The sequence below is a fragment of the Malaclemys terrapin genome, chromosome 6, assembly GCF_027887155.1.
Source record: "Malaclemys terrapin pileata isolate rMalTer1 chromosome 6, rMalTer1.hap1, whole genome shotgun sequence".
NCBI classification, from domain to species: Eukaryota; Metazoa; Chordata; order Testudines; family Emydidae; genus Malaclemys; species Malaclemys terrapin.
Genome location: NC_071510.1, coordinates 85,327,590 through 85,904,305, shown reverse-complemented (window position 1 = coordinate 85,904,305; position 576,716 = coordinate 85,327,590). Strand labels below are relative to the sequence as shown.

Here is a 576,716-nt window from a genome sequence, read left to right as displayed (position 1 = left end):
ATCTATAGGCCTTCCTTTGTTGGGGAGGAGATAATACCTCTTGTAGTAAAGTTTTCACACTTGACAATGCTTCTCCCCTGGCTATGGGGGTTTATTGCCTTAGCAAACATTTTATAGTTACAGAGCAAACATTTAAATATTCCTTTATAACATGAGATACACATATTATAAGTGAGATCAATACATGCAGCATCCTCCAAGCATTTCATAAAATCTAAACATGTTCTGGTAACTGTAACATCTGTTTCAACAATACTAACACACAAGTAAGCCAGACTGATTTCCAGCTATGTATTTTTTTTTTTTTTAAATGGAGATATCCCATCTCCTAGAACTGGAAGGGACCTTGAAAGATCATTGAGTCCACCCCCCTGCCTTCACTAGCAGGACCAAGTACTGATTTTTTTATTTTATTTTTTTTTTGCCCCAGATACCCAAGTGGCCCCCTCAGGGATTGAACTCACAACCCTGGGTTTAGCAGGCCAATGCTCAAACCACTGAGCTATCCCTCCCCCGTTTGTCAGTGGTCAATGAGGCCCAGTGGCCTGGGCCTGAGTTGGCACCTGGTCTGCCAGTGCCATAGCATGAATCAAGCATAAATCATTGTTACATTGAGTTTGTGGCAGTCTAAAAAATAGCTCTGAGATGGGTGAACTGTCCCATTCATCTCAAAGGGTTATTAACTCTGAAATCCAAAGATGATAGTCAATACTGACAACTGTTTGCTGATCACAGTAGCAGAAACATCCAGCTAATACTGCTAATTCCTCATCATCTCCCACACCTTCCAGATATCAAAAGCCCCAAGGGTCTACCTAGCTCTTACCCCACTGCTACGATGCAGTTCTGCATTTTCCATACTTAAAATCTGCAACATATTGAAAATTTAAAATACCTGAAGACCATAAATAAAAGAAATGGTACAGGGACAACTGTTCTGAGACTGTATTATTTATGTCCATATTCAATAAAACCTCCATTCTGAAGTATTTTAAATAAAGCTGCCAAAGGATTTCCAGCTGGCTGCACAGTGGTGCCGCAGAATCCAGAGTGCTGTGCTGCAGAATTTAAATCCATCTTGCTGCAGATTATATGGGGCCTTGGATAGAAGGTGACTGGTGAGCTGCCTAAAAAGAGAAGAGAAGAGTCAGAGAAGGATGGGAGATTGGAATGGAGTGAGGCTGCATTCAGGAAGACTGAGTGAAAGTTAAACTGGAGGCATGTGAGTGTTAAACAGCAAGTGATACAAGAGTTTTAAAGAGATAAAGAAGGATATGGGCATCCACATTGGTACTTGAGGAGGCTCAGTGGAGCGTCTGGAGGAAAGGAGAATAGTCAGAGGGGGAATGTATAATTTTGGCTTAATACTTTTCTTTCCATCCTAACCACAGATATAATTAAAGGCACACTTTAGCCATGACTTTCTTTTGCTCATTGTTTTCCAGACCTGTTACATAAATTACACATGTAAAACATTTGAAATGACATGGCAAGCTCTGCTTGAGAGAATCAAAGACAGTCTCATCTTCATGATGGGCTTTCAGTTTAGTTCTTTGCTGCTGCTAAACAGTACTGTAGGAAGGGTTGACCTGACAGCATGAGGCCCAAAGCAAAGAGACCCTCTTACAGACAGCTGGAGAAGAGAAACAAGCTGTGAGCTGCTCCTCCTCCTCTGGTCACACTGGTGGAGACAGGCATGGCCTGTAAGTAGCAGAGCTTTCCCGGGGTGATGCTGGGCCTCAAGCAGCTGCTGGTTGATGTGTTTTAGGGTAGCCCTGGCTGTATGTTGTCTTGTGGGGTTAGACAGTAATGGATAATTATCCAAGAAACATTCACAGAAAAGGAGCCAGAGCAATGACTCTTAAGATGCAGGTGTGTAACGAATGCGCCTCCTGGGTGTGGTGTTCTGTCCTATCAAGTGGCACCGAGACCACTCAGAGGGAGAGAGAGACAGGGAGATTAATGAGCCTGCTCTACAGCCTTAACTAAGAGTCAGATGGCTTTTAGCTCATGCAATAGAGGCTCATGCTCTAAGCTCCAGAGATCCCAGGTTCGAGCCCAACAACTGGGTCAGTCAGTGGTGCAGGAAAGGGAACATTGCAATCCACTGCCCAAGGTGGAAACTACAAACGGGGGAGACTATAGAAGATAATGGCTAATACCTGGGTCATAGAAGTGAAACAAGATGGAGCCTAAGGAGTAGCACCAATAATTGCCTGGTAAAGTTCCCCCAACAGTAGTGCTGTTACTATAGCACAGGGGTTGGCAACCTTTCAGAAGGGGTGTGCCAAGTTCACTGTAATTTAAGGTTTCCCGTGCCAGTAATACATTTTAACGTTTGTAGAAGGTCTCTCTCTTTGTCTATATTATATAAATAAACTATTGTTGTATGTGAAGTAAATAAGGTTTTTAAAATATTTAAGAAGCTTCATTTAAAATAAAATTAAAATGCAGATCTTATCAATTTAGTGTGATCCTTGTCTGGGGTTCTAGCCAGCAGCCCTGCTCAGCCCGCTGCCGGTCTGGGGTTCCATTCACTCAGCCAGCAGCGGGCTGAGCAGGGCTGGTGGGGGACTGAGTGGCTCAGTCCACTGCCGGTCTGGGGTGCCAGCAGCCGGCCCCTTGCCAGTCAGGGTCCCAGCTGCTGGCCCCGCTCAGCCTCCTGCCGGCCTGGGCGAGCAGAACCCTAGGCTGGTAGCAGGCTGAGGAGGGCCGGCGGCCGGGATCCCAGCTGGCAGGAGCTGGTGGACAGAACCCCAGACCAGCAGCGAGCTGAGCCGCTCAGCCAGCCACCGCATGCCATCAAAAATCGGCTTGCATGCCACCTTCGGCACGCATGCCGTTGTTTGCCTACCCCTGCTATAGCAGGATGTGCATGCAAACAGAGAGAAAGTTAGTGCAGTTGTTCAGGAGTCCAGACATACACAGAATCATCTGTTTATGAATGAGCAGAGGCTGCACTCATCATTCAAGTAATACCCTTAGTCACATAGACCAGAGGAAAGGTTCAATGTTTCTCAGTGCCTGTAGTGGGGTGACTGCCCCACTCCAGTAGGCAGGGGTTAAAAGCAGCCTTGGAGAGGGCTGGGAAAAGCAGTGAGAGCAGCTGAGTGAGTAGCTGACCACAGGTGTGGCCAGCTCAATCAGGGCCTAGCTGGCCCTGATAAGAGGGCTGTAGGCCAGGAGCTGTCAAAGTCTCACTCTAGCCCTCGAGTGGGAAGGGTTAGCTGCCTAGAGGCAAGGTACTTGGAGCAGACCAGAGGAAAGGAAAGGAAAGGAAAGGAAAGAGGAGCTGGGGAGCTGCTCCAGCCTGGTAAACCCCCAGGCTGCAGGGGCTAAGAGGTGCAGTCCAGGGTTAGGCAGAGGCAGCAGGTCCTAACCCCTTGCCAATGATAAGTGGCCATTACAGACTGCATGCTGCCCCAGAGAATGAGGGCTAGATGATGACTGGCAGTAGCCACTGATGTGAGGTGGGTTTAGAGGGTTGGGGGTTCCCCTGGGAGGGGAAATCCAGAGTGAGGGGATTCTTTTGGGAGCAGAACCCTGAGGAAAGGGGAACCGGGGTCTGGGAGGGACACAGGGGCCAGCGGCAGGTGAGCCACTGGCCAGGGGAGGAACTCCATATGCTGGAGAGCTAATTCCCAAGATGACCAGCAGGAGGTGCCATGCTACAGTGCCCAAGAAGCTATTGATAACACTAGCATAAGTGCAACTGAGAAACAGTAGCTTTTCATCCTTTCTCCAGTATGCCAAGCTACAGGGAAAGATTCTGGCCAAAAGCTACTGAAAGGAGCAGAGAAGAAAGAGGCAGCAGTAAAAAGCACTGTTGTTAAAGCCTTAAGAAAGAGGTCACAATTTTCTACTTTTCTTCCACTGCTAAAGATACCCTCATTTTCCACTGAAGCAGCTGTTTTGTTCACCTTTCAAAACATAACAAATGTGAAGCCATTTCCACAGACTTAATTGCTGGTCATACCACTTCCTATCTAACAATGACTTCCTTCTCTGCCACTCACTGAGCACAATACAGACATCCTTGCTATGGATAATCCAAGATATGCTTCCTTTTTTAGAGTTAGCCCTGACCAAAACTCTAGAGCCAAATACTCTGGAACCTTGGGGCACTACTCAGAACCTGAACCCAGATCAGGATTTTGCATCTTGGGGCCACCTCTAATTGTCATGAGTTCTACTTTAAGGAACATACAAAACCGAAAGGTCTAGGGTAAAGTTCTAGCCCCATTGAAGTCCATGGGACTTTTGCCATTAACCTTGGGGAAGGGGAACAGAATTTCACCCCCTTAGTTGTTAATCAATGCTGTTTGGTTAGGTTTGGTGCTGAACAATAGTGCAGTGAGTGTCCCCCAGGTAGTCCAGGGTGCTGCCTGGGATGAGATTACTCTTGGGAAGGCAGAATCCACTCAAATTAAACAAATCTCATGAAAAGCCAATGTTTTCTTGCTCCCTCTCCCTTCAGCTTTCATGTCATTGGCTCAGTTAATTAAAATTGCAGTAATGGGGGAGTGGATGGCTTAGCCGATTGGTAATGGGATATATACAGCCTTTCACCTCCAGGTCACTGGTTAGATTGTGGCCCAAATTGGCATTGACCAAAATTTATTACCATCTAATGGCTGTTCGGTGACCTATGTGAAAAGAGTTGGTGATTTCAGTCCAGTTCTGAGCAGACAGGTGTCCACCTCACAAAAGCCACTAGTACAATTGGCACTAATTGGCGGCCTCAGCAAAGAGACCAGAGACTCAATGGGCATGGGGCTGCATTACCCCCCACCCTGGTGGTCTCTTAGACTGGCTGCGTGGGGACGCTTGCACTGCTGATGCCTAGTTCTGTGAATAAGGAGAACTCCTGTACCATGGGCTGCTACTGAAATGCTTCTTGCCAGCACCAAAGCGAATGTGAATTGAGCCAACGGAACAGTTGAACTATATAGTTTGTGTGAATGTTTGGCGTTAGTTTGACAGTACAGTTAGTTTCTTATATAAGCAGAAAAAGAAGAGGTGTGTCAGATAAACAAGGTAGGAGAACACAGCAGGGCTTAGGCAGCTCAGAAACAGGTTGCCTGGCTACATATGCAGGGCAGTTAAATTGAAACTGAACCAAAATCGGCCACTAAAGACCTAATCAACAGGCAGCAGCGAGAGGGCAGTGGGGTGAAGACTGTGCTGGGGCAAGAGATGGTGTTTGGCAAGCTAGTCCATGATATGGATGTACATAGATCAACTGGTTATTGACACTCACAGATCCCCAACCTCTGGGGAGGGACTGGGACAGGATTTCTACTCTCCAGCAATCCAGCCCCAGTGAAATCCACCCATTCCAAACTCAGCTAGTTTGGGCTTCCTGGGCAGCGGGAGGGAGAAGAGCCAAAATGTATTGTCTAGCTAATGCCTCATTCAAAGTGTTCTTAGGGCTAAGTCTTCAAATGGTATAAATTGACATAGCCCCACAGACGTCAATGGAGCTAAACCGATTTATACCAGCTGAAGATCTGGCCCTTCCTATTTGTAACTGTTACATTACTCAGGGGAAACTTCTGATCATACTTTTATTTGTAAAAAATGCAGTTGATTCAAAGTCTTCTCCCAACAGCTGCATGGTTGCTGGGAATGCTGTTTTGGGTTGGGAAGATCAAGCAGGAGGACTGTGTTTCTTCCTGTATCTATCTGTGATATTTATATATCCCCCTTACCACAGTAACTGAGCACTTCATGGCCTTACTATATTTATCTTCACAACACACTGTGAAGTTAGGAAATATTATATCCCTATCTGTAAAACTGAGGCACAGAGATACTAGATGACTTCTCCAATGTCACACAGAAAAAGCAGAGGTTCTGAACCCAGGTGCCTTGAGCCCCTGGCTAACACCTTTACTACTAGACCTCGCCCATAAAGGCAGTCTGTTTTCAATGATTTCTGGAGTACTCAATTCGTTGTTTTCAAAGTGATATGACAGTGATGAACTTCTGGCATCTGGGATATTGTGCAGTGAAACACTGCCTTTTAGGATATGTCTGGCACCAGAAAACTCAAGAAGCAGCATCTGCCAAACAGTGTACTGAAAATGCAAAATTTGCAGCTTTCTGTGTCCAGGGGAATCTGCAAAAACCCTGACAAAATGCAACTAATATGCTGGAGAATTTGGTTCCTTCCATCTCTGCACACATGTTGTTCCTTGTAAGCATGTGGAAGTGTTTCCCTTTAATTTTCTTTTTCAGCTTCTTGGGATCAGTGCAAAGTCTGAGTCTGCCCCCTTCCTGCTCTACAGTTACTAAGGAATGAGCCCAGTCTGTTGGTTCTTTGATTCTACAAATAATGCCATCTGCTGTCATATTTTGTAGCTCTTCATCTAGTGTTCTTTAAAGGATTATGGAACATGTTGGGTGCCATGTATAACAGGCTTTGCATCCTCCCACAACCATGTCTTGTATATTACCAGATAAATCCCTTCCTGTGCACACATCTGTGACATTATTGACATAAACTGTGACTGTATAGATCATTGATGCAACCACTGTTATATATTTGCAGCAAATATTGTACAAAGGTTGTCGTGTGAGGTGTCTATAAAGAGGGTATGATTTGCTGGTTATGATTATGCTATCTGTATGTGTGTATCATTTTTGTAGTTGAAGTTATAAATATTGGCCTATGTACTTGTATCTCAATGTGTTTTGATTCTAAATAGCCTCAGTGAAGCGTTTGGTCAGCTTCTTGAGACAGGACTAGTCTCAGAAAGTGCCCAATCAAGAAACACTTAACTGACAATGAACTTTGGGAGATGCCAATCCACATCTGAACTTTCCTGGGAACGGTCAAACTAACATGTAAACAATGGTGTCGCCCTGAAAACTGAGTCATGCATGGACATGTGACTTGCCCATGTGACTCCAGACTCCATCTTGCTGCTGTGATTTTCCACAGGAAGAACAAAAAAGGTCCTTCCACGGGCAGAGAATATAAAAGGCCCTGAAAACCCCTCCATTTTGTCTTCAATTCTACTTCTTACTTCTGGAGGAACCTTGCTACAAACTGAAGCTCTAAACAAAGGACTAAATGACCCATCCCAGCTGTGGATGTACTCCAGAGACTTGGTTTGAGCCTGCAGTTTATTCTATCACTGCTATAAGCCTGAACCAAGAACTTTGCCATTACTGTATGTAATTGATTCCATTTAACCAATTTTAGCTCTCATCTGTATTTTTTTCTTTTATGAATAAACCTTTAAATTTTAGATTCTAAAAGATTAGCAACAGCGTGATTTCTGGGTAAGATCTGATTTGTATATTGACCTGGGTATGGGGCTTGGTCCTTTGGGATCGGGAGAACCTTTTTCTTTTACTGGGGTATTGGTTTTCATAATCATTTGTCCCCATAACAAGTGGCACTGGTGGTGATACTGGGAAACTGGAGTGTCTAAGGGAATTGCTTGTATGACTTATGATTAGCGGCTGGGGTAAAACCAAAGTCCTCTCTGTCTGGCTAGTTTGGTGTACCTTAGAAGTGGAGAAACCCCAGACTTGGGCTGTAACTGCCCTGCTCTAAGCAATTTGTCCTGAATTGATTCTTTCAGAAGTGTCCCACCAGAGGCAGCATCATTACAACATCATCATACAATGCTCAGAGATATTAATCTGTCTCATAGAAGCAAGGCCAAGCAGTTTGTGTGTGTGTGTGTGTGTGTGTGTATAACTCTTGTTCTACTTTTTGCCTTTGCACCCGAGTGTCATTTGGTGCTTACCCAGGATTGGAATTTGTTCCTTATTATAGGTTTCCAATCTGACCTTGACTTTTCAAGCTTTATACATTCTTTGAACCTCTCTATTTCAGTTTTTGTTACTACACTCAGCTGTGTTCTTGTGTTAACTTTGTATGTCGTATGTGGACCATTTGCACATATTTTTATTTGCCCTTATTTTGAGTTTGCAGCTTCTTTCTTTTAAGTGTGTTTATGAACAGCTTTTCCCCTTCACTTGAGGAATCCTTGCATTCTAACTGCAATCCATGTATTTTCCTTTTTTGCAAAGAAAAACCCAGGACATTTCCTATTCTCATGCCAGCTGCCACATCACTGACATTGTTGTTTATTTGGCATGTGTTTGTCTTTCCCTTTCTATTTTCTGTAAACTGCTTCCTTCCTTGTGTAACCGTGGTATTTACAGTCGTGCTCTGTGCCTCTCTCTAGGGCCTGTATTTACATTTCTCTTTGTTCTACTCCTTGGTATATGAACACTGCCTTTTCAAGGGTCAGGTCTCTGAGCAGCTTTTCAAGTACTTTTTTATTGTTGCACGCCAAAAGTGTTTGTTCTGTAATGAAGGATTTCTTTTTTTAACATTCCAAATTAGCAAGATTGGCTTTTTAATTTTAAACCTGTGACAAATACTTCTTTTTTCCCTCCTTTCTGGGTCTTTTCCTGGAAAATGTATCTTTCATAGGCAACAAACTAATATCTTCATTTCAGATTGTTCCCCCTTGATTCAATTCTGTTTTCAACAAAATCCCACAGTTCTTGAAATATTTACTTTTTCCTACCAACTGTATAGATATGGGATGCTAGGATTGGCTTGAAACACACAGAGATATTAAGGATCTTGAAAGAACACTAGCCTTCAAGTACATACCCATGTCATGTGCAGACATATGCTTACACAAACATTATATATCAAATGCACACTGCAAAGTGTGTGCACCATTGCCTTTATCTTCTGTATGTTAATGGGATTCCTACAACACAGCTCTGATCATAAAGCTGTTGTGATCTGTTTATTTTCAGACATCTGCTACATGTCATACAAGCTTCAAAGTTGATTAGTATGTCTCAGCACACTTAAGATGTATATTACCTTTAGAAATGTGTAACATATTATCAAAAGTCGATGGAGGACAAAAACTGGTAGTGCAAAGAGTTGTTTTTCATGCAGCAAACCTTTCAAAAGTGTAACGAAATTGTTCTATAAGGCACTTGCAAGCATCTAAAGTGGGCAGAGGAAAGTGTTTAAAGAGTTTGCTGCCATGGTGCAGTCTCCTTTGGTTGGTCAATTCAGTCCCTAGTCTAGGAGTTTTCAGTACCGCCAAATAATGCCTTCTCTCATCTCGGGTTGCTCATCCATCCTATCCTGGCAGACAAATACCTGGCCTCAGCTATTCACACCTTCGTTGCTTCTTGGCTGAAATATAGCACTGTGATATACCTGAGCATGAAGCCTTCAGAATTTAGGAAACTCCAACTACCATAGAACTCTATTGTGCATCTCCTCAGCCACCATAAGCACATCAAACCTGTACTCTGCTCTCTACACTGGCTTCCCATAAAATTCTGAATCAAGTTTAAGGTCTTGGTCCTTATCTTCATGGCGCTAAATGGCCTGGATCCAGGATAGCTAAAGGAACACCTACGGCTATGGGATGAAGACCGTGGTTGACAATTCCAGTCACAGTGGAACTCTTTACCATAAGAGCAAATCTCAGACGTGTAGCAGACAGAACTTTTCTCTGAGGGCAGTCTGAGGCTGTGGAATGAACACCCCCAGGACCATCACAAACCTCAACACCTTCCACTCCAAGTTAGGGTGATCAGACGTCCTGATATTATTGGGACTGTCCCGATATTAAGGGCTTTGTCTTATAAGCAACTATACCCCCACTCTGCCAAAAAAGTGTCCTAACTTTTCACACTTTCTATCTGATCACCCTATTTCAAGTGTAAGTCACATTTCTTTGACCTTGCCTTTTGTAATAAAAATACATAGTGACAAGTATATTATTTAAAAGAAAAACAAAAAACAAGACCCTTCACTGCATATGCTTCTCTCTCTGGGGAGAGGATGAGAGAACAAACAGCATGTGACAGATGTTAAGTCACATTGCTTAATGCACTGCTGGTGCTCAGATACTGTGGTGATAACTATGGTAGAAGAACCTACATAGAATAGAATCTTCATTCAGTGCTTTCATGGAATCATAGAATCATAGAATATCAGGGTTGGAAGGGACCTCAAGAGGTCATCTAGTCCAACCCCCTGCTCAAAGCAGGACCAATTCCCAACTAAATCATCCCAGCCAGGGCTTTGTCAAGCCGGGCCTTAAAAACCTCCAAGGAAGGAGACTCCACCACCTCCCTAGGTAACGCATTCCAGTGCTTCACCACCCTCCTAGTGAAATAGTGTTTCCTAATATCCAACCTGGACCTCCCCCACTGCAACTTGAGACCATTGCTCCTTGTTCTGTCATCTGCCACCACTGAGAACAGCCGAGCTCCATCCTCTTTGGAACCCCCCTTCAGGTAGTTGAAGGCTGCTATCAAATCCCCCGTCATTCTTCTCTTCTGGAGCCTAAACAATCCCGGTTCCCTCAGCCTCTCCTCATAAGTCATGTGCTCCAGACCCCTAATCATTTTTGTTGCCCTCCGTTGGACTCTTTCCAATTTTTCCACATCCTCCTTGTAGTGTGGGGCCCAAAGCTGGACACAGTATTCCAGATGAGGCCTCACCAATGTCAAATAAAGGGGAACGATCACGTTCCTCGATCTGCTGGCAATGCCCCTACTTATACAGCCCAAAATGCCGTTAGCCTTCTTGGCAACAAGAGCACACTGTTGACTCATATCCAGCTTCTCATCCACTGTAACCCCTAGGTCCTTTTCTGCAGAACTGCTACCTAGCCATTCGGTCCCTAGTCTGTAGCAGTGCATGGGATTCTTCCGTCCTCAGTGCAGGACTCTGCACATGTCCTTGTTGAACCTCATCAGGTTTTTTTTGGCCCAATCCTCTAATTTGTCTAGGTCCCTCTGTATCCGATCCCTACCCTCTAGTGTATGTACCACGCCCCCTAGTTTAGTGTCATCTGCAAACTTGCTGAGAGTGCAGTCCACACCATCCTCCAGATCATTAATAAAGATATTAAACAAAACCGGCCACAGGACCGACCCTTGGGGCACTCCGCTTGAAACCGGCTGCCAACTAGACATGGAGCCATTGATCACTACCCGTTGAACCCGACGATCTAGCCAGCTTTCTATCCACCTTACAGTCCATTCATCCAGCCCATACTTCTTTAACTTGGCGGCAAGAATACTGTGGGAGACCGTATCAAAAGCTTTGCTAAAGTCAAGGAATAACACATCCACTGCTTTTCCCTCATCCACAGAGCCAGTTATCTCATCATAGAAGGCAATTAGGTTAGTCAGGCATGACTTCCCCTTCGTGAATCCATGCTGACTATTCCTGATCACTTTCCTCTCCTCTAAATGTTTCATAATTGATTCCTTGAAGACCTGCTCCATGATTTTTCCAGGGATTGAGGTGAGGCTGACTGGCCTGTAGTTCCCCGGATCCTCCTCCTTCCCTTTTTTAAAGATGGGCACTACATTAGCCTTTTTCCAGTCATCTGGGACCTCCCCCGATCGCCATGAGTTTTCAAAAATAATGGCTAATGGCTCTGCAATCTCACCCGCCAACTCCTTTAGCACCCTCGGATGCAGTGCATCCAGCCCCATGGACTTGTGCACGTCCAGTTTTTCTAAATAGTCCTGAACCACTTCTTTCTCCACAGAGGGCTGGTCACCTTCTCCCCATATTGTGCTACCCAGTGCAGCAATCTGGGAGCTGACCTTGTTCGTGAAGACAGAGGCAAAAAAATCATTGAGTACATTAGCTTTTTCCACATCCTCGGTCACTAGGTTGCCTCCCTCATTCAGTAAGGGGCCCACACTTTCCTTGATTTTCTTCTTGTTGCTAACATACCTGAAGAAACCCTTCTTGTTACTCTTAACATCTCTTGCTAACTGCAACTCCAAGTGTGATTTGGCCTTCCTGATTTCACTCCTGCATGCTTGAGCAATATTTTTATACTCCTCCCTGGTCATTTGTCCAATCTTCCACTTCTTGTAAGCTTCTTTTTTGTGTTTAAGATCAGCAAGGATTTCACTGTTTAGCCAAGCTGGTTGCCTGCCATATTTACTATTCTTTCTACACATCGGGATGGTTTGTTCCTGCAACCGCAATAAGGATTCTTTAAAATACAACCAGCTCTCCTGGACCCCTTTGCCCTTCATGTTATTCTCCCAGGGGATCCTGCCCATCTGTTCCCTGAGGGAGTCAAAGTCTGCTTTTCTGAAGTCCAGGGTCCGTATTCTGCTCTCCTTTCTTCCTTGTGTCAGGATCCTGAACTCGACCATCTCATGGTCACTGCCTCCCAGGTTCCCATCCACTTTTGCTTCCCCTACTAATTCTTCCCTGTTTGTGAGCAGCAGGTCAAGAAAAGCTCTGCCCCTAGTTGGTTCCTCCAGCACTTGCACCAGGAAATTGTCCCCTACACTTTCCAAAAACTTCCTGGATTGTCTGTGCACCGCTGTATTGCTCTCCCAGCAGATATCAGGGTGATTAAAATCTCCCATGAGAACCAGGGCCTGCGATCTAGCAACTTCTGCTAGTTGCCAGAAGAAAGCCTCGTCCACCTCATCCCCCTGGTCTGGTGGTCTATAGTAGACTCCAACCACGACATCACCCTTGTTGCTCACACTTCTCAACTTTATCCAGAGACTCTCAGGTTTTTCTGCAGTTTCATACCGGAGCTCTGAGCAGTCATACTCCTCTCTTACATACAATGCAACTCCCCCACCTTTTCTGCCCTGTCTGTCCTTCCTGAACAGTTTATATCCATCCATGACAGTACTCCAGTCATGTGAGTTATCCCACCAAGTCTCTGTTATTCCAATCACATCATAGTTCCCTGACTGTGCTAGGACTTCCAGTTCTCCCTGTTCTCCCTGCTTGTTTCCCAGGCTTCTTGCATTTGTGTATAGGCACTTAAGATAACTCATCCATCATCCCTTTCTCAGCATGAGGCAGGAGTCCTCCCATCTTGCGCTCTCCTGCTTGTGCTTCCTCCCAGGATCCCATTTCCCCACTTACCTGAGGGCTTTGGTCTCCTTCCCCCGGTGAACCTAGTTTAAAGCAATATTAGAAGATTGAAAGAACCAAACGGCTAAAAATATCAGCTCTGTAGACTAGTAAAATTAGAACAAAAATCACAAAGTTGCAAGGATCTCCTTTTATTTCTCCTGGAACTTAAATGTTCTGGTAAAAGGAGGGGAGAAAACCTCAGATATAATTAGCTATTATACTCTGGTCTTGTTGAAAGTTCATCCTACAATTCACTTGCTCTGTTTGATTTTTAAACTTATAATATAAGCTCTTCAGGCCAGGACTGCCCCTTACTATCTGTTTGTACAGTGCCTAGCACAATGGGACACTGATCTGATCAGGGCATCAGCAGGCTTTCACATTATGAAAATTAGGGGAGCAAAAAGGGTCAAACCTGCTGGTGCCAAACGAAGAATAGTCTTTTAAAAAGTTAGGAGACTTATTTGATTTCTACTCACGTTGTTAGTTTTCAAAGAAAGTTAGATTACTGGTTAGTAAAAATTCTTAAAGGTCTCTGCTTAATACTGGCAGTGTTTAGAGCACTTTCATGGTTTCTTCTAACACTTATGTGTAGGCCAAAGACACAAGGGAGTCAGGTCTCTTCTCATATACTCAGTTTTACAAAGATGTAACACCAATGCTAAGGTGACTCAAATCTCAGAATATCTACTCTAAAAGGAAGAAGAAAATGAAAAGAAACATACCTACTGATTTTCTTGCTAATCAGGGACACCATTCTGCCCACTAATATGCTTACCTGTCCAATTTTATTCATAGACTTCTAATATTCTTATGGTAAGGTAACCTCCAAAGAAAAGGTAAATTGAACTTGTGCTCTTTTTTCTTTTTTGTGATGTATAAAAGAAGTCTAAAAGGTTTTTTTTGTCATCAAATAAATACAAACACACCCATTTAACTTCAACACCTAATAAATATTTTGGAGAAAGGATGTCTTTGATAAATATTCCACACTACTGCCCCTTTAATAAAGTTCTGAGAGTTCAAAATACACATCCTCTGACATCTCTGTGAGGTTCTCTAGCAAAACCTGGGAAGATCAGACTTGATACTCCTAAAATTTCCAAGGTAAAAAACAAGCAAAAATAATATTTTTAAAATACGCTCCAGACTTATTTATAATCATAAAGAAACAAAACAGAACACAAGCCCATTTTTTTAAAAAATCCTTTCCAGGTGACATTTAAATAACATCTTTCACAGTTAAAAAATATCCCAGTTATGTTCAATTGGGACAAGTGGTGTCTCAGTGGGTGAGGGTTTTCCCTCCCATTAGCCTGAGCTGTTTCTGTCTCATGCTGACTGACATAACTGAAACCTAAATTTGTCTCCAAAGTGTGCAACAAAATGGAGGTCAGATAGGATTTCAGCTTTGGCAAACAGACAGTTTTCTAGGAAAATACCTTCATTATTTAAATACAAATCTATTTCAAATAGTTTACACAAAGGGAAAATGCTTTCCTGTTAATGTTACTAATAATGAGGAGGAACAGGACAGGCTCAAGTTAAATACAGTGAGTTTACAATTAAGTCAGTGTTTCTTAAAAGAAAAACATTATTTTATTGGTGTTGTCTGCCAGCTGGTGATTAGACACAACAAACAGTTTTAACCAATTAGCTGACACTCCTGTCCTGCCTGAACTCACTCTCTGTGTCTGTGGCGTGAACACTGTTTTAACCAAGACTTGAAATAAAAAGAGGATGCAAGGAATTTCCAGCTGGGAGAATCAGCTATTTAATGCACTTAGCTATTCCCTACAGACTACTAGGCTTTGCCTACACTAGGGAAAATAGTAAACATTCTTCTGCACTGGTGCAACATCATTGCTACCAACTAGGTAAACTGTAGTGTAGACTGGGCACAGGTGTTAGACATCACTATATGGTAAAAACACCTGTGCCTGCTCTATGCTTCAGCTTATACTGTTGGTAACCCAGTCTGGCTGTACCAATCAGAAAAACACACCTTCCACAGAGTCCTAGGGTCAAAACCTGCTCTGAGTTATGCTTGAGTAAACCTCCAGTAACTCCATTGAAATCAGTGGAATTACACTGCTGTAACTGTTAGTAGAGTTTGGCCCCTAGCTGAAATCTTCTGTATAGTAGTCTGAGGGTCTTACAGTTATTTGGCTGGGGTATTTTGGAGTGCCAGATCACAAGAGGCCAGGCTGAAAAAAGGGAAAAGTGAACATTTCTTCAAAGTAGTCATTACCCTGATTCTTTTGATTTGCAATTAATTTTCCTATAATATATACACAATAATATCACCTATCTACAAAGATATGTCTGTCATTATACAGAGCACTAGAGGGGGAAATGGAATAATAATATATTTTGAACTGTCACCTGGTGTTTCAAAGTGCATTACAAATAAGCTAGACATACTCTTGTAGAGCAGGTAAACACTATTAGTCCAGATTTATCCCTATATCCGTACAGGAGTTCCCTATCCTGGAGAGCCAACAGGGCCGAAACTGCCCTGGTAGGTTTTTGTGTATGGAAACCAGCACATAATAAGGGTGAATGTCTTCTTGAAAGACTGTACTGTATATAATACCAAGATGTCAATTTTTACAGGCACATTCTTCCTGACCATAAATGTAGTGTCAGAAATCTTCCTAAATGTGCAGATGACAAAAAAAGTCAAATATAGCAAAAGCACTCAAATCAGACACCAGAATACCTTCCCAGTAGACAAAAGATCTCTGTGTGTGCTGCTCACCCTCAAGCTGTTGAAAGGATGGACTTTGTAATGGAAATTAAATGGAATTGGAGGAGCAAACAAATATTGTCCAGTCCACTGAATGTTGTGAGTCTGGTTGTATAAAATCATTCAACCATTGCAAATGGCCTTTTTCCCATTCCCCCAACCCCTTTATTGCTTTAAATATTTATTTAAATACATTAGCCCCAAATACTTAGTCCAGCATCTGAGAATAAACATTTGGAAATATAAAATCATCCTTACTAAAAAATAAATGAATACTGTCATATAAGTGTTGGGAACACTTGCAGCTATATTTTGTTTAAATTATTGTTTAACAGTAAAGAGTGTCTGAACTAACCACAATGGGCTGAAAGGAAAGCTGGTCTTTTTTTTTAGGAAGGGGAACATGTCCTGTGAGTGAATTCTTAGTAATCAGTGCCGATTGATGCATTTTGTAGCTTATGCTACTTCTGATTCTCTGCATGTAAATAGGTTTTTACATTTAAGGAGAGTTGCACGCAAACTGGATTTGAAGAGTTGGGTCCAAACATCCTGACATGTCAGGAAACTTGAATCCACAATGAAATCCAGATCTGAACTTCAAAACTCAGGCCTGACTAAACTTGAATACATTTCAGAACTTCCTCAGCCTTTGGAGCAAAACTTCTATTGCGAGTCTTTCTTTAGCTTGGATTTGTTTTCATTTCTATCCAAGTCCAATTCTGAAATATAAAATAGTTTATCAATGATGTGTTGATAATATTTGACCAAGAAATGCCCAAGAACATTTTCTCCCTATCTTATGATCAGTGCCCATGTCCCTGGGGCATGGATGCTGCAGAGAGGACATGGAAGGGACTGGAAAATCTATTTATTTGTTTTCCCATTTAAGTAAAATGCCATCTCATAATCACAGACAAGTGGAGAGACGAAACTACAGGCAAACAGACCTATATTAAATGTACTTGGTGGAAGTATTTATGTTCTTTTCCTGAGCCCCCTGCTTTTTAATGGCCCTTTACTCTGCCATGGTGACAGGGTAGTCTGCCATTAAGGGCAGTATCACCTAGTGGTCAGACACATCCCCGCCACCTGGTTTAGCCCTTTAAGTGTTCAGAAGGGTCCAAAAGAGACATATAGAGACCTAAGGGTCCTGGGAACATGGTGACTGGGGAAGGAATCCAGAGACTGCACCTTTAAGGGCCTGAAACCTTGCAATGAAGGCAAGGTGAGGTTTTCTCTCGCCCAACCAATTGGGAAAGAGTTGGGAGAAGGGGAGCAGCATAAAGGCTGCCTCCTCCCTCACAGCAGACAGACAGTGCTAGGAGAAGGCTGGTCTGCTGAACCTTCCAGACTGGCAGGCTAATAGGTGTTAAGCTGAAGGGAGCTGGCAAAAGCCTTACAACTGCCTAGGCAAGAGACCTGAGACACAAATGCCAGCTCCAGAGAGAGGGCTGAGGGAGCTCCTGCTTGAAGGAGGGTAAGATAGATTTCTCTAAGGCAAAGAGGTCTGAGATACAACACCCATCCCAGGGAGAGGGCTGAGGGGAGCTCCTGTTCAAAGGAGAGAGATACTGACTACTTTAAGGAAAGGGGCAATATGCTCCAGTTGCTATGGGGAAGAGCTAAGACTGGCTATTAAGAAACACTTCTGTAGCTGGCCCCAAGGGAAGCTGTGAGGAACTCCAAAGTCCCAAAGGATGGGGGCAGCAGAGTCTGCAGCTCTTGTGAAGATGCCAGTGAGTGAGGTAAAGGTAGGAATAGCCCAGGGAAAATGGTGGCAGGATTGAAGGAATGGTCCTTAGCTGCCTAAACAGGCTTCCTGAGCAGGAACACAAAGGAGAGGGCAGGCCTGGGGGCAAAACATGGGTGTCAAGAATAAAAAAAGCCAAGAATAGCAAGTGCCAGATAGAGGATGGGATTGAAGGACATTCGATTTTGGGTTTCCTATTTTCTGGACTTTCCTGTTAACCCTGGAAGGGGAATGGACTGAGCAGTGAGCTGAATGGAGAGTTTGGCCATGTACATGGACAGACTGTGGTGGGACTAGGATGACTGAAGGGAGTACTAGGCTGAGAATCCCTGCATTACTGCACCCAGACAGTAGGAGGTATTCTGAAGGTGAAAGACCCCTCATGACAGTGATGCGAAGGGGTCTTAATGGAAATGAGACTAAAGTCCAAAGTATATTGATAGAACATTGTTCAGAAAGTATAACATGAAATGTAGGAAGGGCTATGAAGCCCATGTAGATCTCCTGCATGAGGAATCTTTGTTTAAATACCTGATACTTGGTGCAATGGTTCATTCTAAAAGTAAAAACAATAAAAAATGCTCTTCAGAAGTACTTTTATGAGACCCGTACATCATCTCTGTCAGGCATGATTTAGCAGGATCTAGAGGGGAGTAAGCACCATCAGAGTCAGAGAAATCGTCCCAACCTCGCTGTCATCTTGGTGGTAGAATTTTAATAAAGGGCACCTGGAAGCTGTCAATGGCCCCCCTCCAGCACATCACTGCAATTTGTGCTCTGAGTTTTAATTCCTTTCTACACTTGTTAAAGTCAACCAGTGAAAGAAAATGTTGCCAGATCATGATAGATCCACCTCCAACTGTATATCTGGTTCAAATTAAAGTTAAATAATGATCTTCTACCATATGTTGGATATAACTTGAGGTTTTTACAAAATGTGTCTTAGATTAAGTGTACAGTATATGCCACAGCATCATTGAGTTGTTCCTCTGAAGAGAAACAGCCTTACTCCTGCTATATAGTTAGGAGGACTTTTCCTTCAGGCTAAATCAGACAACAAATTAGGGGTGGGCCTTCGGTGTGGTCTTTGCTGACTTGAAGGTGCTGGCTCTCTAACCAGGAAGGTTTTTTACAAGGAAGGCATAATGAGGTCAGCCACGAGGCCATTGAAAACACTGACTTCACTATAAAAGGGTTTCACTATAAAAGGGTTCCACTATAGCAGAGAGACATATGTTTTAGAATAGAAATGTGTATGTGTAGCGCACTGGTGATTGTTATAGGTCCCTGTCTGCGCTGATCCTCTGACAATGTGTGTTGTTACAGCTGCTGACTAGGAGGTCTTGGCTGTTTAGCTCAAGCTGTAGCAGTTCATTCTTTGAGCTCTGAAAGTCCCTGGTTTAGTCCTCAGTATGTCACATGTGCACACAGCATAAAAATTGTTTGTAAGACCCAATAAGGGATGTTTGTTCAAATCATTAATGGTCTATCATGTAAAAGTGTATTTAGGCAACTCTTGAAAAGCATACTGTTTTCTTGATAGACTACAATGGCTCTAAAGGAAAGAGTTCTTGGATGTTCAGTGTTGTTTGCAATACTTTTAAAATATGGTGGATTGTCTGTACACTATTTACTGCTATTAAGAACATAATGCATAATGTTTAAACATCTCAGGAGCCAATATTTCCAGTTATCACTGTTGTCTGTTTCTACCAGATGGAAACCATTCAAAGACCTAAAACGCCTTAAATACTATTTGTTTTAATTTGGTCAGATTGATCATCTGATCTTTCTAGTTAACTGAATTAGCCTTCTCTTATAATTCAAAGTGACTGTGGTCAAACCTACTAGAAAGAGCAGGGCAAATCAAGTACAAGTTCCCTGCCTCTGAATTCATCCTAAAGGCTCTTCTCCTGGCTTCAGTGTGTCCTAATGAAAACTTTATTGATCCTTCCCCATCCAACCCTCAAACAAAGGCAAACATTTCCATGACCAGGAGCCATGCCATTACATACCAGGAGCAAACTGGTAACATAATCAAAGATGCAACGATGGGACTAGCGTAGGAGTGGTGGGTCTATGAAACTATTAGTTGGATGCATTGAATCTAATAACCCAAGTGGCATCAGAGTCCATTTAAAGAGCATTAAAGCAGACTCATAGAACACCGAGCATTGCAGCCTTCACTTTCGGAACAGCCCTGGAAGTACAGATAGATTGCTGTACAATTATGAAAAAGCAGGAAATTATAATGGTCATATTAGCAATCACTGTTTGCTCCTTAAACAGGATTTTGCCAGAATTATTTTCAGCAATTCATAGTAACACTTGCCTTACACAGTTGTTCACATGTCAATGACAATTATTACAATTATTTTTGTCTATAAAAGTTACTATAAAAAAATAACTTCAAAAGGCTGGTATGCATCCTCCATTTTATTAACATACAAATGTGTATATCAGATTAGTGATAAATCTGTCCATTAGAAATCTGCTCAGTGACTGGAAACAAGTACTTTCACATCTCTTTGTGGGCAGCTGAGTCATCCCAGTGCATATGATACAAAATACAGTGTGTGATTTCATATCTAAGAGTATCACGTTTGTTGTAGATCACCTGAGGACAAACACATCATGTGACATTATATAGAATGACACATGAGAAGCTCTGATCATGCTGCACCAAAGGATTAAATACAAACCAGTTATTTTTTAAAAAGTGAGTGGGGGGGGAAAAAAACAGGTTCCTCAAATGACTCAGAATAATTCAGATTTATGTGTGAAACCCACCTAATTTATGGCCATTTCCCTACTATCAATTAGCAGAAGCAGGTAATAAGTTTTAGGCGGTATAAACATCTGATACACAGAGGATCAGACAGGATTGTCACAAACTAAAGCATGTGAAAATGAAGACAAAATGTAAGTTACATGTCTCAACTAACAGTAAAATGTGCATATACAAGTTCAGATTGCTAAACAAAGGCCAATTCACTGAGCTAGCTTCATTAATTATCATAATATTTTATTATGTATTAATTATATACCATCATAATGGTCCTTGGTGCTTTACAGACAATGTCCCTACCTCAAAGAGCTGACAATCTAAGGATAGGAGCCTGCAGTTACTTCCAAATATAGGGCCTACTACTTTGAGTAGTAGTAAGCGGTGTTTGCAGGTTGGGGCTCTAAGATATGCTTTGATGTGAAATGATAGCAAACAAGATGATTGTGTGATTGTTTGGTAGCAGTGCATATGTCTTGATGCTTTCACTTTATTTCTTTAAGATTATATTGCATTAAAGGGTGGGGAGGGCTTACAGATCTGTGGAAGAATAGTGTTTTTAAAGAGAGATGTGAAGGAGGCAAGAGTGGAGATAGAGCATGGAAGAAGGCGAGAAGGGAACAAGGGAGATGATAAGGTGGGCACATTGGGTGGCACAGGGAGAGTGAAAAGAGAAGTAGAGAAGTACGCAGAAGCTTGCATGTGAAGACAAGGAGCTTGAAGGGAGCTGGACATGGTTGGAATATGACTGCCATAGCTCCATTTTTTTGAGAGGGACAAGGTGAGAGGCCAGACAGCAGAAGACTGTTGTAGTTGAGGCAATCAAGGGATTTAGGGATTATGGATTTAGCTGTCAAAATGGAAAGGAAGAGATGGATCCTGGAGATGATGTAGAAGGAAAAAATTGCTAGACTAAACAAAAGAATTATCAGCAGGTGTGGAGAACTGGGAAATATTTTTTACAAACAACATATGGCCCTCAGAGTATCTGTGTGATATTACCATGCCTGAATGCCTAGAGTTAAATCAAAGGAGACAGTAAATGGGGGTTGTTACAGAATGCAGGAAAGGTAAAACAATGATACAGATAAGAGAGCCTCTTAGTTGTCTTGAAGCTGAGTACCCAAGAACAATGGGGCCATGACTGCGAGATGGTACTTTCAAATGCTAACAGGTTTTGATTTGTCCATACTGAGTCCCCAAAACAGCAAAAGCCCCTGATGGGTTAAAAAGGTGTCCCTGGCAGAAAAACAAGTGGGGAAGTGGTGAGCTCAGCTGGAAACTGACAGACACAGAATCAGTTGACACAGGGACTGGCAGAGTCAGATTTTGCAGCAAGTATCCTGTAACTTGGTGCCCAGAGAGAATGGGGAGAATCAAGACTAAAGGGAATGCCAAGCATGGGTAAAACAATATGGATACAGATTTTTGTTATTTTTAAAATATAATTCCCTATACTCTATGTACCATTTGGGCAAATAAATCACACTTTGTTTTGGAGAAAATGCTTCTGTGTCACTGCATATTGTAACTGACCACAGGCCCCTGAAAGAGAATTCTAGCAGGGTCCAAGCCCAGTTGGAACTGTTAGGTAACATGGTTGCCAACCATGATACCAAGTTTGAAAGTGATTGGATTACAGGATCCTACCTCAAAGAGAAGTAGAGGCACAGATCTGCCACTTGAGAGGGGTACACACTGGGGACTGAAAAGGGTGTCAGAACCTACCCAGAACTGGGACAGGAGTTTTTATAAGGGAAGAGAAGAAGAAAGGCAACATGATGTTCAGTTTATGGGACAGGGAAAATAGTGAAGATGCTGATGGTTAAACAAAAAATAAAAGGTCCTTCAATGGGCATTGGATCAGCTCCAGAGTGTGGAAGGATAAGAGGACCAGGGATAGACTCCAGAAAGAAGAGATCATGTGGAAGGAAAAGAAGACCTAAAATTGTCACATCAGGCCACATTGCTATTGGACCTAAAATCTTTGAGAAACGTTGCCTTTCCACATGGTCAATGGTCTGGGGTGCCAAAACCTGTTGATCAACAAGCAGTTAGAGACAGAACACTATGACCATAAAATACTTCCAATATTCTGGGGCTTATTAATTGGAAAGACCCTGTACTTGAGAGAGTTAAGCTTACTCTGTACTTGGGGTACATTTCTTTAATCTTATGCTGCTTTTTAGGCTTCCATTCCCTGCTGACTCACCAGTCATGGGGAAAACAAAAAAATGATACAAAATAAAAAATATATTAAAACATTTTAACATACACCCGGATGCATCGGCAGCATCTCATCACCTGTGTTGTCAAATGCTGATGACAGATTGAACAGAAATCTTCCCTCATCCTGTGGGCATCAGATGGGAGGATGATTTTCAAAGATTTGATTAGATAGCAATCCAGGATCCAGATTAACAATTAAAAGAAACTATAACTTGGGCAAGTCACTTCCCTGTGCCTCAGAAATAATGACACTGATCTCCTTTGTAAAGTACTTTGAGATCTATGGATGAAAAGAGCTTACATAAGAGCTAGGTATCATTATTATTGCTAACAAAGATAGAACTGACTTCCTCCCCCCATAGGAATTCCATTACCCAAGTCAAGAGGAGCAGTCTACTTCCTTTTAAAAGAATTTGCAAGTGTTTGTGTAGAAGTTTAATTTGTCACCTGTCCCCTTAGATTGTGGGCACCTTGCAGCAGTAAAAATAATCAAATACCCTGAGTTACCCATATGGCCAGACCCACCGGATGCTGAAGAGTTGCTGGTACTGCCGTTCACAATGTACCCTGGGGAGATGGAGGATGACCCTTGGAAGGTACACCCAAGGGGGAGTATAGGAAGCAGTCCAGGGGAACCAGACTACCATTTGGCTGTGGTGCCAGAGACACAGTCAGCATGTTGCGGGTTGATTCCCCGCTGACCTAGTGGCAGACCACTCTGCCACTGTTAGGGCCCCGGGCTGGGACATGGTGGAGTTGAGTGGGCCTGCATCCCACCTGCCACCCCTCCCCTGGAGTGGCAGTACTCCCCCACTCCTTAGGTCAGGAGACCTGCGCTTGCTGGAGCCCCCTAGACTGTGCTGGGTGCACCCCTGCCTGGAGGCGGGCTCCTAGACCCTTACCTGCTCTACCCTGCTTGAGGGTTGAAGTTCTAGACTGCTTGGTGCCCTGCCCTGCCTAAGGGCCTGGGCCCCTGAACTGTTCAGTGCTCTACCTTGCCTGAGGGTTTGAGCCCTAGAGTCAGCTAATTTCCCCCTGTACAGACTGTTGTTCCAGGCATGTGACAGTGAAGAGACATGGCCACCCTCAGAGATTGGCAGTAAGGGGCGGCCACGCAAGCCTATAGTCCTATACCAGAACACAGGGAAAGAGGCTGGCTCTCAATTAAGTGGGTGCTGTTTAAGATTTTGTACATCATAACCAATTATTTTAACGTCACCTTGAAATGGATAGGTAGCCAAGTGCACTGCTATGTGCTCACAGCAGACTTCCCCATTCTGCACTAGCTGAAGTGTCTGCACGAGCTGAAGTTCCTAAGTTTTTGTTCCAAGGGTATCCTAAGTGGAACACATTGCAGTAACATAACTTGGAGATTACAGGCTCAACTATCCAAACCGGCTAAATTAAGCTTGACAGTTGCTGAAAAAAAAACAACCCCAAAACCAGTTTACTATAGGACCATGGGCAGGCCACATTAGTGCTGTAAAACAAAATAAATACATGCTGACAAATCAAAGGATTCAGCCTACAGACTTTCTAAGCTACCCAAACCCACTTCAAGTGACTTCTATTACGTCTCCACGTCATTGCTGTTTTTGTTTAACATTCTTAACTCTGGCCAAGGATGCTGTTCACTTAAGAAAACTCTCATGAGTACAGAGGTGTATCACCAATGGATTTTACCTCTCTGACGCCATTACCACCAATCCTAACACTGAATGTTGAGTTTTCTGTGATTATGTATCAGATGAAGCTGCATCTACTAAACAAACTGCTGGCCCACTTGTTGTACTGTAAAGTCACACTTTGAAAAGCAACATTGCTGGGTCAGCGAGGAAATATGGTGTGGTATCAGCTGTGAGATTCCAGATCCCTTAGCTGGTTGATTTCCAAGTGATATTCTCTGGAAAAGCATCCAGGGCCTTTAAAAACATTGTCATATTGATGAAGTATTTGTTCCTTTGTTAGTGGCATGTGGCTGGAAGTGTACATCGTATTACATATCATTGCATCATCCCCAGCTTTTCATTTGATTCCGTCAAAAGCAGCAAAGATGCTTTCAAGTTATTGGTATACTCTGTGGGGCTTAGTCTTTTGTGAGCATGCCAATGTGCACTGCGCCAGAGATATACTAATGTGACATTATAGAATTTTTGCCAGGAGTTGGTTGCCAATATTTCATATGATTTATCTTGTACTATTATGCAGTTATCCTTAAACCTAATTACCTCATAGGCAGAGCCACTGTCAAATTGACATTTGAACGTCTGAGCTAGTTGCCTTGGTAATTCAAGTTTTAATTGTGTAAACCACTTTTTATCTTTGCTTTTCACCACCCTAACTCAGCAGGTACTAGTGAAGATAAACTCACCTGAACATGTGACCCTGTCACTCACCCCTTGGTGTACAATACATGGGACTGTTTCTGTTGCTATTTGCGTAATTTGGCAAAGTGATTTCTCTTCTGGCTGCAAGAACATGTGGAACACTGCACTAAACAATTGTCTTCATGTTTTCTTCCATTAAACATATATTGCTTGTCCTTCTTTGAAGACTCCTGTTCTGGTCTCTGTGTTAGTTTGTATTTAACTCTTAAAGCTGTACAGTCTTTAATAAATTCATCTGTAAGTGTGCCAGATTGTCCTGATGGGGCTAGCTGATGCAGACCTGGTTGCATAGTGGTCTGTTATTTCAATTTCAATTTGATCAGATGGACTGAAAATATTATATTTTAGGTACAAAGTATTTTTCAAAAGCATGTAAGAATGTAGTGATATCTTTCCTTACTTCATCTTTAACTCTAAGTGCTGACAAGTAAGAAAGCAGTCCTTACCCATGATTACATTCAATGTGGCCACTCTGACTGCCAAGCTTGTGACTTCCAGCCAGTTCACATAGCTCAGGGGTTCTCAAATCATAGGCACCAACTACATGGGTGCTCCAGTGCTGAAAAAAATTAACAAGTGCTAGTACCCACCGGAGCCAGCTCCCCCCTCTGCCTCCAGTGTCTTCCGTCCACTGGTGGCCTGGCTGATCAACTCCTCCCCCTCCCTTCCAGTGCCTCCCACCCACTGCGATCAGCTATTCCACGGTGTGCAGGAGGCACTGGGAGGAGCAGGAATGGGGCATGTTCAGGGGAGGGGGCAGAGGTGGGAAGAGGTGGGGGGGTGGAGCCTTGGGGGAAGGAGTCGAGTGGGGGTAGGGGCTGGGGCGGAGCGGGGGTTGTGCACTCCCAGAGAAAGGAGGAAGCCAGCGCCTGTGTCTCAAACTTTTTTTTGCAGGGCCTCCCTTTGAAAATATTTCATGCTGTCATGACCCCCTCACCCCACCCCCCAAAAAAGTGATAGCAAATTAGTGTACATACTCATAAGAGCACTAAATGAAGCATGTAATCATTATCCCTGGAATCAAAGATGCTAAAGCCTTTGAAAAAATGTAAAGCGACATTTTTCAGGAATAAATACGTGGATATTTAAGAAACATTTTCTGGAAAAAAATAGACAACAGGATACACTTTAGGGAGCTGGAAGCCTTTTTCAATAATCATAACATTGTGCAAGGATTGCAGCTTTATACACCACTATACATAAAAAGGTGTCTGGCCATGTAATGTGAGGGGTATTGCTATTCTGAAGCACACCATTTTTTCAGTCTCAGCTCCAAGGAAGTGATGCAGACCCTTAAATCAGTCTGTGCATTCTCTTTCCAGCCGTCCAGCTCTAGAGGCAATGCTGCCGTCAGCAGCAGTGCAGAAGTAAGGGTGGCATGATATGGTATTGCCATCCTTACTTCTGAGCTGCTGCTGGCAGTGGTGCCGCCCTCAGAGCGTGGCTCTTGGCCAGCACCCTCCGCTCTTATGCCCCCTCTACAATAACCTAGCAACTCCCTTTTGGGTCGGGACCCCCAGACACTGACATAGCTTCCATACAGCCCTGGAGAAGCTTCAGTTTTCATAGATATCCCCATGCATTTGCATTACAGCAGGGGGTGGGACATTGTTCACAGCCTTCCTGAAGTTATTCAGTGCCTCTGGTTACCCACAACAAAGAATTAAAGCAGTAAAACTTATTTCACCTCTGGCACCATGTGATGAGCTGCACGCAGGAAGCTATTTGCAAAGCATAAAAACGACTTTATTGAATCTACCAACTTATGGACAATGCTGCACATTCTCTTATACCAGTAGATGTTGCTGTTCATAGTAATACCTATCTACCTATATACACATACAAATACTTGCAACTTTCATATAAACAATATCTGTTAACACTATTATTTCTCCATTGCTTAAGGGAGAGAAGTTTCGGGCCACTTGTTCAGATGATTCAGAAAATCAGAAGCCAAATAAAAAGAAATTAAAGAGTAAAGTGGATATGGTCAGACACAACAGAAATAACTCCCCTCCGTTTGAGGGGGTTGACTAGCATGTGAGATTTCAGATGCTTGGTGGCAATGACATTTTAAACAAATATTGTTAATGAGTTGGTATTAGACTTGTTGAGACCCGAAGCAAAACCAGAAGACTGCCATGTCCTTTGCTTTTTGGCCCCCACTTCACCTCCACCTTCACTGTCACAGAACCTGTTGACGTTTTTGTCTTGTTTTCAGTTAATGAAACTATAGTTCCAATTGTTCGTGCAGTTCTCAGGCGAACTGATCAGAGTGTCCCTAGAGAAAACAGCAAACTGATGCTGATAGTTATGTGATATACTCAGCATAGATGGAAATTATAATAGACTACATGCACACATATTCCCTCAAGGCCACCCAAACTCAATCTGGCAGCAAACAAAAACAGGAAATCCACCTACTCCCCAGACATGAGAGCAACCCACAATGCAAAACACATTAGCAGAGATGCAGTCACCAAATACACCGATCGTGTCATGACTCCTACGTATTCAGACAATGCAGTCTGACTGAGTCATTGGAAACAGCACAGATTCAGGGTGGTTGAGTACATAGTACCAAAGGTAATTTAAAATTAATATTATTTACTACATTAAAAAAAAACTATGTTAAAAGAAAATTAAGGTTGAAAAACCAAGCACTCAAATATTAGGAAATGCCAGAATTAAGGTTGCCTGTGCAAATCTTAATTCAGTCCTTTGTGCGTATGTATTATGATACAGTCATTGCTTATATGATCACATACTATTTTTTCCACAGGAAAAAGGTGGCCAACCTGGATGACCTTGAGGAAGATTTTGATTAATAGCGCAGTAGTCCTGATTGTAACCCACACACCTCCTTGGGTGTGGCGTTCTGTCCCATCTAGTGGCACTGAGACCACTTAAAGAGAGATAAAATGAGTCTGCTCTATACCCTTAGCTAATAGGCAGTTGGCTTTTAGCTCATGAGGTAGAGGCTCATGCACTAAGCTCCAGAGGCCCCCAAATCAATGCTCTCTGTCGATGTTACATGATCACAGTGAACAAGGTCAGGATCTCAGAAAGGTGATGCCGACACACATAGGAAAAAAACACCATGTCCTGGTGCAGTCACAATAGCAGTGCAAAGTAGCTGGAGCTTTCCAGGAAATGTGACCTTTAATTAGTGAAGATTTATTACTACTTTTTAGCAGAACACTCACGAAGTCTCTGCCTCAGGGAGTTTACAATCTAAATAATGGAGCTGATAGACAAACTATTTAACACAAATATGATGCTCATTGGTGAGCGGGGGAAAAAAGGACCATTACTTGCTCTCACTTAGAAGGCTAAACCCCAGACTTAGGCACCTAACTCTCAGATTTTGCCACCTAGGTCCCAGTTTTGGCTCCACTCTGATCCATGAAACTCCTGATGAATCTTGTGGGTGCTTAAGCTCACATAGTGCCTACGTTTTTAGAGTAAAAATTCCCTCAGTGCCTATGTATCTGCCTCTGACCATGTGCACTGCTGCCTCCCTTCAAGTGTTCGGATGCCTATCACCTACCTCAGCTCCACAGTGAGTCACAAACCACAGGAAGATAGGCAGATGCCTATCTTGCATACACGGCCCAATTTGGTAGGTGTGCTCAGAGGCCTCCTACAGGATTGAATCCCATTCAAAACCTGGCTAGAGAAGGAGGAGATGGTGGTGGTGCCCATCTTCTAACTCTTAGCCCAGTGGTTAGAGCACTCACCTGAAATGGGAGAGAGCCCTGTTCATATCAATTCTCACCCTCCAGCAGAGGGGGAATTGAACCTGGGTCTCCTACATCCCAGGTGAGTGCTCTGACCACTGGGCTAGAAATTGTAAGGTGGACTCTGCCACCACCATCTCCTCTGGCTGTTTAGGGTGGAGCAGGACGGCTGCCTAACTTATTCCTACAAGAAATACCTTAGGTGCCTAAGTCACCTGACTCCAGGCAGCTGTTTATTGTTTATGGATTACTATCAGAACTACGCACCACCCTGCTGTCCAGACTTAGGCGCCTGTCTCCAAGAGATGGGCAAAGCTTAGCACATCTTCCCCCATTGGCAACTCCCATTGGCTAGCTTAGGTGGCTCCCTGCCTAGAGTCCCAGCTTTTGTGGTTCATATTCTTAAGCATCTATCTCACCCCATTCATTATATAGGGGTCCTAACTTGGCTTGGTGAACCATACTGTTGTTCTCTGATTTTCTAGGTGCCTAAAAGTTAGGTGCCGTGATACTCAGCATTGCAATGCCTAAGTCCCTTTGTGGATCCCACCCTAATGGCTAGATTGGTATGTGATGCTGGCAGACCTGGTGCCAGCTTGTGCCAAGGCCCCTAGGCCTCAATTGAACATTGACAATACATAGCTGGAAACCATCTGGCTCACCTGTGTGTTAGCACTCTTAAAATAGATGTTTAAGTTTGTAGGAATGTGTTTAGTGTCTAGACATTATGAAATGCTTGTAGGATGCTGCAGGGGTAATCTCACTTAAAACATCTGTACCCCATATTATAAGGTTATATTGAGGGTTGCACTGTAAACCTCTGTAACTGCATAATTCACCAAACAGGAAAGAAGCATGAATTATTGCAAAATGCTGGCTTGCTATGGAAGAGATTAGATCCTGCCCACCAAGAAGGCCCATTAAAACCAAATGAGCCGCTATGAAACATCAAAGAGACAAGACTTTGTTAATTGCATTCTTCTCCCTGCCCCTCGCCCCCCCCTTCCTCCCCACTGAGGAGACCTGCGTGTGAACTCATCCCATCAGCTTGAACTCTGGGAGGGAGGGAATAGAAATCCCAAACAAAAAGAAACTGGGTCTCTAGGCTGCTTGAATTTCTAAGCGTAAGCAAGAGATCCCCAACTGCCTAGTCTGGGTTAGCCCTGGAGGACATATGAAGCTGGCAACGTACGTCACCTTTTGAAAACCTAAGACAATAACTCATTTGTGTGTGTATGTTTACCTACTTTAACCTTTAAATAACTCTCTTGGTTAATAAATCTTTAGTTAATTTATTATAGGATTGGCTACAAGCACTGTTTTTGATGTAAGATCTAAAGTGCAATTTACCTGAGGTAAGTGATGATCCTTTGGGACTGGGAGTAACCTGAATATTGTTGTGATTTTTTTGGTGTAAGGGACCATCTATCACAAAGGCAGGCTTATCTGGATGGCAAGACAGAGAGTACCCAAGGGGACTGTCTGTGACTCCATGTAAGACTGTTGTAGTACCTGAGGAATTCACACTTGATACTTGGTTGATGAAATCTAAATATAGAACTCACAGCCAATTTGGGGTGTGTGCCCTGCTTCTTAACAGTCTGCCCTGAGATTGGTACTCATGCTCTGGAGCCACGCCAGACAGCTTGACACAGCTGAATAAACTTTTTAAAAGATATCTCTAGAACTACTAGTGAAAAAAACATTGAGTCAAATCCTGAAGTCCTTACTCAGGCAAAACTCCCATTGACTTAAAAAATTGGCTCAATATAAACCAGTGTCACAGATCAGGGAACTGCACCTGTACTTCCCATCCATGATCCACGAAGACAGGGGTGGCTCTATGTATTTTGCCGGCCCAAACATGGCAGTCAAGTGGCTTTCAGAGGCGCGCCTGCAGGAGGTCCACCGGTCCCGCAGCTTCAGCGTACCCGCTTGTGAACTCCCGCCAAAGCCGTGGGACCGGTGCACCTCCCGCAGGCATGCTACTGAAGCCAGCCTGACTGCCACCCTCACGGTGACCAGCAGGCCACCCCCTGTGGCTTGCCGCCCCAGGCACGTGCTTGGTGTGCTGGTGCCTGGAGCCGCCCCTGCACAAAAGGCACCCAATCTAAGCTCCTGGCTCCTCAGATGTTACCTCTCTTGGGTAACAACTCTCACATCTCTCTCTTACACCTGACTGGGTTTTTCCAGGCTGCTCTGTTCCCTCCCTATACTGTGATATTCCTTGCAAGGCAAACTGCCTAAGCAGACCACTGTCTGTGCTTTGCTTTCTCTCCAAAGACTATGAACAGCAGTAATAGTCAGCATTGTAAGTTACCACACAACCCTTTAAGCAAGCACATTTATCCTTAAGTTGAAAGCATTACAGAGAAAACATATTAAAACACTAAAATAATCTACACACATGCTGATAAGTTTACCAGGGATTACCCTCCTTAAACTCTAGGACCTCTGACTCCAACCAGGGCTCTGGTAGGAGTCAGTCCTTCAAACCCCACTCTAAGAGTTTTTTCTGTGGTTACAAGTTCATGACAGCCTTAGTGCAGAACTAGCCTACCTCACATGAATGGGTGATTCTTTCTTTTATACAGGTTGGGCCTTTGATCTTGAGACTCCAAGAACAGGTGATAAACAGGCAATGGTCTTCCTCTCAGGCTGGGTTATGCATAACTGGAGATGGGGAATTTCCAACCCCCCACCCCACCAACCTCCCTTGAGAGATTGCATACAATCCCAGTCTACAATAATACATAAACCATTCATTTAATACAATGGACCCCAAAGCTACTTAAACATCATTCAATAAGGTCTCCCAAGGATATGGCTGAAAACTGCCCTATCTATTACAACCAATTCCCCAGGTGGATCTGTATCTATCTAGTTGTGTTTTTAATATATTTACTTTTGCATTTACATTCCTTACGACAAACTCCATTCTTGGTTACAATAGCGTAAATCCAGAGGACTTCACTGACATCAGTAATTACTCTGGATTAACAATGGTATAACGAGAACAAAAATCAGTCTTCCGTGTTTTTAAGAAGGAAAAAAGAGTATTCTGTTATATTTGTGCCAATAAAATAATAATTATTACTGAACCTGATAGCAAGGTAAATGTAATTTTAAAAACTTCAGCATAGAGAACAAAGATACAAAGCCTGTTTGAAGCTGTTTGTTTCCCACATTGTACTAAATGACACTGCCAGTAACACACATATCCACTAGTAAATAAGCAAATAAAATGTGCTTGTGTGAGTGGCATAATGGCAGACCTGTGTCTATGATATGTTCCTCCCAAGATGTACACCTCTACCCCGATATAACACGAATTCAGATATAACGTGGTAAAGCAGCGCTTTGGAGGGGCGGGGCTGCATGCTCCGGTGGATCAAAGCAAGTTCAATATAATGCGGTTTCACCTATAACGCGGTAAGATTTTTTTTCTCCCAAGGACAGGATTATATCGGGGTAGAGGTGTACTTGTGACTCTGTTGTACTTTTTCAGGAACCTGTTTCTGCCATTATCTTTAGAGCTATGTAGCTATCCTGTTCCCAGTGAATGCGATGAGTTTTACTATGAGCTTTAGTGGCAATTGGGTTTGGGCCCAAGTATTCCAGAGTTTACTGAATGTCAGGAGCAACATCTGAAGATCCAGGTAGACGACCACAGCTGTACTTCAGGCAGAGTTTAGTTTTCCAATGTTCCTGGACCTGGTTCACCCCCAGGTTAAGCACAAACTTCTGCCAGCTTGACCCTAGAGGATCTGAAGTAGAGGAAAGTCCACCCAGAGGGGACTGCAGTGACACAATCAGCATATTCCCCAGACATGGTGTAGCCAGAGTGTCTGGACAAAGTGCTGATTCAGCATCTCCCCAGAGCAGCTTCCACTGTGGAGCCCAACCTCAAGCTGCCCTTCCCTGGTCATATCCCCAGGAGAGCACAGCCATGCAAAGACCACTATAACTTCTTGGGAGTGCATCTCCCTGAAGCACAGTAATGGGGGGGACAATAAACCCCCCTTCCAAGTGTATGTAATTTAAACCCATATCTGCTTGATATGCTTGCTTTTTTATTGACAAAGCCCAGCTATTAAGAACATAAGAATGGCCTTACATGGTCAAACCAATGGTCCATCCAGCCCAGTGTCCTGTCTTCTGGTAGTGGTCAATGCCCAATGCATCAAAGGGAGTGGACAGAATAGGGCAATTATCAAGTTATCCACACCCTGTCATTTGGCAATCAAAGGCTTAGGGACATCCCAGAGCATGGGGTTGCATTCCTGACCATCTTGGCTAATAGCCTTTGATGGACCAAACTTCCATGAATTTATCTAATTATTTTTTTGAACCCTGTTATACTTTTGGCCTTCACAACATCCCCTGGCAATGAGTTCCATAGGTTGACTGTGCGTTGTCTGACAAATTACTTCCTTTTCTTTGTTTTAAACCTGCTGTCTATTAATTTCATTGGGTGACCCTGGTTCTTGTGTTATGTGAAGGGGTAAATAACACTTCCTATTCACTTTCTCCACACAGTTATTGATTTTATAGACCTCATCATATTCCCCCTTAGTCATCTCTTTTCCAAGAGGAACAGTCCAATTCTATTTAATCTTTCCTCATATGGAAGCTATTCCATGCCTGTAATCATTTTTGTTGCCTTTCTCTGTACCTTTTCCAATTCTAATATATCTTTTTTGAAATGGGCGACTAGAACTGCATGCAGTATTCAAGGTCTGGGTGTACCATTGATTTATATAGTGGCATCATGATAGTTTCAGTCTTATTCTCCATCCCTTTCCTAACGGTTCCTAACATTCTGTTAGCTTTTTTGACTGCTGCTGCACATTGAGTGGATGTTTTTAGAAAACTATCCATGAGGATTCCAAGATCTCTTCCTGGAGTGGTAACAGCTAATTTAGACCTCATCATTTTGTATGTGTAGTTGGGATCATGTTCTCCAATGTGCATTACTTTGTATTTAGAAACATTGAGTTTCATCTGCAATTTTGTTGCTCAGTCACCCAGTTTTGTGAGATGCCTTTGTAACTCTTTGCAGTCAGTTTTTGATTTAACTACCTTGTAATTTTGTATCATATGCAAACTTTGCACATTCTTCACTGTGATCATTTATTCCAACTCTTCCCCCCCCCTGCTCTGTTTTATAACCAGCTATTGATCTATGAGAATACCTTCCCTCTTATCCCATGATCGCTTACGAACCTTTGGTGAGAGACCTTGGCAAAGGCTTTCTGAAAGTCCAACTACACTATATCCACTAGATCACCCTTGTCCACATGTTTGTTGCCTCTCTCAAAGACTGCTAATAGATTGGTGAGGCATGATTTCCCTTTACAAAAGCCATATTGACTCTTCCCCAACAAATTATGTTCATCTATGTGTCTGATAATTCTATTCTTTACTATAGTTTCAACCAATCTGCCTGGTACTGAAGTTAGGCTTACTGGCCTGTAATAGCCAAGATTGCCTCTGGAGCCTTTTTTTTAAATTGGCATTACATTAGCTCTCCTCCAGTCATCTGGTACAGAGCCTAATTTAAATGATCAATTACATACCATAGTTAGTAGGTCTGCAATTTCACATGTGAGTTCCTTCAGAACTCTTGGGTGAACACCATCTGATTCTGGTGACTTATTACTGTTTAATTTATCAATTTGTTCAAAAACCTCCTATGTCAACAACTCAATCTGGGATATTTCCTCAAATTTGTCATCTAAAAAGAATGGCTCAGGTGTGGGAATGTCCCTCACATCCTCTTCAGTGAAGACCAATGCAAAGAAGTCATTTAGCTTTTCTGCAGCAGCCTTGTCTTCCTTGAGTGCTCCTTCAGCACTTAGATCATCCAGTGGCCTTACTGATTGTTTGGCAGGCTTCCTGCTTCTGATGTACTTAAAATTTTTGTTGCTGTTAATGTTTGTTTCTTTTGCTAGTTGCTCTTGAAAAAAATTTTTGGCCTGCCATTTGACTTGCCAGAGTTTATGCTCCTTTCTATTTCCCTCACCAGGATTTCATTTCCAATTTTTAAAGGATGCCTTTTTGCCTCTAACCACCTCTTTCACACTGTTTAGCAATGGTGGCATTTGGGGGGCGGGGGAAGAGGATCTTACTTTTTTTTTTAATTTGGGGCATGCATTTAATTTGAGTGTCTCTTATGGAGTTTTTAAAAAGTTTCCATGCAGCTTGCAGACATTTCACTCTCGTGACTGCTCCTTTTAATTTCCATTTAATTAGCTTCCCCATTTTTGTGTAGTTCCCCTTTTTATGTTAAATGCTACTGTGGTGGGATGCTTTGATATTTCCCCCCTCACAAGGATGTTAAATTTAATTATATTATGGTCGCTATTACCAAGCAGTTTAGTTATATTCATCTCTTGGACCAGATCTTATGCACCACTTAGGACTAAACCAAGAATTGACTCACCCTTTGTACTATTGTATTTAAGCCAACAGATGACTGGGGTTTATAGTTATGAACGGAAAACTTCATTTTCACAGACACAGTCAATTAGCACATTATAACAGTTAATATCATATTGTTATGCAGCTCTAATAAAGTCACAGTAGCTGCTGTCTATCAATAACAGAAAATAAATAGTGATTATGAATATTTGCCATGACATGCTCTAGTTGTCTGTCTAATGGGAATTCAAGGACATCACATGTAATATTTTAATTTATTGTATAAACTAAGATATAAAACCTTCTGAAAATGATAGGAGGGAAAAAGCGGCCAGAATTTTGTTCAGTCCCTTCCCCTGTTGTATTAATATCTAAGTGAAATTCTATCAGGTGCTTCAGAGCAAGCCAGCAAGAAAGCAAGAAATGACAGTAATGGAAAAGTAAGCAGCTCATTAGAATTGTCTGTAAATACATCTAAGAGCATCTGGCAGAGAGATAGAGGAGGTTTATTTGAAAACACCATTTTAGCATAATATATGTTCCTCTGATTTGAGAATATTTCTGAATTTTCTAGTAAAGGTGAATTTGGCAATTTCCATTAAGTTGTAACTTCTCCTAATGCCAAAAACCTAGATACATCCCAGTCTTTCAACTCTATTATCCAAGGACTATGTGAATGACACGAAAGAGCTGGTAAATGTATTTTCTTGCAAGTAGTCCTCTGCAATGAGAGGAGTGTGGAGGATTTCCATTGGTGGGAAGGTAATGGGTGTGCCTCTGCCCTCCTCTGTATGGAATTTTTGAATGGTCACCCACTAGAGGCTGGACTATAAAAAACAGATAAGCAATGCTACTGTAAACTGAAGCAGATTCTTCTTTAATTTAGACTACGTCTACACTACAGACATCTATTGACCTAGCTATGTCAGCCTGGGGTGTGATGAGGGTTGATCCCTGACCAATGTGTCTGTGCCAGCAAAAACTTTTATTGTAGACAAAGCTATACCAGCAAAATTGTGCTTTTGCTGATGTAGCTAAGGCTTTGTCTACATTGGCATTTTTGTCGGTAAAACTTTTGTCAGTCAGGGTGTGAAAAAACACGCCTCTACCAGACAAAAGGTTCACTAACAAAAGTGCCGTTGTGGACAGCACAGTGTTGGCAGGAGATGCTTTCCCGCTAACATAGCTACCGCCACTCATTGGGGTGGTTTAATTATGCCGGCAAGAGAGTTCTGTCCCATCAGCATAAAGTGGCTACATGGGAGATCTTACAGCAGCACAGCTGCTGTGGTACAGCTGTGCCACTGTAAGGTCCATAGTGTAGACTCAGCATAGCTAGAATAAACTATACCAGCAAAAGCACAGTTTTGCCAAAATAAGGTGCAGCCACACTAGAATCACTTTGCCTGTATGGAAGTTTGTATTGTGGGCAGAGATCAGGAGTGTTTATCGCAGAAGGTCACAAATTGTAATTCCCCGTTTGGTTCTCTATTGTCTGTATGTAGGTGATGGATGACTGGTGAGTCACTGATGCTAAAATATCTCCCTAAAAATACTGTCTCTGCATCCCAGTCTCTATTGCTAAGAAATGAGGCTCATGAGCCTTTCTAGAGAAAATATTCCATTTCTGAAACACGTCACTACCAAAACATCACATTGGTGGGCACCACTGCATTCAGGCAACCTACCTGCTGCTGGCTACTACAGCAATACAATGCAAAACAAAGAGAGGGACAAAAGGAAATAGCTCCATACTGGCAATCAGGGTAGGACAATAAACATCCTGACAACCAGGTCACATATAGTATTCATAAATTGTTACAGAGAAGCTCCATGTCCAGCATACCAGGATTACATTGTAAGGACCCCCATTGGGACAGGAGATAATTGACCTGTACGTTTATGTATCATGTGCAAGGAGAGATGGCAGAGTCCCCCTCCCCCCCCATGAATAAATGACCTCTCTCCAGCACTGGGAACCCACAGTCCCAGTCCCATTCTCCTCATTTTGCCAATCCCAGTTTCCACTACTCAGGCTTCTTCATCCCAGTCCCAGGCCCCTTGTCCAGCAAGTACTAGTTTTATCCCTCTGGTTCCCTCCTCAGTCTCCCTCCCCACTCCCAGTTTCCTTGCCCAACCATTCCCAGTTCCCTCCTCCAGCTTCTCATGTGATCTGTTGCTCCCACCCTGGCCTTCAGTTGCCCCTCCATTTTTGCCCACATTCCCAATCCCCACTGGCTCCTAGCTTCCACCTCTCTTCTGGGCTCCTTATCCTAAGCCAGTCTTCCCTCCCCTGCTCCTTGTCCCAGTATCATTGCCCAGCCAGACCAGTTCTCCCCTCGCACTCTGGCTCCTCATCAGATTTGTCTTCCCTCCCCCACAATGGCGTCCTCTGGCTCCTCATCCAAACTCAGTCTCCCCACCAGCCGCAGGCTTCTTATTGCTCTTCCCCCAGCTCCCATTCCCATTCCCCTTGCCCTCCAGTCCCAGCCTCCCCACTCCCCCAAACTCCCAATCCCAACTTTTCTCTCCCCCACTTCCAGCCTTCAGTCTCAGCTCCTTCTCCCAATGTACTACCCATAGGTATTCTGATCAGGCAATTTCCTTCTTGTCACTTGCCTGGGCTCCACATGTGGTTGATGGGGGATAAGGGTTTAAAGGGCATTGAGAGCACAAGTGAGACTGTCTCCCTATTCTCAGGTCCAGTGCCCGTCCCTGGCCTGGCTCAACTTGGCTCACAGAAGTCCAGAGCTGCAATTGCAGGAAAAGTCCTGCTCAGGCCCCTACAGCCCTGGCTGGAACAGGCCCAGTGCAGACAGAATACTTGGGGAACTTAACCGCGAACCTCTAGCAAGTCTCTACTGAGCAAGTGCAGGTTGCAGTTTTTCAGAGGTTTATAAATTGGCAAAATTTGGGCAGATTTTTCATGAGGACATTTTTTCATGAGGCTTTTTCATGATCCCAGACACACAGGCCACCTCTGTGCCAAAAATCAAAGCATGGAGGGTCTTAGAGCAGTTCTCAAACTTTTGTACTGGTGACCCCTTTCACATAGCAAGCCTCTGAGTGTGACCCCTCCTTATAAATTAAAAACACTTTTTAATATTTTTAACACCATTAAAAATGCTGGAGGCAAAGCAGGGTTTGGGGTGGAGGCTGATAGCTCACGACCCCCCATATAATAACCTCATGACCCCCAGTTTGAGAACCCCTGGTGTAGAGCTTCTCAAAGCAAAGGTTGCCAGAATTATTTAACATAGGCAAAACAATGTATTTTTCAACAGAGGGTCCTGTGGCACCTTTAAGACTAACAGAAGTATTGGGAGCATAAGCTTTCGTGGGTAAGAACCTCACTTCTTCAGATGCAAGATACTTCTGTTAGTCTTAAAGGTGCCACAGGACCCTCTGTTGCTTTTTATAGATTCAGACTAACACGGCTACCCCTCTGATACTTGACACAATGTATTTTTCCTTAGCCTGATCCTCAGAAAGAGCTGAAATGTTTTGGTAGAAATTTTCCCAAAATTTCAGCCTGAGGCTGACATCCAGTATAGAAAATGTTAGCCCAAATGATTAAAGTTTGGCAAAGTTATAAGCAATTGAAAATGGGGTCTTATAAAGGGAGGTTTTGGACAGTCTTAACAGTAGGCAGTGCTACCTATAACAAACAGACAGAGTGGAAGAAAAGTCACTTCTTACTCAATCATTACTCAGGCAGAACTCTAAATGAAGGGTCAGTCAGAGTTTTGTTTGAGTACAAACCAAGTAAATACTCCTGGATTTGGCTCCAAATCTGTTCAACTATCTTTCTCTCTCCTGTGAGTCACATGCTAACACTTCTCATGATCTTTTTTTCACCAGGGAGCTCCATCAGACATGAAGGACAAAAGCTGGGAATGGGCAATAGGGGATGGATCACTTGATGATTACCTGTTCTGTTCATTCCCTCTGGGGCACCTGGCATTGGCCACCATCAGAAGACAGGATACTGGGCTTGATGGACTATTTGTCTGATCCAGTATGGCTGTTCTTATGTTCTTATGACAGCCTGTTTTGCAAAGCGATTTCTACTGCAGAATAAGGAAACTGCTCTGACAACTCTCAGGCAGATAAAACATTAGAAAGGAAAAAGTACACTTACTCCTGGCCTTTTATTTGGATTCAAGCGGTTCTCTTAGCAAAACAAATGTAATTTGAATAGTGTCTAGATCTTGCAGAAATCTGTTTAGAAAAAGTCTGTGGCTTTGTGGCTTTGTTTGTGGTTCTACTGATTTGTTTTAGTTCAAGTGGCACAATAGAGGAACATGCATTTGTTTGCCTTCTGTTCCTGGAATATCTCTGCTGTATCCAACAGTGGTGACCCATATGACATTTATAATACTATAATACTAGTTTACCTTTGTATACCAGTTTTCAGTACAAACTGCCTCCAATGCATTAAATATACAAATCACTTCACAAAACTGCTGTCACTTCTCAGGTGGAACAAAGTGAGTTGTGGCACAACACAACAGTTTAGGACAGGAAACAAGTAAGTATACCAAACCCAACTGAAACTACAGGAGAGGAGGAATACAGTGAGGCAGGATAGACCGGGTCAACACTTCTCTTTTGAAAATTACTTCACTATCTTTAATGACCATGAATGATCAAGATGTTATTGTTGTGTATTATCCCAAAATTAGCAGGTATAGTGCCTTTTAGTACTATGCCGGCACGTTTGTTCAGTTTCGGTCTAGTGGAAAGCATCCTTCCTACTGAATTACTGCAACACAATGGCTGTTCCTTGACATTCTCCCCAACCAAGTACTGACCAACCTAACCTTGTTTAGGGTGTGAGATCTGACAAGATCACAGCCTGGAGTAGTGTGCACCCATTTCAAGTTCCCATGTGATTAGAATTTTGACATGTTATGTCAAGAACCCATAGCAAGATGTTTTGAAGGGATCAACAAATATCATCCCTGTATTTGCTGTGTTCAGACACCACAGTGGTGTCATGGTATAAAAATTAGGATAGCTAGATGGACAGAATTTTTGATAAAATCCTATTACAAATTATGCTCCGGGAGACTTTTTGACTGCACTAGACTGAGCTTTCACTGTTTCAGGCATATTTACCAAGTGAGAAAAATGATCACAGGTTTATTCTTTTTCTGCAATGTTGGGTAGAACTTCTGCCTGGCTGTGACTGCTGCAGATGTTCCCAACTGTTGTTGTAAATGATACACTGATTAAAAAGATTAATTGGAGTCTGGAACTGAAAGGGTGCAATATTTAGTTAGCTTGCTTCAGATAACAGTTTCAGTAGATAGGCAAAAGAACACTGTCTCTTTTGGCCCTTTTTTAACCCAGGGGAGGTAAGCAATTGAATTTGCTAAATGGACATAGCATTGAGGGCATCTGGAAGATGAGTCTGTGATAGATGGTCTATCAAACAATCACAGATGGGTACAAACCCTTCATGGTCACTCTCAGAATGTGATCACTATGATCTCTGATTGCCGCTTATTAGCTGTGAACCACACTGAAGTTCTATCAAAAAGTGTGTGGATGTGTGAGGTGGTTCTTTAAAACTCTGATAAGTGGAGTACTCAATCTCCTGTACTTAGGGGACTAGCTAGCTCTTCCCCATTTCCTTCTTTCTGTGCTCATTCCCTTCCTTTGTTTCAGTCTATGCTCCCCTGTTTTGCAGCTCTCTCTTCCTTTTAGGGATGTGTTTCTTCCTCCAAGTGCCCCCATCTTCTTTCTCCCCCTCTGTCAAAGGCCCCACATGGCATTAGAAGAAACCTTTACAGTCTGTAAACCATAACCTGTGACAGTCATGTAGTCCAGGATCTGCTCACTGATCCTCAGCTCTGTGTCTCTATACACTCTGAGAAAGCTTAAACTGTTTATCTGCAAACACAACTATGCAGTTTAAAAAAAGTGTCTAAAGGAGAAACTATATAATGGAACTAAGTGAATAATGGAAAAAATATATGTACATGCTCATTTGAATTCAGAAGCAAATTTCTATTTGACTGTATTTGTAACCTTTTCATATTCACTTTCCATTAGCATTAGAACTCTTCAGTTTTACTAACATAATAATGAAAAACATAAACATATTTTAAGCTTGCACGATCACATATTCTCTGAAAAAGAATTGTATATTCAGTTTTAAAATTCACAATGCACCCAGTGTTGGTTAGTTACTTAAATCATTGAATCGGGCAATGTGATTCAAGTTACTAACCAACATGATAAGAATTGTAAATTGCAAATATCCACAATGATCTGTCTGCCTAGGTTCTAATATATCACCCATCACCAGTGTATCTCTGTTCATGTATGATCTTCAGTTCAACAATTATTTGAAGAAAGGCACCAGTAATTTCAAATAAAAAAAAATGTTGCAGTCTAAAGGAAAGGCAAAATTCATCATATAAATTATTTGCTCTGAATTATTCACCCAGCTCTGCTATATTCCATGGTTCCTTTGCTATACTTCGAAAAAAATGCTCCCTGGAAACTGAAGGCCAGGGCTGAAGATTTTGGCAAGGAGCACTCCAGTTGTGTGAATCATTTCCTCATTTCTACCATGAAAAAGAATACTGTTTTTAATGTACTCCAAAGTTTCCTTTATGGCCATTTAGCACTAAATAGCAAGGTCTCCTGACATTGAAGATATTACTTTGCATAGTGGAGTGTTGTACATCAGAATTTCTTTGTGCACTATGGACTAGGATAATAGTATCAAATGGAAATGTTTTCCTGTCTGATATTCAGGTAGATCAAATCCATCACACATGCTGTAACGATGCTGGCTCTGGTGGGACACTTCTAAGAGAGTCAGTTCAGGACAAATTGCTAAAAGCCGGACAGTTACAGCCCAAGGGTGGGGTTTCTTTACTGGCAAACCAAACCAGCCAAACAGAGAGGACTTTGGTTTTACCCCACTGGCTAACCACGAGTCACACAAGCAATTCCCTTAGACACTCCAGTTTCCCAGTATCACCACCAGTGCCACTCGTTATGGGGACAAATGGTTATGAAAACCGATACCCCAGTAAAAGGAAAAAAAAAAGAAGGTTCTCTCGATCCCAAAGGACCAAGCCCCAGACCCAGGTTAATATACAAATCAGATCTTACCCACAAATCACGCTGATGCCAATCCTTTAGAATCTAAAATCTAAAGATTTATTTATAAAAGGAAAAAGATATAGATGAGAGTTAGAATTGGTTAAATGGAATCAATTACATACAGTAATGGCAAAGTTCTTGGTTCAGGCTTGTAGCAGTGATAGAATAAACTGCAGGTTCAAATTAAGTCTCTGGAGTACATCCACAGCTGGGATGGGTCATTCAGTCCTTTGTTCAAAGCTTCAGTGTAGCAAAGTCCCTCCAGAGATATAAAGCAGGACTGAAGACAAAATGGAGAAGATGCAGCTGCCTTTTATAGTCTTTTGCCTGTGGCTTGTGTTTCCTTTGTTTAAAACACAAACTGCCTGGCACATGGGCTTGGAAGCCTTTTCTGTCCATAGGCCTGTCCCTGCATGCCTTGTTGAGTCATAAGATGTATCCCTTTCCTTCTCTCAATGGGTTAATTGTACAGCTGATGGTCCTTCATGGGCCATCAAGCAGGCTAGGCAGTGCTGATGCCAAACTATCTTGGGGTATCACCCAGAAGCATAACACAAGTTTGAAATACAGACATACGTACATATCTATAACTCATAATACAAAGGTGATAGAAACACATAAATGATATCATATCTGGCAAATTATAACGTTTTTGCAGATACCTTACATGGCATATCTAGCATAACTCATTACAATTTTACAATATTGATATTCATAATATCCTTGAGTGTCCCCCAAATTCCATACAGTGTCACACATGCATGCACAGGCACACCTCCAGTTGAAACTCATTCGTACTTCTGCTTTCTGCTAATTGTAGCCTCTGCCCCATCATGGTTTTAGGTGAAAGTAGATGGAATATATAATATATGTAGATGGTGTAAAGGAGGCATAGAGAGATTTAGAACCTGTGTGACAGAGGAGTTGATCCACCACATTCCAGTTAAAGGCAATGGGAGCTGTAGGTGTGAAAATCAGTCCCTACGTGACTTGATGATGATCACGGTGAGATGAAACCAGAGCTAGGATTAGAACCCAGATTTCCCAATCCTGTCTCTCTAAACTACTTAACTATGCTGTTAGCAAGATGTTTTTTCTTAGTCATCTCTGACTATATTAGAACTTGAAGATTGCCTAAGGTCTGGTCTACACTAAAAAGTTGGGTCAAGGAAGCCGCCTTAAGTCGACCTGTTAATGTATATGTCTACACTACTGGGTCCTTTATGCTGACCTAAGTAGCCTCTAATGTTGACTTCTGTAATCCACCTCTGTAAGAGGTGTAGCGCTTAATTCGATTTTCATGGGTCGACTGTGCAGTAGTGCAGACGCAGCATTGTGTAATTCGATTTAATTGGCCTCTGGGTGGTGTCCCATAATGCTTATCTGTGACCGCTCTGGAAATCATTCTCAACTCTGCTGCACTGCAGATAGGTACACAGGAAACAGCCCCTCCCCTGCGAAAGCCCTAGGAATTTTTGATATCGCATTTCCTGTTTGATCAGCATTGGGTGCGTGCCAGCTTGAACACAGCTGATTATGGAGACTACACGCCCCAAACGCGCTCCAGCCTGGTCTGCACAGGAGGTGGTGGATCTCATCACTGTGTGGGGAGAAAAGTCTGTGCAGGCAGCACTCCAATCCATCAGAAGAAATGCTGACATCTATGCAAAGATCGCTTGTGGAATGGGGGAGAAGGGCTACACCAGGGGGACACAGCAGTGCCGTGTGAAAATAAAAGAACTTTGCCAAGTGTACCAGAAGGCAAGAGAGGCAAACAGTCATTCTGGTGCTGAACCACACACATGCCGGTTTTACAACAAACTGCTTGCGATTCTCAGGGATGACCCTACCAGCACCCCCACAAGCAACGTGGACATCTCGCCGGTGTGTGAGTCTAGGGACAACAAGGAGGACAATATGGTGGATGAGGAGGAGGAGGAGAATGGGAGACAGGCGAGCGGTGGATCCATTCTCTCAAGAACCAGGAAATATTTTTAACCCTGGAGCCCTGTGGGTCGCAGGACATCACGGTGGCCGACCGTGATGCCAGGGAAGGCACCTCTGCTGAGTATACAGTTAGAATCAGAGTCTAGTTAAACTTTAGCGAGCACACACATTCAGTGGTATTGCATGTTTACTGTGAAGAAAAAGCGAGGTGCTGTGGTTCTCTGCTTACAAGAGGCCACTCCAGCTACGCAGAGGGTGGCCCCTGGAAAAGACTGTTTATGTGGACTGGGATAGCCCGGGAATCCTCCATGGATATCTCTAGGAAACTTTCATGGAGGTACTCTGCAATTCTTTGCAGAAGGTTTCTGGGCAAGGCAGTCTTATTTCTTCCACAATGGTAGGACACTTTCCCACACAACTCCTGAATTAATTCTGCTGGCATCATTGCGGTACACAACATAGCAGCAAAAGGACTGGGTATATACCCAGATGCTTGCAGCATCTCCTTCCTTTCTGCCTCTGTTACCCTCAGGAGACTGATATCACATAGGGTTTCCTAGGGGAAATGGGAGAAGTTCTCATTAAAAATGTTCTTACAAGAAAAAAAAGGGCATGTAGACCCCACTCCACCCCACATTCTGCATCGCCAAACCATGCAACTGCTAATGTTCCTTTACTGTGCTCAGCATGGGTCAGCAAGTAGTTTAAAGTGTCTGATAGGAGACTGGAGCCCCACATGGGAGATTTCGCAATTTGGGAGTGAAAACGTTCCCTCCACACCCCGTTTGTAAACAGCTTCCTGTGGTGCTATGGGGAAGGGCCATTATTCGACTAGTTACCTCTGCTCCTGACATGAGCCTGCCATAAAGTTCATTAAAAGTGCAGTCACCCAGGACGTGGGGGGGGAGGCCTACTCACTATGGCTGAAGCAGCAAAACAGCACAGTGAATGATTATGGATTCTGATTATGTTATGGCTTTCACCTAGTGTAATAAGGGGTTGGGCTTTTTTATGAAAATGGCCTTGCTATAGAAACATTTTATTCATGTACAATGGCTCCTTTATTTTTTCCCATGACTGACACCTGGAAATGTGTCCTTTGGCATGTCATCAACACCTTAAAGCAGATTTTCACTGATTAGAAGGAGGAGAAAGAGAACCCGGGAGGACATGTTCACCGAGATAATGAATGCCTCCAGGACAGCTGACACAGAGCTGAGACCGTGGAGGATTTCACTGTCCGAGAAGTTAGACATGAACATGGAGAGAAGGAAAGCTTCCAATGAGCAGGAGCATGTGGCAGAGGATGAGATGCTTCAGATTATGAGGGACCAATCAGACATGTTGAGGTGTCTGGTTGAACTGCAGGAACAGAAGCAGGAGGGTAGAGTTCCTCTGCAGACCCTGGTGGACAGCCAGCCAGCATCGCCTGGTGCAGAATCACCCTCTCCTAAGCGTTCACTGAGGCATGGACAAAAAGTCCATTATCCTTTTCACTTAACTCAAGGGAAGAGTACAAGGAACAGAAGGTGCTCATTCACAGACCTTTGATGATCTGGAATGCAGTATTATGTTACACAGCTGAAAATAACGAGGAGTCCTTGTTGCACCTTAGATATTAACAAATTCATCTGGGCATAAACTTTCATGGGCTAAAACCCATTTCATCAGATGCATGGAGTGGAAAACACAGATGCAGGTATAAGACACAGCACATGAAAAGATTGGAATTGCCTTACCAAGTGGGGGGTCAGTGCTAACAAGCCAATTAAATTAAGGTGGAAGTGGGCTATTCTCAACAGTTGACAAGAAGGGGTGAATACCAAGGGAAGAAAAAAATCACTTTTGTTATGCTAATGAGGCCAATGTAATCAAGGTGGCCCATTTCAAACAGTTGACAAGAAGGTGTGAGTATCAGCAGGGGGAAATTAGTTTTTGTAGTGACCCATTCACTCCCAGTCTTTATTCAAGCCTAATTTAATGGTGTCTAGTTTGCAAATTAATTCCAATTCTGCAGTTTCTCATTGGAGTCTGTTTTTGAAGATTTTTTGTTGGCGAATTGCCACTTTTAAGTCTGTTATTGAGTGTCCAGGGAGACTGAAGTATTCTCCTACTGATTTTTGAATGTTATAATTCTTGATGTCTGATTTGTGTCCATTTATTTTTTTGTGTAGAGACTGTCCGGTTTGGCCAATGTACATTGCAGAGGGGCATTGCTGGCACATGATGGCATATATCACATTGATAGATGTGCAGGTGAACGAGCCCCTGATGGTGTGGCTGATGTGGTTAGGTCCTATGATGGTATCCCTTGAATAGATATGCGGACAGAGTTGGCAAAGGGGTTTGTTGCAGGGATTGGTTCCTAGGTTAGTGTTTTTGTTGTGTGGTGTGTAGTTGCCGGTGAGTATTTGCTTCAGGTTGGGGGGCTGTCTGTAAGCGAGGACTGGCCTGTCTCCCAAGGTCTGTAAGCGTGAAGGATCGTCCTTCAGGATAGATTGTAGATCCTTGATGATGTGCTGGAGAAGTTTTAGTTGGGGGCTAAAGGTGACAGCTAGTGGCATTCTGTTACTTTCTTTGTTGGGCCTGTCCTCTAGTAGGTGACTTCTGGGTACCCTTCTGGCTCTGTCAATCTGTTTCTTCACTTCACTAGATGGGTATTGTAGTTTTAAGAATGCTTGATAGAGATCCTGTAGGTGTTTGTCCCTGTCTGAGGGATTGGAGCAAATGCAGTTGTACCTTAGAGCTTGGCTGTAGACAATGGATCGTGTGATGTGGTCTGGATGAAAGCTGGAGGCATGTAGGTAGGTATAGTGGTCAGTAGGTTCTGACATAGGGTGGTGTTTATGTGATCATCGCTTATTTGCACTGTAGTGTCTAGGAAGTGGATCTCTTGTGTAGACTGGTCCAGGCTGAGGTTGATGGTGGGGTGGAAATTGTTGAAATCCTGATGGAATTCCTCAAGGGCCTCCTTCACCTGGGTCCAGATGATGAAGATGTCATCAATGTAGCACAAGTAGAGTAGGGGCATTAGGGGACGAGAGCTGAGGAAGCATTGTTCCAAGTCAGCCATAAAAATGTTGGTATACTGTGGGGCCATGTGGGTACCCATAGCAGTTCTGCTGACTTGAAGATATAAATTGTCCCCAAATCTGAAATAGTTGTGGGTGAGGTCAAAGTCACAAAGTGCAGCCACCAGGTTTGCCGTGACATTATTGGGAATACTGTTTCTTACGGCTTGTAGTCCATCTTTGTGTGGAATGTTGGTGTAGACAGCATCTACATCCATAGTGGCTAGGATGGTGTTTTCTGGAAGATCACCAATGGATTGTAGTTTCCTCTGGAAGTCAGTGGCGTCTCGAAGATAGCTGGTAGTGCTGGTAGCAGAGGGTCTGAGGAGACAGTCTACATAGCCAGACAATCCTGCTGTCAGGGTGTGAATGCCTGAGATGATGGGGCGTCCAGGATTCCCAGGTTTATGGATCTTAGGTAGCAGATAGAATACCCCTGGTTGGGGCTCTAGGGGTGTGTCTGTGTAGATTTGTTCCTGTGCTTCTTCATTGGTTAGAGGAGAAGAAGAAGAAGATATAGTTTGTCTGTGGAATATATGGGTGTAAATTTTTTCTGATTGTGTGTGTGTTTTGGGGAAAAATATTTTGTTATGATGGACTGTTTATTTTGGGGCTGTGTACATTAGCAGTGTGTTTAATGCACACCAGAACAAAAGAATAAGAAAAATAGTTGCCATAAAATAATCACCAAAATAATTTAAAATATAATGAGTTTAACTAAATTACAGTTGGGGTGAGTTTGGCACATCATCTTTTTTTTAAATGATCAAGCTTTTGAACTAAAACTCCCAGCTGAACTGGTGATAGAGCCATGACTGTGCGACAACCCTCCACAGAGCTGAAAGAAGCATGTCTCACACGCTGCACCTCTTACTGCAAACACTTCCCCCGGGCAGCATGCCAGACTGAACTGAGAATACCAACCTCATTTTCAGCAGAGGATCCTGTGACCATAACTAATAATGCTGGATCCTGTTGCCAACTTGCGGGATCCACAGTGCCCAGGCATCCCTGTTAGCCTTTGGTCCGCTTGGGAGGAGGAGGGATTAAACAGGTTAATATCATTAAACTGTCCTGGGCTCATATTCTTTTCTTTGGAGCCTTTGAATGTTGTTTTTGTTTTTGTTTTCTCTCCTGTAGCTTGTGATACCTACTATAGTCTGGAGTTTTTTGGTTCCCGATCTCAGAACCCTGAAGAAACTTACCACTACAGAAATCCTTTTAAGTGTTTGCAGATTTCCTTGAACAGATCTTTCACGGCCTACTCTGATAGTATCACACCCAAACATTTATTCTCAGACAAAATCTTTATACAGATAGTGTTAGAATTCTACATAATTTACTTCAGAAAATAACTTCATGAGAATATGCTATAAAAACCAAGCATTTGAAAGCCAGGGCATTCAATTAAAGTTGGAAAAAGAAACATTTGACCATTCAGAGTTGAGGTTCCACATACAAGCTTAACTCTGTCCATGCTACACTATACACTAAGTACATGAAATAGCCTTGCATGTGTGATGAGTATTACTGCTCTTTTAATTGTTTAAAAATAATAAATAATGAAAAAATAACAGGGACCAATGGGAATGATCACATGAGTAAGGTTGCAGGATCTATTCAATGCATTTGCATGTGAGCTCCCTTCTGCCCTCTCTGTGCCATAGCTAAAATCAGCATCTACCTAGCCTATTTACTGTTTTGTAGCCATGAAAAATGCATCACGGACCGTGAAATCTGGTCTCCCCCCCACACCATGAAATCTGGTAAAAGCACACAAAAGACCAGATTTCATGGGGGGAGACCAGTATTTCTCAAATTGGGCGTCCTGACCCAAAACCAAGTTGCAGCAGGGTCACAAGGTTATTTTAGGAGGGTCGCAGTATTGCCACCCTTACTTCGGCGCTGCCTTTAGACCTGTGTGGCCAGAGAACGGCAGCTGTTGGACGGGCACCCAGCTCTGAAGGCAGTGCCCGGCCAGCAGCAGCGCAGAAGTAAGGATAGCAATACCACAACACCCCTTACAATAACCTTGCCAACAGCTGCCATTCTCTGGCCACAACTCATTTTTGGGTCAGGACCCCTACAATTACAATACCATGAAATTTCAGATTTAAATAGCTGAAATCATTAAATTTATTATTTTTTAAATCCTATGACCATGAAATTGACCAAAATGGACCGTAAATTTGGTAGGATCCTAGTAACGATATAGTGGATGGGGTCAGGCTAAATATCTTATTGTATGTAATACGATGTCCGACCTATGTCAGGAAAGAGAATAAAATAACTATAGTGTTGGTGGTTTCTTTTGCTAGTGGGGTGGGCAGAAGTGTTCCTGTTTGGTTACCTTGTCTTTGTGGCTTATGGTGAAGTTGTGGATTGTAGTGGTTATTTGAGAACTGTATCACAAAGAATAACAATGCGGTCTCTTTGCTATAGTGGGAGGATGCATTGGGGGAAGGGAAACTCTTGTATCTGTATATGGAGGGTAAGAGGAGTGATATTGGTTCAGCAGTCTCTGGAAGTGAAGGAAGATCTGTGGCTGAGAATGTAGTTCATATGTTTATTTTATAAATTTCCACTTGGCCAAAGGCTGCTGCTGGATCCAGGACTCCTATATATTTATAAAATCCACAGGACTTGTAAGCCCTTAGCCCCAGAGGATCTCTCTGGTTATAAGGAACTTGTAGGCTCTGTAGGCACTTTAAAGGCCATGGTTCTCTGCTCCTGTGGAATTCATAATCTCTGTAGTAGATGCCACTTGACCATGGTTAGGCAGCTGATGTGCTGTGACTGCTTCTTCTTATACTAATCATAACTGTCTCACTGTTACATGGTGTTCCTGCCATTTGTTTGTTGTGTCCACTTGTTGCCTCTCAACGTATACTTAGATTGTAAAGTCTTGTGGGCAGGGACTAGGGTGACCAGATGTCCCGATTTTATAGGGACAGTCCCGATTTTTGGGTCTTTTTCTTATATAGGCTCCTATTACTCCCCACCCCCGTCCCGATTTTTCACGTTTGCTGTCTGGTCACCCTAGCAGGGACCATCTTTTCATAATATATGGCAAATGCAAGTGAACAGAATGTGATTCGGATTGGGCCTCTAGGCATTATTGCCATAAATAATTAATAATAGTCTGAGACCCACATGCTCTCTCTAGTCCTGCTGAATTTATACACACTGCAGCCGCTTGGGCCCCTGCAGTTCTTATTGGCCCTGGATAGATTACAAAATCTACAAACTCCTCTGTCTCAATGCTTCTCTTTGCCTTTTGGAGATTATAAACTGGGCGGGCAACACTGCACTTCTCACTGACAAGCTCTGCAGGAATCCAGCTCAGGCAGCTCTTAACAGAGTTGATAACTTTGCTAGGAACCCGAGAGAGTCAGAGTTTATCAAAGGGGTCCGATACTGTAGAATTTGTAAACTCCACTGAGACCATGCTTAGTTTACAAACTCCCCAGGGTCCATGGTGAAGTTCTTAGACAATCTAAACAATCAGAACAAGTAACTCCAAAATTCCTTTTCCCAGCTTCCCCACAATATCCAAAAGCTCCAGTACTCTCAGAACTGAATACATCAAATGTAGAGCTTGCAAATCTGGATCACTCTACGGTGTCGCTTTTTAAAAAAGAGAACTTTCACAAAAGTGAAGCGCCGTATCTGTAATTTTCAAATTCTCAGATCTAACAAACAACCTTTTCAATTACCCACAAGCCTCCCCCAAAAATTCTCTTGTGGCAGAAAGACGGAAAATGTTTACTTCCTTTTTATTTCTCTATATGTAATTTTTCTGAGGGTTTTTTTGTTGTTTTTGTTTGTTTTCTGTTGTTTTGGAGGGAGGGGGGAAGGCTTTTCCTGAGATGTGCTGGGGAGGTTCTTTTTCCATTTTCCACACCTTATCCTATTCGAAGTGTAGAGCTTTTGTCCTGAAACTGTCTCCTACCAAATTCATGTTCCCCTGTAGATTCCAAGGTAGATCAGGACATGAAGTGCCCCAGATAGACCAGAAGATTCCCAGGTCTGGAAGACAAACTTCAGTTTTGAGCTCAAGTCCCAGATAGGCAGATTAGCCAAAAATTCCCACTCCCAGACATTTGTGGGGTCTCTTTGAAGAACAGATGGTGATTGGCCCATCTTTTTTTTTTATCCAAAGTTAACAAGCAGCTATGATGATTCCGCCCACACAGAAACTGATGTATAGTCCCATAGTTCGGGATAGGAACTCTAGATGTAGGGAAGAAAACAAAAACCTAGCCACCAAAGGAGAAATGAACATTGTTTAAAGAGACATCATCAAGGTTGCTGTAGTCCCAAAATATGACTGGCCTTGATAGATAGATTAGATTAGATTAGATTAGATTAGATTAGATCTTCTGTATTTTTATGAGTGAATTTTTCAGGAAATAGCAGCAGCCCTTCTCTGCTATGCAACTCTACCCTAACAAAAAAAACATAGGCATTGGACAGAGGGGGAATTGTAAGCAAACAGGTTTTGCCATGAAACCTAATTGCTTGTGTATGTAATTATCTGTGTGTGTGATTACCAACAGTGTCCCCCAGACTCTCAATAGTTTTATGGCCTGTGTGCGTGTGTGGAGGGGTGTATAAAAAAAGAGAGACTTGTGTATGTGTAAAAGAGAGGGTTTCTTATTTTTCCTTCCCCCTGCCAGTAATTACCAACACATAGAGCCAGAGAAAACAGGGAGAGCAGAAAGGGGGGCTTGCACCAATTCAATAGCGCTTTGATTTAACAGCTCCAAGTCCTTTGAAAACATTTTGCCAAGAAAAGCTTGCCATCAACACGTATAATCTCTTATCAGAGGCCACTGAAAGGCTGGGCTCCGAGGTTAATTCTCCCATCGCAACGAGTTTGAATCAGCTCTGAACTCACATTGAGATGAAAGCCGCGAAGCCCCTCGCCCGGCCTGGCCCGCAAAACCCACTGAGATCAACCGACTGGGGAGGATTAGGGCATGTTCATCTGCTGGCTCTCCAGCAGGACGGGCAGACTCAAAAGAAAAACAATAATTAGGGATAATTGCTTGTGTCCAAACACAATCATTAAAGCCCCTTTCCCCTTTGGTACTTTGTGAGCTGGAATGAAAGAGACACCCCCTGTTTTGACAGCTGGGCAGGCGAACAGAATTGGTGACAGATGAAGTGAGACGTCTTCAGACATTAGCAGCCCACGCAGGGCAGGGCAGAGAGAGCCCGGAGGAGAAAAGGAGGAGTAGGACAGACGGAAGCTTCAAGCAACCAGCCTGAATCCTCCCCCTCCAGCTAACAGAGCAGGCGGATCCTGCCTGATCCCCTCCTTGCCATTCCCACCCCTACAGAGATCCCCTTCTCCGGGCAGCCATGTCAATGACCTAGCTAAGAAACAACCACACCCCGAGGCGGTTTCAGCCTCAAGAGATGAGGGGGTTCTTTGTGCAGTTTTGGGGGGAGGTTGCAATGCAGTTTGTCTTGATTTTGTTCACATTGTTTTTCAGGCTGCACCCATAATGCGCAAAGAAGCTAAAAGATTGTGTTTAAAACAAGGACGAGGAGAAAGAGAGCGATAAACTTTGGGCCTGATTCAGATCTCGCTCATACTAGTGTAAATCGAGAGTAAGTCAGACCAGGTCCATTGTCAAGTCACTTAAGGACGGGGAGGTCTCGGTAGCTTCAAAGTGCAACCAAAACCCAATCCTGAATGACAAGGAGGAGGGACACGTTTCCAACGCAAATGCCCAGAGTTATGTGCACGTGTGTGTTGTGTGAGCTGGGAGGTACTAAAGTCTGATTGTTTTCATTACGGGCACTTTCTAGAATAACTAAGTGGAAAATAACAGGTTACAAGCACGTTATGAGGCAGTAAAACGAAGGTAATCTCCATCCAAAGAGGAGCAAATAGAGCCAGTTAAATCCGTAGTTTGTGTCCTAGAAAGAAAGAAAGAAAGAAAGAAAGAAAGAAAGAAAGAAAGAAAGAAAATCCAGTTCAATCGCTAGAACAGAAGATTTAAAACAGAAAAAAACTGGATTTAAATATTTGTGGTAGCAGTTAAGCAAATGCAGTGCTTTAAAGGTAGGAAAACATTGCCTAGAAAAGGAAGGGAGAAGCAGGGTGTTTCTGGGGATCCCTGGGAAGTGGCTGGCTGACAGCAGATCCCGAACATGGGGACCGGTTCCTGAGTGCCTCTCACGGTTGGTAGTGAGGATGATGATGGTGATGCGATGCCTGGTGCCCGAGCCAGCTGTTGTCCAGACCAGAACTGATCTGTTGGTCCAGGCGCTTCCGGATCGTCAGGCGCTGAACAGCTGCCGCGTGAGATGAAGTAAAAAGGTTAGAGATGGTCAAGGCTCAGTCTGAACTGTAGTCAAGTGCGTTCGTGCAAAGGGAAACGTCAGATGCCAACATCTCTCTCCAGACTCTGACGTCTAACTCGGGGACATCCCGTGGGAAAAGGGAGAAGAGAGAGCGAGCCGGGAAAGGTAGAAGAAACGTAAGCGAATCTGACTTTTCAAAGAATCCTCTCTGCCTCGTGTTTTTCCCTTTTCGTGGGGCATTTTCTTCTGCTCCACGCCCCGGTTCTTCCAAAGGGGACCCCGCCCTGCCAGTTACTGGAAGTATTGCTGGGAGGGAAAGGCAGGACCTTCCTTAAAATCAGGGACACAAGCAAGGTGCAGCACAATGGGAAGGTGAAGAAAGATCCTCTGAGCCCTCCCTCTTCGTCAAATTAGATGTGCCCATAGCTGAGAGAATTAAATATAAGAACTTTATTTGCAAGTGTTACGTTTCTTGTATACTTAAGCTACAAATACAAATCAGATGGGAATAGTGAAATTCATCAAAACAACCGACTAAAATTATATTCGGGAACTGCAATGTATACAATGGCATGAGTGATTAATTAGAAAAGCCCACATCCGACAAGAAAGATTTTTGAAAGGAAAGCGCTACAAATACAGCTGGAATCCAGATTAATATAGTTATCAAATAAAGCTCTCTCATCTCCCCTCCCTCCTTCTGCCTCACATTATCGCAGACCCAGACATAACCATTTTTCTAACATGTTTAGCAAAGGATTATATTTGTCAACTTTTTTCCTAAATGGCCAATATGTTGCTATAAAGAGCTGGGCATTGGGAGATCCAAGCAATCAAGTGGATTAGTAAAGATTGTGTTTCTAGTAGTTAATTTAAGCAATGCAAAGTCTCATCTGAAAATGGGCATTTAACTGTTTTCTCCCAAAGTATCCGTGTAACATATGTGTTCATTTTATACACGTGAGCTTCAGTATCACCTTTACTAACGTGGAACTGCCGCTTGCTAGTTTGTTTCAGAATGTGTTTTTGGCACTGTACTATTAATTTCGTTGGGGTGGTATTAGTGCTGGCTAAACTATATCAGAGATTATCATAAAATATGGTTTGAAAGTCATAATCAACCGGACCGTGCAAATGACATGTTGATGACAACGATGATGTATAGTTCCTCCAAAACTTACGCCTCTGAGATGCCTGCTAAAAGACTTTACATACAGAGTAGCAGCAGCTGATGTTACTTGAATGCTGCATATTGAGATGGGAAATAGGTAGCATTTTATCTTTCAGTCTTATATTCTACAGAGGCGTGTAGATCTTAATACTAAACACCCGAAAAGCCTCCCCCCACTTATTCTAAGGTTTTAAGCAGTTTCAGACGATAAACTCTATTTTTGGTTCAGGATAAAAACGGTTACAATATGTTTTCAAGTCTCCAGAATATAGAGTTACTCAATTGCCCAGACCAATTTTCTGATTTCTTTCAAACATAGGACTGACAAAACACTAGGTTAAGCGAAATGTGTAACTTCTCTTATTTTGGCTACACGTTCTCCCGCAGGACTATAGGGGACATATTAAGGCAAATAGGAATATTACAAATAACAAAAACAGCCAAGCAAATGAAGCGGAGACAGAGAAAATTCGGTACTTTGGTAAATGTCACAGTGACAGTGCCCTCAAGACCATCTTTATTTGTTCCCAAGCTAATCGAAATGTAATAAAAGTGCCACAAACATCTTCAATAATTATCAGACCATTTGTTTTAATGTAGAAAATGTAGCAATAAGCCCACCCCGGGTTAAAATTGAGCACGTCTTGTAGAGGCTCGACCTATTTGGTTATAATTGTGGCACTCTTCCTAAAGGAGTTTTTGTTTCTCTGGTGTGGCGTAAAAGAACCACAAAACACATAGGATGTTCTGTTTTAAATATACTTTCACTGAACAGTAATCAATTCTAAATAACTAAGCTATAAAAAGGTTTGAGAGACCCCCTCTTCGAGCAGCAGCAGGGTGATTCGAAGGTTTTAAAATGTATCATATAAATATATTTGTTTTAGGGGATGAAAAAAGGGAAATATCAATAGCTCTCTAACATGAGAATATTTTATGTAATTTTATAGAAACAAAAGCTAAATTCAAGTAATCGTTTCTTGTCGAACTTTAGCATTTCAATTGTGAATTGTAATTCTATCGGCGCTATAAAACAGAAAACACTACTTAGAACTGTCCCTAGCCCATTTTCCATTTAACATAATACTTGTGCAAAATGACATTTACTTTGTTTAATTTTTACTTCCTTTGACCAAATGAGTTTTGACAAGCTGCAAAACCCTTTTAGAGATCCTAGCCTGCACAGGGGAGCTATTTTAGTTGTCTTTTATTTTTAATATCTATATATCTAGAGTATTTTGCATTGCAATGTCTTTGTAACTAAATATACATTTGCTAATGTTAGGATTACTATTATTATTGCTAATAATAATAATAGTAATTATATTAAATAATTATTATTTCAAATTTTGTTAAAGTCCATACTTTTTTATAAGTTCCCAGAATCACAAATATTATAGTTCTGGAAAACGTGGGGGGAAACAAAACACATAAAAAGAGAATAACGTGCTAATTTACTACTTATTCTCAGGCACTCCTTACCTTGTACGGAGCTTTCCTATCAAATGCACAGCTGAGACCAAAACAATAAACACGGAGAAGGACTAGACGTCTAGGTAGATGTTTAATATCACACTAAAGAGAGAACTAGGCACCGACAAATGAAAACGCTATCAAGGAGCTTGTATTATTGCGGTCAGATTTGTCTTGACTATATATTGCACATAATAATTCTCTCCCCTTCAGCTAGTCTCATATATTTAATACATTGTAATTAAATATAGGGGGAAACGGAAGAAAATACTTTAGTTTAAAATAGTATTTGGAGTAGTATTTGGAGTCTGGACTTTATTTTAAAATAGTATTTGGCGGTTTTATATTAATTATTTACATTAAGTTGGTCCTTCTTTGGCATCTAGGACCTTAAAATTGTGTGATGCCTAAAACTGGGTTTCAGCCTGTATAATTGGGTATAAAATATGCAAATAAGATATTTACGTGAGTGCTAATATCAGAGTTCAAAAGATTTCATTCTGAATGTTACACTCAGATTTGCAACTCTGTTTGCCTAAATCAATTCTTGCATGAGTTATTTTCTTTCAATTCAAGGAAGCAACACCAGACATAGTAATAATTCAGCCTGTGTCAATTTGCCCGTTAGCTTTTTGGTGGAAAACTGAGTTTGACACTGCTAAATTGGTACATTTCAACAGAGATTTACCGTTAAAAAGAACAGCTTTCACACTTACATACCTTGCAGTGCTTGATTTATGGTGAAACAAATTGCTGCGTTTGATGGCTCTGGCCTTCCCAGCTGCCAAGAATTTGATTGCAACACGTGGGATTTACAGCTAGTGAAATCAGCATTACCAAGGTATCAAAAGTTTCCTGTTATTCTCAGTCAATAGGCAATGCAAAACTCAACACTGCATGAACACACGCGTTTATAATCAATTTCCTGGCATCTGCCCAGTGAAACGGACGAACAGTCTCCATATTCCCCGATTCCAAGGTTTGCATTCTACAATAGACGTGTTTAAACTGCCCTTTTAAAGCAGTAAATAACAGCTGAAATATAACAGCGACAAGGACTCTCGCTTTCACCAACAATCTGACAAGGACAAGTTTTGCTTTGAATCCAGGGGTTGCACAAGAAGCTGTTTTGGATAAAATGGTTACAGTCAAAAGTAATGCAAACTATTCATTACAATGTGAAACCAGAGTAATGTGTTAACACGGTTCCAGATCCTACCGTGTAGGTGCAAGTGGGTAGCTAAAGGCAAAATTTGGTCTTTGGATTTCCCCGAACAAATATTGTTCTTAGTTATACTGGTGTAAGTTGAGTTAATGGATTTACACTGTTGTCGTTCAGGGAAGAATGTGACCCTAATTTTGGTATTTTAATATTGATGCATAAAATAAACTGTCAACGTTTTCTTTCCTAATCAATTAGCTTTTAATGTATATTCTATTCTATATATTAATGACGGACCAATGTCAAGTCATGTCACTTTATAACGTATTTGCCAACACAGTTATAGGATTTTACTATTATAAACGGGAGCCAAAATGCAACGTAAAGAAAAGTAATTTAAAAAGTTAAAAAATCCCAAATCAGTCTCAAATACCTGTGTCGAATTAAAAATACAGACAGGGTAAAATCAAAATATTTGAAAGCCCATTTCGGCTTTCGTTTACCTGCCAAGACCTGCAGTCAAGGTTTTCTGTTCCCCGCAACAGCTGATGACGCAGAGGGAGGGATCTGTGCCTCGCGGTAGGTGTTGCTGAGGAACTGTTAGCGAGGACCAGATCCCTGAGCTTAGCCCTTGCCGATAGAAACACCTCCGTTCAAACACTCTTGGCGCGCTCGCTAGCGTTCCAGTTCCGTGCGCTTTTCTAGCCTGATTTCTAGGGCCCCACTTTTCGCACCTTTTCTGAGATGGATTCGTTCCTTCGGCCAGCCCATGTAACCCTGACCTGCCTGCTGCGGCACCATGCAAAAGAACCGTCAAAGGGCCTCTCAAATGACACTGCCTCCCTTGGCTCTTGGTTTTTCCCACCTTATTGGGAGATGCTTTGTGTTTCCATCCAATGTACCTACCGAGATTCTCTGATCCACCACCTGAAACTCACCTGGCCTGGGCCACTTTTCCTTGGAAAGCAGATAAGTTTGTTGATATTAATGCTTATTATCCCACTGTACAGTCGTGAAAACAGTTACCCTAAAACTTATGGTTCCCGTTGACAGGTTTCAGAGTAGCAGCACCTCCTGTTGAGGTGATTGGCAAAGGCTCCTCTGACAGAACACACAGACTCTCTAGCCTGCATAAGGAAACCAGGGCCACCACAAGCAGCAGGTCCCCCTCATTTCACTCAGCAGATCTACATCTTTCAGGTAGCCTCTTTCTACGCAACAATACAATACTAGCTGCGTCTGAATGGCACTGGATAGTCTGTGATGACGAACTAGGGTTCTTCTGACTGCTCCCCTGACGCTCTCCCCAGCCCTGTTCCTCACCCATTCTCCCAGCTCAGAAAGCTACATTTAGGGGGCTTTTTTAGTTTGATGGTTTTTACATTATGTAGGGAGGAACATTTTGGGGGCGGAAATGTGGGGCTCGCATAACATCAGTTCTGGGGAGGGAGAACTTGCACTTGTATGGGCAGAACTGTATCGTGCCAAGGTGATGATTGGAAAAATGGTTCCTCAAACCATGTTTTCTATTAGATTTTATTCTTCTGGTACAGTGACAAATTCATGTAAGATTTCAACAGCTCAGTTCGTGAGAGTTTCCATCGCTCACCCAGAAAGCCACTGATCTTAGTTGATTGTGGCTATGGTTATTTAGACACAATTATAGGCTAGGGATATGTTACCAAAAAGCAAGAACTAATGTGGTATTTTATCCTTTCCTCCCCCTCTGCATTTAATCAAGCTGTTCTCTCTGTTCATACACATCATCTTTTTCAATCTGCTCCAGTGGACCTTTAAGAAACAATTTTGCTTATACAAAGTGATCTGTGGAGCTCAAAGAGTGGGTGTTTTGGTTCATTTTTTAAAAAGATTTTGGTTTCTGCCACACTACTGTTGGGACTAAATAAAAGTTGATGCTATTACTTTATAGTATTCAAATACTGGCAGATGTAGCAAATAATTAGAGAGGCATTTGATTGCACAGATTCCAACATAAGGATTTGGGGCCCCAAAGCACAGGGAGTTTTGCCTCAGCAACAACTCCAGAATCTAGTCCATACCAGCTTTTCGCAAATGTTAATCAAGCCTGTGTAATGACTTGAGATTCCTTACCTACCTCACAGGAGTGTTGGGAGGGTTAATGGAAGAATGTTTGTGAGGTGCTTTGAGATCCTAGGACAGAAGTTGCTACAGAAGTGCAAAGTAGTAGTAAGTATTATTATAAAACACATTGAAAAATAATAATACAAATTACCATCAATACTAAGAAATGCACAGAGTGTGTCTAGTGTTATATAGATGTTTCTGCCACGTCTGTGGTTTTTATATAATTGTTCTGATATTTTAATTGATTGTAAATGTTTAATCGCATGTAAATAGATGCACCCATAAGAAAACTGAGTTGGTAAACCATAGAGCCAGCAGGCAGGAGGCAATGGTATCATGGACTATGGCTTCTTTGGTGAGAAATAATAATTGAGCACACTGTAAATCAAAATTTATCTCAATGGTAGTTTTAATTCATCGTCTCTAGTGTGCTAAATAGAGTAGAGAAGTGTTAGAAACAGGAGAAGAGTACAGAAGGAAAATATTAGGAAGAGGTTTTGTTTAAAAATTCCCTAAGTAACAAAGCTGACCATGTTTACTTCAAATGGCTGCAGGGAGCTCTTCATCAATGCAGCTTTGTTTTTTGTTTTTTTAGTTTGGTACATGGATTTCATAAAATAAAGCAAACTGGATTTAAAAAAGAATCAGCAGTATGTCTTTGAAAGTAAACTTTGTGAACTGAAAATATCTGATTTTTTTAAAAATTAAAAAAACTATAGGCATAATTTTCCTCTCACTGACAAGGTTGTAACTCCATTGAATTCCACTGATTTACAATGGGGAAAATGAGAGGAAAATCAGCCCCTGTACTATTATATGAGTGAGGCATGGAGGTCAAAGAATTAATGCTTTTGTTCTGTTTGGAGTTTATCTGAACCTCAGCTATCATTCTGTTCCCTCATTCCTTTTCCATTTATCCACCTCCCATCCTTTCCTCGTCCACCTAACTCCAACACACCTTTCTCTTCTCTTGACCCAAAACTCCCTGTCCTTGACCTCCAACAAGCTCCCAGGGTCCCACCGCTTCTGTCTAACCACCTGCAGGGCTCCTGATTTGCACCAACTACCTCCCCCTGACTACCCAAACACCCCACACATTTCCTATCAGGTTGTCTCAACAGGCCTGACATTTTCTGATGGGCTCTAGCAGTCGCCTCTGTTCAAATCTCACCTATTATGATAAGGCTTCTTTAGTGAGAGGCACCACAGATAGGCCCAGATCCTCAAAGGTATTTAGGCACTTAACTCCCATTGTTTTTTCAGGACCGTTGAGAATCTGGGCTAGAATGCTTCCCCATCTGCCTAGCATTTGAGGGTGTTGAAGACACTGGGCCAGCCCAAGCTCATGTAAAGTGGTGTAGCTCCATTAACTTCAGTTGGTGCTACTCCAGTTTACAACAACTGAAGATCTGCATTCCAGTCAATAGTCAGTCTAGCAGAGACTGCTAGAGGTTGGGATCTTGATGTGGACTTCAGCAAAGCACAGGGGACTGTTAAGGGTAGGGGAAAGGGAGGCTGGATATTGAGTGGAACATTTTCTAAGCTAAGAAGGACATGGATCTGATCGATTAGAGATTTGTGCCAATTCTTATTTTACCCTTGGGGTTCACCCATTCCTCATTATAAGCAATAAGACATTTTCCATATAATTTGATGTTACAGACATTAAAATGAGTAAACATGTTCTATATATGTAATTACAACTCCACCTTAAAAGCAAGTGTCTGTTGTGTAATAATTAAAAAGTGATGTGTTACTATTGTTCTGTAGCTTTGAAAACCTGATGGAGTATGTGCCAGTATAATGTAGGGCAATTCCTGGGTTATTTGCCGTCAGTGTTTCTGTGGATCTAGGCCTTTGCCTTTGTTAGTGATCTGTCATGTGATTCATGAAAAGGGCAGCCTTGTAACAACATTATTTCAGGAGGATAATAACTAGCCATCATAAATTCCTTTTTAAATAGTTTATTGCAGTTGTAGTCTGTTGACAGTGTCTGTTTTACAGCATGGAAGAAAACTGTTCCTTGTTGGTACTAGTCACTAAAACCACTTAATAGTTACAGCCCTTTTTAGTACCCTCAGAGAAAACCTAGTCTTTCATGAAATGAATCATAAATAGTTGAGTCAAGGAAGTTACTTTAAAGGGGGGAAAGAGCGAAAAGAGATCAGTGTCTTAGAGTTATTGAAATGTGTTTGCTTTTAGACAATTCTCCATTAAACACTATTTAACAATTATAGATTAGGATAGAGCTGGTTGGGAATTTTTTGACTAAACTTTTTTTGTCAGAGAATGCTGATAAATCAAATGAAACTTTTTTTCATGAAAACTTACTGGTTTTGATAGACTTTCCTGGGGAAGGTTTCTCAGGTTCAGAATGGAATTTCAGGAGAGAGACCCAACCCAGAATAGCCAAAGCCTAGAGCACACATTGGGGATGTAGAAGACTTTCAGAGCAGGGATTTGAACCTGGATTTAGTACATGTTAGTTCAGTACCCCCACCACCAAGCTACGGGCTAATCTGAGGTTGTGGTTTTGTCTGTGTTTTTTCATTAAAAATTTCAAAAGGTCTCTTTGTTCTGCTCTGGAATTAAAACAAATTTCAAAACCTCTAATGTTTTTGCAAAACAGAATTCCTGTTTTGCAGCCAGCCCTAGTTTAGGGTGCAATCCTGCAGTCTTACTTGGGAAAAACTGCATTAACTTCAGCGGAAGTTTTGTCTTTACCAGGTCTGTGGCTCAGGCCCTTAGATAGGGAACTATTTAGCAACTTTCTCCCTTTGAGGTTTCTGTTATCTGTGGTGGAGTATGGAAAACTTTAGTTGGATCTCATCTTTCTGGAAACAGAGAGCCAATGGGTCTAATGATTAGAGCAGGTGACTAGGACTCCACCACTCTCTTGCTGTGTGAGCTTGGGAAGTGACGTAACCTCTTTGTGGCTTTGCCAACCCATCTTGCTTAAGATGTTGTGACCTTTTCTTATAGATGCAGACATCTCTATAGTTATCCGTGCCTTGTTCACTTCAACAGTGGGTGACTGCAGTGCTTACTTTATGGGGCTACGCCTAACCATCACCAGCTTAGCTGTGCTTCTCGCTGGAAAACCATCACACCTGCACACTGTGATCAGCAGTAGCTGATCCAAATCATTCCCAGGAGCAAATCAAAGTATTTGTCTTGACCTGTAAAGCTGTAAATGGTTTGATATCTTCTTGGCTTAATAACTACCTCTCACCTAATATGATACCTTGGCAGTTAAGCTCAGCCAAGGCACATGCTAACAGCCCCCTGGTTTTAAGGGGAGAGAGATGGCATCAGGGCATTTTCAATGAGGGCACTTGATGCTAGAACTCACTTCCCCTGTGATCTGACAGATTCCAAATCTGTTAACCTACAAGGCCTGTCTGTTCTCCTATGTGGTAAGAGGATATAGGTACACTAAATGGTATGATAGCCTGGTTGAGTGAGGAAGAATTAACAATTAATATTGGTTACTTCTGTCATTTTTTGCAACTGCTTTTATATTGTCTATGTGCCTGGAGCAAGAGAAAAGTACATTTTACAAATAACATTACATGTACAGTAATTCTCTGCCTCACAGGATGCTGATACCTGTTATTCATAAGTCATTTGAGATTGGAGATGGAAAGGCACTGTACCAGTGAAAGATATTACTACTGTTGTATTTCTTTACTGAAATGAACACACAAGAGTATCCGCCATATTCCCATTACATCTGGCAGGATTTCTACTTTTACAAACATTGGCCCAGCTTCTGCAAAGAGAACAACATGGATGGATCCATACAGATCCCCACTGAAATCACTAGGGCTCTGCACAGATGCAGGAGTCTGCTGATGTGCAACAAGCCACAGGATGAGGCCCACAGGTCCCAATCATGCAAATAATTATGCACATGAGTAACTTTATACATGGGAGTAGTCCTACTGATTTTTGGGGGGCTATTCATATGCATAAAGTTACTTATATACTTAAGTGTTTACAAGACCAGGTCCACAGTGAGTACAGTAAAATAAACAATTTATTTTATGCCACTGTATCTAGTGAAGTCTAGTCTTGTCCATAAACCCATTCTTCTTCATCGGTGCTCAGACTGGGAAACCTCCAAATCCCATTAATTGGTTAGAGTTAGGACATTTCTTATTTCCTTTGACATGTGGCACATCAAATTACTTAGAAGCATACATAAATGTCTGTGAGAAGGAGTTGTCATCTTCTGGAGGGATAGTCAACATCATCAGCCTTGGATCCAACATTGAATGTTCTTCCTTTACCAGCAGATCATTCACCATTAGTTGAAAAATGGGCAAGCATTGATCTTCTCCAACTTGCTTTTTTATATATCCCAAACTTAGTAAAGTGTAGAAATACTATGTATCCCTGACCCCTGCCAATGCTTGTCTATACAGATCTAGACATCCTACAGCATTTACTGATGGAGTGCACATCATACGAAAGAAAATCCTGTGTGTCAGGCAATATTCTGAAAAGATAGAGTGGAGAGATTGGCTCTTCTGCCCTTTTCTCTGAAATCTCTGTTTTTTCAACTGGAAAAAGAATAATGATAATAATTTAAAAAAAAACTTCCAAAATATACAGAGTTAGAACCATGTAAGTAAAATACATATGTGCCCAATCATTTTGGTGATATATTACTTTGCCTAATCATTAACTGGAAATGCCATATAAGAATTTGTAAACCACAGTAAATCATTTTGTAGGAATGATTTAAATGTACTGCTGACTAATGTAAAACAGTCTAGTTTCCACAGTCAGTAGGCTGCCAAATATTGTATAAAAAAAAAAAAGGTTTGTGATCTAAGTTGACATAAATTATAGTAGATATAAATCTTTAAAACAGCAGTACTAGTTTGCAGATTATTGGGTTTAAGAGATAGGAAGATGACATATTAACTATCATGAAGACTGCCAAGACTCTTGTGTGTTTTAATTAGGATGCTTTGCAAGAAGATGTTTAATTTCTTTTTAAAGCTCTACCTTGGAAAGATCTTTATGACCATCTTGTTTGCAGTGATACAAGAGAAGTCAGAACATGACCTTGAAATTCCAGTTTATTGAATAGACACACAAGTGAAGTAAAGAGACTACATCCGTACCAGGTCCATGGGTTTGCTCTTGACACTATAGAGATGGGAACAGGAGTTTAGTACAAATAATGGCCAGCTTAAGAAAAATAGCAGCATGCATGTGAGTGAAATCAAGCATACTCAATGCTACAACACAAATAAAAACAAAGAAACAAACAAAAAGCAGTGACCAGGGCCGGCTCCAGCATTTCTGCCGCCCCAAGCAAAAAAAAAAAAAAAAAAAGCTGCAATCGGCGGCGGCAGTTCAGCAGCAGGTCCTTCGCTCCTAGAGGGAGTGAGGGACCTGCCGCCCCCGAATTGCCGCAGGTGCTGCCCCTCTCCCCTGGCCGCCCCAAGCACCTGCTTGTTAAGCTGGTGCCTGGAGCCAGCCCTGGCAGTGACAAGAAACATCTCAAGTGGCAGCAGTGCTGAGGAGGAAAGCTGTCAGTGTGCTTTAAAACGCAAATTAGTCTTGAAATAAGGGAGAGGGGCGGGCAGTTGATCTGTTTCACATTCCATGTTGTTTTTCTTATGTCTACTCAGACTGGAAGATATCCTTGGATGAGGGACTTGTGATCCTAAGTCATGTAGGGTGAGATCTATTAAGGGTGTTAGGCGTTGCAATGCCGAGTGTCATGGCACCTGACTTTTAGATGCCTAGAAAAATCACATGAACACCCCTGCGATCCACAAAGCCTGAGTTAGGTGCATAAACTCCCTATACAATCAATGGAGAGAGATAGGCACCTTAGACTGTGACCCACAAAGCCTGCTTGTTGTGGGGGAACCACCTAAGCTAGCCAGTAGAAGACATTGACCAGAGGAGGGTGTGCTAAATCCTGACCTTTCGAAGATTTGTGCATCTAAGTCCGGGCTTCACAGCAGCACCTAGCCCTGCTAGTGATCCATGAACTGGGGGAAGATAGGTGCTCAGCTGCCTAAGTTGCATGTGGGAGCCGAAACAAAACAGCCCCAAGGGGGGGCAGGGGAAGATGGTTATCAGATCAGGCTCCCATACATGACTTGGGCATTTGAATGTCTATCTTTCCTAAACAGTGAATCACTCTGGGCTTAGGTGGTAGATAGGTGATTGGATGTCTATCATGAGGCAGTCATGTACATGCTTGGGTGCCTAGGGCACGGCTGCAATGTGCATGCCTAGAGGAAAAAACGTAAGTACCAAGTGAGTTTAGTCACATAAAGGCAGGGCCGGCTCCAGGCACCAGCTTAACAAGCAGGTGCTTGGGGCGGCCAGGGGAGAGGGGGGCAATTCGGGGGCGGCAGGTCCCTCACTCCCTCTAGGAGCGAAGGACCTGCCGCTGAACTGCCGCCGCCGATCGCGGCTTTTTGTTTGTTTGTTTGGGGCGGCAGAAACGCTGGAGCTGGTCCTGCCTAAAGGGTTAGGCAGCAGCCAAGGAGGAGTTTTGTAGATTGCTGTGGTGCCTAAAAACAGGATGTAATACCGTCATGGATTCCACCCTTAGGTACCTTTTGAAAATTCCACTCCATGTCTTGTTTGCAAAGAGTCCAGCACACTTTAGCTACTCTATAAATTAAAACAACACATTTCAAAGAGAACCATCAGGGGAAAACCTAGCTCAATATGTATGGCCAAGGTGCAGCTCCAGCAAATGGGAATGCATGTGACACTCCCTCCTAAAGTAGAAGCACAAGTGATCATGGTAGGGAATAATGCTTTTAGACACTGTCTGTAAACAGAACAGCCCTTCAAATCCACTCTCTAAAAGTCTTAATGCTGCAGGTGGAATGAGATGGATTTATAAAAAAGTGGAGATTAAATGTATCAAATACACTGTATGTTAGAGGAGGTAAAACAGATGAACTTCCTAAGTATCAGATAATTTCTTTTCATCGCCTAGTTTTCCAAAGGTGACTTAATTTTGGACACCTCAGGTTTCAGAGGATAGGTGCTCAGCACTTGCTGAAAATCTGGCCCCTTTAAGGTGTCTCAAGATGAGGTGCCTAAAGCTGAGGCACCTAAAATCACGGCGCGACCGTTGAAGTTGTAGATGTAGAAGCCTGTTGTTGTTTTCCCTAGTAAAGTCTCTCCAGTGCAGTTCCCAGGGGACAGGTGCCCACACGCTAAAATCCATCTTCCCAACTGGCTGTAATTCACACACTGATGATAGTCTGAGCAGAGAGACCAGAGGGTGAATGAGAGTGGAAATTGAACTACCCTGTTACTTGTGGTCTTCCCAGAGGCACCGAAAATTAGTGGACACTTTTGAAAAATTGGCCTTTTTGCCCTTGTCTACACTGGAAATCAGTCCTAGTTACAGCCACTGATAGACACAGAGCCCCTGTAATCCATAGTATTGCACAGGTGCAGTTTACCCCTAGTTGGACACCAGGATAAAGAGCACTGATGTAAAGAATGGATTATAGTAACTCATTCTACTTGTTTACACATGGGGGTTGAATCACTGCAGCTACATAAAAGGTGTAATCCCCAGTTTAGACAAGGCCTAAATTTCACCTCTGTAAAATGGGACTAAAGTCCAGGGGGGAGGGATAGCTCAGTGGTTTGAGCATTGGCTTGCTAAACCCAGGGTTGTGAGCTCAATCCTTGAGGGGGCCACTTGGGGATCTGGGGCAAAATCAGTACTTGGTCCTGCTAGTGAAGGCAGGGGGCTGGACTCAATGATCTTTCAAGGTCCTTTCCAGTTCTAGGAGATGGGATATCTCCATTTATTTATTTATTTACATACGTGTGGTGTCATGACTGATACAGCACTTTGAAGATGTAAAGCACTTTCAGGTCAGAAGTGTTATTACTGTAGTACAAACCATTAAGGGGCGGGGGAGATGATGTAACCAGGTTCCCTGACAGGGCTGTTTTGCAGTGTCATCAGTAAAACACGGTCTGACACCATCCATAGCCCGCCCATAAACCATGCAATTGCCCTAGGTTGTAACCTGACTATGAGATCTCCAGTATCCGGCTCCTATGCTTCCTCGCTTATCCCCACTCTGCTTTAAAGATGAACTAGTGCTGGGTCCCGCCCCTCCTGACGTGGGCTCAGCCAATCCAGCCTGGCTTGGAGCGCGCTAGTGTTCCCCAGGGCATGCCCGAGTCACTGGGGAGGAGACACGTGAGTGGCTAAGGGATTGCAGGACTGGAAATGCGAGGGAGGAGGGCAAGAAGGAGACCAGCAGCGAAGACCGGCCAGCCCCACGGTGCTGTTTCGGTGTGACCACCTGGGACGCTTGGTCCCGCTACCTCCTGCCCCCAGCGCCGAGCAGAGCCGCCGGGTTGGGGGGGCTGGGATGACAGCGCTGCGGGGGTTCGCCGCCAAGCTCACCCCTGAGTAGCTCTGCTGTGGAAGGGCACCAAAGCTGTCTGCTGGGCAGCGGGGCGGGGGCCAGGGCCGGGGCGGGGGAAGAAGGAAGCAGCGGGTGTAGCAGCATCCATGGCCAGGGCTGAACTCGAGCAAGGGCCCCGCAGAAGCCGCAGCTGCTCTAGCGCCTGGGCGCAGCTGCCCTGCGGGAGAGGGAACCACGATAAGGCAGCGCAGCCCACGGTCTGACCCGCCCAGGACTGCGTGCCCGGTCCCCAGGGATCAGAAACTGGGCACGCAGTCCGGGGGGGGGGGGATGCAGGCTCGAGCTCCCCCCAGGGGAAAAGCACGAGGCGCATTTACAGCTTGGGCAGTATCAGAGGGGAGACCCGAGACGTTGCCAGGATTGGGGAGGGACTCGTGTTCCAAGGCGAGTTGGGCGAATAACTTCAGTTTCCCGGCGGGCGGCAAGTTAAAAAAAATGGTTTCAAGTCGACCTGAAAAGGAAGATTTCTGCAAATTTAAAAGTACAAACGACAAAGGGGAAAAGAAAAACGATTTTATTGTCAGGGAGCAAAATGTTTCGTTCTGTCCCCAAACACTTCCTGTTGTGAATATTTTTAAATCGCTTACAAATAAAATGGAAGCGACTTTCCAAAGGAGGCCGTTCAGAAACAAGAAATCAAAACGTTTCATTTTGGCAATGAAAAATGGCACCCAGCTCTAGTTCTAAGTGTCTCCCTCTGGTGGCGGGATGGGTAGCCGGGGGAATGTAGATTCCTCCCACATCTGGGCCTGCTGCCAAGAGAGAAATGATTACAACACTTAGCTTGTTTATAGCACTTGATACTGATCAATCCGCACCCCCTCAGCCTCCCTGTGTGGTTTTTTTCCCCAGCTCTTCTCTTGTCATCTCACCAGACATCCAAGCAGTCACTGAATCCTGCTGGTTCTTTTTCAACCTCCTCTCATGAATCTGACTCTTCCTGTCTGCCTACTGCTAAAATGCACTGGCCTTCACAATTCCTGTGCCACCTCTCTCCAGTTCTATAGAAGCTAAAATCATTTTCCTCACCTGCTGCTCGCACCATGTAAATCATCTCTCTGAATGCCTCCACTAGCTCCTGTATCAAGCGAAAGCCACCCATATCTTCAAGGCTCAAAACAGGTCTGCTCCCTTCAACACCTCTGCTCTCATTTCTTGCCATTCCTATTGTGCCCACCCCTTTCATTTCACCAATAAATCCCTCCTCACCTCTTCTTCTGTTTCCCATTTCTGTGCCTTCGTCCAAGCCCCCTCTCCATCCTATTGTCCCAAGAACCCATCCTTTCCTGAAAACACACCTCTTTTATGAAATTCTCAGAAGATAGCTCACTTCAGCTAACCTATGGTCACCCACTCATTATTGGGAAATAAAAGACTCTAAATGAGTACAGTTCTCTAGCTCCCTTGCCATGTTCTGTCTGTTTAGACTACAACCTCCTCAATATGGAGACTGTTATGAGAGTATGATATAAAAGTTATAGGTGCAGATATGCATATATACAGATACTACATACAAACAGCGCCACCTACTGGCACAGAATTTGTACCATTGTTTATAAATTAGTAGGTTCAATAAAGTTGTTGTTATACATTGCAAATGACTTCCTGAAGGCAGCTTTTAACCACAACCATAAATTTTTCTGTGTCATACAGTGCCAAGCATGGTGTCAACACTTAACAACTATTAATAATGCAGGAGAAGTGTAGGAATTGCACACCTTACATGGTATAGGGTAAGGGCTGCATAAAGGCAGAGCGCCAAGTGGTTGCTTGGGTTTGGTTGCATGTAAGCCTGGTATAACCAAGATCATAAAGCTACAATTACAAACTTAATGTAGTGCTGAGTTTGAAGACTTGCCAGATCTTAACTGCTAGGAAAGACTAGTGCTGTAAACAAAATGCACATTCCACAGCAACATTCCATTCAACTTTTAACTTTGACTTTGTGGGGTAGGGGTGATGTATACTTTTCTCCAGCTAATTTAAAGTGGTTTGTAAAGGCAACAATGATGGTCTGGGTTGGGCATTTTCTGGAAGCTATTGATTATCTGGCCTAAAAAACGTCACTTCAGGCCCTTAGCTCCTCCAGGCAGTCATTATCTGGCAGGAAACACCTGACATAAAGGTAACTCAGGCACATTGGACCGATTCAGCCCTGATGTAATTGAGTGCAACTCCCATTAATGTAAATAGTTGAATTCAATGTCTGACACTAAAGCTGAATTTGTTGCAGTATTTCGGGTAACAAATATCTAAGGAGTTTTGATAGAGATTCAGAAAAATGTATCCATACTGGGACTTCAGAAGCAAAAGATAATTGGAATCCTCCACTAAACTATGCCCAGATTTCTCCTAATCCAGTGTGCCAGGTTAAGCAAAATTATTCTTGGTTATAAGACTATTATGTTGAAAATTTTTACTGGAGTTAAGTGACACTTTAATACGTGGAAGATCTATATTTTATATTGTAGACATTTACTCTCGTGCAGATTTTGAAATATTATCATAGTGGATCGTATTGACCCCTGGTGTAACTCAGCACACAAAAATAATACATAATACTGACTTGAGTGAAAATACATAATGGATAGATTTGGCCTATTAAATATGTGTTTTTGTTTCCCGCTTACTGCCATTTAATATAGAAATTAACAAATAAGGTTAAAATAACTTGTGGGAATTTTATGTATATTATATACTTCAGTGTCTGTATAAATATATGCACTCACACACATCAAAACATTCAAGATGGGTACATAACATACCTTACTTTGAAACCCTATTCTCCCTTCCACTCTTCTGTTGTGCACACTCATTACAGTATATTTTATCTAAAATATAGCCCTCAGACAGGGCTGGCTCCAGGCACCAGCGCAGCAGGTGCTTGGGGAGGCCAGCGCAAAGGGGTGGCACGTCTGGGTCTTCAGTGGCAGGTCCCTTGGTCCCTCTCAGTAAAGTTGCCGCCAATCGCGGCTTTTTTTTTTTTTTTTTTTTTTCACCGCTTGGGGCGGCAAAAACGCTGGAGCTGGCCCTGGCCTCAGACCTGCAAACTTCAAGAACCTGGTCATTCAACAAATCCTTTTCAGGATGCATGCTTCTTAGACCGTAAGCTCTTTAGGGCACAGGGTCTCTCTTTTATATTTGCCTAGTACACTTTTATATGTTGTTGAAATAATAATACATAGCAAATTTTGACTGTTATTATGTGACATCATGTCTCCTCAGTTCAATCACCATCCATTTGCTAGATTTTTAAGAGAACGCTATATATTCTGGCAGCCATTTATTTAGGACAGCTTCATAAAAAATTCACATCAGGTGTTTTATGGACTTGAAGATAAAGTTCTGATTTACATTGCTCTGTAGCAGTTTACTGGTATTGCCTGGTACAAAAAATTGGAGAATATTATGCTTCTGACACCAGTTTGAGCAACTAATGTCAGATAAATCTAGTCTGAATTCATTAAGTTACACCTGTATCAACAACCATGAAGACACATATTCATTTTGAGTTGAAGAGATTAGAAGTGAGGTATCATCAAATTAGATCATAGGCCTGGCTCTGATTATGAAGATATGTTTATTAAAAATAAAGTGTCATTTGTTTCAAAGTGAGGAACACAATTTTTCAGTATATTCATTTTGTTCTGTTTCACCAGACAGAAGCAGATGTTCTTGTTTTTCATGAAAATAAAGGAAAGACAACATAAAAATAGATCAGAGGGGTAGCCATGTTAGTCTGAATCTGTAAAAAGCAACAGAGGGTCCTGTGGCACCTTTAAGACTAACAGAAGTATTGGGAGCATAAGCTTTCGTGGGTAAGAACCTCACTTCTTCAGATGCACGAAAGCTTATGCTCCCAATACTTCTGTTAGTCTTAAAGGTGCCACAGGACCCTCTGTTGCTTTTTACAAAAATAGATATAACCAAGGTGCAAAGTAAAACAATAACACCTTAGAGATGTTACCCTGTTGGTCATTACATCATTTATTTCCTGAAAGGCTATGTTCTGTCCTTGTAAATACGCAAGTATGATAAGGTTAATCAGGGATGTTTACTATTTAAACAAATTCTAATTGATGTAACAGTTAAGTACAGTATATAGACCGGATGCTGAGAAGATGGAGGCATTTGAAAGAGACATTTCTCACATTAAGTAAGAAGGAATTTTTGTACCTTCCCCGGTATTTGCCCTCTTGTCTTATGTTAGGCCTAATCCTGCACAGGGCTGATACCCTCCAGTGAGGTGATGAATACTTTCAGTTCCCACTGACAGCACCTCCCTGCAGCAGACCTTTTCAGCTGTTATTTTATACAAATTGTGTGTGTATGTGTGCATACATAATATACCCCCACCTATTATTTTATTTATTTGTTCCTATTTAATAGAGTAGATAAAATGGGGAGGAGGGGGAGGAAGAAAAGAATAAATCAGCTAACTTTTTCATTTTCTGATTTCATTGAAAAAAACATATTTAATTTTTTATGAAAATTTTCTGTTTTGAAAGAAGGCCATTTTTCAGCACAAACGTTTATTGTTTGAAAAATGTATCCAGCTCTACTATTTTATATAAAAGTATGACATGACACTAGAATATGACAAAGGAAAGAATTGAAAAGGAAAGACTTACTTGAGTGTGTGAGATGGGATGTATCAGCTGTCTCTGACTGTTGGTTGTTGCTTCAGGAATAAAACAGACTGGTGTTGGCTGCTGATATGTTGCTAGACAGGAATCCACTTAAATTCACCCATATCACATGATAAACAATTTAGCCAAAGAAAACATTTCCTCATCACTATTATGCAAATAAATTATATACAAGGAATTTACTCAGTACACCTACAAATCACTGCTATGTTAATACAAATTTTCAGGTGGACAGTATGACCTGCAGCTTTATTCCCATGTATGGGCAAAATTAGGTATGACCCACTCAGTGAGCACAAGCTATATTTTGTTTCATTCTTACCTTCATGTTTCAAAAGAATTCAGTTTTGATAATTTAGATCAAATGATGATGGTCTCTGCTAGGTTGTATTTTTCTTTTTACTTCTGACATTCCCTTACTTTTCAGAATGGTGGCATTTTATTACTATTATTGTTATTATTTGTATTATCGCAGTGCCCAGGAACCCCAGTTACGGACCAGGGCCCCCTTGTGCTAGTTACTATCCAAACACAGAACAAAAAGACAGCTTTCTATCTAAGTATAGTTGCGGAATTTTTCAGATACTGGGGGCAATGATTTCTATTTCCTATTCCCAACTCTTTCAAAATATTCCCTTAAACCTTTCCTTTTTCACAATCATCTCTGCATTCATTTTACACCAGTTTCTAAAAGTCCGTGTTCCAGAAACAGGTGGGTTTTTGCAGAAGCCGATCCACTCTTCTGCAGATCCTCTGACTGAAGACCCTTCCTGTGTGAGATATAGAAATTTTGGTCCTGATACTGCAACTGGATCTGTGCCGTTTAACCTTTGTGCTCAGCTCACATGAAGTCCTCTTGAAGTGAGTGGTGCTGGGTCCACCCGTGTGGATCCAATTACATCTATGGGAATGACAAACCAACTGCTATGTAAACTCTGGACGAGGAGACAAATATTTCATAAGAGTCTTCTGCTTATTTCTAGCCTGGCTCTTCCCACCCCCACCCCCCCTCACTCCCCATAACTCAATTGATATCATTCCAATTAACTGAATGGGAAGATGCCTGGCTCTCTGCAGCCACAGATGCTAGCCTGCTAATACCAGGCCCGCTGTTCCTAAGACCAACATGCCCCGTGATTCTTTATTATTTTATTTAGTGTATGCATAGTTGTCTAGCCAAGCGATGGCATCTTCAGCGGCATGATGCAGTTCTTCTAGGCCACCCCTGAACCTAGTCAGCAGGCATTCATCGACAATGTGCGTCATTGTCTGTGTTGCACCACAGCTGCACAAAGGGCTGTCACGAAGGACCTGGCGGTACTGGTTGGCTGCACAGAGATCTTGCCCAGTCTGGAACCTATTCAACAGGGACCATTGGAGACAGGGCAGGTCAAAACTAGGCAGGCAGATCGTGAGATCAGTGACGAGGGACTGGTTGGGGATGATAATAGATATCCATTCCTCTCACCAGAGTGTTTCCACCCTAACAGCCTGGCATGGCGGATAAGACCATAATGGGTGACATGACGGCAAACATGCAGCTGGTGGTTTTAAAAAGGTCATTGTGCAGTGACAGCAGGGGCGGCTCCAGGCACCAGCGCACCAAGTGCGTGCCTGGGGCGGCAAGCTACGGGGGGCGGCCTGTCAGTCGCTGTGAGGGTGGCAGTAAGGCAGCCTTCGGCGGCATGCCTGCAGGAGGTCCGCCGGTCCCGTGGTTTCGTGGGCAATTTGGCGGCAGGTATGCCGAAGGCGCGGGACCGGTGGACCTCCCTCAGTTATTTTTCTGATCTCGCCCCGGTCTTTGTTTCTCAGAATAGAACTTGCCAATAATATTTTCATGTAGATAATATAGATGGAACCCCCCAATGTCCCTGGCATTTGCACATTTCCTGGCAATGCCTCAAAGTCGTCACCATTTATGTACTCTCGTATTAAGGAGGCTGTCCCCTCCTTGCTCAGAGCTGGCATACTGCTGATCCAGTCGAGAGAAGACTCCTTGTTGAGAGCTCCCAAATTTTTATCCATGACCCAGACCTGTTCTGGCCCAAATGGTTTTCCGGGGGGTTGTTTGTACCATATTGTACAACCGTAGTTGTTATTGGGGACCAATGGAGGATATAATTTCCCCTCCTCCTTTTCCCCATACAGAACCATTTCTAGATCTTGCTGGGGGGGAGCTATACTGATTTCACCAGTCTTCTATCTTCCTCCCAAGCATCCATGCTGCCAAAGGACGCTGCCCCATCTGAGCCCATATCACTGGTGTTTTGGGACTCAGATCCCCTCAAGGGATCCATCTGGATGGCACTCAGCAGTGCCTGGGTTTTCCTCAGTCTCTCTTTTAATAAATTGATTTTAAAATTACAGAAGGCATGATTACTGGAGCTTTCTTTGGCAATCTTAACCTCTTTAACCATTTCTCTCAAGGCTGCCTGTGAATCTGCCAATTTGATTGCTAGCACAAAATTATCTTTGTCTTTTTTTGCTAAAAACATTTAAGATCTTTCACCTGTTGCTCCAGTTGATTAATTTGCATGGTCTGGTTACAGACCTGAGCAGACAGTGTATTGGTATGTACTGTTAATTTCTCCATTTCAGAGTTTTTTATGTCATTTGTTGTTTAACCTCTGAAATGGCACCCTGCTGAGACTTGATATATTTGTCCAGCTCCTTCGCTACCATTGCAAACCCATATATTAACACCCTTTTCTTAGCTTCTTGCTAGGTTTCGGCATGATTGTCACAAAGGCTTCCCAATTAATGATTAATCTTTTTAGAGCGTTATCTTCAGCAAACAAATCCTCATCCCATGGGTTCTTCCCTTTTCCAAACAAATTTACACTGTATTCCAGCGAGATTTTATTGCACTGCTTTTTCCATCCATGACATCCATACTTCTTGTTGGTGTTCATGATTCTGCTTATGATGTTACAGTAGAATAAAACAATGTGCGTGCCTGTCTTTGGCAAGATGTGTTCTATGGACCGTGAAGGTCAGAGAGTTGCTGCTTAACTACTGGACTGTGGAGTCAGAGCTAGCAATAGAGTGAATATGTTGCTCACTGGGTCTTACTAAAGACCAGAGCAGAATGCAGCTTCCCAGACCACGTATGCTGGAGCAGAAGGTATGACTACCAGACATGGGGTCCAAGCTGATTCTATATTAGTTCTCCATGGGCAAAGGCCTGGAACAATAAATGGCATGTTCTCTGAGTCCTATTGACCAGAACATGCTATGGCTCACTGGGTTGACTATACCAGAGCCTTACACTGAACTCGCTGGACCGCTGTGTCGGAGCAGAAATCTTGGCTCCTAACTGCAGGGTCAGAGTCAGTGGATTGCTTCCACGGGCTTTTACAGCCTGAGCAAAAAGCAGCAGCTCTCTGGGCCCTATTGGCCAGAGCCACCAAATCCAATTAGTGGCTTCCACAGGTCTTACAACCTGAGGCCCAAATCTCACGGCTTCCACGGACCCCTCGGTCTGAGCCGGAATTGCCTTCCCGTCGCTGCTGGGAGAGCAGTTTACCTCCCACAAGGTCAATGGACCTTTAGCAAGACTTAACTGAGGAAATTATAATTAATTAACACTGCGACCAAAATCAGGAGTCCTGCCAGCGTCTCCAATTGTTACCATGTATCAATGTGGGGGAAGAAATTAAGGATGTTATGGACCCCTGCTAAGAAGTCACAGGTACAACTGTCCCTGAATTAGGATCTATCACCTAATTGATCTCATTGCAAATAAGGATAAGGGACAAGAAAAGGTAAACTAAAAAGTGCTTTATTTAACATAAGGTAAGTATATGGACAAAATATCTCAGTGGTGTGCATGGGCATGAAGCCCAGAACCCTTTCCCTCTACAAATGACAGACAAAGGTATTTATACTTTATAGATCAAAGTTTGTCTGCCTCGGCCTCAATATGTTGGATCCAGACCTATCACTGTGCTTGGGGATGACAGGCGGCGCAGGAGGGATTTGGACCTTTGACTGCTGAACCAGGATTAGGATCAGGATTACTTCTCAGATAAGTAGCTGTGGTGGTTTCTCTCAGAGATTTTCCAGTGGTTCTAGGGGGGACAGCACCCTAGAGCCCATGTGTGTGGTTTTTATATCCTCTTGTCTCTAGACAGATTAGTGACCACCTGACCAGTCCTTTTCCCGCCTTTCCACAAAAGGGTGCCAAAGTTCCAAAGAGAAGGGTAGCCAACATGGCTGCCAAACAACTACTAGACACCATTCAAGATGGTGATTGTAACAAATTTTTGACATTACCATTTCCCAGGTAAATAATACAAGATACCACATAGACATAAATCAAAGCATGCATATTAAAATATAAATACATGAATAATGCTGTACACAGGAAGCACTACAACACTGGGGTTCGATAGCATTTGACTGGATAACAATACTACTTAGCACTAGTAATAACAATACTACTTAGCACTCATGAAGTGCTTTAAAATTTCAAATGACTATATCCATATTAACTAATAAACATTTCAGTAGACTTAACCTCTCGTCTCTTGTGTCTGCTACCAGATAAGCAGGGTAGTTTTCATCTTCAGTAAAAGCTGGGTTATGCAGAGAGTGGACAATATGAGAGTTTGAGTACAGAGGAGAGGTTGGGGAAGGAATTGTTAATCCACTGGATGAAGCAACACCACAATAACTGAGCACTGGATGCAAATAGGCTGGATTCACAGCAATGCCTTCCTGGGCTGGATAAGGAGGAGGGATGTACTGTACCACTGTAACACCATGAAAAGTTATAGGTTGGTTAATTCTAGTGAAAACAAAGGATTGTCCACTTGGAGACTGGTCTGTAGCTGATGCACTTTCATCACGTTTTTTTTCAAGATTTACATGTCAGAATTTTAAATTTGCAAATGGCAATCAGAACAAAAGTCACACCAACAGAGAGCAGAATAGGCCCTAATAACTGAGTCCACTCAAAGTGAATAATGCCAGCATATTTGATCCATCCCATCACTGTGAAAGTGATCCCCACCAGCCCTAAAAAAACACCTGAAAAGAGTAAAGTGGCACCAGCTTTGTCATCATCTGACACCAGGACATCTGATCTATTGGGCTGATATGGAGTGACAGAAAATACATTGAAAGAGAAATCTTCTACACTGTTGTTGTTCTGCTCCATTGCTACACACCAATTGTCTTTGGTCTCAAGTGAGATGAAATTTGTAAGAGATCTTAGGTAGCATTTGAAGTCAAAGGGTCAGATTAGGTATATAAGAACTTTGCATGTGTATGGTTAACAGAGTGCATCATGTGAAGAAATAAACTTTGCTTGGAAGAATAAAGGTCTGGGAAGTGAAGCCTGAAGTGGTTCACTTAAAATGCCTTCAATTATCTATTGCTATGGTGCTTGCTCCTGGAAACTGCTTTAATATTTCATGGCTGTTTGTCCCTCTATTTATCCTATTCTTTGGCTGTTCCTTATAGCGCCAGTGCTTACTGGGAAAGACATATAACTGCCATATCTCAACTGCAGTTGATGCATCCAACATACATATATTTAGTCACCATCACTGTGATGACTCACTTAATCTCCTGGGGACAATCACTCCCACAACCAAAATCTGCAGGGTCATATATCAGAAAAATACACCTCAAGTAGAACATCATTAGTCTGAATGCTTCACAACACTCAGTAGTGTGATACTTATAGCTAAGGCTGGACTTCTATTACAGCTCTGCCTGGAGTCCAGAACTTTCATGATTAAAAAAAAACTATTAAAAATGTTTGATTTTTAAGGCCCAAAGGGGCCATGACGATCATCTAAGCTGACCTCCTGCATAACACAGGCCATAGGAGTTCACTCATTTATTTCTGTTTTAATCCTATTAAATTTGTTGTTGACCAAGAGCATTATCTTAGAGACTCAAAGTGATGAGGAATCTACCACAGCCCTCAGGAAGCTGTTCCAATATTCAATCACTGTCTGTGGAAAAAACATGTATTTTTTCCTAGTTTGAGCTCTGACCATTTCTAATCTACAGAGTCTCTACAGCAGAGTTTCTCAACCTTTTTGATACCAGGGACTGGCTTGTTGCCTTCCTAAACTGTGTCAGGGAGATCTCAGGGATCGGTGCCACTCCACAGACCAGTCATTGAGAAATACTGCTCTACTGTACTCAGCACTGTTATATATGAGCGCCTGCCAGTAGTACATTAAGCAATGTGACTACACAACATCCTACCACTGGAGCTTTCTCAAAGATTAAAGAGTCCTGAAGTATCAGATTTCTTCTTCCTGTGTAGGTAATTATAGATTGAGATTGTCAGCTTTTAACTTTATCTTCAATAAACTAAATGGAGTAAATTCTTTAAATCTCTTACGTTTTCCAGACCATAAACCATTCTTGCAGATCATCTCTGAACTCTCTCCAATTTTTCCAACATTCCTTTTAAAATGTAAATGCTAGAATTAGATACATTATTACCACTGGTGTAGACAGATGTAATGTCACCTCTCTATTCCTAGCTGATATTCCCATTTATACATTCAAGGATCAGGTAAACCCTTTTTGCTGTGAGTGCTTCTTCACTTAGTTATTTACAATGACCCTACATTTATTTTAGTTTCTGCGTTCCAGGATACACAGTCTACCATCTTGTAAGTATCACCTATATTCTATGACCCATCTTATTAACAGCTACACAAGAGGTGGAACTGAAGAGTACAATTTACTTCTTCCTAGGCCATTGATAGTTTGAGTTTCTTAAAATGAGCTAGAGCAGTGTTCTGCTGCTTGGCGTGGATGGTAGAATTTGAAGTATTTAAGTTAAAACTCCCAATTGTCCTCCCTAAACTAAACCCCCTTTTCTGCTTCTAGGTTGAAATTTAACTAATATATAAGTGCAGCATCATAGAACCATAGAGATGTAGAGTTGGAAGGGACAGCAAGAAGTCAGCAAGTCCAGTTCCCGGCACTGAGGCAGGACCAAGTAAACCTAGACAATTCCTGACAGGTGTTGTCCAATCTGTTCTTCAAATCCTCCAGTGATGGGTATTCCACTCCCTCCCTTGGAAGGCTATTGCAGAATTTAACTACACTTAGAGTTAGAAAGTTTTTCCTAATATCTGGCCTAAAGCTCCCTTGCTGCAGTCTAAGCCCATTACTTTTTGTCCTACCTTCAGTAGACATGGAGAACAATAGATCACAGCCCTCTTTATAATAGCCCTTTAACATATTTGAAGACTATCATCAAGTTGAAGATTCAGTTTTGGGGTGGGTTGTTTGTTTGTTTGTTTCCCCAAGACTAAACATGCCCAGTTTTTTTAATCTTTTCTCCTGGGTCACATTTTCTAAACTTTTTGTTGCTGTCCTCTGGACTCCCTCCACATCTTTCCAAAACTGTTCTGCCCAAGCTTCAGCTGAGGCTTCACCAGTGCCAAATAAAGCAGGACAATTACCTCCCCATCTTACATACAACACTCCAGTTACTGCACCTTGCAATGATACTATCCTTTGTCACAACTACATCACATTGTTGACTCATTCAGTTTGTGCTCTACTATAACCCGCAGAGTACTACAGCACTTCTGCCAGTCATTCCCCATTTTGTAGCTGTGCCTTTGATTTTTCCCTTCCAAAGTGAAGTACTTTGCACTTGTCTTTATTGCATTTCATCTTGTTGAATTCAGACCAATTCTCCAATTTGTCAAGGCCATTTTGAATTCTAATCCTGTCCTCCAAAGTGCTTGCAACCCCTCCCAGTTTGGTGTCATCAAAAAATTTTATAAGCATACTCTCTGCTCCAGCAGCCAAATCATTAATGAAAATATTGAATAGTCCCAGACCCAGGACTGACCCCTGTGGGACACTATTAGATATGCCCTCCCAGTTTGACAGTGAACCATTGATAAGTACTCTTTGAGTACAGTCCTTGAACCAGTTTTTCACCTGCCTTTTAGTAATTTAATTTAGACTGTATTTGCTTATGAGAATGTCATGTGGGACTGTATCAAAAACCTTACTATAAAATCTGTGATAATTGAAGGGGGGGTGGGTAGCTCCCTTATGGACACCCAGCCAGACAGTTAGCTGTAAAATCGCTCTTGGTGTCTGTTCTCTGCTTGCTTTACCTGTAAACCCAGTTAACAAGCCCACAGGTAAAAGAAAAGGAGTGGGCACCTGACCAAAAGAGCCAATGGGAAGGTAGAACTTTTTAAATTGGGAAAGAAACTTTCCCTTTGTCTGTTGTTCTCTGAGACAGGGCCTGCTCCAGGCACCAACCGACCAAGCACGTGCTTGGGGCGGCACCTTGGAAGGGACGGCCAATCTTGGGGTGGTGGGGGGCGCTTGGTGTTTTTTGTTTGTTTGTTTTTGTTTCAGCAGCGCGGCACTGGGGGAGATGGGGGCTGGTGTGGCGCTCGTGGGGGCGGGGGCTTCGGTGGCGCGGGGGGGGCAGATGTTGGCACGGCGTGGTGCTCCGGGTTTGGGCGACCCGGCACGGTGCTCGGCGGGGGGCGGGGGTTTGGGTGGCCCAACCCCGGCCCGGCGCTCGGGGGGGAGGGGGTTTGGGTAGTGCGGCGCTTGGGGGGGGCAGGGGTTTGGGCGGCCCAGTGTGGCGCTCGGGGTTTGGGCGGCTCGGCCTGGCGCTCGGGGGCGGGGGTTTGGGCGGCCCGCCCTGGCACGACACTCGGGGGGGGGGGGGGGTTTTGGGCGGCCTGGCACGGCCTGGCGCTCGGGGAGGGTGGGGGTTTGGACGGCATGGCATGGCGCGGCGCGCCACTCGGGGGGGTGGGGGTTTGGGTGGCCTGGCCTAGTGCGGCGCTTGGGGGGGGCAGGGGTTTGGGCGGCCCAGTGTGGCGCTCGGGGTTTGGGCGGCCCGGCCTGGCGCTCGGGGGCGGGGGTTTGGGCGGCCCGCCCTGGCACGACACTCGGGGGAGGGGGAGGGTTTGGGCGGCCTGGCACGGCCCGGCGCTCGGGGAGGGTGGGGGTTTGGACGGCATGGCATGGCGCGGCGCGCCGCTCGGGGGGGGTGGGGGTTTGGGTGGCCTGGCCTGGCACGGCACTGTGGGGGGGGGGGGCGGGGTTTTTGGTGGCACGGCACTGAGGGGGGAGTGTTATGGTGGGGCGGCGCTCTTTTTTTTGGCCTGGGCCAGCAAAAAAGTTAGAGCCGGCCCTGCTCTGAGACACGGAGCAGCAATGCTATAAGCAGGAATGCTGTGTAAGGCTTGAACCAGGTGTGAAAATTCATCAGATCATACCTAGAATTACTTATTTGAAACCCCCCAAATATGTAAGTAAATTAGGAATGTTTAGCTAGAGGCAATCAGTTTATTTCTTTATTTGGCTTGTGGATCTCCTCTGTGCTAATCCCAGATGCTTTTGTTTGCTTGTAAGCTTTAAGCTGAATCCCTAAGAAAGCTAGTTTGGGTGCTTAATTTTTGGAATTGTTCTTTTAAAATCTAGCAAAAGCCTAAGCTCCAGATGTATTTTTTCCTTTTTGTTTTTAATAAAATTTACCTTTTTCAAGAACAGGATTGGATTTTTGGTGTCCTAAGAGGTTTGTGCATGTTGTTTGATTAGCTGGTAGCACAGCTAATTTCCTTTGTTTTCTTTCTCAGCTCTTCCTTGGGGGGAGAGGGAGGGGATGAAAGGGCTTGAGGGTACCCCACAGGGAGGAATTCCCAAGTGTTCCTTCCTGGGTCCCAGGGTGGGGTGTTTTTGTTTTGTTTTTTGCATTTGGGTGGTGGCAGCATTTACCAAGCCAAGGTCAGAGAAAAGCTGTAACCTTGGGAGCTTAATACAAGCCTGGAGTGGCCAGTATTATTTTTTAAAATCCTTGTGGGCCCCCACCTTCTGCACTCCAAGTGCCAGAGTGGGGATTCAGCCTTGGCAAAAGCTAGATCATGTCTACTGATTTCCCCCTTCCCACCCCTTCACTAGGCCAATAACCCCAGTAAAGAAAGAAATGTGGTTGGTTTGGCATGATTTGTTCTTGACAAATCATTCTGGTTATTCCTTATAACTAGGGCCCTACCAAATTCAAGGTCCATTTTGGTCAATTTCACAGTCATAGGATTTTAAAAATAGTAAATTTCATGATTTCAGCTATTTAAATCTGAAATTTCATGGTGTTATAATTGTAGGGGTCCTATTCCAAAAAGGAGTTGTGGGGGAGTCGCAAGGTTATTGTGTGTGGGGGGGAGGGGGTTGCTGTACTTCTGCCCTTACTTCTGTGCTGCTGCTGGCAGCAGCGCTGCCTTCAGAGCTGGGCAGCTGAAGAGCGGCAGCTGCTGTCCGGGAGCCCAGTTCTGAAGGCTGAGCCACTGCCAGCAGCAGCATAGAAGTAAGGGTGGCATGGTATAGTATTGCCACCCTTACTTCTGCGCTGCTGCTCTTGGGGCGCTGCCTTCAGAGCTAGGTGCCCAGCCAACAGTTGCTGCGCTCTGGCCACTGAGTTCTGAAGACAGTGCAGAAGTATTGCCTTGTGACCCCCCCCACAACTCCCTTTTGGGCAGAACCCCCAAATTGAGAAATGCTGGTCTCCCCCAGGAAATCTGTATAGTATAGGGTAAAAGCACAGAAAAAAACAGATTTCACAGGAGGAGACCAGATTTCACGGTCCGTGACATGTTTTTCATGGCCGTGACTTTGGTAGGGTCCTACATATTAGAGACCTCAAGTTCAGTCGTTCAGACAAGAGCTAATTTTTCTGCGTTCTGCCTCTGCACTAGCAGCAGCGAAAGATGGCCTGGGAAGGGAACATTCATTTATATATTTATGATGGCTCTTTTAAATTCTAAAAATTGTAATTTTTCAAATCATTGCAGAAAACCAGTGTCAATCTGATTAGAAACCAAGGCATACCTTCCTTAAATAAGCTAAGCACTGCTTAACAGACAGTGTAGCAGGTAAATGGGATTCTGCAAGAACTTCAATTGACTCCTTAAAGCCTGCATGGCTAGTTAGGCACTTCAGCTAAGCTTGTGGTGGAAAGGGAGTTATAGCCACCATTAGAGTGATAGTAAGTGGATTATGTGCTCTCTCTCTTGCTCTCTCCCATTAAAATGCTATTCACTATTATTGTTAGCTGTGGCTTTTAAAAGGTATTGTGTCTCGTCTGGTATCTAGCCTAATATATCTCTAATATATCCCACTGTTCCTCAGGAGTGGCAGAAGCTCCCTAAAAGTGTGCCCGAACTGTGGCCTGCCCCCCATGCCGCCCCTTCCCCCTAAGACTCCATCCCCATGCTGCCCCTTCTCCCCGAGCCCCTGCCCTTGCGCCGCCCCTTCCTCCAAGGTCCTGGACCCATGCCGCCTCTTTCCATAGACTCCGCCCACCACTTGCTCCTCTCCGCCCCTCCCCTCATCACTCACCCTAATAGCCCTCCCACTTTTAAAAGTGATGGGGCCATGGCCCCTCGACCCCCTCCCCCGTTCTGGCGCCCCTGCTGTTGCTAATTTACCAGTGCCAGGAGCTCTGGTGGATCTAGCCTGCCAGCATTTTAGTCACCACATTGTCTAACTCTATTAAAAACAGTGTTAGACAACATGGTATGGGGATTAAACACCAAGGGCCCATCTACACTAGCATGCCCACCATTGCTGCCACTGATGGAGCTATACTAATGGCAACACGTGAGCAATTTTAGGAAAAGTCTAGTGTAGACATGACCTTGAAAGTCATTACAAACTTAAGCACCCAAAAATAGGGTTAGTGATTACTGCAGCCCTGTAATCAATGTTGTACAAAGCCAAACTATACAGGCCTGATTTTCAGAGGCACTGAACACCTAGACGGCCCATTGGCTTCACTTGGAGAGTTATAAGGGTGGAAGTCACAGAGATAATTAGGTATCTAAATCCCAGTTTTAGTCTCCACTATGGGCCACCCTGTCCCCCCAAACACCGTAGGCACCTAAACTTGCTCAGCACTTAAGTTTTTAGAATAAAAGGTCCCTTGGTGCTTATGTTTCTGTCTCTGGGCGTATACACTGCTGCCTCCATCTAGCTGTCTGGATGCCTATAACTGGAGCCTTTTGGTTAGGGCACCGTCCCACCCCTGGGGCAGTGGGAGACACAGGGTCCAGTCCCCCTGCTCCAATGACACTCATTATTTATTGCAGTGGGACAGCTTCAAGAGGAGAGATTGAGGGAGCCCCACATCAGATGAACCACTGACATACGGGATAGGGCACTCTTCTGAGAGTTGGGAGACTCCCACCCCATTCAAATCCTTTCTTCCCTCAGGCAGAGGGGGCGGAAATTGAACCTGGGTCGCCCACAACCCAGGTGAGTGCTCTAACCACTGAGCTAAAAATTATAAGATGGGCTTTGCCTCCAGCCATTTTGTGGGAAATGAGGCAGGAGACGAACTCAAGTTCATATGAAACGATGTAGGCACCTAGCGCTCAGTGGTGGATTACCGCACGGGCCTGTGCCTAAGGGCCCCGGCCAATTTGGGCGGCCCCCAGGAGCACCGGAACTGTGGCCCCCCACCCCTTGCTTCTCCTCTCCTCCCCTCGGAGCCTTTCCATCCTACTCCTCCTCTTCCCCCTGAAGCCCTGTCCCCTAGCCAGGCTGGAAGCTGGAGCTGGGCCGGAGCCATCAGAAAGCTTGGCTCACTGTGGGGGGCCCAGGACCTTCTACATGCGCTGGGTGGGGGGCTGGGGTACCGGAGAGCAGCCCCTGCACTGTGTCCCTGCCCCCTGAGGCAAGTGAAGACTCTGGGGGCCCAGGGCACTGGAACCGGGGGGAGTCCAGGGGCCGTCCACTTTTAAAAATGAGAGACGGCTATGCCCTCCCACTTTTTAACAAAAGAAACCTGCTTTAGGAGCAGTCGAGAGCAGGGAGCACCACATCATGAGCGCCAGCCCCAAGTCCCTGCTCAGCCGGGCCAGCAGGGTCCATGTGTGGCTGCAGCTCCCAGCCCCTACTCGCAAGTCAGTCCCATTCCAGGCAGAAGGAACCCAGCTCAGGGGAGGGAGGAAGGGAGGGTGTTGCTGTGTCAGGAGATGGGGAGGGGAGGGCACTGTCCCCCCCAAAAAACAGGGGAAAGGCATGGGGGCACGTGCCACTGCCATTCCCCCCGCCATTTCTGTGAGGACTGAGAGCACAGTGGTGGATTACTGTATTGGCTGATGAGGCCCATGCCTAGCTGCCCCAGCCAATTTGGGGGCCCCTGCAGGAGCGCCAGCAATCTAGCCCTGCCCCCTGCTACTCCTCTCCGCTCTGCTCCGTTCCTCCTCTTCCTCCTCAGGCCCTGCCCCTGGCCAGGCCGGAAGACAGAGCTGTGGGAAGGTGTATTGTCTCCACCCTACCCCTGGGCAGAGGTAGGCGAGCTGCTTGCCTGAGCCCCTTCTCCCGCCGCCCTGCACAGAGCTGGCCCAAGCCCCCTCTCCCTTCTCTCCTCCCTCACCCCCCTGGCCTGGAGCTGGCACAAGTCTCTTCCTTGCCCCATGCAGAGCTAGACCAAGCCACTCACCCCCTGAACCCCTTTTTTTGCAAAACTAGGCATTTGTGATCAGTTGGCAAAAGCAAAGGGGACAAATGCCCAGTTTTGCCAAAAAAGTCAGGTTGTCCGGGGCCAAAACGGGATGTATGGTCACCCTAGGCTGGAGTCCCCAGTTGTGCCCCACCTTACCCAGTTTGTGCCCCACCGGGAGCTGGGGGCCAGAGAAGGGAGGGAGCTGGGGGCTGCTGTGGGCCCAGAGGCCATGGTCGGGAGCGGGGCCAGAGTTGTGGCTGGGCCATGGCCAGGAGCAGAGCTTGGGGCAGGAGCATAGCCATGGGTGGTGTTGGGGCGGGGCCAAATCGGAGCTGGGGGCACAGCAGGGCTGGGTGGTGCTCCCTGCCCACCCCCCGTGGGGGCTGCCCCGGGCCCTACTGTGTCCCACCACAGTTTGGGGACCACTGCCTTAGGCTATGATACGAGTCACCCAAGGAGCCCAGGCAGCTGTGGGGAGCCCTGGGCTGAGAGCAGCCCCTGGCCTATGTCCCTGCCCCCTAGGGTGCACCACCCAGGGCAGATGGAGGGTCCAGGGCTCCCCACAGCAGCCCAGGGTAGCTCTTACCATGGCCTGGCTTTTGGCCAGGCCGAGGTCATGACCTTGAGGAGAAGTAGGGGGCAGGGCCCAATGGCAGGGAGGGAGGATGGGGGGGCCCAAATCTTCTTTTTGCCTAGGGCCCCAACAAATCTTAATCCGCCACTGGCAAAGCAGCTCTGCTCAGCCTGTTTGGGAGGGAGGGTTAGAATGGGGCAGGGGGAAGGAAGTGGAGGAAGAGAGGTGTGGCTGGAAGAGGCAGTGGGGAAGGAAGGTGTGGGGGGAGAGGCAGTGGGCAAGGGAGGTGGGATGGGGGAAAGAGAAGGGGAGTGGGGAGTTGGGGTATGGAAATGGGAGGGGGGCAGAATGGGGGAAGAGGCAGTGGGGAAAGGGCGTGGGGGGAAGAGAAGGGGAGTGGGGGGGAGAAGGAGGGAGTGGGGAAAGAATGGGGGAAGGAGGGTGGGGTAGAATGGGGGAAGAGGCGGTGGGGAAGGGGGTTGTGGGGGGATTAGAGGCAAAGGACAGTTGGGAAAGGAAGGGGGAATGGGGTGGGGAGAGGCACTGTTCATCTGAATTTCCTGAGTGGCTGCAGCATCCAACCCCTCCCTCCCCCCCCCAATTAAGCTGTCTCCCAAGCACCGGCAGCCCGAGTACCACTCCAGGCCCGGGGGGAGAGCCAGTGGAACTGGCTTCAGTATGCATAGGCCGCCCCCTTTCCCCCACTCCTCCCGCAAATATAGCTGTCAAACTATGCTTATGGAGGGGCACACCTGCCCCCCGGGGCCCATGTCTGCTCTCGCAGCCCTTTAGGCCGTGTTTAAATCTGTGGCTCATCGACTCGCTGCACTCCAGCCTCTGCATTCAGCACTGCAGCTGCTGCAATCTGTGGCCAAAAGTGGTAAAGTCCCATCCCAGTAGACTCTGGCACCCCCAGGGTGCTCCCAGGTACCTGCTCTCTTGATCTGCTCCAGGCACTGGTGGGGCAGCAGCTCCCCTGGGCGCTTCTCCCTGCGGCAGCTGGGATGGGACTTTACCACTTTTGGCCACAGATTGCAGCAGCTGCAGTGCTGAATGCAGGGGCTGGAGTGCAGCAAGTCAATGCTGGGGGCTCCGGTAGCCTCTGCCTTGCCTCCTCCTGTACTCACCCCTCATGGTGCATCACTGCACAGAGCCCAGTATCCCCCAGGACATCTGCTCCCAGAGCCTGGGATCCTCCCGCCCCAGAAGATATAGCCTCTACAGACCAGGATAGCCTGGACACATCCAGTTCCCAATCTGGGGTTCCCCCCGGGACACACCCAGAGCCCCCCACTCACTTGTGTCTCCTCCCTTCCTGGGACACCGCCCTGTTGCAGTTTAAATTGCCTGCAAGAAGCCAAGCATCTCTGCACCCCTCCCCATTTACATCCTCTCTCCAGGGTGCAGCATCCTTCTCCCTCCACCCTCTGGTGAAACAGACACCACTTCCCCCTTCTCCCTCCTCCCCCCCCCCCTCAAGACCGTGGAGGTGGATCCCCATTGGCTGGGGATGTGCAGCTCTCATGCAGTTCTCACACTACCAGGAAGGTGACTCCTGAGACTGTTACCTTGCTCTGCACAAACCAATATTCCAAGTAACAGGACAAAATTAAGAGGGGGAAACTCAAATCTATCAGGGGGAACCTTCCTGGCAGTGCAATCTCTGTCTTAGGCTGTGACACAGTCTCCCCACGGAAGGACTGGAAACCTCAAGGGCTTGTCTTCACTATCATGCTACATCAGCACAGCTGTATCGATGCAGCTGCACTGATGTAGTGTGTCTAGTGAAGACGTGATCCGTCAATGGGAGAGCGTTCTCCCATCGATGTAATTACTCCACCTCAATGAGAGCTGGCAGCTCTGTCAGTGGGAGCGGTGTAGACAGCTCTTTAAGTCGATGTAACTTACGTCGCTTGGGGGGGGAAGGGATTTGGCTTTTTCACACCCTTGAGCGACGTTACAGCAACGTAAGCAGCAGTGTAGACAAGCCCCAAGGGCTTTTAAAAGGAGACTGGACAAAACATGATGTAAGGCGAAGCCCTGCATCGGCAGGGAGCTAGACCAAGATGGGATGATCATGAAAAAGAGGGCTTTTTCTCCTCTAACTTCTATAATTCCAGCCCACTAGTCTGGAAGTACAAATTCTGGTGCTAAAGACCTGGTGCCTGGAGCCCATTGCATTGGGATTGTGAATTAGTGCCCTGCCATGCAACGCCTACTGGGCCAATAGTGTAGATCCTGCTGTTAGTGCAGCTGTTTGCAGGTGCCCTTGTGTTTAGCTGAACCTTTCACTCAGGGATGGGGGTGCATCCCCACTATATTGTGAGCATGCATTCTGACATTACTATCCTGCTGTGTGGGTCCCAATGGGCTTGTACTGTGTATTTTTGGCACTCACACCCTGCTATATGGATCTTATTTTGCTGGTAGTACTAGTGCCTTGGTGCAATGACAACATTATGCTAGAAATATGAATCCTAAAAATAGTGCCCTGGTGTAATGGTCACGCTGGGCTATTAATGTGAATCCTCCATTTTTGTATGCAGTGTTGTTGAAGCCCTGTTGGGCCCAGGCTATTAGAGCCAAGATGGGCGAGGTCATAGCTTTTACTGGAGCAACTTCTGTTGGTGAGAGACAAGTGTCCGAGCTTACACAGAGCTCTTCTTCAGGGCTGTAAGCTTATCTCACTCACCAACAGAAGCTGGTCTAATAAAAGCTATTACATCATCCACCTTGTCTCGCTAATGTGACTCCTGTCATTGTGGCCCTGTTGGATGCATCCTAATATACGGAGCGCATGACTCTTGGCCACTAGAGGAGGGGTGTAAATCTTAATGCTAGTAGCCTGCTGTTTAGCGCTTACGCCACTCTGAGTCTGGGCGTTTTAATTTTGGCAAGGGTATCCTGATGCCAATAATCCATGAAGGCAGTGGAGTTTGGAAATAAGGTGAAACGAGGGCTGGCCTTATGGGTGAGGGATGTGTGTGCATGCATGTGTGTTCAAGAGGCAAGGAGTGGGGTGGGCCTGTGATGCAAGGCCATGGAAGGGAGCTCAGGACAACAGAGGGAGGCAGTGGGGCCCAGGGCGATGTAGGAGGATTCCTCCGCCACTTTGGTCTTGGCCTCCCCACAGCGATCCATCTCCCTGGGTAGCTGGTGCGGCTCTTACCACAGCCCAACTTCAGTTTGTGGCCTGGCTAAGGGGTGGGGGAGAGGAGGACCAGCAGGGGGCATGGCCCCAGTGGAGGAGGGGCATGAGGGATCCAAAAGTTCTTTGTGCCCAGGACCCCAATAAATCTTAATCCACCTCTGCTAACACCAGGAGAGGGATTCCCGTTCATGGATCGGTACACAGACACATATCTCTGAAAAAGGGGTGGGGCTTTATGCACACTCTCCTCCCCCAATCAGCAGCTCTCATTGGCTAGCTTAGGTGGCTCCTTGCCTAGTGTGCTGGCTTTTGTGGATCATATTATAAGGTGTCTAACTCAGACCTATCCATATAGGGAACCTAGGCACCTAACGCAGGCTTTGCGGATAGCAGTGGTGGGCCTCTGATGTTCTAGGTGCTTAGAAGTTAGGCAACACAGCAGTGAGTGTTGCAATGCCTCAGTCCCAAGTGCTCAGCCCCTCTGAACGAAATCTGGCCTATGACTTCTTTTAAAAGCGTGCTTGCAACCAGGTTGTTTTTAGGTTAAGCAGCATATAGGACCACACTGGAGGCAAAAGGTTTAGCAATGCATTAGCAAATAAGTCATGCTAATTTTTGCTGTAAAACATGGAAATATAGTGACATTATAGAAGAATAAAAAGCTACTTGTCTTGATTAATTCATGATTATCTTGCTCATATTGAAGAGACTTTTTTTAAAAAGTGGACACTCGTCAATGGGCAGGGATCAATGTTATACTATGTTGCAGCCCCTTTACATTGCTCTGGACCATTGGCAAAGCATATACTGTTCCCTGTTATAACAATGTTCCCTAGGTAAAATGATCTAGCATAAGAGTTCCACCGTGCCTCCCCCACTGTGGAAGGTATGGCAGAGGCGGGCTGGGTGTTCGTTGCTTTCTTCTGCCAAAACTGGGGGTCTGCTGAAATGTAGCATAAATTTAGAGCAGCCCTGAAGCTGCTCCACCTTACCTCAAGCTTCACCCTGGACAAGAATAGTGGGAGGTGCAAAAACCAGGTTAAAGTACCTTTGGCCCCTGCCCATTTCCTGCCTCAGTCGTAGTCTGACTAGGCCAAAGATGCAAGCTGTACATCCCTCTGTTCAGCCTCAGACCAGGTAGAACATGTTGCAGAAGGGCAAGTGGCTCAATACTAGTCCACCAAATTAGTTCTCACATATTATGGACAAGCTGCATCTGGGGTTGATAGGGTAGCTTAGGGCTGGTCTACGCTAGGAACTGACATTGGTATAGCTATGTTTCTCTGGGTTTAAAAAAATCCACATCTCTGAGAGATGTAACGAAGCCAACCACGCCCTCGGTATATCTAGTGCTAGGGCAATGGAAGAATTCATCCACTGACCTAGCTACCACCTTTCACTGAAGTGGATTACCTATACTGATGCAAGAACTCCTCCCATCGGTGTAGGTAGCTACACTGAAGTGCTGCTGCTGTGCTGCTGTAGCGTTTTAAGTGTAGACATACTCTTAGTCTCTAGCAGCGTTCAAGCTTTGGGCCTGTTGGCTGAATCTAAGATTTTAATTTAATTTTATGCTGTGGACTTTGTCCCCTAGGTGCTGGAGTAAGACCACAGTTATAGACTGTCAGACTATGACGTATCAGCACAACTGATGTTGACTACATTTGAAAAAGTGTAGGGTTGTTTGCTGCAAATGAATACTGGTTCTCTTTCTGAGTGTATCACCTTGGTAACCAAGTCCCGTTCTGCTTCCAATACTGGAAGTTTCCAAGTCTGCATTTTCTGACTAACAGACACTGTTATTTGCAGTACTGATGTAGCTGTGTTGGTCCCAGGATTTTAGAGACAAGGTGGATGAGGTAATATCTTTTATTGGATCAACTTCTGTTGGTGAAAGAGATGAACTTACACAGAGCTCTTTTTCAGGTCTGGGAAAGGTACTCAGAGTGTCATAACTAAATACAAGGTGGAATAGATTGTTTAGTACAAGTAGTTAACATATATTGTAAGAGACCATTCAAGGTGAAGTGGCCACATAACACTGCTGTACTCATGGGACGAAAAGGGGGAGGAGATAGTGGATTGCAGATTGTTGTAATAAACCAAAAAATCCAGTGTCTTTATTATATTCATGATTTTTAGTGTCTAGCAAAGTTATGAATTTAAGCTCTCAAACTCTTGTTTTCATGGTGCTGTGCAGCTTTCCTTTGAGGATGAAAAAGACTCAGCGGGCAGATGTGGAGTGATTACTTTGTGAAAAGTGTTCACCTGTGACTGTTGGATAAATTTGTCTTTTATCATTTTTTTGTATGAGTTCATTCAAGAGCATAGCGAGGGTCTCATTTTATCCACATTGATGTTATTGTGCACTTAAAACTCTTTTAGAGTAACCTGGTAATTTTGCTATGAGGCTAGCTAGTATTTTGACAGCTTAGCTGTTTTTACTATTTCTTTTGGATATGCTCGATGCTTTATATTGGCACGTTCTGAGCGATATGACTGAGTGGCACTTAGTGTTTTTCAGGTTGCCTTACCTCTTGCCTCCCACAGCCCCATTTAGAAGCACAGACCAGGTGTCATTACTAACCCCATAACAAACTAAGTATGTTAACTTTTTACTTCCTCTGAATAGGTTGTTTCTAATTCTGTGAACCATCAACTAGCCATGCTTTGAGGCAAAGAACTCAAAGATGGGGGTGAAGGATCTTCCCATCATTCTGGAAGAGAAAATGAGGGGTGACCTGGAGAATGATTGGTGAGTACATGACCAGCTGTATCAGGTAGAGAAACCATGTCTGTCTGGGCCAGGTCAGAACTATTAACTCTGGCTTTGTCCTTTTTTATTTTGAGTAGAACTTTTAATATTAGAGGCGTCGGGGGGAGTGCAAACATTAGACCCAACAACCACTGAAGGTAAAAGGCATCCCTCATGGACTGGTGACCCAGCCTGCCTCTGGAGCAGAATTGGACGCATTTCTTGTTCATGGCCATGGCAAACATATTTATCTGTGAGGTACCCCATTGCTGAAACATGTGGTAAACTATGATGGAATCTGTCTCCCATTCATTGTCTTGAGAGAAGTGCCTGCTGAGTGTATCCGCAGTCACATTCTGCATTCCTGAAAGGTAAGCTGCTGTGACGATGCTCTGATTGTGTATGCACCAATTCCAAAGCTTGACAGCTTTGTAGCAAAGGGAGGGGGAGCTTGCCCCTCCTTGTTGGTTGCTACAGAACATGCATGACATGTTGTCCATAATGACCTTTATATGTTTGCCCCTGATCAATGGTAGAAATTGGAGACAAGCATATCTGACCGTCCTGAGTTCTAGGAGGTTGATGTGCACAGTCACCTCTGGATATGTCTATTTGCTCTGTTTTGTAGGGATGTCCAGATGCGCTCCCCAACTTAGGAGGCATGTCTCTGTTGTTATAACAACTGTCAAGGGAAGGGCAGGTGAAAGGGACTCCTGCGCAGACATTGGGGGGGTATTTCCACCAATTGAGAGATTCCTTTACAAAGGTGGATATGGACAATAGTGTGGCTAGACTGTGTCTGCTCAGTGAATAAACAGTCCTGGGCCATCCTTGGAAGCAAAGCACCTGTACTCTTGCATGGTCTATAATGAAAGTATCAGCTGCCATAGGTCTCAACCACCAAGACAATTCTTGACAGGTTACTCCATTCTGAGGGCTACTCTTGGATAGCTTGACTACATTGGAAAGGGTCGCAAATCTTGCATCAGGAGATAAGCTCCTATGAATTCTAACCTTTGTAAGGGATCAAGGTGGATTTTTGAATGTTCAGTTGTAGGTCCAGTGCGAGGAAGAGGTGTATGGCTTTGCAAGTTGCCCTTGCAGTTTTATCCTGGAAGCAACCTTTTAGAAGCCAATCGTCCAGGTGAGGGAACACCAGAATTCCTTTTCTGCGGAGATGTGCCTCTACTAAAGACGTGACCTTTGAAAAGATCCTTGGAGCAGATGAGAGGCCAAAAAGGAAGCACCTTATACTGCAAATGGTCTCAACTGACAGTAAAACATAGGAACCTTTCGTGAGATGGGTGGATTAGTATGGAAATGTGTTTTGATGATTGAGGGCTGAGAACTAATCCCCTTGGTCCAGAGATGGAATTATTGCTTCAAGGTGTGACCATTTTGAATCTTTGTGCTTTCACAAGTGTGTTGAGTAGCCTTAAATCTAGGATGGGTCCAACAGTCATTCTTTTTTTGGAACCAGGAAGTACCTGGAATAAAACCCTTTCCCTCTGTGCTGCATAGGAACTGGTTTTATAGCACCCAAGTGTAGGAGAGAGTCTATTTCCTGTTTTAAAAGGTGCTTATGAGAGAAGTCCCTGAAGAGGGACAGGGAAGGGGAGTTGGCAGGCAAAAGTGAAGTGGATGGAGTACCCTGTGGAGATGATCTCCAAAACCCACTTATCTGTAGTGACTGATTCGCAAGCATGCTGGAAGTGGTAAAGAGTTGCTGAAAGGAGGAAGGCAGGTGAAATGCTGCAGTTGGAAAGAAAAGGGATGGCAGCTCAGGACCTCCACCCCTCCATCAAAAGTGGTGCTTTGAAACAGAGGGTTGTGAGGTTGGGAAGTGGGTATTCTTTTCCCTCTGGAACCTCTGTCTCTTGAATTGAGGTTCATTTGATCTTTGGGAACTTGAGAATTGGTTGGGCTCTCTGATGTCTGGGACCTACTAAGTTTTCTCTTTTGGGTATGTATATAGATCTCCAGAGAACATAAAGTGGCCCTCGACTGCTTACATGTGCAGATATTTGTCTATAGTGTCAGCGAACAGTTTAGTGCCCTCAATAGGAAGGTCTTCAATTGTATTCTGGATCTCCTTTGGAAATCCTGAGAGCTGAAGCCAGGAGGCCCTCTTCATAGCTATTGCTGTAGAAATCAAATGAGCGGCGGTATCAGCAGCTTTGAGAGAGGCCTGCAGAGATGTTCTGGTGAACAGCTGGCCTTCTGCACTAATTTCCCTCTGTATTCTTCTGGCAGATGCTCAATAAAGGAAAAGTGCCTCTATGGGAATGGATTGGAGTGCTATGGCCGGATATTTGAGAGCCCAAGGCAAGATCTTCATCAGAATCCTCCTCTCCCAAGTCACTCTGAAGTGGTGGAGCAGCAGAAGAAACTGAGAGGTACAATTCTCAGCACCAGATGCATGTCTGGGAATCTGGAGGGCCTCAGTACCAAGAACAGTTGGCGCTGACCAGTGAGTCAGGTGTTTTGGACACAGCCAGGTCTTGAGGAAAATGAAACTCCAGCAGTACCGAATGTGTTGTCAGTACTGTATCCATGACCTGAGCTGAAATAATGGTAGCTGAGGGAGTTGATGGTACTGTGAATCTTGAATGGTCCAAGGGGAGTGGAGCTGGAGTGGTCTTTTTCGATAGCGAGTGTGAAGGGGTAGAGCTTTTTTTGCTGCCTTGCTCCCCTGACAGTACCAATGGTCTATCCAAACCTGAAATTTTGGAGTCTCTAGATTTAACAGGAACCAGCAGCCTCATGCATACAGTGTCAGAGACTGATGGGAGCCAAAGTGGCTGGAGTCACCGTTGACCTCATCTTCTTTGAGGTAGATTCCCTGCCTGGAGAACTTGGGGCACGATCTTTGGAAGTCTTATGACAGGCATCTTGAGCCTTCTTCTTAGATGCCCTTGAGGAGTGTGGCTTGGAGATAGTAGAGGTAGCCAACTTATTCAGAGACTAGCAAACTGTGGGGTACCCTGGCCTCGATCAGAGTCTGGGATCAGCAAGCTCTCTATCCTAAGGAGTCAAAGTTTGATCTCCCTGTTTTTTCTGGCTCTAGATTTTAATGCCAGACTGAAGTTGCACTTTGAGATTCCCTGAGGCAATGGATGCACCAGGAGTGTCAGTCACTCACCACGATTATCTCCTGGAACAACAGGCAGCATCTGAAACCTAGCAGAGCCAGGCATACCCTTCTAGTAATGTAGAACTCCCAGGAAGGAGAAACTATATAACAACATTTTTTTAAAATAACTATAATAAACTACAGTAAGAGCTAAGGGGACACAGCTGAGATAAAATTCAACACAGACAACTGTGAAGGCTCCATCTCAGGCCAAGGCAGTTGAGAAGGAACTGAGGGCGCTTTGCCTGCGCAACACTATATAGCAACAATGCAGAGCACAAGACTGAGTAATCCGTATGCGTGGGCTGAACAGACACTATGAAATTTCTGATCAAAAGCACAGGGGCTGCAAACACACCTAGAATGGAGCACCCATAGGGACACTACATGGAGAAGAATTGTTACTTATGCATGCTGACCTACTTATATGGGCACAGACTTACTATGACATATATCCAACACCACTCTAATGTTTGTGTACATATGTGCATCACCTGTGAGCTTGTAATGTTATTTGCGGACTACCTGTGTCTGTATGCTAATTGATATTTAAGAGCTATGTACTCATTACAACGTTTGTAGATCTATACTTGTACAGCCAGCACTGTACTTAATTGTGGGGCAGATTCTATAATCTTTATTCACATGGAGTATCACTTTTGTGATTTGTGCTACTTACAGCAATGGGACTATGCATGACTGCTACTTGGGAAGTGACAGAATATGTCCTGAGGCTCTGAGGCCTGGTCTACACTACGGGTTTAGGTCGACTTTAGCAGCGTTAAACCGAATTAAGCCTGGACACGTCCACACAACGAGGCCCTTTCTTTCGACTTAAAGGGCCCTTTAAACCGGTTTCTTTACACCACCTCCGACGAGGGGATTAGCGATAAAACCGGCCTTTGCGGGTCGGAATTGGGGTAGTGTGGACGGAATTCGATGTTATTGGCCTCCGGGAGCTATCCCACAGTGCTTCATTGTGACCGCTCTGGACAGCGCTCTCAACTCAGATGCACTGACCAGGTAGACAGGAAAAGACCCGCGAAGGTTTGAATTTCATTTCCTGTTTGCCCAGCGTGGAGAGCACAGGTGACCACGCAGAGCTCATCAGCACAGGTAACCGTCATGGAGTCCTCCCAGGATCGCAAAAGAGCTCCAGCATGGACCGAACGGGAGGTACGAGATCTGCTCGCCATATGGGGAGATGAAGCAGTGATAGCTGAACTCCGTAGCAGTAAAAGAAATGGAAAAGTATTAGAAAAGATCTCCAAGGCCATGAAGGACCGAGGCCATAACAGGGACACACAGCAGTGCCGCGTGAAAATTAAGGAGCTACGGCAAGCCTACCACAAAGCCAGAGAAGCAAACGGAAGGTCCGGGGCAGAGCCGCAAACTTGCCGCTACTACGTGGAGCTGCATGCGATCCTAGGGGGTGCAGCCACCACTACCCCAACCGTGTGCTATGACTCTCTCACTGGAGAAACACACAGGGAAGACGGTTCGGGGAACGAGGAAGATGACGATGGAGGTACTGTAGGTAGCTCACAGCAGCAAGGAAGCGGAGAAACCGGTTTCCCCAACAGCCAGGATATGTTTGTGACCCTGGACCTGGAACCAGTAACCCCCGAACTCACCCAAGACCCTCAGGGCACACAGGAGACCTCTGGTGAGTGTAACTTTGTAACTATTTGTAAACATTACAAAAAAAAAGCAAGCGTGTTTAATGATTAATTTGCCCTGGCAATCGCGGCCAGTACATCTACTGGAAAAGTCTGTTAACGTGTATGGGGATGGAGCGGAAATCCTCCAGGGACATCTCCAGAAAGCTCTCCTGGTTGAAATGGGGTGATTTTATTAAGGGGGACATTCAGAGGCGCCCGTTCCTGCTATTCTGACCAGAAATGTTCCCCGCTGTTAACCACGCGGTGGGGGGGAGGGGTGAAGTGATCATCCCAGAGAATCGTGTGTGGGGGGGTGGTTTACTTGTGTTTGTGCCGCATGTTAACCGGGAAACCGCAGCCCCCTCCTTTTACATTGAAACCCCATTTTAAATGGACAACCCAATTCATCCTTGATATGGGAAATGCGCTGCTGTTTGCAATCTTTCCCGCATGTTAAGAAGGTTAAAAAAGCCAAAACACTGTGGCCTACGATGGCTGCCTGCAAGCCGAAATATGCGACCTTGTAATGAAAGACTGTACCCATTGTTCCCTAAAATGTGTCTTTTTTAACCACCTCTCCCTTCTCCTCCACCAGCTGCAAATGTTTCTCCTTCGCAGAGGCTTGTGAACATTAGAAAGAGAAAACGTAAGACGAGGGACGAGATGTTCACGGAGCTGCAGATGTCCGCCCAGGCTGATAGAGCACAGCAGAATGCGTGGAGGCAGTCAATGTCGGAGATGAGAAAAGCCCAACATGAACGAGAGGAGAGGTGGCGGGCTGAAGACGATAGGTGGCGTCAGCTTGCAGACAGACGGCAAGAGGCAATGCTCCGTCTGCTGGAGCATCAAACTGATATGCTCGAGCGTATGGTTGAGTTGCAGGAAAGGCAGCAGGAGCAGAGACCGCCGCTACAGCCCCTGTGTAACCAACAGCCCTCCTCCCCAAGTTCCATAGCCTCCTCACCCAGACGCCCAAGAACACGGTGGGGGGGCCTCCGTCCACCCAGTCACTCCACCCCAGATGATCGCCCAAGCATCAGAAGGCTGGGCTTCAATAAGAGTTAAAGTTTTAAAATGCAGTGTGTCCTTTTCCATCCCTCCTCCCCCACCCATCCCAGCTACCTTGGCAATTATCCCCCTACCTCTGTAAGGAACTAATAAAGAATGCATGAATGTGAAAAAACAATGACTTTATTGCCTCTGCAAGGGGGAGGGGAGGGTGGGGTGGGGTGGTTGGTTGGTTTACAGGGAAGTAGAGTGAACCGGGTCGGGGGGGGGGGTTGGAGGGTTCATCAAGGAGAAACAAACAGAAGTTTCACACAGTAGCCTGGCCAGTCACAAAACTCGTTTTCAAAGCTTCTCTGATGCGCACCGCGCCCTGCTGTGCTCCTCTAACCGCCCTGGTGTCTGGCTGCGCGTAATCAGCGGCCAGGCGAGTTGCCTCAACCTCCCACCCCGCCATAAAGGTCTCCCCCTTACTCTCACAGATATTGTGGAGCGCACAGCAAGCAGCAATAACAATGGGGATATTCTTTTCGCTGAGGTCTGAGCGAGTCAGTAAGCTGCGCCAGCGCGCTTTTAAACGTCCAAATGCACATTCCACCACCATTCGGCACTTGCTCAGCCTGTAGTTGAACAGGTCCTGACTCCTGTCCAGGCTGCCTGTGTACGGCTTCATGAGCCATGGCATTAAGGGGTAGGCTGGGTCCCCAAGGATCACGATAGGCATTTCAACATCCCCAATGGTCACTTTCTGGTCCGGGAAGAAAGTCCCTTCCTCCAGCTTTCGAAACAGAGCAGAGTTCCTGAAGACGTGAGCATCATGTACCTTTCCCGGCCATCCCACGTTGATGTTGGTGAAACGTCCCTTGTGATCCACCAGGGCTTGCAGCAGCATTGAAAAGTACCCCTTGCGGTTTACGTAGTCGGTGGCTTGGTGCTCTGGTGACAAGATAGGGATATGGGTTCCGTCTATCGCCCCGCCACAGTTTGGGAATCCCATTTCAGCAAAACCATCCACTATTGACTGCACGTTGCCCAGAGTCACTACCCTTGCTATCACCAGGTCTTTCATTGCCCTGGCAAATTGGATCACAGCAGCCCCCACAGTAGATTTGCCCACTCCAAATTGATTCCCGACTGACCGGTAGCTGTCTGGCGTTGCAAGCTTCCACAGGGCTATCGCCACTCGCTTCTCAACTGTGAGGGCTGCTCTCATCTTGGTATCCTGGCGTTTCAGGGCAGGGGAAAGCAAGTCACAAAGTTCCATGTAAGTGCCCTTACGCATGCGAAAGTTTCGCAGCCACTGGGAATCGTCCCATACCTGCAGCACGATGCGGTCCCACCAGTCTGTGCTTGTTTCCCGGGCCCAGAATCGGCGTTCCACGGTATCAACCTGCCCCAGTGACACCATGATTTCCACATTGCTGGGGCCTGTGCCTTGTGAGAGGTCTATGGCCATGTCAATTTCCTCATCACTCTCGTCGCCATGCTGCAATCGCCTCCTCGCCTGGTCCGGGTTTCGCCTTGGCATGTTCTGGCTCTGCATATACTCCAGGACAATGCGCGTGGTGTTCATAGTGCTCATAATTGCCGCGGTGATCTGAGCGGGCTCCATGATCCCAGTGCTAGCTATGGCGCCTGGTCAGAAAAAAGGCGCGAAAGTAGTATCTGATGGACCAGGAGAAGGAGGGCGGGAGGGAGGGAGGGAGGGAGGGAGGGCCGAGTGACGACATGGCGTACAGGTACAGGAACAGGGAGAAACACAAACAACTGTCACACAGAATGGCCCCCCCAAAGATTAAACTGGAAACCCTGGGCTTAGCAGGCCGTTGATTTCACGGAGGAAGGGGAAGCAAATGAACACAGAACAAATCTATTTTTTACATCTTAAGGTGGCAGCCGACGCTGCAGCATGAGTGACAGCCATACCAGTATGATGATGATGGGTACCAATCATAATATACCATCATCTGCCAAAAGGCAAGGGGCTGCTGCTGTGTAGCAATGCAGCCCCACGTCTGCCAGCCCCACGTCCGCCAGCACCCAGCATCGCCCTCGGCCTCTTCTGGGTGCTTAGCAGACAATATTGGGCAATTGGCAGAAAATAGTATATTATGACTGGTAACCGTCATCATCAAAACAGTAGCATGTCTGCCCAGGTGGCCATGATTGACAGCCATACCAGTATGACGACGACGGGTACCAGTCATAATATACCATCGCCTGGAAGGGGCTGGTGCAATGCAGCACTACGGCTGCCAACCCCACGGCTATCACTCATGCTACACCGTCTACCGCCAAAAGGCAGTTAGCAGCTGCTGCTGTGTAGCAATGCAGTCCCACGTCTGCCGGCACCCAGAGGACATATGGTGACGGTGAGCTCAGCTGAGCTGAGCGGGCTCCATGCTTGCCGTGGTATGTTGTCTGCACAGGTAACCCAGGTAAAAAGGCGCGAATCTATTGTCTGCCGTTGCTGTGACGAGGGGGGAGGGGCCTGACGACATGTACCCAGAACCGCCCGCGACACTGTTTTGCATCATCCGGGCATTGGGATCTCAACCCAGAATTCAAAGAAAAGGCGCGAACCGCTTCTCGGCTCGAGCTGTGGCGCAAACGTAGTATCTGACGGCCTAGGGGAAGGAGGGAGGGGGGCCGAGTGACGACATGGCGTACAGGCACAGGGAATTAAAATAAAGAACGGTGGCTGTGCATCAGGGAGAGACACAAACAACTGTCACAGACTGGTCCCCCCCAAAGATTAAACTGAAAACCCTGGGTTTAGCAGGCCGTTGATTTGACCGAGGGAGGGGGAAGCAAATGAATACAGAGAAAATCTATTTTTTTACATCTTAAGACGACGGTGCAGCGTGACTGATAGCCCTCGGCATCTTTCTGGGTGCTTGGCAGCAAATACGGGGCGGTGTATGACGATGGTCTTCAGGCCTATTGCACGAGCTGCTGCTCAGGGAAGACTCTGCTAATGTGCGATGACCCGACTTGTAATAGGCCGGCTAACAGTCATAATACACCATTTACTGCCAAAAGGCAAGCCCCACGGCTGCCAGCACCCAGATCGCCGATGAAGGCTACCAGTCTACTGCACCGTCTACCGCCAAAAGGCAGTTAGCAGCTGCTGCTGTGTAGCAATGCAGTCCCACGTCTGCCGGCACCAAGAGGACATATGGTGACGGTGAGCTCAGCTGTGCTGAGCGGGCTCCATGTTGTCTGCACAGGTAACCCAGGTAACCCAGATAAAAAGGCGCGAATCTATTGTCTGCCGTTGCTGTGACGGGGGAGGGAGGGGCCTGACGACATGTACCCAGAACCGCCCGCGACACTGTTTTGCATCATCCGGGCATTGGGATCTCAACCCAGAATTCCAAGGGGCGGCGGAGACTGCGGGAACTGTGGGATAGCTGTGGGATAGCTACCCATAGTGCAATGCTCCGGAAGTCGACGCTAGCCTCGTACTGTGGACGCGGTCTGCCGACTAGAGCACCTAGAGCATTTTATTGTGTGGACATACACAATCGGCTGTATACAACCGATTTCAATAAAACCTGCTTCTATAAATTCGAACTAATTTCGTAGTGTAGACATACCCTGAGGTAAGCCTCTGTAAAGCAAGTACTTATAGAAAAAATAAAACCAAGTGATGTGTAAGAGGACTACTGAAAATATTATTGTTTAAGAATGGCTAACATCACATACCTCTGACTCAGTTCATCCAGAGGCCTATAGTATGATACAATTAGGCTCTCATCTTCAGTGCGTGAAGAGTTGGGAGTTCAGCAAGAAAAACCCCATGGAGGGGCCTAATTCTGCCATCCTTAAACTGTGATCAGTCCTATTGATTTCAGAGAGCCGACGCTCAGAGCAAGGTGGTACTGAGTGTAAAGGTGGCAGAATCAGGGCCTAGTATCACAGGAACATAATTTGTGTGCAAATTAAGGAGGAAGTGGATGAGATGTAGCCAAATTAAAAAAGCCACCTTGCTGGAGTTAAAATAAAATTCTAGGATGCTTGCTTTTTAGATAAGGCCTTAATCTTAAAAAAAATTTGGAGCATAAGTTTTAACCTAAGAATTAAAAAGTCCTGCAGGATTTATCACGTAAATTCCTGTATGCAAGGTACTGAGCTTTCTTGCAAGGTACTTTGAAGTCAATAAGAGGAGAGGGAGCTGTGCATCTCAAAGGAGTCTTAAAGAGCTGTGACACGCTTGCTCTCTGAACTTGCCAGTTAAAGGTACATCTCATATCTTAGAATCTAGACACAATACATTATAGATGAGAAATCTCTGCTCCTGAAAAATACTGATTTTTAAATGCCGTTCAGCCACACAAGAGAGTCCATCTCAAAAATAAATTGATACTGTTGGTATAAATCAGAGACTGATTTATAATACCAGTATTTCTTATGGAAATAGTCATTCCACCGTTAAAGTATTAGAGCATTAACTATCCTCAGCTTTGCTTTAGGGGCTCTTAATTGCTGGCTAAAACTGATTTTTGTGGGGATTACCACTATGAACATAAATGTTCCAAATTAAACTATATGGCATTTGTTATCAGGCAGACTAAAATGAAGTATTACTAATATGCTCAAACTGTATCTAAGCTAAGTAAATAAATGGTAATTTTGCAAACTTATCCTACAAGTACTTTCTAGAGAACAGTAACAAATACTTATAAAACCACTTTCTAATTATTTCTTTGCCATAGCTCTGAAACTAATTGATTTGAGTAGATCAAAATACACAGAAAAAAGTTTGTGTTCTACTTAGTTTCTCTGATATAAAAGAAAGCTAAAAATAGACACTAGACCCATAACAAAACACAATGAACATCTAACGCTGTTGCAGTTCACCAAACTGTTGAGTACCGTTGTCCGAAAAAGCCTAGGGTTACATAATATTTCTCTAAACCCAAATTGGTAATTTAAGTTTTGTTGTTTTAAGGTTATAGATGCAACCATTACAATTTTTATTATAAAAATAAGTTTAGAACTTTAAAATTGTAGTGTACAATTCCATAGAAAAATGAACTTTAGTTCACAGTTCTTTGTGGGAAGGCTCAGAAGAGGCTAAGCCATGGAGGAGCCAGAAGAATATTCACTATTTATTGTTGCTTCTTTTTCTTCATATCTTGGAGGTAATTCAGATGAAAGATGCAGAGTAGGCAAGATGTCTGAAGATGAACTGCTCCCGGGAATTGCATATAGTGGTTCGTAATCTCTAACAGAAACCATTCCTTGAACATGTGCAAGTTGTGCCCTGTAAAACATTACACATTGAAATGTACTAATCTCATTTATACATTAAGCCAAATCATACTTGAGTTTCACATATGCACACGCAGTGTAGGTGAAGCCAGTGTGTTCAAGCTGCCTTTTTAAAAAAAAAAAAAATTGGTTCACTGCAAATACACATCTGTTTAGTAAACAGTGCCATCTGTATAACAGTATGGCCTTTTCACATTTCCTATAAAAGACATCTTTTTATATCCCCTGACAACACTGCATAGAGCAGAATAGCCACTTGGGAATGGGAGAGATTTTCTTATCTCTTCTCCTTAGTTCCTTTGCCCCATCTTCCCTGCCTTTTCATAATCTATCATGGCCCTACTTTCCCCTTCCTTATAATAGTTATGAGCAGGGCCGACTTGGCAAGACCAGCTTGGCAAGCAGGTGCTTGGGGCAGCCACTCCGGAGAGGGGCGGCAGGTCCAGCAATTCGGCGGCAATTCGGTGGACAGTCCCTCACTCCCGCTTTTTTTTTTTTTTTTTTTTGGCTGCTTGGGGCGGCCAAAATCCTGGAGCCGGCCCTGGATATGAGTTCTAAAACTCAAATTACTGAAATGATAATACTGCATATTCTGAGATCCTCAGATGAAAGGTGACTTACAACCTTAATTAAGCTTCCCAAAAGCCTCTGAAGTAGTTAAATAAATAGTATTCTCATTTGACAGCCAGGGAAACAGAAGCAGAGAGAGGTCTCTGGATTGTTCAAGTTCACACAAGTCAGCAAGTCAAAAATAGAACCCAGGCATCCAAGTCCCTTGCTCTACTCATATCCTGGTGCAATCAAGGTAAGAATATTTTAAAATTAAGGTAAAATATCAGAAGGAAGAAATTCAGTGAGTTACTAGAAAATTGTATAGATGTCAGGCATAAAATCAATGATGATTAAGAGAGTGTTGTCCTAGCTACACTTCAACCCATGGGTTAAAACATCACAGATTCTAGAAAATAAACAAGAAGACTGTCTTACCCATTATTTACAATACTGTGGTATGGAGGAGGATTTTCACTCATAGGCAGCTCTGTGGCAAGTGGCTTATGAGTTACAGGTGGTGATAGAGAGTCAGCAAAATAAGGTGGTGGGAGGGGTGGGAATGTCATTACAGCATCACCTAAAGAGAAAAAAATTAATTAGTAACATGAAAATTCAACTCATTTCCTGATCCTCATTGTAACCTAAGAGATATTCATAATGGTGTAGTATAGTATTTATACTTATCATCTTTGTAGATACAGGCACCATGTTCATGCATACTTTAACTGTTCTGACATTCCTTAGTGTAGAGGACAATGGTATGTATACATTCTGGGAGGATTTTTAAAATGCAAGAGATCCATTTTACTAAAAAAAAAAAAAAAAAAAAAAAAAAAAAAAGGCAGCCATAAAAAAGGTTCCATCTTGCTAAAGGACACAAATCCCTTTACTGTTGGCTGCAGAACCTCCCAACAGACAGGCTCATGTGGGTTCTCTAAATACAGAGCAAGAGCTATTAGCACACTTTCTATCTGAGATTTTATACCATGCTCATCACTATGGTACACAAGTGCCTAGTTCTCCCTGCCTGCCTAAAATGTGGGTTTTATAAAGTACTGTGCATACCTGTAATGATGCTATAAATAAAAATATTCAATGCTCTGCTTAACAATTCATATTGATTTAATTTTTCCTTCAAATGTGCAGTATTTCCCCTGTTAATAAATTATCAGGAAGTTCCTTGCTTTCGATGATTTATATGTTCTCAATGCTTATTTATACAAAGAGGTAATAACTGCACTTATACCATTACTATATCTTGCAACTTGCCTGTTAAGGAACATGAAATGATTTTATAACTGTAAGCACAAATGGTGATTTCTGATTGTTCTGAAATTGTAATAATCAAACCAGGGTACCTATAGTAGCAGAATTAATAAAGAAATTTTAGATAACATTTTCATGGTTGAAGGGACAATACTAATAGAATTCATATTATAAGAAAGCAATACATGTTATATACTAAACTGCAATTATGCAGTGCTTAATCTGAATATGAATTAGTGATAATATTATGAAGTTGGACAATGAAGTATGGTCTCTCTTATTCAGAACTTTGCATTTTGCAGGGGTTTTAGTTTTTTTAATGGACTGCCAACAGTCAGCTAGTTCTCATAATTAAACAGGTGCAACAACTACTTCCCTTCTGCCCACTCCACTTCTTGTGTCTTTGTCTCTTAAGTTTTCAATGTAAAACTCAACCTCTGTTCTTGCAATGTGTTTCAATCTTTTGATCCATCCATCACCTCCCCCAAAATCACAGTGTTTAGGTAATACCTGTCTACCCAACATTAATATTGATGTTATTCCATGAACTTGCTTTGCACACAGGGTGCACCTTATATGTTTGTTTAGTCAGCCTATTCTGAAAGTAGTGCGCTTAAGGAAGACAACAGAATTTAGATCTTTTCAAATATGTGCTAGGAGAGGAAGTGATTGTTGGCTTGCTAAACACACACACACAAGGAGCATCTTGCAGAGACAATTCACATAGCAAATTAATACTGAAGTTGAGCAAGTCATGCGTTGCCTAAATACAATGATTCTGGTAAAGTGATGGAACCAACAGACTTGGACCCCATGATTCTACAGCAATCCACATTTTAAGTCTAGGCCTGATCCTACAGTGTTTATATATTTTATTTCTCTTAGAACTCTCCACATATAAGAGTGTGTGTACTAGTTTTGCTTTCTCTTCTTCAAAGACTATTTTCTTAAATTGCTATTCTTCTACAACTCTCTCACCAATATACCCTGATATCTGGTGTCAGCCTCCAAAACCTTCACCTTTTCCTATTAAGCATCAGGTTAAATAGTCCTTTTGTCAGGATGACAAAGGCAGGATTTTGTGTGCAATGGACTTCAGTTCCGACCAATCGGGTGGTAGTTGAGCAGCATGGTGGTTGATTTGTCACCCATTCCTTCTGACCACTAAAAATGTAATTTAAAACCTACAAACTGTATTCATCTAGAATTAAAATGGTGACACAAACAGTACAAGCAGTACCCTCTGCATCTGAATCATTGGAATCCTATTTCAGGGGACAAGAAGACAGGCCAGAATTCAAAGCTAAACTGCATTTTCAGTATAGTAATAAAAAAAGCCATGGCACCTACAATTTACAATGCCTATTCCATTCTCTGGAAAAGGAAGTAGGATTGGAACTACTTATGTCAAATAGTGTGATTTCTTCCACATTTGCCTTTGGCAGGGCTGGCTCCAGGGTTTTGGCTGCCCCAAGCAGCCAAAAAAAAAAAAAAAGCCGCGATTGCGATCTGCGACGGCAGTTCGGCGGAAGGTCCTTCGCTCCGAGTGGGAGTGAGGGACAGTCCGCTGAATTGCTGCCGAAAAGCTGGACATGTCACTCCTCTCCAGAGCGGCCGCCCCAAGCACCTGCTTGCCAGGCTGGTGCCTGGAGCCGGCCCTGGCCTTTGGAGGTTTCTTGTAAGTCAAAAGGCAGTTTGCCCCTGAAGAAAGATGACTGAATTAACTACACTGTGAAGGTTTCCAATGTAAGGCAACTTGTTTCTCATTTGGTATGTTAAACCACACAAAATAGGAACTAGCGTACAGGTTAGTAAAACTAGCTTTCAAATTTAAAGTATATGCAAATCATTTACCTACCTGCTGTAACTTGAAGTGATTCTGGACTCTGAGGCTGTTCTCCATTTTCAGAAGATTCTTGGCTGAGATTTAAATTGGTTTTCTTTTTAATATGAGCTATTACAAAGAAACTTAATCCAATAAGCACAATCAAAGGACCCATGATTTGAAGAGGCAGAAATCCACAGCCTGGGAGTTCAACATCAGAAGTGCTGGTTTGATTATATTGTAGGCTGTGCCTTCCTGGGCTACATCCAGGAACCCAAATGCCCAGGAAACTAATTAGCACTCCACTAGCTAAAAACAAAAACCCAAAGATAAGAAACTGGGCAAACTGACAGTTCCCTTGACAAAAAATGAGCCTGTACACCTGCTCACCTTGCATCTGCCTCTGACTTAGGTACAGCCTAGCTCTTGATTGTGCCAGTAAGCCACAAACTAATCCAACAGCAACAATCACAGGCCCAGCAATCTTAAGGGCCCTGTTGCAATCATTGAAGGTTCCAGATGGGCACGTCTGTAAAATAAAGACTGAAAGCAGAAATCCAGTGCACAGCAATGCAACTCCAAAAACAAAAAGGAAAAAAAACTTCCTATGATGTCCATTATTTTCTTCCCCACCAGGTCTGGGAACAGCAACTGCACACATTACAAAAATGTCTCTTCATGCAAAGGAGAAAGATATCATCTCCTGTTAGTGTTCAGAGAGGTAGACCTGTGAACATAAATATATAACTGAAATTAGAGAATATGTAGGTAACTACATTGTGTACTTTTCTTCTGCACTTATTACTCAGCCTATCCAATGGTTTAAAGCCAGTATATCCCCAAACCACTTCATTTTAGAATAAAAACTTAATGGAAATGGACATGGGTTATAAGACAGATAAAGGGAGATCACTGACTTAATATTTATACCAAAATCAATTGTAATAGCTCAATAAATAACATAATATAATTAAGGGAACAATGAATAATATTTATCCAATTCTAGTTAAAAGGAGGTCAACTCTATGAGGGATGTACCCTTAAAAGGAAAAATCACCAAGTTTCCCTCCAACCTGCAGAAGCCCTGAGGTAGAGGTTGATGAGACACACTTAGAAAGTCATAGGTATAAGAAAGGAAGCCATAATGAGAAGGGAGGGTTGGGAGAAAGTTCTGCCTTTGTGGGCAACTAGGGAGCTGAACATCACACTGAGGATTGGAGCTATCATTGAAGAGAAAGAATTGGGATGGAATGCAGGGGTGGTCCTAGGGTCCGGCAGCACTCGGCTTTTTTTTTTTTTTTTTTTTGCCCCCCCGGTGTGCCGATATTTTCTTCATCTCATCTGGTCACCCTAGGTGGTCCTTCCCTGCGTGCTAGAAGAGAGCCTTGACTGGAGGGAATTTTGATGGATAGAGGACATTTACCAATAAAGCTTCAAGTATATTACCTACTTAAAGCATGTGGATTTGTTGTTCCTCCTTCAGACATGTCAGCTCTTTTCCCTAAAAGTATTTCCTGTCCCAGTGTAACTGAAAGAGCTAGGACACTACAGACAAATTATAGTTCTTCTTTGAATGCTTGTTCATGTCCATTCCAATCAGGTGTGTGCGCGCGGTGCGTGCACGCCAGCCGGAAGATTTTTCCCTTAGTAGCATCCGTAGAGTTGGCCTGGGCGCCCCCTGGAGTCGCACCTTTATGGCACCCAATATAGAGCCCTGCCAACTCCCCACCCCCTCAGTTCCTTCTTACTGACGGTGACGGCTAGCTGGAACAACTGTCGCTCTTGCTTTGCAAGTGCTTTCGGCAGTGTCCTCTTCACTTTTCTTTCTTAAATAGTTGTAAATAGTTTGTTATCTATTAGTCCTAGTTGTAGTTGTTGTCTCTTGGGGGTCCCCCCCCAACAACATTTTCCCCCAGTTCTGGGGTATGCCCTGGTCCCCAGGGTTCAAACTCTGCGAGGACTGTCTCAAGTTTATGCCGAAGAGTGACCCACACTCTTCTTGTCTATGGTGCCTCGGGGAGAGCCACCAAAAGGACAAGGGCAGGATCTGCAAGGGTTTTTTCACCCTAGCACCCTTAAAGACAGGGACCAAAGACTCAAGGTCCTCCTAATGGAAGCGGCACTTGGACCGCATTCTGACCCAGGGTCCACAGAACCCATGCCGAGCACTTTCATGTCAGTCCAAAGTGCTCCAGCTCCGACGGTGCGCGAGCCGGTGCTGAGCAAGGTCTCTAAGGACTCCCGGCACCGCCACGGCTCCCCACATAAGAAACTATCTGCGGTTTGGCACCGTTCTCAGTCCCCAGTGCCACAAAAGAAGAAAAGGCCGGATAGGGGTTGCTCTCACCCTTTAAAGACCAAGGGACCTTCAGCATTGAAGCACAACTCGAGCCAGGCCGCTTCTTCTCTCCAGCCTTCCAGGATCTTGTCGACTCCTGCCCCGTCTGGGTTTCAGTCGCGTCCGAACCCTCAACCGTCCCCGGAATGCCAAGGTGATCACCTCCAGCTCCCCTCAACTCCGGAGGCATTCGAGGCAGCCAGGGACCTTATACGCCTCATGGCGCCATCCTCCTCGCAGAGGAGACAAGTCACTGATGTCTGGGCAGCCCCATGCCCAATCAAGGAGCAAACCAGGAATGATGGTGCGCCAATCCCTATCTCCAGCACAACTCTCCCCGGCACGGCCCACCCATGCAGGGGAGCCACACCGGTCCCTGACATCTTGGCACCGCTCTCCAGTGGCCCAGAGTACCGCTCCTCTGGGGCCCTCCTACTCGGAGGCCTCAGAGTTGGAGGTGGAATCCTATCACTCAGATAGGACCAGGAGCAGGAGCTCCAGATCCCACCGTGACCACCAGCCCTACCTGGCACCGTGGCCTTCGCAGTGGCACCTTCCATGCAGTGTCCCTGGGCGTATCACCCTGGGCGTATCACCAGAGCCAGGAACAGGTCCAGGGCCCAAGGTCCAGGTTGGTGTCCTTGGCGTCTTTAGTCTCCCCGCAGGCACCACCAGCTCCACCAGCAGCGGCGCCACTGACACTGCTATTGTCCCCTACAGGTCAGTGCCGACCCGCCCATCAGCGGCACCGCAGGTGGCCGCTGCATTGGTACCACTGGAACCAACATCTTCAGCACCGTCTGTCTTGGCACCGATTTTTCCGCCCCCAGCGGGCCCAGCACCACGAGCTCCGGAATACCACGTGCCGCGAGACCCACGGGGCGCTGAAGGGAGTGAGCAGGGCCCGCTGCCAGGCCTCTCCTCCTCATCCTCCCCAGATGAAGAGGTGGCAGGGACAGCAACGGCCCCAGCCCTGGAGGATATCAGGGTTCTCCAGCAGCTCCTACGTTGTGCTGCCCAGAACCTGGGCATACAGGCAGAGGAGGTCGTGGAGGAATCCAACCCGATCGTTGACATCCTTGCACCCTCCAGTCCCCCTCACATCGCCTTGCCCTTAATAAGGATGATTTCAGAGACAACAAAGACCCTATGGCAGACCCCTGCATCTCTGGCCCCTACAGCCAAGAGGAATGAGAGGCGGTACTTTGTCCCTTCTAAGGGAGACGAACACTTATACACCCACCCACCCCCTGACTCCCTCGTGGTTGATGTGGCCATTCAGCAAGAGCACCAGGGCTTCCAGGAACCCTCCCCTAAAAAAAACGGGAGGCAAAATGACTCGATCTTTTTGGCCGGAAGATCTATTTCACTGGGAGACTACAGCTCCGCATTGCTAATCAACAGGCCATCGTGAGCAGATACGCACACAATACCTGTGTTGCGATGGCCAAGTTTGCAGAGATACTGCCTCAGGACTCCCGTATAGAGTTCTCGGCACTGGTGGAGGAGGGAAAGCTGGTCTCCCGAGCTTCCCTGCAAGTGGCATTGGATGCAGCGGATGCAGCCTCATGTACTATGGCAACGGGGGTTGTAATGAGGGTCTGTTCTGCCCCATGAGGTCCAACAAACAATCCAGGACCTCCCCTTCAAGAGTTCGTCCCTTTTCTCCGATAAGACGGATAAAAGACTCCATAGTCTAAAAGACTCAAAGGCCACCCTTAGCTCTTTGGGGATCCATACGCCTGCCACCCAATGTAGGCACTTCCGGCCACAACTTCCCTCTAGGGTCTACCAGCCTCAGAACCACCAGGATGCTCCTTGTAGGAGGAATAGGAGCAGTAGAAGGAGGCAACACCCCTCCTCAGGCCAGGGCTCGGGTCAGCCCACGCCAGCGCCTGGCCCTGGACCACCCTTTTGAAGGTGTGGTCAAGGACGGTGCACCAGTAGTGCAGCTGTATCCAACCTCTCTTACCTTTTCGTCCCGACTATCCCCTTTCTACTGTGCATGGTCCCATATCACCTCGGATCGCTGGGTACTCCGCACAGTAGAAAGCGGATATTCTATCCAATTCTGTGCCCTTCCACCCCCCTTCAGGGACCCCTCTCACGAGCAGCTTCTTATATAGGAAGTGCACTCGCTCTTCTTGGTAGGGGCAGTGGAAGAGGTTCCTCAGGAGCAAAGGGGCAAGGGCTTCTACTCTCGGTATTTCCTAATACCAAAAGCCAAGGGTGGCCTCAGGCCCATCTTGTACCTGCAGGAACTCAACAAGTTCGTCAAGAAACTCAGGTTCCGCGTGGTCTCTTTGGCCTCCATTATTCCCTCATTAGATCCAGGAGACTGGTATGCCGCCCTAAACTTCAAGGATGTGGACTTTCACATAGCGATAATTCCACCCCACAGAAGATACCTCAGGTTTGTGGTGAACAACTGCAACTATCAGTTTACTGTCCAAACATCTGGCCTGTCAGCAGCACCTTGGGTGTTCACTAAGTGCATGGCAGTTATCGTGGCGTTCCTGCACAAGCTGCAGGTACAGGTGTTCCTGTACCTCGACAACTGGCTGATCAAAGGCCACTCCAGACCTCAAGTGGAAGAGCAGGTCGGCTTCATAAGAAGGATGTTCGTTGAACTGGGTCTCCTTCTAAATGAGGCCAAATCTACACTGTCCCTGGTGCAGAGGATAAGAGTTTATAGGGGCAGTGCTAGGTTCAACTCGAGCCAGGGTATACCTCCCAGAAGCCAGATTTCGGTCACTGGGTGACAACATATGAGGCCTCAGGCAGTTCCCCACCACTACAGCAAGGAATTGCCTGAAACTTCTGGGGCACATGGTTGCTTGTACCTACGTAGTACAGCATGCCAGACTCAGGCTTTGCCCACTCCAGTCATGGCTAGCATCAGTATAGCGACCAACTCGGGACGCTTTGGACAGCATCGTAACCCTGCCTCACCCAATACTAGACTCCCTCCTGTGGTGGCTCGACCCACAGATAGTATGTGCAGGAGTCCCCTTCACCGGCCCCCAGCCAACCTTCTCACTAGAGACAGATGCGTCAGATCTGGGATGGGGGGCACATTTGGGAGACCTCAGGATGCAAGGCCTCTGGTCTCAGGCAGACCTCGCTCTGCATATCAATGTCAGAGAACTGAGAGTGGTGCGCCTGGCATGCCAGGCTTTCAGAGTCCATATATCAGGGAGATGTGTATCAGTCCTCACGGACAACACCATGGCAATGTTTTATATCAACAAACAGGGGGGTGCACACTCGTCTCCCCTGTGCCAGGAAGTCCTCATGCTGTGGGACTTCTGTATAGAGCACTCGATACACCTGCAAGCATCATATCTCCCTGGGATACAGAACGAGCTGGCGGACAGTCTCAGCCACTCTTTTCATGGCCACGAGTGGTCCTTCCAGTCAGACATAGTGAAATCAATCTTCCAACACTGGGGCTTTCCCCAAATAGACCTGTTTGCCACACAATGCAACAGGAAGTGTTAGCTATTCTGCTCCTTCCTGAATCACAGCCTAGGCTCCATCGCGGATCCGTTCCTACTTCCATGGGGAGGCCATCTCCTCTACGTGTTCCCACCGGTTCCTCTCATTCACAAGGTGCTCCTCAAGGTCCACAGGGACCGAGCCCTAGTGATATTGATAGCTCCAGCCTGGCCATGCCAGCACTGGCTCACATCGCTCCTGGAAATGTCTGTGGCAACTCCGGTCACCCTACCACTTGTCCTGGACCTAATCATGCAAGATCAAGGCTGCTTCTGACACCTGAACCTCAAGTTGCTCCACCTCACAGCATGGAAGCTCCATGGCTGAACGCGGTGGAGCTGTCCTGCTCTGATCAACTCAGGCAAGCTCTTCTTGGCAGTTGAAAGCCTTCCACAAGGGTGACATACCTTGCCAAGTGGAGCTGGTTCTCCATCTGGTCGGAGCAGCACCATCAGTCTCCAACGCTCGCCTCGGTGACATTTATACTGAACTACTTCCTCCATCTGAAGCAGCAGGCACTGTCCCTGTCGTCGACAAGGGTTCACTTGGCTGCCATCTCTGCCTTCCATCCGGGTACAGATGGCTACTCAGTCTTTGTGAATCCAGTGGTCAGCCATTTCCTTAAAGGTCTCAACAGACTGTACCTGCAAGTACGACAGCCTATCCCGGCTTGGGACCTTAAGTTAGTCCTTTCCAGACTAACGGATCCACCATTTGAGCCACTGGCAATGTGCTCCCTGCTTTCTCTCTCATACAAGGTGGCGTTTCTGGTGGTGATAACCTCAGGTTGGAGAGTGTTGGAGCTCAGGGCTCTTACACCAGAGCCCCCTTACACTGTATTCCATAAGGACAAGGTTCAGCTCAGACCTCACCCGGCTTTTCTCCCTTGTCTCCTAGTTTCACATCAACAAGGACATCTTCCTCCCAGTAGTCTACCCTAAGCCGCACTCCAGTGGCAGGGAGCAGAGGCATCATTCATTGGATGTCCACAGGGCACTAGCCTACTATACCGAGAGAATGAAGCCGTTCCGAAAGTCTGTCCAGTTATTCGTAGTGGTGGCAGGTAGAATGAAAGGCCTCCCTGTCTCATCGCAATGTATCTCATCATGGATTGCATCATGCATTCGGGAGTATTACGACTTAGTGAAGGTGCCCACTCCGTCGATCACTGCGCACTCCACCACAGCGCAGGCCTCTTCAGCAGCATTTCTGGCGCAAGTCCCCACACAGGCAATCTGCAGGGCAGCAACGTGGTCCTCTATACACACTTTCACCATGCACTACAGGCCAGAGACGACGCAGCCTTTGGAAAAGCTGTGCTCCAATCAGTGGAGGACTCCAACCCCACCTTCTGAACTTTGGCTTAAGAGTCACCTGATTGGAATGGACATGAGCAAGCACTCGAGGAAGAAAAAACGGTTACTCACCTTCTCGTAACTGTTGTTCTTCATGTCCATTCCAATAACCACCCTCCTACCCCTCTGTTGGAGCAGCGGGCAAGAAGGAACTGAGAGAGTGGGGGGTCGGCAGGGCCCTATATTGGATACCATAAAGGGACGACTCCAGGGGGTGCCCAGGCCGACCCTACGGACGCTGCTAAGGGAAAAATCTTCCGGCTGGCGTGCACGCAACGTGCACACACCTGATTGGAATGGACATGAACAACACGTGATAAGCATAAGACCAAAGAAAAGCAAAGGGACTGCAGACTTTGAATGTTTCCGATGTAAGGCAACTTCAAGAGAGAAGGGGCTGTGTCTGTAGCTTATTGCAGGGAGGAACAAAGTTCAGCAGCTGGCCACTTGTCTTGAGATACCAAATAAAGTAGAAAAATTCAGCTAGCCGCTGTTAATTACACTGGCCAGTTAATTTGTAAACAGTCATTATGAAGTCTGTTAAGTATTTCTTCATGACTCTGAGTGTACTCTACCTCTTTATTAAGAACAGTCTGAGCAACTGTTAGCCAAGGATCCTGTTGGTGGCAATGTGGAGTGCTTGAGACTTCCCTATGGATAGCAATGGACTTGGGAAAAGCTTTATAGGAAGACAAATTAGAAGGCGTTTTGACAGAACTATAAACTGAAGACCTTGATCCCTTAGTTAGGAGTAGCTTTAGTACAACGTAAGTATTGGTGAAGCTGACCATTACATTGCTGGAGTAATACAAATTGGATTCATTTTTATTAATAATCTTCCTTGATTCTGCTAATCTGTCCTTCCCTAATAAAACTGTTACTGATAACTGTACCATATGTTGTTTCACAATTATTATCCAAGAGTCCTGCCGTACCTACAATGGTGGTGTTTAGAACTAAGATTCTTATAGGTCATAGTAGGGGTTTGGTTCCACATATCAAGATTCAGAAACTCTTAAAATGTAATTTTATTAAGAATAGTTAATTATAAAAGGGAAAGATTATGAAGGAAAGATTAATTGCAAACATTTTCTTAGTATGAATTAGCCAAAGAATGGCAGGGCTTGTATTGGAGAAGTTCCGTGTAGATTTGCTAGGTCCTGGGAAGAACTTTCTACCTTCAGTAACTTAAAACTATAGTACTTTCAGAAACGAACACAAGTAAAAAGCCCCAAACCTTTGGCATGATGAAAGAAGACTGCACTACACACACTTTGCAAACACTCTAAAGAACGTTGTTTCCTCACTGAAATAAGTTATTAGAACTAGTTGAGCAATACACAAAGATATTACCAGGCAAAGTAAAAAGCCAGAAATTGATTCTAGTGAATGGCAATGAAGGAGGACAGGGATCAAAATCATTACAGAAGTCCAGGAAAATTAATAACATCTCCCAGCAGTTTCAACACAGAAATCATTTCCAGCAATCCATTCTCTGATACACTTTTGAAAGTGTCAGCCTTTGAAAGTGTCAGTGTTTTTGCGAACAGGGGCTGCTAACAGGGAGTTTCGCAAGGGAGTTCTCCAGGTGAAGGAGGAGCAATACAGCAACCTTTTGGGGTAAGTGACTGTCTGTAGTGTGTGTTTGTTTGTGTTTGAGGGTTACTTGCTGTGTGCTGAGCTTGTGTTTGTCAGTCTGTTTGTTTGTTTTGGTTGTTTGAAGGACCGTGTGCTGTGGCTGGCAGTTGGAAGCTGTGAGCTTCAAAGGAAGGTTTGAAAGCTAGAAGCCTCTGGGAAGTGGCTGAGCCTTAATCAGTGGGCGGGGCATTCATACAGGCCAGGGCTTTATAAAGCAGCGCACAAGCGACCAGGGGCTGCTAACAGGGAGTTTCGCAAGGGAGCAGGAAGGGGGCAAGGGTCCCTTGCCGGTTCCATCTGTTTTCTCTTGATTCCCCTTAATACCTATAAAGCAACTACATTCTAACTGTTTGCTTAAACAACCCTTTCAGCTGACAGGGGGCTGCAGACGGGAGTTTGACAGAGGGAGGCTTACGATGGTTAGGAAGACCCGCAACACCTGTGCCAGCACTGCTACTGTCTCCTCCACCTGTGCCTGTAGCCAGACAGAGTGCCTAAGCATGGATGCCTCTACCCAGATCCTGGTGTGGTTTTGCAAAGACTGTAACTTGCAATTTCCACTTACTGATATCCAGGCTGGGGGGACCATCCAATGTGAAAGGTGCCTGCTGGTGGAATCTCTCAGGCAGCAGGTGGGAGAGCTACAGGAGGAGGTGGCTAGGTTGAGGAGCATCCGTATCCACGAGCAATTCCTCGACAGTGTCCATGTGGAGACAGCTGAGGTAGCTGTCCCAGTACACAGGACTGCTGATACACCACTGGTGGAGGAGGAGATGGCTCAGGGTGGACGCTGGCAGCTGGTTACTTCTGGCAGCAGGCAGTGCTCCACCCTTGCTCCGAACCCTCCTGCCGTGGTTATAGGTAACCGTTATGCTCTTCTTGATACAGGAAAGAAGGAATCACTCCCTACAGTAAAGGAGGAGAAGCCTCGTACCCCTAAGGCTGGGGAGTCTGCTGCCACCACTGCGAATAGGAAACGTAGGGTAGTGGTGGTCGGAGACTCTCTGCTGAGGGGGACGGAGGCGCCCATCTGTCGCCCTGACATTTCATCTCGGGAGGTATGCTGCCTGCCGGGGGCCCGTATCAGAGACGTTACGGAGGCATTGTCGAGGATTATCCGGCCCTCTGACTACTACCCCATGCTACTCATCCATGTGGGCACAAATGATACTGCGCGGTGTGACACTGAGCGGATCAAGAGTGACTACAGGGCTCTGGGAGCACGGGTGAAGGAGTTTGGAGCGCAGGTGGTATTCTCTTCAATTCTTCCTGTTAAAGGTAGGGGCCCGGGCAGAGACAGATGCATCATGGAGGTGAATGCCTGGCTGCGAAGATGGTGTCGCCAGGAGGGCTTTGGCTTCCTAGACCACGGGATGCTATTCGAGGAAGGACTGCTAGGCAGAGATGGCGTTCACCTTTCGAGGAGAGGGAAGACCCTATTCGGACACAGGCTGGCTAACCTAGTGAGGAGGGCTTTAAACTAGGTTCGATGGGGACAGGTGAGCAAAGCCCACAGGTAAGTGGGGAACATGGAGACCGGGGAAATGAGTCGGAAACAAGAGGGAGTGTGGGCTATATTGGCAGAGAGAAAGGAGAGTCAGGAAAAAACTGGGAGGAAAGATCAAACCAGTATCTTAGATGCCTATATACAAATGCGAGAAGTATGGGGAATAAGCAGGAAGAACTGGAAGTGCTAATAAATAAATACAATTATGACATTGTTGGCATCACTGAAACTTGGTGGGATAATACACATGATTGGAATGTTGGTGTGGATGGGTACAGCTTGCTCAGGAAGGATAGACAGGGGAAAAAGGGAGGAGGTGTTGCCTTATATATTAAAAATGTACACACTTGGACTGAGGTAGAGATGGACATAGGAGACGGAAGTGTTGAGAGTCTCTGGGTTAGGCTTAAAGGGGCAAAAAACAAGGGAGATGTCATGCTAGGCATCTACTACAGGCCACCTAACCAGGTGGAAGAGGTGGATGAGGCTTTTTTCAAGCAACTAACAAAATCATCCAAAGCCCAAGATTTGGTGGTGATGGGGGACTTCAACTATCCGGATATATGTTGGGAAAATAACACAGCGGGGAACAGACTATCCAACAAATTCTTGGACTGCATTGGAGACAACTTTTTATTTCAGAAGGTTGAAAAAGCTACTAGGGGGGAAGCTGTTCTAGACTTGATTTTAACAAATAGGGAGGAACTCGTTGAGAATGTGAAAGTAGAAGGCAGCCTGGGTGAAAGTGATCATGAAATCATAGACTTTGCAATTCTAAGGAAGGGTAGAAGGGAGAACAGCAAAATAGAGACAATGGATTTCAGGAAGGCAGATTTTGGGAAGCTCAGAGAGCTGATAGGTAAGGTCCCATGGGAATCAAGACTGAGGGGAAAAACAACTGAGGAGAGTTGGCAGTTTTTCAAAGGGACACTATTAAGGGCCCAAAAGCAAGCTACTCCGCTGGTTAGGAAAGATAGAAAATGTGGCAAAAGACCACCTTGGCTTAACCACGAGATCTTGCACGATCTAAAAAATAAAAAGGAGTCATATAAAAAATGGAAACTAGGACAGATTACAAAGGATGAATATAGGCAAACAACACAGGAATGCAGGGGCAAGATTAGAAAGGCAAAGGCACAAAATGAGCTCAAACTAGCTACGGGAATAAAAGGAAACAAGAAGACTTTTTATCAATACATTAGAAGCAAGAGGAAGACCAAAGACAGGGTAGGCCCACTGCTTAGTGAAGAGGGAGAAACAGTAACAGGAAACTTGGAAATGGCAGAGATGCTTAATGACTTCTTTGTTTCGGTCTTCACCGAGAAGTCTGAAGGAATGCCTAACATAGTGAATGCTAATGGGAAGGGGGTAGGTTTAGCGGATAAAATAAAAAAAGAACAAGTTAAACATCACTTAGAAAAGTTAGATGCCTGCAAGTCACCCGGGCCTGATGAAATGCATCCTAGAATACTCAAGGAGCTAATAGAGGAGGTATCTGAGCCTCTAGCTATTATCTTTGGAAAGTCATGGGAGACGGGAGAGATTCCAGAAGACTGGAAAAGGGCAAATATAGTGCCCATCTATAAAAAGGGAAATAAAAACAACCCAGGTAACTACAGACCAGTTAGTTTAACTTCTGTGCCAGGGAAGATAATGGAGCAAGTAATTAAGGAAATCATCTGCCAACACTTGGAAGGTGGTAAGGTGATAGGGAATAGCCAGCATGGATTTGTGAAGAACAAATCATGTCAAACCAATCTGATAGCTTTCTTTGATAGGATAACGAGCCTTGTGGATAAGGGTGAAGCGGTGGATGTGGTATACCTAGACTTTAGTAAGGCATTTGATACGGTCTCGCATGATATTCTTATCGATAAACTAGGCAAATACAAATTAGATGGGGCTACTATAAGGTGGGTGCATAACTGGCTGGATAATCGTACTCAGAGAGTTGTTATTAATGGTTCCCAATCCTGCTGGAAAGGCGTAACGAGTGGGGTACCGCAGGGGTCTGTTTTGGGACCGGCTCTGTTCAATATCTTCATCAACGACTTAGATATTGGCATAGAAAGTACGCTTATTAAGTTTGCGGATGATACCAAACTGGGAGGGATTGCAACTACTTTGGAGGACAGGGTCATAATTCAAAATGATCTGGACAAATTGGAGAAATGGTCTGAGTTAAACAGGATGAAGTTTAACAAAGACAAATGCAAAGTGCTCCACTTAGGAAGGAAAAATCAATTTCACACATACAGAATGGGAAAAGACTGTCTAGGAAGGAGTACGGCAGAAAGGGATCTAGGGGTTATAGTGGACCACAAGCTAAATATGAGTCAACAGTGTGATGCTGTTGCAAAAAAAGCAAACATGATTCTGGGATGCATTAACAGGTGTGTTGTGAGCAAGACACGAGAAGTCATTCTTCCGCTCTACTCTGCTCTGGTTAGGCCTCAGCTGGAGTATTGTGTCCAGTTCTGGGCGCCGCATTTTAAAAAAGATGTGGAGAAACTGGAAAGGGTCCAAAGAAGAGCAACAAGAATGTTTAAAGGTCTTGAGAACATGACCTATGAAGGAAGGCTGAAAGAATTGGGTTTGTTTAGTTTGGAAAAGAGAAGACTGAGAGGGGACATGATAGCAGTTTTCAGGTATATAAAAGGGTGTCATAAGGAGGAGGGAGAGAACTTGTTCACCTTAGCCTCTAAGGATAGAACCAGAAACAATGGGTTTAAACTGCAGCAAGGGAGGTCTAGATTGGACATTAGGAAAAAGTTCCTAACTGTCAGGGTGGTTAAACACTGGAACAAATTGCCTAGGGAGGTTGTGGAATCTCCGTCTCTGGAGATATTTAAGAGTAGGTTAGATAAATGTCTATTAGGGATGGTCTAGGCAGTATTTGGTCCTGCCATGCGGGCAGGGGACTGGACTCGATGACCTCTCGAGGTCCCTTCCAGTCCTATAATCTATGAATCTATGAATCTATGAATCTTAAATATGAGCAGCTAATTTTTGTTAAAACCAAACCAAACCACAGACTCATATAAGAAGTAGTATCAAATGCAATTACAATACACAATGACTTTCCTCCATAAAAATCCCACACACACTAACCCACCAAATAACCAATTCTCTCTTCTCTCCCCTCCCTCAAACACAATTAATAATCTAGACTTTACAAATGAAATAATTTTATAAGGCTCAGGCCCGAATCTTAAGAGGTGACTGAGAAGCCCACAGTGCAAGTCCAAGAGAATTGCAACAAGTGGCTTTAAGCCACCTTTGCACTCCTTTCATCTTATATGGGCAATGAAACCACACTGGTCCCGCAGTATAACCACTCCAAATTGTGCTGCCTGCCAGCAGAGGTGAAAGTAAGCTGGCAAGAGCCGGTATGCCATGCCGTACCGGACTGGCTTCCCCAGGCCAGCGATTTAAAGGGCCCGGGGTGGTAGTGGCGGTCGGAGCCCCAGGCCCTTTAAATCACCGCCCCAGCCCTGCTGCAGGAGCCCTGGGGTAGTGATGGTGGGGCTCCAGCGGTGATTTAAAGGGCCAAGGGCTCCCAGCTGCCACTACCGCAGTGGAGCCCTGGGCCCTTTAAATCTCCACACAGAGCCCTGAGCCCTGGGAGTAGGGGTGGCAGCTGGGAGCATCTGGGGCTCTGTCGGTGATTTAAAGGGCCCGGAGCTCTGCTGAGGTAGTGGCAGCTGGAGCCCCAGGCCCTTTAAATCGGCCCCGAGTCCCGGGGCTCCCAGCCGCCTCTGCAACTGGTAGCTCCAGGGGTGATTAAAAGAGCCCAGGGCTCGCAGCTCCCACTACCGCAGCCCCGGGTCCTTTAAATCTTGATTTAAAGGGCCTGGGAATTCAAAGACCCCGCCTCTTCTGGTTGAGGCCACGCCCCCTGCTCAGGATTCCAGCATACCAGTCAGTCCTTTAAGTTACTTTCACCCCTGCCTACCAGTAGCCCAGCGCTGTCCCTGAGTCTGTTGCAGGGAGATGTGGCCTAGAAGCTTATGTTGGCTTTATGCCCACTGAGGATAGCCCTATCCCGGGGCGATCGTCTCATGATAAGCTATACGACTGTACATCAGTGGAGAAGCGTAAAGTGGCCCTAACAGAGCCAAGGATCTGGCTAAGTCTAAAGTAACTGAAATGTTCTAAACTTATCCAAAAGAACTCCAAGCAAAACATACTTTAAAGGTCCTTTCCTTATGTTACTAAATATACTGGGGGGAAGGGGAAGGGGTCAGTAGTGTCACACAATGTGTTGCTTCTGTTGGCTGAGTTCATTTCACACACCATTGCTTGCATTTCTCTGTTCCACTCTACATGTTCCCTGTGTGCCACTCTCCCATCCCCTTTTATTTCAGGGATTTCTTGTTACTCTCCCCCGCCCCACCACAATAGGAGCTCTGTATCTCTCCCACTCCCTCCTTGACTCATGGCCAAGGGTTTGCATACTTCCCCCCCCCCCCTTCCCAGGGTCTCCCACTCCCTCATTCCCCATGGCAAGGACTTTGTGTGCCCTGTTATATTAGTTTAGATGGAATATATGGGCTAAAAGTGTTAACGTAATCCAGTCACTGTCCAAAATTAAACTCCTTTGGAAAAAATTCAGGTTTGGCATACAGAGACCTCAGCCTGCTTAGTACTATGGCACACACACCATTCAAAATCCTTTTAATCTTTTATCAAAAGATAAAGAAAAGAAGGCAGAACAGTTAAAGCATTTGATCTATAAAGTATTAAATAAAGCTTTCATTTTAGCAACATGCCTTGCTTTTTACCTGAAGAGACTTTTTAGAAGGAAAAACAAGGGGGTGGGGGACAGAGGAAGGCAAGCAAATGGTGTGTGCAATGAACTTGACCTACAGTCTCATAGGTGGTATTAAAGATGGTAGTAATTGTCCTCTTGGGGAAAAGAGAAGAAATTAATAGAGATGGGCTGAAGTTGCTGCTGTTAAATCCAATCCTGTTCCATCTCAAATTGTGTTTGGGACTCAGCTGGAATTGGTAGAAGTGGCAATGTCAACTGGGTCTAGGGTTGCCAACTCTGACTGAAGCTATTCCTGGAGACTAACCTGCCCCCCCCCCACCATGTAATGTCATTTTCTTAAAATATCCTATTAAAATCTTCCAGATTGCTTTCAATAGTCACTGGGAGATCTGTGCCGATTCTGGGAGACTCCAAGCCAATCCTAGATGGTTGGGAACCCTATCTGGATCCCCATCTCTGGCCTGGTTAGGTCAGGACCTCTCAGGCTCAGGCTGACAAAGGCCTGGGGTCCCAGGCAAGACCAGATTAACTCTCCTGTGGGCCTGGAGCTATTAGATTTTGTGGGGCCTCGGGGGGTTTGGAGTGGAGGAGTGGGCTCAAGGCTAGGGCAGGGGACTGAGGTACGGGAGGGGGTTCAGCTCCAGCTGGAGGGGTGAGCTCTAGGGTGGGGCCAGGGATGGGACAGGGGTTTGGGGTGCAGCAGGGGGTTTGGGGTGAAGGCTCTAGGTGGGAGTTTGGGTGCAGGAAGGGGCTCAGGGCTGGGACAGGGAGTTGGGGTGCAGGGTCTGGGAGGGAGTTTGGATGCAGAATGGGGCTCCAGGCTGGGGTAGGGTGCAGGAAGGGGTGTGGGGTGCGGGCTCTGGCCAGGAGGCACTTACCTTGGGTGGCTCCTGGTCAGCAGTGCAGCAGGGCTACGGCAGGATCCCTGCCTGCCCTGGCTCTGCGCTGCTCTGCGCTCCAAGGTGACCTGCATGATCGGCCCCTAGGCAGAGGGGCCAGGCCACTCTGCGCGGTGCAGGCTGTCGATGCCCATAGGCACTGTCCCTGCAGCTCCTATTGGCCGTGGTACCCGGCCAATGGGAGCTGCAGAGCTGGCACTGGGGGGGCGGGGCAGCACACAGAGATTCCCTGAATGCCCTTTGCCTAGGGCACATTGGCAAGGGCCGCAAGGGCACATTGGCAAGCTGATGCTTGCAGCTCTAGCCCCCTGTGGGGGGAGGCACTGAGGCTTCGGGACCGGTGTCCGGCCCCTGGTGCGGAGACTTGCTGGATGAAAAGAAGCAGCGGGCTGCATCCGGCCTGAGACCCTGCAGGGCCCCCCTTAGCCCGAGGCCCTGGGCTGCAGCCCCTAAAGAGTCTGCATTAATCCAGCCCTGGTCCCAGGACATGGTGGGGTGATAGCCATGATGGTGAATCTTGCTCCATTAGCCAATTTTTCTCCCTAAAGTCTTTTTTTAAGGATCCGCAAAGGAGCAGAATAACCCATTCCTTCATTGTTTTGTCCACCCATTAGGCCTAGTTTGTGACACATCAATTTTGGTTCATTCATTTCTGGTTCCAAGCTTTTCTTGTTTACCAAGCATGATCATAACAGTCTGAATTATATCAGTATGCCTTTTCATTTCAACTAATTCACTGTCTGGCTCCCTTTTGTACCCCCCCACCAACATTTGTTATTATAATTTATTGTGACATCTTTTGAACTTTCACTTACTTTTTACAGTTGAGCTCACTGTTAGGGTAAAGTTGTGGGTCCAATTATTACAACTGCCTCTATTATTATTTCTCTTTTTTTTGTCTGAATGATAAATCATGCAGGGTGTCAACATGTTAAATCCTACTGGGAGGATGAACAGAGATGAAACAGTGATATTGTTATGCTGGAAGATGTTTGTGGGTGCCATCAATCAGTTTGATCTATAGACAATTACATGGGTGCTTGGAACTGTGGCTCTGCTAACAGATGCCAGGGGCTCAACGTGTCCCCCATTTCACACCTTCTGGTTTTCTGATTTCCCCCCAAAATTAATAGAGTTCTTCCCAGTGATGCCTAAAATATTCCCTGACATTTTGGAATTGATTGGCTGTGGTATTCTAAAGTAATTGTATTACATCCAAACAGAGAAGCACCATCAAGTTGAGTATAGGGCCTCACAAGCTTCGCCAATAACAAAAATGGCTAACTAGCATTTCAGACTATGCTGTGTCAAACGATTTTTCTGCTGAAGCACATTATATGATCAATTATAGTAGTGGGACAGTGGAATTAGGGAGAAACCTTTGTGGAAGCAAAAAAATTATTCTCCGACACCTTCAATAAAATAATACTTTATTTTCTATTTTGTGTGGAAAAAAATAGATAGAAATGAATAAAGTGAAGTTAGGACAAAAGGAAATAATTTGAAATGAAAAAAAAATTCTAATTTAGAACCTCTTAAAGAGCCCATACATTTGTTTTGACTACTCCTACACAGTGCCTCCTTCTCCTGCACTAATCTTACTGTTACATGATTAAGTTGAAACACACACACATTTTAAAAGGTAGTTTGTACATACTTTCTTAATTGTTTCAGAACCACAAAAGAAGGAACATTCAGAACAGTCTGTTGTGGCTTTGAAGATCAAAGAACTAGATTCTATGCTGCAAAATCCAAAGGAGGACTAATTTCACTTATGCTACCACCAAACTTTAATGGTAAAAACATTGCATGATTAAGCTCTACTACTTAAGAGTCCCACCAAAAGAGTATTTAAAAAAGAATTATGCCCATAGCTGACTGTGTGCCTGACAGCATTTCCATCAGATCAGATGCCACCCGCTCCATGTGTATGCATAAACGTTTGCTCTCAACATTCTCCTTTGGCTTGAGAGCAAGCATGAACATTTTCAGGCCAAAAACTGTTAAGACAAAATTGGTAGGGTGGGATGGAGGTAGTTGGGTAACAGGGGAAAGCAGGCTGGATAAAAATCAATGATTTAAACAAAACAAAAACAAAATCAGATTTTTTTAATTTAAATCAGATTTTTGAGGGGAAAAATTTATCTAAAGATAGTTTGAATTAAGATATATCTTTGAGCTATAATATCTCATCATGGAATAGGGATTACAAATTCTACAGTATGAGACAATATAGTCATGTAATGTTTAAGAAAAGTTTTGTAAATGAGTTCCAATAGTTCATGGATTAGGGACCCAATCTTATGGGGTTCCAGGGGCTTCTGTATAGATTATTTAGGTTAATCTTTCTATCTACCCAATGGGACTCAGTGCTCAGTCTAGAAGATACCATCAGAGATGCTTAGTTTTGCAGTTCTCAAACTGTGGATTTGTGTCTCCAGAGATAACATGCTTGTTAACAGCAAAAATGTTTTAAAATAAATAAATATATAGCTGGAAATGTATCCAAGATGAGAAGAAATTATTTAGAAGAGAGTCCCAAGATAATAACATATGGTTGCAGTGCTCATGTGATGCACCTCTTAGCCAAAGACTTCAGTGTTCCAGAAATAAAGGCTAATGTTGTTGAAATTGCAAAATACTTCCGTAACAACCACTTTGCAGTGGCTGCTCTCACAAAAGTGGGAGGAACCAAGCTAACTCTCCCACAAGACATGTGATGGAACTCACTAGTGGACTGTTTTGAGCACTATATAAAGAACTGTCCTAATCTGATGACAGTTTGTGAACAAAATAGTGAAAAAATAGATGGCACGGTCACAGCCAAAGTTCTCAACATTGGGCTTAAGGGAAATGTTGAACACATGCTGAGTACTGTGAAGCCTATTTCTGTAGCCTTGAACAAAATGCAGGGAAATAGCTGTTTTATTGCTGACCCTGTTGAAATTCGGAAGGAACTGAGTGAGATCTCTTAATATAGCATGGCAAGAAAATCCTCCAAATATTAATGATTAATCTGTTGAATTGGAGAGCTTTATTAAGTCACTGGGAGGTGAACTATCTGCTTCAATTACCTTCGGTAAATGAAATAACCAAACAATCATTCATTTTCTGATATAGCTGTAAAACTAATCTGAAAAGTTTTCAAAATAAATCACTTTAAAAATGTATAGTGTATACCTTCTAAAATGAAACCCACATCTCTCTCTGAGTTGTGAAGAATATGTATTAAGGTTATAACAACCAACAAGAATGCACTTTTATATAGAAATCCATGATTAAATCTAGTCTTCCTGACTAGTGATGTAAATCATGATAAGATGATGTTATGATTAGAACCCTGCTAGAATTTCACTTGCCTATGCAGCATCCCCTACACACCAAATACACACACACTGTTCCCTTTAATAGCTATTTGCGTGTGGTTATCACCACAATAAACAGAGTCACTGAACACTGACTCCTGTCCTGTGGCAGGGGTGTTAATCCTGACCCATGTCAGTTAACTGGGGACAGGAAATAGAGACCAGTCTCTTAACCTCACTCCTGCATGTCACACTCAGATTACAACTTTCCTCATTAGTGCCAACCCCATGCATTCAAAGATCATGAGTCACAGCCCAAATCAACATTTTAAAAAAGAATAAACTGTGCTACTTTTTATTTTCCTTGTGGTTTTTGAACCTGTAAAGTTAACAGTCTCAAGCTTTTCTCCATGACCATAAGGGCTAGAAATTTACTTCCTCCTCCCCCGTCATGAAAGCTGAGATTCTCATTAAACCATATGATTTTGGGAGCTGGGACTTTAAAAACAAAAACAAAAACTATCTCACCAATTGACAATACTGCTGTCCCCGTTAGCTAATACTTCCCAAGTTAGGGGATCAGCACAGGCACAAAAATCTATGCATGCAGACCCAACTGCAGTATTAGTGCTTTAGAGTTTGTGCAGTACTTTGAAAATGTGAAGTGCTATATAAATGCAAAATGTAATATGATATTATTTATTAGTAATTGTGATCAGAATTGGCACCTCTAATTATTTAAAAATAAATCAATCAAGATTTAAAAAAGATATTGCTTTTTGTCTGCCTCCGGAGTTTTTAAACCTTTAAATTGCCTGCCCCCAATTTGTGTTTGATTATTCCAGGTTCAAAATTTAACATTAAAAACGCACACAGCGTGAGCCTTCCACTAGGGTAGGGTTACCATCCGTCCGTATTTCCCCGGACATGTCCGGCATTTGCGTCTCTAAATAGCCGTCCAGGAGGAATTGGTAACAAGGTTAAAATGTCCGGGGTTTTTTTCTCCCTCGCCTCTCTCCCTCCCTTCCATGCAGAGTGCAGCTGCTGATTGGGCGGCTTGGCCCATTGAACCGCTCCCATTGGCCTCCAGCAGCCAGAGCCCTCCCCTGCTCCCCCCCCCCCCTGTCTGCAGCCCTGTGTAACACACAAACCGACCCACCGGGCAGCGTGTTTTGCAAACACGTGGAGCCAGAATGGTAAGGGGAGTCGGGGGGGGGGGGCAGTCAGGGAGCGGGGGAGTGTTGGATGGGTCCCCGGCCTCCACCTGCCACCCCCCCTCCACGGGTTCCCCCCCCCTCCCTGCCTGCCTCTCCCTTCCCTGCTTGTATTACCAGAGCCAGCAGCAACTGCTGTCTGCTGCCCCCGGGTCCTAGCATCCCCCATCCACTAATGGGAAGACAGGCTGCCCTTACCCTGCCCTTCCACCCTAGCCCCGAGCCTCTCCAACGCCCCAAACCCCTCAATGCCAGCCCTCATCCCCCCACACCCTAATCCTCTGCTCCATCCCTGAGCCCCCTCCTGCATCATGAACCCCTCTTCCTCAGACTCACAGCCCTCACCCCTGCATCCCCTCCTATCCCCAAAGTCCCTCCCAAACCCCCTCCCCCCTTCCCACACACCCCCTCCTGCCCTCAAACTCCCTCCCAAAGCCTGCACCCCCTCCCTTTGCACCACCTCCTACCCCCAAACTCCATCCCAGAGCCTGCACCCCCACCCTCTCCTGCACACCCACCCCCTGCCCCAGCCCGGAGCCTGCACCAAGCACCCAAACTCTATCCCAGAACCTGCACCCTGCACCCCTCCTGCACCCTAATCCCCAGCCCAGGACCTGCACCCCAGACCTCCAACCCCCCTCCCAGAGCCTTAGGCAGGTGGGGGTGGGTGGGTTCCGGGCACTACCAAAATTTCTACAACCCTGCCACCCATGCGAGTGGATAAGGGTCGGGGCAGTCAGGGGACAGGTAGGATCCTAGGGGGGGCAATTAGGGTGTGGGGGTTCTCAGCAGGGGGCAGTCAGGGGACAAGAAGCAGGGGGGGGTTGGGATTCTGAGGGGGGCAGTCAGGGGGTGGGAAGTGGGAGGGAGTGGATGGGGCGTGGCAGAGGCGGGGCTAGGGAGGGGCTCCTCCCCCCCCCCAGTGTCCTCTTTGATTGTGGAAATATGGTAACCCTACACTAGGGGAAACTCCTTTTATCCTAGCCAGCCACTCTCTCCATACTCCTTCCTTATCATTGTTCTATTTTCCTCCCTACCACAGCGAGTTTCCTGTCCCACTCAGAGGTGGATTAAACTTTTGTGGGGCCCTGGGCCAGAACAAGTGGGGGGCCCTCTCCACCCCTTCTGCCTGAAGTCATCCCCCCACACTCCTGCTGGGGGCACCCATTTTTCTAGAGTCCCTCAATTGGCCAGGGACCCTGGGCACGGACCCTGTTGGCCTGGTGGCTAATCCCCGCACTGGTCCCACTCTCATTCTGCTTCTGTAATCTCCCATAGGTCTCACCTGACCTCTGTGTTTCCCCTCCTTTTCCTCTCAATTTCCCTCTCTACTCCCATACTTTAACCATAGAGGTCTAGGTATCCATCTTCCCTGAGAAAAGCATGTTGAGCCCAATAAAAATCAAAGGGAGATGGCAGTCATCTTTACTGGAGATTAGCCTCATTTCCATATGTGAAGACTATAGGGAAATCAAGCCATTTTGACTGAGTGCCATCTGAAACGTCAGTCACCTTCTTCCTCCTGGTGCCTGAGCCCAGCAGGGGCATTGAGAGCACAAGAGTGACAGCTTGCTCTCAGTTCCAGAGCCAGGTCCTACCCTGCTCTGCAGAGCTAGGAACTGCAGCTGCAGAGGAAGATTGGCTTCACCCTGGGTCCAGGCAGCATGGAAAGTGTCTGACTCAAATGCAGCAGAGACAAGAGCTAGACTGTGGGGAGGGAAGAAAGAGTAGATTGAGACAAAGGGCCAGACAGGTGGGACAGGCTGGGAAAAGAGATTGGGACTGGGAGCCAAGGAGGGAAATGATTGGTTAGGGGGACAGGGGGAGATGGAGATTGAAGGAGGAGCTGGGGAGACTGGGACTAGCTGGGCAAAGAATATAGGACTAGCAATCAGTGGAGAGGAGGGGGCCAGATCTGACAAGGTCCAGGAGCTGGTGTGCAGGGAGAGAACTGGGACAAGGATCTGGCAGGGGGGAGGAGGTAGACTGACTGAGATTGGATGAAGAGCCTGGGAAGGAAGGGGAGAAAGTGGCAGACAAATGGAAGTCAGTATGGGGCAAGGGAAGACAGATCAGGGACTGGCTGGACAAGAGCCAGAGGAGGGAGGGAACTGGTTGGGCTAGGAGACTGGGAGTGCAGGTGGGACACAGATTGAACAAAGGAACTGGGAGTGGTGTGTGACAGATGCAATTCTATGTAAATAGGCAATACATAAAGATTATTGTGTTAACTTTAGAATATATGTCTCTTTATGGGCAGGTTCCTGATTGTATTCAGGGCCAAATGGGTCAGATAAGGGGTGCTTCCTGCAGGAAGTAAAGACAACAGCAGATCCTCAACGCAATGCAAATCCCCAATACTGCAACAATGCAGGTAAAGTACCTTTTGAAGTTTCACAGCACCACGCCAGGGTGAAGTGCATATACTGGTTCAACCTGGTTCTAGAGGCCTAAATACAAAGTACTGTTTTAAGGGACGGCTCTAACCTAGGGAGAGACTGGTACACAGATGCCATCTGGAAACAGACAGGCATGAAGCTGTGTCCAACAGAATCAGGCCCTGTGAGAGGGCTCGAAGTAGTTCAGAACCTACCAGAGTCTCCACATGAAAGATGGGTGACTGCCTGGTAAGCCAGGCATGCATGTTAGCTGGTTATTGTTTTAAGATGTGTTTTCTTTGTAATATTTTTATTTCTAAATAAATAGTACGTTGGTTAAATGAGAGCTGGCTGATCACTGGCTACCCCTATCATTGCCTCAGAGAGTACAACCGCAGGTGCTAAACTGAATTCAGACCTGCTCTGGTGATCACAGTGAATTGAAAGAACTGGCAGCTTAAGACCCTGGGCTAGAGGGAAAGCATTAAGGCATCCCACCCTGAGAAAGGTGATGGCTATTGGCCCTAAGTGGGGCACCCTCATGGAGACCAGGAGGGAGTGAGAGGTGCAGTTAATTCAAGAACTGTGACGTGGTGAATTGTGACAGGCTGGGCCTGGGATGAGAAGCCCGAGGAATGGAGACTGGGACTGGAACAAAGAGCCAGTGAAAGGACATGGATAGATTGCTGGCGATGAGGCAGAAGTGTCTGTGCCCACTACAGCACACTCCTCTCCAACATCTGAAATGGAACCCAAGATTCCTGAGTCTCGCCATTCCTCTGCTGTTAGTAAAACCTGTGAAACACACTGGCAAAGTGTCCCACCCACTGCTAGTGCTGGTCCACCTAGAGAGGATGACAACTTATTACTGCTAGCAGTGATTCCATTAGCTCAAGTGGCAGAGGTCTGTGCAGTGGATCTAAAGGTTCCAACCCTGCTGATGTACCATGGAGGTGTTAATAGGAAACCACACGATAGAGAGGCAACATGTTTTTTCAATTTGCTTTTTTGAAAAAAAACTTAAGATATTACACACAAAAGCCCCACAAATTAAAAGAACATTATTAAAGTTGCGAAGTCAACACTTAAAAATTAGAAATACCAGAATTATGGTTGCCTGTGCAACCTTAATTCAGCTTCCTGGGGCGTATGCATTATGACACAGTCTTTAATTACATGATCACATATTTTTTTTCCACAGTGACCCCTGCCTCTCCATTGCTCAGAATGGGTAGTGTTCACTGAATGAGCAGTGATTCAATATTTTGTTTTATTCTCATTCAGCATGTGGCACTGCTTTGAAGACAGAATTATTAATTTTCTCATGGGCTTTCCTGTAGTACTCATCACTATATTACAGGGGCGGGCAAACTTTTTGGCCCGAGGACCACATCGAGCAATAGAAATTGTATGGCTAACCATGAATTCTCACAAAATTGGGATTGGGATGCAGGAGGGGGTGCGGGCTCTGGGGTGGGACTAGGGATGAGAGGTTTGGGGTGCAGGAGGGTGGTCCAGGCTGGGATCGAGGGGTTTGGCGAGTGGGAGGGGTAACTGTTCATTAAAGGAATGCAGAATAAAACTTTCAGAGTAAAGGTTTGGATGACAGATTACTGTCATGCCATAAGTGTTACTCAAATGAACAAATACAGAATATTCTCTCTGTCCAGATAATAGTATGACTGGGGGTAGAGGGACAAGAACATAGGAATTGCTATGATGGATCAGTCTTCTGGTCCATCTATTCCAATATTTTGTCTCTGACAGTGGCCAGCACCAGATGCTTCGGAGAAAGGTAGAAGAATCCTCATATTAGGCAGATGTGGGATAATCTGCGTGCCCCCCCCCCTATTTTGGGTTTGTTCCTAATCCCTAGTAATTAGATTAGTTTAAACCTTGAAGCATGACATTTGACATTTCTTCCAAAATTTGTATAAGTTAACAGTTTTAACTCTGGATATTCTTGTCAATGCAAGATGGATAACAAAAAAATCAGTGATTAAAAAAAAATATCAGATGTTTTTATTTAAATTAAATACAGTTTTTTTAATTAACCTATTTAAAAAGTTAAATTTGAAACTGACAAACTAATTTAAATTAAAAGACAGAAAATATTAAACAGTATGTTTGCTGTCAAGTTTTAAAGAAAGGCAAACAACTAGGGCTGTCAATTAATCGCAGTTAACTCATGTGATTAACTCAAAAGATTAATCGTGATTAATCACAGTTTTAATTGCACTGTTAATCAAGAGAATACCAATTGAAATGTATTAACTATTTTGAATGTTTTTCTACATTTTCATATAGATCTTATATTCTGTGTGTAACTGAAATCAAAGTGTACATTTTGATTACAAATATTTGCACTGTAAAAATGATAAACAGAAGAAATAGTATTTTTTCAATTCACCTAATACAAGTACTGTAGTGCAATCTCTTGGTCCTTAAAGTGCAACTTACAAATGTAGATGTTTTTGTTTTGTTAGATAGCTGCACTCAAAAACAAAACAAAGTCACCTCAGTCCTACTTCTTGTTCAGCGAATCACTAAGACTAAGAAATTTGTTTACATTTACAGGAGATAATGCTGTCCTCTTCTTATTTACAATGTCACCAGAAAGTGAGAACAGGCGTTCGCATGGCACTTTTGTAGCCAGCATTGCAAGGTATTTACGTGCCAGATATGCTAAACATTCGTATGCCCCTTCATGTTTCAGCCACCATTCCAGAGGACATGCTTCCATGTTTGATAACGCTTGTTAAAAAAATGTATTAATTAAATTTGTGACTGAACTTCTTGGGGAAGAATTGTATGTCCCCTGCTCTGTTTTACCCACATTCTGCCATATAGTTCATGTCATCGCAGTCTCAGATGATGACCCAGCACATGTTGTTCTTCATTTTAAGAACACTTTCACTGCAAATCTGACAAAACGCAAAGAAAGTACCAATGTGAGTGTGATGGTGCTGCCCGTGGGAGCCAGCTGAGGTTACTCAATTAGGGTGAACTGCAAACAAAACGGGGCAGACAAACCCTAAAAGCTGGTGGATAGTCCAATACTTAGATTTACCAAGCCAGCACAAAACAACTTCTATATTATCATATATGTTACTCAGAAGTCCAAGCAATGCAGTTCCCTTAAAGTGCCCAGCCTCAGGCCTCCATCCAGACACACATGTCAAACATATGATGATAATTACTGAAAATCTTATCATATAAAAGAAAAGATTCCTCCAATCCCAAAGGATCAGCCACATACCCACGTCCAATTATAACTTAGATCTTACCCAAAATACACGCTTATAGCCAATTTTTATTAACTTAGCTAAAGTTTATTAAAAAAAGAAAAGAGAGAGAGTGCTGGTTAAAAGATCAATATACATACAGACTTGAACTTAATTCTTGAGGTTCAGATACATAGCAGAGATGAGTTTGTGGTTCCAAAAGTCCTTTTAGAAATAGTCCATAGGTTATAATCCAATGTCCATATTCAGGGTGACTCCAGTCAGTGACTGGGGATCTCAATCCTTATGGCTTAAGGTTTCCCCCTCTTGAAACCCAAAGCAGATCTGAGATGAAGAAGGATCGTGTCCCAGGGTTCTTATACCTTTCCTGCAGCCTTTTGGCCTGAGAAAACAATAGGCTTAACAACTTCCCTTCTCCCAAACATGGCAATTAGCACAGGATAATTTATCCATCAAACAATTCAAATACACGTTACCACAACCTTCAAAGAGACATATAGACAATAATATTATTTCACTTAACTGTCTTCCTAAATGTTAATACTTCTTTTTTGATCTTTGAATTAAAGCTATAGCAATAGACAAGACTTGTTTGCTTACATCACAAGACCTGAGCAAACACCTACCCTTCTACCGCTAACAATGCAGACTTGCATTTCAAAGCTCTAGTCATTTACATATCTTTCTAACCAGTCTCTAAAGTTCAGCCATGGGTCAGGTCAGTCTGTGAGTTAATTAACTCTTTCTGGCCCTGTCACCTTTCAATGAGATATTATATTACACTCATAATGTTACAGTGAGATTTGTAAAGATAGCTACAGCACTCGACCCAAGATTTAAGAATCTGAAGTGCCTTCCAAAATCAGAGAGGGACAAGGTAGGGAGCATGCTTTCAGAAGTCTTAAACGAGCAACACTCCAATGCAGAAACTACAGAACCCGAACCACCAAAAAAGAAAATAAACCTTCTGCTGGTGGCATGTGACTCAGATGATGAAAATGAACATGTGTTGGTCCGCACTGCTTTGGATGATTTTCGAGCAGAACCAATCATCAGCATGGACACATGTCCCCTGGAATGGTGGTTGAAGCATGAAGGGACATATGAATCTTTAGTGCATCTGGCACGTAAATATCTTACGCTACAACAGTATCATGAGAATACCTGTTCTCACTTTCAGTTGACGTAAACAAGAAGAGGGCAATATTATCTCCTGCAAATGTAAACAATCTTGTTTGTCTGAGTGACTGGCTGAACAAGAAGTAGGAGTGATTGGACTTGCAAGCTCTAAAATTTTACATTGTTCTATTTTTGAATGCAGTTATTTTGTACATAATTCTATATTTGTAAGTTCAACTTTTATGAGATATTGCACTACAGTACTTGTATTAGGTGAATTGAAAAATACTATTTCTTTTGTCTTTTGACAGTGCAAACACTTGTAATCAAAAATAAATATAAAGTGAGCACTGTACACTTTATATTCTGTGTTGTAATTGAAACCAATATATTTGAAAATGTAGAAAACATCCAAAAATATTTAAATAAATGGTATTCTATTTTTTTTAATGGCACGATTAATTTTTTTAAATTACTTGACAGCCCTACAAACAACTGATCCGGTTTACCAGCTAAGCACCTGGAACCAGAATTTGTTAAAAGTGTTAAATTGCATTTTTACAGCAGTAATCTCTTTTGCAGGAGCAGAGAGAACATTTTATTTATCTCAGTTTATTCAAGTAGTTCAATTCAATGACAAGTTCATTCCAAGTTAAGAAACCAATTGGGAGTTGAAAAGAAAAAAAAAAAAAAAAGGAGGAAAGGTGTGAGAAGATGAAATCCTCTAGTTCTAAAATCTTGAATTACATGATGACCAAAACCAATCAGTTCAAATATTTAATAATGGCCTTTTCAATCTAGCAGAGAAAGGCATAACAATCCAATGGCTGGAAGTTGAAGCTAGGGAAATTCAGACCATTGAAACAATTTGGCAAATATTGTGATGGATTTGCCTTCACTGACAATTTGAAAATCAAGATTGGATGCTTTTCTGAGATATATGTTCTCGGAATTATTCTGGGGAAGTTCTATGGCTTGCGTTATACAGAAGGTCAGACTAGATCAGTGGTTCTCAAACTTTTGTACTGGTGACCCCTTTCACATAGCAAGCATCTGAGTGCAATCCCCCTGCCTTATAAATTAAAAAATACTTTTTTATATATTTAACACCATTATAAATGCTGGAGGCAAAGCGGGGTTTGGGGTGGAGGCTGACAGCTCATGACCCCCCATGTAATAACCTCGCAACCCCCTGAGGGGTCCCACCCCCCAGTTTGAGAACCCCTGGACTAGACGATCATAATGGTCCCTTCTGGCACTGGGGAAGCCCGCGGGGGCAAGTGATGGGGGGGAGCCCGGGGACCGGAACCCTATAGCCAGACAGTCAGGCATGGGGGCTGGAGGATGCAGCATGGGCCAGGAGCAATGGGGACATCAGGGGGTAGCCTGGGGCTGGCTCCCACTGTTACACAGCTGGGGGCCAGAGCCTGAAGCCCAATGGCTGGAGCCAGGTGCCTGCCACCATGCAGCCGGGGAATGGAGCGTGCAGCTGAAACCATAGTTGCCAACTCCATGGGTGCTCCAGGGCTGGAGCACCTACAGAAAAAAAATAGTGGGTGCTCAGCATCCACCAGCCACTTGCTGATCAGCTGTTCGGCAGAGGGCGGGAGCTGCTGGGGAGGAGGGGCAGAAGGGGAGAGGAAGAGGTGGGGCCTTAAGGGAAGGGGCAGAGTGGGGGCTGAGCCTCGAGGTGGAAGAGCACCCCCCCCGCCCAGAAAAATGAACATTGGGGCCTGTGGCTGAAACCTGGGGCTGGAGGACCCAGTGGGGGCCAGGGGCAATGGGAGACTGGGGCTGGATCCCATGGCCAGAGACCGAAACCATGCAGCTGGAGCCCACTGCCATGTGGTTGAAGCCCAGAGATGGAGCCTGAAGCCCCACAGTCAAAGCCCAAGGACAGAACCAGAAGTCCCACAGTCAGAGCCCGGAAGCCCTGTGGTCAGAGCCCATAGCAGGAGCCCGCTGCATGCCCAGGGGCCCAATGAGAAGCCTGGGGCCAGAGCCCAATGCCTGCCACACCTGAGTGCAAGCCCAAGCCCTGCTGCCTCCAGGGTTTGTGGCTCCTGAGGGGGGCAGGGCCCAACCCCTGCCGGCGGCCCCAGGGGAGGGGCCGCTGCTTTGCCCCGCCCAATCCGCCGCAGGAAAAGCCCCTGGTGGAAGCAGGCTGCTGGGGCTGCTGCATTTGAGAAACGTCGGCCTAGGCTAACCCGCAAAGCTCCGCACACAGCGTAGAAGGCAGGTTGCACGGAGGCTACACAGCCCTTCCCAACCTGCTAACGCCGCTTCACTGGCGCCAGGTAAAACCCCGATGGAGACAAGCCCCAAGCGCAGGGCCCCGAAGGAGCAGAACTTGGTTGGAAGAGGCGGCGTAGAAAGGAGACACTCAGCCTGTCCCCACCCCCAATGCAGCCGGGGGAGGGGGAAGGTTTGCTCAGGCTGAGCCCCGCCCTCGGGGGGAACGGACCCTGCTCCCCGCCGTTTCTAATTCACCCATCCCCGCCGGCTCCAGCCGCCCCCAGTCTCGGCAGCGCCGGATCCCGGGGCTCCCGCTGCTCTGGGGTTGTGTGATCCGCCCGCTTCCCGGCCCTGGCACAGCCCGCGGGGGGCGGCGGCGGCTCTTACCTGCGGAGACGGCGGTGTGGCAGCGCGCCGGGCTCATGCTGGCCGGCCCGGCGGCGGGAGCCGCTATTTAAGCAACTGAGGCAGCGCCCAGGGAGCGATGGGCGGCGCCGGCTGCGGGCTCGGGGCCAGGCGGCGCTGACGTGCCTGGGCCGGCTCTGGCTGGCACCTTCTGCGACCTTGAGCGCAGCGTGCTGTGCCCGGGCGCCAACCCCCGCCCCGCGTCTCCTCGCGGCCCGAGAGAGGCGGCAGCCGCGGGACGTAGGGGAAGCGCAGACGGGCCGGGCCCAGCGGCTCCCAGGGCGGCCAGGTCACAGGGGTCGTGGCGGCACCAGCGCAGTGACTAGCCTAGCCACAGGCCGGCATGCAGGGACCCGAAATTCCCGGGGGCAGATTCCCTACACCCACCCCACAGGTGCAATGTAGAGCCGGACCGAGAGCCCCACCCCGCAACGGCAGGGCAAGAGTATGGACACTCCCATGGGAGTGAGTTAATAATACACACAGGGCAGTACAGCTGGAAGGGACCTGGATAAGTCCTCCAGTCCAACTCCCTGCGCTGGGTTAGGACCAACCAGTAAACCCAGACCAGCCTGTTTGCCTAATCTGCGCAGTGCTTTACAGCCTAAAGCCAAAGTACCTGTTCTCCGTGATTGTCTGAAGGGAAGGGGAGGCTGAGCTGAAGAGCTCTTCCTGGTTGCACTCCCTAAAACTGGTTAGAACACACTTCTAAGCAAACTATTTCTAGTCAGGGAAGATGGGAGATTTCCCAGCTGCGTAACTGAGGAGCAAACACACAGGGGTATTTTAAAGCCAGCTAGGAGAAAAATACAAAAGTGCCTGAAAATGGCTAGAGAGTAATTTATTATCAGCAGGAGGAGTAGCATAACCTACTATTGTACCCCACCCTTCTCATTATAAGACCCTGGTTTCAGTTCCTTATAATTGTGCCAGACTTTGACCATGTGGGCTGAAGTGTTTCCAGGCCAGGTGTTGGCTTCAGGCTGAGTTGTGGATTTTTTTTTTTTTTTTTTTTGAAAGCTAAAAGGGGTATTCAGCCATTTCCAAGAGTGAGGCTAGGGAAAAATATATTTAGGTTTAGCAGACTTTAATTCTTATTTTTTTTTTTTTTTGCAATTTTGATGATTAATATAAATTTTTAACTTTTTATTTTCACAGGTGTGGGAAACTAAGTGGAATAGGGTTGGGATTAGGGATAGGGCAGTGCTGACAATGGTGCTGCAGGGCTCTCTGCCCAGCCCTGGATGTCCTTCCTACACCTTGTGCTAGCAAGGATCAGGTGCCAAAGGGCTGGTGGCACTCGATCCTTGCTAGCACAAGGTGTAGGAAGGACATCCTGGCAGAACAGAAACTTCTGCAATGAGAAGGATGAGCCTGTCCCCAATCAGGAGCCATTCAGCAGCAGGGTGGCCTCCCCCACAGCCAAGAACTAGTTTCACTCCTTGCAGTTCTAGCCCAGGGATCTTCTGTCTACCTGGCCAGGACCATAGCCTTCCTTGCACCTGCAGGGATCCAGTGTCATTGGCCCCACAGGTGTGCAGGAAGTCCTCCGCAGCTCTGCTGTCATGGTCCTGCTGCCTCTCTCTCTTGCCAGAAGGGCTGCAGAGGGCTCTCTGATGCTGCAGTGACACTCAGTCCCTGTAGGTTTAAGGTATAGGGGCTGTTACTGATGGAGATTTTTTTTGTTGAGAGATTTTGGAATGTTGGCTGGAAAATGGATGTTTACAGACATCTACTAATTTATATCAAATCCTGCCAAGCCTAAATCTATTTTGTTCATGTTAAAAAATGCTGTTGACCTTTGTCTGGAAACGCACAGACTGACCAGTGTTTACTTAATGAACATCAATTCAATATTTGCAGAAACCGCCCTGCAAAGCAATTCTTAGACTTAAAATAAAATTATGAAACTACAGAGATACTCATTAACTGTGAGATACAGGCTTGGAAAGGAGCTTCTTAGAAATACAAGAGTGCTTATAAATAGTGAGAACAAAGTCCTGTTGAAAGAGAAGTTTGAAATTATTTGTATTGTGATAGTACGTAGACACCAGGGTGCCACTGTGCTAGGCATTGTATAAACATAAAAAGAGACAGCCCCAATCCCAGGATGTTATTCACCACCCATTTCTCAAACAAAATTTCAGAAGTTCAGACAAGAAATGCAAAATGACCCAATCAGCTTGATAAAGCAATTCTAGATTGATGGTCAATAGAAAAAGCCCTAATGTTTCCAACCGTAAACATGTACTAGGGCTATAATGGTACAATTACTGCATATGGTGAGATTCTGTACAAAGTTCATGATATCATAATACCACAAACCATGAATTTAGAAATGCTAAGAATAATTCATAGTGCCTGTATGGGTGTTAGAAAGTGCAACAGTTCTATTCTGGCCTGATATGAATGCTGCCATCAAAGAAAACCTATCCAAAGTGTGAAATCTGCAATACAGTTAGGAAAACAGGATTCAAAAGAAAAGTCTGAAACCACTTGAGATCCTCAATCAAAGGTTGGAGCAAATCTTTCTGAATTAAATTGGAAACTTTGTCTTTTAATAGTAGGCTACTACTCAAATTTCTTTGAAATAGAACTGGTGCAGAAAACATCAAGTAAAACTGTAGCAACATACTGTAAATTGCAGATCTATACTTGGTAATGCTAGAATATCAAAATATACTTCACTAGACTAACCAATTCAGAGATTCATGAGCAGGATAAAAACTTCAGTGTCAACATTCACCAATCTGTTTGAACCAAACATAATTAACCCTGAAGTAGTTACAAATGAGCTATGTGCCAGGAAGTTGGAACAGAAGAAATACTACAACAGGAATCAGAGTAGCAGCTGTGTTAGTCTGTATCCGCAAAAAGAACAGGAGTACTTGTGGCACCTTAGAGACTAACAGATTTATTAGAGCATAAGCTTTCGTGGACTACAGCAACTGAAGAAGTGGGCTGTAGTCCACGAAAGCTTATGCTCTAATAAATCTGTTAGTCTCTAAGGTGCCACAAGTACTCCTGTTCTTTTTATAACAGGAATGTGAAACCATTGCCCACAGTGCAAGTAGGAGAGAATGTTGGATTGCAAATATAGTGGCTGGCAACAAGCCAAGTTCACAGGGATACTGTACATTTGCACCAAGGCTATATTCCACAGCCACCCTTAAAAGTCAGTCCTGCGGGAGAAACTGAAAATATTTAAACAAAACCAACGAGGCTCTCTCCTTCTTCAAAACATCCTAAATGTTCATGCCCTGAAGGAAGTAATACGTGACCACCTCTTCTCTGACAATAAATTCCACCAGAAGAGCGAGCAAACAGATTCCTGGCAGATGATGATGATGTTGTAAACAGCTTTATTGGAGCCTTGCCATGTGACAGTGGTAAAGCCTTTTGCAACCCTGAGCTGTCATGTGAATGGGACCAGGAAATGATCAGCCTTTTACCAGTACTCCTATACACCTTTATTACATCTGGTTTGCTGCAGAATTTCGTTCCATAATTGAAGGCCTTTCATGTAGATCACTCTGGGTCCTGGCAATCACAAGTTGAAGTCTGGACTCGGTCAGATGAAGTTTCCCTGCTGAGGGAGCAAGTAGACTGGGGAGCAAAGAGACAGACATTTCCTGACTCAACATGACCCTAACTCTTTCAAGGCTTTCAAGAGGAACTCAAGGACCTCAAAATGGATATGAATTCAATTATTGGTCAGTGCAGAATGCAGAGCACTGTGTGTGATATTCATTACTCCTGAGGGAATTCTGTACCAAAAAAATTAAATATTTTGCGCCAAAAAAAATTCTGCACACAATATTTTAAAATTCTGCAAATTTTATTTGGTCAATAAATAAATGTGGAGGCTCCAGCATGGCAGTGGGGAGCAGAGGCCAATGGTTGCCCTGCAGCCCCACTGTACACAGACTCAGCATTGAGGCTGCACCCAAGCCTGAAACAGTGCATGGGCTGGGACTACCCAAGAAACGCCCCGGTGCCATGCCCCTCCATGCCAGGCACACCACGTGTGAGTGGGCAGGCTCAACCTGAGAGAATCCAAGTGTGGAGGGGGGTGGGGGGGAATCTAGGTGTCGGTGAGATGGTTCTGTGTGGGGCAGTCTGAGTGCAGGCTGCTTGGTGTGGGGTCCAGGGGGATCAGAGTTAGGTTGACGCAAGACCGTTTAAGTCAACCTAATTATGTCAGTGTCTACACTAGAATGCTGCTTCTGCCAAAGTAAGTCCCCCGCTACGCTGACATAACTCCACTTTTACCTCCAGCTATGAACCCCGCACCTGGCTGAATAGGGCAGGTTGTCAGCACCGGGGCAGAGGGGGCCCAGCTATGAGCCCACATCTGGCTGTTGTTAGCAGTTGTCAGCACTGGGGCAGCTGTCAGTGATAGGGGACAGATGTGAGCCCCACCGGGGCTGCTGGGCTGTAGCTGTCAGTATCCCACTTCAGTTGGTGGAAGTGCTCCTGGTGAGGATGTGCACCACTGACAGAAGGAGCAAGTGTGGATGTGAATCACTGCTTTAATTGCTGCAACGGCTGTACGTTGACTTAAGTTGACTTAATTTTGTAACAGATTGGTTAGCAGCTGTTCTCTCCCTAAGGAAGTAGCTGTTAGGAGCTCTATTTAAATAAAGACAGGATAGGTCTGCCTCCCAAACTGGGTTTCAGAACTTAAGAATGGCCCTACTGGGTCCGACCAAAGGTCCATCTATTCCAGTATCCTTTCTTCTGACAGTGGCCAGTGCCAGGTGCCCCAGAGAGAATGAACCGAACAGGTAATCATCAAGTGATCCATCCTCTGTCACTCATTCCCAGCTTCTGGCAAACAGGCTATAGCGGGCCACCATTCCTGCCCATCCTGGCTAATAGTCATTGATGGACCTATCCTCCATGAATTTATCTAGTGCCTTTTTTGAACCCTGTTATGGTCTTGGCCTTCATAACATCCTCTGACAAGGAGTTCCACAAGTTGACTGTGCACTGTGTGAAGAAATACTTTATTTGTTTTAAACCTGCTGCCTGTTAATTTCATTGGGTGACTCCTAGTTCTTGTGTTATGAGAAGTAGTAAACAACATTTCCTTATCTTTCTCTACACCAGTCATGATTTTATAGACCTCAATCGTATCTCCCCTTAGCCGTCTCTTTTCCAAGCTGAAAAGTCTCAGTCTTATTAATCTCTCCTCATATGGAAGCCATTCCATACTCCTAATGATTTTTGTTGCCCTTTTCCAATTCCAATATATCTTTTTGAGATGTGGTGACCACATCTGCACACAGTATTCAAGATATGGGTGTACCAGGGGTTCATATAGAGGCAACATGTTATTTTCTGTCTTATTAGCTATCCCTTTCTTAATTATTCCCAGCATTCTGTTAGCTTTTTTGACTGCCGCTGCACATTGACTGGATGTTTTCAGAGAACTATCCACAATGACTCCAAGATCTTTTTCTTGAGTGGTAACAGCTAATTTAGACCCCATCATTTTATATGTATAGTTGGGATTATGCTTTCCAATGTGCATCACTTTGCATTTATCAACATTAAATTTCATCTGCCATTTTGTTGCCCAGTCACCCAGTTTTGAGAGATCCTTTTGTAGCTCTTCACAGTCTGCCTGGGTCTTGTCTTTAGTAATTTTGTATCATCTTCAAATTTTGCCACCTCACTGTTTACCCTCGTAGCTACAACCAGCGAGGAGTGCTGAATAAAAATATGCACTGAGTTCTAAACTGCTCCCCTGCACATTTTCTGATACAGAAATGTTCCTTGGGCCCTACTAGAGCATTCTTTCATATGAGAAGGTGGATCTAATTTATTTAGTTTATAGACTATCTTAATGCAATCTGATACCCATTTCAAGAGTCTTTGGATTGAAATAGCCTGCCTTTTAGACTTGTCTCCAAACATTACAAATAGCCTAAATGACTTGTGGAAAGGCTTTGTACTTTGGAGATAGTAGGAGAGTGCTCTCAAGACATCCGGCATGTGAAGTGTGGTTTCTCCAGAAGTCAAATAAGGTGTGGGGAAGAACACTAGAAGGCATGTAGATTGATTCAAATGAAAGTTCAGACCACCCTGGGTAAGAACTTAAGAGTGAGGTTAGAGAATCAGAAGTGTGGGACTGGAAGGGACCTCAATAGGTCATCTAGTCCAATCCCCGGCACTCAAGGCAGGACTAAGTAATATCTAGACCATCCCTGACTGGTGTTTGTCTAACCTGTTATTAAAAACCTCCTGTTAAGGCTGATTCCCCATTCTGGCACTTTGAGTGCAGAAGGTGGGGGGCCCGCAAGGATTTTAAAAATTAATACTGGCCACTCCAGGCTGGTATTAAACTCCCAAGGTCACAGTTTCTCTCTGACAGTTTCTCTCTGACCTTGGATGGGTAGATGCTGCCATCACCCAAATGCAAAAAAACCCCTTGGGACCCAGGAAGGCTCACTTGGGAATTCCTTCCTGTGGGGTACCCTCAAGCCCTTTCACAGACCCCCTCTGGGGAAGAGCTGAGAAACTGGGGGAGGGAAGGGAAATTAGCTGTTGCCCCCAGCTAATTAAACAACATGTGCAGAAACCTCTTAGGACACCAAAAATCCAATCCTGTTCTTAAAAAAAGGTATATTTTATTAACCTCCCCCCAAAAAGGAAATACATATGGAAAAGATAGTTACTCACCTTTGTAACTGTTATTCTTTGAGATGTGTTGCTCGTATCCATTCCAATTAGGTGTGCGTGCGCCGAGTGCACGATCGTCGGAAGATTTTTACCCTAGCAACACTCGGTGGGTCAGCTGAGGCGCCCCCTGGAGTGGCGCCCTTATGGCGCCGGATATATGCCCCTGCCGACCCAGCACCCCCTCAGTTCCTTCTTGCTGGTTACTCCGACAGTGGGGAAGGAGGGTGGGTTTGGAATGGATATGAGCAACACATCTCTAAGAACAACAGTTAAAGGTGAATAACAGTCTTTTCTTCTTTGAGTGCTTGCTCATATCGATTCCAATTAGGTGACTCCCAAGCCTTACCTAAGTGGTGGGGTTGGAGTGAGATGTCGCGGAGTGAAGGACCGCTGAACCAAATGCCGCATCATCCCTGGACTGCTGCACTATTGCATAGTGGGAAGCGAAGGTATGCACGGATGACCAAGATCTCTTGTATGGGCACATGAGCCAGAAAGGTAGAAGATGAAGCTTGAGCCCGATAGAATGGGCAGTGAAGTGGGTAGTTGGGACACCAGCCAAGTTATAGCATGCACGGATGCATGATGTAATCCAAGACGAGATTCACTGTGAGGAGACTGGGAGGCCCTTCATCCGGTCTGCCACCGCTACGAACAACTGGGACATCTTCCTAAAAGGTTTTGTTCGTTCGATGTAAAAGATGAGAGCCCTACAAACATCTAGGGAACGTAGCTGTTGCTCTCGTCGCGAAGCGTGTGGCTTCGGAAAGACCGGGAGGAAGATGTCTTGGTTGACGTGGAAGGCAGATACCCCCTTAGGGAGGAAGGTGGGGTGTGGTCGCAGCTGTATCTTGTCCTTATGGAACACCGTATACGGCAGGTCCGATGTGAGGGCCCAAAGTTCCGACACTCGTCTCGCCGATGTGATAGCAATGAGGAAAGCGGTTTTCCAGGAAAGGTACAGAAGCGAGCGGGTGGCCATTGGCTCAAAGGGGGCACCCATGAGTCTAGATAGGAACAGATTGAGGTCCCACGTAGGGGCCAGATGATGAATTTGCGGGTACAGACGTTCCAAACCCTTGAACCTGCTGACCATGGGATTGGAGAAAACTGAGCACCCGTTTTCGCCAGGGTGGAAGGCTGAAATCGCTGCTAGGTGTACTCTGATGAATGAGAAAGCTAGGCCTTGCTGTTTCAGGGACCAGAGATACTCTAGGATGGTAGGTACTGGCACCTCCAGAGGGACAGTATTGCTCAGGGCACACCAGCAGGAGAAGCGCTTCCATTAGGCCAGTTATGTGGACCTAGTGGAGGGCTTTCTGCTACCCAAGAGTACTTGCTGCACTGAACTGGAGCAACGCAGCTCAGATTGAGTTAGCTATGCAGCATCCATGCTGTGAGATGGAGGGTCTGCAGGTCCGGATGACATAACCTGCCGTGTTCTTGAGTGATCAGATCCAGCCACAATGGTAGAGGAATTGGTTTGGTCACCCACAGATTGAGAAGTGTGGTGTACCAATGCTGTCTGGGCCACGCTGGAGCGATCAAGATTAAGCAGGCCTTGTATCTGCGTAACTTGAGAAGGACCTTTTGGACCAACGGGAACGGAGGAAGGCATAGAGCAGGTGGTCTTTCCACGGTATCAAGAAGGCGTCCGACAGGGAGCCCGGGGAGCGTCCCTGGAGAGAGCAGAACACCTGGCACTTCAGATTCTCGCGACAGGCAAAAAGGTCTATGTGGGGAAATCCCCACTTCCAGAAAACAAAATGGATAACGTCCGGACATATTAACTACTCGTGAGCCAGGAAGGACCTACTGAGGCGATCTGCCAAGGTGTTCTGGACTCCTGGGAGAAATGATGCCACTAGGTCGATTGAGTGGGCTATGCAAAATTCCCAGAGGTGTATGGCTTCCTGACAGAGGAGGGACGACCGCGCTCCGCCTTGCTTGTTGACGTAAAACATGGCCGTTGTGTTGTCTGTGAAGATTATGACACAACAGCCCTGAAGGTGTTTGCGCAATACCTGACATGCCAGGTGTACTGCTCTCAGTTCCCTGACGTTGATGTGCAGGTTTATTTCTTGTGCAGACCAAAGACCTCGTGTGCAAAGGTCCACGAGGTGAGCGCCCCAGCCCAGAGATGACACGTCCGTGGTCAGGACTAGAGAGGGCTGTGGGGCATGGAATGGCATTCCCGCACAAACAAAGCTGGGGTTTTGCCACCAACCCAGAGACAATAAGATCTCCGTCGGCACCATGAGTACTGTGTCCAAACTGTCTCGGCCTGGACAGTACACTGACGAGAGCCAGATCTGAAGTGGACGGAGGCGTAGTCTGGCATGTCTGGTCATGAAGGCGCACAAGGCCATGTGGCCCAGAAGACCGAGGCACGCGCGTGCTGTCAAAGTCGGGAAGTTTTGGAGGCCGTGAATAATGGTCATCGTGGACTAGAAGCGGACCTGCGGTAGGCACGCCCTGGCGAGATTAGAGTCCAGGATCGCCCCAATGAAGTCTGTTCTTTGGGTTGGCTCCAAAGTGGACTTTTCGGTGTTGAGCAGCAGGTCCAGTTGCCTGAACAAGCTCATGACGAACTGAACATGAGACTGCACCTGTAGTTCGGAACGACTGCGAATGAGCCAGTCGTCGAGGTACAGGATCCGATGTCAGCGGAGCAAGGCCGCTACAACAGCCATACACTTTGTGAAGACCCTTGGTGCTGCGGATAGGCCGAAGGGAAGAACGGTAAATTGGAAATGCTGCTAGTTGACCAAAAAGCAAAGGAATTGCCTGTGCGGCGGGTAAACTGCTATGTGGAAGTACGCGTCCTTCATGTCGAGGGCGGCGTACCAGTCTCCAGGATCCAGGGAAGGGATAATGGTCCCCAGGGAAACCATGCAGAACTTCAACTTTATCATTAATTTGTTGAGTTCGCGCAGGTCCAGGCAAGTCCGCCGCGTCTAAAGACGCCTGCAGGGATGTCCTTGCCACTTTCTTGCCCTCTTCTAGCAAGGCCCCAAACTCCTCCCTGGACTCCTGGGGAACCACTCCTTGAACTTCCCCATCGAGTTCCAGGTGTTATAATTATAACGGCTCAGGAGGGCCTGCTGGTTAGCTACCCTAAGCTGTAGTCCACCTGTTGAATAAATCTTGCGCCCGAATAAATCCAGGCACCTAGCATCCTTGGACTTAGGGGCGGGCGCTTGCTGGCAGTGTCTCTCTCCCCCTCGTACAACAAGGGAGCAAGGTTGGGGGTGAACATACAAATATTCATAGTCCTTAGAGGGCACCATGTATTTCCTCTCCACCCCTCTGGCCGTGGGAGGAATAGACGCTGGGGACTGCCAGATCGTGTTGGCATTCGCCTGGATGGTCCGAATAAAAGGTAAGGCTACACGTGTGGGGGCATCAGCCAATAAAATGTCCACCACCGGATCCTCAACTTCCACCACCTCCACCTGGAGGTTCATGTTCTGTGCCACCCTACATAGTAATTCCTGGTGTGCACAAAGATCTATAGGCAGTGGGGCCAGAGGAGGACGTGCTCGCCATGGCCTCGTTAGGCGAGGATGAGGACGACACCACCGGGACTAGCGGATCCTGAGGAAGGTCTGTTTGAAGAGGGTCCGGTTGCGCTAGGTCCACCATGCTAGGGGCATGGGCCTGATCTGATGGCAGGGCAGCCCCCTCCGAGGCTATCGGGGGAGGGCGGCTCACAGTAGCCTCAGGCACCTGATGCTACGAATGGGCAGAGTGAGAAGCACCTGAGGGGACACCTTTGGCTTGGTGGTATGCCCAAGGAGTCCAGAAGGACCATTGCGGGGGTCCCTGGTCAGGATCCTGTCCTTCATCTTGCCCCTGGCTAGCACCATCTGCATCTTGGCCCTGGACGTGGTAGCCACTCCCCGCTTGGGACAGCGTCGAATTTGGTCGTGAAGGCCAAGGCAGTGCTGAACGCATGTGCTGCAATGCACCATCCCGCGCCTGGGAGCTGGAGACCAGTGCCAGGGTCTTGAGTGGTACTGCAATCGGGATCGGGACTGACTGTCATAATGGGCTGGGAGGCCGATCTAGATCTCGACGAGGACCTATGGCCCGGACGGTGCCGGAATCGGCTGCGAGACGATCGGTGCCGGGACCAGTGGTGGGAGCTGGATCGGTACCGATCATACTAGAAGGGAGACCTTCATGAGGCGGAGCGGCGCCGCGAGTACGACTAGTGCCGAGATGGGGATCGGTGCCGGGACTGCGAGCGGTGCCGAGACCGGGACCATCGGCGGAATCGGGACCGCGACCTGGACTGGGACCGAGATTGGTGCTGAGCTGTCTCGCATGAAGGCGGGCTTCCCTATGGATGGAACAGTCCGCACTGGCGGTGCCAGAAGGTGAGACGGTCCAGTCAGCATGATCAAGTCGCGAGTGGTGGAGAAGGTCTCCGGAGTGGACGGCAGGCCGAGCTCAACCACGGTGTGCACCGGGGAGCTTGTGTGCACCGGACTCAACGGTGCTTGCGGCGCCGGAATTGACGGTGCTGGAGTTGGAGCCTTCGCGGGGCGGTCTGGCGCAGGCCGTTGCTCCAGTGGGGGCACAGGCGGCGCCTGCAACTGCACAGGAGCAGCAGGTGGTTTGTGCTGCTTCTTGGGCCGCAGAGACAGTGAGTGATGTCCTGTCTGTACTGGTGCTGGAGACAGCTGGTGCCAAGAGTCTTTGCTGGTGCTGGGTCGTTCCGGTGCCAGAGGCGCACTTTGTACCGACGGCATCTGGTCTGCGCACGGTGCCGAGGGCACCGGGCTAAGTGCCGCTTCCATTAGGAACTGTTTTTTTTTTGTCCGAGGCTTGAAAGCCTTACAAATGCGGCACTTATCTGGTTGATGGGATTCCCCCAGGCACTTCAAGCAGGAGTCGCGGGGGTCTCCTGTAGGCATCGGCTTGAGACAGGCTAAGCAAGGCTTGAAACCCAGAGACCTAGGCATCGGCCCTGGTACCAGGGAGGAGGGAAGGGGATAAACCCCGTTTCCTCCAAGTACTATCTACACTATCTACAAAACTTACTATTACACTGTAACTGTTAAAACTATTAAAACTACACTAAACTATCTACAGTACAATGAGTAAAGAGCTAGGGAGGTGGAGATCAGCTATGCCGCGCTCCACAGTTCCAACGACCGTCACGGGCAGTCAGAAAGAACGGAGGGGGCGCTGGGTTGGCAGGGGCATATATCCGGCGCCATAAGGGTGCCTCTCCAGGGGGCGCCTCAGCTGACCCACCGAGTGTTGCGAAGGTAAAAATCTTCCGATGACCGTGCACGCGGCGCGCACACACACACCTAACTGGAATTGATATGAGCAAGCACTCGAAGAAGAACTTAGGCTTTTTGCTAGATCTTTTAAAAAAAAAAAATTACAAAAACTAAGCATCAAGATAGCTCTCTTGAGGTTCAACTTAAAAGTTACAAGCAAAACAAAAGCATCTGGGGTTAGCACAGATAAGTCAACAAGCCTTACAGAAAATGAAAGAAATAAACCTAATCATGTCGATCTAAACATCCCCTGTCCCAATGAATCCTTCTAGGTATGGACGATGATTTTTTATACCTGGTCCAAACTTTACACAGCATTCCAGCTGTCCCATCTCTTCAGCCCAGAGAGACAAAGGGAAAGCTTTTCTCCCATTTTAAAAAGTTCTAGCCTTCCCATTGGCTCTTTTGGTCAGGACTTTTTAACTCTTTTCAGGTAAAGCAAGCAGAGAACAGCTGTCCTGGGACCAGTTTTGTTCAGTATCTTCATTAATGAGCTGGAGGATGGCGTGGATTGCACCATCAGCAAGTTTGCAGATGACACTAAACTGGGAGGAGTGGTAGATATGCTGGAGGGTAGGGATAGGATACAGAGGGACCTAGACAAATTAGAGGATTGGGCCAAAAGCAATCTGATGAATTTCAACAAGGACAAGTACAGAGTCCTGCACTTAGGATGGAAGAATCCCACCCAGTGCTACAGACTAGGGACCAAATGGCTAGGCAACAGTTCTGCAGAAAAGGATCTAGGGGTTATAGTGGATGAGAAGCTGGATATGAGTCAACAGTGTGCCCTTGTTGCCAAGAAGGCTAACAGCATTTTGGGCTGTATAAGTAGGGGCATTGCCAGCAGATCGAAGGATGTGATCATTCCCCTCTATTTGGGAATGATCACATTTGACATTGGTGAGGCCTTATCTGGAGTACTGTGTCCAGTTTTGGGCCCCACACTACAAGAAGGATTTGGAAAAATTGGAAAGAGTCCAGCGGAGGGTAACAAAAAATGATTAGGGGTCTGGAGCACATGACTTATGACGAGAGGCTGAGGGAACTGGGATTGTTTAGTCTGCAGAAGAGAAGAACGAGGGGGGATGTGATAGCTGCTTTCAACCAGGGCCGGCTTTAGGCCGATTCAGCCGATTCGGCTGAATTGGGCCCCACGCCTAAGAGGGCCCCGCAGCTGTCCACTCCGCCCCCAGCTCACTTCCCCCTGTTCCTCCCCCTCCCCTGCTTCCCGTGAATCAGATGTTCGCGGGAAGTCTGAAAAGGGGCAGGCGGCGGCAGCAACAGGTAAGCTGGGGCGGGGGGGCGTGAGGAGGGCTCCTGGGAGGCGTGGCGTGGCGCGGCCCAGTCCGGCCCTGGCGGCTCTGGCTCCAGCCCGGCTCGGGCCCCGGGGCAGCGGCCCCAGTTCCGGCTGAGCACCCCCAGCACGGCCCCACGGCTCCGGCCCCGGCCGAGCACCCCCGGCTTGGGCCCCGGGGCGCCGGCCCGGCCCCGGCCCGAACACCTCAGGCCCCGGCGGCTCTGGCTCAGGCCCCAGGGTGCCGGCCCTGGCCCCAGCCGAGCAGTGCTGGCCGAGCACCCCCGGCCCAGCTCGGGCCCCACGGCTCCGGCCCCGGCCGAGCACCCCCGGCCCGGGCCCTGGGGCGCTGGTCCGAGCGGCCCCGGCCCGAGCCCCTCCGGCCCCGGCGGCTCTGGCTCGGGCCCGGGCCGAGCGACTCCGGCCTGGCCCCGGCGGCTCCGGCCCAGACCCAAACCCCGCGACCCCAGCCCGAGCGGGGCCCGATTCCTGGGGGCAAGCCCCGCCCCCAGGAATCGGGCCTCGCTCTTGCTAAGGCCGGCCCTGCTTTCAACTACCTGAAAGGAGGTTCCAAAGAGGATGGATCTAGACTGTTCTTAGTGGTACCAGATGACAGAACAAGGAGTAATGGTCTCAAGTTGCAGTGGGGGAGGTTTAGGTTGGATATTAGGAAAAACTTTTTCACTAGGAGGGTGGTGAAGCACTGGAATGGGTTGCCTAGGGAGGTGGTGGAATCGCCTTCCTTAGAGGTTTTTAAGATCAGGCTTGACAAAACCCTGGCTGGGATGATTTAATTGGGAATTGGTCCTGCTTTGAGCAGGGGGTTGGACTAGATGACCTCCTGAGGTCTCTTCCAACCCTGATATTCTATGAAGAGGGACTTTATAACTAACTGGCTGGCTGGGTGTTCATAAAAGGGAGCTGCCCTCCCCCCCATTTATCACACCTCCAAGGACAGAGATTCCACAACCTCCCTACTCAATTTGTTCCAGAACTTAACTACCCTGACAGTTAGGAAGCTTTGCCTAATGTTCAACCTAAATCTCCCTTGCTAGAATTTAAGCTTTATTGCTTCTTGTCCCATTCTCGGAGGTTAAGGAGAACAATTTTTCACCTTCCTCCTTGTAACAACTTTTTATGTACTTGAAAACTGTTATGTCCTCCCTCAGTCTTATCTTCTCCAGACAACCATTTTTTTGTGTCTTTCCTCATAGGTTATGTTTTCTAGACCTTTAATCATTTTTGTTGCTCTCCTCCAGACTTTTTCCAGTTTGTCCAGATCTTCTCTGAAATGTGGTGCCCAGAACTGGACACAATACTCCAGCTGAAGCCTAATCAGCATGGAGTAGAGTGGTAAAATTACTTCGTGTCTTGCTTACAACAATCCTGCTGATATATCTCACAATGATTTGCAACATTGTTACACTGTTGACTCATATTTAGCTTGTGAGCCACTGTAATCCCCAGATCCCTTTCCACAGTATTCCTTCCTAGCCAGTCATTTCCCATTTTGTATATGTGCAACTAATTGTTACTTTCTAAGAGGAATACTTTGCATTTGTCGCTATTGAATGTGATCCTATTTACTTCAGACCATTTCTCCCGTTTGCTTAGATCATTTTGAATTTTAATCCTATCCTCCCTAACACTTGCAACCCCTCCCAGCTTGGTATCATCCACAGACTTTATAATGTACTATGACATTATATAAATCATTGAAGAAGATATTGAACAGACCCAGAATCGTTCCCTGTGGGCCCACTCAATTGGTCCTTCCTGCTTGACTGTGAACCACGGATAACTACGCTTTGGGAATGATTTTCCAACAAGTGATGCACCCCTCTTATAACAGCTCCATATAGGCTACATTTCCCTAGTTCGTTTATGAGGAACTCATGTGAGACAGTATTAAAAACCTTACTAAAGTTAAGATATACCACATATACTGCTTCCCCCCCATCCACAGGGCTTGTTTCCTTGTCAAAGAAAGCTATTAGGTTGATTTCAGATGATTTGTTCTTTACAAACCCATATGGATTGTTACTTAGCACCTTATTAACATCTAGCTGTTTGCAAATTGATTACTTGATTATTTGCTCCATTATCTTTTCATGTGCTGAAGTTAAGCTGACTGGTCTGTAATTCCTCAGGTTGTCCTTATTTAGAGATTGGCACTATATTTGCCCTCTTCCAGTCTTGTAGAATCTCTCCCATCTTCCATGAATTTTCAGAGATGAAATAGCTAATGGCTCAGATATCTCCTCAGTCAGCTCCTTGAGTATTTTAGGATGTATTTAATCAGACCCTGCTGACGTGAAGACATCCAACTTATTTAAGTACAGCAGAATCCTGTTTATCTGATCTAATTGGGGCCAGATCAGATAATCAAAAATTTGGATAATGCGGCAATGAGCCGGATTACAGCCTACTTCTGGTAAAGAGTACAGTACCAGTTTTTAAAAATGCAGAAATGATAAACTGAGGAAACTCAGAAATAGAACAGTATTGCTGTTGTTGCAATTTAAAATTATAATTTCTGCATTTTTAAAAACTGATTCTTCTAGTAAAGAGTAACGGTTCATGTGTGCTGTAAATAAAAAAAGGCAGTTATGTTTTAATTCTTTTCCGGGAGCAGCCAGCTAGTTTAAAAACAACTCTGCATCTTAAAATAAGGGCTAGAAAGCTCTTTGCCCATTCTCTGGATTAGTAACTATCCTGTGTGTGCACTGGTTATTTGGTTAATACGAAGAGCTGGGTAATGGATTGCTTGATAAACAGGAATCTACTGTAATTTTTAAATTGATCTTTGCCTATTTTAGCTTCAGATACTGTGACGGTGCCCCCATATGGCTTTATGGAAATATGCTTATGAATACATATGACATAACTGGAATATGTTCTGTGCGACATATGCCATGTAACATATCTATGTAAAGGTTATGATCTACTGAATCTATTAAAAGAACAGGAGTACTTGTGGCACCTTAGAGACTAACAAATTTATTGGAGCATAAGCTTTCGTGGACTACAGCCCACTTCTTCGGATGCATATAGAGTGGAACATATATTGAGGATATATATATATATATATATATATATATATACATACACACACACACACACAGAGAGAGCATGAACAGGTGGGAGTTGTCTTACCAACTCTGAGAGGCCAATTAAGTAAGAGAAAAAAACTTTTGAAGTGATAATCAAGATAGCCCAGTACAGACAGTTTCTTTTGCCTAGAGACTGTCCGGTGCTTCAGCAGGTGAAGTGAAAAAACAGATTGACAGAGCCAGACGAGTACCCAGAAGTCACCTCCTACAAGACCAGCCCAACAAAGAAAATGACAGCTAGTGGTGTTCTGTTACCTTCAGCCCCCAACTAAAACTTCTCCGGCACATCATCAGAGATCTACAACCTATCCTGAAGGATGATCCTTTACTCTCACAGATCTTGGGAGACAGACCTGTCCTCGCTTACAGACAACCCCCCAACCTAAAGCAAATACTCACCAGCAACCACACATCACTGAACAAAAACACTGACCCAGGAACCTATCCTTGTAACAAAGCCCGATGCCAACTCTGTCCACATATCTATTCAAGAGACATCATCATAGGACCTAATCACATCAGCCATACCATCAGGGGCTCATTCACCTGCACATCTACCAATGTGATATATGCCATCATGTGCAAGCAATGCCCAACTGACATGTACATTGGCCAAACTGGACAGTCTCTATGCAAAAGAATTAATGGACACAAATCTGACATCAGGAATCATAATACTCAAAAACCAGTGGGAGAACACTTTAACCTGTCTGGCCATTCAATGACAGACCTGCGGGTGGCTATCTTACAACAGAAAAACTTCAAAAATAGACTCCAACGAGAGACTGCTGAGCTGGAATTGATATGCAAACTAGATACAATCAACTCAGGATTGAACAAGGACTGGGAATGGCTGAGCCATTACAAACATTGAATCTGTCTCCCCTTGTAAGTATTCTCACACTTCTTATCAAACTGTCTGTACTGGGCTATCTTGATTATCACTTCAAAAGTTTTTTTTTTCTCTTAATTGGCCTCTCAGAGTTGGTAAGACAACTCCCACCTGTTCATGCTGTGTGTGTGTGTATGTATAGCTCCTCAATGTATGTTCCACTCTATATGCATCCGAAGAAGTGGGCTGTAGTCCACGAAAGCTTATGCTCTAATACATTTGTTAGCCTCTAAGGTGCCACAAGTACTCCTGTTCGTTTTGCGGATACAGACTAACACGGCTGCTACTCTAAATAACCTTAGTAGAGCATTTGGTCAGTTCCTGGAGAAAGGAATTCGCAAAGTTAAGTGACCAATCAGGAAGCACTTAAGGAACAATGCATATTGGAATGCTCCAATCCACATAAGAAGTTTTCCTGGAGACATTCAAGATACCAAGAAGCAATGGCTTCTGCCTGTAAAAACTGAGAGTCATGCATGGACATGTGACTTGCCCAGGTGACTCCAGAACTCCCATCTTGGAGCTGGACTTTGCATAGGAGAGAGGAGGGCGTCTCCATCCACCAGAGAGTGTCTATTTAAACCCGTAGGAGTCCCCTCCATTTTGTCTTCAGCTGGCTAAAGAGAGGGCCTGTCCACCCACAAAGGTACCTGAAAGAAACTGGAACAAAGGACAGTGACTGCAAGGGGTGTGAGTGATTGCTGGACCCAGGCTAAAAAGAGATTAGTCTGTAAAAGGGAGCATTCTGGAACTGGTGAGGATCTTATCTGTACTCAATTGTATTACTGTATTAGGCTTAGATTTACGTGTTTTATTTTATTTCACTTGGTAATTCACTTTGTTCTGTCTGTTACTATTTGGAACCACTTAAATCCTATTTTCTGTATTTAATAAAATCACTTTTTACTTATTAATTAACCCAGAGTATGTGTTAATGCTTGGGGGGGGGAGGGGAGGAGGAACAGCTGTGCATATCTCTATCAGTGTTATAGAGGGCGAACAATTTACGAGTTTACCCTGTATAAGCTTTATACAGGGTAAAACAGATTTATTTGGGTTTTAGACCCCATTGGGAGTTGGGCATCTGAGTGTTAAAGACAAGAACACTTCTGTGTTGTTTTTTTATATTCATCTTTCGTAATTTGACCCAGTTTCCACTCTCTGTAGGACTCTTTTTTTTTTTTTTTTTTTTTGAGTTTCAGCTCACTGATGATCTCCTGGTTAAGTCAGGGTGGCTTCTTTTCATACTTCCTATCTTTCCTATGCAGTGGGATAGTTTGCTCTTGTGCCCTTAATAATATCTCTTCAAAAAACTACCAACTCTCACCCTATTTTCCCCCTTAGACTTGCTTCCCACCTTCCAATTCCCCGAGTTTGCTAAAGTTTACCTTCTTGAAATCCATTATCTTTATTCTGCTGTTTTCCCTCCTACCATTTCTTAGAATCATGAACTCTATCATTTTCACTCAAGCTGCCTTCCACTTTCAAATTCTCAACCAGCTCCTCCCTATTTGTCAAATTCAGATCTAGAACAGCTTTACCCCTATACTTGCTTTCTTCACCTTCTGAAATAAAAAATTCTCTAATGCATTCCAAGAACTCATTGGATAATCTGTGCCCTGCTGTATTATTTTCCCAACAGATGTCTGCGTAGTTGAATATCCAAGGCACCATAAAGTACTGTGCCTTGGATGATTGTTAGTTGTTTTTAAAAAGCCTCATCCACCTCTTCTTCCTGGTTAGGCGGTCTATAGTAGACCCCTACAATGACATCATCCTTGTTTTTTTACCTCCTTTATCCTTTACACAGAGACTTTCAACAAGTCTGTCTCCTATTTCCATCTCAACCTCAGTGCAATTGTATACATCTTTGATATACAAGGCAACACCTCCTCCCTTTTTCCCTGTCTGTCCTTCCTGAGCAAGCTGTACTCTTCTATACCACTATTCCAGTCATGTGAATTATCCCACCTGTGATGTCAACTATGTTATAATTGTGATTATTCACTAGTATTTCTAGTATCAGAGGGGTAGCCATGTTAGTCTGGATCTGTAAAAGCAGCAAAGAGTCCTGTGGCACCTTATAGACTAACAGATGTATTGGAGCATGAGCTTTCGTGGGTGAATTCCCACTTCGTCGGATGCATGTAGTGGAAATTTCCAGAGGCAGGGATAAATATGCAAGCAAGAGTGAGTCAGGCTAGAGATAACGAGGTTAGTTCAATCAGGGAGGATGAGGCCCTCTTCTAGCAGTTGAGGTATGAACACCAAGCGAGGAGAAACTGCTTCTGTAGTTGGCTAGCCATTCAGTCTTTGTTTAATCCTGAGCTGATGGTGTCAAATTTGCAGATGAACTGAAGCTCAGCAGTTTCTCTTTGAAGTCTGGTCCTGAAGTTTTTTTGGTGCAGAATGGCTACCTTTAAATCTGCTATCGTGTGGCCAGGGAGATTGAAGTGTTCTCCTACAGTTTTTTCTATATTGCCATTCCTAATATCTGATTTGTGTCCTAAGAACTAGTATTTCTAGTTCTTCCTGTTTACTTCCTATACTACTTGCATTAGTATACAGACATAAAAGATACTGATTTGATTTCCCTTTTATGTTCCCTCTTCTCTCCTTTGTGCCCACTATAATTGCCCACGCTCCCCCCCAGCTTCTGACCCTTCATCCAGGTTTTCATCTTTTTGACTGACTTGTATGCTTTTGTCTCCTGCCCCGTCAAACCTAGTTTAAAGCCCTCCTCCCTAGGTTAGCAAGTCTGTATCCAATATGCTTTTCCCCTTCCTTGATAGGTAGAAGTCCTTCTTGAATAGCATCCCGTGGTCAAGGAAGCTGAAGCCAAAGCCTTCCTAGCAATATCATCCACACAGCCATGCATTGACCTCCAGAATGAATTTGTTTGCCTGTACCCCTACCTCTTACTGGAATGATCGAAGATCATATGCCCCCAACTCCTTCCCCTTTGTTCCCAGACCCCAGTAGTCACGTCTGGTCTGCTCAGGGTCACATCTTGAAGTATTTTTAGTGCCCACATAGAATCATAAGACTGGAAGGACCCTCAAGAGGTCATCTAGTTCAATCCCCTGCACTCATGGCAGGACTAAGTATTATCTAGACTATCCCTGACAGGCGATATTTGTCTAAACTGCTCTTAAAAATCTCCAATGATGGAGATTCCATAACCTCCCTAGGAAATTTATTCCACTGCTTAACCACCCTGACAGTTAGGAAGTTTTACCTAATGTCCAACCCAAACCTCCCTTGCTACAATTTAAGCCCATTGCTTCTTGTCCTATCCTCGGAGGTTAAAAAAACACTTTCTCCCTCCTCTTGGTCTTCTCTTTTCCAGACTAAACAAACCTATTTTTTTCAATCTTACTTCATAGGCCATGTTTTCTAGACATTTAATCATTTTTGTTGCTCTTATCTGGACTTTCTCCAGTTTGTCCACATCTTTCCTGAAATGTGGCACCCAGAACTGGACACAATACTCCAGTTGAGGTCTAATCAGCACGGAGTAGAATGGAAGAATTTCCTCTCTTGTCTTGCTTACAACACTCCTGCTGATGCATCCCAGAATGATGTTTGCTTTTTTTGCAATAGTGTTACACTGTTGATTCATATTTAGATTGTGGTCCTCTATGACCCCCAAATCCCCTTCCGCAATATTTCTTCCTAGGCAGTCATTTCCCATTTTGTATTTTTGCAACTGATTGTTCCTTCCTAAGTGGCGTATTTTGCATTTGTCTTTATTGAATTTCATCCTATTAACTTCAGATCATTTCTCCAGTTTGTCCAGATCATTTTGAATTATTATCCTATCCTTAAAAGCACTTGCAACCCCTCCCAGCTTGGTATCGTCCGCAAACTTTATAAGTGTACTCTCTATGCCGTTATCTAAATCATTGATGAAGATATTGAACAGAACTAGACCCAGAACTGATCCCTGTGGGGCCCCACTCATTATGCCCTTTAGCATAATTGTGAACCACTCTTCAGCGATGTGGAGTAATCAGAGATGGTTACTCTCTGGGAATGGTTTTCCAACCAGTTATGCATCCATCTTATAGTATCTCCATCGAGATTGCATTTTGGTTATGAGAAGGTCATGTGAGACAGTATCAAAAGCTTTACTAAAGTCAAGATATACCATGTCTACCGCTTCCCCCATCCACAAGGCTTGTTACCCTGTCAAAGAAAGCTATCAGGTTGGTTTGACACTATTTGTTCTTGACAAATCCATGCTGTTTCTTATCACCTTATTATCTTCTAGATGTTTGCAAATTGATTGCTTAATTATTTGCTCCATTATCTTTCAGGTACAGAAATTAAGCTGACTGGTCTAATTCCCCGGGTTGTCCTTATTTCCCTTTTTATTGTTTGGCACTATATTTGCCATTTTCCAGTCTTCTGGAATCTCTCCCGTCTTCCATTACTTTTCAAAGATAATCGCTAATGGGTAAGATATCTCTTCAGTCACCTCCTTGAGTATTCGAGGATGCATTTCATGAGGTCCTGCCAACTTGAAGACATCCAACTTGTCTAAGTAATTTTTAAATTGTTCTTTCCCTATTTTAGCCTCTGATCTTACCTCATTTAGACATCCAATCACTACCAACCTTCTTGGTGAAAACTTCTGCCATTTCCATGGATGAGTATCATGGGATATTAGTCACCGGGCCAGATGATCCTCGACAATTTCCCCTCTATGTTCTCTCTTCTCTCCTTTGTCCCTGCTCTAATCGGACATGCTTTCCTCCCCTTTCTCTCCCCCCAACCCCCCGAGATTCCGACCCTTCACCCAGGTCTTCATGTTTTTGACTTACCTGTAGGGCTTCTCTTCTGCCCCGTCAAACCTAGTTTAAAAGCTGCCTTATCTTTGTAAAATTCAGTGTGATGGTCCAGCCATTAGCACCTGAAGCTCACTCACCCTTTGAGTAAAAATGGGGGTCAAAAATGTTGTCTTGATAGAGGAATGGTATAAGGAGTACAATGCTAAAGGCACAGTGGGGGGGTATTCCCCAAGAGTACAATATTTAAGTCCCAGAGAATGGGAAAGTCTATCACTAGGGGAAATGTGTGGATCAGACCTTTCAAGAACTGGGACACAGTTGGATGTGTGAAAGTAATATGTCCTTGGAGGCTGACAGGCAGATGCTGCTGAAAGCTAAAGGAACTCTTAACTTGGTTGATTGAATGTTACAAGAATAATAAATAGTCCAGAATAACAGCAATAGATAGCTATAAGGATTGAAGGTCATGCTGAGGAGCTCAGAGCAAAAAATATTTCTATTTGGCTCTATATTAGTCCATAGAAGGCTTTCTGCTTTGAATCAAAATATATTGTACGTTGGTGGAACAGCTCCAATCTAGTTCATGTAACGAGCTAGCATCTATGCTGTCATGTAGAGGCAAGTGATCTGGGCATAGGATCAGGCCCTGATTTTGTGAAATAACATCCATAAGATCTGGAAAAGGGATGGGTGGCTGAATTGATAGATGCATCAGTTTTGAATACCAGAACTGACATACCTGCTCTAGTGCTCTCAGTATTAGGTCTTTGTCCTATCTTACTTTTCTGATGACACTGGGGACTAACAGGATTCACAAGAAGGCATGTATCAAGTCTCTATTCCACTGGATCAGGAATGCATCCAAAAGGACCCATGGGCTCATGCCACCTCAGGAGCAAAATGTCTGCCACTTCTTGTTCAAATTGGTGGCAAAGAGATCTGTGGTGGAAAGACCCATTGAGAACTGAGTCCATTCATGACTGGTAAAGCATTTCAGACTGAGTTGGTCTGCCACGTTGTTCTGAATAGCTGATAAGTGTAGAGTTATGACATTGATCTGGTGTTTATGCTCCAGTCCCATAAATTAATCGCCTTCTGAGAGGGGATGATCTCACTTCACCTTGTTTGTGAACATGGTGCATTGCTTCAGTATTGTCTATCAGGACTTGAATGGTGGTCCCTTGGAGGAGGGGCTGAAAAGTTCTACTGAACATGTGCTCTGAGTTCTAGCATATTTATGCGTAAATGAAAATCTGCTGGGGACCACCAGCCTTGTGTCTGAAGATGGTCTAGATATGTTCCCCAGCCTCTGGTGCTCCCATTATCAGTGTCCTAGTGGGTGGATGGCAAAGCAAATGGGACACCTTGGCAGACTTTTTGCAGGACTTTTCACCACAATAGAAAATATAGGACTTTTGGGGCAATTATGACCCGCAAGTTCATGCAGTGCTTTTCAGGCTGATAAACTGAATTTAACCAGCCTTGAGGAGGCCAAAAGCAAAGTCTGGCATGGAACAATCACAAAAGTGCATGTGGCCCAATAACTGGAGACAGTCCTTCACTGAGGTCCTTGTCCAGATATGGGAAGACTGTGTGGGCTGCCCAAATAAGACAGAGTTACAGAGATCTTTTGTAAACACTCTGGTGCTGTTGCTAGCCCAAAGGGAAGGACTCTGAACTGGAAATGTTCTTGGCCCACCATAAACTGCAGGAACCTTCCGTGGGAGGGATGAATGTTTACATGAAAGTATGCATCCTTCATGTCGAGAGCCTCAAACCACATCCTTCTGGTGGGGTAGGGGCTATCGATACTAACGTAGCCATCCTGAATTTTGACTTTCAAATAAAGATGTTTCGTTGCTGAAAGCCCAGAAAGGATCTCCACCCTCCATCTTTTGTGGGGGCTACAGAATATGGGGAACAGAACCTTCTCCCCTGATACGGAGGTGAGACACGCTCTACTGCCCCTTGTTGTAGAAGGGAATCTGTCTCTTGATGAAGAATCACCTCATAATAGTGGTCCCTGAAAGGGGACCAGGAAAGGGGTTTATGAGGAAGGAGGGAAAGGAACTCGATGGCGTATCCTTGATGGATAACTTCCAAGACCCAACTGTCTGTAGTGATCAAATCCCAATTGTGGGTGAAGAGTGCAAGATGGCCCCCCAAAATACTGGGGGAAGAGGTGGGTGGCATCAGTGGTTGTAGGCAGGTCTCAACCGAGATGTCAACAGTAGCCTTTTGTAGGCAGTGGGGAATGGGTAGAGGGCATGGTGGTAAAGGGGAACAAGAAGCAAGGCCTCAAACCTCTGTCATTTCTATGTAGGCTCAGCTGGACACTAGAGGAATGCTTGAGGAGGGGTGGTATTTTCTTGTTGGAGCCAGAGTGTAAATCCCCAGGGAGCATAGAGTCAATCTTGAGTCCTTCAGCAAGGGTAGGGACTCCTCCGTTTTCTTGCTGAAGAGATTTAACTTGTCAAAAGGGAGGTCCTATGTGGTATTCTGGAACTCGCTGGGGAAACCCAAAGACTGTAGCCAAGAATCCCTCCTCATGGCTATACCAGTGGCAAGGCCTCTGGATGCTGTATCTGCAGCATCCACTGCAGCCTGAAGGGATCTTCTTCCCCTTCTCTATGAAGGACTGAAATTAGGCTCTGTAGTCAAGGGGAAGCTTGGCACCTTAAAGTCCACCAGCCTGCAATAACTGTTAAAATCATATCTTGCTAACAAGGCTTGATAGTTAGCAATAAGGAATTGCAGGTCATAGAGGAAAAGATTTTTTTCTCCAGGATATCCAACCTCTTTGAGTCCTTGTCAGTTGGTTTGTTCCTTGGATGTTTTGACCTAGCTCTCTCTCTAACTGTGTGTGCCACCAGAGAGTAGGGGTTGGGGTGGGAGAAAAAAAATTCAGCTTCCTTGGTGGGGATGAAATAGTGCATCTTGGCTTTTCTAGATGTGGGGGCACCGGGTACTGGATTGTGCCAGATCAATCTAGCTGGCTCCATGATGGTCTTGTTAACTGGAAGTGCCACCTTACTTGGGCCTGCTGGTTGCAAAATATGCAGGAGCTGGTATTGTGGGTCTTGGATCTGCTCCAATGGTATCAGGAGGTCATTGGCAATCCTCTGCAGTAGCTGCCGGTACTGGCTATGATGGTCCAGCTGAGGTGGAGAGGAAGGAGTGAGTACCTCATCCAGAGACAAGGATGAGATTTATGTCAGTACTATCAGAACCTGCAGATCCAGGTCAATATCCTCCCCCTCATATTCTGATGGATCCAAGGTGCCGAAAAGCAGAAGTGTGATTCCTGGATGGGTCCCCAGGCGTCTGCACAGGGATCCCATAGGCACCAGTAAGGCCAGAAAGAGGGGTCAGCCATTTGTGGAGGACCCCATGACATCAGGTACCAGCGGTCCATCAGGGAGTCACATCTGGACAGGTAGCATCCAGATCTCCTTGACTGCCTTTCTGGGCTCATCTCTCTCCAAGGAGATGGAGAAGTGGCTGGCATGTCTGACTTGTCCAAGTCTGTAAACTGCTCTTCTTCCAACGGTGGGGCCATTGGTACTGCGGCACTCCTGCTTGATGGCTGGAGATGAAATGGCTGCTCGCACACCGAAGTAGTATCATCCACCTGTGTAGTAACGTCCCTCAGGAGGCCAGGCTGGAGAGGATGAGAAACTGCAGATAAGATAGATATCCTCCAGTGTTTGTATATGTCCCCATACATCCCAGTCTTTGGGATGGGTGGGTCCAACAGTTGAAGATTGATGTTTCCGTTATGTATCCAGAGGCAATGTGCTCCTTGGACGAGTGAGCTGGTACCAGTGACGAGTTCAGATTCGCACTCCTAGATGGAACCAGCAGATGACAGTCCTTGTGTTTCAGAGCTGGAGTCACCAACAGAACTAGTGGATCTTTCTTCTTGCATACTTTACCTTCCACAGCACTTCATCTGTCTTAGAGTTAGGGTGACCAGATAGCAACTGTGAAAAAATGGGATGGGGCTGGGGGGTATAGGCGCCTAAGAAAAAGTCCCCAAAAATGAGACTGTCCCTTTAAAAATGGGACAACTGGTTACCCTATCTTAGAGTTAAAAAGGTTATGACCTTCAAAAAGCATGCACTCAATAATGATTTGAACCTCTTCTGTTATGTCCGGTTATTGCGGCCATGACGTTTCGCTATTTGTGACCGAAGTAGCCATTGTCCTTGCAGCTGTGTTGGAAGCATCTAGAGCTGGTTGTAATGCCATGTTGGTAATCAGCTGATCCTCAGTATAAATAGACTTTAGTTCAGTTTTTGAGTCCTGCAGAAGTTTGTCCATGGACTTGGAGATTTTTGTCCCATTGGAGGTAATCATACTTCATTAGCAAACTTGGTAATTTGCTACATGAACTTGGAGGCTAGCAGAAGAGTAGACCTTTTTTCCAAACAGGTCTAGTTTCTTTGGAACTATATCTTTAGCTATCTGTCTAGGAGGGCCATTTTGTTTTGTTTTCTCGTGTACTGGAACCAGTACTAGAATAGGATGGGTGTAAAAATACTCAAATCCCTGTGGCGGGATTGGTAAAAGCAGTCTGCTCCGTCTGAAATGTCCGCGAGAGTGGCTGGGCTCTGCCACAGATCCTTGGCTGACTCAAGGATGCCCTCATTAATGCACATCACTAATATGATTGGAATCACAGGGTGTAGTCAAACAGTTTGTGACTTGTTTTGCCTGACATCTACAGGGATCTGTAAGGTGTCTGCCATTTGTTTCTGTAGGTCTTGAAAGGCCTTAAAATTGTCAACAGTGAACAGTACTGAGAGGTCAATGACTCCATCTAGAGAGGATGCAGTTATTATCATAGGTGCAAAAGGGTCTGCAATATTCCTCTTGAAGGTCATCACCCTTCTGGAGATCTTGCTCTGCAAACTGCCCTCCCCCCTCGCTTTCTGCACCCATCACTCCTCAGCTGCAGAGGGAGGGATCCCTGTACAGGGAGCTAATTCTGCATCCGCCCAACCCCCATGCATCCAGACCCCCTCATACTCAGACCCTCCCACCAAGCCTCACCCCCCTGCACTCAGACCCCACTCCCCCTACACCTGGACCACCCCACCGAGCCCCAACTAGCTGCACCTGGATCCCCACCGAGCCCCACTCCCCCAACATCTAGACCCCCCACTGAGCTCCCCACCAAGCTCTACCCTCCCCCACTCCCAGCCCCCCCCCCGGTGCTGAGCCCCAACCACCTTCACTTGCCCCCCCCCCCGAGAGTTCTATTACCATTGCACCCAGAACCCCCCAACAAGCCCCTGTGCATCCAGATTCCACCCCCTCCACCCCTGGATCCTCCACTGAGCCGCCTGCACACAGATCCCTCTCAACCCACACCTGGATTCCCCCCTACGCTAAGCCCCGCCACACTTGGATCCTGCCTTGCTGAGCCTGTCTGCCCACACCTGGTGCACTTGGCACAGAGGGGCAGGGCTCTAGGGGTGTTTCTGGGGCAGGCCCAGATTTTGTGCTGTGTCACGGTTGAATCAGTGTCCCGGGGAGAAGGGCGTTGCACAGTAATCTCCCACCTCTGTGCAGTCAGTGGCCTGTGCTCCCCAGTGCCATGCTGGAGCCTCCACATTTATTTGACAAATAAAATTTGCAGAATTTTAAAATACTGTGCACAGGAATTCACGGGATTTTTATTTTTTTGGTGCAGAATGCCCTCAGGAGTAAAATGCAGGTAGAATCAGCACATGACTAGTACTAACAACACATCGTGTTTGTAAAATGTCTTTCATTTGAGGATCAAAGAGCACTTTACAAATATCAACCAATTAAGCCTCATACATCCTGCAAGGTAAGTAGTGTCTTACCCATTTTATAAATAAATGGAGACACAGAGAAGTTAACTTTCCATACTAGAATCGCTGGTAAAATGAAGATAATTGTCTCTATTGCTTTTATCGAAGGTAAGAGATTGAAGGGTATAAATACTAAATGTGTAGAGTGGTCCAAGGGGCTATAAATAGAGGAGTAATGGAATGAAACTGAACAAAGGGAAACTTTGGTTCAAAAGCAAACGCGGGAGAATTTCTTACTTTCATTTCTTTGGGTATAGTCCTTTTTTCTTCCATTCTACCAGTAGAGCCAGTGTGATCAGACAGCAGATCTCTCAAGGAAGTTTGGTATAGTAGTCTACAACTTCCAGAAAAAAGTAGATATGAGAAGTGTGAAAAGACACAAGTGGCACCCAGCCCCCTTGAGGTGAAGTGGAGGGACTGTAGAGATGAAAGAACAGGAGTACTTGTGGCACCTTAGAGACTAACAAATTTATTAGAGCATAAGCTTTCGTGGGCTAAAACCCACTTCTTCGGATGCATAAGTGGGTTGTAGCCCACGAAAGCTTATGCTCTAATAAATTTGTTAGTCTCTAAGGTGCCACAAGTACTCCTGTTCTTTTTGAGGATACAGACTGACACGGCTGCCTGAAACCTGTAGAGATGAAGATTCTTACACAAGGAGAAAGGCAAGACAGACAGCAGATGTGGAGAGCAGTAAGCATAGGAGGTCTTACCTGAATGTCACTTCAAGGACTTCCTAGCCAAAGGAAACTTTTTGGCCAACAAAGGCTGTCCAAGAGAATTGTTGATAATTTGGTAAAAATTCAGGGGATGAAGAGGAGCCTGGATGGAAGAGTAACAAGCTGGAAAGGGATGTGAAATGGCAAAGCTCAGGAAATGGCAATAGGCCTCAGTGAACCAGAATTTAGGATGGAAAATGACCTATCCAGATTCTCTGGCAGGACTATCTTTCTTATGATAGAACTTCTCCATGTGGGCCCAACTCTTCCAGTGATGATTCTGAGGATGGCAGGGTGCAGGGGAGGCACTTTTGAAGGAGGAACCCTCAAGAACTTTATACCTGGTCTGAACCGTAGGAGCTTCTAAGGACTTGTCTACATGAACAGCTAAACTGTGGCAAGCTGGGGTGTAAATCTACCCTGCACTAGCCTGCCACTAAGGGCTTGTCTACACTTCGCTATAGCAGCACAGCTGTGCTGCTGTAGGACTTCATTGTAGACACTTTCTACGCATCTGGGAGGGATTCTCTCATTGGCATAGGTAATTCATCTTTCCGAGAGGCTGTAGCTAGGTCAATGGAAGAATCCTTCTGTGGACGTAGCCCTGTCTACACAACAGAGTTAGGTTGATGCAAGGCAGTTTATGACGACCCAACTATGTAAGTGTTTACACTAACATTTTGTCCTGCCGCCGTAACTGTCCTGCTATGCTGACTTTGACTCTGCACCTTTCTTGGAGGTGGAGTTATGTCGATGTAGTTAGTTCGATGCAGTGTCAGTGTAGACACTGCGTTGCTTACATCGACTGTTACGGACTTTTAGAAGCTGTCCCACAATGCCCCACACTGACAGTACAGTTGGTACAAGCTCTCTTGGTGAGGACATAGACTGCCAACACAAGGAGCATAGTGTGGACACAAAAGCAATTTAATTACTGCAGCAGCTGTATGGCAATGTAACTTAGGTCAACATAATTTTGTAGTGGCCCTTAGGTCACCTTAATTATGCTGCTCAAGGATGTGGACTTTTCATACCCCTGAGCAATGTAGTTATGCAGTGTAGACCAGGCCTAGCTGGATGTGTGCATCCTGCTAACACATGGCAATGGTTTGTTAGAGTGCTTTCAGCTAGTCCTGTTTCAAAGAGAACTAGATCAAAGTACATTAACAAACTGTTAATGCACATCAGCAGGGTGCACATAGACAGACACTTAAGCTATGTCTACACTAGAGAGCTTACAGCAGTACAGCTGTACTAATGCACCTGCTCTATGCCAATGGGAGAGAGTTCTTCTATTGAATAATTAAACCACCCCAATGAGTGGTGGTAGCTATGTTGGCGGGTGAAGCTCTCCCGCTGACATAGTGCTGTCCACACTACTACTTATGCTGCCAAAACTAACATCGTTCAGGGGTGTGTTTTTTTTCATACCCCTGAGCAACATAAATGGTAGTGTAGACATGGCCTGAGTCTGTGGCAGGCTAGTGGAGGGAAGACAGCAAATCTCTCAAGGAAGAGCTGGCAAAGCTCCTAGAGTTCTAAGTTTTTTTGGTCTGTAGGGGCAGTAGTGAGAACCCAGTCCCTTATTAGTAGTCACACACCCAGCTTGCAGCAAACTAATTATTCATGTAGACAAGCCCTAAGTCTAGATTTACCAGGGTATATAGAATAAAGGATTCCATCTTAGGTAACGGGGAGATTTGCTTTCAGGAAAAAGATCTGGTTGCTGGTCAGGATCTGTAAATTGTTCTGTCTTGATTAGTGTTCTCCCTCATCAAAATCCTCTTCCTTTGAAGCTCAAAGTAATTTGGGGGCTTTGGTTGTCATGTATCAGAGGGCAACTGGCCATCTTGTTACCTCCTGTAACCTTTTCTTATATGGAGGCCATATCTTGTCTGATGAGATCAGTATCCAGAGGGGATCGGAGACTCAGATATTACAGTAATGGGTGCCAATATAAGAACTGGGGTAGATGGTGGAGACCAAAAGGCCATGGAGTTTTGAAAATGAAAGTCCATATAATAGAAGGAGTGGGTCTGACCAGAAGAAAGGAAGGGGCATTTAAAGGATACCAGAACAAGCTGGATGGATGAAGAGCCAGAGCAAGTTGAGGAAGTGCTGCTCCTTTGGAGATCTCTTTCATTAACCATGGTCAAGAGGGAACTTACCCTTAGAATCTCCCAGTATGTGACTACTAATAAAGGGCTGGGTTATCACCATTGCCCCTACAGACCAAAAAACTTAGTTTTGTGCTAGGAAATAGATGGTGTCTTTGTTGGAGAGGGACTGAGGCGCTGATAGAGGTTTGATGATGACCAGGGGTCATCTAATGAGTAAGATACAGGAAAAAGGATACAGGCAAGTATTAAAAGGAATATAACACAGGTTAAAATGAAATGACATTTTAAAAATAAAAAAATAGTATTGGTTCATAACACCCAGAGTTGGATTAAAGAAAATTAAAGAAATAAGACAGGTAAAACAAAAATCAGCAAAGGTTAAAAGTTGCATGCAAAATGGGCTATAATAAAAACATTAAACTAGATGACAAAATTGAAAAAAAGTAGAAAAGAACAAATAGGCATTGATTTAAACAAAGTGAAAGTGAACAAGGAAAATGTGGCAGTTATGCATGAGGTTATTGAAATGTGTAAAAACCTAAAAAAATTAATTTGTAATGGAACTTAGACAAAACCAGAATTATTTCCTGATCTTGTATAATCAGTGTTTTACCTCCTTATTTGTTAGCCATGAGTTGCTTCACATTTAAAATTAGATTCTCATCCTGCTAACACTTACCCACATGCATTTAGCATGTGAGAAGTCTCATTGACATTAATGGGGCTCCATGTGGGCAAAGGAGATGGGCCCTTAGGGCCCAATCCTGCAATGAAGTATGTGGGCGTGCCATTAACTTCAATGAGCATCTGCCCACAAGACTTTATTGTAGAATATGGGTCCTAGATTGGCTGCTTTTAGAGGCAGGGATGGTGTCTTTTACAGCAATTTGTTAAGGGCAATAGTATATGCTTGAGGGCTACGAAAGAAATAATAAACTCAATAATAGGGCAAGTAAAAATGACTAAAAACAGATTTAAAAAAAAAAAAAGATTCTTCTGTTTTCTATTGGCCAGCCTGATAGTAATTCAGAAAAAAACCAACCTTACAGCATAAATAGTGAAAGGTAAATTAGGGCTAGCTTACACTTGAAGTGCTATAGTGGTGCAGCTGCACCAATGCAACTGTTCCACTACTGGTGAAATTGCTCTATGCCAATGGGAGAGAACTCTCCTGTCGGCATAATAAAACCACCTCCACAAGAGGCGGTAGCTATGGCAGCAGGAGAAGCTCTGCCACTAGCATAGCGCTCCGGTCAGGGCAACTTACATCGCTCAAAGGGTGGCTTATTCACATCCGTGAGCGACATACGTGGTAGTGTGTACAAGCCCCAAGATTTACAATTCCTTTAATGAAGGGTTATAAGTAACCCAGGTAAGACCATTTGTTTGTCTAAAAAACATATTGCTTTTAATCTTCCATCATGCTTTAAAAACAATTTGTGGTTTCCAGAGGTTTTGAAACAGTGAAGGGATAATGAATTAAATTAACTAAGAGGAAAGGTAATATCTGCATGTCAATAAGGAGGCAGGTCAGATAAGTTTTGGGAGGAAACACTCAAACAATACTGTACAAAGAGTTGAAGATAAAGATTGTTACATTTTCAATTAAGAGACCTGCATATCAGTTTGTTCATAAGCATGACTTAAGAACATAAGAACGACCATACTGGGTCAGACCAGTGATCCATCCACTCCAGTATACTGTCTTCTGACAGTGCTAAGTGCTTCAGAGGGAATGGACAGAACAGGGCAATTATTGCATGCTCCACGCCGTTGTCCACTCCCAGCTTCTGGCAGTTGGAGGCTAGGGACACCCAGAGCATGGTCTTGCATTCATGACCATCTTGGCTAATGATGGATCTGAACCTCCATGAACTTACCTAATTCTTTTTTGACCTTTTATATGTTTGGCCTTCACAACATCGCCTTGCAAGGAGTTCCACAGGTTGACTCTGCGTTGTGTGAAGTACTTCCTTATGTTTGTTTTAAACTTGTGCCTATTAATTGGGTGACCCCTGGTTCTTGTGTTATGTGAAGGGATAAATAACACTTCCTTATTCACTTTTTCCACACCATTTATGCTTTTTATAGACCTTGATCATATCCCCCCTTAATTGTCTCTTTTCCAAGCTGAAAAGTCCCAGTCTTTTTAATCTCTCCTCATATGGAACCTGTTCCATACCCAATTCTAATATTTTTTTTGAGATGGGGTGACCAGAACTGCACACACAGTATTCAAGGTGTGGGCATACCATGGATTTATATAGTGACAATATAATATTTACCGTCTTATTTCCTATCCCTTTCCTAGAAGTTCCTAACATTGTTAACTTTTATGACTGTCACTGAACCTTGAGCAGATGGAGAACTATCCGTAATGACTCTAAGATCTTTTTTTTTGAGTCATAACAGTTCATTTAGAGCCTAGCATTTTGTATGTGTAGTTGGGATTGTGTTTGCCAATGGCCCTTACTTTGCATTTATCAACACCGAATTTCATCTGTCATTTTGTTGCTCAGTCAACCAGTTTTGTGAGAGCCCTTTGTAACTCCTTGCAGTCTGCTTGAGTAATTTTGTGTCATCTGCAAACTTTGCCACCTCACTATTTACCCCTTTTCCCAGACCATTTATGAATATGTTGAACAGCACTGGTCCCCATCCTTGGGGGACACCACTATTTACCTTTCTCCATTCTGAAAACTGATCATTCATTCCTACCAGTTGTCTCCTGTCTTTTAATCAGGTACTAGTCAATGAGAGGACCTTCAGTTTTATCCCATGACTTGCGATTTAACATGGCATTAAAGAAGAAAATTGCTTGAAATGTTTCTGGTTTAGGAGTCTGCCCTGGAGGAATTCTGATATACCAGATATTTTTTCCCTTGGATGCTGTAAAGTAAAACTACAGTCATGTGATGATTGAAATGGAAACCAATTGTTTTCTAACATTTCCAAGAACAACAGTTTCATAAATACTCAGATGCATCTCTTAAATCTATTTGAAACATACAAGCTTTTTCATTTAATAGTATTTGACTCAGTGTGTTTTTCCTGGTTAATAGATCAAAACATCAGGTTTATTACGCCTCCTGTGTTCCACTTGATAAGCAGAAATGTCTTATCTACCTCATGTGTCCTACTTTGTTTGCCAAAATCTAAATGATTATTTAGCACTAGTGTGAGCAATCAAGTATGTCATTATCTAAATACATTAAACAGCTTGCTTTTCAGGAATGAGCATGTTAAAACAGTACAAATCCAGTTTAGAGTAGTTGGAGCAATACCTGGGCGTCCACTTAATGAGAAAGGTCAGATGGGCTGGATTCCCAGGGATTCTGATCTGTTATATAGTTTGTATGCAGGGTTCTACTTCAGTGGAGTTACTTCTGATTTACATCTGACATCAGAATCATGCCTTCAGTCTTTTGCTTTCAAGCATAACAGGAATGCTGATTGTTAAAAGTGATGCACTTGGCTTTGGGGCAATGGTTGGAAAGGAAGGAGTGTTCTTATTTATTGATAACAGAACTTAGTTGACTGTTTTGGAAGGAAATCCCATGCAAGTCTTGGTCAAAGATAATGGATGCAATAGGGGAACCTAACAGGGCTGGAAATCACCAGCACTCAATGAGGGATACAGAAAATCTTTACTCAGCCTTATCCCACTCTTGGATTCTGGAAAGAGGGCAAGAAGGACAAAAGCCACCATTCTAAAAATCTCTCTCTCAAGGAGGAAATAAATCTCTTAAGAGTTTCATGTACAATATGATTATTTCAGATAAGAACCTTTGTTATTTCTTTAGATATGTACTTTTTGCAGGAGGGCGGGATTGGAGGGGAAGTATTCATTTCAACTGGAATTTAGTTTCTTGCTTGTCACCGAGAAGTTCAACAATTTGTCTAATTTTCAGCTGAAATAAACAGATAACGGAAAGTCTGTTTCAGCACAACTATTGCTTCTGTGGCCACAGTCTCTGGAAGGAATGTTCTCAGAGTTAATGTTCCTTCCCTCCTGTGTTCAGGCTTTGAGCTAGAAGACTGAATATATTGGTATACACATTCCCTAAGTCAGTTAGAACTGGTGAAGACTAAAGGAGGGGTTGGTGCAGAAAGGAGTATTGTCACTCATTTGTATATTTTCTATACAGAATAAGCAAAAATTAAATCCACTTATTGGTTTCCTTGTGTGATTATGAAAAATTAGCTTATACAAAAAAATTATCTTCAGAAGTCTAGGAAGCACATTTATGAAACTGTTTGCTTTAAGGAAAACATGAAATATTTCATCTTCTTTGCCAGCTTTTGTGTGCACTAATTTGGAAAATGTTTGGGGAAAGAGACATTTTAATTGCTTAGTAAATGCTTTATATTATTATGACTGCATAAGTCAATAGCCTTCTATGTTTTTCTTTTGCCCTGTTTTCTGCCCCTGGTATCCTTCTCTCATCTTACTTTCAAAATTCATTAGGACTGGCTTTGAAGGCTCAGATGCTCATTGCATTTAGCAATTTTCTTTAGAAGTCCACTCACAGATGCATTTAAAATCCACTGAAGTCAGATTATTCTTGTAACGTTCATTGTTAGGAACAGATTAGCCACTATTGCTAGTATCAGTAAAACTCAGAACCATATCTCTTTGTTGAATTCCCTTGTCTATCAAAACACATTTCTTCTTGTTTTGTCCAGAGAACAGTTCCACATCAGATGGTAGAGATATTTATTAATTCTTTTAAATAATGAGCAAATCAAGTAATATATTCCAACCAACGATACACTATGGCACAAGACTACCCCTGTATTAAGCATTTGGAATTTAGAGTATTGTTGATTATTGTAAGTATAAACAGCATGAATCATCTTGTAAATTATATATTACATGTTTATTATGGGTGCAATTTTTTTTGGAAAATTTACATTTTATGAAAAATCAAAAGTATTTACAATTTTTATAAGAAATTTGTATTGTTCTAATTTACACGCCAAAGTATTAATAATCCATACAAACCTCAGATCCTTTAGAACTGTTTAAAAATTCATTTTCTCAATAGGCGGCAGCTACAAAGGTTATCGCTGTATACACAAGCAAGAACCAGCTTGCTACATACATTTCTCATCAAATCTCATTTTTTTACACTGTTGATCCATTTCTCTACAAGAAGTCTATATAAATTTGTATGGCTTCAAAATTGTAACCTGTACCCATTACAAATGTATGTTTTATCACCTGGTATGAATGCTAGTTTAAAATTGTTGAAACTTAAATTTCTAAATTAATGAAGTAGTTAAGTAATACTTGATTAAAAATGGAGAGTAAAATAATTCTTGGATTTCAATAATAAAATAACTGTCAGGTTAAACACACAGTTTGATTGCAAAGCAAATTACAATTAAGATTCCAGTAAAAGACTGTACCATTTAAAATGCCAATTACAATAAGAATTAGATATTCTAGTTATGTTCATCATTCAGTAAAGAGTAATATTTTAGCAAATTAAGAGTCATATGTACTGCTCCAGTCAAATTTAATTCAGGTTTGTTATAACAAGGAATACATATAAAAAGCACATACTGTACTGTATATTGTTTAACAATGGACTCTTGTCTGTAGTGTGTACATGAATCAGAACTTACGTAAGTGTCTAAGGGTCCTGAAAATTCATCTGTGTAAAGCTTAGCAGTCCAATTTGTTAGTGGTTTTACATGAATTATTACACAAAACAATTTATTATTGCTTCCAGTATATAATCTGAATAGACATTGGTATTCAGAATTATAATATACTATTCCCATTTGCAGGTTATTAAATTATTCTGCCCCAAAACAATTGATTTCTGCACTTAATAAGGACTTGTTTAACAATAGCACAATACATAACTGATTTTTGAAGTTACTAACCGGTTTTAAGAAATACTACCAATGTGTCACTTCAGATCACTTCCCTGTATTTTGCATATGGCAAATAGATTAGGTGACAATACAAACATACGAAGTGGTAGTTTTTCAGTGAAGCTTAAATTAATAATGCAAATGGCAGCACTTTTCTTGCTGCTGCCAAAAATATATCTTTCTAAAATGCTATTCCTCACAAAGCACAACGTTTACATTCATATCACAAGTCCATAAAGCACTTGAATCTTAAACAGCTTAGTAGTCAGAGTGAAGGGAAATGCTACATTTGTTTTAAAAATTATCCTGTTTTTATCATTCTTTATGCATCTTCAGAATTCACACTTCTTTGGTGAGATTAAAGTTGAAACTTTGACAGAGTTTTTCTGTGATTTATATTTAAAGTCTTGCGCTATGCATTTCCCTCTACAATGGCTGCATTTATTGCAATTACCCCATAAGGAAGTAATCCAGTATTTTAAACATTTTACAAAGCAACCTCCAGTTATTGTAAATATACTTTCTAAATTCCACTCAAAGGAATTTTATGGAGTTCTATGCATTACATACACCACGGTATGGAAGAGCCAGACTGAAAAAGGAAGTGAGGCACATCAACAACAAATTGGACAGGCAGTTTAAAAAAAGGCACAAATGTTATGTAATCCATATAAAAATAAATTAAGTCTACAGCATTAATTCAAACAATCACAACTCCCATAAAATTTACTAACAGCAGAAGTAAGTATCTCTGCTGCCTTTTGCAATTTTTAACACATTGCACTTAGGAAAAAAAATTAAATCTTATATATAAAACAATTTACACTTTAATATATGGTACATGGGAATCACATTATACTTTTTGTATACATCTCTTTCTAACAACTGATTTTATAGCACATGAATGCAACATAAGTGGGTGGAGAGATTATCTTTGCCTCTGTTTGCTTTGCACAATGGCAATTAAGGAAACAGAAAACCTACATATGAATATTTATGCAAAGCTAAAATATTTTGTGCTTGCTCTCCTACTTTTTTAAGTTTAATGTTTACAGTTTAATATCGTTTCATACATTTTCAATATAGCTAATGATTAGTATTTTGACTTAGTTTATATAAATTTACTAAAATCTGAATAAACAAGTTTCCAAAAGATTGTAGTTGATCATTTACAAACAGTGTTGAAGTTCACTTCAGTGCTATTATAAAATAACATTTTTTTCCCAAAATGACTTCTTTAAAAAAGTGCATTTTTTTTATTTTGTAAAACAGGTCAAAGTTTAAAAAAATTAATGCATGTTAAAATAGTGTTTGAAAGGTAGAGAAAATAGCTTCTTCTGCTCCTTTGATTCAATGATTTCCACAGGTTTATCAACAATCTGCCATATATCGTCCTGAAAAAATATAAATAGCCTCTTGCAATTACAGTAATTATGTTTTACAATAAACAAGACCATAAAACATTAGATAAAGTAAAGTTTCAGTATTTTTCTGGAAACTGTGTTTTTGTTTTCATCTATAGTAAGCACCAATAACTACTTCCATTATGCATCACATAAGTACTCCATGCTTATATACCAGATAATTAGTAGACAAAGTATAAAAATGCTCCATACAGATAATTAGAAAAGGCAGAGTTACATTAGTAAATCATGTTAGTTCAAAAATATAAAAAAATATCAATTTCTTACCAGTGGCAAATCTCTTTTTAACTAGGGAAAGCCGGTAGCCAGAGCCTACTAGCTCTACATCTACACCTGAAAGGGTGCTTCCTTCACTAATGAATTGCACTGCAAGTGTAGCTGGTTTACTAGGTCCTTCTAAAAGATCAAATTTTGCCCTCAGGGATCCAGAACCTATAAAAATAATGACAAAATTAAATGGCTTGAGATTATAAAATAAAACAATCCATCTCACAAAACACAAGTAATAGGCAGTGCACTAATATAAAGATCTCTAATTTCTGGGAGTGTAGGAATATATATACATATTTCCATAACAGATCACATCATTGGTCTATTTGTCCAGTATTCTGATTAAGGCAGAGACCAATATATAAGGATGCTTCAGAGAAGGGCAGCACACAATCTACATAGCTGTATGTGGAGAAAAATTGATCACCTGAAGCTCAGGAAGAAAATCACCCGAAATGTATTTGAGTCTCCTATAATAACTGTTTAAGCATGTTGATCTGCAAATGTTGCTAATCATCATATAGAATCATAGAAACACAGGCTGGTATGGACGTTGATAGGTTATCAGGTCCAAGTAAACCAAGACCATTGATGACAGGTGTTTGTCCAGCTTCTTCTTAAAAACCTCCAATGACAGGACTACACAATAATACAATGGAGGGATTATATTGTAATAATTGTGTATACAAATTTACCCTAACTGTAAACTCAACTGTGAAAAGTGGGTAAAAGTTCATAAAATATCACAGTAAACTATAATAACTGTCAGTGGGAAAAGGTGCAAAAGGGAGATAGAAAAACAGAATTAGTCCACACAAAAAGACCTACTTTTGTAACTGAAGGACTGTGTTAAAATCATGCCTGGTAAATAAAAGTGTGGCTCCAAACATCAGACGACCAAAATTAGTGTGTCAGAAATTAGGCCTAATGAGTGGACAAAATAATGGGAGGATGGGCTATGAAGGGTTAAAATCCATGTGCATGTTATAGAACAACCTGGTATATATGGATTGTGCCAGCTCTTTTTCAGACCCGAAGTCCAGAGTTTGGTCTGGAGACCAGAGGCCTAACTAATAGTGATCAGCTAAGAGAAAGCTGGGGTAAACAAAATAACATTGCCTTTACTAAGATCTGCTTGGTCAGTAGAAATGCCAGATGTTGAAGCAATAACTGAATAATTATGTTTCATCCAATGTTTCAGATTGAACAAAGGATCCCTGTTCCTATTGTGTTTCTCCTGAAGGGAAAACAGTCTTCCCACAGATCCAACCTTGAGTTTATGAAATATTGGCACATGTCACTATAATGATATGGCACCCTTCCACCTCCTTTCCAAGGGACCAATGCCCTGCCTTAAGACATAAAGGAGACAATCTCTATTTTCATATGCTTTCACTGTTTCTTTGCTTTATCCCCTAGACATGTACCTGTCGGACAATCAAAGGAGTTACTCCATTCCTATGGACCCCAAATCAGAATTCAACATATATATTTTATACTAATAACATTTTATCAAAGTATTAATCAAATGTTAATTTGCTAACTTGAGACCATGGGCGGAGACATTGTGTAACCTTTTAACCATTGGCTATTGTGCTATCTTGTCTTGCTGCAAAACCTATCCCGGGGTGTGGAACTGCCTACCCGTCACTTTCCCCCGCCCATGGAAAATCTATATATTTCATTGTAATCAATTAATTGACAGTGTCTCTGAGCCTAATAAGCCAGGTGACACTCCGCCAGCGCTGTGTGTAATAAACCCCTATGCTTTGACCTCTACACGGTGTGGATTTATGTCCTTCAGTTTGGGGGCTCGTCCGGGATTCAAGTTTGTGAACTGGCTGAGGATCTGAGACTGAAATCCAAAAGAGGTGAGTATGTTTACTTTACCACCTCATTAGGCCAGGGATAGAAGTCTCTCATCCCCTTTCAGACACATCTTGTTTCCTTTTTAATTTGTGTGAAGGACCTTAGACACATGTGGTCAAAGCAGTGGGGTTAAATAAGGGTACCACTTGGGAGGGAAGACTTGTGCAAGAGGGTCATGTACTGTTTAAACAACTAAGGGGTGTGTTACGGAGGACTTGAATAACCCGCCAGCAAGCGATTGGCCGTGAGTTAAGCCCAGGATTGGCTGGGTACGCAAGCGGTAGGCAGTGCAAACTGGTGGTCCATTTCCTCATTGCACGTAACATTGCAAGTCCTAGGGGCGTGCCCCCCCCCAAGGCATATGACGTACATGCTTTCGAATAGCACAAAGTCTCCAACCAATAAGTCCGGCATGTGTGTGTAATTGAAGACACGCTTGGTATTAAGGGTGGGGAGACGTCCTCATGAAATTCAAGGCTGTGGGGAGTTGGAACCATAGCATAAAAAGGGGGAAAAGTAACTCCTCATAAAGGCTGACAAGCATTTAGGGGGGGAAGACGCAAGTTCCCTTCAAGGTCAGCAGCCAGGGTGACGAAAAACCCATGGCGTCAAAAGGAGAGGCAATAATTAGTCCTCGAGAGTACTTGGAATATAAACATGTTAAAACTCGGCAGGCAGCAGCTAAAAAAGCAAACTACTCTGCAGCCGGACCAGAGGCAGATCTAGTTACTTGGTGGAACCATCAGAGAAGTGACAAAACAGACAAAGCAGTAATAGTTTTATTGGATATTCTTAACATAAAGGAGAAAGAAATTGCAACGTTAAGATCTCAAAACCAGGCTCTGAGAGATAAGAGCCTATGTTCTAAAATATGTAACTGTCTGGAAATTGGAAAAGATCCCGGAGAAAAAGAATCATCATGTCTGGGACACACCTCCAGGTTGGGAGGGGGAGAGCAAACTCCTGGCATATGCCAGCCCACCGCTCCGCCGATTAACTATCTGTGGGAAAACTCAGCAGCACAAAGCAGAGGGGAGGAATCAGAACCCCCTCCATACATTTCTTCAAATGACAGGCCAAATTTAAGCACCCACAGAGATAATAAAGGAGCACCACAAGCATTAATTGCCCCAGGGGAGCAAGTACAGCATATGGCTCCAATCAAACACAGTTAAGGAGGTTCAGAAACATTAACGCGGAGGGTGAGCCAGTAAGGGGACTTAGAACAGAAACAACTGAAATTTACCGTCCCTTCACCCCCCAGGAAAAACAGGCATTACTGTCTGATTTACCTGAACTCAAGCGTGATAACAAGAATACTGAGTTCTGGGACAAGCTGGATGGCCTCACAGAAATACATGGCCTCCATAGGAAGGATGTTCACATCCTGGTCAAGTGCAAGTGCCCCCGGGATGTGTGGGAGAATCTAGATAATAAATGGAAGACAGGGCGCTGGGCTGAAGATCGTAACCCCAACCCAGCAGGAGGGGATCAGGCTGAAGAACCAGCAGGAATCCCAAACCCAGACGCAGGCACTGTAACAGAATTTAGGAATGCACTATCTGTTGTTCTAGGAGCCCAGACCACTAACTGGGGGGCTCTGCAGTCTGTGGTTCAGCAGAAGGGGGAGTCTGCCATGTCCTATGCTGAAAAGAAATGGAATGCATTCCGAGCTTATTCAGGTCTGGAGAATATAACATCCCGAGACCATGATGTATTCCTTCAAATCCTAAAGGAGGGGCTGTCTGCAGATCACCAAGCAGTCCTGGCATTAGGCATCTCAGTGGGAGAAACATACTCAGCAGTAATGAAATGGGCCACAGAAGTAGAAAACAGAAAAAAGAGGAAGGTAGCAGCAACCACCCCCTCTGAAGAAGTGGTAGCTGTGCATGCAGTCAAAACCACTACCTGCTTCACGTGCAATAAGCCTGGACATCTGGCACGTGACTGTAAAAGTAAAAATAAAATCAAAACATGCAATAATTGTAAAAGGAGCGGCCACGTACAGGACAACTGCTTCTACCCCGGAGGGGGTAAGGAAGGGCAGTGGCCATACAAGCAAAATAAAACCGATACAATTAGTACCCAAGAACAAGATAAGGATAAACAAATCCAGGAGTTGCTCAAACTCCTGGCTAGCAAATAGGTATCAGCGGCCTCTGTGGCTGGAACCGAAGGCGACCCCAGGATGTTTCTTAACGCACGAGTGGGGGGCCGACCGTGCAGTATGTTAATAGATACAGGAGCCTCGGTATCGATAACCAGCCAAGATCTCCCCCTCACCCGTAGAACAATATGGATTGAAGGGGTGGGAGGGGGAAGATTAAAAGCAACCCTTAGCCAGCCAGTAGAAATAGAATTCGAGGATATGGTCACAGTCAGTCAAATCTGGGTTTGCCCCGAGCAAGGAGACACAATTTGCGGCATAGATCTCCTTAAGGAGCTCGGGGGAGTAATCAACCCCAGAGCTAGCTGCATTGAATGGGCCAAAGGGTCCAAACAGGAAAGATCATCTCAAAATATAGCCATAATTGCCAGTAATAAAGTAATAATACCAGAGTGGGGGGAGAGCCCAGTAGAAACCCTGTGTTCCCTTCACCCTGAAGTGTGGGCAACAGATAAACAAGATTGTGGGCTAGTAAACATGAAGCCTATATCTGTAGAAGGACCAACTCACAAAGCCCACAGGCAGTACCCAATTAAACCGGAAGCCTTAGAGGCAGTTAAAGGTATAGTCACTAATTTGGAATCCAGAGGGGTGATTAGAAAAACCACCTCCACAACTAATTCCCCAATTTGGCCCGTCAGGAAGCCAGACGGGACCTGGAGGTTAACTATAGACTACACCCACCTTAACCGGGTGACTCCAAAGGCACATCCTATTGTGGCAAGCCCTGCCACGATTCTTAATTTGCTAACACCAGGACATTTAATATTCTCAGTCCTGGACGTAGCTAATGGATTTTGGAGTATTCCCCTTGCAAAAGAAAGTCAGGAGAAATTTGCATTTACAGTAGGAGACCAGCAGTACACTTGGACCCGAGTACCTCAGGGGTTCCATAATTCTCCCTCCATATTCCACAGGACAATGGCAGAAGTAATAGCACAAGTGCCTTTGGAAGGGGATACTGTGATACTGCAGTATGTGGATGATTTGCTAATTGCCAGTTCAAATGAAAAGGACCATTTAAAAACCCTAAACAGACTGTTCATGTATCTTCGCGAGGCAGGATTTAAATTAAGCCCAAAGAAAGCCCAATTGCAACAGCAGCAAGTTTTATATCTAGGGCATAACATATCACAGGGAGAAAAGGCACTCACAATAGACAGAAAGCAAGCAATTCGAGGGTTAAAGAAACCACGGACAGTTAAGGAAGTCCGAAAAGTCCTGGGACTCCTTAATTTCTGTAGAACCTATATACCGGAGTACTCAGAGATGGTGGAACCAATTCAAAACCTCACTAGGGGGGGAAAGCCTGCAAATGAGTTAGTAATATGGGGCACAGAGCAAGAGGAGACATTTATAAAAATAAAACAGGCTTTAGCCTCCGCCCCCAGCCTGGGCTTACCCGATATGGGAAAGCCGTTCCACCTTTACTGTAGCCATAGCGGGACCCAGTATTCTGCAATACTAACTCAGCTTCAGGGAGATAGACAGCATCAGGTAGCATCCCTGTCTACCATAAGACCCCCTGTATCCCAGGGATTACCGGAGTGCGTTGCAGCTCTAGATTGTGCTACGTGGGCTGTGAAAGCTTGTGAATCATACACTCTCACAGGGAAATTAGTGCTTCATACTCCCCATACACTTATCGATCTCCTCAACACCGGGCGACTAAGATCTGTACCAGATGCCCGCAGGAGTCAGTGGGAATCAACATTGTGCTTGCAAAACCCGAACTACTCCATAGTAAGAGACAAGGGAATGAATGTAGCCGAGTGTCTGAACATAGAGGGAGAGGTACACGCATGTCTTATAGATGGAGAAGAGGAAGTGTTAGGAAGAATTAAAGAAGAGCCATTACAGAATCCAGATATAGTTTTGTATGTAGATGGATCAAGAAAGTATGAAAATGGAGTGCCACACACCGGATGGGCAGTGGTACTCAGTAATGGGACGGTGATAGCGTCAGGTCAGATGGAAGGATCAAAGTCAGCACAAGAAGCGGAGCTAACAGCCCTCACAGAAGCTTTAAGAGTGGGGGAAGGCAAGAAGCTCACTGTATATACAGACAGCAGATATGCATTTGGAGTCATGCATGACTACATGGACGTGTGGTCACGCAGAGGTTTTATAACAACAACTGGCAAGCCGATTAATAATATGGAAGCAGTTCAAAGACTAACAAAAGCTGCCAAACTACCATCAGAACTAGCAGTAGTAAAGATAAAAGCCCACAGTAAGATCTCAAGTGAGGAACAAAAAGGAAATTATTGGGCAGATAAACGTGCCAAAGAAATTGCACAAGCAAGTCCTATTAAGATTTGTGCAGCTAGAGTGCCAGAAGAGGAAGTGAATTTAAGAAAACTATATGCAACCATAAGCCCAGAAGAAAAAAGTAAATTGAAAAAACAAGGCTGTGTATATAAAAATCACCTCTGGTATGGGCCAGGGGGGAAGGAGCTGGTAGCCCCGGAGTGCATACGGGCTCTACTGCTCCATGCCATTCATTCTCCAGCTCATCTGGGGTGGAGACAAATGAGGGCCGCCTTGGAATACTGGTGGTGGCCAGCCATGAAAAAAGATGCTTTGCAATTTCTCAAAAGATGTATAACATGTGCACAAGTGAATGTGGGTAGAAAGAAAAAGGTGCCTCTAAATCACCAACCACGACCAGAGGGACCATGGCAAAATTTGCAAATTGATTTTACTGGACCCTTGCCACAAAGCAGAGGGTACACTTACATTTTGGTAATTATTGACACTTTTACCCGATGGGTAGAGGCATTCCCAACCAAGAATTGTACTGCTACAACAGTAGCTCGAATCCTAGCAGAAGAAATAATACCCAGGTGGGGTTTACCACTGTCAATAGACTCTGACCAAGGAACTCACTTTACAGGGCGAGTAATGAAGGAGGCATGCAAGGCACTGGGAATAAAGCAAAGATTCCATATACCATACCACCCTGAAAGCTCGGGAATGGTGGAAAGAATGAATAGAACAATGAAAACAGCTTTAACAAAAGCAGTACTGGATACAGGAGAAGGGTGGGCTCGTATGCTTCCTGCTGTATTGTACCGAATTAGAGGCAGCCCAAATAGGCTGACTCAATTGACACCCTTTGAGCTAATGACAGGAAGAGCAATGAGAATGCCTAGCACTGTGATCCTCCCTGCAGGGGAGTCAGGGCTTTTTGCAGACAGGCTGCAAAACTACATCAAGGCATTGGACAGAGAGTTGAAGGATTTATACAATCAGGGAAGGAAAATCAAACCCAGCTGGATGATAATAGCAGTCTGGACAAACCTGCATTTAAAGTTGGGGATTTGGTAATGTGTCGCATTTACCCAGAGGTTAAAGGAATTTTAAAGCCAAGATGGCAAGGCCCTATGAGGGTCCTTCTGACTACTAATACATGTGCAAAGATTGGGGGAAAATTGGGAACATTTTGGCATCACCAAAATCAGTTAAAATTGTTTGAATCAGTATCTGTCAATACTAACGACATTTCCACAGGTGTCTCTACAGGAAAACAACAAGAGGAAGGACTGAAGGGTGACCAGGACAACCAGAACGACCATGGGGAGGCTTCTGCTGTGGCTCCTGCTGTCCATGTGGTGCATGAGGAAGGACGCAAGTAGTATGCCATGTGAAAAGGAGGACTGGGAATGGGTCACTAACCCCCCTCCTCCGGGTTTGCTTCGTTTTAATTGCCGCACTAAGGAAACACTTAGCTTTTGCAAGACACGTGAAGTGGCCAATAAACAAGTTTGGCCAGAAGTAAAGGTGGCACTGTGGTTAGAACATGAGCACACAGTAGAACGCAAGAAGGTCCAAATAAAATCATACACTGATGCTCATAACAACAGGGAGGCTAGTAACATTACAATTTTGATAACAGCTGACTGCCCTGTTATCCGCTGGTGTCAAGTACCAGAGATTATGGAGTTTCATGGAGGCATTTGGAAGGAATCATGGAAGTGTATGAGCTACCCCTTTGAACAGGGTGACGCTCTTAGACGATGTTGTGGCCCTCTTAGAGGGACAGTGTCTATACTTAATGCAACCAGTGTCCGAGTTACCTTTAAAGGGGGACAGCTGCGTACTACTAGTGAAGGGGACTACAAAGTCTTGGGCTATCCCTCATTTGAACACAATTACATGGCATATTGCCACGATGGTTTGGGAGGAAACACACAGACCTCGATACTGGAATTTGTGTGGGATTTTGTGGGAAAGAAACCAAACACTCATGAACGATTATGTGCCAATTATACTGACATGGTACCAGTGGAGATTGGGCCTGTTGAATCAGGATGGGGCTTACCACTTAAAGCCCGAACGGAGGTAACCCCAAAGGCATGGCATACATTTGTTAAACGATGGCCCAAATTAGAATGTCCACGACTGGTAACAATTAACCGGGTTATCAGAGACAGAGTGGAACCACCCGATTGTGTGTCATGCCCTGAACAAATCCCTGTTCCAAAACCAGGACTGATAATGATAGGACCAGCTCTACCGGTCCTCACCTCGGTGGTATTCCACACTTACAGGGTCGAGGTGCGTATTCCTTTAGAGGAAGTGAACAGACAATGTGCAAAGGTCAGGCCTCGAATGAGTAGAAACATTACTAGCCTAACAAACCAAATTGGTGAGCGCTTAACTAGACAGAAGAGGGGATTACTAGATACCCTTGCAGGATGGTTTGGTGCAGGTAATTCTGTTGGCAACTCCTATACCATAGCACGCCAAGCTGAGAGGAGGGACCGGCTGGAATCAAGGTTGGCTGACGCTGTAATTTCTAATGCCCGGGGAGGACTGGATACTACTAAGGCCAGTCGATTGATCCTAGATAGCTTAAAGGATCTGTCAAACTCTGTATCCACCTCATTAGATATAACAAAATACCTGGGTCAAGAAGTCACCAGCCTGCTAATAAATGGGACTAAAATAAAGGCACTGGAGGAAAGTTGTTGGAGAGCAGGACAAACTTTGGCTATCACCACACAAGGAATTGTAACCGATCTCCTTGATGGCCGGGTCCATCCAGCCCTTATGGAAGTGGTGGGACCCTATCTCCCCAGTACCCCTCCGTGGGCATGGGGAAACAGAGAATCAATGAGAGTCCAAAGACCAGTTTGGACAGGTAACAGTATACTCTTTAGCCTTCTGGTACCTTTAGGCATCCCTCATTTGCAACAAGCTAGGATGGTGACCTCCCTGCCAGTATGGAGAAGGGGTCATGTTATTAAAATAGAAGGCGTTGCATACGCTGAGGTTGCAGGGAGAGCATTGTATCCTAGTGAATGTTGCACCCATTCTGATAAGGAAATTCTGTGTACATGTCCATATAATGTTCTAACGAATCTGTCTAGGTTCGAAGTGGCCATTACTGAGAAATTGGCGCACACGGAGCTGGTCCAGATGAACGGTACCTACTGGTGTGTGACTGCCCAGAACCACTCCATCGAGCTAAATGGAAAGCCCTGCCCCTCGAGACATCCATCCGTGTGCATGACGGTCCCCCGAAGGTCAACCCTGACTGTTGACGGGACGCGGCTCCACCGTACTCCGCCAATGATGGGTAACCTAACATGGGATCCGGAATGGCACTACGGCAGTAAGTATCAAGAGGAGGGTCTACAGGCCCTGCAGGCGAAGATCGAGGAGTTGGTGGCCGAGGCCCAGAGGCATATTGGGGAAGGCCGTCTGAGGTACACTCAGATAGGAGAAACCGTGGACCAGGCCGATGCGAAGTACTCAAAGGCAAGGAACCAGGCAGTGGAGGTTAAAGCAATGATTATGGGCGATGCCATCTCAGGTGACAAGGTCCCCTGGGGATGGATCTGGGTGTTATTTTGTCAAGTTATGTGGGGATTGTCTATCCTAACATTCCTCATGGTACTGGTGCTTTATCGGCGACTCCGCAGTAGGCTGAGTACATTAAAATTGGTATATTTGACCTGGCGGGTTAGGGAACCCTAGGGTCAAGAGGAGGGACTGAAGGGTTAAAATCCATGTGCATGTTATATAACAACCTGGTATATATGGATTGTGCCAGCTCTTTTTCAGACCCGAAGTCCAGAGTTTGGTCTGGAGACCAGAGGCCTAACTAATAGTGATCAGCTAAGAGAAAGCTGGGGTAAACAAAATAACATTGCCTTTACTAAGATCTGCTTGGTCAGTAGAAATGCCAGATGTTGAAGCAATAACTGAATAATTATGTTTCATCCAATGTTTCAGATTGAACAAAGGATCCCTGTTCCTATTGTGTTTCTCCTGAAGGGAAAACAGTCTTCCCACAGATCCAACCTTGAGTTTATGAAATATTGGCACATGTCACTATAATGATATGGCACCCTTCCACCTCCTTTCCAAGGGACCAATGCCCTGCCTTAAGACATAAAGGAGACAATCTCTATTTTCATATGCTTTCACTGTTTCTTTGCTTTATCCCCTAGACATGTACCTGTCGGACAATCAAAGGAGTTACTCCATTCCTATGGACCCCAAATCAGAATTCAACATATATATTTTATACTAATAACATTTTATCAAAGTATTAATCAAATGTTAATTTGCTAACTTGAGACCATGGGCGGAGACATTGTGTAACCTTTTAACCATTGGCTATTGTGCTATCTTGTCTTGCTGCAAAACCTATCCCGGGGTGTGGAACTGCCTACCCCGTCACTTTCCCCCGCCCATGGAAAATCTATATATTTCATTGTAATCAATTAATTGACAGTGTCTCTGAGCCTAATAAGCCAGGTGACACTCCGCCAGCGCTGTGTGTAATAAACCCCTATGCTTTGACCTCTACACGGTGTGGATTTATGTCCTTCAGGCTATTCCACTCATCATTCCCTTTTGGGGCTCTTAAAGAGAGGGATTTTTTTTTTTTTTTTTTTTTGAGAAAATTAGCAAAAAACTTCACTAACAGCTGTCTGCCAACAGCTGTCTGCAGCAAGCTTTACCATTGTGGCTGCCTCCATCCACGTTCTTCTCTGACCCCAGAATCCAGTGCGACACCACTGTGCCTTCATCATCCTAATCCTAAGGCTTGGTCTACACTACAGATTTATGTTGGTATGACTATGTCACTTGGGTGTGGAAAATCCACATCCCTGAACAATGCAGTCATACCAAATTAACTCCTGGTGTAAACAGTGCTATGTCGACAGGAGGGTTTCTCTTGGGGAGGTGGAGTACCTACGCTGATGGGAGAAGCTCTCCTGTGAGTGTACTAGCATCTTCACTAAGCGCTGCATTGGTGCTGCTGCAGTGCTGTGTGTGTAGATAAGCCCTAAGAGACGTCCTGACCAGACTGTGTCACAAGAGGGACCCAGATGAGATCATCACCTCCAGAAGCTCTGGCTCAATCCCAAATACTACCTAGGATGTGAGACTTAGTCTCCCCACACACAATCCTTTTCCTTCCCTATCTTATTGCTTCTCTTTCTTCTCTCTTGTTTTTCCTTCTGTTTATAGGAGTCTGGCTTAGCCACTCAAGACTGTATATTTTGCAACACTGCTGTAAGTCTCTAACCAGAAACGCAGCTAAAAGCAATGCTCTAAACAACCCCATGCTGATACAAGTTTGCCTGGTTTTGGAGTGGCTGATAAGATCTTGTGTTCTGCCTGTGTTTCTCCAGCAATGAGGCTGCAAGTAAAAGTAAACACCAGAGACAAAAGATGGGTTTTCTATCTGTGCTGCTCTTTTCTCTCCCCTTTTGTGTGTTTGTCTTGTTTTGTCTTCTAGGAAACAGGATTGGACTTTAACAGCAGCAGCAATAACAACAACTTCAACTCATCTCAACTAATCTTTTCTCTTTCCTCCCAAAAGGTCAGTTATTGCTATATAAGGGACTGTGAAACAAGGGTTTTTTTCCATCTTAATCTACAGGGAAACTGAAAACCTTACTGAACACTCCACATTTCAAATGTTTTAACTGATTTTCCTTCTTTTTCTGTATCTTTAATAAAAGGTTTAAAAGGATTTTTAATGGTGTTTGGTTAAATGGTACTAAGTAGACTGAGGAATTTGTATACCAAAACCCTGAACCTTGTGTAAAATTGTTCAATGTTCAGCAGTTCCAGACTCACGTTAACACCTCTGGGTCCAATTATTTCATTCTAAATTAATACAACAGTTCTTATAAAGCGCACTTCATCAGCAGATCTCAAAGCGCTTTACAAAGGAGGTAAGTATCTAAATCTAATCAGTGTTTGTCTCAATGGCTTGGGTGCACCTACACTGGCAAAACTTGTAAACATTTTCTGGGCCAGTGGAGCTCCATTGGAAAATGCTGTAATGTAGATAAGGGAACTGTGCCACTTCAGAAACATGCTTATATATTTTTCTAGTGTAGACAAGGCCACTGGAACAGTGAATTCTCATGTTTAATATACAGTGAATAAAGATTTATTTCCTTCTTTTAGTTCTAAAGAAGCATTCCCTTGTTTTCATATTATAGAATAGGAGGAAAAAGGAGCACTCAGTGACTTCTACTATTCCCATCAAAATGAAATAAGTTTCCCTTTTGGATGTTAATTATTCCTAGTCCACATATTTTCTCTTTGAAGTCAACAGGAGCTGTGGGTGCTTGACATTGCTAAAAATCTTACTGGGCTTGATGCAGGTATTACTGGCCTGTGTTATACAGAAGGTCATGCTTCCTGATCCCAACTGTACCTCTTCTGGCCTTAAAAGCAATTCCCACCTCTGCCACTGACGCTGATACATACTGGGCAAGTCAATTTATATGCACTTTCCCATAACAGTATCCACCTTTGCAAAGTACTTTTAAATCTACTGATGAAAAACTTTCTATTTTTCATGTGTATGTTTCCTGACTCAACTGCTACAAACTTCCACCTGACCACTGGCCAGATCCTTGCAGCTGCATAGCCAACATGGTGTTTGGCCACAAGAAACTGCAACATGTTCTAACATATAAAACACTGGACAGAGCAAAGAACTCCAGCATTTTATTCTGGTATTAGAAATCTCTCTCTCTTTCTCTGGCCTTGGTCAAGCTACTTAACTTTTATGTCTTAGTTTCCACTATCTGTAAAACTGGGATAATACAATTTTTTCCTACCTCATAAATATTAACTGTTTATCACACCACTTATCAATTGCTACGTAGTAAGTGCTGAATATTATTATTGATATAGAAAGACAGTTGGGTAAGAATGTGGGAAGACAATGGAATACAGATGCCAGCATGACAAAGTTGAGGAAACATCAGAACAGGAGCAATGGGTATTGAGACAATGGCATATGGGACAGAGCAAGGAAAAGGTGAATAGAGTATGCAGTAAATATGAATGAAAATGAGAGGTAGATTGACTCATGCTATGGCATCTTTCCTCCCTCCTTAGGATCTAAGTGGTGGTGCTTATATGCCATAGATACTGGCACCTTAGAATTAGATGACATAGGAGATACTGCTTTAGAAAGTAAGTGGACAGAAAGAAGAGAGAAAAAAAAACATTGACACAAATGAGAAAAAAATATAGTTACCTTTCCATAACTGGTGTTCTTTGAGATGTGTTGCTCATGTCCATGCCACATGCACCAGTACCGGAAGTTCTTCCTTTAGCAGTACCTGTAGGGGAGCGCCCCTAGCGACCCTTGGAGTGGCGCTGCTATGGCACGGTATAAGGGGCGCTGCACGCTCTCCCCACCCTCAGTTCCTTCTTGATAGACTACTCCAACAGAGGGGAAAGAGGGTGGGATGTGGAATGGACATGAGCAACACATCTCGAAGAATACCAGTTACGGAAAGGTGACTTTTTTCTTCTTCGAGTGATTGCTCATGTGCATTCCAAGCTATATCTGTTGGATGTGGGTAGGCGTTCACAGACACTTGAAATGGAGCACTGCCTTGCCGAACCCGGAGTCCTCCCTGGTTTGGGAGATGATCGCATAATGCGAGATAAATGTGTGAACCGATGACCATGTGGCAATCCTACAAATGTCCTGAATAGGGAAATGGGCCAGAAAGGCAGCCGACGAGGCTTGCGCCCTAGTTGAGTGCGCCCTCACAATCTGCGGCAGGGAAACTCCCACCAGGTCATAACAAGTACGGATACAGAAGGCGATCCAGTTGGAGAGCCGCTCAGTGGACATTGGCCAACCTTTCATGCATTCAGCTGTGGTGATGAACAGTTGGGAAGATTCCCTGAACGGTTTTGTATGTTCCAGATAAAAAGCCATACCCCGTCTCACATCCAGCATGTGGAGGCGGCGCGCTGCACTGGACACCTGGGGTTTGGGATAGAGCACTGGCAGGAAAATGTCCTGGCCCATATGATAGGCGGAGACCACCTTGGGAGGAACAAAGGGTGTGGGCAGAGCTGGACCTTATCCTTATGGAACAATGTGTACTGGGGTTCGGAGGTCAGGGCCCGGAGCTCAGAGACCAGTCTAGCAGACGTGATCGCCACCAGAAAGGCTACTTTCCATGAGGGGTGTGACTGGGAGCATGTTGCAAGCGGCTCAAATGGAGGTCCAGTTAGCCTAGCCAGCACCAGGTTCAGGTCCTACTGGGGAACTAGGGGGGGTCTAACATATGGAAAAAGGCGATTAAGCCCTTAAGGAATCGACTGGTCATGGCATGAGAGAATATCGTGTAGCCCTGCACTGGTGGGTGGAAGGCCAATATGGCTGCCAGGTGCACCTTGACTGACGAGGGCGTTAGGCCCTGGGCTCTAAGATGAAGGAGGTAGTCTAGCATAAGCTGGATCAGAGTAGCCACTGGTGAGACACCCTGATCAGTGGCCCACCAGGAAAACCGAGACCATTTTGCCAGGTAGGCCTGATGCGTGGAATGCCTCCTGCTCTCCAGGAGGACACATTGAACTCCTTCTGAGCAAGTCCTCTTTTCCCGTCCTAACCATTGAGCAGCCAGGCCATGAGGTGGAGGGCTGCAAGATTGGGGTTGAGGAGGTTACCTTGGTCCTGGGAGAGCAGGTCCAGGCAGGTTGGCGACTGCCAAGCTCATGAGAGTCCTGTACCAATGCTGCCTGGGTCATGCCAGGGCAATCAAAAGGACACAAGCCTTGTCAGTTTATGTTTTCCAAGATCTTGCCCATCAGTGGAATCAGGGGAAAGGCATAGCAAAGCTGACCTGACCAGAACAGAAGGAAGGCATCAGAGATCGTGCCCAGGTCGTGAACAGGTCCACTTGGGGAGTGCCCAACGTTTGTGCACCACCTCTGGGTGCAGTGACCATACATGCTGAGCTCAGCCGATCTGCCCGAGAATTTCAGATGCCCAGTAAGTAGTGGGCTTTCAAGGAGATCTTGTGGGCTATGCAGAAGTCCTACAGCCTGAGGGCTTCCTGGCAGAGGGCTGAGGAGCGGGCCCCACCTTTTGCCTGTTGATGTAGAATATCGAGGCTCTGTTGTCTGTGAGAACCCTGATCACTGTGCCCGCTACGCACTAGCAAAGGCCATGCAGGCTAGACAGACCACCCTGAGCTCCTTGAAATTTATGTGCAGGGCTAGGCCCTGTGCGGACCACAGACCTCGGGTCTGGAGGTTTCCCACATGGGCTCCCTACCCCAAGTCCGATGCATTGGACACCAACTCCGCAGTCAGGGACCAGCCCCTGAACAGGACCCCTTGGAGCATGTTCCCCGGGGAAGACCACCAGCGTAGGGAGGCTATCACAGGTTCAGGCACAGTGAGGACTTTGTCCATCCTGTCTCTGGCCTGGGAGAATACCGAGGCCAACCAGAGCTGAATGGGACGCATCCTGAGTCTGGTGTGACGAACTACGTATGTGCATGCCAACATATGACCCAGGAGTTGGAGGCACGCTCTGGTGGTCGTCACAGGAAACCTCGTGACCACGCCAATGAGCTCCCTTAGGGTTCTGAATCTGTCTGGTGGAAAGGAGGCTCCGGCCCTTGTCGCGTCCAGAATCACCCCAATGAACTCTATGCGTTGCACTGGTACCAATGTGGACTTGGTGTTGTTTACCAGGAGCCCCAGTGTGGTGCACGTGGACAGGAGGAGTGTTACGTGATCCTGTACCTGTGACCTGGAGCTGCCCTTGACCAACCAGTCATCGAGGCAGGGAAAGATCTGGAACCCCAACGCCTGAGGTAGGCCACTACCATAGACATACATTTTGTGAAGACTCTGGGAGCCATTGATAGGCCAAATGGGAGGACATCGAACTGATAGTGCTCCTGCCCTACCGTGAAGTGGAGGTAACGCCTGTGGCCCTCAAATATATGAATGCGGAAGTATGTGTCCTGTAGATTGAGGGCGATGTACCAGTCTCCAGGATCCAGGGAGGGAATGATGGAGACAAGAAAGACCATGCAAAACTTGAGCTTTACCATGTACTGATTCAGGCTGAGCCCCCCTTTGGCCTTCAGGATAAGGAAATAGCGGGAGTAGTACCCTTTGTATCTGAACTCCGCTGACACCACCTCCACTGCTCCTAAGCAAAGGAGCTGCCTTACCTCCTGCTTGAGTAAGCTCTTGTGAGAGGAATCCCTGAAGAGGGATGGAGGGGGAAGGAAGAAGGGAGGGTGGGTGGGGGGTAAAAAGAAACTGGAGGGTATAGCCCTGAGAGATAGTGTTGAGGACCCAGAGGTCCGAGGTCAGCAGTGACCACTCCGGGAGGAAAGTACATAGATGGTTGGAGAAGGGGAGGTTGGGTGGATCCCTGGTACAAACTGGTAAGTCGTCCCCGGGCGTCCCATCAAAACTGGTGATTACCCGCCTGCTTGCCCTTAGAGGGCCCAGGCTGGGGTGCAGGCCGGGACTGCCTTTGTGGGCTCTTTTTATAGTTCCTTGATTTTTTTATAAGGGGGCTTGTATCTGGAGTGGGTGCCTGACTGAGAGCCTGCTGCGGTTTGGACATAGAGACTGAGGGTCTCTAATGTCGTGCGGGAGTCCTTCAGACCGTGTAACTTCACGTCTGTCTGTTCCGCAAACAGGGCCTTGCCGTCGAATGGAAGGTCCTGCAAGGAGTTCTGTGCCTCGCTGGACAATCCAGACAGCAGGAGCCATGACGCTCTCCTCATGGACACCACGGAGACCGTGGACCTTGCAGCCATATCTGCAGCATCTTAGCTGCCTGAAGGGCTGCCCTGATGGCAACCGTGCCCTCCTCAACCAGAGCCTTAAACTCCTTATCACGCTCCTGGAGGGAGTCTGCAAATTTGGGCATTGAGCCCCACAAATTAAAGTTGTATCTGCCCAGCAGTTTTGGTGGTTTGCCACCCTCAGTTGGAAGCTTGAGGACGAATAAATCTTTCTACCGAATAAATCTAGTCTTCTTGAGTCCTTATCCTTAGGAGTAGGAGCGGGTTGACCTTGACGCTAGGAGTGGGAGTAGGAGTAGGAGCGGGTTGACCTTGACCCCTATGGTTGACCGCGTCGACCACTAGAGAGTTGGGGGCGGGGTGGGTATACAGATATTCGTGCCCCTTGGCGGGCAAGAAATACTTCCGTTCTGCCCTCTTGGAGATGGTGGGCAAGGAAGCCGGGGTTTGCCACAGGGTGTTTGAGATCTTTGCCACCCCTTCATGCAGTGAGAGAGCCACCCTGGCCAGTGCTGAAGCCAAGAGGACATTGAAGAGGGAATCTGAGGGTTCCTCCACCTCCTCAGCTTGTAGGTTGAGGTCTGATGCCACCTTTTTCAACAGTTCCTGGTGGACTTTTGTGTCCTCCTGCGGGACGGGAGGAGGAGGGGCCGTGATCGCCTCATTGGGCAGGATAAGGATGGGGGTGCGGTGCTCTGCATCCCCACCTGTGCCGCAGGTCCCACCACTTGGTCCCTTTCTAAGTGCGGGACTGGGGATGAGTGCTCCGCTGACCCTTTTCTGGGAGGCTGAGAGAGGGACGCTGATGGTCTTTCCGAGGCTCCGGCCACCGAGCAAGCCACCATGGGGGCTGCGTCGGGGCCCACGGGGCCCATTGGAACCATGGCACTGGCCAGGGATCCCGATGCCACTGCACCTGCTGTGGCACCGTCAGAGCGGACTGCCCCGCCTGATCCACCAACTGTCAACTTTGAAGGGAGACCGGGCTGGCATGAGATCTACCGCTGTCCTGGGATTGGGACAAATGACGGCGTCAGGAGTGGTGCTGAAAACGAGACCTCGATCCTGGCGAGGAGGAGCGGGAGTACTGTCTGTAGTGGCCACTCCGCGAATGGCTCAGACGGGCGGATCTGCGACTTCGGGGTGCCAGCGATCGACGTCTGGGGCTGCGGGAGCGGTGCCGTGGCAGGGACCTCGAACGGGATGGAGAGCGGGAGTGGTGTCAACCTCCATACCACGAAGGGCTATGATAGCTTCTTGGAGATAACGACCTCCAGTGCTGTCTGTCCCGGTCTTGGCGGGGCACGCTCTCATCACAAGGTCTGCATTCCCTCAAGGCGGAGCGGTGCCTGAAACCCCTCCTGCTCAGCACCCAGCCAGACAACCTGGTGGGGGTCAACGGGGACCACTGTGGGCCATGCATGGGCTGGTCACTGTGCGGAGAATGGTGTCAGGAACTGTCCCTCAACCGTGAGCAGTACCGTTCAGGCAGCTACTGTGGGGGTCCGAGTGGTGGCTTGTCTCTGGACCGGGGAGCCGTTGACGGCGGTGCAACCGGTACCAGTAGAGACAATGTCTTGAGCTGCCTGCAGGGCCTCCGGCGTGGAGGGCACCCGAATGTGGCCACTGGCATCCAGGGAGGTTGGCTCGGAGTGGGCTGGGCTACTCCGCTCAACTTGAGCCGGAGGCCGCGAGGCCGATGGGGATCGAGAGCTGCCCAACGCGGATCTAGTCTCTCCCTTAGTCTTGCTCCAGTGCCTTGGCAGAGAAGACCTCTTCTTTGCCTTTTTAGAGTGTCCCGGGGACGGAGAGCAGTGCTGACCGGTGGAGGACAGCGTTGGGTTGCCATGCACCAATGCCGCGGTGCTGACTCAGAGCGGTGTCGGGGTCAGGGCCGACTCCATCAAAATGGCTCAGAGCCATATGTGCCGCTCCTTCTTGTTCTGAGGTTTGAAGGATCTGCAAATTTTGCAGCGGTCGCTGAGATGGGTTTCCCCCAGACAGCATAAACTGTCCGGATGCGGGTCACTCACAGGTATAGGCTGTTTGCAAGTGTTGCACGACTTAAAGGGGCATGCCCCGACCCAGGCACACTTAACTATTCTAACTAAAACTACCTTTTTTTTTTTTTTTTTGGGTAACTACAGGTACTACTAACTATGAACTAACAAAGTCCAAAGAGGGAAAGATACAGCAGAGCTGGAGCAGAGCAGTTCCAAAGCACCTTCACGGGCGGCAAGAAGGAACTGAGGGTCGGGGGAGCATGCAGCGCCACTCCAGGGGTTGCTAGGGGTGCTCCCCTATGGGTATTGCTAAGGGAAAAACTTCCGGCACTGGTGCACGTGTTGAGCATGCACACCTATTGTGGAACGCACATGAGCAATCACTTGAAGAATATTTGAAATGGACAAAATGTGTCATTCATGGAGAGAAAATCTAGATAAAAATGGATGAAGTGAGCAAGCAAGAAAAGAGAACTTCTAGACTACCAATTTCAGCGTATTCTTTTGACTCTCTCTATTGCTGATTCATGCTCCTGTCCCAGGGTTAATAAAATTGTAAGTTAGATAAAATGCAGATTGTGATCTTAATAACTAATATTTATCCAACGATTGTACACTTTCTGCTTAGCTCAACAATTAAACTATGCAAAAATGGCATTAAAAATTACCTTTCCTTGAACAGCTATTCACTTCCATATGGTACTGAAACAGGCAAAACCTGGCATATACTGTACATTTCATCCATAGCAATGATCAGTCATTAGAACTGCTAGCTGCTCTGGAGTAGTTTCACCATTTCTTCTCCAATAGCTGCTTCATTAACAACTACATTTGTGCTCCCAGTTAACAATAAAAGTCATCTAACCTGAGATTTTAAGATTAGATTTATTCAAAAACAACCCATTTATAATCTTGAAGAATGTACGTGTTATTTTTTAAATAAAAATTTCAGGAGAATTAGGAAGTAACATCTGGGAACAGTTTCAGTTTCTTCTGTGTTATTTGTTAAGTGCTGACAACATTCTTGGTGCTTTATAAGACAAAAAATGAACACTTCCTATTCTGAGCAGTTTTAAATCAGAGAGAGAGACACATACACACACACAAAGCAGGATTGTTTGCCAGAAGCTGGGAATGGGCGACGGGATGGATCACTTGATGATTACCCGTTTTGTTCATTCCCTCTGGGGCACCTGGCATTGGCCACGGAAGGAAGACAGGATACTGGGCTAGATGGACCTTTGGTCTGACCCAATATGGCAGTTCTTATGACATACTGGGATTTCCATGAGAAGTAAGGTAGAGTGTTTTTTTTTTTTTTTTTATTTTGGCTAACTCAGCTTTTGGGCTGTGTAAGCAGAGTTTTCAGGGTGAATTTGAATGAGGTGGTGGCAGCTTGGTAAACCAGATGAGAGGGCAATCCAGGAATCAGAGATAGCACGGAAAAGGGTGCAGACACCAGAGTGGGAAAAGTAAAACACAAAAGAAAATGATAAAAATGTATTTCTTCTAATTAAATAGTTTATTTCTATATAATAAAATTACCGACAAAACCCACTCAAACTTACCTCCATTCTCTGACTTTTCTGAAATACCAGATATTTTCCAAAAAGCTTTCATCTGTTCTGCATTCCTAAAAGAGAAAGCTAGTTACTCACCAATAACAGGAAGTTTTAGAACATATTCCTGTCCTAGATCCATTAACCTGGTGACCTTGGAAAAAAGTTAGCCCTAAGGGACCCTTGTACTAAGCTCCATTTAGACAGAGGTTATACAAAGGCATCCCACCCCCACACCCCCTGCTCTCCCAAATTCAGCTGTCTGAAAAAAGTCTACAAAGAGGCACAGGTTGAAGTGGATAAGTGTGGCTCTGTGGAGGCAGTATATTGAGATTACTTTTCAGTAATTTATCTAGTTTTCTCATGCATAAAATTACCTTCCCACAGATAATCTCTGAAGAGAGAATAAGCAGCTAGCTGAAGAAGGTGGAGGAGGGACCGTAGAACCATTCTCCCAAAGCAGACATTAGAACTAGCTTCAGCATCCAAAGCACATACTAATCTATATGTTTAGATACGAGATCTGACCAAAGGCTGACAATTCCATTTTGTGACAACTTTTGAGGTTTTGAAATTATATCCTGGTGGCTAGGGTACTGGCCTGGTACGTAGGAGACAGATTCAAGTCCCTTCCCTGCCTGATTCAGAATGGATCATTCCAGATCACCTGTGATGGGAGTGTATACCCCACACAAGCAACAAAGGATTAATGTAGAACTGAGGCGCAGTTATGCCACTTGGCTGCACATGGAGGGTGGGTCAGACCAAATTAAAGATGAGTCCCAGCTGTGAGAAGAACTGGGTGGGTAGTATGAAATGAGGAAGTCTGGAGCAGAAGGGGGGCTGCAGGGAGAGAGAGGAACTCTGCAGTCACTCCAGGACTAGACAGTGGAGAGACCAGGAAGGTCAAGGAGGAAACTCGGGGACGAGTTGGCCCTGGGGTCCTCTACTGAGTTGCAAAGGCTGGCAAGAGGCCAGGAGAGAGACGGAGCAGCCACCAGGGTGGTGCAGGCTCTGGCAGTGAGCCCTAATAAAAGGGCAGGATCTGGACTTTCAGAGGTGGGAGGTGTTCAGCTGAGTAACTGTAAAGAAAACATAAGAGGGTGAAAGGGCTAACATGAGGAGGGCAGAAGTTGGGTTAAGTGGCACTTCTGGTGTGGGATTAATCGGGGGGGCTGGGAGTCCTGACTTTAGAGAGGCCAGCTGACAGACTTGGTAGGAAGAAGTCCAGGAAGATGGCAGCCTGGAGTCTGGCACAGTGAACCTTGATTGCCTGTCCTAGGGTCCCTGGACTGGAACCCAATGTAGTGGGAAGGCCTGGGCTCCCCAAACAGCCAGTGGTGAGGTGGTGTGAAGCCCTGGAGAAGGAGATATGGACTACTGGAAGCCCTGAGAAAAGGGTGTACTGACTACTGAACCCAGAATTGTTGTGGCAGACCAGCCAGAGGGATTGGACAACTGTGTTATTTGGATGTTGTTACACTGGGAGGCGTGGGACTAAACATGACCTGGTCAAAGGGCTGAGTCATGAGAATCAGCAGATTGCAGGTGTGCTAGAGGAGGAGAGTCTGATATGCCACACCCAACTGTGGAGGCAGGTGGCTCCAGCATTGAGTCCACTCTTTTACAACCCCAGATCAGGGACTTGAATCTGGGTCTTCCGCATCCCAGGCCCCCAACTACCTAGCTAGAGTCTCTCTCCTCCTTTCTTTACCCAAACATCTTCCCAACAAAGGTTCTGTGGAAACCAATACATCTCCATGGAACATTCTATCTTTGCAAAGTGTTCTGACCAGCTCTAGTAAATACTCTGCACATCTCAGAGATTAAAGCATTATTCAGGCAGGCTGCAAAAGCTGCCATGGTCCTAGTAGAATAATTTAATAATCATTTGGTAATTGTACCAGATAACACCACAGCACTTGCACATCTGTTTGTGAAGCAAGGCAAGGTTCAGATGAAAAAAAATCAGACAGCTTTCAGAAAGAACCTTGAAACACGAGGCATAACAATCTTGTCTTTATGAAAAATTCTTCCATTCTCTGGGTTTTCTTACTACAATGAAAAGCAGCAAACATATGTAAAATTTAAGGATTTGAGTAATATGATTTTATTTTATGCTTACTAAAGCTAGTTCAAATTTTTCAAGCATTTGAATTAAAAACAATTTGGATAAACTTCAACAAAACTGTGAAAAATTTACCCTGGGTTTTTCTATTGACTATAGAACTGGTCAAAATATTTTGACTTTAGTTTTCTTTATTTAGAAAAATCAAGAAAAAATTCCAATTTCCCCCCCCAATTCCTCCCTCAATTCCCATTTTTGAGCAATGCTAGCATTTCCCTTTATTTTTTCCTGATGAATGCCATTTGTAACTGTTACAGTTCTTTGTTTTCACTTCGTGCAAGTTTTTACTTCGTGATATTAATCGCCCCTCCCCCCAACTCTGCCTCATTTCCATTTATAGGTGTCCTGAGGAAAACAAACTTTATTTGAAAAGTATCAGGGGGTAGTCGCGTTAGTCTGTATCCAAAAAAACAACAAGCAGTCCGGTGGCACCTTGAAGACTAACAGATTTATTTGGCATAAGCTTTCGTGGGTAAAAAACCCACTTCTTCAGATACATGGAGTGAAAATTACAGATGCAGGCATTATTATACTGAGACATGAAGAGAAGGGAATTACCTACAAGTGGAGAACCAGTGCTGACAGGGCCAATTCAATCAGGGTGGATATAGTCCACTCCCAATAATTAATGAGGAGGTGCCAAGAAAGGGAAAATTTTGTAGTGAGCCAGCCACTCCCAATCTCTATTCAAGCCCTATTTAATGGTGTTAAATTTGCAAATGATTTTAGTTCTGCAGTTTCTCTCTGAAGTTTTTTTGGTCAAGTATGGCTACTTTTAAATCTGCTATAGAATGTCCAGGGACACTGACGTCTTCTCCTACTGGCTTTTGTATGTTACCATTCCTGATGTCCGATTTTTGTCCATTTATTCTTTTACATAGAGACTGTCCGGTTTGGCCATGGTACATGGCAGAGGGGCATTGCTGGCAGATGACGGCATATATCACATTAGTAGATGTGCACGTGAATGAGTCCCTGATGGTGTGGCTGATGCGGTTGGGTCCTCTGATGGTGTTGCTAGAGTAGATATGGGGACAGAGTAGGCAATGAGGTTTGTTACAGGGATTGGTTCCTGGGTTAGTGTTTCTGTGGTGTGGTGTGTAGTTGCTGGTGAGTATTTGCTGCAAGTTGGGGGGCTGTCTGAGGACTAGCTTGCTTCCCAAGGTCTGTGAGAGTGAGGAATAGTTTTCCAGGATAGGTTGTAGATCGTTGATGATGTGCTAGAGAGGTTTTAGCTGGGGGCTGTATGTGATGGCCCGTGGTGTTCTGTTATTTTCCTTGTTGGGCCTGTCCTATAGTAGGTGACTTCTGGGTACCCGTCTCACTCTGTCAATCTGTTTCCTCACTTCCCCAGGCGGGTATTGTAGTTTTAAGAATGCTTGGTAAAGATCTTGTAGATTTTTGTCTCTGTCTGAGGGACTGGAGCAAATTGGCTCACTACAAAAGCAATTCTCTCTCTCTTGGCATTGACACATCCTCATCAATTATTGGGAGTGGACTACATCCACCCTGATTGAATTGGCCCTGTCAACACTGGTTCTCCACTTGTAGGTAACTCCCTTCTCTTCATGTCTTAGTATAAAAATGCCTGCATCTGTAATTTTCACTCCATGCATCTGAAGAAGTGGGTTTTTTACCCACGAAAGCTTATGCCCAAATAAATCTGTTAGCCTTTAAGGTGCAACCGGACTCCTTGTTTTTATTTGAAAACACCACAGAGAAAAAACTAATGACTAATTATTACAAGAAAAGGGTACAGGAAAACTTTCTGCAAATTTTAAAGAAATAGATGGCAAACTGATACCAAGCCACAGACCAGCAGTTCTCTAATTTGTCTACAAGAGAAACTAGAACACAAGAAAAAAAATGCGTCGGTATTGGTGCTGACCTGTGTAGCCATGGCAGCAGGTGGGTTAACTGCTTCCAATGATTACACTGTCCACATGACATGACATACAAATTCACCAACATGATCCGTGGAAGCAATTTCAAATGAAATGGCCATTAGGTTAGAAGATGTTACACTCAGTTTAGTGCAAAATACAGCCAGTGAAAAATTTGTCTAAAAGAACACAGATAGTTGGATTGGCTTGAGCTACTCTATTATGGTTGGAATGAGTGCATGTTTTCAATTTGAATTAATGTAAATTGACTGGATATTGTCTGTGTTTTGGAGTGAAAAGTAGTACTATCTAATAAGATTACACACTATCAAAGGGTTTAAAATAAGTTACTAAAGCGATTTGCAAAACTCTCAGTAAAATTTCTTTTCAAGATTCACATAACGTTAACAAGCGTACTGAAAGAAATTTGATACTATAACAGAAATGCACTGAATTTACCATTTTGCAGGGGGAAGTGACTGCATGTTTGTTACTCCTCCATCTACCGGTACGACAACCTGTATGTTAGACAGCATACTAGGCACAGTCATAGATTCTGGATTGTACTTGTAATCCACTCTTACATCAGTAGTGCTAGCATTACATTTCCAGTAAGTTGCAAGATTCAAAGGAGTGGACTGGATACCATTTGAAGATACCTTTAAAAAAATTAAAATAAAATGTCTATTTACTTATTGTAAGAATTATGAAACTGTGTTATCACCAACACAATTAAGTTTCTAACTCCATTATAAATCCTGGTTATATTTGAGATAAATGCAAATTAATAATCATTAATGCTCTTTTTGGGGGAGGAAGATCTCATTCAAAAAGTATTACTTAATGACACACAATTGAGATTATCCATCTATCTAATCATGCCTTATAACTAAATGGGATATTCTCAGGCTAATTGGGAACAACATCCAAGTCAGACTGGGCTCAGCAGCTTTTATCTCGTAATTCCACAGACTGCTTTTGTCAGACTTTTTTTTTTTGGGGGGGGGGGGATAGAGGATGTGGGAAGGGAAAAAGGATTAACTGTCTCCCCTCCACCCCCAAGATCCCCTTCCCTTTCTGTCTCTTCCAATACAAAACATTGGTGTCAGTTTAGTTTTTAAGTTGTCTTTTGCATTCTACACTGCACTGAAGAAATCTGCCTGGAGAGGTCTTATTTTCTTCCATCCACTTGTGGACCATAATGATTTAATTGACAGAGGGTAACTTACAGTCATGGGACAGTTAGCACAAAAGTACTATTAGAAACAACATTTGCCTACCAGTTGAAGCACACATTTGGCTGCTTCTGTAGGCTGAGCACATCACACACACCAGGGGCTCTTTGTATCCCCACATTCCCCTTACAAGCTCCCTGTGTACCACCCTCCCATCATCTTTTATTTCAGGGACACACTGCTACTCTCTCCCTCATGCCAGGGGATCTGTGTGTCCCTAACAGCTTTCTCATGTCTGGGAATCTGTGCTTCCCCAATCCCTCCCTGCACCCCAGATTCCCCCATTCTCCCCCAACCTCCAAGCCAGGGGCTCTGTGTGCCCCCTCACTGGGTCCCCCATTATCCCCCCAAGGGTTCTGTATGCCCCCCTCCCCCACATCCCAAGGGCTCTTTGTGCCCCCCATACTCCCTTTCCCCAATACCAGTGTCTCTCATTCCCTCCATCCCCCCAGCCCCAGCAAGGGTTCTGAGTGGCCTTCTCCTTCCTCAGCCTATGCTAGTGGCTTCAGGTACCCCCCTTTTCCCTGGTCTTCCACACTCCCTCCCAGGCTAGAGGCTCATGTGCATCCCCTATTCCCATCTCACCAGATGTTGTGTGCCCCCTTCCTCCATGCCAGGGGCTCTATATGCCCCCCATGACCCTTTCTTTCCCTCCCACACTCTCTCCTTTTCAGGACATCAACGTTCTTAAACTGTATTGGAAGATGGGGAGAGCAACTATCCTGGCAAGGGTTCATGGGCGCCATCAACTGGTTCTTCGATCTATAGACAATAACAGAGGTAGATGAAGCTGCTGAATGGCAGCTGCAGTGGTCTCCTTGTATCCCTCATTTCTCCCTTTTGATTTTTCCAGTTTCACCAAAATCAATAGGGTTATGCCTAGAACATTTCTTGAAAATCTGGAATTGACTGGATGCCGCATTCAAAAGTTATCACATAGACAGATGGAGAAATACCATCAAATTGAGTATAAGGTCTCACTTCCCTCAGCCAACAATGGTCAAAGGAAGCAATTTTGGGAGCCCAGCATAAGTATCACATGCTTAGAGCAAGCATGAGCAAACAGAAAAGTCATCAAGCCAGGAGAAGCAGCAAGAAAGCACCAAGGGCACAAATTGATCCAGCAGCCAGGCAAAGTCCTATGGGTTTGGAACAGTTTAGTGTAGGTCTGGCTTAAGAATCATCCAACTAAGCGGTGACAATCCTCCTTTATGCCCCCATAAACAATAATTCCAATAGTCTCTAACTCCAAATAAAAAAAATATTTACCTGATATTTTAAAACATCAACATTATAATAGGAAGCAGATGGATTCTGCTCTGATAACTTCTTGAGGTAGACTGTGACAGCTTGCATGTTCATCCAAAAATCTTTTGTACTGGAGTCACTTTGTGATTGATCACTACATGTAAAATGAAGATAGGAATGAGAATACAAATATCAGTTCTCTTATTTTGGTTGTCTTAAAATTAAGTGGTAGTCCTTTCTCTTTATTTCTTACACTTTTTTCAAACACAATAAGAGGTTGTAACATAATTTCACCTTTCAGAATGTTAAGGCACATCAGTTACCTATTCAATACTAGCATTCAACACAAAAACACACTCCTGGATTACAGCTGAATGTCAGTGGCACCATAGTTAAGGCTGCATCTGGATTGTGCCTTCAAGAGGACATATTTTTAATATTAAAAAAACCTGCCCTGTAGTGACACCTTGAGGGGAAAAAGCTACAAAAAAGTATCTTTAAAAATAAATTTAATCTAATCTAAGAGTATAAAATGCCTCAATCACAATGTGGAGGTTACTTACCTGTAACTAGAGGTTCTTCAAGATGTATGGTCCCTATCTCTAGTCCACACATGGTATGCATGTGCTCTATGCGCCTGAGATCAGAGATTTCTAGCAGGTGGCTTCCAATGGTTTACACCTGCACAGTAGCTTCCCTCATGCTCTATACTGAGATTTTGAGGGGCAGAGTGGACCAACACTTCTCCAGTTCCTCCTCTTACTGCAAATCCAGTCATGATCCAAAGTAGAGGGGAAGGAGGGCAGGCAATTGCATAGAGATAGGGACCACATATCTTGAAGAACCTTCAGTTACAGGTAAATAACCTGCTTTTCTTCTTTGTGTGGCAGTCCCTATGTGTATTCCACACATGAGTGACTGGTAAGCAGTATTCAAACAAGTGAGTGCGCAAGGATGCAGGCAGTATAGATGTCTGTAATACTGCTGTCTGTACTTCTGAACCTGGAAAAGAATCTGGGAATAAGGCATAATCCTTTGTGAAGGTATCGATGGAATGCCAGGTTGCCGTCTTACAAATGTCCAGTATAGGTACTTCTCAAAGACGTGTTATTGATTTGCATGTGTTCTACTGGAGTGGGCCCTCTCCCCACCCAGGGAAGGGAGATACAGCCAACTGGTAACAAAGAATGATACAGCTGGAGGTCCAACGAGAGAGTCTCTGAGCAGACAGCACTTGTCCCTGTGAGTGCTCTGCTACAGCAACAAATAGTCTACCTAGTTCCCTGAGCTTTCACCTTCCAGAGTCCATGGGTCTGAGGCAGCCCTGCCATGGGGACTGTCCTGGGGTCAGAAATCTCTGGCTTCCAGGGGCCATGGCAGCACTGCCATCTGGATTATATGAGTCTGCAGCTCCATGTGGTGTTTCCAAAATTATTTTTTGGAGGGATTTCTAGTTTGCAAGAAATTTCTCACAAACCAGAAATCCTGACTTTCAGGCAGCTCTAGCTGCAATATACAAAACAGTTACTCTAGGTGGGCACTGCTTTTTTTCCCTCTAAGAATTTTCAGAAGTACTTTTATTGTGGATAGCACATGCCTCATCTATATAGTAACACAAAGTTTCTGGTCTACGGTATAAAAGATGTAGTTTAACCCCCCCACCCCCACAATAGTAATTGCCATATCAGAAAAAGAACTTCTGTATTAACTGCAAGCTAAGAGATTTACAAGTGAAGGCTGACACTTGATCTATCAATCATTCCAGTGTGATCCCTGTACAAAAAATGCCATGTGCCTTGAGGTGGGAGTGTCAGTCTTCTTAATTTTGAAATTTCTAGTTTGTTTCTGTCAGTGATCAGGTACATTGTTCATATAATTTAAACATGTATTTATGTAAATTTAAATATGTATTTAGATAAATTAAATCTGGTTTAATTTTTAAACAGAGCTTGTCTAAAAACATTTAATTTACAAAAACTTACGTAAAGAGATAGCTACAGATTCATACAACTAGATTTTTAAGCCATTTTTGGAGTTTTAGCCATGTGGTTCCCATTATAATCAATTTCAAGTCTAGTAATCTATGCAATTCTCATACTGGGATTAAAGTGAGAGTGCTGAACAGAAACTAAGCATAAAAAATACAGGGCAATTTACTGGCGTAAATCAAATTCACAGCAAAGTTTAAACAATAAGGTAACGGAGAATTTGTTTTTAAATAGTAATGCAACAATTCACATTTTAAAATCACATCGTTTTCTATTAGATAAAAAAAAATACAAAACCTGTATACAAGTTGTGCATTTGGAAGAATCTGCTCTAGTTTGCTTGTGTTTTTTACCCTGAAGCAGAGTACAGCTGGAGATGGGTTGCTGGTGAAGACTTTAATAATCCCACTTGGGAATGACACTGTCATATCACCAGTGATCTTCACAATACATCTGGGAGAGAGATGAGAGAAGAGCAATTCTATTACAACAGAATAAAAATAAAAATACCCAGTTCTTACTGCATGTCAAATTTCAGTATTAATTTTAAAGTAAAGATCTACTGTTTTCAGAATATTTGTATCTAAGTCATAAATTTAAAATACAAATTGATTCTAAATGAAGAGAAGGTGGCACTATGGCTTATTGCACTACCTCTTTCACTTCTTGGGATATAATTTAAAAATTAGATGAGGTTGCAAGTGAAATGAGTTTGGTGGATAAAGCTTACAGTAGTCTGTTGGTGAACTTTTTTTTCCCACACCACAAACACAAGGCACAACTATGTGTAGGAGATGGCTACAACTGGCATAGCAGGGGTGCTGCAGGTAGAAATGAGGTGCTTTGAGCTGTGTGGGACAATTTACAGATAGCACCTACCTGAACTATGCCTGGCCAGTGATAAATCACCATCTCATTTTCATCAGAAATTCATTTCAACGAATTTACCACATTCTTCTAAAGTTTCACCATTTCCCCCCCATATTTAAAAGAAAAGAAAAAAGACCAATTTGTTTTCTAAATGTAACTCAGTATAGTCAAAACAATTCACTATTTAACTAACTTTGTAGGATCTGCTCCTTTAAAGTAGGCGTTAACAGATTCAGTAAAGGCTACTGCAATAGGCAGGGTGTCCTGGTTTCCAAGGGTGACAGGGCTGGGACCACGTGAAACACCTAGAATACATATGGTTTATAGGATTAATTTTCAAGAAGCTTATCAGCTAGATTTCAAAATGGTTGGCTACCTATGTTACTGACACAAGAAGTCACTACCATCAGCTTCACAGCAAAGTCCAAAGTATTTTTTTTTTTAAAAGTGTGGAAAAATGTATTTGAAATCAGAATATAACACAATCAAAGCACTAAGCAACAAGAAAACAGGACTATTACAATGACATTTTAAACAGATAGATACTAGGGAACACATCATACATGATACAACATAAATGGTAACACTGTATTAATTAAAGCCAACAGAACCCAAAGGAAATGAAATATGTAGCTGGTTCTACTCATAAAACAAACTCTCTACTGTATGCTTATAATATGAAGAAAATGTATAGTAAAAGAAGAGAGTCATCATGGACATGTCCTGATTCTAATTATGGTCTGCATAAAAACCCCAAGCAGTTTAGTCTGATTCCACATAAATTAAGTATTGGCATCTTTAACTAAGTCTCGAGCACTAGCAAGCAGGCAAACACTTTTCACATGAAAATCACAGAAAATTTTTATTTACTGAGATTTTTATGTCCACCTATTAAGGAATCAGGGTATGCCTCAGAGTTACAAGGAAATATGCACCACTTTAAAAGTCATTCAGTGTACTGGGGAAAATAGTCAGAAAGGCCTGTGTCCAGCCTTCGTAAGTTGTTATGCAAACACCTGCATACACAGAAGTGTTTCAATTTTTACCTACAAAACCAACTGAGACGTAGCATTAAGACTTCTTACACTGTGGCTGCATGAGAATAGTGTGGGTGAATGTATGTATAACAACAAAACGTGCATGCACATGTGAAGACCAGGGACTAAAATGTACCATTCTAAAATATATACTGCCAGTTACTGAAAGCAATAGCACAGTGGAAAGCTTATTATTATTATTTTCCTGTACTCCTATTAAATCTGACTGTCTCATGCAAAGCATATTGCTCACAAAGGAAGCCTAACACTTTTCAATAAGCGGACAGAAACAGACCAATGAATATTTTCTACTGAGGTATCATAAAGCAGAAAGCCATATGTTTCTGCTTTCAAACTAATCCTCTAATTTACTTTGAAATACTGTGATGTGCTTCTCAGATTTTTCAGCAGTACATGCTGTAGGAGGAGGGTGGGACCTTAATATGGGGAAGCAGCTTGTTAATACATGTACTGATCTATGAAGTAAGTACATGTGGGTGTGGGAACTGTATTTTAATTAGAGGCAGGAGGGGTGGGAGGAGGAGGAGCAGCATGAGAGTGGGAGAGGAGTTTAAAAAACATGGTCAGATTCCAGATATTTAGTCTTCTTATACTATCAAGCCTTACCTTCCCCTCTAAAGTCTTGTGCACTGTTTACAAGATGCTTTAATGTTTTGAATTCTTCCCATAGTTACTTTGTCTATGAACCAATACAATTCACTTACATAAAAAACCTCTAATAGAATACATACTCTTCCTTTGACCCACGGTATTGCCAGCCCAGACATTAAAAAAAATCATGAATCAGACTAAAGAAATATTAGTGGACTGATTGGAAACATGAAATTAACAAAAAATATGTTGACATCTTTTTATTTGCCTTTCAGTGCACACTTAGGCCACATCTTCAACCTTTTTGCTGTAACCACGAAGGCTAGAAAGTTATTCTTTTTTAAAAAGAAAGCTGAGATTTTCACATAACCCTACAACTTTAAGAAAAAATATTGCATGACTCATCAAATATTGCAAGACTCATGGAAATTAATGGGACCATGATTTTATCATGAGTCGGCAAAACTGGACCCATTAATTTCCATCTCTGTAGTGAAATGCTCAACTATGGAGACAGCAAATAATACAAAGTCATCTATAACAAACAGTTAAAAATGTGTTTAGGCTATAAATATTGCTCTACAGTTGTATGAGAATTTATCCCCTTTTCATTAGACCAATAGGGAGTAATGATTAGACAGCTCAACTGCAGAACCAGGCTGGAAGGTGATCACTTCCTACTAAATAAATAGTCTTTTACAGAGTTACAATTTGTTGATTTATAGTAACTTTTTTCTTTTTATATTCTTATAGATAAATTCAAACTGATCCATTAGAGAAAATTATGCAAAATCTATTAAACTTAGTGTATACATATATTTTTTCAATTCTGTAAAAGAAATACAGGAATTTCTTCCTTGCTGAAAATAACTGCATCTTCCTTAATACATTACAATTTGCACATATTTAAGGAGAGACAGACACAGATATATGAATATATGCAAGTGCACACATACATATTTCTCTTCTTCTTGGTCATACCCAGGGCACTAGAAATCAACAGATTTAGTTTCTTTTTTCAGATTTTACTGTGCTCTGCAAAAAGCTAAGTTTTCATTAAAAAAAAACATCCCCAAACAAAACTAAGTCCTTCTTATTATAAAGATAGATTTAACATTGTAAATCAGCATTCTGTTGGCCTGTTTGCTCTGCAGCCAGGCACAAAATGCTGAGAATCCTTGTTGGGAGTGAGAAAGGAGGCTGGAGCTGGAGATCCAGATATAGGGCCTTGGTGTGACAGGGGAGGCTGCAGCTGATGACCTCAAAGTGGAGGTGGAGAAGGAAAGAAGCAAGCTGAGATGGAAGAACAATAAGGAGTGAGAGGCAGCAACTTTGAAGGGGATGAAGGGCTTTAAAGAGGCAGGCATGAAGGAACTATGCCCTAGATGTTCAGTAGCGTTAGAACTGATTTTTCATGCAGATGGGGAAGTATTTGAATTGATTTGCATTGGAGAGGAAATTGGTTGTGGGGGAGGGACTTCATTTTGATTTCATGAGTTGGGTAGCCTCCTTGTTACACAACATGAAAAAGTTTGAGAATCCATCACCCAACACACCTCAGACTTAAAGTCTGGCCATTCTATCTTTGATGCCATTAGAAACTTCAGATGGGGCCCATCTTCCCCGCCCCCCAGAGAGAGGGTCCTGTATAACAAGGGAAGAGAAATGGCGGGAAAAGCAATCTTCTTTTTTCTTCTGGTGGCAATTCCTTGGGGAACAGGGTATGCAAAAGATGAGTTAGTTGGAATGTCCTCTCCTCTCTTACCAGCTTCCAGTGGCAGAAGCCTATTGGTGGGGTTGTGTAGCCTCTCTCCTGAGCCAAACAGCAGCAGTTTGAAAAGTTAGTAGGACTTTGAGACTTCACTGAAACGGGCACCCCAGACTGCAACATAGGTTTCAAAAATTTTAGATCTTTTGAGACTTAAATGGTTTTGAGGTTGAGGATGCAAAAAGTAAAGTAGCTCCAGTGTGTCATTATATGAAGAGTAGCTCCAGCAGAGTTACAAAGAGGTGCCTGGGTCTACTATCCCACAGGTTGAAGCACTTTTAATTTTGCTAAATTAGTCTGCTGGAGGGTAATGGACAATATCTGTCTGGGAAAAAAGGTAACAATTATTTATGGTTGAAGTTTTCATATATTTCAGTGTTCTCCTTATTTGCATGCCACATACAAAACAGGCCCTTTACAAGTGTTAAGTAAGGATTGTCATTTTAAAAGTTCAAGATAATTGCTTCTTTTTTTGAGAAAAGCTATGATGGAAGATTAGAGAGAATAAGACCACAGGCTTTACCTGAGTTTTTTTGGAATTTTTTAAATTATTGGTTATATCAATTTCAAATGATTAATAAAACACATAACCGATTAAGCAGTTTAGCTTCGAAGCTACTTTATGGCTGGAAGATACTAGAGATTGCTGGAGAAAGTTAAGTCACAAAGAACTAAAATTGTATTAGGTACAGTTTTAGGATAATTAGTTAACATATAAATCTTCTAGAACAATACCTGCAGGTGTCTCACAAAGTTTTTCAATCGTAGGGAGCTTTCCAATGACTATATCATCATCTATTACATTTAAATGAAACAAAACATTGCAAGAAAACAAAACATTTCAAGCAATAATAAAAAGCACTAATTTAAAGTTATATTATTTAAATGGAAAGATGTTTGAAAAATAAGAATTTTAATTAAAGATGAGGTTAAAATATAAAATAAATTAGTTAAGAATATTAGACATTTCCACAAATTCCCTTGAAACAACATACATTTGCTGGAGTTAAGTTTAATTTAGAAGACTAAAGTTGTAATAGTGTCCAGTAGTTAAAAATAATAATCAGTCCGGCAAAAGGAACATCAGGTTAAAAAAAAATACACTTTTACAAAAAAAAAAAAAATGTTCCTTGCTAGTTACACCTTAGGTTGTCAAAACTGAAAGAATTTTAAAAGAAATCAAGGTCCTGATCCTTCAAACACGAACATGTAACTTTATGCAGGTGAATGGCCCTCTAAAGTTAATGGCACTATTCATGTATATTGCACGATTAGGGCCCTAATTTACTTTTCACCATTTATGCTCTTTATTTAGTTCCTTTACTTCATCCAAGCTGGAGAAAGGAAAAGACCATCAGTTTCAGATTTTGGTTTCTATGTATTTGCATAATGCTGCAATTATGGGGTTGCAAGCAAGGCAAGGGAACATTTAAATCACTATAAATCATTTAAAAACAATTTTCATGGAAATAATTCTATTAGTATTAAGTTTTATAACAGAAAAAATTAAAACAAAACCTGATAATCGGCCTAAATGCAATGGTTTCTATAAAAAGGATTAAATTCACTCTATATCTAAAGAATATTTCAATATCAAGTAGAATAAAATCTCAAACAAATAAATAACAGCCTGCACTTAATGTATACATATCCTGCATAGCAAGTAAGCATTCATAAGCATTTCTACAACAATTTAAAAAAAAATTTCACTGAAGGATCTGCCATACTGGATCAGACCAGTGGTCTATCTAGCCCAGTATCCCGTCTCTGATAGCATTCAGTACCGGATACTTCAAAGGAAGCTGCAAGAAAACCTAAGTTGGACAAGTATGGCTATTTCCTCCTAACATCCAGAAGTTAGTGGTTGATATATGCCCTGAAGAATGAAGATTTATAGCTCTTCTAAAAAAAAAATAAAAGTTATAAAAATTACAAGTTAGAGAGACATAAAATGGTTGTTCACAGATAGTCTGAATTACTTACCTACTGTGGGTGTATTTGCTGCACTTAGAGAAGCAGAAGAAGATATTGATGAGATACTCTCTGCTCGTGCCAAAGGAGCTATAGGTGGTGGACTGGAGTTAGAGGTCAAGGGTGGGCTGAATGGCCTCGGCTTAAAACAAAATGTGTCAATATCATTACAAACATATAAATGATTTTAAATGGATGAAACAAAGGAAATCTTATGAGAATCAGATAGAACCAGAAAAGACTTCTTCATCTAGTTCATTCCCTGCCTAATGCAAGATTGTTCCCTACAATATTTTTTTTCTAGTGTTTCATCCAACCTAATTTTCAAAGTAAAAAAAACTTATGAACTGCTACCATTTCCCTTGGGCAGTTATTCTATAATTTAGAATATTGTTAGGAAATTTTTCCGGATAATCAATCTTTAATGAGTTAACATTATGCTTTGCCTATGTAACAGCCTAAAGTAACCCCATTTCAGGCTGAGCTAAGTGCAAAAAAAAAAAAAAAAAAAAAAAAAAAAAAGGCAGAGAAGCTAAACTTTTATGCTGCTGCCTGAACCTGCAGCCCTGAATACATGAGCACTTTCCATGGACGACAACTTTAGGGGCCACACCAGTGGAGAGGAAAGGTTGGTGTCTTTCAAAGAACCATCCGCTGTTTAATCTGGAGATGGTGCAGTGCCACTGCATTGTGAAAGAGTGGATCTCAGGCTTTCCACACACATTAATCCTCCCCTCTGCCCTGACCTCCCCTCACCCAAATTCATCTGGTGTTACACAAGGATGGTTTCACATCCAAGATTAACAAGCAAGGACAGATTAGATTAAATGTTAGTAACACCCAGTCAAATAATTTAACACAAGCCAGTGAAGAGCAAATCTGAAATGGCGGAGGTTGTGGTTTGGTTTTGCTACTTAAGTCTCCTTTTTTACAGCACCCAGAACCTGTAAAGAATTCTCAGGTACTACAGTGATGGGTAGTACAGAAATGCACATAACTAATAAAATTGTACCTAGTCAGAGTAAATGTTTCAGGAGAGTTAAGGCCATTTTTGCCAACTTCTAGTGAGCCATGTTAGGTCCGAAGAATTCAAAATGTTTATCATAAGATGGATAAACAGTATCAGCCTGATAATATGAATGAGTTCCTCTTCCCTCATGTGGTTCTCTCTCTTAGAAATTGGGGGTGAAATCCTGGGAGTTTTGAGATTGATTTCACTCGGATCAGGATTTCACTCAAGGTTTTTTCCGAAGATATGGCATTATGTATATGCAATCTTCAGTTTTTAAAATTGATTCTTTGTTTGAGCAAGTAAAAGCAAACACACCTAAGCCCTCCAAAAGCTGCTTTGCATAAAAAGTACTAACAAATTTATGCCACCAATAATTACATTCACAGTGAACAATTTCCATGCACATTTTAGGTTGATGACAATTAAAATGGGTGATTTATAAACTCTTGAAGAGTTTGATGTAAAAAGAAACGTTAACTATAATGGGGTAAATGAGTGCCTTATTTCAAGTTGAGCCATTCCTTGAGAAATAAGTTATATAATTAAACAAAAACTAAAATTAAATACATACTATTTCATTAATTCCACTAAGTTTCCCTGTTGAGATCTTTGGTCTGGAAGCAGGCCTTGGAGGGGGTACAATAGTGCCTACAGAAAGAGGAGTTGTGGGCCTAGCTGAAAAAAAAAAGAATAATGAGAAGAAATCATTAGTATTATAAAAGTCATATGAAAATACAAAAAATACAAAAAAGTCACTGAGTGCAACCATTATAAATTACATTTCTGTTAAAGATTCTACTTTATTACAAACCCTATTTTGCAGGAATTCATAACAAACAAAAACTACTATGGTATTAAAATGTGATTCTATGGTACTCTGAAAAATGACTACAAATGGCATTGTGGGTTCCTTAATGATTCCATATCAAATATACCCAGTTTGTAGGTAAAAAGATGGTTTTACCTAGCTTTCACCCTTTATGCTCAGCATGGACTCAGGGTGAAGTCTGGTCTTTTATTTCTCATGTATCATCAACAGTAATAAAACAGGCCAGTTAGGCCTTTGATGACTGCTGTGTAGCTCCATTATCTTAAGATCAGGCCGCTGACATATGTGAAACCACACTGCCTTCAGTGAGTTTTCACAGGTGTTATAAATGATTAAAATTTAGTAAATAATTGTGTTGATATGTGAGAAACCATGTAACTTCTCATTTCTTTCAGCAGGACTACCAGAAACTAAAAAATTGTAAAAAATTAAAAGCCTTGAAAATGAGCAGATAAAATTCTCAATACACGTCAGTGAAAGAAGGTGCTATTTTTACATAGCCACTTTTCTGAGACGAACTATACTTCAAAACAGCTGTTAGATGTCATCCAGTAAGTATTCTGAATCAAAAATGTGCTTTTTTCCCCCCCAAAAAAAGCAAATACATAATTATATGATAAATAAGAGTTATAGCATATTCAATTATCTGTCCAAAATAATTTTAGATGTGCTTGTAACCAAAAAGAATATTCACTAAAAATTATATTTAATGTGAGATTTTCAAAAGCACTCAGATATGGCATAACTCTGTTCCTATTAAAGTAAATGGTAGTTTTATCAATGACTTCGATGGAAATAGAGTCACTTGAAAATCCCACTCGTCCTAAATTTGTACCACAAATGCCGAAAGCAAACCCAATTCAAGACTAACATTACCAATCTTCACTTTAAATTCATCCTTTTATGCCTACTGTAAGTAGTGCACGATAAACACCCTGATCAGAGGCACACAATGAGAGGAGATGGAATACCTGTCTCAACATTGATTTTCTTTACATTTGTTAGTTTGTGTCACAACTGTAGTCTCAACTGCACATTAAAATTTGATTTAAGTATCAAAAGGATAAGTACAGATTTTAGATTTTTTACTCTAATAAGGTAGCTATATAAAATTTAAAAAACACTACAATTACTTTTTGCAGTTCTAAATATTTAAATTTTCCAGAAGTTTTTGATTGCTCACTGCCTTTGACATTCCTCAGAATAGTATATCGCTGCTTTTTAAAAAAGCAAAGTTCCACATGATCAGGAACAAACAATGCCCTTAGTCAAGAAGGTTTTTTTCAGTTGGATACATATTTATATGTTGACTGACTGACTTAGGAGACTTGGTGCTAAAAACGCTGATAAGATTTAGTATCTTTAGATGAGAGGATGAATTAATTTTAATATCAGGTGAGCAATAGTGAGGGAGAGAAGTCAGTCTACTTTTCGGAGTCAGTTATTAGGCAAAGACCAATACACAACTCATGCTTGCCATACCCTTGTTTATATGAACACAAGTGGAGACTAAACTAGAGTCCAGTGGCGCTGATGAAGATGTGGAAGAAATTTCAGCAGCACTGTCAGTTTCTTCAATGAATAATTTTTCATGGTACGTAATATTATTGTAAAGGTCACTTTGATCCTCAGTGGCACAGCTGTTGGAAGAACTCCCAAGCAAAGCAGCAGAGGCAGTGTGGAGATTTTCAGTTTTAAAATGCAAACTCTAGGGCACCTTGTGGTTTGCATTTGTTTGTTCAACTGTAACAAGATCACCAGTAAAGCAAATCCACTGATTTTGAGACCACGAAATAATAGGTAAAGTATTTCTGTTCCCTGTTGGTTCTGTTGTAATATAAGGTTTGCACAAAAAGCTAGAGGTGAAGTCTGGTGATGATGGGATCCTAGACCAAGAATCTGTATGGCGCCCAAGCAAAGATTCAGATAGTATGCACCCAGGAAAATCAATGGTTGATGACAAGGAGCTCCTATTTTGCTCTTTTAGTGTAGCTGAAGGAAAAGGGAAAAATTGAAAGCTAGAAGCAACATGAAAATTCTAAAAACTACAATATAAATCCAAACTTTAAAAATTTACTCAACATATACACCCTGAAGAGTAAGTCTACTAGCCAAGCTGAAAAATAACTGTTCTCTCAGGCCCTGTCTGCAATTTAAAGGATTAAAAGTTGTATATTATTTGTATACATCATTTAACTGTAATATTGTCAACCAACCTATTAATTTTGCTCTCTCATTTTTCTCCAAGTCTCTCTCCCTCTCCATATAGTATCCTGTTTGGGCTCTATCTTCTGTATCAGCCTCCATTTAGTAGGTGTCTGGTAGTAAAAGAATATTCTCTCACCTCAAAATCACCTGACTGCTATTACTGTACGTGGACTCCCCTATTATTCTCCTCCCTCACCTTCTTGGCTGCTGCAGTGGCAGGAACAGCAATAGTAAAAACTGACCAGACTGGTCAGCTTACCCCATGCTGCACCTTGTCAAAGCTACAAGCAACAGTGGCAGTGGAGTGGTGTACAGACTTAGGAAGACAGGACAATATTGGTTTACACTCAGTTCATATATGGAAAATTATCTTTGCAACTATAAAAAGTTATTACCTACCTGTATTGTAATTGGGTTTTTTTGAGTTGTGGGTGCAGACATGTGTTCCACTCAGGTGTGTGTGCACTCAGTGGACTGAAGCCAGTAACTTTGCTTAGCAGTATCCAGTGGGGTGGTACTCACACCATTAGGCCCTCAGAGCCCCCTCCATTGGCTATTTAAGGGCAGCGCTGCCCCAACCTCCCTCAATTCCTTTACAACTAACATCAAGAGTAGAAACTCCATTGCAGCGGAGATGGGGGGAGGGTCACAGAATTCCTATCTGCACCCACATCTCGAAGCATAACAATTACAGTACAGGTTGGTAATAGTTCTTTCTTCTAGTGGCTGCAGACATGTATTCCATTCAGACAACTGACAAGCAGTAACCAAAGATGGTGAGGCTTGGAATCTACTTGAACAATGACTGCAGGACTGCCTTCCCAAAGTCTGCATCTGACAGAGATACAGTTGTAATAGCATAATGTCTGCTAAACATATGCACAGAAGACCACATACCGGCCCTGCAAATATTCAGTATAAAAACATTACTGAGAAATGCAACAGAAGCTTCTTGGGCCATCATCAAATGAGCCATCAGTTTCTGTGGAGGTGTGATCTGAGCTACCCCATATGCTGTCGTAATGCAGGAAATGATCCATCTGGAAATCATCTGTCCAGAGACCACTTGACCCTTCATTCGATCCGCACAGAAGATGAAGTCGAGGTGATGAACTATTTGGTTTAATCCTTTTCAGATAGAATACCAAGCATCGTCTCACATCCAGTGTGTGAAGACACTGTTCATTCACATTTGAATGTGGCTTAAAGAACAGAGGTAAATATATCATTTCATTAAGGTGGAAGGTTTTCTACTATTAAGCAGAACACTCAGAACTGCTTCTGAACACCATCCTTCCCCTCATCTAACCATGCAGCATACACACCGTGAGGTGCAGACTGCTCAGCACTGGATGCCAAATTTGACCATGGTGCTGAGTCAGTAGGTCAGGATAGAGGGGAAGAGATCTGGGAGGTCAAACACAGACTGAGAAGATTGCAGAACATTGTCTTGCAACGATACAATCTGATGCAACAAGTATCCATTTGGCATGATCCAACATTAGTTTGAAAATAATCTGCGGAATGAGTGGGCTCGGGGGGGAAAAGCATACGTCAGTGCTGATCCCCAGTTCAGATGGAAGACATTGATTAAGGATCCCGGACTGAGACCCAATTGAGAACAAAACTTGTTTTTGGTTGCAAACAGGTCAACAGTTGAAATGCCCCATTCTTTGAAGATGGACCTCAGCCTGCTGCTCTTCAGAGACCACTCGTGATTCTGGGAGAAATTCCTGCTAAGGTGATCAACCAAGTTATTCTGAGCATCTGGTAAGTGAGCAGCCGTGGAGATGTTTTCCCTAAAGCAAAATTGACAAAAAACATTATTGCTTCCTGACAAAGGTGGTTGGAGCAAGCTCCTCCCTGGTTGTTCACATAAAACATTGTGGTGGTATTGTCAATGAGGATATGAATGTCTGTGCTCTTCATCTGTGCCCAGCATCCTGGCTTGAAGCTACAGGATGTTGATATGATGTCTGTCCATAAACCATGAACCTTCAATGTCCCCAGATGTGTTTCCCAACCTGCTATGAAGGCATCAGTAACTATGGTCCTGATTAGAGGAGGATGGGCAAAAGGAACACCTTTGCAAATATTGATCTGATCTGTCCACCACTCTGTAGAGACTCCAGGATGGGCAGTGGCAATGACTGACAGTTCAGGAGATATACCAACTTCAACCATCCCTGAATAGGATGAAGATGAAATCTTGCATGTTGGACCATGTATGTAAATGCAGCCATATGACCTAACAAATTCCAGCATTCAAGGATCAGAGTTGAAGGATGAGAGCAAGGGACAGCCACAGGCAACGAATTGCATGAAATCCTTCTCTTCACAGAAACACCCTCGAACTTGTAGAGTCTAGGAGGGCCCCAGTGAACTCTATTTGTGTGTTGCTATTGTGGTGGCTGGCTTTCCTTTGTTCACAGACGATAGAAGAAATGTAGCGGAAATTGGACCAGACAGAAGATTTGGTCTCTGGACTTCCCCCTTACATTCAGGTAAAGGAAAGATATGAATTCCTCTTTTTCTGAGATATGCTGCTACTACAGTCATGGATTTGGTAAATACGTGTGAAGCTGAGGACAGGCCAAAGGGAAGCACTGTGTACTGTTAATGGTGACCTGTCACTACAAATCTCAAACGTCCTGTGGCTTGGAAAAATTGCCATGTGGAAGTAAGCATCCTGAAGATCAAGTGCAGCAAATCAGTCATGATTCAAAGTGTGGAGAACAGTAGTTAGGGTAACCATATGGAATCTCATGTATTTGATGTACTTGTTGAGACCACAGAGATCGGGGAATCGGGAAATACCGTGAGTAGAATTCCTTTCCCTGATGCTGCAGGGGAAACATGAAGCATGCAACTTAGACCTGTTGAAGGAGCTGTAATTCATGAGAGGAGTCCCTGAAAAAGGATGGGGTAGTGGGGTGGGAAGGGGAAATGAACAGAAATTGGATGGTCTAACCGACTCCCACAGTGCTTAGGACCCATTTGTCCTTGGTTACTGTTTCCCAAGCATTTTAGAAGCGAGACAGCCTGTCCCCAAATGGTGGAGATATGGCTGGGGAGATAAAAAACGGAATGCAGCTCTCAATATGCAAGTCAAAATGGCTGCTTGCTTGAAGCTGATGGAGGACAGGCTGGCAGGTTAAAATTGGATCCAAAAGGCTTCCTAATCTGTGACTTGTGCCCCTTCCGGGAGAAGTCTTGTTGCCTAGCAGGTAGGACGACTACCAGAAACATCACTGAGAGTGCTATTGCTGCTGTTGTTGATAACCTCCATAATGATGTCTCTTTACGAATGAACCCTCAATGAAAGCAAAGTAGCACAAGAGTCCTTAGAAAATGTAGTGTCTCATCAACCTTTTGAAAAAATAAAAACCAACCACTGAAAGGTAAGTCCTCTATGGTCTGCTGGACGACAGGAGCAATGCTGCAACCACAAGGCCCTTCTCATAGTTACAACTGAGGCCATAATTTTAGAAGAAGTGTCCACCATGCCTACTGCCAATTGCAATGACATCTTGGCTACCAGATGGCCTTCTACAATGAATGCCTTAAACTCTTCCCTGGAGGATTCTGGCAACTTATCAGGAAATTTGGACATAGCTTCCTAATACACAAAGTCATATTTAGATAACAGCGCCTACTGATTCACAATGTGCATTTGTAAAGATAATGTTGAATAATTTTTTCTTTCCATCAAATCTAACCTTTTAGAGTATCTTCAGGCATCTCCTCTGCCATAGTAGTTCATTTGCTGCCATCACAAGAGAATTTGGGGCTGGATGTGGATAGAAGCACTCAAAAACCCTGCATAGGGTTATGATATCTTATCAGTATTCAGTATGCTTCACTGTAAGCGGTAAAGAAGCTGGGGTATGCCACAAAGTGTTTGCACAAAAGTGCTTCATTTATAGGGAGAGCTACCCTCCCTGGAGCTGAGGGCTGGAGAGTTTCCACCAACTTATGGTATTTTCCTGAACAAACTCTGCCTGAATGCCTAAGGCTGAAGCCATTTGCCTCAGAAGATCCTGATATAATTTAAACTCTTCAGGCACAGGAGAGGAGGAATCTAGTCATCTGGTGAAGAGGAAGGGAACAGAGCCTATGGTATCTCCTGCAGCAACTCTTGCCACTGCAACAATGGTTCAGGCTGAACCAGCTCAAAGGGGACAACCTCAGTCTGTGTCTGTAGTGTAGGTGGCTCAGGAGGAGAGACTACAAAGGGGATTGGCAAACTCACTCTGGATTGAGCCAAGGATCAGGACTTTGCAGATCAAGGAACTTCCCAATGATTCCAAGGAGGCCACTGAGGAAGAGAATATGGCACTGTGGCCAACAGGAACTGGTCCAAGAGCCTCTATCGCTATTGTAGGAGTGGTGCCAATCCCAGTACCGATGGTGATCCCCAGAATGTCTTGCTAACTTTCGAGGACAGTGCCTTGACGGCAAGAGAGAGGAAGAAGATGCCCTTGAGTTCAATCTTGAAGAACCCTTCAAGCAGTCTAGTGGCAACGGAGGAGCCTCTCCAGGCAGGGGCAAGTCAACATCCAGCCTCATCTGAAGCCCAATATGCAGATCGCATTGGTGTGACCAATGATAAATAGCTGGCACCTTGGGCCCTAGTGCGGGCACTGCATTCACACTCCGCACCAAAACAGATATTGGTAATGAAGTCAAGGCTGGTACTAATATTGTAGAGGTGGTCTATATTGAAACAGTTGTTGGTACCGAAGGCAATATGTGTACTGATGAGCCCCTTGGTACCGAGGAGACCAACCTCAATCAATTAAGCAGTGCGGAAGATGGTGCCGACAACAACAACAATTCTGCAGCCAGTCCAGTTAGCCCCAAGGACACAGAAGAGGCCACTACAGTTGAATGCTTCTGAATTAATGGAGAGTCAGGAACAGAAAGGCAGAGCAAGTCCTATGCTGCCTGGTATGCCAATGGCGTGGAAACAGTCAATGCCAACACCAATGTTGTCGGTACTGGACTCAGCGGATGCCCCATGAATAATACTGGAATTGATGGTATAGTCATGGGTGGGCAATCTATGGCACGCATGCCAAAGGCGGCACGCAAGCTGATTTTCAGTGGCACTCACACTGCCCAGGTCCGGGGGGTCTGCATTTTAATTTAATTTTAAATGAAGCTTCTTAAACATTTTAAAAACCTTATTTACTTTACATACAGCAATAGTTTAATAATATATTATAGACTTATAGAAAGAGACCTTCTAAAAACGTTAAAATGTATTACTGGCATGAAAACCTTAAATTAGAGTGAATAAATGAAGACTCGGCACACCACTTCTGAAAGGTTGCTGACGCCTGTATAGTGTGTCCAACTGATCTCGTCTCAGTTCTAGAGAGCGGGTAGGAGCCCAGCCTTATCTTGAGCATCTGAGGAATATCAATGCTGGTCTGCACTCTTCTTGGAAGAAGAGGAAGAATCTCTCTGAGCTCTGTAGCCCAGTTCATCTTGAGAGACGTTTTCCTTGGGGGACCAGAGGAAGAAGAACAATTTTTCTTCATCCTGGGGGAGCAATCAGAAACCGGCCATGGAACATGCCAGCTCCAAAGCTCCCTGAGGGGCCAACCTGTGGAAGTCCCTGGTGCTGAAGCAGCGCTGCCTGGTCCATAAGATATTGTTTCAGGTGCAAGTCTCTAAAGCCACCTTCATTCTCCTTTTGAATGACTTGCAGGTGAAGCACTTTTCTTTAATGTGCCATTCCTCAAGGCACAACAAACACTGAATGTTGGGTTCACTATTAAGAACAGCCATCTCACATGACAGGCAGTGTTCAAAACTTGAAGAAGGTATCACACCAGACTAAACTGTATCTAATTTCTACTACTTAACTAAATCCTAAGGGTACTACTAGAACTATATACACAAGAAAAGCACGGTGACAGAGAAATGCAAGATAAAATACCACACAGATACACTTTGACTCAAGCCATGGCTGGTGAGAAGGAACTGAGGGGGGGGGTCAGGGTCATGCTGCCCTTAAAGAGCTACATGATGGTTTACAAGGGCCAAAGGGCATGAGTATCACCCCGACAGGTACTGCTAAGCAAAGTTCTCTGGCTTTAGTGCGCTGAGTGTGTGCACTCCTAAGGGGAGACTGACAGATTAAAAAAAAAACAACCAACCAACCAACCAAAAAACTTCAGTTCAGGAGAGTTGATAGCACTTGCCTGGGAAAGCTTCCTACTTGCCATAGGCTAGTAGACTTTTCAAGCCCGGAAATCTACAGATTTAGTAGATCTTACTGTTCATGCTAAATGCTTTAAACATTGTTTCTAAGGTTTGCATTGCTACAGATCCTAAGTTAAAACAGTGCACAGACAAACAAAAAACTGCATTTTTTAAACTACATACGAACATACTGGAAGAAGCGTTCTTATGGCCAAGACAAACACTACCCCAGTATAGGAAGAACAAACAAGAGATTAGTTTTAAAAACTTTTATAAAGTTTGACGAACACATTATATGATACATTATCATATATGGAAAAATGTTTTTGAATTTCATTATATTGTGTGATGGGCAGCAATGCAAAACATTCATATGACAATTTTTTCCATGTTTTAAGTCTTTTTGAAATAAAAGTTTGACATGTACACAGATTTTTGATCTGATGCTTCTCTTGGCGGGAGGGATAGCTCAGTGGTTTGAGCATTGGCCTGCTAAACCCAGGGTTGTGAGTTCAATCCTTGAGGGGACCACTCAGGGATCTGGGGCAAAATCAGTACTTGGTCCTGCTAGTGAAGGCAGGGAGCTGGACTCGATGACCTTTCAAGGTCCCTTCCAGTTCTAGGAGATTGGATATCTCCATTAATTTAATTTAAAAAATGGGGAAGGAAGAAAAAAAGAGGACATGAAAGAAGCATTTTTATACATGAATAACTAATACGGAAAGCATAACTAGCCAAAATAATTTCTATCATGTTTTCCCACGATAACAAAGTTTGCTTCAAGTTCTATCAAAGGGCAATAATTCACTGAATGATCTAAGTGTACTTCTATGCTGCAAGGCCTACCAATTGTTTAATACTATAGTAATTCATATTGAGCTGCAAAACACTGTCCAAAAGGAAGGTTTTAAGCAGTGGTAAAAAGGAAAAGAATGCTCATGTGGTGACTTTTTAAACCACAATATGTTACATGTATGTTACATGTACTTGCAAGTACATTTCAGTCAACAACTTAATTATTGGGATGGGATTGTCAAAAGAGCTAAGCATTGGCTTAACTTTTGTCCTACTGAAGTCAATGATAAAACTCCCACTGACTTCAAGGAGTGCCGAATTAGGTCCAAACCCAGTGGTTTTGGAAATCCCACCTCTTGGTATCTAATTGCAGCTCAAAGAACAATAAAGGTCAGCTTGATTTAAATAATACTATCAGAACTTAGGTACTTTCACAGGATAATTGCCTATTGTTGCTTTTGCCTCGGCACATATTTTTCCAAAGTACATTATATTTATTCTGTGATATTTTAGAATACTCACTTAATTTAATATTGTATACATCAGGTAACACATGTAGACGGATTCATTTTGCTTTGGACAAGGATCAACTGAAGTGAGCATTACTCACTGTGGCTAAAATGTTCAAAAGCATTGACATCCCATTTTCCAAAGTGATTTAGGCCCTCAGTAGTCTTTAAATGAGATTTACGGTCCTAAGTGCCTAAATCCCATTTGAAAATGAAATATATGCTTCTAAATCATAGCAATGCTAAATCACTGCAATGCTGAATGCAGTAACACCTTTAAAAATCTGGGCCTTAGGTTCCTTTGTCTTTAACAACTGGATTCTGGCTGGTTTTTGACAAAATCTGCATTTCAGCTAATAAAAAGACAGGTTAATTAGAAAAGTCCATGCTATTTTTATAAATCTAATTTGTAACACTCACTCTCTCGCTCATTTCAATTTATCAGTAAATTAGGGTCAGCTAGCCTGCTGATTGACTAACACTTTGTATAGTAATAAGCCTCTATTGTAGCAAAGAATGAAAACATATAAACAAATGTTATGAGGCTTGATCCAAAGTCCACTGAAGTCAGCTGAAGTCCATTGACTTCAAAGGGCTTTGGATTAGGTCCTGGGACACTTCTTATCTCTTAGCTATTATAAAACACTAATTATAACTGGATTAAAAGTTACCATTTTTACCTGAGGTACTGGTGGTATTTGCTGTACAATCTTTAGACAGGATATATGAGGAACAAAAAACTTTTTTTGTAAAGGAACAGATTGTGCTACAGAAAATAGCAAGAAAAAAGGGGTTATGAAGAAATCTGCACACTATAGGGCAGCATCTGAGACGCCCCTTTGAAAATAGTAATAAAAGTGTCCTGAGCAAACTATTCACAACAACAGAAAGCCAACCCAAATTTCTGGAAACCATGTAAAATGCTATGATATTCAAAATTCATATCAAGCTTGATCTTAACTGAATAAAAAAATAAAACGCTTAATTTGGCTGTTTATTCCTGGTTATGTGAAAATTTTCAGAGCATCAACTTTAATAATTAAACATGGAATACTTCTTACAATAACCTATTGCAACAAAAGTAATTTGTCTAGATAATTGTGACCCACTGAACCATTTACAGGCAAATGCAAGGATATCCAAAGATTCTTAAAATTTTCCTCTTTCTTCAATGCCATGTTCCATTAAAATAATTAGTTAAATAAAGGTATTCGCCAAGGATCATACCACGAGTTCAACGTAAAAATACATTTTTGTAACATCTGAAGCGAAATAACCGTAACTTCTGAATAAAGGAAATGTTTACACCACTAACAAGCAGATTTAAGTTTGAAAACAGAATACTTTGACGTCCTTAAAACCAAAATATTAGCATAAAATCATAATTTCAAAATTGTAAAAACAATGGCCCATTTTTTTCTCTCCTTACATCAGATCATTATGGAAAACATCCAGTGATGCATAGCAGGATGTCACTGCAGGAAATTCCCTTGCTGGGTTGCCTAACTTCGTTGCAGGGGACCTAATTTAAGGTAAACTTAGATTTTAACAATGTATTTTTTAAAATTAACAGATGTGGTGATCAATAAGTGTCTAATTACCACACCTATTAAATCTTTACATTACATTATGAAGTTAAAAGCCCAATAGACACATGCAAGGAGATGGGCAACCCATCAAGGTACTTCCTGCAGTTGGTTTCCATTGTTTTTCATAGGCTCCTTCTACAAGGGACCTGAAAATAGAGAAAAATAAAATCCATTCATTATTTTAAAGTCAAAGCAATTTGTAAGAAGCATGTAGGCAAGGTAAGAATAGGTTTCATTTTAAGAATGTCTATAATTAATTATTGTGATAGCAATGTCAATGACTCCTTACACAGATTACTCCTACCTATGCATGCATGTTCCTTTTTGCCCTTCCATGCATAAGATCTAATGGAGAGGAAAAGTTGGAATGGCACTAGCATTAAAAAAGGAGGATCTGAGTTCTTCATTAATCTTGTTGTAACAGGATTACTGACTGTCCCTTTAAGGGTAGTAGGGACTACGGGCCAGTCAACCTGTTCCATAATGTGCCCCTTTAAAGCTCCTGTGACTTTTTGAGTGGACAAATGCCTAGCAAAGGACAAAGGCAGGTGTTGAGAGAAAGGAAGATAATCCCTATGGGAACAATTAATGCTTGGTGGGAACACAGGCTACTGTTTCTTTAAGGACCCAGAACCAGAAGCCTTGTAGTGCAGGTAGAGCAAGGTTCCCCTCCTTCCCAAAACTCCTCCTGGTTGGTTGGGAGAAAGGGCAGCATATATGCTACCTTCTCTCTAATAACAGGACATACACCATCAGGGGAAGGATGGCTGCCTCCTGACCTGTCCCAGCCCAAGGAGACGGGGATTAAGTAAGGAGGGGCCAGCTGGAAAAGCTGCTTGAAGGCTGCAGTTGGCCTGTATCAGCACAGCCACAACAGAAGGGCTATGGGACTCCTCAACCCAGGAGAGGAAGCCTATTTGAATCAACACAGTCCCAACAAGGACTGCTGTGGGACTCCTGACCTTAGGAGGAGAAGTTTCCTTGAACTGTAGCATGGGCCCTTGGGGGAGGGGCTCTGGGACTCCAGAACCACGGAGAAGAGTTGGACTTGTGGGGTTAACGAAGAGTTTTATACTCTGTAAAAGAGGTAATGAGTCAGACCCCACAGAAGGGTGATATTGTTTCCAGGTCTGGTAGTCAGTCAGTCATTGCAGAGAATACAAGAAACTGGGGGCAGGGTGTCTACGAGGCCACCTCAGACCACAATAGGGTGCTCTGAAGGCAGTGCTCCAGTTACACTGACCTAAAAGAAACAAGGAGGAGAATCCTTTCCTATGAAGAGAGACAAGTGAAGGAGCAGGAAGAGCCCCATACATTATTTGGACTGTAACCCAGGGAAAAAGTAGTGCTTAGGGAACCCAGTAAAAGTAGCTGGATTATAGAGGAAATAGGAAGAGCTGTGCACAGTACTAGCAAAAAATGGACTCTGCCTTCAGATTATTTAGATGCTTAAAGAATGGACACAACTACTTATACTAATCCACATTCTAACACGCTGTATCCTGCTGTACATACAAGTTATATCATATAAATGAGAGATCATATTTCAAAACACTCATTGCAATTCTCTCTAATGCAAATCCCTTCCAATAGTAAAATAACAAAACAAACCCCAAAGAAGATTTTTATAATAAACATTTAGGATTTAAAATATAATTTCTAGTATCAAATATTTTACCTAATGAGGCTGAGGATGTCAATGAAGCTGAAGAAGATGAATCAAGAGAAGTGGCAAAGGGTAGATCCCATGCGAGGAGGTCATTGTTCCCCTTCCTATTGTAACAGTTAAAATTGGAAAATAAATACAAAGCATACATATTTATAACAACAACCGAATTATTGAAGTGACTTGTGTGCTGTAATCAGTCTAATGAGAACCTCCCTGCCACATAAAAATATTCTGTTGGATAAATGTAGGTCAAAGGGCTGGTTCACACACAGACTTTCACCAAAAGAATGAAATGTTTTAAATTTACACTTTTTGTTATTTCGGTGCAAATTTGTGTGTGGGCACTCTTATTTCAGAATAAAAGGGTCCTATTTCCTTTTTCAACAAAATATGTTAATTAAAACTAGGGCTGTCAATTAATGGCACTTAACTCACGCGATTAACTCAAAAAAATTAACTGCGATTAAAAAATTAATTGCGCATAATCACATTGTTAAACAATAGAATACCTATTGACATTTATTAAGTATTTTTGGATGTTTTTCTACATTTTCAAATATATTGAGTTGTATTACAATACAGAATACAAAGTGTACAGTACTCACTTTATATATTTTTTTTACAAATATTTGCACTGTAAAAATGATAAACGAAAAATAGTATTTTTTAATTCACCTCATACAAGTACTGTAGTACAATCTCTATCGTGAAAGTGTAACTTACAAATGTAGGGGTTTTTTTTGTGACATAACTGCACTCAAAAACAAAACAACATAAAACTTTAGAGCCTATAAGTCTATTCAGTCCTACTTCGTGTTCAGCCAATTGCTAAGACAGACAAGTTTGTTTACATTTATGGGTGATACTGCTGACCGCTTCTTATTTACAATGTCACCTGAAAGTAAGAACAGGCGTCCATATGGCACTTTTGTAGCCGGCGTTGCAAGGTATTTATGTGCCAGATATGCTAAACATTCATATGCCCCTTCATGCTTCGGCCACCACTCCAGAGGACATGCTTCCATGCTTTATGATGCTCGTTAAAAAAATAATGCGTTAACTAAATTTGTGATTGAACTCCTTGGGGGAGAACTATATGTCTCTTGTTCTGTTTTACCCCCATTCTGCCATATATTTCATGTTATAGCAGTCTTGGATGATGACCCAGCATATGTTCGTTTTAAGAACACTTTCACAGTGGATTTGACAAAACGCAAAGAAGGTACCAATGTGAGATTTCTAAGGATAGATACAGCTCCCGACCCAAGATTTAAGACTTGGAAGTGCCTTCAAAATCTGAGAGGGACAAGATGTGGACAATGCTTTCAGATGTCTTAAAAGAGCAACACTCCGATGCAGAAACTACAGAACCTGAACCACCAAAAAAGAAAATCAACCTTCTGTTGGTGGAATCTGACTCAGATTATGAAAATGAACGTGCGTCTTTAGCATAAATATGTTGCGTAAATATCTTTAGGGTAAATATCTTGCGATGCCAGCTACAACAGTGCCATGAGAACGCCTGTTCTCACTTTCAGGTGACATTGTAAACAAGACGTGGGCAGCATTATCTCCTGCAAATTGTAACCAAACTTGTTTGTCTGAGTGATTGGCTGAAGTAGGACTGATTTGACTTGCAGGTTCTAAAGTTTTACATTGTTTTATTTTTGAATGCAGTTATTTTTTTGTACATACGTCTACATTTGTAAGTTCAACTTTCATGATAAAGAGATTGCACTACAGTACTTCTATTAGGTGAATTTAAATATACTATTTCTTTTGTTTTTCACAGTGAAAATATTTGTAATAAAAATAAATATAAAGTGAGCACTGTACGCTTATGTATTCTGTGTTGTAATTAAAATCAATATATTTGAAAATGTAGAAAACATATATTTAAATAAATGGTATTCTATTATTGTTTAGCAGTGGGATTAATTGTTTTAATCACTTGACAGCCCTAATTAAAACTGATTTAGTTATTTCAGTAAAACTTGTATGTGAACCAGCCCAAATCTTGATCCTATCAAACTTGCATTCCCTAAAAGTTATGGTAGCTTCTAGATTAATTTAGAATGTTAACCGATTTCTATTATTTTTAATAATTGTAATATAAAATAACATTTTATATTTATAACTAAAATAATTATTTGAGACAATCACAATGAAGAAAATGAACAGGTATGCAGGCATGCCCATGAAGGGAAGAGGATAGGATAAAATTCCCAGTTTTTAAAGAAAGAATTTTGAATAAGTTCTCACCTCTCAGGAATCACTAGCTATCCAGCCTACACTGGATAGCCAAGTCTAGCAACAGGGCTGCCCAGAGGATTCAGGGGGCCTGAGGCAAAGCAGGGGAGCTGTGGCGCTTGTGCTTACCTGGTGGCGGTCTGGGTCTTCGGCGACATTTTGGTGGTGGGGGGTCCTTCAGTTGCTCCACGTCTTCGGCAGCACCGAAGGGCCCCCGCCGCCAAAATGCTGACGAAGACCCGGACCGCCGTCGGGTCAGGGCTCGCGGGGCCCCTGTGGGGCCCAGGACAAATTGCCCCACTTGCCCATCCCTCTGGGCAGCCCTGTCTAGCAATGGATTTCTCAATCCTGTATCAAACCAAAACCCCCACAAAAATGGAATTCAATGTAAAGCCTACATTTTAAATGTGGAACTTACTCATTAGATGGGGCAGAATGCTTTGATTTTGTTAACTCTTCACCTAATTAAAAAAAAACAAACTTTTATGACAAATGAAAGCCATGAAATTTGATTAACAAAATCATTCAGCTTCATGATAAAAAACAATCTGGAATGATAATAGCTGCAATGAAAATAATTCAGAAGGAAATGGAAAGGATGAAATTAGTGTTATTTATGTGATGTTATGAGTCAGCTGCTTCTAAAATACTTCCTAAAATATGCTTAACATACAAAAATGAAGGATGATTTTTGTTAGAAAGTCTTGGTCCTTTGAAAGTATATCTTTATGGGACATAACATAGGTCAACTTCACTCTTTTGCAGTTTTAAGTCCCTACTGCAGCAGAAAAACCATTCATTTTTAGCAGATGTTACTGGTCATCTAAGTTTTCCAGGAAAAGCGGATTAAAGTGTGAACATGAAACACTTAAAAACAAACATTTTAATTCTTTAGCATCTAGAATACTAACAAGATAATACTAGTAAAAGGCTAGTTGCTATTTCCTGAAGCAAATACTACTCTTCCCCAAAATAAGGGCCATGTAATTTGCATTTTCTTTCAAAAGCTAATACTAATGAGCTATCATTGAACAGTATTATCATGCAGCATTTCAAATTTATTTTCTGACTACTTCACATCATGGCCGCCTTTGAGGTAATTTACACTGTGTACGTGTCAGGGGAGGAACTGAACTCAAAATGCATGGGAGTCCGCTTTCACATCTTTATTAAACAGCACTCTAAAGCACAACTCCTTTCTGAGGGACTGTAATCACCGCTATCATGGCTTCACCAGCCTTTCCTCCATTGACTGGGATTCTCCATTTTAAGAGTGAATTCCCACTGCTCCAGCCAGAATCCAGCAAGGGGACAGCAGCTGACACTCTTCCACTGCTGCTCAGTAGGTGCTTGGCCTGGTCTGCCTCCTCACTCACCAGGACTCCATCCTCTAAGTCCCTGCTCCTGCTGAGACTCAACAGTGTGGCTGGGAGCACACTTTTTGATCACGGGACTGGGACAAACTGCTGTTTTTTATGCAGAGGGAGAACAAAACATCTGATGAAGGAGAAAGTTTGACAGCGGAATAAGAGGAGTTTTTGGTTTGGGGATTTGGGACATGAGCTAGAGTACTCAGTACACAGGACTGACAATAGAATGTTTTCAATGAGGGCCCCTTCGCTCTGGAACTTATTTCCCATCATTGATCACAAACAGCATGAATCTATTAAACCTTGCAGGATGCTAGGACTTTTGGGGAGAGCTAGGAAGGCAGATGCATTAAGATCTTTGGGTGGACCGCATTCACTGCTTTGAAACACTGGCAGGTAATGTTCATTTAACATTTTTCTTCAAGTTTTAATACATCTGTGGGGTGGTTATTTTTTGTAAATTTATTTTTTATTATTAATTGTTATGGCAACAAGAGCTGAGGACAGGCATCTTTCTTGTATTTAAAATACAAAAATAAAAATTGATGATAATCAGGAAATTAAATTTTCCATGCTAAATATAAAGATTTTGATAAGAAAAATATAAAGTATACCCCAATAGTTAAAGTTTGCACTTACTAGGTGAATTCCTGTTCATTTGAGCCTAAAATAGAAATGAAAAATAATACAAATAAACATTTTTTATTAACCATCTACTAAAGAACTAAATGGCACAGTATTATTTAGCATATACCCTCTCCCATTCATCGTTTTATTTTCAATGCTGGGGAGACAGTGTAAAGCTCGGGGAGGGCACAGAACATGAGCAGGCTACAAGTGAGTGTAAAGCAGGCAGGAGAGGAGAACAGAGGAACAGGGAGCACTGGCAGAAGGCAAGGTGGCAGGAAAGGCTATTTGGAGTTTGAAGGTGGGAGTCGAAGCAGGGAAATTAAGATGGAGGCTTGTGGAAAAAGAGCAAGCTGAGTTGGCAGCATGTCAGCAGTTGGCAGTTGAGGGAGAGATGGGGGTGAGTGGAAAACAGTCTAAGAGCAACTGCTCTTGGAAAGCTAGGCTTTGCAGCACTCCATGAATACAGCAAAAGTCAGCTAGCTGACACTACAGCAGTTCTGGAGCACCTTCAAAAGGTAAGTCTACATGTATGGCTGCATGTAGAGCACACACACTGCTCACCCAGACAGTACGGGTATAAACAGCAGTGGTAGAGGGTGAGGTCTGGCTTGGGTGAATAGAGTTGAGAAAGTGCCCTGCATGTCTGAACCCCTTCAGTATATACCCTACATGGTTCTCTATTCACCAAAGAAGTGCCTCCCACTATTTTTAGTAGTGTAGCGTCCTGCTACCAGAGCCTTGTACTGCCACGTGTAGCTACATGTGTAGTGCCTGTACTTTACAATGCCATAAGTGTAAACACAGATATACTGTGTATTGGAACCAAGGGGATATGGAACACATATAAACATGTTCTTAGGTATAGAAAGCTAAAAAGAAATAGTATTGAAATAATGTATTTTTTAAAGTATACAGAATGATAGAAATGTAGAGCTTGAGAAGCTATCAAATCCAGCCCCCTGTACTGGGGCAGGACCAAGTAAACCTAGATCATCCCTGATAGGTGTTTGTCCAACCTGTTCTTAAAAATCTCCAAAATGGGGATTCTAAAGCCTTACCTGGAAGCCTATTCCACAGTTTAGCTACCCTTATAGTTAGACAGTTTATACCCTAATATCTAAATCTCCCTTGCTGCAGATTGAGCCCATTACTTCTTGTCCTATCTTCAGCGGACATGGACAACAATTTTATATATTTGAAGCCCTTGATATATTTGAAAACCGTTAATCAGGTCCCCCTCAGTCATCTTTTTTCAAGACTAAACATGCCAAGTTTTTTTAACCTTTCCTCAGAGGTGAGGCTTTCTAAACTTATCATTTTTGCTGCTCTCCTCAAGACTCTCTCCAATTTGTCCACATCTTTCCTAAAGTGTGGTGCACAGAAATGGACACAGTACTCCAGATGAGGCCACACCAGTGCAAAGTAAAGTAGGACAATTACCTCCCTTGTCTTACATACAATACACCTGATACTACACCCCAGAATGAAATTAGCCTTTTTTTGCAACTGCATCACGTCGTTGACTCATATTCAATTTGTGATCCATTATAATTAAGGCTACATTTTAGTCACGGGTATTTTTAGTAAAAGTCACGGACAGGTCACAGGCAGTAAACAAAAATTCATGGCCCGTGACCTGTCCACGACTTTTACTAAAAATACCTGTGAATAAAACTTGGGGGAGGGCCTGGGGGCCCCGCGGGTTCTGGAAGAGGGTGGCCTGAGTCCCCCGCTGGGGGAGGGGACGGCACGCAGCCAGGGACCCCCACTGGTGCTAGGGGGGTTGGCGGGGCTGGCAGGCTCCCTGCCTGACTCTGCACCTCCTCCCCAGCAGCAGCAGAGATTGGGTGTGGGACGGGGTTGGGACACGGGATGGGGTGAGGTGGGCTCTGGTCAGCGCTTATCTCGGGGGCTCCCCGGAACTGGCAACTTCCCCCTCGCTCAGCTGCTAGGCGGAGCCGTGGCCAGGCAGCTCAGCACACTGCTTCCACCTGCAGCTCCCATTGGCTGCAGTTCCCAGCCAATGGGCGCTGTGAAGCCAGTGCTCTGGGCAGAGGCAGCCCACAGTGGCCACGCCTCCGCCTAGCAGTTGACTGAGGGGGATGTGGCCGCTTCTGGGGAACCCCCCAGGTAAGCGCCACCCAAAGCCCACCTCACCCCATCCCATGCCCCAACCCTCTGCCCCCTCCCATACCCAAACTCTGCTGCTGGAGGGGAAGGGGGTTTGGTGGCCTGAGACTGCCCCAGCAGGGGCCGGTGCGCCTGGCGCAGGGGCTGCCTGAGCTGCCTCCAAGCCAGGTGCACTGGCTGCTGCAGAAGTCACTGAGGGTCACGGAATCTGTGACCTCTGACGCAAACTTGCAGCCTTAACTATAAGCCCCAGATCTTTGCCAAAAATATTACCACCTAGCTAGTTATCCCCCATTTTGTAGTAGTGCATTTGATTTTTCCTTTCCAAGTGAAGTACTTTGCACTTATCTTTACTGAATTTCATCTTGTTGAATTCAGATCAATTCTCCAATCTGTCAAGGTAATTTTGAATTCTAATTCTGTCCTCCAAAGTGCATGCAAACCCTCTCCCAGCTTGGTGTCATTAACACATTTTATAAGCACACTCTACTCCATTATCTAAGTCATTAATGAAAATATTGAATAATACAGGACCCAGGACTGACCCGTGCAAGACCCCACTAGATATGCCCTTCCAGTTTGACAGCTAACCATTGATAACTACTCTTTGAGTATAGTATTTCAACTGGTTGTGCATCAGCCTTATAGTAAATTCATCTTGACTATATTTCCCTAGTTTTCTTATGAGAATGTATTGTGGGATTGTGTCAAAAGTCTTATCAAAATCAAGATATATTACATCTATTGCTTCCCCCCATCCACTACGCCAGTAAAATTGTCAAAGAAAGAAAATTAGGTTGGATTGGCATGATTTGTTCTTGATAAATCCATTCTGGCTAGTCCTTATAATCCTATTATCCTTTAGGCACTTAAACTGATTGTTTAATAATTTGATCCAGTATCTTTCCAGGTATCAAATTTAGGTTGACTGGCCTATGATTCCCTGGGTCCTCTTTATTCCCCTTTTTAAAGGCAGGTAACTATAAATTGCCCTTCTCCAGTCCTCTGGGACCTCAACTATTCTGCATGAGTTCCAAAAGATAATTGCTAATAGTTCTGAGATTGCTTTAGCTAGTTCCTTAAGTGCAATTTCATTGTATTTACTGCAAGTCTACTGATACTTGAATCAAAATGGGCTTGGGGAGGCTAGCCCCTGGTCCGGCCTGCCCCTTCTGCCCAACACCCTGCACTCCCATAGAAGCCCAGAGGGCCCTCCACCAGCGCCCTGGGTGGGCAACGCAGTTGCTGGAGCGCCAGGCAGGTGACACGGCCCACCCCCATCTCCCTCAACCGTGGAGTGCCAGGCGCTGTGCCCTGGAGTGCCAGCTGGGCGGTGCACCTCCCCCAGCCTCAGAACGCCAGGTGGGCAGACGGTGCAGACCCCCCCCAAACTCCCATTAGCTGGCCCCCAATTAGCCCCAGGGCAGGGAGAAGAGTCCCCCCTCCCCCAGCATAGTGCTGGGAAGCAGGAAGGGACCTGGGGGTGGAGCATGGGTGGGGCCACGCAAGACTGTTTGGGGAGGCTCAGCCTTCCCCTGCCTTTGATACCTGCCACCCATGCTTATTTTACAGCATGGATTAATAAACTGAGTTTCACAAGATCACCCAGCCAGCATTTGACAGATCCAGGAAGAGAACCCAGACCAAGAGTCAGTCTTGTGCTTTAACCATTAGAACTTGCTTCCTCCCTTAAACAAGAATTATTTCGTTTTTATATTTAAAAATGGGAAAAAAAAAAGATTTTGTACTTACAGGACTGTGTCTCTAGTATCAGCATGCAGAAGAAAAAGGGGAAAACATGATTAATATACCTATATAATAAGACTCCAGGACTGACATTCTGCCTTTGTGTCACTCTGAAGCCTAGAGTGTCTATTGAGTCAGCATGAAGTGATGGAAACAGTTAGAAGCAGGTTGACTGCTCTTTTTGGTTAAAATATCACCAGGTTCAATCATCACTGGGATTTGTGGTTTTTTACAATCCAGTTTTTAAGTTCTTAGCCATTTTTAGGTTCCCGCCCCCATGTTATGAATGGCATAGGTATGCCAGCACAGACTTTCACCTAGTTTTTTAAAAATAAGATTGTACGTCAAATATTTGCTTTAATGTACACGCCTTTTTATTCTAACCTTCATTTTGCGCTGATATCACTTATAAGGTTCAACCGCAATGTTAATCCTAAATACAAAAGGATCACTAACTATCATCCTAAGGAATAAAACACAGCAAGCTGCAATGTAATTTAATAGATACCCTTCATCTATCTTAGGGTTTTCTATAGTACTCATCCCCTTAGCTTCGAAGCACTTATGATCCAATACAAATCTCATCCATCTGTTAAAAATAATCCCCAGCACATTGCAATTTAAACCCAAAACATGGATCTCAGAATAGAGAGGTTATATTTGCAGGGGGCTTGGGGAGAAGATAATAGTCACTATTTTCCTTTCATTTGTAAAGGTTGTCCCCTGGAGCACATCTCACACCTGGAATTAACATCAATCCCAGAAACAAAGAGTAACGTTAATAGTTAATGTGAAACAAAATGTAAGGAACATATTAACTTGCTTATCTGCTAAATGTAATATATGGAACAAATTACTTACAGATATTGCTGGAGAAAGAGTGATGTTCCCTATAGATACTTTTAATTCATCCAATGAAGCCATAGTGTAGTGAGAGCTATTATTTGGCTGTACAGGTTTGATTTCTACATGGAACCTCCTCGGTTCATCATCTTCAGAGTCAGAATCGCTGGATGAGTAGAAATGGTTCTCTTTGGTATGTTTTTTCTCAGTTAAGGTAACTGATATTTTAGTGTCACCTATATAATAAATAAATCAGTTTCTCATACACTCCTCAACATATACATCTGCAGCAAGTAAACACTATTCATGCATAAAACTAACAGTTAAAAAAGTGTCTGACAATAGCTACTTGAAAACACCATCCACAGTTTGCCAACACTCAGACTTTAAACTTTGATGCTTTCACCCTAAGCATCTAACAAATGCAGAAGGTATGTTAATGCAACTTTATTGTTACAAATTTAAAATCACAAATGACCAGAATGGAAAAATTTAGGCTCTACAGTAGTATTAATTTGTCTGCAGTGCAGGTTGGAGCATAAAATGGAGTTAAGACTTCTGAGTTCTATTCCCAGCTCTGCTACCAACTCACACTGATTACAGGCAAGTTACCAAACCTCTGAATCATTTCTGCCCCTCTGTAAATAAGTTATTTAATAATACAGTAACTGGAATTCAAGATATATCTATTCCACTTTGGTGTGTATGTACTTCATGCACTTGAGATTGGAGTCTTTTGTCTAGCAATGTCCACTGGATCTGTACATGTGCTCTGAGAGTGCTCATGCTCCTGTCCTGAGGGAATAAAAGGTGACAAGGAACCAACTGTCCCTCAATTTCTCCTCCACTGCAGAATCCAACTGTAGGACTCCAAAGAAGAGTGCATTGAGGAATATGTGGACATCATCTCAAAGGATCCTTGTTAGTGTACAGGTGTCATCAGGGCTGTCGCTTCTCCCCAGCTCCAAAGCATGCGCTGTCATGCCCAGTCTCAGGACTGGTCTACACTGGTGGGGGTGGGGGGGGAGAGAATTGATCTAAGTTATTCAACTTCAGCTACATTACTTTGATCTACTTACCGTGATAAGTCGACGGCTGACGCTCTGCCGTCGACTCCGCCTGTGCCTCTTGCCCTGGTGAAGTACTGGAGTCGAGGGGAGAGTGCTCAGCTGTCAACTTATCGCCTCTAGACTAGACACAATAAATCAACCCACGCTGGATCAATCGCAGCCCGTCGATCCAGTGGGTAATATAGAAAAGACCTCAGTCAAAAAGGTTTATTGTCATAACAGAGGGACTTAACTCTAGCCTTGACCCCAGGCTTCAGGGCCATCCCTCCCAGGACTTTTTGACACTCCAGCTCCTGGCAGCCTCCCAGCATCAGGGCTGCTTCCCTGAGCCCCTAGCCCTTGCTCCAGGGACCCATCACAGGAGCTAGCTCCACTCCAGTGTAGCTTTTCTTCCCCAACGCTTAGCCTATCTCAGTCCTTCCTGCCCAGCTGCCTACTCACAGCCCTTTATAGGCTCAGGTGTAGCCCAGCCCTCTATAATTGGCTGGATTGGACTCACCTGCTCTGGTACAGGAGTGCTGGGCTTAATCTAGCCACAGGGACTAGTTACCCTGTGACAACAGGTAAATAACTTTTCTTTCTTCAAGTGCTGGTCCACATACATATTCCACTCTTGGTGACTCCCAAGCAGTGAATTAACTAAGGTGGTGGGTGCTCTGAGTCTTCACAATAGACTGCAAAACAACTCTGCCAAAGTAAGCGTCTGCTTTAGATGCTTCCACTAAAGCATAATGTCTAGTAAAGGTATGCATAAGAGCCCTAGGTGGCAGCTTTACAGAGATCCGTTATGGGAATGCTTCTCAACAAAGCAGCTGAGGCTGACTGCAACCTACCAGAATGGGCTATAATACTGTCTGGTGGATCTAATTTAGCTAGGTCATATCAGAGCCTAATACACCCTGAAACCCATTTAAATAATCTTTGGAAGGACACAGGGTGGCCTTTCATCCTCTCGTCAAAGAATAGCAGCAGCCTAGGAGAGGACCTAAAAGGTTTCACTCACTGAAGTTAAAAGGCTAGGGTCCTGTGCTCGTGAAGGGTATGTGGCGTAGCTTCACCATGATTAGCATGGGGCTCAGGAAAAAAAATGTAGGTAGATGTATGACCTGATTTATATGGAAATCTAACACTTTTTTTGGTAGGAATTTAGGCTGTGTCCTAAGGAATACCTTGACACAGTGGAAAATAGTATGGGTGTGTGTGTGTGTGTGTGTGTGTGTGTGTGTGCACGCGCGCGCCATTGTAAGAGCCCCCATCTCCTCCACCTTCCTAGCAAATGTGACTGCCACAAAGAGGGAGGTCTTCGTAGACAGGTGTAAGAGAGAACATCCCATGGGTACAAGACTCTCAAATTACTGAACATTTCGTACATATCTTTGTTGGGAAGAGTAACTCTTCCAGTTAATAACACTGGAACCTTCCAAGAATACATGACAGACACCAGCTATTGCTGCCCCATATATGCAAATATACATTGTTAGACAACCGCTGCTCAGTTCCTCCTCTCTGCTCATGGCTTTTCATGGAGCTCCCAGTGTCTGCAGTACTATCTCCCGAGTGAATTGAGGAATTAGGATGTGTGTTAGGGTAGTTACATAGTTGCCCATTAGCACCCAATCCCCCCATTTTTGGCAGGCTTTGGGTAATCTGAGGGGAAATTTTAATTCTTCATTTCCTTGTATTTATTTCCCACTGGAATCTTCCTGGTACCACGGCTTTAGGATGTCACATCCAAAGGACCCTATATTTAAATACTGTCCCTCTTGCAACATGGCAATTCCAGTTAACAATGGACACATGAGGTGTCTTTTTGTCTGGTGGGGAATCCCCCATTCTCCATAAACACATTATGTGCGAGTCCTTTTCAAAAAGGAGTTGGGAAACCAGGCTTAAAAGGTTTCTTTTTGACCACTCCCATGCAAGCTGTCTGAAACAGAGATTCATCTGATATCCCTGTACATCTGCCTGTTGTGTTGAGAAGCACCCCTATGAGCTCAGCCCCAGTTAGCTCCAGGACTCTACCAGCTAAGCCTTTGATTTCCAGAGATACTGGTAGGATTATCCGTTATGACCGCTGAGGGAAGGGAACATCGTTCTTCCTCTAAGAGCAGAAGCTAGTCTCCTCAAAAGACCTCCGTAAAGAAGAGTTCAAAAGAGTCCTTTAATTCCAATCCAAGGAGATTCTATAGCCCAAGTTGGGCTCATGGTACTATAGTTTAGTACCACCCACTGATCCTACCTTGTCAATGATCAATAGAAAGACTGCAACCGCTGAGGTGTCTGCACCACCACATGTATTTGGCACTGGTTGCTACCTCTCCTTCATTGCCAACAACAGTATTGGTACCAAGCAAGTTGTTACAGATTACTTCAACTCTGGCTAGTCCTATGGGCTATAGTTTAGCCCCAATTTTAACAGCCCCATCTACTCAGTAACAATGAGATATACAGTACCAAAGGACCTCCAGGTTACAGAGGAAACTAAGTCCTCCCTTGCTATTGGTAGGGCTTCACATTCTACCAGCATGAGGGCCCACTGCTTCAGTGGTACCGACCTCCTCTTTGGTACTGAATGCTGCTGTGGGGTTACAATCTATAATCCCTGCCTCTGCAGCCCCTCCTTTGGCACTGAAATTTTCTTATTCCTCTTCTAACTCCCAACAAAGTGGGGAAAGATCTCCCACCTACTTCCCTAGAGCCTCTTCTTCCAAGTTTTATGGGTCAGAGAGGAAGTCTAAGGTCTCCTAAAGATCTAAGCAGCAGAGGCTATGAGGGTGACCATGTGCTCTGGTACCCCCTCTTTGGGCCCCTACTCCTTTTCCTTATAATATTCCTTCACGGCCATATTGGAGCCCCAGATGTCCATATCAAGAGCATACCCTGAATGCATCACCTCACAGAGAGAAGCACAGGAGGCAGAAAACAGTGCAGCTTCATGCAGCTCAAGATACCTAGCTTCTAGATGAACTGCCTGTAGGCATGTGGCATTTCTCCAAAAAGGGCCATATTTTTGGAGTTTAATGTACCTATCCCTACACACACCCACAACAAATATAATTTGAAAGTTTATTTTATGTACATTTAGATGAGGTCTGATGGGGAGCTGTCAAGTGGTGCTGTAAGCCTGCAGGCGAGGTGAAACAATGGTACCCAAAATGGGAAAGTGTCATTTTTTGCACAGTTCCAGAAACTCAGCAACATGACTATAACTATAGTTTTTACTGTTCAAGTTAAATACTACATTAAGGTGTTGAAATTATTGGCCAAAGCTACCAAATGACAACATATTTTTTTTTATTTGTTTTGGCATGGGGATGTATTCCCCCCCCGAAATGAAGAAGCTGTTTAGAATGTGACAAAAATGGTGATCGTCAACATTTTGCAATATATTCTTAATTGTCAGTTTCTCACAAGTGATTATAATAGTTTTATATATTTTCAATTTAAAAGTGCTGACCAGATCAGTCTCACACTGAAGACTGTGCACCAGTAGTAGTAGATTACACAATAGTTTGTACTGCATAGTGGGTAGATATAAATGTATGTGAATTCCTAATGTAATGCCTCTCCATTTGTAAGCTTCTGTACATACAGTGTGGCATCTAGTCTGCCAGGTAGAAGGTTTTAATTTGTAATTGCCTATCCATGCAGTACTAGCCTTTGAAACATTCTACAAACCAGCTTTTTAATTCAGAGACTCTTATGTGCAAGTCAGTATTAGTGTTAGAAATAACAATACAGAGCTTCCTACTGGGCTTCAAACAAATGGCTCATTAAACAAAAATGGCAATTGTAATACTATCATATAGATCTAATTTATATCTAATTTAGCACAAGTCTGTATACTTGTAGAAGATGAAAAATGGTGGTAGTTATGCTAGTAATATACTTTGGGAATTTTACCTCTACAGGGAAGTTACAGTATAAAACGACATGGAGGACATCAGCCCCCTTACATCAAAGAGAAAAAGACTCTCCACAAACAAGAAATGTATTGTCAAGAAAGTCAAAGGAATGAAAAACTGTCAAAAGCCACCAGTGCTGGACAGAATTCTGTGATGCAGGTAGCAGAAGTTAGGAGAGATGAACTGTCTTTGCAGCTACTGGATGAGTTTTCTAGTTTAGATGATGTGCCACCAATACAGTAACTCCTCACTTAACGTTGTAGTTAGGTTCCTGAAAAATGCAACTTTAAGCGAAACAATGTTAAGCGAATCCAATTTCCCCATAAGAATTAATGTAAATGAGGGGTTAGGTTCCAGAGAAATTTCTTTCACCAGACAAAAGACTGCAGCTGCTGCCAGCAAGCTCCCTCCATCCTCAGCCTTGTCGTGTGTCCCCCCGCTCTATGGAAGATGGGGTAAGCGGGGTGCAGGAGCAGGGGGGAGGGGAACACCCTGACATTAGCCTACCTCTTCCTCCCCCCGCCCCCTACAGCAAGCAGGAGTCTCAGGGAGCAGCTCTAAGGCAGAGGGCAGGAACAGCACATGGCAGTGGGGGGAGGGACAGCTGAACTGCGGGCAATTGATGGCCTGCTTGGCAGCTGCTGCACAGGGAACTTAGGGGAGTGGGAAGCTGATAGGGGGGCTGCCAGTCCACTCTGGTTCAAAGCCCCCACCAGCTAGCTGCAATGGGCTGCTCTTCTTGCAAGCAGTGGACAAAGCAGGCGGCTGCCAAACGACGTTAGAAGGGAGCATTGCACAACTTTAAACAAGCATGTTCCCTAATTGATCAGCAACGTAACAACGAAACAATGTTAACCGGACGACTTTAAATGAGGAGTTACTGTACTCTGTCACAGAGGTTTCTTTCAGAAATACACAAGCAAGTTGAACTTGATATGTCAGAGTTGTACTGAACCCAGGAAAGAAAACAGACTCTGAAACTCATCAGAAAGCATCACGTTAACCTGCTTCTATAGCCACGAGAGCAAGCACATCCTCCAGCAATTAGTCCTGTTGCATTGTTTGGTTGGGAAAAAAAAACACCACACAAGAAAGACAAGAAATGTAATAAAAACAAAAACGTATGAGATAACCAACCTAAGGGAGGCAAGCACTTCAAAGAGGAGATGATGACATGCTGCTCAAAAGATCTGTGGAAGGCTTGATTGCTAATGCTGCACTTTTTGAGTTAACATGCCTTTCTTTCTACTTCAGTAAAACAAATCTTAAGGCAAAACCATCTAGTTATAGGTTAACAATACAGTCACTTTATGACATTGCATCTTATCAGCTGATTGGAGAAAGAGAATGATCTTATGTACAACAAGGCGGCTTTTCTTTTGTCCAACCAGCTATAAAAATATAAAGCCTACTTCCCTCAGACCTAGAAACTTCAAGCTATTCCAGTAGCAAATTACAGGCAAAATTAGAAGATCACTATGGTTTTGTCATTTCATTCCATGCACAGCATGGACAAGGCACATCTATCAAAGCTGAAACTAATCTGAAGCCAGGAACTTAAGTCATCCAAATGTTTTGTAGATGTTCTTCTGGTGAGTGAGCCTAATGAACAGCTTTCAAATGAACAATTGGTTTTGTATAACGCCACTTCAATCCTTTGGTCTGAAATACCCAAAATGAAAGCCTTAGAGTATTAGCCAAAGCTACATGATTGTCGTTTACAGATGTGAGCTACTTGTGCCCCATCTGATGCAGGAGTTTGTCTTTTGGTTGATGGATAAAGAGGCATATAATTCACCCTGCAAAGAGTATCATCTTTTAGAAGACATTCAAAGAAGGTGCTTCTCAATTGTGGGGTGCATACTATTTAACAGTCCCAAAATTATCATACTATGGCAAGTAAGCCTTACTGCACAGCTATACCACGAGTTTGGATCTTGTAATGAAACTGACATACTACATCTTCATAGATTATGCATCCATTATGATGAGATGAGGCAGTTCATCACTAGTGCTGCAAAAAATGAAGTCGAAAGACTGCAGGGAGGTGTTCATTCCAAATGGAATTGTACCACTTCGTACTAGTGGAAATCTCATCCATGAAGGAGATGATAATAGAGACATCCACACAGAGACCAGTGAAAGAAAGAAAGAACATCTTCCAATCAATGGCTATAGTGGTATTTCAGGAACAGTTTGCAGATAACCCAGCATAACAAGAAATATCACTGAAGCTTGGGAACGAAAAGTTACTTACTCACCCTGGGCAATCAGAGTCTCTTATGCAGTGTACAGAATTTAAAAAATTTAACACATCCAGATCCAACTTGCCATGAAAAGTTGAGAAAATCAACGGTGTGTGTAATCCAAACAATCTTCCCTGCACAGAACTGTGTGCCAAAGCAATGAAGACTGTGGTAACCCACACACTCGAGAGAGAGGTCATAATGATGAACAAGATGATGATAGTGATGTTGACTAGAAATGTCACCAGAGCTAGTATATTTCAATGATACCTGTACACATTTATTATTAAATTTTGTTTTACCCTTTAGATTGTGTTGTGATGCTTTGAGGTGAGAAAGAAATCCGATTTTGTGTCTTGGAATAATACATCAGAGTCATTAAACTAACAGAAAAGAATGCAAATATTTCAAAGCGGTCATTTTAACATATTGATAGTCATTCTTTATCCCCATTTCTATGGTAACAGCACCACTTGAGAGCTTCAGATCATACTTCATCTTAAAGTAGATATAATAAGTTTTCAAATGATGTATGATGTACCCTCTCTACACACATGCATATTAAGTCAACCAAATCGGAGGTGTCTGCTGCTTGCCTACGGAGGAAAAAGAACCCTGAGAGGAGGACAATCAGGTTATGTCTACATTTCAACTAAAACGTGCAGCTGGCCTGTGCTAGCTGCCTTGGGCTCACAGGGCACAGGCTGCAGGGCTGTTTAATTGTAGTGTAGAATTCTGGGCTCAGGCTGCAGCCCGAGCTCTGGGGCCCTCCCATCTCACAGGGTCCTAAAGCCCGGGCTCCATCCCAAGCCCAGAAGTCTACGCTGCAATTAAACAGCCCCGCAGCCCTAGCCCTGCGAGCCTGCATCAGCTGGTACAAGCCAGCTCCAGGTATCTAACTGCAGTATAGACATACCCTCAGGCACCAGTGGCCATCTCCTCTCAGTCTCTGGAAATGGCAATGATGCCTTTGGCACCATATTATCTGGATGACTATAAAAGCTTGCAGATTTTAAGGGCTGAAGAATTTCCAAGATCCCAGGTGGAACAGACAATCCTGGAGGCAAACAGCTTTTTTAATTTAGCAAAACACCCATCACCTTGAAAGTTAGTCAGAGATGTTTCAAGGTTCACATAAAATCATAGAAGTGTAGGATTGGAATGGACCTCGATAGGTCACCTAGTCTGGTCCCCTGCACTCAAGGCAGGACTACGTAATAACTAGATCATTCCTGACAGATAGGGTTTGTCTAACCCAGGGGTGGGCAAACTACGGCCCCCAGGCTGGATCCGGCCCCTCGGGGCTTTGGAACCAGCCCGCGGGATTGCCCCCCGTGGCGCCATGGGCCCCACGCTGCTTTCAGAAGTGGCCGGCACCAAGTCCCTGCGGCCCCTGGGCGCGTAGGGGGGTGTGAGAAAGAGGGCTCCATGCGTTGACCTTGCCTCCAGGCACTGCCCCCCCCCAGGTCCCATTGGCCGGGAACTGGGAACTGCGGCCAATGGGAGCTTCGGGGGAGATACCTGGAGGTGCGGCAAGGGCAGCGCACGCAGAGCCCTCCGCCCCCACTTCCCCAGGGGCCGCAGCACTTCCTGGAGCAGCGCGGGGACAGGGCAGGCATGCAGGGAGCCTGCCCTGGCCCTGGCGTGCGCCGCTGCCACCCCGGAGCCGCTTTAGGTAAGCGGCGCCGGGCTGGAGCCCGAACCCCTCCTGCACCCAGCCCCCCCAACTCCCTGCCCTAAGCCCCCTGCCTGCACCTCGCACCCCTCCTGCACCCCAATTCCCTGCCCTGATCCCCCTCGTTTACCCTGCACCCCAACCCCCTGCCCTGAGCCCCCTGCTGCACCCCACACCCCTCCTGCACACCAACCCCCTGCCCTGAGCTCTCTCCTGCACCCCAACCCTTGTGCACCCTAACCCCCTGCCCTGAGACCCCTCCCACAGTCCGCACTCCAACCCTCTGCCCTGAGCCCCTTCATACACCCCGCACCCCTCCTCTGCCCCAATCCCTTGCCTTGAGCCCCTTCCTGCACACCTCACCTCCTCCCACACCCCACACTCCCTTCCCATACCCCATCCCCTTGCCCCAGCCCTGCATACAATTTCCCCACCCAGATGTGGCCCTTCAGCCCAAAAAGTTTGCCCACCCCGGTCTAACCTGTTCTTAAAAACCTTCAACGATGGAGATTCCACAAACTCCCTAGGGGGTATGTTATAGCGCTTAACTACCCTGAGAGGTCCTTACTGCTGGGGGAATTCTTCACCACTGTGCACGTGCAGAATTCATGTCACCCGTAGATTTCTTTGCTTCCCCATAGAAAAATGTGTTCTGACAGGGAAGCAAAGGGAAGCCGCAAGAGCAGTTACGCGCCCCTCACCAGCAGTGTGGGCACATCGCTTTGGGTGCCCAGAGCAGCTGGTGAAGTAAATTACTGTGGGGGGTTGTGGCTCCTACTCTGTGCCGGGCTCAGCTGCTAGTCCGGGGCTGAGTCAGACCCACCCTCAGGAACCTCGCCTGGCTGCAGGAAGCTCTGCACCCCCCCCTTTCTGTCCCCATCACTCCTCAGCTGCAGTGGGAGGGGTCACTGTACAGGGAGCTGCTCTCCCATCCGCCCAACTCCCCTGTGTTCAGACTCCCCTCATAAGCAGACCCCTTTGCCGAGCCCCATCCCCCTGCACCCGGAACACCCACCCCACCCAAGCCTCACCCCCTGACTCTGGGCCCCCACCCCTGCACAAAGTCCCCTCTGCCAAGCTCTGCCCCCCTACAATAATCCCACCCGAATATATTTGCAATAGATAAAAGGATATTCTGGCTTGCTTCTGGTTTAATACTGTACCCTTCGTCATCTACATCAGGAATGTTCTGAAAAGAAAGAAAAAGAAAATTTATGGCACTGACAAACTCTTCTATCCCTCTGAAATGTACAATCACAATAATGTATTTTTACTTGAAACTGTTGTATTTAGGAATTTAGACTTATTTGACACTGTTGCCAGATTAAAATTACAGTATGACAGTTTGTGACAGTTACCCATTATTATTATTAGACAATTATTTCCAGTTACGCTCCATGGCTCAGAAATTTGCTGGCAGTTCATATTTCACATTTCAAATAAGTGCTAATGGGTCTGGAGTTATCTGTGTAACTTTAACAAAATGCAATGTATACAGATTGACTTTATTTGCCTGCAGTGGTAACTCTAAAGCACTTATTTTCCTGACCCCACAGTTTTCAAATCTTTTCCCAATTTCTACTTCTATTTTTTCAGCTACATTATTGCAGGCTTTGATTTTGCAGGATCTCACACTCTAATTAATATACAGACTGGTAAATTAATACTTGAATAGAAAACTAAGAAAAATCTAGATGGTGCAGGACGTAATTTCTTTTTCCATTGGTAGCAATCCTGTATTATTACTTTAACAAAAGATTTTCCTCTCATTAGTTTTAAAATATATGGATAAGATTTTTAAAAATGGGAAGCTCACATCAGGCTCCTGCATCCCTATTTAGGTACCAACATAAGAGTTTTCTGATTTTTAAAAATACTGAGCACGTAGCAGTTCCCAATTATTTAAGGTGAAATTGCTGGGTTTTCATCATTTTTGAAAATCACGATATTTATGCAGGACTAAAAACACTTTAAGCATCTATTTTTAAAAATTTTAGCCATACAGTTTTAACCTTATAAAATTATACTCAAAGAGAGCCTGCTAATCCAAGGAGGGGAGAAGAGCAGAAAGTTCCTTTAAGTCCACTAGTGACCTCTACAAGCAGATTTAATTTGTGTGTGAAGTGCTTAGACATTATATGGATAGGCATTATAGAAAACTGCAAGACAGGGAGATTTTTAAAATGTAGAAATCTGACCTCTTATAAATCCCTTATAAAAAAAGAATGACAGTCTAGGATTAGGATGCTAAATTGTTTCTTTTAACAAGTCGATTGGTTACACACTTGGCTGAAATACCGAAACTCGAGAGGAAAAGAGCATGAAACAAGAAAGTAGTTTATATATGACTTTGACTAAACAGGCATTAGAAGCTTGCTCCAAAAATTTTGAGGCAGGACTTAAGACATTGTTTCCTCATCCTGAATCTTTTAAACTATTGATCCAAGACATAAAGGAAACTTTGTGATGGCAGAAAAGGAAGTGAATTTAATGGTCTGTTACAGACAACCACTAGGAAAAAAGGTTATTTTCTAAATCAATTTTTCTATTTTCCCGCCCCCTCCCCTTTCTATTTAAAAGGGCCGGTGGCAGGAAGCAGTTGGGGGAGGGGGGAAAACAGGGGGAGACGGGGGGAGGATGGAGAATTAGTAGACCACAATCTTCCAATAAATTTTTTTAAGAAAAATCCAGGAACAAGAAAAACAGACTCCAGAATTCTTTCATAACCCATTTAAAGGCTGATAGTGAAGTCAGTCAGTTAAGAGCGCAAAGCAGCAAGAAGTCAGGCCAGGAAATCTGACAGAAGGCCTCTAAGAACACTTGCTACTTCCTTAGCAAAAAGCATGGGAGAGGATAATGCAGAGCAGCTGCAAACTCACCGCTGTAAAAGTAATTATTAATTATTATTATTGTTTATTATCTTATTATAATTTTTGGAAAAAATTCAATCTGGGGAAATTGTCAAAGGGAGGGTCTGGACAGCAAGACAGTATTTCTTTGTATAGTTTAATATTGGTACAGTGTTTATGCTTTATTACCTATTTCAGTAGTTTTCAATGTTATTCATAGGATTTCTTCAATTTAAATTGATTGTTTGGTGGCTCTTACTAGTTATTTACATCTTGTTTATCAATGTTTTCACGGTATGACCACTAAATTCCCTAAGTCATTTAGGGGATTTTCTGGGTTTTCTTTTGGGCTCTCATTCTCCAGTAGCTACCTCTGCCATGTTTACACAGGAAAACGGAACCAATCCTGACTGAACTAGTGAGATGATCAGAATAACCGTAGCAGCAATGCTTGCTTGTTCTCTGCAGATTTTCCCCATTGTCCACATTAGAGCTGTTGGAAACAATTTCAGTTGCAGCATCCTCTTTATACTTTTCCCACAGTTCACAGCAATACTTCCTAGAGGCACTGGATTCTGAGAAATTTCAAAAGGCTGCAGCTGTTTTATGGGTCAGCAGTAGGATGACTATCTGAACCATTTTCATACTAACATATCTGACCCAATACAGGCTGAAAGGGATTAGACTAAACTTATTTAGATGTGTTGAAATTAATTTTATTTCAAACTGTATTTGGCATGCACATAAACTGAAGCACTTGTGTGTGGATATACTGTACTTTACGAGTGGGCTTTGGGGACCATATGGTTCTTAGAATGTACAAATGTGTCTAGTGTAGACAATGTCTTGACTATCTTTCTGGAGTCTTTAAGTGAATTCTCTTTAATCTGTTCAGCTTTCTGTGCAGAACCATGTATATTTCATTTGAGAATGCTGCAGCTTTTCTGGTTAGAGATCATTCCCTGTACTACCCACATTTATTTTAAGTTGTCTGTCACATGTTTCTCTAACAAAGGAGAATAAAAACATCACTATGAAATATTCCTGCAAGATATATAATTTCATTTCTGATGTGACTATCTTGACTATAATAAAGAACTACCAACGAATACATACACAGTCAAAATTGTCCAATTTCCCAAATCTAAATAAGGAGCATCAAAACTGTTGACAGATTGTGCGTGCATGTGCCATGCATCCTCATGCCTGCACTTGAAAATATGAATCTTTCTAACCCTACAGATAGTTTTGTTTTCAGTAGTTAATTTAAGAAGGAGCTTCTTGTATTGCATTATTTACCCTGGAAATGGAGCAGTAGATGCAAGATTTGCCAAGTGAACATAGACCAATCAAATGGAAAAGGCCCTGTTACTTTAAAAGTTTCCAAGAGGCTACTAATGTGAAATAAAATGCAAAAGTAGAGAAATATATTCAACAGCATCTCTCTAATGTTTAATTTCAATAAATAGATCCTGGATCAGCAAGAAGTCAGAGTCTGATTTTAAGGAGTTTTTTAGGTTTTCTAATTTTACTTTTCAATAAATAATATTTTTGTCCCAAAAGATGAGTATAAGTTTACCTTGTTTACTTTTTCCTCAAAGGACCAACATAGCCTCGGTGGTCACCTTAAAAATATTTATTTGCCAATAGTTACCACATTCTCAGAGACACTACAGTTTTTTTCCTATACTTAAAATATGAAATAATTTAGTAAATATGCAGCATCTGGTGGTAAATGTTTACATTTTAATGGCATCCAGTATATTAAAATGTTACTTTTAATTTAGCCTCACCTTTTACAATTTTATTTTGATTGACAGAGCCTTATCTCATAGCAATCAAAGCATGGATTGAAAGAAGCCTGGGCATAAGTAGTCAATACTCTTAATACTCTTTCTCCATTGCCCTCCCTCTCCAAAAAAAAAAAAAGTTGAGAGAGGCAAAATAGATTGAGGAAAGTTTCAGAACTAAAAGGATGTAGCAGTGGTCATTTAATTGCCTAAATTTGCTACCAGTTACCATTTCCTTAAGACTAGTACATTCAGACAGTTATTATGATAAGAATTCCTGTGCAAATATTAATCAACATAGTTTTTTGATACTGCCGATAAAACCAAGAGAAATTTTTACATCCACAAAATTAAATTAAATTAATGGAGATATCCTATCTCCTAGAACTGGAAGGGACCTTGAAAGGTCATCGAGTCCAGCTCCCTGCCTTCACTAGCAGGACCAAGTACTGATTTTGCCCCAGATCCCTAAGTGGCCCCCTCAAGGATTGAACTCACAACCCTGGGTTTAGCAGGCCAATGCTCAAACCACTGAGCGATCCCTCCCGCCAAGAGAAGCATCAGATCAAAAATCTGTGTCATGTCAAACTTTTATTTCAAAAAGACTTACAACGTGGAAAAAAATTGTCATATGAATGTTTTGCATTGCTGCCCATCACACAATATAATGAAATTCAAAAACATTTTTCCATATATGATAATGTATCATATAATGTGTTCGTCAAACTTTATAAAAGTTTTTAAAACTAATCTCTTGCTTGTTCTTCCTATACTGGGGTAGTGTTTGTCTTGGCCATAAGAACGCTAAACGGGATACAAGGTTTTATTTTATTATTGTTGTTGGTTAATTTGTTTGGGTCCGATTTCTGGAGGAGAAGGGGCATATTTGGTTAGATGGGAGTGTCATTCTTGCTATGGTACAAAGACTTACAAAGGCTTTGCAGCATTTTTTATAGGGTAGCAAACCAGATTTGCCTAATCTTTTCTGGAAATTCATTCCATGGGGAAATATCTTGACCAAGAATGCTTTGTCTCCTGCTCTTGTGCATTTCATCCTGGGTTTTGTGATCTGCATTGTTTCAAAAGAGACAACTCTCTCGATAGCTAATCTTTTGAAAAAGCCTTGTGCAGGTCTCCTTTGAGGAGGAGGATTGATAGGTCAGATCTAGAGTGATCACTTTGTGAAGTGTTCACGCACAGGTGATAGGGTGTTTTTGTCTTTTGTCATTTTCCTGTGTGAGTTCATTTGAGAGCATAGTGATTGTCTGGTTTCACCCACATAATTGTTATTGGGGCATTTAGTGCATGGGATGAGGTACACCACGAATTGTGATCGGCATGTGTAGGATCCATGGATCTTGAAAGGTGTGTTGATCATTGTAGGAGTGGAGCTATGTCTGCAGGTTTTGTATCTATTGTTCTGGCAGGGTCTGGTGCCGCTTTGAGTTGATATGTCCTCGTCTGTGGGGGCCTTGTGTCTGATGATGAATTTGCAGAGGTTGGGAGGTTGTTTGAAAGCCAGAGGTGGGGGTTCAGGAAAGATTTCTCTCTCAGACTTGAAGAAGAGCTCTGTGTGGCTCAAAAGCTTGTCTTTCTCACCAACAGGAGTTGGTCTAATAAAAGATATTACCTCACTCACCTTGTCTTTCTAATATCCTGGGACCGACATGGGTACACCTACTCTTCAATAAGCGTCAGGGACTGGGAAACAGCCACAGGGCCTTCCAAGGGAAACCCTTGGCTGCTCAGTTCCCAGAAAGTAACTGGGAAAGAAGAGGAAAAAGCCAGAATGCGAACTGCCTTGGGTGCTACTGAGGCAGCTGCCCCTCTGACTGTCTAGCTGCAAGCCAGCTGACCCTTTCATATGGCTATAAAAGCTGGTCAGGGGGAGACAGAGGTGAAAGGAAAGGTGTTCCTATCACTTATGAGTAAGGCTACATTTTAGTCAGGTATTTTTAGTAAAAATCATGGACAGGTCATGGGCAGTAAACAAAAATTCACAGCCCATGACCACGGCAGGTGCTTTGGGGAGTGTGTGGAGGGGAAGAGGCAGCAGTGCACAGCCCAGGACCCCTGATGGTGCTGGGGAGGGGTTGGCGGGGCTGGCAGGCTCCCTACCTGGCTCCGAGCCTCCTCGGAAGCAACGACACCCCCCTCCCTCAGCTCTTAGACCGAGGCATGGCCAGGCAGCTCTGGGCACTGCTTCTACCCCAAGCGCCAGCACCGCGGCCAATGGGAGCTGCGGGGGCAGTGCTTGCAGGCGGAGGCACTGCCACCTAGGAGCCGACGGATGTCACTACTTCTGGGGAGCCCCCCCGAGGTAAATGCCGCCCAAAGCCCTCACCCCCTCCTGTATCACAAGACTGCACCAGCAGAGGTTGGTGCAGCTGGGCCAGGGGCTGCCTGAGCTCAGGAAGCCCTTGGGCCAGCAGCACGGCCGCTACAGAAGTCCCAGAGGTCCCAGAAAGACACTGAATCTGTGACTTCCGTGACAAACTTGCAGCCTTACTTATGAGATGGTAATCTGATAAGAGTATTAGAATTTATTATCTCTGAACGATAAATATTTGCTGACAGTGTTACTAGTTCACTAAAACATTTTATTCATGGACAAAACAGATTGTCTTTAGAACTTTTAGAAAATAACCTGCATGAGAGCTGTATACCCTATTTGAGGATGGCAACTGCCTGGGCTTGAAGACATTCTTGCTTACCTCTCTTCTGAGTCACTAACAGAATGGAGAGAGACTATGAGGTGACAATATTAGAGGCCATAATTTAGTGGTTGCCTTGAAAATAAGCTCAGCAGGTAGAACTTTCCTATACTGACAGCATATTTAAATTTCTACTTAATTTCCTATGTATTATCTTACAATACTTTTGTTCAGCGCTTCTCAAACTATGCTCCACAGACAACTGACTGGTCACATGTTACTGGCACCTCATTTTCACCTGCTAAACTCCATTAAAAGACAGCTTAAAATACACTTCTACCTCAATATAACGCTGTCCTCGGGAGCCAAAATATCTTATGGCGTTATAGGTGAAATCATGTTATATTGAACTTGCTTTGATCCACCGGAATGCGCAGCCCCGCCCCCCGGAGCACTGCTTTACCACATTATATCCGAATTCGTGTTCTATCGGGTCACATTATATTGAGGAAGCAGTGTACATTAAATATTTTTACATGTAAGCAACTGCTATAGCTGCCACAGAGAGGGGTATGTAATTGCAAATGGGAAGGAGGCAGTCCATGTGATTCTCTATTAAGAGATCTCACTATGAAAAATTTGAAAAGTCCCTGGCTCTAGTTCATTCTTAATCTTCTTGAGACACTTTATGAAAGCAATGATGTTAAAGAGTCTTCATGGACACCTGAATGTAGGGCTACATAAGTAACTGAAGAGAGCCCTGCATATCTTTCCATACGGATGGTGTCTTTGGCAAAGGAAGCTGACAGGGCTCTCCAGATCAGATCAGCAGAACTTTCACAGACAGTTCTGAAGGGATCCTGAGTTTCTCCTGGATATTGCGGAGTATGGAAGATTTAACTAGTCTCATGGACAGTAGAAGTAGTTTAGCTCTCTGCAGGAGTGACAAAGAAACTGAGGTGGCTCAAACTTCCTTACACAGATGTAGGTGATGACATCAAGAGTGACAGCACTAGTGCACCCCCACCCCCACCCCAGTGGACACTGTTTTTCTATAAGTTCTTCAGTTCAATGCAGAGGTACTGAATCCCATTAGTGGGAATGCACAGAGGCCCCTGAAGAATAACTGCCAAATCCATTCAGAAGTTAGTGCCCTTGGGAGCCTTAGAGGCTCCCAAACACTTTGGATCAGATTGCTTATTACCATGCATGGCCTACAGCAGGGGTGGGCAAACGACGACCCGGGGCTGCATCTGGCCCTTCAGACGTTTTAATCCAGCCCTCAAACTCCCACCGGGGAGCAGGGTCTGGCGCTTGCCCCGTTCTGGCGCTCCAGCCGGGGAGCGGGGTTGGGGGTTTGCTATGACTCCACGCGGCTCCCGAAAGCAATGGAATGTCACCCCTCTGGCTCCTACACGTAGGGGCATCCAGGGGGTTCTGCACACTGCTCCTGCCCCAAGCGCCACCCCTGCAGCTCCTATTGGCTGGGAATCGCGGACAATGGGAGCTGCAGGGGTGGTGCTTGAGGACAGGGCAGTGCGCAGAGCCACCTGGCTGTGCCGCTGCGTGGGAGCCAGAGGGGGGACATGCCATTGCTTCCGAGAGCTGCTTGAGGTAAGCACTGCCTGGAGCCTGCACCCGACCCTCTCCTGCACCTCAACCCCCTGCCCCAGCTCTGATCCCCCTCCCGCCCTCCGAACCCCTCAGTCCCAGCCCGGAGCACCCTCCTGCACCCCCAACCCCTCATCCCCAGCTGCACCCCCAGCCGGAGCCCTCATCCCCTCCTGTATCCCAACCCCCAATTTTGCGAGCATTCATGGCCCGCCATTCAATTTCTATACCCAGATGTGGCCCTCATTCCAAAAAGTTTGCCCCCCCCCAGCCTATGGGGTTTTCTCTACTGTTTTCGTGGTCAGGAAAATATTTTTATCCTCCTTCTCTACAAGGAACAGAATGCTTGAACAGAAGTTCATTAGAACCTAAACCAAAAAACTCCTGTTTCAGTAGCAACTTCTACTGCACCCAGAAAAGATTAAGAAACCAGTGTATTCTTTAGAGTACTGGTGTAATATGCTCCCTCCTGTAATACTTTTAAAGAAGTAGACAGATTCCTGCTTCAACACTAGGGTTACCATACGTCCAGATTTTCCCGGACATGTCCGGCTTTTTGGGCTCCAAATCCCCGTCCGGGGGGAAATCCCCAAAAGCCGGACACGTCCGGGAAAATCGGGACATGCGGGCCAGCGGTGCTGGGCCGGGGGCCGGCGGTCTGCGGGGCCGGGGGCGCCAAGCGCCGGCAGTTGGCGGGGGCGCCGGTGGGGCCGGGAGCGCCGAAGGTCGGCGGGGCCGAGGGCTGGCGGTGCCGGGGGCGCCGAGGGCCGGCGGTGCCGAGCGCCGGTGGGGCTGGGGGCGCCGGGGGTGCCGAGGGCCGGCGGCCGGGCCGGGGGGTGCTGAGCGGGCCGGGGGTGCTCGGCCAGGGATCGGCAGTGCTGGGCGGGCCGGGGGTGCTCGGCCAGGCCCGGGCCGGCACCCCAGGGCCCGAGCCGACCCAGGCTGGAGACGCCGGGGGGGCCAGACTGGGCCACGCCTCCTCCCCCCCACACCCCTTACCTGCTTCAGGCTTCCCGCGAATCAAATATTCACGGGAAGCAGGGGAGGGGACGGAGTTGGGGCGGGGACTTTGGGGAAGGGGCGGAGTTGGGGTGTGGGCGGGGCTGGGGGCGGGGGCGGGGCCCCGTAGAGTGTCCTCCTTTTGGAGGCTCAAAATATGGTAACCCTATTCAACACGTTCACTTTTGAAATACTAGTGGGTCGGGGACCAGCAATATGGCAGGTCTATGTCATGCTCATTTTAATTTTCATACTGTGTCTTACTAGTCTTAATTTTCAAAAATGAAATCCAAAATTGTATTTTCAGCTTTTTCTTACTATACTCCTCATGTAAATATCACTGCCTACATGTATGTCATACTAAGAAAAAAGATTTTCCTCTGTAAACATCTCAAGGCACAACAGCTCTCAATTAAAAATGAGTGAATTTACACTTTGCTCTAATTTCCTGCTGAAGAGAGTTTTTCCACTAAACAATTCTGTTTTTAATACCATATAACACACTGACAGCTTATAAGGTAATATCTTAAATCAATCTTTTCTCAAATTTGGTATTCTATCTTGAAGCTCTAACTTTAACATCCAGAATATTTTGATCCAATTTCTCTTTTTTGAAAACTTTCAGAACTGTGTGATTTTAAAAACAGGAGAAGGGGAGCTTCACACGGTCCAGTACCTTAGTTCAGCTTGTTCAAATCACAAGGTTCTTAGCTATGCTTGACCTCAAGTTGACCTAGTTTATGTGCTAAAAGAAGTACTAATGAAGCTTGACAACAAAGTAAACAGAACAAAAGCAAATAGCCAAAAGCTGTGTATATGCCCATAAAATAACAGAACCAAATTGACTCCTGAAACTATTTAAATTACAATAGTAAGCTATTTTCAATATTTCAGGATCTTTCATGGTTAAAACAGATTAAAACGAAACATACATCTTTATAAACACAGTAAGCATTTACTCTGATTTGAATCTGGCCAGATCTAATATGAAAAAAACCCAACAATCCACGCAGTAGCCAGGGATAATGGGGGGGCGGGGGGGGAAATGTCAGTAACCGGTAATTTTGCCTTCTTTAGTAGCATACAATTGTGAAAACTCATCTTATAGAAGCGATTATTAAATTGTTTCTAATGTACTGAATGCTTGCAAGCAACCTGTTAAAACACAAAATTAGTGGGTAAATTATTTTAGAATTTAATCTAAAAATCTATGTATTACTTTGTATCTCACATCTGATTTTGTAAATATTCTTGCAACTATGATTTATCAACAATGTTACTTGAGCACCTATTACACAGTCATGCACTGAGTTAAAAATCAGTAGTATAGTCAAGGGTAAATGCAGGTAAACAGAGTTTACCCAATTCTCATTTGGGGTATATGGAGTTTAGGTTAGGTTAGTTTACCCACTTCTTTTTTTAAATCACTACACTCTGCAGCTAAAACGATGAGTTACCTGAAAAGCATCTTGTCCCTGACTTCAATGCTCTATGCTTTAAAAATTTGGCTCTCAATGTTACCAAGCAGCCATAAGGCCATGTCTACACCTACCGGGATCGATGCAGCGGGAGTTGACTTCGTGGGTCTAGTGAAGACCCGCTAAATTGACCGCAGAGCGCTCTCCAGTCGATTCCAATACTCCACCAGAACAAGAAGAGCAAGTACTGCAGTGTCTACACCACTACAGCGTGTAGTGATAAGTCGACCTAAACTACGTTGACTAGCATAACTTAGGTCGACTTACCTCGGTAGTGTTGATGTGAAAGTCTCTATTTTTACTTTATTTAGGACAAGTGAAAAAAGTGCATTATTGGCCTGATTCAAAGCCAATGGAAAGATTCATTGACTTCTGTGAGCTCTGATTCATGCTCCATATCCTGGGAAGCTCTCTTGACTAATGGAGCAGATGATGACTAAAAAGTATCTAAACCACATCACAGCAACATAGTATTATACTACGCCACACATTTTTTGTATCAATGTTTCCCAGCATCCTTGGTTATAACTCAATGCACACCTGAATTAGACAATAAGTAATTTACTTTAAATTTTCTAGGATCTACAGCTTCCATTTTTGCATTATCAAGTTCCAAACACCAGCCAGACATTAATGAATTAAAAAACAAAAACCCCAGAAAATATTAAGACAGAAGAGTTAATAAATTACCAATTGTAGACACAAAATCTGCTTTTCAACAATATCTCATGTTTTTCTTTAGACGTCCCTCCACTTTTACTATAAATTCCAAAGCCACAAAAACTTGACACAGAGTCAAGAAAACATCGCAACCTACTATCTATACCAGTGGTATCCAACCTTCTGAACCTGAGGGCTGAACATAAAGGACTGACAATTAGAGTTGGATACAATTTTTCAGGCAAAACTTTTTTTTTTTTTTTTTAACACCGAAAAACTTGGGATTCTGGTTGACAGAAACATTTAGCAAATTTGTGTAGATTCTGGTGAACTGTTTGAGTCTAAATGGGAAAAAAAATCAAATGTTAAAACAAAACATTAAGACATCATCAAAATGAAATTACCTGAGAGGAGGGATACCCGAGTTTCAGGCACTGCTGCACAGTAAGGATTCAAACCTGGGTCTCCCATATCCTAGGGGAGTGCCCTAATCATTGGACTATACTGGGTATAGGGCAGGGGGCATCACCACCTCCTCCAGTGGTTCTGTGCTCTTCATTTCCTTGGCTTTTATTAAAAATATTCTAAATGAAATTTTTTTGATTCACTGAAATTCAGACACATTTTGAATTTGGTTTGAACCAACCAACTCCACTCCCCAGCCCCCTCCAACTGATGGTGAACCAAAAAAATCAGTTATTTATACAGCTCTATCCATAACTAATACTTGGCAGCAGATTGTTGACCCTGTTCCTCTTGGAACACTTGGGAATGGGAAGCACACACAAGTCCCATGCTGGGGATTCTCCTGGAGTATAAGCCAGCAGTGGGTATATCAGGCTTAAGAGGAGGAGTGTCTGGAGAGGGCTGCACTCTGGCTACTCCAGATGACATATGATCCTAAGGGAACCCTCACCAGCTAACAGAGGTTAGAATAGTCTCCAGGCTTTAGAGGGGCAAAGAATCAGCTAACCACAACTGGTTGCTGGTTCTCAGCTCTTCCTCCCCTTCTCATCTCCTGGGCTATCCTGGGTGGCTCTGTAGGGGAAGTAAGGCTTCCTCTGCTAGGCATCCTTATTCAAACTAAGCAAACTAATAAACCAAGGATACATTTAATGAAATTTTAAAGTGCATGTAGTTTCTGATACATACTATAGCAGTAGTTTTAAGGCTTTTTCTATACAGTGAACCACACCTAAATAGATAAGAGACTGTCTCTCTCAGAACAAATCCACCCTCCTCAGATTTCTACAGACCACCCCTAACCCCCAGCCCCCCATTATTGATCATATAACACTCTTGTGGCAACAACAGGAATTGGTTCTATGGAAAAGTAGCTTAAGGTAAATATTAAATGTATTATCTTTCTTTTCATGTGATTTGGCAGCTGCAAACAAAGATGATCAAGAGCAAACTCTGACCAAATAGATCTTTATGGATCAGTGTAAGAACTGCTGTAATTATGGCAGGAAATGCATTTTCTATGGTTGCCTCATTATATATTGCTTATTTTTCTTTTTCTATTAATAAATACTTATTAAATGTATGGCCAAATATGGAAGTCCTAAAGAAAATGGCCAAAGCGCTACTTCTAATTTCCCACAGTTTATACACAAAGACTAGTGGAAACTATTTCCCTTACACATCACAGGTACTGAGTTCAAATCTTGGTGGAGGTTGTATTTTTTTAGTAAAATGTCTACAATTTTCTTCTCTATAACTGTAGTTAAGATTGTACACAGTCTTCCTCCTCCCACTAACCCCAGCCCCCCAGAAAGTTACCTCCCTGTATTGGTAACTGTTGTTCTTTGAGATGTGGGTGCATACGTGTATTCAGCTCAGATGTGCATGTGTCCAGAACAGCAAATCCGGAGACTTTTGCTTAGCAGTACCCATTGTGGTAGTGCTTGTGCCCTCGGACCTCTTGTACCCCCACCCAGGGCTGTTTGAGGCAGAGCTGCCTTAACCTCCCTCAAGTTCCTTTGCACCGGAATCCAAGACTGGGTCGCTGATGCAGAGGGGACAGAGGGTTGTGGAATACATGTCTGCATCAACGTCTCGAAAAACAACGACAGTACAGGTAGGGTAACTGTTTTTTCTTCGAGTGGTTGCAGATGTGTATTCCACTCAGGTGAGCCACAAGCTGTAATGGATGGAGTTTTAAGCAGTCTTAGAATCTGCTTAAATAACAATTGCAGAATTGCTCTTCCAAAGTTTGCATCTGATCTAGACAGTCATAATAGCATAATGTTTGGTAAAAGTCTGTATGGAAGACCAGGTAGCATCCCTGCAAATGTCCAATATGGAAACATCACTAAGGCTATGGCTACACGACGAGGCTTTTAACGCCACAGCTGTGCTTCTACAGCCGTGCCGCTAAAAGGCACGCAGTGTAGCTAAATTTGTTGGTAGGACAGAGCTCTCCAGGAAAAAACTTCCACCCCCAACGAATGGCAGTGGCTTAGTCGGCTCTCCTGCCGACAAAGTGCTGTTCACACCGGCGCGTTTCATCAGTAAAATGTTTGTCATTCAGGGGTATGGTTTTTTAATACCCCTGAACAACAAATTTTTTCCAACGAAGTGCCAGTGTAGACAAACCCTGAGAAATGCAACCAAAATCGCATGGCCCCTGGTTAAATGAGCTACCAGTTTTTGGGAACTGTGGTCTGAGCTATCACGGTGCAGGAAGGAATCTATCAGGAATTGTGTGGAAATCACCAGATCCTTCATCTGATCTGCATAAGATACAAAAAGTTGAGGTGGCAAGTCCTTTACAGACAGAATGCCAATGATTGTCTCACATCCAAGGAATAAATACGCTGTTCATCTGCATTTGAGTGAGGCTTAGGAAAAAATACAGGTAGGTATATTGTTTGGTTAAGGTGAAATTGTGACATTACTTTTGAAAAACTGAGTACATGGAGACTCCACCATTAAGGCCCACAGCTCATTAAATCTCCTTGTGGAAGTTATAGCAACAAGAAAAGCTGTCTTTTGGCAAAGAGGAAACAGAGAGCAAGTGGTTAGGGACTCAAATGGAGGACCCATGAGGGCAGCCAGTACAGTATTGGAGGAGTCAATAGAAATCTAACTATCATGGAATTGGAAAATACCAACTTCTCTCGGACTGGAGGATGAAACGCTGAGATCATTGGTAAGCGGACCCTCAATTCGCTGAGTGACAGACTTGAGGACTTAAGATGTAACAGGTAATCCAAAATGTCTTGAATACATGGTAGCATCAGCCAAATTCGCCAAACTAAAGACCAAACGAAAAAACACTTCCACTTAGCCAAATAGGAAGACCTAATAGAAGGTTTTTTACCATTAAATAGGACTTGCCACTGCACTGCTTGCAAACATTGTTCTTCCTCCTCATGCAGCATCCATGCCATTAGGTGCAGACGGCCCAGTGCTGGATGCTGGATCAGATTATAATGTTGTGTCAGCAGGTCAGGAATGAGAGAAGAGATCTGAGAGATTGAATAGACCAGGGGTAGGCAACCTTTCAGAAGTGGTCTGCCGAATCTTCATTTATTCACTCTAATTTAAAGTTTTGCGTGCCAGTAATACATTTTAACGTTTTTAGAAGGTCTCTTTCTATAAGTCTATAATATATAACTAAACTATTGTTGTATGAAAAGTAAATAAGGTTTTTAAAATGTTTAAGAAGCTTCATTTAAAATTAAATTAAAATGCAGAGCCCCTTGGACCGGTGGCCAGGACCCGGGCAGTATGAGTGCCACTGAAAATCAGCTCGCGTGCTGCCTTCGGCTGCCTGTCCCTGAAGGTCGGAGAACCAACATTGTCTCAGCCAAGCTGGTGCAATGAGTATCAGGTTGGCATGTTCCAGCTTCAGTTTAAGAATGAGTGGTATCGGGGGAAGGCATACATTAGGGCCAATTCTCAATTCAAATGGAAGGCATCAATGAATGAGTTGGTACTGAGATCCACTCGAGAGCAAAACTGACTGCATTTCTTTTTTGTCTTTTGCTGTAAACAGGTCAACTGTCGGAATGCCTCATTCTTTGAAAAGGGACCTCAGCACACTGCTTTTCAGGAACCATTTATGACTCGGAGAAACTCCTATTGAGGTGATCGGACAACCAATTCTGAGCACCTAGTAAGCGTGGAGCTGTGGGAATAATATCTTCCTAGATGCAAAAGTGACAAAACTTTATCGCTTCCTTATAGAGCTGGTTGGAGTGTGCTTCTCCCTGCTTGTTGACATAATACACTGCGGTGATACTGTTGGTAAGTATGTGAACCGCTGTGCCGTCGATCTGAGCCCGAAAGGCCTGGCACGCTTTGTCAACCACTTGAAGCTCCAGGATGCTGATATGTAGGGAAACTTCCTGTTTTGTCCACAAAGCCTGAATTTTCAATTTCTCTAGACTTGCCTCCCAATTTATTGTGGAGGCATCAGTAAATATAGGGCTTGTCAGGGAAGGAAGGGAACACCTTCTCATACATGCTCTGTTCTGCCCATCACTGTAGGGACTCCAGAATCACCAGTGGCACTTGGACAAGCTTGTCCAATGAAGGACAACTCGGATGACAGAGCAACTTCAACCATGATTGAAGAGGACGAAGGCACAATCTCACATGCTGGACTATATAAGTGTTAATAGGCCATATGGCTTACTAAACTCAGATGTACATGGACTGTAGTTGAAGTGTGAGATTGGAGGGACAGACACAGGCAACAATTTGTTTGGAAATGTTCTTGTGGGAGAAAGATCCTTAAACTCAAAGAGTCTAATAGGGCCCAATGAAGTTTATTTTGTGCATTGGAATTACTGCTGACTTTGTCTTGTTCAAATTCAACCTTAGCCGATCAAAGAGATCCGACATGAACTGGACATGACAGAGGACTTGTTCCTCGGACTTGTTCCTCACTAGCCAATCTTCTACGTATGGCAAGATGTGAATTCTCATCCTCCTGAGACAGGCTGCCATTACTGTCATGCATTTAGTAAATACATGTGTGGCTGATAAGAGGGCAAAGGGGAGTATTGTGTAATGGTAATGTTGGCCTGCTACTACGAATCTCAGTAACTTCCTGTGGCTTGGGAAAATTGCCCCATGAAAGTAGGCATACTGAAGATCAAAGGCTGCAAATAGTCATGGTGATCTAATGCGAGGAGAATTGTAGCTAAGGTTACCATGCAGAATCTTATATACACCTCTACCCCGATATAACGCTGTCCTCGGGAGCCAAAAAATCTTACCATGTTATAGGTGAAACTGTGTTGTATCGAACTTGCTTTGATCCGCTGGAGCGTGCAGCCCCTCTCACCTCCGGAGCGCTGCTTTACCGTGTTATATCCGGTCGTGTTATATTGGGGTAGAGGTGTAGTTGTTGAGTCCAGAATAGGTCTCATACTGGACTTGGGGATCAAAAAAGGTAACAGAGTAGAATCCCTTTCCCCAATGCTGAAGGGGAAGTTCCTCTATGGCTCCAGAAGTGCAGTCTGGATCAGCTATGGGAGCAGTGACTTGTGAGATGGGTCCCTAAAACGGACCAGATAGGGGGGATAGATGGGAAATGGATAACATAACCGCCAATCCCACAGTGCTTACGACACATTTGTATGTAGTTATTGTTTCCCAAGCACTGTAGAAGTGGAACAGTGTCTCCAAATGGAGAGGAACTGGTGTAGAAATTGACAACTGGTAAGCTGCCCTTGATACGAGCATCAAATTGACTGCTTATCTAAAGCTGATGGAGGATGGGCAGGCTGGTTGAAATTAGAACCAGAAGGCCTTCTTCTCTGTGATTTATGGTTCTTTCTGTAGAAGTCCTGCTGTCTAGCAGCATAAGCTGACTGCCTGTAACATCACTGGGAATACTGTTGGTATTGATGCTGCTGCCGCCCTCCATAATGCCATCTCTTAATCATGGGTATAAACCCCCAGCGAACATAAAGTAACTTGAGAGTCCTTAAAAGACTGTAGTGTCTCATCCATCTTTTCTGAAAACAAAAAAATAACCATCAAAATGTAGGTCCTCTGCTACACCTCCGTTGAACCTTGGGAGCTCTGCCAGAGTTCTGTAACTACGAAGCTCTTCTCGGTTACATCTGAGGCCATAATCCTGGAGGAGAAATCTGCCACATCCAGTGTTGACTGCAATGACATCTTTCCCACTAAACGACCTTCAGCCATGAAAACCTTAAATTCTTTCTTGGAGGATTCTGGTAATTTTATCATATTCTGACAACAGTGCCTGCTGATTAGCAATGCGCATTTGTAAAAACAAAGTCAAATACATTTTTCTTCCCATCAAATCCAACTATTTAGACTCTTTTCCTTTAAGCAGTCTCTTAAATATCCTGTCACAATCTCTCATTTGCAGCTGTTACAACAAGAGAGTGAGGGGCTGGATGTAAGTAGAAGTGCTTGAAACCCTGCATTAGGGACATAACACTGCTCATCAATATGCTTCGTTGTAGGCAGTAAGGAAGCGAGGGCAAGCCACAAAGTCTTTGCAGGTTCCAAAAGCACTTTATTTTAAGGGAAAACTATCCTCCCTGGAGCCAACAACTGGAGAATGTCTACCAACCTACAGGTACTGTCCTGAACAAATTCTGCCTGAATGCAGTAGCCATTCGCCATAGCAGATCTTAATATGACTGAAAGTCATCAGGCACAGAAGAGGAGGAATCTGGTATAGCTGAATCATCCGGTGAAGATGGGGAAGGAGGAAGCAGGGCCAATGGGATCTGCTGTGATTCTGCTTGCTCCTGCAATAATTGCTTAGACTGAACAACCTCCATATGCATTTCCAGTGTAGGTGGGCCAGGAGACAAGACAGCAGGAGAGTTCAGTGACCACAGTAAGCCAAGGACAGAGACCTTAAAAATCGAGGGAATCCCAATGGTTCCATGAATGCCACAGAAGAAAGGGATATGGCATTGCTGGCCAGTAGAAACTGGGCCAAGAACCACACTTTCTACTGAGAGAACATATCGATCCTGGTACTGATGTGCTCCCCTGAGATATCAAAGACTTTTGAGCTCAGTGCCTGGACAGAGAAGTGGAAAATGATTCTGAACTTGAATGCAAGGAACCTTCCAAATAGTCCAAAGGGAACAGAGGAGCCACCTCTGGTGGAGCCATCATATGCTCTGACTCATCTGAAGCCCAGTATGTGGGTCGCATTGGTGCCTATGCAGGTAGAGAAGCTGATGCCTTGAGTAGTGGCAGCATCATAGAGGCAGCACTAACACCTAGTACCAGAAAGGATGTTGGTATCAAAGAAGAAGCTGCTACCAAAACTGTAGCTCTGGCCAGCATTGGGGCTATAGAAGCTGACACTGTCTCCAGTGAGAAACACTAAATCGGCACGGACAATGGATGTCTTGGTGCTGATACAGGAACTTATATTGTCTGTGCAGTCTGGATTTTAAGTGGTGCCAGAGAGGACACCTGCAATAGCCCATTTTCTGGGGCAATCAAACCAGATGGTCCCAGGACCACAGAAGACACCACCACAGCTGATGACTCCTATATCACAGATGAGTCCAGCACAGAAAGGGAGATTAAATCTCTGTCAGCTTGATAAGGCTGTGGACTCGATATAGTTGGTGCTAAGAGCAACATGGTCGATACCAGACTCAATAGCCGCCCCCACAAATGGTACCAGAGTCAATGGTATGGTGCTGGAATGATCTCACCTTGGTACCAGCAAGTGGATAGAGAGCCCTGCTCTATTCTGAGTACTCAAGGAAACCCAGTGCCAGTCAGCACTCCTCTTAGAGGAAACATCTCCCCAAGTCTTGGAGTGACTGTGGTCAGTTTTATGAGCCTTCTTTCTTGGAGGAGGAGACGAAAGAACAGTCTTCTCCTTGAAGAGTCAGAGTTTCCTGGCAGCACCGAAGCTCACTGAGGGGCCAGACAATCTAATCCCAGGGCTATAGCAGGCCTCATGACTCACTCCATAAGATGCAGCTTCAGATGTAAGTCTCTAGCCACTTGCATCACCTTTTTGAAGGGCAGGCAAATTGAGTTCTTTTAATATGCCCCACTCCTAGGAACAATAAGCACAGAATATGGGGATTACTACTGGGGACAGCTACTCCACAGGAGGGGAGGTGCTTGAAACCTGGTGAAGACATTGGACCAGAGAAAAACCAACTACGTAACTACTAAACTAAGTAATCTAATGCTAAGGGTACTACTACCACCACCTATAACTAACTAAGCATATACAAAATACCAAGAGAAATCTTTCTGATGTAACAACCAATACATGAGGTATATACCACATGGAAGAAACAGTTAACTACCTTTCTGTAACTGTTGTTCTTTGAGACGTGTTGCACCTGTCCTTTCCACTGTAGAGATTTGTGCACCCCATGCACAGTTGTCGGATGTCTTTTTCCCTAAGCAATACACATCAGGGCAGCTTGAGGGCCCTCTGCTGTAGCGTGCCACTGCATGTTGGTATATGGGGGTGGAGCCACACCCAATCCTCTCACTTGCTTTTTACCAGATAGACATTGATAAGGGTGGGGAAGGAGGGCAGGTCATGGAATGGACATGTGCAACACATCTTGAAGAACAGTTATGGAAACATAGATAACCATTTCTTCTTTGAGTGATTGCACATATCCATTCCACTATAGGTGATTCACAAGCAGATTAACTTGGAGGTGTGCTTGGAGTCCACTTGAGCAGAGACTGGAGAAGAACACATTCAAAAGAGGTACTGTCCTGAACTGACTGGCTATAGCATAATGAGAAGCAAACGTGTGCACTGATGACCAAGTTGCCGCTCTGCAAATGCCCATAATAGGTACTTGCACTAGAAAAGCTGCTGATGCTGCATGCACCCTAGTTGAATGTGCCAACACTCTCGCGGTGAAGTAACATTAGCCAACAGGTAGCACAAATGAATGCATGCAGAAACCCAGGATGAAATTTTCTGAGTGGAAACAAGACGGCCTTTCACTCTGTCTGCTATCACAACAAGAGCTGTGTTGAAGACATAAAGGACTTAGTGCAGTCCAGATAGAAAACTAAAGTTCTTTTCACTTCTAATGAATGGAAGTTTTTCTTCAACTCTCTGAGCGTAAGCCTTTGGAAAGAAAGTCGGCAAATGAACTGCCTGGTTATGGCAAAAATTGGAGACCATCTTTGTTAGGAATTTAGGATGAGGGTGGAGATAAACTTTAAACTTGTGGAAAACTGCATAAAAAGGACTTGACACCAGGGTTGTCAACTCACCCACTCTCCTCGTTGAGATAACTGCAATTAAAAAATCATCTTCGCAGAAAGATTGAGCAGAGAGCAAATTGCAAGAGGTTCAAAAGTGGCACCATTAATTTTGCCAACATGAAAGAGAAAAGTACTGAATCCAGTGTTTAATTTAGAACTGCTACATCTTCAAAGTTGAAAGTGAAACTATAAAATTCACTCCTCTCAGCTCCATTTATAGTGTAACAGTTGCACAAAAATAAAGCTGTATCTATCATGCCAATGAGTGAACAAATTTAATATAAATTTCAGACATTTACAAATTTAGTCTCCGAACCTATACTGTCATCCATGTGAATAAATTGTTGAAGCCAAATGGAACCTACTGAAGTCAACAGGGCTCTGCAAGGGCACAGAAATTGTTAAGGGCAGATGACAATGCAGGGCTAGGATCTTACAAGAGCATTACAAGTGTTTACTCCATTAAGTACCTATTAAACTTCCAAAATAATTTACAAATGGTTAAAGTGTCTTGTTTAAAAATTAAAGTTTCTATGAAATATAAACGTATTACAGATTTAAAAAATTCTGTCTGCAAACTTGGTAAAAATAACTACTGTAGAGACACTCCAATTAAGACATTAGAACAGAATAGTACTTTGCTTTGTCATACCAGAAGGTAAGTCAGTTGACTAAATTTTAGCCCCTGACAAAGTTAAGATTACACACTTGTGTAGGAAATAAGTCTACTTACAACTGAATCTGCATCTGGACATTCCCTGTAAAAAAAAAAAAAAAAAAATAGAGAAAAAATGTGTAACTATCAAAAATGCACAGATAGAGAAGTATTTTTTAATACAATTTTGGAATCTCCTTTAGTAGTTTTTAATTTGCTTACAACCCATCCCTTTGCACACAACTCCTAAAAAGCAACATTAACATTGTTTTATTTGACTGACATTAATATTAATTAAGTGAATTCTCTTTATTCAGCTGCAAAGAAAATAAAGTACCTGAAGGTTTAAGCTGAGTCCACCAAAGCAAGGAAATTCACATAAATGCTGAAAATCAAAGCTGACATTCCAGCCTTAACTCACGCCATGGTGCAAAAAAGAAAAAAATATAATGGAATGAGTTAAGGCAGGAGTGCCAGCCTGGATTTTAAGTTATATCTGTGAATTCCCACATTGTTCTGGGTTTAAGGAAAATGTTTAACAATTTTGTGTAGATTTATGTAATTTGAGAGTATCAGGTCTATGCAGATGATGTGCACATGCAGAAAAACCCTGTCAACAATACTAATGAAACTGTCCATATAAAAAAATTCACTCATTTGGATAATAACCTGTTCTAGAAACAATTATGACTAGGCTAATGGAGTTTAGAGTTTCTCTCTTCCATAATTTCACTCTTTTAGATCATGTCCAAGAACCGTGTGGGCCTTGGAGTCATAAATAGACTTGAGTTGCATTATAAGAACTGGTCCATATACCAACAAGTAATAAGACAGATCACCACCACAAAGGCTCACTAAAAAAAATAAAATAAAAATCACCTCTTCAAGAATAAAAAGTTTCCAAAAAAGCACTTGGTAGGTGTTTAGTATTTGTGAATGCTTGCTATGGGATTGTAAACAGATTCCGTTGTAGTTTCTGGATTCAAACAGTAATGTTTTCAAAAATGAAAGTCAGTCCAAGTGACCAGACATGAAATTCTCCAAGACAACTGATAAATGCAAGCTGGAGCTACTCTTAACTAAACACCTGAATATTGAATCAGTACACAGGCCTTCTGTAACCTGCACCATCAAAAATCAAATAGGAAATGCCACTGTAAATGAATATTTTGTTAATTATTTCTTAAAGACAGCTGTATTTATGACAAATAGAAAGAATAATAAAATTGATAACAGACGTAGCTTTGATAGGCCAAACAGTTAATTCAGACATCCAACCTATAGATAATCTCTTCATGAATGACGGAAAAAAACTTGCAAAGAAACTGAACCATTAATGTGGAATTCCAATATCACCTTAAGAAACAACTTAGAATGAGGTGTCTTTCTAAAAAGAACACAGGAATACAGGGTCTGCGTACAAGTTTTTAATTCACGTACATTTTACCTCTTTGTTGGCCTAGCTAAGGTAGCAGCATCAGGCAAGACTATTTTAAAAAAAAGAAAGTGCAAGTGATAGCTCAAATGGAAGGCTCACCTGATTTCTCCCATGTGCCTCAAGACATGAGAACTAAGTTTTACACCATTTGATATTAAAAAAAAAAAAAAAAAAAAAAAAATCACCTGAACTATACAAACAAAAGATGATCCATAAACAAGAAGGATTAGAAACTACTGGAAGCAAACTAGAATGAAGATTCATACAAAATCAATGATCATATATTAAAAGGGTTAAAATCTGATTGGTAGATCTCAAAATGAAAGTGTAAATGGGGAATCATCGTACAGTGAAGGCAGCTCTGTGAGGTCTCACAGGGCTATGTTCCTGGCCCAATACTATTCAATATCTTCCTTAATGAGCTAGAAGAAAACATTGCTGGTAAAGTTTATAGAGGATACAAAAACTGGTAGAGTGGTAAATAATGATAAGCACAGGTCAGTTCAACAGAATTATCTGAGATGGCATGGTAAGATGGGCTCACAAGAACATGTGTTTTAATAAAGCGAAATATAAGGTCACAAAACTAGGAACCAAAATTGGAGGTCACATTTGCAGGATGGAAGACTGTATTTTGGAAAATCAGTAACTCAGAAAAAGATGTAGGCATCATGCTGGATAACCAACTAAAGAGCAATGTGGTGGCTAAGAAAGCAGATGCAATGTTTGGATGTATAAGTAGGGGAACAGAGAGTAGAATTAGGGAGGTGTTATTTTCATGGCTGTCAAGGTTCCTTCCCCACTCTGAACTTTAGGGTACAGATGTGGGGACCTGCATGAGAAGCTCTAAGCTCAATTAACAGCTTAGATCTGGTCTGGCTGCCACCACTCCCAAGCACTAATTCCCTTCCCTGGGTAGTCTTGAGAGACTTCACCAATTTCCTGGTGAACACAGATCCAAACCCCTTGGATCTTAAAACAAGGAGAAATTAACCATCCCCCCTCCTTTCTCCCACCAACTCCTGGTGGATCCAGATCCAACCCCTTGGATCTAAAAACAAGGAAAAATCAATCAGGTTATTAAAAAAGGCTTTTAATTAAAGAAAAGAAAGGTAAAAGAAAACCCTCTGGGAGAGATTAGCATACCAGCTACTCTCACAGACAACAGATTCCAAACACAGAGGATGTTCCCCTGGGCAAAAACTTACACAAAAAATACCCAAATACCCAATTTGACTATTCCTCTAATTGCACAAGACAGGTTACAAAGAAATAAACATAAACCTATTTATTTCCTTCACTAATACTCACTACTTAATAAGAGGCTGAATTCTGGAGCTTTCCCACTCCAGTCCAAAGTGAAAACAGACAAAGGGAACTTCCTTCCTTCCTTTTGAACCATCTTGCCCTCCCATGGGTTCCTCTGGTCAGGTGTCAGCTAGGCTAGGTGAACTTCTTAACCCTTTACAGGTAAAAGAGGCATGAATCCTTAACTATCTGTTTATGACAATGGCATATAGCATTACTGAGACCATTACTGGAATACCATTTTCCAGTTCTGGTGTCCATGGTGTAAAAAGGACTTGATAAATTGGAAAGGGTTCAGAAAAGTGCCACAAGAATGACATGAGGTCTGGAAAAAGCTGCCTTACAGTGAAAGGCCAAAGAAGCTCAATCTGTTTATCTGAACAAAGAGATTAGAGGTGATTCGAAGAGAAGATTTCTGATAGTACAGATCTCTTTAATCTAGCAGACAAAGGCATAAAGACACAACAAGATCCAATGGTTAGAAGCTAAAACTAGACAAATACGGACTAGGAATATGACACCGTAAAAAAAAAAAAAGAATGATGGCAATTAACCACTGGATTAATCACCACTTTAGAAATATGATTTATTTCCAGGATATGCAGTGGATTCTCCATCACTTGAAATCTACATAAAAACTGGATGTCTTGCTAATGGCTTTGATGCAGGAATCACCAATGAAAAATCTATGGCCTGTGTTATATTGGAGGTCAAACTAGAGGACAATAATGGTCCCTTCTGACCTCATACTCAAATTATGTAGTTAAAAATTATGTAATTCTAGTCCTCAAGGAAACCATAGATTTCAATGCCAATAGGAGAGCAGGAAATAAGGGGTTTAAAAGGACTGAATAAGCTAAATGTCATCTTCTAAGTTCTGCCTACTGTCCTTCAACAGGCTTCTTAAATGGAGAAGCAGATTGAAGTTTCCAACAGTTGACTCTGGTGAGGCTGGAAAGAGATGTCACATTCAGGGTATGTCTACACTACAAAATTAGGTCGATTTTATAGAAGTTGATTTTTAGAAATTGATTTTAATACAGTCGATTGCGTATGTCCACACTAAGCGCATTAAGTCGGTGGAGTGAGTCCTCACTACCATGGCTAGCATTGACTTACGGAGCGGTGCATGGTGGGTAGCTATCCCACAGTTCCCGCAGTCTCTGCCGCCCATTGGAATTCTGGGTTAAGCTCCCAATGCCTGATGGGGCAAAAACATGTTCCCAAAACCACCCGGGACAATGTCGTCAGTTGCCCCTCCCTCCATGAAAGCAACGGCAGACAATCGTTTTGCACCTTTTTTCCTGAGTTACCCGTGCAGACGCCATACCATGGCAAGCATGGAGCCTGCTCAGCTCACCGTCATCGCTGCTGTTGTGGGCAAGTCTAATGTGGGGGCTACTGTGATCCAAGTAGCCAATGCAATCATTGACGTTCTGTTATCAAGGGTACTGACTCTGGGAAATGTGTGGGCCTTTTTAGATTTTAGGTACATCATATTCCTGTCCTTTGTCGCTGGTGAAGAAGTCTTGCAGCTGTACATTCCAGTCCAGTTGGCACTGCAACACCCCATAGCACTTCTGTGGTTGACACACATAACAGTTCCAGGGCTCTTGCTCTTTTGTCTTGGCTGAGGTATCTTACCCTACCCAGACCTCCAAGCATTCGACACAGAAGCACCTGCAGCAGCTGGCATTGCTACACAGCAGCAGCTCCTTGCCTTCACAGCAGATGGTGCAGTAGGACTGCTAACCGTCGTCATTCACCGCTTCTGCTGCAACTCTGCTCTCCTGCTCCCCAGCGATGAGCTTGGGGGATCCGTACTGGTCCTCCTGGGTGCTGCTGGCAGCAGACAGTGCAGTAGGACTGGTAACTGTCCTTGTCAGACATGTAATGTGTCCGGGGGTTCTGGGAACGTCTTCCCTGCCCAGCTCCTAGCAACCTCCAGGGCATGGTGTACGGCTCCATCACTTCCCCTGCAACTCTGCTCTCCTGCTCGCCAGCGACGAGCTCGGGGGATCCGTTCATGAAGCCTGGACAGTAGTAAGGAGCAGTTCAACTATAGGCTGAGCAAGTGCAAATGGTGGTAGAATGTGCCTTTGGATGTTTAAAAGCTCACTGGTGCTATTCGTCAGACCTCAGCGCAACCAACATTCCCATTGTTATTGCTGCTTGCTGTGTGCTCCATAATATCTGAGAGAGTAAGGGGGAGACGTTTATGGCGGGGTGGGAGGTTGAGGCAAATCGTCTGTCATCCGATTTTGAGCAGCCAGACACCAGGGCGATTAGAAGAGCACAGCAAGGTGTGCTGCGCACAGAGGCTTTGAAAACCAGTTTCATGACTGGCCAGGCTTCGGTGTGACAGTTGTGTGTGTTTCTCCTTGATGCAAACCCGCCCCTTTTGTTGATTTTAATTCCCTGTAAGCCAACCACCCTCCCCCTTTGAAATAAAGTAACTATTGTTTTGAAACCATGCATTCTTTCTTAATTAAAAAAAAAAAAAGAGAGAACGGACAAGGTAGCCTGGGTGGGGTGGGAGGAGGAAGGAAGGACAAGGCCACATTGCTTATTGTAGCCACACAAAAAATCAAACTGTTTGAATGACAGCCTTCTGTTGCTTGGCCATCCTTTGGAGTGGAGTGGCTGGGCCGGAGCCTCCCCCGCCGCATTCTTGGGCATCTGGGTGAGGAGACTATGGAAATGGGGAGGAGGGTAGGCAGTTATATAGTGGTTGCAGTGGGGGTCTATGCTCTTGTTGGCTTTCCTGCAGCTCCAACAAACGCTTCATCATGTCCGTTTGCTACCCCATTAGCCTCAGCATCGCGTCCTGCCTCCGCTCTTTGCGCTCACTTCTTTCCAGGCCTCTGCCACTGAATGCTTCCATGCATTAAGCTGTGCCCTATCAGTGCAAGAGGACTGCGTGAGCTCGGAAAACATGTCATCGTGAGTGCGTTTTTTCCACCTTCTAATCTGCAATATCCTCAGGGACGGAGATGATAGGGGGAATGTAGAAACATTCTACGCTCTACGATTCTGGGGGGACTGCATGGTCACCTGTGCTGCTGAGTTCGCCACGCTGACCAAACAGGTAATGAAATTTAAAAGTTCCCGGGGCTTTTCCTATGTACCTGGCTAGTGCATCATAGTTCAAAGTGCTGTCCAGAGCAGTCACAACGGAGCACTCCAGGATAGCTCCCGGAGGCCAATATCGTTGAATTGTATCCGCACTACCCCAAATTCGACCCAGCAAAGCCGATTTTAGCGCTACTCCCCTCGCCGGGGAGGAGTACAGAAGTTGATTTTAAGAGCCCTTTAGGTCGACAGAACGGGGTTGGTTGTGGGGACGCATTCATTTTTAAATCGACCTAACGCGGCTAAATTCAACCTAACCCCCATAGCGTAGACCAGGCCTCAGAAACCTGCTTAGGAGCTTTTGGGAGGCTCAGATATAGGGTGACCAGATGTCCTGATTTTATAGGGACAGTCCCGATTTTTGGGTCTTTTTCTTATATAGGCTGCTATTACACCCCACCCCCTGTCCCGATTTTTCACACTTGCTGTCTGGTCACCCTACTCAGATAAGAAGACTGTTCACCATCAAATTAGGCCTGAATAAAGACTGGGAGTGGCTGGGTCACTACAAAAAATAATTTCCCCTCTTTTGATATTCACCCCTTCTTGTCAACTGTTGAGAATGGCCATATCCACCCTAATTGAACTGGCCTCGTTAGCACTGATCCCCCACTTGGCAAGGCAACTCCCACCTTTTCATGTGCTGTATATTTATACCTGCTTACTGTATTTTCTACTCCATGCATCTGATGAAGTGGGTTATAGCCCACAAAAGCTTATGCCCAAATAAATTTGTTAGTCTCTAAGGTCCACAAGGATTCCTCATTGTTTTTTCAAGGGAATGAGATTCCTGGTTTGAGAACAAGCTAACTTAACAATTGAGTAATATGAAATCTGAGATTAGTTTGAGTAATAAACCATAGTTAAGGTCAAAATATAATTCTATTGGCAAAAAATTCAAGGAGGATTAATAACTACAGAACTTGGGTAACCCCATTCACACAAGAAAGCTAAATGGAATCAAAATGGCTATTTTACAAGAAAGTAGATGAAAGGAAGGCACAACATATGTTGGCAACAATTTTACATATGTCTGGTTGTACATAAAATTTTCATCTACTTGCTCTGTCAACATTTTTTAAACTGTACAGAATTTTTGTCTAAAAAGGCTTCGAGTTTTTTGCTTATAAACACACAGCAAATATTTATGAATTCAAATTTTTTCAAAAGAAAATTCGTTGTCTCATTCCAAAATAAAATTTTATTTTCCTATGCTTCTAGAAACTTCACATGCCAAACACTTTGAAATGTACGAGTTATAATTATCTCATACTTAAAGGGATATCGCCAACTTGAATTTTTTTAAAATGCACTTTCTGATAGAACATCCTTTAATTCCTGATATTGATAAAACAATTCCCTTGAAAAAAAGTTTAAAGGTTATTCTGCTCTTCTCTTGTTGCTTATAAGGGTCTTTTCAGAAAGAGAGAAACTAAGGCCCTGATCCTGCAAATACTTAGGCACACACACCTTTACTCAAGTGTGTAGAACCCTTGACTTATGTGGAACTACTCTAGTGAGTAAAGTTACTCAGGTGCTTAACGATTTGTAGGACAAAGATGTCTAACTACCTATGCAGAGCACACAATGAAACACACAAAGTACTGTCAAATGCACAAAATAAACAAAACAAAATCTTTCCCCCACTAACTTCTTTCAGTTACAGTAATCCTAGGTGTGTTACCTGCATCTAAAAGAGGAACACATTTTTCAGGGAAAAAGATCCTTTTCAAGTTAATGGTGTGCCTTTAAACGTCACTTGTAAAATTATTTCTTGTCACAAACATTAGCTAAATATTTATCTCCACAATTACGCTGTTCCATTTTCATTTAGGACTGAATGCTCCGGGTTTGAAATCTACTTACACAGATTCTGCATCTTTTTCTTTCTTAATTATTCCTGATAAACCAAATGCCTTTCTTTTCCTTGGTTTGATCCCTACAGAACAAATGTTTATCATTAGAAGACCACCAAGATGAATTTATATTTAACAATATAGATAATACATTTATGAACACAATACTCTGTATAACATTTATGTCCACCTTCAATGCTTTGTTTTCAATATATGTTTTTTTTTAATGGCTCAGTTTTTTTTTTGATTCCCTCTCCCCACTAATTTGGGGGAGAGGGTATGTAAGATTTACAGTTGATTTGATAGATACTGCTCAATGAATCCATAATCTTATATTATTTACACCAATGCAAGACGGTGGACATTTCAGAGAGAATGGGTAAAACTGACAATACAGCATTAAATGTCATGAAGATTCTTCTACAAAAAAAAAAAAAAAAAAAAAAAAGCTTTATAAAATAAGAAGACACCACTGAGTCTTATTGTAGTTTTCTATATTGAATTAATAAAGGATCACAAGCATGAAATGGGCAATACCACAGACCATCTAGTCTATTCAACTGCCAAAACCCTAATAACTAGTCCAGGAGGAAAACCAGTCTAACTTCCATGGTAAACCTGGAACTAAATTAGTGGAGTCAAAAGATTTGCAGCATGCTTACAACAAAAAGAGGGAACTGAATAAAAACTATTCCAAAGGTTAAAGTCCTTTGTATCATAACAATAAATACATTCTGCATAGTAACAGGTTTCAGAGTAGCAGTCGTGTTAGTCTGTATCCGCAAAAGGAACAGGAGTACTTGTGGCACCTTAGAGGCTAACAATTTATTAGAGCATATGCTTTCGTGGACTACAGCCCACTTCTTCGGATTAGAGCTTATGCTCTAATAAATTTGTTAGTCTCTAAGGTGCCACGAGTACTCCTGTTCATTCTGCATAGTAAAACTGACTTTGAACTGTACATGATACAAGCATAATTACTACAAGTTTTATTTTATAATGATCTTATGTGTCAAAATTAGTTTCAATCAGACACCATATCAGACTCATTGCCACGTCTACTCCTCTCCTGGATTTATGCTGAAGAAAATCTGACTACTATTTCCCCAGATCTGAAAATAGGGGACTGACTACATGCCTCCACGAACAGCTAGGTAGGATGCAAAACTATGCCTTTTATTCCAGTGTTCCCAAATATCCTCTTAATTGAAGCAAGCTGTGTTTTTAGGAAGGCAGTTTTATAATCTGGATATCTGGAACAGTAAGTCAACGACTGTTCTGACAGTTTGAAAACAACGTTACAAAATGACAATGTTCCCCTTACTAATAGCACATTAGGTGCATGGATTCAGCAGAGGGATTTCCCGGCTGAGAAAACTAGAGTTCTTTTAATCAGGAAGCTACAATTCAGCCAATTATAAAATAAAAAGGACGCAGACTGATGGAATCCCTCCCCTCTGAAGAAATAATAATTCTTCAGTGTATGATCTGATATTCATTTTCCTTCTAGTCTATTTCAGAAAGCACTCTCTTGTCCCTCATCAAACTAAAAACCATTACTATTGTGGTGTGAGACTATAGTTCTCAAAATGGTGCTTCTCTGATCAATTGTCCTTCCATTGTAGTTTTGGCAACTTACTTTAACACTTGTTAAGTTTTCCAATCATTTGAGGTCCAATATTCTAGAAACAAAGGGCCAGATCAGGGATCACAACCAAATGGTTATGGATGAAAGTAGAGCTGTTTATGAGAAACATTTTGATCCCTTGGCAATTGTACAGTAAGACTGTAAAATAGTGGTATTGGATGTTTTCTTGAACAAATATTTAAAAATGTTTAAAAAAATAATGCATTACTCAAAAATATCCATTACTTATTAGCCTTTCAAATGATTTAAAAGTAGAGTAACAGTTTTATTTAATATCAAGTATTAGGGGGTAGCCGTGTTAGTCTGTATCCACAAAAACAACAAGGAGTCCGGTGGCACCTTAAAGACATACAGATTTATTTGGGCATAAGCTTTCCTGGATAAAAAACCTCACTTCTTCAGATGCATCTTTAGTCTTTAAGGTGCCACCGGACTCCTTGCAGTTTTATTTAATGTGTTGAATACCCTTCATAACCTGGGTTCCATTTTTTAATTTACACACACGTCATTTAAAAAAATATCTATGTATATAGATATACATTAAGCAGACATTTAAGAAATTATGCAACAACTTTACTGCAGGAACTCACCTTCAACTGCACTAGCTGTGTTGCATTCTTCAAATTCGATAAGGCCTTAAAGGAAGAACATTGAAAATTAATATTAATCTAACTTAGCTATTAGTTTTAATTTTAAAAGACATTTTCTGAGGTGTTTTGAAAGTGGCATCTTTTTCTTCCAAACAGACTGGACAGTTTAGTTTGCAGTGATGGTGTAGCTGTGTTGGTCTCAGGGTACTAGAGAGACAAGGTAGGTGAGATAATGATGCTACCTAACTCTGGATAGTCTTGTTAAGACCCAGTTTACATCTCAGACATCCCTAGCTGCATTGTGATCAGTTAAGTTGCACAATCATACACATATAATGATGGGAACATATAATTAAATAATTAACATGATAGTAAGGTTTCAAATTTGAATATTCAGATATCAGGGCAACAATATTACATGGTCAAGATCCATACAGAATGTGTGTGACTACCAATAAGAATATTGCAAGTACAATTTAATGTATGTTACATTCAAAGTAGCTAAGTCAACATTGCGTTTAGGACACCTAACCTTTTACCTTTCATTGACTGTATATTCAAATTTGCAAGCATATTATATTCTATTAATATTAAGCTTTTAATGTTTTTTAATGAGAAAAGAGAAATGCAAAGAAAAGTCAAAATGGAAAAGACACAGACATGGCTCCAGCACTACAGTGGCATACAAATCTGTTTTAATCAAGTTTATTCTTCTCTATTTGTCCCAGTTTATTTTGTGCATTTGACAGCTCCTTGTTTGTAGTTAGCGCTCCTGTTTACCCAGAAGAGTCAATTATTTTGATGGCAAATAGTTTTGTTTGGGTTTATATTGCAAGAGCAGAGAGAAAAATATTTTTAAAAATAGAGAAAAGATTGTAAAAATGACAAAAATACCAGAAGGCATCAGGACAGGTGCAATACTTAAATTACCTGTAAACTCATTGTTTGAAACAGAGTATAGATTTCAAGTGGTCAGTATTGTTTTAACAATGGTGTTCACGGTCCTGGACGCTACAGTTTAGACACTGAGAGTATATATACGCTGCAATGTAAGCCTGTGCTTGAGGCCACCCTCCTTGCATCTAACACTGCTAACCAGGGAACAGACCCCAGGTCCCAGGACACTGCAGGGCTGAAAGGTCCAAGCTCAATTAAGCCAGGACCCAGGACCTATTGCTTTACAAGGTAGACAAAGTCCGGCATGACTCGGGTCCTGGGAGTCTGCCAGAAGTATCTCACAATCCCATGGAAAACTTCCTTATTCCTCTCTATCCTAACAGTGTGCCACCTATTGTACTGAAAATGGAAGCTGCCCTCACCACCTTTGCAAACTGCAGCAACTCAGGTCAGCGTTAATCCATTCTCTTCTGATCACTGATCTGCAAGCATACTATCAGAGAGCCTCTTGGGTTTACAATGGAGAATGAACTGATCAAGACTTTCGCAAAGTGAAGTGCTTCCTGGTCAAGTGCAGGGCAGGAAGTAAAGCTTTCGGACAGTGCACCACAGTCCCTAGAGATAAAGTGGCCACATTTCAGGGAAGGGACGGGCACATGCTAGGGACTCTGGGATTTGGTTACTTTGACTTGGGTCTGCACACTTTGGCGTGGATGCCAGAGCCTTAGGTTTGAGCACAGTTTAGAAAAGTTTTAACACAGCGTTAAAATACAATGTAGATGCTCAAGCCCAGGGTTCCCCAAAATGGGTCAGCTGGTGCAATTTCTATTAACCCTTGGCTTATACTGCAGTGTAGACATGCCCTAAGTTCTTTGGGGGCAGGGACTGTCCCTTCTGTGTGTTTGTACAGTGCCTATTACCATGGGCCCAACCTCTGTATGTGTCTACGAACACACACATGATATTTATATTATGTGTAAAGTAGCAAAAGTATTGTTTTCAAATCCCATACTCAAACCAAATAACTTTTTTTCTTCAGACTTTAAAATAAATTACCACTTTTAGGTAGAGATCCAAGCCTGGATAAACTCAATTACAGTCACTGAAAACAGGGCGTTGGAATGGAAACATTTATACAATCTTAAATACAGAAGTTGTTCCCATTCTCACTATAAAAAGGCTTTCATAATAAGCAATACTTTGAGACTGCCTTTTTGTGGTATTTTGAGTTTTACTGTGTTAGAAATACAAGAAAGTTGTGCATCTTTCAGAATGTTCTGATCTAGATTAGAAAAAATGCAAAAAAGACTAGTGGTGCTTAAGAGCATTTTATCATCTGTTTTGACTGGTACTCATTACAAAATGAATGAGTCATTATTAAATGAGGACAAGAAGGGGGTGGGGCTAGGGACCCCACAGGGTCTGCACAGGAGCTAGTAGGGTGACAGCATTGAGCCAGAGTCTGCATGGGGGAGGTTCCCCAACTATCCCCACAAAAAACCTGTTCCATACTTCTCCCACCCACACCCAACATTTACTCTCCAGGTTTATTCCCAGGCTCCTTCCCTCTCCTTGAGCTTCTCCATTACTACCTGACTCCCCCAAAACTTTGCACTGCTTCTGAGGGGTGTGAGAATTACATTTCTGTATTGTAGTTTAAATGAATTATTACTCAAAGTTCTGTATTAATATGCCTAGTAGGGAATCTATTGGTAAAAAAAAAAAAATCCTGAATCTTTTTTGTTGTCCATATTGTTACAGTCATACTTGCTGACAGGTATTTTGCAATAAATTACCAAAATTGAAACGGTCATGATTATATTCTGGTAAATAAAATATGCAGATTTTGCAGAATTTTAAAATACTGTATTGTATGCAGAATTTTATTTTTTTTTGGCACAGAATTCCCCCAGGAGTAAGACAGACATGCTGCAAGTTTCAAGTTTTTTTTAAGCATTAATATAGAAAATTATACTGTAATTAGAGAAGATATCACACTTCAACATAATTCATTAACAATCCATCACGGTTTCTATATTTTGTCCATCCCAATTACCACCATCTGCCTTTGAAAATTATTTCACAGTCTAATACATCTGATATTTCAATAGACTTAAACATCTATTCTACTCCTGTTTTGGGTATCTTGAGGACTACTTATTATACTAGAATATACCAAAGTGTATATAGTGCACAAATGGATGCAAGAATAGATAATACTGCTGGAGTACAGCCGGAGGGGTTACAAAAGGATGAAAAACTGAGACCAGATCATCATCCACCAAAACAGACCGCTATCTCCTAGGCAACCAGAGACAGTAGAAGGTGTTATGCATGAACACTGCTATACAGCAGCTTAACATCAATGAGAAATCCAGAAGCACACCTAAATTGTGTACTGGACTAATTGTGTTTGTGCATCTTCAGCCAATAGAGTCTGCACTGTGGCTCCAAAAACCTCAAAGTGCTTTCCTCTGTCAACCAACACAACCTTCCTCTTTTTAGGTTCTGCTTCATCCAGACATTCTTCATTCGTGAGCTGATCTCATCTAAGCCCGTGGCCAGCTAGATGGCAGTGATTTTGTCATATGTTGCGTAGGCTAGGAAGAGCTGAGAGTCATTTGCATGCACTGGCACGGGAGTCCATATTGTTTCACCTGTTCTTGTAACGGCGGTATGGAGATGTTGATATATATGTGTTCACCTGCTCACCATGAAGCAGATAGAAGTCCATATCAACAACTCCACAATATCCAAGGACTGAATAGAGGACAAAGGAAGAAGCTTACTACATAAGGTCACCACAGAAGGCTGAAGTAGTCTCAATGTAAATATACTTCTGTTTAGAAGGTGAATTGAGATCCTAGCTGCACAAACTCCATTGCTTATAGAACCCAATGGTGCACAGGCTAACGCCAATGACCCTGGAAGCCAATGATCTAACAGTGAATATGCATTATCCACTACCGCATCCAAAGGAGAAAAAGTGATTGTTTCTAAGTACAGGATGTAATATTGGTACTGAGAGGGCTAAACCATCTCCAGAAGCAGATTGGCTAGCCAAAGTCTTCAGAATCAGTGCCATAATTGGGCCTGATCCCTGCTTGGAATCTCTAGGTGCTACTGTAGTACAAATGAATAGGAACATAAGTTCACTGTATTATAATTGAAGAACTGAAATCTCTTCCTTTCTGGCTCCCTTAAGATAAGGGAACGTAATTCATGTCAATGAGGAGGAACCCTATTCCCCAAGGAACTTGAAATGTGAAATGGCAAAAATATGTTCGCTCATTTATATAATCTAAAGCAATGTGAAAATGAAAGTGGCCAAAATAGAATGTTTAGTAAATGTTTTAAGTGGAGTTTTTTTTTTTTTTTTGGTGCAACACCAAATGTTAAGAAAATTAACTGCAGACACTCTCTCTCATTTTTGAATACGGATATCTCTATCAATTATAAATATACTTTTTTCCTAAATAGACATGTGATTATTCCTCTATGGACTTATGATTTGGCCAGTTAAAGGTTCTAAAATGAAGCTCTTTGAGAGTTATTTCCACACACCAAAAAATCTGTAATCTGCATTTATTTTGGGTTTATCCTGATAACTCTAACAGTTGAACTAAATTTCACACTTTGCAAAAAGTCCCTGAATAATCTCTCAGTCAGATCAAGCATGGATAGTTTCAGCCTGCAGTCAATGATTTTACCGAAAAGGGTGGGGGTGGGGGGAAGTTTGAATTGAACCCTTCTTAACTACAGAAATGCTGCAGTTTATTATTATATGACAAATACACATTAAATTCATGAACATAATGTATTTAACAATTAAGTCACAAAATGTAAAAGCTACATAACTAGGAGAAATTTAAACTCACCCACATTGCACATACTGTTATGTAGTATTTTAAATTACAGGGAAGTCGCATCTTACGTGGGGGTTAGGTTCTGAAGTCAGCGCATAAGGCGAAAATCGTGTATAATCGAACACTCATTGAGTGGAATGGTGGGCGGAATCGCCTGCACTACAGGTACAGTATTTAAATTGTTATTTTTTTCTTTTTGTTTTGCCGAGCGCGTATAGTTAAAATCGCGTAAGTTAAATGCGCCCATGATGCGACTCCAGTGTATTAATTAAGCTGTTAAATGTTTATATTTATTTTTTATATTCATTATAGGTGAATTTTATTTTTTTAGGAAACAGTTACTTACATTTCTTGAATTTTTTAAAATTTACAATAGTAACATTGTATTAATTATTCTGTTTCATTAAAAAATACAAAGATATTAATCGCTGCTAACCAGTGTGCTAAATTTCTGCAATTGCTCAAAGTAAAAAAAATATATATACACTGATATAATTCTGGAATGTAATTGTAATGTAAGTGCACACTCACCTAATTAATAAACACTACATGTCTAAAATACTCCATAATGATGTAGCCTGTAAACTAAACAGAAATGACGTACCACAAATGGCCTAAAGTATATTTGAAATTGCTTATGTCTTTCTTTCTAAATACAAATCAGGAGTCTATTACCCAATGAATGCTATCAACATAGGTCATTTCAATTTTTTAAAAAAGTCTACTGAAGAAGTTATCACATAGGCCTATTCTAGCTGAGAAGCATGTAGATAATACCATGATGCACACTGTGGAAAAAAGAGTAACAAGGAAAGAAAATTTCAGCCAGGCTAAAATAATAATTAATAAATATATAGGATTTTAAAAAGCAGAATGAGTTGTTTGTGCAGTTGAAAAATTACAAGTGATTTTCCATCAACTTTAAAAAAATTTTGAGGCCACGTCTAGAAAGTTTCAGGTCAAAAGTAAGATATTTGAGAAAATTATGAGCCATTCAAAATAGGTTTATCATGAAAGTCCATATATAATTTAATGAGAATGTTTCAAAAGACACATGCAGGGAAAATTACATGTCTCATCTTTCTGCTTTGAAGGTTAGAGAGAGTGGTGAGCTATAGTTCAGCTCATTGTAAATGTGATAAAGTTTCAGTGGCCAACCCTGCCATAGAATATGCATCCTAATTATTTTGATATCAGTGGGAGTTTGGATGCATATCCTCTGACAAGGAGAGGGCCTCAAAATATGAAAGCTCTTGAAATTGTGTATAAATTAACCCATTCGCACTTAATCAGAAAACAGTTTCAAGATAGGGTAATGAAAGCTTCTAGGTATACATTCCAGAAGAATTCCAGATAGGGGACAGCGTGCGAGGCAGATACAGATGTGGGAGAAACAAGCTAATAGGTGTATAAGGCTAGACTAGAGGCATTGATAGCATGGAAAAGACAGGAGCAATACATCAATTAGGCTAGAGCAAATAAGCAGGGAATGGCTGAGTTGTAAAGGACAAGAAGCTTGAACTTGATACAATGGAAAAGGGGAAGTCAGTAGGATGACTGAAGAGGTAGGATAACATGATCAGAACAATGGACAAATTCTGTTGAAATTAACTAAATACTACTTGAAATAAATTAATACTACTTGTAATAAATAAATTAATAAGCCACAGTAAGTGGCTTCAACTCATGACATCACTCCTAGAATATCAGACTATCTACTGCCTGTCCTCTAGCTAGAAAAGGTGTGTGAAAGCATGGAGTTTTGTGACACTTCAAAAAGATAGAGAAGGCTGGCCAAAGATACTGCAATATTAATCTCACTCTAAAACTGCCAGGTCAGCTCTGTTCTTTGAAACAATAATGCTCAATAGTGGTATATAAAACTGCAACTGCTATGATGTATGTATAATTTACTTTTTGATTCCTGAATGGAAAAGGAAATAAATGATGTCAATAAAATTCTTTGTCCCTTGTCTAGTGGATACTAGGAATATTTTAAAGAGGATGCATTTCATCTCTGAGGAAGATAAACAGACACAAGGGGTTTTAAATGACAACAATCTTACACTTGCTACCTAATTAATCTATGAAGTGGCACTAATGGCCTTGAAGACATTTATGTCTCTTGTCACCAGGTTGAACAGGGTGCTACAACATGTCACGAGTATATGCTGTGGGGGAGAGGCTAAACAACAATTTTGGCTAAGACCTCAACTATCGGTTAGTGGGATAGAATCACTTAGACTTAAAAAACACCCCCAAATTAACACACACAAGGTAATTCATTAACAAATAAAAGAGGCAAATAATCATTCAAAAACTAATTCAATATTGCTGGCAAAGAAAACATAATTATATTGTACATTCAAAAATAGCCTTTGAGATCTCTTGTAAATATACTTTAGACTGGGAAATCCCAACAAGCTAAAAAATTAATCAAAATTGAATAGTCATTACTTTTTCTACTTAAAATTATCTATTCTTTTATGAACTGCATTTCACTTCATTGCAAAAAAAATTAGCTTTACTTCACAATCAGTTTATATATACATTAATATGCACAAGCATTTTTAAAATTTTCATCAACCTAAAACTTAAAATTGAAAAAGAAAAAATTGCAAAGCTACTTGTAGTTACCAATGTGATAAGACAATATCCTTGTTTTTGAGAAAACAAGTTTTTTTTTTATTTGACATGAAATCATGCATGAAAGGAGGACAATTTTTTAAAAACTGCATATGCCTCTCATGCCGCTTCAAATGGCAGAGCTTTGCGTGCCTGGCTCAGTGCCAGTTGACAGCTCAGCTGGATATCAATGCACATTCTGACCCCCCTTGCAGTGTGTCACTTCTGAATTGTTTTCACAGTAGAAAGTTTATTCAACCTCTCTCTTGAATGCAGTGGACCGACCATCATTCTGCAATTTAATCATAGCAGCACAAGTTATTTTTCTGACAGCACTAAAGCCAGAGAGCAATTCCTAATGAACAGCTTGATACAAGTGGAATTTCGACTGTTTTAGCCTCAATTAATTCTGCTGTCAAAACAAATGACTGCTCTTGGTGCTTAGATGTTAAGCTGGATCACAAAGGTCAATTTTGTGTGTACACAAACACATAAGCAATCTTTTGCTTGCTATCATCTGATGCTATTTCATGCTTATTATCAATAAAAAATTCAAAGTTTTCAAACAATGACACCAGAAATGCAAAATAAATTTGTCTACAGTAGCATTTTTAACACAACATTCCATTTTAACTACCTGTCTGATGAAAAATGAAAGATAAATCTGTTTCCACATTTGTAAATAGATAGTGAAGGAATCATTTTCAGTTCTAGAACAACTAGTTTTAGAAAGACCAATTACTAAAAGTTTATTTTCAGAAATAATCAACTGAAGTGTAAAGGTGAACAGGAGTTACTCATCTGTAAGAAAATGTATTTAGAATACAGTATTTACCCTGCCTGGGTCAAGTGGCCTTAAGCAGCTACTTTCTCGCTAAATATATTAAATAAAATTGAAATATATATTTTACTCTATAGCCGATGCACTTCATCTCTGAAAATGAATGGACATATAATAAAAGATATATAATTAACTGAAAGACAAAAGAAACATTACAACAAATACAGCAGGAAAAACTTTGAAAATTAATGCTGCTATAAACATTCTATTACATTTTATAAGAAAATGTTTCAAAAAGTGTAAATAAAGGATTTTTGTGGGTGTTTTATCAAATAAAAGAAAGATGTAACCAGGGCCTGTCCTCATGATCCAACAGAAAGCACTGTGGAACACACAACTGCCTCATTTAGATTCTTATGTGGTTCCCAACATACTACTACTTGAGTGCCTAATCACACATTGTCATGCCCCATGCTTATAGACTCAGCCAACTTTCTCACTGAGGCTGAAAGACTATATGGAATTTCTCTTTTTGTCCATGTTGAACGAAGAAAAATGTCACATTATTGGGACAAGGACCCCCCTCATTCCAAGAAGGGACAGGGGGCAGTAATGGAGCATAAAGTTATTATAATTAATAAGAGTAATTTATACAGCATTATTTTCCAGAAGACTCCTAGCATTTCTCTTCCCTGTTACAGATGAAGAAATCAATATACAAGGAGGTTGTACCTTACATACAAGTATAAGTCAGTCTCAGGGCTGGGATTAGGATGCAGGAGTTAGTCCCCTTAAATTAGTTTAGAACTTAGTAAACTGTTTATTATCAGCAAGTGAAGATCAAGAAACCACAAATCTCTTGTAATGTTACTCCACTAAACCCAAAGGAGGGAACTGACTAGATTCATTCAGTTAAAATGAAAATATGTTATTTCTCATTTGGTCTCCAAAGAACCACATAAGAAATTTTTCAGTAAAAACACTTGACCACTACTTCAAAAAAATACTAGGATATCTACCCTAACAAAGCTAGACTTGGAAAGATGAAGAATTCATTCTTTCAACATTTGACCTGATTATGCCAGCCTAGACAATGAAAACTTCAACAGTAACTTATGAAAAAAAAGATATATAGAACAAAAAGATTATAGATTGCATCATGCATGACCCACCTGCTGAAGGCTGCATCTGCAGAGGCTGCCATTGAAAGCCTGTAATGGAATACTTTATTCCAAATACATTTACTTACAGATAAGTAATGCACATTTAGCTTGACATACTGTGGAATAACGTTGACAGCTTATCCTCTCTGTATGGTATGACCGCTTTCTTAATACAATCTTAAACCTAAAACAACCAAGTCTAAGGAGGCTGTTAAGAATTCATATGGGCCTGTTCCTAAATAGAATGAATAGGTGACCTGTTTTTAATTTCCTGAATCCTCTGCAAAGATCTCTCTCTCTCTCTGTAGAGTGTAGGATGGTACTTTCTTGCTCTGTTGTACCTTGGAGGAACGTCTGATCTAACTGGAAAGATGATTTCACTTCGGGGGGAGGGATAGCTCAGTGGTTTGAGCATTGGCCTGCTAAACCCAGGGTTGTAAGCTCAATCCTTGAGGGGGCCATTTAGGGATCTGGGGCAAAAATCTGTCTGGGGATTGGTCCTGCTTTGAGCAGGGGGTTGGAACTAGATGACCTCCTGAGGTGCCTTCCAACCCTGATATTTTATGATTCTATGAAAGAAACAAGATATTGACTTAACCACTACTATTTTGTCCTGATGGAATAAACAGGTATAGATCTATGTATGACAACTCCCACAAATGATTAGACAAAAGAACACTAAAAAGTCATCTGAAGAGTGAAAACTCCCAGTACATATATTCTCTGCAGTTCAGAGGGAGCATGTGAGCCATTTTAGCAAAAAACTTACAGTATCTAAGACTAAAGGGATAGGATAGCCTCTAGTTTACTTCTGAACAAAACAAAACAAATCTCACCACTTTCAGAAGGAAATCTATGCTCTACCGTGCCTATTTAGGGCCAAACAGCTGCTATTTGGAGCCTGAGGGAATAAAAACTTGGGCTTTTATTATGCCTGTCATTTGAGCCAAAGGATGTTATGAAAAATATGTCCAAAAAATTATGTTTTCTGTCCTTGTATCAGGCCCTGAAGATGTCTTAATATGTCAACATTAGGCAGGTGCGCAAGTATTTAAGTCACCGGTTGCAATATAAGCCAATTCTTCACATGAACCCTCTAAGAACCCAGATTCACAATAGTGATCAAACCAGATTTTCCCTGATGAACTGGGCTCTGGAATCAGGAAATAATATATGAAGATAAATGCAAGCTACTGAATCTCCAGGAACTAAGTCATAGAGTTTAAGGCCAGAAGGCACCTCTAGCTTTTTTAGTCTTACCTCCTGTACATCAAGGCTATTAACATCACCCAGACACCTACACACTAAACCCACCAACCAGAACAAGACCAAAAGATTATAGCTCTCTAGAGATTAAACTATTGTGTGGCACAGGCAGAGAACAGGAGAGAAAGATGCACCAATACCTGTGGCCCCTGCAATAGCAGGGAATTGATTAAGTGATATATACACAGATGATCCCAGCAAGCGACCCATGCCTCATGCTTCAGAGTGAGGTGAAAAATACCCAAGATCACAAGCCTTCCTGGGCCAATTAAGGGCTACCAGAAATCCTCTCCTGAAAGACTTTACCAGTCAGGGGAAGGAGAGAAGTTAAGTTCAATTTCTAATGGTTAAGGAAGTATTTATTCCCAGGGATAATAGGAACCTATAAGAGAACCCATATTTACTATCATGTTTAATCAGAAGGTATTGAGGTCCACCTGAAGAGCTCATTATTTGTGGCTAGTCACTTCAATGTCCCTTGGTATGTCTTTCTTAAAGAAAAATAAACCCACAAACAAGATGAAATTCACTAGCCCATTGAGGTCTACATGCATACTATTTAACACTAGTCAACCTTGAATTTTAAAAGTGGGCTAAAATGTTTCCAGTATTAAATATTTCAGAACCTCTTATATGTTCTTTTAGAAACTCACTGTCCCAAGAGATTTTGGTGCAGATGGAGGCTATTTTCAGAAAAAAAAAATCATCAGCAACTGACCCATCTCAACCTTAATTATAGAATTTAGACAATAAAATGAACATATAGCTACATTTTTAAAAGCTAGGAACCTGCAGTTATGAAGTTATAGTTGGTGAATATATATGTGCCTTAGACACAAAGAAGACAAGCCAAAAAGTTGAGTACATGAAACTAACGTGGGTGGATCAATAGGTAATTATCTTACAAGAACACTTGTTTTTAAATACTGTATATAAAACAGGAGGGAATTCTTGCTTGATGCAATTTATGTAATATTTAATCAGCATAAAAGCTTTTTCAATTGTTCATACACAGAAATAAGTTAACTTCATAGCATCAAGTGGCAGGGAACGGGGATACCTAAATGTTTGCTGCTCACTTTGCTACTGCTTTGACATTTTTTTCCTGTTCCTACTTCACACCATTCAGGTGACAGGTCAATGCCCACGGTTCCCTCATCTGACAAAATGAAGAAAATCAATATCTAGTCTTTAAAAATAGAACTACTGGTGCAGAAGGTCACTATATACTACCACCAACTCTATGACGATGGAGGAACCAACAGAAAAATACTGAGAGACTGTACTCCTGGAGACAATGTAATATGGACATACATGAGGTCAAACATAAATGGAGTGAGAATTTACTTGCAGTTGCCAAACATGTTTGATCAAGGAAAACAAACAAACAAACAAAAAACCTCAAAGACATGCACTCCTGATGTTAAATTGGTGACTAATTCATTGGAGAAATCATTCAGGAGCAGACTACCTTTGAGAAAAATGTCATCCTGTAGCACTGCCAAGGTCAATTACATTTTGGATATGTACAATGCAATTTCCCCCAGCAAAAGTTATATTTGCCTACCAACTAATTTAAACCATATACTCAACCTTGTAGATAATACTATTTTCCTATAATTCAACTTAATTTCATTAGGAAAGTAGAATATATTGCATAATATAGATTTTTAATTTAATACACTTTAATTTCCTCATACTTCCTTGCTTTCGAGCCTCTCCTGAATCAAAACCACTTTTTTTGTGATAAATTATTGCAGGACTATGGAAATGAGGAAAACCAAACACTTCTTCACAGTTATATGAAAAGTAGCATGCATATTTTGTAACCATCATGACAATCATATTTGGAATATTTTCTGTTAATAGAAATAGTCAAACTTTGGCTGTATACCACTCTATGACCACTTAAATAGTGAAGAACTACAAGATACATGCTTAAAATATATTAACATAATACATTTGCTATCTCTTGGGTGACAGGTATTTCAGAAGGCTTAGGCTATCACCATAATGTAACAGTACCCCCCAGAGAGCAGAGCAGAAACAGCTGTATTAAAAACAGCTACATTGTAGATTAATTTAAAACAACCCTGGCTATTAGTTTGATGTTTTTACTTACCCCTTTCCTAAGAGCAAAATCAGTAATTTCTGAATTATTATTTTTTTTATCACTAGACTATTTTATTAATTAATACCTACTACTTTAGCTAGACTACCTTATTAATATCTGGGATTCTCGGTCTTCCCCAAATCTATTAGATGAGGTTCTTGCAACCCTATTTACCCCCACAATCTTTACGTTGTGGGATCCTTCTGTTTGTATCAGCATCATCAGTTAAACATGGATTGTGTCTAGTCACTCATTCATTCTTCTGAATTTGAGTGTATTCTACAAATACCTCCTCTACTCTCACTTCTATAACATGATACACAATTCAATTTACCTTATTTTGGAACATATTTGACTAAATTTATAATAATTATAATGCCTATAGTGGACTCTAATTAGAAAATTATCTTTAAAATCATAAACATACATAACCTAAACATCAAATATTACCAACACATTAATATCTAAAGGATATCAAAAAATAAGCCAATGTTGCTAAAAATGTTGAAATAATTTTCCTTTCACATGCTTCAAACTGTACCAATTCTTAGTTTTTTCCAATATTTTTGGTAAAAAATTTTTTTTAATAAATTACTTAAAATGTCAGGAAAAGAATATAGGATTCCATCCAGTTTGGAAAGGCAAAAGCTGAAGCAAAAACACAACAAAACATTCAATTTTTTCATTTCCAAATTTGCTCCCAAAAAGGTTGAGAAATTTAAGTTTTGTTAGTGAAAATTTCAGTTCTGACAAGAGGCCATTTTTTAATGAAAAAAATTAGAAAAATTCTGATCACCTGCAGTGATAACATTTTCTGTCCAAACAAACCTTCCCTTTCCCTCCACCAAATATAATATATATTTTAATATATATAATATATACATTAAAATATAATTTTGGCCCCAATCATTTTACCAAGCTTTAGGGGGGTGGCGGGGGGGTTGGTGCAGAAGAGAGCTTAGTGTGTTAATCTGGTCATACAGTCCTCACGTTCAACTATTTTATCAGCCAGCCTTTATTTCCATAATTGTATATATCTAGCAATCCATTACCATTGCACCCTCTCTATTTCATGACATCATAGTTTAGTATGTTTATTTCACACTCTTTAATTACTGTATACATTCATTCATTAGCCCGTTTGTTTATAAGCCGACCCCCCAAGATGGATAAGTAAAAATAGCAAAAACTGTATGACCCTTTCATAAGCCAACTCTATATTTCAGGGCTTGGCAACCTTTGGCTCCCGGTCCATGAGGGTAAGCCGCTAGTGGGCCTGGATGCTTTGTTTACCTGGAGATCCACAGGCATGGAGCCCCTCAGCTCTCAGTGGCTGTGGTTTGCCATTCCCAGCCAACGGGAGCTGCAGGAAGCGGCATGGGCCAAGGGACGTGCTGGCCACCACTTCCTGCAGCTCCCATTGGCTGGGAACGGTGAACCCCGGCCACTGGGAGCTGTGGGGCTCGGTGCCTGTGAACACTCCAGGTAAACAAAACGACAATGTATTAGATATTTAATTCAGTAATTCCATAGAGCTTAAAATCAAATTTTGGTGTAGACCCATTGATAAGCCAACCCCCGCTCTTTGATGCTTCACTTTTTTACCAAAAAAATTTAGCTTACGAACGAGTATATACGGTATTTAACCTTTCTGCTCTTCCACGACCTAAAAAACCCAAATTAATTGCTTTATTTACTTCTTAGTATCTTTGTTTCCTCTCATTTGAGTGTGATTTGATTCTGTAACAGTTTCCTATTAAAGGCTAACTCATGACATCTCTTTTCCTTCTCCCTTCTCCACACCCCATTTCAGGGTTTCTAGTTCATTGAGTATTTATTCTTTATACCTGGCTCAGCTCCAGCCATTTGGTTCACTGCAAACCACAGGCCACAGCAAAACTTTCAAACAAAGAGATACATTCAAAAAGCACTTTACTTTCAACTCAAGACCACAAAAACCCAAACCTCTTCCTTGCTGCCTCTACTGCTGACAATCTCTCATATGCTTCTACTTTTATTGTATCTTGTTTGCTGTTGGGAGTTGAGCAAATTTAAACTTGCACAGCTAGAGAGCAGTATATTTAGTGTCCTAAATGGCTCATAAGTATATGGGTAGGTGTAAATATACCCTAGTAGTGTGTGCCAAAGAACAGAAGATAAGCAACCAACCTTGCAAGTCCAATGATCACATGCTTCCAAAAAAAAATGCACTGAGTCAAACAGATCCTTAGATACTTTCTATGTATTGCCTTTTACTAGCCAATTCTCTAAACCAAACTAAAAAAAAGTACTTCTTTCTAGCATAAATATACTGCTATAACTACAAAGAATTATGTAAACAACAACAAAACCCCCCTACATTTGACAGACTTCCCTTACCTTCTGAAATCAGAGAGATTCCCTATGAATGAGTATTTAAGTATTCAGTAAGTACACAGCACAAAACTTTCCTCATTCATGAGCAGATTAATTGCTGCCAGACAGAAATTTTAATTTGTTAGAATAAGACAGTTGAGGTCTCAGCTCTAGAACTGGTCATAACCTTCATCTTTTTGTGCCAGAAAGCACTAAAAACCATTCCCCTATTTTCTTCTGGTCCATTGGTTGAACAACATTTTTGTAACAAGAAGAATTGCATTTTCATCACTGCTTCTAGCTGATACTACTGAATACTTTGAGGTCTGGTCAGTGTTTGAGGCACCGGAACCGGGGGCTTTTAAAACAAAAGAAACAAGCACAGAGTTCATGTCCTCCCCCAAATTTCCGGCCTCCCACTCGCCCACAGAATAATAGTCTGCCAGGGAGACACTGCAATTACACTTTTTGCCCAACAGGGGCTGCTGTGGTGCCAGAAGAGAGGGCAGTGGGCTCACCACCAGAGCAGCCAGCCACGGAGAAGGAGGGGGCACTTTGGCCTTGGCCCTCCCACTTCTACAAAAGTTCCGGTGCCCTTGGTTTGAGGCCAGGAACATCCCTCCTGCCTTTTCTGTCTCTCCAACCTGCGGAAATGGACATCCTCCCTTTGCAGAGAGCTTTCCCTCTTAAATACAATCTAATCCCTTGACCACATGCCTAGGCTGAGAAACACAAGCCCCTTCCCCCAGCCAGTTTTCTGAGTGGAGTTTATTATTCTTGCAGATGGGCCAGAAGGTGAGAGAGAATCAAAGTTGATGGCCCCCAATGGCTGTCTCATTGAAAGTCTTCTCCAAGGTGTCCCATACCACTTATGAGCAGTGCCATATTTGGATAGACTGGCCTTGTAAAACCAGCCTGGCCTTGGCAGCAGAGATCATAAATTATCCGTTAACACACAAAATGGAAGAAACAACATGGAGTTCACAATTCAATACAGATATATCTGCTATCACTTCCGCTTTCTCTAAAACTATTACTTTGTAATGCATTACCTTCATCTTCCCCTGAAAAGGCTTTCCAATATTAGTTGGAATAACATTTTTGCTAAACGTCCTGTCAGCCCTGAAGAAACACCTAAAAAGTTTCAATCACAAGCACATTTGCTTCTGATGCAACAACACAACCAACCTTTCATCTGATGCCATACCATCCTCAGTACCACACAAATAAGTGTGCATTTCTCTCAGACAAAACCATAAACAAACCCACAAACCTTTTTCTGCAGTTGAAATGGATATGTGTATTTGCCCATGAAGGCAAGTAAATATAACCTACAGTTATACAGCCTGCATAGATGACTGACACCTTCCTGCCAGCCAGGTACTATCTCTCAGCAATCAGATCCAGGAAAACGAAAATGTTAGCAACATGTTCTAGTTTTGGCCATTGGCATCACAACTATCAGATTTGTGCAGAAGGAAGAGTAGCTGGCATTTACACAGAAAGTTTCAGGTTTTACCTTTTAAAGTTTGTTTGTGTGTAGTGAGAGTATCACTGCATCGTAACCATTCATTCCAATCAGGGGGATTCATGGGTGCAGCCATGATGCTCAAAAGATCATTCTCCAGCCCTGCAGCCGTTTGTCTCCAAAAATAAATGTGATTGTTTCAGCCAGCCATTCTCTCCACAAGAGATCCAGATCTTCTGGATCCAATTCAGTCTTGTTTTCCTTGGTTCTCAAAATACACAAGGTCACAAAGGGTTCCGTCAACCTCAAGGTCCTATTGACAGACTTCTGTTGACTCCCATTTCTTCTCACCTTCCTAGTTTAGCCAGTGTCAGACTGGTTAACAAAAGGAAGTCTATCTGATCTGATGTTGATCTGAAGCTTACATCAGCACTGCCTCTCGTAATGTGAGAATGTACCAAAAACAATGAATCCCCTGATGCAGTAATTCATATTGCATAAGTAAACAGTAAAGGCTTGATGCAGGCAAAAGTGTCAATTGACAGGTCAAATTGTACCTCCGGACTGAACAGTGTGCTCGAATAGTCAACACACACCTAGAGCTGGAAAGAGCAGAGGTCCTAAAATATGAGAGAGAAATGTCTTATTCTCAACTTGCACTTTTTGGGGAGTTTTTACATCTTTTTCTAAAATGGAGAGGGAAATGACAGGGAAGTAATACACAGGTGCCAATACATCAACATCTCCATGGATCCCATCAATTTCCACAGACAGGATCAATGGAATATTTAAAGAATGCCAAAACGATGCTTTAGACCCTATCCTGTTGGACCTGCAACAAAATGTGCGTGTCTAATTGAAAGTTGTATCTTTCAGTAAGCTGCTGCTTAGCACTGATATCCATCACCACAATTTGGCTTCTGGCTTATTGGATGTTTCACAAGAGAAAAGAAAAATAGAAACTGAAAACTGGAATCCCTAATTTAACAAATCTTGATTAGGGTATGTATATGGTATAACATATTTATTTATTTATGGTATATTTTTCTCAAAATGTGTGTCTAAATCGTAGAAAACTGCTTACAATCTTCCTTTCCTGAGTCCAATGTTGATGCAAATGTAAACTTGAGAAACTGAGATGCTTTGGGGATATTTAAGCAAGTCTCAGTCATAAAATGATCTGTATACTTCTTGCAAACATGTTGAAATATTTGCAACAGCATAAAACAAATACTTTCTTCTGCTGCCTTGAGGATCATTTAATTGTTAAGCACTCCTTGTTTACCAAATATTTGTTTTCTCTTGGAAGGAGTTTTCTACTGAAATATAACAGATCCTCCCAATCATCTAGCTCTTGTGGAAGAACAGCCCCCAAACCCCTGCTCACAGACATCAGTTTGCAGGAAAAAAAATTCTGAAATCTGGACTATACAGTACTGGTTGACTGTACAGAATGCATTTGATCTTCCCAACAGCATCAGCACATGCCAGGGACCACTGTACTTCCAGGGCTCATTATTGTACAGGAGGTCAGGTAAAGGAACAGTTATCATGGAAAACTGGGCCGCAAAGTGTCAATAATACCATGATAATTTCAGGAAGAATCTGACCTGCCATTTCGTAGTGGAAACTGGAGATGCCAGTATGGCCTTCACCTTACTCACCTGAGGTTTGACCCGCCCATCCCCCAAAGTGTACTCCAAATATTTAGTCTCTACATAACAAATCTGGCACTTGGCTGGGTTGGCTGTTAGTCATGTTGCCCCCAACCCTCTCAAGATGTTCTGACCACGTGGTTGAACAGATCATCACATCATCGATACCAGGTGAAGTACTGGCTCAGTGAGACAAAAGCACTTCCTTCCTCCACCAACTGATGAAACATGGCCAGGGCCCATGAGGCCCAAAGGAAGAGGGTCAGAAATTGTTACAGTACAAAAAGAGTGGAAATTCAGTTGTCTTTTGGGATTCCAGGACCAAGGGTCGCTGCCAATGCCTATTGGTGAAGTCCAGAGTGTTACATATGTAGCCTTTCCTAGTTTATCCAATATCTCATCTACCAAGGACACTGGATAGCCATCAATTTCCACACCACATTCATGTTCCTAAAGTCAATACAGAACCAGATACTATAATCTGGTTTTGAGACCAGCACAACTGGGTTGCACTACTCACTCTGGGACCCTTTTATTTCCCTCCTAAACAGATCTCATAATCCACTTATTCTAAGTGATGCATGACTTCAAAAGGATCTTGCCACTTTGCTAACATGGAAGAACATGCACCCTGGATTAGCTGGGACATGAATGAAGTGTCCTGATTGGTTAAGATCACCCTCAGGATCTGACAGGAAAATGCTTTAAGTCACTAGCTATAGCCTGTGCTGATGCTGAGCACAAGGGCACAGTTTTCGGATATCAAGTGGCATACTCCCGAATCACTACAATAAATTGGCAACTACTCAAACTAAAGGTCACACCAAATCCACCCTAATTTGATTGCACATAACTGGAGCAGGCCTGGATGACACAACTGGCACTTCAGATAGGAAGCACAATTGTCCTTGTTCTCTTGGTAGACTCTCGGCCAAAAGAATTGGGCTAGCACACTATCCTGTAGCTACTCAATCCATAAAGTGACCTGACAATGGCACAACTTGGATTAGGTTAATACCCTTTTCTAGCAGTTAGAACATAAGAACGGCCGTACTGGGTCAGACCAAAGGTCCATCTAATCTAGCCCAGTATCCTGTCTACCGACAGTGGCCAATGCCAGGTGCCCCAGAGGGAGTGAACCTAACAGGTAATGATCAAGTGATCTCTCTCCTGCCATCCACCTCCACCCTCTGACAAACAGAGGCTAGGGACACCATTCCTTACCCATCCTGGCTAATAGCCATGAATGGACTTAACCTCCATTAATTTATCCAGTTATCTTTTAAACACTGTTATAGTCCTAGCCTTCACAACCTCCTCAGGCAAGGAGTTCCACAAGTTGACTGTGCACTGTGTGAAGAACTTCCTTTTATTTGTTTTAAACCTGCTGCCTATTAATTTCATTTGGTGGCCCCTAGTTCTTGTATTATGGGTATAAGTAAATAACTTCTCCTTATCTACTTTCTCCACATCACTCATGATTTTATATACCTCTATCATATCCCCCCTTGTCTCCTCTTTTCCAAGCTGAAAAGTCCTAGCCTCTTTAATCTCTCCTCATATGGGACCCATTCCAAACCCCTAATCATTTTAGTTGCCCTTCTCTGAACCTTTTCTAGTGTCAGTATATCTTTTTTGAGATGAGAAGACCACATCTGTACGCAGTATTCAAGATGTGGGCGTACCATCGATTTATATAAGGGCAATAATATAGTCTCCGTCTTATTCTCTATCCCCTTTTCAATGATTCCTAACATCCTGTTTGCTTTTTTGACTGCCTCTGCACACTGCGTGGATGTCTTCAGAGAATTATCCACGATGACTCCAAGATCTTTTTCCTGATTTGTTGAAGCTAAATTAGCCCCCATTATATTGTATGTATAGTTGGGGTTATTTTTTCCAATGTGCATTACTTTACATTTATCCACATTAAATTTCATTTGCCATTTTGTTGCCCAATCACTTAGTTTTGTGAGATTTTTTTGAAGTTCTTCACAGTCTGCTTCGGTCTTAACTATCTTGAGCAGTTTAGTATCATCTGCAAACTTTGCCACCTCACTTTGTACCCCTTTCTCCAGATCATTTATGAATAAGTTGAATAGGATTGGTCCTAGGACTAACCACTAGTTACCCCTCTCCATTCTGAGCATTTACCATTTATTCCTACCCTTTGTTCCCTGTCTTTTAACCAGTTCTCAATCCATGAAAGGACCTTCCCTTTTATCCCATAACAACTTAATTTACATAAGAGCCTTTGGTGAGGGACCTTGTCAAAGGCTTTCTGGAAATCTAAGTACACTATTATGCCCACTGGATCCCCCTTGTCCACATGTTTGTTGAGTTTCGGAATAAGGAGCTAGGTTCAGCATGATCCTGACTGGGCACCCGGATAACCTTACAGGATTGAACTCTAAGGGCATAAATGGGGAATATTGAGACTCCCAAACATAGGCGACAAAAAACCCTAGCTAATAATCTGTACAGCTAACTGAACACCATATCATGCCTCTGGTTTTAAATAAAATCAAGCCTGTGAGCTATGGTCTCAGTATCTCCCAACAGGAAGCAGGTCTGAAGGGTCCTGTTCTTTGCATGGGCATACTTTTGGATTCCAGTTTGCAATGCATCACTGTGCCTTTTCCATCTTTTTCTCCCCGGAGTGTTCTGAGCTCCAAGAACCTCCCTCCTTCTCCTTTGAAGTTTGGGATCAGAGAATGAAAAGACCACCTCAGGCCAATTCTTCCCCTGGGTGCTGTTGCCTGGCTCTGGGTCTGTCACAACTGTGCTCCTTGTAAGACCAACTATGGGCACCCAGTGCTGGCCCAACACCATTGGGAGGCTAAATGCCTAGCCATAGCTGTTGTCATTTCGGTATCCCAGCCTCACACAGACAACCTTGGTCATAGGATAGGGTCAGATGTCCCTAGGAATGTAACCTACACACACCCACTTTCCTCCCTGCAAAGTCTTGGGGTTATCAGCTGTTTCTGGATAAATGTCTGCCCTCAGCCTGACTCCTCCAGACCTAATATCTCTGTTCCATTTACTATGGCTAGAACTACGTAGCCTCTTAGACCATGGGTATCCTCTTGGGTTTCAGATGCACAGGCTCCAGCATAATCACATTTGATACTAGGACAAATCCAGTACCTATGGCCTTACAGCCCACTGGAAAAGTGGACTCCCCAATCCCAGCATAGAATCCCCCCCCCTTTTCCTTTTAGAACATAAGAACGGCAATACGGGTCAGACCAAAGGTCCATCTAGCCCAGTATCCTGTCTTATGACAGTGGCCAATGCCAGGTGGCCCAGAGGGAATGAATAGAATGGGCAATCTCAAGTGATCCATCCCCATCACTCATTCCCAGCTTCTGGCAAACAGAGGCTAGGGATGCCATTCCTGCCCATCCTGGCTAATAGCCATTGATGGACCTATCCTCCATGAACTTATCTAGTTCTTTTTTGAACTCTATTATAGTCTTGCCTTCACAACATCTCCTGGCAGAGTTCCACAGGTTGACTGTGCATTGTGTGAAAAAAAATACTTATTTGTTTTAAACCTGCTGCCTATTAATTTAATTTGGTGACCCCGAGTTCTTGTGTTATGAGGAGGAGTAAATAACACTTCCTTATTTACTTTCTCCACACCAGTTGTGATTTTATAGACCTCAATCATATCCCCCCTTAGCCGTCTATTTTCCAATCTGAGAAGTCCTAGTTTTATTAACCTCTTCTCATATGGAAGCCATTCCATACCCCTAATCATTTTTGTTGCCCTTTTCTGAACCTTTTCCAAGTCCAATATATCTTTTTTGGAATAGGGCAACCACATCTGCACGCAATATTCCAGATGTGGGCGTATCATGGATTTATATAGGGGCAATATATTTTCTGTCTTATTGTCTATCCCTTTCTTGACTCCAAACATGCACTTTTTTGACTACCGCTGCACACTGAGTGGATGTTTTCAGAGAACTATCCACAATGACTTCAGGATCTCTTTCTTAAGTGGTAACAGCTAATTTAGACCCCATTATTTTATATGTATAGTTGGGATTATGTTTTCCAATGTGCATTACTTTGCATTTATCAACATTGTATTTTATCTGACATTTTGAGATATCCTTTTGTAGCTCTTCACAGTCTGCCTGGGACTTAACTATCTTGAGTAGTTTTGTATCATCTGCAAATTTTGCCACCTCACTTTTTCCAGATCATTTATGAATACGTTGAATAGGACTGGGCCTGGTACAGACCCCTCAGGAACACCACTATTTATTACCTCTCTCCATTCTGAAAACTGACCATTTATTCCTACCCTTTGTTTTCTATCTTTTAACCAGTTACCAATCCATGAGAGGACCATCCCTCTTATCCCATGACAGCTTACTTTGCTTAAGAGCCTTTGGTTAGGGACCTTGTCAAAGGCTTTCTGAAAATCTAAATACACTATATCCACTGGATCCCCTTTGTTCACATGCTTGTTGACCCCCTCAAAGAATTCTAGTAGGTTAGTGATGCATGATTTCTCTTTTCAAAAACTATGTTGACTCGTCCTCAACAAATTATGTTCATCTATGCGTCTGACAATTTTGATCTTAATTTCAACCTGTTTGCCCAGTACTGAAGTCAGGCTTACCGGCCTGTAACTGCTGGGATCACCTCTGGAGCCCTTTTAAAAAATTGGTGTCACATGAGCTATCCTCCAGTCATTTGGTACAGAAGCTGATTTAAATGATAGATTACAGACTACAGTTACTAGTTCTGAAATTTCCCATTTGAGTTCCCTCAGAACTCTCGGGTGAATACCATCTGGTCCTGATAGCTTATTACTGTTTAGTATAACAATTTGTTCCAAAACCTCCTCTAATGACACCTCACTCTAGGACAGTTCCTCAGATTTGTCGCCTAAAAAAATGACTCAAGTTTGGGAATCTCCCTTAAGTCCTCAGCCATCAAGACTGATGCAAAGAATTCATTAAGTTTCTCCGCAATGGCCTTATCGTCCTTGAGTGCTCCTTTAGCATCTCAATCGTCCAGTGGCCGCACTGGTTGTTTACCAGGCTTCCTACTTCTGATGTACTTAAATTTTTTTTGCTATTTTTTTTTTTTTTTGAGTCTTTGGCTAGCTGTTCTTCAAATTCTTTTTGGCCTTCCTAATTATATTTTTACACTTCAGTTGCCAGAGTTTATGCTGTTTCCTCACTAGGATTTAACTTCAACTTTTTAAAGGATGCCTTTTTGCCTCTCACTGCATCTTTTACTTTCTTATTTAGTCACGGTGGCACTTTTTTGGTTCTCTATGTTTTTTAATTTGGGGTATACATTTAAATTGAGACTTTAATGAGGTGTCTTTAAAAAGTTTCCATGCAGCTTGCAGGGATTTCACTTTTGGCACTGTACACCTTTTAATTTCTGTTTAACTAACTTCCTCATTTTTGTGTAGTCCCCCTTTTCGAAATTAAATGCTACAAGTGTTGGGCTGTTGTTGTGTTTTCCCCACCACAGGGATGTTAAATTTAATTATTCTGTGGTCACAATTACCAAGCGGTCCAGCTATATTCACCTCTTGGACCAGATCCTGTGCTCCATTTAGGACTAAATCAAGAATTGCCTCTCCTCTTGTGGGTTCTAGGACTAGCTGCTCCAAGCAGCAGTCATTTAAGGTGTCAAGTAACTTTATCTTTGCATCCCATCTGGAGGTGACATGTATTCAGTGAATATGGGGATAGCTGAAATCCCCTATTAATTATTATTATTGCGTTATTTATTTTTATAGCCTCTCTAATCTCCCTGAGCATTTCACAGTCACTGTCACTATCACTTGTCAGGTGGTCGGTAATATACCCCTACTGCTATATTATTAGAGCATGGAATTACTATTCATAGAGATTCTATGGGACAGTTTGGTTCATTTAAAATTTTTACTTCATTTGGTTCTTTTGCATATAGTGCCCCGCACCCACCAGCATGACCTGTTCTGTCCTTCCGATATATTTTGTACCCTGGGATTACTGTCCCCCATTGATTATCCTCATTCCACCAAGTTTCTGTGATGCCTATTATATCAATATCCTCATTTAATATGAGGTACTCTAATTCACCCATCTTATTATTTAGATGTCTAGCATTTGTATATAAGCACTTTAAAGACGTGTCACTTTTTAGCTGTCTGCCATTACATGATGTAATTGAATGGGACTTTTTTTTCATTTGACTGTTTCTCATCAGATCCTACCTGTATCATCTTCCATCCTCTCCTCCTTACTAGGACATAGAGAATCTCCTTTAATAGATCCTCCACTAAGGGATGTCTCTGTCTGAACCACGTGCTCCTCTGCACCTGTCAGCTTTCCCCCAGCCCTTAGTTTAAAAAATTCTCTATGACCTTTTTCATTTTAAGTGCCAGAAATCTGGTTCCATTTTGGTTTAGGTGGAGCCCATCCTTCCTTTAGCCAGGGATGCCCTCGTTGCAAGTCCATCTTCTCCAGACCCAGAACCAATACTGGGGTCTACCCCTGGTCATGGCCACCCTGTGACAATAAGCAAGCCCCATGGCTCATTGAAGCTGTTCCCAATAGGAGCCTCATAATGCATGGCCAATCCCTCATAATCCCAGCCATCACTGGCCTCATTCTCAAGTAGGAGGACTATTTTAAAGATACTACAATCCAGTTCTGTGCTAGGAAGTTCTTCACAAAGTATGATGCTTCCTCTAGGTGGGTAACTTGGTGGCGGCAGACCCACTCCTTAGGCTCTACTGGTAGGATCTGACAAAACTGCTCCAATGCCACGATTTAAACTATTTCCTCTGAGAGCTGTACTTTCAGTGCAAGCAGAAATCCCATAGCCATTGAGCCACCTCACAAGGCTGAGAGTATGGTGCAAACTGTTCCCATCTAAGCCAGCAATTATATCCTTCCTCACTGAACAGCAAATGTTCCAAAATGGGTCCAAAGTGATCCATAATCGTGTGCTGAGGTCCCATTTATAGCATGATGTATAGCCTGAGATTCCCCTAGCAAGTAGAGGGCTATCTTGATGGCCCACGCCTCTCTGGGCCATCAGCGGGTACCCGCTACCCATTCAAAGGTAACTAAGGACAGACCGGGGGGGGGGGGTATAGTGTCATCCTCCATCACCATCTTAAGTGAGATATCTTCCCCCATTCCAGGGTGACTGGTTGTCATGCCAACTTGTGTCTCAACCATGCTGACCCAGTAGTTGAAGCAGAAACTGCTGCTGGATTTCCAGTTTCTGTTGGAATTGCTGTTGCTGCAGTTGTCACTCCTGTTGCTCCAAGAGCTGCTGCAGCTGTTGTTTTCCCCCTCAGCCATTTCAATAGCACTTCTGGATACATTTTTGTTTTCAGGCTGTGACAACTGCCTGCAGTCTCCACCATGTGTAAGATGGGGAGCTCTGACACCAGCCCAGAAGAGAATCAGTGCCATGCCCAAGTCTATTTCAGTTCTTTGCCTTATTCAAACACTAACAAAAAACAAAGTAATTCCCCTGATACCTTTCCCTTCATTGCGCTTGATCCCCAGAAAAAGGAAGGGCTCCCAAAGCACACCCTGGGGGCAGAGAGGGACTCAAAGCAGGTTGCGTAAAGACACTGAAGCTGAGTTTGCATGATGGCACTCCGTGGATTTTTTTAAGGGGGGTTGTGAATCAGTGGGGGTGAAAATTTAAAATGAATGAAACATCTGAGGCAGGTGCTGCAAAAGGAAATTTGCTTTTAGGTTGAGAATAATCAAGGATCCGCGATACTTTGGCTGATCTGCACTTGTTCCCATGGACTGATACCCTGAACTAATTTAATACCAAACTGCGAAACAGTCAGTGGATAGTTTTCTTGAAGACAAGAGAATTTCAAATCACTTTCTAAAAATAGCCTTTCCTGATTTCAGAGTAGCAGCCGTGTTAGTCTGTATCCGCAAAAAGAACAGGAGTACTTGTGGCACCTTAGAGACTAACAAATTTATTAGAGCATAAGCTACAGCCCACGAAAGCTTATGCTCTAATAAATTTGTTAGTCTCTAAGGTGCCACAAGTACTCCTGTTCCTTTCCTGATTAGTTGTCTTCATTCTACATGCATGAAATCAGACACAATTTTCCTGTATTTGGAAATACCAGGAGCCCTTGAGACAACAGATCATTCTATAAGGGCAGATGAAGAGGTGGATAATTTCAGTAGGTCTAAAACCCAAACTAGAGTAGTTACTTGTATTACTTATGCCATCTCTTTTTATGGATCCTGGGTTACTGCAAGTAGGGGAAGAAAAGGAGAGAAGATAGAGAAAACTAGTTGGCCAGGGCTGGGACAATGCTATCTCCCACCGACTTTGGAGGGAGAATATATGGTTTTTGACATTGTTTGGTTGCAGAAAGATTCGACATTACTCCTAATTTCAGTGAAGGCAGTGGATAATGGAGTGAGACACTATTATGCAGGATCTAATGACTGCTTGTTCACCCATTCTGACTCTGCTCTCTTATGGCCAGAAACTTCTATGGGAAAGTTCTTGACTGAGACATGTAGGTAGGCCTCTCAGAGGCCAAATGAAATGAGGAAATCTTTATATAAAACAGTTTCTAGTGTAAATGTCAAGGTTTGCATTTTGAACTTTCATTTCATGTCTAATTTCTTCAGGCTTTTCAGGCTGAGGATGATACTAATCTCACCTGAACTACTTACAACTGCAAAGATGACTAGAGATAAATGATAAATAATAGTAATAGGGACTAACAACAGATCATAAATGGGTATATATATATATTTTTTAAGAGACAAATCTCTGCAAGGAAAAGGGATGTGGGCTCAAAACCATAGCCATTGCCAATTTTCATCATCAGCCCATCCTCAGGTCACTAGACTCATAACAAAAAACAAACAAACAAAAAGGCCTTGCCCTGCCACCAGCTCCTTGGACACAGGGGAGTCGGAGGGGGTTCTTGTGGAACACAGTGGTGAAAGACTGCCTAGAGACGTTGTTTCTGGCTCTTCCACCTAAGTATTTGTTCTGTTATCTTCTTGAGGAGTCCTTGGGCCAGATCCATGGCCCAAATTCTGAATGCTTTGTGCTGCTGCAGTCAGAAAAAGGTCCTAAAGTGGCTGCTGGCTATTCCTCTATGCCAGCTCTATGCCACCCACTCTTCCAGTGAAACAGGCAGGCTTGAAGTACCACGTGCTCTGGCTGATCCTCACTGGCATAAGTTAGAGCAGACCAAGAGGAGGGCAAAGGGAGTTGAAAAGATGATTTAGAGCTACCTTTGCCTCAATCTCTCAATTATGCTGAATGTGAGCTCATCACAGCTGAACCCCAGAAGCGTGTGTCTAAAGGCATGTACAGGGCAAGTAACCAGCATACCTGAAGTATACAGTGCTGGTTATGGCACCGCCCTATTCCAGCAGCAGTGTGCAGTATGGACAGAGGTAAGAGGCATGTACCAGGTCTTGAGTTTCAATAGTCCTCCACTACCTTTCCCAAATGCAACAAACCCTTTTCTGCCTGACCTCTTTCCCAATCTATAAAGCTCCTTGTCCCCCCATTTCCACCAGTCGTCACAAGCTGCACGTGACCACATCAGAACACCTTTCCACTGTACTCTTTTGATCATTACATATGGATATGGCTCCTACTCCAAGAGCAGCCCCCTGGCCTGCCAACCACACCAGGCTGCTGATCAACATATGGGTGGAGTACACCATCCTCCAAAATTTCTCCCAGAGCAGCAGAAACGTACATCTGTACCAGGAAATTTCACAAAGGCTGGAACAGGTTGATATTGGGCAGACTCCAGCCCAGTGCATCAAGCACCTCAGGATCCTGTACAGCAGGGCAAAAGACTCCAACAATAACTCTGGGCTCATCGCACATTCCCCTTCTACAATAAGATGGACCGGGTGCTGTCAACAGCTCCTGGTACTGAGCCTGAAGTGGCTCACAACCCTGAGGAGGACCCCAAGTTGTGGTAAGAACCAGAATCCGAGTCTGGTAAATGACAATGGAACTCCCCACCAATATCCTTTCTTGCTCTAGTGCTACATTTGTGATTTTAAGCCCAGCTCCCTCCCCCCACCCCCATTCCACTTCAACCCTTAAGGACCCCTGAGCAAGACACAGCTATAAATCAATGATTTTATAGATTTCTGGTGAAACATTATGCATTTCACAGAAGCTATAAAACAGATTATTAATGTACAATCACTGTGCCTGTGCATTTCTCAGCCAGCTCACAGGTAGTGACGGTCCAGAGGCTGCGCGAATAGGAACAAGCAAAGGGGTAGGTTTAGAAAAGTCCTTGTTGGGGATGGGACAGCTGTAGAAAACAATTTGTCTAAAGTTGGTAACAGCCTCCCTTTTTTCCTTTGAAACTTTTATATACATTTTCAGTGCCGTTCCCATACCATTCCCAATCTTACCATGCCTTTATAAATTGGAGCTGTGTAGAAGGGGGATGGGAGAGAGGGAGAGTTGAGGTGGAGGGGAGCAGAGGTCTAGGAAGGGGAAGGGAAAACTTTGGTTGCCTGAGGAAATGTTAGTCACAGCAGTCCTTTCCCCCCTGGAAGATTACAAAATTGTTACTTTTTCTGGTGTATAGCCTTCTCCAGGCACTGAGCCATGCTGCATAAGCCAGGGGAAAGGGGGCGGGAGCAGGATCCAGTCTAGCATTTAGATAAACACAGTGAGGTATCCCCCTGCAGTGGAGAGGCGAGAAATTAGTCATGTGCTGATCTGAAACATCAGGGAATGAAATCAATTTGCAGGGTGTGGCTCTTTCATTCCCTGTCCATGTCACCATTGTTATCTGGTGATGCTGGGAGGGGGATGGATGGGTGGGCAACGTTCATGGTATGTAAACTCTATATGCTAGCTGAGAAGATAGACAATAACCAGTCAAAATGTCTCCCAGTCTTGTAATTTTAGAAAATTTCTGCTGTAGCAAAAACTCCAGCTGAGTCTTGAGGGTCACCAACAGTACAAGTCTCTTGGCCCACATTTTCATAGCTGACCAAACTCTCCATTTAGCAATATACAGACGAGTGACCATTAGCAGAAACATGCGGCAATCTATGCCAGATCTCCTTCACAGGACCAGGAAGCCTCTTTTCCATTCTGGTACCTAGAAAACTGCTATGTTCTCAAAATGTTGGCCTGCTTTTAAAGAAGAAATTGCAAACTAATAATATAGCCCCTTTAAGGAACTGCTTCCTCCCCACCTTGAGATACTATGAACATTTAAAATTTTTAAAAACATCAATATATGTATCTTATAATTAGCCTCTGCTCCTTCTTTACCTGCTGGAAAAGTTGTCCGAGAATCAAGAATAGTCTAACAGTTGCATTCGTAGAATGCTGAATAGTATCAAAACTGTGCCTTCCATAGCAAAGTTATATTATGTGAGAGAATTTCTCAGCTTCTTCCAAAGGGGAAAAAAAAAAATGATACCCGTGTCTTTGAACTGGCAGGACCATCAGCCCCTGAGAGGGAAATCATTCTTCTGGGAGGACAGGAACACCACCACAGAGAGAGCAGAATCAGACACAGAAAGACCCTGGAGGATATGCTCGTTGACATGGACAGGAGGAAATAGGAGCAGTTTGAGTTCCCTCAGGGCATGGGAAAATCAGTCTCTTCAACAGTAAGAGACACTGATGAACCAGTTCATGGAGAAGGAGGCATGTCTTAGTGAACAGGAGCATTCCATAGTGGACAGACTGATAGAACAAGTTTGGGGTCTGCCTGTTGCCATGGCCATTGCACCTCTTTGTGAAGAGCCACCACCACCATTGTCTCTGGCTGCCAGCCAGAGTGCTGCTGAGGTGGAGGACCTAATCCCCACCCTGAGGGACCAGCAGGAGCCTGTACAACTCAGCACCGAAAATACACCAGTACCCAAAACCCCTTGCCTGGGGACATCCCTGAGCAGAACAATGAGTCCCTGAAGCTCACCAAGAGTACCCTCCCCTTAAACACCATACAGAAGACATCCTTGGTTGTCCCCAAGAATGATTTTCCACAGTAATTTCCCCTCCTTGTCAGGGTAAGGGAGAGGGCAAGAAGACGAGTGTGGAGACATTAATATTTTACCATTGTTGTCAGACTCAGTCTGGTTATGTTTCGTTGGTTTACATTTCCTTTTAAAATATTTCAGTTACACCTTCCATAGTACTTAAATGTCATAGTTTCTTTAACTAGTGTATGGTCCCTCATTCCTAGGTACGATGAACGTAAGGTATTTTCTCATTTGGGATTTGGCCCCATGATGCACAGCACATGAAATGGAATAGCATAAATGTCTGGTGCCATCATACTGCAAACACTTTTCTGTCTCCCCCACACCCAAATCTCCCTGACCCAGGTTCAGATATAGCCGAAGTCCCAAGGATACATGGGAGGGATGAGGAAAGTACATTGTTATGTGCTTACAGAAGGCACTGCTAGCTCTAAAAGCTGCAGAATTCACAACACAGACAATGGGTAAACAAACATCTTTATGGCTTGGCTCAGATGCAGGAAAATGAAATAATTCAAGTAACAATACAGGCATCTGCCACTACCTAGTGATTAAATGTCCCCCCACCCCTCCAAAAAAACATTGATCTGTTTCAACGTTGAGATTGTATTCCATAACAGCCACCAAGTGCAGTTAGCACCGTTGACAATGAACACTTAAAAAAGAAAAGTGCACCCCCCCCAATCCTGAAAACAAATGTAGAGAAGGTCATAAAGACCAACTGAGTGCTCCCAATAACCGAGGTATGCAAATAAGTGTGACCATTTAAGACTAAAGAATTGCACAATGACAGCATTACAATTTTGCTGCCAACCTCCACTGCACAAACCTAACCCTAATGTGATAATCCGAGGGAGGTGCCTTACTATAATTATCAGTAATGGGAGAATAGTCACATGAACGAAAAACTAATGACTGTCTGCTATAGGGGAACAACGCCCTCACAACAGTAAGTAGCTCCACAAGTATGTGCCAATGTTCCCTCATATGCTTTTCCAGCAGCTGCACAGGGTGTGAAAGTAACCCTCAGCACAGGCAGATATCACCCTCTGCCTTCACGCTGTGCCAAGAGGTGCAAACACATGGCATCACTTCTCTTGCCTGCCGGGAACCAGGACGAGTGGGCACATGGGTGGGATCTAGATGCCTGTATAAAGTTTCAAGGAGTCTGGTGGCACCTTAAAGACTAACAGATTTATTTGGGCATAAGCTTTTGTGAGTAAAAACCTCACTTCTTCGGATGCATAGAAGTGAGGTTTTTACTCACGAAAGCTTATGCCCAAATAAATCTGTTAGTCTTTAAGGTGCCACCAGACTCCTTGTTGTTTTTGTAGATACAGACTAACACGGCTACCCCCTGATACTGTATAAAGTTTGTAAACCAGACTTGTCCTGTGCCGACGTAGGATGGAAGCACTCCTCTTTACCTTCACAAACATTATGCAGTGCACAGCAGGTGGTGATTATATTAACGGCACTGGCCACACTGGGATCCAGACGGGTGCATAGGCAGCGCCAATGAGATCTCAGCCTACCAAATGTGCACTCCACAACCATTTTGCAGTTTCTGAGGTTGTAACTGAATTCCCTTTTCCCAGAGTCATTGATGTAGGGATATGGTTTCATGATCCAAGTTAGGAGCAGGTATGCAGGGTACCCCAAAACAACAGTTGGCACAGACACCCCATAGAGAACCATGTAGTTTCTAGGGAACGAAGTCACTTCCTTGCCCCTTCAAGTACAATCCCAATCTTCTCAGCATCTTGGTGTCATGAACCTTTCCAGTGTTTCCCATGTTGGTACTCATGAATCTGCCTCTGAGGTCCACTAAGCCTTGCAGAACTTTTTTGGTTCACAAACTCACTTGCCCCTTTTGGTGGGCAAAATACTGGGATGTGGGTGCCATCAATGGCCCCAGCTCAGTTCAGAAATCCCATCCTCTGACAGTCAGCTATTATTTTCCGGAACTTTGCTTATGGCAACCACCCATAGGTAGGACAGTGTTAACTGCCTGCACATACACAACCCTGCCAGCAGACTTTCCAATTCCAAAGGGATTTGCAACTGACCTACAGAAGTCTTGCATTGCTAGCTTCCACCGGGCAACAGCCACGCACTTCTGTGGTGGTATGGCTTCCCTGAATGAGCATCTACTTGCTGCAATCAAAAACATATGCCCTCTAAACAGGCTTGGCAAGATCTGATTTAAATGGATAGATGTTGGTAAACGTAGATTTCTGCTCACACTGAAATTGACAAGAAAATATCCAACAATAACAGTTAAGCGAGTGTAGCCTTCTCCCCACAACTTTGTGCCTGTAGGGATTGGGTGTCACCAGCTCTGTGGAAAAGCCCTCTGCAGTGCTGCTGTCATGGGAGTGAGGGAGCAGGGACAGACAGCAGGGCTGCAGAGGGCTCCTTACACAGCCAAAGGGCTGGGTGACACTGGATTACTGCAGCTTGAAGGTACAGAGGGGGCTGCGTTCCTGCTGGGGAACAGAGCTCTCCCGGCCAGGGCTGGGAGGAGAATGATGAGACCCTGGCCAGGGCTCTGCTCTGCCCCACCAGGACCACAGTCTTCTCCACACATTGTGCCTGCAAGTATCCAACGTAATCAGCCCTGCTGTTAGGGCCCTGCTCACTCCCTCAGCCAGAAGTTCAGGGACTATCCCAGGCCAGGAACTGTTCAGCAGTGGGATGTCTTCCCCCACAGCCTGAGGTTCGTCTTTGTTTTTGCAGCCCTGGTGGGGTCTCTATTAAGCTAGGACAGGACTGCAGCCTCCCCCACACCTTGCACTCCAATGTCTTGAGCCTCTATGCCATGCAGGGAGCCCCCTGTAGCTCTGCTGTCAGCACTGACTTAACCCTAAAACCCTATCCCTAACTGTAATAATTAAAATAGTTCAAAATTAAAAAATAAAATAAAAAATACTTTGAAATTGAAACCAAAACCAAATTCTGCCAAGCCTACCCGTAAAATGTTCCAGCACAGTCTATGTGGATTTACTGCCACTGCGTAGCCGGAAATTTCCAAGGATACAGATTATGTTTAGGCATGTGTTGTTTTTGCTGACAATCTTGACATTTTTTTGCCATTTCCATATTTCCCAATGTTTAAAGTGGCTAAAACAGAATGAAGCGTCACTCAGATTTAGTCCATCTGCTCCTCAATAGATGGAGACAGATTGGCCGTATTTGATTAGTATTGTGGCCTACTGCACAGGGTTGCAACTCCACTACATATTTGCCCTAAGGAAGGCTGTGCTGCTGGTGAAACAGAAAATATATAAAGCATTGTTTCATAGGGCAACTGGCCCATAAAAGAGGAGTCAGGGCCCAGATTGCCCATGAAGGCCCTTGTGAAGACCCACTTTGGAGTAACCGGCTGCCCCAAATGACTGTTTAATGGTCAATAGTAAAGGAGCACCTGCACTCCATAAAAAGGCTTCTTAAGCTCAGTCAGGGAGAATACTCCCAGGAGGAAGTTCCTCTGAGTTGAGGGGGCTTTCAGGAAGGAGGGCAACCCCAAGTCATGAGAGTTCCCAGATAGGAAACAGAAGTATCCCAGGGGAAGGAACTAAGAGGGTTCCAGAGAGAGACAGACTGCTCCTCAGATGAAGGGAACAGGAATACCCTGAAAGGAAGGAACCTGAGATTGTACTCTAGGTCAAGGGAACAGGAGCAGGCTGAAAGAAAAAACCAGCAGCTGAGCTCCAAGGGAAGAAAGCAGGAGCAATCTAGAAGTCCTGGCTCCAGACGAGGAGCTTGGCCTAGAGTGCTCCTTGGCTACTGGACCAAGAAGTTAGTTGGACTGATCCCAAGATGGCGAATTTTCTACAGATACACGAACAAGGTCTTGCTTATGTTTATGTTAATCTTCGTTACCAATAAATGAGATCCTCTGAAAAAGGGGGCTGCTCTTAACACACAGAAGGTCTGTTTGGACTTGTCTAAACCCAGGTGAGGGGAATCTAAAGGAGGGCTCACCCACGATGCTACACCTGAATGGTAGGGGGCACAGAGGCAGAACCAGAGTGTCCACACATGAGTACTAAAATATATAATTTTGGAAATAAAAGTGTAGTTAATAAAGTTATACTGAACTATTACCACAGATAAATTAGTGTAAGTGTAAAATCATATATCTAAAGTTTTAGGGCAAGTTGTAAATTATATTGAATTTGATAAATATATGATTGTGTGATTAAACTGTAATGCAAAAGCACAAAGGGGAAGAGGTAAGAAAGTACAGAGAACTTTAAACTTTGAGATTAACTGACAATAGTTTTCAGTGATTAACCATTCAACACTAAAATTTAATATAAGATTTTCTTCTCTCCCTCTTTCTGTGCAAACACAGCTACAGTCAAACCCCCTCTGACAACACTTACATCAATAAAATATCCTACATGTATAGCTAAGTCAACTATCAATCAATATGTCCAGAAACTCATGGTAGTCATAGTAATGATACACTAATAAAAATTACAGATTACTGTATGAAAATTGACTATAAACACATTAATAACATACTGTACATTATACAAAATCATTGACCTGTATTAGATGCGCAAACTTGCCACATAAATTCTAAAATTTATATTTCCAATTCTTCTTGCATTTATAGTCTCTTACCAGGTCTCTCCTTGCCAGTGCCTTTTGACTCTGCAAATTTTTGTATCAAACTTTCAACTGTAGTATTTGCCATGTTATTAATAAATTCTTCATGAACCTTTAAGAAAATAAATGAAATAAAGGTAAAAAATCAATATTTGGAGAAACTGATTAGCTTAAACAGTTGATTTTCCTATAGTTAAGTGTTTAAAACGTCTTCCAGAGTAAGTTCTTAAAAGGCTGAAAAACATGACCAGACATCTTAGCAATGAAATTATTTTGTTCCTGTAACCCTAGGTATGTGCCAAGGAGGATTCACAGGAGGGACAAAGCAGAGAATGACTGTTAGTGAAAATGGATCTAGGATTTTCCTCCATTTCTTCTTTCTAAACTGATTTTATTATAAATAAATAATGAGAAGAGATTATACATAGCAACAATTATGATAGACAGTCTTGTCCATAAATTAGGAAGACAAGCATTCTGGGGCAGCAACAGTGAGCAAGAGTGTAAACATGTAACATTGTACAATCATAGCTTCCACCTACCTGGCTAAGAGCAGTGCTCAGAAAGCTCCTCTCCAACCCAGCAACATGGATAGGTGTTTTAGAAATAAAAATATTAAAATAATAAACAACAACAGAACAATCTACTAGACACAAATTTTTTTTTTAAATTGCTCAGGATATAGACATTCCCATTCTGAACTATAAATAAAGTTAAATTTCAATGCATTAACAAATTATAGGAAAGAATAAAGTTTATTGTTTATACATAATTATGCTGACCTCAGAGTAGTATCTGTAGGAAAAACCACTGACTCCAAAGCTTGCTTAAACATTTTTAACACAGCCCCATAACTCCTAAAAAAGCATAATACAGTATAATGTTCTAAAGCCTTTTAAGGTCCAGGCAGGGACTTCGAGAGTTTTGCCTAAAATAAGTAAGTGAGTATAATATTCCAATTACATGTGAAACAAATATAGACCTGAAGTCTGGGGAAGAAAGCTTTCCAGTAAACACTGATAATTCCTTTAACTTTTTAAAAGGCAAGGTAATATTTTGTTTCCTGGTACACACACTTGAACATTATGCAAAATTCGACCTTGATTATCCAAATACAATGGGGGACAATGGATAACTTCAATTTATTCAGAATTCTCTAAAATTTAGAAAATTTCAGTTTACTGAAGGAATTTTTTTCCCCCATACGAGTAGAAATCAGAGAACATGACCCTGTTTCAGATAAGGAGCTTCAGATAATAAAGATGGAACTGAATTAAGAAAATAAAGTACTATTAAACAAGACCAAAAAAACTATTTTAATAGAAACTTAGCAATGTTTCATAACTCCTTCAAATCTCTGATACACTCAAACTCAGCATACTGCAGAGGCAATGGGCGGCATCTGGTGGAAGAAAGCAGAAGTTGCTTGTTTCGGCTATGAGTCCCCCATATATAGCATATTGCCACTAGCACAATCACTTGCTCACCAGGCTGGATAAAGAGTGTCTAAAACATGAAAACAGCATACAAATCAACTAAATTGGCACAAAATCAAAATATTTTCCTTAGAAAGAACTATCAAATAATTCTAATGTAATCAAGCATATGCCTGGTTCATTGGTAAGTGGTGGCAGAGAGGAGAAAACCACAATAATGAAAAACAATTACTTACCCTATGCACACAAGAACAATTTTTATTTATTTATTTATTTTGATAGCCGTGTCCATTTGGGCCACGCATGAGTACTGTCCCTCCTTGTGCTTCCATGAGAGGGCATAAAGCGCGCAACAGCCTGGACCACATACAGTTTCCTTGCAATTCAAAGCCATAGTAGCTGAGGACTATTAGGGTGACCAGACATCCCGATTTTATCAGGACTGTCCCGATATTTGCTTCTTTGTCCCGCGTCAAACATTGGTCGGGACACTGGACAAACAAGAAATTTTGCCCTCCGCTCTGGCACTCGCGCCCCCCCGCCCTGGCTCCGACCCCTACTTCTCCCATTGGCTCTCTCCCCAAATCCCCGTCCTGGCCCCACCTCTTCCCCAACCACACATCATTCCTCCTCCGTCCCAGGCTTGCAGTTGCATGGCGGCGCAAGCCTGGAGGGAGTGGGTGGCGGTGGTGCCTGGATCCTGGAGCTGGTGAGTCAGCTCCGGCACCGAGGCACTGGCCAGGCAAAGAGGGGATGGCACGGGAGGGAGACGGGGGGGGGGGCTCAACTCTGAGCCCCCCGCTGCGCCAGACAGCTCCTGCCCAGGCCGCTGCACACCTGGGCCGGGAGCGCAGCCTGGAAGCTGCTCCAACCCTGCAGCCCGCGGGGCAGTGCGGTAGGTCTGGCTGGGGGCAGCGCAGAGCGGGCAGGGGCCAGGTGGGCGGCGCGGGCCGAATCCCCGCTGCTGCTGCCAGGGAGCTCCGCGCCTCTCCCTCCCGCTCGCGGCTGCGGCTCCTTCCCGGTGGGAGACTAGGCGCGGGGGACGCGCACTGCATATGGCCGGGGCGGGGGGAGGTGCGTCCCGCCGGGAAGGAGCCGCAGTCGCGAGCGGGAGGGAGAGGCGCAGGGCTCCCCGGCAGCAGTGGGGATTCAGCCCACGCCACCCACCCGGCCTCTGCCCGCTCTGCGCTACCCCTGCCCGGACCCACCACGCACCACATATGCCCGTGGTGGGCCAAGGGGCAGAAGGCTCCACGAGGAGGGCAGCGCATGTGGCCGGGGCCTGCTAATGCCCCCGGCCCCTTTGAAACTTTTTTTTTTTTTGCTCCCCCCACCCCCTTGCGTCCCGACATTTTATAGCGCTGATCTGGTCACCCTAAGGGCTATGAAAAGTGAGGTTGGCGGGGAGGTCATGAGATTCACACTGATGCCATGAAGAACCAGTTTCCATAGGGTAAGCAAGCACTCTCTTCTTAGAGTATGTCTCTGTAGGTGAATGGCAAGCAGTTTTTATGTCAGAATAGTGGGGATGAGACGTTTCAGCAACATCAGTTGAGCAATGATTCAAGTACTGTTCTCCCAAAACAGCCACTATGTCCCAAGCCACAGTGCTTCACAAAAATTAGTGGGTTAGTCCACATTATGATCTTACAAGTTGCAGCTATCAGCAGATTCCTGAAGCAGTCAGAGGATGTTACTTTTGCTCTTGTGGAGTAAACCTTGATGTTCAGTGGGAGAGGTACTCTAGTCAGCTAGTAACACAGCAAGATGCATTGTGTTATCCACTTCAATATTCTCTGTGAAGTGATGGCTTGACGTTTAGAATGTCCAGCTATATCTATCAACAACTGGTGCAGCAGTGTGAATGGTTTGGTCCTGTCAGTATAACAAAAGGAATATCCTTGGAACAGCTAGTGTGAACAATTTTGTTTCTCCTGTCTCCTAGTGTGGCTTTGGCCAAGATCAGGTCCAGTTGAACCGGAAGCTGGATCAGAGGCTGAACTGATATCTGCATTGGGTTTGTCAACCAAAACTAACTTGGCCAGTATGAAACTATGAGAATGATCATGGTGAGAGAGGTTTGGCTCTCTTTGTTTTGGAGGCTGCCCTGCAATCAGGGAAAAGCAGACAGTAAACTTCTGTTTCACTGCAGGACTGAGGCATCTGATAATGATCCTAGATTCAGATCTCCTCTGAAGGGGTTGATGAAGCTAGGGTAGCAGTGGCCGGTGCCAAAGGCCCCCATTGTAAGATGTTTAGGGTCAATTTCTATGGTGTTATTTTCCCCTGTCCTGTCACTGCCAGGGTACGGTGTCTGCTCCCAGGGGTACTCGCTGAGGACGACCCTTTCGATTCTTTGTAGGTGGTTATCTCCTTTGGGTCTGAGATGACGTGCATTGAATGCTCGAATGGGTATAGTTTCATCTGTAAGTGCCTTGACTTGCAAATCCTCAACAAGAAGGATTTCAATACCAAACACTGATCAGGGATGTGGGTCTTCCCCAGACACAATAGGAACTAGTTATGCACATTGACCAGGGGAATGAATCCATTAGAGAGGAGAGAGTTTTTAAACTCTGAGGGTTTAGAGTTCACCATGGTAGTTGGTGTGGGGCACTTCATCTCACAGTATAAAGAGATGTACGAGGATGGGGGTGGTAATCTGTGTTTAATTTGGGTATTCAAAAAAGAAAAATAAAGAAATTAAAGAACATAAGGGATAAGGACCGTGAAGAGAGTTTCTTCACCAAAATAGCACAGAAAGTGAGCTTGAAACACAGAGAAAGTAGCAGTAAGACACTTGCCAGGTTCCATTTTACTGCCACAAGCAGTAAGAGGGAACAGAGGAAAGGTTGCAGCTATTTTGCCCTTTTACAAGAGCACAAGGTGGTACAGGTCATGTGCACAACCTCAACAGACATTCCTATTTAAAAAAATCCAAACTGGTGCATATGGGGCTCATGTGCACATACAATGAGCTATACAGAGAGACATACTGCAAGAACAAAAAAAAAAATTATTTATACACATGAAATACCAGAAAAGTTGGGGTACATCTGAGGCTTACAAAATTTTAAAAGTACTACAGGTTAAGTACAGTCACCTAGCTAAAAATCCTATTTAGAGACTGGACAAAATATTTATTATATGTATTGTGGTAGACTCCAATCAGGCAGAAAGCCCCATTACGTTCCATGCTGTAAACACACATAGCAAGGAACATTCTCTATCGCACAAAGCATCAGCATGTCTCATTTGTTGTCTATTTACTTTGTCCCCCACCCCAAGGCTCCAAGACAAAACAGACATATAGCCACAGCATTTTAAAACACACACGCACGCACGCTAAAAGCACATTAAGTTTGCAAAGTCAAGCACTCAAAATATAAAAGTCCAGAATTAATGTTGCTTGTGCAACTTTCATTCAGGATCCTTATGTATACGTTTTATGATTCTGTCTTTAATTACAGGATCACATACTTTTATTTGTTTTTTTTAAAAACAGAACCCCCCTGCCTCATTCAGTGCAGAAAATAGATGGTGCTCACTAAATGAACAGCTGCACAATATTTTGTTTTATCCTCACTGTTTATGTGTGGCCCCATGTCTTATTAACTGCACACTATTAAAACCCTGCTCTAAATACATAATTAATTTTCTCATGGGCTTTGTTATGGTACTCATTTAAATGCTTCACTAAACATTAACTGATTAATTTTCACAGCACTCCAATGGGGGTCTATTGTTATGCCCATTTTACAGATGGGGAACTGAGGCTCAGAGATTAAGGTAAAAAAGAGTCCACTAATTTTGGGTCGCCAAATGGTGATGTTAAGGACTCTGAAGAATCAGGTGATAGTCATTATATAACACAGTGCCCACTAACTTCAGTTGCAGCTGTTAGTGCTTAGCAGTTCTGCAAATGAGACTGCTGCATCTTAAAATGGGCACCCTGAAAATGAGGAATATACAATTAGTTGGCTGAATAAAAATAGGTGACTTTAAAAAAAATAAAAAATAATTTAATTTGATTTTTTTAAACAAATCTCTTTAAAAATAAACTTGAAATTATGACAATATTAAGATTTACAATAATTAAAATGTTTAAAATATGTTTTTTTAAATTGAAATTAATTTTAAAAAACTTGCCGCTGCTAAATTTTAAAGATAGTCACTGCACTGGTGGAAGTTATTAACCAAACACCTGAAATCAGGGTTGACTGAAGTTAAAACAGCTTTTAACAGCAGTAGCCTCTTCTGCAGCTGCAGAGAGAATATTTTCTTCATTTCAATTTATTCAATGTTCAGTTTGATGATTAGTTTGTTCAAAGTCAAGAAACCAACTGAGCTGAAAAAGCAGGAAAGTTTTTTCCTCTTCCATTCTATGAATAAAAATGAAGTGTGAGAAGATGAGATCTACTAGTTTTAAAATCTTGAAAGGGATGGTGGTCAGGACCAATTAGTTCTTTTCACTAACTGCAGATAATACTTCCTTTGTTTAGTAATTCAGTAAATGCAAAATGTTTTGATGAATTTTGATAGAATTTGTTCCTTACATATCCTTACAACACACTGGCATCCATCCTGTGCACCAACTAAGGCAGGGGTTCTATACAAAAAATAGCATAAGTTCATATAATTAAACATATAATGCACAAGGGAGCTGAATTATGGTTGTACAAGCAACCTTAATTCTTGCATTTCCTAACTTTTTGAGTGCTTGATTTGGCTACTTTAATATTCTTTTAATAGTTTTTTTTAAATGTAATACTTATAGACATTAGATATCTAGTACATACCTATTTACATTATGTGTCTTGACTATACTCAAGAGCTTCTCAACATACCCATTATCAGCTGGACTGTGTTATTTTAAGCAGAACAGCAGAGGTTGCTCTTGAGGGATTTGAAGGAGGAGACAAAAGTGACCTCACAGATAAATTGAGGGAGAGTGCATGGAATTGTGTTGAAGGAGTTGTGCACAGAGTACATGTGCAAGGAATTGTGTTGAAGGAGATGTTTACGTGAGAAGTTGACAAATGGGTAGAGACTACTGGCATGTTTGGATAGCTGAGCAGAGGCAAAGATTACACAGTACAAGGAAAGAGTGAACACACAGGGAGTGGCAGAGTTGTGAAATATAAGCTATAAGAAATGCACATGCCAAAAACAGTCACCACATAGGCTTGCTACTGTAAACACTGTTCCGCCTCATGCTATTTGTCATCCATTCATTGCATAACTGCTAAAAACAGAGGTTAAGTTCTTGAAGGCAGGTATCTTATCTTGTGTATTTCAGTAAAGCACCTAGCATATTTTTCAATCATACGAAAATGAAATAAAACATAATACCACTGACTTCATTTTGGACTATACTGGTGAAATGAAACATCCATTATACTAAAGCTTAAAAGAACAAGCTACAAATGTTATGGTGGCAATAAATAACCAATAAATAATACATGGAGAGAGGAAAGTGAAGAGGAAAGCGCTGCTGACCTCAAAAGCTAGTAGTGTGCCGGATTCATTCTCTGAACTGGAGTCTTACGCCTGCACTATTTGGGGCAAGGAATATCGCTCAAGAATTGGACATTTTAGCCACTTGCAATGCGACAGCATGACACACAGTAACTGAACTATTGACTCTTACACCACTGTCTTTCAAGACGGATGATTGACACCAATAAATACCATTACCCCCAGAATATTGTACTTATGGGGTATTTTATCTGAAGATAGAGTTTTTTTACAAGTATGGGTTTTATGTCTATCCTACAAATTGGGAAACAGAGGTGAAATTATCTTCTTAAGGTCTCAAAGTCAAGGGGCAGAATTGGGAATGAAATCCAGGTCTCCAGACTTCCAGTCCTCTACTATAACCAACAGACAAATTTGCTTTCTGATATATACATACTCTTGTCCTAAATGCAAGAGATAACTGAACTGGGTAACTATAAACACTATGAACCAGCATCTGCTCATGAAGAAAAAAGAACAAGAAATCTCTTTGAAATACATATGTCAGCAACATTTGTGCAACTAAAAATACGCAGAATATGCCTCCTTAAAACTGATCTAAATAGAAGCACATAGCAAGTAAAAAGCAGCAAATAATAATAATAAAGGTTGCAGAATTAGAACGATAAAGACCCGGATGAAATTGCGCTGAGATTCATGAAATAGAAAACTGCAGCCCTACTGGGGATAAATGTTTTGAGAGATTACTATGATCCATTGTATGGAATATTGCTAATTAAGCAAAAGAAGCAAGAGTAGAGCATTTGCATCTGGATCCATTAGTAAAATCACTTTTTATTCTCACTGTAGTTTCTGTACTGCGACATGTTCTAAACTTGACTGAAATTTTTCAAATACACAAAAATGCACAAGCTTTTTGCATAACTGATCATCAGAGCTGGTTAAACAATTTGAAACTTAAAATTTGGACAAAAAGGGAAAAAATTATCATGAAAACGTTCACGAAAAATGTATCCTGGTTTTCATTCAGTCTATTGATTATGTGTTCCAACAGCACTGATATAAAAGCTAATTTTGACAGTGAATGAAAATTTGGAAGATCAACTATCAAAGAAGGTGTCAAGGCTGATTCCCCACTCTGGCACTTCAAGTGCAGAAGGTGGGGGCCCACAAGGACTCTAAAAATTAATACTTGCCACTCCAGGCTTGTATTAAACTTCCAAGGTTACAGCTTTTTTCTGACCTTGGATTGGTAAATGCTGCCACCACCCACGTGCAAAACCCCTCTGAGAACCCAGGAAGGCACACTTGGGAATTCCTTCCTGTGGAGTACCCTCAAGCCCTGTCACCCCCTCTCCTCCTCGGGGAAGAGCCAAGAATGAAAAACAAAGGAAATCAGCTGTTGCCACCAGCTGATTAAACAACATGTGCACAAACCTCTTAGGACACAAAAATCCAATTCTGTTTTAAAAAAAGGTAATTTTTATTAAAAAACAAAAGGAAAAATATATTTGGGAATTTAGGCTATTGTTAGATTTAAAAAGTGCAGCTACAAGGATTAAGCATCAAGAATAAATTCTGGAGATCCAGCTTAAAGGTTACAAGCAAACAAAAAGCACCCTGGGTTAGCACAGAGGACTCCACAAGCCATAAAGAAATAAATGGAGATAAACCTGATCGCATCTTCCTAGACATTTCCTGATCTACTTACATATCTGGGGTTTCAAATGAGTAGTTTCTAGGTAGGATACTGATGATTTTTCATACCTGGCCCCAAGCTTCTTACAGCATAGTTGCAGCCCAGTCTACCTCTCCCCAAGAACGACAGACAGACAAAAGGGGAGTTATTGTTCAATTTTAAAAATTTCTAGCCTTCCCATTGGCTCTTTTGGCCAGGTGCCCACTCACTTCCTTTTACCTATGCATAGCAGTGGCTTTTAACCCTTTACAGGTAAAGGGGGTAGAGAATAGCTAACTGGCTGGCGGGGTCCATAAAAGGGAGCTACCCCGCCCCCTTCATTTATCACAGAAGGCTTTTTTAATTATAGTGGTTTTTAACCAGAGCACTGACAATTGTCTAAAAGCAGGGATAATCCCCTTCCTTCCCCCTTTTCTAAAAATTAAAAGACTGATTCATTCTCTCCAGAATGACTAAGGCCATAACCAGTGGACTCAATAGTCAGTTCCTGTATCACTTCACTAATACCTGGTACAGCCATTTAGACAAAGTATTTAAATAGTCCTTAAAATGAAGAGTATGGAAGTCCAGAGGTGGAAATATACCATTTAAGTAAAGAAGAAATCAATTTTGAACACCCAAAGTTTATTCATAATTTGCAGAACTTATCCAGAGCAGGTACTGAAAGAGAAGCCTTTTCAATGGTCTTCAGACACAGGAGGATAACTGCCCAGAAATTAAAAAAACATAACCCTATTTGCCTGAGAGTATCAATCATTTAACATTTGAGATTTTCATGCCTCAAAAACATATACCATCTTGAATACTGAACTTCTACACAATGTTGAACTTTTAGATATTATCCTTCTGTTAAAATTCCTATGGCATAGGTATACTAAGGGGAACAACGCGAGAGCCCAGACCTCTCTGTAAAGGTACTATCATCTTATTCAGATTCATCCTTATTTACCTATAATCCTATTTCTATATCAACCAAACTTGCATTCTTTACAGAGACTTCCAAATATGAATCGGATTAAAAAAACAATTAGAATTTAGGAATCATGAAGGAGAACAGCAACTTACAGAAACTTGATTGAAACTGTGATTATGGGTAATGAGGTACATTTATGTTAAGTTGCTATTTTGTGTCTTAAATTTCTCATACTTATTCTCAGTCTAAAAATAAGGTTTGGCTGCAGAGTTTGATAAAATTCAATTTTGCTTTTTTTAGTTTTAGTTTAGTTTTCAGAATATAGATAACATTTTGTTTTTATCAAGATTGAACTATCTAAAAAAGTAACTGAAATATTAGCATTATATACTTTTGGATAAGGAATGAGTACTTTGCCAGACTGAAGAATACTGGTTGAAAGGAACACATCATCAGTGAAATGTGTATTCTGCCCCTGAATAATCCTGAACAATGCATGATATCCCTCGTGGCACTACATGTACACTGAGTAAGCTATCCATCACATACATGTATTAAGTATAAGCACATAAGGAATGTACTTGAATTTATAACAATTATGAAGACACAAATAAATGCAATCAGTGGGCCAAAGTTAGAAGTGATTTAAACACTGGTGTAATTTACACCTCAGTAAGTGGGTGTAATTTACGTACTGAGAGAATGGGAGCACAAGGCTGTAATAGAAAAAACAAACAGAAAGATGTATACTTTCTTGTTTGTTTTCCTGCTAAAACCCTACACACCCCATTCAGAGTATAATTTATACCTACTTGGTCACATGTACCTTATATAGCCATTTATATTACCTATTAATTTGGCCCAGTGTGTTTATTGTAACATGCAATCACTCAAGAATAAAGCCACAGATATATGCAACATAAAGACTGATTTTACATGCTCAAAAGTTATAAAATGTAAAGTTCCCTGGTTATGTTGCTCCTACATATTAAGAAATGTGTCTCTACACAATTGGAAGTAACAAAAGAAGTCATACAAAGACAAAAGAGTAATGTACTATAATTGTTGTGGTATCTATACATTAGAATTTCATAGCTTGTATTGTCATAAAGTGAACCATAAGGTTACAGGGAAAAAATTTTGCTGGCACATTTCTCCTTTTTCTAGTGGAAGACAAGTCTATGTCATGGACCAAAAACTGGCAATCATTGCTGAAACAATAAGTGATATGACTTTTCATAATCTAAGAAACAAATCTAAAAATATTTATAGTCAGATTAATATAAAGTTAAATTTAAATAAACTCACCTGGCCTATTTGTAAATGAATTTCTTTTACAGTATTTGACAATGATTCTACAATCTCTTTCATGTGAAGGAGATGCATTTCTTCAATGTCTTGAAATTTCTGTGTAGTAAATAGAAGCAATTAGAGTCATGACAAAAACAGTTAATATACTTAAAATAATTAGTGAATTGAGATGTTACAGCTGCAGTATTACATAGGTTGTGCAAGAAAAATAAATCACCGAGAGGAAGGCAGGCATTTTTGGATACATTAAAACTAGCTAGGTAGTATACTTAGAAAGATATTCTATCATATCACAATGCATCATTCAACCCATTTGAGCATTTTAAAAAATTCAAATTCTAGTATACTTCAAGATAAATTATAATAGTAAGTAACTAATGTAGTACTTGCATAACTAACTTCTAGTGGCTCTTTCAGAGTACAATTTTGAAAAGCTTATGTACATTTGCAAACACAATTACTGCAACTGTATTTGTGAAAATCTGTGGAGACAAACAAAGCTAACTGGTTCAACACTCCCATTCACAAAAGGGCTGTTCACTTGACTGGGTCTTCAACAAGCACTGCTCTCCAATCTCTATGGCTGAGTTCCCCTCTCCAACCATTACTTACTTGTTCGTTTTTAGCATTGCCCATCAGCCCTGTCCTCCTCACATCCTATCACTTAGCCTTTTCATGACTTCCATTCCCTCAGCATTTATGACTTTTCTTCTTTCAGCCCTCTCTTTCCTTTCTTCCACTGATGTGGTTGTTGACTCTCCATGCTTCATTTTCTTATACCCTGGATCTTTTTGCCACTCCCTCCAACCACAAAACCTGCTCTGCCAATCCCTGGTTCACCCCCGTTATCTGCTTCCTTTGCTCCTGCTCTCATGCTGCAGAGCATCTCTAGTGAAAATCCCATGACCAGGCTGACTTCCTCCACGACAAATTTGTTTTCTTCACTATGAGTTCTGCCATCTTTTCAACAAAAGGAGAGGTTACTTCCCTTGTGTCGTAACTCGAGTTCTTCAAGATATGGGTCTCTGGATGTTCCACCCATGCACCTTTGATAGGAGATTTTTGGTGGCAGTGCCTATTTAGCCTGCACATGCACTCTAGTGCTGTTTGTGGACTGTACTGAGGATAAAAAATTGCATGGAGAAACTGTCCTCAATTCCTTCCCTACTGTGAAATCCTGACAGACAAGATTCCGAAGCAGAGGGGTAGGAGGACAGGTAGCAGAGACTCTCAGGCACACACACCTCAAACAACTCCAGTTATTGCCCAAGGAGAGTAATCTCTCCTTCAAAAGTGTCCCTATGGAAGCTCCACTGCAGGCGACTCCTGAGCAGTATCCCTTGATGAAAGTGGGAGCTTCTAAGTCAGATCTAACACTGAAAACAAGACTGCATTGGCAACAGAAGTATCTGCTCTAGAAGCATGGATCTGAATTATTTTACCAGTCCGTAATATTTTTTGTCCACCTGTTTGCCAGTGGGTATTGCGCGCCAGATTGTTTTGTGGGATCCATTAACATTCATTCACTAGTACAGCCGTCCTGCCAGAAGCTGTTGCAAGTAAAATGTCTAAAAGCTTATGTTGGGACTCCTGGACCTCTTGTAGTGGCATCAACTCCTGAAGCTGCTTAGTCATCAGCAAGAGAAGGTATAGGCAGAATTATGGCCTCATCTAGTGAGGATGATGGAATATTAGTTTGCAGGGTGTCTTCCCTGTCCACTCTAGCTTCCTGGTCTTCAAAAGACTTCTCCTGAGGCTGTTGAGGAGGGAGTAATGAGATAGAGGCACATCTCCCTCCATGGTCCCTTTGGGAGGAACTGGGAGGCTTTGAGAACTTGAGAACTAAATAGCCCACAGATCCAAATACGGGCACTGAGGTGGACCACAAGGCAAAGGAGATGGCATCCAACTCTGGTCATAACAGTAAGGAGGGGTATGAGACTGTCCCTGAGAGTTCAATCTCATAGTAGAAAGATGGGGGAATGCCTGTTGTAGAACAGTCAGGGGATTCCCACAACAATCTGGGAATCTGAAGAATCATCCCTGACAATCCAATAGTGCAGCAAATGCCTGAGGTGAATGCAACTGCCTGTCTGATGCAGTCGGTACTGACGAGCTAGGATGTACTAGTGAAAGATATGGTCTCGGTGACCCAATAGATCACAGTACTGACAACTGCTTGGTACCGATTAACAAGGAGGATTCCAGCTCATCTGACATAACTAAGTCTCTAGAATATCTAAATTCTTATGGAACTGGGTGTAAATTACTTTAAATCAGTCAAGGGTATGCAGTAATCTGTATCACTACCAAGGGAACTGCCTGCTTTGGTGGCCCCATCTTGGAAGATGGGGCAGGTACCAAAGGCACTGATTGTTGAGACAAAGGCCGATCAGATGACTCCAGTACAGACGACAGACAGCTTCTATTATACAGGTGCAGACAATCTGGGATATTCATTCAGATACAGACTGGAGGAAGTAAGAAGATGTACCATGCTTCTGTGAAATAGAATGGCGTCTCTGCTAGATTCATCATGCTGCAACAATAGCTGGTTTGGTTTCAGTACTGAGGTATGACTGGTACAATGGTGTTTCAAAGAACTGGAAGTCTTCAAAGAGCTCCCAGTACCGGAGCAGCTTGGAGCCTCCGTGGGGACCTGCAGTCTCTGGAGCACATGGTCTCTGAAGTGACCTGGCTCTTTTTGGAAGTTTTCTACTAGGAGAGCTAGAAGTTATTTTCTTTTAATTTAGTCACTACCTACCGTGTTGTTCTTTGTTGAGGATCTTGGTGACCGAAAAGCAGCGATTGATTGGGCATTAATAAAATTTGGAGGCCAGTGTACAGTAGGGTTCCCTGTATCCAGATCTGAGGCTGGTTGCAGAGCTTGCTCCATCAGGAGCCTAAACTTAATTTCTCTGTTCTTCCTTGATCAGCTTTTAAAAGAGATGTAGATCTTGCACGCTGCGGGTATGTGAGTGTCTCCCATTTAGCAGAGGCACTAAGAGTGTCCCATCACTAACCAGGATGGATTCCCAGCAGGAGAGGCAACATTTGAATTCCAGGGATCCCAGCATACCACAGCAAGAACCACCCCCGAGGAGCTCCCTTTAGAGGAGGCAGAGGTTGTAATCACATGAAAAACCTCTCTAAAATAACTACCAGGTTAAATAAACTACTACTGCTAACTAAACTAAACTAAAGTACAAAAACAGTAATGCTAGTCACAGTGCAGGCATGTTAGATATCCAGAGCAGCTGAGAAGGAACTGAGGACTGTTTGCCTGTGCAGATCTATATATCCTCGGTGCAGGGCATGAAGGGGGCTGGAGTGCATGAACAGGCCAAACAGGCACTGCCTAACTAAAATCTCTGATCAAAGGTACATGGGTGCGTGCACACCTAAAATGGAGCACCTACAGGGATACTATTGGAAGAACTGCTATTTCAACTTTATTGAATCCCATGCCCACAATGTCAGCTGTATTTTTGCCTTTGACTCACTCCTCAAACTCTTACTCACTTCCTCCTGTCTCCAGGTGTGTTGCTGGACAGGATGTTGGCAATTTCTTCCAAAACAAAATTGACAAAATATGTGACCTTCCTCCTCCCTTCAACTTGCCTTCCCTTCCCCACTTTGCCTCCAACAACTCTCACCTTCATCCCTGTCACAGAGGCAAATTTTTCATCTGCTCTTCTCTTCTAACCCCTCCATTTGTCTCAGTGACCTTACCCCATCTCCTGATCACCCTCAAACATACTTTCAGCCCCTCCCTTAACCTCCGACTTTCCTCTGACTCTTTCCCCCCAATACAACTTATTTTACTTTCTATCATCTTAAAAAATTCCACCCTTGTCTCCACTTGCTTCTCCAGCTACTGCCCTTTCACCCTAAGCTTTCTGTCTCCACTGGGTTCTGCCTTTGGGTCCCCTTCTCTTCCTCCTCTACACTTTATCTCTAGGTAATCTCACCCACAAACACAAATTCAACTACCAATATATATGCTGACAACTCTCTGATCCACACCTGTCTCCTGTCCAAACTAAAACCTTGGCCTGCCTCTCCGACAACTCCTTGTGGATATCTAGTCATCAGCTCAAGCTCGATATGGCTAAAACAGATCTTTTAATCTCCCCTCAAACCCAGCTTGCAATGTCCTCTCTTGATCACTGTGACACTACCACTATCCTGCCTGTCACTCAGGCTTGTAACCTAGGCACCATCTTCAACTTGGGCCTCTCTCTAGGTCTTCACATGCAAGCTATATCTGAATCTTGCTCATTCTTTCTGCAGAACATCTCTAAAATACCGTCTTTCCTATCCAGACAGTGTCTAGGCTCTTATCTTGAGTCTCAATTACCACCACGTTCTTCTCTGGCTTTGACAATGCAATCTTGCCCTACTCATATCCATTCAGAATGCTACTGTGAAGATCATTTCCCTAGCCCATTACTTTGATCATGCCACCTCTTTCTTATCATTCCCCTATTGACCCTTCATTATCACTTTGAACAAATTACAAGTCTTCAATTTTATGGCCCTTCATGGCCTACCACCACTCAATCTATCACCTCTCATTCACTACTGAGAAGTTGATTCTAACCTGATCAACAAAAAAATAAAAGGAAGGTATGATTTAGCAGTCTTTTTCTACTCTTATTTAAGAAATAGACATATCTACTAAACTTTCACAGATACCTTGTCAAAATGTGTAAGTGATGAACATGTGGAAATTCAATGCAAGAAAAAGTTTTCCAAATTCCTGTTTTAATAATCCAAGGAAGAATATTTACTAATTAATATTTAGACATTTTGCTTTTATATTCAAATTGCTTCTTAGATTTTTTTAGGCTAGTATTAAATAAGAATTGAAACTGGCCTATTATCTAGGATTCTGTGCTTCCATATTACTGCTGTCATGAATTCGTGTTCATAAAAAGATAGTTGCAAACAATACACTCAAACTATGCTTAAATGCAATTTAAAGTACAAGTTTATGGGTTTTTTTTCCTCCTGTTTTCTAAAACTAGACATATCCCTTCCCGTAAGCTTTCAAAAAGTGTGAAAAGAAAAGTTACTGGCCCAGAACTGTATTCTGCTCATACAAAGTCACTACTGGATTTCTGAACCAGTATTTAACACCTGTAGACTTTTGAATAGCTCAGGATTCCAAGATATTAAACTTCCCACTGATTGACATACAAGTACTTCACTGAAGATGCATAACTATTTTTGACACTCTCAGCTGTCTGTTTCTTTAATAAAGATAAAGTGACATCACCAAAAATGAACATATAATCCCAAATCTAGCAGGGAAGGTAACTAGGTCAGTGTGAACCTACTAAAGAGAGACAGACTTTCACATATCAGAGGGGTAGCCGTGTTAGTCTGAATCTGTAAAAAGCAACAGAGGGTCCTGTGGCACCTTTGAGACTAACAGAAGTATTGGGAGCATGACTTTCACATAACATTTGGTAAGTAAACATATTTCCTTGTATATGGAAATTTTAAACAGATCTGCAATCATTCAAACTAAAAAAGCCACATAAGCATTTACACCTTAATTATTAAAAAATGCTAAAGTTAGGCCTTTGTAGGAACTTATTACAAGCCTCTCTTCTTACCTTCTAACCTTGTGAAAAAGTTATCCCCTTGGACTAAAATTGTTCATACTTGTACTTAGGTTACACTTATTTTTTGTAAGAAATGTTTTGCAACATTTACTTTTGATTTTTTCTGAGTTATCTCAATTAATGGAAATGGCAACTATGCAAATGCAACATTCTGTTTTCATTGGACGTTTATACCAATTGCATTATATACATATATATATGGCTATCTATATAGAGTATCACTCCAAAATCCAGTCTATTACTTCAACTTATCAATTGGATATGAAGCATATGTTTTTTTAAAAAACCCTTAACAATAAAGTTAGTTCTAAATCACATTTCTTCAAAAGACATCAAAAGCATCTGCAGTCATTGAGGAATAAGTTATAATTTAACCAATTTGAAAGAGCAAAAACCCCTGGTGTCCAGTGTGTTTGTGTATGGCTTGTTTTTTCTTTTTTCTTTTTTAAACAATCACAATCTAGCCTCTCAAATTCACAAGTCATAATCTGGCTCAAAACACACTTCACACACGTATCTGGAGTCCGGAAGACATTTTTCCTCAGATCAGACTGGCAGTGACTTTGAAGATTTTTCACCTTCCTCTACAGCATGTGGGTGCAGGTTATTTGCTGGCATTATCTGGATATATCTCACTTAATCATTTTCCTGCCATTGCATAAGCCTTGACCGCCGGTGCACCTCAGTCCCTTCTATTCTCTGCCTGGGGGCTGTAATACTTAGGCCTAATTTCAGTTGTTAGGTTTAGTGTGTGGGTGCAGGGTAGTGCTGGTGGGCTGTGAAATATACAAGTCAGACTATTTGGTGGTCCCTTAGACTCTATTACTATGACTTAGAATAGTAATCAGTGGTGCATAAACAAGCTGGAACGGCACATGGAATGGGTCCCACAGGGATTGGTTTGGGGCTGGTTCTGTTCAATATCTTCATCAGTGATTTAGATAATGTCAGAGAGTATACTTATTAAATTTGTGGATGATACAAAGCTGGGAGGTGTTGCAGCTGTCCCAGTGTTTGAAGGATAGGATTATAATTCAAAATGATCTGGACAAACTGGAGAAATGGTCTGAAGTAAATAGGATGAAGCTCAATACGGACAAATGCAAAGTACTCCACTTAGGAAGGAACAAGCAATTGCACACATACAAAATGGGAAATGAGTCCGTAGGAAGGAGTACAATAGAACCTCAGAGTTACAAATAGCTAAGGAATGGAGGTTGTTTGTAACTCTGAACAAAAATTATGGTTCTTTCAAAAGTTTACAACTGAACGGTGACTTAATATAGCTTTGAAACTTTACTACGCAGAAGAAAAATGCTGCTTTACTTTTTTTCAGCAGTTTATGTTTAATACTGTACTGTACTGCTTTTTTTGGTCTCTGCTGCTGCCTGATTGTGTACTTCTGATTCCAAATGAGGTGTGTGGTTGGCCGGTTAATTTGTAACTCCGGTGTTCATAACTCTGAGGTTCTCCTGTACTGTGGAAAGGGATCTGGAGATTATAGTGGATCACAAGCTAAATATGAGTCAACAGTGTAACACTGTTGCCAAAAAAAAAAAAGAGCAAACATTATTCTGGGATGTATCAGCAAGCGTGTTGTAAGAGCAAGACACAAGAAGCAATTCTTCCACTCTACTCCATGCTGATGAGGCCTCAGCTCGTGTATTGTGTCCAGTTCTCGACACATTTCAGGAAAGAAGATGACAAATTGGAGAAAGTGCAGAGGAGATTAACAAAAATGACTAAAGGGCTAGAAAACATGACCTATGAGGAAAGATGGAAAAATTGGGTTTGTTCAGTCTGGAGAAGGGAAGACTGAGGAGGGATATGATAACAATTTTCAATTACATAAAAGATTGTTCTCCTTAACCATTGAGGATAGGGCAAGAATTAAGAAAACCTCTAGAGTAAGGATCTGTGTATATAAATTTGCATTATTTTAGTTAAATTGGTGCAATCTTCTGTGTGGATGCTTATTTCAGTTAATTATTTCATTTTAAGAGTGACTTGTTTCAGTTTAACCTAAACCTGTTCCAAATCAACTTAATGAAGCTGCTAAACCAAAATATACTTGGTTTAAAACAGAAATAAGGGCTTGTCTACACTTAAAAATTTTCTGCTTTAACCCTGCTGGCATAGTTAAAGTGGCAACCACCCCTTTACTGTGTATGCAGTTATACAAGTATAAAGGCATTTATTCTGATTCCCAAATTAAAATAAAGTATACTGGTATATCTCCATCTACATTAGGGCAGAGAGAGAGAGAGAGAGAGAGAGAGCTCTCCCAAATCTGGCATTGGCTCTGGCAGACAAGTTTAGTACATAATGGTTACAAACATCACTGGACTACTCTACATAGCAGTACTGTAAATTTCAGAAACAGGAACAGGATGTTGCTTGAACTGTGGTAAAGCCTTGGTGGACAGTGGGGGCAGTATCTCTGCCAACTGGTAGCACAATGTGATACACTCAATAGTCCATTAAGACAGTCTGAGATTAAATGTCTTGGCCTTTACAGTGACCAGCTATCACCACAAATGGGCATGGGGGCAGTCTGAAAGATTTAGTCCTGTACATGTAGTAGCATAGAGCATGCGGGCAGGGGACTGGACTCGATGACCTCTCGAGGTCCCTTCCAGTCCTATAATCTATGAATCTATGGTATCTCCATGGTGTGAAGTTTCTTTTCCCTGTGTGTGGAATGTGATTTAAGGAAGAATATAAGTAAGCTGATTACTTGAATGAAGTGAAATTCAGATACTGCTTCGGAAATGAACTTTGGATGAGGTCTCATATGTCCACTGTATATAAGAAATTCAACCCTGAGTGCCTGAAACTAACTTACTCTCCTGGCTGAGGTGATAGACACCAGAAAGACTATTTTAGGGGTCAGATAGCATATAGGGCATTCTCTGAAGGCTCAGAAGAGGACTCCATTAGCTTCAGGAGAGCAATGTTGAGGTCTCATCTTGGGGTAGGCTCTGTTCCCAGTGAGGAAGTATACATCAATCACGCCCCTAAGGAACTTTAATATTGTCACATAGGAGAAGATCAAAAGCAACAGTATTAGAGGGCAATACGCTGATATCATCATCAGATGACCCTTCATCTAACTGAAGGAGAGTCCAGAATATTTCAATTGCAATTAAGTAATCCAGAATCTTCAGTATCAAGACCTGGTCAAGAACCAGATTGTGTTGGGTTGCCCATATGGAAAATCTCCTCCATTTAGAGGAATGGGTCTTCCTCATGGGTGGTTTCCTGCTTTATGCCAAGATGTCCTGAACATGTGAAGAGCAATCTTTCACTCCTCCAGCCAGCATTCAGGTAATCAGTTGTAGAGACGCTGGTCTGAATGAAAAATTCGTTTTTGGTTCTGTGACAACAGGTCTGGGCTTTATGGAAATCTGATTGGGACCTGTGCTGACATATGCAGCAAACCCATCAGCCAGAACTATCTCACCCAGTAGGGATGGTCAGCACCAGAGCCAGGATATCAGTCTTGCTGGGGAAAGAAGAGGATTCTGTGGGTGGGGAGGGAAGCTGGAGCCTCTCCTGGGTCAGTTTTGCTAGCTTGACCATTTGCTCTTCCAGTTTTGGTGTGAGGGCCCTAACTACAAATGCAGAGAGGGCCTGGGATACCCTCCTCCTCATGGAGATGTGATGGGACACAACTCATGGACAGGTGGGATGGTGGGCCCCAATATGCTCTGGTGGTAGATCATACAGGTATTGGCCAGATTGTGGGTGGACCATCCACTACCAATCTTGTAGGGGCTCTTTGGATATTCCCTAAGGTGCTTCAGTTTCCCTGGAAAGGGATTTCTGTTGGAGCCAGGAGAGGAGTAGCTTGGAGCCTTAGTGGTACCTTCAAGCACAGTTCTGGGTGAAGATGATGCCAGTGCCCAAGTTGGTGCCAACATTGGTGCTGGGAGAAAAAGTGAGGGTGGATCCTGAATGACAAACTTTGGTGCTGGAGTGGTTCTTTGACCAGTGCAGGTATCAGCATGAGAAGGGCTCAGTATTGATGTTGGCACCAGGGCCAAAGCTTCTCTGGCTTTCTTTGCTGTCAGCGCCCTGTCACTATCTTTGGAACTGGAAGGTCCTCCTCCTGAGGCAAACATAATGTCCATTTGCAGTTGCATTCACAGAAGTGCTCTGTATCCAACACAAAACGTTAAGGGGCTCTTTGTCTTCAATATCAAGGAGGTATCTGGGGCACTAGTGACGAAAGGCTCCAAGGTTCCAGCTGGGACCATGTTTCTTCCAAATGGGTCTGATGCCACTTTCATGGATTGCTCCAAGAGGTGCAGTTTGAGCCTCATATCCCTTGACTTCCAAGTGCAGGATAAGGAGAAGCAGATGTAGCATGTATCAGGGACATGAGCTTCCCTGAGGCAGAAGAGACACCTGCTATACCCATCACACAAAGGACAGAGGTTAAACCCAAGCGCTGAGAGTCTGGTCTTTTTCATAGTTGTATAACTTTGCCCTGCTCTATAGGGGGTGAAGGAAAGTGTACAGGAGGCTCTCCCCTGTCAGCTCTTCTATATTTTCCCCAGAACATCCAAATACAATGAAAAATTTACAAATTAAACTAACAAGAAGAGCATTTCTTCACAGTCAAGTTTGAAGCTTAGACAAAAGTGTGAGCTGATCGGATGCAGTCCAGCATCTGTCTCACAGCCATTGGCAGTAAGAGGAAACATAAAAGGTCATGATTTCTCCATCTTTTACGTCCTAGTGCGGGATCACAAGGAGGCAAAGGGCACAAGAGTGGCCCCGACAGACATGGCTATGCAAAAGATTCCAAGCTTGTGCACACAAGGCATATGCACATTGACTACCCAAAGTAGCTATTTTAATACAATATATCCCTCGTGAAACCAATGACTAAGAGGAGAATAGAAAGCAGTTTACTTTCTATCACCTTCTTCGAAAGACAAAATTGTAGCCAAATGAATGATAGGAAGATGTTTCATGGAGGTAAAGTTAATAGAATACTGTGCGTGGAATGTGTGACTTAACACCATGCTTCAAAATGTTTTCATCTAAATGTATATTGTCTTCTGCTAGAAATGCGTTATCTGATATTTCAGACAAATGTCTCTAACTTCTCTGAAGCCATGCCAACAAAGATTTCAGGAATGGAATCAAAGCTATGCCCTGGCTTTGAGTTACTAAATGTGACACAAAACACAAGCCCGATGAAATCAGCTGTAACAGTTTCTAATACGTTTGGGAACTGAATGTTTCAGCTAGTACCAAGTTAAAGACGTTGGAACTTAGCTTTCTCATGCTTGATCAGAACTTGCGATTCCAGATAGACTGAAGGAAAAGCATATATCAAGTGCTTCTCTAACTACGGCTCTGTTTCTTATGCAGAACGGATATGGAGAGGTAACTTACCTGTACCGGGAGGTTCTTCAAGATGTGTGGTTCCTATCTGTATTCCACTGAGGGTTATGTGCATGCACCATGCACCTGGAGTTTTTCAAAATACTAGTGTCCGTTGGTATGCGCATGCGTCCTTGTATGCCTTGTGGTTTCATCTGAGGCGATAAAGGGTGGGGTGGACCGACGGTATCTTCAGTTCCTTCTCCACCGCAGATCTACCAGATCCGCAGCAGAGGGGAAGGAGGGTGGGTTGGAATACAGTTAGGGACCACACACCACGAAGAACCTCCAGTTATAGGTGAGTAACTGTTGTTCTTCGAGATGTGTTGCTCATATCCATTCCAATTAGGTGTGCGTGCACAGTCATCGTAAAGTTTTTCCCTTCGCTATGGAGCCCCCTGGAGTGGCGCCTCCATGGTGGTGAATATAGGACCCTGCTGACCCAGCGCCTCCTCAGTTCCTTCTTCCCGGCTACTCCGACAGAGGGGAAGTCAGGTGGGTTTGGAATGAATATGAGCAACACATCTCGAAGAACAGTTATGAGAAGGTAAGTAACCGTTTTTCTTCTTTGAGTGATTGCTCATCTCGATTCCAATTAGGTGACTCCCAAGCCCTACCCAGGAGGTGGAGTCGGAACTATGGAATCACTGACTGGAGCACCGCTCTGCCAAATGCTGCATCATCTCTGGCGCATTGGGTGATGGCATAATGAGAGATGAATGTATGCACCAAAAACCATGTCGCCACCTTGAAGATCTCTTGTATTGGTACTTGGGCTGCCGAGGAAGCCTGTGTCCTCATGGAATGTGCCGTAAGTGCCGAAGCTGGAACTTTGCCTAGCTCGTAATATGTCCAGATGCAGGATGTGATCCACGTTGAGATTCGCTGTGATGAGACCGGGAGACCTTTCATCTAGTCCGCCACAAACAGCTGGATCAAATTACGGAACGGCTTCGTGCGCTCGATGTAAAAGGCCAGCACTCATCGAACGTCCAGTGAGTGGAGCCTCTGCTCTTGGCGGCTTGCGTGAAGTTTAGGGTAGAATACCAGTAGAAAAATGTCCTGGTTGGTGTGGAATTGGGACACCAACTTTGGAAGGAAGGCCAGGTGAGGTCTGAGTTGTACCTTGTCCTTATAGAAAACCATATCAGTAGGGGGTCTGATTTGAGGGCCTTTAACTCAGATACCCTCCTAGCAGAGGTAATGGTGACTAGGAAGACTACCTTCCATGACAGGTAGAGGACCGAGCAAGTCACCAATGGTTCAAGCGGGGGGCCATTAGCCTGGAGAGGACCAGGTTAAGGTCCCACGCCGGGACCAGTTGTCGAAATTTGTCGGTATAGATATTCCAGAACCTTGAGGAAACAGACCATGGGGTTGGCGAAGACAGAACGCATGGCCACTCCCGGGTGAAAGGCCGAAATGGCTGCAAGATGCATCTTGATGGATGACATTACCAGGCCTTGCTGTTTCAGGTGTAGTAGGCACTCCAGGATGAGAAGAATGGGCACCTGAAGTGGGGGTGTGCTGTGTTGAGCATACCAGAATGTGAACCTTTTCCACTTTGCCAAGTATATAGCCCTAGTGGAAGGTTTCCTGATGCTGAATAAGACCTCCCTCACTGGTTCTGAGCATAGGAGCTCCATGGGGTTTAGCCATGAAGCTTCCAGGCCGTGAGATGGAGGGACTGTAGGTCGGGGTGGTGAAGGCGACCGTGGTCTTGGGTGATCAGGTCCAGTAGGAGTAGCAACATAATTGGGGCGTCTATCAACAGCTCCAGGAGCATGGTGTACCAGTATTGGAGACCACACCGTTGCCACCAGTATCACCACCCGTCCCTGCTGGTCTTGAGCAGGACCTTGTGTACGAGTGGGAACTGCGGGAACGTGTACAGCAGACGTCCTGTCTAGGGGAGGAGGAACGCATCTGCAAGCAAGCCCGGGCTGTGTTTTTGGAAAGAACAGAATTGCAGGCACTTTGTTGCTTTGTGTGATGACCAGATCGATCTGGGGAGGTCCCCACCGCTGGAAGATGTTGTGTATGATATCCGGGTGGATGGACAACTCGTGGTTGCAGAAGGATCTGCTGAGGTAGTCCGCTAGCTCATTCTGTGCCCCTAGAAGATAGGACTCTTCCAGGTGAATGGAGTGGGCTATTCAGAACTCCCATAACCGGAGGGCTTCCCGATATAGGGGAGAGGAACGAGCTCCACCCTGCTTGTTGATATAAAACATGGCAGTGGTGTTGTCCATCATAACTGCCATGCACTGTCCATGCAACTGCGCCTGAAAGGTTTGGCACACTAGTCGGATCGCCCTCAGCTCCTTGATATAGATATGGAGCGAGAGCTCGTCCTGAGACCAAAGGCCTTGTGTCTGGATGTCTCCCAGGTGTGCGCCCCATCCCAGCGCAGACATGTCTGTTACCAGGGGCAAGGAGGGCTGGGGGCTGTTGAATGGGACTCCCTCGCATATGGATTGAGGGTCGAGCCACCAGAGGGACTTGAGGTGGAATAGTGACCACAGGGTCCAGGCTGTCACACCCTGGACAGTAGACCAACACAAGCCACTCTTGGAGGAGTCTGAGCCTCATTCTGGCATGCCGGACTATGTACGTCCATGCTGCCATGTGGCCAAGGAGACTCAGGCATACCCTTGCTGTAGCGGTCGGGTATGGCCTGAGGCCTTGTATGATGTCTGCCATTGCTTGAAAGCGGGCCTCTGGTAGGAATGCTCAGGCCTGGACTGAGTCCAACAGCACACCGCTGAATTCTATTCTTTGGGTCGGTAACAAAGTTGACTTGATCCACCTCTTGAAGGTGGATCTGACGAAACAGACTTGAGACTCCACCTGTTCCCTGGAATGCTCTCTTGAGCAGCCAGTCATCGAGGTAGGGATATATCTGCACCTGCCTCCATCAGAGGAAGGCTGCTATGACCGACATGCACTTTGGTGAACACTCAGGGGGCTGTCGACAGGCTGAAGGGGAGGACCGTGAACGGATAATGGTTGTGGTCGACCACAAGCTGGAGGAATCGTCTGTCTGCAGACCGCATAGATATGTGAAAGTACCCGTCTTTCAGGTTGACAGTAGCATAGCAGTGTCTCAGATCCAGAGAAGGGATAATTGCACTCAGGGAGAACATGTGGAACTTCAGTTTTTCCATTAACTTGTTCAGTCCTCGCAGGTCTATAAGGGGTCTGAGGCCCCCCCCTTGGCTTTGGGAATTGGGAAATATTGGGAATAGAATCCCTTGCCCCTTAGCTCCTGAGGAACCTCCTCCACTGCCCCTATGGCGAGGAGCATATGCACCTCCTGGATAAGGAGTTCCTCGTGAGAAGGGTCCCTGAAGGAGGACAGGGAAGGGGGCTGGGAGGTAGGGGAGGAGCAGAATTGGAGAGAATATCCCACTTCTCCCATGTGAAGAACCCAGCGGTCAGATGTTATCTGGGACCAAGCATGGTAGAAGCGGGATAGGCAATACATGAAACAGTGCTCTGTGCTCTCTAGGAAAGCCTGAGGAATGTAACCAGGATTTCTTCCTCATGATGATTCCACTAGTTTTTTTGGGGAAAGTTTGGAAAGTGTGTCACCAAGGATGAGAGAACGCAGAAGCTCCGACTCAGACCATGCGGCGGTGAGAAGCAACTGATGATGCGGTCAGTTCACCCCACCCTTTATTGCCTCGGGCAAAACCACAAGGCTATACAAGGGCACATACACGGACCAACGGACACTACTATATTGAAAAACTCTGGCTCTAGGCGCATGGCCCATAACCCTCATTGGACTATAGAAGAGACCATCACTTGAAGAAGAACTTCTGATTAAATTATATTAGCAAATAAGTGCTCATACTCAAGAGGAAGAAATTTAACAATTAACTTTCCATCTTTGAGTTCTTCAACACTAGTCTAGATAAGTGATTATAGTGCTTTCCTGTCAGTAGAGGAAAACAGAGTACCTGCAATTATTTCACTTACCCTCCACTTACAAGGAACTTGCCATTTCAGAACCACCAGTAACAACTAGAATGACCCAACCAGGACATTCTTCCATAAATGAATTTTCTTGGCCTCAGATTTGACATTTTATAAAACTTGAGAGAAGGGGACTGGATTGTTGTAGGAGAACTCAGGAAGCAAGAGTTTGACAACTAAAATACTACAATATTATTTTTTGGCTATGCATTTATCCTAGCAAGTAAACCTTAAAGAAATTGTTAGGGTGGACTGTTATTCTTCTCACTCTACTACTTTTGCATTACAGAAAAATATATAGGGCAGTAACGCAAACACTTAAAAACAACACTATCAAAAAGAAACAACTGTTCACAAACTTAAAACAGAAAAAAAAGAAGGAAGCATGTACTGATTTCGGGGAGTCAAAACCAAGATTGTTGCTCAGTCCCTTCTCCCCTTTACCTAACTGCTATATCCTTGCAGAATTCCTATTTATGGCCTATCATCTTCCCACCTAACCCCAACAAATCTTTAACTCACTCCAATGCTCTCATTCCTTCTAGCAAAAAGATAAAGAGTCTAGACTACTCTCCACAAGGCTTCCCCCTCCTGGACCCTAAGTCTTACCCTACTACATCTTGCCTTTTGAACTCCAATACAAGAACTCCCTTCTGGATCAAACTCCCAGCTTCAGCAATCACCTGATTTCCCACAAGAACATGCAAACACATCTACCTTTCCCCACAAAAGATCACTTTCTCTTCCCAATACTCACCTTCAAAAATCTTAGAACACCCATGCCTACACTTGTCAATTCAGGAATCTCACTGGTGGAAACAGAACAGTCATCCTAAATTTATCTTGCGTGTCCCAAATTACTTTTAAAAATATGCAACTCTCATTAACTTCAAACAGACCTACTTCACAATGATTCTATAATGTATTACTCTTCAAATTCTTTGTCCCTTTGGGGTCATCTAAAATCAAACTTGACTGGATGCAAATAATCCAGCACTTACCTGTGCAGTTTCCGTCATTTTCTTTTCAAAGTCAGATTTAGCTGCAGCATACTTTTCTACATAGAGTTTATAGGTATCTGTAGCTTTCTTTGATTTTATTGATGCCTGTAAAGAACAGATTACACAAAAACTATTAGAACACAATTATATTTTTCAATAAATTTATTCCAACGTAAGGCAATTTATATTTATCATTATTGAAAAGATGAAGATGGGGATGATTTATTCCAAAATGTCCAACAGGGCATGAGGCAAAAGATAGTAAAATGTGTTTTATTAAGATTCCACTGAATGGGAATTTAAGCACTTATAATAAATGATCGTATTTTTATTCAAACCCCATACTGTACATGAAATACATAATTGGAAGTGACATTTCAGGGTGCACCTGATCTTGGTGAAATGTCATAAAAGGTAAAAGATAATTACAAGTCTGACATGAAAAGTAGATAACTAGAAAGTGGTGAGTAGCAGAGCTAGGAGGGAGAAAAGGCAGCAGAATACATGTTTCTGGGTACCGACTATTCTGGGGATGGAACAAGAAAGAGGAAAGGAAGTACATAATGTTTCCACCCCTCAGCTCATAGAGAGCCGAGAAGCCTTATTAGATTTCCCCAGTTGGCACTAGCTAATCCATACATTGTTTGTTAAAGTATTTTAAGAATTTTGTACATTGCTATGGAGTAAATGATTAGCTCATTTTAGACATCACAAATAAGATGTTTAACTGAAGAATAAGGAAAAGGTGCAGGAAAAATGCAGGGTCAGAATATAGAGCAAATAAGATGTAACAGTTTCAAATAATATTTAAAAAAAACTATTGGAAGCCTCAAGAGGCCAAAAATGGGAGAATCTGGTTTCGAAAGGGTAAAAATAAAGAAAACAGAAAGTGTAGAAAAGGGATTCAAAATTGTGCTGGATTCTGTGTCACTGGAAATGTTAAAAACAAGATTGAACGTTTGTCTAAAAAAGACACGCTCTAGTTCAGGGATGGGCAAATTTTTTGGCCCAAGGGCCACATCTGGGTGGGGAAATTGTATGCAGGGTCATGAATGTAGGTCTGGGGTTGGGGTGCGAGAGGGAGTGCGGGGTGTGCAGGAAGGAGCTCAGGGCAAGGGGTTGGGGTGCAGGAGGGGTGCGGAGTGTAGCGGGGGGCTCAGGGCAGGGGGTTGGGGTACAGGGGAGTTCAGAGTGCAGGCTCCGGCCTGGCACCGCTTACCTCAAGCAGCTCAGGAGTGCCAGCTGTGTGCAGAGAGGCTAAGGCAAGCTCCCTACCTGCCCTGGTCCCACGTCGCTCCCGGAAGTGGCCAGCATGTCTGGCAGTGTTCCTCGGGGTGGGGTGGGGCAGGCAGCTCCGCCGCGTGCTGCCCTCACCTGTGGGTACCACCCCCGAAGCGCCCATTGGGTGCAGTTCCCTGTTCCTGGCCAATGTGAGCTGCGGGGGTTGGTGCCTGCAGGCAAGGGCAGTGCACGGAGCCCTTTGCCACACATACACACACACACAAACACTAACCCCCCAGGGGCCGCGGGGACCTGGTGCCAGCTGCTTACAGGACAGGAGTGGCACAGGGCCAGGGCAGGCAGGGAGCCTGCCTTAGCTCCACTATGCCACGGTGCTGGCAATCCCGTGGGCTGGACTGAAAGCCCTGATGGGCCGGATCCAGCCCGCGGGCCGTAGTTTGCCGTCCCCTGCTCTAGTTCAAATAGGAATTAATTCAGGGAAGTCCTGTGACCTGTGTTATACAGGAGGCCAGACTAGATGATCACAATGGTCCATTCTGAACTTCAAATCTAAAATAATTTCATTATTTGAAACCACAAGTTTTTTTTCCTTTTTGTAGGTATTAATAATCTTAAAATATATTGGTATGGCAGTGCCTCTGTATTAAGTTGGGTTCAGTTTTTCATGTAAAGTAGGGATTTGACCTTTTTAGTACAAAGAACACTTCTCAAAATTTACGGCATATAATCCATAAGTGAAGACTGAATTTTCTGAAGGCTTTGTACTCTTACCAGTTTTGAGTTACAGTTAGTTAAAAACAGAACTTAATATTTTTTCCTAAGTGTCTCAGCTTTTTTGCAACCTTTTGTTAAAAAAAAAAAAACAGGTGATTTCTCCTTAAACTTTCTGTACATTTAGAACTCAAACTAGAGTTGAATCCTTAATTACAACCCACCATGTTTAGATATATAAAGTTAATTACTGTTGTGTATTTTCTTTGTTGTTATAATCACAATTGGCTCTTACACAAAATAACCACTATTCCCCACAACTCTCAATCAGACTGATGCGACCCACTGAAACTAATCATGTCCTCTGTAAAGATGGCAACTATTTCACTAAAGACTTAAAATATGAAATAATACTATCCCTGTAAAAAAAATGGCCACTATCTGTCATCAATACCAAAAGAATTAAAGCCAGATTGTCCTCAAGAAAAGGATGGTTACATTCTGTGTGCTGATTAGAAAACAAGACTGAAAACTGAGGGGGATAGTCTACCGTGAACCTCAGTTCAATCGGGGGGGGGGGGGGGGGGGAGGGGTAGCAGCCAGGGCTCCAAAGGAAAAGAAACTAAGGGTATGCCTGCACAGCAAATCAATCAATCAATCTAAGCCATGGCTGCAAGTCTCAGTGCACCAGTCAACTGACTCAGGCTCATGCTGCACAGCTAAAAATTGCAGCGTACACATTTTGGCTCAGGCTGGAGCCCAGGCTCTGAAACCCGGTGAGGGGGAGAGGGTCTCACTGCCCAGGCTCCAGCCCTAGTCCGAACAGCTTCATAGCTCTTTTTAGCACTGCTGCACGAGCCAAAGCTCTAGCTCTGAGACTGGTTATGTGGGCCTTTTTTTGCTGTGTAGAGATGTACCCTAAGAGTGCTGGACCTTTCCAGCCTTTGCCAAAGCTCTGTGGCATAGACAGAAATTCCTCTACTCCGAGGAATCATGGCTGGTCTTGCACAGCAGAAATGGCCCTCAACGAGCTCTCCCACACATCAAGAAAACAGACATGACTGTACTGGAATTAAAGAGGGTAGAGATGGGATGCACCAGTCCCACCTACGGTTGCCAATTTTGGTTGGATGTATTCCTAGAGGTTTCATCACATGGCAATCTTTAATTAAAGATTAATCTTTAATTCCTGAAACCCCAGGACAATCCTGGACGGTTGGCAACCCTAGCCCTGGCCCCTTCCCATTCCTGACATACAATTAATCCCTTGACCCATGCTTTATTATTCCCATGCCTTTTTATCTCCACAAACCATAGGGAAACAGAGGAAGGGGACATTCCTGCCCTCCACTTTCCAAATACCCTTCTGTACCTGCAGTATTAAAAACTCATGATATTTCATAAACAAACACTTGGTTTAAAAGAAATTAAGGTTGTGCGTGAAATATCCCCAATTCAAATCCTTAAAAAGCAAGGAAATGTCAAGTTATGAGACTTTTAAGCTAGGACTTATTTTATTAAATTTAAAAAATGGTTTAAACTTGAAACAGCAGATAATAAATTAACAGTCTAAATGCTGCATCTATGGTTTATAATACAGACAAAAATCAATTTGTGCTTTGAAGAGGGAAAACTTAACTACTTTATGAAACTTACCGAGGAAAATTATTGAACGAGTGAATAGCAAATAATCAAACAAAATCTTTAGAGTTCTACAAGCAGGATGTTTGCATGTGTACACAAACACACTCAACAAGCAACTGTTGGTACTCCCTTTGGTAGATTTACTGTAACTAAAAACTTGGCTGTCAGTCAAAAAAATATTGTAAAGTCATTACAAATGGAGAAGTTCAACATTTTTGTGCTAACATAACAGGGAGCAAGATGAAACCATAACACAAGCTAGTACTAAGATTTTAGTGTCAGATAGTTGCTTAAGGTTACCCAATTTGGTAATAAGATTTTTCAAATACTTTCCTTTCAGATGCCTCAGTACAATATCTGTTCAATGTTTGATTGTATGATGAACTTTCAGTAGACACCCACTATTGCACCACAGAGGTGCATATTCTCTGTCTTCTGATAACAACCGTTTCCCTGTTTGTGATATAAAGATATATTCTGTCCTCCTAAGGTGGTCATAGACCACTCTATCCAGAGTTGACTGGTACAACCTTTGGTAACATGTCTCTGAAGTGTTTTGAGGGTGTACTCTTTTGAGTAAAATGGAATCAAAGAGAACATAATATAGACAGAGCTGGTAGCTCCTAATGGGAGCACTGTTTCATGCAGCTGTATATTCAGCCAAAGCCTGAACAGTCAGTCATTAGTGTTTAGTGAAGAGTTGGAGAGTGTGCCAAATGACAGCCTTTGCATGAATCATCAACCCATACTTCAACTTTCTCCACTCACAAACTGGACATTACACAGCTTGAGTGTTCTGATTCTAAGAGTATAAGACACTTCCAGAGACATGTAACCCTCCTGGACATTGGATCTGATCTATTCTGCTATAATATACCTTGAGGCTTTTAAGTCCTTTCATCAAGCCTTTGATGAATGGGTCAACTAAATTTGCCCTCCTGCAGAGTTCCAGTCTATCTAGGTAAACTATGGCTTTTCCTCCTGGGCTGGGGCAGACGCTAAGAAAGGAGATGTCCTGGTTCAAGTGAAAAGACAAGATGACTTTAGACCAAAGACTAGGACAAGCTCAAAGGACAATTTTGTTGTTGGTGAAAATCTAAGGAGAGAGGACAGACAGCAATCCTATTTGCTGAACCAAGGGGATAGTCAGCAAGAAAACCACACCGAAGATGAGAAAACTCTAGTCCAATAAGTGGAGGGCCTCAAATAGTCAAACAAGGATTCACATAATCACTGTAGAACGAGGTTAAAACTCCAGAGTTAAAACAGGGGATCTGAAAGGAGGTAGCGAAATATCACAACTTTCAAGAAACAAAACAGATGGAAGGATCTCACTGTCCCCCAATCCAATGACTTTTTTAGGATGCTAAATCCCAACATTTGGGCTTCTTTAGAGCTGGGGGCTAGTCCCTTGTAAATGTAGTCCAGCTAGCAGAGATCATTTGGCCTGCACCAGGCAAGAGAAAACTCTCCGCACCAAATGGTAGGCAAAGGAGGTATTCTTTTTGCATGAATAAAATACCGTCAAGGCTACCCTGTCCGAGGTACTCCTAAAGGAGTTATGGTGTCTTGTCACAGACCAGGGCCAAGAGACTTTGGGTTTCTAGATCCGGATGCTGGTGCCTGCCAAAAATGTGGTGGGACAGAAGAAGAGGGACCTTGCTCCTTTGGGACAGGATTAAGAGATCCATGTATCAAAAACTTCTTGATCATTTTGGAGCAATAAGAATTAGTCTGGGAATTACAGACTACCTCTTGATTGACCAGAGGAAAATGGAAGGGAAGACATAAACTAAAGAAAACTCCATGGAATGGCAAACCCATCCTTTGCAAAGTCAGTTGATTTCTCCTTCCTCTGCAGCCGATACGCAATCAACTGATATTTTTTTTCCTTTTTAAATTGAGATCAGATCCATGCTCAGGTTTCTCTTCCTGCCAAAAAACTTCCAACATCAGCAACCCCACAGCTGGGAGCACTCCTGATCTACTGAACCAGTCCCACTGGGCAGTTAAGTGGGAGGAATGTGGAGATATTTTACTGAAAGAAGGATCACCTCTTGCCTATGAGAACATGAAAGTAGACCTTCCCTCAGCAAGTTTAGGGTATGTCTACACTGCAATGAAAAGCCTGCAGCACCGAGTGTCAGACCACAGGTCAATTCACTCTGGCTTGTGGAGCTTGGGCTGCAGGTCTAAACAGATCAGTGTGGACGTTCCTGCTCTGGATTGACCACGTGCTTTGAAACCTAGCAAGGGGAGAAGGGTCTTGGAGCATCTGATTTTAATAAGGGGGAGGGATAGCTCAGTGTTTGAGCATTGGCCTGTTAAACTCAGGGTTGTGAGTTCATCCTTGAGGGGGCCATTTAGGGATCTGGGGCAAAAATCTGTCTGGGAATTAGTCCTGCTTTGAGCAGGGGGTTGAATTAGATGATCTCCTGAGGTCCCTTTAAACCCTAATATTCTATGATCTGTACTCTTATTTTTAGCCCCACAGCCTGAGCCAATTGACCTGGGCTCTGAGACTCGGTGCTGCAGGTTTTTCTTTGCAATATAGATACACCCTACGTCTCCAGTTGCCACCTTGGCATTACTGCTGTGTTGCGAGATTCTGAGTATGCGTCTTCTTTTGATTAAGTCCTAGAACATTAACAGGCCAAGCATGACTGTCACAATTCAAGAGTGATTATATGAAGCTTTGTCTTCCTTTGAACCAACTGAGAGCACAAATAGGCTCTCCACCCTGTCAGATTTCACATTTGTGGTAAACTGGATTCTACTTTGGGCCCTAGAAGAGGGAAACTTGTCCCCGGCCTGGTATGCACTGTTCTCCAGAGATGGGTTTATCCAATCTCATCTACTATTCAATTTCTTACTGGCTGGAAAGGTTAACCAGTACCTCTCTTTGTTCCAAATATCTAGGATTCATGATTAAATTCTGTTATGTAGTTATTAGTTTAACAGTTTAATACCTCTTCAAGCCATTTCAGTATAAATGATATCTTTGGCCAGGCCAGTTTTTTCCAACCTGGAAAAATCTCCCTTCATCCTCATTTCATTCTCACAGAAAAAAATTAAATTGTTAAAGAAAAACAGGAAAATAGCTTAGGAGGTCATTGGCATCTTAAGACAATGAAGCTAAAAGAAAAATGAATGAATGTTAACTTCTGTCAGTAACTTTCTGATTGTATTATTATCCAGGCATTAGGATAACAGTAAATAATTACTTATATCAGACTCTAAAGCAAAAAATGTATTCATCTAAGCAAAATAGAAGCATAACCTCAACTCATGTATTTTAAAATAAGGGAATTTGGTATTTACATATTTGACTGCACTAGATTTAATAAAAAGATGTAGCAGGTGCTGAAAAGGTTATACCCAATTTCAGTAAATGCCAGCAAAAAACTAAATAAAAACTGCATGATGTGTTTAAACTACAAACAGTTTGCACAACATTTAACAGTGAACAGGTCAATTAATCAAGAGACAAGGCATTGAGAAAATAGTGTTTACAAACGCCTGTTTCACATGAAACAGGAAAGATTAAACTTATCTATTGCAATTTTTGACATTGAATATTTCTCTTAAAGTAATAATAATGAGCCAATTCACAAAATGCATCATAAATTACTAAACAACTTGACAAAACACTGTATTTAAATAAGGCTTTGCAAAATTACCTTGTCAATTTCTCTTTGTGTTGCTCCTTCCTTTTTCAAACGTTCTTGTTCCACACACTTAGTATTATAGTTCTCTTTTGATTTCTGTAGGGCCTGAATGATACTCTGAATGTTTTGCACTGCTTCCAAAGTTCCTGAAACTTCTTCTTTAGTCTGTCAAATATCACATACTTGTCAAAAATGACCAGTTTAATATTTTAACTGTAACAAATAACTGAAAACACATAAAATGGAGAGTGAGTAACCTTTTTATGAGCTTTGATTTGTTCATCTCCATACTTCTGCACTTCTTTTATTAGCTCTTGTAATTTCCGGACAAGCTCCAAGTGACAGCTTGCTACTTTTTCTGATGATATTTTGAAAACATCCCAAACTGGTGCAAATGTCCTAAAAATAAAGGTTATAGGGAGGAGAAACATTATTTAATGTTGAATTCAATTTTTTTCTTTTTAAAACCAGCTACAATTTTATAATAGAACCCTGATATACTTATAAAGTGCACTGTCCTCTAAGAGTAATGACATAAAAATAGCACATTCTTATTCAAATCCATTCCTTTTCCTATTCAAAGTCCTCTCTACTAACTTCAAAGACAAAATTAAATGTTTACTGCTTTTTTCCTCCTGTTAACCATGCACAGTCAACATAAATAAAACAGAATAAATCAAGCTTACTCAATCTTATCCATTGTAAGTACAAGATATAAGTTCCAATCTGTTATACCCACATAAACCCACTGAATAACAGAATTGCACAGATGTTACTAATCATACTAGTGATATTGCAAGTAAAACACCCATGTGGACTCAGCAAGATTGAACATGCGAGGCTGGCTGTTTTCAGAGCAGAACCTCACTAAGGATGGTATGAGACTTTTAGATGCTTATAATGCAGAAAAATTACTTGTTTGGCTGAAACTTCATGCTTAATTTTAGCCAATAGCAAAAATTTTTGGAAAGTCACAGGAAAATCTGTTGTCATTATCAGATAACTTGAAAAGCTCAAAACAAAACCCTTGTTTTAGCATACTTGGCTAAAATGACGTTTAAGTTTAAGATCCTATATTCAGTGGCTTACACTTTCTAAAACAACATTCTGGACTGAAATTTCTCAAGCCTGTTCTGGGCAGATTTTTTTTCTTTTAGATATCTTTAAAATCATAGTCCATATTAATGATGCAGTGACGATCAGAGACTGAAATAAATGCAGGCAAAGTCTGATGAAATAACTGAAAAAAATTATCTTTGTCATTAAAAAAATAAGGAGTTAAATACAAACACTACAGTAGCACCATGTTAAGGTTGCAGTACTAAAAAGGAGATTCAGAATTAATGTTCAAGTCCATTAGTGTATCCCTGCAAATATGCATTAGAATATTCTTTCCCTCTACAACAGCTTCCCCGTTGTTATCAATATCTCCCAGGGCATAGCTGAGAGCCTCTACCCTCATGGAGTTGGGGAAATAGCTATGAGCAGGGTCTTCAGACATTTACGGACACATTTCCCCTCTCCCCCAACTTTTGTTTTTCTTCCTGACTGAGGCTGAATCTATTTATATAAGGAGGAAGGAAAATATCTTGGGTAATCAGTATAAGTTAGCTACGGCACCAGGACAGAGTAAGTGTGAGGTGCTTGTTATAGGGCAGGGGGGATTGAAATTAACATTCTGTATTTCTGACAATTTGCAGTCTTTGTTGTTTGTTTCTATTCATCCTACCTTTTCTGACTGTCCGCTCTCTGGAGCAAGGTTCGATATATATACTCATATATTCATATATACTCTCAAAGAAGTCATCTTAAAATTTAAAAAAGTACTGTTGTATTAAAAATGTCATACTTGAACACTGAACATGACCCCCTACAGTGAATCTTGCCACGTGATATTTCTAAAGATGGTGTCATTTCAAGCATAAACGATTACAATTTTTTTTAACTTTTAAGAACAGATTCACTAGCACACAAAAGCAGCACAAATAAGCTAGAGAGCATTGCCCAGTTAAGCTGTATGTACAGTTACTTTGCTGTGCAAAGCAGCCAAAATGTATTGGTGATTCTGTCCAGTTTTGTCATACTACTGACTCATCACAACCAATAGAATTGTTGCAAGCAAATTAGCTATAAAAGGAAGGATAGTGATTGGTTGAGTTACCTTTGACACCACAATGGACCCACTTAAGAATTAACTGAGCTATTGATCTGACCCTGTCTCTAGCCAAATAACAATTAGATACAACTATTAATTTAATTTCAACTTAATTTCCTAAATACAGCCTATGCACAAGATTTCAATGAATTCTACCTATATGGAAAGGCTGAAGACTCTGTTTTTTCTGTTACTAAAATAGCTCAGGACAAAGAAAATACTGACACAGATGCTACATTTCTTATAGGATGCATTTTTTATTTAATTTGAAACTAACAAATTTACTCTGAATTTTCTGAAAATTCAATCTGTACTCAGAGAGTACCTGCTGTAACTCTGGGGAAGATCTATTGTATTTTTCATACATATCAAATCCCTGCTTTAGTACAAAATGGAATTCAACCTTAATTATAGAGCCACAACAGCCATCTTTATAATTGTTCCTCCAGTAAGACTGTATGAGTAAATGGACTTGTGAACCATTTTATATTTAAACTGCACCTTTTTCTATAATCCTTTTTTCATATATCCATATGGATTTTATAACTGCTGCATAATCATGTAATTAAAAGCCTTATTGTCATACAATGCATTTTAAAAGATGCCAGAGTTAAGGCTGTTACTAGAACTTTAATTCTGTTAATGCAACATTCAGGTTGAAATCTTAATTGCAAAAGGTTCAGGGATTAATAATTTTTCTTTTATACAAATATTAACTTACCCAAGCTGCGTGTAATTGCTTGCTGATTTGGCTAGCTTTGTCATTGACCTTGAATATGCCTCCTCTATTGTAGCCCTGTTAAAAACAAAACATACAAAGTTCCTAATGTTAAGTAATCCAAATGACAAATCAATAAAGCTATTAGGATCTATGAAGATATGTGCTTTAAATGTACAGCAAAGGAAACAGCTTACCATGTATTGTTTTAAAATAACAAAGGCAGTGTTTTCAATGCACCCTCATAAAATCCACCTCCAAATTACATTGTGTGTGCTAAAAGTCAGAGATGGTGAATAGTGTTGCAGAATGGTGCTTACAAACACCGAAGAAACTCAGCTCTTATGGTTCTTTTATCAAACTGTCTCAAGAGCTTCACAATAAGGTGGGATGGGGGAGCCATTCTGCCTCCATACGCTGCTGAATGATTTGCCAAAGGCTGTTTTAGTACCATAAATTTCTGAATTATAGAGTAGTGCAATTGTAACACATGCTTTTACAAGATATTAAATGACATTCAAATAGACAAATAAACAAAGAAATCACACATTAATTGGTGAAGTAAGTTGCACTAAAAAGGTATTTAAAAGAGACATTCTAAGAACTAGCTCATCTTTTAAGATCCCTCTGAACTGCTATAATGGCATACTGTGATTTTATGTGTTGTTTGGGGTTGGAGTAACAGCATGGTAGGAATAATGTCATCATGGTATTTAGAGTGCTTTTGTTTGAATGACCTGAGAAATATTTTTGGAGAAGCTCATCTGTATATACTGAATTTTTTCCCCCCTTCATTTAGTGAGTTGTCTTGATTATAGCTGCTCACTGCTGAAGTGGTGGTTTCTGATTTTCCCTTGTAATGGGACTTTCTAGGCAAAGGCATTTCCTTTGGTAATATGATACCCAGAAAGAAGTAATCACTTGAGAAATTTCACCAGAGAGCATGAAGATCAATTTATTCAACTCCCAGTAAGATGACTAAGGAGTAGAAGACTCTGTATATGAGTTCCCCTCTGTCTCATCCCTACCCTCCAAAACAAAGATCCAGCCTAAATGCTGGACTCAGTTTTTATCTAATTTTGATAGGGAAGGGGCTACATTAAATACATTTTATAATTCAAACAAAACAATGGGTCAAAAAGTTGACGTTTTACCTCGGATTTAAAAAAATATAAGATCTGTAGAACATTTTAAGAGGCATTATTGGGACATTAAAAACAGATCTGCAGATATCTTTCTAAGAGAACACTTCTATGAGTAAGGGCTTGGATTGTCATTTAAAGCAAGGGGCTTCAAGAGATCATCATTTTATTACTTTGTGTGTTTATTAAGAAGAAATTTAAATGATCAAATTTGAAACTACAAGACAGAAAAGGCTTTCCACTTACAAACATGATAGTTTATTTCAAAAAATGCTTTTTTACTTTTTAAGGGTCACCAAGTTAATGTTACCTGATGTGACATGGGAAACACAAAGTAAATCTAAAAACTTTATGTACTAGAAATTTGCCAGCTTAATTGTTTATGCATTGCACGTCCAATCATTGTACGTTTTCCTTTTTCCTCCTTTTTGATGTTTCTGCTCTTCTATTAATTGTATGGCTGAACAATTTGTCCTTGATTATACCACATTAGAAAGGCCAGGTCTACACTATAAACTTACATCAGTATAACTATATCACTCAGGGGCAGGAAAAATCTACACCCTTAAAAGACGCAGTTATACCAACCTAAACCCCGATGTAGACAGCGCTATGTCCACAGGAGGGCTTCTCCTGTCAACATAGCTACCGCCTCTCGTGGAGGTGAATTAACTATGTCGACGGGAGCTCTCCCATCAGCGTAGCAGCATCTTCACTAAAGCACTGCAGCTTTTTACGTGTAGACCTGCCCAAAGACAATTAAAATGTGTGTTTATGTATTTTTATGTATTATACACACACACGTTTATTATAATAATCATATATTATTTCCTAGATTTGTCAGGTTATAAAGATGGCTCAGTGCCTTATTCTACACAAAACTGACCAAAAGTTTGTGACCTTTTCTCCAATTCAGACCTTGCCAGCCTTTTATCTATGACTTTGTTACCATGAGGCTGGCTCACTACAATGTACCTGACTTGAGGATGCCCATAAATATCACCATAAAGTCTTACTTGGTGCAGGATGCTGCTGCTTTCCATCATGAGCATGTAACATTTACACTTCATGCTCTCCATTAACCATACCTGTTTGCTTCCTGGTACAATCTGATGTGCTGGCTACATTCTATAAAGACCTGAATGATCTGGGATCCATTTATTTGAGAAGGTGCCTCTCCTCAATCTGCTGCATATTTAAGATTAGACGTGGCACAACTGTTGATTCCTTCCTGTGAAATTCACTCTAACAGCTGCTCTGAATAAGTTTACTGACTTCAAGGTGCAATGCACCTTGTGGTCCAGCAGGGTTTAAACTGAGTTTTAGGTACCAGTAAGGTGGCTGCTTGTGTTCACATAAATTAGTTGTTAAATGCATACAAAAATAATCCAAGCAGTCACATAGCTCATCTACAATGTATCCCCAATAGTTAAACTGGGGGTTTTCAAAGAAGAGGGAAAATCGTGGGGCAGCGCACCTTTTCTTTGCTTTTCATCCCTTTAAGAGCAAAACTTCTACTAGAAAACTGAGCCAAAATAGAGTGAGGAGTCCTAAGTTTCAGTGGAAAGGAGAGTACCAACTCACCAACATAACGAGGATGGTTTTAAACTACGTCCAAAGCAGTCAGGTAACAAATGCCCACAAACGGGTATAAAAAAAGGTGACCTTAACAGAGGGATAGATACTGAGGGAAAATGAAGAATTACAATAGGGTCATAGGAGGAAGAAGAGGGCTAACAGTGGGGGTATCTGCTCAACACCTTAGATACCTATACACAAATGCAAGCCGTATAGAGAATAAAACAGGAAGAAATGGAAATATTACAACATAAGATTGTAAAATAAAATTATGACAATTGGCATTACAGAGTTGGTGGGATAAATCTCATGACTGAAATATTGGTATACTGAGGTATAGCTTGTTCAGAAAGGCCAGGGAAGGAAAAAAGGAAGGAGGTGTTGCATTATCCATCAAGAATATATACACTTTTATAGATTCATAGATTCATAGATTCTAGGACTGGAAGGGACCTCGAGAGGTCATCGAGTCCAGTCCCCTGCCCGCATGGCAGGACCAAATACTGCCTAGACCATCCCTAATAGACATTTATCTAACCTACTCTTAAATATCTCCAGAGACAGAGATTCCACAACCTCCCTAGGCAATTTGTTCCAGTGTTTAACCACCCTGACAGTTAGGAACTTTTTCCTAATGTCCAATCTAGACCTCCCTTGCTGCAGTTTAAACCCATTGTTTCTGGTTCTATCCTTAGAGGCTAAGGTGAACAAGTTCTCTCCCTCCTCCTTATGACACCCTTTTATATACCTGAAAACTGCTATCATGTCCCCTCTCAGTCTTCTCTTTTCCAAACTAAACAAACCCAGTTCTTTCAGCCTTCCTTCATAGGTCATGTTCTCAAGACCTTTAATCATTCTTGTTGCTCTTCTTTGGACCCTTTCCAGTTTCTCCACATCTTTTTTAAAATGCGGCGCCCAGAACTGGACACAATACTCCAGCTGAGGCCTAACCAGAGCAGAGTAGAGCGGAAGAATGACTTCTCGTGTCTTGCTCACAACACACCTGTTAATGCATCCCAGAATCATGTTTGCTTTTTTTGCAACAGCATCACACTGTTGACTCATATTTAGCTTGTGGTCCACTATAACCCCTAGATCCCTTTCTGCCGTACTCCTTCCTAGACAGTCTTTTCCCATTCTGTATGTGTGAAATTGATTTTTCCTTCCTAAGTGGAGCACTTTGCATTTGTCTTTGTTAAACTTCATCCTGTTTAACTCAGACCATTTCTCCAATTTGTCCAGATCATTTTGAATTATGACCCTGTCCTCCAAAGTAGTTGCAATCCCTCCCAGTTTGGTATCATCCGCAAACTTAATAAGCGTACTTTCTATGCCAATATCTAAGTCGTTGATGAAGATATTGAACAGAGCCGGTCCCAAAACAGACCCCTGCGGTACCCCACTCGTTACGCCTTTCCAGCAGGATTGGGAACCATTAATAACAACTCTCTGAGTACGATTATCCAGCCAGTTATGCACCCACCTTATAGTAGCCCCATCTAATTTGTATTTGCCTAGTTTATCGATAAGAATATCATGCGAGACCGTATCAAATGCCTTACTAAAGTCTAGGTATACCACATCCACCGCTTCACCCTTATCCACAAGGCTCGTTATCCTATCAAAGAAAGCTATCAGATTGGTTTGACATGATTTGTTCTTCACAAATCCATGCTGGCTATTCCCTATCACCTTACCACCTTCCAAGTGTTGGCAGATGATTTCCTTAATTACTTGCTCCATTATCTTCCCTGGCACAGAAGTTAAACTAACTGGTCTGTAGTTACCTGGGTTGTTTTTATTTCCCTTTTTATAGATGGGCACTATATTTGCCCTTTTCCAGTCTTCTGGAATCTCTCCCGTCTCCCATGACTTTCCAAAGATAATAGCTAGAGGCTCAGATACCTCCTCTATTAGCTCCTTGAGTATTCTAGGATGCATTTCATCAGGCCCGGGTGACTTGCAGGCATCTAACTTTTCTAAGTGATGTTTAACTTGTTCTTTTTTTATTTTATCCGCTAAACCTACCCCCTTCCCATTAGCATTCACTTGTTCTGAGACCCAGAAGGAGATCAGAGGCAGACCAGTTGAAAGTCTGTGGGTAAAAATAAAAGCAAGGGAGGAGTGAGGGGAACAAGGATTATGTCAAGGTAAAGGTCTACCATAGATCACAAAAACAGGAGGAGGTTGATAACAGTAAAGATGCAATAGCAAACTAGTCTGATTAGGAGGAAAGATTGGAATAACAGCAAGAGACCAATATAGTTTCATCAGGAGCCCTTTAATGACCTGAAAATAATAAAGAAATCCTACGAAAAGTGGAAACGAACAGATTGCTTCGGATGAGTATAAAAGAATACCACATGTATGTAGGTACAAAAGAAAGGCAAAGACACAAAATGAGTTACACCTAGCAATGGACATAAAAGGCAATAAGAAAAAGTTCTATAAGTACATTAGAGGTAAGAAAAAGATGAAGGACAGTGTAAGTCCACTAAGCGCAGAAGGAGAGCTAATAACAGAACATCAAGAAGGCTGAGATGTTTAATGCCTATTTTTCCTTCAGTCATCACTACTGCCTGTCCTTCCCTTCTCACATTTACCTCCAGACTTCTTCCCCTTGTCCAGATCTATTCCGCCCCCAACAATCTTCTATTCATTGAACTTTTTGAAACTTTGCACTTTTAGAGAGAGGTAAGGGATGGACTCTGTGTACACAAATTTGCAGAAGGACAATAGGGTTGAGATCTGTTATTTCTCACTTCTATACATTTATTTATTTATTTATTAAAAACATTTTTGCTGTTAACAAGCATGTTATCTCTGGAGACACAAATCCACAGTTTGAGAACTGCAAAACTAAGTATCTTCTAAACTGACCACTGAGTCCCATTGGGTAGACACAAAGATTAACCTAAATAATCTATACAGAAGCCTCTGGAACCCCATAAAATTGGGTCCCTAATCCATGAACTATTGGAACTCATTTACAAAACTTTTCTTAAACATTACATGAATATATTGTTTCATACTGTAGAATTAGAATTTATAATCCCTATTCCATGATGAGATATCTTTGAGCTATAATGTATCTTAATTAAAACTATCTTTAGATCGGATTTTTTGATAAAATGCTTTTTGAGGAAAAACCTATTTAAATAAAAAAAATCAGATTTTTTAATTTTTTTTAAAAATCATTGATTTTTATCCACCCTGAGCTTAACACAATTAATATAAAAATAAGGGAGAAGGAATGCAAGCCAAATTAGGAAAAAAGCACAGGTTACAGAAAATTTAGATGAATTAGATGTATTCAAGTCAGTAGTGCATGATGAAATTCATTGTAGGACATTTAAGGAACTAGCTGAAGCAATTTTGGAACAGTTAGCAATTATCTTCAAGAACTCATGGAGGACAGATGAGGTCCCATAGGACTGGAGAAAGACAAACATAGTGTTTATCCTTAAAAAAGAGAAGCAAAGAGGATCTGGGAATTATAGACCAGTCAACCTAACTTCAATACCTAGAAAGAGACAGAAACAAATTATTAAGCCATCAATTTGTAAACAAGTAGAGAACAGCAGGATGATAATTAAAGACAACATGGATTTGTCAAGAACAAGTCACAGAGACCAATCTAATTTTCTTCTTTGATGGGGTTACTGGCTTAGTGCGTGGGGGGGTAAGCCGCAGATAGGATATATCTTGATTTTACTAAGTATTTCGACTCAGTCCCACATGACATTTTCCTAAGCAAACTAGACAAATGGGGCCCAAGTGAAATTACTATAAGTTGGGGTGCACATTTGGTTGAAAGACTGTATTCAAGGAGTAGCTGTCAATGGTTCACTGCCAAACTGGGAGAACATATCTAATGGAATCCCACAGGGATCTGTCCAGGGTCCAGTACTGGTCAATATTTCCATTAATGACCTCGATAATGGAGTGGAGAGTATGCTTATAAAATCTGTGGATAGTATCAACCTGGGAGTGACAGCAAACACTTTGGAGGACAGGATTGGAATTCCAAATGAGCTTGATAACTTGGAGAAATGGTCTGAAATCAATAAGATGAAATTCAGTAAAGACAAGTGAAAAGCACTATATTTAGAAAGGAAAAATAAATGCACTGCTACACAATGGGGAATAATTGGCTGGGTAGTAATACTTCTGGTAAGGATTTGGGGGTTATAATGGATCACAAACTGAATACAAGTCAGAAATGTGATGAAGTGTAAAAAAGGCTAATACTATTCTGAGGCGTATTAACAGGACTATCCTATGTTTGAGTTGGGAGGTAACTGTGCCACCCTACTCTGCATTGGTGTGGCCTCAGCTGGGGTAATGTGTCCAGTTTTGGGCACCACACTAAGTAAGAAGTGAACAAAGTGGAAAGAGTCTAGAGGAGAGCAAGACAAATGGTACAAGGTTTAGAAAACCTGACCTGTCAGGAAAGGTTAAAAAAACTGGGCATGTTTTCTCTCTTGAGAAAAGAGAACGGGGATCTAATAACAGTGTTCAAATATGTTAAGGGCTGTTATAAAGAGGACAGTGATCAATTGCAAATAGGCTTCCAAGGGAGGCTATGGAATCTCAGTTATTGGAGGTTTAAAGAACAGACAAACACCTGTCACAGATGGTCTAAGTATTCATAGATTCATAGATTATAGGACTGGAAGGGACCTCGAGAGGTCATCGAGTCCAGTCCCCTGCCCGCATGGCAGGACCAAATACTGTCTAGACCATCCCTGATAGACATTTATCTAACCTACTCTTAAATATCTCCAGAGACGGAGATTCCACAACCTCCCTAGGCAATTTGTTCCAGTGTTTAACCACCCTGACAGTTAGGAACTTTTTCCTAATGTCCAACCTAGACCTCCCTTGCTGCAGTTTAAACCCATTGTTTCTGGTTCTATCCTTAGAGGCTAAGGTGAACAAGTTCTCTCCCTCCTCCTTATGACACCCTATTAGATACCTGAAAACTGCTATCATGTCCCCTCTCAGTCTTCTATTTTCCAAACTAAACAAACCCAGTTCTTTCAGCCTTCCTTCATAGGTCATGTTCTCAAGACCTTTAATCATTCTTGTTGCTCTTCTTTGGACCCTTTCCAATTTCTCCACATCTTTTTTAAAATGCGGCGCCCAGAACTGGACACAATACTCCAGCTGAGGCCTAACCAGAGCAGTGTAGAGCGGAAGAAGGACTTCTCGTGTCTTGCTCACAACACACCTGTTAATGCATCCCAGAATCATGTTTGCTTTTTTTGCAACAGCATCACACTGTTGACTCATATTTAGCTTGTGGTCCACTATAACCCCTAGATCCCTTTCTGCCGTACTCCTTCCTAGACAGTCTTTTCCCATTCTGTATGTGTGAAATTGATTTTTCCTTCCTAAGTGGAGCACTTTGCATTTGTCTTTGTTAAACTTCATCCTGTTTAACTCAGACCATTTCTCCAATTTGTCCAGATCATTTTGAATTATGACCCTGTCCTCCAAAGTAGTTGCAATCCCTCCCAGTTTGGTATCATCCGCAAACTTAATAAGCGTACTTTCTATGCCAATATCTAAGTCGTTGATGAAGATATTGAACAGAGCCGGTCCCAAAACAGACCCCTGCGGAACCCCACTCGTTACGCCTTTCCAGCAGGATTGGGAACCATTAATAACAACTGAGTACGGTTATCCAGCCAGTTATGCACCCACCTTATAGTAGCCCCATCTAATTTGTATTTGCCTAATTTATCGATAAGAATATCATGCGAGACCGTATAAGACGGTTACTCACCGTTGTAACTGTTGTTCTTCGAGATGTGTTGCTCATATCCATTCCATTAGGTGTGTGCGCGCCGCGTGCACGATCGTCGGAAGATTTTCTACCCTAGCAACACCGGCGGGTCGGCTGTGGAGCCCCCTAGAGTGGCGCCTTCATGGCGCTGAATATATACCCCAGCCGACCCGGCGCCCCCTCAGTTCCTTCTTGCCGGCTACTCCGACAGTGGGGACGGGGGGCGGGTTTGGAATGGATATGAGCAACACATCTCGAAGAACAACAGTTACAACGGTGAGTAACCGTCTTTTCTTCTTCGAGTGCTTGCTCATATCCATTCCATTAGGTGACTCCCAAGCCCAACTTAGGTGGTGGGGTCGGAGTGAGACATTGCTGTGTGCAAAACCGCTGATCCGAAAGCAGCATCGTCTGTGGACTGCTGCACTAGTGCATAGTGAGCTGTAAATGTGTGGACTGATGACCAAACCGCTGCTCTACAAATGTCCTGGATCGGAACTTGTGCCAGGAAAGCCGTCAAGGAAGCCTGGGCCCTCGTGGAGTGAGCGGTGAGGTGCGGTGCTGAGACACCTGCCAGGTCATAGCAAGTCCGGATGCAAGACGTAATCCAGGAGGATAGGCGTTGTGAGGAGACCGGTGAGCCTTTCATTCGGTCGGCCACTGCAACGAAGAGTTGCGTCGTCTTTCTAAAGTGCTTTGTGCGGTCAATATAGAAGGCCAGGGCCCTTCGTACGTCCAGGGAATGCAAACGTTGATCCTGGCGAGTGGCATGTGGTTTGGGATGAAAGACCGGGAGAAAGATGTCCTGGTTGATGTGAAAAGGAGAAACCACCTTAGGGAGAAAGGCAGGATGTGGACGAAGCTGCACTTTATCCTTATGGAAAACTGTATAAGGGGGCTCGGATGTAAGCGCCCTGAGTTCAGAAACGCGCCTTGCTGAGGTGATGGTTACAAGGAAGGCTGTCTTCCAGGATAGGTACAAAAGTGAACAGGTGGCCAGTGGCTCGAATGGAGGACCTGTGAGCTTGGAGAGAACCAGGTTGAGGTCCCACGTCTGAACGGGCTGACGTTGTTGTGGGTACATCCGGTCTAAGCCCTTGAGGAATCTAACGACCATCGGGTTAGAGAATACCGAGGACGCGAGTTCCCCTGGGTGAAAGGCCGATATAGCGGCCAGGTGAACTCTAATTGAAGATATCGCCAACCCCTGCTGTTTTAGGGAGAGGAGATATTCCAAAATGAGAGGAATGGGTGCCTGCAACGGGGACATGGCTCGTTGTTCACACCAACAGGAGAACCGCTTCCACTTGGCCAGGTACGTGGTGCGTGTTGAGGGCTTCCTACTGCTCAGCAGAATCTGTTGGACAGAGTGTGAGCATTGCTGCTCTGCCTGGGTGAACCATGGAGCAGCCACGCCGTGAGGTGGAGTGATTGCAGGTCGGGGTGACGCAGCCGGCCGTGGTCCTGAGAGATGAGATCCGGACACAACGGAAGCGGGATCGGTGTCTGAACCGAGAGTTCCAACAGTGTGGTGTACCAATGTTGTCTCGGCCACGCTGGAGCGACCAGAATTACCTGTGCCTGGTCTCTGCGCAATTTTAACAGTACCTTGTGGACCAGAGGAAACGGAGGGAAGGCATAAAACAGGTGGTCTTTCCAGGGAAGGAGAAACGCATCCGAGAGGGAGCCCGGAGCTCGACCTTGTATGGAGCAGAACACGTGGCACTTCCTGTTGTCTCGAGATGCAAACAGGTCTATCTGGGGAAACCCCCACCTCCGGAAGATGGAATGTATGATGTCCGGACGGATAGACCACTCGTGCGTCTGGAAGGACCTGCTGAGTCGGTCCGCTAGAGTGTTCTGGACTCCAGGGAGGAACGATGCCGTGAGATGGATTGAGTGGGCGATGCAGAAGTCCCACAGGCGAATGGCCTCTTGGCATAGAATTGACGAACGTGCTCCTCCTTGCTTGTTGATGTAAAACATGGCCGTGGTGTTGTCGATGAGAACTAACACACATCGGCCACGTAGGAGGTTGAGAAATGCCTGGCACGCCAGGCGCACCGCCATCAGTTCCCGAACATTGATGTGCAGGGCTAGCTGGGGTGCGGTCCACAGGCCCTGGGTATGGTGTTCGTTGAGATGGGCGCCCCAACCCAGAGATGAAGCGTCTGTGACCAGGTGCAGAGAGGGTTGTGGGGCGTGAAATGGCATCCCCTCGCAGACCACATTGTGATCTAGCCACCAGGTGAGGGAGGTCAGGACCGAGATCGGGACCGTGACCACCATGTTCAGGCTGTCCCGATTTGGTCGATATATTGACGACACCCAGGTCTGGAGTGGGCGAAGCCGAAGTCTGGCATGCCTGGTTACGTACGTGCAGGAGGCCATGTGACCCAGCAGGGTAAGGCACGACCTCACCGTGGTAGTTGGGAACGCCTGGAGCCCTTGAATGAGGCTCGTGATGGTGCCAAATCGGTTGTCTGGCAGGATGGCTTGTGCACATCTGGAGTCTAGAACTGCGCCTATGAATTCTATTCTCTGGGTAGGTTCTAGAGTGGATTTGTCCTTGTTGAGTAGGATGCCCAACTCGTTGAATGTGTGCACTATTATGTGGACGTGAGCTTGAACTTGCTCCTTGGTGCGACCGCGTACCAGCCAGTCGTCTAGGTACGGGAACACCTGTATCCCCTGCCGACGAAGGTACGCTGCCACGACAGCCATACATTTCGTGAACACTCTTGGGGCCGAGGATAGGCCGAAGGAAAGGACTGCAAATTGGTAGTGCACCATGTTTACCACGAATCGCAGGAAGCGTCTGTGAGGTGGGTAAATTGAGATGTGAAAGTATGCGTCTTTCATGTCGAGGGCGGCGAACCAGTCTCCAGGATCGAGGGAAGGGATAATGGCCCCCAAAGAGACCATGCGGAACTTCAACTTTACTACGAATTTGTTGAGTCCGCGCAAGTCCAAGATGGGCCGCAGGCCTCCTTTGGACTTGGGGATCAGGAAGTAACGGGAATAAAATCCCCTGCCCCTTAACTCTACTGGAACCTCCTCTATGGCCCCCATAGCAAGGAGCATGGAAACCTCCTGTATAAGAAGTTGCTCGTGAGAAGGGTCCCTGAAGAGGGACGGGGAAGGGGGGTGGGAGGGGGGGATAGAAGAAAACTGGATAGTGTATCCCCTCTCCACTGTGCGGAGGACCCAACGGTCCGAAGTTATAAGGGACCAAGCACGGTGGAAGTGGGAGAGACGATCCCGAAAGGAGGGGGCTGGATCCTGGGGGATGACTGGGGCGCCGTCCTCGACCGCACCTTCAAAAGTTCTGCCTGGGGCCTGAAGGTGGTCTAGGTGGCCCTTGGTTCTGGCCGGGTTGAGGGCCGGCCCACCTTCTTCTACCACCTCGCCCTCGCCTCCGGGTCGAGTCCTGTCTCTGACGAGGCGGGGGGGGTAGAAGCGCTGAGGCTGCGGCCTAAATGGTCTGCGCTGAGGGCCCACAACATGCATCCCCAGGGAGCGCATGATTGTTCTCGAGTCCTTGAGGCTCTGCAGGCGAGAGTCCGTCTTGTCCGAGAACAATCCATGTCCCTCAAAGGGCAGATCCTGTAGGGTTTGCTGTAGCTCCGGAGGCAAACCCGAAACTTGAAGCCAGGAGATCCTCCGCATAGCGATACCCGAAGCCAGGGTCCTCGCAGCTGAGTCTGCTATGTCCAAGGAGGCCTGCAAGGAGGTCCGAGCCACCTTCTTACCCTCCTCCACCATGGCTCCAAACTCTTCCCTGGACTCTTGGGGAATCAACTCCTTAAACTTCCCCATAGAGTTCCAGGAGTTAAAATTGTAACGGCTCAATAGCGCCTGTTGGTTCGCCGCTCTAAGTTGCAGCCCTCCGGCTGAGTAAACCTTACGGCCAAACAAATCGAGCTGCTTAGCCTCTTTTGATTTAGGCGCTGCAGCCTGCTGGCCGTGGCGCTCTCGTGCGTTCACTGATTCCACCACCAGTGAACACGGTTGGGGGTGGGTATACAAGTACCCGTAGTCCTTAGACGGGACAAAGTACTTCCTTTCCACCCCTCTCGCTGTGGGTGGGATAGAGGCAGGAGTTTGCCATATCGTATCCGCATTGGTTTGTATCGTGCGGATCAGGGGTAGCGCCACCCTCGATGGGGCATCCGCTCCGAGGATGTTCACGATAGGGTCCTGTACTTCCACTATCTCCTCCGCCTGCAGGTCCATATTACGGGCCATCCTACGCAGGAGATCCTGGTGAGCCCGAAGATCTATCGGAGGGGGACCCGTACATGAAGTGCCCGCCACTGCCTCATCCGGAGAGGAGGAGGAAGACGCCTCCGGTGGTACTGGATCCAAGGGGGGGTCCTGATCCCCTTGCTCTTGGGCCGGAGCATCACCTGTACTCGGGTCTATGGTGTCAGGTGGCGTGGACACGGAAGCCTCCATGCCCCCTGGCGGAGGCCGAGAGATGGTAGATTCTGGGGCCCTTCTAACCGAGTGACCCGAGCGAGAGGTCGATGGTATTGGAGCCCCTTGCTCCTGGTGGTACGCCCACGGGGTCCAAAATGACCAGTGAGATGGTCCATGAGAGTGGTCCTCTGCCATCTCCTGCCAATGGCCCAAGTTCCGTTCCTCGGCTTGCCCTTGAGGGGGGTATGCCGATCTCGACAGGTCCTCCGAGGAGCGAGACACCGATCTTGACGGCCATGGCGGTGCCGAGAGAGATGAAACGATCCCCGTGGGCTGCGGTGCCGCACGGTACCGGTCCGGAGATGATCTATCTCTGCGCGGTGCCGGCGAACGGTGCCGGGACCGCGATCGGTGCCGATGACCTCGTCGGTGCCGGGAGCCGGATCTGGACCTCGACGAGGACCTGGAGTATGCCCGGTGCCGGGAGCGGCCTCTCGACGTCGACCGTCGACCGTAGCGGTGCCGAGAACTACGTCTCGACGTTGATCGGTGCCGACGATCATAGCGGTGCCGAGACGTAGACCGGTGCCGAGACGAAGATCTTGGCCGCGAGTACGACCGGTGCCGAGGTGATATTCGGTGCCGGGACTGCGAGCGGCGTGGGGACCTGCTTCTGGACCTGGACCGGTGCCGAGGTTCCAGCCCTTGTGATGGAGGGCGCATCAAGGCAGGTTTCCCCCTTGACTGGACCGGGCGGGTCAACGGTGCCGTCGGTGCCAGTGGTTGAGGCGGTGCCGGCTCCGTGAGAGCTATCAAGTCTCTCGCCGCCACGAAGGTCTCCGGAGTCGACGGGAGTTGTATTACCGCCGGTCTCGGTGGAGACGCTATCTGCACCGGACTCAACGGCCTCGGTGCCGGAGTCGACAGTGCTGGAGGCACCTGTTTCCGGTGCTCCACCGGCGCACTCGGCTCTACCCCCGGCACTGGGGGAGCCGGCGTCTTCGGTACAGAGGTCCCCGTCTTATGGGCTTTTTTATGCCCCGGGGATAATGACCGGCGCCGAGGTGCCTGCTGCGGTGCCGACGAGGTCCGTTGCCGGGGAGGTTTGTCCGACACCGCCCGCGTTGTCGGCATTGCCGGTGCTGCTGGGGCACTGCGCACCGAGGCGCTAGGTGCCTGGGCCTGGCTCGTAGAAGGAGTGTCCGGGCTAAGTGCCGCCTCCATCAGGAGTTGCCGGAGCCGAAAGTCCCGCTCTTTCTTGGTCCTTGGTCTGAAGGCCTTACAGATTTTGCACTTATCTGTTTGGTGGGACTCTCCCAGGCACTTCAGACAGGAGTCGTGCGGGTCGCTCGTGGGCATAGGTTTAGCGCAGGAGGCGCACTGCTTGAAGCCGGGAGCTCTGGGCATGAGCCCGGGCCCGCGGCCGGGGGAGAAAGGGGGCGACGACCCCCTTAGTCCCCTGGACTATTATAACAAATCTAACAACTTTAAAAACTATTTAACTATTAAACTACAAACACTAGAACTATAACTATAACTACAACTGCGAATAACTAACTAAGCTAGGGAGAGTGGAGAACAGCTATGCCGCGCTCCACAGTTCCAACGACCGTCAGGGGCGGTAAGAAGGAACTGAGGGGGCGCCGGGTCGGCTGGGGTATATATTCAGCGCCATGAAGGCGCCACTCTAGGGGGCTCCACAGCCGACCCGCCGGTGTTGCTAGGGTAGAAAATCTTCCGACGATCGTGCACGCGGCGCGCACACACCTAATGGAATGGATATGAGCAAGCACTCGAAGAAGAACAAATGCCTTACTAAAGTCTAGGTATACCACATCCACCGCTTCACCCTTATCCACAAGGCTCGTTATCCTATCAAAGAAAGCTATCAGATTGGTTTGACATGATTTGTTCTTCACAAATCCATGCTGGCTGTTCCCTATCACCTTACCACCTTCCAAGTGTTTGCAGATGATTTCCTTAATTACTTGCTCCATTATCTTCCCTGGCACAGAAGTTAAACTAACTGGTCTGTAGTTACCTGGGTTGTTTTTATTTCCCTTTTTATAGATGGGCACTATATTTGCCCTTTTCCAGTCTTCTGGAATCTCTCCCGTCTCCCATGACTTTCCAAAGATAATAGCTAGAGGCTCAGATACCTCCTCTATTAGCTCCTTGAGTATTCTAGGATGCATTTCATCAGGCCCGGGTGACTTGCAGGCATCTAACTTTTCTAAGTGATTTTTAACTTGTTCTTTTTTTATTTTATCCGCTAAACCTACCCCCTTCCCATTAGCATTCACTATGTTAGGCATTCCTTCAGACTTCTCGGTGAAGACCGAAACAAAGAAGTCATTAAGCATCTCTGCCATTTCCAAGTTTCCTGTTACTGTTTCTCCCTCTTCACTAAGCAGTGGGCCTACCCTGTCTTTGGTCTTCCTCTTGCTTCTAATGTATTGATAAAAAGTATACTTTATTCTTCATGCAGGGAGCTAGACTAGGTGACCTCTCAAGGTCCCTTCCAGCCCTACATGTCTATGATCCTATGACTGCCCAGGAAAGAAAGATTAGAGTAGATGTCAGAAGTAATCCACTTTAGGGCTGTCCTTCAGTTCCTTTCACTCACTAATACTTTAGCAAAGACTCAAATAACGAAGGTGAAGGGTGAAGAGAGCAAATCTATACTGCTATAAGAATTAACTGATTATTGTCAATATAAATCCAACTCTTGGGAACTAGCAGTAACTAGCAATTTTGTAACTAGCAGTAACAATCCTGTAAAACAGTGGGTCTGAGTAGGGTTAGTTAAATTATAGGGCAGCTTCCTCAAAACGGATGCCTGATCTAACTGTCTAGTCAAAGTAATGCTGTGTAATTATGTCAGTAAAGTTCCAGGTAGCATTGCCTAGAGATGGAAACACTCTAAATCTGATGGAATTTGTTCAATGAAGACTGTAGCACATCTGAGACCTTCAAGTACCAATATGCATGAAATGTCATAAGTTTGTACACAAACAATGATTTATTTATACAACTCCTAGGTACAAGCAGAAAATCCTTCTGCTGGAAGATGGTAAAATGAGATGGCTGCCAGATTAAGCTTGACAGTACTCAAGGACAACCCATATATATATATATATGGAAAGTTACAGTAGTACCCATAGGCCTCAAATCAGAATCAGGGCTCCATTGCGATAGGAACTGTACGAATGCATGTACAACACAGTCCCCTCCCCCAAAGAGCTTATAATGCAATATAAGACAAGTTTCAACAAATGAGTGTAACGAACAATGAGAGTGGGAGGAGGAAGGAGGAAAACAGTGATTAGATGATGCAGCTGCATAGGCTAATGTACCTGAGTCCAATTTGATCAAAAAGTAAAGAAAAACTGTTTAATTTAGTTAGACCTTGCCTGTTTTTTTATGTAAACTCTGCCATTTTTAACCCCATAGCTATTTCTAATTTAAAAAATAAAGCAACTCTGCTTCTGGTTATTTCTAATTGATTTAAATCTAACGTTGCTCTTTTCTAAGTTTGTTTTTCTTCTGCTTAATATCCTTTTGCCTACTTTGTTTTAAAAGACACTCAGCTCTATTTCAGTTTTCATTTTTATTTCTGTAAATCCCTATACTAATTTTATACTTTTAAATTAAAATATAAAATAAAATCAGTTCCCTGGGTAATTCCTTTTAGCCAAAGAATAAACACATTCCCAGTTAATAATGTCACCGGGCCGCCTGAAGTATTGAAGGTGAGCCAACAGAACTGCCTTCAGACCCAATATATTTTTGTGCAACTCAAACCCTTCAAAATTCCAGAAACTGTTCACTGTTAGATAGTCCGGATGAGCTCACCATCCATTGCCTGAGAAATCTGTCATTACCACAACAAGGTACTGAATAAAACATCTTTGTGTACAAACTTATGACATCTTTGCAACATTCTCACACTCTATTCAGTACAAAGGGATTTCTTTTAGGAAATGACTACAGGAGATTAATTTCATCATGTAAAAGATCTAACTGAAGTCTGGCAAACAATGTTATGTAAATGTAGGAACCCACGAGTCCTAGAAACCTCAAGAAAATGCTTTAAATATTTTGGATACTTCCCATACAAATAATTTCTGTGAACCAATAAAATTTACTTTTAAAAAGAGGAACTGGCATTTAAAAGGGTAACAGATTATTATAATAAGTGGAAGTACACATAATAGGCAAATAACTAAGACAGGACTTTTGTACATTCACTGCATCCTATCTCTATCAGTTCATACACTAAAAACTTTCAATCCAAAGATGTTTAGCGCCAGACCCATTTAACTCTGATTGCAACAAATCTGAAATATGATACTATAGAGGAAGAGTGATGAAGGAGATCATTCTATTTCATCAGCAGAAACTATCCTGAAATAAAATTTTGAGATAATTGGTCTTCCCAAAAGAATATTGACAACTTCATAAACCATCCTCATCTTCCCAAATATTAACTTTTCAGAAACCGAAGGAGTCATATGGGAGGATAGACTGAGTAATCTCAGTGAAGGTTTGGGTAAAGATGAACTCAATAGGTGCAAACAGACAATAAAACAAAAATGTATACTCAATTTAAATGAGGCTGTACATTAGTTTTTGCAGCATTTTAATATAGAAAATCATAGAATGTCCATTCCAGATTAATGAATCAGGTGGCACCTTTAAAGACTAACAGATTTAAAGTGTCACCGGACTCGTTGTTTTTGTGGATACAGACTAACACGTCTACTCCTCTGATACTTGATACCATTCTAAATTATAATGTTGAAATATCTAAGCACAATCAAGTGAAGTTAAGGATGATACAATATTCAGGCATGTGTATTCTGACTCGATCGTTGTAACTTCCTCCTCTCTGTTCTGACACCCACATTACTCCCTCTCCTATAATTCACTCAAAATTCAACTGCTAAGGTCATCCTTCCTCATCACTTCAGACATGTTACCCCTTCACCCCAACGGCCCCTGCATGTCTGCCCTCCTTTATCTATGTATCTTTTATTATATTCCCACACTGCTGCCAGTGACACCAACTTTAACCTAACCCAATTTGTCGTCTTTTCCCAAAATTGATTTTGCACTTTCTTCTAAAATGACTGTATACATGGAATAGCCCTTTTATACATCATCCTATTTCAAGCTCTCTTCATTTCTACCATGATACCTACAAGAAATTATGTTTTAAGTAGAGAGGCGTTCACTTTAAATGAGTGGTTCTCAACCAGGGGCATGCATACCCCTCGAGGTACATAGAGGCCTTCCAGGGGGTACATCAACTCATCTAGATATTTGCCTAGTTTTACAACATGCAACATAAAAAAGTACTGGCAAAATCAGTACAAACTAAAATTTCATATGACTTGTTTATACTGCTGTATATATTATACACTGAAATGTAAGCACAATATTGATATTCCAATCGATTTTATTATATAGTAAAAATGAGAAAATAAGCAATTTTTCAGTAATAGTGTGCAGTGACACTTTTGTATTTTTATGTCTGATTTTGTAAACAAGTCGTTTTTAAGTGAGGTCAAGTATCAGAGGTGTAGCCGTGTTAGTCTGGATCTGTAAAAAGCAACAGAGTCTCCTGTGGCACCTTTAAGACTAACAGATGTATTGGAGCATAAGCTTTCGTGGGTGAATGCCCACTTCGTCGGGTGCATGCACCCACGAAAGCTTATGCTCCAATACATCTGTTAGTCTTAAAGGTGCCACAGGACTCTGTTGCTTTTTAAGTGAGGTGTAACTTGGAGGCACGCAAGACAAATCAAGACTCCTGAAAGGGGTACAGTAGTCTGGAAAGGTTGAGAGCCACTGTATTAAACAATAAATGTCAGCTACCCTCAAAGTATATATTTTTATACCTCTTCCACTTCCCTTGGTATGTTCATTGTTTTCTTATATTATAATGTCTTTGGGGACGGTTTTCTCATATATATTTGGACAGAACATACTGAAATGTGGGCACTAAATGCAATAAAAAAAGTAACAAAGTTTGATTTTAAAAATATTAATATTTCAGATTCTTGCTGCTCTGAGCAATATAGCAAAAGCACTGCATAATCCACAGCAACATAGACATAAATTCTGTAGAAAGGACATCCAGCTTCTACAATATTCCAGTGGTGCAGAATAAAATAGCTGTGGTGCCTTGCCTTCAAGTAAGCTCAAAATTGGAGGTTTTTTATCCAATTTAAAATGGAAATGAATATCAATACATCATTCATGTAATCAATTATTAAGTTTGATATATTTTAATCTGTATGTTTTCTATGTGCCACAGATCTTTGCCTGACAACAAAAAAAGTTTTATTGTACAAGATGTCATGGGAATTTGGAAGTTTTGGCAGCTTGGTAAGGAACTTTCAGAGCTTTTGGCACTTGGGAAGATGTCGGACCTAGTTTGAGTTCATGGGATAGGCACATTAACGGAAAGAGACCACTAAAACATTTATCAATTTAATATATTAATACTGCATTTAATAGTCATTAGGTTTCAGTACCAATACTCCACTGAATAGGGACAATTTGCATGTCGGAACTATTGACTCCAAACTCAAAAAGACAACAATGCATCAATTTACACTTCATTCAGATTTAGAAGGGTTTCTTGCTTTGTTTCTGGGTTTTGTTGTTTTTTGTAAACCATAATGGCTTATTTATTTTTTAAACAAACAGAGACTTAGATTTTGGAGCACAATTCTGTGGTAAGGAGATTACACATCAACAGCTTGGGGTTACACAGGGCATTGATTTAACTAGTCTTCAAAAGGAATGCATTTCCCTTTTTTAGGTGCCAAATTTAGAGATAAAACAGTTTATTATTAGTTGCTATACAATAGGTTTTTTTAACACACTTTAAACAATCCCCCTTGAACGTTTACAATTCAAAACACTGAAGCAGGGATATGCTGCTTTTGTGACAATTAAACAGCTCTCCTGCTCATCCGGAAGCTGGCAGTTAGAGACCTCTCTTTCCCATTTTCCTTCATATACTAACAGAAAATAGGGTAAGAAAATGCCAATACACTTTTATAACATTTTGTAGATAATTTTTTTTAGTGAGATATCAATCAAGGGTGATTATTGATAATTATTTTTCCTACGATTATGACTTATGTTGCTTGTTATATTACTATTTACGCTATAGAAATTTAGAAATTAATGAACAAATTAATTGAATCAGGTGGATATTTCTATGTTGTTTCCTGTTACACTACCATTTCATGAGTTAAGCTAGTCAAAGATTACTGCCAAATAGCTTGGGTGCTTTCAAAATTTTTGAATCTGTTAGCATGAATCTAGCTGAGACAGGTAATTCTATTTCTGACCAATTACCCAATATTTGTCCAAGACACCAATTTAAATCAGATTAGCAGTCATGAATTAGCACTGATTGGACACGGCGGACAGTAGGTAATTTTCTTTAACCATCACCCTAATTCTCTCTGGCACTAGGTTTTTTTTCCAGCTTCTAATTTCATAATTAAAAAACTAATTTCATACAAAATAAAGTTATTTTTTCAATCTGAAACTTTCCTTTGCTCCAGAAGTGTGTGTGTTGAGATGGGCTTTTGGAGAACAGTAAGACTCACTTTCCCTTATGTCAATCTTGATTTTATAATGAAATCTAGCTCCTCTTCTATTGAATTTTCACCTAAGAAAAAATGCTCAAATGAATCTCAATTTTGGTTAAAACTAAGATTAATTAAAGAAATCTCAGGGAACTGAATGCCTCTAATGATTATATTCTTATGAGTGCATGAGAAATCGTGAAAGTGATCAAACCAATCATTTTCCACAATTTGTGTTTTCCTTCTTTACATTATCAAACTACAATAATATTCTTATTAGAGTTTTAAACTTCCTTTAGCTATATCTTGTAATTATGTGGGTCAATTTTTGTTGACAGTCCTAAACCTGCAACACTTACTTATACAAAACTCTCAATGAAGTCTAATATTCCTTGAAGAGAATTCACATAAATATTTATTTTTTTAAAAACAAAAAATTGTCCTTAAATGTCAAATCCCTTAAATTTTAAAGTACCCTAAAAAATCCCAAAAGATTTAGAGTAAGCGTTCCACAAATCTATACTTGTCCAATAAAAATGTGTCCCTTTTGTAAGTTTCAGTATTACATCTACATTATTATTAAGAGCTCTTTTCTAAAGTCATTTGATAAACAATCTAAATTATAAAATTCTAATTTGTGCTCTACATTATGTGTATAAGCAAGAACAACAACAACAAAAAATCTTTGCCATGAGTCCCATTAATGGTGGAAGATATGATAAAAAAAGCTAGTCTGCATTATGTTTTTGCTGAGCATTTACCCTTGATCATATAAAAATATGATACGCACATTTTGTTGGCCTAAGTGTCACGTTGCTAGTCCTGCAGCTCACTCCTGCCAATTCTGAAAATATGGTGGGCACTCTTGTTTATTGGTTATATTATTTTCTCACATCCCCATTTACTCTATTTTGATTCCCAATCTCTCTTTTCTGCTATTTTTGAAATTTGAGAATTTCACTTTATAAGGTATTATACTAGAGCCTGGGGGTGTGTTTGTTCTCACTTTATGCACAATGATCACGCTAATCTTTCTAGAACAAATATTGTTTTTACTGCCTAAGAAAAGAAATAAATGGTTTTCTTCAAACAATTAAATAATAGTACACTAAACTTTTTTTTTTTAAATAGTTGACTACTGACACTGAATATTCTGGCATCTCTATCTCTACCCTTCTTAGCTGACTAAGGCAAATGTCAGCTAAATCAAATCCGCAAAGCAGGGCTGCCCAGAGGATTCAGGGGGCCCGCGGCAAAGCAATTTCAGGGGCCCCTTCCATAAAAAAAAGTTGCAATACTATAGTAACATGTATTTGGAAATGTAAAAAATAACCAGTGAAATACATTCAAAAATTATTTTTTAATAATTTGAAAATATACAAAATACATTATTTAAAAACATTAAATGCTTTAATGGTATGTATACATTTGCAATTACATAATAGGCTATCGCTGGGTGATGGTGATTGTTGGTGCCAATGGGCTGTCGCTGCCTGGGGGTGGCGCTACTATTGCCCAGAGATGGGGTCGGGGGGTGCCCAGCTCAGAGGGGCTGGGCTCGGAGCTGAGGGGGGGGAAATGGGGTCGGGGGGGGGAATGGGGGCAGGTGGGTGCCCGGCTTAGAGGGGCTGGGCTCAGAGCTGGGGGTCAGCGCTGGGCGGGGGATGGGGGCGGGTGGGTGCCCGGCTCAGAGGGGCTGGGCTCAGAGCTGGGGGTCAGCGCTGGGCGGGGGATGGGGGCGGGTGGGTGCTCGGCTCAGAGGGGCTGGGCTCAGGGCTGGGCAGGGGATGGGGTCAGGGGGAGTGCCCGGCTCAGAGGGGCTGGGCAGGGGATGGGGTCAGGGGGAGTGCCCGGCTCAGAGGGGCTGGGCGGGGGATGGGGTCGTGGGGGTGCCCGGCTCAGAGGGGCTGGGTTCGGAGCTGGGGGTGGGGATGGGATCGGGCAGTGCCCGGCTCAGAGGGGCTGGGTTCGGAGCTGGGGGTGGGGATGGGATCGGGCAGTGCCCGGCTCAGAGGGGCTTACCATGCCGCCTCCCCCTCTCCCAGAGCCTGAGCGAGCTGCGTCCAGGAGCTCCTGCCGCTCGGCCCGCCAGAGCTCCCACCCCACCACCTTACCACATGGCTCTGAGTGGGAGGACCTCAGGCCGAGGCCCGAGCCATGCCACTGCGGTGCTGTCCAGGGCCGCTCCTGGACGCGGCGCACTGAGGCACTGGGGGATGGGGAAAGGCGGAGGTGTGTGTGTGTGGGGGGGGAATCCTGCGGGGCCAGGGCAAATTGCCCCACTTCCGCCCCCCCTCTGGGCGGCCCTGCCGCACAGTAGAAATGAACTAATAACTGAAGTGAAAGAGACAACATGCATTTGTAAGCAGAGTATGCCTAAAGAACCTTGAAAGGGGTGAAAAATATAGCAGAGCCGTGAAAGCCATAAAAAATAGGCATACCATCACATTACATAATCAAACTTTCAAAAGTAAACACACACCAGGTGTGCTAAGATTCAGGAATAGTAAGGTAAATACTTACCTTTCTCTTATAAAATCTGCTAAATCTTTTGTTGATAGATGTCCATGTTTCATGTTATGATAGAGGACGTCAAAGCCATTGTTCCTTTCCCCCTAAAAATTAATAAAAAGACTTCACAGTTTAATCAGAACTATGACACACAACTTATTAAAACAATTATACAACAAAGTATTGTACCTATATATTGTAACAGGTGATTAACTTTCACCCTCTTTGAACAGGCTGGCTGTTCCTTATGCCTCAACTTCTGTCCACCAACTGCTTTCTTGATCTGCTCCAGCCCAGCTTATTTCCTAACCACTCAATTTACAATTAACCCAATAGAGAGACAAGGTAGGTGTCCTTTAGCTGTCCTTCAGAAGAGCTCTGTGTAACTTGAAAGCTTGTCTCTTTCACCAACGGAAGTTGGTCAGATAAAAAAATATTACCTCACCCGCCTTGTCTCTCTGGTATCATGGGACAAACACAACTACAAAAACACTACAAATAATTAACCCAGTAGTCACAAATGAACTCCTTGCCAAGCCATAGCCACTCTTTCGTATGCACATTTTCTATGCTACGTTGAAGACCCTCTTTTCCTTGGGCTTCTGTATTACTAAACCCCCGCCATCCTAACCTCCCACACCTTGCAAGGTACTCCTTCAGTGCTGCATTCTTTCTCTGTTGTTGTTCCCAAAAAGTCTGTCCTTCATCCTCTCTTCTCTTTCCTCTACACAGACTCCCTGAATGACCTAATATACTCCCATGATGTGTTACTATCTCTGTGTTGATTACTTAAATCTCTCTCTCCAATCCACTCTCTGCTATTCTTTCCAGACTCATCTATCTTCCTGTCTTTCTGATATTTCCTCTTGGATGTCTTAACACCACCTTCTCAAAACAAGACTTGTCAAACACTGAACTCCTATTTTCTTCTGCACTACCTACCCTTTCCCTCTTCTCTATCACTACTGACCAGTCCACAGTCTTCTTGGTCACTCAAACTCACTTTTCACATTCTTCTTTCCACAAATCCAGGCCCGTGCCAAATTTTGTCACATTTCCCTCTATAATATTTGGTAAAATGGCTAAAACCATTAATCTCTCTCTTCTATCCCCTACCACCCCCCTTTGCCTATCATCAATTATATATGTGATATTTAGATTTTAGAGCACTAAGTGGCATGGACAGTTATCTTCATAATGTACCAAGCTTAAAAGGTGTTCTATATAACAATTAAACAACAATATAATAGCAATCTGAACTGGACCACCTTCAATCATCTACCTCAGTGATACTCAGACCTCAGGAACTAAATTAGCGATCAACATTACCCAAAAGAGCCACAGTAATGTGAATTCACTGTTTTATTTACTATAGTACTATATATTTCCATTTAAAAACAGTGTGACAGGGGAAATATTTAGTGTATATTATTCTCACAGCAAAATGACTGACCAAGTATTATTATTTTATCAACTACAATTGATTAATGACACGGTAAAAGCATCTTGATTAGTTAGTAACTTAGATTAGTTACTAACACTGGTCTACAATTTTTGAGAAGTCGTCTGCTTCAGAGATAAAATGTGCTATTTATTATGTATTTTGATGTGCTGAATTCAAATATGACAATTAAAACAACTGATTGGCTACTGTTTCTAAGATATTTAAGTTTTTACATTTTATGTCTATGTATATTGTGTAGATAGTAGAGTTTTAATCATAAATTGTAAACCTAGGTCTTTTCATGTGTTTATGGTTGCTTTACATGATAAGATTTCACCTGTCCTGTTTATGTAACACTTTAAAAATCAGCAAAAGAGTTATCTAAATAAAATTTATTATGAAACAAAAGGCAAAAAACTATTATGTACATAGTTTAGTCCTATTCAGTGTCTACTGGGCGCTTCTTGGCTTGTCTCTTGTATTCATTAAATGGAGCATCTCTTGTCGCTGTCCAGCAATAGTCTGCAAGCATTGATGGGCTCCATTTGCCCTGATGGCGTTTCTCCGTTGTTGCAATGTCCTGGTGAAATAGCTCACCGTGCTCGTCGTCACTGCTCCGCAGTTCGGTGGGAAAAAATCTAGATGAGAGAGTGCAAAAAATGTATCTTTAGTGACATGTTGCAACCAAGGCTTTTGTATGCCTTGAGGAGATTTTCCACCAACAACCTGTAGTTGTCTGCCTTGTTGTTTCCGAGAAAATTTATTGCCACTAACTGGAAGGCTTTCCTTGCCGTCTTTTCCTTGCCACGCAGTGCATGGTCAAATGCATTATCTCGAAGAAGTTCACGAAACTGAGGACCAACAAAGACACCTTCCTTTATCTTAGCTTCACTTAACCATGGAAATTTTCCACGGAGGTACTTGAAAGCTGCTTGTGTTTTGTCAATGGCCTTGACAAAGTTCTTCATCAGACCCAGCTTGATGTGTAAGGGTGGTAACAAAATCTTCCTTGATTCAACAAGTGGTGGATGCTGAACACTTTTCCTCCCAGGCTCCAATGACTGTCGGAGTGGCCAATCTTTCTTGATGTAGTGGGAATCTCTTGCACGATTATCCCATTCACAGAGAAAACAGCAGTACTTTGTGTATCCAGTCTGCAGACCAAGCAAGAGAGCAACAATCTTCAAATCGCCACAAAGCTGCCACTGATGTTGGTCATAGTTTATGCACCTCAAAAGTTGTTTCATGTTGTCATAGGTTTCCTTCATATGGACTGCATGACCAACTGGAATTGATGGCAAAACATTGCCATTATGCAGTAAAACAGCTTTAAGACTCATCTTCGATGAATCAATGAACAGTCTCCACTCATCTGGATCGTGAACGATGTTGAGGGCTGCCATCACACCACTGATGTTGTTGCAGGCTACAAGATCACCTTCCATGAAGAAGAATGGGACAAGATTCTTTTGACGGTCACGGAACATGGAAACCCTAACATCACCTGCCAGGAGATTCCACTGCTGTAGTCTGGAGCCCAACAGCTCTGCCTTACTCTTGGGTAGTTCCAAATCCCTGACAAGGTCATTCAGTTCACCTTGTATTATGAGGGGTGGTTCAGAGGAGGAGGATGGGAGAAAATGTGGGTCCTGTGACATTGATGGTTCAGGACCAGAAGTTTCATACTCTTCCTCGTCTGACTCAAGTGAGAATGATTCTGGTGCATCAGGAACCGGCAGTCCTTCTCTGTGGGGTACTGGGTGTATAGCTGATGGAATGTTTGGATAATGCACAGTCCACTTTTTCTTCTTTGACACACCTTTCCCAACTGGAGGCACCATGCAGAAGTAACAATTGCTGGTCTGATCTGTTGGCTCTCTCCAAATCATTGGCACTGCAAAAGGCATAGATTTCCTTTTCCTGTTCAACCACTGGCGAAGATTTGTTGCACAACTGTTGCAGCATATGTGTGGGGCCCACCTCTTGTCCTGATCTCCAATTTTGCAGTCAAAAGAAAGATGATAGGCTTTCTTAACCATAGTGATTATACTGCGCTTTTGTGATGCAAAAGTCACTTCACCAAACATAGCAGAAGTTATCTGCACTGTTCACACAAGTACCAGGCATCTCTGCTCACTTTGGCTAAACAGAAATGTGTCCCTTTGCAAAATCAAACACTGACAAATAAGAGAGCACAACACTGTATGATTTCTAGAGCTGATATAGGGCAATTTGTTCAGCAGAGTGATGTAAGCTTTGTTATGACTGCATCATCCATGACTTCTAGGAATAACATGATGCAATTCATATCATGTATGATGCAATACCAGCTTCAGATTGCATCATTCATTGTTTTGCCTAAAAAGCAAGTACTGTCCAAACCCAGTCATAGATTTATTCATAGATCCAGTCAAAGATGTATTTAGTCATTTCTGGTTTAAATTGAGATCCTTTCCCTTTATAACTCACTTATCCTCCACCATTCCCAAGTCAAGGGTCGTATATACTGACCCAATAGCATATCTTGAAAACTAGAGCCAATCAACAGTTTTAAGCATCATTTTCGTTCTCAGTGACCCAGAATTAGTAAAGTTTGACTACATTTATTTCAGAAGCATTTTGGCTGTAGAGCAGTTGTTAATATCATGTGCTGCAAAGAGCCGCAGGAGACACAGTCAAGAGCCACTTGTGGCTCTTGAGCCTCAGTCTGAGTATCACTGATCTACCTCATAGTAATTTGGGGGTTTTGCGCTTTACTGGTTCCAAACAACATTAAGAGTATTACTCTTATTTTAATTTTCCGGTTACCATTCATCACATTGTTAAAAAAAAGGTGGATATAAAGATCAGCAAGTTGCAGATTGATTTAGCTGTAGTTACACATACACGTCTGTACCAATGTAGTCTTTTTACAGGTTTGTAAATGGACTATCTTGCATATAGTTAAGCACAGTAAACTATTAATGGATTAACATTTTTTTTTCAATTTAACACTGGTGTAGTGTTGCTGGCGCAAAGTTCCTGGAGCTCATAGCTCAGAAAAAAGGAACAGAAAAATCTGGTTAATAGAAAAATATAACTTGTTTGGTTAACAGATTTAAGTCTTTCCACTTTATTTATGTAGTCTTTTTGTTTCAACTACTGGTCTAACTCCAAACTGAAAAAAGTGAAATGAGAAGTCTTGGCTCAATCAGCAGTTAAGGCCAACGTTACCAAACTCAAAGCAAGAAAATTCTTAGTACTGCATAAATCAGAAAATACCTTAAGATCAAAGAGTCCATAATCAGCAAATCACGGTGAGCAGAAGCCAGAATTGTATTTATTTACTCTAGATAGGCTATTTGCAAATGCTAACCGTAGCCAATTCAATACCTACACCCCTTCTCAGTCATCACACTGCTTTGCACATCTAAAATGTAGACCAACATAAAGCTATAAAACAGTCCTTGAATACTGGTTCAACAATAGATGACTATTAAACTTACTACAGTTTTCACCTGACCTAGGAACTCCCATTCCTCCGCCCCCACACTATGGAGGCAATAAGGTATTAGAAACAACTCCACAGACAAGGGTTCACTAAAATTTTTAATTCAGACAGAACTAAAATTACCGTTTATATTTTCATGAGACAATTTAGTTTCCAAATTGGGCACAATAACTCTTCAGAGGACAACAGAATCTCTATACATGTGTTTAAAGTAAACCATTAATTTTTGCAGAGGAAACATTTTTAAATGTTCCCTTTATAAAATGCTGTTCTATTTTCTTCACATTTATTTAGTCTCCCCAAGCTAAACCAACACAGTCCCCACAAATTCCACAATTCACACACTAACATATTTCTAAATATCTTGAAACACAACACTTTTGAACTTAAATTTTAGAAGTTATTCCCCTTACTTTTCATAATGTGGTGGTTCTCAACCTTTTCCATACCTTAAGACCTTAATTCCCTTCACATTTAACAATACCATTTCCAATTCCCACTCAAATGCAGCTTGACAAAGTCTAAGTACAAAATCATATCGTAAGAAATATTCACGATTTTCGAAAATAACTAAATGTAAAAATGGAGAGACTGAATAAATGTATGTTAAACTACATACAGATGCCCCCCAGATTATGCAAACCCGATTTATGTAAATCCGCACTTATGGAAAAAGTTCAGTAAACTAGAAATCGGAGGGTTTTTTTTTTTTTTTTTTGCATAATGGTTGTGTATACGTTTCCGACTTACGCAAGGTGTTTGGGAACGGAACGCTTGCGTAAGTCGGGGAGCGTCTGTAATTGTTTAAATACATTTGCAAAAATAAAGTGCATCATCTTAGCTAATAAAACTTACCAAATTTAGTGTAAAGGCTATATCTATTTGCAAATCAACATGTTTTAATGGTTATACCAACTCCAGAAAATGAACTTTTCCTTAGGAAAATAACTAAAAAAATTTTACATCAGTGAATAAACCCACTTTCACTTTAACTCAAGCCGTCCTGTTAAGATCCCTTCTTAGTGTAGGTTCTTTGACTGGATGATAAAACGTTAATTAATTCTTCCATGAATCTCTCAGCTGTACCATGGATAAATACAGTCTTATCAGTTAGTACCTGGTGCACAGAAATAGCTAAGTGTACTTTAATGAATAATATAGAGTCTCCTAATGGCTTAAAATGAAGCAAATACTCTAGAAGGGGCTGAATAGAGGAGGCTAATGCTGGATATCTGTTAATATTTGCCCAAACAGAAAACTTTTTCCATTTGTGGTCATAGCAGCCGCAGGTTGATTGTTACTGGAATTTAGTAAAATCTGTTGAATTCAAATCAAATCGGACATTTCAAGGTCCCATGGTCCACGCTATCAAGAGTGTGGTTCTGAGAAGTAAAACCTACCACCCAAATGGGTCAGGAAATCTGTGGTTACTGAGGCCTGGTCTATACTATGAGTTTAGGTCGAATTTAGCAGCGTTAAATCGAATTAACCCTGCACCCGTCCACACAATGAAGCCATTTACTTCGACATAAAGGGCTCTTAAAATTGATTTCTGTACTCCTCTCCAACGAGGGGAGTAGCGCTGAAATCAACATTGCCGGTTCAAATTAGGGTTAGTGTGAACGAAATTCGACGGTATTGGCCTCTGGGAGCTATCCCACAGTACACCATTGTGACCGCTCTGGTCAGCAATCTGAACTCAGATGCACTGGTCAGGTAGATAAGAAAAGCACAGCGAACTTTTGAATTTCATTTCCTGTTTGCCCAGCGTGGAGGTCACAGGTGACCACGCAGAGCTCATCAGCACAGGTAACCATGCAGTCCGAGAACTGAGCACGAGCATGGACCGTACGGGAGGTACTGGATCTGATCGCTATACAGGGAGAGGATTCCGTGCTAGCAGAACTACGTTCCAAAAGACGAAATGCCAAAACATTTGAAAAAATCTCCAAGGGCATGATGGAGAGAGGCCACAATAGGGACTCATATCAGTGCCACGTGAAAGTTAAGGAGCTCAGACAAGCGTACCAGAAAACCAAAGAAGCAAACGGAAGGTCCAGTGCAGAGCTGCAGACATGCCACTTCTACGCTGAGCTGCATGCAATTCTAGAGGGGGCCGCCACCACTACCCCACCCCTGACCGTGGATTCCGAGGAGGGAGTACTCTCAGCCATGCCTGAGGATTCTGCAGATGGGAAAGATGAGGAGGATGAGGATGACGAGCTTGCGGAGAGCACATGGCACACTGTTCTCCCTAACAGCCAGGATCTTTTTCTCAGCCTGACTGAAGTACCCTCCCAAGGCATTATCCCAGACCATGAAGCCATAGAAGGGACCTCCGGTGAGTGTACCTTTGTAAATCTAAAACATGGTTTAAAAGCAAGCATGTTTAATAATTAATTTGCCCTGAGGACTTGGGATGCATTCGCGGCCAGTACAGCTACTGGAAAAGTCTGTTAACGTGTCTGGGGATGGAGCGGAAATCCTCCAGGGACATCTCCATGAAGCTCTCCTGGAAGTACTCCAAAAGCCTTTGCAGAAGGTTTCTGGGCAGTGCAGCCTTATTCCGTTCTCCATGGTAGGACACTTGACCACGCCATGCTAATAGTAAGTAATCTGGTATCATTGCATGACAAAGCCTGGCAGCGTATGGTCCCGGTGTTTGCTGGCATTCAAGCAACATCCGTTCTTTATCTCGCTGCGTAATCCTCAGGAGAGTGATCTCATTCATGGTAACCTGGTTGAAATACAGGAATTTAATTAAGGGGACAGAGGTGGCCGTTCCTACTGGGCTGTTTGCCTGTGGCTGAAAAGAAATCCTTCCCTGCAGTTAGCCAAGCGGTGGGAAGGGAGAGGGGGCACTGGTGCTGAGCTTTTTGCATTTGGCTAGCAGGGATCTTCCCTGATACCAACCACGCGGTGGGGGGAGGGGTAAAGCGATCATCCCACAGAATTGGAGGGGGGAGGGGTTAGTTTGGTTTCTGCAGGGATCTTCCCTGATACTAGCCACACGGTGGGAGGAGGGGTAAAGAGATCATCCCAGAGAATTGGATGGGTAGTGGCGGGGTTTAGTTTGGTTTCTGCTACTGAACATTAACAGAAAAACCGCAGCACTCAACGGGCTTTGCTTGGTATGGGAAAGGAGGGCGCTGCTTTAATGAAGGTTACAGAAGCCGAAAGACAATGGTTGACCATGGCTGCATGCAAGCCGAATTCTGTTGCACGGACCTGCGTCTGTGATCTCTAAAACCAAAGTCGCAGGCACTCAATATTAAGATGCAAAATGCGACCTTGTACCGAAATCACATGTGCTATGTAATGTGAATAGTGTTGTTCACTGTGAAAGAGTATAAGCATTGTTCTGTAAAATGTAGCTTTTTAAATACTTCTCTCCCTTTTTTCCCCTCCCTCCCACAGCTGCAAATTTTTCAAGCCTCCCTCCTCCGTCCCAAAGGCTCTCTCAGATAAGGCAGCGAAAAAAACGCACGCGAGATGAAATGTTCTCAGAAATCATGCAATCGACCCGCGATGAAAGAGCTCATCTGAATGAGTGGAAGGACATGGTATCAAAGTACAGGAAAGATGCCAGTGAACGTGAGGACAGGAGGGACCAACGTGAGAACAGGAGGGATGCTCGAGATGAGAGATGGTGGCAGGAGGATCAGAGGAGGCAGGATGCAACACTGGGGCTGCTGCGTGAGCAAATGGACATGCTCCGGCGTCTGGTGGAGCTTCAGGAATGGCAGCAGGATCACAGAGTGCTGCTGCAGCCCCTGTATAACCGCCCTCCCCAAGTTCCATAGCCTCCTCACCCAGACGTATAAGAACGCGGGGGGGGGGGAGGCTCCATACACCCTGCCACTCCACCCCAGTGGACAGCCCAAGCAAAAGGCTGTCATTATTCTGAACTTTTGAAGTGGCCTTTTCCTTCCCTCCTCCCAAACCCCACCCGGGCTACCTTGTCAGTTCTCTCCCTCTTTTTATAATCAATTAATAAATAATACACGATTTTTAAACAATAGTGACTATTTCCTTTGAAAGCAAGCTGCGATCAAAGGGGGAAGGTGGGTTGCTTACAGGGAATGAGTCAATCAAGGGGGCGGGTTTTCATCAAGGAAAAACAAACAGAACTTTCACACCGTAGCCTGGCCAGTCATGAAACTGGTTTTCAAAGCTTCTCTGATGCGCAGCGCTTCCTGGTGTGCTCTTCTAATAGCCCTGGTGTGTGGCTGGGCGTAATCAGCGGCCAGGCAATTTGCCTCAACCTCCCACCCCGCCATAAAGGTCTCCCCCTTACTCACAGAGATTGTGGAGCACACAGCAAGCAGCAATAACAATGGGAATATTGGTTTGGCTGAGGTCTGAGTGAGTCAGTAAAGTGCGCCAGCGACCCTTAAACATCCAAATGCACATTTTACCACCATTCTGCACTTGCTCAGTCTGTAGTTGAACAGCTCCTGACAACTGTCCAGGCTGCCTGTGTATGACTTCATGAGCCATGGCACTAAGGGGTAGGCTGGGTCCCCAAGGATAACTATAGGCATGTCAACATCCCCAACGGTTATTTTCTGGTCTGGAGTAAATCCCTTGCTGCAGCCGTTTAAACAGATTAGTGTTCCTGAAGACGCAAGCGTCATGAACCGTTCCCGGCCAGCCCATGTTGATGTTGGTGAAACGTCCCTTGTGATCCACCAGTGCTTGCAGCACCACTGAAAAGTACCCCTTGCAGTTTATGTACTGGCTGCCCTGGTGCCAAGATAGGGATATTGGGTTCCATCTATCGCCCCACCACACTTAGGGAATCCCATTGTAGCAAAGTCATCTACTATGACCTGCACATTTCCCAGAGTCACTACCTTTGGTAGCAGCAGCTCAGTGATTGCTTTGGCTACTTGCATCACAGCAGCCCCCACAGTAGATTTGCCCACTCCAAATTGATTCCCGACTGACCGGTAGCTGTCTGGCGTTGCAAGCTTCCTCAGAGCTATTGCCACTCGCTCCTCAACTGTGAGGGCTGCTCTCATGTTGGTATTCTGGCGCTTCAGGGCAGGGGAAAGCAAATCACAAAGTTCCATGAAAGTGCCTTTACGCATGCGAAAGTTTTGCAGTCACTGGGAATCATCCCACACCTGCAACACTATGCGGTCCCACCAGTCTGTGCTTGTTTCCCGGGCCCAGAATCGGCGTTCCACCGTTATAACCTGCTCCATTAACAGCATGATCTCCAAAGCGCTGGGGCCCACGGTTTGAGAGAATTCTGTGTCCATGTCCTCATCTCTCTGGTTGCCATGCTGCCGTAGCCACCTCCTCCTTGCCTGGTTTTTCAGGTCCTGGTTCAGCATAAACTGCACGATAATGCGCGAGGTGTTTACAATGATCATGACTGCTGTCTTGAACTGAGCGGGCTCCATGCTTGCCGTGGTATGGCGTCTGCACAGTTCACCCAGGAAAAAAGGCGCAAAACAGTTGTCTGCCGTTGCTTTCACAGAGGGAGGGATGAGGCTGTACCCAGAACCACCAGTGACAATGTTTTTTGCCCCATAAGGCATTGGGATCTCAACCCAGAATTCCAATGGGCGGGGGAGACTGCTGGAACTATGGGATAGCTACCCACAGTGCAACGCTCCGGAAGTCGACGCTAGCCTCGGTACATGGACGCGCACCGCCGAATTCATGTGCTTAGTGTTGCCGCATGCACTCGACTTTATACAATCGGTTGCCAAAAATCAAATTCTGTAAAATCGGAGTAATCCCGTAGCGTAGACATACCCTGAGAGACAAACACTATTTTGGATAGATGATGGTCTGTAAGTCATTTCTGTCTTGCCCCAAGCTGGGGCAGTCAAAATATTCTGACCTTGTTCTGTCTTATTTTCTTTATAATACTTTGAATGAGTATAGATGGGGAACACCATAAAGAAAATCTATTCCCCAGTAGATCAGAAACGCATCTGATATGGACTGAATCGTAGAATCATAGGACTGGAAGAGATCTCAAGAGGTCATCAAGTTCAGTCCCCTGCACTCATGGCAGGGCTAAGTATTATCTAGACCATTGCTGACAGGTTTGTGTCTAACCTGCTCTTAAGAATTGTCAATGATGGAGATTCCACAACCTCTCCAGGCAATTTATTCCAGTGCTTAACTACCCTGACAGTTAGGAAGTTTCTCCTAATGTCCAACCTAAACCTCCCTTGCTGCAATTTAAGCCCACTGATTCTTGTTCTATCCTCAGAAGTTAAGAATAACAATTTTTCTCCCTCCTCCTTGTAACAATTTTCAAGTCCCCTCTCAGAATTCTCTTCTCCAGACTAAACAAACCCAATTTTTTCAATCTTCCCTCATGAGTAAAGGTCTAGAAAACAAATTATTTTTGTTGGTTTCTCTGGACTGTCTCCAATTTGTCCACATCTTTCCTGAAATGTGGTGCCCAGAACTGGACACAATGCTCCAGTTGAGGCCTAATCAGCATGGAGCAGAGTGGAAGAATTACTTCTTGTGGTCTTACTTACAACACTTACAGAATGTCTGCTTCTGCTCTAAAACAAATCTTTGGACATTTTGAATTGCATTTCATTGCAAACAGATCTATCTGTGGATACTCCCAAAGAGAATATCTCATTACTACTGAATTCTTCAAGTGACTATTTGTGCTGCTGTCTTCTATTCCTGCTCAAAAGATCCACGAGCTGTTGACTTGCTCTATGGGATAAATATCATGATGAACGCACCAGTTCCACAATTCCACAGCTTCCTTGCACAGCGGTCTAGAATGAGCTCCTCCTTGTTTGCCGACATAGAACATTGCTGTCATATTATCTGACCCACTTGTATCACTTTGTCTTGCAGATGAGGGAGAAAGAAAGGACAGTTACCTGTTCCGTAACTGGCGTTCTTCGAGATGTGTTGCTCAGGTGTATTCCACTATAGGTGTGCGTGCTTGCCACGTGCTCCGGTGCCGGAAGTTTTTCCCTTAGCAGTATCCGTAGTGGGGGAGCACCGCTGCGACCCCTGGAGTGGCACCGGCATATCGCGCCATAAAGGGGGCTGCGTGCTCCTCACCACCCTCAGTTCCTTCTTGCCAGACAACTCCGACAGAGGAAAAGGAGGGCGGGATGTGGAATATACCTGAGCACCACATCTCGAAGAACGCCAGTTACGGAACAGGTAACTGTCCTTTCTTCTTCGAGTGATTGCTCATGTGTATTCCACTATAAGTGACTCTAAGCTAAACCTGATGGAGGTGGGTAGGAGTTTAAGTGTAAAGTTTTAAGGGTTACCCAGGTGGAGCACCGCCCTACCAAACTCCGTGTCATCCCTCGTTTGGAGATGATTGCATAGTGCGATGAAAAAGTGTGGACGGAGGACCACGTAGCAGCCCTACAGATGTCCTGAATGGGGACATGAACCACATAGACCGCTGATGAGGCCTGGGCTCTCGTCGAATAAGCCTTCACAATAGGAGGTGGGGGAATCCCTGCCAGGTCATAACAGGTGCGAATGCACAAGGTGATCCAGCGGGAAATCCGCTGGGTGGACACCGGTTGTCACCTCATGCGCTCAGCCGAAGCAATGAACAGCTGGGGAGACTTCCTAAATGGCCTGGTTCTGTCCAGATAAAAGGCCAGCGCTCTGCGCACGTCTAACATGTGCATGCGGCGTTCCTCATTGGAGGAATGGGGCTTAGGACAGAGGATCGGGAGGAAAATATCCTGATCCATGTGAAAAGCTGCGACAACCTTCGACAAAAAGGCGGGGTGAGGGCGGAGCTGAACCTTGTCCTTATGGAAGACCGTATATGGCAGTTCAGAGGTCAGGGCCCTGAGCTCGGAGACCTGGCGGGCTGAGGTGATAGCCACTAAGAATGCCACCTTCCACAAACACGTGGCTAATGGCTCAAAGGGAGGTCCTGTGAGGCGGGAGAGTACTAGGTTTAGGTCCCAAAGTGGGACTGGGGGTCTGGCGTAAGGGAATGCCTGATCTAACCCTTTCAGAAACCGGGCCATCATGTGACGAGAAAACACAGACAGGCCATGCACAGGGGGATGGAAAGCCGAAATGGCCACCAAGTGCACCCTGATGGAGGAGGGCGCCAGCCCTTGGTCCTAAGGGACAGGAGGTAATCGAGGACAAGCTGGATAGATTCGGAAGAGGGAGAGGAACCTCTATCCCTTGCCCATACAGAGAACCGATACCACTTAGCCAGGTAGGTTCGACGCGTGGAGGGTTTCCAACTTTCCAGCAGGACCCTTCTCACATGCTCAGAACACCTCCCTTCCTCCTCATTTAACCATGGAGTAGCAACGCTGTTAGGTGGAGCGCGGCTAGATTGGGATGAAGGAGATGACCTTCCTCCTGGGAGAGGAGGTCCTGGCAAAGCGGCAGTCTGCAAGGGGGGGCCGCTAAGACTTGTAGTAGGGTCCCGTACCAATGTTGACGGGCCCAAACCGGGGCTATGAGGCTAACCTTCGCCCTGTCTGACTTCACCTTCTGTAGGACCCTGCCTATTAGGTGGAAGGGTGGGAAGGTGTAAAACAGGTGTCCCAACCATGGGATCAGGAATGCGTCCGATATCACCCCTTCGCCCTCTCCCGCCCTGGAGCAGAATTGTGGACACAGGCAATTCTGGGAGGTAGCAAACAGGTCTACCTGGGGAGTGCCCCACTGTAGGAAGATCCACCTGGCCACCTCCTTGTGCAGGGACCACTCGTGATGTTGGGAGAACACCCTGCTCAGTCGATCCGCGAGCATGTTGCTCTTGCCGGGCAGGTAAAAGGCCCGCAGGAGTATGTTGTGGGCTATACAGAATTCCCACAGGAGCTGGGCTTCCTGACATAAGGCCCGGGAACACGTGTCCCCCCCTGCTTGTTGACGTAATACATGGCGGTCATGTTGTCTGTGAGGACTCTGACCACCTTCCCTTTTATGTGCTGGCAAAATGCCACACATGCCAGGCGTACGGCCCTGAGCTCCCTGACGTTTATGGGCAGGGTCAGTTCCTCTGATGACCACATACCCTGGGTCCTGAAGACCCACAGGGGGCTCCCTAGCCCAGGTCCGAGGCATCCGACACTAGATCTAGTGAGGGAGGCGGCTCTCGGAAGGGGATACCCCAGAGCACGTTGCTCGGGAGGGACCACCATTAGAGGTCTGCCACCATCATTGGCGGCACCATGAGGACCTTGTCCAGGCTGTCCCTGGCCTGGGGGTACCGAGAGCCAGCCAAAACTGAAGAGGCCTCCTCCGGAACCTGGCATGTCGCACCACATAGGTGCATGCTGCCATGTGGCCTAGGATTTGAAGGCACACCTGTGCCGTGGTTACCGGAAAGGTCGTGACCGAGGCGATGAGAGCTTTGAGCATCTCGAATCTGTCCTGTGGGAGGGAGGCAGTGGCCACCCAGGAATCTAACAGCGCCCCTATGAAGCTTATGCGCTGAACTGGAATTAACATGGATTTCTCCTCGTTCACCAGTAGGCCTAGATCTGCGCAGGTGTCCAGCAGGAAATTCATCTGCTGCTGCACCAGAGACCGAGACCGGCCCTTGAGCAGCCAGTCATTGAGGTAGAGGAAGATCTGCAGCCCTTTCCTCCTGAGGTGAGCTGCCACCGCCGCCATGCACTTTGTAAATACCCTGGGGGCAGTAGAGAGGCAAAAGGGGAGGACCATAAACTGGAAGTGGTCCTGACCTACCAGAAAACAGAGGAAACGCCTGTGACCCTCGAATATGTGGATGTGGAAGTACGCATCCTGGAGGTCCAGTGCCACAAACCAATCCCCCTGGTCTAGGGATGGAATAATAGAGGCCAGGGACACCATGCGGAATTTGCAACGAACCAGAAAGCGGTTGAGAATCCGCAAGTCAAGGATGGGCCGAAGCCCGCCCTTTGCCTTCGGGATGAGAAAATACCTGGAGAAGAATCCCTTGCCCTGGAAATCCCGAGGTACCCTTTCCACAGCTCCCAGGAGAGGAGGCTTTCCACGGGACCGGGGGCCCGACTGAGGTGGCGCTCCCGGCACCAGAAGGGCTAGGATATCACGCGCGGCCTGAGCTGCCTCTGGCGTCGAAGGCATGCGCACTTCAGGCGAGGCTCATGCGGACAGGATCGGACTACTCCGCTCAGCGCGAGTTGGAGGTCTCTGTCCCGACAGGGATCGTGGGCTGCCCAACTCAGGTCTGGCCTCACCCCTCTCCTTCTCTCGACGCCGCTGAGTCTTCCCTTGCTTCTTACTGGGAGAGCTGTGCCAAGTTGACGACGGTGCCTCGCTGCGCACCAAAGACGCGGTGCCGGGTGTTCTCATCAGATGAGGTTTGATCATCTGGCTCTAGATCCATCTCCTGGGGTCCAATAGGTCCCCTAAGGTCCTTCCTTTGACAATATGTTCAGGGCTAAAAGCACGAGACAATTCTGCAGCAACTGGAGAGGCACACTGATCTGGTGCATGCGACGTGCCTCAATCCGTTAGAGTGGAAAGTTTCTTAAAAGTCTGTCTAGGGTAGTGATACTCAGACTCCTGAGCTGCAAGTGACTTTTTAATGTGTCTCCTGTGGCACTTTGCAACACATGATATTAAAACACTGTGATATAACCAATCAGGATGCTTTTATTATATTATTTTTATCATTGGTTATTATTGGTTAATAATACTTGGTCAGTTATTTTTCTGTGAGAATGGTATGTACGTATTTAAGGATTCAGACCTTCCAGTTTTTTTCAGCAACAGTTACCACCCTCTGCTATAATGTGGAGAGGCAGTGAAATCAGATACTGATTTCCCATCTTCCCTGCCAATCCTCCACCAACAGATATGGCTCTTTTGGGGTAGAAGGAGAGCCGTTTTTTCACCTGGAACATCTCCAGGGAGGCTAGTCCCAATACTCCTCACATAATTTTGAAGGATTGCTTTGTGAACATTTATGGGGTAAAAAGTATCTGTTGGGTGGGGATTGTGTCAGTCTCCCCAACAAGACTGCAGCTTTGTGTGTGTGAACCCTTCCATACACAATCATCACTGACTATTTAGGACTTCTGGTATTGCTTTCTTTTCCCCCCACAGACATTGAAGATTTTCTCTTCAGCAGCTGGGCTTCATACTGATGCTTCTCTCACATTGTCATAAAGGGGTTTCTTCTCAGATGTCAGGGGAGAGAGCAGGGCAAAGAGAAAATGGGGCTTCCAGTATCCATAAATACTTCTATTAAATAGGCCCATGTAAGGATATTATTGACCCCAACTATGCATACAAAAAAGTAAGGGTCACAGAAAGTGAAGTTAGCTAACTTTAAGATGATATTTCATTTCAATTTCCCTTCATCAGCAACTAAACAAATGTACAATGTTCTCATGGAAATGAAGTAGCCCTGTCAGCAACTCTTGAGTCTGAATTCAGTTTTTCCACAACCTGTACATAACAGGAAACCGATTACAGGAACTCCCTGTTTTGTTGAACTACTGTAATACATCTTGAAATTTCCAAGAAGAAATTCTCATGTTTTATATGTAGCAAATTTGAATTTAAAGCTTATGTTTGGTATAGTAGCTAGATATAACTTGGCTCATCTGCAGCAGTACTGATTTCCTACATTTTTAATCAAGTAGTACAAAGTACAAGGACTGTCTACTTTGGACCAAAATCTTAACAGTCTATTAGCATAAAACAAAAATACAGACCTAGCTCCTACTATAAGTGTGTGTAAAATGTATCACCTCTTAAGTTTATCCTGAATTTTCCTGCACTAGACAAGACAGATACTACTGTCTTACAGTTAATGGGAAAAGCAGCTATCAACACTATTTTATCAGCAAAACTCAGCAGATGAGCTGCTAACAAACAGTAAATACATGCAGATCCAAAGCAGCAGTCCTTTCTGTCCATGATCAAACTTTAATTGCCTTTGATTATAGAAATTTAGAACACAGATTGTCTTGTCCCAATCAAGGATGGGTAAGATAATAAACATCTGACAAAAGACAATTATACAATTTTATCTAAGCTTTATTAGCTAATTGGTATCTTCTGAGTTTGTGCATAAGTATACTTTGCTTAGAATCTATCAAAAATTCAAATAGCAAACTGCTCCACTCCCTGACAGTAATGTGATAAAGGAATTTGAAAAATATTCTGTTCTGATACACAATTTAAATATGACTTGTTTAAGCCTAAAACAACAACAACCTTCTCTAGGAAACAGGCAAACAGACTTCTTCAAAAACTATAGATGGAAAAAGTCCTCAGACTTAACAGGATTTTATTTTAATCCATAAAAAGGTTAGGTCTCTAACTTTGAATTTGTATTAAATGAAATCTGGATAATTTCCTGTTTTCAAATCATCACTCATTTTAGTTGATGTGCCTTTGTACCCACCCTTTTTGAACAAGAAACCATTCTAGAAACCTGGGTTTAGGAGCTGTGCTCTGGCTCTGCTCCAGCTCCAGGGAAAAACCTGCAGCTCCACTGCTCCAGAGCTGCTCTGCGCTCGAGCTACAGGCTCCACTCCAAAGCCCTGATAGAAACATTTTAATTAAGACACAAAGTTACAAATGAAACAGCAGCAATAACTTGGAGGTCACAAGTTATTCATATAATGAATTCTGGTCCTTATGTTCTTGGTCAATACTACATTTATTACAAGAACTACAACCCTATAGAGATGGTGCAAGACCCATCATGCTGTCGTAAGTAGTGCCATGACCAGATATTTCCTTTATCAACAATGGAACTGAAATTCTAGAATACTCATTCACATTCTCACACATCAATCCTAGAATGTATTTGAAAATGCAGTGCCTACATTACTGGTTATCTGTCAAGTTGTCATTCTTGAACGTTTCAGTGGAATCTACTCTACGGAAAGCTACTGGTAAAACTAAACAACCATGTATTGATTTTGAAAAGCTTTTCAAGCTAAAAGGTGAAACCTGCAGAAGCCCACAAGGTGAAGTTGACCCAACAGATCAAATTCAGCATCCATGACCACACTTCCAGCTCCATTAGGCATATATGATACACACGACAGTGTAGTTGTAGCTATGTCAGTGGCAGGATATTAAAGAAACACGGTGGATGAGGTAATATCTTTTATTGGACCGACTTCTGTTGGTGAGACAGGAAAGCTTTCGAGCCACACAGAAGAAGAGCTTGTCTCTCTCACCAACAGAGGTCGGTTCAATTAAAGACATTACTTAACTCCTCTTGTCACACCTATAACAGACAGTTCATTACCTTATAAACAAAAAACTAGCCTTTTGACAAATGTTAATTATTGTATGTGCATGCAAAAGGTGAAAAAAAATAGAAACTAGGGCTATTTCCATACACACGAGAAAAGGAACTAATTGTATTCAGATTAAAATTACTCTTCCACATTCACCACAAAACAAGACTAGGAATATTTGCCTCTTTGTTGGGGCTCTGGTCAACTCTAAAGAGCTCATTTTTAGTATTAAGTGCAAAACTCTAGGATTAAGTGCAAAGATAAGGTTGTCAGATCAAACAAACATAAAATCAGGTAATTCTAAGATTTACAATTGCCCCGGCACTGCTAACTGTCATATTCCGAAGTATGTATATTTTAAGGAATACATTAACTGGATTATGATAAGGTTTACATTTAACAAGTAGAAGAGGAGCAAAAAACAATACATCTGTAGCAGAGATCTCCTTCCTGGAACAACTTTAACATGAGATTTACTGACTTTTGAATGCTTCTCTTTGGAACTTTAAACTGTGCATGCTCGTGCCTGTACTTTCAAATATTCATAACTTATTTTAAAACCAATTCCTCCTCCACAAACTCAGTAAAAGATGCTGTTCATTAAGGTTTATTAATATACCAATGAACTAACTTATTTCACTCACACTGGTGTAAATCAGGTGACTCTGTTGAAATCAAGTGGCATTAGTGTAAAACTGGTGTAAGGAGAATCAGGCCTCAAAGTTTTAAAGTAAACTAAAACGGTTTTTTGTTTTAATTTGAGACACATTACAAACTCTTCCGATTGGAAGTGTAGGTCCTTCTGGTAGATGATTTCCAAAATCACCAGAAACAAAGCATATTCTTGAAGATCACCATGCCTACGAGCTCCTTATCCTGTCAGGAGCCAGGCTGTTAGGGAAGATTTCTTGGGATGGGACAGAGCAGGGTATCCCTGTCAGTATGAAGATCCGAGTCCAGATTCTCAGCCTGATGGAATTGGCTTTGGCCATCTACAATGTCATTTAGAACCCTACCTGACTGGGCCAGTACAGGACTGTTAGGATTATCAAACCTGTGTTGCTCCTGAGCTTCAAGACAACTACAAGAGCCTACTTCTACAGTGGATAGACATATCTTGCTAATGGAGCTTTTTCTCAGTGCTGTACGAAGACAAGTATCTTTCTATTCTGGAACATTCACTGGAAGAACTTATTGAAAAAACTCCTAATCCTGCAACCACTCCTATATAGGCAAGGCTTTCTGACCCTGAAGGGATCTAGCGTGTCCTTACTGTTTATATAAACAGTGGCCCAATAGGACTTCTCAACCACAACACCTTTTGGGATAATAGTAATCTGAAAGCTCAATGCATCCAGGACTACCCTCCTATCCAAAACATTGTGTAATTGTTTTTCCTGAATACACCAAGCCCTTTGACATGGAGCCTCTGAGCATAGACTCCCTTTCCCTGATACATCTGTGGTTGCTACAATTTGGACAAGAGAAATATGGAAGTCTATTCCCCAAATGCAGATTGAGTTGATTGTCATCTGTTAACTGCATGTGATGTAAGAGCCCAAATTTCTTGCTTCCACTGGGATCTCAGGGTCAAACAAGGTTGCCTTGTATAGCGATGTGCCAGAGGTTTTAAAAAATGTATTTGCGGCCATTAGTCCCAACATGCATAGCATTGTTCTAGTTGTCATTAGCTGTTTCTTGCATATCTTTGGTGGGTAATTTAGTTACAGGGTTTTACACAAATGTAAATGTTTGCTGCTACATTATAACAGGAATAGAGAAAAGAGAACAATGCAAGTAATTACCCATTAGTTTTCAGGACGTTTAAACATCTAAAATATACACTTATACACAGGGCTATACACTTATACACCGGCTCTAGGTTTTTTGCCGCCCCAAGCAAAAAAAGAAAAAAAAAAACCACCAAAACCCTAAACCACCTGGAATGCCGCCCCTGGAATTGTGCCGCCCCAAGCATGTGCTTGGTTTGCTGGTGCCTAGAGCCGGTGCTGCTTATACATTCAGCACTTACTTTGATCTATCCTAATAGCAAGTAAGTCAGCCTGCATGTACTCTTACATCTAACGTTCACTTTTGATCGACTAACAAACAAGCGAACTGGCCTAAGACCATGATCCGATCTGGTCTGCGAGCATCACAACCCTATCTTCTTATCCACTGGCATTGTTTGATGGCTTTTTGTCAAGAGCAACTGGATTTCCTGCAGCACCAAATCTTAGCACCAAGGAATAGGAATGGGGAAAAGGATGTAATCTGAAAAGTTTTCAAAACAAAACAAAAAACCCAACCCTTGATCTTGTAGCCTCAAAACAAACACTCAGGACACACGTGACCAAGAGCCATAGAATAAAAGGTCTGGCAGAGTGATGGTTAGTGGCAAACCAGCAAAACTTTTTGAAGCCTTTCAAAAACCCTTTGGACTTTGCTTATTAAAAGCTAACTTAGGACCCTTCAGCTTGTGGTGGCCTTGAGGCTAAACACCCAGTGCATGGAGTTGCTGATCTCTATTGAAAATGGTCACTGAAAGCTGGCTTTACAAACAGACTCTCTATCTGCCCTTGAAGAAAAGGCTAGACAGGGGAGAGGCCAGCTCAAGACAATACAGTGTAATCTCAACCTTCAAGTACTCTCCAGCATAAGAAGTTTTCAAGCTTCTTCCAGGCCTTCAGATGGAACTCAAATGCCTGCAGTAGAGGCAGCTACCATCCCTGGGAGAGCAGCTCTTGCTGCCATCACACTCACCTCAAAGATCTCATGTACCTGAAGTCGGTTCAAGCACCAAAAATCAAAGGATTGATGTGCCAAGTAACCTTAAGGCTACCCAACAAAAAGTGAGGCACCAAAGCATTAGAGCAAAGGCTTCAGAAATGTAGAAATCAACTAAGTTGATTGGAAGGCAGGTTGAAACAGAGAAAGGATACTTGATGAGTGTCACTGGGGCATGGAAAAGCGCTAGAATAATAGCCCACAAGTGGCACTAGAGCCCCTAGGGGAATTCCTGCACTAACCAAGTAACTGACTACAATGTCTAGAGATCAGCCTTTATACTCTGCAAGGGTTGGTGAGAGATGGCCAGCAGGGGTTTCAGTCCTGCTACTACTGCCCACAACTATTATTAATTATTATTATTAGAATCCATTCAGTATGGTATCTTTAGAAATAAAAGATTAGTTTAGAAACATTAACCAAGTTGGTAATGATTTAATTGCTATAATCCTGTCCAGGAACGTATACAAATTCTTCTGATCTGAAGAAAGTAGTGAACTTGTAAAACACTCGACACAAATAGACCAAAAATAATTTAAAATATTGTCCTGCTGTTGAAATAGATTCAACAGGCCTGGAACTTTGCAACCCTTTACAAATCTATGCAACAATATTCTGATAAGGTATATGAGTTTTCATATTGCTGATGTTCTTTTGTGGACTGTTAAACAAAGTGACAATGTAAATTGAAATATTTAAGGAAATCAGGACAAAGATGCTGAAACATCTCCCTCATCTACTTTACCCTTGTCCACTTAAGTCTTGTCTACGGTTGAAAACTTGTGAAATGTCTACTACTTCAGGTCCATCAGGGTTAGTAACATTATGATTCCTAACATAAGCAGGCCACCAGTGTTTTAAGTCCCATGACAGACACTGCTTAAAACAAAACTAGCAGTTTATCTACACAAGGCTCCCAATGTATCTAACACCGATGGAGTTAAACATGCCTAAGAAACCTAATGCAGACAAGCCCTTATTCAAAATCTTAGTAACACCAGATAAATTAGTGCCTTTTACCCAATTGTTTATAAAGAAAATTAACAAAACAGTCTCTGAGGAGATTAGAACATGGATGAGAACTGACTGAATCTCAATTTGGATGCAGTGAAATTATGGTAGTCAGCCCATAGGCGCCAACTTTCCTTGCTGCGGGTAGGTGCTCGCGCCCCCTCCACCCCAGCCCTGTCCCGACCCCGCCCTTTCTCCGCCCCCATTCCAACCCCTTCCCCAAAGTCCTCACCCCAACTCCGCCCCCTCCCTGCCCCTATTGGACCCCTTCCCCAAATCCCCACCCTGGCCCCACCTCTTCCCCAAGCGCGCCACATTCCCCCTCCTCTCCTCTCCCTCCCAGCCGCGCGAAACAGCTGTTTCACGGTGCAAGTGTGGGGAGCTAGGGGGGAAAGTGGGCAGGCGGCACGCTCATGGAAGGAGGCGGAGGAGGAGGCGAGCTGGGCGGGGAACTGCCGGTGGGTGCTGAGCAGCCACCAATTTTTCCCCGTGGGTGTTCCGGCCCCGGAGAACCCACGGAGTCAGTGCCTATGAGTCAGCCAGATAACATGTTCTTCACCCCTTGTCCTGAACAGCTGGATAGGACTGCTGTACATACTTAAATAGCTGTCACATTCACAGGTGATTTCATTGCAATGGTGTATGTGACATGATGCCTGTATTTGCAGAAAGTTTTGAGATCCCCTGAAAAAGGATATCCTGCTATATATATTTTTTAAAATGTTAAGTTATCATATTGTCTCTACAGTGCCACTGAAAATTCTGACTCCAAATTCCCTCTACCATTTCCAGGAATCCTACGAAGGACTCCACTCCCAGCATCAACTTCCCTGACGCCATGATCAGCTTCAACAATGGAACCCAACAGATGACCATACACAAGAAACCCATAGATCACCACACTTACCTTCACAGATCCAATAACCACCCCAAATACAACCAGACATACAGATACCACAGAATATACTCTGAAAAGAAAACCCAGGATATATATCCTAACATACTTAAGAAAGTCTTCACCAAATAAGGACACTCCAGAGAAATAGATCACATCATGGAATGAAAGACACTCCAGAGAAGTAGATCACATCATGGAATGGGTCACTGTAGTGGGGCAGTTGCCCCACTTTGGCAGACAAAGAGTTAATAGCAGCCCTTGAAGTGGCTGCACAGAACCCGGCCAATCAAAGAAGGCTTAGAAGCAGCCAATCAGGGCCAGGCTTGGCTCTATAAAAAGGCTGCAAAGCAGAAGAGACAGGAGTCTCTCCCTGACCAGCAAGGGGGGAGGACTGGCTCCCGGGGAATAGCACCTTAGATAGAGCAGCACCGGGCAGGCTCAGGGGAGCAGAGGGAAAGCTCCAGCCTGATACCTGCCAGGGTGAGGCCCCTGAAAGAAAGGGCTGAGAAGGTGCAAGGGCTAAAGGGAAGTGGCCCAGGCAGCGCGAGCAGGAGAGGGGAGAGAAGGAGGGCAGGACATGGCTGCCGCCAGAGGGTCCCTCAGCCGGTACCCAGAGTACTGGGCGGGCCTGGGTCCCCCCGTCCCCCTAACACTGCACCTGGCCGTGGAGGAGCATGGCCCGATACAGACTTTGGCTTGCCCCTGAGGCAAGGGGCTAGATTCTGGGGCTACAGTTGGCCACAAGGGCAGGTGCAGACTGAGGACTGCTGATACTCTCGGAAGGGGAGAGAACCAAGTGGGGCACAGCCAGAGGGCTGTGTCCAGAAGAGGACACCGCAAGACAGGGAGCAACGTGGGTCCCAGACAAACAGCAGGGCAGACAACGGGTGAGACTCCACCTGCAGAGGGTGCTCCACAACCGGACAGAGCTAATTCCTGGAGCAACCAGCACGAGGCGCCGTGGTGGTGAGTTGGCAACCTGTTACAGCCACCCAAATATCCCAGGAGAACCTGCTTCAATACAGGGTGGGAAGCACCAGTCACACAGTTCTAGTTGGGTCATACCTCCCCACACTGGAAAATATAAGGAGTATCCATCAAGCAGTTATAACCTATACCCAACAGGGATCACATCCTGAGAGAAATCTTTCCCCAACCCCCTCTTCTAGCCTTCAAACAATGCCCCCACCTCACCAAGCTCACCATCACAAACAAGCTCCCTATAGATGAGGGCACACCAACTCAAAGCAGCACCAGACCCTGCCATAACAGATGCAAAACCTGCAAACACATCTCTAATGCCATGATGATCAATAGGCTCCATAACACACCTTTCAAGATCCATGGGTACTATACATGCCTATCACAACATTGGGTATACCTCATCTAGTGTGCTAAATGACTTAACAACAACTATTTGGGTGAAACAAGGCAATCACCACGCTCCCAAATGAACTTACTCAGAAAAGACAAAAATACCCATGGGCAAACACTTTTCACAAAATAATCACTCCACATCTGACCTCTCAATCCTCATCCTCAAAGGAAACCTGCAGAACGCCTTCAAAAGACAAGCCCAGAAGCTTAAATTCATAACTTTGCTAGATACTAAAAATCATAAACTCAGTAAAAACATTGTTGTAATGAGCCATAAATCCAATCTGTAATCTACTAACCCTCCTTTGTCCACGTTTGCAGAGGTGTTAACTGCCCACTTCACATTGAATGGTCTCTTACAACATGTCATAACTCCTTATGCTTAGTAATCTGTTCCATCTTGAAGTTAGCTGTGACACTCTAAGTACCTTTCCCAGACTTCAAGAAGATCTCTATATAAGCTCAAAAACTTGTCTGTTTCACCAACTGATGTTGGTCCAATAAAAGATTATCCCACCCCCCTTGTCTCCATACAAATGAGGAAGGGGAGTGAGGGCTGTACATCTGCGGAAAATATACTCAAAGAACAAGTAATATTTCTTTCACCTTTGAGAAATTTCTCAGCAACATTGAAGAAACAAGAAAAATGCTTAACCAGTCAAGTCCTCGCACACACACCCCCAATAAACCTCATTGACCCCCCCCTTTCAGGGGGCATGCCCGATGATTTAAAAACCAGCGATTTGGTTCGAGTGTTCTCCAACTTTAAATTTTGAGTCAACATCTCAGAAAGAGATCCTCTTATGGCCCATGATCCCTTCCTCACATCTCAGTCTCTACTAGTCTGCACTTGAAATATTTTATTCTGCAGATGACAGTCTAAGAACCACAATTCTAGTCAAATAAATACCACATGGAATATGTACCAGTTATCTAAGTACTGAATAACACTTATTCACTGAATATATTTTTTTCTTCCTCAACTCCTGAACATCAGCTCTCAGTACCTAGCTTCTTCATAAAACATTTTAATAAATTTGGATGAATTTCCAATGGGCCTCTTCTAAAAAGTAGCAAGACAACATCCAGTCATTACTAGAGTAAGAGAGCAATTGTTACTCTACTGCATCAGTATCAAAACACAAAGTGACAAACAATTTTTTTTTTTTTTTTTTTTTACAATGGGAATACTTTTCATAAGCATTTTATTTCACTGATATCTCTGCTTTAAGCCAGCATACATTGTATATAACAGCAGGTACCCATTGTTCTGTGACAACATCCTAATTAGGAATGCTGAGAATGTTCAGTCAAGTGATTTGAATGTTTGGAACACTACCTCATAACAATGAATTAAAAAAATCATTTATAATCTGCACTACTTGTCTTGTTGTTGTAGGGTAAAAATACAACAAAAATGTATGAAACTTGTATTAAAGCAATACCCTGTTTCCCCGAAAATAAGACAGTGTCTTATATTAATTTTTGCTCCCAAAGATGCGCTAGGTCTTATTTTCAGGGGATGTCTTATTTTTCAGAAATGAAAAATGCCTTATTATCGGTGGATGCCTTATTATCGGGGAGGTCTTATTATCGGGGGGATGCCTTATATTACAACGAGAGGCAAAACTGTAAGTAGGCCTTATTTTCGGAGGATGTCTTATTTTCGGGGAAACAGGGTATATCCTTTTTTCTGTTACTGTACTGCATTTTAAAATATCCCCATAGAATACAAACACTAAAGTAAAAGATATACCTACTTTTTACTCCTCTCAAAAAAAAAAAGAAAAAAAAACTGGCCTCTGTTCAAATACCATTAAAAGTGGCAACATTTAGAAGCCTATTTAAAAAGTTTCTTAATCTTCGCCACTGAAAAGAAAACAATATATTTTAAATACATTTGTTTTGTTTACATCAGTACATTACTGAATACTTTTTTCAAAGAAGTCCTTAGAAGTAGCAGCTTAATGTACTGGAGATAGAATTACATAAATAGGGTGTTTGCATGTGTCACTGCCCTCTTCTGAATGGAATCAGACCAGACCATCAGGTTTCTGATGTCTTCCCTAATGACTACCAAGAGGATAAGCATTCAAGCCAGTGGAGGCCCATGTAAGGCACAAGATCCATGGTTTAGTTTCCCATGTGGCATACGTGCAGTTTCAACTGGAGACTGGTGTACATTCCAACACTAAACAGATATGGATTCATTACAAAATCATGTTTTCATTTTCTACCTCAAGCATTCCTTTCTCTGAAAGTCTCATCTTTTCCTTCTAAAAGAATCCTGAACCGTACATTTTGAGACTTTTTTCCAGATTTCAACTCCACTTTGGGTTCACATCAAACCATGTCTATCATTTGTAATCACAGTACTATGAACATCTAATTCACAACTTTGTGGATTGAATTTGGATATCTCTGCTACATAAACATTTATTCTAAAATCTTGGAACATACTCCAGTTCGGCAAGGGCACACAACAAGTGAGTTTCAAAAACTGTAATGACTTAAAATAGTTACTGAAGAATGTAGTCTAAATATATTTCCCCTTCATGGCCAGCCTCCTTACTCTAGAATAATAAATGAAGAGTTAAAAAAAAAAAGTAACTGAATGTTGTGTAATAAATATATCTAGCTCTGAATGATGAAATGCACTATATAAATCTCAAAGTGTTTTCCAAAATTATCCTTGTTTTACACCTGGGGAAACAAGAAGGTGAAGTCACTTCCCAAAGTCAACCAGCAAGCCAATGGCCAAGCGGGGAATAGAAGAACTCAGTTCTCCTGAGTCCTAGTTCGGTGTTCTAGCCACTAGACAGAACCATGAAGTAGTCTGTAAAGGTAAAGGGAGGTGGTATGTTATATGTTTAAATTGTACCTTTGTTGGATATATGTTGTTCATTATTTTCCCCCCCTTATTGTCTGAATTGTAAATGCTCAACATTATTACACATTTTAATACATTTGGAATTGTAGGGTCTATATTCTGTCCTATCTGAAATGTGGAAAGAATGATATTGAACAATGAACTGATCTGAAATGTTGATGGGAAAATAGACTAAGCTTTAAACATTAAAAATGCACTAAGCTACATTTCATTTGACTATACTAGACAATAATATACCTTCGGTTTGAGATTTTATAGATAATTTTCACATCAGAAAACATTGTGTATGTCTCATTCAAAATTAAATAGACATTATTAACTTTTGATTTTTTAACTAAGTAATTAAGACTTCTCTCCTGTCTCAGTGTGCACACACACCTGCTGTGCTTCATCCTTAATGCTATGGCTACTAGGGTACACTCTCTTGGAGGACCTGGGGAAGAATGTGCATGTGAACTCCCCCCCCAGCAATATATGAGTGATACTGAATTGCCAATGAGACAAAGCACAACTGGACATCAAAACAGTTAAAGGCACTATACATAAATTGAGAAAAATACACAAAGTAAATAAAAAGGAAAAATATCTAATCTCAGTTACAATAATTTTGTGCTTCTTGGTTAACAGTAGGAACTAAATTTTCAGATGGATATGTAATTTTATTTTTCTATCTGTTGTTAAAGTAACACCAAAGATTACCTGTTTGTTCCTACTGTTAACCAACTAACACCAAACATTACCAAACATCCTTTTAAATGCTATTTACAAAGCTAAAGAAAGTTTTCATATGGTAGTTAAACATACATTCCCCTCCAATGCTGTAGTACTGTTCAGAATTTTTACATTGGATTTAATAACATGCAATTTTAAGAAATTTGTTGAATTCAAGACTGCAAACAAAACACGTATGCGGTTATTTCTTAAAATTTCCACTATGTTTATAAAATTAGTTTACTGTAAATAAGAACTATTATTCATATTTACAAAGCAGCCAAATCTGAAAGCAACATGTTCCCTTCTGATGTTATCCTTGCTCCATTTTTAGCAAATACGTACTTTGAAACTATCATGTCTCGTTTGTAAACCTTTGTATTATAAAAACATTAAGGCAAAGACATCAGAGCTCTAAGAGCCCACAAGATTATAGACATCTATGGGCTTTACATTTAAAAGGGCCATATGTTTCTATAATAAAAACAGAGCCCTCCAAGTTACACATAAAATTTTAATGATAAACACACTAAAACTTAAAATCTAAATTTGAATCAAGACTTCTCAATGTAGAAGGTTAGTTTAAAAATTCTATACACAGGCTTAAGCTAGTTTTCAATGTTTTCTAATTCTTCTGAGGAAAGGATTAAGCCAGTTAAAACTCATCAAAATTCTCTACAATGCACATGTATCCATTATTCACAATTCTGTAAGTAACTCAAATCAGGAAATTAAGACTACCAATTTCTCAAAAAATTTAGTTCATTTCTCTCCATTTAGATATTTCTAAAATTTAAAAAACATGTCACTGTAGTAGTACAGAGACAATGCAGTAAATTAGTTAAAACTACCGGATATTTTAAACTAATAATACTGGAAGGTATTAAAAAAACTAGGATTCAATACAGGCTATAAACTCCTGATGTTACTCTGCATCGCTCCCACTACGTTGGCAGAAAAACATTTTTCACAGGGAGGGCATGATTTCGGAAGCACAGTTTGTGTTTGCTAATACAAGTGCAGTACGCTGGAATCGGTGCTATTTACCGGGGCAGTTTTACTATATAAAAAGTTAAATGAATAACCTCCAACTTTCAAGTATGAGTTTTAATAAACAACAAAGAGATTAGAAAAGAATGAGACCTAGTTGGAGTTCCCGTCCAGCGCATCCCTCGAGATAAATGGTCGCTAATACCAACGAAGTCACCATGTCTGGAATATGCCCAGCCAGAGCTTTGCAGCATCGTGAATCGGCGCATATCCAACAGCAGGGCACAGCGCGCTGTGCCCGCTTCTACCCACAGCAGCCTGCCCCTAGCCTTGGCGCGATCCAGGGAGCCGGCTCCCCAGAGCTGCAATAGGGACACGCGGCAAAGGGGCACCCCAGCCTCAGCTGTGCCCTGTGCCAGAAGGGACCGACTCACGGGTCCCTCCGCAGCAGGGCTCCGTTTGCGTCCCGGACACCCCGTCCTGTTCTGTCCGCAGCAGGGGCGCGAGGCAGGGAGGCCCCAGGACTGCCGGCAGCAGGAGAGGCCGGGGATACGGCGCGCGAGCAAGGGGACTCCGACCCTCATCTCCTCCCGCACCAAGGCCCAAGCCCCGGGGTAGCGTAGGAGCCCGAGCGGCTTGCCCCGGAGGGGGCTCGGCTATGCCCTGCAACTGGCAGAGCGGGAGCGAGCCGCGGCCCGAGCGGACACAACCAACAGCTCCTACCCAGAAACTCTCCACGAAAGACGCCATGACCGCGCCGCCGCCTCAGCGTTGTGTGAGCCCGGCCCCGACGGCCTCAGCCACCAAGACCCAACGGAGGAAACCGCCACCGCCCGCCACAGAGCGCCGCCCTTCCCGTTACTGTGCGGCAGCCACTCTGCAGCCCAAACGGCCCTGGCGCGCACGCGCCAGCCAGCCACCGCCTCCTCCCCCAGTGCGCAAGCGTCTCTCTGCACCTCTCGCCCCGCCCCCGGCCAAGGGTGTGCGCAGGCCTAGGGAGCGGGCGGTGCTCGAGTCTGAGAGGGGCCCGGCCGCCGTGGGATTCGCGCTGCCCTGAGTTCTACAGCAGCGCTGGCCCAGGGCTCGTGGGACGTGGTGGCTGCCCCAGGCGGCAGCAGGAGGCATAGGCCCTGCTTCGCTATTTGCCACTTCTAATGTATGTAAAAGAAGGAGCCGACTCTCTCAAGGAAAAACTTTCGCACCCAACCCGCAAAGCCAGACTCTTGAGGCAGGTTCGATGGCGGGTGGTAATGTTTTAAGTCTACCTTAGTAAAACATTTCCGAAAAAAAAAAGTTTAACTACACTCCTTTCTTCAGCCAGTCAAGAAACAAAGGTGAGGAGGGAGGGGAAGGTTACAGTTCTGGGAGGGTGGTCTGCCAGTGGCCGTCATGTTGATCAGACAACCTCAACTGGAGCCTATCACTTGGAAGGCACTATAGATAAAATAACCCCCCGGGAACAAGTTCTAAATGTACTTGCTGTGCACAAGAGAAAAGGCAAGATCAAAGGAGTGCACGTTTTGCATTTGGAGCAAATGGCGGTTAGGATACTCCTTAGTTCCTCTAGGAGTTCATTCCAGTCTTAGACCAACCCCAGAGAATGATCCATCTCCTGCACAGACAGACTTTACCCTGACTGAGTACTACTGTTCCAAAATGAGTGGAGTTGACTGAAGTTTTCATCACAGAGGTTTAGGCAATCTTTTTGAAATCCTAGGTCCAGACCTCAAACGCTATAAAGACTTGACAACATCCTCTGAGAAGCCAGTGTAAAGATCAGAAGACAGGTTTGATGTGTATATAGTATCCCACATGGCTAATACAGACTACTGAAGCTTGTCTTTTCAGCAAAAGGTCCCCAACCTCTGATAGCTTCATGCCCACATGAGGATTCCAGCACTATAGTCCAGAGGAGTTGTGACAAAGGCAGGTATAACTAAGGCCAGCTCATCATCTGTCAGGATGGGAGTTTCCAATCCAACCAGACAAGGCAGATAGCATTACTTGTGGATTTTGCTCTGTGAGAACGTGGAGTTGATGGCAGTAGTATGGTCTTATCTCCTCCTAGTCTTCACCCTGTATGTGTCATCTGCATAGTGCTGACACTTGCATACATGGCTTACTGGTTCACCTAGTGGCTGCATATAAATGTAGAACAGGACCAGAGAGAATTTATCCTTGCCTGATTCCAAAAGTGAGAAATTTGGTAGTGGAAGTGCAGTTTCCCATTACTACTTGTTGAGTGTACCCCTCTAGGAAAGACCTCAAACCATTTTAGCACATTACCTTATACCGCTGCCACCTCTCTCAAATGGAACAGCTGTCTCTCATGGTCAACAGTGTCAAATACTACATAGAGGCCCAGGAGGATGAGAATGGACATCTGGCCACTCTCCACTGACTGTAGAACATGGTATATAAGGACTTAAAGTGGGTTCCATCTAGGATGACCAGACAGCAAATGTGAAAAATCAGGAGAGGGGGTAATAGGAGCCTATATAAGAAAAAGACCCAAAAATCAGGACTGTCCCTATAAAATCAAGACATATGGTCACCCCAGTTCCAGCCCATGTCCCAGCCTAAATCCAGATTGTGCTGGGTTCTAGGATATTAGCTTTAATTAGATGAATTGTAGTTATCCATTAGCTAACATCTCTATGAGTTTGCTCCGGAATGGTAGAACAGATACATCCAAGGTGGATTTCTTCAGGGGTGGTCAAATTATTGTACGTTTGAAGGAGGAAGGGAAGATTAATTCACTGAATGAAGTGTTGGCTATTTCAATTAGAAATTGTTTAAAATTCTTTCATTAGCCAGTGAGGGAATGGGTCAGACTCCCAGTTGGGAGACTTAGGTTAAGATTCTTTTAAGGTATCCCAGTAGCTCTTGAGGAATGAATGTACTGAACTCTGGAACATATTTGGTGGGTGGTATAGGGGGATCCATGAAATTGGAGAAGCCTTTGTTAATATGGAACTTTCTGGCCAAGTAGGATAATAGTTTTCACATTATTTGGGTTCTGTTTTGTACTGCAGGCACTTAGCTGACACTATTTAGCACACGGGATAGCTCAAACAGGGCAGGATTTGGCAGCTTCAAGAAAGGCTAATAGGAAAGTTTACTTGGCCTATTACAGAGCCTCAGTATAGGCTTGAAGAAATTCTTTGTTTCAACTTTAATTTTCTGCTATCAATGGCGGAGTTTCCAGCCCCCTCTCCATCCGGGCAGAGTCTGGAGATAAATGTGAGAAGGGAGGGACAGGCAGAAACAAAAGTAAAACTGTTTGAGCAGCACATACCAGAAGTCTTGAGGTCTTTCTGAGCCTTCATTGACTTGAAATCTACCATACCATTCTCTCACTAGAAGGGAAAACCTATAATAGCAGCAGGCTGTAAAAGACACAGAGTTTAGGAATATTTTAATGAAGTGCCTCTACAGTGGGTAAGACAGCCATGTGTGCAAAATGCAAACAGTGCAACAAAAATGCAAGGCCTGGTTGCCTGGATGAAACAACATCATGAGAAGTGTTCCTTCTCAGGAAGCTGTGTTGAAGATGATGAAAGGAACATGTCTGAACATGCAGTATCTTCAGGTTGGTAAACTTTTTTATTTCATACTTCTTTCCTAAGGATTGCTTGTCTTCCTTCTGGACTACTCGTGAATGCTCATGTTTGAGCAAAACAATGTAGTTGTTACTCTATGGTACTATCATTTTAGATGCACTTGTGATAAATAAAATAGCTGAAATAAGCAGATCTTCCTCTTAATACTACTTTAAAGGTGAAATTGTGAGTGTCTGAATGCCATGAGTAATACTAAATGATTAGTATGCTAATCATAATTAATTAACTGCATTGACTTATTGTGTTTAGGAAAATCCATCCTCAACATACAGGATTCTGAAGTTTATCCACCTTCAAGATCACCATCATTTTCTATAGTTCGAGTTATCTGCCAATGATAATGTTTCAGTCACAACATGTATATCACAGCCACAGTACATCACCTATAGCAAAAAGAAAAAAATCCCCATCATCCAGAAACAACCATAAATAAGTTTGTGATAAGAACCAGCAGACTACAAAAAGGCGTAATTGATGAAAAACTGTTCGGTTTGTTAATGCAACAAACTCTCCTTTCTGTATGATTGAGAACCCACACTTCATTGACCTGGTTCAGTCATTAAGACCAGGATACAGTCCATCCAACAGAGCAGATGTCGCAGGCAAATTGCTGGCTAAAGCATATAAAAGAGAAATTGAGCAGTGTGCAAAAGGTCTAGAGGGTAAAATTGTTAACCTGAGTCGGGGTGGGTGGAGCAATGTCCACAGTGATCCTGTGGTATGTGCTTGTGTGACAACAGAAGGGAATGTCTTCTTTACAGAAACAATTGATACATCAGGAAATGCACACACAGCAGAATACTTACAAGAAGTAGCAGTAAAAGCTATAAGAAACTGGAAAAAAAAATCAAATGTCTAGTACGCAGCTTGGTCACAGACAATGCTGCAAATGTATCCAAGATGAGAAGAAATTATTTAGAAGAGAATCCCAAGCTAATAGCATATGGTTGCAGTGCTCATTGATGCACCTCCTAGCCACAGACTTTAGCCTTTATTCCTGGAACAGTGATGTCGTTGAAATTGCAAAGTACTTCCGTAACAACCACTTTACAGCAGCTGCTCTGAAAAAAGTAGGAGGAACCAAACTAACTCCCCCACAAGACATGTGATGGAACTCGGTAGTGGACTGTTTTGAGCACTATATCAAGAACTGGCCTAATCTGATGACCGTTTGTGAACAAAATTGTGAAAAAAATAGATTGACTGTGACAGTGCCAAGTTCTTAATACTGGGCTTAAGAGAAATGTTGAGCACATCCTAAGTACTCTGAAGTCTATTTCTGTAGCCTTGAACAAAATGCAGGGAAATAGCTGTTTTATTGCTGACGCTGTTGAAACAGAGTGAGATCTTAAGAAGAGAAATATGCAATGACAGAGTTAAATCACAAGCATTAAAAAAAATGAATGGGACAAGCACTATCTCCAGCTCATTTTCTTGCAGATATTCTCAATACTCAGTATCAGGGTCAAACCTTAACTGCTGAAGAAGAGGAATTGGCTATGACATCAACATCCAGAAATCATCTCTCCATAATGCCAACTATAATAAACTTCAGAGCTAAGGGTGAACCATTCAAGAAATATGTTTGCTGATGATGTTTTAAAGAAAGACATACCAGTGAACTGGTGGAAGTCACTTAAGCACTTAGATTCAGAGACTGTTGAAGTGAATCTCACTTAACAGCAGTAGCTTCTTCTGCCAGCGTAGAAAGAATATTTTCTTCCTTTGGACTAATTCATTCCAAATTGAGAAATCATTTGGGACCTGAAAAAGCAGGAAAGCTTGTTTTTCTTTTCCAGATCATGAACAAACAGGAACATGAAAATGAAGCTGAAGATGACTGAGTTAGCTGCAGAAACTAATATTTTAAGTTTCTCATGTTGACCTGGCTGACAGTAATTTTTTTTAATGTTTCATTTAACTATTTTAGTTGAGATGTTTTTGTTAAAATTGTTTATTTTAAAAAACTTGAATGTTTAACTAAATTCAGAAATTCATATGCTTGTTCTGTTAAAATATTATATGTTTGCTGTTGAAGAAAAAAATCCAGAATACATGACGTTGTTTTAGTTAAATAAAACAATTTAAATGTCTGTCTGGTGATGTTTTCCTCCTAATACAGCATGGCAAGAAAATCCTCCAAATAGTAATGATTAACCTGTTGAATTGGATATAGTTCACTTCTCAATGACTTTGTAAATATCTGCTTCAATTACCTTTGGTAAATGAAATAACCAAACATTCACTTTCTGATATAGTTGTAAAACTAATCTGAAAACTTTTTAAAATAAATCGCTTTAAAAATGTATAGCGTGTACCTTCTAAAAATGAAACCTACATCTATCTCTGAGTTGTGACGAATATGTATTAAGGTTATAACAACCAACAAGAATGCATTTATGTAGAAATCCATGATTAAAGAGAGTCTTCCTGACTAGTGATTTAAATCATGATTTAAATGAATTTGATTTAAATCAAATACACCCTGGAGTGTATTTATCTTACTTGTGGATCTTCTTGGATTTGATGTTTGAGAAGGTGAATGCAGTGCCACCAGCCTTGTCCTGTCTGTGATAGGCCAAGAAGCTGAAGGGTGGAGTGAGAGGAAGAAAATGTGGGCTAACAGAGCTTGAAGTGTCATCAGGCAAGGTCTCTGATGTAAGCTCTGTTGGGTGCTTCCTCTCTGAAGAGGTCATACATTGCTTGTTGGCAACACACCTTGCATTGATTAGCATCAATGTTAATTCAGGTTGTTTTCTGTTACTGTCTTGGGGCCTGTACAGTGGATAGATAATAGGTTTCTGTTTTCTTTTCTATGCTGTTTCCTTAGACAGTTCCTCTCAATTTGGTCTGTGAAATGTAAAATAGTGCATTGTCATGGCATGATCCGACTGGAGGAAAGGTTGGCTGGTTCACAGAATCTCAGGGCAAGACGCGTCTTGGATCCCTTTTGGCACTGTAACCTGATTGAGTCTTGAGACTGCACAGAGCTGGAGAAGTCTGTTTCTGGAGTAGTGATGGATGTGCTGGAAACATGGTGGAACACCACCACCACTCTGTAGGGTCAAGTCCAAGGAAGGGATGAGGGGAGGGAATCAGCATCAGGCATTCATTTATTTAAGATAAGCTAGTGTGTTGTCATAACACTGTTGGTGCCTGTACTGGCTTTGTGGGGGAGAGAGGAATGGAAATAAGAGTTAGAGCTGTAACTATTTTTCTGACCAGACGATGGCAGCAAAGGCTGGAGGAGCAGAGCGGAGACTCAAGGCTCATTCCCAGAAGCAAGATAATCGTTTGGGAGCCTCATTCCTGGCCATGTTCCTGTATTGGAGGGAGATCTGGGAGAGGAGTCATAGCCTCACCTTCACATTTTAGAAACATCAAATTTTTCAGAATGAAACAGTGGCTCCTGCCCTACTACTGTGTTAGGGTGACCAGATGTCCCGATTTTATAGGGACAGTCCTGATTTTTGGGTCTTTTTCTTATATAGGCTCCTATTACCCCACCCCCACCCCGTCCCAATTTTTCACACTTGCTGTCTGGTCACCCTATGCTGTGTCCACTATGGAATGAAGGGAGGGGGGAGAGGGAGGCAGAGAAAGGCCAGAAGAACAGGGACCTAGCCCACTTTAATTTCCTGACATCAATTCAGAGCTTTACACAAACATTAAGCTAACTTATGAAAAATGTGGGATGTCCAAATCAGTTAAGTCAATCTTAAAAACTTATCACTATAGAAATAATCAGTTTAGGGAATGAGTCAAAAGAAAAGCAAAGAAGGAAGCAACTACTAGTATTCAACAAAATTCTATCCTTTTTGCTGAAGCAGGAGGATAAAAAAAAGCCATCTGAACAGTCATAAAAATCGACATTGCCTCAAAATTTAGATGTTGAAAATATGCATCATGAACAGGCTTGCTTCAAGGTCCAGCGTTACAGAAAGAATGGATTTCCTAGGGTTTACTAATTTTCTGTGGAGGATTATTAAAGAGGAAGCTCCATTCCCATATTTTGAGATAGAAGAAATTGAAGGAGAGCTATCTAATCTGTTCTGCGCCCTTTTTGCTTTTTTCTGATCCTATATGACCTCCCAGGCATCCTGCATTTTAGTAATGATGAACAAGTCACTATACAGCTTGTTAAGAGAGGGAAGAAAGGAACAAGGACTCTCTTAGCTGTAAGCTCTGGAAACCAGTATTGGAGTTTTCCCCCCCCCGATTTTCTCTGAGAAATGGCTAAAGTATCTTAGGTTCTTCTAACAGGAGGAAATCTTAAAACAGATTAGGGAACAAAACTTGTATAACAGGACTCCTTTAGACACAAGGAGATGAAACAGACCAACTTGAAAATAATGTTTGGGTTCCTACTGATTCATCTCAAGGGAAGGCAGGTAAAAGGCTGCTGGCACCTAGAAACCAAAGTGATGGGTGTCTTATAAATGCTCATGGAGAGTTAAAACCTAGAACTAGATTATCTATGCATATTTTCAGTGAACTATAGGAAACATCAGAAGTCATTCATCTTATGTTGGGTCTCTCTACAACTAAAAGACAGAGGGTTGATTTGAAGGGAATAACTCTTCATATACTGATTAGCTAAGTATTGTCAGTTTGCTCTGAAAGTATCAAAAAAAAAGCCCATCTATTTTCTGAAAATGCTACCAGTTCTGAAAACCTCACCTCCGAAACAGCTATCTCCAAAACACATTCATTTTAAAAGTCAGTAACTGTGCTAGTGTGCTATAGATAAGTGATTAAGCCTCATATCAATTAATATTAAAGTTACAACTGTACAGTACAGCAGGAACAGAAACAGAATGGAAATCCATCAGATTATATACGCAAAAAGAACAGGAGTACTTGTGGCACCTTAGAGACTAACAAATTTATTACAGCATAAGCTTTTGTGGACTACAGCCCAATCAGATTATATAAAAGCCTAAACCTCTAAATCTGCAACTCTGATTGGCATCACCTGTCCAACAGGACTAAAGTAGGGTAGAGTGAAGATGCAAGGTGTAACTAATTTTTTATGCAGGTTTTCAGTATTGCTGCCAGTAAAAATATTGTTTTTACATTTTGTACATTGTATTTGTTCTAAATTTGAAACAAATCAGACTCATCCATCTAATAGGATTCTTCTGCAATCTTAAATGGAAAGTGGGTAAATAGACTGGACACACTGCCATTCCAAAGTATAAATGGTGTATATAAAATTATTACAGTCCTGTGCAAGTAATTTTCTATTCAGCAAAATGTACTGAAAAGTATTTTAGCAAAAGTCTAACTGTAGAGGGTAACTATATACATAATATGTTACCTTCTTTTGACCAATTCAGGTCAATTTTGAATACTGGATAGTCAAATTAATAGTAATGTACATGGATTTTGTTCACAATTCTATCAGTGTCAGTTTTACACTTTCACATCACGGGATTTTGCAGCAGTAGGTTGTGGAGAAAACTAAGAAACAGATCCTCAGCTGGTATAAACTGGCATAGCTCCACTAAAGTCAGTGAAGCTACGCACATTTACACCACTTGAAGATCTGATCCTAAATCATGAGAAGATGGCAGTTCTACTTTTTATTAAAACAGATTAAAAAATAGAAGTTTTGTGCCTTTCATAGCATTATTTCTATTCAGATTTATCAGTGTTGTGTGGTAAATGAAACTTAATTTTGGCACATCAAATGTTTTTAAGTTATGCTGTTTAAAACAGATACTGAATGCGGTCAATGTGCCATTCCCAGGTGACAAAACTTACCTGTATCACCAAATACAATTTTATTTCAAATTTAGGTACAACCTTTTGCTTCTACAAATATATTTACAAAATATCAATAGAGTGTGAGGCATCTAGAACAAAGTTAATTGGATTACAGGTGTTAGTTGAGCCAGAGATCATTTTCTTTCAACTAAAGAGAAAGTCTTGTTCATTTCAAAACTGACAGGATTTACAGCCTTCAGAACAGAGCTGAACTGCAAGAGTGCACTACTAAGTACAAAAAAAATATGTCTGGACATGAAATTATCTTCCATTAAAAATCAGAGTGCAATATCTATATTTAAACAACTTTATTAACATAGTCAAGCAGTGATTAACATTCACATCTATTATGTCACATCATACAAATGTAAATACAAAATTACTACAGTACAATATATATTCTCTGCATGATCCAAAATATTTGGTGGCCCCAAAAACTCTTTAAAATTCAGCAGCTTATCAAAAATTAAAACCATATTCTATTTAAAATGAAGTTCTATTAGCACAGAGGCAGACTTCAAGAAATATCACTCAATTTAGTACAGCTTGAGAAGTTGCAGGAGGATATGTTTGAAGGAAACATTCTAACATGGCAGGTACAGGAAACATCAGATTTAAAGCTTTCAAGCAAAACTCATACAACCTAAGTTGTCAGCAGAAAGATCCAGTCATTTTGCTAATTCTAAATTATTTTGTTCACTGCATCCAATCTTAACAGTTTTATAACTGTTTAGGTATTAAGTCATTTACAACATATTCACCTATTTTTCCTTGTGAGATAAGGTACTATTAACAGAAAATTTCTACAACCAAATAAACCTGATTACACAGTGTTGTGTCCAATCATTGCCCCCATGAAAGTCACCCAGGCTCTCTCAGGTTTGTTGCTCACCCATAGAAAGATATTTAAGTACCTCAAAGCATCAACTTACAGAAAAGGGATACTACACTGTAAGCCTTGAACTTGCTTGGAAAGTAGATTTGTTTAAAAGTACACTGTCCAACAAAGCATGGGACTTAACCTTATTATACATCCATTTTAACTTCCCCTCGCATGAATACATTCAGATTTATAAGTATCTTTATTATTTTAGCACAATACACATTGGAAAGGCAAGTCAAAATGTACTTATTACAGTTTTCATTTAGAATAACCTAAAACTGATTTAGCTCCAACAATAAGTGCAAAAAGCAAGAACCATCTATAGACAGCGTTTTTGTACTGGAGGAGGATGTCTAGTAACCTGACACATGTAAGTCATATTAAAGAATATACATATGAAACCTACAACTAGTGTATCAAACTTGTACCCAAGATTAGGTATTGCCAATAACATGTAATGAATATGTAAGCAAACTGCTGTATGCAAACTACATCAGTGTCTAACTTACATTACTGCATGTTGTTAAGTGGTTTACAGCAGCAGTTTCATTATAGATCTGAATCTTTACCTAAAGCTACAGTAAAACAAAGTAAAATAGTCTGTAGACCCTATACAGTATTTTAAAGGTCCATCACCTTACGTGAAAAAAATATTGAGAAGCAGTTAATGCCAAGTTATAACTTTAATAATATTTGAAACAAAAAAACTTCCTATGCAATGCTTTATTTAAAGCACTATTTATGAAGTATTTTAGTTGCTGTTATGCATGGATGCAGTCTTCTCCAAGGAAGATTGTTTTGCACCTTTATCTGTTAATACATTCAATATGAATAAAATAGGTGACTGATGTGAAGCAAAAATCATTTTTGTCCCATAGCAGGTTAATTTAGATTGTAAGCGTTTAAGACATATATGAAAATACATATATGAAATACATAAACTGATATAATTGAGACTGTTTTATACATATGTTGTGAACAAAAGGGTACAAGAGTATTCACCTGAGATAAAACTAGTATCTGAATATTTCATGTCGGAGTAGCAATGAGTTTCAGTTGAGGAAAGCCACTTAAAAATTTAGAATATATATTTGATTATATTATACATATATGCAGCCTAAGTAATTCAGATCAATGCTAAAGGAAGTCTTAACAAAAAATCACAGTGCATGTCAAGATTGTTTAGTACAAAATTTATGCTACTTAAATTTTAAAAATCATAATGGCTATAAATTTTAAACCCGTTCTTTTAAAAGTGATCTCTTGGGTACAACCTCTAATAAGTAGCAATAAACTGAAACATAAGAATTAGCTTATTACAATTTTAATTATGTACAAACTGATTTAGAAAATAATCAAGCTTCAAAAAAATTTACAAAATTGATCATTTTGCTTACATTGCCTGAAGTCATGAAGTAGTCTACAATTTTTTTTTTTTTTTTTAATGAAAAAAGACTTGTTTTCTGAATGTATAAATGAAAAACTGTGGTACTGAACTTTAAGACTAATATAACTGCTATTTAGAACTGCCAAAAAGGTGCATTTAAAAATTTAAATACACTTTCTGTTACCAACTTAGGTTGATCAGCAGCTTTTGTTCACTGTTAGAATCCTTCAAAAAGGGAAACTCAAACAGGAAAAACAAGGCATATAAAAACAGTAAACACTGACCTCCTGAGGTTCCTACAACAAAATATTCAAGTAGAAAATCTACATTATCACTTAGCAGCGGCTATTTCTGTAGTTTAGCACACTAACAGCACTTTATTCAGTGTGTAAGGAGCAGATGAAGTAAGCCGTGCTTTTAGCATGCCAAGAGGCAGAAACACTGGAATGTAACAAAGACAAACGCACAATTCTACTGGTATAAACATTCAGTCGACATTCAAAAACTGGCAAAACTACACCACAAGAATTAAGATGCTTTATATATATCCCATGATGCAACAATTTGAATTACAATGGTTAATGCTGAATCAGAACTTTTCTTACCTCAAGTTATAACCTAAATGTCTTCTGCAAATCCCTGTACTATTATGCATTAGGAATATGGTTTAATTTGCTTTAAAATATACCAGTGGACCTATTAAAGTACTATGATTATGGCAGTATTGTTTAATTTTGCATTGTTTTGATTATATTCCTTACTGCTATACCAGATCAGTTCACATCTGTAAACAGTCACACGTTTATAGATACAGATTTAAAATACACACATAAAAGTGGATATGATGGGCTAATCTGACTGATTTTTCCTCCAGTTAGAGGTTGCTGCAATTGTTAGAGCTAAATTTAAATAAAGTCCAAACAACACTGCACTATAAAGTACGTTTTATATTGTATACAAAATTTTAATCTGGAAAAGCTATAGTTTTTTTCCTGAAACTGTTGCCAAATGTTTAACCTATACAAGAAATTAAAATATATTTGAGTCTAAGACAAGATCCTACCTTACTACATTTTAATAGTAATGTGTCGGACATATTTTTAGTCAAAGAAACCTATTACCCACTCACTTTATAATTATTAGCCAAGAAGGAAGATTTGTAGTTTCTAACAAAGCAATTGAATTTGAAAGCAAATCATCACATGCAGTTCTGATTAAACAAAATGAGTAAGTATCATGTACTAGCATTACTGAATTTAGTCAGTATATGTCAAAACTATCTTCAAACAAGATAATCTATAATTTTAAAAGCCAAAAAAAGGAATGTGTAAAACTTGTGCATGCTACCATGCATTAAAAAAACCTCTTTAAACAGCATTTATCACACATCTCAAACTTCAGTGCAATGGCTAAATTATTCAAACATTCTTAAAGAATAGAACCATGCAAAGAAGATTAAGTTCTTACAAAAACTGTTATCCAGTATTCATTCTGCAATGCAACGGAAGAAACTAAAACTATAAAAAGGCTGCTATGGCTTAATTTTGTTTTATAGATTAATTACGCAGCACTTGAAAAATGGAAAGGTGTGGCTTCACCTCTGACCAGCAGAGTTAAAATCTCTCCATTTTCCTTTATCATCATGGGATACTCTTTAGGCAATCTAAATTAATAAAGACTTGCACTTTCAGATGGACACAAGATCAAGTGTACCAGTTAGGTTTTCACATTCACAGTACATAAGAAAATACACATGGAAGGAAAAGTAAACGGTTAACTTAACAAGGATTTATTCACAGGAATACACGTAAGTAGAGAAAAACAACAGAAAAGCCAAACAAATGAAATGAAGAGGATCCAAACCAACTTTCACTCTGTAGCTTTTAAACTTGCACCCTTGTGCACTTAACTACGACACAAAGGGCCACCATCATGCGCCGATACAGTGTAGATACCCTGCCTTACATCCATTAACTTAAACATCTCTTAAAGATCATGCTTTGAACAAAAAAGAAAGCATAGAAGGTAATATGTTGAGTGGGAATAAACAATGAAATATAGCAGTCATGTCATCAACTTCTACAATTGTCTTTACGTGCCAACTAACATTTATGCAGCCTTTAACAGGTCTTACCATGTAACTCATTTTTAGAAGTTCTGATAAAATCACTAGTAGTATATAACCATGCAGAAAGCACATCACACTGACAGCACAGAGGCAAATATTTTGCACAGCTATATCAGCTTTCCACATTGTGCCGGTTACACACAATACAATATCAATCTTATTCTTAACAGATCCTAAAAAGATATTTCAAGGCCTAATTGTAAACTACAGTACTTTATATCTATATTCTTAATAAAAATAAAATCCACAGAATCTTTAAAAAAAGGATTTTTAAATGCAGGGCTATATTAAATTGGTAAACTGCAACACAAAACTGGCGCAACATAAGTAAAAGTATACCAATCTCACTCTATGTGATGCAAGCATGCTACTTTCCCACTAATTTAAATTACTTCTGATCACTATGAGTCAGAATGCATGCCTGAACCTTAAACTGCATGTTAAGAATAATGCCTTACTCTAGAAATTAAATCTAATGAAGTACAACCATCAAATCATATCCACTAAAGTTTTTAATATAAAATTAAGATGTCAATCTTTCCTTTGAAATGCCCCTCCCCCCACCCAAAAAAATGAAAGGAGTGACTCATTTGGCATCTTGCAAGTTGCTTCATTTTGTTAAAGTTAACCTTTATTACTTTATTATGGGGTTTCTATATTGTACACTGCAGGTGCCAGTTCCTAATACAGGTAGCAAGCTGCATTTTAACTGTACTAACTTCATTTGTGTAGTTCTTCATTAACATGCAAATACCTAGGAATCCCATGAAGCAGGATGAAATAATGAGAAAACCCTTACTTAAACAGTCAAAGGATTTTTGTAAACCCCCACCCCCATTCTTAGGTTTCCTTTATTGTGCGCGAAATAGTTTTCCTTTTTACGTATCCCTATGGTTCAATTATATGGTTCTTGTTTTGGTACAATTCCCCATAATATTGCAGAATGTGCTGTTTTGTGAATAGATTCTCTTTTTTGCTTCTTCACATCCAGTGCAGAGTTGTAATAGGAGACATATTTTCACCCACAAAGGCTCCAGATGTTAAAACGTTTCCCAACATCGACTTAATACAGTGACGGCAACACCTCCCTCCCGCCCCTCCCAGTAGGCTTGGGATTGTACTGTATTCCCTACTGGTTTACCCTTCCCCCCAGTAAAGGGTAACATTTTCCCTGGGTGCAGAGGCTCCCTCATAGTCTCCTAGACTGAAGGACCTGTAAAAAGAGAAAAATAGCACAATTAGCACAATTAGAAACAGGTTTAAATTTACTAAGCTATGCAGGGTCAAAAATAAACATTTTTATGGTAAACAACTTACACTATTTTTTGTTAAAATAGATACACCATTCAGATTCTCTTTAACAGCCTTTAAAAAAACAGTATCAATCTCTTCTCATTTATACACCTTTTGTTCTAAGTCAGGAAAACAACAAATCTTCCTGCCTTAAAAAAAATACACTAACTTGTCCACTCTTATATGGTAAGCTTAATTTTGAACAATTTTCACCAGCACTGATATTTTCAGAATAAAAAAATAAAAACGTATCAAGTATGTAACAAATTCTACTTTAGCAAGACAAACCCATTAAACTTATGTCAATATAGAACTCACTTCACATGTAATGTGGATAAAACAATACTTATGAAAGTTTTCCAAAATCACAATGCAGAAATCATGAATTAATACTACAACGGGTCGGCAACCTTCCAGAAATGGTGTGCAGAGTCTTCATTTATTCACTCTAATTTAAGATTTTGTGTGCCAGTAATACAGTTTAACGTTTTTAGAAGGTCTCTTTCTAGAAGTCTATAACATATAACTAAACTATTGTTGTATATAAAGTAAACAAGCTTTTTAAAATGTTTAAGAGGCTTCATTTAAAATTAAATTAAAATGCAGAGCCCCCCGGACCAGTGGCACTGAAAATCAGCTCACGTGCCGCCTTTGGCATGCGTACCATAGGTTGCCTACCCCTGTATTACAACATAGTTTTCCCACAAGACAACACAGATCCATTATTACCGAGATTTAAATATTCCATAACAAAATTCAACCAAGTATGAAACTATATTGAATATACTTTGATACTGTCCACTCAATTGAAACAGGGAATCAATTCTATTTCTCAAACTACTTCTTGGAGTGCATCACATCTGGTAGTTCCAAAAAAAATATTTTCACTTGTAAACTGATCAGATTTTCAAAGAAGTCATTTAGATGACAAGTACTGAACCTCTTAATGATATTTTTAAATCACTTTTCATATTGTAACAGCCTGAAATAGATTTGCTTCTGACTGTCCAGGAACATACTGATGGTTTGAGTTCACGAATAAAAAAAATTCCCTATAGTACCTCCACACTCACTTTAGACTCTAAGGTTGGAGGACCAAAATTTGCAGGACCATTTAAACAGCGCCGATAGAGGAACGGATTTCTTCTTTTATTCCTCACAAAAATTAGTCACATTAAAAGAATACTGAGTTCATCACTTTGTCATGAAATGTTAAGGTTGACTATGCAACCTTAATTTTGCCCCATCATATATGTTTTACAATTCTCCCCTCCCAGCTACCCCAATGTATGCTCTCTACACACACTCCACTTGAAAGCTTATTATGTTTACTTTAAGATGAGGGATGATGTGGAGATGTCAAGTGGCGTCGTTACCATAGAAACAGTGACACCAACACATTAAAATGACCACTTTGAAATATCTGCATTTGTTTCTGTTACTGGAATGACTATACATTATTTCAAGACCTAAAATTGGATTTCTTTCTGATCCCAAAGCATCGCAAAAACCTAAAAGGTAAAACAAAGTTTGACAATAAATTTGTACAGGTATCATTGAAATGTAATGGCACCGGTGCCATTTCTAGTCAACATGATCTTGTTCATCAAGATTCCTGTCACGTGAACGTGGGTTACCAGAGTCTTCATTCCTTTGGCATGTACACAGTTCTGTTCAGGGAAGCTTGTTCTGACTACAGATATTTGATTTTGCAGTGACCCCTACTAGTACAGGCACAAATAAGGTCTCGTAGAAGCTCAGATACCACTGGGCCCTTGAAGAATACAGGAAGCAGTTTATCATCCACATTTTTCCATGCATGCCATAAGGATTGCCCAACATCTGATTTATCTATGTGCAAAGACCTTCAAATCTATTTGCTAAGCTGTTTTTTTGACAGGCTCTTCAAAACTGTCCTCACATGGTGGGAGGTTGGCCAGGGACTTCTTTTTTGATGGCTAGATTGAGGCACAACTAATTCAGGTTTCTGAGAGTTTCCTTCTCTCTCTCGCTCTGGTCATCCAGCACTGCTATGACTTCCTTGGTGCAGAAATTGCATTACACTACCCCAATGGGTCAAGAGCTCTGAAGCTCCCTTTGTTTTGACAATATTTAACAGATTTTTCTACCCCAATACAAGATAGGGATGGGACAGAGTCACCTCCTCTTACTTCCGTCTGTACAAGAATTGTTACAGAAGTCAGAAATGAGTGTGTCACAAATACACACAAGTACTTGTCAGTTGTGCTGGTAATGGTGCCTGTTTCAATCTACGTTACCTGTGTGTTCCAATTTTGGAAAGTAGCGAACAGCAAGGGCCAAAACATCTGTATCAGGTGACCTAATCACCATGTTACCTTTGACACAAAAGCCATACTAGCACATATAGATGCAGAAGCATCCTTGTGTCCGCTTCCTCTTGAATGATGTACATGTCTTGAACTTCAACACCTCTGTTGGTGATGGACTTTGCTACTTCAAGGGAAAAGACTCCAGCAAGAAGGAGCATTTGTGCTGGGTGTGCTCCCACACTTACATGGACTTTAAACCATATACTCACAGAAAAATTTATCCAGTGCCTGCTTGTTGGATGCTACATTTAGAAACTTTTCATGGAGGCACAGGACATCCCCTCATAGATCCTGCCTGGTGCTGTTTTTCTGCAGTTTGTACAGAGTTAATGTCATACATGTCAAAAGACTTTGATTACAGAATTAGCTTTGTCAAATCTTTTTAGGATCTGCTTCAAGTACTCAACAGCCAATTCATCGAATGCTTGGAATTTGTCTCCAGCCATCATTTGTATGACAGCCATGACATCTGATGTACACTGTGGTTTCTTTGTTGCATGCTCTTAGCTCAGGTTTGTCTGTTTTTCTCATTGTCCCATCAACAGAGAAGATGGACTCAGGCACAGGTCTAAGAACAATTGCCACTGAAACATCTCTGTATCATGCTAAGTTCAGGGCTCTGCAGAAAACAATTCCTGGACTGATAGCTACTGTGACTGTCCTTCCCTTGCCAGACTTAAATCTGGTCTTCCTGGCCATATCAGCAAATGTTTTAATGCCAGACTTCTTGATTAGACTGAAGCAGCTGTGTGTCCCATCAGAATCAAGTGCACCTCTTACAAATCTCTCCATTTGTTCTTCACCAACATGTGCTACTTTCAATAAAGACTCTTGTACATCTGATGCAACATGCAATTCAGTAGATACATTAATAAGAACATCTGGATGCGATTCAGGGTCCAATGGGTTGTTTGTTGTTGACGACATGGTTGGAAAGAGCTGTAATATGCTTTTCATCCCCCTTCAGTGCAGCGGAAAGGACTTGTTTTGTGGACTTCATCTTCACTACGTCTTGTTAGGCCATTTCTTTCAGTTTTTACATATTCATTCAGGACATGTCTTGTGAGGATCCACCTGACAAGTGCTGGCTTTTTTCTTGTCAGTCCTACGATCCCACTGCTTCCCTTTGAGTCTTTGATGACAGTATTCTCTTTCCAGGTCGCTCCAAATTCCGTTGAAAGAACCCGGAGTCTGATGAACAGCAAATTCCCCAGATTCAAAGGCACTGGGTACTTTTTCAGGGAGATTTAACATGTCAAGAATGCATAACCTGTAGAAACTGATTACAGAACTTGAATGTAGGAGCCTCGGCATACCTCCATCTCTGAAATTCTTCCAGTTGTGGAGCATATACTTAGAGCCCTGTGTGAATACAAATTTATACTCGCGGATGCAGATATCCGCGGAACCACAGTGGCAAAAGGAGCAGAACATGGGGCTGCCACCCCAGGAGCTAGCATCCTGCACTGGCAGCATCAACCCAGCCCCACCCAATGGGGTGGGCACCAGGTTCACCAGCAGCTGTCCCTGGTTGCGTGCTTGTTTTAAAGCGGCGTGCAAGCCCCCAGACAGCTGTGTGGAAGGGACGGGCAGGGGATGGTATAGCCACGCTGGAGGATCTGCTGGTACAGGGTGCTGGGAGCGGCGGCCCTACATTCTGCTTCTTTTGCCACTGCAGTTCCCGGGAGAGCCCTGCAGTTCCCTAGATACCGATTTATAGCCAAGGCTATAAATTTGTATCCACACAGGGCTCTACATATACTAAGTTACAGCATCATCAGACTATTTAATGACGTCTTGTAAAGACCCAGCTGGCACTCAAATCCACTGTTACCAGTGTACAACCTTCAGTGAGAGACTGATTTGGTCAGCAAATTTAAAATAGTTTTCTATATTTTCAATCACTTGTGAGATACTTTGATAATGAAGAATATGCAATGTGAAAATATTTCATGTTAGTATTTAGGAAAAATGATAGTTGCCATTTTTGCCACATGCTAAATAGCTTCATTTCTGAAAAAAAATACTTGCCCATGCAAAATCAATACAAATCTTTTAATGCATTGTCATTTGGAAGCTCTGATCAATAAACACCACTTTTAAGATGCTGAAATTAACTTAAACAGTAAAAAGTGTAATCAGTCAAGTTGCAGTGTGTCTGGAACTGTGCAAAAAATGACATTTTGGGTACTGTTTCACCTTGCCTAGAGGCTTATGGTTCCACATATCTCATCTAAATGTACATAAAATAATATTTCAAATTTTCTATGACGTGGGTGTGGGCAGGGTGGCTACATGAAACTCCAAAAATATGGCCCTCTAGCAGACCTTGTTCCACAGTCATCTATTAAATCTGAAACTCGCCTTTATTATGCACACATATGCACTTCCAGATCAATCCGGGTAAATTATCTATTCATTAGAAACTGCCACTTGTTTAATACACACAGACACATGTAGTCTACCCCTTTGAGGATTCTGCGCCAAAAAAATTAAAAATCTGCAAAAATTATGCAAATTTTATTTGTCGAAATAATGCAATATAATCACACCAGTTTCAATTGTTTTGGTAAGTTATTTAAACTACAATATAAAAAAAGTCACAATAACTATTCAGCATTTCCTAAACACATGAAAAATAAGTTACAAACACTTGGTAACTAATACCCTGCATTCCAGTTATAATCCTGGATTTTCATTTAAATTATACTACAGAACACCAAAAGCGGGGGGGGGGGGGCGCGGAGGGGAGAGTAGAATGTCATTTTAAATTGCTCAAACTTTCACACATGAAAGTCATACAGTTTTGCTAATCATTGTCCTGCACCTGGCTGGGTACTTAGGGAAGTGCTTGGTTCTAACATTTTATTGACTGCTTGGTAAATGTTTTATTTGCCCTCAAAGTCTCTCTCTCTCGCTCTCTCTCTCTCTCTCTTTTAAAAAAAGAAGGGGGGTAAGTAAAATAAATCTTGAGCCGTAATCTAACCCCACTGTGCCACTTTGGCACAGGAAAAAAAGTGAGAAAAGCAGACAGATCTTCCTAACTGATTCCCTTGTCATCATTTATAAGGCTTTACATCACCCTGACAACGTAGGGGCCTTAAAACATTTACAGTTTTTATGTTCCTGGGGGAATTAACTGAGAATGAGGAACAGTTAACTAACAGCAACATTAACAAAATATGGGGAAGAGGGGTTTCAAAAGCTATTTTCTTTAATTTAAAAACAATTTTCAGTAACATGAAACTAGTATTTAATTAAGTGTTTTTTCAATTCTCAAGAAGTTACGGACATATTACTAGGCAAACAGGCTGCTACATTTCTGCCTCGTGAACAGCGCCTTCTTCTTGCATAATAAAAAAACCTACCCCCCTCCACACCTTGCGAGCCCCAGAAGCGACAGTCTCTCCCCCTTGTTGGCCAGCCCCACCCCTGATGGTGATCAACATCTCTCCTGCAGGCACGCATGCCCAGCCCCTCTCCCCTTGTAGTGATTTGCCTCTCTGAGGCTGCTCCAGGCACACTGGAAAAGACGCATTGCCTGGGCTGCTGGGGAAGAGCATGTGTCCCGCCACCAGGGCCTGTGCTACCATTAAGGCAAACTAGGCGGTTGCCTAGGGTGCCAAGATTTGGGGGCGCCAAAAAGCAGTGCCCCCCATTTTTTTTTTTTAAACAGCGTTCCTCCCCGAGCGCACGTTCGCCACTCCACTTCTCCCGCCTCCCAGGCTTGTGGCGCCAATCAGCTGTTTGGCACCGCAAGCCTGGGAGGAGAATTAGAGTGGGGGTGGCGTGCTCAGGGAGGAGGCGGAGCAGAGATAAGCAGGGGTGGGGAGCTGCTGCACAGCTCCCCGGGGGGGGGGGTGCGCCTCAAGGCCGGGGGGAGCTGCCGCAGGGCGGGGGGGGGGGGGGGGCGCACAAGGTGGAACCTAGGGCACGAAACTTCCTTGCACCAGCCCTGCCCGCCACAGATTATTTTTGCATGGGGGGGGGGTTTGCGGGGGGGCGCGGCAAGGCATACAGAAATATGCAGACCATATGAATTCTGTGCGCCATCCCATTGGAACATTGTGAAATTCTTTTAAAACACTTATAATCCTGCCAAATACAATCCAATTGTCATAAAAACTTAAGAACACATTGTCTCCAGGTCATAAATATAACTATCATATTTAAGTTTCCACCAGCTTCTCTTGATCAAAAAAATGGTTGAAAAAAAAAAACAAAAAAACAACACATTCCCCACCCCCCTCAACTGATCCCATGCTCTAAAATAGCTTTTTGGTAAAGGTTTAAGGAAAAGAACATTTTGCCCCAAATGAAAGCAAGCATAATACATTTCATCAAAAAGTAAAACTAAAAAATTTCAAAGCAACTGAGTGTGACCTTTTACTACAGGTGCCACCCATAATATTCATGTACAGTATTATAGCATGCATTAAAAGAAGGACGGTGCAAGAGCCAAATGAACAGGAACAAATATAGCCTATACAGTGACTGTTTAAAAAAAACACACTTCTTGTAAGGCAAAATGGACTTGGAGAATGCTTGCTTTACAAGTTAACTTCATAAAACTTCAATTTATTTTTATACTTACCCCTAATTATGGGACTGCAGCTTGAATGCATGAGGTTAAACTCCATAGTAAGCTGCAAGGCGCTCTTTTAAGGGAAGAGGAAACTGGTCAGAGAAACGCCTCCAATTTTCATCCCCAACTTGATTTTTAAATCCATGAAGGATCTGCAGGTAGGTTAAAAAAATTACATTTTTACCTCTGATTATTCTGAATCTCCAGTGTAACAGTCTGGAACACTTGCAGTCAGTTGCTCATCAACTACATATCATGCAGAAAACAGCACCAAAAACTTTGCTAAGAGTTGTGTGCCAGGAAGTGTTGGCCTCAGCCTGTCTCACTCAAATTCTCCTGATGAAACTTCCATAGCACTGAGAAATAAAGGAATTTTAGTGATCACTCTTAATTCTAAATGAAAAACTGAACTAAGAAGCACTTTTTATGAAGTGTAATTAGTCAAACATTTGCTATACCTAAAAAAGGGGTTAATCTAAAAAATATTATATTAGTGAGGGTCATTCTAGACCAGTGTTTTAAAAATACAAATTTTAAATTCTGCCAACTCATATACTTGATATTAATGTACCTACATTTCCTTTAAAAATGGGTTAAGGAAGCAAACTAGAACTACAACCCAAGCTACTGTTTGACAAGGTTTAAATGTCTATCTGGCAATTCCTGGAGTAAGAACAAAGGACGACCCAAGTTGGGGATTTGCATCTCATTGAGACATCTCATTTCTATCTCCAGGAGATGGTTACAATCTAAACAGAATGGACCCTAACATTCAGAGGATACCAAGTCCCTTCATCCAAATACAACAACTGAATAGAGGCTTTAAATCAAAAGGGTTAGGTTTTTAAATGCCTCTGCCTGTATTCCTCTAACATAATAAATAAATGGGAAACAGAAAATATTTAGTTCTTTCAAAGTCAAATTTTAGAGCTTTATTTCCTAGAGCAGTGTTTCCCAAACTGGGGTCACCACTTATGTAGGAGAAGCCCCTGGTGGGCCGGGCCGATTTGTTTACTTGCCGCGTCCGCAAGTCCGGCCGATCGCGGCTCCCACTGGCCGCGGTTCGCGGCTCCAGGCCAATGGGAGCTGCTGGAAGCGGTGGCCAGTACGTCCCTCGGCCCATACCGCTTCCAGCAGCTCCCATTGGCCTGGAGCTGCGAACCGCGGCCAGTGGGAGCCGCGATCGGCCGGACCTGCGGACGCGGCAGGTAAACAAACCGGCCCGGCCTGCCAGGGGCTTTCCCTAAACAAGCCGTGTCCCAAGTTTGGGAAACACTGGCCTAGAGCATTCCAGAGGTACTCAGGTATTGCAAGAGAGAAGAAAAAATGAGTAGTTATCTACACCTCTACCCCGATATAATGCGACCCAATATAACACAAATTCGGATGTAATGCGGTAAAGCTGCACTCCAGGGGGGGCGGGGCTGCACGCTCCGGTGGATCAAAGCAAGTCCGAGATAACACGGTTTCACCTATAACACGGTAAGATTTTTTAGCTCCCGAGGACAGCTTTATATCGAGGTAGAGGTGTATTAAGTAAGGGGAACTCAAAAGGAAACTCTGGAAAGAAAATAATTTTAAGGACTCTTTTCCTATCATGAAAGATTTAGTAGCACATAAGTGTCAAAAGACCAGAAACACAGACTCACTGAACCCTCCTTGCAGAAATTATAATAAGGAAAGGGTTTAGAAAACTCAGGCTTGGTCTGCAATACCAACGTATGTCGGTATAACCACCTGAACAACGTGGTTTACCGACCTAACCCGTGGAGTAGACAGTGCTATGTCGACAGAAGGGTTTCTCCCATCATAGGTAGTGTCTTCACTAAGTGCTACTGGTGTAGCTCCGCTGCCTTACATATAGACAAGCCCTCAGGGACACTAAACTGGAGGACATAAAAGGATGCCTGGCTTGGAAATTCTTCATCAGGAACAGCAGCTAGTTCAGAAGCACCAGAGGGTGCCACAAACTAGGTAAAGGCGGAGACCAAAGGGACACAGTGGCCTTAACTAAAACCAGACTTAACTAAAAAGTCATTGCTTCTCTCTCAAATAGAATTTCTGCAAGCTAGTCCACATTCCTCCTTCCTACACAGGTGACTGATCAATCAACTAAAAGATTGGCAACAAGACTCCAGAGTTCCCAGTGAGACATCCCTGGAGCAACATAATTAACCCCAGCTTGCCAGAAAAAGAATTTCAGCCAAAGGTACTTGTAGGTATAGGTTCAAATCATTAGACACAAATCAACTAACTCCACCGTGGCTTTCATAGTTCAGACTTCTATCTTGACATCTTAAAAATACCCACTTGAGAGACGATCAGTAAAATACCCCAAATCTCTTTGGGTACTGTAGAGAAAGGACACTTCCAAGTTTCTCCTCTTGGTACAGTTTTTGGTGGCATGCACTTTTCCAGATATTGTGCTGCTAAAAGCATATCCTCTGCCAGTTTGACTCTGATATGTTCCAAGAGGCATCAGGAAATTCTGGATGGTACCATATGGACGCCACTGGTTATCTGCAATCATTTTAAATCAAACCAAAAAAAGTGACAGATTCTTCTCCCCGGGCTGCTTTTCTGGTATGAGAAGATTTCCCTCTGTCTTCCATGAGGGCTCCGGGTTTTATCCCACCTTTAAGAGGCTGATTTGAAACTAGTTTGGAAAAAGAAAAAAAGGAAAAAAAAAGTGGTAGTCTGAAAAGTATCTTCTATCTATCCTGCTTTCTGGAAGGGATGTTTCAGATTTCTTTGTCTAGGTTCTCTGAAGATAGTGTCCTGGTGGGGGAATAGGTACAATACCCTTTTTTGCCTTCAAGTGAGATGAACTGTGGTCCTACTACATTTTTTGGTAAGGTAAGCAGAAGACAGTAATAACTGAAGTGTACAGGAAATCCAATTAATCCCAAACTCTTTCTCATGGCATCCCTGGATCCATTTTTCCAGATATGCCACCCAGGAACTTAAAGTCTTGGTGCAGCAGATCCATAGATACAATGGTTGAGATACACTTGATCACCAGCTCATATCTGCTCTTAAAGAGATTCCAACGTCACAGGATTTTTTCTTCTTTGGTGGGAGGTACTTTCCTCTCTACTCAATGGATGCAACAGAACACTTCAAGTCCTTAGCTGAAGCTCCTAACATGCAGGACTCTATAGGGTACACAAAGTCTATTAATAGCTTTGAGAAGGATTAGTATGCTCAAGGTAAGCCTTAGTTATTTATCTCAGCTCTGTATACAGGGAAAACATCTTTTCTTTCCTACTCCTGGAAGGAAATAGATGCTCTCTCAGAAGAGTTCTAAAAACCCTGGCAATCTTATGTAAAAGGAACTTGGATCACCTGTTATCAAGGGCATGGTTCAAAGAGACCTCTCGGAGCATGTTGCTCGGTGTGGACCACCACCGTAGGGAGGCGGTCACCGAATTTGGCATGGTGAGGACCTTGTCCAACCTGTCCGTGGCTTGGGAGAATTGTGAGGCCAGCCAGAGTTGTAGGGGCCTCATCCTGAGCCTGGCGTGGCGAACCACATATGTGCACAATGACATGTGACCTAGCAGAGGTAGGCAGGACCTGGCTGTCGTCGCCGGGAACCTGACGATCGAGTCGATGAGTCCTTTCAGGGTCTCGAACCTGTCTGGGGGGAGAGGGGTCCTGGCTGACATTGCGTCCAGGAGCGCCCCAATAAACGCTATGTGTTGGACCGGGACTAACGTGGACTTGGTGTTGTTTACTAACAGGCCCAGGGCGATGCCTGTGGACAGGAGTGCCACATGATCCCTCACCTGCGACCAGGAGGTGCCCTTGACCAGCCAGTCTTCCTGATAGGGGAATATCTGGACCCCCCGGCACCTGAGGTAGGACGCTACTACTGACATTCGCTTTGTAAAGACCATGGGAGCAGTAGACAGACCAAACTGGAGGACCATGAATTGGTAGTGATTCTGTTCCACCACAAAACGGAGGAAGCGCCTGTGCCCCTCGAATTTTGTGGATATGGAAGTACGTGTCCTGTAGATCAAGGGCTGTGTACCGATCCCCAGGATCCAGGGAGGGGATGATGCAGGCCAGGGAAACCATATGAAACTTGAGTTTTACCAAGTACTGGTTCAGACCTCGCAGGTCCAGTATGGGTCTGAGCCCTGCTTTGGCCTTCGGGATAAGGAAATACTGTGAGTACTATCTCTTGCCCAGGAACTCCTTGGGCACCGCTTCTATCGCTCCTAGTTCCAGGAGCCTCCTGACCTCCTGCTCGAGCAGAGCCTCATGCGATGGGTCCCCCAAGAGGGATGGGGGCGGGGGGTGGTTGGACGGGTAGGAGGTAAACTGGAGGATATAACCTCAAAGATGGTGTTGAGGACCCAACGGTCCGAGGTGACCCGCGACCATTCCGGGAGGAACGCACACAATCAATTGGAAAAAGGGAGCTTTATTGGGAGTGGATCCCTGCTGAAAACTGGCAGGGTACCCCCAAGCATCCCATCAAAACCACCTTTTACCCACCTACTTGCCCTTAGAGGACCCAGGCTAGGGGGCAGGCCGGTATTGTCTTTGCAGGTATTTCTTAAAGTCCCGTTGCCTCTTATGGGAGGCCTCGTATTTCAGGAGAGAGGCCTGGGTGGGAGCCTGCTGTAGCTTGAACTTGGGTTTTTCCAGAGCGGGGACATAGAGGCCATGGGTCTGGAGGGTCGTACGGGAGTCTTTCATGCCGTGCAGCCATGTGTCTGTTTCCTCTGCAAACAGCGCCTTCCGATCAAAAGGGAGATCCTGCATTGACGACTGCGCTTTGTGGGATAACAGAGTAGAAGCCAGGACGCCCGTCTCAGACACCGCCAAGGCCATGGACTGTGCGGCTGCGTCCGCTGCATCCAAAGTGGCCTGCAGAGACACCCTTGCAGCAGCTGCCCCTTCCTCCCCGAGCGCCTTAAACTCCTTTCTATCGTGCTCCCGGAGGAAGTCCTCGAACTTGGGGAGGGATCCCCAGAGATTAAACTTGTAGCCACCAAGGAGAGCCTGATGATTTGCTACTCTCAGCTGGAAGCTTGACGATGAATAATTTCTCCCGAAAGCATCCAGCCTCCAAGAGTCTTTGTTCTTTGGGGTCGGGGATGGCTGCTCATGTCGCTCCCTGTGGTTGACCGACTCGACCACCAAGGAGTTGGGCGCCGGGTGGGTATACAGCTACTCGTGCCCCTTAGTGGGTACGAAGTACTTGCGCTCCACCTTCTTAGAGATGGGAACCAACGAGGCTGGTGTTTGCCACAGGGCATTAGAAATTTTCGCCTCCCCTTCATGGAGCAGCAAGGCCACCTTGCCCAGTGCCGAGGGGGACAACACATTGAACAGGGAGTCTGAGGGCTCTTCCATTTCCTCAGCCTGGAGATGGAGGCTCGCTGCCACCCTTTTTAGTAAGTCTTGATGGGCCCGGTAGTCCTCCTGTGGGACGGAGGGGGGCGGAGCCGCAATCAGCTCTTCCGGACAGGGCGAGGAGGCCGGTGTGGTGCTTTGGGTGTCTGCCAGCACTGGAGGATCCACCACCTGTTCAGACTCCGGGCACAGCACCGAGGAAGCGGGGCCCGTCGACTCTTTTCTTGGCAGTCTAGGGTGCTTCTGACGCCCTGGCCACCGAGCGAACCCCCACCGGGGGCTGCGCCGGAGGCCACAGTGCCCACTGGTACCACTAGGCCAGCCACAACGCACGGTGCCATTGGACTTGCTGAGGCACCAGCCAATCAGGCTGGCTAGCCTGGCCTGTAGATGGGCAAATGTGAGTGGAGGTCGGGCTGGCGTACGACATGCTACTGCCTCCGGACTGGCGGCAGTGCCGGGATCTACATCAACCACAGGACCGCGAGCTCGAGGCGAGCGAATGGCACCGACAGTACTGGCTGCTCCGTGAGCAATCTCGACGAGCGGCCCCGCGACAGCAAGGAGCTGACGATCAACGCCTCGAGCTACGGTGCCTTGGCAGAGACTGAGCAGGATTCCGAGCGGGAATGGCGTTGACTGTCATGCCGTGACCGACTGCGGTACCGCCTTCGAGGCGAGGACCGTTGGCAACATCCGCCACGGTCCCATCTGGGCTCGCTCCATGAAGACTAGCAGTGCTGGGGTTCCCGATCGGATGGCATCCAGACAGTCTGGCTGGCGTCGAGGGCGATCCACATGGACTGAGCCCTGAACAGTCACTGGGTGGTGAGCGGTGTCAGGAATGTTCCCGTGACCAGTACTGGGCCAGCAGTGACTAGGGTGATCCCAGCAGCGGCTTGCCTCTGGAGCATGGGGCCGGCATCGGCAGCTCTCCCGGCACAGACATGACGTCCTTAGCCACCTGGAGGGCTTCGGGCATAGATTGCACTTGGACATCCGGAAAGGCCTATTCCGAAGGGGCCGGGCTACTCCGTTCCGCGTGAGTCGGAGGCCTCGGGCCCGATGGGGACCAAGGACTACCCGACCTGGGTCTAGTCTCTGTCCCAGACTTCCCTCAGTGCCGTTGCAAAGAGAGAGTCTTTCCTGTCCTCGTGGAAGGGGAGCAGTGCCGACTAGTTGAGGGTGCCGGAGGGTCTCTGCACACCAACACTGCAGTGCTGGGTACCGGATCAGAGCAGCGTGCCGGGGTCAGGGCCAGCGCCGACTCTGGCCCGGACCTAATGTCCCTTTCTTTTTTAGTCTGGGCCTTGAACAACTTGCAGATCTTATATCTTCCGCTGATATGGGTTTCTCCCAAGCAGCGCAGACAGTCTGTGTGTGGGTCACTCCTTGGCATAGAACACCTACAGGAGCCGCACGACTTAAATCCCAGGGCATGTGGCATGCCCCGGCCCAGGCTCACTAACTAAACTTCACTGAAAACTAACTGACAACAGGTACTACTGAATGAACAGTTCTGGGGACAAGCTGCAGCAAGGTTGGAGCTGAGCAGTTCCAAAGCACCTTCACTGGCGACAAGAAGGAACTGACGGTGGGGGGAGCGTGCAGCTCCCCTTATACCGCGCCAGGCAGGCGCCACTCCAGGGGTCGCGGGTGGCGCTCTCCCCCTAGGGGTACTGCTAGGGGAAAAACTTCCGGCACCGGTGCACGTGGCAAGCACACACACCTACACATGAGCAATTACTCGAAGAAGAACAGGAAGCTTATAAAACAAATGGGAGGGCATAACATTGCAAAGGAGCTGAGGGAGTAGCATTATGTCTATCTGGGAAATCAGTAAAAAACAAAAACAAAAGACTTGTTTCATAGGTATCTGCTTGAGATATTATTCAAAGCTATTGGAGGCTGAGGGTTGAAGAAATGACAAGTATTTAAGACAGCCCTTCTTGACAGACCCACAAACAGTAGGATAAAATGTTTTCTTACTCCTTTTTCTTTTCTTTTATCCTTTATAAACTTAAAGAAACAGGCACCTGCTTTTGTGATTTACTCTAAACTACAAAAGTCTCTTAGAAAAAAAAATCAGACCTCGTAAGAAAAAGCACAATTTGATAGGCTTTTCTACCTAACCCTAACATGGGTTATGCAACTAACCCAAGGCATTTTAGATTGCATTACCAGGAAATGCAGAAGTTAATTGTTTGATGCTGAAAAATTAAATGTAAACAAAAACAAATTTGTTAATCCCTGAAGCCCACTTTGCCCAGGACAAACTGCAGCTGACAAACTCTTAAAGTGGCCCAAAAGTATTGTTAAAGAAAGCTTGTAAGGCTTTTCAACAGTACGAAAGACAAGATTATCTTGTATAAACAAGATGATTTTAAGTCAGGTTAAGTAGAGTTAACAAAAACTGGAAACCTTTTTTCCCCCTCCCTCTAACCATACAAAATAAAAAAAGTAGTTGTATATTTTTAGGCAAAAGAATCTCGTTTTCTGTAATTAAAAATAGTTTTTAATTTAAGTTTAAAAGTTTGATAGTTTATTGTATTATACAAATATTGGTTCTTCCATACATAGCCAAATTCTACTGGGCATGACCTTTAAGCATCTTTAAAGTTTGTTCTGCCCCCTCAATAAACAAACTTTCAACACTGCTAAAATTGCAAATTTGAAATATTTACAAGTGTACATATATTTTTAAAAAAATCTATTCACAAGTTTTTGCTTTGGCGAGGTTTTATCTAAAATCCATACTCATACATTAAGACTCTCATATTGGAACTCGGTAATTTTCTTTTTTCTCCATAAACACAATAAACCAAAGTAAAAAGGTATGCGGGACAGGGAAAGGAGTGGAGAGAGTCAGAAGAGAAGTGAAGGAGCCATAAAAGGTAGGCTTTACATTTTCTATTAAATTAGAAACATTACCTTACAGAACATGTCTCGGAGATCATCTTTTGGGCTAATCCACGATGCAACAGCATCACAAAAAAATATAAAGTCCTATAAGATTAAACATTACATAAGTTAGAAACTCCATATTTGCATCATTCCAATTAATAAATTAAGGAAATCAATAACACTGATTTCTTAATTTGTAAATGTTGCAGGAACCTCAACTTCAATCCACACATGCTTCTATTATATTTTAGGTTTATTTTCAAGTGAGTATAGTATTTGTATAAGGTGCAGTATGAAAGCCCTTAAGATTGAATGCCTCTATTAAAAGAGCTAACTGGGTAAATTTTTCCCAGATACACTTGCCCAACTAAATGCACTGCACTGGAAAGAACCAAAGAGCAGGGAAATCTTTCAGAGAAAAGACAGACTACTGCAAACTTACAGATATAATACATCTCCCCTTGCTCAAAACACCTCCCACCCCCTCCAAGGCTGCAGTACTCCTCTCAGGAGAGCCAGGGTAAAGTCAATACAGCCCAAATTAAGTTTTTCTAACCCACAAGTGTCATAATGTCATAATCCAATCTCCCCCCCCGCAAACCATGCATCCTGGGTTCATCTGCTCTGGTAGGTTATTCCTCTGCCCAGCCATTAAACCGTATTCCCTTTCAAGTTAAGTTAAAATATACGTCTGACATTTCAGGAATATCTATCTATATAAAAATGTTAAATAAAGAAAACATTTTTTTCCCCCTTCACCTCTTTTGAAACTCTGTTAACATGAGTCTTCAAAAATCACAATTAACGAAGCACAATGGACGGCAGGAGAGATGGAAGTATTATGTAGAGAATAAGGCAAAAGTGGAATGAAGTGAAGGAGCCAAAATGGAACAGCCAGGCAACTTAGAAAATTTTCATGTCAGGCCTCAAATTCCAGATCAATTATTATAGTTATATGGTAAATAACTACAGGTTCCATTTATAATCCATAGGGTAAATCAATGTCAGTATAGATCGAAGACTAAAAGTGAAAAATTAGCATTTTAAAAGTTTAACAATAAATTTGCCTTTTCTTAGCCTTTTCTTCCAGCTGCTTGTAACAATGTTCTCCTGAGTGCCCTTCCCCTTCAATTCCCAAAATTTTGCTTCAGTGGACTTTAGATTCCATCCAACTCACATGACTGACAGGCTACAACTACAAAAATTTCATCATCCAAAGTTTTTATATTTAATTTACTGTATACCCAACCATCTATCAGATAATGACTAAAACAGATCTCTCTATAAATCTTCTGCAGCAAAAATGTAAAAGTAGGTTGTCTTTCAGAAATGGTTTATGACTAAGGCTACGATTTTGTCATGGATATTTTTAGTAACAGTCAGGGGCAGGTCACAGGCAATAAAGAGAAAAAATCACGGAACCCGTAACTTGTCCCTGACTGTTACTAAAAACATCCATGACAAAATGAGGAGGGAGGAGGGTCCAGCACCCTGCCCCCCACCTCCCACCGCGGCTGGGAGCTGCATTGCCCAGTGGCTGAGCAGTTCTGGAGACCCTCTGCTGCCGGTGGTTGGGAGCTGCGGGGGTGAGGAGTTGCTTGCAGTGACTGAGCGGCTGCTTTGGGGTCCCCTGCCAGCGATGGCTGGGGAGCTGTAGGAGAACCCTCCCACCCATGGCTGCTGAGCAGCTCTGGGGTCCCTCTGCTGCCAGTAAGTGGGAGCTGGGGGAAGGGGGAGGAAGCGTGCAGCAGCGGCTGGGCAACTCAGGGGTCACCAGAGGTGGCTGCTCAGTTGCAGGGGGCCCAGCAGCTGCGGGAGAGTTCCCCGCCACCAGCGGAGGCTGGGCCGCTGCAGTGTCCCCAATGTCACAGAGATCGCATGGATTCATAGAATATCAGAGTTGGAAGGGACCTCAGGGGGTCATCTAGTCCAACCCCCTGCTTGAAGCAGGACCAAGCCCCAGACAGATTTTTGCCCCAGATCCCTAAATGGCCCCTTCAAGGATTGAATTCTCAACCCTGGGGTTAGCAGGCCAATGCTCAAACCACTAAGCTATCCCTCTCCCCCTAACTTCCACGACCTCCATGACAATCACCCTTATTTATGATGTACGTAAAAAACAAGACTACAAACTTTTTCCAGAGTATCATTAACTTATCATGTACCAGTCTTCACTAAAGACTCAGTCCTGCATTCATCACAAGGGATTAAACTAAATGAAATTTCATTATCCTTAAAAGATTTTACTGACCCTGATTAGCTGTGATTAAAATAAATTCCTTTCAAAGTGTGTTTGATATAGTTACGTGCATCCAAAAAAGCAGAACTGATTGGAAAAAACAGATTTTCTATCCCACAAAAATTTTCAAGATTCTGGAGAAAAAAGACCTCAAATGGGATAAAAAGCCAAAATTTCAGAGGTTTTTTTTCCAAAATGAAATTCTGAAATTTTTCTGTTTCAGGTCAATAGAAACATTTTCTTTCTATACATTTGAATTTTTAATATGAAAGTAAAACAAAGTAATTTCCAAACCAAAATACCCCAAAAATCTTTGTTCCTAAAGTGTCAAAAAGGGTGTTTTTACTTTCAAGGCTTTTCCAATTTTTTTTTTTTTTAAATAGATACAAGTTAGCCAAAAATTTCAATTTAGTCAAAACTGCATTTTCCAACAGAAAACTGCTTTGACTAAAATTTTTCCATTTGTTCTACCAAAAAAGTGATGATATTCATATAGTAAATGAAGTTTATCATGGATCTTTTGCTGCCTCACCTGTACTCTGTCCACTACACCTACTCAACTCTGCGCAGCTTTCAAACAGCTACCTTAAGAGAAATGTGTAACCCCTCATCCGCCCAGCAAAAGGTTACAATAGAATAAGGAACAGCAAAGGAAACAGTCTTAGACCCTTGACAGGTTAGTTTTAAGGAGCAGTGGTCTTGCAAATCATATTGGCTAATAATGGTATATCACCCTGCTGGTAAACTGGAAGTCGTCCCTCACCAAGATAAGAATTTTTTTTAAAAAGTACTTAAGTCCCATCTGAAAGACTCAGCATTTAGGTTCTTCTATGCACATTTTCATAAAGTCACTTATGGTACCTGAGCACCTAGCAGGTTCCACTGAAGTCAAAGGAAGATGCTGGGTGCTCAGCATGTTTGAAAATCTGGCCAGTTCCTTAGGTGCTTATATATCAACTTTTTTGAATCACAGCCTTTGTTTCTAGCCCTGGAAGAGGACAAATTGAGATTTAAAAGTCATGCCAATATGCATTTTAAAGTGCTACTTTAAAGGTTTCTGTAATATAACATCTCCCAACATGAAATCTGTATATTTTGATCTACTACTTAGCTAACTTGGCTTTAGAGGCACAGAGAGAGATTAAAATGCATCCATAACATTTTTTCAATTCAGACCTTTCTAGAAGGTTTTTCTGTAAAATGTGAGGCTAACTGAATGCATTATAGATTCTGTTGGCACGGATTTATGATGATCTGTGGAACTCATTCATGACTTCAGTACTTGCAAATTACAGTCATAGCAAACGTAAGCCAGTAAAACCTTTATGCTGCACTATAAAGGTTACAAAACAACACAGCATAATGCAATGTTTTCTATCAGAAGATCTGGAAGCACTTAACACAAATTAAACCTCACAGCACATACCCTGAGGCAGGTATGGCAAATATTACCCCCATTTGACAAAGGAGGAATCTAAAACACAGAGATTAAGCTCCTTGAACAGCACACAAGAGATATGTCAGAATCAGAATACACTCCAGGTCTGACTCTCAGTCTTTTACTCTAACCCACACATTATGCACCTTCTAAATAAAAGGAACACTAGGATGAAGTGTGATTAACGAAAAACTGCAGAGTAATTAAAAGATATTCTAACACTGCAAATTAAAAGAAATGAACCAGCAACAAAATTGATTTTTTATCTGAAATAGTAATTATAGTATAACCAGCAATGTCATTGCTGAGATACTGAAACCACGACAAAACTTAGTAAAAACAAAAATGTTATAAGAATCATTTTTGATCATTGTAGAATACCTTTAAAATATGGTGGGTAGAGGCAGTCATTTATTAGATATGTTACTCGACTCACGATTATAAAATTAAGCATACCAAACAATCATTCTTAAAGGGAACAAGCCCTGCAAAGATGTGACACACCATGCAATTTATGTTAACATTTAATTGGTGTCTGAAGTCACTAGTTCACATTAGACACGTTATATTTCAAATATATTTTGCATATATATACTATTATACAATTACATTAGTCAACTGTCATCTTTTCAGATTTTGAAGCTGTTTTGAAGAGAAATTAACGAGAGACTGAAATGAATGATTGAAAGAAAGACTAATTTTTGTCAAGACAGTACAGTTTCAGGATGTACAGACTAACAATAACATTTTTGAATAGTTACATAGACATGCATTTTTCCATTTGTACAAAGTATATTTTTGGTTAAGTTAGTCTGAAATAAGTTTACATCTTTTGAACTTTAAGTTATGGTTTGAACACTTTGAAGTGATGTTGAGATTTAGAAAGAAAATAATATTTTTAATTGGACAAGAAAACAGCTGCGATATGATACAACCACTTTGTGAACATATTACTTTTTGGCAAGGAGTGCAATAAAATATCTAAAATTAACTCTGTCTTCAATATTTCCATTTCAATTAGAGTAACCACAGGAGGGAAAAAACCAAACTGAGTCAGATCCTCAGCTGATGTAAATGGTTTAATCCTCTTGAAATCAATGGAGATACACCACTTTACACCAGCTATTTTTCTTTAACAGTTACTACCAATTGCACTAATATGTTCTTAACTTCTTTTACAGCATTCAAATTAAGCTTTAACTGTTATTGCTACTCAATTTTAGGATGAGCCTGTCAGAACAAAAATCAAATGTCTATGCAAATATCTTACTTGGACTACTCCACTAGGGTTGACTGTGATCATGGTACAAATCCCACGGAAAGCAGAATCCTTTTCCTCATTGTCCCTTATGTTCCGCAGAGAGGTACACCTAGTAAATTGGAGAACCAGGCTATTAGGCAACAGAATCAGTTTTTATTTAATTTAATTAACTAGTTTGACAGTATTTGATGGAGTAAGAGTCACACTGAGGAGATATTCCTAGAATAGTTTTCAAAACACTTCAAATAAAGATTTCAGAGTCTCTTTTCATGTGCAATTTATCTGCATTTAGCTTCAGAAGTTAGATATGATGAAACTTCTACATTTTGTAGAATTCTGAATTTTAAATGCTGCACCATGTACAATTATGATTTCTAAAAAGTGACCTGTATTCCATTAAATACTACTAACATGTTTATCCACAGTACTGATAAGAGCTATTATAAGAAAAACAGACTATACTGCCACAGTATGAAGTATATCAGATACCACTTACAGAACAGTTATTTAACTTTTACAGAAGCAAGCAAACTATTTCATACATAACAAATCTATAAACATGTATTCGTTACAGCAATTCAAGTCTCAGACTGAATTTTTTTAAAGTAATGTAATGCATAGTTTAACTTTTACAGTACTTGCATGCATCATATTATCATTCTGATGGATTTTAAAATGCTCTTTCATAATCAAGCTTATTAACACAGCAAGCATGTGACAATCTTATCCCATGCATCAATTAGTCGTTAGCCACAACATAAAATGTACATGACGGTGCTACTAAAAACTCACAAACCTGATAGGACAAGATTAGTCACATGGTTGGCAATGATTAAGGATTGTGATTTTGTAACCAACTGAAAATATATCTAAAAGTGAGATAGAGAGAAGAAAGAAAGAAAGAAAGTGAAGAAAAATGAATTAAAAAAAAAAGATTGAATAATACACACCAGGGTCTTATAAACTGCTGTAGCATGGGGGCCACCTCTTGAGGACAAACGTAACCAAGACGACCAATTGTTATTGCTAAGGTAACGCAATCACGGTTATACACCACCAAACGCCAACCAAGACATGAGCAAATGAGGGGGAAGGAGAAAAAATAAAGAAAAAACAACAAATAACTCAGAAACAGAAACCAACAGAATCTGTGTATGATAATAAACATAAGATTTCACTAGTGCTGTTTATTACCACCCCCTAAAATAAGGGGCAGCAACATATATGGTATACTCTTGGGGGTTTAAAAAAACAAAACCAAAAAAAAACAAAACAAAAAAAAAGGAATTAAGTAAATGAGAGAACACCAAAAACAATTTAAATTCCAAAGGCTATTTGAACAGAGATATTGACTTTGCCCTCTTCATATTTAGCTCTGCAATCTTATTATTGAGAAGTCAGTGATAAACTAGCTCCTCACAGGTATTATTTCTAATGTTCTTGATACAAAGGCACTAAACATTTTCAATTTATAATATCAGCTGAATATACTATAAGTAATTTAAGAGTTACTTTGTTTTATGCTCGCACTATTTGAATTTCAAAATTAAAGTTTGCATTAGATTACAATGTTAAAATTAAACCGAGAATATGGTTACTTTGAATATGCTCTTTTGTCTACAACTAAAATAATATACAATCACTTATCTTGCTAAAGACTTCATATATACAATTTCTTCATGATTTTTAGCAACAATTTTTTTTCTAAATTAACTCTCAGCAGGTAAATAGCTCATTAATATCTATAGAATTTATCATAGTGAAATAGGCACTTTAAATCACATCTACTGAATGCAATAGAATTTCTCTTGGGAGAATCTGACTTCTGGCATAAAGTTGTTAGCACAAAAAGAAGTTTATTCCATTTGTGTATCTGACTAAATAGATAGCGTACTGCTTTTATTGTAAGGGGCAGACTGAAAGGTAAGGTGATCACATAAGAATGCTTTATTGGTGTTCACTCAACTCACAGAAGATTAATCTTTCAGAAAAAGGAGAGGGTAGGGAATAATGTTTAAAGATTACTTGAAGCAAACTACATGAATAATACTAAAATCCAGCAGATTCATATGAAGCAGAGAAAGGAAACCTATGTTCAAGAGACATACTATGCAACACTCTAAAACAGGCATTTGTGAGCACTCCCATGAAACATGCAATAAAGCAGGTGATGCTCTCTCCAGTCAAGTTTGGTGTAGGATATGCTAGCTTTCTGAAATTCACTTTGGTCATATGACCAATTATATTAAAGCATATTGGTCACATAATACTTCTGTTTTCCATATCTGCAATATCCATGGCATGCAACATTTTCAGCTAAATTAATTTTAAGTGCAGCCTCACAGCAGTGTCAATTTTAATATACATACATAACCTTAGCAGCATTTTTACATCAGGAAGATAGGCAGTTAAATGTTTATATTACAAGATTTTTTTTTAAGCCACATTTGATAAACTCCATTTAATCTTCTATACTGCAGAAGCCTATATAAGGAGAAGTATTTTTTGTGGAGGTTGAACATTGTGCCACCTATCCACTTCCTATGCAATGATTTTTTACTGAGTGTGTCTTAGTTATATTGTTACAGGAGAAAAAGTCAGACAAAAATCACAGTAATACAAAAACACACCAGGAAAATGTAAATATTTTGGTAGCATTTGCTTGCTATGCTAAAGATTAGGGTAAACAGAAAAAATATTCTAGAACACATAATATATAGGGTGATATCCTACATCAAACTTCTTGTAAGTACACCACATTCAACATTTATTTGCAGTTGCATATCTACATTTACATTAACTATTAAAGAGTAAACAACAACAAAATCAGTGTTTGGATGCTTCTATAATATCTGCAACAGTAATAGAGGCAAGCACTTGAGCACTGGACGCATGTCAATTACTAGATCAATTAATAAGAAAAACAGAATTCACTTGTCGATATTACCATCTGGCAGTCTAATTTACATAGCTGCTCTAAAATGGTTTCTTAAATAAAAGCAGTATCTATAACATGCCAAACAACCAGCTAATTCTTCTTAAAGTTCACCTTCCACACTAATTTTGAAAACACTACATTTTAAACATTTAGTTTCCCAAAATACTGCAGATGACACACAAACTAAAACACTTCCAATTTCTCTCTTTTTAACCTCTCATGGTACAGTACAGTCCTTTACTGGTGACATCAATGTCAATGACATCAGCTTGTGATGTTTGTCTAAGAAGGAGGTTACTTCACCCTGTACAGCAACTAGTTCAAGGTGCGTGTCCCTATGGGTACTCCACTTGAGCTGTGCATGCACCTCACGTGCCATTGATAGATTTTCATTAGCAGTGTCCATTCCACCCACACATGCGCTGCTGACAGCCACGTGCCCTGCACCAAGGCTACATCAATCTGAGCAGGCAAAACACCCTCAATTCCTTCTCCACCACTGAGTCTTAGGAGAAACTGAAGCAAGTGGAAGGAGGGCGGGTAGTCTAACACAGAGGACAACAAATCTCAAAGAACTACAGTTATCACACAGGGTGAGTAATCGCTTTTTTCTTGAGTAGTGTCCTTATGGGTGTTTCACTTTGGGAAATTCCTGAGCAGAATCCCTATGAGGAGGAATAAGCTTTGGAATAGGGTCCAGCACAAAGGAACTGCACTGCCAATTGCTGCATCAGATCTAGAGGCACCGACTAAGATGTAGTGCCTGGAGAAGGTATATACTGAAGATCGTGTAGCAGCTCCACAGATCTCAGATACCAGAACGTTAAGTAGAGCCACAGATGTAGATTCTGACCTTGTCAAGTGAGCACTGTAACAAGCTATAATACATCCCAAAATCCATTTTGACAGTCCTTGAGCACAAACAGCAGAAGCTTTGGATCTTTCTGTAAACAAGACGGAACAGCCTAGGAGACGTATTAAATTATTTAGTCCTCTCTAGATAGAAGACGAACATCCTCCTGACATTTAGAGTATGGAAGGTGGTCTCCAGGTTGGAATAATGTGGCTTTGGAAAGAAAACTGGTAGGTAAATGATCTGATTCAGAGGACGCTTTAGGAGAAACCTAGAGTGTGGTTCTAAGGAAACTTTGCCCTGGTAGGATACTATGAACAGAGGGTCTGCTATTAAGGCCTCCATCTCTCAGACTCTGCAGGTTGATGTAATAGCCACTAAGAAGGCTGTTTTCATGGACAAATGCAGTAACAAGCAGGTCACCATCAGTTCACAAGGAGATTTCATGAGTCTTAAGACCCAAATTATGGTCCCAAACTGGGGTGGGGACTTTCACCAGTGGGAAGAGATTACCCAGACCTTTCATGAACCTAATGGTTGTAGGGTGAGCAAACAATGAGAACCCCTAAACAATGGTCTGAAAAGGCAGCGCAAAAAAACAGAACTAAGTGATGGGCCTGTTTTCTTTAGGCTAGGTCTATACTACCCGCCTGAATCGGCGGGTAGAAATCGACCTCTCGGGGATCGATTTATCGCGTCCCGTTGGGACGCGACAATCGATCCCCGAATCGGCGCTCTTACTCCACCAGCGGAGGTGGTAGTAAGCGCCGCCGACAGAAAGCCGCAGAAGTCGATTTTGCCGCCGTCCTCACAACGGGGTAAGTCGGCTGCGATACGTCGAATTCAGCTACACGATTCACGTAGCTGAATTTGTATATCTTAAATCGACTCCCCCCTGTAGTGTAGATGTACCCTAAGTTGCAGCAGATCTTCCAGAACAAGCAGAAGTGAGGCGGATTCAGGGACAGCATTCTGGAATTCATACAAGCGACTAAATCATCTCCACTTTTGAAGGTAAATATTTCTGGTAGAACCTTTCCTACTATTTAATATCTCTTATACCTCTGCTCAGCAGACCTAATAACCCTGCAAACTATCAAGGAGCCATGCCTTTGAGTCAGAGAATGCTCAGCTGGAGATGCAGCAGTCAACTGGAGCCCTGGGAGAGAAGCTGAGGAGTGATTGAAAAATTTATCACTGAACAAAGAGCTAGGCGAAACATGCCTGCCTCAACCATACCAGAGCTATTAGGATAATTCTGGTCTTATCCGGTCTGATTTTGTTCACCACTTTGAGAATCAGAGGTGGTAGGGGAAATAATAAAACAGCTTCCTCATCCAAGTGAGAAGGAAGGCTCTCCCCAAGGAATTGTAACTTAACCTTTCCCCTCCTCCTACCCCATCTTTGAACTGAAAAGATGGCATTTTTGTTTGTAGGTGTGGCAATGAGGTCCACCTCTGGAAATCCACAAGTCTGAAATATGCTGACAAGAACTAGGAATCCAGCTCCCATTCTTAGTCTTGGGGGGAAAAGCCTGCTCAGAGCATTGGCTCTGACACTTTTCCTACCCTGGAAATATATTGCTGAAATTTGTATGCAACATTTTATACACCATTTCCATAACCTTATTGCTTCTGCACAGAAGGAAGGGGATCTTACTCCTCCCAGCCAATTGGTATCAAACAAGCAGTCCACCTGGTCAGTCATGACTTGGATAGGCCTGTGTCTGATGAGAGGCAGAAAATGAAGATAGGTATTTCTGACCACTCTGAGCTCCAACAGCTTGATACAGAGGGTAGATTCTTGGGGTGACCATCTGTTCTGTACCATTACAGCACCAAGGCGCACACATACCTATCTTAACAGAGATGCATCCATGGTTACGGTTAACCATTGGCATCGGTTGGAGGCAGGGGATTCCCGCCCCTACATTGTGAGGAACTATCCATCAATCTAAGGAGCGTTTTACCTGTTGAGGAACTTACACTTGTTTGACTAGGCTGTCTCTGGCAAGTAAACTGATCTGGGCCGCCCCTGGAAACAGCCAAGGTTTAATCTCACACTCAGTCACAAAAATGCAAACCATCATGTGACCTAGAAGTTCAAGAGAGCTTCTGACTGAAATCTGGGGGCTCCCTTGAATAGTTCTGACAAAGTTTGATAGTGTCGTGAATCTGTCCATGAGAAGGAAGGCCCTGGATGCCAAAAAATTCAGGGATGGTACCTCCTATAAATTGTGTATTCTGAAAAGGAGTCAGTCTAGATTTTCCCCATGTGACCCAAAGTCCAAGAACAGAGAAAGTGCTTTCCAGGGGGCTGACAACACTTCTTGGTAGACCGTCCCTTGAGCAACCAGTCAAATACTATGATTGCCTCATGACACAAGCAGGAAGTCACCACTGGGAGAACTTTTGAAAACACTCTCTGAGCTGAGGAGACCCCAAACAGGAGTACCTGTACTTAAAATGATCTAAGATTGGCCTCTGTCCTCCTATTTTCTTTGCACAAGGAAGTACGTTGAGTACAAGTCCCTTCCCCAAAGCTGAGCAGGGACTGGCTCTATCGCTCCTGAAAGAAGAAGGGAGTTTAATCTCCTGTCTTAGTAGGAACGGATGGGAAGGGTCCCTGAAGAGGAGAGAGAAAGGTAATAAGGATGGTGTAGCCCTATATTACTTTCAGCTCCCATTTGTCCAAGATGATATACTCTCCTGCTTGTCAGAAATGGGGGTTAGTCCTCAAATGGGGGGAGGTGGGCAAATCATTGCCTCTCAGAGGCTAAAGAGAAGGGAGGGTCCGAACCCTCGACCATCCTCACAAAACTGACACTTTTTACATGGCTAGTAATTATCCTTTAGCAATGGTAGGCTGAAATTGTTCTCTTTAGTCCGAAGGAAAGTATGGAATAAAGGAGCTAAATTTTGCATAATTTGTGAAGTTGCACTTGGCCATCAGTACCTGATATTTCGCAGTGCAGAACTGCAGGGTTGCCAGTGGGTACGATTTTCTTCCCAGAAGGTCCAGGTCCTTCTGGTCAGTCATATGGGGTGGATTTATACCCGTGTTTGCCCAGTTTGATCACCATTTCAACCATCAGAGAGCTGGCTGGAGGATAAGAAACTAGTCACTCAGAGTCCTTGGTGAGAAAAAGAATACTTTTTAAATCGTCTCTCTTACACGTGGGTGTTACTGTAGCAAAGGTTTGCAAATGGTATTGTCAGGTTCCAGCAGAGCCTCGCTGATAGGAAGGGCAACTCTGGCTGATGTCGCAGAGTGAAAAATATCCAACAGCTTGTGTTGGGATTCTTTGATTTCCTCAAAAGGTATCTGTAGAGAGTTTGCCACCCATTTAATGAGGTCTCGAAACTGCAAAAAATATCATTGGCAATAGTTTTAGGCTGAGGTGGTAATGCCTCCTCCTCTGAAGATGATCAGATGGCAGCCTGGGAGATAGCTTCTTTATCCGCCCTTCTCTTGATCCTTGAACATTTCCTCCTATTGTTGGGGAGTAGATGTTTGAGTCTCCCTATCATCCCGAGAGGAGCGGAGTGGGGCTCTGGAGACTTGCCAGCGATAAAATGCCCAGGGACCCCAATATGGCCAGTGAGGTTGCATCCAGAGTTGTTCCCACCAGGAATGATGAGGTTCCCGGACATCTTCCCTGTCTCTTTGAGAAAGGGGGGTTTGTATATTGGTACATAGGAGTACGCCGAACAGAGATTGATGATACGGAAAGAAGATCTCCATTATCATCCTCTTCCTCCTCTAATGGGAGAGCTCGGACTGAAGAGAGGTGACAGTACTGAGGGATAGCTCAGTGGTTTGAGCACTGGCCTGGTAAACCCAGGGTTGTGAGTTCACTCCTTGATGGGCCCATTTAGGGATCGGGGGCAAAAATCTGTCTGGGGATTGATCCTGCTTTGAGCAGGGGGTTGGACTAGATGACCTCCTGAGGTCACTTCCAACCCTGATAGTCTATGATAGTCTACTAGGGAATGTATAAAGGTTCGGAGACAGAGGTTTTCAGAAGAGAGATGCTCAGTACCTGTCACCAACAGACACACTGGTTCAAGCAGTCACTAATAAGCCCTTCAGCTACCTAAAGTCTTCCAGTATATAATTGTGGTACTGACAGACCAGTACGCCTGTCCCTGCAGGAAGGTACCAATGGTTTTGAGCGCTTAACAGGTAGCGCGGATATAAATGGAGGTTTAGACTTAAATGGTACCAAGGAGCTCGATAAGGGTACTGGGAGGTGTTCAGTCCAATAGTACTGATCTTCTGTGTGTTTGCTCTGACCATCTCCACTAGACAATAACTCCTTCTCAGAGCCATGTTTACTCTTAGAGCTGCAGGATTTTCCCACCTTGCTGGTACCAGAAGAGCCTTTTGCCACTACAGTACCAAGCATGGCTGCTGACCTGGTCGGAGAGTGAGCACTTTCTGAGATGGGTACCTTAGGAGGGGAATTAGAACGCCTCTTCTCAGGATCCTTAGAGGAGATCTTCAAGGCTTTCCCCTTTGTAAGAGTACTGCGCTGAGGTCAAAGGGCTGCTAGAGACCCCAGGGACTGATGTACAAAGGGGATCTCCTGACCTGGCTCCGAACCCAGGTGAAGGGAGCACTCCATCGTTAACAGTCACAACTTGATTTCCCAGTTCTCCCATGTCCCATGGCTAAACAGGAGTTACACTTCTGTGGGATGCAACTCTCTCTCAGGCAGTGAATGCAGTTAGACTGTCCATCGCTGACTGGGATAGCCTCTCCACACGAGGCAGCGCTTAAACACCTGTGAACAGGCACACCCTTCACAGAGAGGATTTCCTCAGAGGAAATAAAACAATCTTTCAATAACCAGTAATTAACTATTACTACTACTACTACTAACAAACTAAGCTAAATAAACTAAGTACAAAAAACTCAGCAAGCAGCCGAGGCACACAAAACGCAGACATAATAAACTCCATCTCAGGCCAAGGTGGTTGAGAAGAAACTGAGGGCAGTTCTCCTGCACAACCTGATGTAGCCTCGGTACTGGGCATGAGGCTATCAGCAGCATATATGTAGACCAAACAGACACCGCTAGTGAAAATCTCGGATCAAAGGCGTGTGGAGCACATGCGCACCAGAAGTGGAATACATATAGGGACACTACTCGAAGAACTATGGTTTCCTCACCAAAAGGAAAACAATGAGTAACTGCAAAAAATTTGAAAGGACACTCAATTACTAAGAAAATGTCGATTAACTAAAATGAAACTCGTTAAATCATAATTAATTTAGCTTTTCTAGAGTATGGAAGGTGCTCTTTATACCAGAACATGCTCTCTAAAAATGCAAAAGAAACAAGCCTCAGGAGTGCATGTTTAATAAGACACTTGCTAGTAGCTCCCAATATGAAGGCCACTGTCATTGGCCAGAATATAAAATGTGCATGCTATCACTGGAGTAGTTTTCATAATTTTTAATAAAAAGTTAGGCACTACAAACTACATTATACACTTTATTTTTACACTTTAATTTGATTGTAGTACCGTTACCGCTAGAGATCAAGATTTTTTTTGTGCAATTACTACAAACTGATTTCTCTCCAATATTTGGTGCACCCGTTGGATTTTTTCGGTTTGTTTTTGTTAATTCCAAATCTTCATTTTCCTCTGCTATTTTCACATATGCCAATTATGTTTTCAAGTTTTTCAAAGTTAGACACATTATGTATGCATGCATCTACATATGATATGCATCTAAACTAGTGTAAAGGAAGACCTCCAATTCTTTCAGGGCTAACAAAGCGATCAATTTTATAAAAAGGGTTTTAAAAGCAACAACCATGAGAACCTAAATATATGACAGTTGGTTCACTGCAGCACTGAGACTTGTAAAAACTTCTGCAAAACAGAGCTGTTTTTGCTTATAAACGCGGTAAATGTATCAGTTCTGGTTTGGTTTCTCTAAGCAATTTTTAAAGGCTGTGGGTGATTTTTGACCTCTGAGACAACACTACATAATTCCTTTCACCACAAACATTTCAGTTATAGGGTACCTGTGTTCTCTAACAATGTCTTTGGTGTGTTGGGTCTGTTAATGATTTCTACAAGCTGGTGCAACACCATAGAAATATAAGGCTGCATCTCTATACCTAAAATAGCCAAAAAACAAAAATTCAGAAGAAAACGACTATTAAAATAATCAATCAAAATAGATCCGTGTGTATATTCTTTAGACTAACACTCAATCAAAATTTTCATTTGCCATTTAACTGAACAAAAAAGAAATCTTTAAACATTTTATATTGTAAACATGCATTCTCAAAAAAAATATATATATATATATATATATATATATTATATCATCAATTCTTACCCATTTGAATGGAGATTTCACCAATTGCCCATGTAGCATTGTTGCACACAGAAATGAACTCAGGATTTAGGTTGGTTCCCAAAATCGGCATGAAATCAGCTAGAAAGAACAATATTTTTAAACTGACTGTGTGCAGTAAAGTTGTTTTTTTTCCCCACTACTCGAAGTTCTCAGTAAACAATTTTTCATAACCTAAAAATATGTAAATGCATGGAATGCCTCATGTAGAACAGACAAGAGTTAGGAGCAACAATTTTGCAACTAATTCCTCAAATAAGCGTGTCATGAAGGCACACATGTCATTGAACTGATAAAACATCTGACAAGAATGAATTCAAATTTTAGAATCCCCAAGTCAGTCCAGTAATTGTTTGGAGGAAAGTTACAGGCCTCTCTGGCATACACCTCTGCCAAAGGGATCAGCAAATCTATAAAAACCTACAATGGATACTATAACCCTTCTGCTGAAATAAAGAAAATAAGCTCTTGGCTAAGCTTTTCACATTTTCAATTATGATGTGCAGCTGTTTGCAACAGAAACAATACACTCCTAAAACAAGCAGTATAGGTTGTAAATCAGGGATACAATTTTATCAGCTTTTCCATTTTCAGCAGAAAGTAGCTACATTAGTTGCAAAACAGTCTGAATATGCCAGATCAAAGCTGACCATGGTATAAAATAAGTCTGGAGAAAAACCACTCTCGAACAGTTTGAATTTAATTTAAGAAAAAAAGCAAAATGCAAGATGCCTTTATAAAGTGTGATCTAAATAGATCTATGTCCACACATTGTTGCTGGTTCAGGGTGGTGAAAACTGAACTCTGCAAAGCCTGGCCCAGTGTGCTTAATTCACTCAGAAGCAGGGATAGTCAATTATTTTTTGTCAAGGTCCAAATTTCTCGGTCAAAGTATAGTCAAGGTCCAGACTCCAGAGAAGAAAATAATAAAAAATGATAATAAATAAATAAAATAAAATAAAATATTTGGGGGTCCGTTCAAAAGTGTCTGGCGGTCTGCCTATTGACTACCCCCGACCCAAAGGATGGTTGGTACTGCCACCTCTCTTCCCCATCAAGGTTTCTGCTGTGGGATGGCAGCTTTCAAGTCTGATATCGGGCCTCCATAGGAGCCTTGGAAGCAACTGCTACCTAATGTGATACTTTGAACTAGGACATCTACTCCTACCCTTAACAGCAGCCACTCCCTAGTGAGAGGAATTGACTAATGAGATAGCTGTCTGGTAACTGATACTGCCCATTTCCCCCACAACAGGCAGACCTTCCACCACCAGGAGAATCAATCCAGTCCATGGTGAAGATACCACCATCTTTTTCTTCAGCTATCAACATGTGAAATAAGTAGGGCTGTCGATTAATTGCTCTGTTAAACAGTAGAATACCAATTTAAATTTATCAATTTTTTGGATATTTTTCTACATTTTCAAATATATTGATTTATATTACGACACAGAATACAAAGTGTGCAGTGCTCACTTTATATTTTTATTACAAATACTTACACTGTAAAAATGATAAAAAATAGTATTTCAATTCAATTTTTCAATTTGTAAGTGTAACTTGTAATGTAAAACTTTAGAGCCTACAAATCCACACTTAGTCCTACTTCTTGTTCAGCCAATCGCTAAGACAAACAAGTTTGTTTACATTTACATTGCCTGCTTCTTATTTACAATGTCACCTGAAAGTGAGAACAGGCATTCGCATGGCACTTTTGTAGCTGGCATTGCAAGGTATTTACATGCCAGATATGCTAAACATTCACATGCCCTTTCATGCTTCGACCACCGTTCCAGAGGATGTGCTTCCATGCTGATGCTTGTTTAAAAAAAAATGCATTAATTAAATTTGTGACTGAATTCCTTGGGGGGGGGGGGGGGGGGGGGAAATTGCGTGTCTCCTATTCTGTTTTACCCACATTCTGCCATATATTTCATGTAATAGTGTCGGATGATGACCCAGCACGTGTTCGTTTTTAAGAACACTTTTACTGCAGATTTGACAAAACACAAAGAAGGTACCAATGTGAGATTTCTAAAAATAGCTACAGCACTTGACCAAGGTTTAAGACTCTGAAGTGCCTTCCAAAATCTGAGAGGGACGAGGTAGGGAGCATGCTTTCAGAAGTCTTAAAAGAGCAACACTCCGATGCAGAAACTACAGAACCCGAACCACCAAAAAAGAAAATCCATCTTCTGCTGGTGGAATCTGACTCAGATGATGAAAATGAACATGTGTCGGTCTGCTCTGCTTTGGATTGTTATTGAGCAGAACTCGTCATAAGCATGGACATATGTCTTCTACAATGGTGGTTGAAGCATGAAGGGACATATGAATCTTTAGCGCATCTGGCACATAAATATCTTACAACACCGGCTACAACAGTGCCATGTGAACACCTGTTCTCACTTTCAGGTGACATTGAAAACAAGAAGCGGGCAGCATTATCTCCTGCAAATGTAAAACTTTTGTCAGAGCAATTGGCTGAGGTATGACTGAGTGGACTTGTAGGCTCTAAAGTTTTACTTTTTTTTTTTTAAAAAATGCTTTTTTGGTACATAATTCTACATTTGTAAGTTCAACTTTCATGATAACGAGATTGCACGACAGTACTTGTATTAGGTGAACTGAAAAAATACTATTTGTTTTTTACAGTGCATTTATTTGTAATCAAAAATAAATATAAAGTGAGCACTGTACACTTCGTATTCGGAGTTGTAATTGAAATCAATATATTTGAAAGTGTAGAAAACACCCAAAAATATTTAAATAAATGGTATTCTATTGTTGTTTAATCACTTGACAGCCCTAGAAATAAGCTAACGACATATCTATATATCTATATATATATAAAAAAAAGAAACATACCTATGCAAGGCTTAACATGCTGAAAGCATGCCTTTGTCAGGTCACCTAACAAGGCAAAAGAACTCTGTCGTACCTCAGGCATTTTATCCTACAAACAAAAAACAGGAAAAAAAAAAACAACAACCAAAGGGAGAAGTAAGAAGTTGATTAGAACGAGGCTTATTTAAAAAAAAAAAAAAAAAAAAAAATCCCAGGATTTACAAAGAAATTCTTCTCACCTGCATGCATTGGTACATTAGTGTCAAGATATTACTGCGAGCCACTAGCTGTTCAATGTTGCCTCCAAGTCCTTCAGCTAAGCCACTGAGTAAATCAAGAGCCACAATCATGAAGTCTTTATCTGGTGCCTCGTATTGGTCTGGCTGAGCATTGTGCAACTGTAATAAAACACTGGTTAAAACACCCACCTTCAATATAAAACAGATTGAGTTCTCTCTATGCTATGCATGCAAATCAATAATTGGTTTATGTTTTGTAACTTCAATCAGATGTTGTTTGATGGATATGTTATAAATCCCAGTGTAATACACAAGCAGTTGCATACCCAATGCATCTACAAATCCTGGGAATAATAGAAAAATACCATGGCTTGTGCAAGAGTCTTCTGTACCAGGTTTACACAACGCTGATACACGGGTTCACAGTATGGAAGGAAGCCAGATTGCAAGGCAGTGGCAACCGAAGACAGGCACTGGAATACAAAAGCAATGTACACGTGATGATGAAAATGTATACTTTTTCTTTCACTAGGCCCTACTTAAAATATAGTAAAGAGAAAAAATTAACCATTTTGGGCAGACACTATTTCAGACAATAGTAGAACATGCTACCGTTATGGAAAACCTGGGTTTAGGACTGGGCAAATCATTTTCATGCCACAGATTTTGAAGGGGAATGTTCAGTTTACAGGAGATGGCTGACAGTGTCCAACTGGGAGCGCCTCCAAGTTGTTCTATGGGAGCAAAGTTGTGGGAATAAAAGATGGGCAGTAAAAAATGCTGTAGGAGAACACCACAAGGACTCCAGCGAAACTAACCTAAAATCTTTGCTCTGGGAAGAGATATTCCCCAATGGCTATATCTTTAAATCACAGAAAAGGGAAATTTATCTCTTTCCAGCCAAAATGAATGAGTTATGCAGAAATGGCTTTTTCCATAATTAACATTTTTACCACTATGCCTAATCTCTACAGTCACACCCCCAACCTGAAGTCGTTTCAGAAGAAAGGATCATTCTTGTAAAAGCTACACTAATTTATGCACAATTATAATTCAGATCCTTAAAAGATCCCTCACAATAAAATCCAGACTGCTTTATATTAAACATATATAACACAAAATCAACTTAGTAGAACAGAGATTAGATAACCTATACAATTTCACACCAAAATACTTCGTAACATTTACCTCTAATAAAGGGAAGAGATCTTTATCCTCATCCTTCAACATGTTCCATTTCTGGATTAGTGGAGGCATTAGCATCTGAATATATTCCTATTTGTAGTGAGGAAAAACACTGTTGATTAACTGCTGAAATACTGAATTCCAAAATACCCAAGTTTTCTAACTCAGAAGTCTGGAACACATGATCACTTCTCATCTCACCTCACATTTTCTCTTTTACAAAAAAGGTCCTTATGATATATCAATGGTGAAATTACTACGATTGTTTCAACTGTGATAATTGTAAACAACTGTCTCTCCTGCATGACTATTAATAAAGTTTCATAATAAGTTCACAATTTGATATTTCTCAGATTAGATTTTAGGAAACATCAATGTATTAACAAAGCTTACCTTTTTACCACTATATATTAGGTGCCAATAGATACACCATCATAGACAACTTTGCTCATTAGAGGCAGTTTCAGTAACATACATTTATTCTGTTTCAGAGTGGTAGCCGCGTTAATCTGCATCAGCAAAAAGAAGGAGGAGGAGTACTTGTGGCACCTTGGAAACTAACAAATTTATTTGAGCATAAGCTTTCGTGGGCTAAAACCCACTTCGTCGGATGCATGCAGTGGAAAATACAGTAGGAAAATATATATACACAGAGAACATGAAAAATGGGTATTGCCATACCAACTGTAACGAGGGTAATTAAGGCGAGCTATTATCAGCAGAAGAAAAACAACTTTTGTAGTGACAAGTGATAATTTTTTAGAATCTTGATTATCACTACAAAAGTTGTTTTTCTTCTGATAATAGTTCATCTTAATTAATTACCCTCGTTACAGTTGGTATGGCAATACCCATTTTTTCATGTTCTCTGTGTATATATATTTTCCTACTGTATTTTCCACTGCATGCATCAGACGAAATGGGTTTTAGCCCACGAAAGCTTATGCTCAAATAAATTTGTTAGTTTCCAAGGTGCCACAAGTACTCCTCATTCTTTCTGCATTTATTCTATGAGATTCAGTTTTCCCATGTTATAGTTTAATCCATATAGAGACTTCCACAAAGGTTATTTCCACACCACATACACACACCATTACGTGTGTGACCAAAATCAGCTAAGTGATCATAATTAAAAGTGTACTGTTTACACACAGGAAATATTTTTCTATTGTAAAGTTACAATGCACCCAGTATAAAAAGTTTTACTTAATCTAACTTTCTGGACTTGAAAAAATATAGGGTGAAATCCTGACCCTACTGAAATGAACAGTTTTACCACAGACCTCAGTGTGACCAGAATTTCACTCATATACTCTAAAAATGCATTGCCCAGCAATAACAGTATCAATCAATCATGTCATGATAACTAGTGGGGTATCTTTGGACTATAACACTCAGGAACCTATGCCTAAAAAGGTGCCCTGATGGAAGATCAGCTGTGCCAAGATATACCAAGAGGCTGCTTGACAGTTCTTCTCTGAGGCATATTCTCTCTGAATCGTCCTATTAATGATACAGCTGTCTGTTTTCCATTCTTTCTTGGGCCCATATTATAGGACAAACATGGTGTCAGATCCTACACTACTACATAAGTAAAAGTTCAGGACTCCACCTAAGGAGTGCCAAGCCATATCCCTTAAATAAGGCTGGCAGAGGACAATAGGAAGGGAAATTAATCCTTAGCTCCACAGGAAATCAGGACACTAATTTTGGAGATGATGCTGGGAACCAGAAGACAACATGGAGAAAGACAAGAAGGGGAAGCAACAAGGGAGGGCTGTTGGCTCAACCACTCTCAGCAGAGAGGTAGCAGTCAACAGAAAGGACAATTTTATTGCCAGTCATAAGGATGCAGATATTAGGGACTTGAGGGGGCAAGTGGACAGCCTACTAAGCTTTGCATTTAGTTTCTAAGGATGGCATGTTTAAGTTTAACTGAATTCTGTTCTACTGCCCTGAAAGTTGGACACTAAGAGCCAAGAGGTATTTCCTAATACAGGTGTAGTCAATTATTTTTGTCTAGGTCCAAATTTCTTGGTCTAGACTCCAGAGAAAAATAATAAACAATAACAATGATAATAAAAAGATTTCAGGGTCCATTCAAAAGCACCTGACAGTCCGGATTTGACCCACAGTCCACCTATTTACTATTCCTGTCCTAATAGCTCCTACTGCTAAACTTTTCTCAGCAGGTTGAGACACCCTTACCTAACACTGGTTTAAGAAACTTGAAGACCTGAGAAAGAGCATACATTGGCCAACCACCAGCCCAAACTGATCAAAGATGAAGTAAACAACCCAGGTGGCAAACAGCTCTCTTCACCTCAGCAGCATCCATCACCATGACAGTCAGCCCAGCTGTTTCAAGAGCCACTTCTCACAAATTAGAATATAAGATAGAGCATCTGGAACAGTACGATTACTTCCACCTGAGACAACAGGTCTGGAAGGTGAAGCAGGGGAATGAAAAGCCTGGTTGATGGCACTCTGAATTAGCATTTCTACAATATGTGAAACCAGTTGGGAGACACTAGGTAGGATCAGCATTCCTTCATTTATCTTTGCTTTCCCCTCCATTTTCAGTCATCCACAGGTCCTAACTTAAGTATTCTAACAAGATGAAGATTCCAAGTAGCTGGAGCACATCAGGATCTTGGGATCCGCTTTGATACCCTGCTAGATCAATGGCGTGCGCTCTCTCAGAAAATGGGAGACTAACATCGAGGCAGTCTCCCAGAGTGCTCCCAGATAAATCATTCACTGAGTTGGAATGAATTTGCTTTTGCTGATTGATAATACAGCTCAGTCAAAGAAGATACTGTAAGAAAGAATCAAGTTTCTGGAGCCAGACAGAACCTTTCAGGGCTGGTACTACACTAAAGGGCCACAGCATACTGCAGGCCAATGGCAAGTTGCAGGAATTTTTGAGATGGACATGTGACTATATCTGTTGTAAGACAGAGACAAAGAAGTCTCAACTGGAATACTGAGACACTGAATATTTTGAAGTGCTCATAGTTGCTTAAAGAATGGGGAGCTATAAGATTAGCTGTAACAATATCCAGACTGTATTGGGATTATAACAGTCTTGTCCTATAAAATGGGACAGACAAGTGATGGGATCAAGGGGAAAGAGAACTAGACATGGTCTATAACATAGCAAGGGGAGCAGTGGGGGCAGCATTCATCATGAGCCGAAGCCTCTAAGGGGTCCATCCACTCCATGCTGTTGCTAACAGTAGCCAGTATCAGATGACTCAAAAGAAGGTGTAGATCCCCATAATGGCAAGGAAACTGAAAAGGCAGTAAAAATATTTTTACTGTTTCACACACACACACACACACACACACACACACCCACCCCCCCGTGGAACATGTTGCCACAAAGATATCATGGAGTTCCATGGTAGAGTTCAAAAACAGGACTAAACAGACATTTCTATAAACCCTTACTGTTCAGTGCACAAGTTTACCGCTAATTTGATGAGGGCTAGTCAGATACAAGGACAAGGGAACATTCATGTTATGTGAGAAAGTGTAAACAGAAGCACCTAATCTTCTCCATACTACAGCTACAGGAACAGAAGCAGCAACCTTTAACACTTTCCATTATAACCTTCGGCTTTCAGGATATCCCTTGAGTCAAAAAGGTGTATTGTTTTCTTCATTCAACCACATTGCATGGGTTTCATGATGAGCCATAGGGGGAAACAAAAAATTCCATTTGCACACATGGATTACTTGTAACTGAATTTTAAGAACATTCCAAACACATGCATACTTCCAGGCCCCGCTCACTCTCCTGCAGTGCATCTATTCAATGCACACAGAACTAGAGGTTCAGACAGAACATAGAAGAACAGATTCTTCTTTCTCCCCTGCTGCGCTGCTCCTGAACACCACAACTCCCTTAGGTGTAGGGGAAGATGCATGGGTTTGGAGCCAGCATGGGTTTGGAGCCAGCATTCCACGAGTTGCAGTCTCACCTTACCCACTGACTGATGTTAATGCTGTGCACTTCACAAATCTTTATAAGGCAAGGGCATGAGGCTTTGATTATTAAGGCAGGGAAGTTTCATTCCCCCATTTATAGGTAGACAGATGTTGCATCTTGTCTGGCAGAACTTGGAACAGAACTCAGGTCTCCAATATGGCACACCTAAATCTCATCCCATTACCCATATAAAGCGACTTTTCAAACCCATCCCAAAACAAAAAAAACCCCAAAAAAACAAAAAAACCCCAAGGAAAGTACACACAAATCCAGTTTTCAAGTGGTGTACCTCCTATTTCTGACATTGAACACATCACTATCCCCCAATTAACTTTTGTCTTGTGCTGAACCAAGTGCCTGTCTGGAGAAAAGGCAATTTCATTTTACTGGCAAAACAGAGGCATCTAGAAGTGAAGTGGCTTGTCCAAAGTCTCATAGCCCAGTGTATTAACAACAATGCTAGTCTTCCTCTAGTCCCAATGTTACGGATGGCAATTATCTTATTGAACACCAATTATATAGCAAACAACATGAAGCAACAAGTAGAACTGCTGTCTACTGATGCCTTACATTCCTAAAACAAGACACTCAGATGAGACCACTGAAACACAAGCTACTTATGTCTGGAATGTGATGTTACTGCCAAGAATCATTATGCCTATCAATACAGGGATCAAAACACCCAATCCCTTAGAAGTTAACTCCCTCCATTCCTTCAGATTCCCAAACTGCAACCGTCTCAACCACCTAATGTCTATCAAAGGGGTGAAATTACTGTAATTGGGAATCCAAGTAAGGTCCTCCAGGACACAGCGTAAATGTCATCTACATTTGCACCGGTATTCCACTGCAAGGGCCTTCCAAAAGGAATGAGAGAATAGTTCAACACTATTTCATGAACTCATGTGCACGGTAGGGCAAAAGTCTATTTCACCTGGCTTCAGTGTCAAGAGTGTAAACACTACAAACCTTGAAGGGGGCGAGGGGGAAATACAATGAGAAAGCCCCATATTCAGTAGTCCAGTTCTTCCCCACAGAAAATGACTAAACAGATAATTGGCTGGTGATGGAAAGTTTAAGAATCTCCTGCCTTTTGAAGCATTTACATTCACAACCTGTACATAGCTAATAGTTTTTGAAAGGAGGAGTTGACAGAGAGACTTGTCTTTTTGCTATGCAGGGTTCTACAGCCTTAGTACATGAGCATCTGTAGGTCAAGCAGCCTTAGGTTTCAGCATGGTATTGAGTGACATTTTTAAAAAATGCAGGCTAGGCACAATGCTGAGTATGGTTTAATATTTTAAGGTTCTCATTAAAGTCCCCACCTAGTCAAAAGTAGTACAATGAGAGTTAGGTTTAAAGAAATTCAATATCACAAACTTAACATTTCACTAACCCTATACACTGACTGCAATTAAACGTGTTCTTTTTTGAAAGATTCTATAGATATGACTCCCTATATTTAAAACAGAAAATATTAGTATACTCAGTAATCCAAGTGCATCCTTGCAGCAGTGTAAAAGAAAAATAAGTCAGGATTTTTTGTATTATATAGATTTTAATAAAGATTTCATTTAAAATCTTATAAACTGTACTGCAGTAGGATAGTCATGATGTTACTGTTTCACTAGGACAGTGGTTTATACAGAATACAAATTATACTTACTGGTTTGTTTAGATGATGTCCTACAGAATCTGCTAAAGTTCCTATGGCATCATAAAGGATGAGAAGATTCTTATGCTGGTATTTACTAAATGCGAAGACCAGAGTGTCAAGTATATATGCAAGGTAAGGAACAAGCTCTGTACAAGCCTCCTCTTCTAGAGTAGCAAAGGCACTAAGGGGCAAAACAAGAAGTCAGATTGTTAAATCAATATAATTAAGGTGACATTTCCATTTAGGGTTTGGATGGGATTTCCAGCTCAAGATATACTCCCGCTAGCTCAATGAGGGCTAGTGTACAAAATATAGAACGTAGCCACAGCAGTGAAAGCATCTGCAAGGCCTAACCAACCCATGTACCTAGCATCTGTGATGAGCGCACATTTGGTGCAACTAGCCCCTGCCCTGCTACACTTTATTTTTAGCACACTAGCTCAATGATAGCTAGATTGAACAGGTCTCCTTGAGCTACCCCCACTCAAAGTGAAGACGTATCCTTAAACAGTTTGCCCCTTTAAAATTATTCTGAAATGTGTTTCTACAATGGCACGGATATCCAGGAAACCAAACCTTTCAACTAAAAGTTTAAAGAGGCCCAATTTTAACATTTCTGGTGAACATAAAATTCAGATACATTCTCTTAAAGCCTATCATGCAAATGGGGAAAACCAGAAGTACTATTATAAATTTAGCTGCAGTGGGTTAACTGAAGCAGCGGGAACTCTAACAATAGCTGTTCATCATTTCGGATATATAATGGGTTATTTGTACTATAGCAGCACCTAGAGGCCCCAACTCCACTGTGCCTGACAATGTCTAAACCTAATGAGGAGGCAGTTCCTGCCCTCAAAAGCTCACGATCTAACACAAAATGGATATAAAAAACAGATGTGGAGAGCAGAAGTGGCAAAAGTCAAATGATGAGCCAGTAGAGGGAACAGATTTTTTTTCCAGTTTTGGGAAAAATAGAGCAGTTTTACATAGACACACACTATATGCAGTTAGGCCCCAAGGGAATCAATTAATAAATCCCTAAACATGTAGGGAAATGGTCCTAGAGATGGAACATGCCATTCCACAGACACATTTATGGAAGAAAGAACACGCATGATTGGATAGTGCAAAGATTTTATTGGCCTGGATTGGGTCAAAAAAGTACAGATTAATATACTACAGTCTGTCCTGGATGCTAAAAAGTTGCTCCCTTTAGAAAAAGTGATCATGCCCCTCTACTACTACTCTCAGTTATAGAACGGCCATTTTCCTACATCACAATGGAACCATAGCACACTGTAGGTGGGCAGTGATTATGTTATTTGGTACCTACAGGTATTCCTCCTAAGAGGCATTAAAAGCAAGCGGGTTAGAACTGTACAGGTACAACTGCCCCTCGGGCTGGGGATACCCAAGACATTTCTTATTGGCAAAGGGACAAGTTTTATGTTTGGGGTTATGTAGAAATTACACAGATCTGAAAATAGACAGTATTATATAACAATGGCACTTTTCAGTACGGTAGCTGCTTCAGGCCTTGAAATCCTCTCTGCTGCATAGGGAATAACATTTTCTGCAACGCTGCATCCTATACTTTTGTGCAATTTGTAAAGATAGCAAATAAGATGCCTTGAAGACATTCCTATTGACACTACCAATTTGAATAACCAATCCTTGTTGATTTCCCAAGGCTTCACATTTTTCACAAACTCACTCTCGGGATTATTTTTCAAAGGATGTTTGATTTCTAAATGCTGCAGCAACTCTGAAGGGCTCATACTCTTAGCAGCCAGCACTTCAGAATATACTACAACCCATGGTATTGGCTCAATCTACGTAAAACCATGCTGCTTTATATTTTTTCTTACAAGCCATCACTATGACAGCTCGCCACTGTCCATTTCATGAAATAATCCAACTTTCCCAATTACCCCTTTATCACTGCCCATGGTCCTCTGTGATTACAGCCACTGGACCTCTAACTGTACATTTTGCCATTGCCAGTTTGGATTACTTGCACTTTATGCTGTGTTTGTGGGTTAAAAACTTGTGAAGTGGACATTCTGACATCAGCAGGTTCTGGCTCATTCTATAAAAGGATGGAAAGTTATCCCTATAAGAGGGCAGGGAGAAAGGATTTTACGTAAGCAGCAGATCAGATTGGCTGAAAAGGCGGGTAGGTTTCGGGAAATAAACAAAAAGGAAAACATTTTAACAAGTTTTCTACTTGTAAATATTTTGCTGTAGTACCTTGTGTCTGTTAACATCTCTCTATTTTGTAAGAGTAAGCTCGTTTGCACAAGGATGTGTCTATTCAATTTTGTATAGAACCTAGCACAATGGGGCTCTGGATCCTGGCTATTGCCTTTAGGCATCAGGGGAATACAAATACAAATGAAGTTATATTATTGCACAGCCTCTCAAGACTTCCTTTCGTGACCCCTGCAAGAGTTGTGACCCACAATTTCAGAAATCCTGAGTTAGAATTATGTAAATAGACTAGATCTATTATAGCAATAGTTGTCTTCCATTTTCATTGCCACTGATCTTGCACATACAAGAATGCAAATCAGTAACAAAGTTAGCCTTTCTTTTTAAGGCAACATCAAAATTACCACTTAATGAAAATCAGGTACTGCATACAGACAATTTCCCTTATTGCACTAAAGTTCTTTAGTGCAGTAATCAACACATTTAGAGATCAAACTGGACATCTCAAAATGAACTAAAATCACCAAGAGGGACTTATGAATCCTACCACATTTGGAGTAAAGTTCATTATACAGAAAAAAAAATATTTAAAAAAGAATTTAGGCCTTTTTATTTATTTTTTAAAGTAGTTACTAAAGTACTTATTTTATGCAAACCAAGTACAATAACTTTCTTGACTTACCTGCAGGCAGCTTCTTGTACTCTCTTGTTGCTATCAAGGATACGTTTTAGCAACTCTGTCATTAATGGCTTCAAGTACGTGTCTGGGGGTTGACTAACTACCCAGTGTGCATAGCGGCTAAGAGTCCAGCATGTAATGGAGCGCACAAGAGCCTTTTTATCAGAGAGGCACTGAATAAGGTGAGGGATTAGTTCAGGAAGATATGGAATCATACCCTGCATGCAACCTACAAACACAAAAATATGTAAAGTAAAATAGTGCTGTTAGGCTTAAAATAACTCTGGCTTAATATTTCTCTCTTTATTGAGACACTCTGAAAGGTGCCAAAAGAGAGACTAAATCTTACCAATATGCAATCAGGCTTATCATGCCTGGAAGGCCGTACTATGTGTTCAACAACCATTTATTACTTTTTGCAACTTGTCAATCCATTTTCATTCAAAATTATCAATATCTTCCACTGCTCCCATGATACTCAAAAGCCTTGGTGTGCGAACGGTAGTTTAACAAGCACATCTGCTTAATAAAATTAGTTTGCAAGTTTGTGTTAATTTACTTTGTTTGAGAAGACACAGAAGGTTAGCGCCTCAGTTATAAGAATATGGGCTACAGTTCCCTACGGGTCTGCTCCTTAATGGTGGATCATTAATACTGCCAGTTTCCTGTGTTAAGGAGAATTAGGCTGTCCTACTCCCTCACTGCTCTCCATTGGAAGTATCCAAAACAGAGATCAAGACCATTCCTAGCACTGTTCCTACCCTTTCAATTTCCAAGGAGCAGCAGCAGGGAGCAGAGCTGCCTAACTGCTTTCAGCCCAAGCAACTAGTACCATATTTCTTAGTCCACAGGTGCACTACATAGTTAGGACCTTCTTTTCCTCTCTTGGGAGCTCTGGGAAAAAGGGGGAAGAAAGAGTGGGTGAACAGAGGTAGGGAGAGACAGACAAGATCAGTGCTACATGTTGAGCAAGACAGGAATGATGATGAACGAGCAGGAGTAGGCATTTATGCAAGAGACTCTTGACAAAACAAGACATCCATTAAAGAATGTTGCCATTAAGCAATACAACTAAGTAGAGCTAGGTGAAAAATTCTGGACAAACAGTTTATTTACCAAAACTGCAGTTCAGAGTTGACCAAAACCTATCTGTGAATTCGACATGAATTCCTCTAATAGTTTCATCTAGAATAAATAAATAAAAGGTGGAGAGGGAGTCCCCTACCCACCGGACGATAGAGTGACTCTCACTCCCTCTGGGCCAATTAATGTTTAAGTATTTAAACGAAATAGAACAGCTTCAACAGGAGAAAGAGACTCACCCCACAATCACCCTGTATCCCAGTAGTTCGGATCACTCATCCACAAGGTTCAAATCCCTGCTCCAAATCAGGGAGAATATGGACCTGAATCTGGAACTCCTACATCCCAGGTGAATCCTCTAACTACAGCACTATAGGGTATTAGGGCACCAGTATCTCTTCCAGTGGTTTTGTAAGAGTTTTCAAATTTTCTTTGAGTTTAATTAGAAAAAAAAACAGAGTGGTCAACTGTCCAAAAACTAAACAAGTTATTAATTTCAGGCCAAGCTAAATGTTTAATGTGATTAGAAAAAAAAAAAAACACCACAGTTGCCTACCTTTTGTAACTGTTGTTCAAGAGGTGTTGCTCATGTCCATTTCATTCAAGGTGTGCGCGGGCCAATGTGCACAGCTGTCAGATTTTTTGCCTTAGCAGTATCCATAGGGTTGGCTGTAGCACCCTCGAGTGCTGCGCTCATGTGTTGGTATATTCGGCACTGCCAACCCTACACCCTCTCAGTTCCTTCTTGCCAGCTCCTCCAACAGAGGGATAGGAGAGTGGGTAATGGAATGGACATGAGCAACACATCGAGAAACAACAGTTACAAAAAAGGTAGGTAACCATTTTTTCTTTGAGTGCTTGCTCATGTCGATTCCATTCTAAGTGATTCAAAAGCAGTATCATCGGAGGTGGGCTCGGAGTTCTGTCTAGCAGCTTGCAGTACTACTCTATCAAAGCCAGCATCATCCCAGGGCTGCTGGGTAAGTGCATAATGGGATGTGAATGTGTTGACGGACAACCAGGTGGCCCCCTACGGATGTCCTGGATAGGCACTTAGACAAGGAAAACTGCCGAAAAGACTTGCGCCCTGGTTGAATGGGCAGTTACGATCGCCAGAGGTGGAACCCTGGCCCGATCGTATGTGAATGCAGGCAGTGATTCAAGAAGAAACTCGTTGAGTGGACACTGGACAACTTTTCATCCTGTTGGCCACCGCGATGAATAATTGCATCAACTTGCAGAATGGCTTGGGGTCCTTTCAATGCAGAAGGCTAGTGCCCTCTTGACGTCTAGGGAGTGCAATCTACGCTCCTCCTCCAACTTATGCAACTTTAGAAAAAAAGACAGGTAAGTAAATGTCCAGGCCCATAGGAAACAGAGACCACCTTGGGCAGGAAAGCTGGGTGTGACCACAGCTGAACCTCATCCTGGTAGAAGACCGTATGGGGCAGTTCCGAGGTAAGCGCCCTAATCTCAGACACCTGGTGGGCAGATGTTATCGCAACGAGTAACACAACCTTTCAGGATAGGAGAAGGAGAGAGCAGGAAGCCAAAGGCTCGAAAGGGGGTCCAGTGAGCCATGACAACACAAGATTCAGGTCCCATGGCGGAACAGGGTCCCCAACGTGCAGATAAAGGCGCTCAAGGCCCTCGAGGAACCTAACAGTCATGTCCTGGGCGAAAACCGACCTACCCTCAAGCAGCAGACAGAAGGCCGAAATAACGACCAAGTGGACCTTGATAAACGAAAGGGACGGGTCTTCGAGATTGAGGTCCAGAAGATAGTCCAGAATCAACTACAACGAGACCTGCTCAGGCCGAATACCTTTATTCGAGGTCCAATAAGCAAACCACTTCCATTGGGCCAAGTAGATCATTCTGGTGGAGAACTTTCTGCTGCCCAACGGAACCTGCTGGACAGCAGCCGAGTACTCCTGCTCCTCCACATTTAACCATGCAGCAGCCAAGCCATCAAGTGCAGTGTCTCCGAGTTCAGATGCAGAAGACTGCCGTGGTTTGGGACAGCAAGTCCGGCCTTAGCGGCAGCCATAACAGAACAGCCACTGAGAGGTTCAGCAGAGTGCCGAATCAGCACTGGCAGGGCCAAGCTGGTGCTGAGGATCACCTTCGCCCTGTCCTGCTTGATTTTCATGAGGACCCTGTGAATCAGTGGCACAGAAGGGAAGGCATACAACAGAGCCCTAACCATGGGAGCAGAAAAGCATCCGATAGGGAGCCTCTGTCGATCCCCCAGAACAAGCAGAATATGTGCTGGACGCGAACAGGCCCACCTCTGGAAGACAAAGCTAGCCACTTCCAGATGGAGGGACCATTTGTGGCAAGACGAGAAGGTCCTGATGAGGCAATCTGTCAAAGCATTCCTGGCCTCGGGGAGGTGTGGCTACAAGATGGATGCTGTGTTGTATACCGGAGTTCCAGAGCCTGAGGGCTTCCTGGCAAAGGGCAGACAACCTGGCCCCACCTTGCTAGTTGCTATAGAACATAGAAGCAAAAAGAACAGGAGTACTTGTGGCACCTTAGAGACTAACAAATTCATTAGAGCATAAGCTTTCGTGGACTACAGCCCACTTCTTCGGATGCATATAGAGTGGAACATATATTGAGGAGATATATATACACACACATACAGAGAGCATGAACAGGTGGGAGTTGTCTTACCAACTCTGAGACGCCAATTAAGTAAGAGAAAAAAACTTTTGAAGTGATAATCAAGATAGCCCAGTACAGATCAGTACAGACAATCTGTACTGGGCTATCTTGATTATCACTTCAAAAGTTTTCTTCTCTTACTTAATTGGCCTCTCAGAGTTGGTAAGACAACTCCCACCTGTTCATGGTGTGTGTGTGTGTGCTCAATATATGTTCCACTCTATATGCATCCGAAGAAGTGGGCTGTAGTCCACGAAAGCTTATGCTCTAATAAATGTTAGTCTCTAAGGTGCCACAAGTACTCCTGTTCTTTTTGCGGATACAGACTAACACGGCTGCTACTCTGAAACAGAACATAGACAGTGTATTGTCGGTCAGGACCTGGACCACCGTGCTTTTTATGTGAGGTAGGAAGGCTTTGCAGGCCAGGAGAACTGCTCAGAGCTCCCTGACGTTGATGTGCAGGGAGCTATCGTGACTCGACCAACGACCTTGCATGCTGAGCTTGCCCAGGTGGGCTCCCCACCCAAGGTCCTAGGCATCAGAGACCAGGGTCACTGACAAGGATGGCGCCATGAAGGGAATCCCCTCCAACACCGATGCAGGATTCCGCCACCATGTGAGTAACGACAGTACATGGTCCAGGACCTTGATCACACAGTCCATTCTCTGTCTGTTGGGGACATAGACCAACACCAGCCAAGCCTGTAGGGGGCCTGAGGCAGGGCCGCACATGCCGGACCATGTAAGTGCAGGATCATAGGCACATGAGCGCAGTAGTGAGAGGGCGGGCTTGCATGCATGAGATCAGGTCCGCCATGTCTTGGAACAGAGCTTCAGGGAGGACCGCTCCAATGAACTCAGCATTGTACAGGCATTCAGATTGAGGTCTTCTAATTTATCAACAGCCTCAGATCGCGACAGTTGGAGCAAACCAGATTGAGATGCCGCTGCACCTGATCCCGGGACCAGCCCTTTATTAGCCAGTCTTCAAGGTATGGATAAATTTGCACGCCTCAGGTAAGTAGTCACTGGTGCTATGCACTTCGTAAACTCTCTCAAGGTGGACGAGAGACCAAAGGGCAGCGCCTTGAATTGAAAATGGCGGTGGTCCAACACAAAACGGAGCAAATGCCTGTCCCCTGGGAAAATGGAAATATGCGTCCTTTAGTTCAAGGGTGGCATACGAGTCTCCTGGATTCAGGAAGGGAATAATGGAGGCCAGAGACACCATGTGAAACTAACTTCTTGAGAGACTTGTTGAGGCAGCGCAGGTCCAGAATGGGTCTGAAGTTCCATTTTGCCTTTGCAAGGGGCCCACCACTGCTTGGTCCGGAGACAACAAAGATGACTGCAAAGTAGGGGGAGGGTCTGCTTCCCCTGGCTTGTCTGTGGATGGCTCTTTGGGCATCAGGGCACGCTGTGTTGCCCCCCGCATCAGATTCGGCACTGTGTTGGGACTTGGGTGCTGGCTGTGCTGGGGGCAGCTTGTCTGATGCAGTCTGGGAGGAACGGTGGGACTACGGGACCGGCAAAACAGGTACACTCCACGGGTTCCAGTACTGCCACTGAACAGGCTATTGCCCCTGCCTCCACCCTGCTGCTGCAGGAGCCACATCGGTCTCATGGACTGGTGGCGATTCACCTTTTATAGGCGAGGGGCTAAACTCCCATTCAGGCTTAGACCACTGCCCTTCCAGTGACCAGGGCAGAGCCATAGATGCCTGAATCTGCCAACTGACCCTCGTGAGCAACCAGTAAGGAGAGGGCGAAGACCAGTGCCTGCCCAAAGAGCAGTACTGGGGAGCTGGAGACAGTGCCAGAACCTGGAACAATCCCACACCGGGGGTAATGGATATCTAGGAGACCGCTTATGCAATGGTGATCTGCGTGTGGCAAACTCTTGTGGGAGACCCAGTACCATGGGTATGTAGATCAGCGTCGTGACTCAGGTGTCCTCTGCCACACAGGGGGAGACCATGGCATTAGGAACCTGTGTCTTCCAATCGGGGACAGAAGCTCCGGTGGCAGGATCCAAGGCCTGCAGTCCATGGATCGGGGATGCTTAGCTGCTTTAGGGGGCAATTCCATACCCAGCTTGCCCATAGATGCCAGGACCTTGGCCTGGTCTGTCACCTGGCTTGGCGTCTGTGGTGCCATTTAGCTGCTTGCTCTTTGGCCACCAGGCCCGCTTCGGGCACAAATGACCCTACTAGGGGCTGGGACCTCCTGCTGCTCCCAGGAGTCAGAGGCAGGATCCTGGCTGGACTAGGAAGTCCGACCTCAGCGGTACCCCCAAGCAGCTCTGGGTTGGGCACATTACCAGACACAGGTCCTTTGCCCAAAGCCCCCTTTTTCTACGATGCTGGTGGGCCAATTGACTTCAACCGCTTCTTAGGCACCAGGGAGGGGAAACGGTGCTCGGAGGGTACTGGTGCCAGTGGTGCGCAACGTGCTGACGCCGAGGTGCTAGGCGTGGAGTCTGAACAAAAGTGCTCTGAGGTAGGACGAAGCGCAGCCTCCATGAGGAGGGCCCTCAAGCGGATATCTCATTCCTTCTGAATTTGAGGGTGAAAGCTTTGGCAGATCCTGCGCTTATTCTTTTTGTGGGACTCCCCCAAACACTTTAAACAGCTCTCGTGGGGGTCACTAATGGGCATCGGCCAGCTGCACAATGAACATGGCTCAAAGCCAGGGGAACAGGGCATGCCTTGCTCTGAGGGGAAGTCCCAGCTGGAACTTTAACTCAAATAACTACTCTAACATTTAACTTAAAAGGTCTAACTAAGTACCTATCAACTAACAACAAAGAAGACAGAACAATGGACTGTAAGCATTCAAACGCTCTTGCGATGCAAGACAAGGCACTCCGACCAACCATCAGGGGCAGTAAGGAGGAAGTGAGAGGGTGTAGGGTCGGCAGCGCCTAATATACCAACGCATGAGCCCAGCACTCGAGAGCGCTACAGCCGACCCTACGGGTACCGCTAAGGCAAAAACCTCCAACTGTGCTCACATCTAGAATGGAATTGACATAAGCAAGCACTCTAAGAGGAGCCACAGTTACAAAAGGTAGGCAACTGTCTCCCCCCGCCCTCGAGTGCTTGCTCATGTCAATCTCATTCTAGATGACTCAAGCAGTTTCCCTGGAGGCGGGCTCAGAGTTCACGGTTATTCGGCTTCCAACACTGCTCTGCCAAAGTCAACATTGTCTTGGGCTTGCTGGTTAAGTGCATAATCAGATGTAAACGTCTGGACAGACAACTGTGTAGCAGTCCTGCAGATATCCTGAATTGGCACCTGGGCCAGGAAGGCACTGGTAGAGGCATCTGCTCTCTGGGCACCAGGAGAGCCTCAGAAGGCATCAGCCCTGCCACCAGTCTGGATCCCCTACCGCTCCCTGGAGTTGGTGGCGGATCTTTCAGGGGGCTAGGGGACCCATGGGGGCGGGAGGGGGGGGGGGGGGTCATCCCCATGTGGCTCCAGTGTGGGCTGGCGGCCTGAACCGGGTCCTTTGCCCTTCTTGCTCTGTGCCACAAAGTCGCTCTTAGGCACCGGCACTCAAGAGGGCGCCACAGCCCGCCCTACGGATACCGCTAAGGCAAAAAATCTCCCACGTCTGCGCACAGGACATGTACACACCTAGAACGGAATCAATGTGAGCAAGCACTCTAAGAACCATTTTCATTTTTTGTTTTGCTGATAAAACCACAAAAATTTATTTATGGTCTATCCAAAATGAAATTTTTTGATTTTTCAGTTTTTAACTGTAAAAACAACGAGGAGTCCGGTGGCACCTTAAAGCCTAAGATTTATTTGGGCATAAGCTTTTGTGGGTAAAAAACCCACTTCTTCAGATGCCACCGTACTCCTCGTTGGTTTTTGTGGATACAGACTAACACAGCTACCCCTCTGATACTTGACAGTTTTTAACTGTGAATTTCCACAAGTCAGTTGTAGAGTAAAACATACACATGAATGTTTCAACATCCAAGGTAGGATGAAAACGTTTCAACACCTTATTCTGCCTACATACTGAAAGCAAATTAAGCTTTGATTTTTCTTGCTTTTTGTTTACCAACATATCCTTAACTTTTAATATCTTAATATCAGTGAACGTGGTAAATTTGTAAGTGCTAGACTTGAGTGTAATTCCTGGGCTATATAATGGACTCAAAATGACATTTTTCCAAGGTTTGGGACTGGCTACAGCTCCATTAAGTCCTAAATCAATGCCAGAAAAAAGCACTGCTAGACTGGAGGAGATATGGGGTTGTGTGTCAATTTAAACATCAACATTTCATGAAAGGCTAGGGCTAGAAATATAGATGTATACCATCAAAAAACCAGGAAAACCAGCTTGGAAGTTATACAAAGTCTCTAATCCTCAGAGCTGGCTAAAGTACTCTATTAAATATACGGTACTTGAACAGAGTGGGGGAGCAAGAGAGTAACAAGAATGACTAGATTTTTAAGTGTGGGTGACTTTAAATATTTTTCATAATTTTGTTGTAATCGAGTAATCATTATAAAACTTCACTAGTTTCACATCCCCACCTCCTGAGGACATGGTATTGCTTTTACTGCGTGCACTGCACAGTCACAAGAAAGTTATTTGCACTAAACGTTCGCACCTCCACTGTGGTACTCTCTCACTTGAGTCTGAAAGACAGAAGGCCAGTTGTTTTCACATTCACAAGAGGGCTGACAACGATCCAAGGAAGTTACATAGAAAACTTCAACCTAAATCAGTTATTTTATCAGTATTCATTATTTTTTCAAGGACTCAGAAGTGTGCTTAGTGCCTCACACAAGTAAGAAACAGCCCATGTCCTGAGGAGTATACACCAAACATAAATCTGATTACTAATGATAAGATGTCACGGAGGTCACAGATTCTGTGACTTTCAGAGACCCCTGACATTTTCCGCTTCAGTCCCCAGCTGCGTGAGAGGGAGAGGGAGACACCGAACGAGAGGCACCCAGAAGGCCCAGTCACCGGGACTGCGGGTGCTAGGCCCACCTCCTCCCATAGCATCCCCCAATCAGGTGCCTCCCTCGTTATTTTTAGTAACAGTAAGAAGGGTCAGAGGCTTCCATGAATTTTTGTGCATTACCCGCGACCCTATCCTTGACTTTTACTAAAAATAACCGTGACAAATTATGTAATCAGTAAGGTTAAGATTAAGTGATAGTGATAAAAGGAAAGGGTGGGGAGGAGAAGGCAAGGTGTGACAAGAGCAATAGGTAATAAGTCTGTAAGACGTATCTTGATAGTGATTAAAAAAAAGTAAAGAGGTACCCTTAATGAGTAGATAATGAGTTTATAGTAGAATCTGGTAAGGTACAGATGGTAAACAGCTTTTAGAAGGGCATAACAAGCCTAATGAGCAACGTGGAAGAAGGTAGACACATTTGAGAGAAGATGATGAGAGGCGGCTGGAGAGGAAGCTAGAAATTTATAATTTCCCAACACAGATACACTAGTACTTTAGAAGTGCAGTATCTTTGGGCTATAAACACTTAGGCATATTAATAAGCTTTCCCAAGCACTAGCCTTCAACCAGTAATCAAATCAGAGAGAAAGATTCCAATCCTTGCAAACAGCTAGCCAAACAGAAATGTCATGTAAGGACATATATATACACCAAATATACCAAGCATATTACAAATGTTCTTTAAACCTGAAGGCATAACCAACCCAAACTTTTCGGACAATAAGAAGCTGAGTCTCATAGTAGCTTATTTTGTTTAACAAGTTAGATTTTTTTTTTTTAAATAAGTTTAATTTTTTCACCCTCCAATATTAGGACAAACACATGCTTTTATGATTGTCCTACAGAATGTCCTACAAAATTAAGTTAAGAATTTTTAAAATACTCTTTGTACTAGTATCGGTTTTCTTAACTGTTTCTAGTCTTATTATTCAAAATAGATTTTTTTAAATTGTTTTCAAAACCAAAATTAAGAACATAAAAAATGGTTATACTTTGTCAGACCAATGGTTCATCTAGCCCAGTATCCTGTCTTCCAACAGTGACCAATGCCAGGTGCTTCAGAAGGAATGAACAGAACAGGCAAAAAAAAAAAAAAAAAGTGACCCAGGAAGGCAGGCTCCCTGCTTGCCCCAGCCCCACGCTGCTCCCGGAAGCAGCCAGCATGCCCCAGCGAGACAGGAGGTTGTTTCCACATGCTGCTCCTGCCTGCAAGCTCCGTCCACTCAGCTCCCATTAGCTGGGAACGGGGAACTGCAGCCAATGGGAGCAGCGGGAGCGGTGCCTGCAGAGGGGCAGCACACAGAGCCATGTTTCCCCTCACCAGGTGCCACGGGGGAGGGTTGGCCCCTACGGGGGGGGTTGACGACAACAACATGGACGGACGGACATTGGCCGGGACAGGCAGGGAGGGAGTCTGTCTTAGCCCCACTGCACCACCACCTGAGACAAGTACTGCCTGGTGGGAACCCCCCAGCCCTGAGCCCCCTCCTGGAGCCAGCACCCCGAACCCCTTCATGCACCCCAACACTCTGCCCCAGCCCCTTCCTGCACCCAAACTCTGTTCCAGAGCTTGCACTCCTCATACCCTCCTGCAACCCAACCCCCTGCCCCAGGTTCAGCCTGGAGCCCCCTCCCACACTCCAAACCCCTCTGCCCCAGCCCAGAGTCCCTACCCCCTCCTGAACCCCAACCCCGCTGCAGCCCAGTGAAAGTGAGTGAGGGTGGAGGAGAGCGAGCAACAGAGGAAGGAGGTGATGGAGTGAGTGGGGCGGGGCTTTGGGGAAGGGGCAGGGCCTCGGGGAAAGGGCGGGGTAGATCCTGGGTTGCACTTAAATTCAAAAAGTCATCTTGAGCATAAAAAAGGTTGTAGGCCACTAGCTTAGTTATACTCAAATTTTGCTATAGCATGAGTGCAAATTTGGCTTACCTTCAGCAATTGCTCCTAGAACCAGGATACCCGATTCTTTGACCACCCATTCTGGATGAAACAGCAGTTCTTTCAAAAGGGGTAAAATGTGTGGCAGAAGTTCATCACGAAATACATTGGCAAGGACATCTAGTGCAGCAGCAGAACACTTCCCTGAGAATTAACATATCGTAAATCTGAATGTATTAGAACACCAATTACTACATTGTGTCTCTTCATTTCAAACTACCTTAGCCTCACACTAACATTTTAGGGCAATGGGGGAGTAGGGGAGCAATGCTTCTGTTTCACTGTAATGTGTAAATGGTCCATTGTATTCTGGAACCACAAATCACATTCCAGGGAAAAAAGTCACATTGCATTTATGGGCTAGACAGCCATGGACGGGCAGCTTTCTCTACTCAAGATCAAATAAATAACCATAGAACAGAGATTAAACATTTGTGGATTAGTTGCAGGGAAAAAGTATTCCGTTTCACAAAATAGTTACCATTAAGCAATCACAAAATGGAGCAACACTAAAAGTGGGAAAGACTAAGTTGTTAGTGAGAAGAGTGATACACTTCAATTTTCATGAAATAGTTTCACGCTCATATCAAGTACAAAGATTTCTATCATAATTTTGAACAATAACTCCTCGCTTAACGTTGTAGTTCTGTTCCTGAAAATGCTACTTAAAACAAAACGATGTTAAGCGAATCAAATTTCCCCACAATTTAATACTGTACACAGCAACGACGATTGTGAAGTTTGGTTGAGGTGGTGGAGTCAGAGGGTGGGATATTTCCCAGGGAATGCCTTACTGCTAAATGATGAGCTAGCACTCGGCTGAGCCCTCAAGGGTTAACACATTGTTAATGCTGCCTTGTAGAGTGTGAGGCTACACAAATGGAGGGAGGACACACAATAGATGCATGGCAGTGGTTGGAAACATTCCCTGCGGAAAATGAACATGATGAAGAACCCACGCTATCCCATTGGAGCACACCACTCCCTCCACTTTCCAAAGTGCCGGGGGGTGCATGTGTGAGTGAGAGTGAGAGTGATGCGCACTGCCCTTTAAGTATGCTGACTCCACTCTAAGTACACTGCCTTTTTAAATAGATCAGCAAGTTGAGACAGCAGCTGCTAGCAACAAGCTCCCTCCGTCCTGAGTCCTGTCCCTTCTGCTCTGAGGAGATGGAGTACATGAGCAGGGGACACCTTGACATCAGCACCCCTCTCCCCCCGATCCCCCTCCAGCAAGCAGGAGGCTCCTGGGAGCTGCTCCAAGGCAGAGGGCAGGAGCAGCACACGGCAGTGGGGGGAGGGACACCTGAACTGCCCAGCAATTGATTGCTTACTGGGAGGCTGCTGCTGCACAGGGGACTTAAAGGGGCTGCCGGCCCACCCTGGTTCCAAGCCCCCACCAGCTAGCTCCAAGGGGCTGCTTTTCCTGCAAGCAGTGGACAAAGCAGGCGGCTGCCAAAACATTATAAGGGAGCCTAACACAACTCAAGGGTGAAAGTAAGCCAGTACAGCTTTAACATCGCTGCCCCTTTTGCACCTCCCTACCGGGGGGGAGGGGGGGGGGGAAGAGGAGGGGGAAGAGTGTGATGTTAAAGCGCTGCCGCAGCAAAGGACCCTGCTTAAAGTGCTGCTGCAGCAATGCTTTAATGTTATTGCCCTTTCTGCCCCCCCCCCGGCCGCCACCGCAAGGGGGAGCGCCCCAAAAGGAGCAGCTGCCTCGGGGCTGGCGATTTAAAAGGGCCCCGACTGCAGCTACTGCAGCAGCAGCCGAAGCCCGGGGCCTTTTAAATCACCGCTGGAGCCCCGGGCAGCATGGGCCAGGCAGTGTGGAAGGGCTGGCTGGCTGGGGGATGCTGACCCAGCCCTGCCCCCGTATCGGTAAATCTTCAGATTTACTTTCACTCCTGTTGCAATTTAAAATGAGCATGTTCTCTAATAGATCAGCAACGTAACAACGAAACAATGTAACCTGGGACAACGTTAAAGTGAGGAGTTACTGTATTTGGAGTATGACAAACACTTAAAGCTAAATCAAAACTATAGCATATATATTTATTAAACCTGCTCAGATACTAGGAAAACAAGTTGCCGACCAACCTTTTCAAACCGTTTAACTTTCTAATCTGCTATATAAAGAATCAGCAATTCCAAGATTATGCAATCAGACAATTAGAGGAAACTTCACATATAGTACCAGCATATTTCCAGTTTAGGAATAATTATATCACTTTTCAGTCAACTAAATATATATAAGGATAACTATTCCACTTACAGTAATGAATGCAACAAAATCAAAAAGGAAAAAATCCAGATTAAACTGTTTTATAGCAATATATAAGCTAACATCTGGATTGTCTCTGGGAAAGATGAATCATGAGCCTGAATCTACTTTTGGATTCTGAAAGTGAAAGGAATTCCTGGAACATGGGTGTCAAATATATCACAAAATAAATGTGCGACAATTTTCTATTTGCATCTGGATTATTTTTCAACAAAATATTCTGTGTTTTTCTTAGAGACCCAATCACAGTCGCCAACTTTCAGGGGGTAAATAAGTACCCTGACTTTCTCAATAAGCCAAAAATCAAGCTAATCCCATTTCAAAATAAGGCCAAAACAAGCCAATCTCTAAAAACCCCAACACTATGTAACTAGAGCCCCCTGGCGTGCAGTCTGGGACTGTGGTGGGCCCGCTGTGCACCCTCTCTCCCCACTTGCCAGGAGCTGACAAAAAACAAAAAAACAAAAAAAACAAAAAACCAAAAAACCAAAAACACACGCTACAAGCCAAAAAACTAGCCAACAAACAACTCAGGCACCAATTAAGCCAAAAACTAGCCCAATTTCTGTGTTTTCTTCCCCCCACAGGTTTGGTATGTCTGGCCCCAGTTACTAGGATCAATTTGTTACCTGATAATCTCAGCTTGCACTTAAAAGTTTCCAGCTCTCTGGGGTGGGGGGGAACCCACACACAAAAACCTTGAAACAGAATTTTTCCAGCAGCAGGGAGGCAGAAGTGGGTATTCCTGCTTGTGACTCTCCATGGTGCATCCCAGAGGTGGCAGGTCATTTCTATCCCAGCGAACGGGGGACAGGGGAAGGCATCTCACTGATGGTGAGGGTAACAAATGCCACCTGCATGAGCAGCCAGAGCCACCTCATCAAGATGAAGCAGCACATGACACCAGCCAGCCTGGCTCAGGTCAGGGATCAGAGCCTGGCCCATACAAGGGGTTTTCAAACCATGGCCCATGCCCAAAATGTGGGCCACAACAGTCCTGGGTGGCACACCATCATGGGAGGAGCTTCAGAGGGGTGAGCAGCAACACCAAGCACTGTGTGTCCAGGTCAGTTTCCTCACATGGGCTGGGTAAGGGGAGGGTGGGAGAGCAGCTCCTGACACCTCACAGCACAGCCCATGTGGGGAAACCAACCTGGATGCACAGAGCACCTGACGTTGCCACTCACCACCCTGTCCCCAAACCCACTTTGAGGGGGTGGAGGGGGAGGGGGAGAGGGAGAGACAGACAGAGGTACATTCGGAGGGAAGAGCAGTGACACCAGGCACTCTGTACACCCCATGTGGGCTGGGTAATAGCTGCCGCACCCTCCAGGTTCAGGTAGGTTTAAATCCTTGGTGCCCACGAACCACAGGGTGCCGGTGGCCAGAGTGACCATGTAGGACAGCAAGGTGCACACAGCCAGAAGGAGCGGAGCTGTCCCCACTGTGCTAACTAGGGACTGAGCGCATGGATGGGCCCCACAGCAGTGGCACCCCCTCAGACACAGCCCCTCCCCGCATCCTGAGCTACCCCCCTGCCTGCACACAGCCCCTAGCAACCCGTCTTCTCCCTCCATCCTGAGCAACACCCCTCCCGGCACACAGACTCTAGCTATCCACTCTCTGCACATTGAGCTGGCTGAAAGGCTGAAAACGGAAAATGATATCAGGTTGACCCTCATTAACATATGTCCCCAGATGGAAAAACTGTGCAAGGAGAAGCAGGCACATCCATCCCATTAAGAATACTCCTGGTCTGTAAGTTATTTTATATTTTTATTTACAATGTGATTCTTTTCTAATTAGTAGAGAATAGGGTTGGGTCTTTACTTACACAGCACAGTAGTTTAGATTTTACCCTAAAAATATTGAAAACACAATATAGTGTTCAAAGTTGGACAATATTGTTTTAAAATCAAACATCACAACATGTTCTAACAATTTTGTTAACATTGTTGTGTAGCTTATTGTTCAGTTTTATACAAAACTGTTTTCTCTGTTTGAACATCACATTTTGTTCAACTTTTTTAAAGTATCGTTTTACTAAAACGGTTTCATTTCAAAGGTCTTGAAGCATTTGAGTGCACATTGCTAGGGATTTCTATTGCTAGGGGGGAGGGATAGCTCAGTGGTTTGAGCATTGGCCTGCTAAACCCAGGGTTGTGAGTTCAATCCTTGAGGGGGCCACTTAGGGATCTGAGGCAAAATCAGTACTTGGTCCTGCTAGTGAAGGCAGGGGGCTGGACTCAATGACCTATCAAGGTCCCTTCCAGTTCTAGGAGATAGGATCTCTCCATTAATTTAATTTAATTACAATTGTTAACATTAAAATGAAACATACATTGTTTATTACAGGGTTCTAGTTTATATTTAGATAATAATTAAAATTAATAATTTCCCTCATGAAGTGTTAATAGTGGGCTATGGTGCCTACTGCAGCTGCACGGGTTAAAAAAAAAGTTTGCAAATCCCTGGCCCAGACCACTGATGCGGTTTTCTGGCTGGCTGGCAGGGAGAGAGGGGTGGCACTGACATGCCAATTATGAGTCCCAGCCTCGCCCACAGTGGCCCCAAAAGACTTGGGAGAGACACTGAAGTGCCGGCCTGCAAGGAGCTAAGACCAAGATCCATCCCCCCATCGGGCCCAGCACCAGTGCTGCTTGAAACATGAGCAAGCGTGTGAGGAAGCAGAGAGATCGGAATGGATCCCAGTCACAGCACCAGCTGGTGAGAAGCTGAGACATCTCCTCTGGCCCTACATGGCTGCTGTGGGGTGGGGGCTGGGGCTTCTAGTCGCTTCAGCACTGCCCTCTTTCGCCCCCTGCCAGACAGAGAAGAAGCAGTAAAACCAGCCTGGACTTGAACTGGGGACCTGATCCCTGCCCTGGGACCAGGTCGGCTGACACCAAATGATTCATCTATTTGCGGAGTTGACTCTTGCGGTTCATCCAGGTGGCTTTTGTTACCCTGTCCAACAGCAAGACATACACCCCCAGCCCATCCTCCACCCCAATTCCATGGGATAGCTGGGCTGATCTCATCCTAATCACCCAGCACCTCAGAAGAGAGGCAGAAGTCCTGCTGATGGAAAAATTCAGTTGTTTGGGAGGTGGGGGACTCTGCAGCATGCATATCCCCTCAACACACATTTATCCATGACACTACTGGAGAATTTAAAAATCTGTGCTTTTCTCAGGGCCTTAAATATAAAAGATTAAAGCACTAAAAAGTTACTTAATGCCCAGTCACATTTGGCAGATCAGCCATGGTTTGTGGTGTTGTAAGACTTTCTGGAACTTAAATTCCACTTGTTTTCCACTAAGTAAAGAGAAGGGTAAATCTGGAACGTCTTCATTAATCTGAGCAGAAACAGCCAATAGATCCATTTGCCATACTGACCAATTGAGGTAAATATTCACATGTTTGTAACTAGTGTATTGAGCTACACAGCAGAGATTCTTTTTAAGCAACAGAAAGTGCCAAGCAATCAAAGGATTGCAGGAACGTGAACAGAGCTATCCCAAAATTAAAAATCTCAGCACTTCTGTTCAATGCACTAAAACACACAAGAAGTCAGAAAAGGAAGATTCTGAATTACATTAGCTGTAGATTTTACACTACCTAACACAGTTGTTTGACTTACTTAAATTCCAGTCAGAAATAGTATCATCATCGTCAAGCTCATCATCGTCGTCATCATCTTCTTCAATACCATCTTCCTCATGCTGCTGAGCCACTGTCCGTGAACGATGAAAACGAGGCCTTATATCCTGTTCACTATCTGGAATAGCTTCATCTTCTTCAACATCCCCCTGTTAAAAATGAAACATTAAGCATGCTCACAAGTTATTATACCATCAGATTATGAAACAGTACAGCCATCTTGCCCAAGACACTATAAAAAGAACAAATATAGTGAGTAATATGTTCGGGAAAACTATGACAACTTCTTCAGATTCATAGCCACTTCAGGGCTGGCCACCTGACCAAAAGAGCCACTAATTATTCCTGCATTCTTGTCTAGCATTCTTCCAGAAACATGAACGGAGAGGGAAGGAGGAAACAGAAGAGGTAGAGAAATCCTTTGTATAGTGCAGTAATAATTCTAGTTCTGTGGTAGAATGGATTAATGAGAGCAACTTCTCAACTATATTCCATACTCTACAAGCTATTTCTGCTAGGTAGAATCTGCCCTAGCACAGTAATTTAGAAGTGAATAATCAAATGAATACATGCTTTCAGAAGTAAAGTGAAATTGTTGCTCACCTTCAGCAGAATAATATCTATTTCTGAGTACTTCATACCATTTACTAACACAGGTATCAACCTACAAAGAAAGGTTTTAATATGTATATGTTAAAAATGCATAATTCAGACAACTGTCAATTTTCAATTTCCTGAGCCAAATTGTTTTTAGAAACTGGTTTATATTGATCAATAGGCTAAATTTTTCAAACCTACCCCTAAAGTTAAGCTCCTAAATAAAAAAAAGTGGCCTGATTTTGAAAGGTACAGGCATCTGGCTTTGAAAGTTTGACTTATAAAATTTTGACTGTATGTTACAAAATTTCTAATTTAAGTGAAGTTAATGGTATTGAATAATTGAGGAAAATCTAAACTTAGTTTTAATCATGTTATACATTCGATAAAATGAGGTCTTAAGTGAAATTTGGAACATTTTCAACATTATAAAATTAATGCTCCGGAGTGCTTCTGGGTACAGTCCAGGGACTCTCAAGCTCCCATCACGTGCTGTAAACATTGTTTCACCTAACCCTTCGGACAGATGGAAAAGTACTAAGGTGGCACCCTCTTGCTGTCCCTACTCATATAACCACTGAACATGTTAGTCACTCCACTCCTCCTCAGTCAAGGACTCTTCCACGCATCTTTCCAAAATGAAACCAAAACCACCACCTCACTATCCCAACCCACTGTACCCACCAAAAAAACATGAGCTTCACAATGAGAACACGGCTCTGCAGAGAAGGATAGTTTTAATGATCCTAGCTCAAGATTTGGGCCCAGCTTCACTACTGTTAAGAATATGACAAAGATCCCTAATTGGCCTGGGGTATGCATAACGTCACCTGCATTAGCCCTGCCTGGCACAGACTATAAAACCACTTACTAATCTATACTGATCTCTTCCATTCCGCTTTCCTTATTAGTGCAGCTTTACTGCAATCCTAATCAAGTGTAAAACTGTTTCAGAACTATTGTCACAATTAATGGAAAGGTTACTTAACTTAGCTCGAGAATGGTGTCCCTGTAAATGCTCTACTTCAGGATGTTTGCATCCCCATGCACTCTTGATCAGACATGTTCATCAGTACTGTCCACAGGTCTGCACCTGCACTCTAGGCACTCCTGCACCACTCCAGTTCCTTCTCAACCGCAGAAGGAGAGAGAGAATACTGAGGCAAGAGGGCAGGTAGAGGAGCACCCATAAGGGGACACACATCTCAAAGCACTCCAGTTACTGTACAAGTAATGTTCCTTTGAGTGCTCCACTTCAAGAGACTCTGGAGCAGCATCTCAATTACAAAGGATGGTGCTGAAGAGACAGATTCAGTATGGACAGTAGCTCAGCACCTACAAAAGCCTCAACAGCTCCAGAAGCAGGAATGATAGCACAGTGCTAGGAAAGCGTGCCTACCGAAGACTAGGTGGCTGCTTTGCGTATATCTGAGACAGATGTGCTTTTCAGTAGGGCTACAGAGGTATACTGGGCCCTGGTGGAATAGGCAATCATCCTAGTTCAGGGGTGAATACCTGAAGCTTTAAAATAGGTTACGATGGACTTCCAGTCTTTGGCAGAAATCAGATGCCCTTTCATTCATTTTGTAATCAGGATGAAAAAGCCTAGGAGGAGTCATATAGGATTTAGTCCTGTCAAGGTAAAGAGTTGAGAGCTGTTCTTATGTCCAGTGTATGGGAGGCTCACTGCTCCTTTTGAAGAGTGAAGCTTGGGATAAATGCCAGCAGGTGAATTTCCTGATTAAGGTAGGAATTGAGGGTGTAGATATAGTGTCACATTATTGAGATAGAATACTGTTTATGGGGGGTCAACCATAAGAGTTAGTTCCCCTACACGCCTGGCTGAGATGTCAGCTACCAAGAATGAGATATTGAGGGACAAATGAAGGAAGGAAAAGTTTCCTATAGGTTTAAATGTGGCTTTCTTCAGAGCATTGTGGATTAAGTTGTACATCCATATAACATACCTCAATTTGACAAGAGGAAAAAGGTTGAAAAAACCTTTAATCAATCTCATATAGACTCGCAGCCCTGCCACATCCCACCCCAGAAAAGGGCAGTAGATAAATGACTGATGGCAGCTAGGTGGAAAAACAGTTACCTACCTTTCGTAACTGTTCGAGATGTGCTATTCATGTCCGTTCCATTCTAGGTCCGCATGCACCCATGTGCACAGCCAGAGATTTTTGCCTTGGTGGTACATGTAGGGCTGGCTGTGGAGCCCTCTCGAGTGCCGCACTCATGCCGCGGTACATCAGGCCCACATCCTCTCAGTTCCTTCTTGCCGACAACTCCAACAAGAGGGGCAGGAGAGTGGGTAATACAATGGACATGAGCAACATATCTCGAAGAACAACAGTTGCGAAAGGTAAGTAACCGTTTTCCTTGCTCATGTTGATTCCATTCTAGGTGACTCACAAGTAGTACCAATGGAGATGGGCTCGGAGTTCACCGTCATGCAGCTTGTAGCACAGCTCTGCCAAAGCCAGCATCATCTCAAGCCTGCTGGGTCAGCGCAAAGTGCAACATGAATATATGAAGGGACAAGCAAGTGGTGGCCCGACAAATCTCTTGGATTGGCACCTGTGCCAGGAAGGCCGCCAAAGATGTCTGTGCTCTAGTAGAATGAGCTATAATGATTGCCAGCAGGGGCACCTTCGCCAGCTCGTAGCAATAGCGGATGCAGGCAGTGATCCAAGATGAGATTCTCTGGGCTGACACCAGGCAAGCCTTCATCCGCTCTGCAACAGCAACGAACAATTGTGTTGACTTACGGAACGGCCATGTTCTGTCAGTGTAGACTGTCAACGCCCGTTTGATGTCCAGAGTACGCAACATGCACTCCTCATCTGATGCATGAGGCTTCGGACAGAGGACCAGTAAGTAAACGTCTTGGCCAGTGTGGAACTGGTAAATGACCTTGGACAGAAAAGCCGGGTGCGGACACAGCTGGATCTTGTCCAAGATCATATAAGACAGCTCCGACATCAGCACCCTGATCTCGGACACCCACCAGGCCGAAGTTATAGCAACCAATGACACCTTCCAGGAGAGAAGCAGAAGGGAGCAGGAAGCTAAGGGTTCGGAGGAGGGGCTCATGAGCTTCAAAAGCACAAGATTCAGGTCCCACCAGGGGGGGATAGAAGGGGGAAGAGGGGATCAGGTCCCAGATGTGTGGGTACAGGCATCCTAGACCTTTCAGGAACTGCACCGTCATGGGATGGGCGAAGATCCACCTGCCGAAATGGCTGCCAGGTGTACCTTGATCAAAGACAAAATGGCAAGCCCCGGAGCTTAAGATGCAAAAATAGTCCAGGATGTCCTACAGTGAGGCTTCCTCTGGACAAATGTGCTTGTCTGAGGCCCAACATGTGAAGTACTTCCACTTTGCCACGCAGGTAGCCCTGGTGGAAGGCTTCCTGCTACCCAGCAGGACCTGTTGGACCGCAGCTAAGCACTCCCGCTCATATGTACTTAGCCACGCTGTCAGATGCAGCAATGCCAGGTTCGGGTGCAGCAGGTTGCCGTAGTTCTGGGACACCAGATCCGTCCGGAGAGGTAACTGCACGGGTCAGCCACCGAAAGACTACTCAGCAGCATGTTGAGCCAGTGCTGTCGAAGCCACACCGGGGCTATGAGGATGACAGACGCTTTGTCTTGCTTTGCCTTTAGCAGGACCATGTGGATATGTGGTACCAGCGGAAAGGTATACATCAGCGTTCCTGATCACTGAATCAGGAAGGCGTCCGACAGGAATCCCTTGTCTCTGCCGTGCAGGGAACAGAATACGTGGCACCACTTCTTCCATTTGGACACAAACAGGTCCACTTGGGGAGTCCCCCACCTTCGGAAGATCAGGCTGACCACCTCCGGACGGAGGGACCATTCGTGGCGAAATGAGAAGGTCCGGATGAGGTGATCTGCCAGGACATTCTTGGTTCCAGGTAGGTGGGTGGCTACCAGATGGATGGAATGCCACATGCAAAAATCCCAGAGGCTGAGCACCTCCCGACACAGGGCCGACAACCTGGCGCCGCCCTGCCTGCTGATGTAATACATTGCGGCCATATTGTCCATGAGGACCTGCAACGCCTTGCCTGACAGGCCAGGTGCAACGCCTTGAGCTCCCGGACGTTGATAAGAAGGGCTAGATCGTGCTGCAGCCAGCGGCCCTGGGTGTTGAGCTTGCCCAGGTGCGCCCCCCAGCCCAGGTCCGACATGTCCAAGACCACGGTGAGCAACGGTAACGGGGACACAAAGGGAACTCCCTGCAGCACTGATTTGGGGTCTAGCCAAGAATCCATGGCTCGGTACCGTGACCAGTCAGTCCAGGGGGTGCCTGCTGGGAACATAGACCATTGTCAACCATGTCTGCAGGGGTTGCGGATGAAGCCGAGCGTGACTGACCACGTACATGCATGCTGCCACGTGGCCCATCAGCTGCAGCCATGTGTGGGCCATGGTGATTGGATGCCTCATGTGGGCAATGAGATCTGACAGGGCCTGAAAGCGTGCTTCCAGAAGGAAGGCCCTGACTCACATGGAGTCAAGAACCACTCCGATTAATGCTGGTCCAGTGCATAGAGTTTATGTGGATTTTTCTATGTTTATTAACAAGCCCAGGTCGCTGCAGCTTTAGCACACCTGATCGAGGCTTCTTTGCACCTGCTCCGGAGACCTGCCCTTGATGATCCAGTCGTTGAGATACAGAAAGATCTGGGATCCCCCTTCCCCCCCACCCTGATGTCTGAGGTAAGCCGCTACTGGCACCATGCATTTTGTGAACACCCTAGGGGCCGAGGACAGGCCAAAGGGTAGTACCATGAACTGGAAGTGGCACCTGGCCACTATGAAACGCAGGAAATGTCTGTGTCCTGGGAATATGGAGACATGGAAGTAAGCGTCCTTTAAGTCAAGAGCAGAATACCAGTCCCATGGATCCAGAGAGGGGATAATGAAGGTCAGAATCCTCTGCCTTCCATGTCCTGAGGAACTACTTCCACAGTCCTCAATTGCAGTAGCTTGTCGACCTCCTGAACCAGGAGATGCTCGTGAGATGGGTCCCTGAAGAGGGACGGGAAAGCAGGGGGGCGGGAAGGAGGGTATAGCTGCAGGGTATAGCCTTGAGCTACTATGTCCTGGACCCAGTGGTCCAACATGGTAACCTGTGACCAGGCCGAGCGTAATGGAGAAAGGCAGTTGAGGAAAGGATGAGCAGGATCCAGCCAGATGACTGGAGCGTTGCTCTTGAGCACACCCTCAAAACCATCGCTTTGGGCCCCCTGGGTGCTTAGTGGGCCTGGGCTGGGCTGGCGAGCAAGAGAAAGAAGAGTGGCGACGGCTAAACCCAGTGTCCCTTCTTGTAGATCCCTGCTGGGCTTGCAAAGGCCTCGATGGCAGTAGAGGCCAGAAAAGCTTTCTGGCATACTGCGAAGTATGCATGCCCAATGATCAAAGGGTAGCCTTAGTGTCCTTCAACCTGTGTAGCCTGGTGTTCATTTGATCAGAGAAGAACCCAACTCCGTCAAAGGGGAGGTCCTGAACCTCCTGGGAGAGGCCCACCATTTGGAGCCAGGAGCTGCGTTGCATGACTACAGCCAAGTGCCATGCCATTTGCAGGGAACATCTGGCTGCCATGGTATCTTCCTCTACCAGGGTGCCAAACTCCTGAGCCTGACCCCAAGGAAAAGAATCCTGGAACTTTGGAAGAATGTCCCAAAGATTAAAATTATATCAGCCCAGCAAGGCCTGATGATTCGCCACCTGGAATTGGAGGCTAGCTGTTGAGTAAGTTTTCCTGCCAAGTAGAGCTTTTTGGCTTCTTTATTCTTGGGAGCAGAGGCAGTGGGGACCTGCATATCGGTTTCATTGGCCACAGACAACCAGCGAGCCCGGGTGTGGGTGAGTATAAAAGGGACTTGAAACCTTTGGCCAGCACAAAGTATTTTTTCTCGGCCCGTTTCGAGGTTGGCGGGATGGAGGAGAGTGCTTCTTAGCTCTCTTTTTCAGTGACAGCAAACTGTGTCCAGAAGAGGCTGGTGCCGGCGGCGCACTGCGCACGGAGGCCAAGGCGCTCGGTGCAGCCTGCATAGAAGGGGCAGAAGCAGGTCGGACTCCATCAGGAGAACCCTGAGGCGAATATCCTTCTCTTTTTGGGTGCAGGGCCAAAAGTTCTTGCAGATCCAGCAACGTTCCTTTATGTGTGACTCCCCCAAGCACTGAAGGCAGCAGTTATGGGGGTCACTCACAAGCATAGGCCTGCTGGAGTCCAAGCACGGCTTAAACCCAGGGCCTGGAACATGCCTTGCTCTGGTACAAAATGCCCGGTGCGCACACACACACACACACACACACACACACACACACAATGTACAAGAGGCCCGAAGTCCAAGGGAAGAAAACCACTCGCTCTCATCAAGCAAGAGAGTCGCTCCAACTTGACACCACGGGCATTAAGAAGGAACTAAGAGGGCGTGGGCCGGCAGCACCTGATATACTGTGGCATTTTAGAGGGTGCCACAGCTGGCCCTACAGGTACCACTAAGGCAAAAATCTCTGACTGCTGCGCACATGGGCGCATGCACATCCAGAATGGAATCGACATGAGCAAGCACTCAAAGAAGAACCTTAATTGAGCTCAACAATAATCCTGTGGTTTTTCAACGTATCAAATGTGTCAGGCAGGACTTAAGAGGAGATAGAGATTAGTGGCTGCACCACTTCAGCAGGTACAGTTTTCCTTTTCATGTGTTTTCTAATATTATGCAGTACTGTTTGTACCTCCAGGAAGCAGTTTTGTTCTGTACCAGAGAGCCATTTAACAGCCAAGTCTTGAGATGAAGCACAGATAGGTTAAGTTGGGTGATGGATCCTGACTCCTGGCAGTGGATCTCTTCACGCAGTCAAGACATACAAATCAGCTCTGGAAACCACACCTGTTTCAGCCATGATGGTGCTATGAGAATAGTTACTAATTTCTCCTGTTTCTATTTGTTTGGGACCTTGAGCAACAAAGGCTTCAGGGGATAAAGCATACTTAATACACGAGGCCAAGAGATGACCAGGGCATTTCCTGTCAAGTCGCAGCCATGCCCTCCCCTTGAACATTGCATCAGATAGTGTGCTAAAGAGATCCATCTTCGAATGACCCCAGGAAAGACATATCCTTTGGAATACTTTGTTGTTCAGCTCTCACTAGTTGAGGCAAAAATGCCCGTTGACAGAGTCCACCAATGTGTTTTGAAATCCTGGCAGATAAACCAATGAGATCGGTATGTGGTGCGATAATACCAATTCCTTGATCTTACTGATTCAGTGCATAAAGCTGGGATCTCGCACCTCCTTGTCGATATAATGCTGAATAACAGTGCAGCAATATATTATTCTGACTGGGTGGCCCCTGATGTAGGGTAGGAAGTACCAGCAAGCATCATGAACTGTTCATCTGCCCTGTGCTGTTAGGCTGCAGCACACTTTCAGAAATGATCAGGATAGCATCTGTAGTGATGATCCTTGTGAGAGGAGGCTACAACAGAACAGAACTCTCATGCATACCTTTGGAAGATCCTTCCACCACTTTAGAGAACTGAGACTCTGAGATATGGACACCTACTTGGATGGACTGTGTTTATTCAGGGTGTAGACAGGTTCTCAGGCAGGCTTAAAGACACTGAGAATGTATTCTTGACAAGGGTGCCATCAACACATATGCTGCCAGATGGCCCAGAAGTTGCAGGCAAGCCCTTGCTGTGGTTTGTAGACTATTCTATTCTGAAACAAAGCTGGACGTTGTGGCAAACCTGTACATGCGAAGTATGCACTGGCAGTGAGGCAGTCCAAAGTGGTTCCGATGAAATCTATACATTGAGTGGGCGAGTGCAGACTTTTCCACATTGAGGCAGAACCAAAGGAGCAGAACAGGAGATAGAGCCTTGCTGGTTGATGTCAGTACCTTGAGAAATGAGCAACTTTCAGATCAATCGTCCAGGTAGGAAAAGACTATTATTCCCATCTGATGAAGATGGGCTGCAACAGCCAAGAGGACTTTGGTAAAGACCTTGGAGCAGTGGAGAGGCCAGAGAGTAGGGCATGATACTGATAGCAGTCCTTATCCACCCCAAAATATAAGAAGTGCCTGTGAAAAGTGTGCATGGCTATATGAAAAATAGCATCCTGAAGGTCAAGGGAGACAAATCCCTCTTTCACCCAAGAGATTGATCACTGCTAGAGTTACCATTTCAATCATTGACAGTGGATGAAGGTGTTCAGAGTTCTGAAGGCCAGAATTGGTCTCCATCCTCTGTTTCTCTTATGGATGAGGAAGTATCGGAAATAGAACCCTTTCTCAACAAAGTCCAATGGAACAGGTTTGATCACCCCCCGTGTCAGGAGGGATTGTAGCTCCTGCCTCAATTGGTCCATTGAGGTGGGGCATAAGGGAAGGGGGCAGGATCCCAAGGATCTCCTTGCCGGGTTAGCCGAGTTTATATCCTCCAAGGGGTTTCTTACTCAGGGTGCTCCTTGAGGGATGGAGACCAACAGGAAGCAAGTTAATACCAAGTGATATTCCCTGCTCGTTCCCCTGTGCAATATAGGCTCAGGTTCTTCCAGGATCCAAAGATCCTTGTGGAAAAGGAGCCTGGATGGTACTAGGGACTCAAGATAATCTTCAGGAGTTAGAACACTGGGTGGTCCTGGAAATGGAACCAAAGCACAATCTGTGTGCCTTCATTGCTGCCCGCAGAAGATGTGGCTGATGACTATTTCTGCTTAACCTTAAGAGTCCTTGTGCTTTGGAAACATTGGGTCTGGTACTAACTTAGGTGCTGCTGTAGCTTAACAGATGGCTTCTAGGTATGTGGGGTGGTTTTCTAGCTAGTGCCAGGGTCTTGGTACCAGAGGAGATAGGAGCTCAGCAATACCCTTGTTGGTACATGGGGCCTCTCACAATCCAAACCAAAAGGGTGACTTTTCCCTCTCTCTTATCCCATCCTAGGAAATGGGAACTCTTTTTTGATGATCTGAACAGTTCCGAGGAGTCTCCAGGGTCTTTGCTTACTGCAGCGGCAGTGACAGCTGCTAAGGCCCTCTGCGCAACCAAATCTGATGTACAGGATGGGACTTGGACCCCACAGCTCTCAAGGAGATGTTCCATCAACTGGCATTTTAACCCGTCTTCCCTTCATTTTTTAGATCTACTTTTCAATCCTAAGCAGCTTTTACATTTGGAAGATGCAAGTCTCTCCCCCAAACAGAGGCCACTCGAGCGTTCGTCATTGAGGGGAAGAGACCTGTCAGACCTGCCATAGGGTTTGGAGCCCAATGTCTGGGGCATAACCCATTACTCGAGGCTGCAGATTGCAGCCTGAGAAAAAACAAAGGCCCTGATCAGGCAAGGAAAAAGTGGGGGAACCCACCCCCAAAAAGCACAAACTGTGTTAAATAACAGAAAAATAAAATAAGAGCAAAAGAGATAGCAAGCTGCATGACTAGGGACAACACAACATGCCTTTCAGGCCACAGGCCATTAAGGAGGAACTAGAGTAGTGGTGGGTCTGTCCCACCCCATCCCACATACCCTCAGATCAGAGCACAAGGATATCTAGGGCGTAGGACCAGCTCCGCGGATACTACTGAGGCAAATCTTCAATCGGGCGCACGCAGATCCTGAAGTGGAGCACACACAGTGACACTACTTGAAGAACTTTATGAATGCTTATTTGCCAAAAATTTCCTTTTAAGTGTATGGATATGACTTCTCTCTAGTAAGTTTCTTCAAGTAAGTTGTAAAATCAAACCAACTAGACAGCAACTCAATCCATAAAAATAGTACACGCTAGATCTGACTGTTGTTGAAGTCAACGTGAATTGAATGTGCATCAATGGGAGATGTCCCTATATATGTTTTGTGACTGAAAATGAATGCTTAATATACAGGCTTCCTATTAGCACACCATCTTCACAACAAATTAAAATTGTGCTGGTAATAGCTTCCCCTACCCAAATCAATCCAAATCAGTTTAACAGAGAAAAACAAATTGGGTGTTTAGGTATGTATCAGCATTTCTTGAGCATCATTACCATGGTATATTGGTGAGGAGTACCTGAAGCTATATAGTAAGTAATCTTACAAAAAAATAAAAAGCCTTTGAGGAGCGAAGGTGGGAAAGGGTGCTAGACACCACAGCAATTGGTTCATTTCACAGACATAGAATTAGCGGAGTTCTCACATAGTTTTCTAGGCTTGTCTAAGGAAATAGTACACCAACCTTGCCCACTGTTTAACTTTTTATTATAGCTCTAGGATTTTCAAATACTGATAGAATTATTTTCTCAAAGTTTCCTCCTACAAAGAGGGCTAACTGCCGAACAAAATGCTGAGGTGCACAACATTGCAAGGAAGACCCAAATGTTAAAAGTAAATTTGTAGTTAAAAATTTTGTATTCACCATTTACAGTTACTGAATGTATTATCTTAATCAATCCTACATTTGCATTGCAACTTTAAAGTCAGTATTAACCATCAACACTTTAAGATATCACTCCTATATTTTTGAGTGTGTGAAGACAAGAAAAACAAAAGTACTTCAAAATGCAATACTTAAACAAATGTTCTTTAGCAGATTGGATAAAACTTGAGTTAAACAGAACTCTTATTTAAAAGATTTTTAAAACAGACCTTAACATTTAAAAAAAATGTCAGTTCACATACACATTGCTAGTTTGTTTAGTAATTTAGGAATATAGAGTGGGAAGAAAGTAAAGTAGATGTTTTGGACTTGTTTCTTATTAGTTTCCTAATACTTAGCCAAATGTCTTCTTAGTAGACAGAAAATTTATGTTAGGGAAGAAAAAAAAAAAAAGAATTCTCACATTTAAAGTGCTCATCTATAATGAAAAAAGGCAAGCCTCGCTAATCAGTGTGAGAACACCCCCCATCACGTCCCCCCAAAAAAGTGACAGGAAGACAGCGGATGCAATATTTGCAGCCTAGACCAAGCTTCCTTTATATGGAATTTCCAAAATTAAAATAAGTAAATAAATAAATTTTAAAAAGCTTTAGCCAGGCTATACTCCATCAGGATTTGTGCTCTGAGGTCACTTAGATGTTGTTGAAAATCCCATTCTCAGGTGTCCAAGATACAGGTTTAGAAGCCTAACTTTTTGAAAATTTTAGCTCCGTGTGTATAAAAATTTCACAACTACTTTATTAATATATTAGAAGTGTAAATATTTCACTATTAACACTGAAAGAACTTTATTTTGAAGTGACTAATTTCATTCCACTAGGAAAAAAGTTTAATAAAGTTACAATTTTAGTCCCTGATCATGCAACATTTTTGCATGCGCTTCACTAAGGAAATCAGTGGGACTTCATGTGAATATTATATACTGCTGAAGCAATTGCCAGATCAGAACCTTAAATTTCAGTATTTTGTTTTTCACCTGTGTTTTGTGAGATTCTAAGAAGATAGATACCCTACCAGCTGTGGCATTTTAAAATTTATAAATGAACTAAATTATAATTTTTTTATTATTTATTTATTTTTAAGAAAAAGCAAACACTAAAGTTGAAATAAAAATTGTAAGTAGCTTTTGCAGAGCCTCAATCTGATTTACTTTTTTTTTTTTTTTTTTTTTAACTCAAGTGTTTTAAAATCAACACACCCTGTTCTTTGTACAGAGGCATGTCCAATCATGTGGACAACATTTATTCGCCCAACTATGTCCATTTCTACAAAACAGCCGTCAATACTTGAATTCATCATTTGTAGACTACACAAAAACACAAGCAACTAGAACCACCAGATGATATCTGGAATTTCTCCTAAGAACTTTGTAAACTATTTTACAGGACAGATTTAAGTCAGAATTCAAGAACGAGAGGACTAATTTACAATCCTTAGTTTCTCAGTAGAATATGCTTCACTCTGCTTGTTTGAAAGTTAACTTACTTAGTAAGATGCCGACATAGCACATCTTTACAAATTGGCTGCTCAGCCAAAGTCAGCCAGAACTCACACGCCTCCAAAGCCACATTTTCATCTTGGTCCTGGGTCCTCTGAAGCATGTACTACACAATATGGAGAGAAATCATTACTTTATTCGCTTAGGTTCCTTTGGACACTTAGAATTCTATCAAAGTTAAATTACTACATGTGTTAGTAGTTTACAACTGCAGTTTGCCATTACGAATGATCAAATTTTTTTTAAAAGGTGCTTCTGGATAGTATATACAGCTGCAACAGACTGCCACTTGGCTTAAGAATTTTAAGTACAGGCTATGTACAGTGTTAAGTCCTTCACTGGTCAGTCATCTTCCAATGCTCACTAAACCTGAGGCTTGAGCCAAACATTTCGGATTTTTTAACAGCTCGATCTCCCACCCCATTTGGGGGCGTGGAGGGGGGAGGGAGAGAAGAGAAATCTCTCCTCCGCCAGCAACTGGAAGGTGCAGCTCCATTAATATATAGATGCAGGTGTTTTCATATTACCTTTAGTACCTTAAAATCCCTACTTCCTTTCATAATCTTAACTAAGAAGCATGAAATACTTTTAAAATAGTATGATCAAATCCCATAATCAACATGTGTATGTAACAGAGTGAATACAGTAAAGATAAATAGTGGAAATGATAATCTTATTGCCAGCAAGAGCTTCGAAAGACCATGTCTCAAATCAATGAGGGTCCTATAAAACTTAATACCCCATAATCATTGCTTTAAGCCAAAACACACCATTTCTTGCATACTGTTCATACCGTTGCTATACCACTTGTAATACAGAAGTGCAATGTTCATTCAAACCTCTCCCTCAAGACTCCTTTAAGTTCTACAATCTTTGCATCTTTTCATGCTGGTCCTTATACATGAAACCATGTTCCAATTTAGAAAAAACAAGAAAATCCACTTGGTTTACCATACCATAATACCTGGAATAAGGCCTTTAAAAAAAAAAAAATCCTCCAGTTGCTTCAGCATGTCACAGTCCACCTCCAACACATGAGCAGAAGGGAGTACATCACGAGCATCCTGTGCATTCCACAGCTACAGAACTTGCCACAGATGTTATGCTCTTTCCACAGAACTGCGCTCCAGAATCTGAGCTTTCATTAAAACAAATCTGTTTCTAGCCCTTCAGTTGCAATGATAACCTTCAAAATGTGAATACTGAGTAAACCAATGCCATTCTCTGCCTTGGTCTACACACAAATTTGAAACTACAGCTCTAAGATGATGCAAACAGTCAGGGATCTGAATACAACTGCAGTTATGTAATTTGGATTTTTTTCCAAAAGGAAAAGCCATCTGCCGATTTGCCATAGCCAGGTACCTGAGATTTTGTTTTCATTCTCCTTGCCACTGTCTCTTGCTCTCCAGTTTTCTCCACAAGTGGGAGTTACTTGGATCACAGTACATGCACCCTACACTCAGCTACGTGGCAGTTGGTTAGGGAGCCAGAGCTTGAGTCCAGTTTGGAGCCAAGGAAAGGAGAAGAATTAGCTGGCCAGCTAGATAGCCTAAAGAACATCTCAAGAACTAAGGCCTGAGAAGTGAATCGGACTCTGTGGAGAACATAACAAAAACCCTCCTCAGAGAAAGGTTATATCGACAAGTATTTTCAAATGCAAGACACAGCTGTGCACCCATGCGCACACACTGTAAAGGAACAGGAATGAAGATTATTTCATAGCAATAGAATAAATTGGTGTTGCAGCAGCCGTACTGGCCCTACTGTGCTATGAGATACATGAAGGCATTACACACCACCACTTGCAACTGAGGCCCGCAATAAAACTGTTTCACAGAAGTAATAGTGTACTCAGAACAAGACTTAGGACTCATGTCAAGAACTTCCTTGGCAGCCAGACCACAGAACCCTCTACCTGAAGGGATCATGATGGTCACATATTTTATAGCTTTCGGATGCAAATGCAAGTTTGATTTTTATGTTGCTGCTGTCTATTATCAATAAGCACCCTACATAAAGTCATCTCACTGTTCACAATTCTGCAGTCATATTTTCTCCTTTGAGCATTGCCCATGTGGATCCACACATTTGGATAAATATTCTCTACGGGCACAAGATGGGTATCTACTACTTAGCGTGGAGACACTTTGAAATTATCTTCAGTGAGATAGTATGACCTTTTGTTTCAGCAAATATGGTCATAGAGAGGAGATGAGAGCACCTGAAAAATATAGTCCCATAAAGGTATCGGTCAAGGTCTGAAAACATCCAAAGAATTCAGCTTCTTCATGTAGCAGCACTTGATGCCAGGAGAGAAAACTGGTACTGTGATGGATTGGGTCGAGGCGGTTTCAGAATTCCACTTAGGTTGGGTGTGGTTTCCTCTCATACATCCTTCTACATGGACAATGTGAAGGCAGCCAGATCATAAGAGTTTGGAGCTCATTGACTTCTCTGCTGAGGTAATGGCCACAAGAAAAGTAAAGTAGTGTACTGCACATTCCTACAGCAATCCCAAGAGAAGCTCCACAGGCTCTAGAAGGAGGACATCAAAGCCCCACATGGAAGACAGGTCCCTGGCTGCAGAGTGAGTAAAAGTAAGCCGTTGGAGGAATTTTGATGTCACAGGGTGTCAGAAGACCAGAGTACAACTGTACTGGAGTGTGACACAGATACTGTGGCAAGATGAACCTTAAGGGAGTTAAATGCTAATGCCATGTGATTCAGGAGCATGATAGTCCAAGACCTTCAGTATCAGGACCTCCATTGGATCAATACTATTCTAGGTTACCCACATGGAGAAGTTTTGTCATCCTGAGATGTACATCTTCCTGGTGGAAAGTTTCCTGCTTTGTATACAAATTTTCTGAACTTGTAGGGAGCAGTCTACATCAGTGCTGCTCAGTCAGCAAATACCCAAGCAGTCAGGTGCAACAAGTGTGGCTCTTGGTACAGTATCTGACAGAGGTTTGAGATTTTCATCTCTGTGTTGGCCAGAAGATATATGGAAGGCCTCTTGAACACTTGTAATAGGTCCAACAGCCAAAACTGTCTCAGCCAGTATGGGGCTATCATGATCAAATTCTTGTTCCATCTGATCTTGGAGAATATTCTGGGGATCAAGGAAACTGGAGGGAAAGCATATCAAAGTCATCAAGACCACTGAAGGAGGAAGATGTCTGGTAGAGATCCATACTTATTGTCCTCTGTGGTGACTAAGTCTATGGTGGGAGTCCCACTTCATGAGTACTGGGTCTAGGATGGACTTCAACAGTGACCATATGTGGGTAGTTACCACATTTCTGCTCAGGAAGCCTGCTATGTTATATAGCTGAATCCTGGGAGATGGGGAGCACCAATGGGGTCACCCCATATTGATGGCACCATTCTCAGAACTTGACTTTCAGAAAGAGGATGATCAAGCACTTGGCCAAAAATAATGTCCATCAGGAATTGCACTGTGGAGTTCTGAAACAACAGGCAAGACTGATGAATATACATGAATGTCCCAAAGGTGAGGGCCAAGTCATCCTGAGTTCACATGCCCTGCATCTGAGAGTGTCACAGTCAGATCCCAATATGTCTGTAACAAGGGTCATCCCCAGGGAAGAGGCTGAGAATTCTGCCCCTCTCTCTCAAGTTTACTAGGTCTAGCAACCAACTGAGCTACTGTAGAATTTGAAGTGGGACTGTGATGCACATGCCTGGATGAGGAGCATATGGAACCTCAGCCACAGTCGTAAGGTCCAATAAGGAAATGTGGCAAGCAGCATCTTATACCTGCTCACCAACATATAGCTGAAGAGTCCCAGATACACATGTACCACCTGTAGGTAGTTTACCGCTAACTGAAGAGATCAGAACCTGTCCTCTGGCAGGCAGTCTCTTGTCTATCTGGAATCAAAAATCCTATAAACTCACATCTGTGAGTGTGTGTGTGAGAGAGAGAGAGAGAGTGTGAGAGAGTGTGTGAGAGTGTGAGAGAGTGTGAGAGAGAAAGAGACTAAGATTCCAGAATTATCAGCTTCAGAGTGACGTCTGTTGAGTCAGTGTGAAGCATTGGAAACAGCTACAAGCATGGTTGAGAGCTCTTCTTGTTCAGAAGGATCACCAGGTTCAATTACTGGATTTGTGGTTAGTTACTACACAGTTTTCACATTCTTAGTTATTCTGACTTTACAAATTACAGCCATGTGGTGTCATTATGGTAAGGATATGCCATGCCAAGAGTCCTAAACCATTGTAATAGAGCTAACTCAACAAATAACCTTTGCTCTATAGCTAAACTGCACCATCTCATTTGGTTGTAAGAGAACTGCACAGATGGTGGAATACTTGGTCCAACTGCCCTATATATGCTACAGCATGGGCTTTCAGCTACTGGTTTATTACAGTTCACAAGGAAAGGCTCTTTAAGGCCATTTGTCTAATGCTGGTATCTGCCAGTCATCCAGGTATGGGTAGACAGATGTCCTGTTTCCTTAAATGCACTACCACTATTGCCAGCCAGAATATTTTAGGAGCCATTAAAAGTCCAAAGGGCAGAGCCCTGTATTGGTAATGGTTGGGCCCCATTATGAATTGCAGATACTTTCTGTGGGCTCGGTGAATGGCTGAATATGTGAAAATATACATCCTGCAAATGGAAAGCTGAGAGTCAGTCTTGAGCTTGGAGAAAGAGGAAATGTTAATTGTTTCATGTTGAGGATGGCATGTATTTGTTCAGTCTCATCAGGTGTAGGATAGGACAAAGACCACCCCACTTCCCTTCTTCAGAATGAAGAAATGTCAAAAAAAAAAAAAAAAAAAAAAAGCAGCCTCTTCCCCAGTACTCCTGAGGAAGACAAAGCAAAGCAACAAGACCTCCACATTTTGTAATAGGCTCTCTTGAGAAGGGTCCCTGAAGAGGGACAGGGAAGGGGGTAAAGTAGAACTGGATGGTACAGCCCTGTGCGATCATTGAACACTCAAATACCTCATGTCAAGGAAAACGACACGCAGTGGAATGGAAAAGCGGCTTTCAAAGGTGGCGTTCTCAAGACTGGGTCTGATGTGGTTTTTCAAAGTCTTGTCAAATCTCCTGTCATGTCAAAGGAGCAGTGGGTGTTGCTGAGGAAGAGGAACGCTGGCAACACTGTTGTATCTTAGGTGCTTTTTTGGTGTGATACTCCATTTGTCTGGGATGATAAGACTGTACACCATCTCAGGTGTGGCTGGGGACAGAAAAAGTGTGACTCTCGACACCACAAGGTAGCTTTGGAGTCCATCAGTGAGTGCAAAGCAGTCTGTCTGCTTACTTAACAGCTGAGCCCCCAGGAAAAGTCCTCAATTGTGCTCTGCAACTCTCAGAATCCCCAATACTTGGAGAACAATACATAATGTTCTGCACATAATGGCCTCTGCGGTGACAGATCTGGCCACGGTTTCAGGTATCAATTGGCCTCTCTTTATTATGTCCTTATGCGCCTCTCTGCTTTCATGAGGAAGGTCATCACCCTGACCCATGTTAGAAAGGCAAACTCAGCCAACACGGCCTGGCAATAAGCCACGCACAGCTGTACAGAAACTGAGAAGTACAACTTCCTTCTAAATAGAGGTATCTGGGGTCTTGTCTTTTGGGACACTTCTGTTCCATCTAAATTTTTCTTCAATGGCCAATATGACTAAGTACTCAAACCCCAAAAGGAGGTAATTCGCAACTATTTATGACTCATTTCATAATTGGTGTCAATAGAGACTGGCATCTGCTACAGGGCTTTAGCTGGGTTTAGCAGTCCCTTGTTAATGGGGAGGACGATCCTGGCTAGACTAGAAGCTGACAGGATGTTGACCAGTTTATGGGATTTCTGAGATGACAATGCTCGATTTCCAGAGTCTCCACAATCCACAACACTTAACATTGTCTGCTGCCAGTACCTATGCAAAGGATATAGCTTCATGCAGCAATGACTAGGAAAGATTGTTAGGCTGCAAGATAGGATGTTGATGTTGCTCAGCCACTGAATCATCTACTTGATAGTCTGGTGTGGCTGGTCTGGCCAGGAATGTCACTGGGGACAATGCCTTCTCTCTTCCTTGAAGACCACCTGCTTCTTGACGTTTATGAAGGCAGATCCTAATATCCCTTAGAGGGCCCTGGCAGCATACTGTATAGTACAGATGACTCAGATTGTTGCCTGGACCAATACCAGTCTTGATGGCCCATGTCAGTTTCTAGGAGAACCCCACAGGGGCCTCAGTGGCACTGATCAGACCTCAAATAAGCATCTCTGCTTGATAACAGGGAGAAAGTACACCATGACGACGGTGTGTAGACTTCCTCTTGGGGGCATCATCAACGTATATGGCATTTTCAGTACAGTAGACGCTCATCAGTAGCAACGCATCAGTGCTCTTCTGTTATGTTGCTCCTAAGGGGCTGTTGTTATGGGGGTATCATCTGACCAAAGGCAGCCTGCTTTTTCTGATATGTACTGTAGCTGGTTTATGTAACTATGTATGTTTACTATTGTTACAGTATTACATTAGTATACTGTACATTTTAAACATGTGCTCTACTTTGCATTTGTAGCCTACTACCACACTGTATCAAGAAAGTGGTATGGAGTTAACGTTCTAAAAATAAGATTTATTTTTATGTTTAAGAACAAATATTAGCCATGACAACACAATCTCTTGCTCTTACTTGTAAACATTTTTTGAACTCAGACTTAACTAATACTTTGTACACACTGTAAGTCGTCCTGGATAAGGGCATCTGCTAAGCAAATAACCTAAATTAAAGTATTACAGTATTATACTTCCACATCAAAAAGCGTATTCTATTTATAGAGTATCAACTTCTAAATTAAGAATGGATAAAACAGACTCGCTTGTGTGTGAGAAAGAATTATTTTCATTTGCTCAGCTTCTCAGTCACAACTTTGTTTTGAAGATGGGATTCAATATCCCAGAGAGATCTGTAGACCCTTCCTATGAAGGGTGCTGAAATGTTCAAAGCCTTCAACAGCTTGGAGTTTGTCGGAGGTGGGACTTCATCAAAATCATCCTCACCCTCTTGATTACGATGTTTTTCGACAACACAAGCTCGTTTCTCTGGCCTTGCAGAAGCTGCAGCATTCAGCAAATCCTCATTCGCAGCCACAGCTATCAAGTCCTCTTTTTTCCATGTTGACTGGAAGCAGAACATCATTCAGGGGGTCGTCAAACTCTTCAATAGCCTCATTGTGCACACCGTCCACTGGCACAACTAATTTGCCTTTCCTGAAACAGCTGGAAATTTGTCAGCTTTACATCTTGCCATGCCTCAGCAACACCAACAGTAAATTTACAGTTTTCAGGATTGTCTGAATATCTGCACTGGGGTCCACATCAAGAGCAACAACAATCACACTTGAGCTATATAGGTTTAATCAAAGATGTAGTGTTGGGATAAGAATTTGAGCTGAATGTTTGAGAGAACCAATGGGGTTTGTGAAGCAAGTATCCAGAAAGAGGCATCGCTTCACTTGCAGAGCTGTAAGATAACAATCCCACCTTTTTTAGCCAGTTGATGAAAACCGGTCATCCAGGCATTTGCTGAACTGACATAACTGAGGGGTAGTTTACTGAAATCTTTCGGAAAGCATGTGGGTTGTTTTGACTTCCTGATCATGAACAGCAGGCATTTGTCGCTACCATCTATGTTGGCACAGATGTGCAGTTATCCTGTCCTTTGAAGCTCTCTCTCCTTCTAGCTCTAATTTTTTCCTACTTGCCCTGTCAGAGCCTTTTCAGGTAAAATCCTGTTTTGTCAGCATTGTAGATATCAGCCAGGGGAAACTTTTCAAGAATGTGAGGACTTTTTTGCACTGCCACTGCTCAGCTGCTGGTTTGTCTGCCGACTTTTTTTTTTTTGGCGCTAGGCTCTTTTCTGTAAGAGACATTGAAGAGTTTCTTCCATCTGGTAACCAATTGTTACTTGCCTTAAAATCATTCAATCCAAGTGAAGCAGCAAGCTGAAGGTTTTTTTTCCTTGATTGCGGGTCCAGCAAGCAGTGCTCCCTGTGCCCTCTTCTCCTTGAGCCACATAAAGAGAACCCGGTCAACATCAGGGGCTTTTCCTTCAGACTCATGCTTACGTCAGCTATTCGACTGTCCATCTCCGTACTTAGTCAAAAGCTTTGACATTCTGCAAACAACTGATTTGAGCAACTCCCACTTGACTGGGACTTGGTTTTGAGTAGTCCCTGAAATTTGATAGTCTGGGATAATCTGTACTTTTTCTTTCATCGAGAGACTTCTTGGCATTTTGTCTGGTTTTGCCACACACACACAAAATGATGCTAATGAGAGGATGATGTGATGTCACAATGTCACAAAATGACAGGTTTCAGAGTAGCAGCCGTGTTAGTCTGTATCCGCAAAAAGAACAGGAGTACTTGTGGCACCTTAGAGACTAACAAATTTATTTGAGCATAAGCTTTTGTGGGCTACAGCCCACTTCATCAGAGGCATAGAATGGAACATTACACACACACACACACACACACACACACACACACACACACACAACATGAAAAGGTGGAAGTAGCCATACCAACTGTAAGAGGCTAATTAAGATGAAGTATCAGCAGGAGGAAAAACAAAAACAAAAAAAAAAACTTGTAGTGATAATCAAGATGGCCGATTTTAGACCAGCTGACAAGAAGGTGTGAGGATACTTAACGTGGGGAAATAGATTTAATATATGTAATGACCCAGCTACTCCCAGTCTCAAGTTAATGGTATCTAGTTTGCATATTAATTCAAGCTCAGCAGTTTCTCGCTGGAGTCTGTTTTTGAAGCTTTTCTATTGCAAAATTGCCACCTTTAAGTCTGTTACTGAGTAACCAGAGAGGTTGAACTGTTCTCCTACTAGTTTTTGAATCTTATGATTCCTGATGTCAGATTTGTGTCCATTTATTCTTTTGCACAGAGACGGTCCGGTTTGGCCAATGTATATGGCAGAGGGGCATTGCTGGCACATGATGGCATATATCACATTGGTAGATGTGCAGGTGAATGTGTCCCTGATGGCATGGCTAATGTGACTAGGTCCTATGATGGTGTCATTTGAATAATTATGTGGACAGAGTTGGCATTGGGTTTTGTTGCAAGGATAGGTTCCTCGGTTAGTGTTTTTGTTGCTGGTGAGTATTTGCTTCAGGTTGGGGGGCTGTCTGTAAGTGAGGACTAGTCCGTCTCCCAAGATCTGTGAGAGTGAGGGATCATCTTTCAGGATAGGTTTTAGATCTTTGATGATGTGCTGGAGAGGTTTTAGCTGGGGGCTGAGGGTGATGGCTAGTGGCTCTTATGCAGCTGCTTTGTTGCTGTTAGCAAGTGGAGAATTCGTGGTAGGGAAAGTGTTCCCAGGGAAAAATGCTATTCATAAGCAGCAGTTGCTCTTACAAAGCGTTGCTGCACTGGTGGCAGTGAATCTCTCAATGCCAATGATGGACCTGGTTCTGCCAGAGTCTCCTCCCCAGACCTCATTACAAAGTGTTAAGATATTGTTAACCTATAGAGGACTTCCATTTTTCCAGCGTAATCTATGTGAAATATTCCACCAGCATTCCATTCATTTAGGATCCCCCTCCTCCCCACCCCCAACACTCACGCTCTTGGCTTATTTAATTCAGTTTGGAATTAATTCTCCCCTCATTTAAGTTAAGGTCAGTAAAGTATATCATTTGGACCAAGTGTCACATATACAAATCAGCTAGTCAACCAGAAGATAATTTCACAGTTGCCAAAAATAGCCTATCATAGAATATCAGGGTTGGAAGGGACCTCAAGAGGTCATCTAGTCCAACCCCCTGCTCAAAGCAGGACCAATTCCCAACTAAATCATCCCAGCCAGGGCTTTGTCAAGCCGAGCCTTAAAAATCTCCAAGGAAGGAGACTCCACCACCTCCCTAGGTAACGCATTCCAGTGCTTCACCACCCTCCTAGTGAAATAGTGTTTCCTAATATCCAACCTGGACCTCCCGCACTGCAACTTGAGACCATTGCTCCTTGTTCTGTCATCTGCCACCACTGAGAACAGCCGAGCTCCATCCTCTTTGGAACCCCCCTTCAGGTAGTTGAAGGCTGCTATCAAATCCCCCCTCATTCTTCTCTTCTGGAGACTAAACAATCCCAGTTCCCTCAGCCTCTCCTCATAAGTCAGGTGCTCCAGACCCCTAATCATTTTTGTTGCCCTCCGCTGGACTCTTTCCAATTTTTCCACATCCTTCTTGTAGTGTGGGGCCCAAAACTGGACACAGTATTCTAGATGAGGTCTCACCAATGTCGAATAAAGGGGAACGATCACGTTCCTCGATCTGCTGGCAATGCCCCTACTTATACAGCCCAAAATGCCGTTAGCCTTCTTGGAAACAAGAGCACACTGTTGACTCATATCCAGCTTCTCGTCCACTGTGACCCCTAGGTCCTTTTCTGCAGAACTGCTACCTAGCCATTCGGTCCCTAGTCTGTAGCAGTGCATGGGATTCTTCTGTCCTAAGTGCAGGACTCTGCACTTGTCCTTGTTGAACCTCATCAGGTTTTTTTGGCACAATCCTCTAATTTGTCTAGGTCCCTCTGTATCCGATCCCTACCCTCTAGTGTATCTACCACGCCTCCTAGTTTAGTGTCATCTGCAAACTTGCTGAGAGTGCAGTCCACACCATCCTTCAAGAACAATGAAAGATATAAATATGCAAAATACACACAGCTCACACCACACACTATTTATTATAACTATTACTTTAAAGTATTTTTTGTGCATGTAATTTAGCAAACAAAATTTACCTCAACTATACTGATCATATGAGGAAGCAGGCGATCCATTCGAACTTCCAGCAGCATCACCAAAGCCCGACACACATTTTTGCGTACTTCAGGCTCCTCATCTCCAGCCAACGCGAAGAGATTCTGTGGGGGAAAATTAAGACTCTTCTAATCCCATTATTTTATATAGAAAAGTACTTGCTGTCATCAAGCAAGCGATCATGCAAGTGCACATTTCTGTGTTCAACACTCAATACCATTCAGTGATTGGAATTAATGATCCTTTATAGTCACCTGAAAGTACATAATACTGCACAGATTCTCTAACACTTTATATGGATATGATCAGGGCTGGATTAAAGCATAGGCACTATATACTATTGCCTCCTGGAGTTATGTACTTTTTCTTTAAATGAAAGTTTAGGGCTAGAAACTTGCCTTCAATCTAACAGTTACAAAGAAAGACTTGAAAACATGACCCTAATATAATGGATGCATTAACGTTTCCCAAAGTCTGCAGACAGACAAACAATAGCGCCAAAGGGTGATATTTAATCCCTTGATGGCAATGTAGCGTTAACACCAAGACTCAGTACCCCAGCAGGCCCTGATGAGAGGCTTCTGTGGCAAGTAAAGAAAACAGTACCAGGCCTGATCCACCCAAAAAGTTGCCTCAGCAACAATATTAACAATTGTGGGATGGGGACCCTGCTGCTGCCAACCCAGTATCTCCAGGGAATGAGGAGAGAGGCCCATCTCTGGAAGGGGACTAGGTCCCCCTGCTCTCATACTCCTGGTGGGAGGGAAGGCGCACGCCATGAGGATTGGCCACACCAAAAAAAGAAGCTTATGAGGTCATAGGGGCCCCTCCAAATCATCATGTGCCTAAGGCCCTAGAATGCCTTGATCTAGCCCCCAAAGTCTTAAGAAATCCAACATAAATCTAAGTTAAGTAAACTCACTTCTAAGCAATGAGGACCATGGCACACATGACAGAAGAAACTGGATTAGTACTGGTAATGAAAGAGCCCTCTACCATCATATACTCAAACATTTTCTCAGAACAATCCAGTGGCTCACAAAGGATAAGTATTTTTCTTGTTTAAGTGACACTACAGCATGTATTCTCAAAATTCCAATTATTCACATTTAGAACTTTCCTCATCTTAGATTTACATCAACTCCTTCCAATGTAAGACAAGCTACAAGGACCTCTGAGGCTAAGTTCACTTAAAAGGGAGGTTAGAGCAAAAGGTATTCTGAACTGGCCCACAAACAGGTAGTGCTGACCCTATGGAGATATGGCCAGACCACTTAAAGGCTGTGCTGACTCAATATATCCTGCTTCTAGGTAGGCCACAGATGTTCAAATGCAAATTAAGGCCGTCATCTCCCAGCACAACAGTGCATGAATACAAAATCTAAGGGTAGCTGTAACCCTGGGTCAATATTCATATCTAGCAGACACAGGATACAATTGGCAAACCCTATTCCAGCAGAAGTTAATCAAGACCCTCATTGTAATGTGTTATATTGCCTGGAGGATTGTTCCCCCGTCCCCAATCCCCTCCCACAGTTACCTACTGACAACTGCCCTATATGTATAAATACATAGGCCAAAGAGGAGCAGAAATGGAGGTAACAGAAGGGCATGCATGATCACATGAATTTGCCCGTGTAATGACTGTAATTGTGTATGGTATATGTATTTACAAATCTATCTATTGTGTTTATAAATTAAACAATTGTTCCCGGTTTTGCACACAACTTGAAAATCTTGCCCATAATGCCATCAATTTGAACATAAAGCAGAAGACCGTACTTGTTCTCCCCTCACAGAAATATTCATCAGTCTCTATTACAGTGGTTCTTAGTGGTTTTCTTGGTCCATGATCCATAAAATGACTGAAAAAAATCATTCAGCAATCCACTATTCTCCAGAATTCTTTGAAATCACAAATAGTTAAGGATTTTGGATCACAGGACAACTTTGGCACCATACTGTGGATTTAAAGAGGTGAAGGTGGAAAGCATGAAGGTTGGTGTGCCAAGACTGAAGGAGCTACTGGATGGGGAGTTTCTCCCTTTTTCTACCTACTCACAAAGCACTCAGCTGTGGAAGCTGGGGAGCAATGCTGAGGGCTGCAAAGCTGGTTTTACAGTTTCTCAAAGCCACCTTCCCCACTCTAGATTTGAAGGATGGACGAAGGATGCAGAGGAGCTACTTTACGATTGGGTAGTCTGATGTAGGATCAGAGGCAGCCACCACAGAAGCAGAAGGGGGATGGAATAGTCTGCTCTTTCCCAGCCTCTGCAGGTTTCTAGGCAACTGCCAGCTTTGAGACACCAGTACTACTCAATAGGCACCCCCGTCACGAACCACTGGTTGAAAATAGCTGTTCTAGTGGAGCATGTTACGCCACTGTTTTAAATTCTTAGCAAAACAAACATATGCAACAGGGTGGGGAGATCTTAATATTTTAACCACTCCTCAGCCAGCAAAGAAAAATACAAATTTAAAACTAATGTAATTAAGTCTAGGGCCTGGATACATGAGCTATAAACATTCCGTATCATTACTGCATGCAATGCCTTTTACAGAAAAAGCAGGTTCTTTGTTTAACAGGATTCTAAGTTCTAATTCTAAAAATATAAAATTTAGAAAAAACCTCACCTACCTCAATAAAAGAATCAATGTGTAACATAAGAGCTTGAGTTCTACTGATGATAAACTGATTGACGCATGCAACAGCATGGGACCTAGAAGTAGAACAAGCATTTATTTAAAACAGATGAAAAAATTCATTAGAAACTTTTTCTAAACTGTATACAATCAAACAATTGGGAAGAGGAAAGCAAAGCAAAGACAAGACATACACTACAATGTCTAACAGTAATTTTCAGATTCAAATAAGAGGAATCCAAATATGCAGATCAAGAGAGCATTTCCGAAATACACGGATTCATCTGTAATATTAAAATATTAATTTTCTTTTCCAAAGGAAAATCTCAGGAATACAAAATACAATGCGACACCTATGGACTAAACCCTGCTTTTAAAAAAATAATCTAACAATCCAAAGTATGTGCACTCAGTCAAAAAGCAGAAGGCTGAGGAATTAAATCCTCTTCTGTAAAAGCCAGCAGGCAAACAGGCCACTTCTACAAGTTAGAGGGGCAGGCAAACGAGGTAAAATAGATGTGACCCACTGCTCACCAGCACAGGGTTTGGGGCCAGCAGATGCACAAAGCAGATTCACTGACCAACCTCCCAGATTGCTAACTTTATGCACTGGAACAAAGTGAAAGACACCTTTGAACTTGGCTCCTCTGCTCTAAGGCAGCACAGAATCCTCTAATCAATCTGCTACCATTGGGCCCTTTCAAGTCCACACACCTGTGCCTGGATTTGTCCTTAAGATTTTGAAGAAACTGGATGCATTTTATCAGGGGGTAGCCGTGTTAGTCTGTATCTACAAAAACAACAAGGAGTCTGGTGGCACCTTAAAGACTAACAGATCTATCTGTTAGTCTTTAAGGTGCCACCAGACTCCTTGTTGTTTTTTTGGATGCATTTTGTAGAGTTCCTTACACTATATCAAGACATTAAGACAGACGACTAAAAAAAATGCATGATTAAAGATATGGAAGATCATCATGAGATTTGCTAGAATTATGGAATATGGCAGCTCTGGAAACACTACTGTGTAATTTCTGATAAAAGGAGCTTATTCTTATGAATGTTGACTTTCTCTCATCTGAAACTAGTAGTCCCATGCAATCTATGTGATGATCTTTATAATGTATCTTCCTCCTTATTGTAAAACGGATGATTATTTTTGCAATATTATTTATTTTCAGTGGAACTAGTATATATAGACGACAGCCCAACTTCTCGAAATCTCAGACTCAAAAACCTGGATTTAAATTAAAAATTTAAAAACTAAAATATTAACAAGATGGAGTGCTTTTTTTAAAAAACGAACACAGATCCTAAATAAAATACATTCTAGATCATACCAATGAATCTAGACAGATTAGAAATATGGGCAAAAAAACAAAGGAAGATCAATAGAAACAGACTGGACAAAACAAATAAAAAAGATGTTTTGCAGAACACAATCCTATATTAAGAGAAGACTGGATTTAACAGATCTTTTCCATCCCTAGCTTCTATAATTTTCTATAGAACTAGGAAATATTTTTCCCCCCCTATTACGTATCAGTTGACACCATTTGCATCAAAAAACCCAGTGTAAAAACAACTGGATTCCATATTTGCCCAGAACCTCAAACTGTTTTCAGGTATGGTCTTTAGACGTTTTCCCCCCTTTTAATTTTAAACTCGCATCCTGTTTAGGCCATTTTGGGGGACAGACATGTAGGAGCTTTACAGCTCCCCTCTAAGAGAAATGTATTTCCCTCAGGTGTTTAGAATAAATGTTTGATGACATCACTGAACAAGAATTACCCGGTGTGGTTGTTCAGTAGGTTCCTTCCATAAAGGGAACTCAAAACGTGTGCGTGTTCGTTCCTTTTTAAATAGCAGGCAGATGAAGATGAGAAACAGCATTGACACACGGTAAATAGAATTTGTTTTATTCAGAGGAAAATATTTTTCTCCATACGTATTAGATTAGGTCAAGCTCAGGACTGTTCCTTATATTAGATTTTTCTAATACTGTGTCTAGCCTAGTTTTAAAAAAAGACTCAGTGGCAAAAACCCACATCCTTGGGAACCTATTCCACAGCCTAACATTTTTCACTATCATAAATTTTTTCCATCTTAATTTCTACTGTGATACCTCTCCCTATAGTCTCTTCAACCCCATCCCACTAGTGGTTTACAATTTGAAATCATATACCCATGTCGCCTCAACAACATCATCTTTTGTTGTTCATCTGAATTTTTGCCATGTGAGCAGTAACTTCTAACTTAAATGGTGTCCAGAAATGAACTACATAAATATTGCAGTAACAGCTACAGTTATTTCTTCTCACATACTATAATGACTCTGTACATGCAACTCAAAACCACTTTTGGCTGTATTACCCCAGTGGTTCTCAAACTTTTGTAGTGGTGACCCCTTTCACATAGCAAGCCTCTGAGTGCGACCCCTCTTATAAATTAAAAAGATTTTTTATATATTTAACACCATTATAAATGCTGGAGGCAAAGCGGGGTTTCAGGTGGAGGCTGACAGCTTATGACACACACCCTCTCCCCCCCCCCCACCCGGAATAACTTCGTGACCCCCTGAAGGGTCCCGACCCCCAGTTTGAGAACCCCTGTATTACCCTGTAAAATCATGTATAATTTTATGCCCATCACCACCCCACAGTTCTTTTATAGTTATCCACTTTAGAGATTTTTTTTCCAGCCCCTGGGATATTTCTATTTTATATTAGTATTGTAGCCCCCCCCCCCCCAATCTAAAAAAATAAATATGTTTTTAATTTGATCTCATGAAAGATTAGAAACACTAAAACACTGGTAGAGTCAGAAGAGTAATTTGATGAGGAACATGTTACACACACTTGCTTTACTGACAAAACGTATGTTACTGCTTTTTTATTCATGTTCACACTGCAGTCAATACAGCTATGAAAGAATGATCTAGATTCTATTCTGGCTCATGCTTCCATGAGCAAGAGATTTATTAACTAAGTTCCAGCTGCTGAATCTTACTGCTGGTGAAGCCAGGAGAACACAGTTGACTTTCAAGACCCTAGGTTGGTAGTAAGGCTGAAGACAGACACCATCTTTTTACTTTTTAAACTAAGCAAAAAGTGACACGCAAGTCATTGACACTAACATGGACTCTCAATGCTTTTTTTCCCCCTGCACCATTGCACATGCAGGATCACTTTTCAGACATTTTAAACAATACCACAGGATATATTATCTAAATCAATTTTCATCTGAGACTGCAGTGCTGCACTGCTGCATGTATGCCTACCTTATTTTTGGACTGCTGTGTTTGAAGAACTGTAAAAATTTAGGGATCATGATATTGAGGGGTCGGTCTAATACATCACTATCTAAGATTTCAGCAGAATCTTCACATATCTTCTGAAGAGCTCCAAAGGCACCCTGTAAAATACGTAAGTTCGCTTTCTTCAGAAAAAAAAAAAAGTTAGTTTCCTAAGAAAGTTGCCCCCCCCACACCCTAAAAAAAGAAAAGAAAAACCAATGAATAGCTAAATATCTCTATTTAGTAATGAGCATGGCTAGCTATTTGTAACACAGTTAGCAAACAGATGCAGTTATGACTTAACACACATTAGTAAGTTTCAACTCAATTTCATGATGAAAAGAGACAGACAAGTAATTTTACATTTTGATCTGATCTGTAAGATCCCAACTTGAGTAGTAGGTGACAGATTTTGTTTGGTCATTCAATGCTAGTCTATCCATACTACATGTTTTCCCTGCTGTATTTACTAAACGTAATTAAGAGTACAAATCAGATCTTAAGTTATGGACAAAACTTTCCTCCATTTATACTAATGCAGAGCATTTTCCCTATATTTCGAAGTTTTAAATCCAAGGTGACAATTTCCTAAATTATCTGTACTTGATTTTAAATGTGTACGATAAACCCTAAAACTCCATCCATAAAATTATCAACTTGAACATTTTGAAATTGGTTTCTCCCACTCCATCCAAAACAAAGTATTAAGAAAAGAAGAAAAATAGTTTATCCAGGAGAGTTAGTCTTCCTAGACCATCCCTGTCGGATTTGATCTTGGGTACCATTTATTGCTCTCAAATCTTTACAGAAACTTTTTGTTACACAACTTTTCAAACAGCTTTTGTAGATCCAATATAGAGTAACTAAAATCACGTAGCAAAGGGAATCCAGTAGTAGGCTATATTTTCATAACAGAAGTAGCAACTGTTCTATAATTTAAGACTTTAATCTAGCAAGCTTAACATTTTCCTTCTTCTGTACCCATTTTTTCATCACCTTAGGTCTCAAAAGTAATCTCATTCTCACACCAGTCCAATGTAACATCTATAACAAAGGAAATTTTAGGATACATTCCAGAAGGAAAGAAACAGAAGCCATACCACTTCAGTCAGGCAAAAGAGTAAAAAACTGTTCAGTTAAAAAAATAGATATGCGGCCATAAGAAACTAGAATGAATAATTAGTTGGAACTACTGAGTGTTAGAGAAATGGTTCCCAAACTTTTTACTAAGGTGACTCAGTAACTGTATATTCTCTTTTTTGGGGGACCAACCACCACACCTTCCCTTTTTCAGCTCCCTAGCTTTATTTCCCACATCTCTTCCCTTTCTCACTCAGCTCCTCCCACTCCCCAGGCCTCTCCCCAGCCCCGCCCCTTTACTCTTGCTCTCCAAAACTTGTCCCTTCCTGCAGCCCAGCCACAATAGTCACCAGGCTCCTGATTGCTCGCTCACTGGCCCCGTCAGCTTCCTCTGCACTGCAACCGCTGCCACCACTCGGCTGCCTGCTGCCCAGGGGAAGCGAGAACCCAAGGGACAGACTGCTGGCTGGCCACTGGCCCCGCTGCTTCCTCTGTGCTACTACTGTCTGGATTCTGTTCCCCACAGAAAGTGCTTCTGGGGCACATGCAACCAATCTTGACCCTTCCTGCAACCCACGGGTGCATGGGGACCTATGGTTTGGGAAACACTGCTCAAGATAGACCACAAGCATATGAAATATGACATTTTCCCTCTAAATTTGTATTTGAAACAAAACTCCTCACCTCACAGGTATTGTAGTCTTCAGAATCCAAGAGGCTGCAAAGCTTTGGTAAGAGTTCAGGCCAATTTTGCAATTCCCCCTTAGAGGCAATGGTTGTAATCAGAATGCCTTGGAAGTGTTGAAGAAAAAGAATGAAAAAAAGTGAGATTCTCTGAAGAAATGCAGGTTTAGCGGGATACAGTTTTTGTAGACACCCCCACCTCCCCAGTACAACTGCCCAAATAACTACTTAGTTAAGAAGTTTGCTTTTTGTTAAGAGCAGACAAACGTGGAGGAAGGAAATTTTATTACAAAGAAAGTTAATAGATAACCTCTCCCCTATTAGGAGTGACTGGGAATCCAGCTGATTGTTCTTGCTTGTTCCCAAGGAGGTAGTTCAGACCTGTCAACAACAAAACTCTGGGTCACTCCCCCTCACCCCGCTAGCCCACAAAACCTCCTTCAAACCAAATGCAAGAGCTTGAGTAGTGCTCTGCTGTAACTTGGTTTAAGAAATTTGGTTCGCCAACATAGAAATGAAAAAAAATACAAAACCCCAATAGAAAGTAGAACCCAAATATAGAAGTGCCAATACTAGGCTTCTTGCCATTAAGTTTCCCACCACTAGTTGAGCACCACTAACTATAGCAATAGCGTAAGCACTACGAATAAGCAGGGCAAAAGGTGATCAACATTTTACGGATCATGCAATCCAACACTGCTCACAGAAGAGCTATATGACACAGTACACTGATGGCTGCCAGTACCTTTTCTAAACTAGCATTCCAACTATTGCTATCACCAGTCAGCATATATACTCTCGAACACAGGTGAGGAAACAAACAAAACTAGAATCCCCAACAGTTCTCAATTTTAAATCAGTTCTCAATTTCCAGGAGTCTTCAATATAAATTTGAACATCCTCAAACATTGTACAAAAGCTTTAAAGACCAAATACTGCTCTGTCTCTCCCCTGACCATTTTGGTACTGTGTAGAAGATCAAATGAGTATTCATAGGAAGAGACATGCTCTGTTGTCCCAGTTTGAAGAAGGTGGTCATTCAGAAATTCATGGAATAACTGTTTTGAGTTGGTTTTTAATGTAGAGCACTAGATTCCTTCATCTCCTGGGTAGGGATTTAAATTTCAGAGTGGTTTCTAAATTCAATTTTTAGAGTTCACCCACCTGATGTGATGTGGATGCATAAGGTGAACAAAATGTTGAGATCTCCTCCCTGTGTTTTTCTGAACAGATTGGGGAAGGAAGCCATGTAGTAGTCTGAGGTGGTGAAAGTTTTGGAAAGAAAACTGGCTATGGAGTGGACCTATCATCTCCTTCTGAAATTCCTATAGGCTCTTGAAGAATGAATATCCTTAAAAGGTCTGTCTAGAGCAGGGGTCTCAAACATGCGGCCCGTGGGGTTCTTTTGTGCGGCCCGCCAAGCTCCCCATGCCCCCACCCCTCTGCCTACCCCATGGCACCGCAAGCCCCTCACCGCTCCCTGAAGCAGCTGGACTAGATACTGGACCCTGGACTAGATACTGGCATTGTCTGGGGCTTTTAAAAAGAAAAAAAAAAAAAGCCCTTTTCTTTACAGGTCTGTCCTACTGCTTTTTAGCCACTCAGGCTTAGTGCCCTTTCTAAGTACTACCGTCCCTGCAGTCCCGGGCAGGGCGTAGAGGGCTAGGTGCTCTCTTCCAGGCACTGCCCCCTCGCAGCTCGCATTGGCTGGGAAAGGGGAACCAAGGCCAATAGGAGCTTTGGGGAAGGTACCTGGAGAAGCAAGAGCAGCACATGGCGCCGTTTCCTCCCCCCCCCCCCCCCCCCCCGACTCCGGCTGTTTCCTGGAGCAGGGCTAGGGCGGGCAGGCAGCCTGCCCTGGCCACGGTGCTGCCACCCCGGGGCTGCTCTAGGTAAGCGGTGCTGGGCCGGAGCCCGCATCCGACCCCAGGGCCCCCTGCTACATCCCACACCCTCCCCACCCCAACTCCCTGCCACACCCTGCACCCCAACCCCCGCTGCACCCCTCACTCCTCCTGCACCCCACACCCCAATTCCCTGCCCTGAGCTCCCTGCCATACCCTGCACAACTCCTGCACCTCAACTCCCTGCCCTGAGCCCCCATCAAACCCCGCACCCCACCTGCGCCCCCTGAGGGCAGGGAGGGGGCAGAGTTGGGGTGAGAACTTCGGGGAAGGGGTTGGAATGGGGGCAGTGCCTGATGGAAGGGGTGGAGTGGGGTCGGGGGCAGTAAGGGGTAGGTGTCAGTGATGCAGCCCTCGGGCCAATGCACTAGTCCTCATGTGGCCCTCGTGGTCATTTGAGTTTGAGACCCCTGGTCTAGAGCAAAAGTTCCCTCATCGTTGCTTTATAGAGGAGAGGGACTTCTTACTCTGCAAGTTCAGCAACTGTCATATGCAGATGCTTTTCAAAAAAAAGTTTACCCCCACAGAGATCTTAAAAGTAGCCATGAGCTGGTTAGCTAAAGTATCTGCAGGGTGTGCATACAAGAGCCTATTCAAGGTAGAGTGACCAGATGTCCCGATTTTATAGGGACAGTCCCGATTTTTGGGTCTTTCTTATATAGGCTCCTATTACCCCCCACCCCGTCCCGATTTTTCACACTTGCTGTCTGGTCACCTAATTCAAGGCTTCTGACCTACTGACAAAGGTTATTCACAGCGACATTGGATTGAATCTCAGTGTCGCTTGTGTATGATTACAATGCTTCCACTAGTGGTCTTCAGGAAAGTAATTTAGTGGTTTTGCCAACCTTTTGGTCAGTTTTTATTCCCTCAGATGTGGGGGGAAATAGCTATAATTTGTTTCAAACCCTTAGTATGTAGGCTCAAAGAATAACGAACAGAGTGACTGTGCAAATTAATGTTTAGACACCTTCATATAGATTTTCATCCCAAGCATTTGAGCTTCTCATGGAATTTTACTTTCTCTAAAGGTTTAAATAATAGCTCCCATCCCACTTATTCTAGTGGTGAAGAAACTGAGGAGGTCAAAGAACTTTTAGCTTTCTAGATTTCTCTTTATGAAGTTGAAAAGGATAATAGACAGTAGCAGGCAATGGTGAGAGTTTCTTTTCCACTCCTTCAAGTGACAGCACTGCTAGAATCCTTTGTCTCTAGTCTTATATTAGGTCAAAAGACAGAAAAGAAGGTTGCCTATCCTTCAGAGGTGCAACTGTGCCTCACTTATCTCAGCGATCAACAATCTCCCTCAATTCAACATGGGCAAGTAGTCTTATGGCCAAACTACAAACTCCTCTCCATCAAAAGATTAAAAGTTCAGAGTCCAACAAAAAGCCTTTATCTAGTTCTGCTTTTTGAGCCACAGCTTTTCCTCAGCGGTGCAGGAAAGATTTTTTTCTCCCCATGCAAAGTCAACAACTTATCCTTTACTCTTGATGCAAGAGCATTAACCCCCCCCCCCTCTAAGCTGCATTACTGATGCATAGGGGAGCCCCCAAGACCCTAAACAATGAAGTAATTTTCTCACTTCACTCTTTTCTCAGAGCCATCTCTTATGCCTTTCTTTCTCACAAACCATCTCCCCAGTCCCTCTTGAATTCTTTTCCCAACTCCCTCTCTGTTAAAGAGCTGCACTACAGGTCTTGGCCAGACCAACAACAGGCTGCTAATACCCAGGGCCAGCTCCAGCTTTTTTGCCGCCCCAAGCGGCGAAGCCAAAAAAAAATTAGGAAAAAACCTAAGGCTGTGATCGGCAGCAGCTCTACCGCGCCGCTTCATTCCCTCCGAGAGGGAGTGAGGGACCGCCGCCGAAGACCCCGACATGCCACCCCTTTCCATTGGCCGCCCCAAGCACCTGCTTCCTTTGCTGGTGCCTGGAACCTGCCCTGCTAATACCTCCAAGTTGCTCCCTCTTGTAAGAAAAGAGAACTTGTCTATAGCCCAGATTACCTTCCCAGCGTTCTCTGCTATAGAACCCATCAATCGGAGAACTACAACCCCCCAGAATACTTTTTGTCCTGGGATTGAGGCAGCAACAGAATCCTAGTCTGAGGCCTGTCTTTGAAGGGCCAGTGTACCCTGTTACAGAGAAAAGTTTTTACTTTGAGGAGGGAACTGGGTCAAACTCACCTCATGATAATCATATCATCATTAAAGGTGTTTTAGGCCAGAATCTCATGCCCATTGTATCTTTTAGCCTTTCCCAAGAAAGAACAAGGCTGAGAGAGGAGCACTCATAGCTACAGAAAAACTCCATTTGCACTCTACAGCTGAAGATGATGTCATGCAGAGGAAACCTGGCCATAGAACCTACTACAGTCAAGACTGTCTGCATTAGAAGATGAGCCTGAACAGCTGAAAACTGAATTTCACAACAGTTAGTGACTGCAGCCTGGTCATAGATGAAGTCACCCACTTTAAAGTTTCTCAGGGCATGGAGGTGCCTATAAAGGATGTCTCATCCACAGAAAACCAATAAAGTAAGAAATAAAAAGCAAGCAATTTACCCGTGGTGGAACTTTCAAGTCTGTCTGGCTGCTGAAAGATCTTAAGCAGCTAAATAGTTGCGGGAGCTGCACTCCGAAGTGGTGGATGCCCTTTCATCCAGGGTGGTAGGGTACTGAACAAGTAAGATGCCCAGACACTGAACTATGCAGGGTGCAAAAAGTGAACTCACAACCCTGGGTTTAGTAGGCCAATGCTCTAAAGCACTTCTATTCATAAATATGAGAAGTATCTATGCTGAAGAATTATCTTAATACAGAAAGGAAAAACTAAGTTACTCTTTCCATAATTACATTTCCATTTACCTAGCTAGGTTTTAAAAGTCTTTCATAGAATATAAACTCTAGCAATTTCCTTTAAAACAGCTCTACTTCAAAGGGGTACGAGTAAAGGGAATTTGTTTGGTCTGCACTTAGAAAACCATGCTGGTGACATTGCTCATTAATTGTCAGAATCCCCATAATTTAAAAATAAATAATAATAATAAATTTACAAAATTTCACAAATTCCCAGGACTCAGATTTTCAAGCAATTGTTTTAGACTGTAGCACAAATTTCTCTTTGAGAGAGAAAATGTTCAAAACCTAGCACTTCTAAAATATTTGTAGCAATCTGCTCTGCTGATTAAGATAAATCAAACCACACATTCATTTGAAACAGTAGGAGAACACAGTTCTTCGATATTACTATGAGCTACATTTCCAGTGTTAGACTTACTAGTTTTCTTGCTGAAAGTTCTAGAAAGGAACTATTCAAAAGATCCATGAAGGTCTGTCGATTTTGTCAGTTTATTTAAAACTAAAGCAGCCCTAAGCAAACAAATTCTGCCACTCTCTATTTTGGAAGTGAGTGGTAGAAGAGTAAACTGTTGAAAAACTGACATCCTCCAAATATTCTGTTAGACTGTGGTACGAGGGGTTAATTTTAAAAATAAATAAATTAAAAAAAAAAAATGATGGGGGGGGGGGGGGAAGAGAACAGATTCAGCACCTAAATGCATTTTTTTAAATCTTGTAAGAGTTTCAGGCCACAGTTCAAACAGGAAGCATCTTGTCTCCCTTTTCTTCTCAAAAAAAATAAAATATTGTAATGCTCTTACAATTAAAGAATTTCTGCCTACAACAGTGACAAAGCATTCTCAAGTATCACAGGGGTAGCCGTTTTAGTCTGGATCTGTAAAAAGCGACAAAGAGTCCTGTGGCACCTTATAGACTAAGCTTTCGTGGGTGAATACCCACTTCAGACGCCTGACAAAGTGGGTATTCACCCACGAAAGCTTATAATCCAATATGTCTGTTAGTCTATAAGGTGCCACAGGACTCTGTCGCTTTTTAAAGCTTTCTCAAGATATTCAACTCGTCAGTTTTCAGCATAACCCAACTTACTATCTTGATAACAATGGGACAAAGTAAACAAAGGCTTCTAAACTCCCAAAGGAACAAAGATGGTATACAAAGTTACACACAAACTGATTTGGTGCAGAATATGCACTATACATGTCACCAAGCTTACATATAAAAATTACAAAACATAAGAAAATATAATTAAACTAACATGACCTTTCAGCACGAAACAAAACTAGAAAATGGCAACTAATCTAGTCCAATGGCAGTAAGGCAAGTTGCACAAAAAAAAAAAAAAAAAAAAAAATCGCCTTTGGAGTATTACACACAGCACACAAATGTCTGTAGGCCAATCCCACCCATAATCCCCAAAAATGTGCACATATATCACATCAATTAAGACAGGAGAAAAACTGCAGTAGTTCAGGGTAGGCCAGCTGCTTGGGCAAGCATAAAAATTCTGTTACACTTCCACACTCTCTCCTGCATTGAGCTGTGCACCCACAGGGTTTGTTACCATGAGGACAGGTTATTTACAAGGAACTGTGTTCTTCTGCAGGTAAACGCATCTGGCTCCTTTTAAACATCTAGCTCAGTGGTTCTCAACCCGCAGGCCACTTGCAGCCCAATCAGCACATGGCTGCGGCCCATAGGACATCTTCAGGGCCATACAGAGAGGGAGAGGGAGTGAGTGTGTGTAGACAGACAGCGTGGATATGACCCGCATAACAGAGCTGCTATGCGGCCCAAAATGGTAAATAGGTTGAGATTATCTAGATTGTGAAGATATACTTCCTGTCCTTAAATAGGGTTGAATACACTGGCTATAATGAAGTCTTATACCGCTTCAGGCAACAAGCTAAGCATCAATTTGCCTATTCACACTACAATGTAGGGAGGAGCATCATTAGACCCTACAATTGAAACACTTGCTGAGGCAACCGCTATCCAGAATGTTGTCTTAAGGGACACGAGTTTTAGGAAGGCACCCTTGAAAGGTTTAAAGGGAAGTCCCATTAGCTTGGCAAGCTCCAAATAAAAATTCCAGAAGGGAAATGGTTCCCTTCTGAGGAAAAGCATTTATTAAGTCCTTATAAGAATCTGAGTACTGTAGGTTGAGGGGGAAAAAATCCATTTTGCACTGCACATGCTCATAATCAGCTGAGATAACCACGAGTTGTACTTTTACAGAGATACTAGTTATACCTCAAGGACTGGTCACAAGTTTTCCAATATAGCAGGGATTCCCCCTAAGGGCAGGAAAAAGATTCTTGTTGCTGGACCACATGGAGAATCTCTTCCATTTTTGAAGATAAGAAAACTTCTCAACTGCAGGAAGATTTCTTGCATTCTCTCAAATTACACTGGTCTACAATTTTTGAGAAAAGTAGTCTGCTTCAGAGATAAAATGTGCTATTTATTATGTATTTTGATGTGCTGAATTCAAATATGACAATTAAAATAACTGATTGGCTACTGTTTCTAAGATATTTAAGTTTTTACATTTTATGTCTATGTATAGTGTGTAGACAGAGTTTTAATCATAAATTGTAAACCTAGGTCTTTTCATGTGTTTATGGTTGCTTTACATAAGATTTCACCTGTCCTGTTTACGTAACACTTTAAAAATCAGCAAAACGCTTATTTAAATAAAATTTATTATGAAACAAAAGGCAAAAAACTATTATGTACATAGTTAGTCCTATTCAGTGTCTACTGGGCGCTTCTTGGCTTGTCTCTTGTATTCATTAAATGGAGCATCTCTGGTCACTGTCCAGCAATAGTGTGCAAGCATTGATGGGATCCATTTGCCCTGACAGCGTTTCTCCATTGTTGCAATGTCCTGGTGAAATCGCTCGCCGTGCTCGGCGCTCACTGCTCCACAGTTCGGTGGAAAAAAATCTAGATGAGAGTGCAAAAAATGTATCTTTAGTGACATGTTGCAACCAAGGCTTTTGTATGCCTTGAGGAGGTTTTCCATCAACAACCTGTAGTTGTCTGCCTTGTTGTTTCCGAGAAAATTTATTGCCACTAACTGGAAGGCTTTCCATGCCGTCTTTTCCACGGAGGTACTTGAAAGCTGCTTGTGTTTTGTCAATGGCCTTGACAAAGTTCTTCATCAGACCCAGCTTGATGTGTAAGGGTGGTAACAAAATCTTCCTTGATTCAACAAGTGGTGGATGCTGAACACTTTTCCTCCCAGGCTCCAATGACTGTCGGAGTGGCCAATCTTTCTTGATGTAGTGGGAATCTCTTGCACGACTATTCCATTCGCAGAGAAAACAGCAGTACTTTGTGTATCCAGTCTGCAGACCAAGCAAGAGAGCAACAACCTTCAAATTGCCACAAAGCTGCCACTGATGTTGGTCATAGTTCATGCACCTCAAAAGTGGTTTCATGTTGTCATAGGTTTCCTTCATATGGACTGCATGACCAACTGGAATTGATGGCAAAACATTGCCATTATGCAGTAAAATAGCTTTAAGACTCTTCTTCGATGAATCAATGAACAGTCTCCACTCATCTGGATCGTGAACGATGTTGAGGGCTGCCATCACACCACTGATGTTGTTGCAGACTACAAGATCACCTTCCATGAAGAAGAATGGGACAAGATCCTTTTGATGGTCACGGAACATGGAAACCCTTAACATCACCTGCCAGGAGGTTCCACTGCTGTAGTCCGGAGCCCAACAGCTCTGCCTTACTCTTGGGCAGTTCCAAATCCCTGACAAGGTCATTCAGTTCACCTTGTGTTATGAGGTGTGGTTCAGAGGAGGAGGATGGGAGAAAATGTGGGTCCTGTGACATTGATGATTCAGGACCAGAAGTTTCATCTCCTCTCTCTTCCTCATCTGACTCAAGTGAGAATGATTCTGGTGCATCAGAAACCGGCAGTCCTTCTCCGTGCAGTACTGGGCGTATAGCTGAATGTTTGGATAATGCACAGTCCACTTTTTCTTCTTTGACACACCTTTCCCAACTGGAGGCACCATGCAGAAGAAACAATTGCTGGTATGATCTATTGGCTCTCTTCAAATCATTGGCACTGCAAAAGGCATAGATTTCCTTTTCCTGTTCAACCACTGGCGAAGATTTGTTGCACAAGTGTTGCAGCATATGTGTGGGGCCCACCTCTTGTCCTGATCTCCAATTTTGCAGTCAAAAGAAAGGTGATAGGCTTTCTTAACCATAGTGGTTATACTGTGCTTTTGTGATGCAAAGGTCACTTCACCACAAACATAGCAGAAGTTATCTGCACTGTTCACACAAGTACGAGGCATCTCTGCTCACTTTGGCTAAACAGAAATGTGTCCCTTTTCAAAATCAAACACTGAAAAATGAGAGCACGACATTGTATGATTTCTAGAGCTGATATAGGGCAATTTGTTCAGCAGAGTGATGTAAGCTTCGTTATGACTGCATCATCCATGACTTCTAGGAATAACATGATGCAATTCATATCATGTATGACAATACCAGCTTCAGATTGCATCATTCATTGTTTTGCCTAAAAAGCAAGTACTGTCCAAACCCAGTCATAGATTTATTCATAGATCCAGTCAAAGATGTATTTTAGTCATTTCTGGTTTAAATTGAGATCCTTTCCCTTTATAACTCACTTATCCTCCGCCATTCCCAAATCAAGGGTTGTATATACTGACCCAATAGCATATCTTGAAATCTAGAGCCAATCAACAATTTTAAGCATCATTTTTGTTCTCAGTGACCCAGAATTAGTAAACATTGACTACATTTATTTCAGAGGCATTTTGGCTGTAGAGCAGCATTATCCAGGCCAACAGGTGGGAGTTTCTCTAGGTAGCAGTGAAGTGCCCAGCTATTCCACAGAAACAAAAGGTCTAGAGATTGTGGAAGTGGGAAAGGATGTTGCAGGGAGAGCAGCAAGGGCTCAGTATACCAGCTCTGGGACCAGACACACTGGGAACACTAGAATAGCTACTGCTGTCTCTTGATTTCCTATAGCACTGAGAATGAGTGGGATTGAGGGAAGATACATAAGCCTTTGCTCCAGTCCAGAAAAAAATCCAATGACTTCTTGTCCCTGGCCTGCTCTTCTGCAGCATAAAAGGCACTTCATGTTTCCTCGGGAAGCAGAGATCCACTTTCAGGTTTCCAGTCTCCTGAAGGTTGCATGGACCACACATTTGGATCCTGCTTTCTCCTGCTGAGGAAGTCTGATTGCACATTGGTCTCAACAAGATGTAATTATAAGGCGGATCTGGTGTTTGGTGCACCAATACCAGCGTTTCTCTGCTTTTGTACAGATGGGTAGGAAGTAGATCCCTTCTTGTTTATGTACTACATGGCCATGATGATGCCCATCAGGACCCGTATCACTTGGTGTTGATTTAGTGATAGAAAGGTTCAGGTCCCAGCTAACTGCCCTGAGTTCCAGAAGGCACATGTAGAGCTTTGCTCTCTGATATCACAACTGCCATGTACGTGTAGTTCTTGGTAATGCCCCTCCCCTGCCCACATTGGAGGCATCTGTAGGAGCAGGAGGGGTTTAAAGCACTCAAAGTGAATTGACTTCTTTTAATATAAATGTTCTTGATTTCCCACTAGTAGTTGCAGAAGCTGGTGTAGAACAGTTAGCCTGCTCAACTTGCCTGCATTTGGGATGTGCTGCTTAGTCACCCTGTAATGTAATGGCTTCATATGTAAGCAGTTATACAAGGAGAAAAAAGTTGGGGATGTCCTGTGACCTATCAGCCTGAAAACTAACTTGGCAGGCTAACTCAGGTTTGAGATGAATTGGTAATACTTTATACAATTTATTAATTATGCATCCTACACATCTGTGTCAGGCTGCAAATTCCATTTTGTGCAGTCTGTTTTCTCTTCTCTATGGCTGGTTTGCCTCAGTGTTAGGTTGAAAATTCCACAGGTTGGTGGCAAAAACAACAACAACAGATGATAGCTGACTTAATTTCTCAGTTGCCGGAAATTTGTCCAGACAAAGGATTGGTCCCCGCTCGAAAAAACTGGTTTAGCCGTGGGAAAGCGACCTTGGCAACAAGGTTACCTGACAGGGGTTTGTGCTCCTATGGGGAAACTGACATGGGTGTCATCTGGTACAGGGGGCTGAAGGTTTTAAAAGGGCAGAGGCAGGTCTGCTTGGAGACTGCCTCCAGTACATAAGGGACAGACTACTCACCATGTAACAGCCTGCAAGAGACAGGGGACATCCTGCCTACCTGGACACTAATGGCACACCCATGACTCACAAGAAAAGAGTTCGCTAGAATGTGAGACATTGCACTTTCAGATGTTTGTTTTGTATGATCTATACTATCTTCTGCGTCACGTGATGAGGTATAAAAAAGACCAAAAGCTGTTAGATTGTGAAAAGTTTGTATGTTGACTACTTCACCTACGCCCCTGAGAGTCTGACTGTAAACCAAAAGCTTCACACCTTTTGGGTGTAGTTCTGGGAGATGGGTGTGTTTAAGTATCTCAGGGGTCAGTGATGATTCTGGGGGCTTAGGACAGATAGGCTGAAGAACCCCATTTCAAGGAAGCAGAAAGAGTCAGTGGATAACTAGCAAAGGATTTAAAAACAAAAACCAACCTACCTGGACTTTTAATATGTCAAAGAAGGAATCAGGAGTTTCCACCACTGTAATATCTGTTGGCAAATTGGGAAGCATGTGGAATGTGACGCTCCTTAAACTGTTTATAGTCACAGGTGGCATCAAGTGATGGCCCCAATAAGGGAAATCATCATCCAAATGGACATCAACCCCCACATCAGTCACTGGTGTAGTGACATGTGAGAGTTGGGGAAGGTATCGCTGAAAAATCAGGTCACCTTGTACCAAAGTCAGTGCTGTAGGCTGTGTTAACAGTGTTGGTGCTAATGAAGCATCCCATCATCTTTCGGTTTAGATGTTTGGGGCCAGTCAATCAATAAGAACCTGGATAGACTCTTGTATGAGAGACCACATTAACAAATGCACAAGGACCCTGCATTACATCTCACCAGGGCCCCTCCGACACATGGTGGGCTATTGCAAATCAAAACCCAATGTCAACATTGGCATTGGGCCCTCAAATCCTATTCCAGAGAGCACTAAGGGAATTTCTGGGCCAGTCTCAGAACACTGTAATCTCATAGATGAGGCTGGGTGACGAGGCAACAGCATGTAAGCTAAGGAGCCAATATCTGAGCAGAAGGCCCAGTGCCAAACACACAGACAGAAGGGATCATAGGGATTCTCAAATAGCGCCACCTCTCAGAGACTAGCATCAACTGGCTTGGCTCCAATAGCTCCCATGCCAGGAGTTGGAGACGGCATTGTTCCAGCCTGCTTAGCACTGAAGAGCTCAGCACCAGATTAGCCAATGAGGAGGAGCAGCAGCAGCAGCAGCATCTGTTTCTTTGGTACCACCTTCATGGTGCAATGTTCTGTCTTCTCCTCTCTTTTTGAAGGAAGGGAACTATTGCTCTTGCTAGAGGAGCAGAGGCTAACTCCATAAGTAAGTTCAATAGGAGCCTGGGCAATTATTGGTGCCTGGTTGCTCAGTGCCAACGTGGCAGCCTAGCAGACTGACACGGCTTAGCAATGGGCTTCTTAGGTTTGGCTAGTGTCAAATGCCCCCACCAAGAGCCAGGCCGTGACTGGCAGAAATCTGTGGGGAACCTGCAGTTGAGGTTGTGATGGAGAGCAGCCCTGAAGTAGGTGCCTCAGCACTCAAGTGTCATTCTAGCCTAGACAAAGAACTAGGTAGCTGGTATTCATCTTCAGAGTTATGTGCCCAAGAATCTTTGCAAGAATCCTTCAACGCACAAAAATAGCTACATTATAAATCCAGGCGCACTCCAAACCCCTTGTCACAGGGTTCCTCAATCACCCACCCAGTGTACTTCACTGCCTGGCCAGCTCATGTAGTCTCATGGTCACAAACAGACACCAGGTTGCTACCCTTTCACCAAGGTGTGTATTTACAAAGTTATCTTGGTTTAATGCAAGCTTACAGAAAAGGAAGGCTTCCCCACAACCTTCGCTCCTCAGTCCAGGCTCACCCTCCTAGCTTTCCTTCTGAGCTTCCCCTTGCTTCCTGTTCCTTCCATTTCTATCCTCCCAATTACATCAATAACCCAGTGATTACCACCCAGGTGCTCATGATCCCCCAACAGAAGGTGTTTAATGCTGCAGCAACGTAAGTGACAGGGTGCTACAAATAATGCCTTGTCTCACCCCTATTACTACAGTTCCATCAGGAGACAAGCAAATCCACTTCAAAGGAGCAACTGGGTTCTCTTTTCCAGTGTGAGCTACAAACAGCAGGCCACACAGGAGCTGAAATGCACTCCTTAACCAGCTCCACTGATTACTCCTTTGAGGTACATGAGAGCCAGCAGAGAGGATCTTAGGCATTTCTAAGCCCTGAGAGCAGAAGACATGCAGAAACTTGCCTCTACCTTGTTAACAGGAGAACAGAAATATGGGGGGGGGGAGGGAGCGTGGAGGGGAGAAAGAATCAAAGCAATTCTTTAAAAAAAAAAAAAAAAAAAAATGGAGGGAGGTAGAAGGGAGGGTTCGCAAGAGACAGGCATCCCCCTCTCCCTCCCAAAACAGCCGGGAGGGGGGGGGGGAGAAGAGAGGGGAATCCATACAGAAATGGACTTGAGGGATCAGACACACAGCAAATTTCTCTCTAATAAACCTAACTCCTCAGTTAGTAAGTAATCAGTCAAGATTATAGATACAAACTCCCCCTCACCCTCCAAAAAGCCCACCAGCTAGGACACAAATAGCAATATTCCATTTTCAGAAACTCTCTCTCTCTCTCTGACAGGAGACAGACTAAATTTGGTCAAACAGTGACTTTTCTACTGTTTGAAATATAACAGAAATAACACAAGTATTTAAAACATTAATAAGTTAGACAAAAGTTCAACAAAAAAGGCCAGAACTTAAAGTTTTGGGTTTTTTTGTCTGGTTCATTTGTTGTGTCTCTCATTGTAAGTGCTTCAGAACAGGAACGATCACTTTCTGTGCATTTGTACAACACAGTACAATGGTGCCCTACTCTTGATTTGTCCCTATTGTCTCTACCACGGTACAATTCACTAGAAAGAAAAAAAAATGTACAGACGCTGCTCCAAAATGTCAGCTGATACAAGATGTTTCAATGCTGTAGTCAACAGAAACTTAAATATTATTTTGAAACAGTCATTCATCTCATTCCAATTTTAGATGCAAAGCTTAGGGACAGTTATGAAATTAGTAACCAGTAGAACCAGCAACCTCATGTTTCAGGGCTCTCTATCCAATCACCAGCAGGGAATCAGAAAGGAATTTTTTTCCTCAATGTGCAGCTGGCTAGATGTATTTTAGAGTAGTATTTTTCATCTCTCTTTGTAGCCTGGGGCACCTGCTGGAATCATCTGGCATCTCCCACCTACTCAAAATTAAACCAACCCCACTGCAGGGACCTTGAGCATTGGTGGCACCTTGCTCTCTCCTGTTTTATGCCTGCGGTTTAGTCTTTTGAGGACTGAAATGCTTTAGCCTAACTGAAGCCTTTGGGCTTAATACAAGGGTAGCTGTGTGAAAATTTAATGGGACCGTGACATGCAGAAAGTCATACTAATGGACCTACTGAGTGGTCCCTTCTGGCCTTAAACGATGACACTTATGTCAAAAATTATTAGCTTGAATTCTCAATTCAGCTTTAAATAAGAAGGGAACAAGTCAGAAGTGTACGTCTCATGAGCCCGATAAAGAAAACTTTACACAGATGCAATATTAAACTGCATTTCAGTCTCATCCGTATGTTGCGTTCAAAACACATTAGTTTTGACAGTATCATACTTCTTACACCACTTTAATTTAGCTCTGACTGATCATGCAGATAATGTCAGTATGTTACAGATGTAGAAGTAACTCAGATTCTCCCTATTTATACATCAGAGGTAAGAAATACAACAAGAAAGCTGGAAGAACTACCAACAATAACAGAAAATTTGTATCTGGAAACTCACCTACAGTTGCTCTAATTAATGGGGAGGAGTCACCAATGTTGTTTAGACATTCACTCTTGATGAAGTCTGTTACTCCATTTGGAAAGTTGTGAAAATGCGCTTTCACGTTATTCTTCAAGATGAGACCACTCAGGGACCGTGTGGGTTCATCTGCAACAATACAATAAAATTACTTTCAGATTTCACTGGGTGTATAGGACACTATCAAATTTATAGAATTATGTACTCTTTCAAAGGGAAGAATCATACACACGTTTGGTACCACTAAATTTCAGTACCCCTCTACCCCCATAGAACATAAATTTGAATTTAACACAGTAAAGCAGTGCTCCGGGGGGCGGGGCTACACACTCAGGCAGATCAAAGCAAGTTCGATATAACACAGTTTCACCTATAATGAGGTAAGATATTTTGGCTCCCGAGGACAGCGTTATATCGGGGTAGAGACGTATCTCCAGTTCTGCTTTTAAAGACAATAGTTGCAATAGAGGGTAAAATATCCATGGATGAAGTTAAGGCTAACTACTAGCAATAGTTTCAGAATTAGAAATAAAATCTCTCATGTCTACTGACAACTGTATTAAATTAAGCAGCCTTGTGGTAGTGGTGTGTACTGCAAAACATCTGGATTCAGTTTCTCTTCCTTGTCTTGCAAGCCAAGCAAGAGAGATTAGAAGTGATGTAGGGACAAGTGCAATAAAGCCCCAAGAGTAAGTAGTACACGTAATATTACTGAACAAACAAGGTTCTTCAGACCTAGCTATTCCAAACGAAGGAAACCATGCTGTGTCCCAATATTTATTTTGTTACACTAGGATTCATATTACATAACATTTTAATTAAAGCTCTTGACAAAAAGAAAGTTATGAAGTGGTGTCTGTTTCCCCATGAATCCACTTGGCTAGATATAGAATAATCAAAGCTCACATCCCTTTTGGATTTTCTGGGTTTACCTATCTTTGCCTTTAGTTTCCCGATAAATTATAAAAAAACCCTTAGATTTCAAATGCCTAGGAGGCAAGAACTGGTCTACAAGTTTCTATAGAAACATTCAACCACTCAATACACATGATATCACTTAGATTACCGTACATCAAGGAATAAATATTTAACGTCTCAGGTTAAAGCAAAGAGCAGTATAAACACAAAACCACCTTTTAGAATTTTTAATAAAGATGGCATGAAAAACCTTGACCCAAAAGCAAAGTCCCCCCCACCATAAAGAGTTAAGAAGGTCCATAAATAGAATTTTTTAATGAGAACACTGAAATATACTATTTCAGCACTTAGAATAGAGAACAAGGCTAAAGTACAAAGCTCAATAAAATCAGCCACCAAAGAAATATAGCTGTTCACATCATTTCTAGAACGCTTGAAATTTGAAATACCAGAAGCTGAAAGTTATTATATCACTTGTTAGACTAGGATCCACAGAAAGAAGAGACCCAATTTTTCCAGAGTGGCACATGTTAAGACACTTTTCATCAGATTTAGATTAACTACCGGTAGTTAGAGCAGCAGAAGTGATCACACACACTGGTCTGATTAGCACTTCCCATGAGCCAGCTTCTATAGCCATCCAAGGCAACTACTTAGTGTCATCTATCTTCTGGCCAAAAGAAAGGGGCTGACCAGATGAATGGCTTAGAGCTCAGAACCATCAGGCTGGTCTATGTAACGTTTCTACTTGTCTTCCAAAATTCCATAGTGCAGGTAGTCAAGACCACACGGCAGCCATGCCGTACGTGAAGAAGAAAAGGGGCACCTATTTCTAACCCATGTATCTGGAAGCCGTCTACTTCTGAAATTGGTACCCAAGTGCCCAATGGTCCTCAAGCTCTCCAGAGCCATAAACAACTGTAGCAGGCTTCCTGAACAGACAATCAGTGGCCAACCATGAATGGTCCTTGCCCAGTTCCAGGACAAAAATGATATTCCATTGGTGGGCATTCCCCACAATAAACTTGTTTGCCACAAGTACAACATAATATGTCAGAATGTTTGCTCCAGAGGAGGCCTGAACCTAGGGTCGCTACAAGATGCCTTCCTCTGGTAGTGAAGATGTATGCCTTTCTATCTTCCCGGGGGTGATCTCAAGATAAGAGACAAAGTCATGATTATCTTGGTAGGAGAGGCATTTCTTAGAAAAACAAAACCATCGAATCAGTTTCCAGCTTTTGCTATCCAGGTTCTATACTTACCAGCTCCTCCAATTCACAAGGTTCTGGAACGGAGTTTGAAAAAAAAAAAAAAACAACAACAACAACAACAAAAATAGCCATCGATAGTGGTGGTGGCATGACTGCCTCGTCTGGAGACTAAGACAAAATAGGGGCTTGAGAGATAGCCTTTGTGTCCACCCTAGCCTCCTGTCCTAACAACGGTGTTAGGGGGTTGGTGGAGGAGATAGTGACCATAGTCTCCTGGTGCAGTGGAGCTAGAAGTCTGTCAAAGTGCTGCCAATATGCTACCCAACGATGCCAGTATGGCCATAGAGGAGGCCCCTACAGGAGAGAGGATAGTACCAAGGACTGATCCCACAACCCCTGATGTGGGCGAGGGTCCTTGTCAAAGTATGGATTCCTGTAATGATGCAGAGGGGAACCCCACACTGATAAGGAGGAGATTCACCGAATGCCTCCCTCATCCTACTGAATGTCCTTCAATGTGGTGGTGGTGGGTGAGGGGACAGGGGGTGAAGAATCCTGTGGTATCAGGAAGCGTTGGTAATCTGGAGATTGGGGTCTCAGTTCTGAGACTATCACTACCCACATGTAGTGGGACTCTGGCTTGTCTAACACTGACAGGTCCCTGGAGTAACGGAATTCCTACTGTACTGACTGGATCAGTACTGATGTAGCAATTGATCTGAGCAGTACTGTTGGTTTGGAGTGAGTTGGCTCTGAAGCTGCATACTTTGATTTTGTTGGTACTGACGGAGCCTAGCATGAAGACACTGTTGCTAAGTCTGAAACAGACTGTGCTGGGGCCCTGCTGGCACCATGATTCTCCAAAGTGCTGCGGGATCTCCCTGCTCCACTGGTACTGGAGGAAGTGTCTTTCGCCTCCATGGCACCAAGTGAAGAGTTCTAGGCCTCAACACCATACACCTAGAAGAAAATTGGGACTTCCTTGGGAGCTGGCTCCTAGTGTGGGAGACCACACTCCTCTTCAGAGCCTTCCCCGAGTCCTCCAAGACCTTCTCCTTTTTATGCGATATATTAGCCAAAGTTGAAGGGGCAATGAATCTCTCCAGACACAAAATGTACAGAGGGTCTCCTCACCTGACTCAGAAGCAGGCCAAAGGGAGTGCTCCATCATCAGCAGCTTCAGTTGGTCTCCTGATTCTTCCAAACTCTACATTTCAGAGCCAGGCAAAAGTTACTTGGGAGAGTCCCATATCTCCCAAAAACGTAACAGATACAGAGAGTGGACATTGCTGGTTGGGATAGCCTCTTGACAGTGTTTAAAAATCTGGGAACGAGGCATGCCCAGCCAAGCCAAATAAGCTCCCCAGAAAAGTGGAGAAGGAAAAAAAATAAAGGTAATTCTATACCTTCATATACCTATACCTATACAGCAGCCTTCAACTACCTGAAGAGGGGTTCCAAAGAGGATGGAGCTCGGCTGTTCTCAGTGGTGGCAGATGACAGAACAAGGAGCAATGGTCTCAAGTTGCAGTGGGGGAGGTCCAGGTTGGATATTAGGAAACACTATTTCACTAGGAGGGTGGTGAAGCACTGGAATGCGTTACCTAGGGAGGTGGTGGAGTCTCCTTCCTTAGAGGCTTTTAAGGCCGGCTTGACAAGGCCCTGGCTGGGATGATTTAGTTGGGAATTGGTCCTGCTTTGAGCAGGGGGTTGGACTAGATGACCTCTTGATGTCTCTTCCAACCCTGATATTCTATGATACTCCCAACAATACTAACTACAAAACATGCTGAGGCATGCGCAAGGTGAAACAAAATACAAGAACGAAAACACATGGAGTACAAATTTAGAAGAGTCAAAAGGGTGTTCACATCTAGCATCCACCATGGAATAAATTAAGGGGATGCCACATATTCTAGACATCTAGAATGGTCTAGATAATAATTAGTCCTGCCATGAGTGCAGGGGACTGGACTAGAGGTCCTCTCATGGTCCCTTCCAGTTCTATGATTCTATGTTCATTTCCAGATAAGAGTCAAACTAGGGTCGTGCACATCATTGCTAATGTAGGCCAGCCTCGGTGTGTTGGACAACTATTTATGCGCAAATGCAGGCCCTTCTTGGGCAGCTGGAAACCATCCCCACCCACGAGTACACCTGGGTGTACAGCTCAGCCTATATAAGCAACTAAGTGCGAAACTACATGCATTACAGCTAGCCATTTACAGGTAGCAGCAGGGGGCACCAGAGAGCTTCCTGAGGGAGCACCAATTGGGCACTTGATGGATCTGATTTTAGAGAAAATCAGGTTTTCCAGTTTTTTGATTTTTCACCAAAATCAACAGGCTTCTGCCCATTAACATCCGGAACATTCCCCACAATTGATCAGATGCTCTTTTGAAAAGTTATTGCTTGACAAACAGGCAAATTTTCTCAAGTGCAGGGCTCTGCTTTGCTCGCTCAATTATATGTCAGTCTATTTGCATTACAGTAATTAATTCATGTCAGATAGGGCATTTAAAAAGAAAAGTTACTAAGTACCAATGGTATATAGACAAGAGGTTGATTACTAATGATTCATAAAAGGTAACTGAAATAGAGACCCTAAATTATTAAATCATACTTAGCCTGTCAAGAATCATTAAAACTCAAATAAATTTAGTCATAAAACCCTAATTGTTTGTTTTAAAACACACAGATCTGAAACAAAGATGCTTTGTTTCCAAAGATTATCTAAGCAGCTCCCATTGAAATCCGTTTTTCCTCTCCAATCCCCTCTCTCCCTTTTTAAAAATAAATGTAATTCGTTATTTTTAAAAATAACTTTTGGATGATTCCAGTTAACTCCGCCACAACAATATCCTGGGCTAGAAGGTTTATTAGTCTAGGATATGGTAAGGAGTCAACAGGAAGTATCAAAAGTTATACAGTATTGAAAGTTATACAGTATTGTGCTCCAGCATAGACCGGACCTGTAGGATCAGGATTATAGGGGCTGAATTCCTATGTTAACTGAGAAATATTTAATATCTAGAATTAGGTGGGAAGGCTGTCAAAAGTTGAACATTATGTTTATAGGTGCATGACAGATAAGTTGAAAATAGGAGGCAATCAAGCCATAGGGATTTGCATAAGAACTTCATGGTTAAAGAACCAGTTGTATGGACATGCAAATCTCAACATTCTGATTGTCCAAAGGCCATTATTAGGAAGAGCACAGGGACCTGCATAATTGAGCAATAAATACATAGTTATGGATCAGAAGCTGTACAGCCATCCATGTGCTGCATAGCTAAGAATTCTGTTTATGGTATTTTGAAACTGTAATTATTGCTACTCATTAGCAGACAGTATCAACATTCCAGCATCAACCCTACCAGCATTGTTTTAGGTTCTTACTGAAGTTATGTTCCTATATTTAGGCAGTTGGGACAAATCTGTTTTCACCTTTACATGAATCTACTGTTGATCAGGGTAATGTCAGATAAATTAACATGGAATGCCATGGACTGTGTACACTGAAATTGAATGGAAAATATTTCAAACACACAGCACTTTAAGCCAGAAGTGCTACCCTTTATGAGGCCACTTAGAGAGCACTAACAAAAGAGGGGGAGGTCCCGTCCCCCCCAAGAAAGCAAAGAAACACATATGGTCTTACAATTCTGCTAGCACTGCATAAACATATACTAGATCATCAGCCCCCACAGTGAAATGTCAAATAATATTCACTTATCTGTGCTTTTGCTTCCAACAGTGTTATTGCAACAGGATTCTCATTCCTCTGTTTTACCTCTTTAGTGCAAAACTAGCAGGCAGTACTCTTCAGCTTTTAAAGATTTTTGACACTTCAGAACAGCAGTTTTGCCAACTAATCAGTTCCATCACATGCCTTGTGATGTTGGCTGTTTTTACTAAATCTCCAATTCCCAATTCAAAATACTCTTTTGAAAATTATAAATTATGTAAGTGTCTAGCCTCATGGGAGTGGAGAAAATCCTAAATAGCTATGAAACCAGGAAACATTAAAAAGAACCCAACAGTTATTGTTTTTCAGTATAGGGTCATGATTTTTAAGCTAAAATCCTGTTTTTTTTAATATTTAGAGTCGCCAATATTGCAGCATTAATGGGGTAGAGCATGAGTCAGATCCCTATTGGCTGTCACACCTCATCCTGTCAGGGTGTGAACACTGCCCCCCAAAACAGTCTGTTCCTTCAGTTGCCCAGGAAGCAAGCATATCAGGATATAGGCCAATTTATCAAATGATGATGATCAATTAAAAAACCACGACCACCACCACATACCAAAGAAATAGAAACAAGTATTAAAGTACCTTAAGAAGATAAAGTCACAACCCCAAGAGGTTCAGGGTGGGGAAAAATGCACTCTGAATTATTAGGAGAACTACAGATCTGCAAAATAGACTAGTGGAAAAAAGCCTTCACATAAGAAGTTGGCTAAAAATAAGGATATCCTGAAATAAAACAAAACAAAACTTCTTATAAGCATAGAAGAGTCTGGCCTCTCCTACCTTGGAAACAAGTGCTACCACTCACAGTATGAACAGAGACACTCTTAAACACTGAATCCAAGCAGTAACATTTGTAAGTATGTAGCGGCTTCATGGGTGTCTGAGAAACATTCCCAAGGCAGACAGTGTGGCAGCCTAGCCTCAGTCTCATTTTTAAGACAGAAGACATAGCAGTATAAAATGCCGTCAGACATCCATTTAGACAGTCCTCTTGATAACAGCACTGCCAAGCAAACTGGGGTCTTCAGAGAAACCTTTAACACTACTTTTCTAACACTGCAAACTCTCAATCAGAAACTACTAAATATGCCAAATTGTGTAATGGTTTTAATAGCATGCACAAACTACTTGGTCTTAATCTGGTTAGAAATTCATTTGATTCGTGACCTCTGAACATCCGCCTTCCAACAAGGAAGGTTACTACACGATCTAATTTTACTCTGACGAAGCACTGATGCTAACATCCAGGAGCAAAAAAAAGGAAAGCTAGAACGTAGTCTGGTCTAAAGTCTTGATCCTACAACTGGCAATAGGCAGACAGGCCCTTGAGCCCACCCAGCTCCCTAATAGTCAGTAAAGCTCCACACAAGTGTACAGGTCAGCCTGTGGAGCTGGTGGCAGGATCAGCATCTAAATCTATCCTCCACTTCTAAAAAATCTAGACAAATGAATTAAAGTCATTGGACAATGCCTAGAATAAGACAGCAAAAACCCAGCAACTTACCTTCAGACTTCAATTTCGTAAGAACAAATATCAGGTAGTTGTTAAAATCTGGATACTGATTCAGTTGTTCCAGTTTCTAAAAAAAGTAAGGTTGTTAAGGAAAATGTTTATGTTTCAAAGATTACACTAAAGTTGACACTGATTACTTCGACGTGTAATTGCTGTTACTTCCAAATAGCACTCTACTTCCACAGTGACAAACCTTAAAACACAAATGATGCTCTCGCACATGAGACTCTTTCCATTCCACTAATATCTCAGGAGGATGTTAAACAGCAACTATTAAAGTTAGACATTTTTAAGTCAGTAGGCCCACATAAACTTGCATCCAAGAGTTTTAAAAGAGCTGGCTGAGGAGACCTAGACTGGTAATGTTGATTTCAAAGAGTTTCAAAAGACTGGGCTAACACTGTGCCACTATTTTAAAAAAGAAACAGGATAACACAATTATAGGCCTGTCAGTCTGATAATGAAGGGGGTAATATGAGACTTGATTAATAAAGAATTAAAGGAGGGTTCTATAGCACTGGTCTACAATTTCTGAGAAGTCGTATGCTTCAGAGATAAAATGCGCTATTTATTATGTATTTTGATGTGCTGAATTCAAATATGACAATTAAAACAACTGATTGGCTACTGTTTCTAAGATATTTAAGTTTTTACATTTTAGGTCTATGTATAGTGTGTAGATAGAGTTTTAATCATAAATTGTAAACCTAGGTCTTTTCATGTGTTTATGGTTGCTTTACATAAGATTTCACCTGTCCTGTTTATGTAACACTTTAAAAATCAGCAAAAGGCTTATCTAAATAAAATTTATTATGAAACAAAAGGCAAAAAATTATTATGTACATAGTTTAGTCCTATTCAGTGTCTACTGGGCGCTTCTTGGCTTGTCTCTTGTATTCATTAAATGGAGCATCTCTTGTCACTGTCCAGCAATAGTCTGCAAGCATTGATGGGCTCCATTTGCCCTGACAGCGTTTCTCCATTGTTGCAATGTCCTGGTGAAATCGCTCGCCGTGCTCGGCGCTCACTGCTCCACAGTTCGGTGGAAAAAAATCTAGATGAGACTGCAAAACATGTATCTTTAGTGACATGTTGCAACCAAGGCTTTTGTATGCCTTGAGGAGGTTTTCCAATCAACAACCTGTAGTTGTCTGCCTTGTTGTTTCCGAGAAAATTTATTGCCACTAACTGGAAGGCTTTCCATGCTGTCTTTTCCTTGCCATGCAGTGCAAGGTCAAATGCATCATCTCGAAGAAGTTCACGAATCTGAGGACCAACAAAGACACCTTCCTTTATCTTAGCTTCACTTAACCTTGGAAATTTTCCACGGAGGTACTTGAAAGCTGCTTGTGTTTTGTCAATGGCCTTGACAAAGTTCTTCATCAGACCCAGCTTGATGTGTAAGGGTGGTAACAAAATCTTCCTTGATTCAACAAGTGGTAGATGCTGAACACTTTTCCTCCCAAGCTCCAATGACCGTCGGAGTGGCCAATCTTTCTTGATGTAGTGGGAATCTCTTGCACGACTATTCCATTCGCAGAGAAAACAGCAGTACTTTGTGTATCCAGTCTGCAGACCAAGCAAGAGAGCAACAACCTTCAAATCGCCACAAAGCTGCCACTGATGTTGGTCATAGTTTATGCACCTCAAAAGTTGTTTCATGTTGTCATAGGTTTTCTTCATATGGACTGCATGACCAACTGGAATTGATGGCAAAACATTGCCATTATGCAGTAAAACAGCTTTAAGACTCGTCTTCGATGAATCAATGAACAGTCTCCACTCATCTGGATCGTGAACGATGTTGAGGGCCGCCATCACACCATTGATGTTGTTGCAGGCTACAAGATCACCTTCCATGAAGAAGAATGGGACAAGATCCTTTTGATGGTCACGGAACATGGAAACCCTAACATCACCTGCCAGGAGATTCCACTGCTGTAGTCCGGAGCCCAACAGCTCTGCCTTACTCTTGGGCAGTTCCAAATCCCTGACAAGGTCATTCAGTTCACCTTGTGTTATGAGGTGTGGTTCAGAGGAGGAGGAGGATGGGAGAAAACGTGGGTCCTGTGACATTGATGGTTCAGGACCAGAAGTTTCATCCACTTCCTCGTCTGACTCAAGTGAGAATGATTCTGGTGCATCAGGAACCGGCAGTCCTTCTCCGTGGGGTACTGGGCATATAGCTGATGGAATGTTTGGATAATGCACAGTCCACTTTTTCTTCTTTGACACACCTTTCCCAACTGGAGGCACCATGCAGAAGAAACAATTGCTGGTATGATCTGTTGGCTCTCCAAATCACTGGCACTGCAAAAGGCATAGATTTCCTTTTCCTGTTCAACCACTGGCAAAGATTTGTTGCACAAGTGTTGCAGCATATGTGTGGGGCCCACCTCTTGTCCTGATCTCCAATTTTGCAGTCAAAAGAAAGGTGATAGGCTTTCTTAACCATAGTGGTTATACTGTGCTTTTGTGATGCAAAAGTCACTTCACCACAAACATAGCAGAAGTTATCTGCACTGTTCACACCAGTACAAGGCAACTCTGCTCACTTTGGCTAAACAGAAATGTGTCCCTTTGCAAAATCAAACACTGAAAAATGAGAGCACTACACTGTATGATTTCTAGAGCTTATATAGGGCAATTTGCTCAGCAGAGTGATGTAAGCTTCGTTATGACTGCATCATCCATGACTTCTAGGAATAACATGATGCAATTCATATCATGTATGACGCAATACCAGCTTCAGATTGCATCATTCATTGTTTTGCCTAAAAAGCAAGTACTGTCCAAACCCAGTCATAGATTTATTCATAAATCCAGTCAAAGATGTATTTTAGTCATTTCTGGTTTAAATTGAGATCCCTTCCCTTTATAACTCACTTATCCTCCGCCATTCCCAAGTCAAGGGTCGTATATACTGACCCAATAGCATATCAACAATTTTAAGAATCATTTTCGTTTTCAGTGACCTAGAATTAGTGAATTTTTACTACGTTTATTTCAGAAGTATTTTGGCTGTAGAGCAGTGTAATTTATGCCAATCAATATCAGTTTATGGAAGACAGATGCTGTCAAACGAACTTCATCTCTTTCGATGAGATTATAAATTTGGTTTGTAAAGGTAACGTTGAATGTAATAGATTTCTGGAATGCATTTGACTTAGTCCCACCGACAGTGTGATTAAAAACTAAAAAAGGTAAAATTAATATGACACACTTTAAATGGATTAAAAACTGGCTTACTGATGGGTCTCAAAATGTAACTGTAAACAGGGAATCTTGGAGTGGTTGTGTTTCTAGTGGGGTCCCACAGGAATCTGTCCTTGATCTATATTATTTAACATTTGTATTAATTACCTAGAAGACAAAAAAAACAAAAATTGGGGGAGTGCTAAATAATCAAGAGGACAGGTCACTGATTCAGAGTAATCTAGATCACTTGGTAAACTGAGCACAAGAAAATAAAACATGTTTTAATATGTCTAAATATAAATTATGCCTCTAGGAACAAAGAACGCTGGCCATACTTCTAGGATGGAGGACTCTATCCTGGGAAGCAATGACACTGAAAAGGATTTGGGGAACATGGTGGATATCCCACCATGTACCCATCAACAGGAGATCCCAAGGTGATTCTGTGGCCAAAAAGGGCTAAGGAGATCCTGGAATGCATTAACAAGAGAATTTCAAGTAGGAGTAGAGAAGTTATTTTGCCTCTATTTGGCACTGGAGCAACCGCTGTTGAGATACTGCGTCCAATTCTGGTGTCCACAATGCAAGAAGGATGTAGATAAACTGGAGAGGGTTTGGAGAAGAGCCACTAGAGTGATTAAAGGATTAGAAACATGCCTTACAGTAAGAGACTCAAAGAGCTCAATCTATTTAGCTTAACAAAGAAGGTTATGGGGTGACTATCACAGTCGTGTGTGTGTGTATATATGTATATATCCACACACACAGATATATATAAATATCTATCTATCTATATATAGATGTATTAATATAGATACATAGGGAACAAATATTTACTAACAGGCTCTGCAATCTAGCAGAAAAAAGGTATAACATGATCCAATGTCTGGAAACTGAAACTAGACAAATTCAGACTGAAAAGGTAGCATAATTTAAAATGTTTTTTTTTTTTTTTTTTTTTTTTAAGTGAGAGTAATTAACCATTGGAACAACTTACCACAGGTTGCAACACAGTCTCTATTACTGACAATTTCTAAGTCAAGGCTGGATATTTTTCTAAAAGATATAGTTTAGGAATTATTTTGGGGAAGTTCTACCCAGGTGGTCACACAGGATGATCATAATGATTCCTTCTGGCCTTGGAATCTATAAAATAGCTAGCACAGAGTGTAATGTAGAGGGTAAAAAATTTGAAATCAGTTTCCAGCAGTTTTAATACTGAAGCACAACATTTGTATGCAGCTTGAAAATGCAGGTCTTAATTAACTTCTAAGCATCCCGGTAAAGTCCTTTGTACTATTCATGGTTAAGTATTTAAAATATGAACAGCGTCAATTTTAAGCAAGCCATTGTACCGCCATTCAGCAAGACATTAAAGCATGTGTAACATTTTCATTTTTACTGAAAAATAATATTGCATTTCACCACTAAAACTGACTTAGTATGGTCTCTGAAGCATAAAAGTATGATCTTTAAGACTTCAACAAGACTACTCTCTTGCTTAATACTAGGCACATGCTTAAGCAGCTTGCCAAACTGCAGCTTAATTGAGCACTAAGTTGAGAATTTTTTTTAAGCATGAATGGCTGATACATTGTAGCATAATTTTCTTTTGGGGGGGGGGGAGGTTACTTAAGATGGTAAATATTTAATAGAAGATAATCCTTACATATACATGCCCATTTCCTAGAATACACACATATATATATATATATATACACACACACACAGGGGAAGGATTATCTTCTATTAAATATTTACCATCTTATATGGTATTACCATCACATATATAGATATAAAAAAAATATAAAACTCCTGGGGAAAATCTGCACCACTGCGATGCAGAAAAATACCCCCTCTCCCCGCAGATTCCCTTCACTTCCTTGCAGAAAATGGTTTCTGTGGGGAAGCAAAGTGAAGCTGCACCAGTGCTCACTCACCCCTCCTGGCAGCAGCAACTCAGGTGTTTGGGCAGCCAGAGGAGAAATAAATCACTTGGGGGCAGGAGGTCTGGGCATGCCTTGCCAGCACCCAAGGACCTTAGTCCCAGCTGGGGGGACAGGGGTGGAAGGAGGACAAAGATGGAGTTCCCCCTTGCACAGAGCAGCCAGGGCTGGATCAGATCGGGGGGGGGGGGAGGAAGGGGCAGACTTGGCAGGAGGGGGCCAGGGGGGTGAGGCTCAGCTGGGGGTGGGGGGGGTTATGTGGACAGGGGAAGCAGCTCCCTGTACAGTGACCCCTCTCCTCAGCCACACATCTGGGAACCCCTCCACGTCAGGAGCCCCCTCCATACAGCACCCCCCCACAGAGCCCCCTGAACTCTCCCCTGCATCAGAAGCCCCCCACACCTGGACCCCCACCCTATTGAGCCCCAACCAGCTGCACCCTGATCCCTCCACCCCACTAAGTCCCATCCCCCAGCCCCCACACTGAGCCCTAACCACCTTCACCTGGACTCCCGTGCAGAGTCCCATTCCCCCTGAACCTAGTCCCTGTGCATCCAGATTCCCCCACACTGAGCTTCCCGCACCCAGCTTGTGCCACACGGAACACTGTTACTCTTGAGAGAATTCTTTGCCAAAAACACTAATTTGTTTTTTTTAAACAAATTTTAAAATTTGTTATTTTGACAAATAAAATATGCAGAATTTTAAAATGTTATTTGTCAAAATAACACAGAAACAAGAATAATCACACCATTTTCAATTATTTTGGTAATTTATTTCAAAACACTTGTTAGCAAATAATTGAAAATGGTGTGATTATATTGTATAATTTTGACAAAAAATATGCAGAATTTTAAAATATTGTGCACATAATTTTTAATTTTTTAGTGCAGACACGCACATTACCAAAAATGCCATGGAGGAACTATAAACAGTATTACGGTGTTCATTAATGAGTCATTCTAATGTACCGCAACAGGCCTACAGGTTTTCTAAAATTTGTCATTTCCAGTTATTCAAAATTTGCAAGTATTTCACTGCTGCTTGCCTAGCAACAGTGATTTGGCATGTTGCTAAATCCTTTTATTTCCACACCCTGGTTAACTCACCAGATATTTGAGTACTATTGAAGCTGCAAGTGTGCAACATTATCATGCTGTTAACTCCTATATTTAAATTATATATTAGAAAACCAATTACACAAGAAAATTTCTAAATGATCAAGATTATTTGCTTAACAAGCAACTGTTACCTGACATTAGTTATTCAGTTTCTGAATATGACAGTTTCAAATAAGAAATGACCAAAAATATCTATAAATACAAATTAGAGCTATCAGGTAATGACTCCATTCAAAAATAAAAGCTTTACAGATTGGGCTACCAATGCCCATATCTCTCCTTTGCTGTGAAGTTGAGTATGAACTATGGTGGAAAAGCCTCTTGTGTGGAAAAACAGGGTTGGAATAACAGAATCAATATGGCATGTGCTACACATCTGTGGGAGACGGTGAACCCTCTCCAAGAGCCAAATAATTGTAGTCAAGACTAGCATGACTTAGGCTATATCTACACTGGCACTTTCATTGTTAAAACTTTTGTCGCTCATGGGTGTGAAAAAACACCCTCCTCCCCGAACAACAAGTTTTAACAATGAAAAGCCCCAATGTGGACAGCACTTTGTTGCCAGGAGCTGTGCTGCCAGCCACAAAGCTACCGTTCCTCCTTGGAGGTGGTTTTGTCACCAGGCAAGCTCTCTCTCGGCGATAAAGAACGGCTACACAGCGCACCTTACAACGCAGTGTAAGCATAGACTAAGATGTATGTTGGGATGCAGCCATTTTGAGATATTCCACTTTTAAACCTACAGAAATAACCACCACAAAAATCAACTGGAGTCAAACCTTGCTATTACCTCTGCATTGTCCCGTTCTCTCCCTCCCCCCCAAAAAAAGGAAAAATATAGTGCAAGCACAGCAGGAAGGAGAACCAAAAGATGTTTTAGGTGGAAACCCCACAACAACAGTGAAGCTACTGGCCTAGGATCCACAGGATTTTCCAGCTCTAACAGCTTCTTCCTCATTCACTCTTTGAGACTGTTGCCAACTTCACATTTCAGGGTTTGTCTGGTGACTTCCTGCTAAGTCGCTAGATGTAGCTGTTTAAGCACTCAAAAAGACAAAAATGTCACTGAATAAAATTTCCAGATTGTTTGTGTGTGTGTGTGTATATACACACACATATTATATATATATATATATATATATATATATATATATATATATATATATATATATACACATACACACACAAATATAATCAAAAAAATCATTTACAAGCAGCTCAATCGTGTTAATAAAATCCATTCCACGCTCTCTTCTTACTACATTCTGTTGCACACCAAAAGCAACTACACCAGTACACTGTCATCATCAGGAGAGCACCCGCTGCTCATTAGGAAGGAAACTGCAGCCCTCTGCTCATTGGGAAGGGCGCTCTGTACAGGGCAGCCAGGCTGGGTGGGATTGGTTAATTTCAGCTGAGCCTCCCTTTCTTGCCAGCCTGGATTTGAGCCAACAGGTTAGTGAAAGGGAATGCCCAGAGCCAGGGGTAAGAGGGCATTCACCTGAACTTAGCGCTGCAGGGAGCCAAGAAAGTAGATTTAATCTAAAATAAATAAATAAATAAAGTCAGTTAGTCAGGTCCCTTCCCCCCACTTCCAGAGTTTCATTTCTCAAAAACAGCTGGACAGCTAATCCCAGGCCAAACCAGGGGAAGGTGTAAAGGGGAAGCAAAATCAAGCTAGCGCCACCTTTGATCCTGTAGTAAGGGCTTCATCCCTGGAGGAACGGTGACCACTCCCCTGCCCCACTGGGACACACGGTGCGGTCTCATCCCCCCCATCTTCCATCTGTGCAACTCTTCTCGCTGACTAATCTGACTCCCCTGCCCAGCCCACTTCATTAGCCATCTTTCCCTGTATCACAGGGTGTACTAACTACTACAGAGCAGCAAGAAATAACACATTTGGGTAAAAACAAGCCCTGGCTAATGTGCTGCTCTCGCCAAAGTACACCTGGCTTTAGCCAAGTGTTTAATTAACCTCCACAAATTTATTTGCCTCGCCTGCGGATTATAGTGATCTCAGCCCAAGAAGCCCTGGAATGTGATTCCTTCCAAGGACATGTTCAATTGAGACATAATGACATTGACTTGGTGTGCAACAGAATGTACTAAGCGGAACACGGAATGGATTTTATTCACACTATTGAACTGCTTGGGAATGTTTTATGACTATACATATTGGTGACTTCTTCCTCTGAATGTCACTGAAATTGGCAGTGAAAGTCGTTAAATTTGTCACTAGTCACTGACACTTATTTTCTCACCAGGGAAACCAAAATGTCACTAAATCTAGTGACAAAGTAGCTAAGTTGGCAACACTGTCAGATTCTTGGGTCCTCCCACTCCTTTGTTTTATTGCAGGGGTATATAATATGACCCTGCAACAAATAAGCCTTTCAAGCCTACAACTTCATATTTTAAAAGGCATTTTAACATTTAACATGACCTGTGTTTTTAATTTAGTTACGTGTGTCTCAATGCCCAACACAAGAGCAACAAGGGCAATCAGCCCATATTAATAAGAAAACAAAAATCAATTTAAAGTGCCTTAAGTTTGTAGCAGCTGGCTCATGCCCCACTGGGACACATTATTAAGCACCATGCTGTGATAGGACAGCCATCTCAGCGATTTGCTGAAGCCGGCCCATAAATGTATCAAGTGGCATTTTTATTATATAGCACTGTTCTGCAAGTTATATTAAAAGAGGTTTTTCAAAACTGCATCATATAATAAAAACAGTAAAAATCCGCCATTTACTAGGGTCAACACCAGTAGAGTACATCTTTAAGGTATGGCATATGCTGGAGTGTCACAACACAGCAGATGGCTACTAATGCCATTTTAAGCAAACTGAATGGAAAAGAAATGAAACCTAAATGGAAAAAAAATTAAAATAAGTTATACATTAGATATCTTTCATAGGCTGAATGCTCCCAATAGGGAGGGAAAGGAAAGTTCCCTTTGATTACATCCTTCATCAAACATCTAGAATGACAAAAAGTTAAAAACATGGGATGCAGTCAAGTTATCTTAAGACTGCATTAATATCTTTGGTAGTTAAAATCACAATTTACTTATCACTATTTATGCTATTTGCTTAGCATTTCTCACCTTGATGAAATTACATAAGAATTTCACTTTTGTTCAGTCAGCTTCTAATCATTTCATTTTTCAGGATGCCACTCACCAACACAACTGTTTAAGAACATAGCATATTTCTATAAACTTAAATTTCTGTTGCAATCAGACTTATTTGGGGAGAGGTTTTTTTTTTTTTAAAAACTAATTTAGAAACTTTTTTATTACTAATTTAGAAATGGAGACAAGTAGAACAAGATAGTATCCCTTTAACAATCTAAGAATACCTTGTTTAATCAAGGAGACAACTTAAAAACCACAATTTAAATCTGTTACAACCAACAAGATTACAGTAACTTAGATTAAAAATTCTCTATTTTAAATTTGGGGTTTACTTTATACTCAGTACTGTCAAATGCAGAGTTTCCCATTTGTGTATAGGTCTTTCACACAGCAAAAGGGGAGAAATGAAACATCTTAAAATGGAAAAATGAAATTATAAATAAGGTTACAATTTTTTCATGGATGTTGTGGAAGTCAGTTCCCTTGCCGCCCACGGCAGCCAGAGGTGGAGGGACCCCCGAGCTCCCAGCCGCTGCGGGGACCCCAGAACTCAGAGTGCGCCCCCGCAGCTGCGAGCAGTGTGGGGACCCTGCAGACAAGCTAATTTTGTCATGGATATTTTTAGTAAACGTTACCAACAGGTCACGGGCCTCCGTAAATTTTTCTTTATTGCCCGTGATCTGTCCGTGACGTTTACTAAAAATATCCGTGACAAAATCTTAGCCTTATTTATAAAAATCACATGAGTTCACAAAGGGAGACAGAACCTGAAATAAACTACATTTAACTTATAAATAAAATTAGAAGTATTCTTAATTTGACCAAAAAGCCTTAAAGTAACCAGTTTTTTGCAGGTGGGGAGTACAGAGAGTGACAGTTAAATCTGATACCTTGAAAGTATCAAGAATATCACATATGTCTACCTGTTTTTTTCTGAAGGACTTCTTAGATGTTTTAGTATTTATATCTTCATGAAAGGAGAAGGGGGATGATGAATCTTTAACAAAAACATTTTTCTGCCCAAGGTTTAGCTGGTCTGACTAATCACTCCACCTCTACAGTCATTGGAGACTTTCAGAGTGCACAAAATCAAAATTGCTAATATAAAAATAGAAGCAAGGCTAAAAGTGCTTTTTTTTTTTTTTTTTAAAGAAATCCAAGAAACAAACAAAAATCCATTTTCCTTTGGCAGGTGACCTTCTGTGGTTTATCATATAACAATTCACTCTTTCAAAAGTCTTCCTTGCAAGCAGTACTGTTTTCACAGTGTGGAAAACCTGAACTTTCATCTATAGATTGAAGAGGCCAATAGAAAGATCAGCTACTATCACAACCAGATTATACTTGTTCCATTCTCTATAAAAGCACTAGGACACGTAACAGGGCCCCTCTCCCCCCATATCCACCACGCATACACAAAAGATAGGAAAAAGAAGAACAGGAGTACTTGTGGCACCTTAGAGACTAACAAATTTATTAGAGCATAAGCTTTCGTGGACTACAGCCCACTTCTTCGGATGCATATAGAATGGAACATATAATGAGGAGATATATATATACACACATACAGAGAGCATAAACAGGTGGGAGTTGTCTTACCAACTCCCACCTGTTTATGCTCTCTGTATGTGTGTGTATATATATCTCCTCATTATATGTTCCATTCTATATGCATCCGAAGAAGTGGGCTGTAGTCCACGAAAGCTTATGCTCTAATAAATTTGTTAGTCTCTAAGGTGCCACAAGTACTCCTGCTGTTCTTTTTGCGGATACAGACTAACACGGCTGTTACTCTGAAACAAAAGATAGGGGCACTCTGACAGAGATGCTAGTACCACATGCCCTGCTAAATGAGCGGCCCGAGCCTCCTCCCACGGCTGACTCCCGAGAAAAGAGCGGACTAGAGACATCACAGAGCTTAGCCCCACAAGGCAGGGCTGGGGGAGGAGCAGCATTGCTCAACTAGAAACCCTGCGTCCAGTCTGCCCCCAACCCTGTTGGCGGGATCCACCCAAGCCCTCTATGGAAAGAGGCCGTAGGGCGCGGGGAGCACTCCGGGAAGGGAAGGCAAGCCCAGAGCTGCTGCAACTGGGGGCTGGCAGAGGCCCAGCGTGGGGTAACCCGGGAAAGTGGCGGACACCAGAGCGGCATGGCCCGGCCAAGGCTTTAAAAAGAAAAGCTCCACTTAGCTCCCGGGTTGCAACAGGTGCTCGGGCCGGGGGCCAGAAGGGGGAGGCGGGTAACATTACCGCCCACAGGTTCCCTCGGCGGTTCAAACCCCGCGCCACGGCCGCCCACCTCAGTGCCTGGGCGGGGGTGGAGCCAACAGCGCCCCCGGCTCGCTGGTCTTTCCAGCGCCGCTCGCAGCGCTGTGGGGGCTCCCTCCCACCGAGCGGGGCCTGAAACCCGGAGAAGCCACCGCCCCCTCTCCCCTTCCCCGGGAGCTTCGCCTCGCCCCTCACGCCCACCGCCCGGCTTCCCAAACCCGGGAAGCCCCTGTCCGTCCTTCCCCCTCGAGACGGAGGAAGAAGCGGAGCCGGAACCCGTGGAAACAGCAACCAGCGCTCAACTGCGCGACTGGCTCGGCCTCCGCGCGGCACGCAGCGACTCCGGCCCCAGCTCCGCGGTAGGCCCCGGCCAAGGATACTTGTTGCACAGCTCTCTGCGTGGTAGTGTCCGGGGACTGCGACTCCTTGAGCAGCTGCAGGATCTGCTGGAGCCCCTGCTCGTCGGGTTTCCACTCATACTCCATCTTGGGTCGCTGCAAAACACAGACAACGGGCGGCCGCGGTTACTAGCGCTGCAGGCCTGAGCGCAGGGGAGGCTGAGCGCGGCCCGCTCTCGCCCCAGCACGCGCGCACGTACGTACCGAGCGGCGGACCCGCGCGCGCTGCGACCTCCCCCCAATAGAGCTGCAACAGGCCAAGGCGAGCGGCACTGACCTGCTCCTAGACCCGGCCACCGCCGCCTGCCGTGCGTGCGCTGAGCGAACTGAGTCACTCACGCCGAATTTGCAGGCTGGTCCTAAGAGCGACGCGTCCCCCCGGGTCTTAGCGCCCGGCGCGCCACCGCCCGTCCACCCGGCCGGCTCAGCCCTTCTGCCTCCGCCGGCGGCAGCAGCCACCGCAGCCGCTTGCCTCAAGCTCAAGGTGCGTCACACACAGCGTGAGGGGGTCAATAAAAATCGATTTAAACCCCATGATCTATCAGACAGCGTTAATGGATCCACCTCAGCGCAATGTCCAGCAGCAGGGGCATGGCCTAACTCATGCCACACACTCAGCGACCGGCGAGGGCAGCACCCCTCTCTCCTCCAGAGAGTGACGGACGGTCACTCAGCGCTTTCCCCAACCACCTCAGGAGCACCCTCATACACATTCCATCCCCATAGAGCCAAGAGGGTGATAGCAACACCTCCTATCCCTCCCACCCGAAAAACCTGAGAGAGCAACCGTAGCAATAGCCCCACAGACCTGAAAACACCGCAGTTATGCAGGAGAGTATATCCTGAACAGCAGCAGCAGGGACTAAGGCCCTATCCATCAAGGGATGTGATCCTTTAGGTGGGAAGTCACTTAAGCAAGCCAAAGAGGGATGCAGAGGGGGGTTTCTAACCAGCGTCCCCTCTCAGAGGTAGGTGTATATTGCTGCTCAGTGATCCACAAAGGGAGCCAGATGGCTTAGGCACCTAAGGCCTTTCATGTAAGAATAAGCAACAAAGAGTCCTGTGGCACCTTATAGACTAAAAGACGTATTGGAGCATAAGCTTTCATGGGTGAATACCCACTTTGTCAGACGCATCGTGCATCTGACGAAGTGGGTATTCACCCACAAAAGCTTATGCTCCAATACGTCTGTTATTCTATAAGGTGCCACAGGACTCTTTGCCGCTTTTTACAGATCCAGACTAACACGGCTACCCCTCTGATACTAGAAAATGAAAGTCATTGGAGCAGAGGAATTGGCTCCTAGGTCTCCCTCCTCCCAAACAGATGCTTTAACCACTGGACTGTAGAATCATTTTTGCTCTCTGGCCCACTGACTTCCATTATTGATGCAATCTTCAATTTTAGCAGCCTTTCACAGGCAAATTATTCCTCTCTCCCCTCCAGAAACTCCTCTTCTAATTTTATTTCTGCAAAACTGAGCCATAATAAGATATTTAAGTGTACTACATCAGTGAAATGGGAAACCTTTAGTTCAGTTCTAGTCAGTTTTAGTTTACTTCCAGTCAGCTAAACTTCCCCCCCGCCCCCCGAGCACAGGAACACTTATTTGTAATATATACTTTAGTAATCAGATGTCAAACACCTAGCCGACAGGCAAGATCTAGCCCACTTTATGTATTTATGTAGCCCATTCAAATTCTGAAGACTCATAGGCTATGCCTACACTAGCACTTTTGTCTGTATAACTTATGTCGCTTGGGGTGTGAAAAAAACACGCTGAATGACATAAGTTACACGGACAGAAGTGCCAGTGTGGAAAGCACTATGTTGGCTGGAGACACTCTTGTTGGGGGTGGTTTAATTATGTCAATGGGAGCGCTCTCTCCTGTCAGTATAGAGCGGCTACATGGGAGATCTTACAGCAATACAGGTGTAAGCTCTCTACTGTAGACAGGGCCTAAGGCACTGGTTCTCAACCTGCAGCCCGCAGGCCACTTGTGCTGCGGCCCATGCGACATCCTCAGGGCCATAGAGGTAGTATTGGATGTGGCCCACATAACGCACTGTGGGCCACATATGCAGCCCACACAATGGTAAATAGGTTTAGAACCACTGGCTTAAGGGTTTGTCTTCACTACTGGGGAGATCAAGGCTGCTGCAATCGATTTAGTGGGTGTCGATTTAGCGGGTCTAGTGAAGACCCGCTAAATCGATGGCAGAGTGCTCTCCAATCAACTCCAGTAGTCCAGCTCCCCGAGAAGAGTAAGGTAAGTCAACCTGAGAGTGTCTCCCGTCAATGCAGCACAGGGAAGACACCAGGGTAAGTCGACCTAAGCTATGTAACTTAAGTAGCGTAACTTACATCGACTTACCCCAGTAGTGAAGACAAGCCCTAAGTGTATGTCTACTCTACAGGAACTATATTGGCATAGCTGCAGTGCTGTAGTATGCTAGCATAACCCCGTAAAATAGACACAGCCTACACTGCTGAAAGGGGATTTTCCATTGCTGTAGGAACACCACCTCCCCAAGCAATAGTAACAAGAACAGAAACATAGATCAGCATAGTTATGTTAGTCAGGGTGGTGGAGTTTTCACATCCCTGAGTGATGTAGCTGTGTTGACCTAAATTTTAAGTGTAGGTCAAGCATGAGCTTTCATTTAAAAAAAAAAAAAAAAAGTTTGAAGCCTTAATTACTCCTGGGGGAATTCTGTGCCACTATGTGCATGCAGAATTCATGTCCCCCACAGATTTCTTTGCTTCCTTGCACAAAAATGACTTTCTGATGAAGACGCAAAGGGAAGCAAGAACGGTCATGCACCCCTCTCCAGCAAAGCGGGCACCTTGTTTTGAACACCCGGAGCAGCCAGTGGAGAGGTAAATCATTGTGGAGCCAGGGACATCCTGCCCGGTGGCTCCTACTCTGTGCCAGGCCCAGCTGCTAGTCCCAGCTGGGCAGTGAAGAATGGGACTCCCTCTTCCCCAGCAAGGTGAGGCTGGGGCTTGGCAGACCCATCCCCAAAAACCTTCCCAGCTGCAGGAAACTCCGCAACACCCCCGCTCCCCGCATCCTAATACCCCTGTCCGCCCAACCCCTGTGAATCTCAACCCCCCACTGAGCTTCACTCTCCCCGCATCCAGAACCCCCTCCGAAGCCCCCTGCATCTGCACCCCCAACCCTGCTGCCTCACCCCCTACATCTGGCATCCCCCAGCACCCAGACCCCCCTGCTAACCCCCCCCATCCAGACCCCTCCCCTGCACCCAGACCAGCCCCCATTGAGCCCCCCACACTCAGAACCCCACCCTGACAAGCCCCAACCACCCCACACCTGGACCATCCCTATAAGCCCCCTGCAACCATCCCCCCACCCCACTGAACCCCAACCAGCTTCACCTGGCCCCCACCCCACCAAGCCCCACTCCTTCAGCACCTGGACCACTCCACTGAGCCCCATCCCCCCACATTCAGACTGCCCCCGGTGAGCCCCAACCACCTTCACTGGGACCCCCCCTGCAAAGTCCCATTGCCCCAACACCTGGAACCCCCCAAACCACAGGCACCAACTTTCCAATGTGCCAGGAAGTGCTCAACCCCTCGCTCTGCCCCAGGCCCTGCCCCCACTCCACCCCTTCCCCCCAAGGTGCCACCCATGCCCTGCCTCTTCTCCGCCTCCCCTGAGCGCACCCTGCCCTCGCTCCTCCCTCCCAGAGCCTTCTGCACACCATGAAACAGCTGACAGGCGCAGGGAGGAAGGAGGAGGTGCTGATCAGCGAGGTGGGAGGTCCTGTGGGGGCGGGTGGGAGCTGATGGGGGGCTACACAGGAGCACTCACAGAGTTGGCGCCTATGCCCCCAATGAGCCCCTGTGCATCCAGATCTCCCCCCACACACACACACACACACACACATCTGGTCCCCCACTGAGCCACCCACACCCAGATTGCCCCACCCCGAACCCTCTCATCCCACACCAAGCCCCTCCACACTTGCATCCTGCTGGGCTGAGCCTGCCTGCTCATGCCTGGTGCAGAGGGGCAAGGCCCCGGGGTGTTTCTGCGGCAGGCCCAGCCCTTGCGCTGTGTCAGGGTTGGGTGCAGCTTCATCACTGACTGTGTCCGGGGAGAGCTGCAGGGTACTCCCACTTCCATAGAGCTAGGGGCCTGTGCTTCCCACTGCCATGTTGGAACCTCCACATTTATGGATAATTAAAATTTACAGAATTTTAATATATTGCTTGCAGAATATTTATTTTTTTGGCACAGAATTCCCTCAGGAGTACTTAATGTCAGTCATCCAAAGGAGAACTGATTGTAACTGATTCAGAGTGGTCTTTCTGAGACAACAGATAGCCTAACACAAAGGCAATGAGTGGTGTGAATGACCCCAACCCCTGTTAATGACACTGAAGTGTTAATTTTAAATCTTAACTATGAGATATTATTCCTTCATTAACTATTTCACAATTGATCATTGTATAATATGAAGTGGTGAGAGTGAAAACCACAAGAGGAGATGGGAACTAGGACTTGGTGCACGGGAGGAAATGCAGATGAAGAGAGGAGAGAAACAGAGAAGAAGATGGAGATGGAAGAGAAACATAGAACAGAAATAGCAGTAGTGCTAAAGGTGAGACTATTGTCCCACTGAGTGATACAGAATGCAACTTAAATAGTAGTAATATTGATGACAACTAAAAGTTTAGTTATTACTTACAGGCCATATCCCAGGGTGGATAAAAATAAATAATTTAAAAAAATCAAAAAAATCTGAAAGATAGTTTTAATTAAGATACATAATAACTCAAAGATATCTCATCATGGAATACAAATTATAAATTCTAATTCTAAATCTATAGTATGGAACAATATATTCATGTAACTTTTAAGAAAAGTTTTGTAAATGAGTTCCAATAGTTCATGGATTAGGGACCCAATCCTTATGGGGTTCCAGGAGCTTCTGTATAGATTATTTAGGTTAATCTTTCTACCTACCCAATGGGACTCAGTGCTCAGTCTAGAAGATACCATCAGAGATGCTTAGTTTTAAAGTTCTCAAACTGTGGATTTGTGTCTCCAGAGATAACATGCTTGTTAACAGCAAAAATGTTTTTAAATACATAAATATATAGAGGTGAAAAATAACAGACCTCAACCCTATTATCCCTCTGTAAATTTGTGTACACAGAGTCCATCCCTTACCTCTCTCTAAAGTGCAAAGTTTCAAAAAGTTCAATGAATAGAAGATTGTTGGGGTGGAATAAATCTGGACAAGGAGAAGAAGTCTGGAGATAAATGTGAGAAGGAAAGGACAGGCAGTAGAAACAAAAGTGAAACTGTTTGAGCAGCATATTCCAGAAGTCTTGAGGTCTTTCTGAGTGTAGCCTTCTGTAGTGGGGTGGTCACCAGCTCTGACCCTGGAAGGGTTAAAACCAGCCCTGGGAGAGGGCTGAGGCTGCAGACAGGTAGCCCCAGGCTGACTGGGGAAGCAGCCTCAGCTGTGGCCACGCCCCAATCAGGGCCCAGCTAGCCCTTATGAGAGGGCAGTGGGCTAGGAGCAGAGACACTCTCCCTCTAGAGGGAGAAGGGCCTGGCTGCTAGGGAGCGTACCTAAAGTGGAGTAGGGCTGGGGGAAGGCAAGAGGCGCTTGGGAGCTCCGGCCTGGAAACCCCCCAGGCTGCAGCCTAGTAGAAGGCCAACTGGGTACTGGGGTTGCAGGGGGCAGCCCATGGGTAGGCAGAGGCCGCAGGTCCAGATCCAACCTTGCCTATGATGAGTGGCTTACACTGCAGTCTGCACCAGTGCGTGGGGGCAAATTGGTGACTGGCAGTAGCCTATGACTGAGGCGAGGTGAGTCTGGACCTGCTGCCTCTACCTACTGCTGGGCTGCCCCTTTGCAACCCCAGTCTTTGTCTTAGGCTGTCAGCTAGGCCTGCAGCCTGGGGGTTTTCCAGGCTGGAACTCCCCAGCTCCTCTAGCCTTCCTCCAGCCCTGCTCAGCTCCCTAGCAGCCAGGCCCTTCTCCCTCTACAAGCAGAGAGAGAGTCTTTGGGCTGTTGGCTCACAGCCTTTTATAGGGACCAGCTGGGGCTAATTGGAGTATGGCCCCAGCTGTTACTACCTTTCCCAATCAGCCCAGGCTTTCCTTCACAGCCTCAGCCCTCTCCCAGGGCTGGCTTTAACCCTTCCAGAACTGGCGTGGGTGACCACCCTGCTACACCGTCATTGATTTGAGATCTACCATACCATTCTCTCACTAGAAGGGAAACCCTATAATGGCAGCAGGCCATAAAAGAGAACCAGTTTGGGAATATTTTAATGAAGCTCCTCTACCTGTGGGTAAGACAGGCATGTGTGCAAAATGCAAACATTGCAACAAAGAAATGCAAGGCCTGGTTGCCCAAATGAAATAACATCATGAGAAGTGTTCCTTCTCAGGAGGAAGCCACGCTGAAGATGACGAAAGGAACATGTCTGAACATGCAGGATCTTCGGGTTGGTAAACTTTTTTATTTCATACTTCTTTCCTAAGGACTGCCTGTCTTCCTTCTGGACTATTCTTGAATTCTCATGTTTGAGCAAAAAATATAGTTGTTACTCTATGGTACTATCATTTTAGATGCAGTTGTGATTAAAAAATAAATAGCTGAAATAGGCAGATCTTCCTTTTACAATTTCACCTTTAAAGTAATACTGAGTGTCAGTGAATGCAGTGAGTAGTATGAGATACTAAATGAGCAGTATGGTAATAATAATTAAATAACTGCATTGACTTATTTTGTTTAGGAGAATCCATCCTCAACATACAGGATTCTGAAGACTATCCACCTTTAAGATCACCATCATTTTCTATAGTTTCAGAGTTATCTGCCAATAATAGTGTTTCAGTCACATCATGTATGTCACATAGCCACAGTATATCACCTGTAGGAAAAAGAAGAAAAAATCTCCATCATCCAGAAACAACCATAGATAAATTTGTGATAAGAACAGCAGATTACAAAAAGAGGTAATTGATGGGGAAAATTGCCCAATTTGTTTATGCAACAAACTCTCCTTTCCGTATGATTGAGAACCCACACTTCATGAACATGGTTCAGTCATTAAGACCAGGATACAGTCCATCCAACAGAGCAGATGTCACAGGCAAATTGCTGGATAAAGTGTATGAAAGAGAAATTGAGCAGTGTGCAAAAGGTCTAGAGGGTAAAATTGTTAACCTGAGTCTTGATGGGTGGAAAAATGTCCACAATGATCCTGTGGTATGTGCTTGGCTGACAACAGAAGAAGGGAATGTCTTGCTTACAGAAACAATTGATACATCGGGAAATGCACACACAGCAGAATACTTACAAGAAGTAGCAGTAAAAGCTATAAGAAATGGGGGGAGGGCTCGAGAGGTATACTACTGACCTACTGTCCAGAGGCTGATATGAATGTTTGCTGTTGAAGAAAAAAATCCAGAATACATAACATTGTTGTTTTAGTTAAATAAAACAATTTAAATGTCTGTGTGGTGATGTTCTCCTCCTAAGCATAGCAGGAAAATCCTCCAAATATTAATGATTAACCTGTTGAATTGGGAGGTGAACTAACTTCATAAATATCTGCTTCAATTACCTTTGGTAAATGAAATAACCAATCATTCATTTTCTGATATAGCTGTAAAACTAATCTGAAAAGTTTTCAAAATAAAGTACTTTAAAAATGTATAATGTGTACCTTCTAAAAATGAAACCTACATCTATCTCTGAGTTGTGAAGGATATGTATTAAGGTTATAACAACCAACAAGAATGCACTTTTATGTAGAAATCCATGATTAAATTGAGTCTTCTTGACTAGTGATTTAAATCATGGTTTAAATCAATTTGATTTAAATCAAATCCATCCTGCCATATCCTACTTTTGATCTTGGTGCGAACCTCCCAGTGACATCAGTAGGGGTTCTGCTGAGGACCAAGGGTCCTAAATTTATGCCACTGACCATAATTAAAATGGAAATCAGCCTTTTGAAAAATGGGTTTGACATCCCCAATCCAATAATGCTGAACAAACAACATTTACTGTTACCACTATGAAAAGAGCTTTCCCGCGTGATCTGAGGGTGTTAATGTTAGTGATAGTGAGCAAAAAAACAGAACAATTATGCCAGGATATTTAAATTAAAAGGGTAACAATTTATTATTGTTTTGAATGCAATAAAATGGTTATGTTCAGAGTCCTGTATACTGGTATAGAGTACCACACCTTTACATTCATCATTATGTGAATGGATGCCACTTTTTAGATTCAAATGTCTCTAGGGCTCGAGAGGTATACTGCTGACCTACTGTCCAGAGGCTGATATGAATGTTAAAGCATTTCCCCAAATTATGAGGTCCAGGGAAATGGCCTTGTAAGATACCAGACTATATAGCTGCAAATGCTAGGAAGAAGGAGTTGAGATTTCTGCCAGAGTGCTATACCTACACTTTGCTTTAGGGTTCCCTTTAAAATATAAGCCTCAAGCCAGGAGGTGTTTGATAAATGTGCAGATTCCTGTACAACTCCAGCAAATGGAAGGAAGCTCACTTCTTTGCTGCTTCATGCATAATGGTGGAGTCTCCACTATTCTGATACCTAGACAGCTGCTGCAAATTAACAAGGGGGTAAATAATCTACCTCTCCCTACCTGCTTTGGGTTGGGGGGAAGTGCTAGAAGACGGACTAGCCTCCTAATCTGTGACTAATTAGAGTACCCATTTTAATACTGTTCAGAAATTTCCCAGGTAGCAACAGAGAGGGACATAATTGTTTGTTTCAGTAATGCCCACAGCTTTCTGAATAGCTGTAGTGAAATTGAACAGATTCTTGTTTATTTCATTCTTCTAGTAAAAGCTATGAGCAACAGAATAGGTGGGCACTGGAGCACTCATCAACTCAAAATCACAGATACTGCCTGTGGGATATGAAAGTATGCGTCCTGCAGGTCAAAAGCTAATCTTGAGCCTGAAGGGAGAGGTTATTGGAAGCAAATGTTACCATCTTGAACCTGTAATGGCATATATATTTGTTGTCTTCTCAGGTTAGGATTGGATGAAGAACACTTTTTTTTCTTTGAGACAAAGAAATATCACAAGTAGAAGCCTCTTTTCTGTACTCCCAGAGGTACCTCTTCTATGGCTCCTAGTCAAAATGGAGAAGCCACTTCTTTTAGTTGGCTTTGTAAGAAGGGCTCCTGAAGGAAGACAAGGAAAGACTGTTGGTAGGGGCTAAGCAGTGAAACTGGATGGCATAGCCCTGCATATCTACTTCATCACCCATCTGTCCATTGTTATAACAGACCAAATCTGATGGAAAGGTGCAAGGCAATATTCAAATTAGGGATCACCTCTTGGGAGATTACAGTGTGGGTCTCAATACTCATGTCAAAAATGCTGCCTGGAAGCAGATATGAACACACCTTTGGTCAAGAAAGGAAACAGTTTCTTCTGGAATATTTGGCTTCTTCCTAGGTTGGTATTCAGAAGATCTATTCTGGGAGTAGGTAGGCATCTTCTGCCTAGACTGCCCTTGATACTTAAAGGCTTGCAGTTCAGGGCTGATGCGTATATGGCCAAAGAGCATAGTGTAGTCCTGAAATCTCTGGAGGTAATTCAAGGTGTTGGTACATTCACTGAACAGTTATGTTCCCTCAAAGGGCAAGACCTCAGTAGTGTTTTGCACCTCTTCATGGATGCCTTAAGCTTGCGGCCATGAAGCTACAAGCAGCACATGGTCACAGCATTGACCATGGATCTGGCTGCTGTGTCCAAGGTGTCCATGGCTGCTTGTAGTGACATTTTGGCTACTAGCTGGCCTTCCTTAATGATGTATTTCAGCTCCTTTATGGCAACTTGTGGAAGTTTGTATATGAAAAGAGACACCTGTCTCATAGGAGGTAATTATGTTTTGCAAGGAGAACCTGGTAACTAGTGGTTCACGGCTGTAGTGATGCTCAGAAACAGGCCTTTCTCCCAAATAACTCCAGTTTCTTGGGGGGTCTTTAGCTTTGGGAGTGCTCTTTGCCTGCTTAGATTATTTATGCACAGCAGAGACAGGTGTGTATAGGAGCCAAGGAACCCTAGATTGAGGAGTGCACGTAAACCTTGTCAAATCCCTTAAGGGGTACCTGGTAATGTTTCTCTGTTCTGTTGGCCATAGGCAGTAGAGAGCTGGTGTCTGCCAAAGGGTCTTAGCTGGATCTAGAATGCCATCACTGATAGGTAGGGTTTCCTATCAGGAACAAATGAGTGCAGAATACCAAAAAGCTAATGAACTTTTCCCTCTGACAGAGGTCTCAATATCAAGAGTCTCAGAAATTATGAACACTCCTGAAATGTCTTGAAATCAGGCAGCAGTACTGGGGTTGAAGAAATGGCTTTGCCCAAGAAGGAAGATGATCAGTCCCTAGGAGGGAAAAAATGTTGCTCCTGAGGTTCTGGGGTCTGTTCCTCCTCAGCCATTTGCTCATCTCTGTCAGCTGACAGGGGTCTAGCCAAAGATACAGTAGGAGACTGAGTTCTCTCTTTCATGGAGTGGTAGGGAGGAAATCAAATCCTGCAAGCCCAGAATGCAGGTCCCCAGGATGCCCAATAGGGCCATGATGGCACATAGTATTGGTAAGACTGGTTCAACTGTGGTTGACCAGGTCATTGCACTGTCTGTGAAGGATATGTAGGAGCTCTAAAGAAAGAGCCTCCAGTCCTCTCCTGATGGTTTCGTGCTGGATGTGAAAGAAAAAGTGTGCTCCAGTGAAGGTGAAGAGGAGTAGATGTCATCAAAAGGTGGTGCCCAACGGTCAGGTATGCACCAGTGCTGATTGTGAATGCCTCAGTACAGAGGACATCACCCCTCCTTGTGAGAAGACAGGGACTGGTGCCAGAAGCAGGGTTGAGTTTTACCAGACTGTCGTTCTGGGACTTTTGGGGGGAGCTGGAACACTATTCTGGTACTATTACTTAAGACAGGAAGGCTGGTGGACAGAGGGGGAGTCACAGGCTGTATGGATTACACCTCCCCCAAGGTAGTGCCCCTACCGCAGCCCAGAGCTCCCTACTGTGACACAGTCCACGCTGGCTAAGGGCAGAGCTGAGTTTGGTAGCATGTGGGCTGGGTGCTTATGACTTTCACCACCCAGAGACTCAGCCAAAGATCTATTCCACTGTTGGATCAGCCAGCACCAGCGGGGAGCCTGCAGGGTTGTTGGCGCATGGAGTAACCTGTGGCAGGTGGTACCAAGAGGCACAGAGTAAGTGGGAGGCAGAGCACAGACCTGCTGTGGGGCTTCCCAGACCGAGGGAAGCTACCCTAGTTTGCATACCTATCAGTTATGAGTGATAGTACCAGAAGTACAGTACCAGAAGGGTGTCCCAGCATTTTGTTTTAGGACTCAAGCACAGACCAGGAGCCATGTCTGTCCCTATGTTTGGGCCTCTCTTGCCTTAGAGAAGAGGCTGCCTTAGAGAGGAGTACTGGCCTTCTCTGCTGAGGTAGCTGGTGCTAGGTTGGACTCTAGTGCTGAATCCCTGCCTGACGCTAATGATCTTTTGTCAACACTGATCATGGAGATTGAGTACCCACTGGCAGGGGCACCCACAGAAGAGGACTTAGGTGTTGGATCCATTGTTGAAGACAGTCCTCTCTCTTTGGGGTCTGAAGTCATCCACATGGACTGTCCAAGAAGATACCAGTTCAGACAGGACTTCCCTGGACTTCTGTCCCTGGACTTCTGTGTCCTGGCAGAAAAAGATCTGCATGCTGAACACCGATGTGGGATGTGGCTCTTACCGAGGCAGAATAACCAGCAGCTGTGTCTGTCGGTCAGAGGAATTAAACCACCACAGGATGGGCATGGTTTAAAGCCTGAAGGCTTTGAGTCCATCATTTAGTGCAGAAAAAGGCACTGAGTGCCAAAGGAAAAAGTCAGTTTTTTTTTTTAAACTGTTTGATTGGAAAAAATAAGAAATCAAGAATAACAGAGAGTAAAGGAAAGGAATTTAGCTCTAAATAGCTAAGTCAAAGGAGAAAAAATTCTAAGGGGTAGCAAGCGAACACTGCTAGTTCCATCTTGCTGCCATGAGCATAAGAGGGAACTCAGGGAGAGTTGCAGCACTTTGCTCTTTATGACCTCAGGTGAAGGGAAGGGCACAAGGATATGTACCAGCACAGGCATGGCCCCAACTGACACTGTTATTCAAAAGATTCAAATCTTGTGCACATGAGGCAGATGCACACCTAGAGCAGGATCCATAATGACACGCTTAAAGAAGAAATGTTTCCTTCCAATCTGTATAATCAATATTTTAGATGCTGAATAATAGTACAACATGAAGTGATGCAAACATTTAATATAAAAAACAGTACTATCCAAGTACAGAGGGCAGCATGAATAATACATAAAAGTGTACATTATAAAATAAAATATGTTCTCAGAAATTAAAACATATTAAATATTCAATGAGAATATTTCCTGTTTTCAGTTTCTCTACTGAAAGGAACAACAAAATCTGAGTGCCTAATTTGACTGATGAGGAAAACAGCACACCCTCAATGGTAATGATAATTTCAATTAACGGACACGCTGAATATCTAATAGAAAATGGACACTTTATGCGTATTTCCACCAAAAGCATTTCAAGCATTCGTCAACAACTTTTTCCCATTCCAGTGATACTCTCTCACTCTAACTGCTCTAGGAAATGACATCTGAACATCAGAGTTAGAAAAAAATCTAGCACAATTAAGTAACTTAGTCAAGTTGTTACAATAAAAACAGCCAACAGAAGCTGCAAAAGCTAGGGGCAAATTACTACAGAGAGCTATGAAGATCTACAGTATATACTCGATCATAAGCTGGTTCATTTATAAGCCGACCCCCCCCAAGATGGATAAGTAAAAATGGAAATTTTTTATAACCTGTTCATAAGCCAACCCTATAATTCAAGGGTCAGCAAATTTGGCTCCCGGGCTATCAGGATAAGCTGCTGGTGGGCCGAGATGGTTTGTTTACCTCCAGCGTCCCCAGGCACAGAGGTAAACCTAAGTAAACGAAGTGTCCCAGCGCGCCATCTGCTTACCCTGACGGGCCAGGACAGCAACTGGTGGGAAAATTTTTGTGGGGGGAGAAGCTAGGAGTGAGGGGAGTAACCGCTGTGACCACCCCCACATGATCCCACCCCTAGCCTGGGACCCCCACACTCTCCCCATCCCATCCCTTCCCACCTTATCTGGGGAGGATAACTCTGGCCTGGCTGGAGCTGCTACGGCAGGCTGGGCAGCGCGGCCGCAGCCAGGCGGCACAGCCACAGCGTGCTCCAGTGGGCTGGGTGGTGCGGCCACAGCCTGTTCTGGGGGGCGGGGCTGAGCGGCACCGCTGCAGCTGCTTCAGAGGATGGGGGAAGAGCAGCATGGCCAGAAGTGGAGAGAGACTGGCCCCACCTCTTCCCTTCAGGCTCTGCTGCCTCTCCTTGCTCCCTCTGTTGGGGGGAGGGGCAGTGTCCCACCTCTCCCCCTCTATACCAGTTCATAAGGCAACCCCTTTCTCTGGTGCTTCCCTTTTTTACTAAAAAAATTCAGCTTATGAACGAGTATATACGGTATGTTAGTAGAATTGCATAGAATTTCCTCTGAAGGTAACAGGCCCCAGAGACCACTGGATAATTCTAGTGGAATATATTTACATACAGTATTTGGTAAGACACAAATCTTTGTGGGAAGTAATAATAAAAAAAAAAAAAAAAAAACCTTACCCTGTGATGTTAGAATTCTTGTTGCAAAAAACAAACAAACAAACAAAAAAACATAAATGCATTTGAAGAGACTCGGGCATTGTCTATGTTTTTTTTTGCATCAGAAGAGCAATACCAACATAAGTGTACCAGTGAAAACTCTTATAGATGTATTGCACCAGTGTAAAAAGTGATTTTATTGTTACAATTTACCTTGGTGCAAGTCTTTTTTATACCAGTGTATCTATACTATTGTTAATTAATTATTATTATTATTGTATTACTGTAGTGCCCAGGAGCCTTAGTCGTGGACCAGGACTCCATTATATTAGGATTTTGCACCAACATAATTAGATAATTGTTTCTACACCGGTGCAAAAAAGCCCTAAAAACGCAATATGCAGACAAATTGGGAGCTGATGCAGCTTCAACTAAACTGGACAGTGCTTGCTCTCCAGTGCTACCCATCCAGTTAGCAATTATTTTAATTTAAAGATAACATTTAATCACATATGAATACACCGCTTACAAAATGAATCAGGGATTCTCAAATAGTGACCTATTAAGGGAATTCATTGTCATCCCTACTTTGAACTGTGAGATTTCAATATTTTCTGTTAGACTCTTAAAGATCTTAATATAGTTTTTGTTGGGTTTATGAATATTATTCACTATACAAAGCATTCTATTGTGTATTTATTTTGTTCAGTTATGAATTAGTTCTTAGTCCAAACTCCAGAACTAAGAAGAGTGCCACAAAAAGTAACTAATAATGAAATAGACAGAAACTGAATATGCAGAGGATTATAAAATAGTAATTGTTTCCCTGCCCCCAAGATAAACGGAGCTCATTGAATGGATAAATAAGTGTTTGTAAATAAATAGAAATACTAATTTAATATAGTTGTTTTCACTATTTACATAGTGAATGTTTAACAGTTTACAGCAACGCCTATTTCTCTGTCTGTTTGAAGTAGAGACAATGTGTAACTGTTGATAGTGGGGGGGCACTTGACTGCCCCATGCTTCACCTCTGCTGCCACCCAAAGGTCCTTTGCATGCTCCCCTACTTGTTGCCTTCTCCCCCAGCTCCCCCTCTCGCTGTCTCCTCCCCTCTTTGTCCCTTCGCCCCCCAGCCCTGCTGCTCCTCCATAAACCTCTAGCAGGGCATGTCCTCCTCCCGGCACTGTGCGGAGAACCAGCCCCTGGCAAGAGCACTAAGCACATCTGCAGCTTGGCCAGCGGGTCCTTCCTTCCCTGCTGACTGTGGCTGTGCTGGTGCCCAGGAAAGCCCTTCTGCAGAAGGAGCCGAGCTCCATAGGTGCTGCCTCCGTGGGTGCTCCGGAGCCTGAGCACCCACCAGCAGCCAAGTTCCCCTCACCCTCCAGCCCCCCACCGAGCGTGCCGCATCCCCACTCCTCCTCCTACCTCCCAGCGTTTCCCACCTGGCCACTGCCAAACAGGTGTTTGGCGGCATAAGCACACTCGGGGGAGGGAGGGGAGAGTGGGAACATGGCGCGCTATGGGGAGGATCCAGGGCTGTGGTGGGGATTTGGGGAAGGAGTTGGAATGGGGCAGGGAGGGGGCAGAGTTGGGGTGTGGACTTTGGGGAAGGGATTGGAATGGGGATGGGGAAGGGGCGAGAAAAGGCAGGGCTGGGGCGGGGCCTCATGGAAGGGGTAGAGTCGGGGTCAGGGGCAGAGGTGGGGGTTGAGCACCCATGGCAAAGAGGGAAGTCGGCGCCTATGCCAAGCTCTGCGTATGCCAAAGCCGCCTGGAGCTCCACACAGCGCCAGACTGAAGCCCCTGTAGAGCCCTGCACCCATGGCTGGTTCAGGGAAGGTGGGGATGGATCTGCTGGTTCCCACCCCCAACCCAGCTCCCCGCTGATGGACACCAGGAACAGCCCTGCCCCACCTGCTACCACTGCCTGCTCCTTAGGCCCTGCCCAGTCCCAGTGTGCTGCCCAGCTGGATGGTCCCTCCCTGGAGAGCCCTGGGACTCAGCTGCTCCTGCTGAGTCCACTGGACTGCGATGGCTCCACCTTGCAAGCCCCCCATTGCTGGTGGATGCTTGCTTAATAGAAAGCAGAAATCAGGGGGAGGGGGGCAGACATGACCCCACATGCCCACCCCACACGTAGCCTCTGCTTTGAAGTGTGTGACAGAGGCAGAGCTGTGATTATTATATGAGGAAATCCATCTTTTGCACCCACTGATGTGGGTGAGCAAAGGGAAGAGCTGCATGTGTACCTTAAGGATCCAATATGCATCATTTCAATGTGGAATTGTGTACACTATATAAATTAGCAGGACACAGGGATTTTATACAAAGTGTGTTGTCAGTAGCAAGCTGGAATATGTTTTCTTCCAGGTATTGATAAAAATGTTAAATAGCATAAAGCCAAGAACTGATCCCTGCAGGGCCCCACTAGAAACATACCTGTTCAATAATGATTCCCCATTTACAATTACAAACGTGAGAGCAGTCTAAGCATTTATTTTTCACATACACTCCAAGTAGACTAATTGTGGTTAGTATCAGGTATAGCTGTAGTGAACGGTGGAGGCAGTAGTTAGCTCTGCATGGCCGAGGTGTGTTTGCAAGATCTGTGGATTACTTTGAGGTGTGAGATAAAGCTGTGATTGTGATACGAGGATCTATGTTTTGCACCCTCTCGTCTGTGAGAAAAGGGAAGAGGTGCATGTGTACCTTCCAGATGAAGTATGCATCATTTCTATGAAAAATTATTTAGGTTTTGTCAAGGCATAGAGCTTTTATTACAAAGGATACTGTCAGTAGTGAGGAGGAATATAAGAAGATTCTAATGCTTTAATGATGGTTAAGTGAAAGTGTAGGTTGAGATAGTATCCTGTGAGTAATGGTACATCTACATTTGAGCTAGGAGGTGTGATTCCAAGCTCATGTAGACATACTGCACTAATTCTGCTCAAGCTAACATACTAAAACAGTGGTTCTCAACTTCATTGCACCACAACCCCCTTCTGACAATGAAAATTACTACACGACCCCAGGATGGGGGACCGAAGCCTGAGCCCACTTGAGCTCTGCCGCCCCGGGCAGAGGGACCAAAACCAAAGCCCAAGGGCTTCAGCCCCAGGTAGGGGGGCTTGTAACCTGATCCCCGCCACCCAGGGCTGAAGCCCTCAGGCTTCGGCTTTGGCCCCAGGTGGTGGAGCTTGGGTTTCAACTTCGGGCCTGGGCAGTGGAACTTCAGCTTTGGGCCCAGGCCCCAGGAAGTCTAACGCCAGTCCTGGCGACCTAAGTTCCCTGTAAGCTGCGCGGCCGCATAGCAGCCTATTTAGCACTGCGCAGGCACACAGGGAACCCGCTGAGGGATCGGCTGAGGAAGGGGCGTCCCTCCCCTGGCCCCAACCTAGCCCAGCCCCCTTGCAGCAGCCAGGGCACCTCTCTGTCAACCCCAACTCTGCTGCGGCCCAGCCCCGCCACGGCTGGGGCAGCCCAGCCCAGCCCCAGGCACGCCCGGAGCGGCGCAGCGCAGCCCCAGGCCCAAACCCAGCCCTGGCCCAGACCTGCTGGGGCCGGGGAAGGGACACCTATCCTGCAGCCCCAACCCCAACCCCAGAGCTTTCGCAGGGAGAGAGAGCTTGCGGGAGTCCTCTCTCCCTGCCATAGCCCCGGAGCACCCTCCTGTACCCTAAACCCCTCATCCCCGACCCCACCCCAGAGCCAGCATGCCCAGCCAGAGCGCTCACACCCCTGCACCTCAACCCCCAGCCCCAGCCCTGAGCTCCTCATCCCTGGCCCCACCCCAGAGCCCGCACCCCCAGCCTGAGCCCTCACACCCCTGCACCCCAAGCCTCTGCCCCAGCCCTGAGCCCCTTCCCACACTCTGAACTCCTTGGCCCCACCCCCACCACATTCATTTTGTTATGTGCACTGATATGAAGGTGATGTGTCACACATCACCTCCATATCGGTGCACATAACAAAATTCATTCCACACATGGGTGGGAAAAATTAGAGGGAACACTGCTGGCAACCCCATTAAAATGGGTTCACAACCCACTTTGGGGTCTCAACCCACAGTTTGAGAACCACTGCACTAAAAATAGCAGCGCAGCCAGGGTAGCATGGGCAGCAGCTCAGACATGCTACTCGAGTACAAACCTGCCTGGATCCCCTAGATACGTACTTGGATGGCTGCCTGAGCTGTTGCCCATACTACCCTAGCTGTGTTTCTATTTTTATCATGCTAGTTCAAGTGGAGCTAGAGCAGGTCCATCTGCATGAGCCGGGAATCACACCTCCCAACTCAAATGTAGACATACCCTCAGATGAGGGAGCTATAAAAGACTGTAAAATGGTTCTTAAATTGTACATGTTTGGTAGTTTTTCTGGGCAGTTGGCTAAGTGTGTGAGTGTATGCGAGGATATGAAGCCTCCCAAATCTTAAAGTGCCAAGGGCCAGCATGAGTACGTGCTATATACCTAGTCAGGCATTATTGGCAGAGGGAAGGTGGTGTGGGCAACATTTTTTCTCCCCGAACCCTTAGATAGAATCCTGTAGGTGAGAGTGAATGGGTTGTAAAAGGATGTGAAGAGTTTGTACATTACAGCAACTGTGGGACTTGCAGAATAAAGGTATGTATGTTAATAGGGTGTACTGGAGCATTGCTGAAAGACGGAAGAGTTAAGGTTGTACTGGCAACCTTAGCTGCGCATTTCCTGCTTTTCAGAATTTTGAGTTTTGCTCAATTCAGCATTCTGCAAGGGAACAACATACCACCAAGCAACCATGACTCTGTGATAATGTAGCTTTTTGCCATTGAATTTCCTAGGGCTTTTTGTTTAACAGAAAAGATATGTTGTTGGTAGGAGTTAGTAGTCATTTAGACAGTTGTACATATCACATTCTTCAAATTGCATACTGAGCCAGGCGCCTTCCCCTTCTCGTAACACACACACACACACCCCTACTCACCCAAGCTGGGCCCCACCAGCCCTGTTTAGGCACATCTCCCCAGCCATGCCCCTGACCCAATGAATGCATGCCCCCTCCAACCTGGCCCCTCCCCACAACTGAACCCAGGCCTCCCCACCATAAGCAGGGAATGCATCTTCCTAAAGTCACTCCCTTGTACACAAATCATTCTGTTGCTGTTACTTCCCCCCTCCTATAACCCGACTCACATGCAGTGCCTGGAAGGAAGGATAACTATATTACAGTGGAATGGTGTTCCTGGCTGTTTCACAATGATTGGAGGGTGAAGTTTGCGGCTGGGCTGGCAAGAGAAATTCACAGACAGGGATTCTGTTCCAGAATACTGATAATTATATGTTTGAGACAGAGATCCTCTAACCTCTGTCCAGTAAATGCACCCCATCTCTGAGAAACACTGAGGTGTCAGAGTTTGTAATGTTTCTATGCCATAAAGTATACATTTTCTGGTTAGGCATGAACCCTCTAGTTTCCTAACTAATGTTCCTCCAACACTTATTCATAGCTTTCATGCAGTGTTGTGGTGCACTTGCAGAGCTAGGGCTGCAGTGTAGCTGAGGTGCAGGAAAGCTGGGGTGCACAGTCATTAGCACCTCTCAGTTTAACAGTACAAGGCATCAGAAGGAAACTGTTGTTTGTTTTTGGGGGGGAGCCTGTAACTCAGGAACCCCTTGGTCAAATGACCCCAAATTTAGATCAATAACACTTCCCTACACTCCCAGGAGGCACACCAAATTTTAAAGAAATCTGACTAAGCATGTCCATTTTAGAGAACTTAGAGGTCCACCTATAAACAGATGTCATCATGCAACCTTAAGTATAGTGGTGCTCCCACACCATTATAATATGGTCTCATTGTTTCCCTGTGCTATTTTTTGTCCGTCTGTATCTGCTTGCTGTCTCTTGTCTTATACTTAAATTGTAAGCTCTTTGGGACAGGAACTGTCTTTTTGTTATATAACTGTACAGTGCCTAATACAAAGGGCCCTGATCCGGGCTCCTCGGTGCTACCACAATACAAATAATAACAGGAAAAAGTAACAGATTCTGGAAAGATTTGGACCATTATCTGTGTAAGATTAGTCTCAAGCTACATTGTTTCTTAGGAAAGCAGAACTTTCAGTAAGTTGTGCACCTCTGAGCCTGGAAAGACAAGGTAAGAATCCTAGAAGCTAAAACCTAGAAAGGTAATGTACTAAGTACCAGCATTCTCTATAGTGTGCAAAAATCTATTAGTCATAAGTTACTCCATTTTGAAGTGTCCAACCACAGACATATTAAAATTTTCAGTTTGCAGAAATTTCTGATCCCCCTCCCCCTGAAAATCATACCTCATTTCTGGTGTCTAGTGATTTGTAAGTACCTCAGTTAGGAGATGCCAAATTTGAGATATCTTAAATAGGGTCTGATTTTCAGAGGGAGTGTGGGCAACACTTTTTGAAAATTAGAAATTTAAAGGTTTCTGAAATTGAGCAATTCAAAATCAAACATCTTAAAAATCACTAGTCATTTGAAAAATCTTAGCCACGTGTTTTGGGGTTTTTTAAAATGTAAAAACAAAGTAGGCAATTAATCGCAGTTAACTCATGATTAACTCAAAAAAATAAACTGTGATTAAAAAAATTAATCACGATTAATCGCACTGGTAACAATAGAATACCAATTGAAATTATTAAATATTTGTGGATGTTTTTCTACAATTTCAAATATATTGATTTCTATTAAAACACAGAATACAAAGTGTACAGTGCTCACTTTATATTATTATTTTTGATTACAAATATTTGCACTGTAAAAATGATAAACAAAAGAAATAGGATTTTTCAATTCACCTCATTCAAGTACTGTAGTGCAATCTCTTTACTGTGAAAGTGTAACTTATAAATGTAGATTTTTTTTGTTACATAACTGCACTCAAAAACAAAACAATGTAAAATTTTAGAGCCTACAAATCCACTCAGTCCTACTTCTTGTTCAGCCAATTGCTAAGACAAATAAGTTTGTTTACATTTACGGGAGATACTGCTGACTGTTTCTTATTTATAATGTCACCTGAAAGTGAGAACAGGTGTTTGCATGGCACTTTTGTAGCCGGCATTGCAAGGTATTTACGTGCCAGATATGCTAAACATTCATATGCCCCTTCATGCTTTGGCCACCATTCCAGAGGACATGCTTCCATGCTGATGATGCTCTTTAAAAAAATAATGTGTTAATTAAATTTGTGACTGAATTCCTTGGGGGGAGAATTGTATCTCTCCTGTTCTGTTGTACCCACATTCTGCCATATATTTCATGTTAAAGCAGTCTCGATGATGACCCAGCACATGTTCGTTTTAAGAACACTTTCACAGCAGATTTGACAAAATACAAAGAAGGTACCAATGTGAGACTTCTAAGGATAGATACAGCACTTGACCCAAGGTTTAAGAATCTGAAGTACCTTCCAAAATCTGAGAGGGACGAGGGGTGGAGCATGCTTTCAGATGTCATAAAAGAGCAACACTCCAATGCAGAAACTACAGAACCTGAACCACCAAAAAAGAAAATCAATCTTCTGCTGGTGGCATCTGACTCAATGATGAAAATGAACATTCGTCAGTCCACTCTGCTTTGGATTGTTATAGAGTATAACCCGTCATCAGCATGGATGCATATATTCTGGAATGGTGGTTGAGGCATGAAAGGACATATGAATCTTTAGCGCATTTGGCACGTATATATCTTGCGATGCCGGCTACAACAGTTCCATGGAACACCTGTTCTCACTTTCAGGTGACATGGTAAACAAGACGTGGGCAGCGTTATCTCCTGCAAATTGTAACCAAACTTGTTTGTCTTAGCAATTGGCTGACATAGGACTGAGTGAACTTGTAGGTTCTAAAGTTTTACATTGTTTTATTTTTGAATGCAGTTATTTTTTGTACATAAGTCTACATTTGTAAGTTCAACTTTCATTATAAAGGGATTGCACTACGGTACTTGTATTAAGTGAATTGAAATATACTATTTCTTTTGTTTTTTACAGTGCAAATATTTGTAATCAAAAATAAATATAAAGTGAACACAGTACACTTTGTATTCTGTGTTGTAATTGAAATCAATATATTTGAAAATGTAAAAAAAATCTAAAAATATTTAAATATATGATATTCTAGTATTAAGAATGTGATTCATCATGATTAATTTTTTTAATCGCTTGACAGCCCTAAAAAAAAGCATTATATTCTAAAGCCATCCCTGTTGCCTATAACCCTTGTGCTTAGTCTTAATGTCATGTAAAATCTGATGTTTAATAGAAAGAATACAAATAAATACATTGTTAAAGTAATTTTAAAAACGTATGTATTCTACTACTCCTTTAGAATGTCAAGTGTTTTTTTGACTTCTCTTCATCCCTAGGTTTCAATGACTCAGCTGTGATGTTGATAACCTATGCTGAGAAACTATTGTGTTGGGGGATCTGGCCCCAACACTACAGTCCACCAACAAAGTTAAAACAAGATTTGGTCACGCAGTGTTGATAAGAGCAAAGTGTGTTTTTAATCATTTCCCCAAAATATCAAGCTCAAGACTTAATGCAGAGTTCATTCTGCATTACAAAACGAAATTAGGTTAATACCATGTCAAGGGACTACTGTATTATAACCAGACTTCTTTCATATAGCAGTGTCTAAAATGTACATGGGACTTAGAAGGTAAAAGCTATACTTTTACTCCACTAAGAGGACACTTCAGGTGCCTTTATTCCATTCTGCCTAGCTGCAGATTCAACAAGACAAATGACAGCAATTAATTGATTTATACAACTTCACAACCAAAAGTGCTATGAATTTTATCCTCTTAAATTAAATCTCATATTCTGGACACTCCAATAAAGTTAATTGCATTGAATTTATTAAGTTTTCCAAGTCCACTGATCTATATTTCCTCTGTACATGATATATAACATTTTTGTAGCTTCTCTGAACAGATGTTTTTAAGAGGCATTTCAGAACTCAATATGGCACAATGTTACAAATTTTTCAGGTTACATCTGACAGTTGCCTGTTAGGTATAATATTATAATGGTTCCCAAGCTTTTTCATACAGTGGACCATATCTGAAAACAGAGATCCTCTTGTTAACCACCACCACCACCACCCTCTCAACTCTACAACTTTCCTGTGGCACCTGATCTAGTGCTTGGTTTCACAAAAAGAGCATCAAAAGATTAAAGATTAAATGAACAAACAAAGTAGCAATACAGATTAACTTGATACAATGCAATGCATATGGTTATGTTTTGCATCTTCTACTTGTTAAATTCCTTCTCCCTGCAATTTGTAGAGATTTGCATTAGTATCAAATCTGCCTAAATATGATTTGTGATGGCAGCAGCTCTGCAGACCACCAGTAGTCTAGAGATCACATTTTAGAACCATTAATATAGCATAAATCCACTAGCTCAGAAAATATATTCCTTAAAATCTGCAATTCAGAATCTACATTCTGAATGTTCAATTCTACATCATAGGTAGAAAGAATGCAATGATAGTAGATATTACCATGTGCAAAGTGCTACAAAATTGGGATGACCACTTATTAACAGGAGACAGCACCACGAGAGTAATAGTTATAAAACAAAAATACTTGGCATTTATAGAGTGCTTTTTATCCATAGATTTCCATAAGATTTACAAGGGAGGATAAGTTTTGTGTACCTATTTTACAGATAAAAATACAAAGGTAATGAGAGGCAAAGTGACTTTGCCCAATGCACAATAGTAAGTCAGTAGCCAAGGTGGAAATATGGTAGAGATCGGGGTGAGATTCTGTGCTGCAACTCTGAGACACACAGCAAAGAACTGACAACCCAGGAGAGGGGGAAGGGAGTATGTGGTGCTAGTATAACTTTTTCACCTTTATGCCCTCCCGACCTTGGGCTGCTCCAGGAGTTGGAGAGGCCATCAATTTAACTTAGACAACCCTGGGGACCTATATAAATTACTACAACCTTTTTGAGTTTGGCCTGTGGGCTGCAGTGGTAGTTAGAATCTTAGCAGGGCTGCATGTGTGGCCCCAGCCCTCAACATATTCCTCCCACTGCACAACCTTGTCCCACCCTACGCCTTCAGGAGGGTCCTCAGAAGGCAGTCTTATTGCTGTCTTCCACAGTGTCTTTAGGGGGGGAATCCTCCCACAAATTGAACTGAGGCTTTTACAGACCTGCAACATTGTTCCGGCCCTTTTACCAGGTAGAAAGGGGCCTATGCAGGGGTAAGGATCTCATACCAGGTCTCCTAAATCTCAGTCTGGTAGGGTTACCATACGTCCGGATTTTCCCGGACATGTCCGGCTTTTTGGGGCTCAAATCCCCGTCCGGGGGGAAATCCCAAAAAGCTGGACATGTCCGGGAAAATAGGGAGGGAGGGAGGGAGGGCTCAGCGGTGCTCGGCCGGGGCCTCTGGGGCTGGGGTCGGCGGTGCGGGGCCGGGCCGGGGCCGGCGGTGCTCGGCAGGAGCCGGGGGTGCGGGGCCGGTGCCGGTGTGGTGCCGAGGTCGCAGGGCCGGGGGCACGGTGCCGGGCCGGGAGCCGGGGGCGCGGTGCCAGGCCGGGGTCCAGGAGCTGGGCGCGCGGTGCCGGGCCGGGAACCGGGGGCGCGGTGCCGGGCCAGGAGCCGGGGTCCCGGGGCCGGGCCGGGGTCCAGGAGCCGGGGTCGCGGGGCCAGGCCGGGGGCCAGGCCGGGCCAGGAGCCGGGGTCGCAGGGCCGGGCCAGGCCAGGAGCCAGGGTCGCGGGGCCGGGCCGGGGGCCAGGCCAGGAGCCGGGGTCGCGGGGCCGGGCCGGGAGCCAGTGCCCCAGGGCCCGAGCCAAGCCGGGCGGGAGACGCCGGGGCCAGAGCCGCCGAAGGGAGCCGCTCAGCCAGGAGGGCCGGACTGAGCCGCGCCGCACCCCGCCCCAGCTTACCTGCTGCCTCCCTGTTTCAGGCTTCCCGCGAACATTTGATTCACGGGAAGCAGGGGAGGGGGAGGAGCAGGGGGCGGAGCGTTCAGGGGAGGGGGTAGAGTTGGGGCGGGGCTGAGGGCGGGGAAGGGGCGGGGCCGGGTCCCCATGGAGTGTCCTCCTTTTTAAAAACTAAAAGATGGTAACCCTAGGTCTGGTGCTCTAATGTAATATTTGTTTTTATGTTTATACTTATAAAAGTATTCCCAAACAAGGAAACTTTTTATGGCACTACATATTCTGTTTAGTTTTTTCCTGTCTTCCAAGTACACTGGACTGATTTAGTTGGGGGTTGGACTAAATGACCTCCTGAGATCCCTTCCAACCCTGATATTCTATGATTATATGACTCCAGCTGTAGAACACATTAACAGAAAATGTAACGGTTGATCTCAACCTTGGCTGAGTGCAAGATTCACCTCTTTAATGAGGCCTTCCCTTAGTATTGGCATCTTCCCAGAACCAGCCTACAATATGAGAGATTAGAGGGGAGAAAGTAGAAAGTACGAAGGAAAGGAAGGAAGAAAGAAGGAAGCAAAACAAAAAAACAAACACCTAATCATCCACATCGCAAATAAGGGAGGTTGACCACATTGTGCAATAATTAATTGTTGTTCATTACTTAAATACCAGGGCAATAGGTGTTTTAGTTACTATGGAACTACTGTAATCAATGGAATGGGCAGATCTTAATACCATCTTCCACTGCAATGGTGCCGGGCCAGGAGCCGGGGTAGTAGTAGGTAGGTTTGAATGGTTTGAAATGTATACTATAATCATATATTGTGGAAATATAGTAAGGTTAAAGGATTGCATGATACAGACACTGCATAGTGTCCTCAAAGCAATCATAAATATATACACACTGGAGGTCATGGAACAAATTGATAAATTAAACAGTAATAAATCACCAGGACCAGATGGTATGCACTCAAGAGTTCTGAAGGAACTCAAATATAAAATTGCAGAAATACTAATTGTGGTATATAAACTATCACTTAAATCAGTCTTCATACCGGATGATTGGAGGATAGATAGCATAATGCCAATTTTTAAAAAATGCTCCAGAGGCAACCCTGGCAATTACAGACTGGTAAGCCTAACTTCAGTACCAGGCAAATTGTTTGAAACTGTAGTATAAAACAGAATTCTCAGACACAAAGAGGAACACGATTTGTTGGGAAAGAGTTAACAGGGCATTTGTAAAGGGAAATCATGACTTACCAATCTATTAGAATTCTTTGAAGGTGCCAGCAAATATGTGGACAAGGGTGATCCAGTGGATATAGTGTACTTGGACCTTCAGAAAGTCTTTGACAAGGTCCCACACTAAAGGCTCTTATGCAAAGTACACAGTCATGGGATAAGAGGGAAGGTCCTCTCATGGATCAGTAACTGGTTAAAAGACAGGAAACAAAGGGTGGGAATAAATAGCCAGTTTTCACTGTGGAGAGAAGTAAACAGCAGGATCCCCCAGAGATCTGTACTGGGATCAGTGCTGTTCAACATATTTATAAATGATCTCAAAAAAGGGGTAAACAGGGAGGTGCCAAAGTTTGTAGGTGATAAGAAATTACTCAACACAGTTAAGTCCAAAGTCAGACTGCAAAGAGTTACAAAGGGATCTCACAAACTGGGTGACTGGGCAACAAAATGGCAGATGAGATTAAATATTGATAAAAGCAAAGTAATGCACATTGGAAAACATAATCCCTCTATATACAAAATGATGGGGGTCTAAATTAGTTGTTACCACTCACGAAAGGGATCTTAGAATCATTGTGGATAATTCTCTGAAAACATGCGCTCAATGTGCAGAAGCAGGAAAAAAGCTAATAGAATGTTAGGAACTCTTAAGAAAGGCATAGATAAGAAGACAGAAAAAATCATAACGTCACAGTATAAAGCCAAGATACACCCGCATCTTGACTACTGTGTGTAGTTCTGGTCACCCCATCTCAAAAAAGATACATTAGAATTGGAAAAGGTACAGAGAAAGACAACAAAATAATTAGGGTTATGGAACAGATTCCATACGAGGAGGGATTAAAAAGATTGGACTGTTCAACTTGGAAAAGAGATGACTAAAGGTGCTATGATAGAGGTCTATAAAATCATGAACAGTGTGGAGAAAGTGAATAAGGAACAGTTATTTATCCCTTCACATAACACAAGAACCAGGGGTCATCCCATCAAATTCATAGGCAGCAGGTTTAAAACAAAACATATGGAAGTTCTTCACACAATGCACTAGAAATCTGTGGAACTCGTTGCCAGGGATGTGAAGGCCAAAAGAATAACTGGGTTCAAAAGAGAATTAGGTAAGTTCACGGAGGACAGATCCATCAATGGTTACTAGCTCAGACAGTCAGGGATGCAACATCATGCAACTGATGTCCCTAAGTCTCCAACTGCCAGATACTGGGACTGGATGAGAGGGGATGTATCACTCAATAATTATCCTGTTCTGTTCATTCCCTCTGAAGCATCTGGCATCGGTCACTGTTAGAAGACAGAACACTGGGCTGGCTGGACTATTGGTTTGATCCAGTATGGCCATTCTTATGTTCATATGCGCTACACAGCGATAACTAATTTATATTTCATATGTCAATATGGTAAATAGAGATCACTAATACATTCAAAATCAACTCTCTCCTCTCAGTTTGATTATTACAAATATTTTTTCCTGTGGCCTCCTGAAGTCCCAGCTTTCCAGATTGCAGTATTTTCAAAATACTGATGATGACTAGTTTCTCCACACATAAAAAGAAGTGCAATCACATCACCCTCATACTAAAGTTACTCATTTGGGTCTCCATTTATTTTGAGAGACAGTTCAAACCTCCTCTTTTTGTTAACTACTGTTTATGGACATCCTTCAGCCATTCAGACCTTCATCCTTTATGCTGATCTCATATTCTGTAACCCAATGGGATTCACTGGAGTCACTCCTGATTTCCACTAATGTACCTTAGGGCTTGTCTACACCAGACAGTTGCACCGGTTTAAGTCAAATCTATTTAAAAATCAGTTTGGTTAAATGGTTGCAAAGGCCTGTGTAGACATAGTCATTTCAGTTTAAAAGTAGCTTATGTGAGTGAGTAAGGATTTGACTTAAGCTAAATGATAGAAGCCACTCTTACACCTAAATAAGGCCTGCTCAACATAGCTACGGTGCTCAGGGGTGTGAAAAATCTAACCTAACTCCCCAGTGTAAAAGTAGCTAGATGAACAGAAGAATGTTTCTGTTCTGTTGACCTAGCTACCATTGCTAGATGAGGTGGTGATCCTACAGCGACAGAAAACCTCCTTCTATCACTGTAGGCTGCATCTACACTACAGGGTAATGCCGGAACAGTTACACCACAGCTATGCCACTATAGACCTGGCCTCAGTAGGTCTATACAGGGATTTGCTCTTGTTTAACTGGTTTGGTTTAAAAAACGTACCTTTAGTTAAACTACTGCAAGTTTGTTTGTAAACAGTCTTTGACGCGAATCAGATCTCATGTCTACCATTGGCTCCTTAGTCTCTTCTTACCATCTCACCACCACTTGTACAAGGGCCTTCTTTCCAGATCCTGATGCTGGAACAGTCTTTCTGCATTTCTTCCCCTCGTCATCTCCCATCTAGTTTCTAATCTCAGCCAAAAAAAGTTTTGCTTTGACCTCTCAGTTTCTCTTTCTCCTTTTGTATTTAATTTTGATTACCGGTAAATTATTTAGCTTGTAAAATCTTCAGGGCAGGCCCCTTGTCTTCCATTGTGTACAGTGCTGTACACATTTCAACCTTATAAGGTAATTTACAGTAGTTTGTATGAAATATGCTATACATAACTAAACTGTGTAATAGGGAAATAGTTTAACAGTAAGCTTCCATATTATACTCAAACAAAATGCACTTTTATTTAAAGGTTTTTAATTGTATGCCATGTGTCAGATTTGAAAATACAAAATCTAGACTCAGCCTCAGCTTCAGAATCATCCACTCTATAGTAGGCTACATATTTATTTCAACAATTCGTTAATTAACTGATAACACTGACACTGAGGCTGGTTAGTAAAAAAGAATGCATTCTTTTGATGGCTAGAAATTAGCTCTATCAGTTTACTTCTCTACCCTCATTAAAATATGCCATTTTCTACTTGTTTGTGAGGCTAAATAGGTCAATAAGATATTTCATGCACAATACTCAAGATTTCCCACACCACTACCATAAGACAGCGGGAAGAATTTTTAGATGTATTTTAATTTTACCTGCCCAGACAGCCTGCAAGAGTGGATTAATTTAATAAATAATCACCTCCACTGGGGATAGGAGTGACAAGACAGAGTTACAGCAAAATTCTTCCTTCAGATGCAATAATTGGGCTCCCAGGCCTTGTCTACACCTAACTTTAAATATCTATATTTTAAATCCCCATTGTTGCATTACCACTGGTAAAGCCCCATTGATGATAGTGCTAACAAAGGGGTAGGCAACCTATGGCATGTGTGCCGAAGGCGGCACATGAGCTGATTTTCAGTGGCACTCACACTGTCCAGGTCCTGGCCACCGGTCTGGGGGGGCTCTGCATTTTAATTTAATTTTAAATGAAGCTTCTTAAACATTTTAAAAACCTTATTTACTTTACAAATAACAATAGTTTAGTTATTTATTATTGACTTATAGAGAGAGACCTTCCAAAAAACGTTAAAATGTATTAACTGGCACGCGAAACCTTAAATTAGAGTGAATAAATGAAGACTCGGCACACCACTTCTGAAAGGTTGCCGACCCCTGTCATTTGTACCATCCTGTTATCTAGATCTTCAGCACCTGGACTACATTAGTGCAGCTGCACCCATGGGAGATTTTAAAGTAAAAGCTCACTGCAGACAGAGTGACAAGGATTTTGGCTTCCACTGCAGCCCCTGTACACCAGCTCTGGAAGGATTTCCCAGTGGTGCAGAGCAAATGGACTTATGTCACCTCTCCTTGTAGTCCTGGCATTGGGGTGCACCAGAGGCATGACTGGGAAGGCACAGATATGGGAAAGGTGGAAACATGGCCAAATTGCACAGTACTCAAGCTATTCAGGGCTGCTGGACAGCTCCATAGGGAGGCACAGCAGCTGGCTACAAGTTAGCACTGTCCCTGGGGTTACTCTAATTTATACCAGGGACCACTAAGGTCCCCAGCTTCCTCCTGAATCTGGGAGGTGCCAAGATACCATAAAGTCACTTTCCCTCAGGCTACTCCAAGCAAAATTCAGCTGCAGCCCCGATTCAGGACTGGAGTTGGAAGTTATTGAGACTGGAGTTGGAAGTCATTGAGAACTCTGCATATATGTGATGGTAGAATTTGTTCTTAAATCAATATTCATGCCAGCCACAACTTCTGTACTTAAAGATTAAAAACATTACTTTCTAACCCATTTCACATGCTCATAATTTTCCAAATAATTAACTTTTGTGTTTAAATATTTTTGAGTTTTGTCTGACTACTGATTAATTTTGGGGAAAAGATGGGCACATTCTCTAGCCATTTTATAAACAAAAAATAATTACAAGAGCATAGTTTGCTCCCATTGTAAAAAAATATGACCCTCTTTCCACCCATTCTCCCAGTCATAACTCAAAAACAGCTGATTGTCAACATTTCAAATATGGCATGCAAAAAGGATTTTCATGAACAGAACAAATATTGCCAATTTTTTTAAACTGTGGTTAAAACACTGGTCAAGGGCTCTGGGTTTAATTCCCAGTTCTGCCACAGGCTCCTTATGTGTCCTTGGGCACTAAATAATATATGTGAAGTGCTCAAATGCTATGGAGATAAGCATTGGATAAAAAATTAAATAGGCAAAGTTATAAGGAAGAATTGCAGTGGAAAATTCCTTAAACTGCTACCTGCTCACTTAGATAATATACAGTCCATATGGGTACACAGATGTACAGCATTTTGGTTACAATTTTCCAACTCCATTCCTGAAACTGGAGATTGCAAATTCGATTGAGAGAAAGAGAGATTAATATCTTCAGAGCAAGGAAGAGCTGTAGAGATTACAAATGGCGCAAGCCACTTAGTACCAAACCTAAAAGCCTACCAGCCCTCAGTATTTCCACTGCTCCATTAGCGCAAAGGATTTACAAGTCCCAACAGTTAAGCCTGCTGAATATATAAACTATATCAGTGCTGGACTTTTCTGCCTCTCTTAGCTTTTCTTTAAAGGAAAAAACCCACACAACCAAATCTATAGAGCGGGAGGACACAGAGACCCACGATGAAGGGAGCAAGGCAAAAAAAAATATGGTAAAGTTCATGTTACAGAGGAAACTTTCATTTCTTGACTGTGTAGCTTACGCGTGAAGCCTGGGTATTGCATTAACCTGAGGTACAGCCTCGCGATGGCTGGTACTTAGCACACAACCCCAGCCCTTAAGGGCCCCCAGCCTCCTGGAGCAAAGACACGGGCAGTGCATCACTGTCGTTAAGCAGCGCGGTGACTGGAACCCAAAGCCGGGGGGAGGGCAGAGCGCGGGACTAGACATGCCCAGCTCCCCGCCCCCCGCCTTGGGGGCGCTAGGGCCACTCACCCTTTAGGCCCGGAGGAGGAAGCATCCCGCGGTGTCTGCACTGCCGCCGCCCTTATCCCCGCAAGCAGGCGATGACGGCTTGGGGGCGATGCCCCCGCCCGCCCCTCGCGGCGCTCAGACACCTACCCACACCATCCCAGAGCCCGGCGGCAGGGGAGTGGCGAGGGACGGGAGCGGCCCGTCCTCTCCCGCTGCGTCTCAGCGCCCGACAAGAAAACGCGACTCCGGCCCTTGAAATGGCTGAACAAAGGGAACCTGACTTCGCCGCCACCGCCCATCCCATTGGTCGGGGGGCGGGATTGGGGCGGGGCCTGGCACGGCGGGGGCTCCACATCCCTGTAACCCTGGCAACGGTGGCTCCAGCTGGGACATGTGGCCTGGTGTGTGCTGGAGACAACAGTGGAATGGCTGCCGCGCCCCAACCCCATACCCTTACCCCAGCTTCTGCCCCCATCCCTCCGAGTCACAAACAGACACAGCCAACTCTCCTTTCTCCCAGCCACTGCCCCGCACAGTCACACACACACAGCCCATGCCCCTTGCTCCTGCCACCTGCAGTCACACACACACACCCCACTCCCGGACATACCAAATCCACGAAAAAAACGCAGAAATTCGGCTTGTTTTTAGCTTAATTGACTTGTGAGTTGCTTGTTGGCTAGTTTTTAGCTTGTTGCTTCTTTCTTTCTTTCTTTGATCTGCTCCCGGCAAGCAGGGGCAAGTCATGGAGAGAGTCAGGGGTGCACAGCGGGCCCACCACAGTCCCAGACTGCATGCTGGGGGGAATCTAGTCATATAGTGTTGGGGTTCTTAAGGATTGGCTTGTTTTTGCCTTGTTTTGAAATGGCATTAGCTTGATTTTTGGCTTATTGTGAAAGTCGGGGTACTTATTTACCCCGTGAAAGCTGGCAACTGTGCCCACTCCCCTCTCTCCCAGCCATTGCCCCCTGCACCATCACACACACACACAGCCCACTCCCCTCTCTCCCAGCCATTGCCCCCTGCACTGTCACACACACACCACACAGCCCACTCCCCTCTCTCCCAACCATTGCCCCCTGCACCATTACACACACACACAGCCCACTCCCCTCTCTCCCAGCCATTGCCCCCTGCACGTCACACACACACCACACAGCCCACTCCCCTCTCTCCCAACCATTGCCCCCTGCACCATCAAAGACAGCCCACTCCCCTCGCTCCCAGCTCCAGCCCCCTGCACAGTCACACACACACAGCCCACTCCCCTGTCTCCCAGCCAGTATCTCCCCTCAGAGAATCACAGTATTGCCAACCCCAAGTGTTAAAAAATCATGAATCAGGCCCCCAGAATCCTGATATTTAAAAAAAAATCAGCTTGGGGTACTTTTTATTTGCCTTCTGGTTTCTGAGTCTTTAGGAGACACTTGGCTCATGTTTTCTACGTGATCATGAGAGCTAGATGATTTTTAAAGCTGAGATTCTCACATAGTCACTTGCCTTCAAGAGTTGAGGCTTTAAGATTGTGAAAGTCTTGATAAAATCAGGAGAATTGGCAAAACTGCGTCCTTACACAAAGTCCCCTCTACTAGACAATGTCACCCCACTCCCCTTGAGTCCCACCTACAAACAGTCCTCCTCTCTCAGCCACTGTCCTCATCAGAAGCGCTCACACACACACACTTTTCCCTTCTCTCCCAGCCACTGATCCCCTTAAGGGTCTCCGACACAGAGCTTCCTTTTCTTCCAGACACTGTTCTAAGAGAGTCCCACAACCCTGGATTGTTGCCAACTCTTGAGATTTTTATCATGAGTCCTGCAATATGTGGTCTTTTTCTTAAGGACCCAGCTTCATGTGATTACATGAGAGTCTCATCTCTTTTTAAAATGTAACTTTCTGTCCCTCATGTTGCAGAGAAAAACTTGAAAATATGACCCAAAGTGAACCTTAAAGGCTCAAAACCCAGATGGTAAATAAAAACACATACAAAACATATTTTTAAAATCCTTTGATTTTTAAGCCAGTTTCATGATTTTTGAACACTTGATTTTTGGCAATACTGCAACAGCTCCATCCCCAAGCCTCTGCCCCTTGAGAAAGGGTTCCACACTCATGCACACAGCTCCCGCACACCCAGTCACTGCACTCTGACTGAGGGAAATGCACATACAACCCTATTGCCCCCCTGCCCAGTAAAGGCTGCCACATGCCATCACAGCCCCCTCATTTTCTCAGGCATTGCTCAATTCTAAGACTTAGTTTCACACATTTACACCTTTACCTCAATATAACGCTGTCCTCGGGAGCCAAAAAATCTTACCGCATTATAGGTGAAACCGCGCTATATTGAACTTGCTTTGATCCACCGGAGTGCGCAGCCCCGCACCCCCGGAGCACTCCTTTACCGCATTATATCCGAATTCGTGTTATATCGGGTCGCATTATATCGAGGTACCGGTGTATACTAAAATCCTCCTCTCAACACACATGATAAAATCTCCCTGCAGCAGTTTTACATGTTTTAAATTGTTTATTAATAGTTTACGCTAAGAAATAAACAAAGCAAACATCCTAATCAAAAAGAGATTAAACAGTGGTGTAATAAAAATACATGTTCCATATATGCTGAAAACCTATTATATACACAGGTTGTACATTTTACATACTCTGTTCTGTTCCTTTTTGGTTTTCTGCCTCTTAATGTTTAATGTAAAAAAAGTCAGATAGGAGGTCTTAACAGCCACCAAAATTGCACTAGTTGCATAAGAAAATAAGGGGAAATTGCAGATTTCCACACTTCTGATCTTGCTTCCTCACCAAAGGAAAAAAATCCCCCTGAAATTTCACATTCCATATGTCATTCAAAATTAGAATATTTCCTGTGAAGTCTGGAAAAAATAAGTAAACGAGTTTTATGGTTATGTGGGCCAAATCTTGGTCCCTTCAGCAGCTGCTTTGAGCCAATCTAGGGGCACAAATATCAGTTAAGCCAACTGCTCAAGGATTCCTGCTGACATAGGAAACTGTTCAGGGGTATGTGAACAATGACTGGGGGAAAAGCATGGCTAGAGTGCCCTGGTACTCAGCAATCACCTGCTGCCAGAATAGCCCTTTGCAGGCTGTTGCTGAGCATCTTAGATTATAAATCAAATCAAATTATAGCAACTTTGGGGGCAGAATGAAGACAAGAAAAGCCACTATTCCCCTGCCCTAATCATAGTTCAACTGGACCCAGATATCTAGGACACAGTATTTAAAATTTTTTCTTTGTAGCTTTGTGAATATTTCTATAACTTTTTTTTCCACATAGAATTTTTATAAAGTAATATATTGTGAGTGGCTATTAGCTGGACTCCATTGACATACACCTTCAATCTTAACTCTTCTTTGTTTGGGAATAATATTTTAGTCAGCTGTACCTACACAAGGCAAATACTAATACTAATAAGACTATATTCCCTTTTAATGTCACCATGAACAGCTTCAACATGTGTTATATCTTCTGTTTTCAGCTATATAATGAACATAGGAGATTATAACCTTGATGGACCCTTTCAGACCAAGCTGACTTCTCCTGATTAGTATCGTGAATGTGTGAAGGAAATGTGTTGCTGAAGCAAAAATCTTATCTGAACTGAACTCTGATTTAGTTTACAAGTCAGAGGCCCTGTTGTATGTACATTTTACATCATCATTTCAAAAACTTCTGTGGGGTAGATTTAGTTACTTTCACTGGTGTTTGTTATTAGTGATTTAATCTCACTCAGCTCTCTTTTAAACATCTGATTTCCCTTGGCAAGATGTTGAACTGTAGATCAAGTCATCCAGATGCAAAAGCAGTTTTCTCATGAAAATTTGTCCTTTAATTTACAATGAATGCCCTTGGTTGAGTGTGTCTTCTTAGACAGAAAGACAGTGCTCAACTTGGGGGGGAGGGATATATGGGCTGGCACAGAGTACCACCATTTTGTACTCCAGAAGAGAGGGATAGCTCAGTGGTTTGAGCATGGGCCTGCTAAACCCAGGGTTGTGAGTTCAATCCTGGAGGGGGCCATTTAGGGATCTGGGGCAAAAATCTGTCTGGGGATTGGTCCAGCTTTGAGCAAGGGGTTGGACTAGATGACCTCCTGAGGTCCCTTCCAACCCTGATATTCTATGTAAAGTTTAGATTCTGGAATACAAAATGGTGGTATTCTGTGCCAGCACATATATCCCTCCCTCCCAAGTAAATCTGTGGTTGTAAAAAAAACTTTGAAATCATGACCTGAGTGTAACAAAAACAAAGGTCTGCCTGAGTTTGCAGAGAGTCTGAAACAATATGCTTTTTTTTGCCTCGGTCTTCACAGACAAGGTCAGCTCCCACACTGCTGTTCTGGGCAACACAGTATGGGGTGGAGGTGAGCAGCCCTCAGTGGTGAAAGAACAGGTTAAGGACTATTTAGAAAAGCTGGACATGCACACATCCATGGGTTCAAATTTAATGCATCCGAGGGTGCTGAGGGAATTGGCTGATGTGATTGCAGAGCCATTGGCCATTATCTTTGAAAACTCATGGCTATCGGGGGATGTCCTGGCCAATTGGAAAAAGGCAAATATAGTGCCCATTTTAAAAAAAAGGAAGAAGGAGAACATGGGGAACTATAGACCAGTCAGCCTCACCTCAGTCCCTGGAAAAATCATGGAGCAGGTCCTCAAGGAAACCATTTTGAAGCACTTGGAGGAGAGGAAGGTGATCATGAACAGTCAACATGGATTCACCAAGGACAAGTCATGCCTGACCAACCTGATTGCTTTCTATGATGAGATAACTGGCTCTGTGGATATGGGGAAAGCAGTGGATGTGATATATCTTGGCTTTAGCAACGCTTTTGATATGGTCTCCCACAGTGTTCTTACCAGCAAGTTAAAAAATTATGGATTGGATGAATGGACTATAAGGTGGATAGAAAGCTGGCTAGATTGTCAGGCTCAACAGGTAGTGATCAACAACTCAATGTTTAGTTGGCAACCGGTATCAAACGGAGTGCCCCAGGGGTCAATCCTGGGGCCAATTTTGTTCAACATCTTTTTAAGGATCTGGATGATGGGATAGATTGCACCCTCAGCAAGTTTGCAGATGACACTAAGCTGGGGGGAGAGGTAGATAAGCTGGAGGGTAGGGATAGGGTACAGAATGACCTGGACAAATTGGAGGATTGGGCCAAAAGAAATCTGATGAGATTCAACAAGGACAAGTGCAGAGTCCTGCTCTTAGGACGGAAGAATACCATGCACCGCTACAGGCTGGGGACCCACTGGTTAAGCAGCAGTTCTGCAGAAAAGCACCAGGGGATTACAATGGATGAGAAGCTGGATATGAGTCAGCAGTGTGCCCTTGTTGCCAAGAAGGCTAACGGCATATTGGGCTGCATTAGTAGGAGCACTAACAGCAGATCAAGGAAAGTGATTATTCCCCTCTATTCGGCACTGGTGAGGCCATATCTGGAGTATTGCGTCCAGTTTTGGGGCCCCCACTACAGAAAGGATGTGGACAAATTGGAGAGAGTCCAGCAGAGGGCAATGAAAATGATCAGGGGGCTGGGGCACATGACTTATGAGGGGAGGCTGAGGGAACTGGGCTTGCTTAGTCTGCAGAAGAGAAGAGTGAGGGGGGATTTCATAGCATCCTTCAACTATCTGAAGGGGGTTCCAAAGAGGATGGAGCGCGGCTGTTCTAGGTGGTGGCAGATGACAAAACAAGGAGCAATGGTCTCAAGTTTTAGTGCGGGAGGTCTAGGTTGGATATTAGGAAACACTATTTCACTAGGAGGGTGGTGAAGCACTGGAATGGGTTACCTAAAGAGGTGGTGGATCTCCATCCTTAGAGGTTTTTAAGGCCCAGCTTGACAAAGCCCTGGCTGGGATGATTTGGTTGGTGTTGGTCCTGCTTTGAGCAGGGGGTTGTACTAGATGACTCCTGAGTTCTCTTCCAACCCTAATCTTCTATGATTCTAATATATATAATAGGTGTTAAATGTCCCATTCATAACAGTGAGGTGTTATCATCAATCTGAGTTACTTTAAATGTTAACATTGTTGACTACTTTACTGCTTAAAATATAGAAGAAAGAAAGAGGAGGA

At 43.2% G+C, this 576,716-nt stretch overlaps 4 protein-coding genes and 2 long non-coding RNA genes across 14 annotated transcripts; 2 read left to right on the top strand and 4 right to left on the bottom strand.

Moving 5' to 3' along the window:
• Nucleotides 1–76,297: 76,297 nt before the first annotated feature.
• On the bottom strand, nt 76,298–77,621 carry TMEM174 (transmembrane protein 174). Its single transcript, XM_054033060.1, is given in 2 exon segments — nt 76,298–77,320; nt 77,322–77,621. Coding segments are annotated over 2 exon segments (690 nt in total). The 3' UTR covers nt 76,298–76,930.
• Nucleotides 77,622–101,695: 24,074 nt separating this feature from the next.
• Nucleotides 101,696–137,701, bottom strand: TMEM171 (transmembrane protein 171). 2 transcript variants are annotated; one of them, XM_054033093.1, is made up of 4 exons: nt 137,657–137,701; nt 107,161–107,854; nt 104,472–104,613; nt 101,696–103,476 (listed from the first exon to the last, which is right to left on the bottom strand). In XM_054033093.1, the coding sequence occupies exons 2-4, from the start codon at nt 107,786–107,788 to the stop codon at nt 103,287–103,289; spliced, it is 960 nt and encodes a 319-aa protein (XP_053889068.1). In that variant the 5' UTR covers nt 107,789–107,854; nt 137,657–137,701; the 3' UTR covers nt 101,696–103,286. The 2 variants fall into 2 exon arrangements, with proteins under 2 accessions (XP_053889068.1, XP_053889067.1); XM_054033092.1 differs by lacking the exon at nt 137,657–137,701 and adding an exon at nt 137,020–137,274.
• On the top strand, nt 136,546–192,701 carry LOC128839811 (uncharacterized). Its single transcript, XR_008445529.1, has 3 exons — nt 136,546–136,694; nt 191,412–191,533; nt 192,380–192,701. It is a non-coding gene; the product is annotated as an uncharacterized LOC128839811 (long non-coding RNA).
• FCHO2 (FCH and mu domain containing endocytic adaptor 2) lies at nt 172,810–399,990 on the bottom strand. 2 transcript variants are annotated; one of them, XM_054033090.1, is made up of 27 exons: nt 399,783–399,990; nt 370,257–370,348; nt 347,191–347,265; nt 344,572–344,713; nt 344,327–344,479; nt 337,050–337,154; nt 321,035–321,133; nt 310,216–310,312; nt 275,369–275,413; nt 273,141–273,213; nt 265,475–265,499; nt 244,613–244,667; nt 234,601–234,779; nt 233,746–233,757; nt 229,873–229,897; nt 228,282–228,324; nt 225,623–225,717; nt 212,373–212,476; nt 210,802–210,931; nt 209,554–209,613; nt 205,595–205,706; nt 204,829–204,984; nt 202,565–202,697; nt 200,520–200,719; nt 196,059–196,123; nt 175,376–175,540; nt 172,810–175,078 (listed from the first exon to the last, which is right to left on the bottom strand). In XM_054033090.1, the coding sequence occupies exons 1-27, from the start codon at nt 399,807–399,809 to the stop codon at nt 175,056–175,058; spliced, it is 2,490 nt and encodes an 829-aa protein (XP_053889065.1). In that variant the 5' UTR covers nt 399,810–399,990; the 3' UTR covers nt 172,810–175,055. The 2 variants fall into 2 exon arrangements, with proteins under 2 accessions (XP_053889065.1, XP_053889066.1); XM_054033091.1 differs by lacking the exon at nt 209,554–209,613 and having other exon boundaries at nt 399,783–399,986.
• An 8,754-nt stretch (nt 399,991–408,744) lies between these two features.
• On the bottom strand, nt 408,745–570,851 carry TNPO1 (transportin 1). Of its 7 annotated transcripts, none has more exons than XM_054031249.1 (26): nt 570,743–570,851; nt 565,259–565,429; nt 539,298–539,411; nt 527,232–527,307; nt 519,824–519,973; nt 504,999–505,105; nt 503,220–503,353; nt 499,938–500,019; nt 497,281–497,403; nt 486,453–486,571; nt 474,505–474,565; nt 473,882–474,050; nt 467,949–468,101; nt 457,275–457,500; nt 454,391–454,562; nt 448,734–448,820; nt 447,911–448,018; nt 447,546–447,704; nt 447,328–447,415; nt 444,442–444,540; nt 444,122–444,217; nt 435,241–435,316; nt 434,300–434,399; nt 429,380–429,454; nt 421,088–421,230; nt 408,745–414,062 (listed from the first exon to the last, which is right to left on the bottom strand). In XM_054031249.1, exons 3-25 carry the CDS (start codon nt 539,400–539,402, stop codon nt 421,123–421,125), a joined length of 2,673 nt encoding a protein of 890 aa, XP_053887224.1. In that variant the 5' UTR covers nt 539,403–539,411; nt 565,259–565,429; nt 570,743–570,851; the 3' UTR covers nt 408,745–414,062; nt 421,088–421,122. The 7 variants fall into 7 exon arrangements, 6 of the variants coding, with proteins under 6 accessions (XP_053887224.1, XP_053887226.1, XP_053887222.1 ...); XM_054031251.1 differs by lacking the exon at nt 570,743–570,851 and adding an exon at nt 570,617–570,720; XM_054031247.1 differs by lacking the exon at nt 565,259–565,429.
• On the top strand, nt 539,709–547,032 carry LOC128838823 (uncharacterized). The gene is made up of 4 exons (XR_008445280.1): nt 539,709–539,799; nt 543,808–543,948; nt 545,756–545,812; nt 546,104–547,032. It is a non-coding gene; the product is annotated as an uncharacterized LOC128838823 (long non-coding RNA).
• Nucleotides 570,852–576,716: the final 5,865 nt, after the last annotated feature.

Coding starts and splice junctions, on each gene's coding strand:
- TMEM171 (XM_054033093.1), bottom strand. CDS start 107,788: ATGTGTGCAGTTGCTGTTCCCAGACCTGGTGGGGAAGAAAATAATGGA. Junction 104,614..107,160: donor ATCACTTCAAGTTACAGCAG/GTAGGTAAATGA, acceptor TTTTCTCTTTAG/GTGATGCTGTAATGACATTC. Junction 103,477..104,471: donor CACAGTATTGTAAATAATGG/GTAAGACAGTCT, acceptor AATGTTTTACAG/GGCACAACTTGCACATGTTC.
- TNPO1 (XM_054031247.1), bottom strand. Junction 503,354..504,998: donor AAGACTACAATACCTGTGAG/GTGAGGAGTTTT, acceptor CGTATTTTACAG/GGTGCCTTTGGAGCTCTTCA. Junction 448,821..454,390: donor GACATCATCTAAACAAACCA/GTAAGTATAATT, acceptor CACTACAAATAG/GAATATATTCAGATGCTAAT.
- FCHO2 (XM_054033090.1), bottom strand. CDS start 399,809: ATGGCGTCTTTCGTGGAGAGTTTCTGG. Junction 273,214..275,368: donor CACAGCTAGTGCAGTTGAAG/GTGAGTTCCTGC, acceptor TTTGTTCTGTAG/GGATCAAACCAAGGAAAAGA. Junction 200,720..202,564: donor TTGATGTTTTAAAATATCAG/GTAAATATTTTT, acceptor ATTTTTTTAAAG/GTATCTTCAAATGGTATCCA.